The sequence below is a fragment of the Thermobia domestica genome, chromosome 5 (genome assembly GCF_964235325.1).
Source record: "Thermobia domestica chromosome 5, izTheDome1.hap1.1, whole genome shotgun sequence".
NCBI lineage: Eukaryota > Metazoa > Arthropoda > Insecta > Zygentoma > Lepismatidae > Thermobia > Thermobia domestica.
The window spans coordinates 294,841,609-295,418,324 of record NC_137458.1 but is presented as its reverse complement, the minus strand read 5'-3'; the positions used below and the strand labels follow the sequence as shown (position 1 = coordinate 295,418,324).

General features: G+C 35.6%; 3 protein-coding genes across 6 annotated transcripts in view; 1 reads left to right on the top strand and 2 right to left on the bottom strand.

Annotated features, from left to right (window-relative positions):
* The window catches only part of LOC145686715 (E3 ubiquitin-protein ligase parkin-like), a 35,577-nt gene extending 8,824 nt beyond the window's left edge, over positions 1–26,753 (top strand). Inside the window, exons 3-8 of the mRNA XM_081760298.1 lie at positions 1,046–1,370; positions 3,325–3,523; positions 6,623–6,760; positions 11,083–11,199; positions 14,354–14,438; positions 23,984–26,753. Of these exons, the coding sequence (XP_081616424.1) occupies positions 1,046–1,370; positions 3,325–3,523; positions 6,623–6,760; positions 11,083–11,199; positions 14,354–14,438; positions 23,984–24,093 (974 nt within the window). The 3' untranslated portion in view covers positions 24,094–26,753. The remainder of the gene's footprint in view (positions 1–1,045; positions 1,371–3,324; positions 3,524–6,622; positions 6,761–11,082; positions 11,200–14,353; positions 14,439–23,983) is intronic.
* Positions 26,754–28,760: 2,007 nt separating this feature from the next.
* On the bottom strand, positions 28,761–44,478 carry LOC145686717 (ATP synthase F(1) complex subunit delta, mitochondrial-like). The gene is made up of 3 exons (XM_081760299.1): positions 44,323–44,478; positions 38,197–38,324; positions 28,761–29,367 (listed from the first exon to the last, which is right to left on the bottom strand). Exons 2-3 carry the CDS (start codon positions 38,308–38,310, stop codon positions 29,002–29,004), a joined length of 480 nt encoding a protein of 159 aa, XP_081616425.1. The 5' UTR covers positions 38,311–38,324; positions 44,323–44,478; the 3' UTR covers positions 28,761–29,001.
* Positions 44,479–104,849: 60,371 nt separating this feature from the next.
* On the bottom strand, positions 104,850–574,656 carry LOC145686713 (protein vein-like). Of its 4 annotated transcripts, none has more exons than XM_081760292.1 (7): positions 573,946–574,647; positions 262,800–262,962; positions 220,588–220,709; positions 201,565–201,661; positions 168,286–168,356; positions 119,783–119,998; positions 104,850–109,897 (listed from the first exon to the last, which is right to left on the bottom strand). In XM_081760292.1, the coding sequence occupies exons 1-6, from the start codon at positions 574,493–574,495 to the stop codon at positions 119,814–119,816; spliced, it is 1,188 nt and encodes a 395-aa protein (XP_081616418.1). In that variant the 5' UTR covers positions 574,496–574,647; the 3' UTR covers positions 104,850–109,897; positions 119,783–119,813. The 4 variants fall into 4 exon arrangements, with proteins under 4 accessions (XP_081616418.1, XP_081616420.1, XP_081616419.1 ...); XM_081760294.1 differs by lacking the exon at positions 104,850–109,897 and adding an exon at positions 183,484–183,542 and having other exon boundaries at positions 119,859–119,998; positions 573,946–574,655; XM_081760293.1 differs by lacking the exon at positions 104,850–109,897 and adding an exon at positions 124,082–124,179 and having other exon boundaries at positions 119,869–119,998; positions 573,946–574,656.
* Between the last annotated feature and the right edge of the window lie 2,060 nt (positions 574,657–576,716).

Below are 576,716 nucleotides of genomic sequence, written 5' to 3'. Positions count from 1 at the left end.
ATGTTCTGTAACTTGTCTCTCGCACCCACAAAACCAAAGAAACAAAAAAAGGAAAGAAATGCATGCTTTCAGACTTGCTCAGTACATGTAACCTTTGATATCTTCCTCTTCTCGCTACTGTGTTAAATAAAACTTTTGTTCTTTGCTAATTCGCTTGAATATTGCAACTACTCTTTTTCTCGTCCTTACATCATTTTAATGGCACGTTTTTAATCATGAGCATCCTTCCCCCCCCCCCAATTTGTATGGACACCTTTGGTTCAAGTATATTATTATGAATTATTTATTTTAGTAAACTTTCAGATATAATTTGCGAGGTCAGTTTATCTCCGCACATTGGAGGTGTTGTAACTTGAATCCACCTTATAAATTTTAATTTTTGTTTAAGTATAACATTGCCCATAGATAAGACATATATCGATCGATAGAGTACATCAAGCTGAACAAAATGAGTTTCTTGAGGGTAAATTCACATGCGTAGTTTTTGAAATGAAATGAAATGAAACTTCGAGTTTTATATCCCATGGTTATGCTTTTTAGGCTTAAGAAGATGGGTGATTCAGGAGGGTGAATGACGAGAAAATATTTGGTGGAAGGAAACGAGAGAATCTCGAGAAAACCCACGGAGACGACGTTGTCTACTAGAAACTGACTTTGTATGGTATCGAACCAAAGACCCCCTCTCTACGTACTTTTCGAGAAAATCGAATTTTTTGGCGGTAAAAAACATTTTGTTCATTGTTAATAATAAATGGTAGTTTCTATCCTGTTGAAACACATCGTTTATTTATTGATTTAGTCGTGTATAAAAAATACACTGGTATATAGGAGATAACGTTAACTGTTGCTTGTCTCTTCCTACTCCTAACAGTAATACACCTATTCTTAACAGTAGCGTACATACTCCTAATAGTGACTCAGATAATTCTAACAGTGACACAGGAACTCCTAACAGTGACACATATTTCTTGTAATTTATCCAGGTGTATACTCTCTTCTTAGTCAACTGCTTGAATGATAACTGTCTAATTAATTTTCTTTTCAGATAATGAAAAGAGACGAGCACATTTCTATGTGTATTGCGGTTCTGCGTGTAAACAGATGCGCACTGGGAAGCTGCGTGTGCGGTGCTCTGCTTGTAAAGAAGGTGCGTTTACAGTGACGAGGGATCCTTGTTGTTGGGGAGATGTACTAGAGGCTGGAAGAATTGGAGGCGTTTGTGAGACTGTGGGTTGTCCTGGAGGACACGCAGAGTTCTTCTTCAAATGCGCGGAACATACGTCATTAGGAGAAGATGATGTAGCTGTTGCTTTACATTTAATTAAAAGCAATATAAGGGATATTCCTTGCCTCGCTTGCACAGATGTAAGGTGAGTTTGAATACTTGGAAATAGCTATGTGCATTCATTGTTGTTGATGTATTTGTTCTTATTTTGTGATGAATTGGTTTGTCAGGTAAAATGTTAACTAGAGATAAAAATACCTTAAATGAACTTTGTCATTAGGACTTCATAAAACAGTATTATAAAAAATAAATAGAAAATTATACTCAGTGATTTTTAATTAAAAAAAAATCCGTCACGTAATTCAGACTGTGGTAGCTGAAACAATTCGTAGCATAGAGGGCTCACTGGTAGAACACGTCAAACCTCTGATGTGTGGAGTCCTTGATTTGATCCTCAATCAAGTGGGGGAGAACATCGTGTCCATGGTTTTCTCGAGCGCTCCTGTTTCCTTCCACATTCTCGTTCCACCAATTTTTTCGTCATGATTCCCTTGCCTTAACCATCCGTCTTTCTTAGCCTAAAGGCCATCCATAATCGTGGGACGTTACACTGAAAGATTTTCATTTCATTTCAGGTCGTGGGATAACACTAACTCTAACGTCATAAATGAAAACTTAAGTAATGTTCCGAATAATCTCCAATACCCATGCAGTTTTCACAATACTTCCCTACAAAGATCCGTTATAATAACTGAAGAATTATTTTCGTATTAAGTGGTTTCTTATTTTTGCGGGCGGATTAAACGTTGGGATTTTTTCTACTGCTTCTTCTGTAAATGTATATATTTTTATGCTTTTTACTATATATCTTACCAAATATGATGAATTCTAAAATTTGGCATTGTGCAATGGAGCCAATAAAACATAGACTGGGGCAAACATGAATTTCAATCCGTAATAGAAACAGAACTATGATACATTCTGGTACCACTTTCTAAAATAATCATAATGGTTGACAATACACTTGAGCCATCGTTTTGGAAGCATATGGATGCTACTCATGAAAGTTCTTTGGTTGGACACAAACCTTTTCTCCAACATAATGAAACTATTTTACCGTAGGTTGCGTGTTCTGTTTCTCTTTGGAATCAATTTATTCTAATCGATTCTCGGACAGCTTGTGGCACATCTTCGTCCTGTGAAACTTATTCCGCTGAGATGTTTCTTGAACTAACCGATGAGATCATTATGAAATGGTGCAAGAGTTCGACTGTACGAAAGATGTAGGATATCCTCATGTCAGTTTTTGAATGATTAGTAAACTACTTTTATTAAAAAATAGTTGTATTTAGTTTGTAATAAACAAATAGTTTTAACATACAGTTATTAGACTTAAATAATAATGTTTGGCGTGGGAGACCCGGCTTCGATTCCCGGCGGGAGCTAATGTGGTTCGGATCCCACGTTAATCAGTAGGTCCCGTCTCATATAGCCTCGCTGCTGAACGGGACGTTAACTCAAAATCAACTCAACTCATTAAATAATAATGTTGTCTAAAAAGTAGTTCACAGGATACCGAAACAACATAATACGTAATCAAATGCTGTTGAGTTCGTTCCTGTAGTCGCTGCCTTGACGTAGATTTTGGGGGAATCGTTATTCTAGCAACACTGTAATTTGTATGGATGGCAACACTGGAAATTCTTCAGGCTCATATTTTCTGTTGTAGACTAACATTATTTATGATTGTAGTAAGTTGGATTTCGTTATATCCTTTTACTTATGAAAAACAAACGAAAGAAAAATGGTATATTTTCTGTTATATTTAGTATGTCAGGCTGTTAACGAAAGTGAGTGATGAAATAATGGGTGGAAGGAAACAGAACCTCGACAAAACATACGGACACAATGATGTACATCACATATTTACTTAGCCTGGGTTCGAATCAGGAACCCTTAGCTTCAGTGAGCACTCTACAAGTGAGCCTCCATGCCCTCTTTAATTGTTTTCCTGTTAAGTAATTTGAGATATGATCATATGCTTCTATTATTTACTAAAGATTTGTAATTAATTTTTTGTGTGTTTCGTTTATATATAGTAATCCTGTGCTGGTGTTTCCCTGTGAAGCTGGTCATGTAACGTGCTTAGACTGCTTTCGAACATATTGCCAATCTCGGTTGAGAGAAAGACGGTTCTCTAGCCATCCAGAATTAGGTTACACGCTTCCTTGTCCTGCCGGATGTGAAGATTCGCTAATCACTGAAATACACCATTTTCGCCTTCTAAAGGATGACGAGGTAGTAGCATACCGTGTTCCTTCTTTAGCCTATTCTTCTCTTTTCACAAATATCTGCTTAAAGAAAAAGACGGCTAAATGTAAATTGGTCATAATTCTCTCAAACTGTGCAGTATTTTGTGTTATTGTAGCAGTGTAGAATTTGACGCTGAGTCAGACTAAATAATTCTTAAGGTTACAGAAAAATAATTGGCCAGTATTCAGATTTTTTTTATTTTTTTATTTATTTATTTATTTTACTGTACAATTATTATTGATTCCAAGTGAATTGTGGGGGCCAAGTGTACCAAATCATTCACATGCTAATTCGAATGTTTTCTTCTTTATTTGTGAAATGAAAGTAATGTATCTATGATTTTAATAGAAACTCTGCCTATACAAATACTGCTTTCTTGACTAAACATACAGCTGCCACTGACATGTAGATATCTATCAGACAAGAATAAGAGTTAATCGTCTCATTATGGAATGCAATAATTTCCGCAGAGTGTATGTTTTTTATAGTAAGAGCAGGGAGTCATAAATTGATAATAAGCTTTCACGTATAATGCAATTTTGGTTATATAGTACCGTATTCATTGTTAACCGTATTTGAATTCTCAAATTTAAATACCACAGATAAATACTTGATGATAATAATAGTACTTAATATATAATGAGTACTATAATGTCATAAAGTTACTTAATATATAATGAGATATTAGAAACTTTCTGATGTGTGAACACTTTAACAAAATCTTGTGACCAACGCTTGATATTTTTCATCATTACAATCCAATAAAACTTAAACAAAAGGTTTGAAGAACACGATCCAATTAAAATTGGACAAAATTTGAATGGCATTCAAAACTGTTGAACAGAGTACCGTATATTTCTTGGAAGATGTGCTAAACAGCTAATTTAACATATCCTAGAAGACTACGGCTCGAATGGCCGTTTACAATCAATCAATAGGAAAAACTGTATTCACATTCGTAAACTCAGGATCTCCGGATATTAAGATCTCAAGTACGAAGTTTTAAGACCTCGCACAAGTTATCATTAAGTGTACTAGAGAACAGGCACAAGGTTCAGAAAACTAGTTGGGACTAAAGTGTAGTATTAAAATTATTAAATTTATTAATTTACATATAAATTGGTCGAAGAAAATTGGTGTGTTTTTAAATCCTACGAGTTAAGAGATTATTCATTTCAGGGACGTTACAAAAGAGAACATTGGGAATCAGAACCCCACCGTCACTTTAAAGTTCTCAAATTTACACTGAATAATGGCATTTTTAAGTTATTTTCAAGTATTTTAAATTTTTCTTCCTTTCCTTTTCTTCTTTTCTTGTGGGGCCAGGGTTTTATTCGGAACAAGAGGAGCCAATTATCCATATATCGATATATAATTGAATCAATAAAAGACTAGACCGACTGTGTTCTTAATCCTTGTTATAACGTGATTTGATCCAATTGAGTGTATTAGGGAGTATGAAGACAGACATAGAAAAAACTAAAATTTCTGTAAAATCTATTTCTTATAGTATTACATTAAAATGTAAATATATTGAATTGTTACTAACGTTTCATTAGTATCAAGTATATACAAATTTTATAATATTTGATAAGAAAATGAATTTCATATGCTTATGTTGTTAGTTCCATTACCCACAAGTACTTATTCTCAAATCATGATATAGTACTTCCTATTCGCATTACAAATTATAAAAAAAAAAAAAAACTTACATCTGGCAGCTCTGACAGCACATGTGCGTGCACTCTGCGTAGGATGTTGTACAGAAATTTCGTTAGTAGCGTAACTGCAAAGTTGTCAAAAAAATTGCACATCGCTTTCTTAGGAAAATTTTGAAATGAAAGCAAAGGAAGATGTGATCATAAATGCACAAAGAAAATACAATTACGCCATGTAATACTGCGAGAAAATCACTATTAATACTGTTCAGGGGGGGGGGGGGGATGGTTCTCAGTGGTAGAGCGTTTACCTCTGGTGCGTGGGGTCTCTGATTCGATCCGATTCGAGAAGTAAGTTTATGGTGTGTACTTGGGTTTTCTCGATGTTCCCGTTTCCTTCCACATGGTCATTCCACCAATTCTTCTATCATTCACTTGTCTTAATCATCCGTATCCCTTAGCCTAAAGGGTATAATCGTGGGACGTTAAACTGGAAGATTTCGTTTCATATTTTTTAAACACTATTCCCATTATATTATTTCAAGTAATTATTTAATAATATGACTGTATTGCGAGTGGTGATAATAATTAGAAATAATGTAAGTAAAAGGTTAATAGTCTCCGCAAGAAACAAACCACATCACCAGGAAGTATTTTCGAAGAACAGTCTTCATCTTCAGCCTAGGCACACTTCGAAAATGATTTAAACCATAGAAAAGAAAAAGGATAGGTAAAGGATTTTAAAAATGTGCGAATCAAAAATCTTATCACTAGAAATAGATATGGAAAATTAAAGAAGCTTATTACATTCATAAGAAGAAACCGACACTCAATTCAGATAAAGGTGACATAAATGCCATTTGGAGCAGTGTGTTTATTACTCATTTCCGCCATCTGGAAGGTAATAATAATAATAAAAAAGGTAAACAACAGTGATAAGTGAATTACTATTAACATATGTGTATTTCTAGTGACAAGATTTTTGCTTCGCATATTTTAAAAATTCTTTTTAACCACTTTTACTTATCCATAATTTCTTTCCTATGGTTTAAATCCTTTTCTAAGTGTGCCTAGGCTGAAGATGAAGATGAAAGTACTTCCTAGTGATGTGGTTTGTTTCTTGCGGAGACTATTAGCCTTTTACTTACATTATTTAATAATATGGTTTAAATTCTTTAAATTTTTAGTTTTCTTTCTATGAATCTGTCATAGATAAAGCATAAAAGGTTAGGCTTAGTAAAAGTCAACGCTGTAATTTTAGCTGTAGCGGCGAGTGTATTTTATGCCAGTATACTTTTATAATAATAATAATAATAATAATAATAATAATAATAATAATAATAATAATAATAATAATAAACACAGTGGGATAGTAGCAACACTGGGCTTTCAGCTATTTATGTATAATATTCTAATTTCCTTTCAGTATGCTCAGTATCAACGTTTTGGTGCCGAAGAATACGTAATACAATCTGGTGGAGTATTTTGTCCGCAGCCTGGGTGTGGAATGGGGATTCTCGCTGATCCAGATTGTCGACGAATACAGTGCCTTAATGGATGTGGGGTATGTACTATGATATTAATTGTCGATAATTATATATTAATAGGATTTGCTGGTCTACAACTGCCTACTCTATAAGTTGTTACAAAATTTGAATTTATATATGTATATATATTGAAGCTTGAACACCATAAGTGAGATTAAAATGTCAATAGAATCATTTTGCACTTGTAGTGTTACTTCCATTCTCTACCAGGGGACTGAACTTCGGAACTTGCGAAGTCAATAAAATAGCTGAAGATCCTCTTCTGCTTTGTGTTATCTTTTGCTGATGAACCAGATTTTTATTTTCAACAAGATGAATTTTCTTCCTGAATTGTACGAAGCCTATTTCAACGCAATATTTATTGGCGACAGGTGAATTGGAAGAGAGGAGACTTCTACCACTTTCGCTCATCAAGATCTAGCCCTATGTGGTTTTCTCTTTTGGTATCATCTCAAAGACGTGTGCTAAAAAGCCAGTACAATTTCAACTGTCTATCTGGGTCAGTTTCTTGGAGGTAGTAATTTGAATTGCACGACATAGCTCCAGTCTATACAGTTGTTGTTACCAGTGTTACAATGAAAGACTTGGCTTCGAGAAGATTTAACATCTACCCTATAGCCCAGATTTAGCACTGCTGCCTTGGCAATATGTGACGATACAAAGTTGCTTCGTTATACGAGGGCCATCCGGAAAGTGGTACCCATTTGTGCAATAGACACAGTAGTACATATTAACAAATATACACATTTTTATTGGAAAGAACATACTTTACACTACTTCTCCACATAATCACCAAGCAAATTGAGGCATTTGTCATACCGTGTGACGAGTTTTTGTATTTCAGCGTCATAGTCCTCCGCCGCCAGCGTATTGAGATACGTAGTCACGCCTCGTTTAAGTTCTTCATCGCTGTCATATCTTTTTCCCGCCAGAAAGTCGAGACACATTAGGAAAATGTTCACAGAGTTCATCAATTGTGACGCGCCGATCGTTCCTCACGTATTCATCTACTGACCTCAGCAGTTCGTCTGTAATAACAGATGGTCTCCCTCAACCTTCGTCGTCGTGTGTACTCCCCCCCCCCCCCCTCCCAGGTTGAAGTTGCAACACCAGCGCCGAACAGATGACTCGTCCATCGCATTGTCTCCATACACCTCCTTTAATTGGCGATGAATTTCACAAGGTCAAACGTTTCGTGCATTAAGAATTAATCACGGCCCTCATTTCACAACTGGCGGGGTTCTCAATTCGTTTAATCATTATAAACGAGCACAGACACAATACAGGCACTGCTAGCGTCACGCAACCTCGCACAGAGCAGGCAGACAGCAACTGACGCGGTCTGACCTTGCCCAGCGGCTCCCCGAGTCGTCGGCGCTTCATGCGGCGCAAATGGGTACCACTTTCCGGATGGCCCTCGTAAAATGAATAAAAGAAAGAGGAAAATGGATGTTAATTTATTGAAGTTCAAATTGTTGCATGATTAAATTTGTTGTTTTAATTCGCATGTTTCTTCTCGATCATATGTAATCATGTTTGTAACAACTTGCGATAGTATAGTCTTAGAAGTTTCCTTGCCTGTCGTTTGTGGTGCTGTCTTACGGGTCATTCCTGAGTTACCTGGTGATTATCTTAACAGTGCTGCCCTCCGTAAGGGTCTTGGGAACTGGGAATATTGCCCCGTTCACACAGGGATTGATTACAAGTTGGATCGTCTAATGTAACTGGATATTAAATTTGGAACCTTGTGATTGAAAATTTATTCTTTTGGACTTGTTGACCTGTATAAATTTAATAATCTAATTGGATTAAGTGAAATTAATGGCTGGTTTGATTCTGAAGATAGGCAATTTGTGAAAAAAAAAAAAATTGAAACCTGTTTTGTTTCTGTTGAAAGTTTAGATAGCCATCGGTTTAAAAGGGAAGATTTTGTGTTATAATTGGGGAATTCTGAGAAGTTCGTGCCGTATTAAGTTGAGTGGAATTAATCCTTCATTAAATTAATATTGTGCCTTGTGTTAAGTTGCAGTGGATTTCAGGCAAGTATTTCTAGTCTTGTAGTTATCGGAAGTTGAATAACTTGCTTCTGTAACTGGGTACAGTATAAACCAACAATTTGTGACCTGTTGATTGATTACTTTCAACGGATCAAAATAGCAGATAAATTCATATATTATTTTCAGTCGTTTTGTTTGTTAGACTATAGTACTGTTATCTATATTTACTTTTTTGTTGAAATATATATTTCTTGTTCAAAAAAAAAAAAAAAAAAATCCATCTTTCGTATTAATTGCCGCATGAATTTCCTCTTTGGCCAAACCGAGTTTCTCGCAACTTTGTTATATGTTGCAGACAACATCCGTATGGACTGGAACACTGTCATGAGGTACGAGCGCAATCGCACAGCAACTGACTAAAATGACTGCCTCCAACAAACTGACGCATCTAGACAATTGATATTAATACATTCTTCTTCCATAGATGGCACTATATGCCATGTAAGATTTATTACTAGTGGTGCGATACTTCAGCGGAAACTTTTCGAAATACCCTCGTAGGAAACTATTTTAAACAATCTTTCAAGGAGAAAATTTCGGTTAGTATTTGTGTAGATTTTCTGTTCTTTCCTTTTTAACTTACGGCAATCATCTTTTTATTTATTTATTTTATACTAATACATAAATAGATTTTATGAAATATCGAAGTACGAATATATGTTTCTAGACTCTTGTCTTTGTGCATAACAGTTGAAACGTATACACGATAAAAGTAATAAATTCGCAGAGAAACAAAGAGAGAAGGGGGGAGGCAACTTTTTTTTAAAAAGACATGTTGATTTCCGTTTCTTCCTACAGGGAACTTTTTTGGAATAGAAATTTTAAAACAATAAGTCTCCTCCATATATTTACCAACATTTACAGAAGAACAACATAATATCTTTTCTGACCAAATTTTAAATATAAAGGTCTTAAGTGATTTCGAAAATTGTTTTGAAAATGAAACTAGTGATGTAAATAGCAACATAACGTTTCTCTCCGTAATACATGCAGCTGCCTATAGGTATGATTTTTATTATACCGTGTCTATATTATTGTGCTAGAGGCTTTCCTTTAACTTGCACATTTTGTTGGTCTTACAGATCTTTCGTAATTTCTTTAGAAGCTGTTGGGTTCAGTGAGTAAAAAATTTAAATTTTATTCAAAGACATAAAACGTTACCTTTCTTGGTGGAGTGTGTCAATGAATGGAGAATAGCACTTCGTGACACAAGGTTTCAACGTTCTACAGAATTCCGCTTTGTTTAAACGGTCTCACCACGCTTTCTTATTAATTGGTTCAGGACCAACTACTTAGAGGGTGAGGTGCTGGGCGCAGCTTGGCTGGTATTTTTGAAGTCGCGACTTTAGCTTACCTACAGCTGGATAGAAGTAGAACAGAAAAGCAAATGTGGTATTGTAAGTTTCCGTTTAACATGTAGTTTGTAAGTATGTAGGGTCATTTAAAAAAATGTAACTTTATGCTTGATTTGACAATACTATTGATCTGTTGGTATCGCAGAGTATGAAAAGCAATGCATCCCTGCCGATATTTGCGTGGTCCAGAATTTCAACGTTTCTGGTCGATTATTTAAAAGTTACAAGTGAGTACAAATAGCTTATTGAAAGAAAGGAATCTTTAGTAGGAATAGAAAATCAATTAGTTACTAGAAAGTAGTATACACACATAATTGAAAAGGTACAGTATAAGTACTTTCTCTAAAAAGCGTCATCAAGCGTAAAGGGGAGGAAAAGCGCTTGTAGTTTACTATTTTTAGCGTGTGTGATCATGTTTATATTGTTTTCTGGTCTTCCCAATTTTATGTTCCCCTACTAAACTTATGTGACCATGTGACACTTCCAACGTGACCGCGGTGGCTCAGTGGTAGAGCGTTCACCTCTTGTGCTTGGGGTCCCGGGTTCGATCCCAGCTCCCGTCAAGGGAACTTTGCGGTGAACAAACACCGTGTGCGTGGGTTTTCTCGGGGTTCTCCCACTTTCTTCATTCCACTATTTCATTCATTTCTCATAATTACCGTCTCCTTTAGCCTAACCGGCATAATCGTGGGACGTAAAACTCAAAGATTTCATTTCATTTCACTTCCAACGTAGCGCCCACCTGGACGCTTCTCACGTTTCTCACTCTTCTTTCATTTTTCCTTTTGTTTTACTCTAGCGGAGGAAATAATGATAGTATACTCTTTTTAGTGTTGTGAATACGTTTAATAATAATAATAATAATAATAATAATAATAATAATAATAATAATAATAATAATGATAATGTATTAATGTTGTTTTGCAGTTTGTATTCTGTAGAAATTGCCTGCAGGGTTACCACATAGGTGAATGCACAGAGACTGAATCCACGGCTGTTGCATCAGGTAGCAGTTACAGTGTCGATCCAAATCGTGCTGCACAGGTAGGTTACACTTGCTGTCTTTAGTTACATTTTCATTGTTCTTTTATTGTATTAATATATATACGAGGCATGTTTTGTACCTCTGAAATTCGACCTCTGCAGCGCTTCGGTTGGCATCCCGCGCATGTGCGATGTTTACCTGTCTGTTGGTAGGTTGCAGATGCCATTACTGAAACAATCGACAATATTTACGTTTATTTGTGAGAAGTTAAAATGTCTCCGCTGATTGAGAATCCCACCGACTGTGAAATACGCGCTGTGATTCGTTTTCTTAGTGGTAAAGACGTGAAAACGGCTGAAATTCATCGCTAGATTAGTGAAGTATATAGAGGAAACATTATGAGCGATAACATAACGACGAAATTGTAAAGCGTCTGTTCTCTTTCACTACAACGACGAAAACGTAAAGCGTCTGTTCTCTTTCACTTTTTCGCCAACTTTCTGCATCAAGTCTTCAGTGTTGACAGAAGGTCGCCCATTTCGTTCCTCATCATGAACATTCGTGCGGCCATCTTTAAAAGCTTTAACCCAGTTCCGTACCATTCTATCGCTTATAATATTTTCTTCATACACTTTACTAATCTGGCGATGAATTTCAGGTGCTTTCACGCCTTTAGTACTAAGAAAACGAACCACAGCGCATATTTCACACTCGGCAGGATTCTTAATTGGCGGAGACATTTTAAGTACTCACAAACGTAAACACGGTCAAACGTTTCCGTAATTGTTGTCTGTGGCTTCCCAACAGATGTAGGTACACAGTGCGCATACGCGAGATACTGAGCGGCCGAATTTTAAAACAGTACCTACTTTAAAAAAAAACATGCCTCGTATATTAGTTGTGGTGAATGTATTCATGTAGTTTATCGAATGTGTCTTCATTGCTTCTTATTTACTCATGTCATGCTTCATATAACGAATCACAACAGTAATAAGTGGTTTAAAGGCTGTAATGCTTATTAAGGACCAGCAGTAGATAAGGTCCAGTGGCGTGGTATTGTAATGTAGTTCTTTTGAAAGCGAGATCATGTGGGGGGGAACGGCTTATATTGTGTGGGTTGATCCTTTGACGACGATGATGATGAGATGGATGATAATGGTGAAATAACGAGAATGGGAGTAAAACGGGAGAACCTAAAAAAAAACAGGCACACGGTGTTTGTCCACCACAAAGCCCACTTGGCGGAGCTGGGATCGAACCAGGGAACTCCACGCGCAAGAATTGAGCGCTCTACTCCTGAATCAACGTGGCCTTGTGAGGATTATTTTGTATTAATGGTCTGGGAACCCCGCCAATTGCACTGGGTTCAAGTCCCGATCGTGGTTCGGTGCCCCACCCTTCCTTTGTAACCTCAGTGTTCTATAAGGACCTAAAAGTTTCAATTTTTAACTTGAAATTCACTTTTAAAAAGTCATAAATAATGAAATAGTGTACATTTCGTACAGAATATTCCACTAGAGACATACGTATTCAGTATATTAACTAGCTGATAACATAAGTGATCCGCTATTTTACATTCTAGAAATTTAGTTATAATCACCTAACTGTTTATTCGAAAATATTGAGAGAAGGACAATTTTAGATAAGAGGAAGAGAAACTGGTTGGGACATTGAATAAGAAGGAACTGTATCATGAGGAATGTGCTAGAGGGTATGGTGGCAGGAAAGAGAGGGAGAGGGCGAAGGAGACTACAATTAATGGACGATATCAAGACAGGGAAATCGTACATAAAGATTAAGAGGTTAGCGGAAGATGATGAGTATCGTTAGTCTACTTTAGGAGGCGGAGGAATATTTCCAGTGACAACGATATTTTATATCGCATTACCAATTAAATCTAAACAACGTACCATATATTGGATAAAAGCACTGTATTACCAATTACATAAAAGTCACTTGGAAGTACTTTCACTAATGTTCCATCTAACAAGGGGGCGAAGAAGCATGAAGAAAAATATCAAATAAAAGAGCAGTAACTGAGGAAAGTCAGGTTTCAGCGCCATATTGACTGACCTCCAATCACGTAAATAGGGTTGCCAGCCTTCCCTACATTTTTATCGATCAACACGCTACCTGATTTTCCTTTCCTCGTAGAGTATTTTTATTTACAACCTTTACATATTATAACGTTACTGTGTGATTTCTGTTAAGAATTTTTCGTTGCATGCTTGAAATTCTTCTATTCCTACAACGTACTAATGTGAATCTGAATAAGATGCATAACATAATCAAAACTCAGCTTCTCGAATAAATATCCTGAATAAAAACTAAAAGAAACTTTATTTTCTTGCAATAGGTTTTTAAAGGTAGCCTAATATTGAACTACTACAAAAATGTAATCAAATTTTGCAATTGATAATTTCCGTAGTTCCTGAAATTTTTACAAATACAAATATGTAAATTTATATCATTTTCCGTACTTCATCCATGTTTTATTTTGTTTTGCATCTCTTCTACTAACACTTCGAAAATATACACAAAGAGTGCAAACTCGAATTCAATAATCAATTTGTGTATCGTTGATTTCTCGCCCATAGAGGGTTTAATGTATTAAAAATCTGTTGTTTCCTCCTTTCGTTAATATGTATCTTTGAAAATAGTTTAAAATTTTCCAAATACAAGTTGAATAATTTTAAATCCATAAAATTCGATGAAACGCCAAATATTTAAGGTATTATTGTAGATAGAAATATATATAACTTCATTTTAAATTGAAGTTCCGAGGATAGGAAGATATAAATTTGAAGTCGAATGAATAGAGATCAGTTTGAGGCTGAGATGATTAGAAAGAGCGTGAGGTTAAGTTTAGATTTGGAGAAGTATGACGAAATCTGTTATGTGACATCAATAAAACAAAATTTTTTTACGTTGAATCTGTTTATAATTGTAAAATAGTACTTTAAGACAGGGGCGGATCTAGAGGGGGGGGGCGATCGGGGCGATCGTCCCCCCCAGAAGGGCAAACTTTCTTATTTTATATATATAAATAAACCCATCCCAAAGTTTGGAACCCATAAAAGTAGCACTATGACAACCCATCGCCCCTCCCCCCCTCAAGAAGTCGGTCCTGGATCCGCCCCTGCTTTAAGACCTGTATAAATCACTACTTTATGTTTAATGCAGTTCTTTTTATGTCTGTTATATATTTTCCAGGCTCGATGGGATGACGCAAGTAAAGTAACAATCAAAGTAATCACAAAGCCATGCCCAAAATGCCGTACGCCAACTGAAAGAGACGGTAAGTTTAAAATGCGTAAAGACGATATGCATAAAATTAATGTAACACTAGCTGAACCTGCGCACTCTACACAGCGCATCATTCACATATGAGCATGAATCTCCTTGTTATTCCTCACAACATCTGTACATGTCCCTTTACAGACACAAGTGAAAGACATCTTGATAAAAGTCGGCAAGGAGTATCATAAAGGGGAGATTTCTTCAATATCTCGCACCGTTCGCAAGATTTGAGCCTACTTCCGGTTGGAGTTTATAATTCATGTATAATCAGTGTTTTCTGGGTCATTCCATATGAATTCACCAGATTGAAGGAACATTTGTTGCTTCATAGTCACAGATTTGGCTGATTTTTTTTGTACTGAAAGGTAGTGTGGTCTAGGTAATAGAAATGCAATATGAGAGTTTTTAAATAGATACTGCGGAAAATACAGGGTGTTCAAAAAGTGACGAATTTCTCCAAATTGGCCGTTTCTGAAAAACACCCTACGACAGAAAAAGAGCCATATCTCAACAACTATTTGACCAATTGTAATGATTTTGGTCTTTTTTGAAAGTGGAAAGTCTGTACAAACCGAAAATGTCAGTTTTACATGCGTGACTCCAAAAATCTCAGAAAAATTTTGCGAAATATACAAAAAACACTATCCAAAATAACACCCGAAATGACAATTTTTTAAACGGTGAATCCCAGGAGATAAAACAAAATAATTTGGTACATCACCTTATCAACACATACACAATAACATAAATAAAAATTAAAAAGGTATTATTTCTGACAATGAAATTATCACAATTTTATTGTACCCTTACCTGGTTGCTGTCTGACGCTTTAGAAGAGTGTATTTTCGCAAAGACATGTACTCTTTTGTTTCCCTTTAATTAATTTTTGGAGCATATCCTTATAATCTTTATGTGAATTGTTTGCAGCATCAACGTGACATTGTGATTATATGTAGGGCCACACAATCTTTGAAACGTAACTGGCAAAAGTTAGAAAATCTAATAATGTTCTAGTGAATGTTTCTCCTTAAAATATATAAAGGATATATAAAATATATACATCTTATAGTATCTTGGCGTACACTTGCTTCTTTTCTTTTCCCAGGTTTGGATGAATCAGAGCCATCTATTGAATATGTGAAGAATGTACATTGTTCAGTTCTGCCATCTGTGGGTAATTAACAAAACTACTTAGCTACATGAGAAACAACTCCAAACTTGTACAGTATAGTGAGTGTTGACATTGTCTGAGTGGGTAAAAATGGAGACTTGTTTCCTTTGTAGTGGTGAGCATGTGGAGATAGAGCCATTGTACTCTGTGTCTAGTTTAAGTGCAGAAAACCAAGAACTTCTTAAATTAAGAGCAAGACTTGTCCAGAATGAAACAGGTGACTTTGCTTCAATACATATTTGTGAGCGTCACAAGATAGAATATCTCACAAGATATGAACATAACCAAAGAAGATGCTGTGACCCTCTGAATTTGCATTCTCATAAACCACGAAAGAAATCTCTTAAAACTATAACACTGAAAATGTTGTGTGAAGTCAATCTTACAAATCTGAACATTGCACCAGGACAGAAAGTGTGCATTACATGCTACCAAAATATTTTTACTGCAGGTAAAACGGAGCAACAAGATACATGTGCTTCACAGTCTGAAGATATAGAGTTTTCTGAACCAAGTACGTCTTTGGAGGGACTGAACACCTCCCTCACTGCTGTTGGGTGTTCACCTCTCAAAGTTAAGAAACTATCCAGAAAAAGGCGTACACCATACATGAAAAAGAAACTGTTAGATTTAAGTACAAAATGTGTTCAAACAGCAGCAGATCTATTACATGTTCCTCCTCATGAGTTACACAGTGTTCCAACGCCGTGCACTACCACATGTTCAGACTGTGACACATTGATGGAGGGGCTCAGGAGAAAATTTGCTGTATCTACCATCCCGGATAAGGTGCAAATACTGACTCTAGTTCCTAACTCATGGAATATTTTGAAACAACTGAATACATGGTTAAACAAGCACGTACGATCAGAAACACAGAAGGTATTCTATCCAAACCTGGCAAAAGAAAAGGTGCAAGTGAAGCAATGATACTATAAAATGTGTTCAAGAATTTTATCTACATGATGATATAAGTCGAGTTTGTGCTGGTAAAAAGGATTGTGTGTCTGTGCCGCCTGAGAATGGGAGGGAATTGAAACAGAAGAGGCTGTTATTGTTCAACTTGAAGGAAATCTTTACATATTTTAAGGAAAAGCATCCAACAGAAAAAATGGGATTTTCTAAATTTTGCCAGTTACGTCCCAAGGAGTGTGTGACCACTGTAAGCCATGGAATACATTCTGTTTGTGTATGTAAATATCATCAAAATGTCAAGCTGATGCTACAAGCCATACACATACAAGATTATAAGGGTATGCTCCAAAAATTGGTTTGTACATTAGAGAATGAAGAATGCATGATTCATCGCTGCAAAAACTGTCCATCAGAAGAGTTTGTCAAGTCGGAACTGCTGCAATCCGAAATGTTTAACCTTGTAGATACTATAAAGTACTACCAGTGGGAAGAAACGGACAGATCAACTATTGCATGCATAGAACAGCCATGGGATGACTTTATTGACAAACTGGTTACCAATCTTTCAAAACTTACAGTTCATCACTTCATTTCTAAATGTCAGAGCACTTTTTTGCAAATATCAAGGGAAAACATAACACAAGAAACAGTTATCATTATTGCTGATTTCTCTGAAAATTATTCCGTTGTAATTCAGGATTCCATTCAGAGTTTTCATTGGAGTACTTGTCAAGCTACAGTTCATCCGTTTCTGGTCTATTACAGAGATGCTTCTGGGTCTGTCTGTCACCTCTGTATGTGCGTAATAAGTGACTGCTTGCAGCATGATACAAATACATTTTGGTCATTTCAGAAACACATTGTTGCTCATATTAGAAAAGTTGTTCCGGAAGTGGCCCATATTTTGTATTTCAGTGACGGCTTAGCAGCACAGTATAAAAATTACAAAAACCTCACAAATTTGTGCTACCATCTGGAAGATCATGGCACAATGGCGGAGTGGCATTTCTTTGGCACAAGCCATGGAAAAACGGCATGTGATGGTATCGGTGAATGGCTACTCACAACAGTCTTAAACACCCAAGAGATAATATGATATCTGAAGATCTCTTCAATTATGCAGACAAGAATATCACTGGCATCAAAATATTGTATGTTTCATCATCAGAAATATCTGCTTCTTCCATTGCTCTGGAGAAAAGGTACACTAATACACAGCCAATTCGTGGTATCAGGCACTATCATAGTTTCATCCCCATACCGAATTCACTAACAATTCAAGTGCACAGAGTTTCTGGTTCTCTTCATTCACACAATGTACACTTGGGTAAAAGGGAGCATGTACAGTCACAAGTTACTGAGTTACAAGTAGAGCAGTACGTAGCTTGTGTTTATCGTGGAAAATGGTGGTTGGGAAAGATCATTGATGTTTCACAAGAAAATGGTGATGTAAAAGTACAGTTCATGCATCCTAATGGTCCATCTATGTCTTACACCTGGCCCTCAACTCCTGACACATGCTGGATCCTCACAGGCCATGTCTTGAAGATCATCAATGTTCCCATCACATCAACAGGACGAACATATTACATCAGTGCAGAAGATACTGCCAATATCGTTTCCCTCTTCCAGAAGCAGTATTTGTAAGTATTTCTCGGTAGGAGCTTCTACATGCTGTACCTTCACACCATTGTCTTTTTTGGACATACTGTGATTATTATGTTATATCCTTGTTCATAACGATGTATAATTGGAGCATTTTGCCTTCTATTATGTGAGTGTTAATTTTTACACAGTAGTGACGTACTTCCACATATCTTCTGGTGTGCTAGAACTGTTCAATTTGTGACATGTGTTGTGTTTGCAGAAATATGGACTCTTTTAAAGCGTCAGACAGCAACCAGGTAAGGGTACAATAAAATTGTGATAATTTCATTGTCAGAAATAATACCTTTTTAATTTTTATTTATGTTATTGTGTATGTATTGGTAAGGTGATGTACCAAATTATTTTGTTTTATCACCTGGGATTCACCATTTAAAAAATTGTCATTTCGAGTGTTATTTTGGTTAGTATTTTTGTCTAGTTCACAAGATTTTTCTGAGATTTTTGGAGTTACGCATGCAAAAATAACATCTTCGGTTTGTACAGACCTTCCATTTTCAAACAAGACCAAAATCATTACAATTGGTCAAATAGTTGTTGAGATATGGCTCTTTTTCTGTCGTAGGGTGTTTTTCAGAAACGGCCAATTTGGAGAAATTCGTCACTTTTTGAACACCCTGTATTTTCCGCAGTATCTATTAAAAAGTTCTCATATTGCATTTCTGTTACTTAGACCACACTACCTTTCAGTACAAAAAAAAAATCAGCCAAATCTGTGACTATGAAGCAACATGCATCTGGTGAATTCGTATGGAATGACCCTTCTTTCTTCTTCGATGCAGTATATAATAAGCAAATACATTACACAGTTAATTATAATGTCAGTGTGATGTATGGTGTTCATTGGGCAAAACACTCCAAACAATAAAGATCCATCATAGACTGGAATAATGGTTATCCTTCGTTTTTCATTATTATTTGACCATGAAACAAACGCCTGAGACATATACAACCCCTGTATACAACTATGTTGTGTTGAAATGTGTAACTCATAGGATATGATTTTTTTTCTTAATTTCAAGACTTCCTTCAAGTGTACTCCTAAAAAATATAATAAAAAATAACGGCCATGTTTTTGAAATATTCAATTAGAACTCGACAATCTACACAAAATTTGGAATCAATCAGTGAAAACGGCTCATTTCTACGCATGTGGTTTTCGAGATCTCATTGTGGAAAGGATTGCGGACAAACATATAAACCTAGCATTTTAATATATAGACTAGCTGAACCTGCGCTCTCTACATAGCGCATCATTCACATATGAGCATAAATCTCCTTCTCATTCCTCACAACATATGTACATGTCCCTTTACAGACACAAGAGAAAGAAGTCTTAATAAATAAATAAATAAATAAATAAATAAATAAATAAAAATTGGCAAGGGGTATCATAAAGGTGAGATTTTTTCGATTATTTTTTCTCAATATCTCCCACCGTTTGCAAGATTTGAGCCTACTTCCGGTTGGAATTTCTAATTCATGTATGACCAGTGTTTTCTTTCTTCTTGCATGCAGTATATAATAAGCAAATACATTACATATACAATTAATTATGTCAGTTATATATGGTGTTCATTGGGCAAAACACTCAAAAAATAAAGATTTATCTTAGACTCGAGAAATGGTTATCCTTCCTTTTTCATTATTATTTGGCCATGGAACAAACGCCTGAGACATACAACCCCAATATACAACGTTGTTGTGTTGGAATGTATAACGCATAGGATATGATTTTTAGTTTTTTTTTTTTTTTTTAATTTCAACGCTTCCAGTGTACCCTAAAAACATGTAATAAGGAAATAATGGCCATGTTTTTTTTTTTTTTTTTTTTAATATTCAATTAGAACTGGACAATCTACGCAAAATTTCCAATCGATCAGTGAAAACGTCATCTTTCTAGAGCCTGTAGTTTCCGAGATCTCATTGTCGAAAGGATTGACCACAATATATAAACATAGTTTAAAAGAACTCGGAAGATGGAAGCACAATTCACATGCATTGATTTTTAGAGAAGGCTAATTAAAATACAAAGGCTTTGAACAATAATTTTATATCATAAACTTTATGAAAAAGATATAGTTAACTAATTTAGACTATTTAAAGTACAAATACTTAAAATGTTTGTCTGTTAAACGTGAAATCACACACAACCGTAAATAAAAGATTTGAAAGCCAAAGTTATAGGTTGGAGCTCAGGCGCTTTTAATTGCTATTGTAGCATTTTAATAGATAGATTTACAATAATTCAAAATGCATCTAAAACTTTAGTTATAGACACACACACTTCCAAGCTTTCGAGACTGTCATGTTATCTTCAAGCTTCAGAGAAAAGAAGAAAATTACTCGTCAAGGTCGAGGTCGGCCATATTTAAAGTTGTAATCGCCAGATACAATAAATGCATAATTACTATAGAAATATCTTTCGTTTCTGTTTTATTTTGATTTACGTATCCCCGTGCTGGTATTTCGTTGTTTTAACTTCTATGTTGCACCAGGAATTCTTCATACTGATGTATTTTTGCTGGGTAGATTATTCGAGTATTTTTATCTGTTATGAAAAATTCGTTTCGTCGAGTTCATAAAATCCTAAAATGGTTAATTCAAGTATACCTTTCTAAAAATTCATACTACTTACTTAAACGCAATAGTGGTTGTACAGTGTGGTTAAAAGTTGGTTGTCCAATATATATCGAAACTCAGAAACGAAATCGACTTCGTCCTTCCTTGACATCGACTAATAGGAATTTTGAAACACACTGTATGATATGACCATCTTTCTACTCCAAAAGTTAACGCAGCTAAGAAGTCCTTTATTAACTCTTAAACGGTATTCTTTCACAAATTTTGAGTTCTGGACTAACCTTCACTGTAACAATGTCGCAATAAATTATTAATGGACTATATACTATATATAAATTTCATTAAAAAAAAAAAAACTATAAAATTCAAAGACGTAAATCATATTTAGTAACGAGCAACGAGTAATCCAATTCCCAGCACACTATTCAAATCCATTCTCATTACATTATTGGGTATCCCTCCCGTCATCTACCAAGGTTTCATCGCTTGCTGCTGTCCTATTAGCCAAAGGCAGATATACCAGAGCTGATTTATAATTTGTTTTCTTAATCTCACCATAAATGACAGAGATCAGAGAAAATTTACTTACTTAATCATAGGAATTCAGGAAAATCAATACCTGAATTTCAGTGTAAACTCTGATTGAACTAATTAAAAAGTGAAATTATCTTTGTTGAAGATGGCAAGTATGTAACACGAAATAACACATCTTGTCAGTGTGACGAGCATTTCGATCAGCTTGGAACTCAATTATAATTTTCTCCAGAACGAAACTTTTAGATACGGCCTTGGAGGTTAGAATCATTAATAATCAACATCAATAACACAAGAGAAAGAAAATAAGAAGGTACTGGCAGAGTCTAGGTTCCTTCCCGGTATTCGCGTAGTATAACTTTTGAGAAAAAGTGTGGAGAAACTTGTTAGAATGGTCAAACAAAGAACCGTGCGATTGCGAAACATGAACACTAATCACTAGCATAAACTCACTTGATGCAAAACTGGACATAACAGAAGTATGGGCCATTAACCGTGTATACTGCAGTAGTTGGAAATGCTGCAGTAGTCGAATTGCAACTTACTGAATATTATTATACTGGGTAAATATAGCGATGGTGGTTAAAAGCAGTGTTGCCAACTCAGCATAAAGTTGCCTTTTAATAAATACAATTTTATGATGATCATAATACATTTAAAACATGTACTTAAAAGTAGAAAACACATGACAAATCCTGTTATTGACGCACTTGGGTATTAAAAAAAATACATGTCGAGGCTACACGACAGATTGATATATTGAAGAATATAATAAACTGTAAAGAAATTTATCAGTTTTACACTCACATTAATAAACAAAGCATACAATGGATCTCTACAAGGTGTGATCAAAAAATACGGTGAACGAATTTGTTTTAGCAGCAACTACTGATGCTACAACCATTTGATGTAATTTGTCCGATAGCCAGATCTCTTGAAACAGACAGCGTCAAATTGGAACACGTTCCTATTATCGCTATACACCAATTTCAACATTTCACGACTTTTTGGCACTTGTGTGCAACTTGAAACAGAACTTATGTTCACGCGTTATTCGAAATCCATGATGTGCGACAAACACGGTGAACAATCTTACTCTAGCGGACGCTGAGTCACAGTTGGCGTCCGCTAGAGTAAGATTGTTCACCGTGTTTGTCGCACATCATGGATTTCGAATAACGCGTGAACATAAGTTCTGTTTCAAGTTGCACACAAGTTCCAAAAAGTCGTGAAATGTTGAAATTGGTGTATAGCGATAATGTTGTTTACAAGTAGTATGAGCTATTTAAAAGAGGAAATGAGTCGGTAGATGATGGGCAGCATTCGGAACGCCCATAAACCTCAGAAACAGAAGAAAACGTACAAAACGTCGCAAAAATTGTTTGTTCAAACAGACAAAATAACTATTCGAGAGGTTACCGAAGAACTTAGCATCTAATACGGGTCCGTGCAAAGCATTTTAACCGCCAATTTGTAAATGAGAAAAGTGTGTGCGAAATTTGCTCCCCGATTTCTGACTGATAAACAAGAGTTTTTGGTCAATAAACTGTTGGTGTTTGTCCACATCCACAGTATTCTCTGGATATAGTACCATGCAACTTCTGGCTCTTCCCCAAAATTAAAACCGTGCTTAAAGGAAAATGTTTCGACACCATTCCTCACATTGAGAGGGCCACGACAGAGCAGCTGAACGCAATTCCAAAAGAAGCCTTCCAGAAATGCTTTCAGTCATGGATTCAACGTTGGGATAAGTGCCAAGGACAGTACTTCGAAGGAGATGAAATAAAATTACATGTAAGCTTATTACTTCGTTTCTAATTATTCACTGTACTCTTTGATCACACTTTGTATATTGTTGTTGTATAATATATTACTCCTTTGTCCTCCCACATTCTCATTCGACCAATTGTTGCATAATTATGCATATGAATTTATTTTCTCCTTTCTGAGAGATATTAAAAAAAAATCAATTCATTATATAAAAATATCCTCACGCTTTCACTGGCTATTACACATATATTTAACTTTGGTTAAGATGCTTATTGACATATTTACAGGTCGAATAAAATAAAATAATAAAAGCTAACATTATGGAGTAGATTAGTCTTTTCTGCAAATCGTTTATACATTTTGTAACAAAACAAAAAGTACGTGAGTGATATGTCAATAAAAACTGAGCACATTTTTATGGGACACTCTATGTACGTGTAGATAAAAATATTGAGGGTGGGGATTCCGTGCTCTAAATGGTAGAAGGAAGGAAAGGTGTCAAAATAAGCATAGTACAAAATCTTTATTTTTTATGAACCAGAAGCATGAGAAAATGTCGAAGCTGCTTTAAAGTGAATTGATGTACTAACGATAGTTACACCAAGTGAAAGAGACGATAAGTGCTCCTAGAATACGTTTATGCCAAGTTTCGCTAAATGGACTTGCCAGAAGCAATTGTCGAAATGATGTAACATCCAGGCACCTTGTTTGAAATGATAGTTTTATAAACATACCACGTGTGATATATTTTCTGATGTCTTTAGCTTCTAAACACTCCATTTTTGTTCAGTGTTGGTAATAACTCACTCCTGAAGTATTTCCCTTATCACTGCAGTTATTTCTGTGATGTTGATGACTTTTATGTATAACGCGTGGCATAATAACATAATTTCTTTCCATTCCAGGAGGTTGTATGCATATGGTATGTACTCGACCTCAGTGCGGTTTCCATTGGTGTTGGATGTGCCAAACAGAGTGGTCTCGTGATTGTATGGGCAATCACTGGTTTGGATAATGAGATAATTACGACTGATCGACTGTTGAATAAATGAAAATGACTGAAACATGTGCCTTATAAAGCATCCCTAGCTTCATAATTGGTTCATACTTATTATGAATCCTGTGTGGTCGCAATTTGACTGTAGTGTTTGTATATTCCAGAAATATAGCTAACAGTCGATTTCTTCAAATGTATGCCTGCATTTCTTAAATATGTATCATATATAGTTGGAACAAAGGAATTTCAAAGCGGGCATGGAAAACAAATTATTTACCACAGAATTGTAAAATACAATTACGACACACATTAAACATTATAACCTTTTGCTAAAGGTTTAATCAAATAAAAAGAGGAGGAAAAGGAGAATGACGAGGAACGTCTGATTCGACGCCATAGACCTTTGCAAGCCAATCTAGTTTCTGCTTATTTCAGTTAATAAAGTGGAAACGAATTGGATAGCGGTTCCTGCATGTGTACAGTCATTTTGGATTTCTCACGAAGTTTCCAATACTTGAGTGTCAGAATTTCAAGGAATCCTCTATATAACTTTATTCTTGTAAGGTAGGGCTCAAAAGCACTCGAGTAATTAGCATGCGTGGTTTGGTGTTCTAACTTTGGTGGCAATACATGAGGGTTGATTTCTACGTCCATGACTCATATAGCCTCAGTGCTATAAACGGACGTGAAATTGAATATTGTATAATTATCGTTTATTTATAAGTGTGTGAGTATTCATGTATATGAAGGAAATATCTTTTAATGAATTCAAAAATGCACGAATGGAATAATTTCCCCCATTCAGTATAAGCCTACTACATGATGATAGTCAGAGTGAGGTGTTGTCCTGAACTTTCGACAAAAAGATGAATATGAGTACAGTTTCTGATAGCGTAAAAAAATATTATTTTAACCTCATTAATTCAAATTGACCAATTCGTTCCAGAGTAATCCAAATAAATAAATAAATAAAAATAAAATAAAATTTTAAAAAATCAGATAGTATATCTGTTGTGGCAGCTATATTTTTAACTAACTAGTGTTCATTTCATTCAGTGTTTCACAATTTCCAGTGTTAAACAAAAAGTTTATAAACTGATGCAAAGAAATCGTGCAATTTTTTTTCCCACTTTTTGTATAACATTGCATTTGCATCTGTAGAGGAATTTGTGATATAAAATCGGTTATTTTCTCTAGTTATCACATGTAATCATGCACAGAAACAAGATGTCTTTAATTTTGGAAATTTTTAACTTTATCATATTTCAATGAGAAAAGTAAAATGGCATATTGATACTGAACATCTCTAATATAACTAGTTCAGTTTTTTTTTTTTTTTTTTTTTTAATTAATACAGTTGTCTATTAGTCCTTTATTGTATGATTGTTGTTTTCTCGCTTACCAATGAACTTGATGAAATTTCAAATGTAATTATACTTATTTTTATGTACTGAAGAAAGCGTCTGGCACTGCTTTCTTCGTCAGTCAAACTACCGAAGATGAACGCAGTCGTCTAAGGAGAACTCACTCCTTTCCTAACGCTGCACTGTATCATGAGTCATTCTATTGAAACCAGCTATGCTTGTTCTAAACATACGAGAATGAAGGCTGTCCAGAAAGTACCAGACGTATTGGCCTATCGCAGCAGTGGCCGGGGCTAGTCGCCATCTTGAAGTCAGAACGTTGCCACACTCAGTACGCATCCAGCTGTTGTAGCGTGAGGTCTATGACGCTCTTACTGTGCTTTCTGTGATTAGGTTGTTGTTGAAAAAAAAAAAAAGAAAAAGAAAAAAAAGCCAATTAAAATCCGCGATTCAAAACAAGCGCCGAGGAAACCTTAGCTCGAAGGTGTTATTTTTCACGCCAACGCACGTCCACACGACCAAGCGTACCCGAGAGCTCTTCGATAGGAAGTGTTCAATCACCCATCATACAGTCCAGATTTGGCGCCTAGCGACTACCCCCTCTTCCCAGCGATGAAGACATTGCATACTGGTGTAAGCCAGTGGTTGAAATCGCAGGCGGTAGATTTCTACCGGGACGGTATTGAAAAACTTTTGCAATGATAAGTGCCTTAATTTGCAAGGTGAGTATATAGAAAAATAGCTAGCTAAAGAGTGTACGTTTCAAATGTATCTAATAGAATTTGGTTTGTTCATTCTGTCACTTCTTATTTCAAAGCGTCTGTTATTCTCTGGAGAGCCCTCGTATTAAGCACAAGAAAAATGTATGTGATTGTATTTGAAATGTACGTGTGAAAATATTTGTGTTTGATAATCGTATATTTGAGTTTCATGAACAGATAGTTGACCAACGAAAAGAGTAGAAGCGATTCTCGAAATTATTTTACCATGTTAAATATTAGACATAATATACGTTGGTAAATCATTGCAACTATAGTTTTCTTTTTTGATTACAAATTTCTTGATACTGGTTTTGTAAGTAATTAATTAGGTACCTAAAAGATAGTTAAAAAAAATGTATATAAATATCTTTGTAATCAGTACAAAAATCAGTCATTCTTAGTTAATTTTATATTCTCCATTATTTTATTTATTTCTAGTCAGTTTGTATCAAAAGACGAACTATTGTATAGTTAATTTCAAATTGCTATCATAATACTGTATATTAATGTAAATATATTCAGTTTTTTTTTTTTTTTTTTTTTTTTTTAATATCTGGTTTGTGATAAGGACTTCTTCCCATGTTGTATTTATTATTGAGTTTGAAAATAAAAATGGAGAAAAAGATTTTCCTTGTATTTTATTCATGAAAAATCGTATTTGAATGTCTCTAACATGTAGAATATGCGGCATAAAATATGCAACACGGAATAATTTAGAATACCAGGATGTACTAAATGTGTATTTAAAACTTTGGTATCAGTTAATACACGTTTGGAGAGTAATACACGTGACAAATTTTCTTATGATAAGTAAGTAGTATGTTCATAACTGTTAGGTGTATGTGTGTCGTAAGTACGTAAGTAAATCAGTCAGTCAGGAGAAACAATACATAAATACAGTATTTTGTAGCAGAATAAAAATTTCGAAATAATAATGGCAAAGAGCGGCATACTTCCTAGCGCAATAAAAAATAGTTTTCTCGAATACTACGCACAGAAATTTAATCTTAAGCATGTCACTTGATTAAGTTTGATGTAATGGATCGACTGATAATGTATCAACTTTGGACATATTACAATTAGGCACAAATTACAATTAAGAGTTAATGTAAATGTTGGGCTATATCTCATTAGTTATTCTATGTACTGTCATCTCATGGGTGTCATAATGAAGAGCTTGAAAAAAAATAAAAAAATAAAATATTTCAGTTTAACGCCTCCCAAATATGCCTTTTAGGTTAAGGCAGACGGATGATTAAGACAAGTGAATGATGGTGGAATCAGATCGGGGGAGAAAACGGAAGCACCCCGAGAAAACCCACGAACACCATGTTGTCCACAACAAACTTACTTGGCTGAAGACCGAACCAGGGGCCTCACACACCAAAGCTTAGGGCTATACCACTGAGCCACCATTAAGAGCTTGATGATTGTATACTTCAATAACGTGTATTCGACCAAAACTGTGACTGAAAAAAATATATATCTGATCAGTATTTACTTCAACACCGTCAACTTACAAGTACAGTCATGTCCAAAATGATTGTCGCATGTCTATAAATACGTTGTTGTAAGAATATAATTTAATAACGATTTCGCCCGGTATTCCTTATAATGTTAGTATGTGTATAATCAGTAAAGGCAAGCATGAGGTAAATTTCATGTCAAAAGAGCAGTAAATAAGAACAACATAACGAAAGAAACTTTTCTTGTCCATTCAGCAACATTTTTGTTTTACTCATCCTAATTTTCGCATTTATACTTCTTTTCCTATGAAATTTATCACAAATATACATTTCCCGATTATACACCGTAACAGCATTTTTAGTACCTGAAGAGTCATTATCAAATTAAATTTCCACAACAAGACAGTTATAGATATGCGACAATTATTTTAGACATGACTGTACATACAGGTGGAAGTGTACGAAGTAGAACACACTAAGCACTGCATACTGACCATCTTGTCCCAACCGGCGGAGGCGTTTCTTAGTGTTGCGAAACACGCATTGCACGGGCCCAGCATTCATTGTGCAGACAATATTCGGTGCGACGAATCAGCTGTTGCTCAATTTTATATTTTTCTCTCTCTTTTTGGACTAATGTTCAATTTAAGAGGACCACGGTTTGAGAAACGCAGTTTCAGAATATTCCCTGCAGGCAGTGGGAACCTTATGTGGTACAGTGTACAGCAGTTAAATGTTCTTTCCAGAAGCAGTTTACCACTGTTATATGACAAGATGTAACATCTACAAAGATGCCTTTCTCGCAAGCAAGAGTGAAACCAGGCTCTCCAAAAAATCATCGCTTGAGCATATTCCTACGGGTTTTTAGGAGTCTTTAATTACTACTGATTATGTGCCTTCTTTTTACCTTCAATAAAAACTAATTAAACTTCATATTAGAATTGGGCAAATATTCTCCACAATTTTCTTTAGCGTGGCGTTGGCTCTTCACATATATCACACGAATTAAAATCTAAAATTCTTCATACAACGGGCATGTAAAAGACACAGGCAAAATATTTTAACATGCGTTAAATCTGGAATAATAATAATGATTGAAGTGTTATCATTTAATGATCTATAGTACATTCATACATGTTTCAGAGGACCTTATTACTTACAATGTCACTTTCACTTATATTACATGTCTTATCTTGGTTCCCACTTGTTTTCCTTTAAAAAAAAATAAAGTCCTTGCTTATATTGAACGTTGGTAGTACAGCTAAACCTAAACAACAAACTGTCCATTGCAAACAATATTCTATAATTCTACACTTGCACCAAAGAAAAGAATCGTTAATGCGCTGCCTGTACTAAGGCCTCACCGACCTCAATTGCTATCTGAGCTTCTGCTTTTTCAACCTCTGTTGTTGCCTGTGCTAACTTCTTCTGTGCTTCGGCTAAAACTTCCCTCGCGGCAGCAGGATCCAACTGGTCTAACGTTACGGCTTCTTCGGCTAGGAGTTGTACTGACGAATCCTCGTTAACTGTTACAGAGCCACTTGAAACGAAGTACTTCTTCTCAGTACCATCCTTCTCAAATACTGTGACAATGCCAGGTTTCAATACAGCTAATGTAGGCACGTGCTGTGCAAGGATACCGAAGCAGCCACTGAAGGATGGGACATCCACCTGGCGGATATCTGCGTTGTGATAATATATCTGGAAGAACAAATTAACATAACTGTTAATTGAAAAAAAGAAACAAAAAACACTGACGATTACAGTGAATCCAGTTTTAACGAAATACCACGGTATTCTTACTTCCATTATGAACAAGTTTCCGTTTAATATAGGAGATTACACTAATTTTGAACGATACTATATAAACTACGGAACCCAAAAATCAAATAACCAATATAGTGATAGAATGCATAATTCATGTAACAAATATTTTCAACAGTTGCTCATTAGATAACACTTGGCATTCGCTAAGTAAACATCTACAATCTTAGTACGCTAACATATGCACTTTTACGCATGTAATATGATTTTTTTATTAACCTAAACAGTGTAATTCTTATTTCGCTTCAGCTATAATTTCGTCAACTCAAGTCTTGCAAGCTTCACCGGGCTGGTCCTCAAAAGTTGTTGACTGCTATTTTTATCCCGTTCTTTTTAACGTCTTGTTTATAAAATATGCTGATTTAATAGATCTCCAAATGTGCTAACTAAATGTTGAAATGTTTTGAGATGAACTATATTTACACTATATTTGTTTATATTAAGTAACTGCCATGCTTTCTTCCAGTTAGCTTGCAATGTTGCCATATCTTAGCCCCAAAAGTAATTGGGATTGTAAAGCATGGCAACATTTCAAGTTAGAGGAAAAGAAAATACGAGTTACTTACTACAAATATAGTTCCTCTCAAAACTTCTAATTTTTTGGTTACTGTGTTTACTCGAATACAAGTACCCTTCTAAAAAATTGTCGGTTTGAAAATTTGATTACTATGCGGATACAAGCACCTTCTATACGATAAGTACAGAAAATTAACGCAATCACCAACCTAAAGTTTATCCTGGCTGCGAAACCAGTGACTTGCTATACGTTAGGATTAGGAATTACATTTTTGGGCTGTCGGCATCTATGCACATGCTAGCCCGTCACATATGAGATGACATCCCTCTGCGAACACACCACGCGGAGAATTGGAGAGGTAGAAAGGAATGGGAAAGGAAGGAAGCAGTCTGCGACTATTATGTGGTGTACCATCCCGACATTTGTCTGTTGTGAATGAAGTAAACTTCACTCAGGATACCTGGTCTGAAAAAGCTTTTACACTTTTTCGACCGGGAATCGAACCCGGGAGTGTTCGCACCAAACGCGGACTTGCTGCAAGACCTTTCCTGATGGAGTTACTAGTAGCACCTTTATCCATTTTCAAAAATGTGCTCGAATTTACTTGGACTGTTACATTCTATTTGTCCAAAATCGTATTATGCGAGGAATAATAAATCAACTTAAGAAAAAACAATTAAAGAAAATCTACCAGTATAGCTACCACTTGTTCAAACATATGTTAACTAACTAACACTATGGCCTATGGAACCCAGAGGTTCAATGCCGCGTTCACAAAAGCTCTCCACTGACTTCTATCCTTAGCCAATTGGATCCAGTTTCTACTTTGTATTCTTATCTCTGCGAGATCCATCTTAATATTGTCCTCCCATCTGCGCCTAGGTCTTCCTAATGGTCATTTTCCGTTTGGTCTTCCAGTCATGACTTTAAAAGCGTTTCTACTTTCTTCCATTGTAGCTACATGACCTGCCCACCTAAGCCTCCTAGACTTGACGACCCTAACAATGTTGGGTAAACCGTATAAATTTTGAATATATGTTATTAGATTATAAAAATATATCTCATAAACATATCATAAATATAAACATATCTCAAACATATGTTATGAAATTATAAAAGCACCTCCCAAATCTTACTCCTATATTTTGAAAAACACAGAGGTCTTATATTCGAGTATATACGGTATATTAGCACTGTTGAGGATCCACTAAATCAGCATATTTAATAGTTTAAGAAGATACTAACAAGGATGATATAAGATGGCAACCACCTTTGAAAAACCACCCAATGAAGTTAGAAGGACTTAAGAGGTAAAAACATTGCTATAAGTTTTGGAAAGTGTGATTTTAATACAGTACACTAATAGAATATAACGTAAGATTACTTTTCATTAGAGAGACTGATTTTCGCAAGCAATGAATAAAGAGAAGAAACTAAGAAGAATTTCCGAAACAAGTAATAATAATAAACGGATCGTCATCTTTCTCCTAACCATTTGCTTCAAACAGCAATCTTGTCAAAATACGATAATCATGTGTTCACTTTAAGCACTGGTACATATTGGTATCTTTCCCATTTTGATATGGACATGATATGGCTTCTGATTCTACGATATCTAGGAACTAGCTTGTTGTCCCGGTACGTCTGGAGAATATTTAGTTTTCCCACATGAGGATATATTGATTGGTAAGTAACATTTTTTTTAAAAAAATTATTTATCATTTTCCACTTACACAAACTTTATTGACGTACGAACAATTATACGGAAGTACGTTCGTTAAGAACATAGATAAGTACTTTTCAAAACGGTTGCCTGATAAATGTAACTTTCACTCTAAATCTAACTCTCGCGTATAGACATATATACTGTAAATTTCAACGTGGTGGTCTTGTAAGTCTTCACATATTTTCCAGCGCAGTTCTGTGGCTCGAAATGCTCGTTCAAGCATAGCTGGTGTAATCTCTATCACAGCAGCGTAGATGCGTTACATTAACTGTTTTTCACGCTGGTGACTTTTATCTGATACACACGCGACTTAGCGCGAGCTCTTTCGTGACTAAGCGGTTAGCGTACGCGCCTTTGGCGTGGGAGACCCGGGTTCGATTCCCAGAGAAAGCTCATATGGTTCGGATTCCACGTTAATCAGTATGTTCCGTCCCATATAGCCTCGTTGCTGAAAGGGACGTTAAACTCAAAATCAATTCAATTCAACGAGACTTAGCGAAGCCTCACAGAAAAAAAGTCCATTGAGTTAGAGTGAAAATTAAGAGTTATTACGTAACTTTGCTAAAAAGAACTCATTAATATGCATAGCGAATGCTTCAGTATGTTTGTCCCTACGTCAATAAAGTTGTGTAAATGGAAAATGTTAAATAACTTTATATAGAGACCCTAATATGGAAAATGAAATGAAATCTTTGAGTTTTACGTCCCACTATGCAGGTTAGGTTACAGGAGACGGTGATAATGAGTAATGAATGAAATGGTGAAATGAAGAAAGTGGGAGGAAACGGGAGAAGCCCGAGGAAACCCACGCACACGGTGTTTGTCCACCACAAAGTTCACTTGGCGGGGGCTGGGATCGAACCCGGGACCCCAAGTACCAGAGGTGAACGCTCTACCATTGAGCCACCGCGGCCCCCACCCTGAATATGGAAGTAATCATCTCTGCACTACTTTTAATACTAACAACTAGTGGTAAATTTAAAAGTTACAAAACCATTCCCTTTTGAACACTATAAAATGTTCTGTTATTAAGAGGCAAATAAGCTTTCCGTTTCCGTGATGCACATGTATCGATTAACAAGTTTTATTACATGGAATTAGGTATGAAAATTTAAGCGATCGTAAGTTTTTTCTTTCTTTCTTAAGCACAGGCTTCCGTTGGGCAGAGTCTGTTCAGGCACATTTTATTATATTAAATGAAAACTAGCTGAACCTGCGCTCTCTACACAGCGCATCATTCACATATGAACATGAATCTCCTTGTCATTCCACACATCTGTACATGTTCCTTTACACACATAAGTAAAAGACGTCTTGATAAAATCAGCCAGGGGTACCATAAAGGGGAGATTTTTTCGATTATTTTTTCAATATCTCGCACCGTTTCCAAGATTCAGCCTACTTCCGGTTGGAGTTCCTAATTCATGTATGAACGGTGTTTTCTTTATTCTTGCATTCATTATGTAATAAGCAAATACATTATGTACACAATTAATTATAATGACAGTGATATATGGTGTTCATTGGACAAAACACTCCAAATAATAAAGATTCATCTTAGCCTGGAGAAATTGTTATCCTTTGTTTTTCATTATCATATAAATGTAAACAAGAAAGTTCTGTCGTTTTTTGTGGAGTTTATGTTCCACACTATGAGCTAACCCCCTCACCATATAGACGTAGCAATGATCATGGTGCTAGAAAGATGGAACAACCGCCACTTGCAAGCTTTCCTACAACTGAACAACAACAACAACAACAACAAAAAGGCTTAATTGCTGCACCATGCGTAGTTTGAGATCTAGCATGAAACATATCCAAACATTTAAATTTTTCCGGGTTACAACCATCGTCACGCACGTGCTTTCTTCGTGTTTTTACCATGTTCTTACTTTTACCATGTTTTTACTCCATGTAATATCAGTCATGATTTTTTTGCAATAGTTTATTCACATACAGAATTACTTTGTGGCCTAAGCAGCAATTTTTTAGAACTTTGCCCTTCTTAGATATTACACACCAAAAATGGCATCAAACTTCCAACTTTCGGATTCCCATAAATCTAGTGCTAATAGTATCATAGCTGTTGATATTTCTGCCGACTTTACATGTAACAGTATTCAGCACAACACTTATAAACGAATGAACCCCCATTTTATGCCATTCCAAAATACAGCCTCTTTAAAAGTGTAATTTTCTGTACTTTTTCTGGTGATTTCGTATATTAGTTTGCAACCATGCATATTTATTTAGAAGCAAGAGTATATATTCTCCGCGTATCTCAGTCTCTCCTGTAAATATTCATTTTTGTTTGGTGTTCGTCTAACTCGTACGTCCTGAGCAAATGTAATTTTCGTAAACGCTTGAAAATGCCAAAATTGACACTCTACCGACAACAAAGATAGCCGTCATTCAGGAACACTTGTACATACGACAACGTCAATAGTGTTATTGATCTTCTCATACACAAGGTTCGTCACACTCAAATTTTTATAATTTTCGGAAATGGTCGAGCAACCATTTTCACTATCTTTGGACCACTTCAGATGGATTGACTCACAAGTAAAGGATAGGAGTCTCACAAAGGAAGTGATTACTATGTATGGAATGTTGGAATGAGTATGTAGCAAATCTGTAGAAGTAACACGATATCAATTGGAAATATTTTTTCTAACAAATACATATCCGTCCAAGTACCCCTCATTGCGTCTCTTGAGGCCTTTCAAATTGCGAGCATGCAATGAGTTTTGCTATTCAGATTTAAGCAAAGTGCCTGCCATGTCCGTTAACCCACCATACGCAACTTCTCTAATGGTAGCGTAACCGTAGTTTCGGCCTGCAACAATGTTAATCTTATGAGTTCAAAACAGCCCTTAAAATGTTGAATAGAACAATAACGATACGATTTTTGAAAATTTGAATGAGAACTGGACAATCTACACAAAATTTGGAATCGACCAGTCAAAACAGCATGTTTCTAGCACTTGTGGTTTCCGAGATCTCATTGTCGAAAGGATTGGCGTCCAACATATAAACCTAGCATTTTAATATATAGGCTAGCTGAACCTGCGCTCTCTACATAGCGCATCATTCACATATGAGCATGAATCTTCTTGTTATTCCTCACATCTGTAATGTCCCTTTACAGTCACAAGTGAAAGACGTCTTGATAAAAATTGGCAAGAGATACCATAAAGGGAAGATTTTGTCGATTACTTTCTCAATATCTCTCACAGTTTGCAAGATTTGAGCATACTTCAAGTTGGAATTTTTAATCATGTATGATCAGTGTTTTCTTTCTGCTTGCATGCAGTATGTAATAAGCAAATACATTACACACACAATTAATTATAATGTCAGTGACATATGGTGTTCATTGGACAAAACACTCCAAGCAATACTGTTAGAGTGGAGAAATGGGTTATCCTTCGTTTTCATTATCATTTGGCCATGAAACAAATGCCTGAGGGGCATGCAACTCCTGTATACAATTATGTGGTATTAGAATGTATAACGTGTAGGATATTATGCTTTAGTTTTTCTTTTTTAATTTCAACACTTCCAGTGTACCCGTAAAAATGTAATAAAGAAATAATAGTCATTTTTTAAAAATATTCAATTAGAACTGGACAATCGACACAAAATTTGCAATCGATCAGTGAAAAAGTCATCTTTCTAGGGCCTGTAGTTTCCGAGATCTCATTGTCGAAAAGATTGGCCACAAGCATATAGTTTAAAAGAACTCCAAAGATGGCAGCACAATTCACTTGCATTGATTCTGGAAAAGCCTTATTAAAATACAAAGGCTTTGAACAATATATATTTTTTTTTAAATAAACTTTATATGAAAAAGGTCTACTTAAATAATTTATTTAAAGTACACATAGTTTAAAATATTTGTTTCTGTTAAACGTGAAATCACAAATAACCGTAATTCAAAGATTTGAAATCAAAAGTTATAGGTTGGAGCTCAGGTGCTTTTGTTGCTATTGTAGCATTTTAATAAATAGATAGTTAACTAACCGCATAATACAGTGCAAACAGAGAATTGAACAATATCGTAACTCAAATTTTCTTTCCTAACGTAGTCAAAATTTCGGTCAATTGTTGCGATCTTTTTCGAAAACATCAATGTCACGTTAAAACTTAAGTTAAATTCTAATACATGAAATTGAAAGTGACTATATTTGTGACTTCGTAACTCTTAAACCACCCGACTGATCTTCATCAAATTTTCAACATAGATGCAACGTAGGGGAGGGGGAAATATATAAAAGAAAATAAAAAGTGACTATTTTTGTGATTTATCAACTCGAACCACCCGACCGATCTCGACCAAATTTACAACATAGGTAAGGTTCGGGCCTGGAATGGTTTTCATCACTTCATTTTGACGGTGCATTGAGGTGAGGAGGTGAGATATTTAAAAATGATCGAAAATGAGATATTAGTATCGAATCCATAATTTCCGGGGTCGCTCAGACGAACAGTGACACTTCCGATACCGTTTAAATCCAAATTCAGCCCTACAAGTTGGGAAAGATATATATATATATATAATGATCGAAAATGACATATTAGTGTCGAATCCATAATTTCCAGGAACACTGAGACGAACAGTGACACTTCCGATGCCGTTTAAATCCAAATTCAGTCCACATTGCTCCTTATGTCTAAAAAGGAAACTATTCTCCCCGTGCGAAGAACGGGCAATCTGCTAGTAAGAAATAAATAATGGTAATTTGGGTTATTTCCACTTGTCAGTTTTACAATAATAATCTACTTTAGAAGTTACTTGTTTCATTAGAAAATAATAATTCAATATCTATTGGGACATTTAGATACATGATTTATGAAACGAAAATTAAATTCTTTAGTTTAACGTTCCACGATTATACCCTTTAGGCGAAAGGAGACAGATGAATAATGGAAGTGAACGACAAAATTAAATGTTTGTGCTTTTCCATCGAACCAGAGACCATATGCCTCAAAGGTACATACGCTAGCAACTAGACCAGAGAGAAGGACTACAACATGATTTAAAAAAGAAAACAATCAGAAGTATGGGCATTTCATACTAAGTCGTTAAATATATTTTATTATTATTTGATATTGGTAATCTATAAATTATATGGAAATTTGTGTGTGGTGTTATTATATTCTTAACTGGGATTACCATTAAATCATCGTTGTCCAGATAACGTATTTTTTGTTTGTAGGATCGGAGGTCGTATTATATTGTTTGCGTAAATTCTCTGCACTCCGAACCACGGGTAAGAAACAAGTGGATATTTAGCCATAATTAACGGTCGTCTTACAGGCTCAAACCCAGAATCAGTTCAAAACCAATCGGTTGGAGAACAAAGCATAATTTGACAGCTCATTGGTACAGGAATATGAGAGGATACATCAGCGTTTCCAACTGATATCAGAGGATACGTTTGATAACTGTCACAAAGTGATATTAGCAACGTGGCTTCGTACTGTTCTAAAGCAGAATAACACCTCTGCAATTCACATGTACTGATTCCATAGTTTTCAATTTTTCCTGAACTCGTTTCAAGTTCATGCAATGATGATTTTGATTATTTAGTAGTAGTTTATGTGGTGCCAATTAAATGATAGTGATATGAAGAATTGTATAACATTGCGAGTTAACACTTAAAATGATTTTCTTTCCCTACATAATGAAGATAGTATTTCGGTTGGAGGTAGATGATTAGGTTACACGGTTTGCAGATATGACGCTTGTTACGGAATCTGAAAATAAAATAAATGAGACGCTAGAAAACTTGAGGACACACTGTGAAGAATATAGGGTGAAAATAAAAGTGAGAAAGACAAAAACCATAGTGATTGGAACGAAGCGGTCGGAGTCAAATATAGAAGTAAGAGGGGAGAAAATAAAACAAGTGACTGGTTTTATTTTCGGTGCCTGGGTAACATTATTCGTGCTGACATGAAATAAGTGTCTAGATGAAGCCAAAGTGGATAGTTGGCGAAACTGTTATACGTGAATAGTTTTTACAATAAACGTAGATTTGCTCAGTGAGTAGTTTCAATCAAATTTAAGTCTATAAAAGCAAAGCCTGTACAATGAAAAACATTACAGGGGAATTAGACATTACGATAACATTTTCTTTTCTATTAGAAATTTTATTCATATATTTATCATTGTTTAGTATCTATCTTATCAAATTTCAAAATAAACCACTTTACAACTTGTTTAAATTTAAATATTCAGTTTGAATGTACACGTGAATAATAATAATATCAATTTCTTCTGCTAGCAACGCTAGATAGTATAGAAGGTATTCGAACTTATCTTTTCTCTCTCTAAAACTAACACATTTCACCGATATTAGGTAAGATTATAATTTTGAATCAAGATAATAAATTCCATTATTATGCAATAATGATATTAGATTCAGTACACATAATAAAACTTTAAAATTGGCTATACCTGGTTAGCTCCTGCGAAAGTGAAAGACATATCTGCATAACCTCGCCTCTGCATTGCTGTTAGCACAGGCCTTTGGGATAAGGCTCTGAAAGTGGAACGTACAAAGGATGCCATTCTCTTCAGTCAGTCTGTAACAAATACATTTGTATTATTTTTAGTAACATACAAAGTATTATAACATGAAAATATACGAAAATATAAAATATAATATTATCGGTCAGGAAGTAAATCTATCTTATTATTATTATATGAATATAGGGCCATTCCATATGAAACCAATAAATCAAGGTGGCTCGTATGATTTAGATTTTCTTCAAATTTTGTACAAATGTTCTGGTAACCAAACATAATACACCTGTAAAATTTTACAGCTGTACCTCAAATGGGACTCGTGTAGGAGCAATTCGAATTTGTAGCATTTAAAACATTGTAGTAATGAACTTCCCAAGTGGGGTTAAGCATATGAATTTCACCATCAAAGATTAAAAAGAAGAAAAGTAATGTCAAAATTTGGCAACTATTTCTGAAAAAAGGCCCACCTAACATCAACCTCAAATTTTCAAAATAATTAATTCTGGTGTTCCTCTTTAATATATGAAAAAAATGGAGGGTGTTTTTTAACATGTTCAAGAAAAACAAATTATGACACAATGTAAGTTGAGGGCGGATTTAGGCATTTCTTGCACAAAAACCCCATCCATGCTGAAAATGTTTGTAATTGTTAAGACTGAGTTGATTTAATGAATGAATTGTGCCAGAAATTTGAAACTTCAAGTACCATTGCTGAAAGGACTCAAATTCTGTCATTAGACCCCAGATCATAGACTAATATGAAAACTGTTGAAACATTTCAAACAACCGAGTATCTCATTCGTAAAGCGCAGATAGAAGAATACAGTTACATTTTATGCTTTCCAAGTTATTCTTTTGAAGTACATTAATGATGTTTTCCCTCACATTAAACACATTATTTACTTTCGGAATGGATCAGCAGCCTGATATAAAATCTATAAAAAAAGACTTTTGTCAATTTATGCCTCCATGAGTATTTTTGGACTCACATGTGAGTGAAACTATTTTGCCACAAGCCATGGCAAAAGTGTTTGCGATGGCATGGGTGGGACACCGACATGTCTACCTAGACATGCGAGTTTACAGAGGCCACTGTATAACCGGATTGTTAGTTGCCGATTTCTTGAAATTTTGTCAAACTATAACCAATGTCAAACTTTTTCCTTTTGTGTGTGTGTGACAGAAGATATTGAAAACGTTCGTCCAATACTTCAAGAGAGGCTGAAGAAGCCATCACGTTGCAAGAGACGCGTGAAAATCATCATTATAAACACACCAGCCTGTCAAAACTTAAAGTCAGTCGTGTATCTTCTTCAGACAACATTCACTGTAAATATTGAGCAGAATCGAAAGACATTACCTTTTCACGTGAACAATTTATTACTTGCATTTATGAAGAGAAATGGTGGGTTAGAAAACTAGTTGAGAATTCACAGGAACATCGTGACTAATGTGAATTTCCTTCATTCCCATGGACACAAGAAAATGTTTTTTCTGGCCAAAAACACTTGACACATGCTGGATTCCATACGGAAACTGGATCATTAATATTGGAGTACCCAATATTTCATCTGGTACTGGCAGAAATTACAGCATTTCTGAAGAAGAAATTAAAGTTATTGAGAAGAGCTTCTCTGAAACTGGTGATAAGAGAACTTAGGCTCAATATTTCAAATTGCTTAAAATCAACCAAACATGTAAATATAATATGTGTATATGGTGATAGTTCACTATTATTCAGTGTTTCATTTGTTAAATCAAACAGCAGTATATATGCTACGTAATAGGCACATACAGTTTTAAAATAATTTTATAAATTGCATACCTTTTCCACTTTTTTTTTTTTTTTTTTTTCGTAAGAATCGTCAACCATTGTAAAGATACTTAGCCACGCAACACCCTCCTAATTTTTTATATGAAAAACAGGGTTACCAGAAATACTTATTTCGAAAATTTGACGTTTATGTTAGGTGGGCCTTTTCAGAAATAACTGCCAAATTTTGACATTTTTTTCTTCTTTTTTTCCCTTTGATGATGAAATTCATATTCTTATTGATAGTGACATTGAATCCAGCATTTCAGGGCACTTCATTACTGTTGCGAAATTCTGTGACTAAATTAACGTTGTTTGCAAGAATACTATGTCCTTTTTTAGAACCAGATTTGGCTAAAATTTCATGCTCCTTTCTGATCTTCTGGGCTTTACAAACGAGATACTCGGTTGTTTGAAATGTTTCAATATTTTTCATATTATAGTAAATAATTCTGGAACTAATGACAGAATATGAGTCCTTTCAGCAATGGCACTTGAAGTTTTAAATTTCTGGCACAATTCATTTAGTAAATCATCTCAGTCTTGACAATTATAAACATTTTCAGCATAGAAAACTGGAAATAGCCATTGGAAATTTGGGGGTTTTGTGCAAAAAGTGCCTAAATCCGCCCTCAACTTACATTGTATCATAATTTGTTCTTCTTTAACATGTTAAAAAACACCCTCCTAATTTATTTTTTTTTTAATTTGTTAAAGAGGAACACCAGAAATAAATATTTTGAAAATTTGAAGTTGATGTTAGGTGGGCCTTTTTCAGGAATAGTTGCCAAAATTTTGACATCCTTTCCTTCTTTTTAATCTTTGATGGTGAAATTCATATGCTTAACCCCACTTTGGAAGTTCGTTATTACAATGTTTTAAATGCTACAAATTCAAAGATTGTTTTAGTGAAAACCATTTTCAAATAGCTTCAATACCTTCAGAGATTTAGCGGTTTCAGTAATTTAAGTCGAGGGCGGACTTAAGTGTTTTTTTGCACTAAACCCCCAAAATTTCGAATGGCTCCTACACGAGTCCTCTTTGAGGAAGAGCGGTAAAATTTTACAGGTGTGCTATGTTTGAGTATCACAACACATGTACCAATTTTGGGGAAAATTTAAAACATGAGCCACATTTCAGTTTTAGATTTGGTGATTTCATACGGAATGGCCTTATACGTTTTCCTCTTAGCCTTCAAAAACAATGACAATTCTAAAGTATGAGTGTTAGTACAGTTCATTTCGGATTTACTGTAACGAATTCCATTTCTATATGGCAGTGATACCCTCGCCTTGTCATTAACCAGGGCAAAGCATCCAGTCAGACAGGACGGAAATTCATGTAGGCTGTTACACCCATACAAATATCACTGTGGAATGCATGGACACATCTCTCATGGATGTTTGTAAGTTCCCTTATTGAAACGACCATTGGACCGTCAACACTACAGCTCAGTACACTCGTCACTCGACGGTGTTTGGAAAGTGTGACAAGAGGAATGGAACAGACTTGATCAAACTGTGTCTCCTTCAGTAGAACTGAGATACAGGAGAATAACTAACATCAAACAGTTGAATTAACAAATGTTGAAACAAAATAATATTTCACACACCCCTTCGCTAACGAGCATGTTCCCCGCTGACGTATCTCCGCACCGGCCCTCCAGCTTCGTCCTGCCGTGATCGAATTAGATGCAATACTAGTTTTCAGTAATCACCTAGTACACAGGTTCGAGGTGATTTTCACACAACTGCACCAACCATGCCTTACATGTAAAGACATAACATCATCTGTCGCAAATTACCTCAAATTAGTCTTACTTTCCTTTGTGGGTAAGGATACGAGTATCTGCTGAAAAGTGTAATGTATAAATAGCTCATGTATTCTGATGAACGTCGACACTACCTTTTGGAAGATTTACAGGTAAAATTGAACACTTGAAAAGGCATATTTATAAGAAACACATATCTCCGAGGGACAGAATACAAAATAATACAGCTATAGGGTTAACTGCTGTATCGCCGGTCCAATTTTAGGAAATTTACCGGGCCAATTGGAGAATCTATTTAAGTTTATGAGGAACAGTGAGTGAAAGTCAGATAAGGGGAATAGTAAAACTTCAGAAACTGATTGTATTTGCTGCTTGCTTTTGATGTTGTAAGCGGCACTGTATGTAGAGGCGGATGGACTATTTCGCAGAGAGGTACACTTGTTTTACTATACGGATCCATAGATTATAAAATGTACAGAAAAATTTGGGCAAGTCTTTAATTTACTAATTTCATGTCGAGAACAGAATCCAACCAACCCCTGCGGGGCTTCTAAACCGTTCCTACTACTCCTTATACTATGGATCCGTATAGTAAACCTGCACACCTAATAACATGATCTAACGTAACTTAATGTAATCCAACCAATTATAACCGAATGCAGTATATTTTGCTCCATTTTTTTTTCGATTTTCAAATTGGTCCGGCGATACAGCTTAAAGCCCAGCTGTATTAAAGATTTACAAATGTAGGGAGCAACAGTGTACTTTAAGTAGAACATCCATAGAAACCGAATTACATATATATCAATAAGAGGAATTACCGTAATTTTTTATTCATTTATTTTTTTTAACAAAATGGGTCCAAACTTCCCTAACCTTAAGATAACCCGATCCTACTCATCATTTCCCTACCTTACTTTATGTAAACAATGCCACATCCTGTGGCAAAATCACCTGTTCTGCTCACAGAGTACTGTACTCTTACCGTGTAGGGTTACTTGTGTAAAATCACTATAAGTGCTTTACGACCGAAGTGAGTGCATATGCAAGATGACTTTATTAAATGCCACTTTCCACCGGCGGCGTATTTCTGAAGTGTACAAAAGCTGTACTTTATGCTCTCCAGTGGAGCCTTACTAGTATAAAACCATGACTAGTGCTATTGAAACTCTTATAATTTCCAAAACCGACTTTTTTTGCACTAACCTCGCTTACACGCATACCCAGCAACGCTGACGCGCCTGCCCCTTCGGATGCAACCCAGCGCGGGCACACCACTTTCGCCCTGTTGACTCTGTTAGAGTATTCATGCCTTTTTCGAGGAAGGTTCTAGAACACAGGTCCCCCCATGTAGGTTAATAGCTAGGTTGGTTCCTGTCTGTACCAAAGTTTAATCTTTAAATTACATAGTATTGCCCAACGAACGTTAGCGAGTGGACGTTGTTTTCTGTCTTTATTACAACTAGACGGGAAGGGGGACCTGTGTTCTAGAACCTTGCCCCTTTTTAGTGACTGTTTAGCACACGTTGATTTGTGTTTTGTATTTTATCTATGCCAAGTGAGATATTTTCATGTTGCCCAGCAAAAATCTTTTAGAGGACAATAAGAAGGAAATCAGTGAAATAATTTTGGGGTTCACTCGAGCAGACGGCTCTACCAAAAACAAAATTTATAGGTAAAATACGATGTCAAACACTTTTCGTAAAAGAAGAGGAGTGTGAATATAAGTAATTTCAGTCAATGGATATCATATTGAAATGTTTTAAATGGTAATGAACGTATTCTAAGTATAACTATTTACTGAAGCGGAAGAGTACAAGGGCGCGAAAAAGGTGGAAATAAACTGCGGGAATATTCTGTTCGTGTTAGCAATGGACGTTTGTGATGCATGTATTGCAATATACGATTGTATTACAAAGAATTGTGCGATAAAGAGCGTAATATTATCGTGGTTTATGCATTAACTCCTCATTTAGTACATGTTGTGCAAGAAACCGGAAAATGCAATAGATGTGTGACAATTTGGTAGAGCCGTCTGCTCGAGTAATGCCTAATTTTGATTTTTCCACATCTATTTCCAGTTGTGTGAGGAAAGTAAACCTGCATGCAAAAAACACCGGGTCCCCTTTCCCTCACTGACCTCTTGAGACTTACAGTAGTTGAATTACTAATATTAATACTGCTTGTAGACTTATATATGAAATGCACAAGTTGTAATGTAAAAATATTGATCTATCTAAATGTTATTAAACGAGGTACGAGATAACTCTACAATTTACTTCTTTTACTCTACTTCATTCATGTAACATTCTTAGCCATTACTCGATGGTAAAGAGAAAACACACCAGTTTCGCATTACATGAGAATGCATATACGGTGAGAATGATTTTCTCAATTCTAAATTGATAACTTTCTATTTTCCAAATGCAACAATATAATTTTTAATTATTATATTAAGGATTTCACTTACAGAGCCTTCCTCTTGTTCTTCTTGCAAACCCGAACCTGACACCAGAAGGCACCACAATAGAATCTGTTAACAAATGAATGATGAATTGCGTTGGATGAATCAAGACAAACGACAAACAAGATGTGAACTGACAAGGAATGAACCAGTGATTTATCTACACCCCCAGCATCCCCATAAAATTTTCGGACACGCCCCCCGGAAATAAATTCCTTACACTCCCAAACTAGGAGGGTTCAATATAAAAAGATTCATTCTCGTTCTGCCTAAAACCCTCCAGGATTGTGTAGAAAATATTTTAAATGATTTTATCTATAAAATCATTTAAATTCCTGTTCTGTCTAATCTTTGGAGGAGGAAATTATGCTTAGGAGGAAATTAGGGAAATGCAGTACCGAAAAGCGTGACTCCTAGAGTGCTTGTATGCAGACGGAACACATCAGAGGCGGACTAGAGTACAAGGGCCCACCCGGAGAATGATGCTTAAGGTTGGTGTAAATGGACAAGTTTTGCCAATAGATGTCACTACAGTCTTCGTATCTCATGTATTTTTTACCTTTCACAAAAATTCACGATTTCTCTTACAAATTTCAAGCTAGAGGTTTCAAATTTTTAGAGAAGGAACTTCATAACCTATCGAAGACAACAATCCGTGCCGATTTCTCATTTAGAATTTTCTTCATTGTTGAAACAGTTATATTGTTAAAGGTTTGAATACCCCTTTCAACAAACAAACCATTTCAACAATGACGAAAATTCTAAATAAAAAAATCGGCATCGATTGTTGTCTTCGATAGGTTATGAAATTCCTTCTCTAAAAATTTGAATATTCTAGCTTGAAATTTGTAAAAGAAATCGTGAATTTTTGTGAAAGGTAAAAAATACATGAGAGAGGTAGGAAGACTGTAGTGACATCTATCGGCAAAATGTGTCCCTTTAAACTAATCTTAAGGGCCTTGATAAATACCGAGTTGTTCTGGAGTCAGGACTACCGTTTTAGGAATGAACCCTTAGCTAGAGACTTGGATTGCTAAACCTCCACCCCCATGCATGCATATCTATAGCCAAGTATTATTTCACTTTCTTTATTTTCTAGTCTGAAAATCTTTGTAATGAATCGTACATGTCCCTTCAAAGCAGCAACTGTTTATATTGAAAGAAATCTATTGAGAAGCTACATTCTTCAACGTAGTGATAGAAACATATGGTATAATGGATTCCTTCTGGTCATTTTCACTTCCTGTGTTAGAGCACTCTTCTACTACTGCATCGTTCATAATATATTGTTCTCCTCTACCAAAGCACCTAAGCAACTGAACTTTATCACCAGTTCTCATAATTCCATTCTGAGAAATGAAGGGTGGAAATTGTTGGTTTTCAAAGGCAAAGAAGTTGTCGATATCCAATTCTCTGTTCAAACATATTACAAACAGCTTAGAAAAGAGATCTATGTTCTATTTCAGTGACTTTATAAGCATATTAGTGGATCAAGCCTTTCTAGCTAATCCAAATATCTTGAAATTATTCTTAGATATTGGTGAGTATATTTAAGACTCGCTGATTCAAAATTCTATCCTCTAAGTATGATTTGTATTGGTTCTTCCCTATTACTTCAATAATCATGTGAGGAATAATCATAAACCACTCCCACCAAAATATGATATGACCTATTTAGGATAAAGAGACTTATATTTATACTTCAGACTGATCTATTTTGACTGTTGGGTCACCATGTACTATGTTTATTTGCAAGTAGCATAAGGTCGTGCAGCGTTGCCAGATCTCTACGATTTAAAAAATCCAATCTAACTTTACTTCATATCAGGTTTCCACAAAATTAACAATTAATGATATGAAAATATTCATTTTAATGAGCAGGGTGCGAATTACCGGGGGGATGAGGGGGATTTCCCCCCTCAATCACATTTTGTTCCCCCCCAAAGAAGTCAGCTGAAGTATCCCCACCGGGGATGCTCGCTTTCCCCCTCAAACTATGCTTAGTGTAACTCCAAATTTCACTGATTTTTGTTATTTCTTGTAAATTTAATCTTCTAGCTGTATTTCGAAATGATCGATGTAAACTGTTCAGTTTTGGTCATTTCTACTTACCACCTAATTACTCACTATTTTCAACGTTGTTTAGTAGAACTATATTATTATGACTACGGTTGTTACTTGCAACTGTACCTTCGTACCCTTCAGTTCGTCATCGTTTGTGAATTTGAATGTACTAATTGCGTATAACAAAGCCACATATAGATTTATAAATGTTCTTAGCGGTTGGCCAAGAAGAAGTAAACAAATAATGTTAGCTTCTTCTACCATACTTGGCGAAGTTCGGATATGTCTTATTCATCCTCTATATTTGTATCGATTATCACTTTATTTTAATTTTTGTTATAACATGTTATTTCATTTTCCAGTGTACTCTTTGTTAGCACATGGTCTTCATTCCCTAGTAGGTTGTGTGTATGCAACTCAAAAGTTGCATTTAATTTGTGATAATTAGCATAGTAATCACTGCTTTTACAGTTTACGGAAATGAACTTTTGAAACTGTACTCAAAATCTGAGATATAGGTATTCTCTCGTAAGTATATGTTAACGTAACGCTGGGGGATACGCTCCTAGTGAGCAGACATGTTAATGAAAGTGATTTTTAGGTGAATAAGCGAATAATTCAAGATTTCTTTCAGCATTTGTTAATACGACTGGTTCTCCGTGTCATTGTCTGTGTCTGTATAAGCATTTCAACTGGAGCGGGTTTTTTTAAAGTTAACCCTTCATTTTTCCATCTTTTCGCTGTACAGTTAGCTGTCCACGCAATTAATGTTGTCTGAAAAACTTCAGTGTAATGTTTTACTTTATTTGAATAACGTAGCCCATAGTGAATCAACTCATCTTCAACCTAAAATAACAGTAAAGTAATTTTTAAGTGTTGACTTTCCGTGCCCATCACGGAATCGATATTTGGAGAAAAAAAGTCGTGATGAGCACAGCTTTAGCGGGAAGTAGAAACACAAGCTCGAAATTTGAATTGAGAGATTTTAAATATTTGGCCTTCGATTTGACCTTGATGTGAGAAATCGGGACCAGCAACAATCCATTTCTTATTTGATAGGCTAATATCTAGATTTTCTTTTAAAAAAAATGTCCGGTTTAACTGATAATTTTAGTGGTTTTCACAAGACTGAAGTAGGTTTCTTTTCGCAACCTGTATGTATTAATGCAAAGTGGAAGCTTTCAATATGAGTGGAAAAATTAACATGTGCTTGTGACCATGACTATCGCTCGAGCCAAATTATTAACTAAATAAACCTTAGAGAGCTACGGGGACAAGAGTGAGTACAACATTAAAACACGTTCAGAAAGGTTTAGTGGAGTGTGTGTATGCCAGACAATATACTGTATATGTGCATAGTTATTGTCGGTAGATTTATTAAATTAATAAATCTCTCATTTATTACAGGTCACACACACACACACACACATATTATATATATATATATATATATATATATATATATATATATATATATATATATATATATGGGGGTAAGGCATTTATTGTCTCATTTTGAAATTTGAACCTTCAGACTATGTCCTTTGGCCTAATTTTATCCCCCCCAATATAGATTATCTAATTCGCACACTGTTAATGAATATAACACAGTACTCATCGTAGTTTCTTGAGAACGTAATTACACATTGGTGTGAAATTGAAGATCTCAAAGCACAACGCCCTACATAAAATCGACTAGTTTTCTTCATTTTAAAGATAGAGCAAAGATACCGACATTGTTGGAAAGACTAGATTATGCGCTATCACGTTTACCTCTACGTAAATGTACAAATCTGCTACTTTTAAAGTTATTTGCCATTATAGCAATACTCAGTAACACTAGGGTGACCAAACGTACTGATTTGCGCAGAAGAGTACTTTTTTTTTTTTTTTTAAAGAGCTGTCCTGCATGTTACGAAGACGCCTAGAAAATCGAGAAATGTCCTGAGTTAACTTATTTGCAATATTTTAATGTGTCATTCTTTAATCACAACATTTTGAACCACAGGCGCTCATTTTCTGAACGATGAACCTTCAACACTCCTCAGAAGATTAGTTAGGAAAGGAGAACAATAAACGAAATAGTTATAACTAATCGAGCAATATCTTAAGTGATTTTGCAGACGGCAGTGACGGCAGGGCCCACACGGAAATTTCCGCGTATCCGGGCGGCCCAGTCCGCCTCTGTGCAGAAGAGCAAGTTCAGTACATAGTTCAGTGATGTTACAGTACCTCATTTGAGTTAAATAATCGTCAGAATACAATCGAACGAAGAAAAAATTTAATGATCTTAAAAAGTGAAAAATTACATAATAATCACATCATCATAGATAGGTATTCTACCATTATTGGCAGGTCACTTGCTGCAACTGAGATGCTTGCATACTCCCTAGTCTTCCGCTAACCTCTTCGTTTTCACATTCGATTTCTCTGTTTTAAGATCATCCATCAATTGTAGGCTTCTCCACCCCCTCACTCTCTTTTCTGCCACAATACTCTCTAGTACCTCTATCATGATACAGTTTCTTTTTAGTCAATGTCCCAACCACTCTCTCTTTCTCTTTTCCACAATATCTAAAATTGTTCTTTTCTAACCCATCATTTGTAACACCCTTTCATTCGTTTTCGCTCGACCCAGCTAATGCTCCACACCCACATTTCCAAAGCTTCCATTCGTTTTTTCATAATTTTTGCATAATGTCCATGTTTCTACCCCATGCAGCACAACACTTTATGCGAAGCATTTTACGAGTCCCAAGGTCCCAAGGTCCCATTTTTCTTCCTCCTAAAGGCTTCTTGAGATATAGATTGAGAAGGGGTTATATCATGAAGAAGGTTATTTGCCTGGGCGAATGAAAAGAGATAAATTAATACATTTGATGACTCGCGTTAAAACGGGAAAAGTTAATTGATGACCGTGGTAGTGAATGAAAACTTCTCAATGTCCCTGAATGACCTATTAATAATGATAGAATATCTATGATAGCAGCCATTTCTTTTAATAACCATTATTATGCATCGCTGTGAACCTCTCTCTACTCTATTGTATATTATTTAGAGTTTTCTCGTTTTGTATTGTTCTGTTACATAATACCTCGTACTTGCATATATATATTTTCTGTCAGCGAGCGAAGCTCTTATACTCGGGTTAGCCGTTTGGTTGTCCGCGAACTCCTCCTAGACCGTTTGGCCGATCTCAACCAAACTTAGCACGCTGATAGAGTATGTCGTGCTGAGTGACAACATAGGTCGAAATCAAAAATCCGATGTACCATCGAGGAATAATGACCGAAAAACGCTTCCTCCTAGACCGTTTGGCCGATCTCAACCAAACTTAGCACGCTGATAGAGTATGTCGTGCTGAGTGAGAACATAGGTCGAAATAAAAAATCTGATGTACCATCGAGGAATAATCACCGAAAAACGCTTCCATAGACTTGACATGGGGAAAAAGTTTTCACGTGATTTTTTTGTCAACAATTAAAATCTGCGCGTGATTTTCAAAAATTCCGGCGAAGCCCTTTTATTTTTTTAGCGTAAAAATTTAAAGACGAAGAATTGTGCGATTGTTATGAAAAATACTGATTGTTTTAAAAAGTCACAATAAACTGATTACGTTGCTTAAGCTCGGTCAGCTCATTTCATTGCAATCGAGTATATCCATTGCATTCCTAGTATTTTATGTGGATGAACATGTTAATGAGTATTCTACATGAAGTAAGAACTGATAATTCGTCAGAATGTTTTTCGTGGATGTCATTCTTGTAGACATCTTTTCTGCTCCTTATTTACATCGCTCCCCATCAGATTCTATTATCTTCATCACTCTTATGACCACGTAGTCGCTTTTCTTTCATTAGATGGTCATTTCAGTGTAGGCCTATTTTAAATCTTCTCACTAGTCTTTACATTCTTGATTGTTTCTTTCACTCTATCCTTTCTTGTTTCTCACACATTTAGTATTGCATTGTTTATTTGGTAACATGTCTTTCCCATATATTTTCATTATTAATAATCAATTTTATATTATTATTATTATTATTATTATTATTATTATTATTATTATTATTATCATTATTATTATTATTATTTAAATTTTAATAACAATTATAGGAATCTGAGTTACATTTTGACATATCAAGGAACTGTGTTTAACTTTGCGTATCGCATCGCTTTGTGGAGGATCACCATCGTGGTGATTGCATTTATTATTGTGTAATCTAGTTTCTAATATTCAAAAGTGAATTTATTCTTCAATTTGACCCTTACTAAGTTGATTTTAATACAATATATGGGTCACTTTGTTATCGAATCAGTGCAATGAAAGATAGTATTTCTATGAATTGCTTAAATCTGGATTTAGTTGTAGAGTCAATTGGTCCTCAGTAGAAAGACTTTTCTTGTTCTACGACTCCGGTGCGAAAAAGTTCATCGTTTTGTCAGGAAAGACTACATCCATAGGGATGAAAGTATATAGTTATTCAGTATATTATCTTTGAGAGTGGTGAACTTGATATACCAATCTTATAGCTTTCTAAACTTCTTTTAAGAATAAAATTCTTACGGACTATTTTACACCAGGTCTTTTTAACAGTTCTCAAATAATATTTCTTGAGGCATTTCTTCAAATTTGGGAAATAATAATAAGGAGGAGCCAAATCAGATGAGTAAGGGGAATATCAAAATAATTGGAACACCACGGTAGTCAATTTGGCAACCATAATGTGCGATATGTTATCTTGTCAATATTGTACAAAAAAATAATTTCATTGCGTTTTCATTTTAACGACCTCATATAGTTGTTGTAATAGATTATCATAATACTTGCTGCCGATATTTGAGGGATAGTCCACTAACAGAATGCGTAATATTTTTCTGTTTATGTATTCTTGAGCAAACTTATTTATTGTTCTAGTCCAGTCAATTATACATTAACCCGGAAGAAAATCATAATAAGCTTAAATTTTGTACATACCTTTGCGAAGGTGTATATAACAACATACTGAAAGTCCGGAAATATCTGGTGACGGGTTTGGCCGCCATATTGGAAAATGGCCGCCAAACCGTGTTTTTTAAAAGTAATAACTGGTACTCACTTTAATAGCTATAACTCACCTCGTATTTCCACTATTTATGTTATTTTTACTTCTTTCGAATAACAAAGGACTACACTTACAGACCAGGCATCACACTTTCCAGTTTGCTATACATGCTGGAAGTAATGGAGGGATTTCTTTTTTAAAAATCCCCAAAATTTCCCTTCTTCCGATAAGTTTTCTTATACATTGACTCAGAAAAAAATCATAACAAGGTGAAATTTTGCACATACCTTCGGGAATGTGTGTATAACAACATACTAAAAGTCTTGAAATATTCGGTAACGGGTTTGGTCGCCAAATAGTGGTTTTTAAACAGGTTATCACTTTATTATCTATAACTCACATTGTATTTACACTATTGATGTTACTTTTAGTTCATTCAAATAACAAAGGACTACGGTTACAGACACTTACCAGTCTACTACACACATGAGAGAAGATACGGAGGATTTTTTTATAAAATCTCTAAACTTTTCTTCTTTAGATTCCTTTTTCTTAATTAGTTAACAATCTCGTCCTCTGAGAGTAGCAATTAATCTTACATTAAATACACCATAATACACGCAATATAACATCCAAGTTTTATTCAAATCATAGTAATAGAATCGGAATAACAAATAAAACTTCGTTAAGTACTACTCTTTGACTACGCATAGAGCGATTAAGGAATTCTGTCAAGCTACATTCCCCAACTGTTATGTTTACTTCTTCAACGGTAGTTGTCACATTTCGTGAGAAGTTCTTTGTGAATCTGAAGAGCAAATCTAGATTTATTTTAATACTTTCTAATACTTTTGACAAGTGAGGAAATATAAAAGTAACCAAGAAAGTTCTATCGCTTTTTGTGTCGCTCTTCAATTGGACCTCACACAGTGAGTTGAATGCGAATGGAGATAAGGCGAAGGTCAGTTGTTGGTGTGGATATATCCAACATACTACCTGGTTGTGGAAGTTCAGTTACACCGAGAACTTGCGTAAGGACAGAGTGAACATGAGACCTCCGCAGAGCGTCATAAGGGCGTGTATGCTGTTCTTGTTGAAACTGGGGTCAAATGTCTCTGGAGTGGGGAGGAAGATATGCTAGGCCTTTGGTGAATGTGTCGTGACTACGCGAACAGTGATGAAACTCTCGAAGACGCACCACGTGCCGAAATACCAACACATGTACAAAATGATCTTCAGGCAGCAATTGAGGCAAACAGTGACCAGATATGTGAGGAACTTCGACTACAATTCAGTGTGAGTGGGGAAACCATTCGGCTGCACCTCCATCAACTTGGAAAGCACTACAAGTTGCGTCGATGGGTCCCACATGATTTGGTTTCGGGGCAGAAGGCAACGCGACCAGAGACCTGTATTTCGTTGCTTCCTCGTCTGCAGAAGGAGCCATTTCTCCTAGACAGGGTGTTGACACGTGACGAGAAGTAGGTCCTGTACGAAACTCCACGGCGACGTCATCATTGGTTAGTATCCCATGAACCGGTTCCAAAACAGCCGAAACCAGTACTGCACCAGAAGAAGGTCCTCCTGTGTGTTTGGTGGACTGCTCGCGTAATCCTGCATCGGGAACTACTACTAGCTGGTCAGAGCATCAGTGCAACTGTGTACTGTCAGCAGTTAAACCGAGCTGAAGAAAAACTCAAAACTTTGGAGTCACCGCTTCTGAATCACAAAGGGGTGTTCCTGTTACAGAACAACGCTAAGGCCCACGTGGCTAGGATGACCCGGGACATCATTCTACGCCTGGGATTCGAAACACTATTGCATCTTCTACATTCCCTGGACATTGCATCGTCTAGTTATCACCTGTTCCATTCCTTGGACATTCTCCTTAGAAGACGATAGTTCAAATCCCTAGTAAAGGTGCAAAATACACTTGATACCTTCGCTTCACGACCCACCAAGTTCTATCCAAGAGATGAAATCCATGGCCTTTCATAACGTTGGCAGAAGGTCGTCAATGCTGATGGGCACTATTTTTGATCTTCCAAGTACGTCTTACACTGTAACCAATAACCGTGAAAATAAGTGCCTCCTACCATGAAATATATACGGTTTAAGGTTTTTCTAAAATAATAGTAGCAGACCGTTTTCTTGTCAGATGCTTGTGTCGGGCATGCGCATTGGAGAGAAAAAGCACATGTTCGAAGCGAGGATTGATGGCGCGTAGGTTCGGATGTGTTGTGCTTTGTTTTGTTTTGTTTCTTTCTTTTGTTTGTTTGTTTGTGTGTTTAGTGTGTGGTTTTCTGGTGTGATATATACAGTAGGCCTACTACTGTTGACGATATCCTGGAAATTCAGCATTAAGCAAGGTAATGTATGGGAAAGCACCATGTTAATATTTGAACTTTGTTCGGTGACAAACAAAACTTGAGTTGGCTATCGTGGCAAGCAGATCGCTCCAAGGTGCAACGATTCGAAACCAAGAAGCTGCTGGATGTATAAACTAAAGTCTCATGATAATGTTGCCAACTACGAGTGGTGGTGAAGCTAGAATTAGAATCACAATGTTGAAATACTTAAAAAAAAAAAAAAAAAAAAAAAAAAAAAAAAAAAAAAAAACTTTTAGGAAAAGTGCTTTGTAGTTTACCGTATTAGTACAGCATTATATAAACTGTGTTGCATCAACTGGAATTTTTTTTACAGAAATAAAAGTAGGGCCTATACTGTCACTCATGTGTGCCCGAAGGAGGAGCAGGGGATCGCTCCCTAGCTAAAGAAAACGTATTAAATTTCTTAATACAAATAAAAAAATATCAAGTGTAATAGGGTATATAGTAACCAGGGAGATGAGTCCCCTAGAAAATTTGCATCGGGCGCCCATGCCGTCATTATTTTTTCTGGATAAGTGAATTGTTAGATTTGAAAAATATCTCTGTAAATGTTTTTACCTTTAATTTTGTTCTGAGTACCTATAATCTGTTCTGGTGTCTTGTCAATACATTTGAGCGTTTAATAAATATGCAAAAGTTCGATACTCTGGAAGTTTGGTGACTTTTTTTTTTTAACATTGATGCCACTGTTACATAATTATGCAAACACGTATTTATTAATTTGGGATAGCAGATACTGGATACTGTAGGCAGTGTTGTGAGAAGTCATATGGTTTTACACTTGTTTAGTCATACTTCTGGTCATTCTAAGCTATGTTGTCGGGTGCCCGCTTGGTTATCTCAAACCGTAATAATGCGACTAATCGAATGAATCGAAGATTAGAATATTTGAGGTCTATTAGTCTACTGGTACTCATAGCGAAAATACATGCAATAAAGCTAGTCTTAACACTGCAACAGAATATCGATTTATGAATATCTTAAAAGGACATGGATGTTTGTTCCAACTACATCTACAAAGCGTGCGAAAACTCAGGTATAAAATTCAAGAAGTAGTGTTTTTTTTTTTTTTTTTTTTTTTGTATATATGTAATATCTAATCCTCTTCTGGTGTTTCGTTCAATACATGACAAAATTGGTAGTTTTGAAAAGAAAAAGCAATGTATCTTCAAGATGATATCAGAACAAGGGTTCGATATTACAAACTAAGAATTAATTTCAACTTTTATTCTTATGGATATTATGCACGTCGTAGGTGCAACGCTTCTTTCGTTCACTTTTGTGTTTTCTTTAGTTAAGTAGTCTTTAACACCAGTGGACCAGTGTGCACTCTAGTTGCATCCATCCAGCAAAAATTATTGCTAGCCAGTGTGTGTACTGATACAGTTTCCAGCAATTCGATGAAAATTGGGTCAATATATATTGCCCAGCAAGAATTATTACTGGATCTAGCAAGAGGGCATGCTGGACCAGCAAGGACCTCTAGATAGGGAATCGGTGTGATAATTACCGTAAATCTTGTACGATAATAACACACCTATGCTTTTTTTTTTTAAAAAAAAAAACGACCCCTAAATATTACGGTAAATTACCGTAGAATATACGGTACCAAATTTGTTTCTAAACACGGTCAATATTATTTTGCTTCTAAATATACGGTCTGCCGTTTTTATGAAAAAACGGTGGTCCGTAAAATTTAGGGTAATCGGATGGCAGCGAGAGTTGACGTTAATCGGTCAGTAAATTTATGGCGAAATTTTTTACGGTGTAGGTGACATATCGATGTTTGAAGGTGGTGGGTGGAAAAGCGACAGGACTTTCTTGGTTACTTTTATATTTCCTCACTTGCTAATGAGGCCAAAAGTACAGACAATATCTTCCTTAATAATTGATACTGGATGTGGCTGTTTGAGAGAGTTCTATTGCTGTAAAATAAATCTGGGTATGTGCATCTCCAGATGCTTGAAGAACACTGGTGCCAGCAGCCGTGAGATGATTAGAAACTATTAAAATAAATCTAGATTTGCTCTTCAGATTCACAAAGAACTTCTCACGAAATGTGACAACTACCGTTGAAGAAGTAAACATAACAGTTGGGGAATGTAGCTTGACAGAATTCCTTATTCGCTCTATGCGTAGTCAAAGAGTAGTACTTAACGAAGTTTTATTTGTTATTCCGATTCTATTACTATGATTTGAATAAAACTTGGATGTTATATTGCGTGTATTATGGTGTATTTAATGTAAGATTAATTGCTACTCTCAGAGGACGAAATTGTTAACTAATTAAGAAAAAGGAATCTGAAGAAGAAAAGTTTAGGGATTTTTTTAAAAAAAATCCTCCGTAACTTCCCTTATGTGTGTGGTATAGGGATGCGCACGAGACAAGATATGTGGCTGTCTCATCTTCTCGAAAATGTGCTGTACAAGTGATGTCTCGACTCGAAAAATGTATATTTCTCTATTGTAAGAGCCATGTCTCGACTCGAATTTTGTCAGGAAAATCATGTCTCGACTCGTCTCGTGCATATCCCTAGTGTAGTAGACTGGTAAATGTCTGTAACCGTAGTCCTTTGTTATTCGAATGAACTAAAAGTAACATCAATAGTGCAACTACTACGTGAGTTATAGATATTAAAGTGATAACCTGTTATTACCTTTAAAAACCACTATTTGGCGGCCATTTTCCAATATGGCGGCCAAACCCATCATCAGATACTTCAAGAATTTTAGTATGTGGTTATATACCGTTCACGTTCTTTAAGTTATGTGCAAAATTTCAGGTTGTTAAGATCTTTTCTGGGCTAATATATAAGAAAACTATTTGGAAGGAGGAAAATTTTGGGCATTTTAAAAAGGAAATCCCTCCGTTACTTCCCGCTCATGAAGTAAACTGGTAAGTGTAATACGTGATATATAAGAAGAGTTCTTTGTTATTCGAATGAAGTAAAAATAACATCACTAGTGCATATACAACGTGAGTTATAGCTATTAAAGTGAGAATCAGTAATAACGTTGAAAAACCACACTTTGTCGGCCATTTTTCAACATGGTGACCAAACCCGTCACCGGATAATTCCGGACTTTTTGAATGTTGTTATATACACTTTCTCAAAAGTATGTGCAACATTTCAGCTTGTTATGACTTTTTTCTGGGTTAATGTAGGAGAAAACTAATAGGAAGAAGGAAAATTTTGGGGATATTTAAAAAAAGAAATCCCTCCATTACTTCCCGCATGTGGAGTAAATTGGCAAGGTAAATTGGTAAGTCTATAAGCGTAGTCCTTTGTTATTCGAAAGAAGTAAAAATAACATCACTAGTGCATATACAACGTGAGTTATAACTATTAAAGTGAGAATCAGTCGTTACGTTGAAAAACACACTTTGTCGGCCATTTACCAATATGGTGGTCCAACCCGTCATCGGATATTTCCGGACTTTTGTATGTTGTTATATATACCTTCCCAAAGGTATGTACAAAATTTCAGCTTGTTATGATTTTTTTTCCGTTTTTTTTCTATTTGACTGGGCTATTAACGCTTATTTAGAAATACAATATATGTCTTAAATTTTTCCCCCTACTTATCTACATTATGTAGCTTATTATTTTGCATTTCAATTAGTGTTTCTGTATTTGTGTGTCTGTTTGCTCAGTGCATTGATGGATATATGTAACAATATTTAACAACTTAATTTTCAATAATAAATGAACTTAAATTCGTAAATATAAAAAATAAATAAATAAGTAAATAAATAAATATCTTAAACTTATTTTTGTTTATTGATTCATTGTTGGAAATTTATAGATAGATGTCTTAGCCACAAAACTTATTTGATCATACAAAATATCAATACTGGATAATGGTGAGGCGGAACCAGCGTTATAATATTAAAAACAAGTGAGTTCTCTTGCCTAGTTGTTATACTATATCTACATTTTTGAATTAAGGACAAGAAAGCAAGCTTTCCTTTTCTATTTATACATACTAATTAATGTAATTATCCTATTGTGTTATTGCTTAGAATCTTTAACAAAAGTTTGAAACTACCAACATTTTCGAAGGTTTATTGAAGAATTACGATGAAAAATATATTAAAACAAAACATTAGTAGATTAAAGGTAGTTTTTAGATCCCAGAGATAGTATCCATTGATAGTACTCACTGGGATCATACGAGACAAATGATTAGGGTCCATTTTACAAAGCATGGATTTCCTCATTCAGTAATTTTTTTTATAATAACTTAAAAATGAATTTTCTAGAACTTTTTAGAGTAAGCAGATGTTAATTTCCTAAAGTTTTAATAAAATTTAAAAGCATTTTCTTTAAAAAGTAGCTATTTTAATTAAAATAACGTAGGTTCACGTGTCATACAGCCTCGCTGCTGGAAGGGACGCTAATATCAAATCAAGAATTTCAAGTTAATCCCATGTGAAAACGTATTTAAATACGATTGAAATAGTTTGATCTAGGATTACCATATTCTGAAAAGCCAAAATGCGGACCCATTTCCAGCTGACTCATTTTTTATGTAAATGAAGCATAGAATACGAAATAGAATCATGATGTCTCTAGATTAAATTATTTAAACATCTAAATGTGTTCACGAAACACTAACACAGCAAGCTCTACAGAAAGAATCGGAGGCATAGGTGTGGAAAGAACAGAAAGAGAAGTTTACGTGATGCACTACAAAAGAGATTGTCATTTGGAGATAGTCAACCCCTACGTTTCTCATTGAGCGCTGTTGCCAGTACGATAGACACCATTACAGAGACAATGAAATTGAGCTTAGAAAATGCAGATAGATCAGGGAATTTTAGAAAATATATGTTGACTTATTGTAACTTTAAGTCGCCCCCCCCCCCCTCTCCAATATCCTCTCTAGGTATGACATTGATCACAGAACAACACTATCTTCGAACCGAAAGCAGTGATTTAACATATTATAGCTTGTTATTTCGTGTCGTGTTATTTTCTTAGAACTCAGCTGATTCCTTTATCACATAAAAACACAAGTGAAATTGACAGTCTTCCTTCTTTCTCTTTCTCTCTCTCTTTTTCTGTTGGCAGAAAATCACAACACTTGAACAGTGTGAAAGAAGCATTTGACATAAGTAGGGTACCAGTGTTGCAAAATCACTATTAGTTTTATTCTAAAGTCCCGTTAAATTTATTTATCCAATTTAGGGTAAGTTATTGTACAATCTTTTGAATGTATTAGATTTCAACATAATGTATTACTTATTATCGTTCAGCATATTAAAATAGTATTTAGGATTTAGATTTCTGGGCTTTCAGCATCTACGACCATTTAGCCCGTCAAGTTTGAGGAATGACGTAACTCGGCCAGCACACTATTCGGAGGAAGGGAAGGAAGGAAGCGGCCTGGGACCTGTAAGCTAGGTACCACCCCAGCATTTAACTGGTGTGAATGAGAGAAACCCAGGAAAACCTCATTCAGGATGGCTGGCTTGAAAAAGCGTTTTACACTTTTTCGACCGAGTGCCCCCACCCGGGATCGAACCTGGGACCTCTCGCACTGAAGGCGAGAGCGTTAGCGACTACGCTACGCAGAACCACAAATTAGTATTTAGTACAAAATATAAAATACAGTAAGAGTATTATCGTTGTTTGACCCCTTATTAAATGAAAAATTATAAATTGCAATTCTTATTTTCATTTTCTTAAAACAACTTATGTTTGCCTTTTGGCGTAACTAGACTATTTAGCTAGGTGCTATATATTTTGCGCTCTGTGACTACTAAAGACAAAGACAGATGGAAATCGTGTAACGTTCAGTGCTGCCAACTTATGAGTACAGAAATGGCGGGAATTTTAAAAGTTGAGTTCTTTATAGGGTACAATATATATATATATATATATATATATATATATATATATATATATATATATATATATATATAAAAAACCTTGTTTCTTAATTTTAAAACTATCATGAATTCACGAAATTCCTTTAAAAGATTTCGATGAAACTCCACGGTTCTGCGAATATAACTTGAAAAATGCTATCCTATTTTGGTTTATTTTTCTGTTTTCTATGTAAAATTATACATAAAATTTATTAAAATTATAACAAAATTTATTACAATTATAACATAACAAAATTTATTAAATTATACATAACAAAATTTATTAAAATGATAACATAAAATTTATTAAAATTATACATAACAAATTTTATTAAAATTATATATAACGAAATTTATTAAAATTATACGTAACAAAATTTATTAGAAGCTTTTTTCAAACATAGCTTTTCTTATACCACCAACCTATACCTAATATTGTTTCTGACTGTAGAAGCGTGTTCAAGTTTCTGGTTCCTAAGTTATGGAAGTCAAGTTATTGGACATAATAAAAACATAATAAATGTCTTCAAATAGCAATTAAAGATCAGTCTTGGACAGAAAAATTAATACTGTTTAAATAGCAATTAAAGGTCAGTTTTGGACAGAAAAAATAATTTAAAAAAAAACTTTAAATGGCAATTAAAAGTCAGTCTTGGAGAAGAAAAAAAAACATAAATACCGTTTAAATAGCAACTAAAGGCCAGTATTGGACACAAAAATCAGTGGCATATTTAGGATTTAGGGGGGCTATTCACAACACGTGAATAAGCACTAACAATTTTTCTTTTGTGTACCGACAAATTTTCATGAAGTTGTGCATATAACCAGTGGCGTATTTAGGGGGGTCTTCCGGGCTTAAGCCCCCCCGAAATCGTACTAACTATAGTAAAGTATAGTAAAGTATATCTTGCAGAATTTCACATTTTCAGGCAAAACCCCCCGAAAGTTAGCATAGCCCCCCCCCGAAACAAAATCGTAAATACGCCACTGCATATAACAAATTAATTTCGAGGGGAGGAGCCGTGAGCCCGATAGCCATCCCCCTAAACACCCCACTGGAAAAAATAAAAGCAGATAAAGGACGATATTTTGACAAGCGTATTTTATTTATCCATAGAATAAAGTGTAATATTAAGGCGTTTTGGGAAGGAAGTGATTGACCCCATTGCTCTAACAATAAATCACCTCTCAGTGTGTAACATGAAACGAAATGTAATCTTTCAGTTTTACGTCCCACGATTATGACCTTTAGGCTAAGGGAGACGGATGATTAAGGCGAGTGAATGATAATGGAAGAATTGGTGGAACGAGAAAGTGGAAGGACAGGAGTATCCCGAGAAAACCCGCGGACACGATGTTGTCCACCACAAACTTAGTTGGCCGGGGATCGAACCAGTGACACACTAGTGGTAGGCGCTCTATCACTGGGCCACCGTGTCCCCTCCATCTGGAGCCCCGGGGATATAGCCCTATAAGCCCCTCCCTTAATCCGGCCATGGTTCCCTCTCATTTTGCAGTTGCACTATATTTGCAATAAATACAAATCAGCAATCACTTCCAACCAAAGCGTTTAGAAAGGAACGGTGTAACCTGCTTATATTTGATATTTCTAAATTATTGCAGTAGAAATAAATAGGGGTCGCAGGTGCTGTGGACAACGTGTACTTTTTTTTTTCTTAACGTGTGACTTGCTTCTAACATTATACACTGATCTTATTCGTGTTGGCATGTAGGCAAGCCAAGTGGCTGTTAGACGATACGTTGGAAATAACTTATGCTCATTTGTCGGTGACTCATGCATAGAACCTTGTTTGTGCCAGACATAATGACTAGTCATGAATCCCTTGAGTAACTGTTAATAATAATTTGTTCATAAAGTAATTACATTACTACGACATTAAACTTATTACTAGAATATTAAAGCTTTAGATTTTGTCAATGCAGAACTGAATGTCTAAAATCTTGAACCAACAGAAATTCTATAATAATAATAATAATAATAATAATAATAATAATAATAATAATAATAATAATAATAATAATAATAATAATAATAATAATAATAATAATAATAATAATAATAATATTATTATTATTATTATTATTATTATTATTATTATTATTATTATTATTATTATTATTATTATTATTATCTTTATTTTAAGTACCCAAAGAGCTTTAACCAAAATGCAATATTTTGTATGATAGTAGAATACAAGTGTATAGTGAAGTTACAAACTAAACCATCTTCTTCCTTTTAGCAATGAAACTGCTTAAAGGGGCATTAGCGGACGGTTTTGCACTGTGAATGAGTGTAGTTCTGCTTCCATTTCATAGTTGCCTTCTTGTCACTGTAATGAGATAATAAAGGGAGATTGAGTTGCCCTACCCTGGAATTGTGTAACTTTTAAATCTTGATCTGTGAGTGGAGGAGTTGGTTTTGTTTGTGTCCTAACTATATATACTCTATAGCAAGACAAGAAAGGTAAAAAAAAAAAAAAAAAAAAAAAAAAAAAAGAGAGAGAGAGAGAAGCAATACCACACATGTAGAAAAAAATGATTCAAGTAAGGAGAATAAATCTCTTATCAAGCTGTTAAATAAAGCTCTTTTAGGTTCTATCAGATTAAAAATGAAACGACTAACACAAAATCAATAAAATGTTTTAGGAAGAAAATATTAGCCAACTTTAGGAAAATGCTAAAAAATGAAGATAACAAAAGCACTAAAAGCAGAAAATAATAATAATAATAATAATAATAATAATAATAATAATAATAATAATAATAATAATAATAATAATAATAATAATAATAATAATAATAATAATATGCTTAAAATAAAGGCACATCGAGAAGCTGCAAGAAGAAAACAGTTAGGAGAAGATATTGTGGGACTAGAGGTACTATTACTAAATTGTTCTGTGATATCGGTCGTTTTCGATCATTTTTATATTTCTTCCCCATCCTCTTCTCCCATGCTGCGTGGCTGAATTTGGATTTGAATGGCATCGGAAGTGTCACCGTTGTGACCGTTCATCTCAGCGACCCTAAAAACTATGGATTCGGCACTAATATCGGTCATTTTCAATGATTTTACATATCTCCCTCCCCCATATTGCGGGGCACGGCATCGGAGGTGTGTTCATCTCAGCGACCCCGAAAACTATGGATTCAACACTAATATTGGTCATTTTTCATCATTTTATGTATCTCCTCTTCCCCTCTCTCCCAAGTTGGGGGTTTGAATTTAGATGTAAAAGGAATTGGAAGTGTCCCTGTTCAATTCAGCGACCCCGAAAACTATGAATTCGACGCTAATATTGGTCATTTTCGATCTCCCTCTCCCTCCCCAAGTTACGGGGCTGAATTTGGAATTAAACAGCATCTAAAGTGTCACTGTTCTTCTCAGCAATCCCGAAAGCTATAGATTCGACACTAATATCGGTCATTTTTGATCATTTCAAAATATCTCCTCCTTCTCCCGCCCCTAAGTTGCGCCATCAAAATGATATAATAAAAACTAAGCCAGATCTAAACCTCATCTTTGTTGAAAGTTTGATCGAGATCTTTCGGGTGGTTCAAGAGTTATTAAGTTTTATTTATTTTATATATATATATCTGACCCTACTTTTCCCCTCCTCTAAGTTCTACGATCAAAGTTAAATGATAAAAGTCTTCCCAGGCTCAAACCTCTTCTATGTTGAAAATTTGATCGAGATCGATCGGATGGTTCAAGAGATTAAGAGTCACAAAGATAGTCACTTTCAATTTTATAATATACGTACGTAGATTCAGCCCACTTGAGCTCAGTGGTAGGATGCTCACATCTGATGCATGGGATCCCTGATTCAATCCATGGTCCCAGCTCTCGCGAAGTAGACTTCGTGGTAGAGAAACACTGTGTGCGTGGATTTTCTTCCACTTTATTCATTCCATCATTTCTTTCTTAATAATAATAATAATAATAATAATAATAATAATAATAATAATAATAATAATAATAATAATAATAATAATAATAATAATAATAATAATAATAATAGCCTTATGAATAATCTTGAGACGTTGAACTAGAAAGTACATTATTCAACGTACCGCTATCGTGCTGTAGACTAAAGCAGATAGATAATAAATGCAAATTAGGACATTGGCCTTAGCTTTGAGGGGTTCCAAGTTCGATCCTCGGATAGATCTGAATATGGTTATAAACGGCATACCTATGCAAATTAATCTGATGTATATTTACATTCATGTCCTTGTCATGTGAACGTCCCATCCAAACAAAATATGTTATTCAAACCACATTTTTATCAGAAAATGGTATTATTAATACGATACATACATTAGAGATGCTATTAGTGTCAATTTTTTGTATTGTTATAACTAGGGATAAAAGTGAGGAAGAACGCGGGGTAACAACGTCCCCTCACTTCCAGGAAATATCTCTGGCGTCCCCAATTTCTAAAAAAAAAAAAAAAAAAAAAAAAAAAAAAAAAAAAAAAAAAAACAATGGGCAAAGATATAGGCACGGGGGCGGAGTGACATCATAATACACTTTTATCCCTGGTTATAACACACTGGATGTTGCTAGTGAGGCAAGTACCTCTGCTGCAGTGCTACATTCACCCGCTGAAAGCTGGCTTCCTCACCGGAGGTTTGGCAACAGCGTGCTGCGGACTCATTGGATGACTCTATACTCCAGTTTCGTTAACACGGACTGTAGTCTGATTTGCATTATTTTTTGAGCTATTATTGTTTTTAATGATATTCCATGAATATAAAAGTGATGGGTGAAAACGATCGATTTTTGTTAATATTTCAACATTAAAGATTACCGTACTACTTGAACTTTCGGCCGTCTGTATCAGCGTTGCCAGACTCACAGCTCGGAATTATTCCAAAACCTGATCGAAATTATGCTAGATTCAGTCAACTTATGCTAGATCCTCATAATTGCTAATTCAGGAGTTAAAAAAAAAAAAAAAAAAAACGAAGTTGAGATACGATAACGTAACTTAAAATACGCAGAGCGCAAGAATGCGTGGATAGAACTCAATACTTCAGGCACCAAAGCTTTAACTCAACTAAACTAGTGCAGTCGTTGCCAGACTCAATGGCGTATATATCATATAAATGAATGCGAAGTGTTTGTTTACATATTTTGAAAAAAAATATATATATACCTCGCAGCATAAGCGAAGTTGGGAATTGTTTGCTGGGGGGGAGGGGGCAGATTTTTGGTCAGTCTCGGACCTTTCATTTCAGGAATAAAGATGGTCATGAAGTCAGAAATAAAGATGGTGAAGTTGTCAAAAAGTTGGGGAGAGAATGGTACCCATAGCTCCAACCATGCCTCACAGTTAAAGGATTAGAAAACTCTGGGTGGAGCCACAAAAAGAAAATTAAAAAGTCCAAAGCCGTTTCTAACTTACTTCGGAAAATAAGACTGCCTGTATGGTTTACCGACTGTATAAATCAATGGAATAGGATACATTTCTGCCGTTCTTTTTCTTCCCACGACCAACTTCTTTCTCATGTCCAGGTTTTACGGCTTTTTGATAAACTTGCTGAAATTATGCTAGATTTGGACAGGATGCTAAAAGCAAGATGCTAGATGCTAAAGACATGCAATTATGCTAGATCTAGCATCATTATGCTAGATCTGGCAACGCTGGTCTGTGTGTTATAAATTAAAATTGTGCTTAATTAAAAACTCTAATTCTTTACTTTTTCTAATAATAAACAATAAAGCACGTTTATATTCAGTTATCATCACATCCCATTTTCAAATTATTAAATTGAAACAATACCGTATAGTTTTAGTTACAACCAGGGGTGCCCATCCCCCCCAAAGCTGATGGCGCACTCTCCCCCAAAACTAATAATCTCTTCCCTCCTCAAAACTCAAGTCCTCTAAAAACAATTGCCCAGTGTAGCAGTAGTTTTTATAGTACTAGTAATTGTTATTTTTGTTGTTGTTTTTATTTCCTGTAGTAGTATTACAGAATGCTTGTAGTAGTAGTAGGGGCAGTAGTAATTATAAAAATGGCATTACTTTTATTAGTAGTCTTGGTAGTGTACAATACTAAATATGTTCTATAAGGATATTGAAGGGTATAAAAACTTCTACACACTGTGTATGGCACAGGTATTCTTTTTTTTTTTTTTTTTTTTTTACAATTAGTAGTATTATTTTTTTCTTTACAAAATATTGATATAATTCCCTTCTACATGAAAAGTAAGACGCAAGTTACAAGTTATTGAGTTTGATACCAAGAGAAAATGTTATCCTCGAAATTAGCCTACAAAAAGAAGTGATATCCAACAAAAAACATTCCTGTAAAAGAGCCAAGTACGAGTGCCCTTAAAAAGAATTGAAATCACAAAAATAGGCGCCAAGTTCTGGTGGACAACAGTTACAAACACTCACTGGCTCACTTCAAATTTAGGTTTGAAACTTGGCTGTTGTCTGTATGATTACCACTAGCTCACAATTATGTCAAACTACTTTATAATTTTCAACAGACAACATAGGCAAGTTTCAAATCTAAATTTGAAAGTGATTCCTTGAGTGTTTGTAACTGTTGTTCACCAGAACTTGGCGCCATCCTTTCATATAGCAACTTGCGCGGTACTTCATTCATAGAGTTTCTAAGCAGGGGGTAGGGGGATTCATTCTCGACATTAAAAAAAAAAAAAAATCGCATCGTGTTCCAATGTTATTCTGACGACAGCAAAATTACTTATTCGACATTAGAGTAAAATTCTTCCCCAATTTTTTTTTATTCCCCCCAATTTTTTTCTCGATGGCACAACTTGCGCCATTCACCCCTCCTGTGGGCGGCTCTTCTCTCTTAAAACGAACCAACCTTTCCTTTCATACGGCTACTTGCGCGGTACTTCATTCATCGAGTATCGAAGCAGGGGGTACGGGGGTTCACCCCGGAAATTTTTTGAAAATTAGCTTCTCAAAATCGTGTTTTAATGCTATTCCGACAGTAAAATAGCTAGTTCGAAAGTAGAGTAAAATCCCCCCCAAAATTTTTCTCAATGGCGCAGCTTGCGCCATACATCCCCCCTGTGGGCGGCCCTGGTTACAACTAAATTGTCACGTTATATTACTAGAGAAATACACAAATGTTAGTGTTGAAATCTAAATATAGTTATGACTCGTGTCTTATTTTAAAATAACCAAATTGGAACAATACAGTTTTTAAGTTAAATCAAATCGTCACAACAGTTTTAAATCGTTAAGTTGCCTGCATGGTAGCGGCACCTACTGGCGTCACGCAGGCAGGGAACGCAGGAAGTGATACCTATGAACAGTGGCGTATTTAGGAGGGGAGTCTTCCGGGCTTAAGCCCCCCCCCTTCGAAATCTTAGTTACTATAGTAAAGTATATGAAATATCTTGCAGAATTTTCACATTTTCAGGCAAAGCCCCCTTCCCTGAAAGTTAGCAAAGCCCTCCCCGAAACAAAATCGTAAATACGCCACTGCCTATGAATGAATTTATCATTAAGAATTAAGGATAGCGCACAGACTGACGCGTTCCCCTTTTACTTTTAGGATTATATTATTTTCCATATTTGTTAACAATAATAATAATACATGAATCATCGTCCTTGTTTATTGATATTCAAGTTCTTAGTGTACTGAAACTTACGATTAAATATTCACACACAAATTAACTTTCTTTCTCTAGTTGTTAAAATAGCTTGTGTCAGAAGTGAATATTTCCGATGCCAGAGGAAATGTGTTGTGTTATTTTGGAAGACCAATGTATAAGTATTTCAAATATATCGGAATTTCACCTCTCACGTCTACAGAGTGGCCCAAAAGTAGGTATACACCTCTGCATTGATCAAGTATAACATCCTAGTTTATGGGTTTATTTTCTTCTGCTCTTCCGAGCTTAAGATATAAGTAAAAACACATTAAGAACAAATAATGAAGAAACTAAGTCTACCTGATGGATAACAATGAGAAATGATATAAAAATGAACGAGTTGATCAATACGGTACTGTATACTTACTTTTGGGCCACCCTAATAAGGTAAAAATACGAAATGCAAAGTGTCCTCTGTAGCAAGGGCGGCGATCCTGAGGGGCAAGGGGCCCCGGACTTCCCAAAGCTGATGTGGGCCCCCTTATTTTATTTAGGAACATACAATATTTGGCATAATTTGAATGCAATTTGTCTGAAAATCCTCATATATGCCTTCTGCATCTGAATGTCCCCCCCCCCCCAAATTTACAGAGAAATCGGCGCCCTTGCTCTGTAGCCTGTAATATTCCATAAGAAAGCCATGATGAAGTGAAGTGGAGTGGTCAGTGTGTTACATCGTGATCCGTAAGAATGTAAGTTTTCCTAAGGTACCCGACATGTGTCTAATTGCATCTAAAGTACTCTTAGTGTTTAGTGACTGCATACCGTGATTTTGTCCTGAAAGAGTCATACACAATAGCAACTCTCAGATATGGTGTTTAAGTATAAGGGGAAAATGAAGGAGAAATTCAATATACCAAACGTTGGACAGGATAAAACATTAGGATGCTTATAATCTCTTATTGAAATTCCCCAATATTTTTAGGAGAAAGGAGTGATAAAAATCCCACTGCAAAGTAAGTTAGTAATGTAGTAATGTGTCACAAACGTGTACGACACTTAAGACATGTGTTTTATGGCATATGAAGTGTTTTCCCAACATTTTCGTTTATACGTATACTTACCGTCGCTGACGTGCTTGCTCCCTACAGACACACTCTTGCGCTCGCAAGCGCCCCCTCTGCTGTGCTTCTGTCCTTAGTGTTTTACAAAGCTTTCTCGTGTTTAGTGGCCACCTAGTAAAAGTGTTTAGTGATATTTGCACTTAGTTTTTATGGCATTCATTTCCATGCTCTATTTTTATCCATAACGGGTGAACCATCCTAAAGTGAATTTGCACCCTGTAATACAAGTCCTGCCTTAGGAAACACTATGTCAGATAATAAAAGTAAAAATGGAGATAAAAGAAGTGAATATACGATGACTCTAAGTATGTACCGGTATAACTGAACTGGGACTGCTCGATATTTCCATATTGGTGTAAGTGAACAAATTAATAATTGCTATTAAAGCTAAAAAAAAAAAAAAAAAAAAAAAAAAAAAAAAAAAATGCAACTCACAAGTTCATTATGTAACTTACATTAGATTATCTTTAGAGAATTAACTGGCAACGCTGTTAATACCATAGGTGATTCTATTATAAGTTTAGTAGGACATCCGAGGTGTTGATCTGTGATCCGAGATGGTGGCCGGACAGATAAGAGCACGAGTTTAAAACTCTCAATTTTTGTTTTTCCAATGTTTAACTTTTTACACAATTTTACTTTGGGATAATTTTTACTTTGATACAGTCTTTAAGTTACTTAGAATAATTTGTTTGAGCCATTTTGGTTACAGTTCATACTGTAACTTTTGAATCAATTTCATTCTCGGAACAATTCTAGTGTTAGAGTCGACATTACTTTGTACCCGCGACTCTAATGATAAATACCCAACAAGTGTATATAAGAATTGAATAAAATAGAAAAGTGGGACTGAAACCTGGTCCACTTTAGTGTTATAGAATAATATTACCTGTAGTAATTTTCCGTGCTCTCTCTAAATTTTCCCAAGATACGATAACATTTCGTTAGAACTATCCAAATACATACAACGAAAAGATGTATTTCGTTATTGTTACATACACATACAGTATTGGAAGCTTACCTTTTATTCCGAGATACGATTTTGCGCAAGGCATGTCAGAACATGTTATGAAGATCAAGGTAAGTACTTAATTTCGTATCATGTATTGACATCTAGACCATTTTAATTTACGCGATAATAAGATTTTACAAATTTTATAAATTAACTATCTACACAACTATGTTTTATTTGATTGTTTAAAATTTAATTTGTTCTACGAACTCGTTTCTTCTCTCTTATTGAAAGACCATTTCTCTGTATGGTTTATGAGGCATTAAGATAAACTGGCTTATCATTAGCTGTATGTAGATGTATAAATTACTTTTTCTATACTTTATTAAAAGAATAGGCGTTGTTTTTCAATTGAAAGGAATTACATCAACACAAAAATCTGGAAGATAATTATACTTTATAATTTATTAAACAAATAAAAATTGAAACTTTCTTTAATCCTATTTGAAGAAATATATTTTATCAGTAAAATCTTCGATTATCTAAAGCAGGATTTCTCAACCTGGGGCTCGCGAGAAAGTTTCATGGGGGTCGCAAAGATAAGCCAAAGAGATAAATATAATTAGAATCTAATACCGGAAAACATTTTTAAATATTATTTTGAATTTTGTGTTCTGATAGGCATATTTTTATACATACTGTTTAGAACAAAAAAAAAATCCTAAACATTTTCAGCAGATACAACAGAGTTTTTTTAAAAATCAAGTTAGATGAAAGAGGTACGATGTGAAACTAATGAGAGGTGCATATTGAAATACTAGAAAAATACAAATACAACAAAACCTGCATATTGAAATACAATTAAAATTGAAAGCTGAGATACCTGAGCATTTCACTAGTGCGGGAATGTCCGGTTCAATCTTCGTGACGCACACTATCAAGTCATTTTCAACTGATAAGCAATTTTTTGTCTGTTTTAATGCTTACCGTGGAAGAAAAACCACTTTCGCACAGGTACGATGTAGCAAATGGAATTATTACTTTTAAAGCAGCAGATACCAGACCAGGATATTCTCTCCTCTTCAGCCAGAACTTGTCCAAGTCTTCATTACAGAAAGACAGTTGCAAAGACTGGTCGGTTTTAATCTATTCGCCTTTAGGGAAGTTATTGTATCCACTACATACAAGAAATACATTCTACTATTAGAGAAATAGATGGATATCGTGAAATCTCCGCAAAAGGTAGGTATATATTAAAAATCCCATTCAAGCTTATTATAAACAAAAAATTATAAGGGGGTCGCTGGCAAGAAGATGTGATAAAATGGGGGTCCTGATAGGAATTAGGTTGAGCACCATTGATCTAAAAAATCGAATCCTCGAAAGGCGGGCATACGCAAGGAGGCGTTACGAGATTTTAATGTCCCATTCTATAAATGAAATGAAAGAAAATCTTTCAGTTTAACGTCCCACGTTGTCCTATTCTACAAGATATTATAGAAATAATATAGTAACAATATTATAGAAAGATACGAAAACAAAATTTGTTCGTGTTCTGAACTAGTGATATTTATGTTCCAACTTCCAAAAGCATTGAGAAGATTATTAATATGCATCGTATTTATTATTATTATTATTATTATTATTATTATTATTATTATTATTATTATTATTATTATTATTAGGCCTATTATTATTATTATTATTATTATTATTATTATTATTATTATTATTATTATTATTATTATTATTATTATTATTATTATTATTATTATTATTTAATATATCAGCGAAATGAATTTGGGTGCTTAATCTCACTCTTGATAAAATTACACTGCATTTACGTTACTGTTTTAACGTATGGTCTTTGTAGCAACTAACCAAGGCTATTCTCCATTAAAATCATGGATGTTATAAAACAGTTATTTCATAACATCCTTTATTAAAATCACTTATACACCACTATAGAATATGAAACCTTGTTCACTGAGAAAAAAAAATGTAGGTGGCATACTTAAAAACGTAGGTTACATTCGTAATTCCTGTAGTTTCTGGACTTAACGTACAACCGTATATAACATCCTGCAGCAAACGTATAGCTGAAAAAGTATGTATTATACGTACTGCCTGCACAAGTGCAATGACGTCATTCGTGTGACGTTATCTGCAGTAACAAGTATATACGGAGGTAATATCTAGCTTTGTGACGTCAGGGTCGTATGTAGCATGAGGGTTAATAATGACGACATACACTGACTATCAGGACGGAGCATGATTTCAAGAAGTATGCAATATACGTTCTGTACGTATGTTTCTTGCGTTCAACCCCGAGACAGCATCTATATTGTACTTGTGCCCCATACGTACGACTAGATACAGTATACGTATTGTACGTATGTATTATACAGATTTTCCTTATGTCGCACACAGCTTGTCCAGATACAGCATACAGAATATCCGTATGCACCATACAGAGTGCATATATGTAGCTTACAGACTGTCTGCATGCAGCATATAGATTATACGTATGTCGCGTACAGGTTGGCCATATGTAATGTATAGATTGGATGTATATAGCTAATAGGTTGTCCATATGAAATATACAGATTTTACCTGTATCGAATACGTATTGCCTTCTTGTAATGTATGGATCGGACATATGCAGGATCTAGAGTGTACGTATAGTGCACCATTATTAAAGTGCTGCAACATACTGCAAAGTGCATGATACATTCTTACTGTAATGTTGTCAAATATTGTTTTACTCTGTATGAAAACAAAAATAGCTTAAAATATGGTTGATCTCCTTTGTGCCAATAATAATAAAATTAACAATACTACACTTTTCAAATCTTAGTTTGGAGCAGTGAAACTGTCCAAAGAAATGTATTTACCTGCAGGGTGTCCTATAAGTTTCTGCTTCCTGCTAATTCGTTGGAAAGCTACTGCAAAGTCAAGTGTTGAAAAGTGACACAAGCGTTAATTTTAAAATTATGGGCACAAAGCAGGGGCGGATCCAGGACAGACTTCTGGGGGGGCGGTCGGCGGTAATACTGCTACTTTTAAGAGCTCCAAACTTGTTATGGATGGGTTTATTTATATATAAAATAAGAAAGTTTCCTCTTGTGGGGGGGGGGCGATCGCCCCGATCGCCCCCCTCTGGATCCGCCCCTGGCACAAAGGAGGTTAACCATATATTAAACTATTTTCGTTTCCATACAGAGTAAATCAATATGTGATATATTACTGTAAGAATTTATCATATGGTTTGCAGTTAGTTAGTTGCAGCACCTCAATAATAATGCAAAATGCACAGCCTTATACAATCCTATATTCAAACTCAAACAAGATTTACGTACAATCATTTATTAAGCTGTTATCATCCATTGCTTGTACGATATAAAGATTATTTTACCTCATTCTTTTCCTTAATAGTATCTTCTACTAAAGTGCAGTTGTTACCACAAGAGGCCTGAATAGAATTTTCCAGAAATAACTTCTCTGTACATTTTAATTAACAGGTATTTTTTTTTTTAATGTCGCAATAATTAAAAGTGTGGTGTCAGCCGGAAACGCATTCGCTTACAATATTATTCCTACTCAGTACTCGCCATTAAAAATGAAACACCAAGAAGGAGACTGGGTAGATGCGCCAAAGTTCCCAGGCCGATACCTAATAGTAAGTGCAGAATACTCTTAAACGTTCGCTGTATTCGCTGTGTGACAACGTGGTGACAGCGGAGGCGTTGTGCAGCCATCGACTAAACATATTTATTCTTCCCTGCTATAGACATTCTGCAAATTTGGACTTTCCTGGATGCATCCTTCTTAGTGCAACATTTTAAGGAAAGAGCAATTTAACAGTCTCATACATTGCTTAAAGAAAGAGCAATGATTCTCAGAATTACTCGGAAGATATATATACACAATAATTTAAAACGGTTATTTCAAACTTTGCAATTCAAAGCACGAAAAGAACTATAGATAAAGGAACACTGATTTTAGCCAAATAGTAATTAGTAAACTCAATCACAGTCAGTACCATTAGTTGCTTGGTGTTATCCGTAAGTCAGAGATCACGGTATCTCATTTCGTGTAGATTTTTGCATTTGTTTAACGCTAAAAATGTATTTTATCGCTAATTGAACCCAGTACCATATATATACCGACAGGACGTACCTTAGTCACAAGGTGACATGAGTGAAACACTAAACTATTCGATTGACACCTGCGGCCTTGTCAACACTAGAGAAAGTTACAAAGTGATTAAGTAAATACGGAACATAGTTCATACAAAGTATAGCGATGTATGAAGTCTCCGTTTCATACGACTTGGATAAAGGATACATCTGAAATAGCAACAAAGAAATATATAATGATTTCTCTGGATAATTTGGATTAGTCCAGAATTCGAACACACACACGCTGGTAAGTCCAACATTTTTTTTTTTTTTTTTTTAACTTTGTTCTTCGGATTCCCAATAAAGTTGACTACTGAAAAGCTGAGTTATAGATTCTGTATTAAAACAACACCTTCGCTAGACATGTTCAGTATACACATTGTCTTACATACAGAACAATACATTAGTTATTAATGCATGTCTGAAATAATAGTGCTTCGTATAGAATTTTACTTCATCCAATCGCAATAGCACAAAGATAAAAAATATTGCTAGGGATAATGTTCTTATTACAGAGAAAAAGAATTAAAATGACTTAACATTAACAATCATTTTCTTTAAACAGAGATAATATTTTATTATAATTTATGGAAGAAAGAAATAATTTGTAGTACAGTATCTTTATTAGGGTTATATATTCGTACAAAATAATGTAAGTACAACTGAGTCTGTCTTTAGAAAGGGCGTACTTTTAGCCACAACCTACACTGCTTCTTTTGACTGTCTTTCAAGCAGAATCCTGGTTTGATGCACGAAATACCTGCAACAAAAATCAGAAAATATTTAAAATGTTATATTCAGTGTGCTTAATTTGGTTGTACTTAACAATACAAAGTATCTTAACATTTTTGAGATTAAATGGACAAAATATGTTCGGTCAGGTATGGACTTTTGGGTTGCACGTAGAAAAACTATGAAGTGTTTATTGATGCTGAACAACAACTCAAAATGTATTACCATTCAAAAGTAAGTGGGTACCTCAATGGTGTTCGGGCTACCATGGGGTACCTAATGTCTGTATTTTTTAGATATATGAAAATATATGTCTCTAAAATGTAAGGAACTGACATCTGTTTACCGAAAACCTCAACTCGGTAAGCCTTATGGATATCGAGATATGGGAAAATAAAGAGCGACACTACAGAACTGTGGAGTTTGCGTACTAGATGGTGCAGTTTCGGAAACGTAATTACGAGGGCTTACAACAACCTCAAAAGTAGTTTCAATTAAATACACTACACACACGCCCTGATGGGGGTTTTCGGGTACCATGATATTCCCAGAACTCTCATTTCTAAATATTCTAAAATATGTCTTAATAACGTTTTAAAGAACGTTAGAAGTGTGTGTTCACCGAAACCGCAAGTCGGTACGCCTAACAGTTACCGAAATATGGTGAAATAAAAAGCGACACCATAGGTACGTGGAGCTTGCATATTAGACAGTACAATTTAGAAAATTAATTAAAATATGACTATCAAGATATTGTCAAATAAAGGGAGGATCCATATAGTTATGGGGTTTTCGTGTTAGGTGGTAAAATTTCCGAAACCGGTCATGTAAAGTTAATAAGCATCAGTAGCAATTTCATCTTAAAATAATTAGGTATTTCCATGGAGTTTAAGAACATCATGGGGTCTACCAAGATTAAATTTTAAAAGTTTTGTAAAATATATTTTGACATTTGTAAAGAGTATTAGAAATATGTATTTACCTAAAAGTTCCAGCTAGTACATCTAGCAGCTAGAGAGACACCATACAATAAAAGCGTATTAGATCTTGAAATTTCAGAAAACAATTATTGATCCTAACAAAAGTTAAATAAGATGGTACTTATATGGGTTAAGTGAGAACCTCAGACTCGTCAGTACAATTTCGATCGAAAGATTAATTCAGCTCTAAATTTTCTTTGGACAATTCCAAGCGTTCATCGGGCTCTGAAATAAAGTGAACATTTTTTGTCAATATCTAATATAGCAAGCGAGATATAAGGAATTATGTATTTTATGACGTCGTAAAAATAGAGACCCACATGGATTTGTACTTTTGAGTATTTGCTGTAAGAAGAAGAAATTTCAGAAAACAACCGTATATACCTTAATAGACAATTAAATGGGCGGGGGCACAGTGGCTTAGTGGTAGAGTGCTTACCTCTGGTGTATTGGGTTCTTGGTTCGATCCACGGCCAAGTCAGTTTGTAGTGGACATCGTATTCGTGGGTTTTCTCGGGGTACTCTCCTCCCACCTTTGCATTCCATCAATTCTGTCAACAACATTCACTTGCTTTAATCATAATCTCCCTGAGACTAAAATGCATAATCGTGGGTCGCTACACTGAAATATTTCCTTTTATTTAATTTTAAAATTAAATAGGGAGTTAAGTATGATCGTATTTCTATGGGTTAAGTGAATACTCCAATAGTTTCTGCAAAAAAAAAAAAAAAAAAAAAAAAGATTAGTTAAATACCCTACCACTAAGCTACTGTGTCCCCGCCCATTGAATTGTCTATTAAGGTATATACAGTAGTTTTCTGAATTTTTTTCTTATAGGAAAGACCCAAAAGTACAAATCCATAAAGATCTCTATTTTCACGTCATAAAATATATAATTCCTTATATCTTATTTACTATCTTAGATATTGACAGCGAATTTTCATTCTTTTGCACAGCTCGATGAACCCTTGGAATTGCCTGAAGAAAACCTAGGACTGAACTAATCTTTCGATCGAAATTGTACTGAGGTACTGATTTAACCCATAGAAGTACCATCTTATTTAATTTTGTTGCGACCAATAATTGTTTCCGAAATTTCAAGCTTTTATTTCACAGTGTTTCTCCAGATGTTAGATGTACTAGCTGGAAGTTTTGGGTAAATACATATTTCAAATACTGTTTACAAATGTCAGATTATATTTTCAAAAGCTTTTAAAATTTAATTTTGGTAGACTCCATGATGTTCTAACACCCCATGAAGATATCTAATTACTTTAAGATGAAATTGCTACTGGTGTTTATTAACTTTCCATGACCGATTTCGGAAATTTTAGCATCTAACACGAAAACCCCTTAACTGTGTTGGTCCTCCCTTTATTTGACAACATCTTGATAGCCGTTAGTCATATTTTAATTCAATTTCCGAATTGTAGCGTCAAGTATGCAAGCCCCACATACCTATAGTTTATTCCCCCCCCTAAAAAAATCAGTTCTTTACATTTTAGAGACATGTATTTCCATATATCTAAAATGCAGAAATTAGGTACCGCATTGGAACCCCATTGGAGTACTCACTTACTTTTGCATAGCAAGGTAAAAACGCCAGTGGTTCTCACTTTAAGTTTGAAAACATACTATTTTGTCTCTTCTCTGAGCATCGTGAATCTGTCGGAGCTGTACCATAGTTGGAAAGACTCACTGATCCTTCCTATAGTGACCATGTAGTCAGAATTCAAAAAGGAGTAGCCCTTGAAGGAAAAACAATATTTTAAAATCCTTGCACCAGTAGTCGTCACCTTAAAATCAAAATGTTCCAGTAGTAGTCAGGATTTTCTACCAGTGTTCATCACTCAAATAACTTGACAATTTATTCAAAAACGCACTGTGTATCAGTTTAGGGTTGAGAATACAATATAAAGTAGTAAGCTTAATAACTTTGCATCACTTTTAGCACTCAAGAAAGAAAATAAAAACGTTTTTACATACTTTTTAAAGCAATTTCAGAAAGAAAAATGTTAACTGAATTCAAAAGTTAACTGTATATCACTTCCACGTTAAGAGTACAATATTAAATACTATGTTTAATAACTATACGTCACTTTAAACTCTCGAGAATGAACATAAACAATTGTACATACATTTTAAAAACAATCTGAGAAACAAAATAAGTTAACTGAATTCAAAATTTAATTATACATCACCTTAAGCTTAAGAATACACTATAAAATGCTGAGATTAATAAAAAATGAAATCTTTAAGTTTAACGTCCCACGGTTATGCCGGTTAGGATAAGGAGACGGTGATAATGAGAAATGAGTGAAAGGGTGGAATGAACAAAGTGGGAGGAAACGGGAGAACCCCGAGAAAACCCACGAGCAAGGTGTTTGTCCACCACAAAGTCCACACGGCGCGAGTTGGGATCGAACCAGGGACCCCAAGCACCGGAGGTGAACGCTCTACCACTGAGCCACCGCCCCCCCTGAGATTAATAACAATGCATTACTGAAGAATGAAAACAAAAATGTTTTAGCTACCTATATTGTATTTACATGTTATTTCTCATTAACATTTTTTTTTTTTTTTGATAACTCATGATCAAGTCTAGGGATGCGCAAGAGAAAAGATTTGAGGTTGTCTCCTCTCGAAAAGGTGCCGCGAAAGTTGTCTCGTCTCGAAAACTGGATCCGTTTCTATTGGAAAAGCTCTATCTTGTCTCGAATTTCGTAACAAAAATTGTCTCGTCTTGTCTCGTGCGCATCCCTAATCAGGTCCATAGCCAAAAACTTCATTTCGGAGGGTGCTCGATAGGGCTTTGGGATATCCGAATTTAGATATAGATAATCGATGTCGACAAACTATCGAAACTTGTTCGAAATATCGAAAAATACAGCAATATCGAAATATAAACAATATCAAAAATCGAAAATATAGAAATATGAAAGAGATCAAAAATATGGATATATCGAACAAAATTGGATATATGATCTTGGAATACGATTTGGTGGAATAATGAGGGAGAAAAATAATCATTGATTAAATATTAAATTGAAAAGAAATAAGAGCCTGACGCTCAAATACTTATCTATCCGGCACCCATCTTGATCCCCATAAAATATCATGAAGTGCTTCATTGATTCTAAACCCAATAATAGTAATTTAACAATAAACACAATATATAATTTACTACGCACCTTGAAATGTAGAAATTAATGATTGTAATCCCCAGCTTTCCAATAGACCTTTGATTTCTCCAAATGAAGATTCGGATATCTTGTTTCTTCTCAAGCAATAATGGGTTACAATAATCAGTTGCAGTCCAAAGCCAAGTCACTAAGTTAAGCATAAAAATAAAAGAATTCATTAGTTAGATGCATACAAAATCCTACGCATGTAAATCCGAATCTACTTGTATTAAATTGTAAATTTAAACAAACTAAATTATACTACAGTTATAGTGACATCAAACATACATTAAATAAGGTATACAGGGTGTCTCAAAAGTCCCCTGACATAGGGTAACTCTGTTATTATCAGAGTTACAACAGAATGTAGGAGGGAAAAGCATATCCAATTATGATGTTTTCAATCTAAAGTGAAGGAATTTTTAAAATCGGATGACCCGTTTGCGCTGTACACTCTCTATGCGCCCAATGTGAAATGAAAATGCAACGTTGCCATTTACCTGGACCCACAACAGAAGTGAGTGAAGTTACTGTCTTTTACGCTAACATGTCGATGGCCAGCCCCCGTTTCAAACAGTAACTTCATTCACTTATGTCGTGGGTCCAGGTAAATGACAACGTTGCATTTTCATTTAAAATTGGGTGCATAAAGAGTATACAGCACATTCATCTTGTCCGATTTTTTAAAAAAGTGTTCACTTTAGATTGAAAACGTCATATTTCGAGATGTTTTTCCTCTTACATTTTGTCGTAACTCTGATAATAACAGAGTTACCCTATGTCAGGGAACGTTTGAGACATCCTGTATACATCATAAGAGGTTCCTTTCTTAATTCTACACGGATGTGGTTTCATTGAATGTGAGGTGGGTGATACACATTAGGCCTTTTGGGAGTACGTCACACGGACGACCGTAATTTTGTGTTCAAAATTTTTATGAACTGGTGGGATATGTGATACATATGGCCACGGGCTAGAATTTTCTCAGTATGTCAAATATGCAATCAGATTTCATGCAGCTTAATTTGGTGAAAAGCTATTGCCAATTGAACGTTACATTTACCTCTTTCTTGCAGATGTTGAACCATGCCGTTAGCACGTGAGGAATGGATCGAAATAATCAAACTGTGGGGCGGGAGGAGTATATGTGCAGTGGTTGCCGATTGCAGAGTCATCCACAATGTGACTCTGTGTCACATGTTTCAGTGTCACAGTAATTAACTAAATTTGAGAAGACGGGCACATTCGTAAACATACATCGTAGCGGTTCAAACTCGCGGGACCTTGTTCCTTCCCCATTTTGAACCGGTACATGAAAATGCCATTTACTCCATGTTTGCCTGCGCCGATTTTGAAAATTCCTTCACTAATCGATTTCTCCCGTTGAGTACTACAAGAACCAGTTAAAATCTCGCGGGCCCTTTATTCTTCCCCATTTTGAACCGGTACATGAAAGTGCGATTTTTTTTCATGCTTGCCTGCGCCGATTTTGAAAATTCCTTCACTAGTCGATTTCTCTCGACGAGTACTACAAGAATCAGTTAAAATCTCGCGGTCCTTTTTTCTTCCCATTTTGAACCGGTACCTGAAAATGCGATTTTCTTCATGTTTGCCTGTGCCGATTTTGAAAATTCTTTCAGTAATCTATTTCTGTCTTCGAGTACTACAAGAATCAGTTAAAATCTCGCGGGCCCTTTTTTCTTCCCCATTTTGAACCGGTACATGAAAATGCGATTTTCTTCATGCTTGCCTGCGCCGATTTTGAACATTCCTTCACTAATCGATTTCTCTCGTCGAGTACTACAAGAATCAGTTAAAATCTCGCGGTCCTTTTTTCTTCCCATTTTGAACCGGTACATGAAAATGCAATTTTCTTCATGCTTGCCTGCGCCGATTTTGAAAATTCCTTCACTAGTCGATTTCTCTCGACGAGTACTACAAGAATCAGTTAAAATCTCGCGGGCCCTTTTTTCTTCCCATTTTGAACCGGTACCTGAAAATGCGATTTTCTTCATGTTTGCCTGTGCCGATTTTGAAAATTCTTTCAGTAATCTATTTCTGTCGTCGAGTACTACAAGAATCAGTTAAAATCTCGCGGGCCCTTTTTTCTTCCCCATTTTGAACCGGTACATGAAAGTGGGATTTTTTTTTTCATGCTTGCCTGCGCCGATTTTGAACATTCCTTCACTAATCGATTTCTCTCGTCGAGTAGTACAAGAATCAGTTAAAATCTCGCGGTCCTTTTTTCTTCTCATTTTGAACCGGTACCTGAAAATGCGATTTTCTTCATGTTTGCCTGTGCCGATTTTGAAAATTCTTTCAGTAATCTATTTCTGTCGTCGAGTACTACAAGAATCAGTTAAAATCTCGCGGGCCCTTTTTTCTTCCCCAAGCCAATATTTTTTTGTATATTTTGAATGTATTCAAGTATGGAACAAAAGTATTATATAATTCCCTTAGTAGGCTTCTCAACTTAATATTTTTCAACTTAAATTTTATTTATTTTAATTATTTATTTTCTTGTGACTCAATATTTAATTGCAATCGTTCATTGGGGAGAAGGGTGGCCATTCTCAAATATATAAATATAATATTCTTAAAATTTATGTGTTCTCGTACTATTAGTTTCTTCCACTAGACCTGGAAATTGCAAAATTAATACCTGGAAAACCTGCAAAATTCAGGGAAATTGAGTTCCATATTTATGTATGAACACTGCTATTTACAATTTTTTTTTTCGAATAGGGAGAACTGTACGAAAGGGTGGTTTGAGAATAGTATAACAGTAGGTTTCTGGGAGTGTTGTTCGAAATGAAATCTTTAAGTTTTACGTCCCACTATTATGCTGGCTAGGCTCAAGATGACGGGGTGTTGTTCGGTGGGGGTCAATGTTGCCAATTTTGGGTAAAGTCGCTAAATAAGGGGAATTCGACCTCAACGATAGCGCAGGGTGACCATAAAATTTTCAGTTAAAAACGGGACAGGTTCTTGCAACACTAGACTTTTAGATCTACCTTTGTTCTTATCAGTGCCTTGATATCAGAGTTCCCCCTCTCTCTCTTCGTTACAGAGCGGGTACTTATGAAAAAGGAAAGACACGTTGAAGTTTGTTTAACACACAACCAACTGCTAAAACCTCTGCTGCCTTTCGAGCAGTACTGCGAACTATAGAGTATGTTTAATATAGGGATTTTCAGTTCAATTTTTGCCGCTTTGTTATTATTAATACTTTTAAAAGGAGTAAAAGTACTGGGTTTGTTATTTACTTCTTTCATTTACATAAAACGGGACGAATACTACTTTTTTCCATCTACTGACGGGACGGCCGCGACACGCCCCTAAAACGGGACTGTCCCGGTCAAAACGGGACGTATGGTCGCCCTACGATAACGACAAAAAAAAAAAATTCCGATTGGAGACTTTTTTGGGTGATTTTTAAATAACGATTTACCTACTTACACATTTAGCGACTTTTTGCTGCAAACAAAATGTTCATCTGTAGAGAAGCATTATTAGTTCAAAACAGTTTTTACGTTCTTTTTTTCTGTTTGTTTGTTTTAATCAGCGCAAGTGATGAAGAGTTTGGAAATACAGCGTACTCACTACTCCACAATCCTGCATTGTTATGTTACCCTTGCCCTCTAACGAAGAATAACTACAAACTTGATGTCCTTTAGTTCGCAGAGTTTCCGTTGAGAGACACACGTAATACATCATTACCGATAGCAACAAGATTAGCTATAGACGCGTGAAAAAAGGCGAAGAAGGTGTTTGTTATATTTGTCCTCTGGGGTCTTTTAATTATTCTGCACTTTTTCTTTTACAAAAAATTGCTTAACGTAAGTACTGTAGTGTTAATTATTTCGGAACTATTTTGACCACAACATGAACAAAAGTACCCGAAACAACCTGAAATGATCCCTGAATTAAAGGATTGGTTGCGCCCTGTTTACAAAGATGTGAATAGAACCAGCGGCGCAAATCTGTCTTCAACATTGGGGGGAGGGGGGTAAGACCGTTACCATACTTTTTTTGGCGATGTCCAAAATACTTATGAAGTTGAAAAACAATGTTGTGGAGGATCAGAGTTGTCTTTAGCGTTAGGAGGCTGCAGATTTGAGGCTTATTCTGGGGGACATCTCACGTTCCTTTGTAGCAATCGGACAAAAATCATCAAATTTCTCCCAAAAAACACATTTCAAATCGGATTATTTGGGAGAAGTCCCCCTTAGTTCCAAGATTGGAGGGGACATGTATCCGTCATCCCCCCCCCCCCCGGGATTTGCGCCAGTGAGTAGAACATATTGTTTAGTTTACATCTACAACTTTTACAATGCTTATAGACAATGAATTTCTCGATTATTTCTTATAGCGACTTTTCACCCAAAATTGGAGTCGTCACCTCTCGTTTCGCAAACTTATTGCCAACATTTTAGAAACTGGTTGCGGGGAGAGCTACAATGGATGATTCAAGTTATTTCGTCGCTTCCGCTGTGAACCTAAGTACAAGATTCCAAAAGTCACATTTTTTTGGTTCCAAACAATATGTCTGCTGGGTGAAAGCATAGACTGGAATGTGTTGCCTTTCCTACCTTATCTTTAATCCCATAGTAGCTCCTTTCCCAAAGTTAAAAAAATGCAATTCTTCCTTTCTTAATAGTACTTATGACCCAAAGTATTACGTAAGCATTGTATGTTACTTATGTAGCTCACAGAGCCGCAGCTATGGGCGAGCAAGCAAAGCACGTGTCCCGGGCGCGTGGTTGGAGGGGCGCCTAAAAGAGGTTATATATTAGTACTTTTCCTGGCGGTATTTAATACTTTTCATCAGAGTGCGAAATCATGAAATCAAAGTGAGAGGAAAAAATGAAATGAAATCTTTGAGTTTTACGTCCCACGGTTATGCCGGTTAGGCTAAAGGAGACGGTGATTATGAGAAATGAATGAAATGGTGGAATGAAGTAAGTGGGAGGAAATGGGAGAACCCCGAGAAAACCCACGCACACGGTGTTTGTCCACCACAAGGTTCACTTGGCGGGGCTAGGATCGAATCCGTGACCCCAAGCACCAGAGGTGAACGCTCTACCACTGAGCCACCGCGGCCCTAAAAGTGAGAGGAGACTGGAGGAGTGAAGAGAGAGAGAGAGACAGAGAGAGAGACAGAGAGAGAGAGAGAGAGAGAGAGAGAGAGAGAGAGAGAGAAGAAAACGCTCGCACTTTTACACTTCAAAGTAAATTAAGTCATTTATTTTTTCTGTCCCCCTCCTCCCCCTCCCCTAAGTTCTGTCAAAGTAAATAGCTAAAAACACTCCCAGGCCAGAACCGCATCTACGTTGGAAATTTGATCGAGATCGGTCGGTCGGTGCAAGAGATTAAGAAAAAATGAAATGAAACCTTTGAGTTTTACGTCCCACAGTTATGCCGGTTAGGCTAAGGGAGACGCTGATGATGAGCAATGAATTAAATGGTGGAATGAAGTAAGTGGGAGGAAATGGGAGAACCCCGAGAAAACCCACGCACACGGTGTTTGTCCACCACAAGGTTCACTTGGCGGGGCTAGGATCGAATCCGTGACCCCAAGCACCAGAGGTGAACGCTCTACCACTGAGCCACCGCGGCCCCCGGCCGGGAATCGAACCCGGGTGTCCCACGCCAAAGGCGTGTTCATTAACCACTTAGCCACGAGGGAGCTCATCTGTGAGGCAGTGTAAACCCCCCAAAAAAGAAAGAAAATAAACGCACACTGGATGTTTGCTAAACTGAGGATCAAAACATTCTCAATGGAGTATGAGAAATAGTAAACGTCAATCAATGTGTGCTTTTGCTTATTCATTACTTCGTTAATACTTAATTCCTTCTAGAAATAGTGAAACAATACTATGAAGAAACACTAATTAAACTAATAACAATTACGTTGTATTTCTTACCATACCGTTTTTACCACCCATAGAATTTCAATCTAGTACTATACTGCATTAGTCACGCCGTAACGAAAGCTGAAATTCAAAGACATGGCACTCGTTAACTGTTGAAGCTGTGTTGTAGCTACCTGTATATCACGCGGCCTGCGTTGGTACTCCTCAACATAAATACGTCACAGCCCAAAGCCAGGAAACATCACAAACAGAAGACAGGGGCACAAGCAGTGCCTGACACTTCACGAACTCAAACCCACCAAGACTCAACTCAACATGACCTTCAATTACGTTCTAGAAACCAAACCAGTGCTAAGGCACAAACTCACCAACTTCCTATATGAAAACACAAGAAAAAAATCTAACGTTTTGGTTCCAAAGTGATGACATAACAATAATACTAAAAAGGTTTTAATTTTCAGTAACCCAAACATTAATTAACTAGGGAACATAACAAAGCAAAAATAAATAAATAAAAATAAATTAAATTAAAAAATAAAAACCTGACAAGTAAGCTCTCCCTGACAACTTTTTTTTTTTAAATTTCAGTGAGGCTGTAAAATATGTCAATATCTTCGTTATATATATATATATATATATATATATATATATATATATATATATATATATATATATATATATATATATATATATCATTGTAAACAAGTTCTTTAAACAAAAGAAAGCTCTGAGAGCGCTTACCTCTGACGCGGTAGGTCCCTGGTTCGATTCCTGCTCCCGACAAATAGGCTTTTGGTGAACACTGTAGGTGTGGTTATTCTTAAGACTTTCCACTTTCCTTACATTTTCCTGATTCCACCATTATCATGTATCTCATCGTCACCTTCTCTCTTACATTGATGTACAATCATGGGGCGTTAAACTAAAAGAAAAAAAATCTTGCAAATATCCTAGTAAAAATGAGTTTTCTAAACTACACTAGTGGCCCCGCGTAGCGTATTCGCTAACGCTCTCGCCTTCGGTGCGAACGGTCCCGGGTTCGATCCCGGTGGGGGAACTCGGTCGAAAAAGTATCAAAAGATTTTAAGTCCAGCCATCCTGAATGAGGTTTCCTTGGCTTTTCCTCATTCACAGCAGGCAAATGCCCTAGTGGTACCTAACATATAGGTCCCAGGCCGTTTTCTTCCTTCCCAAATCCAAAAATGAAAATGAAATCTTTGAGTTTTACGTCCCACGGTTATGCCGGTTAGGCTAAAGGAGACGGTGATGATGAGTAATGTATGAAATGGTGGAATGAAGAAAGTGGGAGGAAACGGGAAAACCCCGAGAAAACCCACGCACATGGTGTTTGTCCACCACAAAGTTCACTTGGCGGGAGCTGGGATCGAACCCGGGACCCCAAGCACCAGAGGTGAACGCTCTACCACTGAGCCACCGCGGCCCCATTTTTCCCCAATCCATTCTTCCCTTCCTTTCCCCGGATAGTGTGATCACCGAGGGAAGTCATCCCTCATATGCGACGGGCTAACAAGGCCATTGATGCCGAAAGCCCAGAAATCTAAATCTTCACTACACAAGGGAATTTTCGCGCTGAAAACGGTTTATTAGCAATTATGTTAAGCAGCCCTGTAGTAAAACTGCTCCAAGTAATAAATCGTCACATATAAAACGGAATGAATAAACACATAACATTCATTTTGCTACCTTGAAATGTAAAATGTTTCAAAACATTAATATTCAAAGATTTCTCAAAATTCAGATTCACCCATTCCATTGTCCTCAATCATTAACGAGTTTTACAATAGTAAGAATTGTATTCATAAACTACATTACTTACTTAGTACTATATTAAAGCAAGTTACACTAAAAGAATATATAATTAATGGAATATTTAACTAAAGTAATAGTTAACTAGTGTACTTACCCAAGCATTTGTTTCCTTCCTATCTTCTTTTCCGTTTGTAAACAACCTCGTTTCGCAAGCAAAAGACGGTAGTTCAATGACGTCAGCCATGGCGAAAGAAAGAGGTGTCTATAGGCGGCCTGGATCTCACACACAGATGGACGTATTTAACATATAGCTGAAGTATTTAACATACGTATACGTATGTAAAATACGGAAGATTGTTAGATGTCAGACATCCTGCAGCGACATGATGTAATATCTAAGCGGGTAAAAGGCAGTACCTATGTAGTATATGGATAAAGTACGCTCCGTACAGATTTCCTTAGTAAACATAACGAATCCTTGTATTTGTACAATATACCGCTGTCCGGATAATGGATTTTTCTCAGTGTTGTTGTTTATTTTTTTACGTTTTTGCTCTGAGGTTGAGATGGACAATGAACAAATTGCTGGAATGAAGAAAGTGGAAGGAAATGGAAGAAAACCCACATACACAGTGTATGTCTACAACAAAGCCCATTTGGCGCAAGCTGGAATAGAACCAGCTGCCCATGCAAGGGCGCCCATGTTGTGGTTTCCAAGGGGGGAAGGGCAAGTATAAGCGACGTTTCAAATATAATTTCAAATTTTGCTGTAACTAATGTAAAAATTCTATTAGAGTTTCGATATTCCCAAGTACAATTTCCTCTTAGGGAAGGGCGAGCGCCCCACCTTGCGTCCCTGATGGGTGTCCTTGTACACATGCACCAGAGGTGAGCGCTTTAATTCTGAGCTACGAAACATTTATTCAAATCTTTTAATGATGAGGTAAACACTCGATGCTATATAAGAATGCACGATCTAAGATTTATACAGTATATCCGGGAAGTCCGTATACCCCTATACCTTACTAGTTTCTTATTAAAATAATTTAGTACGGTAATGAACTTAAGATTACGATTAGTTGTTGAAGGATTCGAATGTATTCCATCATGGATACATAATTAAATGTCGGAAACATAACCTCTCTTCAACTCATAGAATGATTGAGTGAGGCAAGCTCAGACCACCAACAATGACACAATAATAATAAGAATAACAATGACAATATCAGCTACATCAACATCAACAAACATTAATAATAATAATAATTATTATTATTAGCAGTAGTAGTAGTAGTACTAGTATTAATATTGTTAGTACTATAATACGTTACTATAGTGAAAAACTAGTAAGATATTGGGGTATACAAACTTCCTGGACATCCTGTACAATAATGCTGTTACCACCAAGTTAATATTGTTCATATATTTTTCTTTTAACGCATATAGTCAGGATCACATAAGTGGACTTATTTCTGAATTCTTTTTCAAACAGGTGCAGATGATCATGCCATGCGAGCACCATTTAACAAAATTCAACACGACTATTGCAATCATCTGGATACAAGTTTTGGACATAATGAGACTTCCATGGTCTGTAATGTAAACTCTTTGTGAAGAATTACACCCACAAACAAGGGCGCTCATGTTGTGGTTTCCAAGAGTGGGCAAATATAGCGAGGTTTCAAATATAGTTTCAAATTTTGCTATAACTAATGTAAAAATTCTATTGGGCTTTCGATATTCCCAAATACGATTTTCTCTTAGAGGGCGAGCGCCTCACCTTGCCCCCTCTGATGGGCGCCATTTCGCACAGAATAGCGTTTAATGTCACTCTCTAGCAGCATGCCTTTTTGATTCTGAAGGGCTTCGCTCGAACATCTCCCTCACTGTGGCCACCTTTTCCTGATATTGAAGTCGAGGGCCTACCTGATTTCCTAATATCCATGACGCTTCCGATAGTCATTATTTTTTTTCTGACAATTTTTAATTGTTTTTGCATCCAGAACAGCTTGCCTTCTACATTGACCTCTCCACCATCATTGGACCTGAATTCAAAATAGGGAGTTCCTCTCTGCCTATCCTGTATATCGATAGACATTCGTATTTAGACTACGAATTTGAAACGAAGGTGTGGATGTTGAAGTTACCTGTGGGGCAGGAAAGACAGCTTAGGGATCGTTGCTTAATGTTTCTCGTTAAAAACTTAAATCAGCTGCAACAAAGGCTTCCTCAAAATAGACGTTCTTCGGAAAAATCACAGTGATATCTGTAGAGAATACGTGGCGTATTCTGAAAGATCCATTGATTCCGCTTGCACAAATAATCCTATTGGCAGCAGACAATTTCTAAAATTCGTACAATACTAGGTTTTTAGGTTTACAAAAAATCGCTTTTCTCTACTTTCTCAAAACCTTTGCGTAGGGATTTACACACACACCTTATTATTTTGTTAAGCTCATCACATCAGATCTGTAATCCTTGAACATTTTTTAAAAATTGTTTTCGTTAAATGCTATTAATATTGTAGAGTTATGTCACTTTGGTGATTCAACCACCTCGTTCGCGAAAAAAATTGATTACGAAAGTATTCCTTGAATTTCAATGGGCGCTCTGGCTGATGCGCCAATGATTTTTATTCCTTGAATTTCAATGGGCGCTCTGGCTGGTGCGCCAATGATTTTTATTCCTTGAATTTCAATGGACGCTCTGGCTGGTGCGCCAATAATTTTTATTCCTTGAACTTCAATGGGCGCTCTGGCTGGTGCGCCAATGATTTTTATGGTATTTGGTATTTGTTACCATTGCTTCTATATATATTCACTCTAGAATTTATTTATATAGTAGATTCACTGTTATCTGATCACCACGGGACTCACGAGTCTTGGTCGGATAACGAAAAACTCGGTTAAGAGGAAAAATAACCATTCATAGCCTGCCATTTTACCTAAATTGTATATTATCTCTATAAGACTTGCAGTATTATAATTGAAATATATTTAACTTACCAGAAATCAGAAGTTTCGATTACAAACAACTCCAGTGACATTCAATTGAACGAAATACAGAACTATATATTGAATAAAGCATCCTAGACTATCACACAAACTACACACTTATTTACGAAGCACTTATTTACTTATTTACGATTGAAGAAAAATACAAAACTGAAAAAGTCTCATTGAGCCTTCAATACTGAATGAAATACAGTAATGTATTGTATTATTGTGTGTTGTGTATGTCTATTATTACTGTGTGTATGTCTATTATGGCTGGATAGATTTCTTTTAGTAGTTTGATAGATGAATCCACAATTTAATAATAATGATAATAAATTAAAAGAAATATCCAAATGTTGCTAAGATATAAATGTCGCATCCTCCCGGCCCACTTTAACCATTCTTCTTGTAGCCCAACTTTCCTGTTAAACCAAACTGTCATTAATTGTCATTTATCCTTTTTAACTTTCAATCATTTAGTTGGGAAGCTTCAGAAAAAAAAAATGTCCCGATTTCACGCTCTGAAAATATGGTAATCTTACATTATTGCTCTGAGAGGTTAAAACCAAAAATCATTTTACTAAAATAGATATCACCTGGAATTGGTACTCTGATTTCATTTTCCATCTGAAGCTTGGTAGTTTGTTTGTCTATTATTGCTGTGTGTAGGTCTATTATTGTTGTATATGTCTTTTATTGTTGTGTGTGTGTCTACTATTGTTGTTTGTATGTTTTATTGTTGTGCGTATGTTTATTACTATTATGTGCATGTCTATTATTGTTGTGCGTATATTTTTTATTGTTGCGTGTATGTCTATTATTGTTGTGTGTATGTCTATGTGGACCATAGACAAGAACTAATAACGAAAATGACTTCTTTCTTAGAAGATGGGAGGTTTAAGCCTACGGGCAGTTAAAGAGAGGACGATTAAGAGAGAGTCCACTCTATTAGGATTAGCTAATATAGATACGTATTTATGTTTACTGCCGTACAAGCGTTTAATCTAATGGGAGATAACTACCGTAATTGGGTATTCCAGCAGTTGTGGTCTGTTTTAATAAATAATATTCCATTATTCCTTAAGAAATTGTTGGAGATAAACAGAACATTAGCATAAGGCTGCTCACATGTCCCGATTTAGTCGGTGTAGCCCTTTCTTTTTTGTTCTAGTCTCGACTTTTTTTTTTTTTTTTAAAAAAAAGAATAAGTTGTGACGTGAAGATGTCTATATTTTTTCGTAAATAATAGTTATTGTATTTTACACCGTCATTGTTATTTTTCTTACAAAATTTAATATATGCAATTTAAATTGTCGCACATGCATAGGTTTATTCTATCTAAAAGTATTCATTAAACAAAGAACAAAAATAGGGTAATTACTCTATGTTGGTTATAAAGAAACTCCAAGGAAACTGGAAAGTATTACCAATGACAACAGACTTAAATATGTTTCCTCACTCATTCTCAGACAGTTGTGCCAATCTTTGGTGGGAAATCTTAGCTTTGAAAGAAGTTTGATATGCGTACGTTTCTTCGTTAGCCAATTCTTGCACAACTGTTTCTTATTACGCCTTTTACAATTTTTAAAGTTCATAGAAAACAAAAACCTCACAATAGCAAGAGCTTCATATAGAAACGATATGTTCGAACGAATTGCGCAATTATTCCTCTCCGAATTTCCGGAATGTGTGTTGCGACCTGCTGAAGAGAAAATCCTTATAACGTTCCGGCTGAGCATGTACAGTTAAAACTGCACAGTTCAGAAATCGAATCTCGCTTCGATCAAATCGGCCTGAATCGTCCAACTACAAGAGGAAAAACTGCACAGTTATTCAGAATCGAATTTCGCTTCGATCAAATCTGCCTGAACAGTCCACCTAGAAGAGGAAAAATTGCAGTTTCCGCCCACACAGATTCCGGAAATCCTCAAAGAAATACAGTTATTCCTCTCCGGACTTCCGAAACATGTGTGGTGATCTTTATATGGACAAGAGTACTTCTGAGAATTGAATAAAAAATTATAAAAAGGAGAAACTTCTTTCCAGCGCTGATCAGTTCTGCACTGCAAGATGGGAAGCGTTATTTGACTGTTAGAATTCGAAATACTACAAAGCTCAACGTTATGGTATAGTAGTAACCATCTCAAATGCCAACAATTTGAAAACATATTCCATCTTGTATAGTGCTTAAAGCAACTTCATAGAATAAGTGGAACGCTAACCAGGCTAATTTACCGAAAGCAATGATGTGAGTCAATAATGAACGGAAATTCTAGATTTCTTTTAGTAGTTTGATAGATGAATCCACAATTTAATAATAATGATAATAAATTAAAAGAAATATCCAAATGTTGCTAAGATATAAATGTCGCATCCTCCCGGCCCACTTTAACCATTCTTCTTGTAGCCAAACTTTCACGCTAAACCAAACTGTCAATAATTGTCATATGTCCTTTTTAACTTTCTTTCATTTAGTTGGGAAGCTTCAGAAAAAAAATGTCCCGATTTCACGCTCTGAAAATATGGTAATCTTACATTATTGCTCTGAGAGGTTAAAACCAAAAATCATTTTACTAAAATAGATATCACCTGGAATTGGTACTCTGATTTCATTTTCCATCTGAAGCTTGGTAGTTTGTTTTACTTTCTTCTGGTTGTCGTCATTGTCTCGTAATTCGCTCAAACAGCAAGTCTTGGAATTTTGTTTCTTAAAAGAAATAATCTGGGAGAGCAAGGCTTGCAAGGGGACATTTGACTACTACAAATCAGGTGTTGTTGGCACTCATTGCAAAAAAGAGGAAAACACTTTACATATGGTGCACCGCTGTCTACTCCTTCCCTAGTTGTTTAAAACGTTATTAATAAGGTGGGCGACAAGCCAGGTGGTGGAATTTTTCAATTTTCAAGTGCCTTGCCCGTTCCTCTAACTGAAGATTCATGTAAACAGCATGGAATGCTTTGGTTTACATGTTATGCTAATGGGAAAAGGCCTGAGCTGGCTTCTTTTATGACCTTCACTCGTCCGACAGTACATCACTGCAGGTCAAGACTTTCTCTGGTTGCGAACAACTTGAGTCATTGGATTTGTTTAGGCAACAGTGTCACAAGTAAGCATTCTTTAAATTGCTAACGAAGTGCGAAATACGTTGTTTTACACTTAATACGCCTAATATTCGCTGCCTTATTTCAATGGAAACAATCCACTAAGATTACTTCTGTCGTAACGAGTTTTATTTTAAGACGAGGATATGTTTCTTTGTATGTAATATTCTCTTTGATAATGAAAATACAATAGTGATATAGCTATCTCTGTTTTGTCTTATTAGTGATGTAACCCTTACGAGGCGTGTTTCTTTTAAGTAAGTACCGTCTTGAAATATATACATTAACAAGAATTTTAGAAATGATCCAAAAATGCATCAAATATTGTGATCTTGGCCAATAGCCCCCTAATTAGTTTTTGAATCAGGGCCACAAAATTTACGAACGGCCCCTAAATCGAGTTTTATTTTCTAGGGAATAAGCACATCATACTCAGTTAACTGATAATTTGGGTTTGACTACACTGTATGTAGTTCTCCACATATAAGGCTTACAAGAAAATTTTTGATTTAAATATATTGGATCTTTTGATAGATTTTTGGATCAGGGGCCACAAAATTTTTGAACGGCTCCTAAATCGAGTTTTCGTATTTTTTACAGAATAAGTACATCATACTGAGTTAATACTTTGGATTTGGCTACACTATATATAGTTCTCCAGATATAAGGCGTACAAGAAAATTTTTGATTGGATCTTTTGATACATTTTTGGATCAGGGGCCACAAAATTTTTGAACGGCTCCTAAATCGAGTTTTCGTATTTTTTACAGAATAAGTACATCATACTGAGTTAATACTTTGGATTTGGCTACACTATATATAGTTCTCCAGATATAAGGCGTACAAGAAAATTTTTGATTGGATCTTTTGATACATTTTTGGATCAGGGGCCACAAAATTTTTGAACGGCTCCTAAATCGAGTTTTCGTATTTTTTACAGAATAAGTACATCATACTGAGTTAATACTTTGGATTTGGCTACACTATATATAGTTCTCCAGATATAAGGCGTACAAGAAAATTTTTGATTGGATCTTTTGATACATTTTTGGATCAGAGGCCACAAAATTTTTGAACGGCTCCAAAATCAAGTTTTCGTATTTTTTACAGAATAAGCACATCATACTGAGTTAATAGTTTGGGTTTGACTACACTGTATGTAGTTCTCCAGATATAAGGCATACAAGAAAATTTTTGATTGAAATACCTTGGATCCTTTGATCTAAAAATTATATTTTGGTAACAAATTCATTGTTACATGAAAACCTGCACCTTAACCTACTTTCCTATGTAGTTTCCACTAATATTAAGACTTGCTTCGTATCGTACAACAAGCTTTTGAATACCATTCTTATAGAAGTCTGCCGCTTGATTTGACAACCACTGCAACACAGCTGTGAGCACAACTTTCGATAATTTAAGCGTTGAGTCACAATTTCATAGAGTACACTTCTTGAAACTTGAGAAAACTTACCAGATAACGATGAGATCGTAAAATTTCTGTTCTCTTTCACGTTTTCGTCAACTTTCTGCTGCAAGTCTTCAGTGATGACAGAGAGTCATTCACTTCATCCCACATCATAATTAGATGTCATTACAGTATTTTGTCATTTATAACACAGTGGTGCCCCCCTTATGTCCATGACGCACCCCCTCAATTGTCTATCCGTAGGTGTTCTTCCATGAAAAAAAATCTTTTCGATTAAGTTAATTTTTACACCCCCTGAAACATATTTATATAGATTTTTAACCCCCTCCAAATATTTCAATGACGCAGTTTGCATCATAGCCCCCCTTTGTGGGCACCCCTGTATAACAAGCTTATACCAGCGGTTTCCACATCTCAAACATTATGCCATTGTGGTCGGTCTGTCCCAACAAATCGAGGGCTATATAATTCAGAATGAAAAAGAGTATTCGGACTTTGTCATGTCATTATTTACTGAGAAAAATTTTCAAATAACACCATGGTAGTGACAGATATGTTCTCTTGGTCAGGTTTGCATATTCGCAACCCATTCCTGTGCAGCTGCAAGCTGTCAGAACAGTATACATCTAGAACAAACTAATGAATCTTTCTAAGCCTTCCATATCCCAAATCTACACAGCAGTGTTGCTGTCTAGATTTGGATTTACAAGAACAAGTTGTGTCATATCATTTTACTACAAATTATGTGGCCCATTATAAACACAATACTCTTACAGTTATTTACCTGACATTACCTTTTTGACCATTTTGGTCGGTCCTTTCGCGCTACGATAGCGGAATTCCGTAACCCGTGGCACAAAAAAAAAAGTATTAACAATTAAAGGGAATGCCGTTATTTTTTGACACGATGGGGGCGTTATTTCTCGAAACAATTGACTTGTCTTTCGAGTACACTGAAAAAAGAAAAACGAAGTCTAGATTTAAGGAAAAAAACGGGGATAATATGCTTTCTGTTGGGAACACCATGACAGAACGGTGGTGTCAATCATAATACTGGGTGAAACGTCCTTATTTCCTTGGTGACGTACGTCAGTAAGTGAAAGTAGTGCTTACTGTTTTCACAGGAGTAATTAGTGTTCTCACTTACTTACTTACGTCGCCACAGGAAATAAGGGTGTTTCACCCAGTATTACGATTGACACCACCGTCTTTTCATGGTGTTCCCAACAGAAAGCATGTTATCTTCGTTTTCTCTTTAAATCTTGACATTTTTTTTCAGTGTATCCATTCTAAACTTAAAACAGCAGTCACGGACATATTATTTATGGCCTACTCTTAAGTAATGAGCACCCTATTAATGTATACCCTTAGTAATATTTAAAACTTACCATTGCATAAACAGGACACTTAATTCTTTTGAGCGCGGTGACTCAATGGTAGAGCGTTCACCTCCGGTGCTTGGGGTCCTGAGTTCGATCCCAGCTTGCGCCGTGTGGACTTTGTAGTGAACAAACACCGTGCCCGTAAGTTTTCTCGGGGTTCTCCCGTTTCCTCCCACTTTCTTCATTCTACCGTTTCATTCATTTCTCATCATCACCGTCTCCTTTAGCATAACCATGGGACTTAAAACACAAAAATTTCATTTCATTTTACTTCTTTTTTGACACGATGAAAATCTGCGCGCTCTTTCCATTGATATACGTCTACCACGTCTACTCTTTTTTTCTTTTAATTGGCGCCTGACCTGTCACTTTCTTGTACACACAAAGACAATTGCCATTTCTTACCACATAACTGTGAATGATCGACTTACGAAACATTTGTTCATACTTGCAGGATGTAAAAATTTCAAATGGCGTTATTACCCGACTGGTGTTATTTTCCGAAGTTACCTTAAAATACAACATGTATTCCTTAATACAGCAACTTAGAGAGATTTTTCGACAATAAGACATTAGCCCTAACATAACATTAATATCAACTTCTTTTAATATCATATTTATCTCATCTACAGATATCTCCGTAACTATGACATCTATATAATCAAACTAAATTGCTCTTTACTTCCATTGACAGAACTGATTTATTTCGAATAACATTTTAATCTTCAACTACATTAAATAAAGTTGGCACACTAATTGGCATACAAAATCATTATATATTGGTAACTGTGCTATATTGCTACCGATGTTGAGCTTGCCTTTTGAAAGTAATGTGTATGTACTCACGATTCTAAAATATTTACATTTATATAAAGTTTGTATTGTTATAATAATTATTATTTTGATAATAATTTATCGATTCATTTAAGCTAGATCCGATAATTTTCAAGCAAGATGTTCGAGAAACTGAATTTTCTAGCTTTCGGCAACTTGAAAAATGACGCGTTTTTTCGAATTATCTTTGCTAAGCGCTTTTTTTCTTTCATTCGGTTAAAAAAAAAAACGCCTTCTGAACTTTATTAGTGATATTATTTATTCACAGGCATTATATTCAATTAGTCATATAGCCACTTTGAAAACTTAGTGATTGTGGTTCACTTCTTCATTATTAAAAAAAAGGAAAAATAATAAAAATTTAGTTATTTGATACGTACAAAGTACTTTGTAACAAGGGAAATAAAGTGATTATTATTATTAGTGGATAATGGTCTTAAAATGAGTCTTAAAATACCCATAATATTTTTAGCGAGGGATGAGTGAATTACTGCAGTGAGTAGCGCGGATCAGGAGCCTATCAGGAAGCAGATACTGAGTAACCAACTAAGTGAAATCCTCATTGAAACGCCACAAACAGAATGGCGCTAGTATCGATACACTTCAGTCATCATTTGAATCCAAGTGTCCACTTCATTGTAAAGGAAGGAGTTAATATCTTCGGACATGTAGGTTACTCAGCGGTTTTAGTTTACAGATTCTACTTGTTTAAGGGCCTATCTGGTGTTCCAAAACAACCAGATTGTGTCACGTGATCAGGTCAAAAGTCACGTTGTGTGCTAAATCGAGTCTTGAGAATCGAAATTTAGATATGATGTAGTTTAAGTCAAAAAGCACGTAACCTCCGAGTGGGACGCCCTGGCTAATTCGAAGAAGATGCCTATATTATATCATTATTATTGATTTTACTCAAACAATTTGTCTTTTGACAATGTTATATCCATATTTATCTTATGTGCTACACATCGTTTTTAAGCTCTTCGTTATGTCTTTGCAATAAGCTTTCAGTTAGCCATCTTCTTATTATAGTTTTTGAGAAATGCAGACGACTTCGGTTTTTTCCATTGATTTTCCACTGACTTCAATGTTCATGTTTCATGATTTTATTACTATGTTCCATCCACTTTAGGACAATTTGCTTTGGAATATAATAGAATCTAAATAGTTTCTTCTATATTTAAGCTTATTTCCAGCCATCTCCCTCTTTAGGTTTTTGAGATAAGTGGAGGAATTATTTGTTTTTCATTGATTTTTTTATTGACTTAAGTGTTAATGTTTCGTGCTTTTTGACTATGTTCCATCCACTTTAGGACAATTTGCTTTTGGAATATAGTAGAATCTAAATAGTTTCTTCTATATTTAAGCTTATTTCCAGCCATCTCCCTCTTTAGGCTTTTGAGATAAGTGGAGGAATTATTTGTTTTTCATTGATTTTTTTTATTGACTTAAGTGTTAATGTTTCGTGCTTTTTGAATATGTTCCATCCACTTTAGGACAATTTGCTTTTGGAATATAATAGAATCTAAATAGTTTCTTCTATATTTAAGCTTATTTCCAGCCATCTCCCTCTTTAGGCTTTTGAGATAAGTGGAGGAATTATTTGTTTTTCATTGATTTTTTTATTGACTTAAGTGTTAATGTTTCGTGCTTTTTGACTATGTTCCATCCACTTTAGGACAATTTGCTTTTGGAATATAATAGAATCTAAATAGTTTCTTCTATATTTAAGCTTATTTCCAGCCATCTCCCTCTTTAGGCTTTTGAGATAAGTGGAGGAATTATTTGTTTTTCATTGATTTTTTTATTGACTTAAGTGTTAATGTTTCGTGCTTTTTGACTATGTTCCATCCACTTTAGGACAATTTGCTTTTGGAATATAATAGAATCTAAATAGTATCTTCTATATTTAAGCTTATTTCCAGCCATCTCCCTCTTTAGGTTTTTGAGATAAGTGGAGAAATTATTTGTTTTTCATTGATTTTCCATTGACTTAAGTGTTAATGTTTCGTGCTTTTTGACTATGTTCCATCCACTTTAGGACAATTTGCTTTTGGAATATAATAGAATCTAAATAGTTTCTTCTATATTTAAGCTTATTTCCAGCCATCTCCCTCTTTAGGCTTTTGAGATAAGTGGAGGAATTATTTGTTTTTCATTGATTTTTTTATTGACTTAAGTGTTAATGTTTCGTGCTTTTTGACTATGTTCCATCCACTTTAGGACAATTTGCTTTTGGAATATAATAGAATCTAAATAGTATCTTCTATATTTAAGCTTATTTCCAGCCATCCCCCTCTTTAGGCTTTTGAGATAAGTGGAGGAATTATTTGTTTTTCATTGATTTTTTTATTGACTTAAGTGTTAATGTTTCGTGCTTTTTGACTATGTTCCATCCACTTTAGGACAATTTGCTTTTGGAATATAATAGAATCTAAATAGTATCTTCTATATTTAAGCTTATTTCCAGCCATCTCCCTCTTTAGGTTTTTGAAATAAGTGGAGAAATTATTTGTTTTTCATTGATTTTCCATTGACTTAAGTGTTAATGTTTCGTGCTTTTTGACTATGTTCCATCCACTTTAGGACAATTTGCTTTTGGAATATAATAGAATCTAAATAGTATCTTCTATATTTAAGCTTATTTCCAGCCATCTCCCTCTTTAGGCTTTTGAGATAAGTGTATGAATTATTTGTTTTTCATTGATTTTTTAATTGACTTAAGTGTTAATGTTTCGTGCTTTTTGACTATGTTCCATCCACTTTAGGACAATTTGCTTTTGGAATATAATAGAATCCAAATAGTATCTTCTATATTTAAGCTTATTTCCAGCCATCTCCCTCTTTAGGTTTTTGAGATAAGTGGAGGAATTATTTGTTTTTCATTGATTTTCCATTGACTTAAGTGTTAATGTTTCGTGCTTTTTGACTGTGTTCCATCCACTTTAGGACAATTTGCTTTTGGAATATAGTAGAATCTAAATAGTTTCTTCTATATTTAAGCTTATTTCCAGCCATCTCCCTCTTTAGGCTTTTGAGATAAGTGGAGGAATTATTTGTTTTTCATTGATTTTTTTATTGACTTAAGTGTTAATGTTTCGTGCTTTTTGAATATGTTCCATCCACTTTAGGACAATTTGCTTTTGGAATATAATAGAATCTAAATAGTATCTTCTATATTTAAGCTTATTTCCAGCCATCTCCCTCTTTAGGCTTTTGAGATAAGTGGAGGAATTATTTGTTTTTCATTGATTTTTTTATTGACTTAAGTGTTAATGTTTCGTGCTTTTTGAATATGTTCCATCCACTTTAGGACAATTTGCTTTTGGAATATAATAGAATCTAAATAGTATCTTCTATATTTAAGCTTATTTCCAGCCATCTCCCTCTTTAGGCTTTTGAGATAAGTGGAGGAATTATTTGTTTTTCATTGATTTTTTTATTGACTTAAGTGTTAATGTTTCGTGCTTTTTGACTATGTTCCATCCACTTTAGGACAATTTGCTTTTGGAATATAGTAGAATCTAAATAGTTTCTTCTATATTTAAGCTTATTTCCAGCCATCTCCCTCTTTAGGTTTTTGAGATAAGTGTATGAATTATTTGTTTTTCATTGATTTTCCATTAACATTAATTTCAATGTTTTGTGCTTTTTGACAATGTTCCATTCGTTTTAAGACAATTTGCTTTTGGAATATAGAATCTACATAGTTTCTTCTACATTTGAGCTAAATTTCAGTTGTTTCCCACAAACTCCCTCACATCATTGCAACCGGATAACCCCTTTGTTTATTTCATCGGTTACTCAGTCTCTTCTAGCTCCGTGATACATACGCAAAGTGAGTAAATTACCTATTTGTCACGCTGCTGTTTCACCGTGATCCTTTGAACCTAAACACTTGATCATCTGAAATAGAAATTTTCACGGATCGAAATTTCAAACGAGAAATGAAATTAAAAATACAGTAAAGTGTGTGGTGGTAACTTCAATATGATAGAAGGGCAGAAAACAAAATTCTCTGTGATAAAGACTTGTGGAAATGAGCAGGGTGAACTAATATTACTGTTATCTCAGTTTATATCAAATTCTGATAGTTTATATCAAATAGATCAAAAAATGGGGTAAAAATTGAGTACCTTACAAAAGTGGTTTAATCAAATACGCAGATCGGTGCAAGCCTTTAAAACAGTTATTCCCGAAGAAGTAAAAACATGGATAGGAATTTCCATGTTACTTTCCACAATTTAAATATATATATATATATATATATATATATATATATATATATATATATATATATATATTCTTGCAAAGCATGACATATCTGCTTCCTGTATCTCCCCGAAAAGTTTAGAAAAACATCTTACCGGATTTGAAAGTTATTTTGTTGATCCACTAAATAGGTCAGGTATTTATCGTGCTCAATGCGAATGTGACTCCTCATATACAGATAGATATTAACACCCGAATAAAAGAACATATTAGACAATCAAAAAAGTCACAAGAAGAGAGCATGTCGGGATTGGTGCTTCACTTGAAACAACATACACATAAAACAGGTTAATATGATAGGTTCAGGTAAAATAAAGAAACAATGGTAGATTAAAGAATCATTCATTATTCATAAATATAAACTTCTTTAAATTTGGATTTTGGCAACATTGATAGAATCTGATTACCTACCTTTGATATATATTTTGGATCTGGCAATAGTGACGTAAGATAGACATCGCGCTTCCTTCAACTCATCTAATTCTTTCGCACTGTACTCTGCTCGTGGTGTTTTTAGCATCTTTTACGTTATATTTATTCATTCTGTGGTATGTATTCTTTTTTCTATACCTTTTTTCTCACATCCATTTTTATGTTTGTTACATTACCACTGAAGACGAAACTTGCTTGGTGTTCCGAAACGTGTGGAGAGTGTCTAGTTTCCCCACGGGAGGATTTATTGGTAACTAACCAATTTTTTTGTTAACATTACTGTTATGTTGTTGCTCGGGAAATGGCAGTGCAATAATACCAATTATGAATCAATATATGATTTGGTATTATATAACGAAACAACACTACTCTCATCATTAAAATATAAATAAAAATTTGTTATGATGGATGTAAGCCGATCAACGTAGTATCAAAAAAAAAAAAAAAAAAATGCAAAATGAGGACCATCAACTGCGTAAGTTTAATTTAAACAATACGTTGGCAATATGAGCAATTTAATACCACTAACTGATACTATAAAGACATGTATTGATATATTTATTTTGTGTTTGGATTTTTCTTTACGTGATAAACTACACTTTCTCAACTTCGTAGTATTATTTTTAGTTTTACACGCATCATAATTACAAGTTTATGATATTCCTTCTTTCTAAGTGATTTTGGAAGTATTTCAGGTCAGTAGTAATAATCATTTTTTTTTTTTTTTTTTTTTTTTTTTAGAGCCGGCCATAGGCAATTTGCTGCCCCGTGCAACGGTATCATTTTCACCCCCACCCCCCGCTTCTTCAGAAAGAACAAATCTTAAAAGCCACGATTTTAAGTACACATACCCCATCATGAACAACGAAGGGGAGGAAAAGAGCACTCTCACTCAGAAAGTCCGAAACACTAGAAATACTATCTCGTTGTGTCTGTTTTTCCTTTAAATAATAATCTATTATGTTAATGAGCGAACACACTGCAAAGGAAAGATGGTAGTTCTTTTTATAGATTCAAAATCGAGCTTCAATCTCAATATACCAGTTTGCAATTCCAGTGCAACTATCTCTTTTATCTTTATTTCTTGATTTTCCTTCTACGTCATTTAAAAAAAAAATCTTTTAAAAAATTGTTTCCAACTTCAGTGTTAAGGAACTTGTTTGTGACAAAGATAAGACTAGTTTCCATATGAAAACTGTGATAACTAACTAAATGGAACAAGTGTTCGCTACTGTTCGAGAATTGAGTTCTTATATTTGACAACAATCAAACAATTCATGCTGGGATTTGCTTTAGCACTGTCCATGTGATGTCAAACTAATGCGACCTAAACATGATTTATGAATGTAGTATTCAAATAGAAAGTCAGCTTAGTAAATTTAACTACTATCATCATGAAGTTTGTTTCCAACAAGAAATATTTATTTTAAATAATATAGTTATGACAGATTTTGCCACTGTTCGAAATTTGCCGCTTCGTACAAAGGCACGTGTTGCATATATGGTAGAGCCGGCCCTGCTTTTATTAGAGGAAAATGAAGAAGACAGCAAAAATTTAAGAAATCATAGCAAGAATGGGTAATTCCAAACATATTATCTTTCAGAAGAATTTTGCTCCCTTCTTTCATCATATGTGATTGGAAGTATATATGGATATGTAGGCATTTGAGCATATGTGAATACGTACAGAGACGAAAGTGTAAATGTTGCCTATTTGTAGAACCAAAGAGAAATTAATCTATGTTGTACTAGGTATATACGTTGTTAATATAAAAGAATATATTTTATAATGTACTGTTAATTGACCTCTAGTAATTGTAGAAACACTTTTCTGTTGGAATACATAAATAAATATATTTGCAAATGCAACGACAGCAGTAAACTTCTGCCAACTTGAGATCTGCCTCTATCTTCCACTAATAGTTTCAGAATATTTTCACATGTGAAAAGTTACAGTCATATTTTAAAAAAAAATCCTTGTCATCTGCTTCTTTTGAGAAAGTTCTTTTTTGTTACCTATCAGTAGAATTAAATAATAAAAAAAAAAGTAAATCTTAGCTCATTGAAAATCTTTATATTAACTGTGTTGGGTGCATACTCCAATTTTTATTTTTAGCCCATTGACCTCTATTGATCAGGGTTTCTCAACCTGGGGTCGCGAAGTCAGGCGGAAGAGATAAATATAATTAGAACCTAATACCGGATATTACTCAAAGTGGTGGCATCTCGAAAATTAAAACACTCAATAACTTTTTAAACAACTGTCCAAGTTTTTTTTAACCAAAATTAGAAATCACTTTATTTTTTATCATATGAGCCAAAATTAAGGGAGTAATGAAGTTTTAAATTTTTTCTAACAGCCTCTATTTTGAAACAATATGACGGATCGGATTCGATATTTGTAATATGAATGAACTGATCAAATTTAGTTTTAATCCATTCTTACCGTATCTACTATGTACAAGAAATGTATTCTACTATTATAGAAACTATAGAAATAGAAGGATATCTTGAGATTTCCGCAATAGATAGATTGAAAATCCTACACAAGTTTATTAGGGACAAACCAGAAGCTATAAGGGGGTCGCTGGCAAGAGGATGTGATAAAATGTGAGTCGTGATAGCAATTAGGTTGAGAACCAATGGTATAGCTTATTCAACAATAATCTTTTCCATTGTTGTTTTCTTTGAGATAAGTTGGAATTATAAAGGTGTGGCTCTACTGATTTCTTCTTTAAATCAGTAAAATCAACCTAATAAGATTCAAGTTCATTTCAAAGAAAACAGAACAAAGTCTTCTTATAAGTAAATGAACTAAAATACGAGAAGCATACTGAAAGTCGTGAGCAACACGTTTTCACAACCATAATCGTTACCTGTAAGTAAAACAAAGTATATCGTCTCAATCTACAGACCTTTCTTTCTTTCTTTCCAGACGTTGACACTGCCTGTTGCTAGCACGTGACCACAGGCAGGATTGTTTCGTTTCGACAGTATGCTGTGATTGAATTCCTTGTTAAAGACGACCAATCTGCTTCTGAAATTCACCGCAGACTGCAGCCTGCCTATGGAGATGTGTGCATGGGTGCCAACAGTGTTAGGAGGTGGGTGAAACATTTTAAGGATGGAAACACGAATATCGAAGATAAGCCTCGCAGCAAGCTCCACGGAATGCAACAAGTTAAGGATTGATGAGCTGATTAGGAGAGAGAGGCGTATCACTGTGAATGAAATCGCTGCAAAACTTGGTATTGGATATAGTGCGGTGAAAGAAATGATTCACAGCTTAGGTTATCGGAAAGTTTGTGCCCGTTGGGTCCCACGCTTATTAACCTTGGACTACAAACGTCAGAGACTAACCATTGCCTAAACCCTTCTTCAGAGATTTCGACATGAAGATGATTACTTTTTGACAAGTATTGTGACTGGAGATGAAAGCTGGTTCCATCATTATGAACCTGAAACAAAACGACAGAGCATGGAATGGCACCAGTTGACTTCGCCAGCGAAGACAGTGCAATCGGTAGGGAAAGTTATGGGGAGCGTCTTCTGGGATGCACAGGGTTGCATTTTGGTTGATTTTCTTGAGCCTGGACAAACCATAAATTCTGCCCGCTACATCCAGACACTTTTGAAGCTCCGTGGTGCCTTGCGTGATAAACATTCTGAAAAGAAGATCATATTTCAACACGATAATGCGCGTTCGCATACTGCACGTGCCACTATGGAGCAGATCAGATTTAGGTGGGAAACACTTCCACATTCTCCCTACAGCACCGACATGGCACCCTCCGACTACCATCTTTTCGGTTTTGTGAAGGAACAGATACGAGGCCATCGCTACGAGACACTGGAGGATATTCGGCAAGCAGTGCGTCAGTGTCTACGGGCAGCTGAAACGGAATTCTATCGCAAGGGTATTTTCAAACTTGCAGAACGATGGAGAAAATGTGTGCAGAAAACGGATTATGTGGAAAAATAAGAGAGAGGTCTGTAGATTGAGATTATGTATTTCTCTTACACTTACAAATAAAGAGGTTTCACTTACAAATAAAGATTACGGTTGTGAAAAAATGATGCTCACGACTTTCAGTATGCCCCTTGTACAAAGATGACACAGATGACACCGTTAAACTATTTGCCCCACATATAATTGAGAAAAGATAGCCTTTTAAAACAGATGGTCAATTTTTCTTTCTTTTCAATATGACTGTAGAGTGATAATTGAAAATCAGAAGTTTTTAAAAACTTTTTCCTTTTTTAGTACAAAATTTTTGATAAAATGAATTGTCATCAAATAAAAATTCCTCCATTCATTGATATTTTTTTATTAATTTGACAGTTGTATTTATAAGTATTTTGAACAAATATAAAGTACGTAAGTACATAATGTTGAACCAATACTACCACTCTTATAGCTAAAGTGACTTAGTCAGTCTTGTTGATTCACTGTTTGGCTGGCTCTAGTTAGAATGGCAATTTTTTTGTGTGCATTTTTTCCCAATATAATCTTTTAATAAATAAGTTTTTGCACGAGTACACTTTTATCGTTTTATAAAAAAAATCTGAACAACAGACAGAGAAAGATAATCAATTTATTATCATTATCAAAAATTGATTTCATCTTTTTGCCGTATAAAGGAGACTAAATTGGTTTTGTCTTTCAATAATTTTTCATATGGTAGAAAATATTTTTTTAATTCTCAGGTACCAGCCAAAATCCTTTCACTTTCACACAGAAAGCGGACTTGGAGATATACATTCTTATATGAATATCAATTTATACAATTTCTTAAAATTTAATTACTTAGTAAATGACTAATAATGAAATATTTATTTTTTTAAACCAAAATTTTGAATCAACATCAAAATATTGGTAACATACATTATTCATCATATTTGTTTTTTCTTTGTTTCAGAAGAAAGTTGAACATTTTCCTATTATATGTATAATATTAACATTTTTCATACAATTCTGATGTAAAATCATTTGTCATATACATAGGAAAAATATTTTCGATCAATGTATGTACAATTAGAGAAGAAGATTCAAAGAGAAGAAGAGAAATGTATATTATAGAGGATATTCTGTTTTAATTAATAAATTTACCGCAAAACCTTCTTTTCGTTTCCTTAAGAAATAGAGCAAGTGTTCTAAATGAATCTAACTATTAATGTGAAATATTCTTGAAATGGTAATGATGATGAAATATAAATTATATGAAATAACATACAGTACTGTCCATATCTCATTCATTCATACCTAAAATCCATACATCATAGTTGTTCCCAATAAATGCACCAAATATTTTCATAAAATATACATACAGGGTAGATACAAAATAATGAACAGAAGGTATAATGTGACAAAAATAAGGAAAGAAAGTCGCACTCAAGATGCATTCTTTCGAGTTTCGTTGTTTTGACGCTAAGGGTTCTGATTTATTTTTTCTCTCCAGATTTGTTTTTTAAAAAATTAAAATATCCCACACATCTATGTCGAATCAACGATAAATTAAGGCAGTTATAACCCTAAGTTTCCATCTGCTTAAACAAAAAGAATTTTAGGAAAAAAATGGATCAAAAGATTGCGACCTTGGTCAATAATTAGTTTTTGGATCAGGAGCCACAAAATTTTTGAACGGTCTCTAAATCAAGTTTTCGTATCTTCTACAGAATAAGCACATCATACTGAATTAACTAATAGTTTAGGTTTGGCTACAGTGTATGTAGTTCTCCAGATATAAGGCCTACATAAAAAAAAATTATTGAAATATATTGAATCTTTTGATTCAAAAAAATCTTGATGGGTATTGTTTTGAGTAACGCAATTTTCTAGACAAGAAAGGAGGCACCAAATTCTCTTACAGAAGACCAATTGCGAATGATGATTTCTGATTTCAGTGCCAACAGATTGTACGGGTAGTAGTTTCTGCTTTTGGTCTTGAAGAAACAATTCTAGAGGCATGCTTTCTTGAAAATTTGGAAATCTCAGTTTTTAATAAAATTTCAAAGAACGCGCTATAATTGACACATACATTACCTTCACGGAATATACTTGTGCACCATTTTGCTTCTAACCTGTATATATACGTATAGGCAGAGTCATCTATAAAACATAGATGTATGTGTAACGCTTTTTCTGTATTTTCCCTCATATTAAATTACAGGGAATTAGCAAGAGAGAATCTCTATATAAACACGCATCCAAGTAACAGGGATGAGTGCAATAAAGCTGTTTTTGGTTCATTACTTAAATATGAAACACTTTGTGTACAATAAGACAATACTTGGCACTATTCCTAGCCTCCATGTTTCATTTTTATATTTGACAAAATTGGAATTTTCGATAACTTGCTAACCAGTCTCTTTAAGGTGGTCTGATCACAGACCAAAATGCTTCACAATCCAGCACCCAAGAGTATAATACCAACATTCACCATATTGAACAAAACAAAACAATACAAACAAACAAACAAACAAGATATTATGAAAGAACATGAATCAGAAGATAGAAAATGCCCTCTTTCTTTCTTAAAAGTATACAGATTTAATTAGTAATATGAATTTTATCTGGATGCTTCCTATACATATACAAACATATATTAAAATAATAAAAACTGGCACACATTTTGATTTTAAAAGGCCTATTTCCGTAGGAACATCTTCAGCAAAATTAATTTAGGTCACCTTAAATAACTTCACAAAAAAAGCACCAGAAATAAAATAATATAACAAATATTTATCTTTTGTCCATAATTTTATTAAAATACATTATTTTAAATTAATCCGAAGAATTATTATTATTATTATTTTTTAAAAATTTCACCAATCATAAATTGTTCTTAAATACCTTATCCAAACACATAAGGTATATTTTAAAGGATAAAATTAACTATTTCCAGACATCAGTTTTTGGAAAAAGGTAAAAAATAACATTAAGATTTTTATTATCAACGTTGCAAAAAAAAAAGTTCAGTTATATTTTGTTAAAGAAATATAATTACACACTTAATAACAAATTTGGTTCGGTTTAGCCTTTAGAAATTTACATATTCAGTGACGCGTCTAAGGATACATTACACATATTTTCTTTGTATTAAACAACAGATTCACAGGAGAAAGTTATGAATGATTTATTTATTTTTGTTTTAAATAGTAAACAATAAATATGACATTTAATTCTGTTCTCTAGAAACAATATTTCACTAACAACACTAAGAACTAGTGCTACTTTTAACATTATGACATACAAGTCTATAAATAATGGAACAGGAAACAGCATTTTGCGGAAGTTGAAGCAGATAGCAAAGAAATATTGTCTCATCAAGTCACTAAGAAATACTTTCAGTAGAAAATAAAACCTGTTCGTTTTCTTAAATAATCTTAATTTTAAAAAAAGAAAAAAAAAGTTTCACGCAATGCTAGCGAAATATGAGGTACAACTTGCATCTTTAATAGGAACACCCAACTGTCCTTGAATAGAGAAACGTGATTTTTTTTTTCGAACTCTCTAGTTCACAACATTCAATAATCTACTTTACACTAATTTTATATGTATATGTACACACACTGCTTGTAAAAATAGCCACATCTCCTAATATATTATTTCAGTTTGATTATAGAATACTGTAATGTTTAACGGAGCAACTTGTAAAATATACATCATATTGAACACTTGCACAAAAATATTTACATCCAACAGAAAAAAATCGCAGTGTATCTTCACTGTTGGAGAGGAACTTAGGCTTATGACACATTCATTTATTAAAGCACTTAAATGCGAAAATATATCTATCTATCTATATATATATATTTATGTATGTGTATTTATGCATATAATGTATTATGTATGTATGTAATTTGTTTTTCTTAATGCAAAGAGCGATGAAAATGAACGGACATTAGGCGGGATGAGTTTGCATTCATGGAATACATATGAAGCTGACTTAAATAAGGTTGAAAGCAATACATAAACGGATTCGTACACGAAAACTTTCTTATGAAATTTTCTACAAACATTTTTTCTTTCTTTCTTTGTAAATAATATTACAATTGCACATTTTTTTTAAATATATATTTTCATTACCTCACTGACTTCTTGCAGATACACATTCACTGCTCGAAGTTTTCTAATACTAAAACTCATTCCTTACCTCTGGCCCAGAAGAAAAACTTGCGTAAGAAATCCAATCAAAGAGAACATTTCCTTTCATTTTTTTTTCTTCTAAAAGAAAAAAAGACATCTTACAAACCAGCATCTTGCTTCACGTTCCTATTTGTATATTTTTTGAAAGTTTCAACTTAGCTCCCCTAAAAAAACATTTGCACCAACACAGAACAAGAAGTAGTCGCTTTAAAAAAAAAATAACAAAGAAGCTATCATTTTCTGACTTTTGAGTTTGTACAAGTCAGAGAATTACTTTTCTCTGCATAATAGTTCTGGAACTATCACCTTAAATTACGTCTTTGGTATGTTTTGTTCTTGTAAAGCCTTTTTTTTCTTATATTGTTTTTTTCTCTTTAAATAATTATTTCAACAATCCTTGCGTATCATATTAACGTCCACACTATACAAACGCTATAGTACAAGTTTCAAGAATAATCGTAGCAATCCAATACTGATTGCCACAAAACAATCCAAATGTTCTCTGTTTTCTTTCTTTTTTTTTTTTTTTTTAAGTATCACTTTTACTGCTGCAGGCACTTCTTTTGATTTGTTCTTAGTTTCAAATCTAGTTCATTCCCATGAACATACTTCTCTATAGTTTACACTATAATAAAAACTTTCACTAAGACAACATGAAATAATTTCATTCATTTTTTGTTTATTTTTGGCTTTTTCTTTTATTTATAATTTAAAGCGTGACAAATTTTTTCGTCTCTGCTTCTTTCCTATGAAACGTTCTTGTTCTAAAGATATTTTTTCCCACTCGAACGTCAACGAGAACAAAATTATACGTACATCTTCAATGCGAACACAAAAAAAAAAAAAAAAAAAAAAAAAAAAAAAAAAAAAAAAAAAAAAAAAAAAAACTGGTCGACTTCTTGCACTGCAAACTATCCGTTCGTTTATTTCTACATTTCTTCCCTCATAGTCCAGAAAATCACACATTTTCTTTTCCCTCGCAGGCATCTCGAAAAACAATGCCAACTTTGTTCGTCATTTTTTGCATCTCCCATACTGACTGAGGCGGCAGCTGTCTCTTCTAAGAAAATGACGCCCAGTAAAGATGACAACGCACTGAGCTTTGGCTTTGTAGTAAAAATACGATACTCCTGCTGCTTTAGGAATTATAATACATTTCCAACATGATTCTTCATCCTTCAGCCCATTTTATGTTATCCAGAGATCATTATCTGGAATAAGATAGTAACATAGTTCTTAGTTAATCTAAAGTAATAAGATTGTTCATTTTGTTAGATGACTTCAAGCAAAAGAAACATTTACTATACTTGAAGAAAATCTCATTAAAAAAAAAGTCCATTTAATTTTCTTAACACTAATATTTTTACTCAAATTGCAAAGCTCTTTTGTTTTCATTATCTTACCATAGTCATTTTTACAGCACATTAAATTGTAATTTGTTCTAGGAACATTTTAAAAAAAATCGTGTTCAAAAGATGGTTTTCTGTAGCCATTCTTATAACAAAACACGATGAACTTCCAAAGATATTAGAATACATATGTATGTGCAGTATGACGTAGCGTTAGCGTATGTCTTAACGGTTTTCAAAATAACGGGAACATTTAGAATAATACCAAATTTAAGCTTTGTAGATATCAATGGAAGACTATTTTATCATACACTTGAAAATTGGAGAAATAGAACGCGCATAAGCTCAACGGTTTTCGTGTCTACTTTGTTGTTGTTGTTGTTGTTGTTGTTGTTGTTGTTGTTGTTTCAGAGATTCTTGGATGATGTTATTCTGAATATTTACACCACACAGGGAAAAGTATCGGTATTCTGTTACTTATTATCAAATTTATATCTAGCTCACGCTGATATACACACAAAAATTAATAATAAAGTAACATCGATATTCAATTGATATAGGACATATGTAGATATAATGCACGTCTGTGAACGATGTAATCATTTACTTAATCACGAAGTAACCATTTGAAACTTGTTTCCGTCTGAAACGTCCCGAAATGTCATTGGTCGCTGAAAAGCGAGAGAAAGTCAAGTCCCACATTCTTCTGAGATATTATTCATTACCACATGCTTTGACAGCGAGTTTGCGACGTAATAATTCACAGGCAATTAAGTACTAGTTAGCTACAAAGTCCAAATCTTCATGTTTTTCGTTTACCAAAAATTTGTGAGAAAGGGGAAGAAAGAGTCTACAGAGACCAAAATTCCAAAATATATGAAGGAAAAAGTGAGTTCAACACTTATAGCTTCACTGTTACGAATGAATAATAAACAATAGTTCTTTAATATAAATATATTATGTTGTTTTAGTTCCAATGATAATAACTATTTGTACAAGTTTCATTTCTCTATTTTCGGTGATTAGATGCTTACATTTTTCTGAGAAAAATAAGAAAGAAACATATATATTTGTAGTTTGTAATAAATTTTTTAAATTTGTAATGTTTTTATCTGAATACGAATAAAAAATTTGTAATATTCCTTAGGATGGTGTGACTAGAAATCAAAATTTTGGTTTAGTAAGAATATAATAGATATACTGTTACACCTGAAAAAAGAAAGAAAACAAGAATTTTAGGAATGATCCAAAAAATGGTTCAAAAGATTGCGAGCTTGACCAATAACTAGTTTCTGGATCAGGGGCCACAAAATTTTTGAACGGCCCCTAAATCGAGTTTTCTTATTTTCTAGGGAATAAGCACATCATACTGAGTTAACTGATTTTTTTTTTTTTTTTTTTTTACAGAATAAGTACATTATACAGGGTTAAGTGATAGTTTGGATTTGGCTACACTATATGTAGTTCTCCAGATATAAGGCCTACAAGAAAATTTGGGTTAAATTCCAAAGTTGGGCGTCCGTTTCCAGCGAAATTTTTAAAATTTACAGGAAATATATGGATAATTTGATAGTTTGTGTGCTTGATAATATATAAGAGTCTCGAAAAATATGTTTATTTGTTATATATAAGCGGTTATAAACATGGGACTATATGGCGAGCGGAGGGAACTACTTGGCGCAAGGTAACCGAACAGTTGCATTGTGGGAAAGAAGCTAGCATTTATGTTACCAACATGGCGAATGTACAAGGGCAATGAACTAGCAGTTTTAACATTTGTGAAGGAATACATTGATAACGAGCAAAATCTTTTAAAAGTTTGTGAAGAGCACGGATTAATTAACCTAATAACAAATTGCAGAAAGTGTGGAAAGGAGATAACAGTGAAAAAACTTGACGAAAGCGGACGCCCAACTTTGGAATATATGCCGAAAATTTTTGCCTGAAATATATTGGATCTTTTGATTAAAAAAAAAATCTTTGTGTAACACCTTTCAAATTCTTTGCGAATCGGAAATGGTAAGATTATTTTATTTTCGTGTCTCCCACGTGAATATGTCTATAGAAATAAATTTATTTTAAATATTACATATATTATATAATTTTCAGTTGAAAGCAAATGCCATAATTCATAATGCACGTAAAAGAATCAAACTTTTGGTCTTGACATCTTGCAAGGTTGGTCCCATTTACTTGATAATATTTCATACTCAATAATATAAGTACTAGGTATAGGGTTAAAAATCATCATCATCATCATAGGTATTCTGCCTTTACTGGCAGGTCACTTGCAGAAGCTGAGAAGCTTCCATGCTCCACGGTCCTCCGCTAACTTCTTCGTCTTCACGTATGATCTCTCTGTTTTTATATCATCCATTAATTGTAGTCTCCTTCGCCCCCCTCTCTTTCCTGCCTCCATACCCTCTAGCACGTCCCTCATGATACAGTCTCTTCTTAGGCAATGTCCCAACCAGTTTCTCTTCCTCTTCTTAACAATATCTAAAAGTGTTCTTTTCTCACCCACCATTTCTAACACTCTCTCATTCGTTTTTCTCTCGACCCAACTAATTCTTTCCATTCTTCTTCACACCCACATTTCGAAGGCTTCCAGTCGATTTTCGTCACCTTTGCGTAATGTCTACGTTTCCGCCCCATACAGTACAACACTCCACACGAAACATTTTATGAGTCTTTTTCTCAACTCTTTATTCAAGGTCCCACAAAAAAGACTCTTCTTCCTCCTAAAGGCTTCTTTCGCCATTCCTATCCTTGCTTTTATTTCCTATTTCACATTCACTTTAGGATTAAAAATAGAGAAAAGTAAATTAAATACAAAATAAATAAATATGATTACATAACATCACATGAACATTCATATTCAAAATTGAGTGAAGAGATCATTTTCTGTGTGTATAATTTTTGGACACCAAACTTGCACTGTCTCTGTTTTTCATTGAAAACGTAACTTCCGAGATAAATATAGTTCATTAACTTGGTATAATTTCGTTAGTTTCTTTTTTTTAACTTTTCATTTTATCTTATCAGTTAACCGAATATTCACTATAATAGTACTGTTAAATTTAAATAGACTTCGTAAATACGTTGTTAACTAATTTAAAGTAATCTTATGGTTTATTTAAACATCTCGAGCCAGTATTTGTGTTATGAAGCAGCAAGCTAATAGTGCAGGATGAAGAATTTGAAAACTAGTCGTAGGTAATATTTACTGACGATGCTATGAGATAGACAATTAATACTTAAAAGAAAAAGAGATCTTACCTTACACTCTCGTAGTATTCTTTTTTAACACAAACTATTTCAGGGCTTTTCTCATCTCTTTATCAGTGTGCCTTCCTTGGCTACACTGCTAAATATGACATATTGCTGAGACATATATTTTAACATGAAAATCAATGTAAATTCTCTCTACCATTCTTTGATCTTCTGAACTTCGTAGTGTGCACAGAACTGCCGATGATTTTTCAGTTTAAAACATATTTTATTCGAGATAAAGTATTTTACAGGTGAAAAATTTCCCACCAATATGTCACACGTTTAGCAGCGTAGCCAAAGAAGCCACATTGAGAGAAAGGTGAGAAAAACCTTGAAACAGTTTTTTGTTAAAAGAAAAAAAATACATAGATGTAAGGTGTTATTTGTCTCTTAAATATTTATTGGTATGTTTCAGTAAATGTCCTTTTTCTTTTTTGTTTAATGTTAGATGGTTTTACTCTGTAGATGAATGGAGATGGCTCTCTCTGATGAGAACTCCTTCATGGCTAAGCGGTTAGCATACACGCCTTCGACATAATAATAATAATAATAATAATAATAATAATAATAATAATAATAATAATAATAATAATAATAATAATAATAATAATAATAATAATAATAATAATAATAATAATAATAATAATAATAATAATAATAATAAAACAAGAATTTTAGGAATGATCAAAAAAATGTATTAAAAGATTGCGATCTTCGCCAATATAGTTTTTTGATGAGGGGACACAGTTTTGAACTACCCCTAAATCGAGTTTTCGTATTTTGTACGGAATAAGCACATCATACTGAATTAGTGATAGTTTGGGTTTGGCTACATTATATATAGTTCTCCAGATATAAGGCGCACAAGAAAATGTTTGATTGAAATATATGGTATCTTTTGATCCAACAATATAAATTGAACACATTACTGAGTATTTTGTTATTTAATAAGGATAATTACAGAATTAGTGAATAAATAGAAAGTGCGGTATGCAAAGAGAAAAATCAAACCTGTAGTGCATTGAATTTCTAAGTACTATAGGTATAAATTTGGATCTTGTTAATATACTTGCATCCTATATACTCGTAGTATTTCATACTTCCTATTGGCTTATAATGTTAATATTAATATTTACTATAGTAGTTTCTTAAAGTTGGTAGTCAGTTGATATATTCTATATCAAAATGCATGTAATTAATCACCAAATCTAATTAGTCTAATTTACATTTTGGCGAGAAATTAAGAACATATAAATAACAAGTACTACTACTACTACTACTACTACTACTACTACTACTACTACTACTAATAATAATAATAATAATAATAATAATAATAATAATAATAATAATAATAATAATAAAGAGATTAAGGAAAGAATTAGCACTATAGGAAGAGGTTTCCTTCGTGTAGAAAGTGTAAAAGCAATAAATATAAGGTTATGTTTTCTTATTGCAATATTGTTTTCCAACGTTAGAATGTCCATATGGATAATCTAGTCCAAACCAAAAGCATTATTTCCCAGAAACACTGAAGCCTGCTAGTGTTGTATCTTTCCTCCTCATCCATTTCTTTCGTTTTTATCTTATTATTTTCGTACTGACAAGAATTAGATATCAGAGCAGCCTTTGCTGAACCTCACTCTCTTTAATAAAGGAATTTGATTTTGAGTTATTCTTCTACTTTACCTTAACATTCCATATTGATGAAGTAGTTTATGTATTCATATATATAGATCTATAAACTATATTCATTTATATAAGATAGTTAAGACAGTTGTATGAAATGCAATTTTTGAACTTCACATTTCATAATCTGTTACATGTGTTTTCATATTTTTGACCATATATCTTATTCAATTGCATTTTAGAGAGTCTCATAGCCAACATCGGGGGTACAAGTTGTTGGCTTTACATCAAATCATCCGTTTCCTCTTGGAATTTTGTGGATTTCTTAAGCTCTTGCTTCCTGTGCATTTCGCTAACAGGCTTGGATGCAAGCACATTATTTTTCGTGCCTCAAAGTGTCCGTTGCTTAGCCTATCCTTCTAGCAACAAGTACTTTGTTTATATGAAGATGATACATAGAGATGACAGTTCCAGGAAAGCAGTAACACCGTAATAACGAGTGCTCATGAGGATGGGGTATCTTGGCTAACGGAAGAGCAACAGCCACGAGAGCAAGTCCCAAAATCAACTGTATGAATCATGACAGAAAGTGGTACATAAAATGGTAAACCTGTTACAGGAAGTTATTGAAAAATGACCCTAACATATTTGAGAAGCTGATATAGGTTTGGCCAAAGTCCACGAAGGCTTCAAGTGTCAGTACAAAATGCTTGGCAAGATTTCTTGCTTGGCAAACTTTCCGACAGAGTAATGCTGTTTCTTCTTGGCCAGACTAGACTTGTTGGTACCATGAAGGTGATGACACTGCACACTTAGTGAATGTAAAATTCTCGCCTCAGAAGACAATTACATCTAAAAACGTGCTCATTTTCAGTAGTATTTTTTTTTCAACTGTAAAAGTACGAACATTTCTTAAATAGGAAAAAGTTTATTTAGACTTGGCTAATAACAATGGTAATCGTATATCACATGCACTTTGAAAGAGTGAGCTGGTTTTCGGAATTAAGCGAACTTCTGGTAGAATATTGATGGAATGAATTATGTATGTAACAACAATTTTAGGAATGAAAGAATGGATCAAAAGATTGCGATCTTGGTCAATAATTAGTTTTTGAATCAGGGGCCACAACATTTTTTAACAGCCCCTAAATCGAGTTTTCGTTCGTATTTTTACGAACATCATATATAATGCGCACAAGAAAATTTTTGACTGAAGTATAATAGATCTTTAGATACAAGAACGAGTAATCAGCAGAAATAATTTTTATTATTTGTGAAGGTGTTAAAAAAAGATAAAGAAAAATAAAATTTTTAACAGATAATTCTCTTTATTCAGTACCTATTTATAATACATAGACTAAAATGTTTTGAGCAGTGGTGGTCAAATGGCAGCGCACGAGTGTTTCATTCGACCCCCGAATAAAAATTAAAAAAAAAAAATTATTATTTGTTCTTTCCTAGTTCCTTCACTTCCATGCATAACAGAAAGATTGTAGCTAGCATCATAATACGAGTGTACCTGAATCAAAGCTTGACTTTTTCTTCTCTTTTTAATGTTTTTAAACCTTTTGATTACCAAGATATCCGGCAAAGTAAAGCCGTTGGTACCAGGTCGCTTGTTTGAAAAATGCAGATTTTACAGAGTTAGTTTCAAATGTTCGTAGCGTAGGTCCTAATTGGCTAAGATATATGAAACGAGAAGCAGGATACGACTTATAGACATTCAGCGTATCGTCGTTCAGGAGAGAATTAATGGGAAATGGCCCCCAAGTTTGGCTCTTATTTTGTCTTGGCCCACAATGCATTGTAAATTGGCCATCACGGCGTTTGAAAACAAAAAGCATTGAAAATTCATGAATTATTATTCTTTATCTACTATCACTGTGTGTATGTGGAATAAAGTTCATTTTCAGAGAGTATCAATCTGATTGCGTTGTTGTTAACTCGAGAGGCAGAGCAGGAGATCTATTAACTTAATGATAAGTTTTCCAAATATTGATATTGTTTAAAGTGAATAATAATGGAAGTGTATAAAGCAACAAACAGCACATTAAAAAAAAAAAAGGAAAGAAAAGAAAGTGAAAAATTATATTATGATGGTAAATAAAAATATTAAATGCTTTATTTTAATGCATCTACTCATGTATGGTGTTGTTAAACTTTATTTCACCAGTTAGTAAATATTAATGTGGCTACAGGATTTTAAAAAAAAAATAATTTCGGTGACGTCATATAAAAGATAAATTCACAGAAACGACAACGAAAGCTGTGGATTTCATATGTTAAATAGAGAAGGGAATTATCTGTCCTTTCTCGTGCAGGGTTAGACAGACAAATGAGAGAATGAAATAACCTGGAACTGTATTATATGTATATACAGTATATAACCGAATATATCACGAACAGTTAGGTCAAGACTCTGAGGTGGAAGAAACATGGGACATTGTACTGGCTAAAGGGTTATGTTACTGACCAAGCACTGTGTATGATATACAATGATAAATTTCCGCCATTACCTATATTATGATCCTTTGGATAGTTTTCATGTATTATCACAAGTAAAATCAAAATAATTTGTACGCTTTTCTGTGTTCGTTGTGAAGTTTGAAGTCTCCAATATTTTACTGATTTAACTTCTGTCACTTGATCACAAAAATTGTCTTTTGAACTTTTTGAATTACTAATTATATGATCTTCGTTTTCTTGTGGTGTGCGGAATATGAAATTCTCTCTTTTCTTTTAGTGGGAATAAATAATTAGTAATCCTTCAGAAGTACTAAAAATAATGAAACAGGCTTTTAAACACTGAAGTTCAACATGAGTGGGCGAAGTTAGAGATTCCTTTACCTTACAACAGAAGAAAGAGAATACGATATCGTTAACACTTCAAAACATTACGAAAAAAATTCTGCGTGATCAAGCTGATAGAACCCAACAGTGAAACATTACTAACTTCAAAGCCCACAATGCACTCAAAAAAGGCAAAAGCAGCTCATAAAATGCAAACATTTACATTATCACAAGTACTGTTGTTAAGCTTGTTTAGTATGGTAGTTGGTTGGTTTACGATAGTGTCTTTCCATGATGCCATTTGTGGGAAGTTGTCCAAGACCATCGTTGGCTGGAGAGTTTTGTATATCTATCCTATTTTCTTAGATAATCGTTTTTATATAGTCTCATTTAAGTCTGGAAAGACATCAATTTGAGCCTAGCACTCAATATTAATCTTACAGGTCCCCCAGTTTTCATCTGCCCACCAGTGTTACATTATTTGCCGGCAATCGTAAGACGCAAAATTTACTTACGTTTGTCGCCACTTCTCAACGTACTCATTCCAGAGGTCTGAAGGATGTTGTACCCCTACGCAATTTCATATGAAGAATGAACGATTGTGTAACTTGGAAACTAAACAATCTTGCCTCAAAGTACCTTATAACTAAATACCTACGAGAAGCGCATGATACTAATCGCTTTCTATAGTATTTCATCGATCAGATATATACAACTTTTACGTTGTTTTTTGATATTATTTTAAGTGTAGTATTTGCCACACTAAGTACGCGACACTAGCGAATGATGGAACATGGACAGTTTATGTAAAATTTTAATACTGTCCGGTTAATAAAAATATCATAATTCGCTTCGCTTAAAGTTAGTTAGTAGTATGTCTTCTTCAATTAGCACTTTATAATTTACTAAAAATGTTTGCAGGTACTGGCAATCGAACTATTGGTTAACGTACACTTTATATCCTGTGAACTATCATTTCCTGAAACATTTAGAAAGACACATTCTTCTCAAAGAATTATGCGCTTTGTTGGGAGGAAAATTTTCCGAATATTTCTCGCAATATATTTGTAATGATTTCCCCATCCCCCCCCAAAAAAAAAATGTGTGAGAAAGTAATAGTTTAACACTATCGTACATTAAAAATTAAAAAAAAAATCTGCAGCTCATTACTAGATAATAATATTTCACCTTTCTTTTATACATTTAAGATTTTTGCTTTTCATTTGCGTTTGAGGCTATATCTTTCCACCCATCCATTTATGGTAATATTAGTGTCAATTACCCGTTTCGCTGGGTTAAAATTAAAAAAAAAAAAATAGTAATATGTTCCGTTAGTCGGTCAATTTTTACTATTACTGAAGCGCTCTGAAATCGATAGAAACAAAGAAAATATAATGAAAAAAAAAAGGAATAAGTTATCTTTTTAAATAAAAGTTAAATATTACTACTATGGGTTGAATTTGGACTTAAACGACATCGGAAGTGTCACTGTTAATCTCAGCGACCCCAACTATGGATTCGGCACTAATAGAAAGATATCGGTCATTTTCGATCATTTGTATATATATCGGGGTTTGAAACCGACCTCTCAACTTTCAATAGCCTTCAAAATCATTTATCAAACTTATATATTATGTATTATCTCTTTTTGCCTCTAAATAAATGGTGGTTCTTGTGTGAAGTCACATAGTATAAATTTAATATTTCAGTAAAAATTTCATAGAAAAAAATTAATATATATGAAATTTATTCTGGAAGTTCGTAGTGTCTTAGTGCAACTGTCAAGTCAATATTTTACCTTAGAATTTTTCGTTTTTCAGTAAAAGGATTCTCATTAATAACATGTACGTATTTCAGAACTGAAGCTAAGACATGATCCTACATCTCAACGTGTTGTCCTATCATGCACTTCCATGACGCAGACCTTGAGCTCCTCTTTGTATCTAGAAAGTCAGGGAAAAATCATTTGCGTGATTTTTTTTTTTTTTACCTCATTCGTTTGGTTTAATTACAAGTAAACTATATTTGTTCCTAATTTGATTTACTCAAAATTACCTTTTCTCGCTCTGTCCTAATGTTGTTTGGGCTAGGAAAGCCACCGCAGCCGGGTTCGCCACATCCCGCGCAGCAGCCGGTGATGACGTTGGTCCACCGGGAGCTCCAGCCACCTGGTTTGGTCCGGCGCCACCAGAGGCGCGGCAGTCGGGGAGAACGACCCGGCACCCGCATGCCGTATCCTATGGTTGTTGCTATTGTAGCACATTCTTCGTTCTAATCGGAAAGTAAAAATGCAGCACAATATCATTATACTGAAATATAAAGGTAATGGTATCAAATACTAGATTAGAGAGCAAATTTTTCTTATAATTAAGTTTGACAAAGTCATAAAACTTTACAGACAACGCTTCTCTGGTAATACAATGTATTTTAGAGATAATCACTGAGGTGAATATCGCGAATATTACATAAATAAATAAATTAATAAAAATATAATGTCTCTAAATATGATCACAGAAATACATTGAAAGAAATTTTCACTATTTCATTTTAAGAAAACAATATATGTTGGATAGATTTGTGGCAAAAGTGATCGACTTTAACATGGGATTCAGCTGTATTCTCTAAAAAAATAAAAAATAAAAAATAAATAAATAAATAAAATAAAAAAAGTAAAATAAAAAAATTGAAACTGAATCGATGGTAGAACTTTTCTAGGATATGTTAAAATATCGCGAAACTTATTCAACTAATTTACAAATACCCATGAAAAGAACTAAATTGAAGTGAATTCTTGTTAAAATTTAATAATAATATAATAATAATAATAATATAAAATATATATATATATATATATATATATATATATATATATATATATATATATATATATATATATATATATATATATGTGTGTGTGTGTGTGTGTATGTGTTTGAAAAGAATAAATATTCATTATCAATTCATATTATAATTTCAATCAATATCAATAATGATAGTTTGTAAACTATTTATTATAGCTTTGAAAAATTCAAGATTGCTAATAAACCTCCAGCTGACCAAAGCAGTATATATATTTCAAAGTATATATACAGGGTGTTTCAAAACAACACTGACAACCTTTGGGAGGTGATTCCTGACACCAAGATAAGACGAAAAGTATAGACCAACTTGGGTGCACAAACGCTTCCTTTCGGAGTTATAGGCTGCCGAAATCATGAAAAATTGAACTTTAAATATCCATAGGTCAAAAACTATAGAACCTACCTTAGTCGGGTCAAGACTTCACTTAGGAACTACTATGTGCCTTATCCAAAAATCCAAGTTTCGGAATTCTGCGATACTTCCGCAACGATTTTTAGAGAGGTAGTTGGTGAGTACTTCAAATTGTTTGCCTGTAACCAAACTCACTCTATAAAAGCTGTTGCGGAAGTACCGCAAGATTTCGAAACGTGGATTTTTGGATAGGGCACATACTAGTTCCTCAGTGAAGTCTTGACCTGACTAAGGTAGGTCCCATAGTTTTGGACCTATGGACCTTTAAACTTCAATTTTCCATGATTTCGGCAGCCTTTAACTCCAAAAGGAAGCATTTGTGCACCCAAGTTGGTCTATACTTTATGTCTTATCTTGGTGTCAGGAATCACCTCCCAAACGTTGTCGGTGTTGTTTTGAAACACCCTGTATATGTGTTACACTTTTGGCTGTCTTTCTTAGACGCATTATGAGAGAAATATCCAATTTTTGACAGCTTAAATACAATCTGAATCCAGGACACGCCCACTTTCTCTTTACAAAACAAACTTTTAATTGGTTCTAAAAAGTAAATTTTTAGGCGAGAACACCTAATTAAAATTTTACTTTTTAGAACCAATTAAAAGTTTAAGTTTTGTAAAGAGAAAGTGGGCGTGTTCTGGATTCAGATTCTATTTAAGCTGTCAAAAAATGGATATTTCCCTCATAATGCGTCTAAGGAAGACATAGCCAAAACTGTAACACATATATATACTTTTAAATATATATACTGCTTTGGTCAGTTGGAGGTTTTTTTTTTAACAATAATAGTTTATAGATTATTTTGATACTAGCATGGAGAAATTTTGAATAATTTTTCTAATTAAACATTTTGTAAGAAAATGCCGTCTTCTGATTTAATGTTATCAGTAAAATGTAGTTGTACTTAATTTAAAAATGGCCGCTACTCTCCTCAGTATTCTCGAAGAACTGTGATTCATTATTAACATGTCTTCTATGATTATTTTGACATCTGTTAATATAATACAGATATTAGTTTATTTTAATACATGTGTTAGTGTGAAACAGGTAATAAATTATTTTAATAAGTGTTAGTATAATACAGATAATATTACAATATACACAATGTTGATAAATAATGCTAAGCTTAAGAAGAAGGTGATTTCCTATAGCAAACGAATGTTTAGAGTTTAGCTAAAAACAAAATAAGTAAAAAAATAAATATTATGAAAGTATTTACTAAACCAAATTCCTTCGTATGTTTAAAAGTCGCTTGTCCGTCCTTAGGAATGCATATAAACAATAATGTAGCATGGTGTGAATATATTTTGTCAGTGATTTATTTATTTATTTATTTATTTAAGGAGATCACAACAGGTAATTCTACCCAATTACAGTGTTCATATCACTGTTACACAGAATAGCTGTAGTACATTCGTGAAATCTATCCTGACTCATACCATGTATATCTAAAACATTTTCATATTTACTTAGTTTGTTGTACACTGCACCCATTCTCCTCGTTGGTGACTATTTTGTTGCATTTGTTCGAGATATTTTACAAAGAAATAAACTTCTATTGCCGACACATATGTTTCTATTGGGACCCTGAGATGAAAGACAGAGACCAAATCCTTACTATTTATTATTTTGTACAAAAAAAAAAAAAAAAAAATGTTAGTTAACACTCGTCTGTAATTGAGAGACATTGTGTTAAAAATTTCATTAAGTGAAGTACTATTATCATATCTGGGGAAGATGCCTGTTTTCTTCTATACTAGAAACCGTAGAAATTTGCTTTGAACTCTATCTATTCTAATAGAGTCTTTCTTTGTGTGGGGGTTCCATATAATAGACGCGTATTCTAATTTTGATCTAACAAATGAAAAATATAATTTCAGTAAAGCATTCGACTTAATAAATTCTCTTCTCATTCTCAAAATAAATCCAAGGTTCCTGTTAATATTGATACTATTAACAAAAATAAATAAATAAATAAAAATAAAAAAATCAGGCTACACGTGGTTACTCAAATCTTAACCCAACAAACTTTTAAAGGTCTCCACTATGTAATATTTTTATTAGATATAAAATAAGATATGATACGTTCTGGAGATTTTCATATCAACTTTATTTGTGATATTCAGGCAATGAAAATGTATAATAATGATAATAAAAAAATTCAAAAATGCATCGTTTTGCAGAAATATTTTTCAATCCTCAACATTAATGACACTCTTCTGATTATATATTTTTTGTAATATTTCTTAGTATCTGAAACCGTTTAAATATTTAAGTTGAAAAGGCAGATACCCGAAACTACTTTATCAAGAACAAATAAAATCTTTATATAATGAAGCAAAGAATACAAGCTTTGGCAAGTCATATTAAAATTATTATTATATATTTCAAGATTAAATAGGACCAATTGATTCTAGTGAGAAATTTATACACTATTTTTCATGGACTCTTTATAAGGGTGCTTTATATGTAGTAACTCAATTTTTATATAAATAAAAATTAATTAACATTTACATTATGTTATATGTTAGTTTATCCATATATCTTTATCAGCACATTTAAGTTTATAATAATCTGAACAAGTACGTTTGAAATACGTACTAATCTATATATGCAAACAAGTTTGAATTTTTACCAATACAAGATACACTTGTATTCTGTAAAGACAAAAAAAGACGAGTTTTAAACCAAGATACAATTTGCATGTATCAATTCTTATAAAAATCAAATAAAATCAATTAACTAATCAGCTATTTATAAAATGTTTAGGTATGCATAGATTTTACAGAGATGATTTTCTTTGTTTGATATTTATTTGTCATTAGTACATCCTTTCAGTTTGAAATTGTATCGTTTTAAAAAACGTTGTCAACAACATTATCACAAACGTCTAGCTCTTAAACGAAGTGATGTTATTAGTACATTTTTTCTTTGTATACTTTCCCTCGAAGTTTGGTTATGCTATTTATAAGCAAAATGTATATCAACTTGATTAGAAAATCTACAGAAAAAGAAATACTTTGTTTAAGAGAAAGCGATTGTTAATATGAATTAGAAACAAATTAAAAATGTTAGTCTCACCTCTAATACCATAGATAAAGATAAACATATTCACGGTTGAGAAGCAGCACCACAAGCAGAATGAGAAGTGGAGGAGGTCCTCCAAGAAGAGGGTCGGTCTGGAAGTTAAGTTGCAAGCAATAGAATTAGTATATCATGCAAAGAAGAGAGTCATAAGATAGTTACCATACATGTTATCTTTTTTAGTTTACTAAAAATGTTAGAAAGACATATCGTAGGGATATGTGGTGACTTAATGGTAAATCGTACATATTTTAATGCTCATGGTCGCACTTTTGATTTCAGGAATTCTGGGTTTTGAATTGGAGCGGATTTTCTCGAAGTATCATACTCTTGTCTTTCCCCATTGTATCATCACTCAAGTATGCCATCATCATACACTTGCATTTACTGCCTCTATTAGCCTACAATACATAAAATGTATACAGTCGCCTATAATAAATAATTCCTATGATAATAATATCACAAATTTCTGGGTGAATTGACCCATTAAAGTACTATATTCTTTGTCTTAAGTGGATTCACTTTCCGCTTAATTAACAGAAAACAATATTCGTATTCTTGATAGTATACTGTACTATTATACTAATAACTAAACAATGCTGATCAAAGTGAACTCGGATACACTCGAGCAGACGGTTCTACCAAATAGAAAATTTATAGGTAAAATACGACGTGAAACATTTTTCGGGAAGAAATGAGAGTGTAAATATAAATTATTTCTGTCAGTGCACAGCATGTTGAGATGAATTTTGAAGGATAATGAAAGTATTGTATGTGTAACTATTTACTCTAACCTAACCTGAAAGTGTAAGAAATCTGTCAAAATTTGGTGAGCAGTAAAACCGTTTTGAAGGTAAGAAATGTTACCAGTATTTTAGAAGCTACGAACTAACGTAACCTGAAAAGTAAGAAATCTGTCAAAATTTGGAAGAACTAATTTGAAAACTCTAACTTAACCTAAAAACATATGAAACCTGTCAAAATTTGGTAGAACTTTCTGTTCGAATAATGCCGTAAGCTCTTACTATTAACAATCTGTGTTACAGTTTCGGCAGCATATCTTTACCTTCATCAGACATCATTATCAGACACATTATTATAATGTTTCTGATGAATGCAATGATGTATTGCAAAAACTAACACATTGTCTAAAACAATAACTTTGATATACAAATTACTAATAATGTTTGCTTTGATTACTTTTTTAAAGTTACAGTTAGTTCCGAAGCTAGAATAAACAGCATTCAGATATCGAACGGAGCAAAGTTGCGAGGAATACTGTGAAAAAGGATAATGCCTTCGAAATGGGAATTTAGATGAGAATAGCGAAAGTAGTCTAGTCAGAGGGAACGAAATATGAGGAAATGTTTGATTAAAAGTTACAAGGAAAAAATAATACTGGAGAGTATTGGAGAAGACAAGAAATTGCTTGGAATAATGTTTGAGAGCTCTGGGAATTGATAGAAGGAATATTGGAAGGAAACATAAGTACAGACAGGAACTTGTAATCGATGGACACAAAGCATGTAATTCTTACATCAAGACAAGGAGGTAGTTGCGGATTGGGGATCCAAGTTGATGAAAACTCATTAATTTGCGAGAAGCCTGATGAGTAATGCTCTCAACCATACTTCTTGGCGCTACTATCGTTAGTCATAGACTTTCCTCACACCACCAGCTATTTGAATTTCTTGCAATAAGGAGAAGAGAGTATCCTTTGAAACAGTGGAAAGATTTCTATTTATTTATTTTTTTGGCGGGGGGAGGGGTCACTCGAGCAGACGCTTCTAGCAAATAGAAAATTTATATGGGCCGCGGTGGCTCAGTGGTAGAGCGTTCATCTCTGGTGCTAGGGGTCCCGGGTTCGATCCCAGCCCCCGCCAAGTGAACTTTGTGGTGGACAAACACCGTGTGCGTGGGTTTTCTTGGGGTTCTCCCGTTTCCTCCCACTTTCTTCATTCCACCATTTCATTCATTACTCATCATCACCGTCTCCTTTAGCCTAACCGGCATAACCGTGGGACGTAAAACTCGAAGATTTCAAGATTTTAGAAAATTTATAGGTAAAATACAATGTGAAACATTTTCAGTGAAGGAATGAGAGTGTGAATATAAGTAATTTCTACCAGTGCACAGCATATTGAAATGAATTTTGAATTGTAGTGAAAGTATTTACTGAAGCGGAAGACGGTAGAATACAAGATTGCAAATTGGGTAGTAATAAACAGCGGGAACTTTCGGTTCGTACGTTAGTAATGAACACTTGCGATAAAAGCTCAAACCTAACCTGAAAATGTAAGAAATCTGTCAAAATTTGGTAGAACCACCTGCTCGAGTAATGCTTTTTTTTTCTTTTTCTTTTTTTGAGATAACGGGGGGAAAGATTTAATATACGGTTTTAGTTTATATACTTTCCACGGTTTATTCTTAGAAGTTCATCGCACCACAAATTCCAAAACATCTTTTTCTTCTTTGTTTCATAACCCCTACATCAATATATCATGTACCGGTATTTTTGAAAATTTTAAGGGCACAGGAGAAGTTTTGAACATTAACGAAATCTATTGAGGTATTGGTCAACCATTAAGTTGGTATTAAAGGTGAATCAACATTAACAGTGTTCTCCGTAAAGAATCAAAGTATAGTAGTTAGCAAAGTGAAAATTTTCCAAACTTATTCTTTAACTTCTCCAACTACCATGATGCGGCTGTGCAGTGGCGGCGATTGGACGTTAAAAGTGTGTGTGTGGGGGGGGGGGCAAGACATGATCTGAATATTTGTGTATCAATCTTAGTTTCCCTGCTTGTTTCTAACAATTTGCCGAAAGGTTATATAACTAATAGGATACTATATTTTTCAGTTAAAATACCGTATATTGCATTTCATATTTTATTAAGTAAATTGACAAGAGCAACAGAAGTTGGTACTAGCTCTTTGTACTCTTAAACAACGAAAGTGTAAGAAGAGATTTGATTCCTTGCTCATTAACATCTTAAAATTCTGCCTGGAAAATTGTGTGATCAAATTATTTAATAACAAATTTGCAAAACAAATAAATAGAAAGGATAATATTAATCATAGTAATGAATAATGAGGCTTGTTTTGTAGAAGTTATATACATTGAAACTAGGGATTAATGAACAACTTAATTTTTAATTTCACACATGCTATTAAATGTATGTTATTACTCTTAGAAAATGAAAGACAGTGAATACTACAAGCATATGCATTTAAAGAAATATTTTCTTTTGCAGCTTCCCGTAACATGTTCGTTGGCATTTGGTGCAGTTTTCACTTTTTTGGACCACAGCAAAACACAATACCTAGAATCACTCCACACTCGAGTTATACAAAATAACTCTTTAAAAAAATAATAAAAAAAAGAAGAAAAGATGATTTAGGAACTGTCAATTTTTGTGCAATTAAAAAATAACTTGTGATTTTTTTTTCGAAATGATCTCTCAATTAGTTTCAAAGCGGCTAACTAACAATCAAGCCCTTCTAAGAAGTGAAAGTATGCTGGAATTGTTGTGCTCCATTGGGGTTATTTTTGGTGGCAATTAAAACCCAATTCCTGTAGCTTTCTTAACTCAACGGGAAGACAAATAACCAATACGTACTCACGCAACGACAAATATATGGCACCATTTTTTCTATGAACCAGTAATACATATAAAAACTTTACATTTCCAAATGAAACTATATATCTTAATGGGCAACTTAAAAAAAGGGAGGACAACTGCCCCCTTTTGTCCCTATAATCGCCGCCAATGCGTCTGTGTAAGAGAGAGAAGGCTGTGTTTCTAATTAACGGACTCATGCTATGTAATCTTTTGCTTTTACCTGTTAATATAATATTTTCCTTTTACTGCTCTCGCCTACTAAAGAAAGCACACTGTGCTTCGAAACCTTGTAAAGACATTTTGAACAAACTGAAAACGGTAAATTTGGAGTTTTTAAATTCACTGTGAACATACTTTCTTCTAGTTCTTTAATAAAAGAAAGTATGCAAAGAACTATCACTATGATGGAGGTTGCTTCCTTTCTTTTTCTTATATAATTGTAAATATGCAAAGAACTATCACTATGATGGAGGTTGACGATAAGAATGACTCTTCACAACGAATTGAAAAACTCTAAACTTACCGTTTTGGTTTCAAAAATGTCTTCGAAACGTTTCGAAGTATAACAGGCTTCTTCAGTAGATAATGGAAATAAAAGAGAATATAAAAATAACGTGTAAAACCAAATGATTATAGCATGACACTAGTTTAATTAGAAACCCTACTTTTTCACTCACTGAGCTGCTTCACAATAGTTGAAAAAATTGATAGGTAAGTTTGGAAATTTTTCAATTTATTAACTACCACATCATGTCCACTACCACCCAATTTATTTAATTCATTACTAGAGAACGGTATGATTGAATAGTTCCCATCGAAATCTTTGAATTGTCTCAACATTACGGGCGGTGTTTGGGAGTGGGCGTTGTCATGGATCAGATTAATTCCAAAGCGTAGCATTCTTCTCCGCCGATCTTGAATGGCACTCGCAGTTTACTCAATGTTTGGTAATGCACGACCTGTTTCCAAGAATTCCACAAGAATCACATTCTTTTGGTCCTAAAACACGGTTGCCATGATCTTTTGAACTGATGGTGTTTGAATTTCTTCACTTTAGGAGAACCAGATTTCTACCATTGCATTCACTGCTGCTTCGACTCCTATAGACTCCCTCTCGACAATATTTTTCCCAACTATTTTTTTTTTCATTTATTAACATACGTCATTACTATCACTTTTAAAATAATGATTGTATCTTTTCAAAACAGGACCACGAAAGTTATTTGCTCCATATTCTATCATGAATAACTTTCCACCTTACCTGATCGAAAATTATTTCCAACTAACTCAATTTGTCCAAACACTTTATTATAAGAAGCGTGTGAAGAAATTCTTTATTTGAGAAAATTGATTCACAAATAAGTTACACACTGAACTGTAATGTGTCATATTTTTTATTGCTTTTTATTATCAAAAATGTGCTCTTTTATAAATAACTTCTTACTCAAAGTCAACTTTACATAAATCCAATAGACAGTACACAAAATTACTTTTAAAAGATTTTGAAGTAAGCAGAACCTAACATTAACATATTTTTGCGCGTGTAGTGTTCTTGTTAAGTAGCTACAACGTTAGAGAAGTAAACTGTTAGTATTACATACAGTGGCGGCCGAAGAAAATTTTCTAGGGGGGAGCATCTAAATGGTTGATATATTACGTCTGGTATTTCTGGTGATGTGCTATATTACGTATACATTTTCGTGAGCCGGGGAGGCGCCCCCTGCATCCCCCTTTGGGTGCACATGTTCATGTAGCTTATGGTCATTTTAAGTGATGAGGTGATAAATCTATACATATTACAAATCACGAGAAATTACGATAACCACGGGAAACTAACTAGTAAAATAATAAATTTACAATTTCTACTCAGTTCGAAAAAAAAAAATCTTTCTCATTTAAATTTGTGATTTAGAAACAAAATGAAATAGACAGTTTATAGTTTTAAGTTCTTTAAACTGTGTTTTTGATTAATTTTAACTTATCTTCTTAGTTTTTTTTTTAAATCACTTCTTTAGATATTCATATTGCTCCCTTACTTTGTAAATATTGTTATCAGGAAAAAAATAGCTTAAAAATAAGATATGTTTTATATTAAAAATAAAATAATAATTAAGTCCTTCCCTCTTTTGTGGAACCCTGTAATAGATGTGATATAGAAGCGGCTGACCTCGAGATAGCCGCAGAAATTCATGTTGTCTGACGTCGAGTTTCTTCGAAGTATGTCCCTCCTTCTCCTCTCGACGAAGCTGTAGCTAAGAAACCGGCAAAGATACGTTTATTTATCTTGTCACCACTGTTGAGTGAAACGTCGGCATTTACGCTTCAAAAGCGAGACGTCTTTTTCATCAACGAAGTTCCAGTTCAGGCGCCCTTCATATGCTCCCTGCAATTGTTACTTTCCCGAGTTTGGAAAGAAAGAGAATAAATGCGCACGCGATGTGCCCTGCCTTTCCTTTTCAATAGCACGTTCGAAAAAAAAAGTTTGATTAATTTTCATGTAACTCAGCAAGTACAAGGTGGAATAACCTTTGAATACAGAATTAATTCCCTAGCTTTATTTTTTTTAAATTTATGAACTACTGGACTCTTATTAGTTCAGTATATAGAATATAATGTGATTAGAATACGAAAGATGTAATCAATGTAAATATTAATACTATAATATACGGTGTAATATTTCTTAGCCAAAATATACTACTTTGTTTTGAAATTTGTATAACGAAAATGTTTTAAGTCATACATGAGGAATCACCAACTGAAACTTGCCAAAAGTTACGTACAGTACCGTGAATATTCATATCTGGTTAGCTACCATATCTGTCAAAACTATAATCACGCTAGTAATCAATAACATAAATGACGTTTCTGTAGAAACTATAATCACGCTAGTAATCAATTAAGCGAATGACTTAAGGATTCTTCCACTCGAAGATTACGAGCGGCCAAGCCGAATGTTCGAGATATTATTTTGAATAATAGAAATCCTAATCTTATAGTAATATCAGACTCCCAGTTCGCCAAATATTAATGGAGAATTTAAAGAAACGAAAGTTGTTGACGTTCATTATCTGCTGAAGACTCGGTTCCATCACTTACGCCATTCAAAGAAACGGCAACGAGAAAAGCACACATAAACCTTTCCAACATCCCAAAAATGTCCGTTAAGTTTTCTCTAAGCGCGCATAACTCGATTTTTATTCCCTTTATTCCACTGTTGAAAGGATGATAAGGTATCACACCAGCCTATACTTACTGTTAGCTACGTCACCCACTACACGGGCGGTCAGACGAGCTAAAAATTTTCTGCACGTGTTCTCTTAAAATCACATGCAATAATCACCACTATGAAAAACTTCTATCCCGAAACTACTTTCATTGAAAAAAAAATCAGTCTTATTTCCTAATTGTTGCACTGTGTGCTCCTACGTTCAATTACAAGTAGCATGCGTTTAAATAACTATGTGTGTCATCATTTTAAAACGACATCATTATAACAAGATACAATCTGCTAGTTGATCCTGTATTTTGCTACGTATACAGTACATAAATAGAAATTCTTGCAGCAAAAAGCAAAAACCTGTCAAAACTATAATCACGCTAGTAATCAATAACATAAATGATGTATTTGTCGAAGCTATAATCACGCTAGTAATCAATAACATAAATTATGTATCTGTCGAAGCTATAATCGCACTAGTAATCAATAACATAAATGATGTATTTGCCAATGCTATAATCATGCTAGTAATCAATAACATAAATTATGTATCTGTCGAAGCTATAATCACGCTATAATCAATAACATAAATTATGTATGTGTCGAAACTATAATTAGGCTACGCTAGTAATCAATAACATAAATGATGTATCTGTCGAAGCTGTCGAATGTCAACTATTATTGGCAATTCTCATACATTTTAGTGCCGTAAAGCTCGTGTTATTTTTTCGATTTGCTCGAAAACTACGCATGAGAGTTGACCTTCAAACAAGTTATTTTGTTCAGCTCGATGTGATCTATCAATTAATATATAATTTATATTTGGACGACATTTCAGTTAAACAAACTAAACTGTAAGAGTTAATAATTTTAGGTTATATCTCATTAAACTTGTAATGCACTGTCATCTTGTCAATGTCATATTGAATATCTTAATGGGGAATATTTCACTATCAGTTTTACTTCAATAAATGGCCTTTTCTTGTTCTGCATCAAAGAATTCCTTTGTCTTCATTTTCTCGAAAACTACGCATAAGATTTTTTACACTCATGTATATCGCTTCGTTCAGCTTGACAAGATCCTTTCAGGCCCACAACCAGAGGGGCCTGGCCCCCCTAAACTTTTCGTGGCTACTCCAGACCTCAATACAAAATGCTATTATTAATACAAAAACAATTTGTAGGAGAATTTTTAATGACTTGATCCCCCTAACATATTCATGCCCCCCCAAACCACTGAGGCTGGTTGCGGGTCTGATTCTATTTTTGATCTGTTAAAAAGATTTATAATAGAAATAATAATAATAATAATAATAATAATAATAATAATAATAATAATAATAATAATAATAATAATAATAATAATAATAATGTTCAAAATCTTTTTTATCGTGAATTCTGTCACGGAATTTGAAGCTTAAAATATGTAAAACGATAATTATACGTGTTGTTTTGTATGGTTGTAAAACATGGTTGCTTACTCTAAGGGAAGAACGTAGACTGAAAGTATTTAAGAACAAGATCTTGAGACGAATATTCGGACCCAAGAGAAACAGGGATGGGGAATGACGGAAACTTCATAACGAGAAACTACATAATTTATACCGTTTAGCTAACATTGTTAAGTTCATCAAGTTTAGGAGGCTTAGGTGGGCAGGTGATGTAACCAGGATGAAAGAAAGCAGGAACGCTTTCAAGGTTTTAACTGGAAGTCCAATTAGAAAACGAGCATTAGGAAGAACTAGGTGCAGATGGAAGAACAGTATTAAGATGAATCTCGGAGAAATAGAAATACAAAATAGAAACTGGATCCAGTTGGCTAAGGACAGAAGTGAGTGCAGAGTTTTTGTGAACGTGGCATTGAACCTCCGGGTTCCATAGGCCATAGAGTTAGTTAGTTAATTAATTAATTCTATTTTTAACAGCCGACTTAAGAACATTAGAATTCCTTCAAAGAATTAACTCTCTCTTCCTGTATAATTATACAAGTTAGAAATACTATTAACGATCTCAGAATTGGAGAAACGAATGTTAGTTACGAAATTAATATGATACCAAATTAGTTTACTATTTACAAACTTATACAGAAACATAAAATTGCGGATTATAAGTCATCTTAATGTTTTATAGTCGCTTAAAAAGTTATCCATTTCTGTTAGGTATATGTTTATGACAGTATGTTTTTGAATTAAGCAGCAGTATAATACTCTTATAAGTGATTTTTCCAGTTCAGCATACCCAATGATGTTATTCTGATTTTTTACAAACCGGTTCTGTACACACACACACACACACAGAGAGAGAGAGAGAGAGAAAGAGAGAGAAAGAGAGAGAGAGAGAGAGAGAGAGAGTAGTAGATGGATAGATATAACTTTCTTAGGATACAAACCATACAATGTAGACAAATATTTTACTGGATACCACAAGTGACAAGTAGATATCTACACAGCATCCTAATACAAGGTGGTGTGACGAAATTAGGTAGCACTGCGAATGTCTTGGAAAAAAATTATCCAAGATAGATGGTTGTCAAAAGGTATTTGTAACATCTTAATCCAGCAATGAATCGACAATTGTTGATAATGGTATGCATGCATTTCAGATATAAATAATAACCCTCATCACTGCACTCATGTGATCCCAGTTCTCGTTCTTGATATCTGAGCATTTGAGATTAAGAAATAAAGCTTATACCTTGTTCTGAGAGATCATATGTTTAACTGTGTAGCTGTAAGAATTTCTAAAAACAAATATAGTTAAACTAAAATTTACTGTTCCTGGGTATAACTGGGTCAAATTTACTGTTATATCTAGGTATAACAAATGGTTCTGCGAACTCGAAATATTTTAACAACCGGTTCTGACGAACCGGATGAATAGCACCACTGTGTATACTTTATCATAAGCTTGTCAAAATATAATAAACTCATTGATAATTTCTATTTGTCTTTTATCCTATTAGTTTGATCTTGGCATAATGTAGTGTAATAGTAATACAGGGTATACATAAAGGGCACAGTTCTTTCATAGGAAAATAAAAAGAAACAACATAAAGAAAGTGAGAGAATGTTTTCAATATGTATGTATCAAACGTTTCATTTTTTCCCCTTTCCTTTATTTTGCGGCCGCACGCTTAGCGTTCTGTTTTTATTTGTTCTGTAAGCTATTACACACGAAATCTGTGTCAGGTTATCCACGAGGATCTTCTCTGGCCATGTAATTAAGATGTTGGTTGTGTTTAAGTGGTTTGTAAATACTTAAGTACCAGAACTTTAAACTGTATGTCAACACTGTCAGCAAAGTGTTGACAGTGATAAACCAGTGGAAAACGTGTGATACTAAAAGAAGGGCAAAATGGCTGCTTAATTTGTCTTATAAGTCTTCTTAGGGGTTATATTCTTTAAATGTCAATTTCTTTTTGTATTGGACAAAAACGTGTACATTGAAACTTATAGAAACTAGCTTTCAATGCGAGAAAGTAGATCTTAAAGTGACACTATTGAAACGTTAGGAAATTAATATTATTTATTTATTTATTTATTTATTTATTTATTTACCATTAACGGTGTTATACATTGGTGTATCAGACTTCTAGTCTCCGTGTGCTAAAAATATAGATTATACAACTGTAAATAGACGTGTTTATATTGTTTGACAATATATTGTGGAAGTTATAGTAGTCTCTAACATAATAGTCTCAGTCCTCTTCCTTCCTTTGCCATTTCTTTTTTCCTCTCCAATGCTATGTTTTAATACCAAAATTATCACGAATCCTACAATGTCGAATCGAGTTTCAAATTGTTGCTTGAGATTTTTTGTTGTTGTTGTTTTCACCACTATCTTATATTCTGCTTTCCCCCAACAGGTGGCTCTGATGTCTTTATGGAAATGGCTAATGCCTATTAATTACATAGAAGTTAAAGTGGACATTGTGTGGAAAATTGTTCTAGAATTATTCTGTTATTAAATAGTGTTATAAGAGTTTTCTAAGTTATATTGTACATTATTGTAGCAAGTTTGTGAAGTAACTCTGACCAGTATACGTCATGGGTAAAATAATAAGCAATACGTCACAATGCATATATTACTACCAGAAGTTTGATTTCATGTTATTTGAATATATCGTCCCTTTCAGCAGCGAGGCTGTATGAAACGTGGACCTATAGCTTAACGTGGGAAACTAACACAATGAGCTGCCACAAAGAATCGAACCCAATCCTCCGATCTATATTACTAGCAGAAGTGTTCGGCTTCGCACGGAAACAATAATATTTATGCAAAATTTTTAAAAGTAAAGAAATTCTTGAAATATGTATAACGACGAGCAATTCCTTATATATTGCCCCTATCAAGTTTTGGGCCACATGATATGTCCGTTCTTCGCACGGGAAGAACAAGATTAATGGAAAAGAATTGATAGATCTCCAAGGTATGTAAACTGGAACACTGGAAAAACGGTTAAATTGTCTACCTGAGGAAGGGCCAGAAACTAAGGTTACAAGGCCGATATTTCTGGTGTTTCGTCTGTTATAGAGGAATGAGTAATGCGCTGTATTTTAATACATGGAGTTCGCAACTATATAGAGTTTCAGCCATGTAGATAAACACAAGTGGGGTCTCGTTTGGAAAAATGGTCTCGCGAAGAAGTCCGTTCAGTTAGTGATGCCAACCTGTGGGAAAAATACCATATCGAGGGAGTTTTTGGCCTTATTTTCTCGGAAAGAGATAATAAGCAGCATATATGGGATTTTTTGAGCAGATCGAAATTTACGGCTTATTCATTTAGATATTGTAAAAAGTGACTAACACAGAGAAATTTAATTTCTAATATTATAGTATAACGTAGGAAATTCACACATAAAATGGGAATTTTTGCCTCTTGACATGGGATTTCATATTGTTTCAGGTTGGCATCACTGCGTTCAGTTATTCGATTTCTGCGGGGGAAACATGTAACCGCGCCTGAAATTCACCGGCAGCTGGTAGAGGTTTACGGAGACACTGTAATGTTTCATCATAATGTCGCAGAATGGTGTCGAAAGTTTGCGGCTGGTAGAGGAAACGCTACCACGCTGTTGAAGCAGTTTCGCTGGAACATCATCGCCCATTTTTCCTAGAGCCCGGACCTCGCTTCAAGCGACTTTCTCGCACTTGAAGGAGCACCTCCGGAGGCCGTCGCTTCGCTTCAGACGAGGAGGTGAAACACTTCCTGACAACGTGGCTAAACACGCAAGGACAGGATTTTTACCAGGACTGAGGGAATCTTGAAACTCATCCCACGATGCAATAAGTGCTTCAATGATATAAAGACTATGTAGAAAAAGTAACCTAATGTGCGTACTATCTGTTGGTTGTATTGATTGCATGAAATATATAAGACTCTACACGTTTCACTGCAGGATTTGTAAACTTACTTTCTGGTCATCCTTTGTACTAAGGTTCATTATTTATAATTTTTGCATAAATTTTGATCTCCAATCTTTCTAGAATACATAATCAAAAAGGGCTTCGTACGGGATTAGATCTGGTGCAGATATATTTGTGTACAAACTTCGGTAGCTTTTTATGCTAAAATCTATTGATAGACACACACACACACACACACAAGAGTGAGAGACATGCACATTTTTATATATTAAGAACAAGACTACCCACAAGTTAATGAACGCATGTGATGTGTTCTTAAATGCTTAGCGTAGGAAATAATATAAGCAACAGGCTGCTGTCGTGAAGAGAAAGGGGGGGAGGGAAGTACAGGGTTAAGTTTTCCAGATGAAAATGAGATGTCTTCGATATTTGGATTTGAATAAAGTGTGCGAACACATGTGGGTGTCTGTACAGCCTGTGATTAGCTTAGAAGGCGTCGGGACTCCGCCGTGTGTTTGTTTAAGTTGTTCCATCGAACGCATCACTACCAACTCTGAGGAAATTTCACTACTGTATTAAAAGAAACTTGAGATAGATGTTCGGAAACAGAATTAGTCTATCATTATTTTTTTTTTTTCAGTTTTTTGTACAGTGTCTTTTTCAAGTCGCCGAGTTCCTACAGTCTGAGAAAAGGCCGTCTTCATAAACTCACATTTTTATCTGCTACGAAAGAAACGAGGGTTTTTAAAAATGTTTGGAAACTCTTCAATCTGATTCTTGTGATTTGTTTAAATTTTGATATGTGAATGTTAGCGCCTCTACAATTGTCATGTATTTTTGTCACATTAGTTTTATCATGTTGGTGTGAGAGACCCGAGTTCGATTCCCGGTGGGAGCTTATGTGGTTAAGCTGTAGGTTCACGTCTCATATAGCCTTGCTGCTGAAACAGACGCTAAACTGAAAATCAAATCAAATTTTATCATGTGTTAGATGCCTATTTTTTGTGTACATAATCTTTTAATTTTTATGTAACTATTATTCCTTTTGATTTCATATTTGGATCTCATATTAAACTATACACTGCTAGCAATCCGTTATTCGAACAGCGGTATACTGTACAAATATAAGGAATCCTTATATTTGCTACAGAAATCAGTACGGAGCATACATTATCCATATACTACATACTTTTCCCTCTTAGATGCCACATCATGCCATTGCATATGGTATCTAACAGTCTTCCGTATATTACATACGTATAAGTATGTTACATAGTCAGCTACATGTTACATACGTTCATCTATGTGTGAGATCCTGACCGCCTACATACAGTTCTTTCGTTCGTATGGAAAGTACGTTTATTTGGAAAACTTATGCGAAAAGTACGTATAAAATATACTTTTTCAGTTATACGTTTGATGTATGTTAAATGCAAAACTACAGGATTTACACCTATAACCTACGTTTTTACGTACGCCACATTCGTTTAGCCAGAGAACATTTTCGCACAATTATTTATGAGATTTAGCTCAACAATAATGTGTCAGTCGCATGAGTGCTACTTTAGGTGATGAAACCTCATATAAAACAACCATTTATCATTGGTTTCAGGAATTTAGGTTTAACCGCAAGAACCCTAGTGTCAAAGTTCGTGAAGGTCGTTCACCGACATCCATAATACAAGAGAATATCGACACTGTGTGTAAGCTAATTGAATGTGATCAACATGTGATATACCGTGAGATTCAGGCAATTTAGATATTGGCATTAGTCAAATACAAACAATTATGATTATTTATGTGTGAAAAAGTTATGTTCTCGTTGGATCCCTCCATAATTTAACTCAAGAGCAAAACAATTTGTGTAATGTGGTGCAAGGCTATGCTCAAACAGTTTAAAGCAGGGGCGTCAACTTTTGTGTGCATCAACACAAGTCATGAAACCTGAATGTCCGAAACTAAACGACAAACTGCTGAACGCATGTTCCAAGTGTTGTATGATGTGGAATGAGATCCAGAATGGTTCGACTTTCGATTTCCACTATCATCGTTTCGGATTTATCTGTGTTGCCGAGGGATAATCCTGCAGCATCGAATTTGTATATTCATTATTACTCATGTGGCATCTTCCATCGTTTGGCTTTATAATTCCGCTCAGAGAAAACTATCCAGCATCTGCTGGAGCATAAGTTAAAACCATCAAGAGTTGTTCGTTCACGCAGTGTTGCGAAGCAGATGGTTTCTTCATTCTTCGAGAAATCTCGATACACCTCTACTATTAGAGGTGCGCACGAGACAAGATTTGAGACTGTCTCGTCTCGAAAATGTGCTGTAAAATTGATGTCTCGACTCGAAAAATATATATTTTTCTATTGGAAGAGCTGTGTCTCGACTCGAATTTTGTGAGGAAAATTCTGTCTCGACTCGACTCGAGCGCATCACTATCTACTATTGCTTTAGAGAGTGCAGAACAGATAATGTTGAGTATTTGTTTGCCAGAATTAGTCAATACACTTAGATCCCACAACCCCAAACGTGTCATTCTGTATTATTCAAACACCTGAATTTCTGAACAGTGAAAAATGTTGAACTCGTGTCTCACCCTTCTTATTAAACAGACCTAGTCCCCAAAGAGTTTCCTTCTTGTTTCCAACCATCAAAAATGAAATGTGTGGTCAACGATTTCTAAAAATCCAGTAGAAGAAGTGTAAACGTACAAAATCCATGTTTTTGAGGTGGCATAACTGATTGAATAATTAGTTTATTCAAATGGACAAACTCATTGCCGTTAAGAGGGAACACTTAGCAAAAGAATTGTAAAAAATGCATTCAGGCTATTGTCTTTCTATCATTTTCTCGCAACTTTCAATGCAATCCTCGTTCGAAGCAACTTTTTTTTTTTAATGAATTCAGGATCCCGAGAATAGGTTTAATCTCAACTCTAATAGTCTACTGAAACCGGAAGGCTTGGTGTGGATTCAGGACTCCAAGAATAGATTTCATAGCAGCTCTAATTCTTCTACTGAAACCGGACGAATTGGTGTGGATTCAGGATCCCAAGAATAGATTTCATCTCAAACATAATTCTTCTACTGAAACCGGACGAATTGGTGTGGATTCAGGATTCCAAGAATAGATTTCATCTCAAACATAATTCTTCTACTGAAACCGGACGAATTGGTGTGGATTCAGGATTCCAAGAATAGATTTCATCTCAAACATAATTCTTCTACTGAAACCGGACGAATTGGTGTGGATTCAGGATTCCAAGAATAGATTTCATCTCAAACATAATTCTTCTACTGAAACCGGACGAATTGGTGTGGATTCAGGATTCCAAGAATAGATTTCATCTCAAACATAATTCTTCTACTGAAACCGGACGAATTGGTGTGGATTCAGGATTCCAAGAATAGATTTCATCTCAAACATAATTCTTCTACTGAAACCGGACGAATTGGTGTGGATTCAGGATTCCAAGAATAGATTTCATCTCAAACATAATTCTTCTACTGAAACCGGACGAATTGGTGTGGATTCAGGATTCCAAGAATAGATTTCATCTCAAACATAATTCTTCTACTGAAACCGGACGAATTGGTGTGGATTCAGGATTCCAAGAATAGATTTCATCTCAAACATAATTCTTCTACTGAAACCGGACGGATTAGTGTGGATTTAGGGTCCCAAGAATAGATTTCATTTCAGCTCTAGTTCTTCTACTGAAACCGGAAGGAGTAATAACTAGCATAAATTCTAGTTTCAAGATTGATTCCTATTTAATAATAATTGTAAGGGAGAGCGAGGAACTGTTTTTAATATGGTCTCAGCGTCTGAAGGACAAGTTCCCTTATGCCTTTATTGTGACCGGAAGTTCAAGCTCTAGTTCTTCCGGTTTCAAGATTGAATTTGTATGGGTTGGGAGCTTAACATAATTTCACGATGTGAGACAAAATTCACTTGTTTAAAATTATCAAAATGAAATAAAAGGTTTGCATTTAACGTCCTACGATGATGTCCTTTAGGCTAAGGGGAACGATGATTAAAGCAAGTGAATGACGATGGAAGAATTGGTGGAATGAGAATATGGGAGAAAACGGGAGTACCCCGAAAAATTAACGGACACGATGTTGTCCCCACAAACTTACTTTGGTGGGGACAGAATCAAGTTAAACGCTCTACCAGGGGCAGATCCAGGACCGACTTCTGGGAGGGGGGGCGGTGGGTTGTCAAACTGCTACTTTTAAGGGCTCCAAACTTTAGGATGGGTTTTATTTATATATATAAAATAAGAAAGTTTATTCTTCTGGGGGGGATCGCTCCGATCGCCCCCACCCTGGATCCGCCCCTGCGCTCTACCACTGAGCCATCATGCCCTCTTTTTAAAAAATTATCAAGTATAAAGAAGAAATATAGGATTTAGATTTCTGGGCTCTCAGCATCTAAGGCCATTTAGCTCGTCACGTTTGAGATATGACTTCATTCGCGAGCACACTATCCGGGAAGAGGGAAGGGAGAAAGAATTGGGGAAGGAAGGAAGCGGCCTGGGACCTATAAGTTAGGTACCACCCCGGCATTTGCCTGGTGTGAATGAGAAAAACCTCATTCAGGACGGCTGGCCTGAAAAAGGTTTTTACACTTTTTCGACCAAGTGTCCCCACCGGGAATCGAATCCGGGACCGCTCGCACCGAAGGCGAGAGCGTTAGTGACTACGTGGGGCCACAAAGAAGAAATATATTACAAGATTGGACATGCCCAGGGAAAAGAATCTACTTAGAACTAGAAACACTGACTGGTGCTTTATTTAACAAGACACTACGTCACATGGATTCATTAAAATCTGAAATTCTTCTTTGTGACTATACAAAATGTATATTTTAGCTAAATCTCGGAACTCTTTTTACACCTCAATGTGACATATTTAATATCCGAAGCTTTTTAAGTGTTAAATTTCTCTTTTGCAGAACGTTTAGTAACGTGACAACGGAATGCCAAAGTATGTTTACCTTTACGCCAACGTTTTCTTTGAGCTATGCTTCTTAGAAAAAAAAAAGGTTACAATGTTTGACAAGTAACATCCCTAAAAATAGTTACAAGGTATATTTCTTTTTATTAATGAGCGTGGAACGTCTAAAAATACTTCTAATCAGTTTCATCTTCTGAAATCCACAAATGTTGACAAAATGAGACAAGCTTTTTTTAAAAAATCGAAATGATTGCAAAAAATTGAGGTAAATGTATTTTAAGTCTTAAAACAGTGTTTTAAACTACACCAAATAAATCGATAAAGGAAATACAATGCTGAATTATCACTATCCCAATAATCATGGGATTTGACTGATTGTTCGGTTGTTTTGGAGTTTAGATTTCCTTTCAGCAGTGAGGCTATATGAAACGTGTACCTACACCTTAACATGGAATCCGAACGAGATGAACTCCCGCCGGGAAACATGGTATTTGAGAGCAGCAGTGACAGCTCCTAAGGGAAGTCATGTCGTAAAAATTACAGTCTTATCGCTAGAAGCTAAAGAAAGAAAACTAGTCTACTGTACATTTGTACATGCAGTAAGAGTTAGTAAGGTAGGTAAGTTTTCTTCTCTCAGCTTGTACAAGATAACTAAAAAAGTTCTTGCTGTTCTGGTGCAGTGATAAATAAAGAGCAATACAGTGGACGGTACGTACCTTTAGGTTTTGAAGAAATCTCCATCAGCATCCAACACTTTTTGCCAGCATTCCTGCAGCTGTACAATACTCTGGTGATAAAAAACAGTGGTTGTGGATGCAAAGAAGTCTGAGAGTGCGTTCCGCAAGTCTCCCTCATTTGCGAAGGATCTCACACAAAGGTGGTTGTCGAGAGAGTGAAACAAGTGGTAATATGTTGGCACAAAGTCCGGTGAATATGACGCATTGCACAGTATCTCCGAACCAAGTTGCTGAAGAGTCTCCCGGGTCCTCTTTGCTACATGTGGCTTCGTATTGTCGTGCAGAAACAGCACGCCCTTGCGATTCATCAATGTCGGCTTCTTTTGCCGCAATGCACGGTGTATCCTTTGCAAATGCTGAGAGCAGAGATCAACAGTGATGGTCTGACCAGGTGGAAGGAGGTCGTAATGCACCACTTGCCGATAATTCCACCATACAGAGAGCATAACCTTTCTTGGGTGCAGAGTTGGTCTTGAGGTGTCAGGAGCAGGGTCACGTGGGGACAACCAATGTTTGGTACGCTTGGGACTGTCATAGAGAATCCAGTTTTCGTCACCAAAGATAGGTGTGTTCAGCTGCCGAGTGACCAAGGGCAAACAGGCTGCCACTCGTTTTTTGTTGACTACCGAGAATGTGTGGGGTACCCACTTGCTTAATTTATATAACTTCCCTATCCCATGCAAGTGCAGGTTGACTGTTTCAGCGGAAACACGGAACCTCTCTGTAAGTTCATCACACGTTAGACCACTGTCCTCCTCGATGGCTGCTTTCAGGGCCTCGTCATTCAGCACATGTGGTGGTTCACTGCAAGGATCATCTAAAAGACTCACATCTCCCGAATAGAGTTTCGGAAGCCAGTGCCTGGCAATTCATTCTTCACGGCATTCTCCCCGAATGTCTGGTATATGCAGCTTCTGAATGTCAGGAAACTTTAGTCATACAACAAACGCATACGAACAAGTTGCTTCGATACCTTCATTTCTCTTCGACACTGGACGAGCTATGACTGCTGCGTGTGCGCAACATGCCTGTATTACTAAAGGTCGTTGACCAGACTAACTCCCGATCGTTTGGTAGGCATATGTGTCATTTTATTTCCTCCCTATGAGCGCATGATTAATGGGACGTCAAAAACGGCAAGAATTTTGTTTGTTTGTTTGTTTTCTTGTAACTATAAGGTTGTAATTTTTGTCCATGTAAGTCCCCTCATGTACACCACTGTGTACTATCATGTCCTCTTCTGGGAACGCTCTTTCCCTCGAAATTATTATTTTACATTTTATCTGCTATTCAAGCTTTAGAAATAGGTAGTTGTAAATTAAAGCTGCGTTACTAATATAGTTTTTTCCCCCCTACGAACTATACTGCAATCAGTTTTTCCATTTAGTACAAATCTCTGATAGTTTAATAGAAGCATACATTTGTGGCGTTAATGTATTTGATTTGTTTCCTCAGACTCTTCACTTCTCTTTCCTGCCATTCTTGAGTAGCCTTGTGTCTTCGAGTTATATGGTACCTCTAAAGCCTCTCTGCAAAACTGTGGTATAAATTTTCACGCCATTTTTGAGACATTTGGTGTGGTTTTGTGTGTCTTTATATATGACTAATATCAACGAAATTTGGCAAGCAACCGAAGTAAGCCACCTTTAATCCGAGAAATAGAAAACAATATTGCTTTCGACCTTAAGACTTAATTGAATTTGGTCTTTATTCTCCAATTCTTGTCTCGGAGACTTTATGTAACCTTTAAAAGAGAGTGTGATTGATAGTCCATATATATGTCGCAGGCATTTTTGTAAATTTGGCCTTTTTACGAGGAGTTTTATAAAATGCCGGCCGTTAGTAAAATAATGAACATAATTTTCGATCAGTCTAGTCCACATCAGCCTAGTTGAAATAAGACTCATAGATTTTAACCCATTTGTAAGGACGAACCGCGTTTCACAAAAAGAACTGTCGAGATGTCCAGGTTCTTTGTAAACTGGCTGAAATAATATGCCTGATTTGAAATTGCGTACAAATACAGCTACTGAAGTAGCGATTGAACTTCAGAAAATATTCCTCGAGTTTGGTGCCCAGCATATCCTACAGCGCGCCAATGCCCGAGAGTTTGCTGCAGAGATAATCAAAGAAATTTATGGAATTCTGGCCATACTGTAAAATCGTTCACAGGAGATCATGACAGCCTGAGGCCCAGAGAAGTTGAACGAAATAATCAAGATGTTGAAAATATGTTACATAGCTGGATGAAAGACAAGAGAAGTAAAAGTTACTCGATCGGTTGGTATTTCATTCACAATTACAGAAGAATTGCTCATTTCACCGGATTATTGGAAGATCACCTTACTGTGTGTTATTTGGTAGCATACTAAAGGTTGGATTTCTAAATTCTGGTCTGCCAGACACGGTCCTGAAGTCCATAACAACTGGAGAAGAATTGACGCAACTGTATAACAACTGTATAACAGCGCAGACGGAAATGTCAGCAGAGAAGATAACAATAAAGAACTTAGTTTCCCATGTGATTTAGAACATCCAATCGAAAGAAATGAAATAGACCAATTTAAAAGAAAGCACCACAGACCTATTATACAAAGTCTACGGCACTTCTTTTTTAGTGGCACATACTTCAATGTAAACACCTTGATGAAGTCGTATCAATGAAAGCTTCATAGATGTATTGAATCGTAATTTATTGTATTATATTAATAAATTCCGTAAGGAAATAAATTAATAATGTAATAAATCACAACCTTGATGTGTCCATGAAATTTCCATCGGCAAACATAAACATTTTAAATGACAGGAATAAAAAGTAAATCAAGCAACCATTTTCCCGAAACAATTGTATAAAAATTATACGAGGGGGAGTCCTAAAATGTTTCCACTTTCGTTTTCTTCAGGAAAGCGAACCGCAATGGGGTAACAAGACAGCGGTTGCACGCGCAACACACCCACACACAAGTTCGCCCGCGATCCTAGAGATGGCACCGTCGCAGCACCTGCGCAAACCGGAGAAGAGTCTGGTAGCTATGGAGAGAAGGCACGTTTTTATGTCGTGGTCAAAGGAGGAAGTGCGAGCGGTTGTCCGCTATGAATGGGCACGTGGCATATCGGGAGCAGAAATCCATAACCGCCTCGTGGTAGTCTATGGGCCTGATGGGATGTCAAAACAGATGGTGTCGCCAATTCAGTGGGGGGTGACAGCAAGTGCTGGACACACCGAGACCTGGAAGGACGTGCACATCCATTGCAGACGAAAATGTCAGGATAATGGATGACATAATTAAAGCGAACAGGCGTATCACCATCGATGGAGTAGCGAAGGAATTTGGAATCTGACATGCTGAATGATTTTTGAAGTTTATAGATCGGTATGACAAATGTCTCAATGTACACTCATGTCCAAAATTATTGTCGCATGTCTATAAATATATTGTTCTAGGAATATAATTTGATAACGAATTCTTCCGGTATTTCTTATAATGTTAGTATGTATATAATCAGCAAAGACATGTATGTGACAAATTTCATGTCAAAAGATCAGTAAATAAGAACAATAAAATGAAAATAAAACTTTCTTGTCCATTTAGGAACATTTTGTTTTACTCATTCTAAGTTTCGTATTTATAATTATTTTCCTATGAAATTTACCACAAATATACATTTCCCGATTATACACATAGTATTAGTAATAAAAGTACCCTGGAAAATCATTATCAAATTATATTCTTACAGGAAGACACTTATAGATATGCGACAATCATTTTGGACATGAGTGTACGTGGTACTTACGTGGAAAAATAAAGGTACGTCTGATTTTGAATGTCACATGCTATTTTTGATCTTGCATCCCCACCTCTGTTCACAGTCGCCTGGGTAAACTAATTTTCGGACTCTCTCTCGTATCCAGTATTGAACTAGTGCAGTAATATGGAAACAGTATTCTCGTTTTACACCTAATTCCAGTAATATATCACGTACATTCGCGCAGTGTTGTTTCATAGTATCTACATTTTGCATAAAAAGTTGATAGATGGACATCTGGAATATTTTAAACTATTTTCTTATCGATACCTGTGTGATTAACAAGGGGTTTTAGATTTTATAATAACTTCGTTGATTTTTAACTTTTGAAGAAATTATAAAGTTTCACCGACTTTTACAATTTCCAGTAATAATTTATGAAGAGTAGGAAAGAAAAGTAGCAAAATATGTAATTTGGTATTCTGTTGGTTTCATAGACAGTGGAATGCCATATCAAGTCGCAAAAAGTCAACACCAGACTGAAGGAAACATTTCAATGTATAAGGAAATTGGTCGTTATTTGTGTTGTAGTGTAATATTTGTTTTATTACCTAGGTACTTACGTAGATTCCGTTCGATAAAGATAATTGTATGTGCGACCAGAGCAGGAAGTAATTGTCATAATAAAACTTATACCATAAGCGATCTATTTCAGAATGACATTGTTCGTATTTTTCATAAGCATTCATTGATAAAAAATGAAAATATTATTTTACCTTAAGGTTGAGTTTTATTCCTCTTTGAAATCAGTTTTTTACTTTTTATATTTTGTTCGCTGGAACTACTAAAAACTTCTTCGGGGCAAATGCAGTATCTAACAGAGATAGAGTGGATTAGAGGTTGTAGATCAAGATTTGTGAGTGGATCAACAGGACGTAAACCACTGCGACACACCACCTACCGTGACCCACTCTGATCCACCGACCCACTATGACCCATTCTGCTCAGTCCATTGTAGACAGTATCTTTTGAACACTGGTGAATTTGTATGCGTTTTAATTTCAAGGCTTTCATTTTTCTTTCTTTCTCATTTGTTTCTGTTTACTTACCTGAGAGAGTAAATCTAAGTGAAAAAAGAACTTCAGGAATTTGGACATTGATATTTGTAATTGTGAAAATAGCAACAGGACTTACTTACTACTTGGCTTTCGAGACACAACCTGTGTGGTTTTTGAGGAGCTGATTACTGGGGAAAAGATATAGTGTATTTTTGAATCATCTCTAATATATGAATTATTATTATTAAAAAAAAAAAAAGACAATGTAACTATATGTGCGTGATCATCATAGCCAAATGTCGAAGCCAAATGAAATAACTTTTGGTATATGGTTAGGCCCCAGTCCCAACTAAGATGTTATCATATAGTTTTCATTATAATACATATCCTAAGGGGAGAGTGGGGCCCAAATTTTTGCGAAAAATTGAGTATCTTATGAGTGGGTCAGTAGAAATGGAGCTACTTCTACACTTGAATAGATTTTATTGCCCTCTTAATTGCTTTTATTGCTTTTATGACTGTGTAGATTTGATGTCAATATGGCCGTGTCGGCCTTGGGGAGACCGGTCCCCGGGCTTGGGGGAAGTTTCTGGGGGAAGTGGTTTTATTAGTTGTGCAATAGAGGTTGTTTGGAAAAGTGGAATGACCTTCTTTCTTGTTGAAACACGCTCCTATACGATTCTTGAATCGAAATTATAATCAAATTAGAATTAAAACTATGATTTAGATAATTAGAGCATTGGTATACGGCTTTGAATGCGATCCAACACGATTTTTGATTGAGGATACGGCTTTGAACGCTGTTCCTAGCTTTAAACATGATTTAATACGATTTTTGAATCGAAATTATATTCAAATTAGAATTAAAACTATGATTTAGATAATTAGAGCAATGGTATACGTCATTGAACGCAATCCCTAGTTTCAAATGCGATCCAACACGGTTTTTGATTGAGGATACGGCTTTGAATGCTGTTCCTAGCTTTAAACATGATTTAATACGTTTATTGAATCGAAATTATAATTAAATTAGAATTAAAACTATGATTTAGATAATTAGAACTTCAGTATATGGCTTAAAACGCGGTCCATAGTTCCCACAAGGTTTTTCCCCATTAATTTAATTATGATCTGACTTGTAAAGCTCGTAACTAATTGAACACTCTTATTTGAACTAGAAAATTATGAATAATGAATATGATTACACCCTTTAAGCTCCAATGTTTAGCAATGATTTTTAATGGTGCGTTGTTTTACGGAGTAAAGTATTAAGATGGGAGGGAAAAAGGAAGGAAAGGAAGAAATATTTATTTATTTTCATCTATTTTTTCTTGTTGCGAACTGCACTTCTTTCGTTTAGCTTGCTTGGCTCTTAAATGACAGACTTAACTCTGCTATTTTTCAGCGTTGCTCAGTACGAAATTCGCAGATACGCAAGGTTCTGTGTTCTCTCAAAGCGCCATTGCAATACTGAGGGTGAAGATTGAAGTTCAGTTTCTCACACCCTATGCAAACAACCTTGCGATATGATTGGCCAGGAAAAACCAGTTTGCTCCACCTCCAATGTTTAACCATGGGGACCAATCATTCCCTCTAGTTTGAGTGAACGGTAGAACCAACCCTTCCCCCGCTTCTCTTTCCATCATCAATGTCTTGTGTGAACAAGTTTCTACCCGCTCCCCACCCTTCCCCCGCATCTCTTGACCGCATTTTGTGTGATCAGGTTTCTACCCTGCGACAAGTGACACACATTTTTTCCCCACCCCTCACTGCCACTCTTTGGTTGCATCCTGTGTGAACATGCTTATACCTTTTCTCCCCCCAACGGCGATAACTGACACATTTTTCCTCACAAAGGGTGTTTTTCAAACCAGTTCTGGTGGATGGTTTGCGGACAACAACCTCTTCCCCGCCCATTTAGACAAACAAACAAGTAGGATGTCCTTGTGCTCATTGCCAATAACCTGATGAATAAATGGTTGTCCTTCATTTTGACTACTGCAAAACAACACACACACAAAAAAGAACCTGTAGAATTACAACATACAATAATTATGCTGTTCTTTTCGGCAAGATACAGGTTATTGAAACAGTTGTTGAAATGATAGCTATCTAGCTTACTGAATAAAGCCGGAATTTTAAAATTTAGGAACATTGTCGGCTGAACCCAACTAACGAATTTTATTGCTTGGTAAACAACTATTTGCTGTGAAAAATACGACAATTTGGCGTCTTTAAGGTATGAATTGAGACATGCTGGCGATGTTTTTTTCAAACTTTAGGCATTGTGTGAAAATTCCTTGCTATTACCTCTATAGAAAAGAAATATTTCCTTCGATTCGGCAAGAGACCGACAAAGGAATTCTTTTTGATTCTTTGCAGACTGAGGCAATGCTGTATTACAAGGCAAATTCATTTACTTTATTTTTTCTCCCCCTATTCCATTCCCCTTATGTTAATGAATAAATAAAAAATATATTATATAAATGGAGTACACATTTCCTGTATTAACAATTTTGCTCGTGAAGGCTTCTGCCTTGCTTCTGCCTTGCTTCTTTAAAGTGTTTTTCTGGATTTTTCTGTGTTTGTTCAAAGAAGAAGATAATATATTCAAGTAAGTTTTATATCATTATAATTGATTAGATATATTTGCATAAGTATCGAATGGTGGGACTCCTCCTAGAAAATTAACACATATTGTTTTTCTTATGAAAATAATTAACACGGTGTAGAAACGAGCTATGAGTTTGCCAATATGTTTCAACTTGTGGGGAGCATAGCCCCCCAAACCTGAGGGAACCGCGTTTGACTTACATTCCCTTACGTGTTTGCCAAACAGGGGAAACCATACATGGGGGCATAGCCCCCCAAACCTGAGGGAACCGCGTGTGACTTATAACAGCTTCTGTGTTTACCGAAAACCGAGGGGAAGCATACATGGGGCATAGCCCCCAAAACTGAGGGAACCGCGTTTGACTTATAACGCCTTATGTGTTTACCGAAAACCGATGGGGAAGCATACATGGGGGCATAGCCCCCAAACCTGAGGGAATCGCGTCCGAGTTATATCGCCTTTTGTGTTTGCCAAACAGTGGGTTTACCAACACCGGAAAAGCTAGCTTCCTGAACGGTCAGCACGAAGGAACGAAATATATATATATATATATTTTTTTTTAAATTGTTTGAATACTATGTTTGAGTTTTGATTCCGTTTCGGTTGTGTTTTTGGACAAGTTAACCACAGGAAAGAGTGAAGAATGGAACTAGCATTATTATTATAGTTAAGAATATGTGGGGACACGAAAAATATCTTGGCAGTGTTAATCTTTTTAGAGAAAAAATGCATGGTGACATCCCTTAAGAAAAGGCCAATGACGGATGGACTTATAGTTTTAGAAATGAGATACTTTACATATTAGTTGGTATTTTAGAAATGCGTGGTGACATCCCTTAAGAACCGCCAATGACGGTTGGACTTATAGTTTTATAAATGCGTGGTGACATCCCTTAAGAGCCGTCAATGAGATACTTTATAGTTTTAGAAATGCGTAGTGACATCCCTTAAGAATCGCTATTGACGGACGGACTTATAGTTTTAGAAATGTATGGGGACATCCCTTAAGAATTGCCAATGACGGTTGGACTTATAGTTTTAGAAATGCGTGGTGATGTCCCTTAAGAACCGCCAATGACGGTTGGACTTATAGTTTTAGAAATGCGTGGTGATGTCCCTTAAGATCCGTCAATGAGATACTTTATAGTTTTAGAAATGCGTGGTGACATCCCTTAAGAACCGCCACTGATGGACTTTACGGTAAAAAATCAAGTGTGCAATTTCTTTGAATCTTTATAACTGAAATTGCGTACTGTCCAATATTTTTGATGGTAGATTTTATATAAATACATTGTGTCTGAATGATTTGTCATGAATCTGTATTCATATTGGGAAGTCTTTTCGGAAAATAAGCAATTTACACATAAAGAACACTTTTAGAACACATACATATTCAATATTTACTACAGATAATGTTCAAAATATATTGTTTAGTGTAAAATAATTAAGTTCAACAGAAAAGATAGACATTTGTCTTGCTTGTATCCCCAATATTTAGAAAATCAGTCAGTATTAAGTGTACAGATGTATTCACAAAGTGTTCAGAAGTGAACAAAAAGTGTTTAGATCCGCGAAAAAGTGTTTTAATGTGTTTTCATACTGAAAAATGTACTTATATAAAGAGTTCTCAATTGTAGTGGATGCAATTTTCCAAGATACATGCGAATATTGCAATTTTACGTAAATGTGTAGACTTTTCTTTCCCACAGTTAGACTCCAAAGAAAAGAACTAGGTTCATTGATTCATTTTGGATCATAGCAGTGGACTTCTCCCTTTGAATTCGTGTTAGAATAGCTTGGCTATCACGAAACGTAGTGAATACTCAAATGGATCTTTTTTCCAAGACATGAGGAATAAACGAATATAATTGAGTGAGAAGTGTTGGGAATATATTTGAAAAATGAACTTGCGTATTTAAACATGTGATGCAGTATTCAGAATCTTAATCATATGGTAGTCACATGGTTTTTGTACATACTAACTCTATATTAAGCAAGGTAATGAGTGAGAAAAAATAAATATTGGCTTTGTAAAAATGAAATGAAATACGAAATATTTTGTTAGGGATGCAGAAAGAGAATCCAATGCAGTGTGAACGCGCTCTTTTGCGTGGAGGAAAAGGGGGGCTATACCCGGAGTGAATTTCCCCTCATAACTTTTTCCAAATAGTGAACGCGCTCTGTTGCGTGGAGAAGAGGGGACACTATGCCCGGACTGAATTCCCCCTCACAACTTTTAATTACTGAATGCATTCTTTTTTGCGTAGAGAAAAGGGGGTATACCCGTCCTTAAGAGTAATGCCTCCCATTACTGAACGTTACTTGTTTTATATATGGATTTGGAGTGAGAGATCTCGGTTTTATCCCGTTTTTTTTTTTTTTTTTGGCACTAGGATTTCAATGTAAACGTATGCAGCAGTACTAGTAGAGGGGTCCCTCACTGAAAGACTGGGGTTCATCCCCCTGAAATGATGTGGTACCGCACCACTTAAGTAAATATTTGCTCTGTCACTGAAAGACATGGGTTTATATTCCTTATTTAACCCAATAGTTTTACTTATACCTGCTTGATCTTCAATACTTTGATAGAATATTAAGACCAACAGAATATACAAGCATATGCTATGGTTTATTACACATTGAAAACATATATACTATACTCACCTGAGAAATATACGGAACTCTGTCACACACGCGTCAGCACTGCGGAACTTTCAACGCACAACTAATTTTAATTATGACTTTTGCCGATAGGTGTCACTAGTAGTTCTATTAAAATAGTATTAAATCACTATTGCTAATGTACTGGTTCTGATTTTTTTTTCTTGGAAAACATATTGGTAGTATTAGTATAAAAAGTATAAGGAATCCGCAGAAATAGTGTTTGTTCAGTTGGTATGACCTAGGATTGAACTACAGACCCCCTAAACATATAAAGTGAACACCTTACCACTTTTAAATAAATAAATAATTTTGTATGAATTCCGTTTTATAACATGTTGTTGGAGTGGAGTCATATAAGTTTTTTTTTTATCGGGATTGAGATATAGGATTTTACAAGTGCAAGAGTTTTTGCGGGTGAATTAGATTTATCTTTTATACGATGATGAAAGATTGATTTGATTTTATATTTCCGATCTTTAAACATTTTATCCTGTGAGATCAGACAATTTTCAGCAAGCATACTATTCGTGAAAAGAGGGAAATTAGGTATCACGCAAGACATTTGTTTGGTGTAAATGAGAAAATCATTATTATTATTTTTGACTGAATGCCACGTCGGTAATTGGACCAGAACCGTTTGCTTTGAATGCGTTTTCGGGTACGTCCGCGTCGCGACACCTTTATACCGGGAATCGGGCCCGGGGCCGCTCACATTGAACGCAAAAGCGAAAGCAAGTACGCTACGCGGAACCATCCGCATTAAAGCCAAAACGCGTTAGCGACTACGTTGTGAGGGAACACTAGTTCCCCTACCGGGAATTGAACCCGGTGGTGCTTGCACTGAATGCAAGAGCGTTAGCAATTATATTGTGAGGGGAACAATAGTTCCCCTACCGGGAATTGAACCCGGTGGTGCTTGCACTGAATGCAAGAGCGTTAGCAATTATATTGTGAGGGGAACAATAGTTCCCCTACCGGGAATTGAACCCGGTGGTGCTTGCACTGAATGCAAGAGCGTTAGCAATTATATTGTGAGGGGAACAATAGTTCCCCTACCGGGAATTGAACCCGGTGGTGCTTGCACTGAATGCAAGAGCGTTAGCAATTATATTGTGAGGGGAACAATAGTTCCCCTACCGGGAATTGAACCCGGTGGTGCTCGCACTGAATGCAAGAACGTTACCGATTATATTGTGAGGGAACACTAGATTTGATCTTAAGTTATTGGTACGTTCAGCTTTGGGTTTTACACAGCACAGCTTAGTTTGCTTGTACAGATTTATTGAGAATTCGAAAATGTATAAAGTACTTTGCCAGAATTCTACATAGCTTTTGCAAACTATAGGCTAAAAGAAACTGATTTTGTACGTGGATAGAATAACAGAATTTTTATTTCTATTAAGTATAATTTGCACTATTTTGGTAAAATTATGTTGTACTAATAACATTTTTTTTATTATTTTCCAGAAGAAATGGAGTCCCAACACCAACCATCAACATCATCATCCGCTTCTTCCTCCTCCCTTAACCATATCGAGTGGTTTGAAAAAATACATAATTTATTAGATGTAGCAGAGGGAAAGAAAAGGAGAAGAGATGAGGGGACATCACAAAGGACGAAAAAGACGCGCTACTCACCAGTGGTAGAAGTGGTTCAAAAAAGAAAAGAAACTACACCAGTGGAAGAAGTAACAGTGCCACTAACTCAAGAAAGAAAAGAACTTCGACCAGTGGAAGAAGTAGCAGTGGAAATAGTGGGGGAGCGGGGTAATAGCGGGGCAGCGAATGAAGCTGATATATATTTGAACGATGGGGAAGATTGGGTTATAGTGAAGGCAGGGGAAAAGTGGGATCGATTAGAGAAGGCAAGAAAATTGAAAGAAAAATTTTTGAAATAAATAAGTTGTATATATATTTGTAAATAAATTGTGTGTTTTTGTTGAATGGGTGCTGGGAAATTTGTGTTTTCTTTCCTCTGAATTTTTAAAACCTTTCCAACTTTTTAACAGTGCTGAGGTATTTTGATAATAGTCTCAATAACTAATGTGCAAACATATAAGGTTTCTTCTTCCTTTATATATACTTGAAATTAATGCAGGTTCTATTTTGATGAATGGTTGAATTTTGAGTTTATTTTTCAGCAAGAAGTCTCTATTTTTTTTCTAAATTCTTAGAACATTCCTTGTAAGAATTAATCTGTTGTCACATGACCTATCTTCGGGAATCGAATCCTTGACGAGTGATATTAGAAAATGTTTTCGTACAAATAAAAATATTAAATGTCCAACACTGATGTACTATTCAGTTAGCCAAGACGATCATACTAACCACTTGGTCATGAAACAATTTTAGTTGGTACAGTAGAAAACAAACTGTACACGGAACTATACTGTACAAACCTTGAAGATTTCAAAACAATTGAAAAGAGAGAAAGAAAATTGCTTATTTGATTTTTCACCAGTAATATTTCTCTTTGTCTTGTGGTAAACTTAATCAAAGTTTAAACTTGGATAGGCTAAAGGAGACAGTAATTATGAGAAATGAATGAATGATTTAATGTTGTTTCGTCTTGAAAAACTCCAAGAGAGTTCACTACAAGTCTAACTGGTGGTACTACCACTGACCCACTGATGTCTTATATTGAAATTTGAAATCATATTCTTTACTAATTAAATAAATAATTAGTGGTCTCTCTTCGCTATGTATTGAAATGATTTCCCCTTGACTGTGTATTAAAATGAAATGTGATACCTCACAATTATTTTGTTTAGGATAAAGCAATTGGTAAAATGAAGAAACTCTGAGGGGAACGCTTGGAAAAGTTACAGACACAATATGTTCAGTCATAATTTTAGTTGGTCAACCCGGAATCTCAACCATCTAAGGTGAAGTTTGGTTCCACAATTAGTTTGAAAATATGTATTCGTGAGGATAGAACAGTAAGCAAGTGTATGTCAAGTCTCATTTTAACATTTAATTGGTGTAAACCTCCCTTGGTTTTGAATTTGTGAGCGTAATGTGAAAACAATCTTATTTTATTTGACATCACATTTGCGTGGCACGATTAAGGAAAACTTTACGTAAGATAGTCATGATACGTATGAATTTGTTTGGAGTTTGCCATCATCAAAGCTATTTTCTTTGTAGTCCTTAGACAGTAAACTGATAGACTTTGAAGTTCTTTTAAACATTCTACTTGGGAATCGAATCCTCTTATTACTTATTCTTTTGAGTATTTCTTGTATTGGATTATCGGCTTTGCGGTATGTATTTTGACTTACCAATTACATTTTTAACGAATCGCTTGTTCAAGCTCTGCTTTTGTGTTATTTCGTTTTTATTAAAACTCAGCTTTTGAATTCTTTCGTGTTATTTATAATAACACTAAAGTCTATGACTATATTAAGAGCTACTTGTGAAATAAATGGAAAATGATATTAGAAAACTATAAGTACGAATAAAATTTAGATGTCAAAGACATGTACGCTATCCGCTTAACCATACAAACTTTTGTTTCATCTCGTCTCATCTCATAGGCAAGATAGAACAAAGAGAAAAACTATTCTTATTACTTTTAGTAGTGAGGTTATATGAGACATGAAATCGATACATTGATCATTTAGTGTAATCTCCTTTCCTTATGCTCTGTAAGCTAAGAGAAATGAATAATGCTGACAATCAAAACAAAACAAAATGTACATTTAGAGGAAGAGAGAGAGAGAGGTCCAGAGATGGAGGGAGAGAGATGTACAGAGAGGGAAGGAGGGAGAGAAAGGGAGAGAGAGGAAGAGAAGGATAGAGAGAGGTACAGAGATGGTGGGAGAGAGAGAAGTTCAGAGATGGAGAGAAAGGTACAGATAGGAAGATAGGGAGAGAGAGATGAAGAGAAAGATAGAGAGAGGTACAGAGATGGAGATAGGGAGAGAAATAGGATGTACACTACAAGAACTTTGTATTCAATAATCTTCATGGTTTTGCGAAATATGTTCCTATCTTTCTTTACAACGATTTGATAGTTCACATCATTTTATTTCTTCAGACTCAACTGAATTCCTCATAAGCAATACGAAGCTAGAACTAACCTAATGATGGATTTGTCAACAATTTCATAGTTCTCACTGTAATTTTTCGTATTATTTTAGAGAACATATGCGTAGCAGACTCCTTGTTAAAATTGTTTGAACACTAAATAATGATAAGTAAGCACTTCAAAATTAGACCTGATATATAGCTGAAGGTATTAAATACCAACAAGTTGAATGGGCTCAAGTCAGAAAGTATACTTGAACTGAAATCTTTATTTCTAGTGGGTATGAAGAACACCTCTTAAGACATGTGGGTGAATAAATGAAGGAAAACATGGGTGTTGGGAATCGAATCACAAACTACCACATCAGAGATGTGTACCCTATTACATATAAAGCTATTTGATTGTACAACAGATAAATAAATAGGCGATATACCACACTTTATCCGTAAAATAAATTCCAAATTCATGAAACGTAAGAAGGAAAGGGGGCAGAGGCTGATGTTGGAAACTTTTATAATTTGCTCAGTTTACTATAAATATTATTAGGAATTAGATTTTTTTTCTTTCTTTGTTTGAGCTTATCAGTATTTAAGGACATGTTAGCTATGAAGGTCTCAGTATCTATTTATCTATAAAAAGTGTACTGCGCTGTGATCAATATCGTCACTCGGAGATTTATCAACTGAATATGAGAATTTGTATAAGTTTGTAGCAAAATAGCTGATTTGGACAGCGAGTACATCTGCAACATATATTCGCAACCTACACTAAACAATGCTGACAAACATTCTCGTTCTCCTTAAACAATGAAATAAATGAAATCTTTGAGTATTACGTACCACATTTATGTCGGTTAGGCTAAAGGAAATGAATAAAACTATGAGGGAAAACGGGGAAAATTCCAAGAAAAGTTACGAACACAATATTGTCCGGCACAAAGTTCACTTCTCAGATCCTTAAACAATTTATTACTCCCATTTCATCTTTCCTATGACCAATATTATTTTAGATATTGTTTGTTGTACTTATCTGCCCACATACTTTTCTGCATTAGTAGAGCAACTACCCACATCCGGTTGACAACTCTGATGAATTTTACGCTGGAACCAAGTCAAAAGCAATACCAAAAGCAAATAGAAATGGGGAGTAAACCGCTAAGGCTTCAATGGGTAATAGGATAGGACGACTGTGGACAAAGTAGGAAACTCAGCATAAGAGAGAGAGACTGGTCAAAAGTAAGAAAATGATAATTAGATACAGCTTAAGATAATCATTATTGGAAAATAACAAGAGCAAAGGACTACTTAAGAATCGAAAATCTAGTAGACATTGTTAAAATCTTCCCTTTAACTTTTAAAGGGATTATTTATGGATCAAATCAAACTGTCACATTGCGTTGGAATCCAATAGTCTAATTAAAACAAACACATGCAAAGGATCTATTGGTGTTCAGGTATCGTGATTTCTAATTATTAATTTAAATGTTAGTATATAGAAATTCAAGCAAGCGCGGGTAAACGGGATGGGTGACTTTATCTGTTTTAAAAACTGTTGCAAAGATGAAATATTCAAGTTAATTTGAATATAAGAATCACTTCATAATCATAAAAGAATAGCAGTTAAAACTAATGGGGGTGGAAACTATGAGTTTCAGGTCTACCTTAAACTTGTTCAAACCTGTTTTCATTGGTTAATCCAGATAATACAATACATCCTACGGCGAAACGTATAAATACCAGGGTTAACAAAGGTACATATAATAATCTTGTGCCGTTGTAGTCGATGAAAAAGATTTCTTCTCCGTATGGTGGGCAGTGAAAATATTTGTGCCTAGTGTTTTAGAAAAATACATAAAAACAACAATATTTTCAAACTGTTGAAAATTTAAACTGAAAATGTCTAATGCTGAAAACGTATGGCTTTGTTTCTGCGATAACATTCGCATAACCACGCAGTGCTTAATAAATGCGTTTCAACTGTGGGAATCTAAAAGAAGAAGTATGCTTCTTTGCAGTGGATGTGCACGCGGATTAAAAGACGCAATAAACCATGACTGTATTCTTTTAGATAAAAATATATTGAAAACAAAAGTACTAAGCATTGTTATGGATATTGACATACAAGATGAAATTTGGCATGAGTTTCAAAAGATGCACGGCAATACTTTTAATAAATTAGAACAGTTTTTTCATATATATGATGATGCCATTCATAATGATACATTTCTTAATCAACTGATAGAAATATTCTTGCAGAAAGATTTTAAGAAATTCTTAATTTGGAATAAAAACCATAGTGATAGTGATAGTGTTTGTGATTGAAAAATATGAAGAAATATGAAGAAATAATAGACGTATGGATAAAATGTTACTCCTCTGTAGGCGTATTACACATACAAAGTGTAAAAAAAGGATTTGGTATGACTTGATTTCTTCTGTGAGCGTAAAACTGATAACAAATGAATCTAACTGGTGTAATTCTCTAAGAAAGTTGACAATGGTTACTGCATAGTTCGGTATAGTGGAATAATTTTAAAGATATGTTTGATAATGATGAAAAGAATGTGGTAAATGCTGCAAAGAACTGATTAACACCAATACAAAATGAAAACTATGTACAAGTCAATTTAAAAATAATGAAAGATACGCTTCTGCTAGAATTATTTGGGAAATAAGTAATAGTAAGATATTCACTATAATACATGTAAGATCCTACAAACAATAACCACAAAAACATTGGGTTACAAACGTTTATGTATGTTAGTTATCAATTGGTTCTCATACAAGGTGTAAATTTTGTTTGCCATCTTTAATTCACGGGTATATTATACTCTTAACTCATTTGTTCTTCTCATAAATAATTATCTGATATTCAGAGGTTAGTTTGTTTTCGAACTTCTTCGCATCTGCAATAGTACAACCATGTTAATGGTCAATACTAACATTGGGATCAATGCACAAATCCTTAGTCTGTTTTAATACTAGCTCAGGATGATTCTTTAGTTTGTACATGCAGTTACGACGCTGATCAGTCTTACCCATTCCGAGGATAACAATATACAATGTTTCTTCATTGGGGTGGGACACTTTTCCAAACCACTGCATAATTTTCATATTTGGCTGAACCATGGGTTCGACCCTTTCCCTTGCGTGGATCTCCCTTCTTTCCAAATGTTCATTACTATTTAAAACATTTTCAACTATATGGAACGATATATCGGGTTTCAATTCCTTTTTAGGCTGTCATGTTATGTACATCGTTTGTTTAATTTTGACGCGAACTTTCAATAGTAATACTGATAAACATATCATCATCATTGAGGTCATTTAGCCTATGTTCTTGTACAAATTCGAATAATGAACGAGCATATGTTTGCGGGTCTTCGATACCACTACTGTGCATACATTCAATGGTAACTTCCTTTCCACGCAGACCAAAATAAGGATATTGCATAGTTTTACTATTAACAATGCGAAAGTATTCCCGACTACCTGTACCATACAATGTAGAACATATACTATGTTCTGGTGCAAAACTCGTGCTAACCTCCCGAAAAAACACCCATTAACTCGTCGGAATCATCGGTAGTTAAGACCGTAGTCTTCCCTACACACACAAATTCACTAATTTTTTCACACGTAGCTTTCAGCATATTGTCTTGACGAAAGAAGCCTACACAGTACAGATCAATAATATCTTTTGCGGACTTGCAACTTTTCAACACAATAGTCGGTACACAGCCAAAATGCGGGAATGCTGCCTGCAGTAAGTTTACATGTGTTTACCCTCAGACCCGTAGCATAGCGTTGCGTTAACACCAAGTAAAACAAAATCTTTTGTTTTGCAATAAGTGTGATCGTTATGTCCATTTTCCGTGCAATGAAGTGTAGATTGTTTCATGCATGGGTTCATCCTAATGTTATCTTCCATTAATTCTATTCCTTCATATACATGATACTCTTTCATGTATTTTTCTTTGTCTCCTTTGATTTGACATGAGGTAAAAATCTTAAAGCTTCCTGATATATTTAAATGACTAAGCTCAGAACCAACAGTTCAAATTCCCATACTTCAATCATTTGCAGAATTTTATATCCAGTCTTTAACGCTTTATGAAGTACTGGGGTACAATATGTATCTGTTAAGACATGTTGAGTGTCACAATGTATGCATTCAATGATACCTTCTTCCTTACATGTGCAACATAAGCCAAACATAAGTCAGCCGTTACACGTATATGTCTACTGTTACATGCATAATTCTTTACTTTGTGTATATGTTCTGTATCATGAAACATTACAAGTAGATATAGTACTGTAACATCCAAATACTGAATTGTCATCCATTAAATCTGTGTGAATAAAATCATGCTTTCTCACACTATATTTTCATAAGATCATGTATATAATTAATGTTATTCTTAAGTTAATATTCAATCAAAATAAAAGTGGAGTTAGTCTGACGTATCAAATTAAATATTTTTTTTATATTTAAAATACACAGAATCTAATTCAATTCGTAAACAAATATTGTAATGGGAAAAAAAACTTTTAAAATATTCATACTATTTTTCTGCGCATTTGTTTCGCGCATCCCCTACCTTTGCACTATAAATCCTGCGCATGCGTGTACTTGTACTAACACAAATAAAGTGGATGATACGTTGTTAAGATGTACAGTCAAAAGGTAGATGTTTCAGCAGTTGCAAAGCGAAAAATAAATAAAGACCTGCATAATGTTAAACAATTAAGAACATATTCTTCTTTTCATAATAAGAAAAGGAAAGGTAAAATTGAAACCAATCTTTCCTTATCGCAAAGTAAACATGTAAAGTACATTTCACCACGTGAAAAACGTTTTGAACTTGAAAAACAAAAGAAAATTATTGTTGTACATCCAAATGATCCTGACATTCCTGAAGAAGACGCTGAAAAATATAGGATTATTTATCCAACACAAGAAATTAGCATAGACGATAGTGTGTATAGACGAAATTTCAGATACCCAAATGAAATACCGTTTGAAGAGGAAGTAGTAGTGCTAGATCAAAATACAATTTCTAATGACATTCTGATATTCAATGATGTGAAGTGTGATTGTACTCCTAATGAAGTAAATGAAGTTTGTGTAAAACAGTTACTAGAAAAATATAAACTTTCTGAACCATTACTTTGTGAAAGTTGTGCAATTCGTAGTGAGAAAGAAACTGAGCATAAATGTGTAAGTGAAAGTGATGAAGAATTAAATACTACTGTGTGGAATTTCCTAATTAAGAAATCAACACGCGAAGAAATATTAAAACAATATCTAAAAATTCATGTGAAATACATAGACGTAAACATTATTCCGCATCTTATAAACAAATTTAACTATACATATCAGCAGATTACATTTAATGATTATCACATTTCTGATTTAAGAGAAACATATCTTGAACACGATAAAAATGTGTATCAACAATCTATACTGTGAATACCAATGTCGTTTTCTAAATACATACAATTATTGTGAATATCGGTGTTCTTCTTTTTCTATAGATGAACAGTGTTTGTTATTATGTATTGACCGTTGGAAACCACAGCGAGAACTTTTGTGTTACGGGTGTTTTCAAAATCGCGCAAATTTAAATGAACATGAGTGTATTACTTTAGACTATGATATGTTATGCTATAAAGCATGGCGTAGAATGGTAAGCACACAAAGTTTTGATGACTTATATAAAGATTTTGCAACAGTACATTGTGATACTGAAATTGATGATTGGACATTTACATATACATTATATAACATTTTGTTAAACAAAGATAACATTCAGTTAATTACAGAGTTATTCTTACAAAAAGATTTACATTATAATATGCACAAAAAGTAATAATGGAAAATAAAAACTTTTCTGCTAATCAATTACAAAATAATAATAATAACAATGTGTATAAATTAACAAAAAGAAATGATAAAAGACTTTCAGCAAAAAATTGGCCAATATGTAATTGTACATATACTAATATAAATATAGATTGTATTAAACAATATATCAAGGAATGTTAAAATCACAAATGTATCTGTATGTAAACTATGTATATCTATATCTTATTGTAATTTGTAAATAAAATTTTATCACTGTATATTACTTGTTTTCATTTATATTATTTCCTTAGATGTATGATTTTAAAACTTTCTTTTGTGTAAATGCGTTTTACATTATCGTACTTAAAATTATTTCATGCAACTAAAAACTTTAACATGTGCATATGAAACTTTAACATATGCATATAACAAAAATCCGTATGTTATGATCCACGTGCCTAAAATTTGTTTGTACACTTTTATATTGCATGCATGTGAAAAACTTCACATTTTCATTTTGACAAGTTGTATTTTCATTTTGACAAGTTGCATTTTAGTTTTGACAACTTGCATTTTCATTTTGACAAGTTGCATTTTTAATTTTGAAATTACATTTTCATTTTTCACAAGTTGCATTTTATTTTGACAACTTGCATTTTCATTTTGACAACTTGCATTTTCATTTTGACAAGTTGCATTTTTATTTTGACAAGTTGCATTTTAGTTTTGACAACTTGCATTTTTATTTTGACAAGTTGCATTTTTATTTTGACAAGTTGCATTTTAGTTTTGACAAGTTGCATTTTAGTTTTGACAACTTGCATTTTTATTTTGACAAGTTGCATTTTTATTTTGACAAGTTGCATTTTAGTTTTGACAACTTGCATTTTCATTTTGACAAGTTGCATTTTAGTTTTCGTAAGTTACATTTTTTAATTTTAATTTTGTTCAATCACTTCATATTTTTACGGATCGTATGTTATACATACTCTGAACAAATTTATTTGTGAACGTTTTAAAATTGGTGTTAATTATTTGTTTTTGAAAAACACTTTTCGACATTTATACCACATGTATGTGAAAAACTTTTTGCATGTTATGATTTGCGTTTGTAAAAAAAAAACATTTTCTGCATGTTATGATGCTTGTATGAAAAACACTTTCTGCATGTTATGATTCGCGTTTGTAAAAACACTTTCTGCATGTTGTGATTCACTTTGTAAAAACATTTTCTGCATGTTATGATTCGCGTTTGTAAAACACTTTCTGCATGTTGTGATTCACTTTGTAAAAAACATTTTCTGCATGTTATGATTCGCGTTTGTAAAACACTTTCTGCATGTTGTGATTCACTTTGTAAAAAACATTTTCTGCATGTTATGATTCGCGTTTGTAAAACATTTTCTGCATGTTATGATGTTTGTATGTAAAACATTTTCTGCATGTTATGATTCGCATTTGTAAAACAATTTCTGCATGTCATGATTCGCATTTGTAAAAACATTTTCTGCATGTTATGATTCGCGTTTGTAAAAACACTTTCTGCATGTTGTGATTCACTTTGTAAAAAACATTTTCTGCATGTTATGATTCGCATTTGTAAAAACATTTTCTGCATGTTATGATTCGCATTTGTAAAACACTTTCTGCATGTTATGAATCGCGTTTGTAAAATTAGTTTCTGCATTTTTAATCATACTATAATATTACTTCATAGTATGCATATTTAAATTCATTATTAGATCAGTTTCTGTTTTTATATGTATTCTTTTTCCCATTGCAAAGTCGGTGTTAATTTTTTTGTTGTTGTTGTTGTATTATTTAATATCTCGTAATTATTTAATCGAACACTTTGTGTGAACGTATTAAGAATGCGATGAACAATCTTCTTATTTCGTTTTACTTACCGTAATACTCTTACATCAACATAGTTATGTAGTGTTAAATAATTACTATGTAAAATACTAAGGACACTTAAGTGTGAACTTAAAAATCCTTTCTCATTGCAAAGTCAGTGTTAATTTTTTTATTGTAAATATATTAAAAAGTTTCTGTGGAACTCTGAACAATCTATGATTGTGAATATAATAAAAATTCTTGCAGAAACTCTGCTTACTTTTCTTAACACAATACTCATAAAGTGTAATTCATCAAATATTTGTTGCACAAATTCGTTCTTATTTATTTATGTGGATCTTTCGTTACATAAACTCTTCTTATTCATGGTATGTTTTGTTTGTTACACAAACTTTGAGGATCTATGTTTCAAATCGCAAACTTGTAAAATACTCATCAAACTTTTAAATACTTCAAAGTATTAGTAAAATCAAGAAAAATATAAAACACTCATCAAATACCAATTTTAAACGATAGAAACCGTAAATGAGTTTCACTTTGTAAAATGCCAATGATAGCTTTTATTTAGGAAAGTTTCTTTTATTAAATAAAAATCAAGAAATGAAATTCGTATATATTTATTTGGAGATAAAGATATATACAAGCAAACAAGTATAGAAAATAATATACATGTACAAACACACACACACACACACACACACACACACACACAGAAATAATATATACAGATTATATTACATACAAAAAAAAGAAATCACTTTGTCGCGTTTCTATCTTTTTCTAATAAAATGTTCACTAGTCCTTCAATATAATTTGGGTTCTTTAATAAGTTGTCATAGGTTTCATGAAATAAATGTTCACTTCTTTTGTTAGCAGAATGCGATTTCACATAATTTGAATACACATTGTCTCTCACATCTTTGCTTGCCATAATTTTCCATGCTTCTGCTTCGAGAGTTAATATATTCACAAGAAGGCACCTGTGCCCGAACTGGTTGAAAAAATTTAGGGTACAACCAGGGCATAGTAAAACTGTATCTGGTTCCCACTTTAAAATACTATCTTTAACACAGGTTTCACTTACAAAGTCACTATTACACTCGCACTGGTACTGCACACGCAAATCCAATGGAACCTTTTGGGGTGAAGATGGATAGTCCAACGGTGAAACACTTGGTGATGGCGTGCTGGGTTTGCACTCTTCTATCTCGTTGAATAACTTACAAATTTCTTCCTCCTCTTCCTCATTAAATAAATCAGGAGATGTTGATCTTCCTTCTTCTGCAAGTGTCCACTTTATCGTTGGAACTTGAAACTTTTGCTCCGGTGTTCCTGTTACTGGTACTGGTGAAGTTGGAATTAATATTGGCTCTTCTCTTAAATCAATGATTTCTTCCTCTATAATAATATCTGGAGAAGCCGGTGAGCAAATTTCTTCCTCTATAATGACATCTGGAGAAGCCGGTGAGCAAGTTTCTTCCTCTATAATGACATCTGGAGAAGCCGGTGAAAAATAGCAAGTTTCTTCATCAATAAACAAGTCCGGAGATTCTCTATGCAATTTAAACTTTTTGTTGGGAGATTCAACATAGTCAAATGTAGAATCCCAATCTACTTCGTTGCAAAGTTGAATTTCTCGCTGTACTGTACTGGCAGATGAATCCATGATGATACTATGTCAGTCTTCTCATCATACCCAGTATATAAGGAAAACTTATGTCGACGTCATATCACGTGGTACTTTAAAACACGCCCATTACATCATTTAAAATATTTTCAAATGTACTTCCCCAATTCTCTATACAACTTTCAATAGGTATAAGGGACGGAGAAAACATATACTTACATTGCATTTATGTTCTCATGTATCATTTATTGATCAAACATTCTTTTGAAACAACATTGTCAATATTATTTACATTGTGTTACGATCATTCACATCTTACAACGGTATTCCCTCAATAATGTTATTCATATCCTGTACTAATCACTTAAAATGTTATCTACGTACAAAGAAAAGTGTCAACACAATTCATACTGCAAAACTTCTTTTGTGTTTTCATTCGGTATCATATCAATGTAACAATCTTCTATTGCATTCAGTACCCCTTCATGTTTCAACAGGATCAACACTTCTTTTGTATTTCCGTTCGGTGTCGCGTCATGTACCACAATTCGTGGTGCCAAACTTCTTTTGTATTCTTCGTCAACAATGTTTTATTACTGTGTTATTATCTACCGTAACCTTAATCTTCTTTGTATTCACCATCAACATTGTTTTGTGTTCACCTAACGCATTACCAAACTTCTTTTTATTACTCTGTTGGCACTCTGTGATGTTTACCTGTCACGACCTCAATCCTCTTTGTATTCTTCGCCGACAATGTTTTTTATTGTCATTTCACATACGAATAAACTTGTTTTTATTACTCTGTCGGTATTCTGTGATGTTTATCTACCGCAACCTTATTCTCCTTTGTATTCACCATCGACATTGTTTTGTGTTCAACTACCCTGACGCCAAACTTCTTTTCTATTACTCTGTCGGCACTCTGTGATGTTTACCTGCCACGACCTTAATCTTCTTTGTATTCGCCGTCAACAATATCTTGTGTTCAACTACCATGACGCCAAACTTGTTTTTATTACCAATTAGCATAGGGGCATGATTCAACATGTTTACCTGCCACGATCTCAATCTTCTTTGTATTCGCCGTCAACAATATCTTGTGTTCAACTACCCTGACGCCAAACTTGTTTTTATTACCAATTAGCATACAGGTATAATTCAACATGTTTACCTGCCACGACCTCAATCTTCTTTGTATTCGCCGTCAACAATATCTTGTATTCACCTACCCTGACACCAAACTTCTTTTATTACTCTGTCGGCACTCTGTGATGTGTACTAAACGTGTCGTCGGTTTTCCTTTGTATTTGTCTTCATGTTTTAACACGCACCTGTTACCCAACAACGCCATCTTTCCCTCTTGCCCAACCAGTTTCCAAAAGCGCGCGAAAAGTTCAGTTCATGTCTTAAGTTCACCAGCGAAAGACGTACAAGAACCAGGCTCTGTATATGTACCAGCAATGCTTATCATACCGCACTATACATATTCTATACACGAAATTTCTAGTATGCTCACACAGTGTTCGAGAAAATAAAGATACGATCCGTCAAATTAAGAAGTCCCGCATGAATAAAGTTTATTCCCTCCAATTTATAACAACGAGTATTATTATAAATAATACGAAAGAACAAAAAAAAAACAAGTTGCTATGCAAATGATCGAATTAATTAATATAATCACAATCAAATTTAACAACGAGTATGCTTTAGCATACGATTTGGGAAAAATAATAAGGAGCTTGTAGGGCAAGCAATCCGTAAAATAAGATGTTCCGATTAATTTATTAAAAAATTAATTAATATAATCACAATCAGAGGTTGTTCTATGGAGTATGCTTTAGCATAGGATTTGGGAAAAACATAATATTTTTATAATGAGCTTCTAATGAAGCGATCCAATAAATAAGCAGAGTATGCTTTAGCAAACGATCCAATAAATAAGGAGCTTGCTTAGCAAGCAATCCAATACAAATTGTTCCGATTAATTTATTAAGAAAATACAAATAAAAGAATAATTAATTTGATCATAGCATAGCTGTTAGAAACAACCCTATCAAAATCATGTCCTTCAACCTCTTTTCTAGAAACTACTCCATCCCTCCTAACACTCAACCTTTTCCAGGAACCCGTCTAACCACCTAACAAACAGGGTAATAAAACCACCTCCCCCTAAAACATCCCCAAGGCCGACACGGCCATATTGACATCAAATCTACACAGTCATAAAAGCAATAAAAGCAATTAAGAGGGCAATAAAATCTATTCAAGTGTAGAAGTAGCTCCATTTCTACTTGGGTCACGGTAGGTGGTGGGTTGTAGGTCAGAGTAAATCACATTAATTGTTGGGTCATTGGATCATAGATCACGTTTTCATTGACTCACGCCATCTCTGGTTTCTAACAGTAAATTAGTGCGAAAATTTAGTACATTTCGGATACGAAAACTACATTTTCCCCGAAGAAGTTCGCAGTAGTTCCAGCGAAAGAAATATAGGAAGAATAAACTGATTTCTAGAGGAATAAAACTCACATTCTTAAGATATAATACTTTTATTTCATAGTTGTACGTATTAATGGTGCGTAAAATTAAACATTGACTGGTAAGTTGAAAATAATGTTTGCAACTGTCAATCTATATGTATTATATGTCATCAGTACTAAATTAGTTGTATCTATAATTCTAAAGAATTAGTAGTTGCAGAAAACAGAGAAAAACAAAGAATTTACCTTAGATTCACAGAGAACACTTAAATAATAATGTGGAAGAGAAAAAGAGAGGAAGTAAACCATACACAACAAATACTATTAAGCTAAAATAAGAAAAAGAACAAAAGTGATACGTACTTCGCTTCGGACCAAGAACGAAACCAACAGCCTTGTATGCACATCTGTTTCCTATGTACCCGTCAGCACAGCTGGAGTAAAAAGATGGGAATTTCAGTTCAGATCTCATCTAGTGATTCCATACTTAACGACTTTGTTCCCCACAAATTACGGTCTTTTCATTCTGTTATTATTATTTTTAACATACAACAACTAGAGAAATAAACATTTTTTTAAGTAAGTAATAGTGTAGGACAGGCATTACTCTGTTGCTAAATTTTATCAAGTAAATGTTTTTGGGATCATGTATGATAGAAAAAAAACGCTGATAATGTGATTTTCAAGATCATTTGAAATGAAATGAAATAAAATGAAATTTTTCAGTTTCACGTCCCACGAATTCAAGAGCAATAAGAGAACTTTCTTTAAAAAATAACTTATTACATACGACCATCAAATGTGAAATATAATATCTGAGAAATATTCTCTGACTCTGTTAACATACACTTGTGCTTTTGATAATATTTTCGAATTTGTTTTCTCATTATTACAGTACGATTTTGCATCGTCTTTAAGGGAGGAACTGTTGATTTTTTTTTATGTACACGCAAGACTTAATCAAATTCTAAAGAAAAAAAGAGTCTCACGGTGTCAAATGACATGATTTCGGTGGTTAATCCTGGTTACCATACAATTTCGGAGCTGGTTTCATGAAATTTTCCTACATTTCTAATAAGCTTTTACGTTAGTATAGCCTTGTTCATTTGGAAATCCAGATCTACTAATCACAAAGTATCTGCGTGACAGCGCCACCTAAACAACACAATGAAAAATAGCTTAATTTAACCATGACACTCTTATTGATACACTTTCCATAAACAATTCTAACTTTATTCAGCCTCGATTCTTGTGTTGTTTAACTAAAATGCTTACTCTCTAGAAGTTAATACAAATATTCGTTCCCTACTTGACACTGAAAGCCAAATCTTTATGACGTAAAAAAAAAAAAAAATCAAATTCCTTGCATAAGATGCACACATGAGTAGTGGCTTGACAGTCGATATTGCAGTTACATTGCAAGACTGCTCAATGATTAGGTGATAGTTGAACATACCAGAAAATTGTTTGTTAAGTTTTCTCTGCGATGGGTTTTATCCCAATTCCAGAACGAAGCGAATAATTTCGTCAATGAAGCGAAGTCCTGATAGTGAATTTCTATGAGTTTATAACCAATAATAATAATAATAATAATAATATCACGCATTCACAGGGTGCTTTGGAAGTAGTTTCTTATTTGACTAACTTTGATGGTACTCCAGCAAATCGTGAGATTCTTTTCGGACCAATTAGATTTGTAAAAAAAAATAAAGAAAATCATAATTGCTATGAACAAACAAATATAGAACATTTTAAAATCTAAACTTGATGGCTCTTGAATGCTTTCTCATCCAAAGTTAGATTAAACCGTTATGATTTTCGTGGTACATACATTGATCCATTTAGTTTTACGTAAATTAGTTTTCATTTGCTTTAAGTTTTACTTTATTACAAATACAGTGAAATGCCTTTCATGTCTTTGGGACTCTATAAACAGAATAGAATGAAAAGGGGTAAAACTACATCCTCTCCTATAAGAAATGAAGAGAAACCAGCGAATTACAAAATATTCGTGCATATTTTCACGCTGTCTATTGGAATGTTTTCGAATTTGCTAAATTTATTGTCATTATTACGACTTTTTCATTTTTCATCGTTATTGTAAATGCAATAAAAGTCAAGTGCTCATAAAAAAATTGCAAGAAGGAGTTACTTTTTGGTTTTGGTTTTGAAATACTATATCCTTCGATTAATAAATCTAACGAAAATATCACATGCCAATTGAAAGAGTTAGGAAACGAGGTACAAATTATCTTGGTATGGCAATTACCATTATTACAATAATAATTACAGTGGAATCTAGTGCTAATTAGCTGATTCTAGAAGTTTTCCTTAATTTGGCTTAGCATTAAAATTGTTAATTTAATAACCTTGTACATTATCCATCATGATAAACATTTCTTTTTACAATTCAGAATGAAACGACCGTGATATAATAAACTGTATGCAAAACCCAATCTCACACTCGCATACAAAACATTAGCAAATAACAAGTTAAACCTGATATCTATTACATCACAATTAAAATAATAACCACCCGCTACTGAACAAAACATCAAACACTATCATCTTGCTATAACAAAGAAAAAGAGAACACTCGTAACATGTTAGGCAATTTTCAAGGCCAACAAACTCAAAAATGTACAAAGTCAAGTAACCAATAGCATCTGAAAATAGATTAGTTTTTGAGTATTAACATACGTACTTTGATGAAGGCAGTAAGCGTAGTATAACATTTACACGCATATACATGTGTGCTAAACTACAAAATTCTAATAAAATAGAAACATTTTATTTACAACTTACCGTTACTTGAGGAGAGTTTGAACATACAATATGGTTTCTAGCATATGATAAGTTACTAGGGTAATTTTTTCTTGGAAGTATAGCAAAGTTTATGCAGTAAAGTTAGAATTTCCAATTAGCGTTTACAGAGACACTGTAATTGGTGTAAAAAGTTACAGTTTTGGTCAGAGTATTCGTAAATGTGACTTGGTTGGATTGCGAGACAATATAAACTTTTGATTTTTTCGTTCTGCGAAATGTAAAAAAACCTTTGTATTTAAATTTGAAAGAAATACTAAAAGAAGAAAAAGAGAGGAGATGCAATCTAGAAAGAGAAAATATTAATAAAAATACGAAGGAGAATATCTACCGTTACATACGTGATTTAAAAGAACAGAATATAAAGATAGGTTTTATGAAAACAAATTAAACATCTTTATTAGATAAAGTAACAAATATGTGAGGAATGCTGCTATTGTTATATGCAACTCACGCTATAATAAACATATCTTTAAATTAGAAATGAGACAAATTAGTAATAATTTGGTCTAGATACATTTTCCTTTTCTATAAACCTATTCGGAAAACTGATATGGTTTTAGTGTGATGTGTGAGGCTATCACTATGTTAACTTGTTTTCATTGCCATAAATACAAATGATTTCTACTTTCTTGATAAACTGAAAATAAAATAAAATAATGGTTTATGGTAGGTTGATTTGGAGTCTAGCATACCGTTCACAGCAGCGAGACTACAGTATTAAGACACAGACCTGCAGCTTAACGTGGGATTACTACGGGAATCAAATTGGAGTTTTCTATACCGATAGCACGTACGCTAACCATATAGCCAGGAGGGTATTCTAAAAGTTTATGTCTTATTAAGATATTCCCTACCATGTACTGGAACTTCGACTGTTTCCTCTATAATTTACAGTGTATATGACAATGGATGTGTTGTCTGTATATTAATTAAGAATGTTTTATCGTATGTTTTTCTGTCAATAGGGTTAGTAAAGAAATCCAAGGGAAAAGAACGAAATATTCTGTAAGTTCAAAGAAGCATAGAACGATAAGTGTAATTACTGATCTACGAAGAAGGTGAAAAAATTATAATTAACTTTCATCATTTAGTCTTTATGTATATACTTAAGAGCAACATTTCAAAATTCTTCTAAATGAATTTTATTTTTCAAAATCACTTCTAAAAAGCACTTATTGATATACTTTGCAATTTAGCTTAAGAAATTTCTATGAAATCGTGGAATTATATTAGTAAGAAAATGGATAATAAAACACTAGATATTTGCAACAAAATAATCAAGTCCATAAATAGCTTTTAGTGATTTCTGAAATATATCATTCAGTAGATATAATATATTTTGAAGTGTTGCTCCAGGTATGGTACCTTTACTAAAAGACTTTGACATACTGTAGATGTTCAATATACTATCATGCAACTACGAAACAGTCTTATATGTCAATTAAACTGAAGTTAGAAATGAAATTTGTGAGATTAAAAATAAGAAAAATCATATGAGATTTTATATTTGATATCATTGAACTTAGCTTTCTTTATCTTGTCAATCTTAATCTTTTTTTTTTTCTGTTTGAGTTCAGGATATTTTTCTCATGATATTTTATTTCTTCGATTTAGTACTAGGGGTTATACCTCAACATGTATACAACTTTTTACTTCTCAGTACAAATTTCTGCTTTCAACGAAATAAATATTTTATATACGAATAACAACTCAGATTGTTATCAGTTGAACTATCCTAACATATTCAGTTTTATTTTAACTTTATTTTGTTTGTTTAATATTGGGAATGTTTACATAAATCCTATCCAAACTTATACCATTATTTAAGAAGTACAGCAGGTTTAATTGTACAATAGGATTTGTAGAAATCTTTCCATTTACAGTAGTTATGACTTTAACTTTCCATAGAACTGTGTTTATTTTGTTGCAATATTCCGGTGTGTTTTCAGTATATATGTCTTTAAGCCGATAGACTGTCAGGATTTTGTATCCTACAAATATTCGAATAATCTTAATAAAACTCTTAATCTTAATCTTAATAAGTTTACAAACCCTTCTTTTTGTAGCTTGCATATAAAGAAGTTTCTTGAGATTCTTATTCCGACTTACACGGTAAAGTTTAAAATCGAACAAATGTACAGTACTCTTATAGCATATAGAATGAATAGTGCTTCCAAATAGTCAAGTAACTAGTGCACATGGATTTAGTGTACCTAGTTTGATCCGCAAAATTTTCAGGACTGGCACAGTATCGTGAGGCAATTGGGGAGACACTTTAATTAAGAGGTAGAGGAATTTACTGATGAAAGTTCATGCGCTGATCATGCATCACATAGTTGGATTGTGCCATTTGGCTTTTACAGCTGTTCATGTGCTAGAAACACAAAGCGTAATTTGGATGTAAAGATCTTTACATAATCATATACAAATAAAAGACTGATCTAGGCAAATGTTCTTTAAGATTTATGTTTTAAGCATTGCTGAAGTTAATTTTGAAATGTCAATGCAACTTTTAGATAAGTACTTTTGAATAAAACGTATCATTTGTTTAAATTCGTCTAGTATTTATATAATAAAATTTTAAAGATATAAAATTAAACATTTAGTAACAAGTTACATTAATTCTAATGGTGATGGTGGGTATCATATTTCATTTTGTTGAGGAGGGAATATTAAAAAAAAAATGTATAGGGGTTTTCTTAACCTAAAAACCATATAACTACCGTAAATTTTTCTGTTCCTAAACTAAAATTATACTGTGTAACTACAATTTTCTTTGTACAGAAAAATTAAATTATCAACTTTTAAAATCTTAGTTACCTAATATTTTCTAATACTATACTGCTACAGAGCTCAAATTAAGATATTGCCCTTTATGTTTCCGTGATCTTGAAAAATTGTTTTTAAACGATGAATTGAAGCTTTTTTTTTTCTTAAAGTATCTTGATTACATACATATATGTCTATCATGAAACTTTGTAACCCTGATTGTGTTGAAATAATCTGAATTACAGTATATTTAATTGTATATGAAAAATATTTTATAATATATTGTTTCCCCCAAACGAATCGATGGCTACTAAGTTTGCTTTGTCTCTAGCAAATAACTAGTTCCCTACGTATGTTATATAAACATTTTGCTTAGATAGTATATAATACAAATATGTTTCTAGAAACAATCAAAAATTAACATATAAATATTGCAGATGAAGGTAATACAGGAAGAAAATAAGACGTTAACAGAACATGAAGAACTGAACTAATTTACTCAAACGGTGTTCCTAAACGAACTGTTAGAACAAATAGTTAAAAAAAAAATGTCACTCTCTCACAACAAATAGAGGATTTGTCTTTTGTAAGATTTTTTTTTAGATTTCACCCACTACTTTAAAAAAAATAAACTATAAAGAAAATGCAAAACTCAAACAACAGAGCAAAACAATAAGTTTCAAACAAAAGTTTTAGATATACTACGAAAAGAATGAGAAAATCAAATTGTAAAAACCAAAACAAGTAGTCAAATGGAACTAAAATACAAGCATTAATTTTAAGGTCAAAGTAATTTAATGTTCTTTCAGCCTTTTTTTTTTTTTTTTTCGTAAATATCATTCGGAGTCGAATTTATAGCTGAACGAATTCACTTCGTAGTCAAAACGCTCAATTTCAGCGGTAAGTTTTTAGTACGACTGAATGCTATATTTACCTGGGTAAATACAAGCAGTAGGGTGTGCAAGAAGAGCGGTTTCGGCTTTGAATCCTCGCTTAAGTACCGGTAACATATTATACATAAAATGAACATTTGCTATATTAATTTATGTATAGAAACATCTGAAATGATATTAACTTGGCAGTATACAAACCATGATCGATTTCCTTTCAAAATTTTGTTTATCACTTCCAAATTCTTTAATGCTCCAGTGTAAAACTAATTCACAATATAACTAAAACTTCATCAAATAAGTAATTAAATTTAATAAATTAAAGAAATCCAGTAAATTTACACAAGTTCAAAATAAGTAATATAATTATCTGTGATTTATTTAGTGTTTTCAAACTTACTGACGTAGAAGTATACCTTGTTGTATAGTTTGACATATCTTTGTTGGAGTGGCTTCCCGTCAGTGACAAATAAGTTTTATCTCTCGGTGGACAGCAAGAAAAAGTGTAAAAGTTTAAATGAAACTTGAAAAGTTCTCAATGCTATTAACTTGATTCAATTCGTACACACACACACACACACACACACACACACACACACATATATATATATATATATATATATATATATATAAAGATAGAATTGTTTGAAAATTTTCATTCTGTAATTGAATCAGCAGCTGCTTATAATGGCCTTTCGATTACAAAATTAACTTGATTAATAAATAGCTAACTTCTGCAGACACCATTTTCTTGATTGGGGGTGTGTAAAATTTCCAATAAGCTTTTTCGGACAAATATGTACAATTTTTATCAATTGAGCACTTCTATGACTAAAAAACATGTGATATGACATCATAACATGGTGTCCGTCAAAGAATATGGGCTGGGACTCCAGCTCTCTGCTGATTTCTGTATCAAATTTCTTTCTTGGTTTTATTGTTAATTATTTTGAATGTAAAATTCCTTTGCAGCTATATCTGGTACGTTGTTTGTAAATAAAAATATGCAATTATACTTAAAAAAAAAACATCTGGAAATATAGTTAACGATGATGCTTAGTCACGTGATTCACATATTTGAAAGAATATATTTAAAAAGTAATTTTTACTATAATTTTTTTTGCACTCCATATACAACTTAAAATATCTTACATATCTTTGAGGTATTGAAGGTTCAAGGAAAGTTGTGCTACATAAGAAAGGCAACGATATGCAAGTTCATTGGAAGAGTTCTTCCGATTAAAGGAATGGATCAACTGGTATATTACCCATGAATTCAAGGTTTGATTTGATACTATGTTAACCAGATAAGTATTTGGCACATTCTTCTCGAATGTCCTGGATATTCAGATCTTAGAAATAGACCAGGACTGTCGAGTACTCTTAGTCGTATGCTGGGAGATGACCTTCATTCTGTTGAATGCAATATCGGTTTTCTTAGTCATTCGGAGCACTTTTGGTTCCTTGAGTTTCTATTTTGTATCTCTTATTGATTATAGCATTCTTTATTTTTATTTTACTGTTATTTTTCTTGACTTTCATTATTTCATCTCGAATTATGTTTTGCAGAGTTTATTTTATCTCCTCTCACTTAGTCTATTCTTCTACCAATCGCAATTTCTTTTATCTTTGACAGTCAATAAAAGTAAGAATGTGTAGCCATTGATCTCTACAGTGGGCTGATAAATAGTTCCGATGCTGAGATTCACATTCATCCCCAATCACCAATTTTCCTTTCGTCTCAGTGTTGCCACACTTGGTACAATTGTACCAAATTCAGCCCTTTTTGTCATTCATCGGCCCGTTGGTACCACGGAGGCATTTTCAGCCCCTTTTGTGAAAAAGTTGGTACAATTCTACCCAATTCAGCACCATTTAACAAATACTTGTCACAATTTCAAAAGTGTCAGTAAGACTTTTTCTACATCTCTCGTTACTCATACTGTGTTGACAAAAAAACGCTGTTGAACATTCATTTCTGTGACGTTGCACCGCATAACGCTACGAACTTTGTGTAGAAAATTCGTAATTCGAACTGTACCAGAAAACAAATGACGCTAGATGAGCGCATCTGCGCTGCGCATGAAGAAGACCAGAAAGGAGCAGTGTGGTAGAAATTTTAGTCTTTCTATTTTGATGTTTTAAAAAATTATTAAAAAAAAAAACACTTTCTTGATTTAAATTCTTGGAAAAGGAGGGAGTGGTATAGAATTTTACATCCGTTACTCTCTTGTTATAGAGCCATGAATTACACTCAGGGGTAAAAGTAGATCTGAAAAAGTAGGGGGATGCATGACGTCACGCCGTTCCCCGTGGCTATCTTTGTCCATTGTAATTTTTTTTAGAAGTGGGGGACGCCACAGATATTTTCTGAAAGTGGTGAGACGGCGTCTCCCCGCGTTCCCCTACACTTTTACCCTCGATGGTATAAAATAATGAATTCAGCCCTTTTTGTTTCAATTTGGTACTATTTTTTAGCCCACTCCAGAGTTAGGACTGTGGCAACACTGTTTCGTCTATCGTCGCCAAAGTATGTTTTCCTTTGTCTATCGTCGCCAAAGTATGTAGTTTTCTTCTACTTTTCCTTTCTGTTTCGGGCACGCACAGAATTCTTTTCCAGCACCACGTCTTGAACTATTCCAGTTTTGCTTTGTTTCTATTTCTAGATGTATGTTTCAAATTTCTAATTCTTACAGAGCTACGTTTCAAATATACCTCTTAATTTGTTCTTCTTCTTACCACCATTCATACGTTTATCAATAAATCACTAATTCTTTCTTTCTATAGCATAGAATTCTTGCTTTTGCTTTGCTATCCAAGTTTTAAATGGTAACAAAAAAGATATATTATCTCTACAAGTATTTAATCGAATAAATTACGAGAAATTTATTAAGGCTGAAAGAACTTCACTTCGTCCTTAATAATGATAATAATAAACGAAACTAGTAATTACGAAAGCAAACAAGCAACAAAACAAAATCAATCAACAAACAACATATTTCTTCTAAAAAAAAAAAAAAAAAAAATAGGCAACAATCAATGTTTACTTGTGTCTTGGATGTTTGTAAGCATTCAAATCTGAAGTTATTTATTTATTTATTTTTGTATCATGAAAGCTAAAGTTTACCCGGGGATCTTGAAAATTATTAGCAATCAACTAGAAGTGGCACAAAAGGTGATAAGTTGAAAGTATTTGATTTTTGAATATTTTAATCGCTAAAAGAGGATTCTGAAGGATCTAATTAGCGGTGTCGTGCACGTGTAGTTAAATTATTGAAGCTGCACCATCCGGTCGTGACGTAATGTTACGTGGTAATTAGTCCACTTTGCACACTCAACTCTATTGATAAAAAAAAAGTGATTTACTTACGTTACCAAACATAACTGAGCGAGCGTCAGCGAGCGAAGGGGGTCAGAAGCCCCGCAGGGCAAGTTTTATTCCACCTTTGTCCCAATGATAATACCATGTGACATTACGTCACGCTCGGATGATGCAACTTCGTTGTAAATCTAACTTCACCCGCGTCGTACACGTATAACAAGCGAAGCATTTTATTCTTAATATAAGGAGGGAAACCCATCCTCTTATCCGTAGTTTATTTCAAATAACGAAAAGATCATTCTTAAATCTCATTGAGGAAATCCTAATGGATTCAATTGATTGAGTTTAGTGTCACTTTTCAGCACGGAACAATATGTGACATGAATCTACGGCTGAACATGGAAACCGAATATAGGGACACCCATGCTGAAGGTGCATATCTAATCATATATTCGTACACTGAGAAACAAATGTTTGGCGTACGTGAAAACGTAAGTTACATGTGTAAATCCTATAGTGTTTGGATTTAGTATGTTTTATACGTACTTTCCGTATAAATGTTCCGAATAAACGTACTTTCCGTATAAATGTTCCGAATAAACGTACTTTCCGTATAAATGTTCCGAATAAACGTACTTTCCGTATAAATGTTCCGAATAAACGTACTTTCCGTATAAATGTTCCGAATAAACGTACTTTCCGTATAAATGTTCCGAATAAACGTACTTTCCGTATAAATGTTCCGAATAAACGTACTTTCCGTATAAATGTTCCGAATAAACGTACTTTCCGTATAAATGTTCCGAATAAACGTACTTTCCGTATAAATGTTCCGAATAAACGTACTTTCCATACGATCGAAAGAACTATATGTATTTGGTCAGCATCTCATATACACATGAACGTATGTAACATATAGTTGATGTATGTAACATACGTATTTGTATGTAATATACGGAAGACTGTTAGATGTCAGACATCGTGAAACGGCATGATGTAACACTTAAGCGAGAAAAAGGGCAATATGTATGTTGCATATGGATAATGTATGCTTCGTACTGATTTCTGTAGTAACAAGGATCCCGTGTATTTTTCTCAGTGTAATGGAATTGCAGGGCAGTTTCTTCTTGGGGTGAGTTCTTTTGAAATGGGGTGAGTTTACCGCTTTGTCTTGGCTGTTTAGTCCCTAACAATGCAGATGCAGTAATTCTTAGGTGTCAAGGAAAACAATTTGCTTCATGAAAATCTGGTTTGGACTAGATTAGAGTTTACCGTCCTTTTTCAGCACCTAAGCTAAATTAGACGTGCATCTATTGTTGAAGGTGGAATCCGAACCACGATAATGAGTTCTAATTTCGGACCCAAGACTCCGTGCAACAAAGGCGTGTGCGTGCTAGCCAGTAGACCATTAAGGAGGACTCATAAAAATCGGGATTTTTTTTTTTTTTTTTTTTTTTACAAAAACTATCGTGAAACTTACTTTTTAAAGTGTGGATAAAGTCCCTAAATTATCTTTGACCGATTTCGAAAGCAAATAGACGTAGTGTTAAATATACTCGCTGTAATTTCTTTTTAAGAGGCCTAATCACTGCGAAATTAAAATACCGCTAATTTTACAGTAATCATGCAATATCTTCAAATAGATAAAAGATAATCGAAATGTGGAACAAGAGCGCGCTAGACAATATTTTTTGAATGAGGTACCGTTATCACGAGTCACTTAGTAGCTTTCCGTTTGCAGTCATTTATAAACGCGAAAGTAAATGCCGATTTTCTAACTATCGCACTGTGGAGATTCGCATTCAAGGTTGGAGCTTTCTACATAGAAAGTATCGTACATATGTGTAACTTCTAAAATTAATAGGTTGCGTGACATGTGTCACTAAATTTAATTAACTGATTATTTATTTACGTCTTTTGTCAGTACTGAGGTTACAAAGGACGAGACTTACAGTTTAAAGTAGGATCTCATCAGCTGCAGTGTTTGAATCGAACCCGGTCCTAATACATGAAAGCACATATGTTAGTCACTAGATTAGCGAAGAGAGCTCTGAAAATTCGACGTGGAATTCTGCCGCATTGATATTACCTCTCTATCAATATCGAATTTAGACGAAATCGATCAACTATCGACCAAATATTTACCATTCAACAAATACTCGAAAAGAAGTGGGAATACAATACCCCGGTACATCAACTATTTATTGATTTTAGAAAGGCTTACGACTCGGTTACGAGAGAAACATTGTTCAACATTCTTAGAGAATTTTGGATACCGAAAAAGCTAATTAGATTAATTAAGATATGTTTAAATGAATCCTAAAGTCAAGTCCGATTAGAAAAAAAAATGTTCACGAGCTTTCACGTTGAGAATAGCCTGAAACAAGGAGATACGTTGTCACCATTATTATTCAACTTTGTCCTGGAATACGCTGTTTCCTGTGAAGCTTAAAATATATAAAACGATAATCATGCCTGTTGTTCTGTATGGTTTCGAAACATGGTCCCTTACACTGAGGGAAGAACATAGACTGGAAGTATTTGAGAATAAAATCCTGAGACGAATATTCGGACTCAAGATGAACGGGAATGGGAAATGGCGGAAACTTCATGACGAGGAACTATATAATTTATACGTTTTACCAAACGTTGTTAGGGTCATCAAAGCTAGGAAGCTTGGGAGGGCAGGTTATGTAGCCAGGATGGAAGAAAGTAGGAAAGCTTTCAAAGTCTTAACTGGAAGATCAATCGGAAAACGACCTTAGGAAAACCTAGGCGGAGATGGGAGGACAATATTAAGATGAATCTCGCAGAAATAGGAATACAAAGTAGAGATTGGATCCAGTAGGCTAATGATAGAAGTCAGTGGAGAGCTTTTGTGAACGCGGCATTGAACCTCCGGGTTCCTTAGGCAATAGAGTTAGTTTTTAATCGTAAAGAAAATTTAAAAGTATATAGTACCGTTTCGGGCACAACTAAACTCAAGTAAACTGGTTATGTGTGTTGTTCACATGGCATAGCAAAAATCATCAGAATTTAATCTAGTCAAAGAGAAATCTAGATGTATAATGTTGTAGAAATTTTTCTACATTTTCAATATCGTACAAATATCGATTCTGTATTTCTGATATTGTATGATCAGTGGTGTTATGCTTGCATTTTTGGTAGGTTTACCCTCAGCCGTTTCCAAAGGTATAACATATACCCACCCCGTATAAAGTAGTTCTTTCGTACATTTAAGATAATTATACGCTGAAGAATAAAAATATTAGACAGGTAATACTCTGTATATACTCATTACACCCATACGAAATTTATATGGTACTGTATGATAGTATATTTAGTGAAAAAGAATGTATAAGAAATGTTGGTGAAACAATTTATGCCATTTCTCTATATACGAATATTAATCTAAAATTTTCTAGATTCTTTTAGAGGGGTTCATAGAGAAAATGAATGACTAATGTGGTTCGCTCAATAATTTGCTTTCCATAGTTCAAGTTCAATTCTCCTTTACCATTTTTTTTTTTAATAGCATTAACACTCAGAATGCCGAGATCACTTACATTCCAAGAAACACCAAGATCGGGTCTTTTTGACCCAATGTAATACTTCTTGTAACAAATTGTTTTACCATATTGAAGTTCAGTCTGTATACATTAGTTAACTTACAAAATCGTACATTTCTTGAGTAGTCGGGTCATTTTGATCCGATTGTGACGTTATGGGCCCCATTCGTGGCGAAATTAAAATACAGCTAACTTTACAGTAATTATGTGATATCTTCAAATAGATAAAAGATAATAGAAAAATGGAACAAAAGCTTGCTAGACAATATTATTTTACATGAGATACCGTTATCACGACTCACTTATCTGCTTTCGATTTCCAGCCATTTAGAAAATCGGTATTTATTTTCGCGTTTCTAAATGGCTACAAACGGAAAGCTATTAGGTGGCTCGTGATAACGGTATCTCATGCAAAATAATATTGCCTAGGGCGCTCTTGTTTCACATTTCGATTATCTTTTATCTATTTGAAGAGGTCACATACTTACTGTAAAATTAGTTCTGTAAAATACTTACTGTATTTTAATTATAACCCTGCCATATTTTTTTCATGAAAATACGGGACACCTTCGGTGTCTCTTCCCCCAAACACCCCCAACACCATCCAATGATCTGTAGCTCTGGTTATAAAGAGCAGTATGTTAAGGGAAAGATCCCTCAGCTGCAACTACTTTTCTCTCTTCGTTCTCTCCAATTAATTGTACGGAGTTAAGATATTTACAATACAACTGCAAAAGAATCACGTTAAAAAGTCAAGATGACATCTTATTATGATGCTTTACGGGAAAACAATATGCAAATAATCTCGTTTGATTTAAATCCGTGATACAAGTTACTTTCAATATTCTTCGCGCGTTTACCAATATTTGATTTCATGGATGTATTTGCCACAAAATTACGTTTTTGAGTTTACCCTGATGAAAACTTAGTTGGTTTCTATCTTTGCGTCGTGTGTGATTGTCAGGGCCGGATTTGTACATTTCTAAACCCTATAGCAAAGCACAATTCTGCGCTCCTAGTCCCTCAACAAGATTATTTATAATTTCTATTAACTTATCTAATATCTTGCTAGAGAAAGAGTCATTTATCTTCCCTGTGCTTGTAGATGTAGAAACACTATAAGCCATCTTATGTTTGTTTGTTTTTTGGTGTTGGAAGTGTGTCCCAGTTTCCACCAGGTGCAATGAAAAAAGAAGAATTGCAAATTTTGCAATATTAGCTTACTGTTCATTCACTAATAGTAGGGTTACCAGCCAATGTCAAAATTTTCGATTTTTCACTTTTCAATAAGCTAATATTAAGAGCAGAAATGGACGAAATTAAAATACGGAACATTTGCTTGTCCCGATTAAATTTATGGGGACGCGGGACATTTGGGTCCAAAATAGGGACTGTCCCGTTTTTTACGGGACGTATGGCAGGCTTATTTAATTAGGCCTCTTAAGAATTTCTACGCGTTTTATAGTTCCAGGTACATAAAATTGCTATTTTGCTCCACAGAATGTAATTAGAACACTTCCGTTGCGTATATCCTATTTGATCATCTTTGCATATATTTATGCAGATGAAGTTTTTACTTTTTTGTGAAGTAGTAAAACTTGAGATCTGAATGCTTATAATCATGAATAGAAAAGTATTGATTGTTGCCTTTTAGTATATGTCTCTTTATTAATTTTAATGAGTTAAAAGAATGATAAATGTATATACACGTGGATTTATTTTTTTGGATGCTAATAAAGTAGACATATTCCTTTCATTATGAGTATTTTGTTGTTACGTACCTAGCTATAGAGTAGACCGTTGATTGTCACCTTGTGATCGCCGTGACGCGACAAAAAGAACGGTCACCTCAAGTCACTGAACAGGAGACCTCTTGACCCCAGGCGCTGGTAGACTTCATCCTGATTTGTTGTGAGTTGGACAATGTGATCGAAAAATTCGATCAGAAAATGCAACACTCTTCGCGAATCAGTTTCGATCATTGTTTATCTGATTATTTTTTTTTTTTTTTTGTTCGTTGGGAGGGAAGGATAAAATGATTTTGTTTAGAAGTTGATTTATTTTTTCTTTAATTCTTTTTTTTTTTTAAATCTTAATACTGGTTGAAGGTGATATTGTTGTTGATTTTAACAAGGATAATATTGTGAGGAAAACCCTAATAAACAGAAATATGACCTATACATACTATTTTGGTGGCTAACGTCTTTGAACTGACATCGAAAACCCTTGAAGCCATCTGCACATCTGGGAAAAAGAAAAAAAGAGAAAAATATTCAATATAAGATTTGTTGTATGGAGTTTTCCTTATTGTAGTTGTTAGTAAGAGAGCAGCATTCATTAATTTTTCTCAAGCCGTTGTTATACTTTCTTTCTTTAAAAAGTGTTTAACTCAACTTTGTCCTTCTTGGACGTTTCTGACTTTTAGTGCTACTTAATGTTTCATTCTTTCTATGGCTGGCTGCTTAGTATCTTCAGTAGCAACTTAACGATTTGTTATTATACACAAGACGTTTCAAAACAACACCGACAACGTTTCGGAGGTGATTCCTGGCACCAAGGTAAGACGAAAAGTATAGACCAACCTGGGTGCACAAATGCTTCCTTTCGGAGTTATAGACTGCCGAAAACATGAAAAAATGAACTTTAAAGGTTCATAGCTCCAATACTATGGGACTTACTGTAGTCGGGTCGAGACTTCACTTAAAAACTAATATGTGCGTTATCCAAAAATGCACGTTTCAGAATCCTAAGGTACTCACGAAGCAATTTTTATAGAGAGTTTGGCTAGGGCATATAATTTGAAGTACTTACCAACCAACTACCTCTATAAAAATTGTTGCGGAATTACCGTAGGATTCAAAACTTGGATATTTGGATAGGGTACATACTAGTTCCTAAATAAAGTCTTCGACAGCCTATAACTCCAAAACGAAGCATTTGTGCACCAAGGTTGGTCTATACTTTTCGTCTTATCTTGGTGTCAGGAACCACCTCCGAAACGTTGTCGGTTTTGTTTTCAAACACCCTGTATAAAATATTAGTGTTCGGCAAAAGTTAATTTCAATGCAATTATAAGCGGAAGGTTTCCAATCTAAATGCTGCATAATGCATACTTGCAGTTTGGTACTTCTCAGGAATTGAAGTAAGAAGAAGATCGTTTTCTGAAAATTTCAATCCTATTTATAAAATAAAAACATCTCAATCTGTGAGTAAAGTTAATATGCACACCTCAAAACATTGAAGACTTGTGAAGTTGCATAAGATCTAGGCAAAAATGTTCACAGTCCTAATTAATCACCGTCAGTCTAGAAGCTGTCGCTAACTGCGATGCCTCCTACCTCATGCCAGGAGATATCACTAGAGAGCATGCAATTTCCAGAGAAGCCGAAGGCTTGGGAAGGGGGCGAGGAACATCCAATATTTATTTAAAAACACTGTAATTAGTAATGAGTTAATATGTTCTTTTACGTAACACAGCAGTGATGTTGATATATATGCAATTTTTCTTTTTTTCTTTTAAAATTAATACTCCTCTAAAACAAATTAGTTACACAATTAATATTAAAATTTGAGAGTATTTATAAGGAAATAAAACTTCTCATTTAAATTAACCATCAATAATTCAAATTGTAATTAAGTTATACATATGAATATGTCGAGCATAAACCAACTCTTCGTTCTTCAATTAATCAAAACATTTTTATGCCAATAACCAAGAACTTCTACACAGAGCTCTTAATATATACACTTTGTATTATTAATGAATTCTTCAAAGTAGTAATATTTTTAAAACGGCTGCATTCAATTCAAGATGATCAAGAGGTATAAAATTTAAAGAAATATACCAGAGAAGTCAAAAAGTTCCTGGAATTTTGCAGCTCTTTATTGACACAATATAAGTACACATTTGCGTAATCGTCTTCAAAACAGGCATCTTAGGAACATACACGCTTGCTCAACTGCTCTTGCTATTGCTGGAAACACAGACAGAAGTCCTCCTTTGGTATCTTCCGAAGTACAGCCGTCACGTTGGTTTTGATCGTCTTCTACGGTGGTGAAATGGGTACCTTTGAGGCCAAGTTTTCTTTAAAGCATTGTCACCATAAATTGTTTTAAACGCTATCGAAGTCTTTGAATTAGTTTTCTCCAATTTGCACACGAACTTGATGTTTGCGCGTTGCTTGAACTGCGACATTACGCCACCTGATCACCACGCACCCCGTCCGGCTACGCTACTCGTATACTGCATGTGATGACCTGTTCACACTTGTCATATTCATAATTAGTCAACCTAAAGACTGTACTCTACACAAGAGTCACTGCGATTGCATCACATACGTATGCCAAAACTAGAACATTGCTTGAACTTTTTGACTTCTCTATTAATAGTCAAAAATTGACCCAATAATTGACAGTATACGTAAGAACAGTGTTTGACAAATTGCAAGTTTCTTCACCCTTTAAATGAGCCTGGCTTACTGATCTCTCGTAGAGGTACGAAGGCATCCTTCCTTCATCTATATAGATTGTCATAAAAATAATAGACTAATAATTATTATTTTGTACAATATGTATACGAAAAGTTGATCATTGTACCAGTAATTGACACCAAGATTTGTGAGATTCACCAGTAATTGATACCTTGTGACCCAGTAATTGACATCTCCTAATATCTTGTTCTAATGAACCATATAATTTTCTACCAACTTATCAAGCTGATTTATAAGTTTCCACCCGGATAAACATGTTTATTTCTTTCGCTAATATAGCTATTATAGTACTATTTTGCACTGTCCATCGATTTTCTGTTTTCTTTGGAGAACTACTACCTAGAGGCAAATATTAAGAGTGGTGTGGGATTAACAACACTGCAAAGGAAGAAAAGGTGGCAGCATTTGCTTGTACTTAGTCCCGCAGTCTTGTTGCGTCGGAAAAAAGACGACAGTGTCAATTACTAGTACACTGTCAATTATTGGGACAGTTACCCTATAATCTTTCGACAAAAACGTCATAAATCACTTGAACTTGCTGTTTTAACTAATCTAGAGATCTTCAAAAATATTATGTAAGTCCTTTTATTATCTAGTTCCTATCAGAATTTGAATTAGAATATAAATCGATTGTCTTGTTGGCTCTGCTGCCCTTCAGACTAGATTTCATTTCATTTCATTTCTTAATTAATGCAGATTTACAATTACTCAAATTCGTATACAATATTACATATTTCTCAACATTTTACCATTCCTTAATACTTGATAATAGAATTTAACATCTAAAGGAACAGTTTCTTTGAAACGGTAAAATCCTACATAAAACATTCACGCATACATATGTTGATCTTTTTCCTTACCAAGTTTTCAACATTCCTGTTGTGACCCTATCAAAAAATAAATAAGATTTCAAATATAAATATTTTGGGATTGAAAAAAAAAGCTAGGTTGTAAAGCAAAGGTACATTTAAAAATCAGTAAAAGCAGAATATTAAAACTTCCCTGTTTTTTTGGAATAAAAGAAACAAAAAAGTTTCCTTATGGTAAATTTATTGATTCAATTGTCAAAACAACTTCTAAAGTCTGTGAACTCGAAAGAGCAATGAAACATAATGACACCGGCATACTGTTTTCGTTATGTGAAGATTTTTTAAAGCACAAAACCTAACAAGCAGCGGAGTGATCTATGCAGAAATCAAGTTTTAAAGTTATGGGAAGTTTTTTTTGTCCTATTTTTGGACTTACAAAAATTAACACCATACTTTGGACTTGGAACAATAAGTTATGTTTAGTGCATATATTCAATAAAATAAAAGTACCTCATGAATAAAGAAACAGATTTCTTTAATATTACATTTTTACGAACTGCCGTAAAGAGATAAAAAGATTATTTACTGAAGGTCTTGAAAACAGTAATTCTATGTTTACTGAAAGACCTCAAATTCAATACTTAGTTAAGCAAGTTCTTAGTCGAACTGTAATACTCTTAATGCTGAATAACGTTTAGGATTACTGTCATTGTTAATTGATGTGCCATATTCATGCGAGCCACCTGAGTTATTTAAGATAATTCGTTGTGACTTACCTAACCAATATCGAATCATTAAGTATTTGGCATGGGAGTTTCAGAAATCGTTGAAAGATCTAATAAACTCATTGTACAAAGGCAGAAAGCACTGTATGTTAACATTGGTCTGGATCGTTAAGAGTGATTTGAAATTATATGAACGTAAATTTTCGAAACTAAGCCAAGTATTGATATTAACATTTGAGGTGCATAGTACCATAGAACATACTGTAGTAAGTACCATTAAATAGAATTAGGATTACTTTCAAGTAGAAAAATATTACGATCTCATAAAGTTGTGTGTACTGTTTTCCAAAAGAAAATAACTTCATCAAAAATCATAGCATTCTGTTTCATAGCACTTTCAATATTTAAGGTGCTATGCTCTCCAAACTTAATATTATTTTCTGTTCTACATTACTTTGAAAAATGTAAAATTTTACTTTAAATGTAATTTAAATTGAATTGAAAAAGGCTTTATTCAAGCGCGCGATGTTCAGCATATTGCTGCTCTATCACCTAATTTCGACCAAATGTATAGACACTCCATTTTTTTTTTTTTTTTTTTTGCCTTTGTATAGTATATTATTAAAGTAACCCAAAAGCATAAAAAGCATAACAGCCATTTACACATATGGTTGGTACCTTGAACATGGTCGTCGTTGCCTAAGGGTCCAAAAGAAACTAATTTTAAAAGCATAATAAAGCATAATTTTAGAAAATAAAGCATAAAGCATAATTTAATATATATAGCACAATTCTTGGAAAATTCTGTTTAACTGCAAGTTTAAGAAACTTTATTAATATCTTTTAAAACCAATATTTACAATGCAAAATCATTGAACAACATAACAATGCAACAATGAAAAATTTATTTTTATTTCTCTAAACTTTTCGGTGTAATCCTTTGATGTGGAGAAAAGGAAAAAGGAAAAGGAAAAAACTTTCCGCCAACAATGAATAATACACAAGAACTCCACACTATATTGCTATGTGTACCTTTTGAATATGAGTACTTTCGGTACTTTTTGGTGGTATTTTTTACTGTCCTTTTCTGTATATATGCACCTCTAAGGTGCACACAAGTGATAAAAAAACTGACTCGAGTAAAGCATATCTCTTTACAGGGCATTGAGTATAAAGTTCAATAAATATGAAAGAAACTGGTTGCATAAAATATTAATTAATAGATCAAGATATTTAGATTATTTAATGTATAGTAAATATTGTACATTATAAACGATTAACGTAAACCAATGATTGAAATTAACAATAAAGCATAATTTGGGAAAACTAAAGCATAATTAAACAAAAATAAAGCATAATGTGGGTTGCTCTATATAATATTAAATTTGATTTCTGAACTGTAATACGAAATTCTGATTTAAACTTTCTGTTCCTAATGACTCGAACTCTTTTAAATGCATTTTTTTTATTTATCATCTTAAGTAATTATTCTTTTAGTCTTTTCTCAGTATACAAGAATAGATATTCTGCGAATAGATAGATTACATCATATCTATCTATCTATCTAACTATATATATATATATATATATATATATATATATATATATATATATATATATATATATATATATATATATATATATATATATCATTTAATTTTATAACAACGCTACAAGCTACAATGTTTCTCTTCAAATGATTTAAACAGATTCTCGACAACCAATGTATATAATGTTGTAATGGTCAAGGTTTATCTTACACTTCGCATCAAGTAAACCTAACTCGTACTTGAATCGTCACTACTCCTGTAAAAGTGCTTAAAAAAAAAAAAAACTCTTTCCAGAGAAGTGCCTCTTCCAAGTAAGTATATATTGACTAAATGCATTATGCAACCTCGCAATACATATTTGTGCAATTTAACATATAATGAAAATCTCTTTCAATATGCAAGCAATGTCTTCATGCATGTTTGCAGCATATAGTTAGAATAAAGTAAAGGCTGGCAGAAGTTATTTTGTTATAAATGCACTATGTTAGTTGACATCACATGCTAATATATAGTTTCTTATATCAACATATAATAGTGCATGATTATCTCTTTAACATAAATTATCCCATAAAGCAAACCTCTTTTGCAGTTTATCATGGTTCATCGCGTATTCGTTATACTCACGTAATTGATATCGAGAGAACCGTGACAAACGTACATTAGGAACAAAACATACGTGTGTTGTTACGGAATGAAATAATAGTTGAAGTGAATCGAAATTCAATTGCTCTTTGATCTTCTATTGCTTCTGAATACAGTATATAATAGGGAAAAAGAGAGACTTAGATTTGTAGTGTTATGAATGACATAGGTTTTAAGTGGCCATCTTGGATTCAAGGTGGCCATAAGTTTTCAATTAAGCTTTTGTTTACATTTTAACCAGCCACCATTTTGCACAGGGTTGTCGTAGAAATTCTAGACTTACTCCATCTTTTTTTTTTTTTTTTTTTTTTTTACTTAACAACAGCTTTCAAACGATGTGCTACTTAACCTCTCTTGCCATTTGAAATTTTTTAGTTGGATCCCACTTGGGACCCTGTGGGTGCCCTGGGACAAGAAGTTTTAATATATCAAAATGTTTGTACTTTGAAAATAATGCCAAACTTCCTTTCCTGTTTTCACATTTGTCTCACCGGTTCCAATTTATAGGGGTGGCATGGACTTTTCAGTTAAGTTTTTGTTTACATTTTGACCCGCCGCCATTTTGCAGACGGTTGTCGTAGAAAGTCGAGACTTGCTCCATTTTCTTTCATTTTACAACAGCTTTCAAACGATGTGCTACTTAACTCCCCTTATTATTTGAAAATTTTGAGTTGGACCCCGTCTGGGACTCTTCGGGGGATAATTTTTTTTTAATCCCAAAAAGTGTGTCCTTGAAAATGATGGGATACGTGTTCGCCGAGTTTTCCATTTACCCAACAGTTTCCGAACAAATGACCCGGTTCAAACTATTCTGCCAGCTTTGTAGCTTTCACATTACAAAATACGTTGCAACTCACGATATTCCGTCCGGTGGCACGTATAACTTTGGGATTCGTCTAATTATAATATATCAAATGCAAACACAATTGTCTCGTTCGTATCTCAGCGGAGCCACTTCGTGACCCTCGTTTGGCCAGGTATGATGAGTCTGATTGAACTTTTTTTTTTTTGAACTCGAAGATGTGCCTAAGTCCTAATATCAATTTGATGCTCCATAACTTGGAAACCAAAAGCCTACGCACCATAATACTTTACAACATTGTATAGCGCGGGTCAAGGTCGACTACCATCCCAAGTTTGATCCAGATCGGATAAGTTTATTTGAATTTGTACGATATATTATGTTTTTGATTTTTTCAGGAAAAAATCAATGAAAAATGAAAATACAGTCTGCAATATTACTCTCAGCAAATCTTAATGTAATATGTAAAATTATTGACTATCACATTACGAATGAGTTTTTGATTTTCAGTTTTTCCTGAAGTTAAAGACTGCCTGAAATCACTTTCCCCCTGCTGATAAACTCAAAGACACTTCTTTGAATAAAATTATCTTACAACGAAAAAGAAAAAAGAAAAAAAGGAAAAATAATTTGAATATGTATGACGAATATATCGTAGATTAAGGTATGTAGCTTCTGTACCATAAATGTTTTGAATACATAATTTCTTGTTTCTTATCATTTTCTTGTGGATAACCCTTGTATTTGAGAAGTATAGTCGGTTTCACTCTAACGTCGTCTGTACAAAAAATCTATTGAATACTTGAAAGCCTTTACGTTGTACTATACTACTATCTAAATGTCTTTTGTATGAATGGATTGTTTGAGACATTGTGTACAATGCATTTTGAAAAGTTCTTGTGCGGAGATAGTATTTTATTATTTTTTTCCATTATAGTTCAGAAGATGTAACGTCGTTGGCTTCCCGCGCTTGAACATGCTTGTCACTGGGGGTGTGGTAAGAGGGTAGCCAATCATCACCAACCGTCTACTACGCTCAACGAGCCACGAATAACTAAGCTGACCACTCCCCATAAACGTCACTACAACTTTTCGCGGGAAGCCAACGACGTTACACCTTCCGTACTATAATATGTTTATTTTGTGTTCTAAAGAAACCATGTAAAAACAACGCAATTCAACATTTGTATTTTTAATACGAAAATATAAAGAGAGGGACCTACTGCCAGAGAAAGATGCGAAACATTATTCTCTTTAAAAACATCAGGAGCTTGTTTGTATCACAGACCAAACTGAGTTACAATTTGGTTTTCCCAAGCAAATTTTTAAGAAACTATGTACGTATATTTTAAAGGATTTTAAGCGAAGAATCCATTTTCTAGTGCGCTTATGAGGAATTTAAAAGACCTAATCACTGCGAAATTAAAATACCGCTAATTTTACAGTAATTATGTGATGTCTTCAAATATATAAAAGATAATCGAAATGTGGAAGAAGAGCGCCTTAGATAATATTAACCGTTATCACGAGTCACCTAGTAGCTTTCCGTTGGCAGACATTTAGAAACGCGAAAATAAATACCGATTTTCCAAATGGTTGGAAATCGAAAGCAGATAAATGAGTTATGATAACGGTATCTCTTGTAAGATAATATTGTCTACCGAGCTCTTGTTCCACTTTTCGATTATCTTTTATCTATTTGAAGGTATCATATAATTACTGTAAAATAGTGGTATTTTGATTTCGCCGTGATGGGTCTGTTAACCCTTTTAGGATTTCCACTTTTTGAAGTAAATTTTAGACTTTCGCTCAAAGCTACTGCTTCCTTACTGTTTATCGTAGGATCATAGTTCATACCTCGTTTTTTTTTTTTTTTTAGAATAGAGCATTCTTTCCAACGCACAGTGGGGCGAAAACGCAAAAAGCTGGCCAAAATATGATAACTATATTCAGATTGAATGACATTTAGTATTAAGGGGTTATTGAGGTTGCTGATTACGATTCTGCAACTAACGTTGAAAAAAAAAATGGCGGATCCAAAATGGCGGAATAAAATTTGCAAAAGTCAAAAAAGTCGTAGAAATGTTCTCAAAAGTGGCGATAAAGGGGTTATTGAGGTTGCTGATTACGATTCTGCAACTAAAGTTGAAAAAAACAAAATGGCGGATCCAAAATGGCGGAATAACAAGAATGTCAAAATACTTCGTAATTTTCACAATGTATCTTTAACAACATTCAATTTTTTCACATATTTTGATGAACAATTACTTGTTACTTACGTTCTTATTTATTAGAAATGTATTATTACTTAAATGACACAAATTATTAGTATTTGATTCGGTTATGATAACTGCAACGGCTTGTCACGGTAACATTAATAAGCAATAATTAACAACAACACGCTTCGTAATTGGCATGTTTTGGCAGCTACGTTTTTGTCGACAGCATTAATTAATTTTCAGACTACCATTCTACAAGATATGAACGTGGTGCACGAGGGTGCACATAATGTTTTCAACGCTTTAAGTTAATAAAATATATAAACAATGCGAAAATTTTGCCTGACTTGCGATTCAAATTATAAATTATTACATCATTATTATTAATTTTTCACTTCATACACTTATTCTACTTACCAGTACGATATAGGAAAACTTTACAGATTTAAAAACTATGAACGCGTTCGAAAGTTACAACCGTTTCAACGGACGCGTCACAATTCTTCTATTGTTCTCTACGCATTTGATCTGCTGAAGGGTCTACTTAAGAGTGGCTCAGGTAGTCGGAATAAAGTAAAAACCCTATTCTACTTATGGATTTGGGCCCTTCTAACATCACTCTAGCCAACTACATAAAAAATTCCTGTATTACTAGCTTTCGTTTTTTTTACTTTTGGCCAGCTTTTTGCGTTTTCGCCCCACTGTGCAACGGTGCTACTTGCTTGTCCGTATTATACGCCAGAAACGGAAAAATCGGGAGATTTTTCGAAATTTTTTTTTCGAAATTTTTGCACCCCTTTGGCCCGAGCTTGGGTTCAAGTAGGGACCTTACTTTCTTCAGAAAAAACGTTGTTATATACATAATACTTGTGCAAAATTTCAATCTTGTACCTTGAAAACTGAGGTAGAGAGAAATTGTTGAAAGTCTGAAGGTGACCCACTTTTTTCGTACATACATATAAAAATAGTTCAAAAATGTACTGCGTTATTATTATTTAACCTAGAGTCATGGTTCAAACGCAGTTTTCTTCGGTATAACGAGCTCTTTCCAACGATACCACTCACATGTCCATATCATACACTTAAATCGGAAAAATCGGGAAAACTGGATTTTTTTCTGAAAAAATCACCCCCCTGAAAATTTGTGACCCTCTGGCTTGGCCCCGGTTTTACGTTGGAACCTCAAAAAAATTAGAAATACGCAAAGGTACACACAATTCGTATATAAAGTTTCAATCTGATATCTTGAAAATTAAAGACGTGAAGAGATTTTGAAATTTCCATTCAGAAAAATAATAATCACGCCCCTCCGCCCCCACTTGGCTCAGCCAAGTTCATCATCCGGTTTCAAAATGCATCTGGGGTGTTCTTTGGTCCATTCTTTACTTGACCAATAGAAAAACGGCTTAAATACCTGGTATAGAACCCAAATAAACGGTCAAAGATGATACTACGCCATAGTAACAAACCTTACCAAAAATCCTAAAAGGGTTAAATCGCAACAAAATCCTAGTTATATCTGGAAGTCGGTGGCTCGATCCTGTAACTATCTTGGAGGTGGGGTACAACCTATGCTATGAGAATTAATCTTGCATAATGGTCTATGTACTGCCAACTACACCGGGTTCAAGCCCCGCTCTAGGATTGGAGCCACATTAATACCTTGTGCTTTATAACCTCGGTCTTACACAAACACAAAACAAAAATTTTAACTCCTAGCTCTATTAAGAAATAATACAATATAAGGCAATTCTACACCCATTTAGTAGTATTTTTTGTTCCCGAAAGAACAGTTTCTCATGTTCTTCACAAAACATTTATGAATAGATACACTGCGTTATGAAACAACAACATTATCAACATACAATGGAGTACCGATTACCCGAGTTTCGATTAATCGAGGTTCCGTTTTATCCTAGCTTAATCCAAACAAACAAAAATTTTCAAACTAATCCGGTTACAAACATAAACAGTTTACAGGCTTTTGTTTCAGTAACAAAGCAAACATAAAGCTGGCCTAAAAATGACAATTCCGCCCGACATTGTCATAATTAAGCTAGAGAGGTTTAATTCTGAGCTTCAGTTTGAGAAGGCACTGTTCTACGTCGAACAGCAAGAGGACAGGGCACAGCTGACATTGTGATGTTGCTACGTCTGAACAATATAGCGGCCAAAACCGAGGCAATTTAATAAAGCATAGAACTATGAAAGACTAAAAAAAAAACATAGAGATATATTTGCATGCTAAACAGTATTTTATTTGTGTTGTGTTCTGTATCGTATTTAAATTATGTATCAATATCAAACTGCATTTTGTTTACTGTATTATGGCTAATTCCTTATGTATGTAGGTATAATTATATGTACTGTACTGTACGTCCAATGAAAATAATAAATACAATAATAATGAATATATAATAAACAGAAACAATCAATAAAAACAATAATAAATGCTGTACAAAATTTTCTATGCATCCATCCGTATCAACCGAGCTTTTGCTTATCCGAGGTACATCCAGTCCACATGAACTCGGATAATCGATACTCTACTGTAATTTAACAACAACAACAAAAAAAGCTCTACAATATTAAGTACTGTCTCAATTAGTCTATACTGGTCAGAATATGGAGTTAAGCAGAAAATATTGAAACAATAATATGTATTTATCTTTGAAAGGTTTCTTTGTAGAAATTACATCTAGCTTGAAGTTAACATTTTATTGACTAGTATTTTCGATATACAGTGTAACCTTTTACAAGGAGATCTACATCATGAGATCTACAACTAGCTAATATTTTTTCGCATAATAAAAAAATATTGATTGCAAGATTTAATAAATGAAAAATACACTGTCATCATACATTCCTCACTAGTTTTTCCTTTCATTCTGCCAAAAAAAGCTCAATAAAGAATATGTTTTTTTTTTAAATAGACAGTTAGGACTTACAAAAGTGTTACTTGAAAAGGTGTTTGTATTTCATTCAATAACATTAAGTAACATTGACCTGTTTGAAATTTAGAAATTTAAGTCGACAATTGTGATGTCACAAACTATGCACCTAGATTTGTGGCTTATGAGAGAAGATCTGGAGGAAGTTTTATTAGTTCATTTCAGTAGCGTACGCAAAAAGGAGTTAGTGGTTTAATCCCCTCCACTTGAACAAGATATTATGCGAAAATAAAAAATTATCACATTAAGATTATTATGATAAAAAGGCCTTGTGTCCATCTTAAGCACAAACTAAACACACTTTCTTATAAGGCTGTCTAAAATCTTTATTGGACCTTGGAGTAGTAGTCTGAAGAAGGAAATGATAGACTTCCGAAACTGTAACATTTCTAGTTAATTTATAATAAAGATTATAGACAGCCTTGTAAGAAAGTTGTATTTAGTTTGTGCACATTAAGATATATTTTGTATACACAAACATTGTAACTATATAAACGTGAACTCTCCCTTTGACGAAACTCTGCGTATTTCATTCAATAGCCTTTTGTAAACAATATCTGGCTTGCCTGTTAATTTTTGGCTACTTTTTCTGTAAATGTTTTATTGAAGTTAAAGACCAGTGACGAAAACCTTAGGGAAGACCCTTAGCTTCATTACCGTACAGTGAGTTATCCCTTCAACAGAATTGTGAGGAAAAAGCACCCTGAAATAATTCATTTTTGAACTTGATTTTTCATGCTTTTAAAAAGCTGCGGAACATAACGAAAATATGCATTTCTGGGATATTTCTGTCTTTTATTCAAGTTCGATATTTTATACGTGATGTTTCAAATAATCAGAATATCTTTATCAACGATGTTAATTTTATTTTCTGAGAAATGTGTTAATAACAGGAAATTACTAACTTGGAAGAAATAAAATCATATAATTATATTTGTTTACAATTCTAATATTCAGGAAAATGTTCAGATCTTTCAATGTAATTATCATTCTGAAATGATAATAGTCCAAGAGTCAAATATTATTTAAAAAGAAAAATTTCAGTAGTGACAGATTAATTCAAGTTAATGTGAAAATTAACCTAATAATTTAAACTTGCTCTTGTACAACATCCTAAAAGTTAGGGAGATAATTACATAATTACATGTACATATATTTTCTTCAGTACCATTAAAAAAATAAAACGTAGAGGATCTAGAGTCAACGTAAGAAACGAATTTCGGGAAGCGGAAATTTTTCCTGCATATTTTTCATATTCTCTATTTGAGTATAAATAGTGGAAATGGGAATAGAGAAATTATTAATATTTTAAGGTACATATGTGAGCCCAGATAGAGCCAAGGGGTGCTAAGAAGGATATGAATCCCCCACTGACTACGCAGAATTTCATCAAGAGAGGGGGTTCAAACACTAAATCACATAATATTTCAGGACAAGTATGACTTTCGTATATATACACATATCATGTATATACATATACAGGGTGGCCCAAAAGTAGTTATGGCAATGATCAAGTATAACATTCGAGCTTATGGGTTTATTTGCTTCGGCTCTTCCGAACTTAAGATATAAGCAAAAACACATTAAGAACAAATGATAAAGAAATTAAGTCTACCTGATGATAGCAATAAAAAATGATTAAAAGCAATGAGTTGATCAACAGGGGACTGTATACCTACTTTTGGGCCAATATATATATATATATATATATATATATATATATATATATATATATATATAGAGAGAGAGAGAGAGAGAGAGAGAGATAGTAAATGTTTATTTTTCGATAATATCTTGCTCAAAGGAGGTTTAAACCACGAAATCACCCCCAAAATTACACTTAGTAAATACTTCATGTATGACTAAAGATTGTGTTTTAAAATAGACAAAATGGCACATGAGCGTATGTGATCTTCCTTTGACCAAATCCTGAATCCACATTTGTCAGTGCATACTGAAAAGCTTATCCTCGCGAAGGGCATCCAAACATAGCTTTAATGAAATTTGGGTAGCAGTAAGTAGTCGTCACTGTTGTTTCATTACGCAGTCTTCTTTATCATTTACTTATTACAGGAATATCTAAATTAAATTAAATTTTTAGTTTTGTATGTGTTGATTATGCTCTTCAGGCTAATGGAGATGGATGATACATGAAAATAAATGATGATGAAATAATTGGTGGAATGAGAATGTGGAAGGAAACTAGAACCTCAGAGTAAACCCATGGAAACGATATCGTCCACCATTAGGAATATTTAGTTTAATATAGAATAATAATATAACAATAATAAAAAATCGCAAGTGCTGAAGCAGAATGACGCTACATTACTAATTTATGATATTTTTTTAGATAAAAACTTAAAACAGTAAATATTTTACAATGTAAAGTTGATGTTGAAGTTCTATGAGAAAGATAAAGTGTATAAACGATTGACTTGTAAACAAAAACATTGAAAAGTTCAAATTATGTAATTTGTTCATAATAGAGTTAGTCAAGAGAAAAAATGGCCATCTCAGAATTCTTTAATATTCAAGAACAAATGTGCAAATATGCTTACGAAATGTCATCTTGTTAATAATAATAATAATAATAATAATAATAATAATAATAATAATAATAATAATAATAATAATAATAATAATAATAATAATAATAAAGCAGGGGAACTGGAAAAACTATAATATTCTTCTTTATACCAGACTAGCAGCGTTCACCCCGCTTCGCTGCGGTCACCCCGGAACGCAATAAACTTTGTTACTTAGATAATTTTTACTTTTTCGCTTTCAAGTGATATGATAAAAACCATAGAAGATTGCAGTAAATGTTAACATTATATCGCCTGTCATTTATGTTAACCCGCCCCGCTTCGCTGCGGTCACCCCGGAACGCAATAAACTTTGTTACTTAGATAATTTTTACTTTTTCGCTTTCAAGTGATATGATAAAAACCATAGTAGATTGCAGTAAATGTTAACATTATATCGCCTGTCATTTATGTTAACCCGCCGAGTGACACGGTCATGCGGGTTGCATATAAATACGTTTATTTTTACCTATGATGAACTAACAAAGGATTTGTACGTTATGGACACTTGAATGGTCAATTATCTCAAGACACTGGTAATTAAAAATTAAAGTGATATGATAAAAACCATCTAGGGTCCAAATCCTAATAACCCCCCAAAAATGAAAGAAATTGGTTCAGCCGTATTAGCGTGATGAGGGAACAAAGGATTTGTGCGTTCTCTTTTATATATAAGATTTGCCTGTTGATAGTATAATAAAAACAAAGTAATCTCTGAAAAAAGCAAATCCATTTATTATTATAAAACTACTTTCTTGTGACAGTCTTGCCAACCAACCGTTTGGCTTCTTCACAAACTAACCACTTGATATCTAGTGTCTGGTAAAACCAAGTGGTTAGTTGGCAAAAGTGTTACAAGATAATAGTTTTATAGTAATAGATTGGTTTGCTTTGCTCAGAGATTACTTTATTTTTATTATGGAAAACTATTACCTTCTGACAGGTTTGCCAACTAACCACTTGGTTTCATCAGACACTATATCAGACATGGCATCAGATATTTGATATCTAGTTATCTAGTTATATACCTACATTTTTATGTAAAAATTAATTTCATTTAGAGTTTCAAGCCTTTCTACTTTGATATTCACTTTAACCTTTATTCAAGTTCCTTCAGAAAAGACAAGACCAGGCGAAGCACATAATATCGTCTTGGTTTCACTTCGATAAGACGAGTATTTAATATGGATGTACCCACGATTCGATGTATTATACATATGACATTAAAGCGTGCAAAGATAAAATCTAGTTTCTGGTTGCTATTGGTTACTGAACGAATAAGTTAAAAAAGTTATCGCTATGAAGATGCTGTTAGACACATACTTTCGTGCTATGTTACAAGTCGTTATTTGTGACAAGCATTTATAGTATATCTATGTTCATGCTTGCCTGCTTCTTACATAACTATATGCTACGTTATATGATTGTAAATGCTATGATAATAATATATATACACATCTGCATATATGAAAATAACAGAGTACAAAATTTAAAGAAAGAGAGAAACTAAATATAACTTCAAATTGTAAATTCTAGTTAGATATAAAATGTCATGATATAATGACAATTGTATTAATAATAATAATATATCTTAAGTGTACCATGATTTCCAAAATAGCACTGATCTGTTTACCTGAACAAATTTTGTTGAAATTATAAATGTTGTCAGACCAAATATATTGAAAACATTCATATTATTGACTACAGTAATATGATATATTTTCTTAAGGATATATAAATGCTAATAATACTGAGCCAATATTGAATTTAATGAAGTTTCTATCTAGAAAACGTCTTATTGAGCATTTGATGAAAATTTGCATTGTCAAATTATGATTATAGTTCATGATTGCAAGTAATAATTTGATCAATTATATACATAAGTTTCGCAACATTTACATTTACATAAATAAATAATGTATATATTTTAATGTGTATGCTAATTCTACGATATTGCTTACAGATATTTATCAAAATAATGGAAACATCTGTAATTTGCAACACGTAAGATGGACATACAAAGTAGTAACATTGAAGATGCATGTATAGCACCTGGTCGTTTTTAGTAATGTGTTAAGTGATCGTTTGTGTAGAACGAAGGAGTTTGTTGAAGCGGGTAGCCAGTGGTGATGCTAAATGGGAAACCTCACTCTGGTTTTAAAGAGGCAAAGTTTTGGTTAATAATTCGTTAGATATGTCGCGAAGAATATAGTGTTCAAGATGACGACGCCTACATAACTCATATTTAAACAACTTTGGTGAAGAGGAACAGCGGACGGTAGAGAAATCTCAATGATAGATTGCCTATGATTGAGAAAGGTTGTCGCCATAGTTCCTAGAGCGAATGCGGCCAAAAGTGACTGCAGAACTGGAACAGCCTAATCACAGTCCGACGCAAGTTGCATAGCCTAAACATCCGTAGTCGGGTTTCAATTTACAAACCGGTGATCACAAGGGTAACACTTTATCTTAAAGAAAATGGAACAGATAATATGCCTAATGGACTTCCGGAGATCATATTGATTGAAAGCACGTAACATGGTTCGATAAGTCTTCTTCACTTTATTTCCAACAACAGGGCTTGTTGTGTGAAATCCAAATAAGCTTATGCTCCGTACTGTCTAAACCGTACCGTGAAGTATGATGGTGGTTCTGTGATGCTGCAGGCCGCAACATTCTGGTACTCCATGGGTCCTGTGGTGACGCTCACAGAATGCGTTACTGCCAGTGACTATGTTGACATTATGGGCGACACGTGCATCGTATGGTCGATGTGTTGTTTTTGGTCAATGACCCTTTTCTAAGATGACAATCCGCCGATTTGCAGTGTTGGAGTAGTTAGGCTTACTTTCATAAACATCGTGATGAATTACAACATCTCTCTGCCTCCACCCCTATCTAAATCCAAGATCACAATATTATTCAACATCTGTGGTCAGATTTGGAGTCCAGACGCCGAAGCAGACATCTTTATCCGTCCTCGCTGACGATACTGAATGCTGCATTGTATGATGAATGGTACAATATTCCTTTGAAAACCATTCATGACAGATGGCTCCATTTCAAGATAAACCAAAGCTGTTTTCCAGGCTAACGGTAGTCCATCGCCGTATTGATAAGGTAAATTGTATTTTCTTTAGGTATTTCCATTATTTTGATAAATATCTGTAACTTATCTTGAAGTCACTTCTCTATAAGAAATATGTTCGAGGAAAAAGAAACAATTCTGTTTTATACATTTTTAATACCATAAATGTGTGATGCAACATTGATTAAACTCCGTGAACCGAATTTGAACTATATCACGAATCATATCCACTGTAAAGTTTAATTGCTAATTGTCAACAGAAACAGGTGTATGATCACACGAAGCCAAGTTTTGAACACAATCTTAAATTCATTGCAACCATCCTTGCAATCGTATTGATATATATACATATATATTATATACACAGAATATTACAAAATAAAGGATACATGAATGAAAACTTACTGGCATACGCGCTCCTGAATGGATTCATAAAAGAAACAGGTACCACCATTCAAACAATATGCCTTCTCGCAGATTGAAACTGGACTCCATGACGTACCTGAAATGAAATTAATAAAGAAAGATCTAAAGTTATATGTTTCTATGCTTCTGTGTATGAGCTAGAGCAAATTCTGTAAGCATTTTATTAGAAATGAGTTGAAATTATGATTTCTGCATTGCGATTTTTTAATTTTCTTTTTCTAAAAATAATTGTATCTATCTAGGTTATACGCAGAGGAATTTACTGGTTACTGGAGTACATGACATTTGACTTGGTTCACTTGTTGCCTAAAAGGTAGAGATGTATTCTACACGCTGTATTCACATCAGTGTTTCAAAGTAAACAACAAATAGTTAAAATTTTGTCAAATTACAGAACAAAGTTTTGAGTAAAAAATAGGCGAACAAATTGTTAAGATTTTGACAAACCATAAAATAAACTTTTCAGAAAAATAGACGATGAAATAGACAAATAGATCGTAGGAACCTTGACAAACTACAAAACAAAGTTTTGAGAAACATATATGGTGATCAAACAGGAGAGCAATTTGTTAAAATTTTGACAAAATGCAAAACAAAGTTTTGAAAAAAGTGACGATAAAATAGGACAAAATTGTTAGAATTTTGACAAGCTACAAAATAAAGTTTTCTGAGAGAAATATGTAGTAATAGAAGAGGGGAATAAGTTGTTAGTTTTACAAATACAAAACAAAGTGCTAGGAAAAAATGTGGCGATAAAAGAGAAGAACATATTGTTAGAATTTTGACAAACTATAAAACAAAGCTTTGAGAAAAATACATGCCGATAAAGAGAACAAATAGATAGAATTTCGACAAAGTACAAAACAAAGCTTTGAGAAAAATATTTGGCAACAACAAAAGATAGCAATTGTAGAAATTTTGATTAACTATAAAACAAAGTTGTAAGAAAACCTTTTGGTGATAAAAGAGGGAAACAAATTGTTAGAATTTTAACAAACTACAAAAGAAAGCTTTGTGAAAGAAAACTGGTGATAACAGGGAATAACAAACAAAAGTCACTTAGTACCATAAATATAATAAAGTCAAGATGTCTTAAGTGGGCAGGACACGTCGATCCAATTGCTAATATGCTTGGGATGTTCAGAATTCTAGTAGTGAAATCTGGGGGAAAGAGGCCCGTAGATAGCCCAAAAAAGTGAAAAGATAATATAGAGCATTTCAAAATGATTTAAATTTATATTTTACTTATAAATTGTCAAAATTAGAAACTATTTTATACAAGTGTTTTTTTATTTACCAACGATTACCGTGAAATGTGCTCCCAGATGCTCAATCTGAGTACTCCTCGCCACTCTGCAAATATAAATACAATAAAATCTAACTCCTGTCAGATGCATTTCAACATGTTTTCGTTGATGCAATCTTGAAGTTCACGCACATCTTAGGACAGTGGTTGTTTCTAGACTCTGTTCTTCAGATATTGCTATAGTAAAATCAAAGAGTGTTAGGTCAGGTGATTTTGGTGGCAAGATTAGATGATGTAGATCATTGTTTACCACTTGTACAATTCATCAATATGGTAGTATCTATACTCCTGATTTTTTTCTCATATCAATAAGTTCTTTGCTGGTGGTTCTTTGTTAAATCGTGTGTTAAATTCGTATTGCACACTCAGAATCGGATTATCCACGTCATGTTTTTAGTTTAATGTCCCACGATTATGCTCCGAGGCTAAGATAGATAGTGATACAATGATGGAATGAAGAAATCGGAAGGAAACGGAAGAACCTCAGAAAATTCCCGCACATGATGTTAGTTCACGACCGTGTGAATTTGTAAGATGCAAAACACCTTCTACTCACCACTGGAAGCCATTTTACAACTAGCCAGTTTGACACCTAGCGGTATTATTATGAAATAATTTGGGCACGTTCCAATAACTACGAGATTTATTCTAATGTATTACGCAACATTACCTATAGTAATGTAGTATCTCTTATGTAGCATGTTACTATAATTCAAATCATTTTGAAATCCCTTGTATAAAGTATAAACTTAGGGAAGTTGCAAGCAACAAAGCCAAGTGAAATTGTTTGATCCAAGATGAAGAAATTTTGTTTCCAGAGATAAATTTTTGGTTTGCGGCAATAAATTTGTGTGCGCGGAAGGCACGTGTATACCACCTGCGTCACATTGCCGAACGAAAGACAAACTACAGGAAACTGTATAGAAAGTAACTGTCGGGTTCCAAATGGAAGAAAGTTGTGTCAATGGATGCATCCATTGTTCATCGCACTGCTGGTGATCATATTCAGGCGATCACATACCGTGACATTGATGGCAAAGGGCGCAGTAACTTTGTTCATCCGTGCAAGGAAAGCTTCTCTCGTGGCTTTATGATTCGGATATGAGTGTAAGTTGATGATACACAAGAAGGACAAAAACATTAAGGTGAATGCAAGATACTTCCAAGAATCCATTCTGACAACTATCTATTGGAGAGACCTCCCACGATTGTATGGAATGGACACGAACCAGGTTGTGATCCATATGGAGAAGGCTTCGAGTCATACCTCCAGAACATCACTACGTTTTTATCAGGAAATGGTAGAGAAATTAGGAATTTGTGTCATTCTGTTTGAAGACATTGCTGTGAAAAGCCTAGATACCATTCCAATCGATTTTTGCGCATTTGGACTGTTGAAATGACTCTTCAACATCACCGCCAGCTCACCCTGGATGGTCTATGGAAAGCTTGTAGGGAAAAGTGGGACAGAATTCCCATGCCTGTTCTGCGCCGAAGTTTGCTGCAATGGAAACTGCGATCCGTGTGATAGTCCACAATGGTGGGGGTCCAATAGAACATGGTGATGACGTCGCGGTACCTCTTATGGTGAGTATCCGTCAAAAATTGTGAGATATAAAGCGAACAACCTTCTTATAACTTTTGTGTTGGAGGGAATTTGAATTCCAAATTTAAATCCCACAGCGAGAAATTGAGAATAAGTATTTTTTTATTACTATTAAAACAAACGCATCGTTGGATGTTACCATAGTTTCTGGCCGATTTTCTTAAATGTTTTCATTGTTACTTTACAATGTATAATTGCCTTTTATTGGCTGAATCTGAACTTTTTAATGAATATTTCCTCATTATTTTGAGAAAAGAATAAAAAAGAACTGAAACGTAGATGGAATGTCTTATTTCATCATATAAAAGTAAAATAAAATTTAGAAATAATATTTTGTGTTTCTGTAATATAATTTAAGTAGAGTGCAGTATGTGAAATCTAGTTGCAAGATTCATAATCTACGTTTTAGAGAATTTTACATCTCCATTTTATTTGTTCTTAACCCATTACCATATTTTATGTTGGAACAGAGAACGGGCTGTGTACATATTGCAGTCTCGAAAGGAGAACATTGACCTTTTCCAGAATCGGTGGGTGGGTATTGTGCGTCATGGCTTTTGAGAGGAGCGGGTCTCGAACTAGAGGAAACAAACAGCAAGAAATAGAAGACGCAAACAGAAAATAAAAATAAAAATGGCGGAGAGATGAATTTTCATCTACGGAAAATCACTCTCCATTATGCCACACGTGATTGATTGAATCTGCAACCGTCCTCAGACACAGAGTTGCCGACTCGCTACTGTGATAAAATTACTAACTGCTGTTATTTATTTTCGCTTAATATAGAGAGTTCTCTCTGGTTCTACCGTTCCGTATTTCTCACCATAGTGTTCTTTTCTTCTTCTATACAGGATGGCCACAAAGTCCCGTTACCCCTGAAAATAAGTAAGAAAACCAAGCATCCGCTCCCTCCCCCAACCCTCTATCTGGACATTCCAAGGCAGGCAGAAAGATATCAGCATGAGGGGGGTACACCAAGGACACTTCCGTAAGTACAAAGACATTCAAAGTGAGAGGTGAAGGTTACAATATAGTTAAGGGGAAAGATGGCTATTTTAATATGTATATTCAAAACGTAAGGGGAACTCGAACCAAATTAAGAACACTGATCGAAAAGTATTAACTACTATCAGACAATTGCATTAACTGAATCTTGGCTTTCTAACAGTCATTCGCGGTATGTCGTGGTAAGAGCTGACAGAAATATTGTTACTTCTAGTTAAAAAAAAATGGGTGGTGGTGTTGTATTAGCTGTAAATAAAAAATATCGTGTGCAGAAAATTCCTCCCCCAAACCTTCCTGGTGTTGATTGATTACAGTAAAAGTTTTTGTAGATACGGTTAATTGTATATATATAGGTCTTGTATATATTGCAACTGGATCAAATCAATCAACATATAGGGAATATTTTGAATACATATTTAGTGTACTACAACCAGAGAATAACATTCTTCTGACAGGCGACTATAATCTCTCACAGGTCACGGGAACTGATTTCAATTTTTTAACAACTACTGGAACCTGCAAGAGTTATTTCACTTAATGAATTTTTATAGTTTTACAATAATATTAAAAACTCGTATGGCAAAACGCTTGACCTAATACTCTCGAATCTTACCAGCGTAGAGGTCATACACGAACACCCTCCCCTTTTACCGGAGGATGCTCATCACCCAGCCCTCCTAGCTGAATATAAATATATTAACTCTAGAAATGCTAAGTGTACAAACAAAAGCTAAGTAAGATCCTATAATTTTTTAAAGCTTTGATAAACTGTACCGCGAAATATCACTAACAAATTGGAAACCTATACCAGATAGTTTGACTGTAGACGGCTCTGTGGATTTTTTCTATAATATACTTTATTCTATTTTTAACCGCTGCATCCCGAGTAAAAGAGCTAAATTCAATTATCCTACTTGGTTTTCAAGTGGCATAATTAGATTAATTAAGAGCAAATCATGTCACCATAAGAAATGGAAGCCGGGTTCTCGGGACGCACTTTATCACTACAATAAATTTAAAGAATTGAGAGCTCTTTCTAAAAAAGAAATTTCTAATGCATACAATATATATTTAAACAACTGTGAAGCCAATATTATAAATAATCCTAAGACTTTCTGGGCGTATATTAAGAATAAAAAGAGTAATTCGGGAAGTAATATCTTTCATTATGATGGTCAAACTCTGATATTGCAAACGCGTTTATGGCAAATTTTCAAGTGACACACAATAAATCGAGCTACAATCTTATTCCTATGGAACAACACAATAATTCGGAAATACTGGATAAATTAAACATTAACTTTATAGAAATCGAAGATGTGGAGAATGCTATTAAAAAACTTAAACCACGGTCATCTTGTGGACCGGACCAAATACCACCATATATCATTAAAGGCTGCTCAGAAATACTGAAACATTCCCTACAAGTTATTTTTAACAAGTCAATAGCTTCTTCTACATTTACTACGAAATGGAAGATTGGTGACGTCTGTCCTATTCCCAAAACAGGCTTTCCTACAGACCAAATAAAAAATTATCGACCGGTTACCCTACTGTCTGCCCATCTAAGGTATTTGAAATTATTATATACGAAAAAATTTATTCACATGTACAGTCAATAATATCTCCCTTTCAGCATGGTTTCATGCCAAAGAGATCAACTATAACCAATCTCTCAGAACTCTCACATTTTATAGCTAATCAAATTGATGAAAAGGAACAACTAGATGTAATTGATACAGATTTCTCCAAGGCGTTCGACGTAACTAATCATGATATACATCTCAGCAAACTTGTGACATTCAATTTTTCACAAAATCTTCAACAACTTATAGCGTCCTATCTTTGCCAACGGAACCATCGCGTTCGATACAAGAATATTTTAACAAGGAATATGTCGTAGACTCTGGTGTGCCTCAGGGATCGAACTTAGGACCTCTGTTATTTATACTATTTGTTAACGATTTACCACCTGTAATAACATCTTCCCACAAACTATTGTTTGCTGACAATCTAAAAAATCTATCGCAGTATCTCCACGGAATTAGACGCAATTTCTTTGCAAAATGACATTAATGCTATTTCCCAATGGTGTGAATCAAACAAGTTGCTACTAAATATTAGAAAATGCATAGTAGTATCATATACCAGGAAAATAAACTATGTACGCAATGTGTATACTATTAATCAAACGCCAATTGAGAGAGTGGATTATGTTACTGATCTTGGAGTCACTCTGCAGTCAAACCTATCATTCGATATTCATGTCAACAGAGTAGTTGGTGACCTAAAGGAACCTTGGCTTTGTGATGAGATTAGGAGCTGATCTTTCTATTACTAATGTTCTCAAAACATTATACACTGTCTATGTACGGTCTAAGGTGGAATATGCAGCGATAATATGGGGTTATAGTAAGAAATATATAAATAAAATCGAAAACATTCAAAATAAAATTGTGCGCTTTTTGACATATAAAGAAACAGGTATATATCCAAAATTTGAGAACTACGAAGGTCTTCGAAACAAATATTCATTACAATATCTTGAAAGCAGAAGAAGTCATTTCATATTATCCCTCTTACATAAAATAATTCATGGCGCAATAGGTTCAGAATATTTGTTATCAGAAATCAAAATTCACGTCCCACATAGAGCAAAGAGACCCCATAATGAAATATTCCATCTCTCAGCGCAAAGGACTAATGCATTAGATGTATCGCCTGTCAGAAAAATGTGTATATTGTATAATAAGATGTCACAAGGACACCCAGATATAGATATTTTTAGTTATGAACAAAATTTTCATTCTACATAAATTTGCTGTATCCTGTATATCGTGCTATCTGTATTTTAACGTATGTTTTGCTTTCATATTATTATTTTATTATACGTATATGTATTTTAGAGTGTATTACGATAGAATTGAGGTCATATTATTATGTTATTATATGTGTATTTTAAAGTGTATTACCATACAATAAGGGAAAACTGTAATTAGGCATTTGCCTGTTGTTTTTCCGAAATAAATAAATAAATAAATAAACATAAACCACTAAACGTACATAAATAACTACACGGAAAGAACTTAATCACACGAACAACAATGTTTTCGAGAAGTTATATTGAGATAGGAAACATTAAGGCCGGATTTTCATGCAAGCTTTCTTTGCGTCCATTGTTTGCGATTTCTATGTGTAGAGAACAGAAAGTATTGTTACACATAGAATTGTACTTAAACAACTTTTTCAATTGGCTATACAGGCACATCGCAAGTAAAGAACGCAACGAACGCTTGCATGAAAATCCGCCTTAAGTGTCCAAAGGATCAGTCTGTCAACCGTCATTCTTATGACAAAGGATAATACGCCGCCAGGTTCTGTGCGATTACTTTGCGGAGCATTACAGGTGTAACTTGAGTGAGTGAAGATAATAGGAAAAAGAAGAAACAGCATGCTTGGCCATCTTATTCGGCACTCCGACTGGATCACCGTGTTGATAGAGGGAAATGCAGAAGAAAAACCAGGAAGAGAAAGACCAAGGATATAATATCTAGATGCAGTTACAAAGAAAAGCCCTTATCAAAGAATAAAACAGCTCTGCCAAAGGAGAGAAAAGTTTTAAAATTTTTATGTTGCCCACCAACCTATGATTGAGGTGAAAAAGAAGAAGCTGATAAAAAAAAAAAAAAAAAAAAAAACTGGCAAGTACAATTCAATCTAAATGGCCCTCATCTAATTCATAAACTTCCAAATTGAGGTTGGATTTGTCTAATTTTCCTTTGAAAAAGAATTTTTTTTAGTGTCATGAAATTTTATTTATTGAAATGTTATTTTATCCAGGATATTTTTTTTAAAAAAGTCAGCTTTTGCATTGATTAAAATTCACCGTACTATTCTACTTTGAACCCTTAATAGCTTTGTAATTACTCTGAAGCAATATCAACTTTCATTAATAAACAGAATCTGATCTATACAAAGAACTTAAAAGACATAAAACACTTTTACGTATAGGAATGTGTCTTTTGAAATAGTATATATATATATATATATATATATATATATATATATATATATATATATATATATATATATATATATATATATAAACGCAAATTCTTATGTCATTAAATGTCATCTTGTGTACCACAGCTCTGGATGTCATTGAAGTCAGAAATCTGCTATCTGTAATAAATTCAAAACTGGATGTAAATTTAATGTGCATACTAGGCTGAAAAGATATAAATTTAAATAGTATTAAAATCTGGCAATACGAGGTAGGAATAGCGTGCTTTTGGAGTACTACATTACTCTGACGCATGACACTCGCAGGGTAACATGATGTCGTTCAGACACCGAACGAATGCGGACGACAGCAGATGAGTATGACGCAGGAGATGGTACAATCGTACAGTGGAAGTGGCACCATGACGCGCGAACGTTTTTGTGTGAAACTAACTGAGTTTACCCAAGGCCTCATAATTAAGCATTTGGATAGTAGTAGGAGTCGATAGCCCATTCGTGTCGTGTTACATGTATCATTAGTGACTGTTAACAGATTATAGTGCAGCGAAAACGAGAAGAAAAGATGATTGTAGACCCAATATCAGATCGATCGGGACCAACAGCACACTTGAAATGAGCGGTCATCCGAAGTGCAAAAATTTGATCCATCCAAATGTCATAAACATCGCAGCCGAGGTAATCAGATTTGCACAAACTATCCACAGCCACATATATTATATGATCACCACCGTGTGCATTACCATTGTTCATTATACGATCACCACCATGTACATTAAGCCACAACACTTTTGGAGCCATGAAAGACGATTTTGCCAATTCTTGAGTAGCGGTTAACAGTAGGTGTGAAGCAATTGTCATACCATGATTCACTACAATTATACCATCAAATAGTGAAATACGCCAGCGTAAATATTATGATGTGGTATGTAATTTTGAAAAGTAATCACACAAATCGGTTTTCTTTTTCTTTCTTTTTTTATGTGCACATTAATGCTGCGATATATATCAAAGTATTGCAAGAATGATTTACTATCCTTTTTCAAAAAACAGGCGGAATGTTGCGAATATTTTGTAGATGACGGGGCACTGTGTCATAGGGTAAAGTGACCATCCTTTGGAAGAGGCAAAATGGGGTTCAAACTCTGGCGTGCTCTGGACATGAGCTCTGTAGAAAACGTTTGGTATATCTTGCAATTAGAATTGCACAAAACGATCGCACAGACTCTCAAATAGAAGAAAGTTACTTGAGGCACTCTACAACAAAGTGTACCACTAGTCAGAATATATCACCCATGACTTACTGGGTAGCATGCTCTGTAAGATTAAGCTTCACATGTTCCCAAAAGGAGCTCCATCAAACACTATTTCCAGCATCAAAAATTGTTCTTTTCGTACACTGGTATGTAGCAATGGAAACAAGCTTTTCTTTGTTTCTTTGTTTATTTACTCACGTCAGGATAGTGTATTAATCGCGCAAGGTTTATGCACATAATCATAAATTCATAAATTCTACTTCAGAAGAGAAATTACTGAGATGCTCTTTGTATAAGTCTTCCCAGCCACCTTTTAGTAAATTTTATAATTGAAAATCAAAGCCTTCTTATGCTACTGTAGAAAATAATAAGAAAATAATTTAAATTCTTTTAAAACTAGTTTATATATATTTTAAATAAAGCACCCGTCCTCGCACAGGAAAAATAAGATTTATAAAAATATTTCAAGATATATTTGATTTCCTTGGGATACGTATTCCTCCCATGATAATTTTTCACAGTCAATTTACAGAAATTCATCTGGAAGTGTAAGTACTATCTTTAAAAATTAATTTCAAACGGTTAGAACGCTTTGTTTTAAAAATGCGACGCACAGTTTTGAATATGCATAACACTCTCGGTTATCCGAGCCTCCGGGTTATCCAAGGTGTTATTACTTATAAATATTTATTTTTATTTTTATTTTAACTTGAACGTAGTAGTTAAGAACCTTGTTTTTTAAGAACATAAACTAATATATAATTTCCTGAATTTTATACTGTGATTCATTGAATTTCATAATATATAACTGGATATAAACATACAGTATTAATGTTATATTTTAATACAAAACTGTACTCGGTCAAAAAACAAATCAAAATTAGATTTAGTTCCACTTCATGGAAGACAAGCAAATCTTGATGTTGCTTGGGTCTTTTACCAACTATCCGCCCTACAACTAGAAACGAACACCCTGTAGCACCGGACCTTTCCGTTCCCGCTCGGACTCTTTCGCCCATTCTCAAGTCCCTTTCGACTTTTTAGTACCTGTAATTAAATTTAAATTTAGTGTTTCTACAGTTAAGTGTTAATCATGAACAATTTTATTCTAATGTATGATTCTTAGAACAGTTTTTCTTTAGAATTATTCTTCTTGAAAATAATTTTCCTGTAGACTTAACACTCGATGTACTGATAATAAAGATTTTTAAAATAATTTACTTGTATAGAAAGGTCTACTTATAAAATAACCTCAATATGTATTTCACGACCGTATTATCGAGGTTTTCGTTATCCGAGATAGCCTTGGTTCTGATGACCTCGGATAATCGGAAGTATACTGTATTATAGAAATTTTCCCCTTTAGAAGCGAAATTTTTGAAAACGTTTCAAAAGAAAAATATTTTAATGAGGAATTTATGTATATCCAGTTTTCTCTCCCTAACTTGAAGGATTCGTCACATACTCTATTTTTGGTATAAAAGTTGAACTTCCTCTTCCTCTTTGGATGTGCATTATAATGATTAAAAAAAAAAAAAAAAACATCTTGAGCCAAGTGCTGTGTTTAACAATACATTTCAAATGGCTTACCCGCTTTCCAGTGATAATGTGAATTTAAATGTAGACAAAAAAACATTAGCCCCCTCCCCCTTAAAAGCGGATTTTCGGAAACGATGGAAACATGTTTCTATTTATTTTTAATGAATAGAATATATACCAAATTTAATCTTCCTAAGTTGACGGGATTGTGAGCAAGGGCGCACCCCGTAGGAATTCCACTGGGCCCGTACCTATCCAAAAGTTCCTAACTCAACATACATTTGAAAACTTTCCCAATAAAACTATACTTGTTTTATGGACCATGGAGATGATTGATGGACCATGAAAATTTCATCTTACGCTTCATCTGTACTCTTTCTCTTACAAAAGCAATTTAGTTCTATTAACTTTCTGAAAATATAGGTGGAAGAATTTTACAATTACTTAATATTTTTTCGGGTGCAGAATAATATCCTTTCAATACATAGACGTGGACCCTCCCCCCCAAAAAATCTCTGTGCACGCCTTTTGGACAGCAATTTTATCGGTTTAACTTTGTGATTTTGATGCAGTGCATCCTTTGTTTGCAAAAGAGTGATTATATACATGCTCTCTCAACGTGCAATATTACAGTCCACATGGCAACACTGGCGATGTAAGTTTACATGACTTGCAAAAAGGAGAAAACGAAAAGAAAGAAAGACATGAATAAAAAGGAAGAGAAAAGGAAAAGCAAGTAAAGCAGTGATCGTGTTGTTGTCTGCGTGCGGTGTAGACGAAAATGATTGAAGCAGTTTGCTCGTTCGCTTGCTTACCCTCTGGAAGCTCTACATCGTCAACCACATATTTCGTTCGCTTTTTTCTTTCTTTCTTTCTTTCTTTCTTTCTTTCTTTTTCTACTGCTCTTGCAGCCTTCGTTCCCTAGTCATATTTTCTCGTTCTATTGTATTGTGTATATGGGTGCAATACACCCAGAGTACACTTTTTCTCTCCTTGAAGCTTAGAAGTGATCAACGTTAATACACGAAAAGTGCATCAAAATGGCAGACCTCGAAATGATATTTTATGGTTAAATTTCCTGGGAAAGAAAAAAATGTACAAAGACGAGACGTGTATTAATTAATAGATTTAATAGAGTTTTCAAAACTATTATGTATGAGTGTAATTTCTCATGTGGAATTTTCTAGAAAATCTAGAAAAAGTCTTTTTTGGGGGGTTGGGGGGAACATAAATTGACGTTCTACGATTACCACGATCTATTAAGGTGAAACTGAAACTTTAGTAGATCTTCATGAAACTTTTGATTCTGGTAATAGCAAGACGACAGTGCGTAATAAACGAAATTTGGATCAAAATTGTGCGTAGTATAGTTAATGAAGTATTGCTCAGAATCGTGCGTACTATAGTTAATGAAATATGGCTCAGAATCATCATTTACTCCTAAAAAATTTTTTCTAACAATAATAGTGTGAAAAATTGAAACGTAGAAAATGAACTGATGGATCGCATTGGGCTTAACGCAATTACATGCTTGAGGGCAGGCACAAACAGAGAAATTTTTGTTGGGAGTGGACCTAGCTTTGGGGGAGATCCAACACTACAAGCTACTACGTCTTATGTAGTATTGAACGGGTATTATTCAGCAACTGAAAAGACGATAAGTAATTGTAAAATATCTTCACCTATATTTTCATAGGAAATGACAGAATTAGACTGTTTTTTGTAAGAGAAAAAGAGTACAGATGAAGTGTAAGATAAAATTTTCGTGCTACATTCAAATTTCCCTGTCAAACAAGTATAGTTATATTGAGAAAATATATGTGCAAATATACGTTGAATTAGGAAATTTCGGGTGGTCCAAACCCGAAGGTCCCAGTAGCTGCGCCCCTGCTTACGAGTTAATTCTAATGCGTAGTTTTTGAGAAAACCGAGAAATGTTTACGTCGTTCAGTGTCAATTATTGATGGCTTCTTGTTCGGAACATAATAATTGATTGTTTCTATCTTTATCCCTAACAGCACAATTACAAAGTAGGCATATGCTTACGATGTTCCCTCAGGTGCATGGAAATGTGTCCAGTATGTGCCTTATGTACCTCTGAGAAAGAAATCACATGGATGGCAAGTGATAGTCACACTCTATGTCCGCCCCTAGGCACATACCTGGGGAACGTGCCTAGTATGTCCTAGGTATGTTCCCCATGCCGTAAGCGTCAATGAGCCACAAAATTATTCCCCCAAAATATGTTAAATCGCCTATATGCGTAATGTGTTTGCATTAAGGAGAGTCTAAAATACACTTTAAACAAGTGAAAAATGTATCTCAGGGTGGGCGCGAAGCACCAACTTTTGGATTACTAGCGCGTACTCTTCCGACTTGGCCACAGAGGCGATAAAGAGAACCTCGCTTGTAGAGGGTTAAATTGTTGACGTCTTTTGAATTTGGCTAATCAGAGTGCTCCTTTAACCGCGTATATTCGACGATAACCGTTTGGAATTAGATAAAATCTGCTCGCCATGTACTTTTATAACAAAATGACGAGTGTCTATTTACTTTATTTCATGGTTCTTCCATATTCACTTTCAAATGATCGTCAACAGTTGCCATCTAATAAAGTTGATGCGTTTGTTGCTTGTAGTGTGCAATCGCTTAGAAAAAGAAGCAACAAATGCATTAAATGTGGGAGATGAATTTAGAACACCTAAATGGCGCATGCCTAGCACATCTTGTGCTGTTAGGGTATCTGAGACAGTATGTACCTAAAGGACGTACCTAGAACATGACAGATATATATTCCAAGTGACGACAAAAAAAACAAATGACTGTTAGAGTGCGAAACTGAGCCAGGTATATAAATGCTACATTTGTGGTACATAGTTGCAAATATCAATTAGGTGTAACAAGTGCCTAAATCTGTGCGTAGCTGAAGTACATACTTAGCACATGAATATCAAATGTGCCAAGTGTCGGGTACCTAAAAAATAGCTGGGACACCTCAATGGCACATGCCTAGCGCATCTTGTGCTGTTAGGGATGTATTGTATACGTAAAAAATTCAGTGTTTTATCTATTGTTGTTGGCCTTTTCCTACGGCTACACCCGAACTCCTAACAGTGACCCACATACTACTTGTAAAGAATAGCTAAGCTGTTATTATTGTTGTTGTCATTATGACTAAGCTGTTAGCGTTTGCGCCTTCGGTGTGTGAGAACTGGGATAGATTTCGGTTGGAAGCTTATGTAATTCGGCTCCTACGTAAAACTGTATATCCAGGTCTTATAGTCACGTGCTGGAAAGGGAACTTAACCGTAATACTGCTTTAACCTAGCCGGCATAATCGTGAGGTGTAAAATAATAATAATAATAATAATAATAATAATAATAATAATAATAATAATAATAATAATAATAATAATAACTTAATAATAACTTTATTTTCAGTGCCGTGAACAGCTCATTGGCAAAAATACAGCACTATGTTAAGACTATTATACAATCATTTAAAACAGACCAGAAAATTTGTGATATAGAATGAATATTAGTAGGTTAAGACCCTTGTCAGAAGTTTAATATATTCACATTACAAGATTAAAGCTGATTATAAAATAACATTAAAATAGATACAGTCAATATCATAAAATACTATTAACAGAACCATGGAAATTAAAGTTTCATTAAACTATCGTTAAAATGATGAGTCAACTTTGCTTAAAATTTCATATCTTCTATGTAAAAGATCCTGGTTACCTATTGTCACATTTCCACATAAAATATTAACTAGAGATATTCTGAAGATATATAATAATAATAAAATCAAGACCCTTGTCATGAAGTTAAAACAGATTAATCTTTTGAAAAAAATATAATTAAATAAAATCATTGCTCTATTGTTTCTCCCAAAATATGTTCATTTTAAACTGTTATAAGACACTGTCATTCTTCTCAATATTTCTCGTTTTGAATTTAGTGCTACCAATGTTGACTGACTTCTTACACTATAACACAGCACTGTTATTCCTATATTTTCCAAGCAGTAATCGCTACTATATTTATTATCCAATACCATTTGAATAAAGTATTTATCCATAAATACTCCATAATAACATCCATATTTATCCATATTTATCAATAATAATAATAATAATAATAATAATAATAATAATAATAATAATAATAATAATAATAATAATAATAATAATAATAATAATAATAATAATAATAATAGAAGAAGAAGAAGAAGAAGAAAGTATTCAGTTCTTACTAGTGAGTTTCTTGTCGCAAACTTGAGAAGTTTCTCTATACCATGGTTCGCTACTAACCTCGCATTGTGATGGCAGAACTATTCGATTTAATTCTAGCCCATCAATTATTGTACTAATCTATTTCTTTTTCTTCGTTTTCCTTTCTGTAGTATTTCTCTTTCCTCTTCTTATCCTTCAACAAGGCATGGTAGCTCAATCCTAGAAGCTTACCTTTGATATGCTTGTATGTATGTAAAAGTGCAATATATGATTGCGAGTATTCTTTATGGAGTTATGGATGCAAGAAAGAACTTTTTTTTAATTTGTAAGTGCTCTGTACATAATATTAACTACGAAATATGTAAGTGAAAAGTTTAAAAATAATTTTGTATGAAGAATTTATCCACATTTTACCCAGAATTAATGTGGGAATCGTGAAATTCGTACTCACTGATCGGATACCTGTATTGATGCTTTCTGTAAGTCTAAAAGTACTTTTTTCTACGAGCACGGAAAATTATTTATACACGAACTATAACATCGAATTTGGGTAATAAAAATAATACTGAAATTAAGGGGGAAATAAAATTAAAAGTTCAGATTACTGTATATAACTTTATAAATTATTACCTTTATTGCTATATATTAAACTTATAAATAAATAAACTGAAAAATTAATGTTGCCGGGCTCTGGTAGTAAAGATTGACGTAAAGATCAATCAGATATGTAACATTTGCAAACAACTTGTTTTCATTATCACCGTAGTTCTATCGAAGACAACACTAGTACCTCTTAAAAAAATTAAATATCAAAGTTGAATCACAGAGAAGGAAAGAAAGAGATCCGAAAGTAGTTAAACGTAGCCAAAATATCATTGGTCCACCTGATAAAGAGTGCCATGTCTTATGAACAGCAAGGACATACGTTGAGCTGCATTGTTGCTCTTGTCCTTCAAGTTGTGGTGCTTCCCTTTTGGCAGCGTTTGTGCGATAGGGGAGCTTCGTAAGCAAACAAGCCAGCCAGACTTCACGTTATTTTGGATCCGTGCAGTCTACAGCAGACGCATGAATGACGTAGTGTCCCGTTTGTGTGATTCAACCTGGCGCGCATCGGGATTACAAGAAGAACACTGCCAACAGCTCTGTTATAAGCATAAGTGACAATTCCTCTCCTTTTTCTACCTATATATTTGCTGATAACACATGTGCCAACTTCTCTACGATTTTCTTGTTGAAGGTTACTGTTGGAGAATATCAATAATACTAAATATATTACTCTATCTGTTTGATTGCCAAAATTTTTATACAATTCAATTCAATTCAATTTGCCTTCCTAGTTTTGAAAAAAAATGAAATGAAATCTTTAAGTTTTACGCCCCACGGTTATGCCGGTTAGGCTAAAGGAGACGGTGATGATGAGAGATGAGTGAAATGGTGGAATGAAGTGGGAGGAAACGGGAGAACCCCGAGAAATCCACGATCACGGTGTTTGTCCACCACAAGGTTCACTTGGCGGGGGCTGGGATCGAACCCGGGACCCCAAGCACCAGAGGTGAACGCTCTACCACTGAGCTATCGCGCCCCCGTTTTCCTAGTTTTGAGTTAAATTTTGCAGAGCTCCCTCCTGACTATGTGGTTAGCGCACCTGTCTTCGGTGTACGAGACCCGGGTTCATATTCCCGTCAGAAGCTCATGTTCGAATACTATGTTAAGTTGTAGATCCTCATCTCATATAGCCTCGGTGCTGAAGGGGATGATAAGGTATAATCCAACCAACCCATCAAATTTGAAAGGGGGTTGCGGTGGATCAATGGTAGAGCGTTTGCCTCTAGTGCGCGGAGTCTCTGGTTCGATTTCAGCTCGCGTTAAGTGAGCTTTGTGATGTTTAACACTGTGTGTGTGCATTTTCTTGAAGTTTTTCCGTTTCCTCCCACTTTATTCATGCACTATCATCATCGTCGTCTCCTTTAGCCTCGCTGCATAATCGTGGGATGTTAAAATTTCATTTCATTTCAATTTGTTTTCCATTTCTACGATTTTCTTTTATTCTTGCATGCATTCTTACAACCAATGAGTATATATTCCATTCATTCCAACTTTGCCTTTTTACATTATTTTACGTCAACATTAAATATTTCTCTTTTTTCCTGTGTATTTGTGTTAAATTATCAAAATAATTTTTCTTCCACTTCTACAGTTCTGATTTTCTTTAAGTCGTGTGTGCATTCTATGTTCGATGGTAATGTATTTCATTGATTCCAATCTTGCTTCTATATATTATATGTTGTCATCGAAATATGCCATCGAAGAAATCCATTGCTTAGTATCCACGACTTTTAGTAACTTTATTTCATAGTTGCCAATTATATTGTGAGAATTCTTATACCTTTATTCTTTCTTTAAACATTATTCAATTAAAACCAAACCAAACCACTTGACGTCACAACCCTTTTTGTGAGCCTGAGCCGCTTCAACGCCATCTGTTAGCGACCGGCTGAATTTAGACTAATCTAGTGACTAACACGTCCCCTACCTTTGACAGGCATATCAGGAGCTTTCTGAAGCTGGTGACCGTCTTTCATGCAAGTGACTCCCCAGTTTGCTTCACGACGCTGGGTAGACGACGAAAATTGAGAAGCACTGTCCGGAAATCGAACCCGGAATCCGATGCCTTAACCACTACATTGCGGTGTCCCCATATTATTCAATTAATACCATAATTGAAAATGTAACTTTTATGTCCCTTCTAAGAGATAGCACTGAAATGGAACTCATGTATCTACTAAAAGTTAGGACAGGCATGTGTAAGTTGGAACAGGGATTGGGCCAATCACAGTGAACTTACTGGTGTCGAGAGCCGTATGAGACAGTGTGTAACGTTTTCACAAGAATTGAATAGCCATATTCAATGAAGAACTCATTCATAATACACTAACATCACAGAAATAGAAAAATTATTATAACGGTAACGAAAATATTTACTTATTACAGAAAAGAATGGAAGAATATTTATTTATCATTTTAGTTTAAATCTTTAACAATGTTCGGTGGTACATTGGATGTTCCAAGTGGAAAATATTTTCAAGGTAGATATCAGTTATCCAGGAAAAAAATCAAATCAGTTTAAGACAGGGTTTTTCAACTTCTGATACGCGTACGGCTTATGGTGGTATCAATAATTAATATACTTTGGTGGCACGAATGTGTAAAATGTTGAGAACTCCTGGCGTAATTAATATATTTTCAATAACAGGTCAGGCGGGCCGGATGGAAGAGTTCAGTGGATCGGCCTGGAGGCCAGCTATTGTATATACATGGTTGAGTTAGGAGGTTTAAAATATTGTGTGCATCAAAATCTAGATATATTGCTGTACAATACTCCATACTAGTTGACTTAAAAATGAGAATTAAATAACGTAAGTGAGACGTTTTCTGACTAAGGGTCCATAACAAAAATGATGATTTTGATTGAGAAAAACGGAAATATAATACAGTAGAACCCCTTTAATTCGTCATCTTTCGGACTGGAGGTATGGTCGGAACGAGGAAAAGGTTGGATTATATCAGAAAACAGAAAAATAGGAATTCGCAGTAAGATAAACAATCTCTGAACTCAAAAATGACGGTATTGTTCAGTACAGTAAAAACAAACGAACGGGCTTTAAAAACTGTACAGAGAGTACAGAAAACACACATTACGAAAGAAACTATACACGAGATGTTGGAGCACTAAAGCGGATATGAGGTAACAGCAAGTAAACAACAATGCTGCTGCGGCAGTAAACGACAATGGGCCTCATGAGTCACGAACGAGTCGGAACAAATTTGGTTCGAGCATGGTCGGATCAACCGGAGTGGCACACCAGCCGAGGGCGGACAAGAGGGATTCTACTGTACTACTATTTAGCACGTAAGGTTATATTTTATTTTCCTTCATTACTGGAATCAAACGGACACTGTAGAAGATCAAATTATTTAAAACAGCTGAGCTGAGCGTAGAAGTAGATTAAATATAAAATGTTTACTTACTATAATCAATTTTTACAGTTGCTTTCGTTGAGGCTACTTCATTCGTTGCACTGGTGGCTCGGCACTCGTAGACGCCCGCGTCCTCAAATGTTACGCACGGAATCACCAGCGTTGATTTCCTTCTGAAACAAAGAAGAAAAACTGTCATTTCTATTCAAATTGTTCATATGTAAACAGCTTTTTTTTTTTTTTTTTTTTTTTAATTTTGGACATAGTCACTTACGGAGATAATCAATTTACAAAGGAAACAGAAAATAAAATGTATTGAAAGAAATTTTGTATAAGTGAAACTACATACTAAACCAGTGAAACTACATACTAAACTAATTTTTTTTTCTTTATCAGCAGTAAAACTGTAAGAAGGACATTAGCGCCAAGTGTGCACTCTTCATGACTCAAATTTTGTCAACATTGGAAAGAGTTAGCGACTTGCTACTATCACCTCCAGGCGCGCACCCAGAAATTTTTATTGGGAGGAGGATCTAATACTACAAGCCACTACATCTATGTAGTATTGAACGGGTATTATTCTGTATCCGAAAATACGATAAGTAATTGTAAAATACTTCTATCTATAAATTCAGAAAAAAAATATAGAACTAGATTGTTTTTTATAAGAGAAAGAGTACAAATGAAATGTAAGATCACATTTTCATTATATATCTATCAGTTTCTTGTTAAACAACTATAGTTTCATTGGGAAACTTTACAAATGTATGTTGAGTTAGAAAGTGCTTTTGGGGCGTCCGGATTCGGTGGCCCCCCGTGGGTGAGTCCCTGACAGAAGCCACAAGAAGGATAACCTGTTTTTTTCTTAAGAGTCTTTATCCCGGCGAAATTAAAACACTGCTAATTTTACAGTAATTATGTGATATCTTCAAATAGATAAAAGATAATTAAAATATGGAATAAGAGCGCCCTAGACAATATTATTTTGCGTGAGGTACCGTTATCACAAGTCACCTAGTGGCTTTCCGTTTTCAGTTGTTTAGAAACGCGAAAATAAATGCCGATTTTCAAAATGGCTCGAAATTGAAAGCAGATAAGTGAGTCGTGATAACGGTTTTTCATGTAAAATAATATTGTCTAGGGCGCTCTTGTTCCACATTTCGATTATCTTTTATCTATTTGAAGATATCACATAATTACTGTAAAATTAGCGGTATATTAATTTCGCCGGGATGAAGACTCTTAAGTAATGTTACTCATAAGTTTTGGTATTCAACGTAAAAATTGGTTTTGTTTGTCACGAAGAAGAAACAGTTTTGCAATTGAGTTGCTAACGTGTGTAGTACCAGGTTGTTCGGTTCTCATTGGAGACAAACTATGTGGTGTTGGGTCAGCGTAAGGAAAACTTTGGAAGCTACTCTACTTGAGAAATAGCGAGCTCCGGTCTATAAAACAGGAAATGAAAGAAATGGGAGCCGATCTGCTCGAATTACCCAGTTAAAAGTGTAGAGGGCACGGTAGCTCAGAGGTAGGGCTTTAAGCTCTGGTGCATGGAGTACCTAGTTCGATCCCCGGATAAGTAAGATTGTGTTGAACAATATCGTATCTGTTGATTTTCTCGGGGTACTCCCGTTTCCTCCTACTTTCTGATTCCACCAATTCTTCCATTATCATTCACTTGCCTTAATTATCCGTCTCCCTTAGCCTAACGGGCATAATCGTGGGACGTTGAACTGAAAGACTTCATTTTATCCAGTCAAAAGTAGACCATCTTTCCATTTATGATCTCTCATAAACCTTATAACCATAGATTATTGTTTAATATAACAATTTGAATTAATAGGAAAATGAATTACATTAGGAAGCAGCAAACTCGAATTTCGAAAACTAAAAATAACGACAATGAGGACAACCTGTGCTGACTACTCATGATTTAGCTAAACGTTGTTTAGTAAGCTGTAGTGTTTTAGTTATTATTAGAAAGCGGATTTTAAGGTGCAGCACCTTTTCTAAAAATGTAGTTGTTATAACAACCAAAGTTCAAAATAACTATTTCCGGTCATAAAACGAAATGAAATGAACGCACTTTGTTTGCACCTTTTTAATGAACGTTGCACTTTTTTTTGCTAGATTGATAAAATTTCACTTTTTTAAAAATTCTTATAGTCTTCAGCACCTTTATTGTCCCTTTTTTATCTTTTTTTTTTTAATTTGGACAGAATAATGTTTTATTTTCAATCTAGTGTACACATAGACATTCCATAAATTTAGACGCAATCCTGATGGATTTGCTAGGGATGAATTTGAGATGAATATGCAAATAATCCGGACATAGAAATCTTTGCAAGGTCAATTGAACTTCCTGTCCATGTGCTTACAAAATATGAATCTCTGGTTTCCGTTGATGTCGAGCTAAGTTCCTCCGCATACAAGGATCTCCTGAGCGACAGAAACTAATATTCGAAAACATAGATATGTTGTGCATAATCAAGTATAGCCAATTTCTCAAGCCACAATATTGCTAAATTAAAGTTTTCCTTTTTAAAATACCGAGCTGGTTTCAACCACAATTTTATTTGGTCTAGGAATTAATTCGTGCGGGTGGACAAGAGATGGCGCAACGAACGGAGCGTCCCACAGTTCCGTGTATCCACACATGTGTTGCAAACCCCTGTCATCGCGTATCGTTCGTAGTATAGGGCAGTGGATTAAAGCGTCAACAACACCAGTTTGTAGTTAAGTGAACATGGCGCAATTTGAGCCTGATAAAGTGTTTTTGCGGGGTGTCCTGCTGCATTACTTTAACATGCAGAAAAGTGCGACTGAAAGTCATCGTATTTTGGTGGAAGTGTATTGTGACCATGCTCTAGCTGAGCGAACGTGTCAGAAGTGGTTTACACGGTTTAGAAGTGGTGATTTCGGCTTGGCAGACCAAGAGCGAGCTGGACAGCCAAAAAAATTTCAAGACGAAGAATTGACAGCATTGCTCGAGCAGGATTCGTGTCAAACGCAGGAACAACTTGCAGCAGCATTAGGCGTTGATCAAACAACAGTCTCCAAACGCTTGAAAGCCATGGGAATGATTCAAAAGATGTCACATTGGGTTTCACATGAATTGAAAGACAGAGACGTTGAAAGACGAAAAACCATTTGCGAATTGCTGCTTCAACGATAGAGCAGAAAGGGGTTTCTGCATCGAATTATTACGGGTGATGAGAAGTGGATCCATTACGAGAACCCTAAACGAAAAAAGGCCTGGGTGAACCAGGTGAACCAGGTCCATCACAACCAAAACGAGATATTCACTGTGCAAAGGTTATGCTGTGCATATGGTGGGATATGAAAGGTGTGGTGTACTATGAGCTGCTGCAACCGGGTGAAACTATGAATGGAGAACGTTATCGACGACAATTAATGCGTTTGAAGCAAGCTCTGGCCAGAACACGACCAGAATGGGAGAACAGACATGATAAACTTATTGTTCAACATGATAACGCTCGCCCACATGTCGCAAAACCGGTCAAAACCTATTTAGAAAATGTCGGATGGGAAGTTTTACCCCACCCGCCGTATTCACCAGACGTTGCTCCTTCGGACTACTACTTGTTCGATTGCATGAACAACGATTTGATTGGACAGCGGTTTACTTCTTCAGAAGATATCGAAACATGGGTCTCTGACTGGATCGCTTCCAAGGATGAGGACTTCTTTCGCCACGGAATCCGTACATTGCCTGACAGATGGGCGAAAGTGGTGGCTAGCGATGGACAATATTTTTCTTAAGGTATTTATGTATTTTGTGTTTGTACTACAGCTTCAATGTGTGCGTACCAACCGCACGAATTAATTCCTAGACCAAATATTACAATAATGTTGAATGTTATACAAGTTCGGGATTAAATAAAACAATTTTGCAATATATGTCCAATGTTTAAAGCCAAGATTTTAACAATATTTGCTGGTATAATACACAAAGAATGTTCATGTAACTGTATACTATAGCACTTAATAAAGATATTATATTAGCACTTTTTTTTTTTTTTTTGCAGCTTTTTGAATGATTTTCCAGCACCTTTTATTCCCTTTTCCTACCACATTTTTGCACCTTAAAATCCGGTCTCTAGTTATTATTATTATAAGTTTTCTGTAAAACAAGCTGTGACCGAGCAGAAAGGGTATTTAATTATGTACTGCTGCAGTCTACGCATTCCCCAAAAGGACGCATTCTGGTTTCTTAGAAGTAAATTTACAGCCTAATAATTGAAATGTAGATAGCTCGAGTGCACACAATTCAAACCACTTCACATATTAAGTGTATACTTGATTGATTATGCGGTGTTAAAGTTTACATTTTACATCTGAATAGCCCTGAATGACATTTATGAGGTGCTCACAGACCAACGATTAAAATTGCCCTGATGCTTTGGCCTACTTCCAAGCATTTTGCCATCAATGCCTTTCTTTTTAGTTATCGTGTAGTTGGAGAGATTTTTACGGCTCTGTGGAATGGGTGTATTGAAACAAAACAAGCGAAATAACACTGTTGTTTATCACTGCAAACTTTCATTTTATGTTTTTCTCTTTAAAATTTTCTTATTTAGAAAAATGGAAGGATTTTCAAATTAAGCAACATTTATTACCAACAGTAGTAATTCCACAATAACTACAAATAATAATAATAATAATAATAATAATAATAATAATAATAATAATAATAATAATAATAATAATAATAATAATAATAATAATAATAATAATTATTATTATTATTATTATTATTATTATTATTATTATTATTATTATTATTATTTATTAGCAATAGAAAAGTAAAATCATCTATTTCAGATGTGTAATAAATTTTAGTATCTACAGTAGGTATACATTTTATGAGGGTCTAACATGTATCCAAAATTAAATATTTATGATGCTTAGGCGTGATTATTTTATATTTTACTGTTGACTCAATACACAAACACATTTAACATCGCGGGGGCGCGGGGGCTCAGTGGTAGAGCGTTCACCTTCGGTGCTTGGGGTCCCTGGTTCGATCCCAGCTCGCGCCGTGTGGACTTTGTGTTGGACAAACACCGTGCTCGTGGGTTTTCTCGGGGTTCTCCCGTTTCCTCCCACCATTTCCTTTAGCCTAACCGGCATAATCCTGGGACGTAAAACTAAAGATTTCATTTTTTTTACATTTAACATTGCCATTAGTTTGCCACTATCAACTTTACATTTTAACATACAATCACACAGAAATTTGTATATGTACTGTAGATAGATACTAGATAGATAGAGACTTGCCATATTATATGGAACGGAATGTTGGACGACGAAAAAGAGAAAGGAACAAAAGTTGTATGTTGCGGAGACGAAGATATTGTGGTGAATGTGTGGAGTGACACGGGAAGACAAAATTAAGAGTAAAGTGATCCGAAAATAGTTAAAGTGAGCCCAGACAGTGAGGAATAGTGTGAGTAGAAAAACTGAAAAAAAAAGTACACTCAAATGATTAAAGTACGGAAGGTATAACGTCGTCCCGCGAAAAGTTGTAGTGACGTGTATGGGGAGTGGCCAGCTTGGTTACTCGTGGCTCGCTGAGCGCAGTAGTCAATTAGTGGTGATTGGCTACCCTCTTACCACACCCCGAGTGCCGAGCAGGTAAAGGCGCGGAAAGTCAACGATGTTATACCTTCTGAACTATAGAAACACGTAGCTCAGAGGGTGGATGTTATAGAACTGAATATAAAATTAGCGTGAGAACAACCAAAGAAGTGGAGAGACTGTGTTAAGAACGATATGGTGCAATATGGTGTCACGGTGGATATTAAACAAGATAGAAACAGTAAGAGGACAGAAATTCTAACAGGCGACAACAGGTTTAGGTGAAGGAGTAGGCGGCATGAATTTGCTCAAAACAAAAATAAAATATGGTTACTATGGGATTCCGTTAAACACAAGTTCCACAATGAAACTTAATAATAAAAAATGAAATGAAATCTTGTAAGAATAGGTATCATCTTCTCTCTTAATCTTTATTCAATGCGAAAGTGGCAGATATCAAACACTTCCGGTTTCAACGTTAATCGCTACAGATTAGAAACGATAATAGAGAGCGAGAAGCAGTTTTGTGCAATCAATTAAGCAACCCAAGGACATATTATATCTCCATTCTAATCTCTCTACTAAAACCGGAAGAGGTCTACCACTTCCGGTTTCAATGTTAATCGAGAAAATATCACGCCATTAGTAAATCTTAAACATAGTAAAAGTTGGTTGCCATGCAAACACTACGATGGCAGAAGAACTTCCATTGTTGAGCCATTAAAAAAAATCAAACTTCAATTATCAGGTTGTGTAACTATGAAAAACCAAACTTCTTTACGTGGTGTACAGTGCTGTCAATGATAATCTTCCTTACTTAATTTTCCGTTTCATGATTTGTTCTCTTATATCCTTTAGAATATATCTCCCTAAACGTTAATTTTTATCAATCTATTTTTTCACTATTCTCAATATTATTTTTCTTCACTTCGCTTCCTGCAATAACTTCTTATTATATTACTTTTCCGAGCATTGCAGTAACTCTGTCTAGACCCTCAATATGAGTTTCAATGTCAATGTTCTTCTAATGAAAATAAGATGAAAACGACAGTGAACATACTTTCTGGTAGTTGACAGATTAATATAGAACACACAAGTAATAACTGTCTTCTTGTAGTGCGTGAGAGATGTCAAAAGGAGAAAAGAAAAACTTTGGGAGCAGAGGGGAGTTTGGGAATGTGGAAACATTCATCTTCTCAGGTAGAAATATATAGTAAAATCGTATTTTACACTTCACTTAGTGAAGTAAACATACGCTGCATTAGGTTGTCAGCGCTAAACTTATGCAACTCTTTTGCTGTCGCTCCTCGGCCAAAAGACATTATGAACGGCTTCCAAATTGCTGACCCTCAGAGAAAAAGAAAAATATCTGAGGTAAAATACCTTGCTTTTTTTTTCATTTCTCTTTTTCAGTGGCATCGTGTACTTGCATTACCCAAATTATATACACGTGTTTCATGAAAGAGAAATTTCAGGCATGTCATATTCTTAATGTGACCACAAAATCAAATGAAGATTATCTTTTATTATACATTTAATCCAAACGTAATATGAAATTGTTGATTTCCGTAAGGTCCAAAGAATTCACTGATAAATTAGATGAAGTTTGACGAGCACTTAGAAAATTGATTTTCGTTATTTTTTTCATATATTATGTGTGAAGAACACACATAACATACATATTATAAATGACAATGATACCTAAGCTGAGAGTCGTCATCCTGGGTAAAATAAAAGGCCAATGAAAGAGGCGCAAGGCACTGAGAACTATAGGCTAAAAGAGTTGATTAGAAATACTAATTCATCGGCATCTAAAATCGAACTCGAGATCATATGGACTAAAGTTAAGTGTGGTGCTAAATCAAGAAGGGAGTTATATGCTTTTGCTGTAATGAGACGTCAATCTAAACAACAGAACACGATCTCCCGCTCGGAATCCAACCCAACCCGAATCATCTACACTAGAGGCGGATACGTAACCATTTAACTATGAGAAAGCCTAAAGAGTTTTTGAAATCATCGACTTGGCAGGATTTACAAACTAGACGTCAGGTAAAACATTTTAAAAACATATAATTTATAGACTATAGCAAAATATAACTACATGTTTAGGAGATGTACTGCACTATGTTACAGACAAGGGAGTCCCATAAAAAACGCTCACCATATCTGAAATGCCCACCATATCTGTTCTAGTGAGTTAGCAGCACTCAACGTTACACGATTTTCATCTGTTGTCGTTGTGATTAGTACTCACGGAGCTCCGAATAGAGCATGATCGTCATTTGTTTTCTGTACAGCTAGGAATATGCACTATATTGTTCTTAAGACAATCTCTCCACTTCTTCTTTGGTCGTCCTCGCGCTTGTTTTAAATTCAGTTCTGTAGCATCCACTCTGTGAGCTACGTATTTCGAAGATCTTACATGCCCAAATCACTTCAGTGTACTTTCTTCCAGTTTTTATACTACTGGTCTCACTTTTACTAGTCCTCGAACAAGGGCGCCGATCCTGGGGGGCCCAGGGGGCCCGGGCCCTCCAAAGCTCATGTGGCCCCCGCATTGTATTTATGAATATACAATATTTGGCATAATTTAAATGCAATTTGTCTTAAAATCCTCATATATATGCCTTATGGATCTGAATGCCTCCCCCCCAAATTTACAGAAAAATCGGCACCCTTGTCCTCGGATCATTTCATTTTTAATTTTGTCTCCCCGCGTCACTCCACATATTCATCGCAACATCTTCATCTCCGCAACATCCAACTTCTGTTCCTCTCTCTTCTTCGTTGTCCAAGATTCCGTTCCATATAATATGACAAGTCTCACCACTGTTTTGTAAATTTTTCTTTTAAGGCTTATTGGCACCCTACAGTCACACAATACTCCTACCGCTTCTCTCCATTTTATTCAACTAGTGCTGATTTTATTGTTTACATCTTCCTTCCTGCATTTTCCGTAGTATTGATCCCAAGAACTTGAATTTCTTCGTCATTCCTACCTCTTCTTCGTCCAATCGTATTCTTGTACTTTCGATTACATATTTGCTGAATGAGTGTTCGCAGATTCTTACCTAACACAAGTTATTTCCAAAGCTGAACGATATAAATGAACTATTGTTTTCAGTAGAGAATGCCACGATCAGAAAACCACTCATATTATGCGTTCTATAAGGTATAATAACATCCTTCCCCCCCCCTTTCTAAGCATGATGAAACGCAAAATAAAGAGAGGGAGAAAAATATTATAGTTTATAATAGATGGTATGAAAATGTATTGCTGCTAGTCAAAATGAAGAGGTAAACTGAAGATAGTAGTACACAGAAGTTTCTAAATTTGCAACAAGTGATCTGTCAATGATGGTCTAATGACAATTTGTACTTACAAACATAATGAAATTGATATATTGGTATTCAATACACAATAAATAAAAGATAAAAATTCTAAATTTTGTAAAGGATATTTTGGATACTAAGTGCTAAGATTTTTTTTAAAAAAAAGTAAGGAAAGGAAGAAAGAGAAAAAATACAAAATATAATTTATAGTATTTTGGATGGGAATAAATATCGGAAAAAGACACTCGAAATCAACTACGAGGGCTATCCAGAAAGTAGATTACGTTTTGGAATAAAAAATCAACAAAGTATAGGAAACAAATTTTATTATATACAGATGAAAGCCACACACAAATACTAATTTTCGACATAGTCACCATTCAAATTAAGGCATTTATCGTAGCGATGTACGAGCTTGGAAATTCCTTCGTCGAAAAATTCGGCCGCCTGCGACTTCAACCACTTCGTTACCTCTTCTTGCAGCTGTTCGTCGTCATCAAAACGCTGCATAGCCAGCCACTTCTTCATTGCTGGGAATAGGTGGAAGTCGCTCGGTGCCAGGTCGGGACTGTACGGCGGATGAGGAAACAACTCCCACTGAAAAGATTCAAGAACTTCACGCGTGACATTTGCCGTGTGGGGCCGGGCGTTGTCGTGAATCAACAAGATCTTAGAGCTCAACATTCCTCTGCGCTTGTTTTGAATTGCTCTTCTGAGGTTTTGCAGAGTTTGGCAATACCTTTGAGCGTTTATTGTAGTGCCTCTTTCCAGGAAGTCCACCAAAATCACACCTTTTCTGTCCCAAAAAACAGTCGCCATCATCTTCCTTGCCGACATTGTTTGCATGCATTTCTTGGGTTTTTGGGGAGAACCTGTGTGCCCCCACTGCATTGATTGCAATTTCGTTTCACAGTTCACGTGTTTCACCCATGTTTCGTCACCAGTAACGATGCGATCGAGTAAAGAGTCACCATCCTTATTGTAGGCGTCCAAAAAGTGCAACGCTGCAGCCATTCGCTGATTTTTGTGGTCCTCTGTCAAGATTTTTGGAATCCATCTTGCACAAAACTTGTGGTAACCAAGCTTTTCGCTGATGATTTCGTGCAACAAACTTCGCGAAATTTGTGGAAAACTCAAAGAAAGTTCCGTTATTGTGAACTTTCGATTTTCACGGACTTTAACATCGACTTTTTCGACAAGTTCGGCAGTCACTTTGCTGGGTCTCCCACTTCGATCTTCGTCGTGAACATTGGTTCGGCCATTTTTAAATCTTATGACCCACTGTCGCACTCCACCTTCAGTGATAATGTTGTCCCCATACACTTCACACAGCTGCCGATAGATTTCTATCGGTTTACAGTTTTTTGCTGTCAGAAACCTTATTACTGCACGCACCTCGCAGCTCGCGGGATTTTCAATTAACGCAGACATTTCAAACCGTCACAGTATCTTAACGGAGCACAGCACGAACCTCTCACTAGCACGGCTAGATGCCGACTGAGCTGCGCAACGCTCTGACCCCAAGATGGCCGCGCTAGCCCCGCCCCTAGCGGACACAGACGAAAACGTAATCTACTTTCTGGATAGCCCTCGTATAACAAGATGAAGACATTTAAAGCATTAGATCCATGCTGTCATATTTCCTTTGTATTTCATTTTTCCATTACAGCATTTCTTCGATTATTGTTCTTACAGCCTACAGGAATTTTTAATCCTATATAAAAGATCATTGAAAAAAATAGTTGAAAATTGCACAAGAAATTATATTCTTTCATTTTGAACACACGATACACCTATTATTAGGAGTGAGAGTGACTTTTCGTTTCCGCGTTAGATAGGTGGACTTCATGCATTTTTCATTATCCAAATGTCTACATGAAAATTCAAACAGCCGTAAAACTTTTCCATTAAGCTTAAGTTTGCGAAAACAATGTTACGTTACGATGAGATTTTACTGTATTTAACGTATGAAAGTGGCAATTAGTCCAGAAGAAAGTAGAATTGTTGAAATGATAAGTGGGAATTATCAAATCTTTCAAACGAAAGAGAGAAGTTTTCCTTAACGCTACGAACTTCGCCTTGCTTGTCCTCCACCCATTCTACAATACTGTTAAAGCAGTTGCCTACATATGAGTGGGAGCTGAGAAGCAAGTAAAAATGCCATGCAGGAATTCTCTTAACACCGTTGAGGCCATGTTCTTTAACCCCTTTCTGCATGACTTTTTTCTTTTAGCAATAATAATAATAATAATAATAATAATAATAATAATAATAATAATAATAATAATAATAATAATAATAATAATAATAATAATAATAATAATAATAATAATCAGTATTTGAAATCCTCATATAGGAACTTCAAAAATGAATTAAAACTTGAATTTTAGATATTTCACTTAATTTCGACGAAAAATAAGTAAGTGCCATATATGACACACTTACAACTCACAAAGAACATGCCAGATGACACCAAAATCTCTTATTCATACACTTCAATATCTCACACTGATGCCTTTGATAAATCACAAAGTGAGAAAAGAGTATGTGTTATATATGGCACGGCATGCGTAAGCCTTTCACACTCATATGCTTCAATGAAATGAAATGAAATATTTCAGTTTAACCTTCCATGATTATACCCTTTTAGGCCAAGGAAAAAAGGTGATGTAGGCAAGTGAATGATGATGGAAGAATTGGCGAAATGAGAATGTGGAAGGAAACGGGATAACCCCGAGAAAACCAATGAACACGATGTTGTTCGCCGCGAACTTACTTCTGCGGGGATCGAACCAAAGACTCCACGCACCAAAGGTAAGCGCTCTACCACTGATCCACCGTGCTTTCCTCGTCTGCTTCCAACATTTACTCGTCTCAGTTGTCTTTAAGAAAATATTCAATTTTATTGCTGAAGTTGTTAAAGAATAGTGATGGGTGGTAGAAATTACAGTGTAAGGTGAGTTCACAGCAGCAGAGAGGTCTTAAGGAGAAATATATTTAGAATTATAAGGATTTACTGATTACTTTTTGTTATTCTGTAGTTAGAATAATATCTGTTTACAGATATTGAAACCATTATGTGTTGATAATAGTAGATACATGATTATAAGATGGTGTTAATGGTCGTATGAATGAAGTGTGAGTGATTTTTTAAAAATATTTTTACAAGTTTTTTTCATATTTTTTAAAAGTGAACTTCATAACTAAAATTAAATACTTCGTATGATAACACTCAAACTTAATTTTCACTTCAAGTTATTGTAATTCGAACTTAAATTTTTCTTTGATCTAAATTTTGATGAATTAGAAGTAAACTTAAGTCTTCTTCCTCTAAGTACCCTTTTATACCTCTCAAGTTTAGAATAATAAAAGCAAGTTTTTGTAATGAAATGGAATCTTTAACATCCCACGGTTATCTTTTAGATTAAGAGAGGAGAAGATCAATGAAAGGTAATGACTGGTGGCAGGGAAATGTGGGAGGAAATGAGAAAACCTTGAGAAAACCTACGGGTCATGTTGTTGTACATCACAAGCTCACATGGGCTGAGATGGAACCAGGTATATCTCGCACCATATGTGAGCACTCTACCATTACGTTACAGTTGTTCCCAAAACAAGTTTTTCTTTATGTGATTGTCACATAAGATGAATTCTTGGAAACGTGTATTGTCAGTGTATGGGGAGTTGTTTTTATGCTTATTTTTAGACACGAAAACTTTTTTCTCTCATTTAAAAAATCTCAATTATGACCCGAGTCTTCGCTACACTTCCCAGTACTTTTTATTTTATATAAGTAATTTAATAACAATAAAGAATATGATAATGAAAAATAGATGATTTAATATTTACAAAATTCTGTTAAATGCACTAATATTTGTTTGATATAGTGCAGAAATTTGAGTTTCCGACGATAATTACAACATAAACTACATACTATCTAAACGAATGTTGATTTCTGATCTATACGAATAAGCAACTGGGGACAATAACTCACAGATGTATATAATAATATTTTGTAACTGCTAATTTATTTATTTATTTTACATTCTTTATTCTCTTTAAGTTAAAACTAACTAGGGAAGTACATGAAGTAGTACGCGGGGATCTGCATGTGTTATATATCGTTGGAAAGGTCACACCGAGTATACTTCACATGTGAAATATCTCTCTTGAATGGGACCTGTAGGGGGCGTGGCGGCCACTTAAAGATCAGAACAAGGCTCGCTCCGAAACACCAAAAAACGCGGATAAAATAAGAAGCTATGACGTAATTGTTTTGAGACGTGGTATATATAGTTTTGAAAGGTAGCTGAATACAAATCTGACATCAAATGTTTACAAATCAAAATGGCGGATCCAACATGGCGGACACAAATTACAAAGAAACATGCTATGAATCTGAAATCAGGTATATGGAGATATTCGACGTCGCTGTGTATGAATCGGATGCTAAAAGTGTAAAATTCAATATGGCGGATCGAAGATGGCGGACAAAATGTAAAATACTGCTATGGAACTGAAAGCAAGTAGATAGAGGTTTGCGTAGTCGCTGAATACGAATTCAATGTTAAACGTACAAAATGGAATATGACGGATCGAATGTGGCGGACGCAAAATGCAAAAAAGATATGTACAGAACGGGCATATGTTATTCTTACACATGTAGTTGAAAAATACCTATATTGCATTAGGGGGCAAGTAGATGATGTTTTACAATAAACAGAGAAGGTGTTTTGCTATACAATCATGCCAACATTGAGGCACGGAATGCAGGGCAGATTTTGTAGTGCACATGAAAGTTTTATGATATGAACACAATGCAATCATAGGCAATAATTATTTTACTACCAACTCCCTCCCCCGCCGCCGGAGAGATACGCAGGGATCGGCATGTGTTATATATCGCTGAAAAGCTGCACCGACTACTCTTCACATCTGTAATATCTCGCTAGAATCGCCTCTGTAGGGTATGTTGCAATTATTTTCATATACCATCTGAAGATTCCATAATGACAGTGATAAGTAAGCGTTTAAAATATCGTTATGCTTCCATAACTGTCTTTCCGGTTTCACATTATGTCGTGTACACTTGTAAGCAATATGTATGATAAATGTCCACTCTCCGTAGTAGGGATGGTACTGATACCGAGAGTAATTTCGATCTTGTGTGCTTTTCCAAATCGAGACGAGATCGAGACGGAGCCCAGGCTCGTCTCGATACTCATACGTCCATTCTGTACTTTTGCACCTTTTGTCCACCATATTAGATACGTCATATTGCATTTTGCACTTTTAACATTGAATTCGTATACCGCGATCACGAAAACCTCTACCTACCTGCTTTCAGTTCCAACAGTGTTTTACGTTTTGTCCACCATACTGAATTTTACACTTTTAGCTTTTGATTCATACACAGCGACGTTGAATATCTCCATATACCTGATTTCAGATTCATAGCATGTTTTTTTGTAATTTGTGTCCGCCATGTTGAATCCGCCATTTTGATTTGTAAACACTTGATGTCAGATTCGTATTCAGCTACCTTTCAAACCTATATATACCACGTCTCAAAACAATTACGTCATAGCTTCTTATTTTATCCACGTTTTCTGGTGTTCCGGAGCGTGCCTTGTTCTGATTTTTAAATGGCCACCACGCCCCCTACAGGCCTTATTCAAGCGAGATATTTTGCATGTGAAGTATACTCGGTGTGACCTTTCTAACGATATATAACACATGCAGATCCCCGTGTACCACTTCATGTACTTCCCTAGTAAGTAGCTAAGTCCGACTGAACATCCGTTAGGAAGTCAGGGGCTACAAGCTGGCTTGTGACACTCATACTGTTGAGGTGATATCTAGTCAGCATATCGGCTTTCCCCTCGCCGTTAGTGCTTGCTGTATATACCGGAGTTCGTTGTATATTTATTTCAAGTAGCTCCCCATTTGTTCTCACGACGCTGAGTAGTCGCTGCTATGCTAACACCGTCTGGTAAGTACAAACCGTCCCTCATATTTCCTGTGACCAAACCCGACAGTGCTTGACTTCAAGAAGCTGTATTCTAGTACTGCTAGGTTTATTATCTTCAAGCTGATCACTGAAATCCAAAAATCGATGGGAAGCCTAAAGAAGAGTCTTATCAGTTCTTATAAATACCAGAGATGCCCAAACTCGTTATCTGATATGTCCAAACTCGTCAGTGACTCGTGCCCAACCAGACTCGGTTCTTTCAATTGGTCGAGAGCACGAGTGAGCGTTACCGCAACGAGCTCCATTGAAGATAGTGAAACGAATCCCAGTAAGCACAAGCTTCAACGAAGTAGAGTGAGCCCTATTGACGATAGTAAGGTGAAAATAGATGTAAAATAGACATTTCTGGTGTACAGTATAATGTGAACAGCTTATATAGTATGACTCTTTTGAAGATAGCAAAACTATATGTTAAACCTTTTTGTTTCATTGAAGTCTCTTCATACCACCGAAACGAGTTGCGACGTGGAAATATGATTTAAATTTAATACGTAAAACATTGCCCACCATTCGAACCCAGATCTGCCGCACTCACGACGAGATTGATTAAAGAAAATGAGTAAACAGGAACTTTTAGACGGAAACACTCTCGAAATCAAAACATTATCTAAAGATATCATCATAAACTTCATAGGTAATCTCCCATTGTTGGCAGGTCACTTGTGCAACTCAGAAGCTTTATGCTTGACGGCCTTCCGCTAACCTCTTCGTCCTTACGTACGATTTTTCTGTTTTGATACCGTCCATTAATTGTAGTCTCATTCTCCCCCTCCTCTTTCCTGCCACCATACCCTCTAGTAAGTTCCTCATGATACAGTTTCTTCTTAGCCAATGTCCCAAACAGTTTCTGTTCCTCCTCTTAATAATATCTAAAACTGTTCCTTTCTCCCCCCTCCCCATCATTTCTAAGACCCTCTCATTCGTTTTCCACTCGACCGAATTATTTTTTCCATTCTTCTCCACACTCACATTTTGAAAGCTTCCAGTCGTTTCTCATCATTTTTGCGTAATGTCCATGTTTCTGTCCCATACAGTACAATACTCCATACGAATCAGTTTGCAAGTTTTTTCTCAACTCTTTATTCAAGGTCCTACAAAACAAACTTTTCTTCCTCTTAAAGCGTTGTTTTGACATTCCTATTCTTGCTTTTATTTCACGTTTACACTTCATATCATCAGTAATAATACTACCCAGGTATCAGAAACTAGTCATTTGTATTATTTTCTCCCCTTTTATTTTTATATCTGACACCGATCGCTTCGTTTTAAAGATATTGCATGTGAAATGTCCTATTTCATTCGATACATTGCTTACTCAAACATAACGTCCATTTTGATTACATTTATGCAATCCAATTTATATATTGAAAAATATTCCTAAGAAAGAAAGATTAACTATCTAACTAAAAATTTCTGTATTTGCGCCAATACTTTATAATTTTCTCTGGTTTGTAATACGTAAAATTTAATATGTAATTATGTAACACATATATAGCCTGTATAATTAAGTATTGTGGTCCCAATTCGTTTATAATTACTTTAGTATCCACCAAAACTTACCACGATAATTATTTCAATAAATTACACTATTTTTGTTAGTTTAAAACTTTGTATTTCCTTCATCCTTATCATTCATTTTGCAGAAATTAAAAATACTCTTCAATCACTTATGGCTTCCTCACTTACCTTTAACAGCATAATCAAAACAAGTTTAAACAAGTCTGGCCACAAGCTGTGTTATCATAAGGTACCGGACTATTGTCCTAGTTGCCTTTTAACTAAATATACATAAACGTTATAGTTGTAATTACAAAAGAAAAAGGATAGAAATAACAAAAAATAGAAGAAAAAAAAGAGTAATTTAATTTCAACTTGTAAAAAACACATTAAAGAAATAAATGTTATCTTCTCATCATTATTCGAAGTTTAGCGCAGAGAAATCTAACAAATGATGCGACAAAAGTCATCTTAAAAAACCATCCAAAGCAATAAAAGCAAACTAATCACGTGACACTATTGATCATTTGCAGACAAAAAAAAAAAAAAAAAAACATGAAGTCTTTGTCTTGAATACAAATGAGCAGAATAACGTCATGAGTTTTATTACTCTATTAATCTTGTTTTTCAAAGATTTTATTTTCACTCATTAACACTGATTCTCTAAAACGATTGGCTAATTAAAAAATTTCAAGTTCAAGGCGCCAGTTTGTCGACAAATTTCGTAAGTTAACACTAAAATGTGAGTATCATGTAACTTAATAGTGGATAAATACTACCGGGAGAACGGTTACATAATACGAATAAGCTGCTCCTTAAGAAGACACACACGTCTTAAACTTTTTTATAGGTAGAACATTTGGCTCCATAATTCTTCATTAAGTGTAACGCTTCAAGTGCATAATCCAGGTATAAAACTTGTGTTCTTATTCTGAAGTTCAGATGGATATACTCAAGGTTTACGGCCAGCGAGAGGGATGAGATGCGTTTGAAAGCAACGAGGTTCCAGGTTTCTTTATATAGAGGTTCCTGTCCTTGTAAAGCTCATAGACAGCTCATTGAGTGCAAGCAGATCTTCTGCCAACTAAGCCAGCTGTATTGGCCAACAGAAAACATGTACTGCTATGCTTCTTACAGTGACATCGTGTTAATTACCTGTGCTACATTTTACTTCTATTAAGATTCAAGGTCTTTTTAAAATTACATCCAATTTTAAATTAACATTTTATTGCGACGACACCAAGACAGGTAATTTAATTAATCGAATTCAAAGACAGACCCAATCAGATTATATAAATAATTAACTTTTTAATTATTATTTGTTTTAATAAAATGTGAAAGTTGTAATGAGTATTTGTATATTATCTTCTTAACGTTATCGTGTTCTGGTACATGTAGTTTGTTATTCAAAATTTCGTGGCAATAAACACTTAACAGGTTTTTGTTTTGAATAATTTACTAGTTATTCTTAAAATTATCCGTATTGGTTTGTTATATAGGTGGATATCAAAACGTAGTCAATAAACCCATTTCATTTCATTTTTCCACCATATAATTATTAGAGACCGGATGTTTAGGCACTAAAAACCTAGAAAATAGGCAGGCAAATAGGCACTAAAAATTTAAAAAATAGACAGTAAAATAGGCACTAAAATGTAGCTCGAAATAATGAAGTTAAATACTCAATACCATTAAAAATAGATTCAAGTCATAAATAATGTTCAAAGAATATAGAAACATACTTCTTTGTCAATATCTTCTTTTATTGCCTATATATAAAAACGAAGCTTGCTATGCATTCCATATATACTGGGTGAACCTGGAAGATGTGCACATACTTCGGGAGGTGATTCGTGACATCAAAAGAATACAAAAAGTCCTTTTGCATGTTGTGGAATTCCGCGTCGTATACGAGTGACAAGGGGGCCAACTTGGAATCGAAAATCGAATCCTGACAATTGGAGCGAGACATAAAAGTGTGTACATACTTTGGGAGGTGATTCGTGAATTCAAGAGGACTTTTTTGTCTTCTTTTCATGTCACGAATCACCTCCCAACGTATGTGCACATCTATCTGTTCCGTTCCAATTGTAAGGATTCGATTTTCGATTCCAAGTTGGCACCCCTGTCAATCGTACACGACGCGGAATTCCACATTCAACAGGATTTTTTGTCTTCTTTTCATGTCACGAATCACCTCCCAACGTATGTGCACATCTATCTGTTCCAGTCCAATTGTCAATATTCGATTTTTGATTCCAAGTTGGTACCATTATCACTCGCACACGACACGGAATTCGACAAACTACAAGAGAACTTTTTGTCTTCTTTTGATATCATTAATCACCTCGGAAGTATGTGCACATCTTTGAAGTTCACCCTGTGTATATATTGTAACGTACCACGTGCTTGTGTTTACAAACACCTAATATACGTATATATGTATGTATTATTTATTTTATATAAATTATATATTTTCCCAATGAAGGCTTATTTTGAAGAAAATGCATAGAATAGGCAACATTAGGCACTAAAGCAATTATTTAGGCAGTAAAGGTCGAAATAGGCAAAATAGGCAAAATATAATTGGTTTAAATCGAAACTATAACCCCTTATATAAACTTTAAAACGTTATTTTTGATCATATCTTTAATATTAAAGAATAGGCATTTTGCCTAACATCCGGTCTCTAATAATTATTACAAAGACGCAAGGTAAGTTCATTTCATTTCTGTACCATATACAGTAATTATATTACAATGGCGCAAACGTAAATTCATTTTATTTTCGCACCACATAATTATATTACAAGGGCTCAAATGTAAGTTCACTTCATTTTCGCACCGTATATTTATTACAAGGGCGTAAACGTAAGTTTATATCAGTTTTGCACCATATAATTATATTACAAAGGTGCAAACATAAGTTCATTTCATTTTCGCACCATGTAATTATATTACAAGGGCGTAAAGGTAAGTTCATTTCATTTTTGCATCATATAGCTAATTACACATATTACAAAGGCATAAACATAAGTTCATTTCATTTACGCACCATGTAATTATATTACAAGGGCGCAAACTTAAATTCATTTCATTTTTCACCATATAATTTTATTACAATAACGAAAACCTCGTAAGTTCATTTCATTTTTGCACCATAAATAATATTACAAGAGCGCAAACGTAAATTCAGTTCATTTTTCACCACATAATTATTTTAAAAGAGCGCAAACGTAAGTTAATCAAATTTAAAAAAAAAAATATTGATGGAATAGTATGTTACTACTATTTCTAAAACATTGTATCGCCCTGATTCGTACGGAGAAAGTTGAAATTAGAATTCAATAAAATTCTCTCCTTGCACGGGAGTTAATCTGTACTTACATTACATCAAGCAAAAACTCGAGAAATGGATATGTCCATGTAAATGTAGACAATCGAAAGAGAAATAAAGCAACATGTCAGAGAACACCACCAGATAATAAGACAGATACATATAAAATAGGTATAACACATTTTTTGTATACCAAATGAGTACATAACTCGAGACTCTTTCACCTTCTAAGCTTATGTATATGGTGAAACTTGGTTTATTAGACGCGGTGAAACTTGTGTGTTTTGGAGAGACGGGAAAAAGATCTTTGGGTTGAGTGAGTGAAATATAATAGAATACTGTAAAGTAGGCTCTTCAGAGTGGTAATAACAACACAGACTTGAATAATATGTAACATAATGGATCCAATGACGAGGTTTTGTTTCTATTGTGATGATTCTTTGGATTTTTTAAAACCACCGATTTACATAAATTAAATGTATTGTGATTATTTCTTCCATTTTCTGGAGGGCACGGTGGCTCAGTGGTAGAGCGTTTACCTCTGGTGCGTAGCATCCCTGGTTCGATCCCCGGCAAAGTAAATTTGTGGTGGACAACATCGTGTCCGTGGGTTTTCTCGGGGTACTACCGTTTCCTCCCACTTTCTTATTCCACCAATTCTTCCATCATTATTCAGATGCCTTAACCATAGTCTCTTTTAGCCTAAATGGCATAATCGTGGGACGTTAAACTGGAATATTTTATTTTATTTTATTTTAATTCTTCTATTTTCTGTTCCTTCCATTTTTTCCACTTTACATAAAGTTAAAAAGAAAATGAAACAATCACATTTAGATGACTTTATGCCTAAAAGTAAGGACGAGGGCAACACTGCATACATAGATAATGTTCGTTTTGAAGAATTTATTTTATATATCAATCACATACAAGCGAAAATTTGTTTGAGGGGGAACTGTTGGATAACATCGTTCTCGTGAGTTTTCTTTGGGTTCTTCCGTTTTCCCTCCCACATTACCATTCCACCAAATTCATTCATAATCATTCACTTTCATTAATCCTGGGCTATGGCGATATTCCAAAATCACAAGATAATATATTATGGGCATATCATAATTACATTTTTTTAATTGTTCTGTTATCAGACTAGACCAACGGTATATTCTAATTGAATATGTCGATGATTAGTACTACAATTGGTTCCTTTGATGATGATTTGTATTACGAAGCTTTTGGTAAAAAATAAATTTCAACATGAATTTAAGCTTAAAGAGAAAAAATAGTTAACTAACTAACTCTATGGCCTATGGAACTCGGAGATGCAATGCCACGTTCACAAAAGCTCTCCATTGACTTCTATCATTAGCCTACTAGATCCAATCTCTACTTTGTATTCCTATTTCTGCGAGATGAATCTTAACATTGCCCTCCATCTACTCCTAGATCTTCCTAATGGTCATTTTCCGATTGAGCTTCCAGTTAAAACTTTGAAAGCGTTCCTACTTTCTTACATTCTGGATACATGACCTTCCCACCTTTGCTTTCTAGACTTCATGACCTTAACAAGGTTTGGTAAACGGTATAAATTATGTAGTTCCTTGTTATGAAGTTTCCACCATTCCCCATTACCGTTCCCTTTAGGTCCGAATATTCGTCTCAGGATCTTGTTCTCAAATACTTTCAGTCTACGTTCTTCCTTCAGAGTAAGCGACCATGTTTCGCAATCATACAGAACAATAGGCATGATTATTGTTTTATATATTTTTTTATATATTATTGTCGCAGAATTCGCGACGACTTAATTTCTTTGGTTTTGGTTTTGATCTGTTAGTATTGATCCTAAATATTCAAATATGAACATTTGAAGAGTACAGGGAAGAAACTATCATCCACTTTTAATTGAAGCGAAGGAGACATTATAAAGTGGATACGGAGTATTAAAATATCAGTGGAACTTCGTTGGAAGGTATCTGTTCAGAATATTGTAACTGAAAGAGTTACAAGAAGGTTCAGATAAATCCTGTTTCCTCCAATTTGTGATTATGTTTTTTTACCATTTATTCACACATCAGAGCTAAATGTTTGGCAACATTGCTTGGAGAATTAGAAGGGTCGTCAGACAGTCCAGCAGTGGCAGACAAACTGACGTCTTCCAATTAAATGTACGCCCTATCATATGAGTGTGTGAGTGCACTGAAACAATGCTACAGTTGAAGGTCACTAAGCTCAGATGGTGAATCGTCTCCTATGCTCCCACTAAACTGCATCATAAAGAGAATATGCCAGTATAGAAGCTTTGAAAATTAAATGTATCTGTAATAACATTATATTTACATTTGATTTTAAGTATAGGTTGCTCAGTGATAGATGGCTTGCTCCTGGTGTGAGGGGTCCCTGGTTCAATACCAGGGTATTGAGATTGTAATGGTTGGCGTGCTCAGGGGTTTCCTACCGTTCCTCTCATACTCTTGTTCTGCAATTTTTTAATAATCATTAATTTTTATTTATCATCTATCTTCTCTAGTTTGAAGTTAGAATAGTACCTAGTATACCCATCCAAGAACTAACCAGACCAAATGCTGCTGGACTGTGGTGATCTCGCAGCCATAGCAGAACCGCGCAGTGTAAGGATATTGGCGTTTCAACCCAGACTAACGTATGAAAAACCAATATATATGTCTAATCCAGGAGAAGGAATTTATCCCCATTCTACCCACCGATATGATCGCCCTTTGACAAATACAAAGTGACATTTTACAAATGTAGAAGAAAACCAATTTTAAGGCCCCTAAAAAAATAATTTATATGGAGTTGCATTATTTTGTCTCAGTTTGTAAATGTACCTGAAGGTAAGTGCTGTTTATCCGAGCTCTCATCACACTTAAAAATGAGGATGATTTCAATATTTTGCTAATGATCAACATAGTATTTAGGACAATGTTCTCAAATTCTGGTTTGCAGCACCAAGGCTAAGCAAGACGGTGCTGTTGAGGCAGAAGATTCTGGTGAAATGACGAAAGTGGGGAAAAGGGGAGAACCCCGAGACACGGTATTTGTCTAACACAAAGCCCACTTAGTGGGAGCTGGGATCGAACTAGTTACCTCACGCGCCAGAGGTGAGCGCTATATACCACTGAACATCCGAGGTTACGCGGAAAGGTACTTGTTTGACTGGTTAAATCTATCCACATATTGATTGTTAATGTGAGTACGAATGATTGATTGTAAAATTTGAAAAGTAAAAATTCTAAAATGTAAACTAAAGATGCTAAAATTAATCCAATAATATGACTATAATATAGTTCTGACAATTATTTTGAATGTTTTTGTGTAAATGTATTTCAGGGGAGATAAGTATTGTAAATATACATGTATCTCAAGGAAGATAATTAATATAAATACTTCGTAAGAATGATTACTAATGTAAATATTTCTCAGGGAGAAATAATAAATGTACAAGAAATATGTATCAAGATTGATAAATTAATGTAAGTACTTCTCAAGGGAGATAATTTTGTACATGCAGTATCTCAGACGAGATAATTATCCTTGGTTAAAGAGAGTCGATGTTGATGACCTAAGTGATGGATGCAAAAAGTTCTTCAGTCCACTCAGAAACATGATTAAGATTATGTAAAATATAGCGTGGAACCCTTATCACGTAAGAGGGGTCTCTGAAAGATGAAGTATATTTTCGATGTTATACGTAGGTATTTCATCTACAAAACTATGTCACAACTTTGCTGCATGTTTCAAAATGCTCTCTTTTATTGCACTGTTAGTGCCTATTAAGTGCATATTTTAACACATTTAACAGCATACTTGCATGCATATTTCAAGAATTTTAAGTGCATAAAAATCCAATGTCTTTTCAAAATAATCTACAATGTTAACTGTCTCGAAACTTTAAAAATATAAACTAAATCTTTTCATAAGCATTTACGTAGAAATTTAGGTTGAGTAAGTCCAAGAGAAAGTTCAGTTGGAGTAGTTGATCAAAGTAAGCTACTGGAGCAGCCGATATGTTGGAGAAACCTGACACTCCGTTTGAGCGCGTATCCAGTCGACATCGGACGATCGCTGTCCCTTTCTTTTCCTCCGTTGATGATCTTCTGGCAGACAGACCGAGGTTAGGACCAAAATACTTCCGAACCTCCCTCTTGCGATGTTGCCAAATTGAATCGCATCACTATAGCACACACCACGGTGCGATACTCAAGGACGTATTTTTACAGAAGTGACGGCATCGACACTGTATTTTCTCTCTCTCTCCCCTTCCTTTATACAATCACTGTGATTCGTGTCACTGAGCTTGACTGACACTAAACAGAGTACCGTGGCCACTTCACACATTCTGGCTACCGTCACCTTTGTAAACGTTAACTACATTTCTTTTGCATTCCTTCACATGTGAAAACACGGATACTTTGCAGAAAAAGTAGTGGTGCTCCCGGTATTTATATAAATACTGACAACTGGGAGAATTTAAATATTCTCATGCGGTGCCGAATTTACACATAAGCTAAACAAGGTATAGCTTAGGGCCTCGCTCTCTTGAGGGCCCCCAAAAAATTAAAGGGAAAAAAGTGTGCATTTCCAAAATATATTCTCTCTCTCTCTCTCTCTCTCTCTCTCTCTATATATATATATATATATATATACAGTGGCGGATCAAAGGGGGGCTATAGGGGCTATAGCACCCCCCTTGACGCTCAGATATACACTGGATAAAATGGGCTTCAATCCTGCTTTACACTGGATAAAACGGCAAAATATGGTTCAGCCCCTCCCTTGATCATATCCTGGATCCGCCCTTGTATATATATATGAAAGAGGGCTCTCGACGCCGAAATTAAATTGCCCGCAAATTTTAAACTTTTTCGTAAATATCTCAGAAACGTATAAAACAGAGAAAAATTGCAAGTTGTTCTTTTAACAATATGATTTTACAAATGATAACGTAGTTACAACTTCTCTGAATGTTTTCCGTTGTTTGAAAGTTAGGAAATAAAATTTTTAACGCGAAAAAACAATTCGTTCCTAGCTTTTTACATAACCAAAACATTCAGAGGAGTTGTAACTACGCTAAAATTTGGAAAATCACATTGTTAAAAGAACAACAACTTGCAATATTTCTCCTCTTTATGAAATATTTAGGGAAAGGTTTAAAATTTGCGGCAATTTAATTTCGGCGTCGAGAACCCTTTTAATGACTTTCTACTTCTTGAACTATCCAACCAATCTCGATCAAATTTTTAACATAGATGAGGTTCGGGCCTGGGATGGTTTTTATCGTTTCACTTTAGAGGTACATCGTAGGGGAAGGGAAGATATTTTAAAATAATCGAAAATGACCGATATGAGTGTCGAATCCATAGTTTTCGGGATCACGGAGATAAACAGTGATACTTCCGATGCTGTTTAAATCTAAACTCAGCCCCGCAACGGGGAAAGATATATAAAAATGATCGAAAATGACTGATATTAGTATTGAATCCATATTTTTTGGTGTCGCTGAGACGAACAATTACACTTCCAATGTCGTTCAAATCCAAATTCAGCTCTTTATGTCTAAAATGAACCGTATTCTCTTCGTGCGAGGAACAGATATTCTGGTAGTATAGGATAAAAAGTAGAACCTACATACAGTAACAGTGTTCTGTATTGTATAAGCTCCTACGAAGCAAGTAATCAGGCCCCTTCTGCTCGCGTGCTCTCTAAAATAGCAATGTGACAATACAACAAATTCTACAACATTATAATATTTTACGAGAAATAAGTGCCCAAAGATCAAAGATAAACAAAATCAATATATCTAATTAGATACAACAAACTGATATGCATCATTGTAGAACCTCATGCGTACTTTTTCAGAAAATTGAAAAATATTGTAAACCTAATATATATATATATATATATATATATAATGCTGAACAAAAACCACGTCATCTATTAAGATAAAACTTGATTATATGAAGTGTGAAGTTGAAATCAAAGCAAAGATAGGAATAGGAAAAGAAGAAAATGCTTTAGAAGGAAGAAAATGCAGTTTCGTGGGACCTTGAATAATGAGTTGAGAAAAAGACTCATAAAATGCTTCGGTGTTGAGTATTGTACTGTATGAAAAAAAAAATTGATGGAAAACGAAAAATGTTGGAAAACGATTGGAAGTTTTCGAAATGTAGGTGTGGAGGAGGATGAAGAAAATTAACTGGATCGCGCGTAAAACGAATGAGAGGGTTTAGAAATGGTAAGAGGGAAAAGAACAATTTTAGACATTATTAAAAAGATGAAGAGAAACTGGTTGGGACGTTGGCTAAGAAGGAACTGTATCATAAGAGACCTACTAGAGGGCATTGTGGCAGGAAACAGAGGGAGGGGGCGAAGGAGACTACAATTAATGGACGATATCAAAACAGAAAGATCGTACGTGGTGATGAAGAGGTTAGCGGAAGACCGTGGAGTATGGAAGCTTTTCAGCTGTGGGAAGTGACCTGCCAATAATGACAGATACTTATTATTATTATTATTATTATTATTATTATTATTATTATTATTATTATTATTATTATTATTATTATTATTATTATGACACTAAAGAATACTCTCATAAAGCTCTTCATATTATGAAATTAGCAGGACCAAAATTTGTAGTGTGGTTAATGAGATACAGCCCAATTAATTTATCAGATTTTATTTAATATTTGAGTTGAGTTGATTTTGAGTTTAATGTCCCGAAGACTATATGAGACGTGGACCTATTGATTAACGTGGAATTCAAACCACATGAACTCCCATGCCTTTATTTTCTATTTAAGTAAAATATTACCCAAAAATGAGACATATATAAATTGGTAGATCATATTAAGCATAACAAAATGACATGATAAAGAATAAAGTCGGATGCGTAGTTTCCGAGAAAATCAACAAGAAAGCGAACTTTTGTGGCGCTTAAAAAAAAAAAATATGTCGATTGTAGCCAATAATAAATCTCAGTGATAGAACGCTTACTTTTTGTGCGTGGGGTCTCTGGTTCGATCTCCGGCCAAGTAAGTTTATGGTGGACCACACCATATCCATGGGTTTTCTTGGAGATATTCCCGTTTTCTCCCGCATTATCATTCCACCAATTCTTCTATCATCATTCACTTGCCTTAAGCATCCATCTGTCAGCCTAAAAGCCATGGGTAATATGCATAAAAGTAAGATCTTACTCTTTGCTCAAGATTTTGAAATTAATCTCAAAATTGTATGCATAAAAAGCAAGACAACGTGACATGATTTGAGTTTAATCTCAGGCACCTGAGTAAATACTCGGAACTTATGAATCATACTGTGATTTCTCACTTTTCGTATGCATAAAATTGAGTATAATCTCAACTAGGTGAGATTAATCTACAATTTTTTAAAAACTACCTCTGCATCTGTCTCACTCGTCTCACAGTGCCTGAGAGCGGATCGAAATGGTTGAATTTATGGATGTGAAGCCAAGAAGGAAAGTCTACAAAGTTCGAAGAGACTCTGATGTGCATGACTATAAACGTCTATATAGATTTGAAAAACAAAATGTACAATGGATCACAGCATTTTTGGGGGGATATACTGGAAACCGGAGGTGGGGTTCTGAATAATGAGAAGAAGGTAGTTTTTGCTCTCACGTTGCACTCTCAATGATAAATAAATATAATAAATAAACAAAAACATTTAAAAATAAATATAATAAATAAATATGGTGATGTAGGGAGGAACCACTTCTTGTTCTTTAGTAATTCATAGTAGACTCCATTTTAGGGTCACCGGTGCCCCGTCTACTTCCGATTTCAACATATGCTCTCTAATACTTTCTATGTGTGATTACATGTAACCTTTTACGAGGAACCATATTCCAATTGATCATTTTTCTATTTCATATAATTTTGGAGCTAATCGAATTTTTGCTGATTATTTTAAAATTTTGATTTCTATTCTTTAACCTTCACTAGATGTTTTCGGGAAACCGAGATTGACATTTCTTTTTCAAAATCCGCAGAAACCTCTAACATCGTTGAATGAGACGGGGGTACGGTGGCTCAGTGGTGTCCTCTCCGCTTGTCTAATGGCTAGCACATGCGCCTTTGGTGTAAGGGTCCCGGGTTCGATTCCCGGTGAAAGAGCCTTTGGAATTTTAAGTGTCTTCGATGTTTCTGTGTTAGTGTCCCTGTCGTTAAGGAAGTTACTGGAAAAACTGTAGACTGCACAATGAAATAAAAATAGAAAAAAAATAAGAAAATTAAGTTACTGAGACTCGTTCGGTGAATCAGTTAACTTTTAAAAAAAGTGGTAGAGCGCTAACCTTTGGTGGATGAGGTACCTGGTTCGACCTCCAGCCAAGTGTGGTTATGGTGGACAACATCGTGTCCGTGGATTTTTTGAAGAACTTCCATTTCCTTCCACTTTCTCATTTCACCATTTTTTCAATAATCATTCATTTGATTTAATCACCGTCTCCCTTAGAATAAAGGGTATAATCGTGAGACCTTAAACTGGAAGATTTCACTTCATTTTGTTACTGTTGCATGAGTTAGCACTTCCGTTTTGTTTTCCTATCAGAAATGCAAAAGTGTTCCCAAATTGGTTCCTCAAAATTGAAACAAAGTTGTAGCCGTATGGTGCTAAGAACTTGGTCGTTACTGTTTTATATTGCAGGAATATTCAAACGAAAGTAGCCGTACTTTAACCCTTTGACTACATGTGATTTTTTTTATATGTACGACTCCTTTAATTTGGGATACTGCTGACATCTGTACAGAATTTTGGAAACTAAACATAGTATCCTGGTCACGTCTGACCAGATGGGAGAACAACATGCATTTTTTAGAATTTTCTAATAGCAAATTCCCAACGATGTTCGAATTATTCGCATGGGACACACGTATCCTGTTGGTAGTCAAAGAGTTAATCAATCTAATCCAACAGAAGAAAAGTCCTGCTTTTGTACCGGACAAATAAGGCTACTGATTTTAATTTTACTGACATGTTTTCACTTGCTGCACACGTGTGAATTCCAGATTTAATAAACGGAAGGAAATAAACATCGCTTTCATTACGTCATTTCTATATGAAACGTCATCAAAACCACGTTCACATGAAACGGAACTGCGTGTCACAGTGAGAACAATCTCATTCGCTATTCGTTCTTTTTATGCATATGAATTACGAGTAAGAACTCACTTGTAGATTAATCTCGTTCAAGAGGTGAGACGGTACTCACTGGTACTTAGTCATCTTTATGTGTATCACCCCATAATTGTGGGACGTTAAACTGAAACGAACTCGATTCATTTCTTTAGATTCTCTATATCCTGGCCAAAATTGACGGTTATGCAAGTAATCCTCGAAATTTTTTGTCTCCCGGACGGAAAACGAACACACAGACAGAGTAAATACATAAAGGAATTCTGGTAAACCAAACTCGTTAAAACTGTGATTTTTTGCAATGTTCCGGTGACCTGTATGGAAGGAGTATATTTTACAAAGCATGAATAGGAGGCAGAGTGCCAAATATGTTGCTGAATTCTTTTTTGGACCACTTTTAACATTGTTGCAAACAAATTACTCCGTGCTTATTTACATGTGTTTTCCTTTCATAAGCATGTTTTATGGCCTTCATTTCCTAATTCACTCTTCCTGTGCTGTATAGGCTTAATTAGAGCCCAGTGAACAAACAGTGGTTACTTTGGTTATAAAACAATAAATAAACATTTATTAATGATTCTCTCAACGAATCCAAACACCCTATAGTTCTATTTACCTGAAGAAATGTCTGCTACAGGGTAAAGATAATATTTTGTAATGTCTCAATCAGTGGCGCCAATACAAAATGTTGGCTAAAAAACAAAAACAAAAAAAAAAAAAACTTCCTTTGCAGTAGCCTACTGCCAAGTTTGAGACTTCCAAACTGTGCTATGAATAAGTTCTAGAAGCATTATTTAACAGCTATGTTCGTCCATCTGTCTACGAGGGTGGGACCTAAAAGAAACCGGACTTTTGTTCTTTAAAAAAAATAATTTATTAAGTTATTTTACAAAATTCTTTCAGTCTCCTTCAAAGTACTTTCCGTTAGATGCAATGCACTTGTCCAGTGCGATTTCCCACTATTTGAAACACCTCTGAAACTCTTCAACTTTGATATCGTCCAATGCCCTCTACGAAACTCTTTTTACAGCCTCTGCATCATCGAAACACTTGTCATTTATATTTACTTTCATATTCTGGATACAGAATAAAGTCGCACGGCGCTAGGTTTGGCGAGTACAGAGGGTGGGGAACGATAGCTCAGTTCTGAGATTCACAGACAAGGCCGTGTGTCAGGCGCTTTGTCATGATGAAGAAACCCGTCAACTGATCGCCAGATCGTTGAGTTTGACTGAGGATTTGCAAATGAGATATGCAACTGTTAAATTTGTACCTCACCTGCTCACACAGGATAAAAAGGAAAAATTCATCTGAATTTGAGCCAAGATTTAAAGAAATCAGATTACTGTGTATCTATCATATCACCATAATATTTTACTATGTATCTTCTCTTAACATTTATCAGGGCAAAGTGATAAGAGATAGCAAGAAGTGTGCTTTTACAACCGACTCAGCATTCCAATAATAGATACCTTGTCCCCTACTGACCCCTTATTGAAACAGGAAGTGGTAGAAATAAACCACTTCTGGTTTCAATGTTTTTCTTCCTATAGCATACACGCCAATAGATAGCGAAAAGTGATTTCCTGAAATCGATTTTGCATCCCAAGTGTACATACAATTTCTCTCTTATATGTTTACTAAAACCGGAATTGCTAGAAATGTACTACTACTTCCGGTTTCAATATTGATCTCCATAGAGGAAAAATGGTGAGAGAGATAGCGAAAAACGACTTGGCTCAACGATGTGAACTAAATTTCCTAAGAATCAAACCGGAAAGCTGGAAGGATTTAGGATTTAGATTTCTGGGCTTTCGGCATCTAAGGCCATTTAGCCCGTCACGTTTTGAGGGATGACGTCCCTCGGCGAGCACACAATCCGGGGAAAGGGAAGGAAGAAAGGATTGTAGAAGAAAGAAAGCGGCCTGGGACCTAAAGTTAGATACCACCCCGGCAATGAGGAAAACCCAGGAAAACCTCATTCAGGGTAGCTAGCCTGAAAAAGCGTGTTACACTTTTTCGACCGAGTGACCCCACCGGGAATCGAACCCGGGACCGCTCGCACCCGTTAGCGACTACGGAAATGGTGGAAATCGTAGACTACCGGTTTCAAAAATTATTATAATAATAAAAAAGGAAATAGCGCAATAAGCAGTTTTTTATTTGGATTCAGTACCGCAAGAATACAACTCATCTCTGACTTTACTGAAGCGAAGGGCTTGCGTGCCTCGATCGGACATACCATTGAGGAATAATCACCGAAAAACAGGATGCCCAAAGAGTTAACCTTGAAAAATCATTTGATCAGCGAATTCTTTTTGTAAGCAATAGAAAGTAGAATTTCCAGCATTAAAAATAGGCGAAGCCCTTTTCGTTTTGTTTTGCGAAGACAATTTTTTAAAAGTGGACTCCTCTTTACTCGACTTAGGCGTTCGTTTGGTCGTATACTGCTCCGAGGTGCCTCAACAGTTTTTCTCCAAATTTCACATAGTGATTTGAGAGCGCGCGCTAAGTGTCGTAAGGGGTCGCACGTCCCGATCGTACATATCATTGAGAAATAATCACCGAAAAACAGGATGCCCAAAGAGTTAACCTTGGAAAATCATTTGGTCAGCGAATTCTTTTTGTAAGCAATAGAAAGTAGAATTTCCAGCATTAAAAATATGCGAAGTCCTTTTCGTTTTGTTTTGCGAAGACAATTTTTTAAAAGTGAACTCCTCTTTACTCGACTTAGGCGTTCGTTTGGTCGTATACTGCTCCGAGGTGCCTCAACAGTTTTTCTCCAAATTTCACATAGTGATTTGAGAGCGCGCGCTAAGTGTCGTAAGGGGTCGCACGTCCCGATCGTACATATCATTGAGAAATAATCACCGAAAAACAGGGTGCCCAAAGAGTTAACCTTGGAAAATCATTAGGTCAGCGAATTCTTTTTGTAAGCAATAGAAAATAGAATTTCCAGCATTAAAAATAGGCGAAGCCCTTTTCGTTTTGTTTTGCGAACACAATTTTTTTAAAAGTGAACTCTTCTTTACTCGACTTAGGCGTTCGTTTGGTCGAATACTGCTCCGAGGTGCCTCAACAGTTTTTCTCCAAATTTCACATAGTGATTTGAGAGCGCGCGCTAAGTGTCGTAAGGGGTCGCACGTCCCGATCGTACATATCATTGAGAAATAATCACCGAAAAACAGGGTGCCCAAAGAGTTAACCTTGGAAAATCATTAGGTCAGCGAATTCTTTTTGTAAGCAATAGAAAATAGAGTTTCCAGCATTAAAAATATGCGAAGCCCTTTTCATTTTGTTTTGCGAACACGATTTTTTTTAAAGCGAACTCCTCTTTACTCGACTTAGGCGTTCGTTTGGTCGTATACTGCTCCGAGTTGCATCAACCATTCTTCTTCAAATTTCACATAGTGATTTGAGAGCGCGCGCTAAGTGTCGTAAGGGGTCGCACGTCTCGATAGTACTCACCATTGAGGAATAATAACCGAAAAACGGAATCCCCATAGACTTAAGCGTGGAAAAGCATTTGGCGCGCGAATTCTCATTGTAATCAATGGAAACATAGAATTTTCAGCATCAGCATTATGGTGAAGCCATTTTCGTCTTGTTCTACGGACATTTTTTTCAAAGCCATTCTGCTTTTCGCTGATATGCCAAATTCAACTATTTGCATATCGTGTTTGTTCACGAAAACAATCACTTCCCTCCAAATTTGCAATTATTGTATACCTAGTTTCTATCTTGCAACCGGAAATGATTAACTATGAGGATTAATATTGAAACCGAAAGTTTCAGTAGATTTCCCTCTGTTATACAGGGTGGTAGGTAACTCCACCGACTAACTTTGGGAGGCGATTCCTGATACGAAATGAAAGAAAAAAGTTCTAATAAACATGGGCAGAAAAATGCCTCCTTTCAGAGTTATGATCCATTGAAAATTCGAAAAATCATTTTTCAAAACTCCCTAACTTAGAAACTATAGGGCCTATCCCAAGCGGTTTAAGGAATTACACAGAAACTGGTATACGCTCTATCTAAATATCCATGATTCAGAATTCACCGGTACCAGCGAAACGAACGCACCATTATTACTTAAAGGAGTATCCATATACTTCAACTTCCTTTTCACAGTTCCTTTCACCGATAACGGAAGATGGTAAAACATGGATATTTAGATAGAGAACATACTAGTTCCTGTGTAATTCTTTAAACCGCTTGGGATAGGTCCTATAGTTTCTAAGTTAGGGAGTTTTGAAAAATGATTTTTGGAATTTTCAATGGATCATAACTCTGAAAGGAGGCATTATTCGGCCCATGTTTATTAGAACTTTTTCTTTCATTTCGTATAAAGAATCGCCTCCCAAAGTTTGTCGGTGGAGTTACCTACCACCCTGTATTTACAATTATATTTTCCTCTGTTAGAACGTTACGTATCTACATTTATACTATTTCTGTCTTAACTCCATTAGTCATATTACTGTAAGCAGTGCAGTATGATCATAAATTAAAACACTCTTTGTTAACCGAAGTTAAGTTTATTGATCGTCGTTTAAATCATGTAAAAAGAAATTTAAATGGTAATTGTCAAATGTCAGACGATCCCAAAATATTATAAGCATTTAATTTGAGATTTTATAGGTTTAAAATTTGAAGGATTTTTTTTTTTTTTTTAATTTTCGTCTTAAAGTATGATGTCCCGCAGTTACCTATGTGAAATAACATTAATTGATTTAAGGACAAGAGTGACAAGCAGACATGACTTAAGGGATTACCACCTAATTGCCGTTATTTGACTGAAGAATCCTAATTGTCTCCTTTTATTTCTGCCACATGGAAAAATAGAATTCCACTTACGGCTATGTTAAAGAGGGAAAGTCACTTTTAGACTAAACGTCTTCACTCTCTATTTATGATCTTCCTTCAATTTACTGGGAATACACCCTGGACGTAGTGAGGCAAAATGATTGTTCTGGTAATAAAGAATATAAGGATCCTACCAGGCTAGCACCCAGAAATTTTTGTTGGGAGGAGTCCAAGTTTTTTTTTTTTGGAGGGGGGGTGCAATACGACAAACCGATACGTCTATGTAGTATTCAACGCGTGTTATTTTGCACATGGAAAGACGATAAGTAATTGTAAAATACTTCCAATTATTTTTTCAGAAAAAAATAGAACTAGATTCTTTTAATAAGAGAAAGATGTTGATGTTGATTTTGAGTTTAACGTCCCTTTCAGCAGCGAGGCTATATGAGACGTGGGCCTACTGATTAACGTGGAATCCGAACCACATGAGCTCCCGCCGGAAATCGAATCGGGTCTCTCACGCCATAGGCGCGTACGCTAACCGCTTAGCCACGAAGGAGCTCTTAATAAGAGAAAGAGTACAGATGAAATGTAAGATCAAATTTTCATGCTACATCAATCATTTACCTGTTAAACAAGTATGGTTTTATTGAGAAAGTACAAATGTGGGTTGAGTTAGGAATTTTGGGGGGTCCGGACCCGGTGAATTCTCTCCGTGGGTGCGCCCTTGAATTCTACAGAGTATCCTTAAAGTCTTTCAACCCGAGATTCGGAGTATCAGAACTTCTGAACCGTAGGTCCGACTGAAATAAAACTCTCATATAGGCAAGGTCTGTTTTTGTAGATTTAATATATATATATATATATATATATATATATATATATATATATATATATATATATATATATATATATATATATATATATATATATATATATATATATATATATATATATATATATATATATATATATAAACCATGAGAAAGAGGTTCAACATTTGTCCTTACGAATGCCAAAAATCATAGGAAGGGGATGATTTTTTTAACAATCGTGAAAAATCACGATTTGTTGTGGTATTGTTTGTGGATAAGTGGGAATATTAATAAGTAGGCTGGGTAGGAATGTATCGTTCTGAAACAAGAACGACTCATTGACATCATGTGCAGACGTTCCACAGCCTTGATAATGGCGTGTCGTAAAATACATATTTTTAAAAAAAACATTTTGGCGTAATGTGGCAACACTGACGGTACCCAACTGTCTCAGTACATGTCACTGGCCACCAACTACCCTACAGATAGACAGTTAAAAAGAAACAAGAAACATGAATATTATTCAGGAAGTCATTGCCAGCGATAGATAGATTTATTCTTCCTGAATGATTTGAAAGTTTCTTACTTGATTACAATTTTGAAAACACTTCTCCTCGACTTTCCTCCCTCCTTATCAAGATATAATAATATGACAAATGGTAGTCAATCATAAATACAGAATGTCCAAAAATTCAGGACCGTGGAATATGTTGCACAAATGGGAATAGTTGTAGATGATTTGTATTTGGTAATGAGTCACAGAGGAGGGTGAAATCTTTCTTTATGGACTGCAAGATCTGTCCGTCAACTTGGATTCAGCTCAAATTTATTTCTTAAGTAGAACTAAAGTCAAACGTTAGAGGTCTACATGTTTTAGTAAGAAGTTGCTGAGAAAGCTGCTGGTTCAGTCGATTTTGCAATGTTAATAGTTATGTTTTGTGATTTCTTTTGATAAGTCTTGGGAAAACCTTTATATCACTGTAGACCCTATACAACGCTTTCTTTAATCTTTTAAAAATCGTTCATTGCTCAGCCTATAATCCTAAATAAATTAAGATTTTTCCCTCGTCCTACTCAATAATTTGGCACGTCTCTGATGAACAGTTCTCCAGCCTTTCACCGTGGTCTTAAATACTCCTAATGTTTCAATCTATTGGATACATACGCAATACGTTATTCCTTGCTTCCAATCAAAATTATTTCAATTGTTAATATCTTGCCCTATTGGTCGAGTCAAATCACTTTGTAACTTCCTGTATCAATAGAATCAATGTTCCGTAAATAGTTAGGATTAGGATTTAGGATTTAGATTTCTGGGCTTTCGGCATCTAAGGCCATTTAGCCCTTCACGTATATGAGGGATGACGTCTCTCGGCGATCACACTATCCAAGGAAAGGGAAGGAAGAAAGGAGGGGAAGGAAAGAAGCGGCCTGGGACCTATAAGTTAGGTACCACCCCGGTATTTGCCTTGTGTGAATGAGGAAAGCCCAGGAAAACCTCATCCAAGATGCCTGGTCTGAAAAAGCTGTTACACCTTTTTCACCGAATGTGCCCACCGGGAATCGAACCAGGGACTGCTCGCATCAAAGGCTCTGTAAATAGAGTTATCTATGATTTCAAAGAACATGGTTGCTAGATAAGGAAAATGCAGGATGACATGCATTTTATATTTGTTTCCATAGAGATATATTTCCCTACCTGACTAACTTAAATGATCTATTTGTTCTTTTAGTTTGGAAACTTAAATCTTTCTATATTTCTCTCTGACTCTCTGCATGTGAGTGTTATTTCTGACGGTGCACAACGGTATGCAGTACAGTTCCGGTATGTTACTGGAGTTATTAAAAATACGATTTTTCTAGTCATTTTTAAAATTTCTGTACGAGGGTAATCCAAGATATAGTAATGTTTATATCATTTTAAAGTTTGTACATTAAGCTATTTTTCGACACAATCACCATTTCGGTCGTTGCATTTTTGTACACCCTGTGGCAATTATTTTAAGCTCGCCGCCACATCTTTGTTGAAGCGTTTAATTTTATCTTTCATGTCGTCAGGTCTAAAGACCGTTCCTGCTATTTATTTTTTTTCACGTCACGAAACAGGTGCTAGTCATTGGTTTATTCAGTCTTCGCAAATGGCCCATCGGAAGTTGACACTATTTCCCTCCTTTGTTCTCCGTGGATTTCAACACAACCAGCTACAAAGTTCCTACACCACTTCCGGACGTTTTTGACATCCATACACCTCCCGCCATACACTTCTGTCAATGGTCGATCATTTTTAATCGGTTTAACGTCTTTTGCGATCAAGAACCGATTACAGTAGCTTCATTATAAACGTCTCCCAAGTCAAGACTAAGCGTCACAGCGTGGTGCGCGCAGGCTTGGTTAGGAGTGTCGGAAACAACAAACACGACAGTGTTGCCAACAGACGCACAAACATTTTCTCTGCATCCCCAGCGCTTCTGTGACTTTACTTTTCGGATTACCCGTTCATCTATAAAATGAATTTTTCAATTCAAATCGATTTGAAGCTTGGAAGAAGAGTATATTATATGAATAAAAAGGTAATACGATCAATATATGGCAGCACCTACTCATTTCTTTCCCCTGTTTAGATTTTGATGCTTGCTTTCGCAGCCAATCAAAGTGCATAAAACAAGATACCTTGTTTTTCAGAAAAAGAGTTTTATATACATTCCCAATGATAGAGCATTGAAATTTGAACGCGTCAGGTGGGTCGGATTACGCCTTACAATCTGTAGAGGTCTGACCAGGTCTCATATATCCTAGGTTGCTGAAAAAGGACACGGAACTTCAACAAACAACTATCTCATTCATGATAATTTTGAACACGATCCATTATTATGTTATGTTCTTATGTTGTAATTTATATGTTACCCACTGAAAACACAAAATAACGGAACTGCTGGCAGAGAAATGACATGCTTGGCACATCCTTTAAAAGGAGTAGTGAATATATAAAACATTTTAGTGACTACACCGGAGATGGACTGGGTCGTGGGTCAAATAGATCAAGTGGGTCAAGAGTTTTTGAATGGGTCAGTAGATAGTGGCTTAACAGGGCATGGTCTACTGCGACCTACTACCCACATGTTCCATTCTAACCCACTCTGCTCAGTGCATTATAGACAGCACCTTCTGAACACTGGTGAATTCGTCTACATTTTACTTTCAAAGCCTCGACTGTTTTTTTTCATTTGTTTCTATTTACTTATCTGAGATCAGTACACCTAAGTGAAAAAAGAACTTCAGTCACTTTTAGATATTAATATTTGCAATTATAATAATAGCAATATGGCTTCCTACTTGGATTTCGAGAGATAATCGAATTTTACATTGCTTCTTTCTTTCTTTACGTTGACCTACCTTACCTTGATGACCCATAACAAATACTTTACCATTTTATGTCGTAAGGGTAGATCCCCCGGTATAGTAATAGAGCAGTGCTTGAGCGATTGATCGTAGAAATTCAAGGTTCGATTAGTGATAATTTCACAGCCTTGTTTTATTACAAGTGTAAACTCTTTAGTCAGTGCAGAGGAGGGCGTGGATCATGGGTCAGAGTTGATAACGATGGGTTTTGGTGGGTCAGAGTGAGTCACGATAGGTGGTGGGTCATGATGACGGGACGCGGATCATAGTGTGTCACGGTGGCTGGTGGGTCTAGTGGGTCGTGTCACGGTGAGTGGGGGGTCATAGGTCAAGTTTCATTCACTCACGCCATCTCTGGACTACACAGAGTTGCATTTAGTAAAGCTGTGCAACTTTAGCGAGTCATTTTCCCTATACAATGTCCTTAACATTACTTTCAGCAAACGTTTCCTTTTAGTAGTCTTTCGAAGAACTAGCCTTTCCGTACTTAAACTCGAGTTGAGAAAGGTCGAGGAACCCGGATGCGTGGACTCCTGGATTTAGCCGACAAGGGTAGAAACAGAAAGGTTTCCTCAGTTGCTCTATAACGATCATGCATATATACTCTGTTGCATTAAAAGCCGAAACTAAATTCTCCCAGAACAGAAGCTCCATCAATTCCATCCATGTGTGTGTGTGTGTGTTGGCTCGCGAATATAACAAACAAACAATGTTCGGCCGCAATTTCCAAAAACGAAGTTTGAAGATGCAATGGAAAGGATGTAGGTCAGCCTATTAGCCATTATTTTACGCTATCAAGGCAGAGCTTTTCTTGCCGCTTTTCTTTTCATGTGGATAGTTTCGTAACAGGTATAAAGAACACTCATATTTATTAGAATGTAGAACAATTGATGTTCTTAGGGTATTCAACTCTAGACTATTGATAGCCATTGCACTACATAAAAGCCAATTAAAATTGTCTGAAAAGAAGTAATATGAGCGGCTCTGAGAAACATATAGACAAGTCAAAATAGATCATATTTTCCGTAAACCTAGAAGAAATTGTTACAGAAATTATTTTTTGCCTGTGTTTTCAGGAATGTAAAGAAAGTAATTTGGCAAAATGACAATGATTTCCAAGCTGGGGATAATCCATAGTGACGTCATCAATATGGCCGCCGACTAATTTCGACTTTAAAAATTTACAACTCCATTACTGTTCAAGATAGAAACTTCGTCCTTCCATTATTTCTCAGAAAATAAATTGGAGCTTTACTGTAATAATAAACATTTGCCCAATATTGCCGCCATTTTTAAATATGGCCTCTCAAATTGGAAAAATATTATTTTCAAAGCATTTTTTAAAATTCTTTTTCATAGAAAATAACTTTAAAACTGTTTGGCTTAGGGAAACATCACTAAACAATTGTCAGATGGTATTTCAATAGGTTTCGAATGCCACCACCAGTGGCGTATTTAGGGGGGTGGCTTCCGGGCTTAAGCCCTCTCCGAAATCTTACTTATTGTAGTAAAGTAAATGAATATCTTTCAGAATTTTCACATTTCCAGTCAAAGTCCCTCCCGAAAGTTAGCAAAGCCCCTCCCGAAACAAAATCGTAAATACGCCACTGGCCACCACAATCATTTATGTATCTCAACAAATAACGAAGATAACCTAATCAATTTTATATTGGGTCAAATGTGGCGTTTCCATCAATAATGTTCGAAATATTAAAAGTGTATCTGTAGATGTAGTTGCGGGGATTGTGAGCATTTTGATGATAGAAACATATGATAACGACCAATATATTCCTTTTGACATGGAGAATTGCAATTCACAAGGTATTTATATCCTGTACATGTCCGAGGCCCTGTATGCCGTCATAAATCCAAGATGACCGCGGTGGTTTATCTCGATATACTAATTTGGAATTTTTCACCGCAGATATACATAGGCAAAGATACAAAATATGACTTTGATATTTTTGATATTTTTATTCATCCAACATTCACGGCCATAAACAATACAAAAAGGGCACAAACAATCATGACCATGAACTTACTTTACTTTAAAATAAGTAAAATTAATTTCGTCAATGGAAGGAGGTGATGGAAGGGAAACATGGTGTAAATCCATTTTTAATAAAGTTTATATAGGGCTAGAAAATTGATTTTCCAGACCAAAGTGCATAAAATGGATTGTAAACCAAGTCACAGTCCGCTTATAGATATACTTATGACTCAACTATGACGTGCTTTACCATCCAGTTTATATATTTTGGTACGCAGAATCCATTCTCTGAACATAAATAAACCTTATTGAAAACGAACTTCATTCTTGGTTCAACATTAAAAGTATTTATCATTAATCCAATTATAATTGGTGACTGATTTAAGCTAGGATATTTTGGTATACCACAAAAACAGATAATTTTAGGCCAGGCCGTAAGTGGACAACAGCTGAGGCATAGCACAACCAGAAAGCTATGAACAATGAAAAAAGTTTCAGGAGTCCAGGACTCACGATCAATTAAGGCTTAGTCTCAATAATTGAGCACAAGCCAAGTGATCTGAACTTTGTTGACATTAATGAACATGAATCTGGGGGAGTCTAAGCTCCATTAAGGTTAGCAAGGCCAATCTAAAGTGGAAATCTCGTCATTTTATATACATGCACAAGCAGTGGCGTATTTACGATTTTATTTCGGGGGTGGGGCTTTGCTAACTTTCGGGGGGCTTTACCTGAAAATGTGAACATTCTGCAAGATATTTCATATACTTTACTATAGTAAGATTTCGGGGGGGGGGGCTTAAGCCCGGAAGCTCCCCCTAAATATGCCACTGTGCACAGGGTTTAAAATTTATGTTTTCGAGGGCTTTATTTTCTTAGAATTATTGATGCATCGTTTGAGAATGCATTTTCAACACTTAGGAGCCAATATATACCTGTTCAACCTGTTCAACAACTGAATACTATTACACACTTATATACAGATTATAGATATGTAAATTTACAGATGAAACCAATTCTAGAACAGAGATTCCATTTTTTAAAAGCTTAATAAACGTTCATCTTTAAATTTGACTTCCCAAGATTATGATCTATAGCCTAAAATATCATTCGTTGTTGCAGTGCATCGTCTTTATTCAGCACCGAGGCTGTACAAGATGTGTACTTAACAGTTTAAGGCGGAATCACATTTTAACCGCTTGCGTTCCAGTGACATTTCCCTTTTTCAGTCCAAATGTTCCACAACGCAAATGTCTTTTTTTTTTTTTTTTTATCAGTAATGCGAATGCCACCCTCGCGTTTGCACAATAACTATACTCTATATGACGGTCTAGACAGTGTTTTAACAGTAAATGAAAGCCTGGTATTACAGTAGACACATAGGAAAATGACACCTGGAACGCAAGGGAATAATACTCTCCCACCGAACCGGTAGGACCTGTACACCAAAATAATGAAAGTAAATGATTATGGAATATTTGGTAGAACAAGAGACCGTGAGAAAATGAGAGAGCTTCCAGAAAACCCACGAATGCGATATCATAACATTACATGGTCTGTAATCGAACCAGGGACCCTAGCTCAGAGATGAGCAATCTACCACTGAGCCACCATGCACCCATCCTTACTTAGGATATTTTTAGTGAAGGGATAAAGACGTGACGCACAATTGTAAGAATTTTTAACAATATTATTCTTTTCATATCCTCAAAATTAGTTAAGTGACACACTTGCACTGAGCAAACTCCGTTATCAGGACAGCGGTATATTGTACAAATATACGGAATCCTTATGTTTACTGTGGAAATCAGTACGGTGCATGCGTTATCGATATGCTACATACGTACTGACCTTTTTCCGCTTAGATGTTACATCATGCCGCTGCAGGATGTCTGACATCTAACAGTCTTCCGTATATTACATATGTCAGCTACATGTTATATACGTTCATCTGTATGTGAAATTTTGATCGCCTATATACATTTCTTTGTTTCACACTTAAAGTACATATAGATAGAACATTTATACGGAAAGTATTATAAAACATATGTTTTGCGTGTTATACGTTTATTGCAGGATGTTATCTATGGTCGTACGTTAAGTCCAAAAACTACAGGATTTACGCATGTAACCTACGTTTTCACGCACGCCACATACTTTTTCTGTGTGGCCGTGATGTGACACAGATCAATTGGAAATCTCTGCTGTAGAATAAATTCAAACGTTAACAATCATGCATCATGCTCTGAATTAAATGATGTTGCAACATAAAAACTTCACTTACTTTTTAATGGTTATTCTCGTATTTTTGTTGCGGAATATTTCGCTTCCATTTTTGTACCAGGTAATAATAGGAAATGGGTTTCCTTTCACTTTACAAACTAATCTTAATTTACTATCAATTGTGACATTTGTGTCCTTTAACCCCGACACTTCCGGAGATACTTCTGCAAAAGAAAACAGAGATAAAAGTTCATTAATGAAAGAACAGAAAAAAATGTTTAACAGCAAATACAAATACAGTTTTCAAAAAGTATGTCATTCACAAAGAAGAAATACTATACAGTAGAGTACCGAAAACTCGGCCTAATGTGGACTAAAGGGCCGAGTTTGTGAAAATGCCGGGTTATCGAGAATGGGGTTTAAAAAAAGAATAAGTACGAGTGTTTCCTCAAGAAATACAATGCTGTACTTGTATGTATTGGTTGTTTGAGAATACAACAGAGAATAAACTACCCAATTACCCTTAAACAAAGGAGAAGTACGTACTTTATTAAGATATAGAGTCTTTACTATACATGAAAATGAAAATTAATGAATACACACTGTACAGTAATTTACCTGAAAAGACAGACCTCATAAAAATGTCCGGTAATGATCTTGAATGGGTCTGCGCGAGGTGTTTTTCGCCCTGGCAGGGTGTGACCGAGTTATCCGGACTGCCGGGTTATCGAGTGCCAAGTTTTCGCGACTCTAATGTTTTATCATACATAACGAGGAAATTTGCAATTTTTTTATTATCAGTCAGTTGGGGCTAAATTAACATGTAGATATATTAACATTATTTCAAGTGGATAAAGTTGTTAATTGCTTTTACAAATCTGGAGTTGTTCATCCATGATTTAATAAGAAGTGTATAATAGCTAATGAGATAGATTAACTAGGTTTAATGTTAGTACACTTATGACCTTTTGGAAATTATTTTTTTTTAAATTTACATTCTCTACAATCAAACCATACTCATTAACACAGAGATAACATTCATCATAAATAAACATATACTAATTGTGTTTATACATGACCATACAATGTTGTAGTGAAATACCAAAACGTACAGGGTAACATGATTTTTATGGAAACATAGGACAAATACAAACGAATGACGTAGGTGGTGGTGGGAGCATGTAGTACTGTATTTCTTGAGGAAACAGTATCCGTGATACAGTATCCGTTCTTGGATGTATCCGTGAGTTTACCGAAGTTTACCGAAATTTACTGACGAAGTTTACCGAAGTTCACATAATTCGTCATTAGGAACGTGGCAGAATTCGGCACACCATCAATGATGTGTTGCGTATGCCGTTAGCAGCTATTAAGAGGGTTACAGTGCAATTCAAACGGGACAAAGAAAATTATGTATACACCTAAGATCGGGTACACCGAGACAAACGCCACACCTGAAACATGCATTCGCGGTAGAAAAAGTGTCGTTAAAAACGGAAAATCATACATTAAATGCAAAATAACAAAGAAAATCACCAATATCAGTTTCCTCTCTGTTTTAGATAATTGTTATTACAAGAGAAAAGGCAGTTTGTTAACTTACCACAATTCTTCTTGACCGATTTCCGTTAACTTTGGGTTATAGTGTTCAGTAAGGTTTTTCGAGCAGTAATAAATTTAACTCTGGACGGGGCCATCATTTTCCCCAACTGACAAATGTAAGTTATGTTTGTCCAAGATTATTTTAATAGCAATACTACAAAAAAATGAAATCTTTAAGTTTAACGTCCCACAATTATACTCTTTAGGCCAGTGGTCGCCAAACTTATGAAGCTTCTAAGCTACCGTATCCTACTATGAACTACCAACAAAAAGAACTACTAATTTTTTTTTTCAAAAATCTTACTCAGTAGAGAAATCAAGGTTAGCGAACTGGAGCGTTAACGCTATCTACCGAAAATGTTCCCGCGAGCTACTCGGCGGTTTCGTGATCATTGCTTTAGGCTAAAGGAGACGATGATTAAAGCAAGTGAATGATGATGGAAAAATTGGGGAATGAGAAAGTGGGAGGAAACGAGGGATCCCGAGAAAACCCATGGACTCGATGTTGTCCACCACAAACTGACTTGGCTAGGATCGAATCAGAGGCCTCAAGTACCAGAGGTAAGCGCTCTGCCACTGAGCCAGGTGCCCCCTAGCAATCCTATAGTCGCCACGCTCACGACAATGCCAGTCATAATCTTTGATAATCATTTTAAAAAAAATAATAGTAAGAGTTATGGAAACCTCCGCAAGTGTGACCAAATTAAGGAACAATTTATTGTTTGGCAAGTATCAATTTTGAGGGTGGGAAGGGACAATGAGAATGAATTTTTAAAATTGAATAAACTCTGGTAATGGCATTAGAGAGGATCATGCGAAATATTTCCATGTATGAGATATATATACCATTGCCGTTCCCGTTAGTCACCTTTACCGACTAACACATTAAACGATCGACTCCACTAATGAATTCAGCCGAGATAATCGCTCAAGCTCTCAGTTGCAAAAAAAAAAAAAAAAAAAAAAAAACATAATTATCGCCGTTATTCGTTAATCCGTTAACAAATTAACTCCATTAACGAAGTTGATCGAGGTAATTGCTCTAAGTACATGTTGCAAATCTGGAATTAAAAATTTCGATTGTATATATGAGATATGAGCTACAGATAACCACTGTTAAAGTATCCGTTATCCTTTAATATGATAACGGATTAACTCTATCAACACATAATCGCTTCAGCTATCTGTTGCATAAAACATAAATAAACAATTCAATCTTGTGTAAGCAATATGGGCTACAGGTAGCCACTACTAACGCCACTATTATCCGTTAATCCATTAACGGATTTACTCCTTTAACGAATTTCGCCGAAATAATCACTATAGCCATCCATTGTAAAATAACCATTAAAAACTCGCTTACAATAATGGAATATGGGATATAGATAGCCACCACTAAAGTCGCCGTTATCCGTTAATCCGTTAACAGGTTGATTTCATTAACGTACTAAGATGAGATAATCGCTCTAGCTATCTATTGCAAGAAATAGAATTTAAAAATTTGCATCCGTTCAAGTTATCGTTCGTAGTAACAAACGGACGTACTAATTAATAATACAATCTTATAATAAGTCTCACTACGTGATCCTAACAAGACAGCATGACTTTGAAATAATTATAAAACATTTTTCATATAAAAAAATCGTGACCACTTCACCCATGTAATTCAGTTATTCAAAATGTTACATAAAACAATATACAAGATGATATCAAAGTGTTCCGAAACTTTACACTACAGCCCCTGCGTTGTTATGCAACCACAATCACGTTGAAGAATGAACGGTTGCCTATAAGCATGCCAATCTGCCGGAATTAAGCCAGCAGTCGTTGACGTCTTTCATAGTCTAGCTCCCCACCGCTCTCTCTCGCCTCCAAGAGTTCTGGATTGCAAGACCACAACATCAGTCTCGACCGCTGTTACTCGCGTTTTATTCATATTCATATTCATATTCATATTCATATTATTATTATTATTATTATTATTATTATTATTATTATTATTATTATTATTATTATTATTATTATTATTATTATTATTATTATTATTATTATATCAAGCTGCATATCTTTTCTTCCATTAATTCAATTAAACTAGAGAAAATTTCTCTATTTTCACTTTCTTGTGAACCCATATTATTCTTTTCAGAAATTATACAAAGGAAGGTAATTCATCTTCTCTCTTCCCCCTCCTTGAACACAATTTTCTCTACACGCTTGTATAACCAATGTCGAAATGACGAAGCATGTGGATGCCTCCGCTTAAGAAGGTAGATTCGCACTCCGCCTAAGTACACAAGCCACTTTTGTTGGTGTCGGCATGTTTAGACAAGAAGGGAGATGGAGCATTCGAGATGGCTGTAGGATGGGGGAAGACCAGGGAAGGAGAGAATTGTGGGTTTCTGAAATATAAATATTTGCTAGCCGACACCTGCAAAGCACGTGCCTCTAAGCAAAAGACACGTGGCAGTCCAACGGCTAATAAGAGTGTACACGAACGTATAATGATCTAGTGTTTCACCGCATGAATTAAGAAACTCGAGGTTTATTGCTGCAGATACAAACCTCATCTGCACCAATCCAATTTATTCTGCACCGATCTTATCCTATCCTGTACCAATCCAATTTATGAGCCACATTATTCCTCTCTTCCATCCAAACAAACGCTTTTCGATTAACCCTGGCGTTTTCTTTCAGATGAATTATGTTTCTTGCCCTAATTAAAGCATTACTTATAGCCATCCCTGCTACTCTAAGGGTTAGCTCAGGTACTTGTAGTGCACAGAATCCAGAGTTTCTAGTGGGATAACATTGAAATTTGAACATTAATTCAATGCGAAAGAATTCAAAGATCTTAAAAGATAGACAACCTAACGACAGGAAGAACGGTTGGGTTGCCTATCTTACAGAAACTAAAATTTCACTGTATAATTTTCGCATATAAAATTTGAGACCCGCAATTCCCCCTCAAAATGAAAATCGAAGAAATGACTTCTTACACGATCAGATCTGGTGAACATCTATTTGTGTACACAATATGGTGGTTCTAGGCGACTCCCCTCTATGCGAAATCTGATTACAGACTCACATATTATTTTATTCATTAGTATAGATGTATAGCACTAATATAATATTATTTTAGAAAATATTTCTTGTTTGATGTTATGATTTTAAAAATCAGTTGAAATACATTTTAAAAGTTAATTCTTCTCTGCGGCAATTATTTTTAATTGCTGATTTCTTTGACAATTGATTATTTCAACTTGTACAAATTTTGAATAACGTTTCCAGTACTACAGTATTTTATTGAAAATGTACTTAAACAACTATTTACAGAGTGACCACAAAATGCTGTTACTCCCTATGTATTACGTAGATGTGAATGAATTGTTTTTTTTTATTATTGTTGCAAGTCCTGATATACATCTAGATCATGACTGATGAGTCCACTTACATGACGGAGGAACGGATCGTAATGAGCACGTGAGGTCACGAAACGACTTCATACAGAGAAAATTAATGAGAGATATTTAGCATGGATTTCACTGTAATGCTTCAGAAACCTTTAACACTCAATTCCTGTGACTACTTACAAATGGACTTTTTGGCGAACGTTCGACAGACGCTGCAACTTCCAACACATGTGTCCAGTCGTGTTGGTGGTCGTCCTGAACGGGGCTTATCTTTTATGTAACCAGTTACAAAGAGCTATTTCTCCCTCCGTAACATTTTTGGTTTTGAAGGGAAATGTTCCTCAAACCTTACAGTGATATAATGCTGAATATCTTTCATTGATTTTCCTATATGCGGTCGTCCATGAGCCCATGTGCTCATTACGATCCGTTCCCCCATGATGTAAGTGGACTCATCAGTCATGATTTAGATGTATATTAGGATCTGCAACAGTAAGAAACAACAGTTCATTAACATATATTTAATACATTGGGCGTAAGAGGACTTTGTGATCACTCTGTATAAAATTTAGATGTGTTTCTGTAAGTTATAGTCCAATTGGTTGTAAAATTTTGCTGTGTTTTTAAAAATAATTTAACAGATTCAATTATATTATGATTGATTATAGAAGCTCCAATTTTTTAAAAGATTATAGCTCAACTTATTGTTAAAATTTGCTGCTTTCTGTTAAGGTCATACTGAAACTGGTCATTAAAATTCAGCTGTTTTTGTTACGATAAAAAGTTCAACTAATGGTTAAAATTTCTCGGTTTTTCTGTTAAGTTTGACGGAGACGAGATTTGATTTTGAATTTAGCGTCTCGTTGAGCAGCGAGGCTATATGAGACGTGGACCAACAGTTTAACGTGGGATCAGAACCACATGAGCTCCCACTAGGAATCAAACCCGGATCTCCCGCGCCAAAGGCGCGTACGCTAACCGCTTAGTCACGAGGGAGCTCGAGTGTTCAATTGAGAAATGTTACCTTACCTTCTTATAACTCTGATCTTTTATCTAGTGACTTTCGCATCTTTCATACTGTAAACAAGGCACTGAAAAGCAAAAGTTTCTCTCAAATAACGAGGCAAAGACTACCTTCTGTCAATGGTTCGAACGTCAACCTTCCAAAGTTTACACAAAGTGCCAAATGCTTGAACTCCTAGCCACACTGACTTCTGAAGCAAAACTACCGTAACACACTCATCAGGGGCGTCTTTACATTGTACGTAAAGGGTAATTACATACCATTAGTACTTTCTTACTATTGTCAATAAATACGTTTCTGTTAATCACACCATATAGACTTTTCATGTGCCTCGGTCAAATTATATCCCAACGATTAGCAATGTTTCTATTAAAATTATATTACAACGGATTCTTAAAATTCTGTTGTGCTAAGTATAGCTCAATTGATTTATAAAAGTTCGTGTTCTTGTTAAAAGCACCATAAAATACAAGAATAACTCTGGTGTGTAATGTGTGTTGCAGACGTTCCAGGCAAACTTGTAGAAGTTACACACATCCTTGTATAATACTGTATTTCAGTGTGAAATAAACTGCCCTTTTGTTAAGACGTTTAAATGCTTTTCTTCTTAAACTTCTGTGTTGTAGGATTTATATACAGTAAATAAGACAAGAGTAGTAAGTCTTCATACAGCAGTGTTTTCTTCACATATTAATAACATCTTCGGTGTAATAGTAGAAATGTTAACGAGTTACGACGTATTGTTACTAAAGCTCAGCATCTCTATTACCGTATCCAATTACCACAAGCATTAATCGTTATGTAGATTTATTTGCATAATCTTGCCAATACTTATCGTAAAACCTTCCTCACATACTCATACATTAATACATACTAGTGCTTCATCTCATATGGTCTAACATTGTATTTAGTTATTCTTATTCTGACATATTTCAAGCTATCGTAATTCGAATACTTATTTTGCTTTCCGAAGTATGAATCCAACAACAAAACGAGTAAACACCATTCTTCTTTTTCTAAAAACTTACATTTCGTGACACTATACATAGAGTGGGAACCGGTCAAAACCCCCACAGCCAAAACGCCCACACAAACGGTCATAACCCCCACACAAATGGACAAATCTCCCAAATACACGAACGGTCATAACCCCCACAGCCAAAACTCCCAAATACACGAACGGTCATAACCCCCACAGCCAAAAGTCCCAAATACACGAACGGTCATAACCCCCACAGCCAAAACTCCCAAATACACGAACGGTCATAACCCCCACACTGGTAGTCGGTCATAACCTCCAACGGTCATAACTCCCACACAAATTGACAAAACAGCCACACATAGCAACGGCCACAATCCCCACATAAATGCACAAAACCCCCACACAAATGGACAAAACTCCCACATGCAGAAATTGTCACAACTGCCACACAAATAGACAAAACCCCCACACAATTGGACAAATCTCCCACACTCTGAAATGATCCTGGTTGCATGTCTTGCCCTTGTACTTTTTAATAACATTTTTTATTCCACTTTAACTGATGTTGCAACTATTCTTCTTGGGCGTCATAAAGAGCCGCAACAAAGACGTGAAATGACGATCATTTCAGAGTGTGGGGGATTTGGCCGATTTTGTGGGGGTTTTGTCCAGTTGTGTGGCAGTTGTGACAATTTCTGCATGTGGGAGTTTTGACCATTTGTGTGGGAGTTTTGTCCATTTATGTGGGGATTATGACCGTTGCTATGTGTGGCTGTTTTGTCCATTTGTGTGGGAGTTATGACCGATTGTGTGGGCGTTTTGACATTTCTTGAGTGTGGGGGTTTTGGCTGTGGGGGTTTTGACCTAGACCCCATAGAGTCACTATTAGCCAACCATCAGTACTCCTACATTCAGAAATATAACAAGACATTTTCTGATGATTCTTATTCCTAGTATACAAGTGCATCAGAAACGAAAAAAATAATTTATAAACATTCAGAAAACTAAGAAGTATTATGATTCATTCAACACACCAGTATCATTTCAGATTTTGCTTGGAGTAGGCAAGATTCTCCACCGTTACCGTCAACATGTTTTACAAATTTTTGAAGAAGAAAAAATACATAGTTCTCAAACTCATGGGGGGAGAATTTCTCCTTGTTTTTTTAAAATAACGCTCCTGATTCAATATATAATTATACTTTGATAATGGACTATAGGAAAGATGGAAGAAACTAAATTTGAATCAACTGAAATGTGATTCTGGACGAAGTTTACGAGGGCCGATTGGATAGCAATAAGAACAAATTAAGAAGTACGAAGGAAAACAAACAGAAAGAGATTGATAAACATGATTAACAAGAGAAGAATGAACATCACTGGACATCTGCTCTGACACCATATTTTCACATAAAATCTTTTTGAGTGTATACTTCTAAATAGAAAAGGAGGGAAATTGAGTTTTATTTTTCAATTATAGCATAGCAAATCCCTCTGCGTGTTACCGTGCACGATATTTTGAACCCCTCATCTACCTGCTCCCCTATGTTTTCTTCATGTTCAATTCATGGAGGCATTCCAAGAACCAAAAGCCCTTCATACATCAAATTGCATGTCCTTTTTCTAAGAAACATAAAGTAATAAAATTTCCCCCTTCCCAAATTCCCCCGGAATGGAGGTTTCAAAATCCATGAAATTCAACGAAAATGTACGTTGATTGATATAAGATTTCTGTAAAGGCTGGAAAAGCTAAAATAAGGACATTAAAATTGAAAATACTGGGCAGAGAAAACATTGTATTTTTAATGTCCCTCCCAAACTGGTTAAGAGAATTGCAGACAATTGTTCTAATCAAGGTTAGGTCATGTATGGCATTTCATTGGAATGGTCTTATTAACTAGAATATGGCTTCCATGAGCCAGTTTCTTGCGGATATTAATATTGTAGTGTAGGAAGTATTCAAGGTTAAAGGTTACACCTATTAAAAAATCCCCATAAAACACATTTTTGTTACCTACCTAGCATTTTAAATATAATACATTAAAGAATATTATTTATACTTTTATTAGAATCATGCGAGAGGGTTTTATGAGAATACTAGAGATGCAAGGGCTCGGAAAAAAACCGGCTTTTTTGGAAAAAAACTCGGTTTTTTCTGCTTTGCTTTTTTGCTTGGGAAATTTTGGGCTTTTTTCAAAATTCTGCTTTAAATCGATAAAGCAGACTTTGTTTCGCTTCTCTATAACACAGAAAGTCATTTAATTAGTGGTTGATGCCGATAAGAATATAAAACCTCGAAAGTAAACCATGAATTTCGAAAAGATATTTTAAACAATTTTACTTCAACATTTTTACATAATGAATTCCAAAGGATTAACCAATGTATATAATAAACACATTTTAACCTCCTATATACAAAAGTAAGCAGAGTTGGCAAGAGCCATCGTTGTTTCTGAAAATGCCAAAAACTCATTTTGGGGGGGGCAGTTTAAACCAGGCTTTTTTGGGGTTTAAACCAGGTTTTTTGATTTAGATATTTTGCTTTATGTATTTGTATTACATATTCACAGAAATAAGTTTGTTTCGCCTTGGTGTTATTATTCAACAACGGGGTTATGCTGGAAGAGGTCCCATAAGCTTAAAGAAGTCCGGTCAGTAAATTTCTTAAATTGAGAAACTCCCGCCCTAGCCATCGGGAAAATCCCGTCATTCTTTTAAATGTAAAACAATAACGGGAAAATCCTGTAAAATTTAATTTGCATGTAAAATTTAAAGGTCAACGTATTATAATCAGTACGCTAAAACTGAGTGACACACAATCATAGTCAACGTCTTGCGAATAAAATCAGAAAAATAAACACACTGCTGAACAAGACTGCACTTATTTAATATAAAAACACATTTACACGTGACGTTTCGATCTTCTATCCAAGACCCTCATCAGACGTGAGTGTACGTCTGATGAGGATCTTGGATAGAAGATCGAAACGTCACGTGTAAATGTGTTTTTATATTAAATAAGTGCAGTCTTGTTCAGCAGTGTGTTTATTTTTCTAAAACTGAGGTATTAAATTACAAATTTAGTATGTAGGTATCATTGAAAGTCCAATCCAAGCTAATGTTGGAAGCTAAGTAGGCAATCGATAAATTTTACCAATTTTAATCAATATATTTAAGCAACCTTCGCTTCTTTATAAAACAACAGGCATGCAGAAATATATAATTTGGTTTCGTTTTGTATGTTTAGGCTTAACATCCTTACGTAATACCGAGGTTATCAAGGAGAAGACTTTCGCTTAAAGTGACATCCGAAAGAGTACTTGGTTTACACATGAAAGAAGGGTTGTGGTTCGACCGACAATTGAACATGGGACACCTTGATTAAAAGGTGAAAAGGAAATAAGACTAATGCAGATGGTTTGACATGTGAAACGTCACTATGAAGTTCACACGATTCGCATTTTTGTTCTTTTAATTTTTTTAGTTTAAACCAGTTATTAAAAAAAAACAGCTGGTGTAAACGAGCCAACCCTAAGAGTAAAAACTTCTTTCAAAAAATACACAAATAACTAGCAAAATTGTATGTAGTATTTTTACTTCAAAATATTCCATACCCTCTTTTTGAAACAAAATAAAATTAAAATAAAACATAAGAGAAATACTTAGATTTGTATGATACAATTAAAGGCTGCACATGGTTCTGTATATTCTTGAAATTCTACAGTCAAGTTTTTTATAACCACCATCATACAAATCTAAGCCCATCAGGGGGGTTAAGGGGGCGCTTGCCCCCCCTAGAGGAAAATCTACTTCAGAATATTGAAAATCCAATAGGATTTTTACATTAGTTACAGCAGAATTTGAAACTATTTTTGAAACGTCGCTTATACTTCCCCTCCTTGGAAACCACAACATGGGCGCCCTTGACCACCATCACGGTTTACCCAGTCCTCAAGTTTTCTGAATTTTTAACAAGAGGGATTCAACATATCATTACGGAACAAAAAAAAAAAAAAAAAAGACTACGGAATATATTTAAGTTAAGCTAAATACAACTGCACAACAAACGTGACTGAGTGGTTGGCTTTTGCGCTTCTATCGGGAAGTCCGGGATTCAACCCAGCATTCGACCATTCTGACAAAGCCTTCCTTCATTCCATCTGAGAATGTAGAAATAGTGCGTGTACTGGCCGACTAGGAGTATAGGAGTTGGCCGACTTCCTTTCTTATTGTTTTTAAATCGTTATTATTACTAATTACCAGCAGTGACGGTTTTGCGAAGGTTAGAGGATCGGTCTTTCGGACTGAAGCCTGTTCTCCAAAGTTGTGGAATGTCTAAAACGAACGAAATATCTATTAGTTATGCCTTTACTCATAAACTTTAAGCTCCCGTCAAATAAAAATTACGAATGTTTAGAAAAACTAAACATTAGTAGTAAGAAAACCCCTCCCAAAACACTTTTTTAAATTCGCCACTGATTCTCAGTATAAAATGATCTTCAAGGTTGTATCCGGAAGATTATTGCTAAACATATAAACGAAACGAAATATTAGTTATGCCTGTACTCATAAACTTCAAGCACCTCCCAAATAAAATTAGGACTTTTTAGAAAACGAAACAATCAGAGAAACCCCTCCCAAAGTACTTTTCTAAATCCGCTATTGATTATTTGTATAAATTGGTATTCAAGGTTGTATCTGGAAAATTATTGCTAAATCATTGCACAACTACAGTATAACAGAAATGTGGAAATACGGTTTGACGGATATATTGAAAAACGTATGCTTTGACGGATATATAGAAAAACGTAAGTTTAACTTTCGTGCTAGAAGCTGGAGTACTAAGCTCTTAGAAATGAAACACGGATGACAAACTAAAATGATCTAGAGAAGGAAAAAGATGTCGATAACTCAAAAGTTAAAATAAAGTTAAATAGCCTCTAAAATTGCCCTCAAATACTACATTCTTCATGTTAGCTTTAATTCGTAAAATATGTGCTCCATCCATCTTGATGGTGAATTACAGAGCTAAATATGGCAATCAGGTCGTGGAAATCTTATCTAACTATAGAATATACTATAAGAAAGCTATTTGGATAGAAAAATCATGAAAATGAAAAAAGCCAAAATTTCCAAAATTCTCGGTTTTTTTCCAAAAAAGCCGGCTTTTTATGTGAAAAAAACCATCGATTCAAAAAAGCCGGCTTTTTTGCATCTCTAGAGAATACAATGTTGATTCACCAGTTCCTCTGTTATTCTACACCTTAATTCTTAAACGAAAGCAAAGTTTTGAATTCTATTTATTGCAATAGATAACTAGAAAGATTATCTCGACCGATTCGTTAATAGAAGTAATATCTTAAGATCTTCACAGGTAACGGTGTCTTTAACTTTAACAGTGGCTTTATTCATATCCCATTCGTTCATTTATAAATATAAGTTTGACGTAACGTTAATATGCAACCCTCAAAAAACATACGAGTTACAGGTTACATAAACATCTAAGCATACATATTTAGATATTCTTATGGCTCTTCCCCCACTTTTTTTTTTTTTTTTAGTTTTAGTAAATAGCTTAAAGGCAATAACCTTAAAGTGTGTCAGATAGTACAAAATGAATATTATATGAAAATTTGTAATGCGCCGTTATGATCTAGCTGAATCGTCGCTTTACATAACATTTTGGAAGATGTTGAGAGGGATACTGGTCAGCATCGGATGAACAACTTTTTCGAATCAAAATTAATTAGCAATCTATTGAAACGAAATGATGAACTGTTAATCAGATATGGTGTAAAAGACATTTCGTGATTTTCATTGGTTATATATATATATATATATATATATATATATATATATATATATATATATATATATATATATATATATATATATATATATATATACAGGGTGTTTAATAAGTAATGGTCATAAATTAAACCGTAGATAGTGCATGCCAAAACTAACAAAAAAATCTTAGTAAACATGTGTCCGCAAACTCTTCGTAACGGAGATAGGGGCTGTAGAAAGTGTATGAAAATAAAGTTTAGAGACGAATATCTCAAAAAGTATGAATCGGACAGAGGGCGGTCCAATGAATGACTATCGAAGTCAGACATGTGCTATGCAGAAATGCATGGTTGATAACTCTGCAATGCGCGCGCAAGGGATTCCCCCAAAAAACGGAGGGATTCCCGGAAAATTGTTCAAGGAAAGAGGGCTCGAGATGAACATCGAGGGCGAGTCTATCCACCAGTAATTCATAAGTCATGGTACCAGGTCGAAAGCTCGAAAATATACAAAATGGCGGTCAATGTTTACGTGCCGTGTGTGGTTCATAACCAGCAGGAAATGAGAGAGGAAATCGAAGGAAGTTAGTGGTGCATGTTGTGAACTACTTCAGAGCACATTCCTAAGACGAATACACATGTACAGAGTAATCCATTACTGTACCAATACCAAGGTAAAACAAACAATGCGCTAAAATGAATGGAATGGCCGAAAGGAACACGGGTAGAACATGCAAACCAGCTGAAAATACTGAATCGGGGTTGCAACAGACGTTGAGCTCACCTTGGGTGCATGATGTTGCGGGTTCAAATCCGCTGATGTGCCCACTGAATGCAGTGGTTCTGATCCCAGATTTTCCAAATTGTAGGTCCCGTCCTTCGAAGCTCCTAAGCTCGTTTAAAGCAACCATAACTCAATCAATGGAGCGCCTGTAGATTGCTCATTATTTGGTTCATCCCCTGTACGTATACGTAAAGAAAAAAAACTGTGCACGCAGTTCTTGTCTATCAGCTGGTAAGCCAGGAAATATGGAACGGAAGGACACTACATTGTTTCGATTACAGACGTGAATTGGAAACACGCTTGTCTTTCCACGTTTGTTTATTTTGTTGCCTGAAGAGTTCTGCTACAGGTCTACATGCTTTCGTCGTACCGGAGTAGTTGCTTGGGAGAATAATTGAGAGTGTAGAGGTTCGTTGTCTTCACTTGTCTTTCTCGCCTACAGTGAACGTAGAAGTTCTGTGCGTTGAAGAGGTGTCAAATGCGCGTGCCTTTACAGTTGCTGTGGATGTACTTACTTCACCGTATTGCGAGGAACAGTGCAATAGTTTCAGTAGTGTTGCAAAGCCACGGGGATACTATTGTGCAGTGTTAATTAGTGCTATTAGTGTGGTGCTAAATTATTGTTTACCTTGCCATTGATACAATGTACAGTAATATTGAGTATGCTGACATGCACTTTATGTACGGCAAAGCAAACGGTAATGCGGTAGAGGCCGCTAGGTTATATTGCGAGACTTTCCCTACGAGACAGCAACCAGACCGAAGAACATTTATCAGAATACATCAGCGGCTACGAGAACATGGGAGCTTTACACATTGTTCCAGACCGGGAAGGCCAAGGACAGTACGTACCCTTGAATTAGAAGAACGCGTGCTACAGGCAGTGGACCTAAACCCAGGAACGAGCACAAGACGTGTGGGACTTGCTGAACGCATATCCAATGCTCTCGTATGGCACATTCTCCATTAACAGTAGTTGTACCCATACCATCTGCAACGTGTCGAACCTCTGACCCCCACAGACTTTCCGGCGAGAATGCAGTTTTGTCCGTGGCTTTGCAGACAAATTACTGGCAATCCTCATTTCACTGATGACGTCCCATTTACTGATGAAGCACAATTCACCCGGGATGGTATTGTAAATTTTCAAAATTATCATGTCTGGGCCCCTGAGAATTCACTTGTACTAGTGGAGTTAGGACATCAGCGTGGGTTTTTCTTAAATGTGTGGGTAGGACTCTTAGGTGATCAGCTCGTAGGACCATTCTTTCTTCCTAATGCTTTAACTGGGATCTCATATTTGCGATTTCTCCAACACGATTTGCCGCTTCTACTCGAAGATATACCTCTTGATAGGCGTCAGCGACTGTGGTTTATGCATGATGGAGCGCCAGCACATTTCTTTAATCGTGTCAGAGAACGTTTACATGCCCGATTCGGACGAAAGTGGATAGGATGTGGGGGTTCTATTGCTTGGCCACCGCGCTCCCTGGACTTAAATCCTTTAGATTTCTTTCTCCGGGGCCATGTAAAATCGCAAGTTTATTCTACTCCTGTTGCAACATTAGAAGACCTTCGATAAAGGGTGAAACGATGTTGCGGACATATTCAATAGGATGCCGACATGTTATCACGAGTATGTGGATCTTTGCGAAGACGGGTACGAGCATGAATTCGCATGAATGGACGACTCTTCCAACATTTACTTTAATGATAGAGGTAAGTTAATTTCTCATGCATCTCTTCTGTGGTTACACATCTGGGTATTTACTGTTTACCTTATGATTAATACTGTACACATTACCAACATGACGATTTCTGTTTGTTGATATGGACAAACACGACATGTCCATCATTGTTTGCTTGTTGTAATACACTTACACATTCAACACGCGGAATGTTTCAGATTCACCTCGCACATACTCGAATGTTGTCACGCTTTTCCCATGGCAATCCAGTTTGCGGATATTCGTTATGTTAACTGCTTAGCACATAATGCTTCATCAATGCCTTGCATACCGTTTGATTTACCTAAGTGATGCCACACTTGTACGTACGTATGAATTAGTTGTCAGAATTCTTCCTGGAGCCATTTACAACGTACACTTAGATTGCCTCTCTCATTTCCTGCTGGTTATGCAACCACACACGGCACGTAAACATTGACCGCCATTTTGTATATTTTCGAGCTTTCGACCTGGTACCACGACTTATGAATTACTGGTGGATAGACTCGCCCTCGATGTTCATCTCGAGTCCTCTTTCCTTGGACAATTTTCCGGGAATCCCTCCGTTTCTTTGGGGAATCCCTTGCGCGCGCATTGCAGAGTTATCAACCATGGATTTCTGCATAGCGCAGGTCTGACTTCGATAGTCATTCCTTGGACCGCCCTCTGTCCGATTCATAATTTTTGAGATATTCGTCTCTAAACTTTATTTTCATACACTTTCGACAGCCCCTATCTCCGCTACAAAGCGTTTGCGGACACATGTTTACTAAGACATTTTTGTTAGTTTTGGCGTGTACTATCTACGGTTTAATTTATGACTATTACTTATTGAACACCCTGTATATATATATATATATATATATATATATATATATATATATATTAGAAATATGTATCCGAAAACAAGTATAGCCTCGGATCAAATGTCAAAAGCTAAAACCAACTGTAATTGTATTTTTATAAAAATCTAAAACAAATAATCAGATGAATATTAAATAAATAAAATTAGTTCGAGCTGAAGCAATTATGTTAATATTTGTCTATCTACGATGTGCAAATTATAGAAACATAGTGATTGATAATTAACTTAGTAATTTTGATCATATATATATATATATATATATATATATATATATACCGGGGCGGATCCAAGGAGGGCTAAAGGGGCTGTAGCCCCCCTCCTTGACGCTCAGATATACACTGGATAAAATGGGCTTCAATCCTGCTTTACACTGGATAAAGCTGCAAACTATAGTTAAGCCCTTCCCTTGATCGTATCCTGGATCCGTATATATATATATATATATATATATATATATATATATATATATATATATATATATATATATATATATATATATATATGTGTGTGTGTGTGTTGATAATATAATTCTGATGTTATCAAAACAGCCCTCTATGAAATTTGATGATGAAATATTAATGATTTTAATAGTTTAATGACAAATATAAAGAAAGTAACAATATGTAATTAATACGTTATAATATGTAATTTGATAAAAGAGATTTTTCAGAATTGGTATATATATATATATATATTTTTAATGCTGCATAATCTAGTCGACATTTTCTTAGAGTTTTATGCACAGCTTGAGTATTACTGGTCAGAGTTTTTCATTGTAGGAGTTTCTCCATCAGTACACGAACCTCGTGTATGAACATACAACAAATCTATAAAGTAACATTTACTCTGAGAGTAGGTGTATTACAAATTGTTTCCAGGACCCTCCGTATAGTGTACAAATTTGAGTTTATGACGTCGTAAACTGCACATCCAAATTTCTGGTCTATAAGAAAATGTTTGGAAATGGTTATTAGTTTGTTTAATAGCATTTTGTAGGTACTATCTGGTTCGCATTCTATATTTTTGATGTTCTTTATATTTAAGTTATTCACTAAATAAAAAAAAAGTAAGGGTAACATAGGGAAGAGTCAAGAGTAAATGCACTGACTGACTCACTAATTCACATATCAACAGACCTCCAGTATTACTATGCATCATAGATGGATGACCATTTTGTACTGGGCTCGCTCGGGCTTGCGCTCACCTCTTTCAACTGGCCCCGCGCTCACTAATGTTAACTAGGCTCGCGCTCACTTCTTTCGACTGGGCTCGCGCTAACTTCTCTCGATTGAGCTGCGCTCACTGGGGCTCGGCTTCATTTCTCCCAATTTGGTTCGTGCTCATTTCTCTCAACTGGGTTAATGTTCATTTCTTTCTACTGGGCTCATGCTCACGTCTCTCAACTGGACTTGCGCTCACTTCTGTTAACTAAGCTCGCGTTCACTCGGACTCGGGCTCATTTCTCTCAATTGGGTTCGTGCGCACTCGGGTTAGAGCTCATTTCTTTCGATTGGGCTCGCACTCACTCGGGCTGGGGCTCATTTCTCTCAATTGGGCTCGCACTCACTCAGGCTTGGGCTCATTTCTCTCAATTGGGCTCGTACTCACTCGGGTTGGGGTTCATTTCTCTCAATGAGGCTCGCACTCACTCGAGTTTGGGCTCATTTCTCTCAATATGGCTCGCATTCTCTAATCTCAATTAGGAAGCGCTCACTCACACTTGGGCTCAGTTCCCTCAGTTGGGCTCGCGCTCATTTATTTCATTGGGGTTCGCACTCACTGCGCTCGGGCTTACGTCCCTTAGTTGAGCTCGGATCGCGCTCAATTATTGAGCCCGAATCCTGAGCTCACGAGCATGGGGCTCGCGAGTTTTGGACACCTATGCTATGCATAGAACATTGAAATTTTATGGAAATTTTATCTTTTCACTCTAGGTTGTAGATAACGAGGCTTTTCGAAATACGTATCCTAAGAGGGAATGGAATGCTTAAAGCGTTTTTCTTTTTCTTTCTTTCTTTTGTGTTCGTCAGATTCCCAAAACTATTAGAATAAGTATTAGAATAAGTATAGAACTAAGAGGTGGTGAGCAGCTTAAATTGATGTTTTTTGACGTTCATCAAATTTCCGGAACTATAAGACGTAGAGCTTTGAAACTTTGTATAAATATTTATTCTTGCACCCTAGGTTACAAATAAGACGAAATTTTGGAACTTTAATAACCTTGATGGGGATGGGGGGCTTTAATAGATTTTTAGTCGTTAGCAAGATCTCCGAAACCATACGGCGTAGAACTCTGAAATTTTGAATAAATGTTCTGTTTGCAATTTGGAATCCAAATAAGACGATATTTTGGAGTTAACGTATTCTAACGGTGGATAAGAAGCTTAAATAGTTTTTCGTGTTTGTCAGGTCTCCGAACCTCGAAATTTTGTATAAATGTTCTCATAACACCCTAGACTGTAAATAAGACAAAGATTTGGGAATTCCATATCTTAAAGGGAATGAAGAGCTATTAAGCTCAGAACCATCAAACTTTGTGTTATTCATTTGCATTCAAATAACGAAGACTAAGAGAAATAAAACACAATTAAAAGAAGAGGTTAAAAGTACTGTCCGCGGTAACACGCGATGGTATATGCTAGTCTTATTAGGTATTAGGTATAGGCTATTAGGTATAAACGGATGCCCATTAATTCAAAAATGTACGTTACTGTTTCGCGTGATTCTTTGTATTGTCTAAATACAAGCATAGCACCAGGAAATCTTACTACAATAAGCAAAGCATGTATTATGTTGAGCAAGAAGAATCAATTTAGGACAACTCAATAATGTATTTCTTTTTTATCCCCAGCGGGAGGAAGTTGGAATTTGTTTCCGAGTGACCTTGACCGTAAATCATGTGCTACTTCTCAAGTTAGAATTGTAAAAAAATAAAAAGAGCGGGAGCACTTTGTTATATATATCCTTAAAAGAGTTAGAAAAGTGAAGGTCAAATAATATATTTTCAGACTAGTTTTCTTGCGGTTAACAATCAAAGGGAAATAAGTTTTTTTTTTTAATAAAACTTTTGTCCATGTTTGTCTCCCTCGTAATTGAGATGTATGGTTGTTTTTGCACAGGGAAGCAGCAATGGGAAAAGAAACACTCAGATACCAGGAGACGGGTATACAAGATTTCGAAGAAAGAAAAAAATAAGAACTCTTGGGTTTCCTTCTTTCTTCGTTCAACTAACTCCCTAGCCCAGAAAGTATTTTTGTTGCGCAGCGTTTTTCTTGTAAACCTCCCCCCTCCCTCCCTGGAGCACTGAGACTGTGGTGTAAGGCTCTGTGTGTATGTGTGCGAGGGAGACGCCGAAACAACAGCTCACTGTCAAGCGTCGCATGTCATGTTAAAAGTCGAGAAGACAAAAGTACCAAACTTTTTTTTTTTTTTGTTTGTTTATTATGTGTATGTATGTATCTCTTCCTTCTGTGTTAGCTTGTCTCCATCTTTTCCATTTTCCTCCCCTGTGTCTTTTTCAATTTGTAAACCAAAGGAACATCATTTTTAATGTAGTTGCTATTATCTGCTAAGTTCGAGCACTGATATTGCAAAATATATCAATACGAAAATGCAACTGCATAAAAAATAGCATGTATAGTTTAGAACATCGTATTATGATATGTATAATGATTTGGAGGGTTTTCTAATGAGAAAGTGAAATGAAATGAAATCTTATGTCGCACAATTAGGCCGTCTAGGCTAAAGGAGACGGTGATTATGAGAAATGGAGAAAATGGTGGAAAGAAAGTGGAAGGAAACGAGAGAGCCTCATGAAAACCCACGCATACGGTGTTTGTCCACAACAAAGCTCATTTGGTGCGAGCTGGAATCGAACTAAGGACCCCATGCATCAGAGGTGAACACTGTACCACTGAGCCACCACGGCCTCCTTCTCTAATGTGAGTAATATCACACTGAATTCCATTTCAACACAATTACACACTGCATTTCTGGTTTCTTTAGTTCACTGCTTTTTAGTTTTAGTACCTCCGCAATCAGCTCAAACGCTGCTTGAATATCATTATTATCGCTATGTCATTATTGGCAGGTCACTTGACGCAACTCAGAAACTTTTATACATCAAGCTCTTTAGCTAACCTCTACGTCATCACGTGCGATTTTTTTCTGTTTTAATACCGTCTTTCAACTATAGCCCCCTTCGCCCTCTCCCTGTCTTTCCTCCCACCATACCCTCTAACATATCAATAATGATACTGTTCCTTCTTACCCATTGACCCTACCAGTTTCTCTTCCTCTTTGCGATTATGATGTATAATTATGCTGATACTTTAGTATTTTGCTTTAAAAAATTGATAATTACTTCTAAAAATAGTTGAAATGATCGTTAAAATTCCGCCGTGTTTCTGTTAGGAGTATAGTGTTTAGAAGATAAAATCCACCAGGAAGAATTCGGTGTGTGATGTGTGTTGCAGACGTTCCAGGCAAACTTGAAGTTATTGAAGTACTGCCCATCTTGACGAATTTGTGTGTTTTGTGGAGTTGCTGTTGTGTGTTTATGTGATGTTATTGGTTGAAGTCGTTGAGAGGAGATATAATGAGAGCTCTTCTGCATTATTTACAGGGTGACCAGAACATACAAACACTAAAGGTCAATATATGCAGTACATTTCTTGTATTATAGTATTGTTACGTTTTGGAAGTGGAAAATGGAAACAAAAAGATATCACCACACGAACTAATGCATTCTGAAGCTAGACCTATTTATAAAGTTTTAAAATTTTGTAGAAAAGAAGATGATACTGGTTTTAATAATACAAAATTGCCTTCATAAAACAACATAAGACACGCCAATATTTCGAAGTAATATATTAATAAGTGTGAAACTAAACCTTTGAAAACAGGTCCATTTTCAAAAAATTGCTCTCTGAATTAATATTTTAGCTGGGCTTATATTGCTATTCAAATTCCAACTGCCTGTCAATTCAGTGCAATTTTAGAAAATGTATGTCAGGGGAGAAAAATATATTGTTGGGTGGAATGACCACAATATTACTTCAAATAAATGTTTTTTTTTTTCTTTTACATGAGAAAAAACAGGAACATAATGTGAAAAAGGTACAAAACTTTATTATTATTATTATTATTATTATTATTATTATTATTATTATTATTATTATTATTATTATTATTATTATTATTATTATTATTATTATTATTATTATTATTATTGGGTGAAATTGCTACGTTTTTAATTTATTTCTCATCCATTTACATTCCTTCACGTATTCCCAAAGAAAAAAGTAGACCGATCTTAGCACAAAACATTCATCTATGATCGTCAGCGAAGTACTTCAAAACAACAAAACTAAAAATAGGTGAAGATATTACATCCGAAGTTTTGAATGCAGACATTGCATTCATCTTCAGGGATTCCTGAAAATGAATGCGATGTCTGCATTCATTCGAAACGTCTGATGTCAATATCTTCACCTGACTGATAACAAGAAAAGTCTTAGCCCTACTAAAATTACGTCACCAGGAAAAATTCAATTCTTTCTTCAAAACTAATAACAGTTTTCAGCGTACAAGATCATAATCAGTTTCATTATTAGATCTCATGCAAATAATGTTTTCTTTTAGATGCAATCCCGAATGACTTTACCAAGAACCAAAAAAGTGGTCGCTTAAGAGAGAGAGCACATGCTATCTTTCAGCGTCTAGTGGTTGGGGTGACAATTGGTCGCTGAATAGGGTGAAAAATACATTAAACTTACGAGGTTTAACATCTGTTCCCGAAAAAAAATATCATTAACAGGAGGAGGTCACTCAGAAGTTTTTGTGTATATATATACTTTGTTTTACACTCTTATTTGTCATTTGTTAATATCAAAATACTCAAAGCAAAGTGTCCTCAAATCAAAGAATCAACTTGACTTATCAGATACATGAACACTATTGGGACTACACTAAACACACTTGTAAGATATTTGTGTTGAAGATAAGATTTATTTGAGCAAAAATTATTTATATAAGCGTTTCCGATTGTACTCAGTTCTCAATTATGCCATTTTGAATCAGGGACATCATTTGGGAAGGACAGAGGCAACTGTTTCTCCTTGAGTTTGAGAAACACATGTTTAAAAATAAATTGTATGCTAATATTCTGATAAAAAGTGTGAAACTTTTAAGTTGGTTGACAATCTTGCCCCTCCCTCCCTGGCAAAATCTGAAATGAAGCTGAATCTCTCTCAATGTCAATACCTAAGGTTGAAGTACCAAGCAACTTTAGGGATTAAGGTTAAGGGTGGCATTTCGCGAGGTTGAGTGAGTAATGTAATGGGTTAACGTCATTAGTTTGACAGACCACGAAGTATAAAGATATTAAATTTGAGTGACATTGGAGAGTCATGAAAATGGCGACGAGAAGAATTGAGGTTTCATGAAGTTCATAAATTTGGAGTGAGTGAGGTTGAGGGATGGAAATTCATTGTGGTTACGGTCGAGGACCATGAGAACCAATAAATTTAAAAATAAGTGCGGTTGAAGTACCAAGTGCGCCTTGGAGATTGAGGTTGAGACTTACCCATAAATAGTAATGACCAGGTGGGCTGAGCCTCTGCGACCACTTCAATCCCCCTGAAATTTTCAGTTGTTTATTGGAATGCATGTATAAACGTAAGGTGAACTGAAGTCAACCAAAACAAATACCTAGGTATGATCTCAGCCTCTCTGTCTCAGTGTTCTGGCTACGAGCCGAGGTTGAGAATGACATTTCATGAAATTGAGTGAATGAGGTTATGGAGAAATGTCATGAGGATACGGACAAGTAAGACTGTGAGGTCATGAAGTGTAAAAAAATCAAAGATGAGAGACATTGCAGTTATGAAATTAACGGTGAGTAGGGTTGAAGGTTCATGAAGTTTACAAGTTTAGGATAAGTAGGTGTCCTGGAGTTGAGAAATTGGGAAGTTAATTGTAGTTAAGGTTGACAGGTTATCAGATATCATTAAGTTATAAGTAAGGTTGAGTGATCACAAGATACCATGAGAATGAGAGAATAATGATGAATTTAAGCGTAAATGAGGCAATTGAATTTTAGGATTATAATGTGTCATGGTGTTGAAATTGAGAGGGAAGGTACCCCTATATGTGAAATCTAGCTGGCCTCAAATCTATGTATATTGTAACATACCACGTCCTGATGTTTATAAACAATTACACGCACTCCTGTTTGTAAACAACAATCTCATGTATTTTACGATGGAGTACATTGGATTACTACAAGAAGAAGACGCCGAACCACCAGCACCATTTACAGTCACATGACGACAACAGAGCAGCAGCGCCACCGAGACCCAGGAGCGCCTACATAACGAAATCACCAGTGGAGAGGAATTAACGGACAATCACTAGTCTGCGATTGATCACTCCTCCTCTAGCTTGCCTGGAGCTCTAGGAGAAATCCAACCATAAAAAGTCTCTAGTTTATTGTGGAACTCTAGGCTTTTTCTTTCCTCCCTCTTAGCTTGCTTCGGAGCTCTGTGACTCTTAATCCCCTCACTGGTTGCTTTGGAGCATTGGGGTTTCCTACCCCACTCTGCTTAGCTTGCCTGGAGCTCTAGATATCCTGTCCTAAGGCTGCACGATCTTGGACTATCTTTTCTCTACCTCACAATAAAGAAAGTTATATTGTAATATTTCTGTAGATACTGTTATATTTAGAAGATTTTATAATAAACCGGTAGTGGGAGTCGATTCCGGACTCTGAGTTTACTCCATCTAGCTCTACTTATTCCCACAAGGGAAGAACTTTTACAATATAATGTACTCAACCTCAAGTTTGAGGTACTCGAGCCTCAGATTCACCATCTTCATTGTTGTTAATGAGTTTGAGATTAAGGAATCGCAGTGTGATAGGAGATTGAGGTACAATGAGGATAAAGGACCATTGGATAATCTGTAGTTAATTTAAAGTGATATTCGAGCAAACACTCGACCTCCTTCGTGGCTAAGCGTTTAGCGTACTCGCCTTTGGTGGAGACCCGGGTTCGATTCCCGGCGGAAGCTCATGTGGTTCGGATTCCACGTTAATCAGTAGGTTCTGTTTTATATAGCCTCGCAGCTGAAAGGGACGTTAAACTCAACTCAACTCAACTCGACCAAACACTCATCAATGGCTCATAAAATTAACAAACTCTAATAATAATAATAATAATAATAATAATAATAATAATAATAATAATAATAATAATAATAATAATAATAATAATAATAATCTATTCACTATGTGCTATAAGAGATCAATGAACCATTTCACGCGTTTGACTACATTAAAAGATGAACCTCACTTTATCAGCTGAAAATAAAAGGGAAAGAAATATAGTGGTTTTTTGTTGTGACAAATTTTCTTGGACAAAAATCTAAAGTCCAGTCGGTTTCAGCCAACAAATTTTCAGCGTTATGATTGGTAGACATTGGAACCAAACTGAAATTCACTTGCGGCCAAAAACAAATTGTATGAATAATTGTGTTACATGGATTCAAATATAGATGAACTATATTAAGGGATGCATACACGCGTAATAGCATTGATGTAGAATGATTGTATTGTATGTTGCACCAACACTGAGAGTTCATTTCTATTCCTGTCGCACTGACGCAGAACATTTGCTTTCTTGATCTGAAACAGAGTTAAAACAACGACCCATCTCTCCAACAAGTTCACTTTACAATGAATTAAATATTTTTGTTTACATTATTAATATTGTGGCTTGTAATATTAAAGCTAGTGAATTTTCTTCGGATATTTATTGTTTGAAATGTGAGATTTTAATTCAATCATGTGTACATTATTCTAAATAAATCATACATTAAGTGGTGTGTTTTGTATGGAAATTACACTCGTTGTCGAAAAATTCACGTTAAGTCAATACCTTCACAAAGTGAATTATCTCTGCCTCTCGCACCTTACTCGCACTTTATGAAGAACGCAGACTGAAAATATTTGAGAATAAAATTCTGAGACGAACATTCAGACCCAACGGAAATGGAGGATGGCGGAAACTTCATAACGAGGAACTGCATAATTTGTACCGTTTACCAAACATTGTTAGGGTCATCAAGTCTAGGAGGCTCAGGTGAGCAGGTAATGTAGCCAAGATGGAAGAAGTAGGAACGCTTTTAAAGTCTTAACAGGAAGACCAATCAGGAAACGAGCATTAGGAAGACCTAGGCGCAGATGGGAGGACAATATTAAGATGGATCTCGCAAATAATAGAAACTGGATCCAGTTGGCTAAGGATAGAAGTAAATGGAGAGCTTTTGTGAACGCGGTATTCAACCTCCGGGTTCTATAGACCATAGAGTGAGTTAGTTAGCCTTGTGCATATATTTTATCAAAGGAATCTAATTGAATATTTCCCAGTACTAATTTAGATGTGTATTAATCATCAGACTTTTTCTTGAATTAGCACATGAATCGTATTGGCAAGGAGAGGATATAGATTCGTAGAACTTGATTCGACAGACTTTTCTTTCTTTTTTAAATTTTCGACATTTACCATCACTAATCTATACACTTCATAGATCTATTGTCATATTGAATTAACGTCATATTAAGTAATGTTATGTTCTCATATTGAGTAATGAAGCACTGTGTGATCCCTCTTTCATTATATCAGAGTAGAGTAAATTGAACATACAGGCACGCCTTCACCTGAAAGATAATATTGAATATCACTCGTATAAATCTATATAAAAGGTTCAACGTAAGATCACTGAGTAACAGATGAATAAAAAGTCGATTTGATCTTTCTCAGCAGAATGCTAAAATCACAAATGAATTGCTCTTGTTTATTGGAGAGGAGATTCGTTCATTAACCAATCTTAAAGTTCAGACACGTAAATCATTTCTACCCACTAGCTTCAGGAATATAAATCCATAATTAGAGTGCGACATTTACATCGTAGAATTCTATATTTGTGGTGGTAACGTAAACTCCCCTCTGATATCTAACTGAAAAGAAAACTTACTGAATTTGTTAAATCAAAATAAATTTCTTTTTTCTTCCGCTTGTAAGTGTACACTAATACCACTTTTTTGTTGTGTATATGCATGTATTTGAATTAGTTTATCCTTATCATGTTTTGTTGTTAATTATATATATATATATATATATATATAATGTTCTGTGATAGATAAATGTTAATACCTATATGAATAAGTATTTATTCGAAAACGCATACACAATCTTCCCTTGGTACAGTCATCAGCAAAAAGGAAAAAGTAAATGTAGTAGGCTAAAAGAGATGATGATTAAGGCAAGTGAATGATGATGAAAGATTGGTGGAATAAGAATATGAAAGAAAGAAGAATACCCTGAGAAAACCCATAGCCATATACAATTAAGGTATACATGCTACTTTGTCAATATCTGAACAGATTTACCAGTTGGAATGTAGTTCCCGATACTGTGCCGAGAAATATTATTTTATGTAAAAAAAAAAAAAAAAATGAAATTGGCTGACCCTATGCCTAAGTTATTGAGAAGAGGCGTGTATAATGGAGTCATATTAAGCGGGATCTATTAGGGATGCGCACGAGACAAGATTTGAGACTGTCTCGACTCGAAAATGTGCTGTAAAAGTGATGTCTCGACTCGAAAAATATATATTTTTCTATTGGAAGAGCTGTGTTTCGACTCGAATTTTGTCAGGAAAATTCTGTCTCGACTCGATTCGAACGCATCCCTAGGATCTATAGAATTAAGTCATCCACATTTTGACAATTTATCAACTGAATACAGAAAATTCCAATTTCAACTTATATCCGTGCAGATTTCTATCATGCCTAATAAAACGTCATCAAAGGATCTTAAGATCGCAAGATACTGTATACATTGTTTAAAAAAAACAAATAAACAAAAGGTATTAATTACTTGAAATGTTTTATAGAGGGCACGGTGGCTCAGTAGTAGAGCGTTACTTCTGGTGCGTGGGGTCGCTGGTTCGATCCCTGCCCAAATAAGTTTGCGGAGGACAACATCGTGCCCATGAGTTTTCTCGTAGTACGCCTATTTCCTTGCACATTCTCATTCCACCAATTCTTCCATCCAATTCTTCATTCACTTTCTTTAATCATCCATCTCCCTTAGCCTAACGAGCGTATACGTGGGACGTTAAACTGAAAGATTTCATTTCAGTTCGTTTTTTAAAAAAGTTTTATTTTAAATTTAGTATAAAAATGCACACATATTACAACCATTACTCTGTGACTCAGATCATGCATTCTACACTGAAAAAAAATGTAATTAAATTGCCAAACATCAATGTAAAATCAATTTCCCTTCATTTTGTAAGTTGATATACATTTCCTTAGATTAAATTTTAAAAAAATTGCTGGATTTTTTACAAATTTACAGTAAATTTATAAGAAAATATGATATTTTTATTGAAAAAATGTAATTTTACACTGTTTTGTATTAGTAATTTTACTTTATAGGTGTAAATTGATTTACATAGAGGAGTGGCAAACAGATTGCCAACGTTTTTTGTAAATTTACCCACGAAATGTTTTACGGTGTAGTTCTTCGTTAGCCTGCCCGCTGGTCTAGCAGTTAGTAAGTGTGTCTTTTATGCAAGTGGTACCAGGTTCAATTCCCGACAGGAGAGTATTACAATTTGAACGCTTTAGGTGGTTCGGATTCCTTTCTAAACTAGGAATGCAATGGATGTACCCGATTGCAATGAAATGAGCTGAGCGAGCTTAAACTACGTAATCATTCCTGGCCATTATGCAATAATAAATGCCGTTTTTAATTGTTGACAAAAAAATCGCGTGAAAACTTTTTCCCCATGTTAAGTTTATGCAAGCGTTTTTTGGTGATTATTCCTCGATGGTACATCGGATTTTTGATTTCGACCTATGTTGTCACTCAGCACGACATACTCTATCAGCGTGCTAAGTTTTCTTGAGATCGGCCAAACGGTCTAGGAGGAAGCGTTTTTCGGTCATTATTCCTCGATGGTACATCGGATTTTTGATTTCGACCTATGTTGTCACTCAGCACGACATACTCTATCAGCGTGCTAAGTTTGGTTGAGATCGGCCAAACGGTCTAGGAGGAGTTCGCGGACAACCAAACGGCTAACCCGAGTATAAGAGCTTCGCTTCGCTCAGCTCAATAATAATCTCACATCTCATATAGCCCCTGCGCAAAAGAGGGACGCTAAACCTTCGATAAACTTACTAATGCTTTAATTTGTTACTAGGCTGAAGACTGTTAAAGGTCTGCCCTCAAAACTATCTGTTCTTGGTTTTTGAATTATGAACTGACGCGCCAGTCCGCTTGAGAAACACTATCCGAGATGAAGGTGATAGGCGAAAGTGTTCCACATAAGTAATTGTTTTGAAAACGTCTCAGTTACGAATATTATGTTCATATTAGTTACCAGAGAGAAGAGAAACGGGTTTATCCAGTTATTGCTATTGCAGCAATTATTATTTAAGATGTTGAAAACAAAACTTTCTATGTTTTGAATTACGACAAACTGCACACGTACAAATGATGCATGATTGCTTGGTGATTTATTTATTGATCGACTTGCAAACACACCAACTTTCGCTTGTAATTGCTTCAATGAGTTTTTACATGCACTTGAGCTCATATAAGGAAAGGATTTCTGTAGAACAAGCTATATTTGATTGAGTCGAAACTTAATTTACGATCACTGACTTTGGCGGTAACCTAGAACAATTGCTAATTACTACTGCAGTTTTACGTCAACACAACATTTATTATTATTATTATTATTATTATTATTATTATTATTATTATTATTATTATTATTATTATTATTATTATTATTATTATTATTATTATTATTACAAGTATTCTGACTATTGGCAGGTAATGGACTAATGAGTTTTTTTCTTAATGTTGGGGCCGGGAAACGTTTTTTCTACGTTTCTAGATCTTCAGCTATTTCTCTTTTAACCCCCATATTTTCTTCTATTTTTCAAATCATCGATCTCTTGTGTTCTTCTTCTTAATATTCTTCGCTTTCCTTCCATCTTTCCTTCTATGGCAGTATGAAGAAGAGAATTTCTTTGCAAGATCTGTCCAATCCAATTGGCCTTCCTTCGAAGGATGCTGGCTAGAAACAGTTCTCTTCTCTCCTATTCGTTTTAAAACCTTCGTTTGTTACTCTCTGTGTCCATTTTATCTTCTCAATCTTCCTCCAACACTACATTTCGAAGCTCTCGAAATATTTTTTCTCTAACTTCTATAGCGTCCAAGTCATACCAATACGACATAATCTTTCATCAATATCATCTGAAAACTCTCACAATTTTGTAGTAGGGAGCATGGTGACTCAGTGTTAGAGCGCTAATATCTGGTATTAGGAAACCCTGGTTCAATTCCAGGCCAAATAAGATTGTGGTGGACAATATGACCGTTGGTTTTCTAGAGATCCTCTCGTTTCTTTCCACATTCTCACTCCACCAAGGGTCGTTGTGGTTTAGTGGTTCACTTCTGGTGAGTGAGGTCTATTCTAGTTCGCGCCAAGTGCACTTTGTGGTGGACAAACACCGGGTACGTGGGTTTTCGTGGGGTTCTCCCGTTTTCTCTCACTTTCTTCATTCCACCATTTTGTTCATACTCATCATCACCGTCTCCTTTGGCTTATATGGTGTGACGTCAAACTGAAAGATTTCATTTCATTCCGGCAATTATTTCATATTTTTTAAATTTCATTACTGATCCCAATTCTATAGCCTGAAAAGTATAACCAGGGGACGTTATATATATATATCGTTTTGGTAAATACAGATAGTATCAAAATAATGGCAACGCCCTTTTAATCTTTGTGAGCTAGAAACACTGAGTATCTATGCGTTGCGACTGTCTCGTGTTGAATGATAATAGTATATAAGGCGATGTAGTACGGATACATTGAGTTCAGTTGAATTTCTGTGTCTTACATCCTTCTACAAAATCGAGGTCTTTATACTATTAACGTGGGCTACTAAACCACGACAGGGACTTGAATGCTGTACAGTCGGTGGGTGAACAGTATAACCTTCACAGTATAGACTGTTCCTCACCATAGAATCTCGACTCCAAGAGAGCTAAATTGCTGGAGCACACCTCCGCTCCGGCTATGAATTCGGCTCCGTGTGAACAATATAGTCCATATGTTGTTATTGAAAGCACAAAACATGGTCCGCCGATGATTGGAAGGGATTAATATGGACCGATGAGACATTTTTCTCTTTGTTGCAACAACTGCCTGGGTATAAGTAAGTACCGAAGACCAGTGTTTGTAGATTTCCCGAAGAGAATTTCCCTCGACTGACACAAAATTTTCCCTTTTCTTATCAAATTTTCTCTAGTTTGTTGAATGTCTAATTCCTATGACAGAAGTTATGTGATAAGATTAACTTAACTATATTAAAGGAAGTACCAACTACATTTGTTTTGTTCATTTGCTTTCTGCTTCTATTATGTTTACTTTTACCTTCACTATTTTTTTTTTTTTTTTTTTTTTTTTACAAAAAGAAATACAAATTCACTCAGTCAACAATGAATGCAAATGATGCTACTTTGGACAGACACACTCACACATACATTATTATTGTTGTTGTATTTGTTATTTCTGAACAACAACAACAACAACAAAAAATTAAGCATTGATATTGGTCAAACAGTCAGTGCCAGAATTTCCCAGAATTTTCACGTTTTATCGAAAAAATTCCTTTTCTCCCTTTTTTACTACCTACGAAATGTCTCTACATTAAGGACATTTCCCTCAAACTACGAACACTGACCCTATCTCATAGCTTATACCAGTAGTTCTCAACCTAATTCCTATCGCGACCCCCATTTTATCACATCCTCTTGCCAGCTACCCCTTTATAATTTCTGGTTTGTAATAAGCTTGTGTGGGATTTTTAACTCCTTCAGTGCGTAATTTTCAGATGCGAACCGCTGTAAAAAGTGTAGGTTTTTTGTCATTATCACTAAAAGTGCCATCATCACTTTCCTCCGACTCCAAACCTGTTGACTCTAAATCTGTTTCAAAATCTCTTACATCAGAGTCACTAATTAATAACTCTTCCTCGATGTCAGCATCGTTGAAATATCGTTTTGACGTCATAACTGTGCTGCCTGCTCTCAAACAAAACATAGAATGAAAACTGTATTTGACGAAGCACAAACTCTATTTTCATTTCTTTCTTTTTTCCTCTTCTTTTAATTAAGCAACAAGTGAAACCAGCTGAGCGCAAACTCGCTAAATATTGTCGGGATAACAGTACTCATACTATGGGCAAGTATATTCGCCATACGCAATACAAAATAGCCAAAGCAAAATGAAAGCGTATATATACGCCATCGGCACAGCAGGTACGTTTTGAGGACACGAGTTAACTCGCCACCCACACTGAAGGGGTTAATGTATCTATTGCGGAGATCTGATGATATCCATCTATTTCTATAATAGTAGAATCCATTTCTTGTATATAGTCGATACTGTAACAGTAATATTTTTCATGCGATGAAAATGCTGGTTCAAGATAGATATTAAACCCCTTCATTGAAGAGGCCATCAAAGTAACTGATCTAAGCCCACAACTTCTTGACCAACTAATAGAATTATCGTGCGACAGGTCCTCGCAAATGATTTTCTGTATCGAAGACTTAGACAAGTTCTGGTTGAAGAGGAGAGAAGAATATCTTGGTCTGGTATCTGCTGCTTTAAAAGTAATAATTCCATTTGCTATATTGTAGCTGTGCGAAAGGTTTTCTTTTCTTTTTTTTTTCATGGTAAACATTAAAACAAAGACAAGAAATCGGTTATCAGTTGAAAATGGCTTAGTAATGTTCGTCACGAAGAATGAACCGGGTATTGCTGCACTAGTGAAATTACACCATGCTTAGGTATCTCATTAGGTTTCAATTTTAATTGTATTTCAATATGCAGGTTTTGTTGCATTTGTACTTTTCTGGTATTTCAATACGCAGTTCTCATTAGTTCTCATATCGTACCTCTTTCATTTAAATTGATTTTTAAACAACTCTGGGTCCCTGGTTCGATCCCAGCTCACGCCGTGTGGACTTTGTGGTGGACAAACACCGTGCTCGTGGGTTTTCTCGGGGTTCTCTCGTTTCCTCCCACTTTCTTCATTCCACCATTTCATTCATTTCTCATCTTCACCGTCTCCTTTAGTCTAACCGGCATACATGTGGGACGTAAAAGTTAAAGATTTCATTTCATTTTTTAAAAAAACAAGTCTGCATCTGTTGAAAATGTTTAGTAGACCTATTTTTTGTTATTCTTAACAGTATGCATAAAAATAAAAAGATGCCTATTAGAACACAATTCAAAATAATATTTTAAAATATTTTCAGCTATTAGATTCTAATTATATTTATATCTTCCGCTTATCTTCGCGACCCCCAGGTTGAGGAACCCTGGCGTATACTATTTTAAAAGAATCACAATAAGTGTCTCCAAATATGACACATTAGATTAACGCATCCTTGAAATACGCTAATAATTAAAATGCAAGGGAAAATAGACCTAATATCTTTGAATATTAAATGATACTTAAGTATCTGGCAATTCATAGTTATGACTTAATTTCTAAGAACATACGTATTAATCGTAATTATTTCACGACCTCAATGTCTTCATACAGTAAGTGCATAGCAATATCTTTGGGAGTGTCGCATTCTATAACAGAGAGGAATTTCCAGTATTTTCATACATGAAAAATTTTAATATATCTTCTTAAGTGTTACAAGGACACATAGTTCTAGATGCCTTTTTTGTCAAGGAGAAAAAGAAAAAAAAGAAACACATACACAATAAGAATCCTTAGATGGTAATGAGGCATTGAATAAAATTCATGATATTCGGACTGAATTTAAAACCCTAATGTTTTCTTTTGCTCGTTTCATGCAGTTTGCGTTTCTTTGCCTTCGTAACGAAGAACAAAATAACTTTTAGTTTCTTTTATGCATTTTGTATGTCTGAAATCTTTAGATACATTTTATTCTCATGATTAATATTAAGAACTAAATAGTAACAGAAATCTGATGGAAAATATTGTCTTAAAACAACAGCTGTTCACAGAACATTTTGTAACATTATGTTCTTAAGTTTGTAGATTATGAAAGTCTATTGTGTGCAGCTGGTATTATGTGTCGGATATGTGTCAAGGTACAAGGTTAAGGTAGCTGGTTGAATTCCTTCAAAAGAAAATATGTGAGCATTTACTGTCATTTTAAAATTCTTTTTTTCTTTTTTTAAGCTGCAAATGCAATACATATCTTATTTCTTTTGCACTTCTTTCTTGGCAAGAGCTTTGCATTGCATGAAGGATAACGACCTCTGTGCAGTTGGAAACATACTTTCAGACTTACATAAATATTACTTTCCGTTCTATTGTGCATGTTTATTTATTTATTTATTTATTGTCAGTGTTATGCTCGTTTGTCGGATATTTTTAGCAGAACTACATGGAATATTTATTTTAAGTAGAGCTTCATGTTAAACGGTAAGTTTATCCAAAAGTGGTTTATTACTCCATTCCAGTGATTTGCTGTTTGTTTTTTGAAGTTTTGCGTCCTTTTTGGGCACTTAAACTATATTAGACTCAGGAGCGTTCGCACGGGGGGTCAACCGGGTTCGGGCCCCACCAAAAAACTTTGTAACTCGACATAGATACATTTTACGTTTTCTTAATAGAACTATATTTGTTTAGCAGAGAAATTTGTGTAGCATAAAGATTTGGTCTTATTCTTCATCTGTACTCTTTCTTTTCTTATAGAAACAATCTAATTATACTATCTTTTCTGAAAATATAAATGACAGTAGTTAACAACAAATACTTACTGTCTTTTCGGATGTATTATATAGGTTAAAATGAAATATTTAAGTTTTACGTCCCACACTTATGCTTGCTAGGCTAAAGGAGACGGTGATGATAAGAAACGAAAGAAATTGTGGAATGAAGAAAGTGGGAGGAAATGAGAGAACCCCGAGAAAACCCAAGCATACGGTGTTTGTCCACCACAAAGTTCACTTGGCGCGAGCTGGGATCGAACCAAGGATCCCATGCACTAGATGTGAATGCTCTACCACTGAGCCACCGCGGCCCCTACATCGGTTGAATACTACATAGATGTTGGACCCCTCTTCAATCTTTGTATCCCTTCTAACAAAAAAAAAAAAAAAATCTGGGTGTGTGCCTGACAAGATTCGTGCACCATAGGTGCACGCGCAAGTCACTACAAAAACGGGAAAGGTTTGATGTCAGTGGAGTGGCCAGAGAATGACTCGGGTGAATCGAGTCTCAAAGCCTAAGAAATAATATTATAAACTGTCTTTTAGAGTAAAGCTAACAGATGGTACACGAGAGTTTGGACTTTCCCATCCCCTTTTATCATAAAAGTTTCCTCTTGAATAGAAAATATTTCAAATAAGTGCAAGTTCCTCTAATTATTTGGAGGTTTATTGTTGAAGTTAAAGGACCACAGTGACCATGCGTCGAAGGGCGTATTGAATAGATGTCTTCTAATGACCGGGCGTCTTAGATAGAGGGGAGTTGGAATTCTCAATGACCGTGCGTCTTAGAGAATTTGATGATTAGGTGAATCTCAAAGACCGAGCGTCTCACAAGTAACACTTCACATCGTTGCTGCCGGTCTGACGCTAAACTATACATTTTCGGAAAGCACTAGTCCTAAATAGGATAACTACACAGTGCGACGGTCAGACGTTGCCGCGTTCAGGACTTATGGAGCGTCAAACATTAACATGGGGTTTATGAGAGTAACCATAGCAGTCGTATTATTTCATGCTAATTCGTCTTGCATTTGAACTCTGTGCTAACATTTGTGTTGTAGCAGTCGTATTATTTCATGCTAATTCGTCTTGCATTTGTACTCTGTGCTAACATTTGTGTTGTTTTTGTGTTTTTTAGGTATGCGTTGTAAGATGGATCCGAAAGTGGTCGTTTGGGCTCTGGTGGCCGAGATCGGGACAAATGAGCGCAATCCAAATTTGGAAGAGCAAAGGATGGTGGCACACATCAAGTCTCTTTTGACCAGCGGGATGGAAGTCGTTGAAGAGATTCGTACGCTCGGCTTCGGTGACAGTGATGGTGACCAGGGGGACGGAGACATGGATTTTGGAGACGAGGAAGACCAAGAGCAGGAGGATGCAGAGATGCCTTCGTCATCGCAGCAGTCTCATACGTCTTCCGCATCTGGCTCATCAGCGTCAGAATACCTGCCCTCTCCTGTGAAGAAGCCGAAGTTCCAGGATCAGCCTCCAGAAGACTCCAAAATGACACCAGAGCAGTGGCGCGAGTACAAGGCAAAAGCCTATGCCTACTGGACGGTAAATCCAAAAACAGGTAGGCCTTGGAACACAAAGACCGGTCGTGCTACCCACTCGACTCTGCAGAATCAGTTCAGGTATATTCGGAACATTGGCGTGCTACGTCACTTTGGGGCAACACAAGGCAAAGATGACAAGAAGACGCTGATGGCAGAGATCAATGAGGCAGTTCGGGGCATGTTCGCGGAGAAACAGCACACTGCTATCATTCACGATCGAACGTTGCGAATTTGGGCTAGGCAAACAGCTAATGAACTGGACCCTAACAAGAGTCTCAAGTTCAAGGCATCACCGTCGTGGGTGTACAGATTCAAGAAGCGCAACAACATCGTGGACCGTGCAATCACCCACAGGGTCGGCAGGACCTGGCAACTGAAAGAGTTGGACTTGCAGCAGCAGGCTGATGCTTTCGTATTAGCGACTCGCGAGCTCATTGCAAGCGAAAGCATCCCACCAACGCAGGTTGCCAATGCAGATCAGAGTAGCTTCAAGAAGTTGTTGCAGAGTACTCGCACTCTCCGTACCAAAGGAACAACAGTCGTGCGAGCGGTTGTGGGATCCATGAGCGCAACAACCCACAGCTACATGATCATGCCCGTGATCACCATGGCCGGAGAGATTCTGCGGCCGATGTATGTACTGGTGTCGGAACCAAGTGGAAAGTTTCCGGGAAACAAGCCTGCAGATCCACCGAACATCAAATCATTTGCTGGCAAAACGTCCAACATGAACAGGGACGACCTTAAGGACTTCTACGAGCAAGTGTTCTGGCCAAGCATGCCTGATGATCGGAAGAAGATCGTTTTGCTATTGGACTCGTGGACTCTGAACAAGGACGACAATCTATCGAACGCACTGAAGCCTGCCGACGTTGCGTTGCACAAGAGACTGATTCCTGGTGGTTGCACTGGAAAGATTCAGCCTTTAGATGTGCATTTCTTCCGTCAGTACAAGTCCTTTGTACGCTTTGTGACCGACACACTGGCCATGGACAGTGTCATGGATATCTGGCATCGCGATCGATTCCTGGCACTACAGTCGTTTTCACTCTACCAGTTCAGCGCACCCCGATTCAAGAACCTGATCCGGTACGCTTTCCACAAGGCTGGCTATCTGGACGAGGAGCCGGGAATGTGGATCTCTCCGCACGAGTACTGCTTTGACTCCCTCGACGAAGGTGACGTGTGCTTCACGTGCGGCGAACTACCGTTCGTCAAGTGTGCACACTGTGAGCGCACTCTTTGCATCTCTCATGCTCTGTTCGACGATTTGCACATTGATTGTACCCTTTAACTTACGCAAACAAGTGCTCAATCAGACAACGTCGATTCAAACGTCACAAACCTTGTGTTCTTCTTCGTTTCCTGTAACTCTCATAAACCCCATGTTAATGTTTGACGCTCCATAAGTCCTGAACGCGGCAACGTCTGACCGTCGCACTGTGTAGTTATCCTATTTAGGACTAGTGCTTTCCGAAAATGTATAGTTTAGCGTCAGACCGGCAGCAACGATGTGAAGTGTTACTTGTCAGACAGCTAGAAAGGAGCTCAATGACCGTGCTTCTTAGAGTATAGGAAGGATAGCTCTCAATGACCAGGCGTCTTACCTTAGAAAGTTAGTACTTTGATCAAACTGGCGAGTTTGATGAAAATCTTTGAAATGAAATCTTTGAGTTTCACGTCCCACGGTTATGCCGGCTAGGCTAAAGGAGACGATGATGATGAAAAATGAATAAAAGGGTGGAATGAAGTAAGTGGGAGGAAACGGGAGAACCCCGACAAAACTTACGCACATGGTGTTTGTCCACCACAAAGCACTTGGCGGGAATCGAACTCGGGACTCCATGCGCCAGAGGTGAATGCTTTACCACTGAGCCAGTGATGAAGGAAAAGTCGCTTGTAGAGGGATAGATCGTTGAAGTCTTGTTAATTTGGATAATCAGATTGCTCCTTTATCCGTGTATATTCGACGATAACCGTTTGGGATCAGATAAAATGCATTTCCCATGTAATTTTATAACAAAATGACAAGCGTCCATTTACTTTATCCCATAGTTCTCCCATATTTACTTTCTAATGATCGACGACAGTTGCCATATAAATTCATACAATTATACGCACTCATTTCAAGATTTTTTACTTATTATGCAAAGGCATGAGTTACTCTTGACCCTCGGAGCTCACTTTAGGAACAATTCGTCGGGAAAAAATTATATATAACAATAACTGCAAGTACATGACTGGCGATAGTTCTTGTTGGTCCCTTCGCGATTCTCCGCGACGAATCGAAGGAGCGCGGACCAATATGAAGTCCTCGCTGCAACGTAGTGGTAACTTCAACATACCGACTCTAGATATCTGTTTCGACTCGACGAAACCCTCAACTAGTGGCACACTAGCGGCAATCCTGCGACGCATCGCTATATCGGCGATCAACATTTACCGACAAGTGGGCCATTAGGTGTTGGCGACGTTTACGGCATGGGGTAATAATGGAAACTCGTGATTCTGTGTAGTAAATAATAATAACAATAACTGCAGTGTGTATGGCGCGAAAGCAAGACGACTCCATATTTTTAGGCACGAAATTGCCGAAAGAAAACTCGTTTTAGATTCAAAAATTGACCTTATGCACTGCACGTTGGCCTTTCGAGAATACCCTTTCTTGACGAGGTTCCACATTTTTTCGAGAGTGGAAGAGGATTTTCTTAATGAATGATAACATTGAGGTTTTACTGAATGCTTTTACATATACTTCATTCATACCTCACAATTTAATTACGTAATATACAGTATACACCTCCCGCGGACTATTATAGTTGTTATCCTTAAATTTAAAAAGAGAATTTTGGTAACACTTTTGATGAGTGTGACCATCCCTAGTACGTTCGTGCTAGATCTAGTACCTTTTATAATATTTTAGTGTTCTAGTACGTTCACCAACAAATATAGTACTTTTGTCCTCTTCTTCTTTTCTCATAAATACATTTGGGAGAGAGAAAGGGATTTCATGAAAATTTGGCAATGGATAAAATTTCACTGTTCCTGGTAACTTTTTTCTGCTTTTTTTATTTATTTATTTATTTATTTATTTATTTATTTTGCATTACTGGTATTTACAAGAGCGGAAGTGGGACATAGATGTCATCCAGTCGCCTCTTCCAATGAAAAGGAATTCTGGTAGTGGTTATTCCTCGCTTGATAATTCATAGGGCTCGGGAAAGGCAATGATAGACCTAGTGCTTATTTATGAATCGTAGCAAATCTGAAGTCTACGGAAGAGAGTTGAAAGACTTTGAAATGGGGATTTGGAAACGAATGGAAAAGATCAGCTGGATACAGACGAATTAAAATGCTGAAGAGAGCAGACGAATTATCCTGGAAACAATAAAGAAGTTGGGGCTTCTTTCAAGAATGTGAGGGCCAATCTCCCACCCACAGGGAAAAGGGGGCTGTCGGAAACCTTCTAATAAGATATTAATATCCTAAAATGTCATAAATAGGGTGAAACGGGAGCAGAAAAATTTAAAGTACTTTTCCCCCCAGATCTAGTGCCTTTTTTCTGCATAGGTTAGTACGAAATATTTTTGCTGGGTGGTCACACTGCTTTTGATTCTAAGCTCGACCAGGCTCGTGGTAGTTTATTAATCAAAAGGACGAGCTCGCCAATATTATAGCAATTCCACTTAACAATACTAATAAATGTTGTATTAATCTTAAGGTGGATCACCACCCGGAAATCAATACATATTTTAGCTCATTCCCTCAATTACAGCGCAATGAAACGTTACATATTATAAATATTGTACTGTAAGATGGAGTTATGTTTCAGCTACAACACAAGATACTGATTCATTTCGTTGTGTCTTCTGATATCGAAAAAGTTAACAAATAATAGAAAATATTTGATTAGTTTTACAATGAGCACACAAGATGGCACTCGCTGTTAGATCTTACTAGAAGTACTCAATTTTATGAAATGTTTATTTGTATGTGTAAAGTACTTTAAATTACGATCTTATTACGAAATAGATATATTGTTTGACCATTTTTCGTGTTATATTTCACATTTTATTTTAATATTAATTTACATTTAAGGAAATAGATTTTGATAAGAAACTTGCGCAGAACGCCATAATGCGTTGTTGCCAAGTTTGAACGTTTACTGTGGTAATCATAATAAGAAAATTCCTGGATTCTAGCGTTGCAGTTTGAGAAGCGGAACTTAGCTGTGAATTGCGGGAAAGGTCGAAAACTAATTTCTCCAGTAATTATCCAAGCAGGATTCCATCATTACTTCCTTTATTATCTGGCGTCATTAATACACGACACTATCTGGCAACGTTGCACTATTCAAGCAGCGTTTAGCCTAGCACCGAGAACACCTAGTGATCCACCTTAAAACAGATTTGCCATGTACTTTACCTGGAATTTGCTATAGTCTATAAACCGAGAAGCGATAGTGTATGCATATAAGGTCCTAGAACAGCGAAACACCTACTGAACTGTAATTCAACAAATGGCCGTAGAATTGGACCCTTAGAAAGACAGCCGCAAACGCTGTCTACTTAGCTACACAGGCCACGACCGTAGAATTGGGTAATTACAGTAAAGTCCCGATTATCCACAAGTGTCGCGATTTTTTTTCCTAACTTTGCTCCTGTCGCGCTCAACTACTTTTTTTTATAACTAGTTGCTGCAAACTGACACTCCGCATGTAAATACAGGAATAAATACTTTATGTTCTAAAACATAAGAATAAATTGCGTTGTATCAATCAACATTTCCTAAGGCGGATCACCACTCGGAAGTCAGTACATATTCTAGCTCATTCCCTTAACTACCGCGCAATGAAAAGCTACATGTTATAAATATTGTACTATATGATAGAGTAATGTTTCAGCTACAACACAAGACACTGATTCATTTAGTTGTGTCTCCTGATATCGAAAAATGTAACAAATAAAAGAAAATATTTGATTCGTTTTACAATGAGCACACAAGATGGCACTTGCTGTTAGATCTTACTAAAAGTGCTCAGTTTTATGAAATGTTTATCTGTATGTCTAAAATATTTTAAAGTAAAAATCTTATCACGAAATAGATATATTGTTTGACCGTTTTTCGTGTTATGTTTCACATTTTATTTAAATATTAATTTATATTTAAGGAAATAGATTTCGAGACGAAACTTGCAGAACGCCATAATCCGTTGTTGCCAAATGTGTATGTTTACTGTAATAGTCACAATAAGAAAATTCCTGAATTCTAGCGTTGCAGTTCGAGAAGAGGAATTATGGTAAGGGTCGAAAACTAATTTCTCCAGTAAGTATCCAAGCAGAATTCCATGATTACTCCTTTTATTATCTGGCATTAGTAAACACTCGACACTATCCTGCAACGCTGCACTATTCAAGCAGCATTTAGCATAGCACCGAGAACACCTAGTGATCCAACTTAAAGTGCAACTGTATTCTGATAAACAGGAGCTGATTGTTGTAAGATATGAAAAACGGGAATTGGGAAGAGGGATTTGTGTGGTAGTAAATATTACATTCATTGTTCACTGCGAACTGAGAGTCCCCGGGCGAATACTGGAGATTTATTAATTACGGATCTCAGAAAACAATTTTAATCTAAGCAAAACCGGAAAAATACAATAAGCCCTACAGTGCGAAGGTTGAAAATTGCTGACAAGTTTATAGTAAGTATTGTGTGTTGTTTACTGTTCTTTATTGTAATGATTTAGAAGTAGAGCAAAGGTATTTTAAAAGTATTATTATGTTTTTTGAACAATAAAACATAACTTCTATGCTGAAATATATTTTTTCGTAACGGGTTATCTGCTATCTTCGCTATCCACGGTGCACTTGCCACCCAATTCTGCGAATAATAGTGGCTTTACTGTATACGCATATTATTGTTTATTTACACATTTACGGTAATTTTTGTCACATTTTAATCTAAATAAAGCCAATAGTAACGGAGAATACTCTCCGGGAGGACTATTTCAATAGCCTACGAAAGAGTTATTATAAATATCAAAGAGGTAAGGAGATTTTTCATGTGGAGAAATGTTGCAACATCGTGTTTCTCTTACACATACTCTCAGCACATGCATACTTACCAGGCTTGCCAACCATACGATAATTTATCATGCCATACGACAATTTAAGCCTTAATGTTATATATCATAATGCTCTTGCAATAATAGGTGAAATATACAATAATTTTAGAACATTTTTTTCAGTTTTTCAATGTTGAAATAAATTGTAAATGTGAAAAAAAAGAAATGAAATCTTTTAGCTTTACGTCCCACGCTTATGTCGGTTAGGCTAAAGAAGACGGTGATTATGAGAAATGAATGAAATGGTGGAATGAGGAAAGTGGGAGGAAAGGGGAGAACCCCAAGAAAAACCATGAGCACGGTGTTTGTCCACCACAAAGTCCTCGCGGCGCGAGCTGGGATCGAACCAGGGGCCCCAAGCACCGGAGGTGAACGCTCTACCACTGAGCCACTGCGCTCCCTGCAATTGTAAATGTGTATTAAACAATTAGAAAACACACACTAAGGTTTCTAACAGTCATTCCGCTAAAACGAATCAATAAGGATTTGAGAATTGGTAAATGCACCGATTCTTTAAACTAGGGATGGACAAAACCGGTTTCTAGAAAAACCGAAATCCGAAAACCGATCATTTCGGTTTTTCCTCCAAAACCGGTTCGGTTTTTCACCGAAACCGGTTTCGGTTTTCTCCAAAAACCGGTTCGGTTTTTCACCGAAATTGCTTTCGGTGAAAACTTTGGGAAAAACAGAAAACTATTTTTGTGGAAATGGAATCGATTTCCGGAGAACAACGAAACACTACTCTGGTCAGAAGTAGAACCAGTTTTGAAAAAAAAAAAAAAAAACAGGAACCAGTTTTGAAGAAAATTGATAATCGGTTTCGGTGAATACCGAACCGAACCTGTTTTGGAGAAAACCGAAACCGTTTTTTTTAAATTTTCAAAACCGGTTTCGGTTTTTCTGAAAACCGAAAAACTGTTTTTTGTGCCCACCACTACTTTAAACGTTTACGAGGGGGTGAAAATATTGTTGTTGTTCAGAGTAGTGTCAATACGGATTTTTAAAAAAATGGTGAGGACAGTGACGGCACTTGGAAAAAATGAAGTGAAATGAAATCTTTGAGTTTAACGTCCTACGATTATGCCTGTTAGGCTAAGGGCGACGATGATTAAAGGAAGTGAATGATGGTGGAAGAATTGGTGGAATAAGAAAGTGGGAGGAAACTGGAGTACCCCGAGAAAATCCACGAGCATGATGTTATCCACCACAAACTTACTTGGCCGGGGATGGAACCAGAGACCCCACGCACAAGAGGTAAGCGCTGTACCCCTGACGCCGACTTGGAGTTAGAAACTGAAAATTACTAATTTTTTAAAATATATTATTGCTATTAGGGTCTAATAGTAGTATTATACTTGTTTCTACAATTATCGTATAACGAATGTACGATAATTTTAAAGACGAAAATCGATAGTTTCGTTTTCTGAGGTTGGCTACTCTGCTACTTACATCTTACCGTACAGTAGTCGGCTGTCTGCAATGGAAGACAGAACGCACCTGAAAGAGTTGATTCGTTAAGAAAAAAAGAGCGTAAGGCAAGGCTTTTAAAAATAATACGCTTTCTGATGACATCTGTTGCTTGCACGCACCCTCACTCGCTCTATTCTCTTCTTCTCTCTATCTACGTGTTCTGAACTCATTTTAGAAACTCCCAGCATCTTCACAGCGCGTAGAGAACAGACTGCTAAAAGACCAAGCGATTCTTCTCTAACGTAACGGTAGAAGCAGAAAGAACTTTTCACGCAAAGAGCAAGCACTGCTACAGTTGTGCATCATTCTTAAGGTTAAAGATGGGAAAATCAGTTGGTTCATTTACAATCACCATCAAAATTAAGTAAGCAAACGATTCAAGCTATTTTTTTCTCATCTTCATTTGTTTTTTCTTGCTTAGGAAAATCAATCACATTCGACCGTGACTAAATTTAATATGGGCATAGATCATGGTTTGCTTACTAGGAATTCGAAATATTTTCCTTTAAAGACTTTTGGTTTCGAGATATGGGTAATCAAATTTGGTGCTTGATTTCAAACTAGAGTGTATAAGTTTATATAGTACACAATCTATAGAACCCCGTGTAGCGTAATTGTGCGAGCGGTTCCAGGTTTCGGGTACATGCAGTCAAAACATTGTAAAAGCTTTTGCAGTTCTTGCCATGCTACGTGAAGTTTGCCTAGGCTTTCCTCATTCACACCAAGCAAATGCCGGTATGGTACCTAACATAATGGTGCTAGGTCGCTTCCTTTCTTCCTACTCTATTCCCCGTGCAATGTGATTGCCAAAGATATCATCTCTCATACATGATGGGCAAATAGGGGGCATGGTGGCTCGATGGTGCAGTGCTTACCTCTGGTACATGGAATCCCTGGTTCAATCTCTGGTCAAGTAAGTTTGTTTTGAACAGCATCGTGTTTGTGGGTTTTCTCGGAATACTCCAGTTTCCTCTCTCATTGTCATTCCACCAATTATTCCAAGCAAAAAAACTTTTTCGAAATAAATTCAGTGCTTCAGAATGTATCCCATATCCGCTATTATCCCTCTATTGAAACCAAAAATGGTAGAGGTCAACCTTTTCCGGTTACATAATTTTATCTCTACGAAAAAAAGAAAAAAAAACACGATAAGACACAGCCAAAAATTGTTTTTTGATATTGATTAAATGCCCCAAAAGAAGATTACATCTCCCTTATTCCCTTATAGAATACGACACTGTCATTTGATTTCCGGTTTTAACATTTCGATATTTTCTAAGTCTATTGAAGTTTCAAAATATGAAATCGAAACTCTCTTGATTAACTTATCACAGTAAGTTAAAACAAATAAAATATATTGTATTTCTCCGCATTATATTTGACCATTTTTTTAAGTTTGACAATTCCGTGTATCTAAAATCCAGGTCCAGTTATTTGACATTTCAAAAGGAAGTAATAAAAGGCGTCAAATTTATCATTTAAGAACTAGTGGGACCACTCAGGGGAAATCTATCTGATTCATCAGAAGGACCGGCCGCTTAACCAGAGGAAGGCAGGAGAGGATACGAAGAGACAGGCCCGAGTCCATTGACTTTATGCCTCAGTCAGGATGTTGGAGAGGTCTTTGTCTAGATGTGCTCAAATTAATACACGGTACGAGGCTTAGTTGAATTTGTCTAGCACATGATCGAGTTAATACACGATACGAGGCTTTGTTGCATTTGCCTAGCACTTGGTCGAGTTAATACACGGTACGAGGCTTGGTTACATTTGTCTAGCACGTGCTCGAGTTAATACACGGTACGAGGTTTTGTTGCATTTGTCTAGCACATGATCGAGTTAATACACGATACGAGGTTTTGTTGCATTTATCAAGCACTTGCTCGAGTTAATACACGGTACGAGGCTTGGTTACATTTGTCTAGCACGTGCTCGAGTTAATACACGGTACGAGGCTTTGTTGCATTTGTCTACCATGTGCTAGAGTTAATATCCACTCCTTCAAAAAATATCGTAAACAATTCTTCAGTTGTTGTTCTTATGCCTTCAGTAAAATAAAATTTCACGATCTATATTTAAAATACAAAGCACAGCAGTCTCAATGTATCCAATTATTTCTTCTGTGTTGACTATGTTCACTTCTTGACACACGACCAATTACCCAAATTTCTTGACACTGGCCGCTGGCAACGTCCCATGTCTATCAATTTACAATAACATAACGGCTAATAATTACATATAATTTTGTACAACGACTGTGGCCTGCTGAGCGATCCATTAAGTTTTGCGCAATTTGCTTGAAGCGAAAAGAGAGAGAAGATATATTTTCATTATTATTCATTGCAATTATTGTGGCCTAATAACCTTCTACTCATTAAGCTGAACTTGATTAAATTTATTAGCAAGTTATTTTGAAGGTTTTCACATGTTCAGATATGTTCCACTTTTTGACAGTGGTTTGAAATCGACATTATCTGAAGCTTTTTTTTTTTAATTTTACAATATTATTAGTAGATGTCCATAGATAAGATATATACAAATAAATTTCATTCAGGTAAATAAAGGTGTGTGTAAATCCTCATGCACAGTTTTCGAGAAAATGAAAAGACTATTTAAAAAAACCTAAGAATTAACGCTATAACCACATTACCAATTAAGGTGATACTAATACTGTAAATTGCTTAATGAAATATAGGCCAAAATTATTATTAACATTTAAATGTTAATTTTATTTTATTTATTTATTTATTTTTGTTCAGTTGTAATACAAAGATTATACGAGATTTGTCCAAAATGTATCGAACCTTTTTTCTTTTTCGCGTTAACCAATGGAGAGCGAGAGACTTTCTTCAGTGTAGATGTAGAGGGAACACTCATGCGCAGTCGCATTTTTTTTCCCGCTCGCAGAAAACGTCAGCTGCTGGCAGCCGACCAACAAGTGAGAACGTGAGCGATCGTCGGATTTCAGTTGTAACATGACTTAAAAACTTGAGCAGCGATATTGTAATATCAAATTTTGCCCAAAGCTTGGCGATACCCAAATGGAAACCATTTAATCGGATCGGTGTATTCAATTTTGAACGAGAATTTGGGTATGAGGAGAGTGTCCGCGAAATTTGATTCAGGCTTTGATCGCCAAACACAACATGCCTGTGTGTCGCCAGTCTCTCTACTCACCCGACATAGCTCCGTGTGACATTTAGTTATTTTTCAAGCAGTAAATGTCACTAAAACGGACCGGATTTGAGTCAATAATAGACAACATGAGGAATGCGACCTCATGGCTGCTCACCATTCCGAAAACTACGTTCCGAAGTGTTTCCAACAATATCGGGAGCGCTGGGAGAAGTGTGTGCATTACCAAGGAGACTATTTTCAAGAGGATTAATGTTGCGGATTTTCAACTCAATAAGTGTATTTTTACCAATCAAAGGTTCTATACTCTTTGAATATACCTCGTATATATAAAGAGTGAGCCAAGGGTTTATAGCTATGAATAATTTTTTCATTTATCATTAGTTTCCATTGATATTTCACAGACTTAAAGACGAAGGATGGGAGACACTTATGTATGGAATATAATCTCAGGTAGGTGTCCGCCATTATGGACCTCATATATACAGGCACTATGTAGAACATGATTTATGGCAGGGTTCAACATTTCTGGTCCTAGTGCTAGTAATCAAATTTTCCCTAGTTTGTTAAGTGCACAGTTCCTATGACAGAAGTTATATGAAGAAGTGTCAACCACAATTGTTAAGATTAATTTAGCTATATTAAAAGGAAGCGTCAATTACATTTGTTTTTTACTGTTCTTTTTTAAATTCCTTAACTTTTTTTTACCAAAACACACACACACACAATCCCCAACAGCACAAGATGTGCTAGGGATGTGCCATTTAGGTGCCCCAGCTACTTTTTAGGTACCCGGCACTTGGTACATATGATATTCATGTGCTAAGTATATACTTCAGCTACATAAAGTTTTAGGTGCTTGTTACACCTAATTGATATTTGCGACTATGTACCACAAACGTAGCATTTATATACCTCCCTCAGTTTTGCAGTGATAGTCATTTGTTTTTATGTCGTCACTTGGGACATATATCTTTCATGTTCGAGGTACTTCCTTTAGATGTGTACTTTTTCAGATACTTATGACACATAATTGATATCTGCAGCGATGCATGAACGACAGTCAGCTGTTTGCATTTGGTCATGTGCAGTAACATGCAATGGTTTCTCGCGCTTTCTGCTTCACTTTCTGTCCTTCTAGTATACAATCGCTTAGAAAAAGAAGCAAGAAATGCATCAAATTTGAGAGATGAATTTAGAACAAAGAAATGACATAACTGATAAATAAAAATTAAGATGAATCTTTCATACATATGTGAACAGTTAATTATTTAAGTAGTTAGGGATAAAGAATTGTATTTTTTAGATGCCAACTGTCGCCGATCATTTGAAAGTGAATATGGAAGAACCATGAAATAAAGTAAAGGGACGTGCGTCATTTTGTTATAAAATTACATGGTTAGCGGATTGTATCTGATCCCAAACGGTTATTGTCGAATATATAGAATTACAAGAGCACTTTGATTAGCCAAATTAAAAAGACTCCAAGGATTTGATTGTTCGCGCCCACCCCAGAATGCTTCTTCTTCTTCTTTTTGCTTTTTTAAACTATTTTTCTGACTCACCTTAATGTAAACAAATTATGCGTAAAAGCGACTTAACATATTTTTAGGGAGAAATTTTTGCTTACGGCATGGGAAGAACATACCTAGAACATATAGATAAGTTCCCCGGGTAAATGTCAGGCATGTGCCTAGGGGCGGACATAGACTGTGACTATCACTTGCCATCCATGTGATTTCTCTCTCATAGGTACATAAGGCACATACTGGGCACATTCCCATGTACCCGAGGGAACATGATAGGCATGTGCCTGCTATGTAATTGTGCTATTAGGGAATATACCACAATTGGTGCAAATTATGCTACTTTGGACACACAAACACACACACACAATATTGCTATTACATTGGTTTATTACTGAAGAACAAAGACAAATTTAAGCATTTATATATGTCAGTCACCCAGCGCGAGAATTTCCCTGAGTTTTCAGGTTTTGTCAAAAAAAATCCTTTGCTTTTACCTACGGAATTTTCCCAGATAAGGGAAATTTCCCTCAAACTACGAACATTGCTTTGTAGTGAGATGTCACTGTTATTAATATGGAACATTGGTCCAATTTACTTTCCCCATAAGCTCTACAAATCAACGGGACAGTCTTAAGTGTAAGATGATCCGAGAGAAACTTAAAATGCACCTAACACAGACTGAAGAAGATATCAGAAATAATATGGAAACAGTTTCAAGTATAAACCAAAAATCATCACAGTAGTAAGTATAAATTTATATGTATTAATTTATCTTGTATGACACTTTGCCACTGGGAACATTGAAGAATTACAAATATACAACTCTAAAAATGCCAAATAACCAAATAATATCTCTCACTTAAGCTTATAGCGCCGTTTTTGTTGTACGGAAGTTAAAGCTTTATACATATACACAATACATAAAGAAGTCCTCGGAGATTTATATGGCGGGAGGAACACACGTGAAATGCTGTAGGTGATATTTAATCGTGCAGCGGGTAAAGCAGGTAACTATGTCAGATCGTGAGGTAATAGTATTATTTCCTTTCAGAAGACATCGTTTTTTACGACCACATTACAGACACAAGACAAAAGAATCTCAATGCTACGTAGCACCTGAAAAACTATCAATGTCTTTTTCTCCTTTGTGCTATCACCCTGTTAGAGACAGACAGAAACTTCGCATTATTGTTAATGTTAGAACGTGTAGATACAGTTATTTAACTCAAAACATTTGCCGATTTAAATTTTATAAAACGTGCAAACGCAATATTTACCAGTATTTCAGTTTCTCTGATAATACCTTAGCAGAATGTTCGTTCTTTGCACGGGAAGAATACGTTTCATTTTGAGTCTAAAGACCTGAATTTGGATTTAAACTGTATCGGAAGTGTCCCTGTTCGTCTCAGCGACCTCGAAAACTATGGATTTGACACTAATATCGGTCATTTTCGATCATTTTTAAATATCTCTCCTTCCCCTAAGTTACACCGTCAATAATAATAATAATAATAATAATAATAATAATAATAATAATAATAATAATAATAATAATAATAATAATAATAATAATAATAATAATCCAAGGCCCGAATCTCATCTATTTAGAAAATTTGATCGAGATCGGTACGGTGATTCAAGAGTTATTAAATCACAAACATAGTCACTTTCATTTATATATATTGAGCTACTAACCAGTGTTCGCGCCTTTCTTGGACGGGGTTCCGGATTCCATTCCAAATGGGACGAACGTATTACATTGGTTCGGATTTCACCTTAACTGTAGGGCCATGTCTCATATACCCTCGGTGCTGAAACGGACGCTAAAAACAATAAACAAACAAAAAATAAAACAGTCTACAGCGAGCTATATTAGGTTGTTTAAATTATAATTTTATCTTGAAAACGGTACGATTCTAAGGATTTTCATGAAATATAATGAATTTGATTTCAAGTGCGAGAAAGCAATTTATCAAGGTTTGTCCTTGGAAAATATCTGGGAATATTTGTATGGATCTAAAGCTATTTAGCTACATCTTCTCTTTAGGGATGCGCACGAGACAAGATTTGTGGCTGTCTCGTCTCGAAAATGTGCGGTAAAAGTGATGTCTCGACTCGAAAACTGTATATTTCTCTATTGGAAGAGCCGTGTCTCGACTCGTCTCGTGCACATCCCTACTTCTCTTTGAAAAATGGTTCTTTTTTTGAACGACTGTTGGAAAAATTAATAATCTTTGCTCCACCTCACCAATCAAAGCTGGTTTTCCTAGTAATATATAATTTTTAAATATGCATAATATTATCTAATACTTTTAATATTTAAATATTTCTAATACCTATAAACCTAACGTTATCTATAATACTATACTTCTAATATCCTAATACTATAATCTAATAATAATTACTTAACATTTGAAATATTATCTAATAGTCTAATATCATAATACACTGTACTTCTAATCCACTAAAATTTCTAATATTCCTACGAGGGTTGTTGAATAAGTTCTTAGAAAAAGATAAAAAATAAATCATTTTGGGTAGATTTATTTTTCAACATAATCCTTTTTAGCTCGACACATTTTTCCCAGCCTTTCTCCAACTTCTTTAAGCCGTTCAAAAGATAGGATTTCGGAAGATTCTCAAAACAGGCAACTGTTTGGGCAATGACCTCCTCGTTCAACGTGAATCGCTTTCCGCCGAGCCATTTTTTTTTCAAGTTTGGGAATAAAAAACAAGTCAATGAAGGCCGAATCTGGTGAATGCGGTGGATGATGTAATAAGTCGAATTTCAATTCCGTAATTTTCACCATCGAAACTGCACAGGTGTGCACCCGTACATTTCTTGATGGAAGAGAACTTTTTTCTTCGCAAAATGAGGACTATTTTTTTACTTGATTTCTTCTCCGGTGCAATAACAATGCATAATACTCTCCATTTATCGTTTGTTCTTTTTCCAAGTAATTGATGTAGATGATTCTGCGTGCATCCTAAAAAAATGTTGCTATCACCTTATAGGCCGATTTCACCGTCTTCACGTTCTTCGGAGCTTGAACGCCTTTAAAAGTTCACAGTTTCGACCCTTCCTTTGTTTCTGGAGTGCACTGGCGCAAATCCCGGAGGTGAAGGGACATATCCACTCCAATCTTGGAACTGGGGTGACTGTCCCAACCAATAATTCGATTTGAAATGTGTTTTTTTTTTTCGGGGGGGGGGAGAAATGTGATGATTTGTGTCGGATTACCACAAAGGAAAGTGAAATGAAATTGATGTCCCCCCAGTATAAACCTCAAATCTGTCCGCCTTCCAAAGACAACTCTGTTCCCCTGATCCTCCACAGCATTGTTTTTCAACTTCATAAATATTTGAACATCGCTTAAAAAAAAAAAAAAAAAAAAAAAAAGATTATGGGAACGGTCTTACCCGTCCCCCTAATGTTGAAGACAGATTTACGCCGCTGTTGGAGTGTAGTAGTGTATCCACGACAGTCCACTGTATGTATCAATACAGAAACTCATCAGGCTTGCGATGAAAAAGCGCCAAACCAGCCTTCGAATAGGTCACACGATTGCGTTTATTTTCCCTGAGAGCAAACGCGGCACCACCTTGCAGAGATTTGTTTCAAACCCAATTTTTCGTGCAAAATTAAAATCACTATACTTTGTGATATGGCTGTGGCCTCAACTATTTCGTGCTCTTTGATTCGTTGATCATCCAAAAGCATATCGTGGATTTTGTCAATTATTTCGGAGGAGGTCCATTGGACGTCCCGAACGATATTCATTATTTGTTAATGTACGACCACGTTTAAACTCATTTACCCAATTGTAAACAGTCATAGACACAGGAGCAGATGTGCCATGAACTTCATGCAACTTGGTTTTGATCTCTTCCGGTGTTAAACCTTTTAAAGAGAAGTGTTTAATTACCGCACAAAATTCACTTCTTTCCATTTTTCTAGATAAACAAAAGTTTGTTTCTTCAATCGACTATGACAACGAAACCGCGTGATGAATATAGCTGGAACTTAAACAACTTAGGAAGGAATAACGCTTAGTAAAACCAAACCATTTTTCAATACTACGACTGGCATCTTTTGGATTTTCTAAGAATTTATTGAACGATCCTCGTATTATGTAACATTTGTAATATTCCTAATATTATTTCCTTACGTGATGTGTAGCGTCTTCGGCGAAGAACATCTGGGTTCGTTATCAAGTGGAAGTTCATGTGGTTCGGATGCCAGCTTAAACAGTAGGCCCACGTCTCAAATAGCCTCGGTGCTACAAGGGACGTTAAACTCCGAATCAACCAACGATCTCCTACCTATATTGTAATTGTGGAAGAAAGAATGAAACCCAAGAAAGTAAAGAACAGAGATGGAGTGGGTGAGTGGGTTGTAGGTCAATAGGGTGTAACCCACTGCGACCCACCATTCACCGTGACCCATTCTGACCCACCGATCTACCATGACTCACTGACCCACCGACCCACTCTGCTCAATGCGTTGTAGACAGCATCTTCTGAACACTGGTGAATTTATGTACGTTTTACTTTCAAGGCCTCCATTTTCCTTCCTTTTTCATTTGTTTCTATTACCTGAGATGAGTATATCTAAGTGAAAAAAGAACTTCAGGCACTTTTGGACATTAATATTTGTAATTGTAATAATAGCAATAGGACTTACTACTTGGTTTCGAGACACACCCTGTGCGTTTTTAAAGGAGCTGAAACTGGAATGTTATCATGTCGCTTTACATATCCTAAGGGTGGAGTGTGGGATCCGAATTTTTGCGAAAAATTGAATATCTCATGTCCCGTTCAACTTCAGTATTCATTCCATTACATTCCATTACAAGTGTAAACTCTTTAGTCATTGGGAGGCGCGGTGGCTCAGTGTTAGAGCGTTCACCTCCGGTGCTTGGGGTCCATGGTTCGATCCCAGTTCGCGCCGTGTGAACTTTCTGGTGGACAAACACCGTGCTCGTGGGTTTTCTCGAGGTTGTCCCGTTTCCTCCCACTTTCTTCATTCCACTATTTCACTCATCTTTCATCATTACCGTCTCCTTTAGCCTAACCGGCATACCCGTGGGAGGTAAAACTTAAAAAGAAAGATTTCTTTAGTCATTGGAAAGGAGTGCATGGATCATAGGTCAAAGTTAGTGACGATGGTTTTTTTTCTGAGTGGGGGTCAGAGCGTATTATAGTGGGTGGTGGTCGGAGTGGATCATGGTTTATGGTGGATCGGAGTGAGTCAAAGTGGAATATGGTGAGTGGTGGGTCAGAGTGGATCATGGTGGTTCATGTGTCATAGTAGCTCACTGTGGATCGTGGATCAAGGTGGGTCGTGGGTCAAGTTTTCATTGACCCGCGCTATCTCTGCATATTAAGCAACCAGGAAGGAAAATAATGTTAAATTCACAGCTGCTGTCGGTTTGTCATATTGCTTTACATTGAGTCACGCCCTCCCACTGGTCCAGTTGGTAGTGTCCAGTGCGTACCTTTGGTGTATAGGGTATTGGATTCGATTCCCGGTGGGAGAGCATATTGAACGAATTTCTGTGGCTCTGATTCCACATTGAACTGTAGGTCCACACCTTAAGTAGCCTCAATGCTAAACTTCAACGAACAAATAAACATTGTGTCACTTTGTTGAGACAGTGAAAACACAAAGATAAAATTTAAAGGTTGTTTGATCTCTTTGTGTCCTTCCTGAAGAAGCTGCCAATCAGAAAGGTTACAATGAATTTATTCGAACCCACTCTATCTGCGCGTTAACGGATTTACTTACCAACTAACGACATTGGCCATGGAAGCGTAACAATAATTAAATCACACGCATTGTTAGTGAGTGAATGTAAAAATAAAATGTCGTTTGGCGCTGCTAAACCAGACAGCAGAGTCCCTATTCCTATCTATTCCCGAAGCCCACCCAATTTATCAAGGTGAAGACTCCAAGAGAGGGAAAGCAGCTAGTACTATTTCCAAGGCCTTGGAAGGAGAGGAATAGCGTGACTCACAAAGCACTAAGCGTAACGTCACGTGAAAGGAATATTGTTGACTCGAACACTCTTAGTCAACAACAACAACAAACACTCCACCAGACGAACGGTCACAGCTGACCAAGGTTGGTCATTCTAGCAGAATTATTGCTAAAGATCTGCAAATGTTAGGACACTGATTGCTTGTTTGTTGTTTGGAGAGGAGACATGCATCTACTATGTAACGTGAAGTCCAAACCACTCGTAGTTACATCGAGAATCGAGCTCAAGTCTCTCGATTGGGATATTGCTATAGATTCAAAATAATTAGTTTCTAATTGCGAAAAACAAATCATTCCATCACATATCTTCTTCATATTAGCACAACTATATTTACTTAACATTAGTAGAATTCCTGTTCTTTGCGAGGGGAGAACGTTTCATTTTGACTATAAAGAGCATCAAAGCTGTCACCAATTAACTTAGAATTCGACACTAATATCGGTCATTTTCAATTATTTTTACATGTCATCCCCTCTTAGGAGTACTAATGGGGCTGAATTTGAGTTTAAACTGCATCGGAAGTGTCACTGCTATCTCAGCGAAGCCGAAAACTATGGGTTCGACACTAATATTGGTCATTTTCGATCACTTTTATATATCTTCCTCTCCTCCTGCCCCAAGTTGAGGGGATGAATTTGGATTTGAACGGTATCGGAAGTATCACTGTTCATCTCAGCGAACCCAAATCCAAACTTTATCCAAACGCAAGTTGAAGAAATGATCAAAGAATGCAGCTTATATATATCTATATATATAAAAGAGAACGTACAAAATTTTGTCCGCTCATCACGCTAATACGGCTGAACCAATTTCTTTCATTTTTGGGGGGTTATTAGGATTTGGACCCTAGATGGTTTTTATCATATCACTTTAATTTTTAATTACCAGTGTCTTGAGATAATTGACCATTCAAGTGTCCATAACGTACAAATCCTTTGTTATTAGTTCATCATAGGTAAAAATAAACGTATTTATATGCAACCCGCATGACCGTGTCACTCGGCGGGTTAACATAAATGACAGGCGATATACAGCGGAAAATAGCTTGAATCTTCTGTTTAAAATTTTTTAATTGATTTGCTTATTTTTACAGACACTTTTACAATATGCCAGCACCGGGATGACCGCAGCGAAGCGGGGCGGGTTAACATAAATGACAGGCGATATAATGTTAAGATTTACTGCAATCTTCTATGGTTTTTATCATATCACTTGAAAGCGAAAAAGTAAAAATTATCTAAGTAACAAAGTTTATTGCGTTCCGGGGTGACCGCAGCGAAGCGGGGTGAACGCTGCTAGTATGTATATATATATATATATATATATATATATATATATATATATATATATATATATATATATATATATATATATATATTTGTTCCTTTCATTGTTGAGAGAATACAGGGTGTTTCAAAATGAATATCGATGTTTTAAGTCTTTGTAGCATTTATTATACTTAACTTACAATTATAAATTATACATCTAATGAAAGAGCGACTCAAAACAGTTTTGTACGCATGCATGAGCATGCACTGGTTCCTATGTCTGTCGTTAGAAAGCAGTAGTAGCAAAGATGGCGACTAGTGAGCAGAAAGCTTTCTGTGATTTACATTTTACAAAGACTGAATCTGTATTACAGTGCAACATGCTTTACATATTAAATTCAATTGCAATCCACCAAGTGATAATAACATCCGTAGATGGTATCATAAGTTATGCCGGCTCACTGGCAAAACGAAGTACGCGATTGCCGATTGGTTAAACGACATTGTACCCGATCGCTGGACTGGCCGCAAGGAGCCGAATGACAGAGTTAGTTTCGCATGGCCTCTACATTCACCTTACTTTTGGTATATAAAGAATTCTTATATCACAACAGGAGACCCGAGAATATATTTTTAAAAAGGGTACATTCTTTTTCGGACATCCTGTACAATACCGTAGAAAGAGCAGTGACTTCTTCTGCTTCAGTATATGCATTTATTTTTATTTTTCAATTGGCACGTGCGAGTATTGCAATGAGTGCATGAACCATGTATGCGCTGTACATACTCAAAAAGCTTGGTATAACATACTAGTATCGTCATATAAGGGAGGAGAAAGTTGTTTCACGCTTTTTTCAACATTACCCTACAAGACTGAATCACTCATCTAAGTTTAGCAACAGCTTTTCTTTCTTGTATAAACAGAAATGCCTTACTAGTTATAAAGATATTAGTAATAGATTGTTAAAGTAAACATGTAAGAATTAGATCTAATTCAGCGCTAATACGAATGTGTATCAGATTTACTAGGCGCGAAGTTCGTTATTCATTGGCTATCACATTTTATTATTTAAAAAAAAAAAGTGTCTATTTGTTCATCTTAAAGTCTAACACTTGGCTGTATACAGAACAAAATACAACGAATATTTGATATACCTTGTTAATATAACCATATACATTATTAGTTTTGGCAAAGTCTAATCAAGGTAATCCTTCAAATCAAACCTGAATCTTAAGAGAATAACATCCTTATCAGTAACGGATTTAGCCTGGAGCCGGGAAGCCTATCCCCCCACCAAGTTTTTTTGACTAACAAAATAATTGAAGCTATTATTTATATATTTTTGAAAGTTTATAGTAAACTGATGATATACGTACCATAGTCTGGGTTCTGGTTGCTCCCCCCCCCCCAACCATTTTTGCCTTCTAGATCCGCCACTGATCCTTACTCTAGCTACGTAAAATCTAGATTCTTCGACTCTGCTTGATTTGCACTTATTCTTCAAACCTCACAAAGAACGGACATGAATCTGTCATCCGGATATCCAAATCAAACTTAGTTCATTCGATAAACATCACACAAAGATATGTTCATGCACAAAACATTAGGTGCTATGGATAACGGAGTAAGTCCCTGGGGTCCATTGACCCTGTTAGTATAAAGAAAATCATACACTCGCAGTGAAATAGCTATTGTGTCAATACTGTTCATTGGAAAGTCATGTTTATAGTTCATTTTCTTTAGCATGAAACAAGTTTTCCAAAAGTGCTATGTATTGGTGCCCATAACGTACTTGAACAGGTAAAATTGGGAGAATGTCGGGAAATTTCCCTCCAGAAATCCCTCCCATCAACTTTGGACCCCTCTGGAGTGGCGCTGGGTAAAAGCGCACAAGCCGAATGTATCTCAAAAAATACTATAGGGGATAAGAAATGACTATACCAAGTTTTGTTTTGATAGACAGAATACTGTATGTATGAGAGAAAAGTGTGTATTGATATACAAGTTTTTCTCTCATATCTATTCCATATTGGTACACACATTTCTTATCCCCTGCAGTATTTTTCGAGATAAATTTGGTGGGATTTCTGGAGGCAAATTTCCCGACATTCTCCCAATTTTACCTGTTCAAGTACGTTATGGGCACCAATACATAGCACTTCTGGAAAGCTTGTTTCATGCTCAAGAGAATGAACTATAAAGCATGGCGTTCCAATGAACAGTGTTGATACAATAGCTATTTCACTGTAAGTCTTCGATTTTCTTTATATTAACACGGTTAATGGAACCCAGGGACTTACTCCGTTGTCCACAGCACTTTTTTTTTTTTTTCATGAACATATCTTTGTTATGTTTATCGAATGGACTACGTTTGATTCGGATGTCCGGATGACACGTTCATGTCCGTTCCTTGTCAGTTACTACCGCTTTAAGATAGCTGAATTTACACCATGATATTTTATACAAGAAACAATTAAAAATGAAGCACGAGAAGGGATTGTGAAAGTAGTCTCCAACTCTCACATTTAAAGCAGCAGTAGTCGTCTGCGGGTTCTGAATAATCACTTTGGAAAAATATTAATCTGTATGGTTGATTGCTAGGGATTCAATTCCGAAATCTCCGAATTTCGGAATGAGAACGTTAACCATTTTTCACGAGGTGATTGAATTAGGAATTAAGAATTACATTTCTGGGTTTACGGCCTCTATGGCTACTTTAGCCCGTCACGTATGAGGGAAGACTTCCCTCGGCGATCACACTATCTGAGGAAGGGAAGGAAGAAAGGATTGGGAAAGGAAGGCAATGGCCTGGGACCTGTATGTTAGGCCATCTTGGCATTTGCCTGGTGTGAATGAGGAAAACCCAGGAAAATATTACGCAAGATCGCTGGCCTGACAAAGCATTAGCACTTTTTCGATGGAGTGTCCCCACCGGGAATCACCAATGAGACCTCTCGTCCACGAGATGATTGAATTGGCAAAACTGGTTACATGCTAAAATAAAGGAATGATTACAATAACATCATACTAGAGTCAACAATTGATATGTTAATATATTCTATACCTTCAAATATTGTTCCAGAATCAGAGGGATCAGGCTACGAAATTGATTCATTGCCAACAACTTCCGTAATTTTGTAATTACAGGATTGTTCCAGACATGAGTGTATGCAGTGGCGAATCTAGAAGGTACAAACTGGAGGGGGGGAACCAGAACCCAGACTATGATAGGTATATCATGAGTTTACTAACTTTCAAAGTGACTCAAAAAACTGGGGGACCTAAGCCCCCCGGCCCTGACCTAGATCCGCCACTGAATGTAGCATCCATTTACGTACGGTTGGTGGTTGAACTTCGGTTTCCTATTACTGACAATATTAATTGGGATCAACTGCCTTTCTGTGTTCCGGCTTTTTTTTTTTTTTTTTTTTTTAACTTGAGAAGAAAACTTCCTTAATATCAGTTGATATAGGAGTGTACGGTGAATAATGAACTATCTGAATTCAAGAATAGCAAGTAATCTTCCTACTTGAAACCCAGCACACGAAGATGGTCACATACCTTTGGACTAAAAGCCATGTAGGAAGTCTGGGCCTTCGAAAGTTCTGTGCCAAAAAATTCAGATTTAGTTTCGTATTACAATGATATTTTTATTAAAAGTTTTCCTCGTTCAAGTAGTTTTTCCTTCTTCTTCAAATAACTTTTTTTTTTTAATGTCCCTTGTATTTAGATACATATGTAAAATTAGTCACTAAACGGAGAAATGAAAGAAGATCTAGTGTACTGTAGGAAGAAAGATGGCAAATGAACTGCCAGGCGTTGTTCGTTGGTGACAGGCATTCTTGGTGTACGCTTTCACTCCTTCAGTCTTCAAACATCATCAGCCAACAAGACATTTGGTAACAGCTTTCGCGAACTTGAAACGATGATCTGGCGCCGTGCCGAAAAGATTATTGACCGCAGCGGGTCATGCAGTTCTCAGTTTTCCCTCTTCCATGAAAGAATAAATAAAAATGTTTCTTTATCCTCATAATATATTAACTCACAAAATTTATTTCTCAACAAAAAAAAGGAAACCGCATGAAGTGATATTGTCTATTTTAATACTTATTCTCCTATGTTGCTAGTGGTAGATTAAAAATATGATATTAAAGTTTTTATAGACTAAAACATACAGAAGGATATTGCCCATTAACTACGAGGAAAAACCTAATAAAGTTGTGAAGGATAATTCTACGTTAAGCCTAATTCTACGTTAAGTTACTTATTTGCAACTAGTATTCTCGCCTTTGGAGCAGAATATCCGGATTTCCCGGTGGAAATACAAGCCGTGAACTCTTTATATACATATATACACTCAGTGGCGGATCCAAGGGGAGGGCTATAGGGGCTATAGCCCCCCCCTTGACGCTCAGGGATATACTGGATAAAATGGGCTTCAATCCTGCTTTACACTGGATAAAACGGCGAAATATAGTGTAGCCCCTCCCTTGATCATATCCTGAATCCGCCCCTGTATACACCTGTTGGCTTAACCATCCATGTTTCAAGAAATAAGACATTTTCGTTATCATCCCTGCTCTATGCTCCACAACAATAATACACATACGCAATAATAAAAAGTGCATACGAACAATAACACATTACTTCATTCAGTGTTGTAGGCTCAGTCGTGGATCTAGCCCAAGCCCTGGGGGGCTAGGACTCTCCAGTTTTTGAATGACAAAATCAATTTAAGATATTATTTATATATTTTTACTTACGATATACCTATTTTACCCGTTAGTCTGAGTTCTGGCTGCCCCCCCTCCCAGGTTTTACCTTCTAGATCCGCCCATGGATCCGCCTTTGGGCTGAATCTTTTTTTTTTTTTTTCAGTTTTGTGCTTTTCCTCAATCAGTATAAATAAACTGTCTTGTAAGTATGCGTTTTGACTGATAGTCTAGTATGTTATATTCAATATACAGAGTTCTCACAAACTTCTGTGAAATGAAATGAAATCTGTGAGTTTTACGTCCCACGGTTATGCCGGTTAGGCTAAAGGAGACGGTGATGATGAGAGATGAGTGAAATGGTGGAATGAAGAAAATGAGAGGAAACGGGAGAGCCCCGAGAAAACCCACGAACACGGGTTTGTCCACCACAAAGTTCACGTGGTGGGGGCTGGAATCGAACCCGGGTCACAAAGTTCTGTTACCCCCTATCGCCTGTCCACATATTCATAGATGGTCGCATTGAATTAATGTGGAATCATGGCAGAGAACAACTTGAGGTAGTGCAACTATTCTTTACTCTTTATTCCAGAATGTCTGTGTGTGTGCACCAACGTTTTCATAACAGAGTATGATTCTCCTCCATGTACGATGTGAAGTTCTCCTCAATATTGTTGCCGTGATGGCAGTAAATGCACGCCGAACAGCATCCTTAAGTTCGTGAACTGTCTCATAGCATGTGACAGTAATCTTTTGTTTAATGAACGCCCATAATGCATGGTCATAAGATGTCAGATCAGGACTTCGGAGTGGCCATTCCAAAGGTGCAGGTGTAACGGTATCATTTTACCCCCGGGACAGGTTTACCCCCGGTAAAACTGTACTAGGGGGTAAAGATATCCCGGCTTTAACGCGGGACCAGATTACCCCCGGGATCAGATTACCCCCCAAATAAAACACAAGAAAATGAAGTAATACTCGAAATATTGTACCATATTTAAGTTAAACACCTTACAACACTAATTAATTGCCCCACCAGTTTAGTACTTTCTCTAATTATACCCCTCCCACAAGAAAAGCGGCAAAATAGCACTCACAAAGGAAAAATCAACGCTATTAATGCTGGTTTCACTTAAAGCGTATCTAAGACATTAGTACATATACCTCAATACTAACAATTGTCAGAACACGAAATTCATCAATTAACATAGGAAATAATGGAGGGGGGTAATCGTGTCCCGGGATCAGATTACCCCCCCCCTAAAAAAACAAGCAAATCAAGTGATATTCGAAATGTTGTTCCATATTTAAGTTAAACACCTTACAACACTAATTAATTGCCCCACCACTTTAGTCCCTTCTCTAATTATACCCCTCCCACAAGAAAAGCGGCAAAATAGCTCTCACAAAGGAAAAATCAATGCTATTAATGCTGGTTTCACTTAAAGCGTATCTAAGACATTAGTACATATACCTCAATACTAACAATTGTCAGAACACGAAATTCATCAATTAACATAGGAAATAATGGAGGGGGGTAATCGTGTCCCGGTATCAGATTACCCCCTCCCTAAAAAAACAAGCAAATCAAGTGATATTCGAAATGTTGTTCCATATTTAAGTTAAACACCTTACAACACTAATTAATTGCCCCACCACTTTAGTCCTTTATCTAATTATACCCCTCCCACAAGAAAAGCGGCAAAATAGCTCTCACAAAGGAAAAATCAATGCTATTAATGCTGGTTTCACTTAAAGCGTATCTAAGACATTAGTACATATACCTCAATACTAACAATTGTCAGAACACGAAATTCATCAATTAACATAGGAAATAATGGACGGGGGTAATCGTGTCCCGGGATCAGATTACCCCCCTAAAAAAACAAGCAAATCAAGTGATATTCGAAATGTTGTTCCATATTTAAGTTAAACACCTTACAACACTAATTAATTGCCCCACCACTTTAGTCCTTTCTCTAATTATACCCCTCCCACAAGAAAAGCGGCAAAATAGCTCTCACAAAGGAAAAATCAACGCTATTAATGCTGGTTTCACTTAAAGCGTATCTACGGCATTAGCACATATACCTCAATACTAACAATTGTCAGAACACGAAATTCAGCAATTAACATAGGAAATAATGGAGGGGGGTAATCGTGTCCCGGGATCAGATTACCCCCCTAAAAAAACAAGCAAATCAAGTGATATTCGAAATGTTGTTCCATATTTAAGTTAAACACCTTACAACACTAATTAATTGCCCCACCACTTTATTCCTTTCTCTAATTATACCCCTCCCATAAGAAAAGCGGCAAAATAGCTCTCACAAAGGAAAAATCAACGCTATTAATGCTGGTTTCACTTAAAGCGTATCTACGGCATTAGTACATATACCTCAATACTAACAATTGTCAGAACACGAAATTCATCAATTAACATAGGAAATAATGAAGGGGGGTAATCGTGTCCCGGGATCAGATTACCCCCTCCCTAAAAAAACAAGCAAATCAAGTGATATTCGAAATGTTGTTCCATATTTAAGTTAAACACCTTACAACACTAATTAATTGCCCCACCACTTTAGTCCTTTCTCTAATTATACCCCTCCCACAAGAAAAGCGGCAAAATAGCTCTCACAAAGGAAAAATCAACGCTATTAATGCTGGTTTCACTTAAAACATATCTTCGTCATTGGTACACATACCTGTATATTAACCCTAGGAACACCAAGGTACTTTTGGGTTACGTGGATAAGCAACGGAAAGTGGGAGTCTCTGATTCCTACAGCATAGAAGTCATTATTTGTCACGAAAAGTAGTTTATTTTGACTGATGCGAATTTGAGATGTGTAAGACTTCATATATTTTTATTCTCTATTATTACGAGGTTTCTAAGTACAGTGTTGCAAACTGTACATTTGGAATTGTTTTAGTTACCAATTTTTATTTATGTCGGTAAGTATGACCTACTTACTTTACTTGTTTTTGTAGAAAAAGTATCACAGGTCAATAGCAACTAGTACAGTGTCTCACATAGAGCTCATGAGGTTCGGATTCCTTGTTAATCAATAATTCCACGTCTCATATAGCCTCGCTGCTGAACGGGAGGTTAAACTCAAAATCAACTCAACAACTCATATAGCCTCGGTACTGAAAAGGAACAACAATCTCCAATCAATCAACCTAAGTATTATTGTTTAGTTTCTGTCTATTGAATCAATTTTATTCAACAAGAACATCTAAGAACGCGGTAGACAGCAGCAAAGCTATCTTCAATAAAATTGTAATGCAAATTTTAAGAATTTTATTTTATTACCTATTAAATTATTCTTTGACTCTTCTGTTCACTGCAGAAAATCACGCATATTATAAAAACAAACTAAAGTGTCTTTGGGCACCTACTAGGATTATTTTATTCAAAATGGATGAAGTGCATTCTTATGACATGATCTCATATTTAGAGTTCAGTTGATAATTTATAATACTGGCTTCCTCCGAATTTCTGATCAGCTTAAACACTCAACTTCGTTGTTCATGGTCCCTGATTGGATTCCAAAACTAGTTAGGTTCACATTTCGACGTCTTGCGTTATTCGGATCCGTTTAAATGTAATGCATTGCACCTCTATATAGCATAATTTTCTTTTCGTGCCTAACCATGTGAGTAGTTACATATTGCCGCTTGACTCGTATCCCAGCGAAGTATACTGTTAGTTCTAATTTTAGATATTATCATGGAGAAACAAAAAGTTATGCAGAAAAAAATTATCTTGTAGCTTTATATTAATTAGCTTTACATTATCTACTTTGATTTGTTTTGTTACGGATAATCTGTATAACATATTTCAAAATGTACGCTGTACTTTAAGTTGTTTTAACCCTTTTGAACCTGCCCCCGACCTCTCAGTACAAACGACTTCCGTATATCAATAAAAAGTACTTCGTTTGTACCGGTTTGTACCGCAAATATTTTTGTTTATACTGTACTGCAGTATAAGAAATTAAGAAAACAAAGTGGGCCCCCCACAATGTTCTAGAATCGATTTAATTGGCTCATTTGAAAGACCTTTGTTTGTACCTTTGTAAAATAAATGTAATTTATGACAGAAAACTGAAACTCCAAAAATTGGCTAACTTTGCCCTTTCCCTGCTCCCCCATATAAGCAAGAAGTACAAATACACGATATTACCATGTAGTGGCCTACTTCATTGCTTCACGTACCAATTTTTATGAATCTATCCCCCAAAAGGGGGAATGACCCCCAAAACCATTAAAAAAAAAAAACGATATTTACTCCCCTCTCATCGCCACGTGGTATCCCCACATACACAAAATACACACTGGTGGAAAGCTGCATCCTTCAGGAATAAATTGATACCAAAACCATCTCTAGCCTTAGTTAGGAACTAAGCCATTGATGTTTAAAGCAGGCAGGTAGCCAGCCCCAAAATGTAATGTGGAGGGCTCAAGTTAGGGGGGCCTGATCCAACCGTATTATATATAGTTCATTTGCAAGCCTACCGTTTAAATTTTAGGGGGCCAGCAAAAATTTAGGGGGACCTCCCCTAGACCCATATGGGTACGGGCCTGGTTTAAAGCCCTGACACAGAAAGTTGCGTCATGGGCGTTGAAAGATGAAGAATGCAGACGACCAGTAGAAGGTAACACAAAGAAACTAAACTACATATTCCGTGAACGGAGATCGGGAAAATCCCGGTTGCTTTCTCCGGAATTGAACATTTAAAAGGATCGAGATTAAAGAAGTTCCCGAAATTTGATCTAGTGGTTGAATATAGATGGCAAGCAATACCTGTGAGTAGGGATGGGCACGAGTCGAGCTAAAACTCGACTCGATTCGAACTAGACTCGAATTACATTCGAGTTTTGAGTAGAGTCAAAGGTAATTTTCTCGAGTCGAGTTACGAGCCGAGTCACTCTTTTGAGGTCGAGTTTCCAGTAGAGTCGAGTTTGATAAATGGCTCACTCGTTCAGCTCGTTTTAGCTCGTTTTGAAAACATGGCCTGATTAAATGATTGGACTGGAAAGTGAAAGGTATTTGAAATGTAAGCAGTAATGTGGAATACTTTTAGTGTTGCTCACGACATAGGACGCTACTCGCATCTCGTCTCGCTTCGATAACGAGACGACAATAGATTTTATAACAAGACAGCCTCAAATGTCGTGAGCATCAATATAAGTATGTACTATAGTTCTTACCATCTAGGTTGAGACTTGGACGGTCGAATTTTCGAGCCCAAACAGAATCCCAACCCGGGTAATGATGTCAACTGCCTCTGCTCTCTTCAACTGAGTGAACAGCTCGAGCCTGCTTACTTGGGATGAACCATCGGCTCGGCTCAATTGAACCGATGATTTGAGCCGGTCCGGTTGGGATGAGCGATTGACTTGGCTCAACTGAGCCGATAGCTCGAACTGGCTCGGTTGGGATGAGCCATCGACACAGTTTGACTTGGCGTAGGTGAGCCATCGACTCGAGAGGGCTCAGTTGAAATGAATCCATCCACTCGGTTCAACTGAGCCGATGGCTCCAGTGGGCTCGGTTAGGGTGAGGCATGAACTCCGTTCGGTTACACTCAGTTGAGCCATCGGCTCTAGCCGGATCAATTGGGATGAGCCATCGGCTCGAGCCACCTCGGTAAGGATGTGCATGAGTCGAGTCGAGTCGAGATTTAAGACTGTCTCCACTCGTCTCGAGAAAACGCTGTCTCGAGTCCAAAATGTACTCCTGTCTCGACTCGACTCGAAATTCGAAACGAGACGTCTCGAATTTCGAGTTGAGACAAAATGTACGAGGTAATATATACAGTATAGTAATAAATCAAATGCAGGATATTGGCAACATTTTAATTACCCTGCAGCAAATGTCATAAGTAACTGACACTTGGACAACTGATAGATGATGAGCCAATATTTTTCCGGGTTAGAGTTGTCCAACTTTCAGTGCAAGAAATATATATATATATTGCCTTGTGAAATTTTGATGCTTTGATGCTTATATGTCGCGCCACCATTTTTTCTACAGTTTTCGAAACATTTCGAAATTCAAAATTAATACTAAAATTTCTTTGCTAATTTTCGATGAATTTAATGTATACATGTCTTGTGGACTTGCATATGTGTATATGTTGTTTGAACCAGACATATAAACAAGAGTTTCCTGAACAATGAAATTGTAAATGTAATGTTTTTACATTACTTGATCAATTCCAAGATTAGTGAGGAGGTTGGAAATACAAATTTTCGCATCCCCTTTTGAATTCTCATGGTTTGATGTAACTAAATATGCTCGCCTTTTGTGATTTGCAGGTAAAGGAGAAAAACCTCTTATAGTACAGCCCAGTTCCAGTTTCCTCTTATTATACAGAGAATTATCTATAGTTTTTGTGTAATCCTTAAGAGCAGTGCGAACATTTGTGACAAAACCCATTATAATGCAAAAAGATTGAGCACTTATAGTTTTCCAGCTATGGTAGAGATTTCGCGATTAGGGAGTTTTAAAAAATGATGTTACATTCTGGTATTAACATGGAAAAGTTGGACAAATAAACATACACATATACCGGTTGAGTTGATTTTGAGTTTAACGTCCCTTTCAGCAGCAAGGCTATGTGAGACGGGACCTACTGATTAATGTGAAATCCAAACCACATGAACTCCCGCCGAAAATCGAACCCGGGTCTCCTACGCCATACACATATACCAGTTGAGTCGAATGGTAGAACCTTATTACACTCGCTTGAACTATCTGTTTTTCTCTGTTAATTTTAGTTCTTTCTTTAGGCCACATTCAAAGTCTTAGACGCACAGTACATGTGACAATTTCTCTTATCCTTTAAGGTGAGTCGTCACTGAGCTCAACGAAGCTGGAGATAAGTTTAGGCAAACAGCATACAAAATATGAAGATTTTTACTAAATATGAAAATATTATCAAATATGAAATATTAAAACACACCATTTCGATTCAACACACCATGAGACATTAGAACTATTGTTCTTATTATTGTGTGCGGCATGGTTTAAAAATTGAAATTTCATATTTTGGTCTGCTTATAAAAAATGATGGTTGTTTTCATATGATAATTTAGGAAAGTAGGCGGTTTAAATGTTATACAATAATATAAATAAACTGAGCAGTGCTTCTTCCAGTTTTGCGGGAGCACTACTTCGTGGAGTTCTGAGCTTGCCCCCCCCCCTGGAGGAAACCGAAATAATACGTCTGTATTATAATAATAAATAGAATTGTACCGTGTAAAAATAATGTGTCCCTCTGAATACTAAGTGTGCCCCCGGAACATTTTTCTGAAAGAAACACTGTTACAGAGGTCGGCATTCAATTTGTTTTTAGTATTCAGATACAAACCGCCTACTTTTCATGTTTATGCACGGTGTTCTTACGATAACAATAATAATAATAATTTGTAGTATTAGTAGTAACTTGGTAATTATATTTTCTATGTAGGATAATTGAAAAGAGTACTTGAAACTACACACAAATTTTTTCCAGCCGAGTTCTCGAGTCGAGTTAAAAGATATCTGTTACGAGTCTTGTCGAGTTTCAAAGAAAACTCGCTTGAACTCGCTCGTGCCCATCCCTACCTGTCAGCGTGTAAAGATGTAATATATATGCCTATTTAGATTATTGTTTTAAACAAAATAAACATTTTAAGCATGATTTTTGTTTAAAACAAAGTACAAGCAAACATAAAAAACGTTCTTTCTTTTTTTTTAAAAAAAAAAACTTGCTTCTTTTCAACCACGGTTAGGGATGCGCTCGAGTCGAGACATGTCTCGAATCTCGACTCGACTCGACTCGAATTCGAGTCGAGATTCGAGTCGAGACACACTTTGTAAAATTTGAGACGAGTCGAGACAAACGTATTTCTCGACTCGAATTTTCGAGTCGAGACACGAGTCGAGTCAAGACGGCTCTTAAAAATCTCGACTCGACTCGAATGTCTCGAAAATCTTTCTATAATTTTTAATATTATTTTGAAGAAAGTATTCACTCAGAAACAGCCTTGAAACCAATTCCAGCTTTTATTCCTTCAGAAAGGTACAGAACGCATAAAATTAATAGTTAATCTTTAAAGATCAAGATTTAATTTTCAGCTCAATTCAGTTAATTAGAACTAATAGTTAATGTCGTTGTATTTGGTTGTACTGCAAATATAATGATAATATTAATAATAATTGATTATCTAGTTTGTATAAAACTATTATCCGTAGTCTAAATCTAGTTTGTATAAAACTATTGCGATAAAGTGAACTTCATAAATTCTCTGAATGAGCAGTTGGTAGTCTATAGTAATTTAGCATAGTTATAATTATTGTGTTTTCGTTCCCATGAACGCAATAGGGTTACGTAACTTCTGGATTATTCGCTTGCCCAACTATTCTGAGGCTTTAATATGTTGCAGCATATCACGAGCTACGGATAATATATAATGTAATATTTGTTGTACATCACATATTATGATACGAGACTATTTTACATAGTATATCTTATCTAATATAAATAAAATAAAGAGTTTGTTTGTGTGTTTGTCTGTCTGTCTGTGTGCGACCTGGGGACCAGACGAGTGGACCGAGAGTTCCCAAAATTTGGTCACGGGTACCTTAGTCCAGGCCCCAGATCAAGACGAAGCGTTTTTTTTTAATTTCGAACCAGGGGTGTCTCGGGGGGGACGTTTATTGGGACCGACCTGGGGACCAGACAAGTTGACCGAGAGCTACCAAATTTTGGTCACGGATACCTTGGTCCAGGTCCCAGTCTAAGGCGAAGCGTTTTTGTCAAAATTGGAACCAGGGGGTCTCAGGGGGCGTTTAGCGAGACGTAGTAAAAGTATCCAAATTGATCGACATTAGTGTCAAATCCATAGTTTTCACGGTCGCTGAGATCAATGGTGACCTTCCATCAGCGATGACTTGCAAATTCAGCTACTACTGTATGCGGGCCGGGTGTCAGCGGATGAGGAATACCGAGACATGTATAAATAGCCCATATTGATTGATACTAGTGTCAAATCCATAGTTTTCGCGGTCACTGAAATGAATGGTGATACTTCCACAGGTGTTGACTTCCAAATACAGCCCCCATGCGAAGAATGGGTATATTAAGCTAGTATTACAATAAATGGACTGCTTGGATGCCAAGAACTAGTACAGATAAGTACCATTCACTTGTATGAATAGGTATTTTTTAAAAGGATTTTTGTAAACACTATTGAACTTCAACTTTCACTCCTGGAAAATTTCAATTTTGGAGTTAGGCCACTTGGCATCAAAGCAGTTCACTGTAAGATAAATACATTCCGCACATTAGTAACATAGTTGTTCAGGGGCCTTCGATTTCCATCCTCTCAAATGAAAGCTGAACGATTGCTTGATACATGCTGACTATATAGGAGAAATAGTGTATTAAGTTTTCGAGCTTTGGTGCGTATCCGTATTTACACTCTGATATAACTTTAAGTTCACACTGAAATCGAGCTAATTGTTTAATGCATTTCGAAAGCTTTTGTTTTTATGCAGCTCATTAAGGAAAATCTATTTCATAATCGTAACATTTATGTACTAAGAAACTATGAACGTAAAGTGGACTCGACTTAGCCCCGTGGCCGCTGTGACTCAGTGGCACAGCTCTCACCCTTGGTGTGTGAGGACTCTGATTCTGTGTGTGTGTGTGTGTGAGGCAATAATCCACAAATATTGTCTCAAGTGAGTTTAAAGATTTCTAAACACTAGTGCGAAACCGGGCTCTGCCGTTGCGATCGATTTACAGGTCTTGAGACGAAAGTAAGAAGGGACTCACGCACACAGTAAGTTAAAACAATTAATATGCCTGTAACTTTCCCCCAAATGGGTGTATCTTAAAACTAACCTCACCATTATTTTTCTAATTAAATTCTAGCCCGAAATTAGTATCATATTTCCCTATTCCCATTTTGAAAACTTGACCTTAATTCAAAACTTGACCTTCAACTTGAGCGGATTTCAAGATGGCTGCCATCAAGGTCATATTTACCATACGACTTCCCCCCAGGACTTATATGTATCCACATGGTTTTTCTTCACTTTTCTTCATTAACGCTCCGTTTACAAAGGGTAGTAAGGGACTTCTGTAGTAATCTCTAATAACCACATCACAACTCTTAAAAGTTATTTTAAAAAAATAGAAAACATGCACCATGGCAAAAATTTGTCATCACAAGTAATGATGCATACATGCCTTCTATCAGCAAAAAGAGTTTCATTGAAATTGGAGCCGGACATTTGAGTGATGTCCCTTCTGGGATGTGATTGAACGTGACGTCAGAACACATCGCCCCCCTTCCCGGAATTTACGGGAATTAGGTAACCTGAGTGAGCACATGTGGTGCCAGCTCTCTCCAGCGACCTATCAAGGATCATTGCGTGTATGCCAAGACGTGTCGCCGTTTTTATCCATGCCAAAAGTCGACATACTGACAATTAGCTAGGTAGTCATGATGGTCTGGCTGATGTGTGCGTATATTTTAACTCGTACATTTTGTCTCGACTCGAATTCGAGTCGAGTCGAGACAGAGACTGTCGAGTCGAGACACGATTCGAGACAGAAACATATTTTCGAGTCGAGACACGAGTCGAAACAACCTTTTCTTGAGACGAGTCGAGACAGGCTTAAATCTCGACTCGACTCGACTCGAATGCATCCCTAACCACGGTATTAAGACAGTTGTTAATATACATATATGAGTACCAATGCCGGAGACATGATTTAAGCGAAACCAGCATTAATAGCGTTGAATTTTCCTTTGTGAATGCTATTTTGCCGCTTTTTCTTCTAGGGGGGGGGTATAATTAGAGAAAGGACTAAAGTGGTGGAGCAACTAATTAGTGTTGTAAGATGTTTAACTTAATATAGAACAACATTTCGAATATCACTTGATTTGCTTGAGGTATATGTACTAATGCCGTAGATACGCTTTAAGTGAAACCAGCATTAATAGCGTCGATTTTTCCTTTGTGAGAGCTATTTTGCCGCTTTTCTTGTGGGAGGGGTATAATTAGAGAAAGGACTAAAGTGGTGGGGCAATTAATTAGTGTTGTAAGGTGTTTAACTTAATATAGAACAACATTTCGAATATCACTTGATTTGCTTGTTTTTTTTATATGGGGGTAATCTGATCCCGGGACACGATTACCCCCTCCATTATTTCCTAAGTTAATTGCTGAATCTCGTCTTGTGACAATTGTTAGTATAGACGTGTATGTACTAGTGTCTTAGATATGCTTTAAGTGAAACCAGCATTAATAGCGTTGATTTTTCCTTTGTGAGTGCCATTTTGCCGCTTTTCTTGTGAGAGGGGTATAATTAGAGAAAGGACTAAAGTGGTGGGGCAACTAGTTAGTGTTGTAAGATGTTTAACTTAATATAGGACAACATTTCGAATATCACATCTTTTGGTTGTGGTGTACATGGGGGTAATCTGATTCCGGAACACGATTACCCCCCTGCATTATTTCCTATGTTAATTGCTGAATTTCGTGTTCTGACAATTGTTAGTATTGTGGTATATGTACTAATGTCTTAGATACGCTTTAAGTGAAACCAGCATTAATAGCGTCGATTTTTCCTTTGTGAGAGCTATTTTGCCGCTTTTCTTGTGGGAGGGGTATAATTAGAGAAAGGACTAAAGTGGTGGGGCAATTAATTAGTGTTGTAAGGTGTTTAACTTAAATATGGAACAACATTTCGAATATCACTTGATTTCCTTGTTTTTAGGGGGGGGGTAATCTGATCCCGGGACACGATTACCCCCGTCCATTATTTCCTATGTTAATTGATGAATTTCGTGTTCTGACAATTGTTAGTATTGAGGTATATGTACTAATGCCGTAGATACGCTTTAAGTGAAACCAGCATTAATAGCGTTGATTTTTCCTTTGTGAGAGCTATTTTGCCGCTTTTCTTGTGGGAGGGGTATAATTAGAGAAAGGACTAAAGTGGTGGGGCAATTAATTAGTGTTGTAAGGTGTTTAACTTAAATATGGAACAACATTTCGAATATCACTTGATTTGCTTGTTTTTTTAGGGGGGGTAATCTGATCCCGGGACACGATAACCCCCCTCCATTATTTCCTATGTTAATCCATGAATTTCGTGTTCTGACAATTGTTAGTATTGAGGTATATGTACTAATGCCGTAGATACGCTTTAAGTGAAACCAGCATTAATAGCGTTGATTTTTCCTTTGTGAGAGCTATTTTGCCGCTTTTCTTGTGGGAGGGGTATAATTAGAGAAAGGACTAAAGTGGTGGGGCAATTAATTAGTGTTGTAAGGTGTTTAACTCAAATATGGAACAACATTTCGAATATCACTTGATTTGCTTGTTTTTTAGGGGGGGGTAATCTGGTCCCGGGACACGATTACCCCCGTCCATTATTTCCTATGTTAATTGATGAATTTCGTGTTCTGACAATTGTTAGTATTGAGGTATATGTACTAATGCCGTAGATACGCTTTAAGTGAAACCAGCATTAATAGCGTTGATTTTTCCTTTGTGAGAGATATTTTGCCGCTTTTCTTGTGGGAGGGGTATAATTAGAGAAAGGACTAAAGTGGTGGGGCAATTAATTAGTGTTGTAAGGTGTTTAACTTAAATATAAACAACATTTCGAATATCACTTGATTTGCTTGTTTTTTTAGGGGGGGTAATCTGATCCCGAAACACGATTACTCCCGTCCATTATTTCCTATGTTAATTGATGAATTTCGTGTTCTGACAATTGTTAGTATTGAGGTATATGTACTAATGTCTTAGATACGCTTTAAGTGAAACCAGCATTAATAGCATTGATTTTTCCTTTGTGAGAGCTATTTTGCCGCTTTTCTTGTGGGAGGGGTATAATTAGAGAAAGGACTAAAGTGGTGGGGCAATTAATTAGTGTTGTAAGGTGTTTAACTTAAATATAAACAACATTTCGAATATCACTTGATTTGCTTGTTTTTTTAGGGGGGGTAATCTGATCCCGAAACACGATTACTCCCGTCCATTATTTCCTATGTTAATTGATGAATTTCGTGTTCTGACAATTGTTAGTATTGAGGTATATGTACTAATGTCTTAGATACGCTTTAAGTGAAACCAGCATTAATAGCATTGATTTTTCCTTTGTGAGAGCTATTTTGCCGCTTTTCTTGTGGGAGGGGTATAATTAGAGAAAGGACTAAAGTGGTGGGGCAATTAATTAGTGTTGTAAGGTGTTTAACTTAAATATGGAACAACATTTCGAATATCACTTGATTTGCTTGTTTTTTTAGGGGGGTAATCTGATCCCGGGACACGATTACCCCCCTCCATTATTTCCTATGTTAATTGCTGAATTTCGTGTTCTGACAATTGTTAGTATTGAGGTATATGTACTAATGCCGTAGATACGCTTTAAGTGAAACCAGCATTAATAGCGTTGATTTTTCCTTTGTGAGAGCTATTTTGCCGCTTTTCTTGTGGGAGGGGTATAATTAGAGAAAGGACTAAAGTGGTGGGGCAATTAATTAGTGTTGTAAGGTGTTTAACTTAAATATGGAACAACATTTCGAATATCACTTGATTTGCTTGTTTTTTTAGGGGGGGGTAATCTGATCCCGGGACACGATTACCCCCCTCCATTATTTCCTATGTTAATCCATGAATTTCGTGTTCTGACAATTGTTAGTATTGAGGTATATGTACTAATGCCGTAGATACGCTTTAAGTGAAACCAGCATTAATAGCGTTGATTTTTCCTTTGTGAGAGCTATTTTGCCGCTTTTTTTGTGGGAGGGGTATAATTAGAGAAAGGATTAAAGTGGTGGGGCAATTAATTAGTGTTGTAAGGTGTTTAACTTAAATATGGAACAACATTTCGAATATCACTTGATTTGCTTGTTTTTTAGGGGGGGGGTAATCTGGTCCCGGGACACGATTACCCCCCTCCATTATTTCCTATGTTAATTGCTGAATTTCGTGTTCTGACAATTGTTAGTATTGAGGTATATGTACTAATGCCGTAGATACGCTTTAAGTGAAACCAGCATTAATAGCGTTGATTTTTCCTTTGTGAGAGCTATTTTGCCGCTTTTCTTGTGGGAGGGGTATAATTAGAGAAAGGACTAAAGTGGTGGGGCAATTAATTAGTGTTGTAAGGTGTTTAACTTAAATATAAACAACATTTCGAATATCACTTGATTTGCTTGTTTTTTTAGGGGGGGTAATCTGATCCCGAAACACGATTACTCCCGTCCATTATTTCCTATGTTAATTGATGAATTTCGTGTTCTGACAATTGTTAGTATTGAGGTATATGTACTAATGTCTTAGATACGCTTTAAGTGAAACCAGCATTAATAGCATTGATTTTTCCTTTGTGAGAGCTATTTTGCCGCTTTTCTTGTGGGAGGGGTATAATTAGAGAAAGGACTAAAGTGGTGGGGCAATTAATTAGTGTTGTAAGGTGTTTAACTTAAATATGGAACAACATTTCGAATATCACTTGATTTGCTTGTTTTTTTAGGGGGGTAATCTGATCCCGGGACACGATTACCCCCCTCCATTATTTCCTATGTTAATTGCTGAATTTCGTGTTCTGACAATTGTTAGTATTGAGGTATATGTACTAATGCCGTAGATACGCTTTAAGTGAAACCAGCATTAATAGCGTTGATTTTTCCTTTGTGAGAGCTATTTTGCCGCTTTTCTTGTGGGAGGGGTATAATTAGAGAAAGGACTAAAGTGGTGGGGCAATTAATTAGTGTTGTAAGGTGTTTAACTTAAATATGGAACAACATTTCGAATATCACTTGATTTGCTTGTTTTTTTAGGGGGGGGTAATCTGATCCCGGGACACGATTACCCCCCTCCATTATTTCCTATGTTAATCCATGAATTTCGTGTTCTGACAATTGTTAGTATTGAGGTATATGTACTAATGCCGTAGATACGCTTTAAGTGAAACCAGCATTAATAGCGTTGATTTTTCCTTTGTGAGAGCTATTTTGCCGCTTTTTTTGTGGGAGGGGTATAATTAGAGAAAGGATTAAAGTGGTGGGGCAATTAATTAGTGTTGTAAGGTGTTTAACTTAAATATGGAACAACATTTCGAATATCACTTGATTTGCTTGTTTTTTAGGGGGGGGGTAATCTGGTCCCGGGACACGATTACCCCCCTCCATTATTTCCTATGTTAATTGCTGAATTTCGTGTTCTGACAATTGTTAGTATTGAGGTATATGTACTAATGCCGTAGATACGCTTTAAGTGAAACCAGCATTAATAGCGTTGATTTTTCCTTTGTGAGAGCTATTTTGCCGCTTTTCTTGTGGGAGGGGTATAATTAGAGAAAGGACTAAAGTGGTGGGGCAATTAATTAGTGTTGTAAGGTGTTTAACTTAAATATGGAACAACATTTCGAATATCACTTGATTTGCTTGTTTTTTTAGGGGGGTAATCTGATCCCGGGACACGATAACCCCCCTTCATTATTTCCTATGTTAATTGATGAATTTCGTGTTCTGACAATTGTTAGTATTGAGGTATATGTACTAATGTCTTAGATACGCTTTAAGTGAAACCAGCATTAATAGCGTTGATTTTTCCTTTGTGAGTGCTATTTTGCCGCTTTTCTTGTGGGAGGGGTATAATTAGAGAAAGTACTAAAGTGGTGGGGCAACTAATTAGTGTTGTAAGGTGTTTAACTTAAATATGGTACAATATTTCGAGTATTACTTCATTTTCTTGTGTTTTATTTGGGGGGTAATCTGATCCCGGGGGTAATCTGGTCCCGCGTTAAAGCCGGGATATCTTTACCCCCTAGTACAGTTTTACCGGGGGTAAACCTGTCCCGGGGGTAAAATGATACCGTTACACAGGCAAATTGGCAGAACCACCTCCAATCCATTTATCAGGAAATACATCGTTGAGATATTCTCTAACAGCAACAACATAATGGGCTGGTGCTCCATCCTGCTGGAACCATACACGACCTAGCAGTCCCCGATCTTGCAGATATGGAATAAGCCAATCACGTAACATGATGAGATACGCAATGTGATTCACAGCACTGTCAACGAAATATGGAGTTACCAAGTGGGTTTTAGACATTGCAGCTTCAGTGGTAGAGCGCTTACCTCTGGTGTGTGGGGTCCCTTGTTCGATCCCCGATCAAGTAAGTTTGTGGTGGACAACATTTGTGTCTGTGAGTTTTCTCGGCGTACTCTCGTTTCCCCCCACGTTTTCATTCCGCCAATTTTTCATCATCATTCACTTAAATAAATCATCTGTCTTACGTTCAAGTGAAAGATTTTGGTAATCAAACTCCTTAATAGTTAAAAATAAGCTATTAATTGTGAAAGATATATCGGACGGGATAAATGTCATTGCCACAAGTTAAAATAGCTTTCTTTTTCTCTTTCTATCTTTCTTTTTTCGCATAAAATACATTATTGAGATTCATACGAGGAGCAAACAAAAACTTCCCGGAATTTTATTGCAGCTCCTTATTACCACAATATAAGTACACATTTACTTAGTCGCCTTCAAAGTAAACACCATCGGAATCAGGGACGTACGCAGGAATTTATTTCGGGAGGGGTCTAAAGCATTTTTTGGGGGGGGTCCAAATACAATTTGAGACTAAATTATATGAAAATTTCTAAAATTGCCCTTAAAAATAGGCTAATTTACAAAAAAGTCGGGATTTCGGGAGGAGGTCTGGACCCCCAGGACCCACCCCCTGCGTACGCCCCTGATCGGAATACACACACTTCCTCCACCACTCCTGCCATTGCTGAAAACACCGACGAAAGTCCTCTTTCGGCATCTTCCAAAGTTCAGCCGTCGCGTTGGTTTTGATGTATTCTACGATGACGAAACGTGCAGCGATGCTGTTTTCCTTAAAACATTGTCACGTCACCGTAAACTGACTTTAAGGCTATCAAAATAGGTATCTGAAGAAGATTTCCTCAATTTCCCCAAAAACTACATGTTTGCGCGTTGTTCGATCACAGTGGTCCGTTCAGCTATACTACTCGTAAACTGTCTGTTTACTCTTGTCAATTTCATAATTGGGCCACCTAAAGACTGTACTACAAGATTCAAGATTCATTGTGATTGCATCACAAATGCCAAAACTACAACCACATTCTGGGAAGTTTTTGACTGCTCCTCGTGTATTGTAACTTTTCAGCATAGAAATTTACCCTCGTGTATTGTAACTTTTCAGCATAGCAATTTACCCTCATGTATTGTAACTTTTCAGCATAGCAATTTACACTCGTGTATTGTAACTTTTCAGCATAGCAATTTACACTCGTGTATTGTAACTTTTCAGCATAGAAATTTACCCTCGTGTATTGTAACTTTTCAGCATAGCAATTTACCCTCATGTATTGTAACTTTTCAGCATAGCAATTTACCCTCATGTATTGTAACTTTTCAGCATAGCAATTTACCCTCGTGAATTGTAACTTTTCAGCATAGCAATTTACCCTCGTGAATTGTAACTTTTCAGCATAGAAATTTACCCTCGTGTATTGTAACTTTTCAGCATAGAAATTTACCCTCGTGTATTGTAACTTTTCAGCATAGAAATTTACCCTCGTGTATTGTAACTTTTCAGCATAGAAATTTACAAAGTCCTTTTCTTTCAAAGAATAATGTACAAACTTGAAAAAAAAGTAAAGTAAAAGAAAACCATTGAAATAAAATTCATCTTTTGAAGTCGGTATAATCCCACAACATAGCATTTTATGAAAATTTCTCAGACTTTAATATGGCTATTTTAGTTCTTATCTCTTTTCATATTACTATTATTTACTTTCGGTCTCTATCCTTCTTCTTCAAAACAAACTGGCAATGTATGTATCAGTATAAGAATAATAGACTATTTCTCTTTCTATTGCCGCAATGATGTGGAGAAGAAGAAATAGAAATGGCAACATTTCGTTCGGAATTTGACTTGCAAATTTTTCTCTCTGTTGAAAAGACGGGGATAATAACAACATTTCAACAAAAGACAAGTCTTATCTTATTATAAGAAGCAACTTGAGTGCTAGTTTTCCTTTATTTATTTAATTGAATGTCTTATATCGGGTCTTTTACAAGGATTCTCTTTCTTACAAAATAAAGGAAAATAGCCTACTCTATTAGCTGTAATGGAACTGAATTATACTTTATCTTGTGCGGGTTCTATCCTAACAATTTATGGTAATGTAACATATCTGTATTCTAATGTTAAACCAACTGGCATGTCTCTAACAGAGAACTGTAAGAAACGATTTTTCTGTCTGAATGTAGTGTTTTCGCTTTCTCAAATAGGCATTGTAAATCAGTTAAAAGAACCGCGGCGTGTCTTTATTGTTATCGGTTCAATGTTTTTCTGTACTACTCTTGTTTGTTTGCTGATGATATGTTGTTCTCTTTTATGTAACAACAGTTTTGTATTATTTAATGTATTCGGTTGGGAAATCTCTTTTACTGTGTTTCATCATCCCCAATAAAAGAATATAAAATCATGAGAGAAGGCTTCTTTTGCCAAAATGTTGTAATATTTGAAATAGCTCGTAACTATTCAGTGAATAATATTATCTGCAAGAAAGGCACTAATATTATAGTGGAGCCTATTATGTCAGTACTATTACGAAATTTGTTTCATGCAACGATTTTTTCAACTTAAATATAAAATACAGTCGCTGTAAACGTTTAAAACAAAGAAAAATGATAATTGCTTGAGATAACTTGCTCTTTCCAGCGAGAAAAAAAAAATTCTGTCTAGAAGTAAATAAACATTAATCCTAGTATTTCCTTATTAGCAGCATAAAACAAACTACTAACTAACTAACTAACTAACTCTATGGCCTATGGAACCCGGAGGTTCAATGCCATATTCACAAAAGCTCTCCACTGACTTCTATCCTTAGCTAATTGGATCTAGTTTCTACTTTGTATTCCAATCTCAACGAGATCCATTTTAATATTGTCCTCCCATCTGCGCCTAGGTCTTCCTAATGGTCGTTTTCCGATTGGTCTTCCAGTCAAGACTTTGAAATCGTTTCTACTTTCTTCCATTCTAGCTATATGACATATTTTATCATAGGGCAATGCTGCTCAGTAGCTACACATAAGACCTATTTTGTGGCAATGTTGCTTTGTAATAAACATCCTGTATTTTGTAACCACTTTACAAAAATACTTTAAAAATCACGAAATTATAAAGAAGATATGGTTCAAACATAAAAGCAAACTAAATATCTTAATGGTAACGCTATCAATGCTTACCAAATAAAGGGTTAAATCTAGAAGTCTTTTTTCTACCTAGGTATATTACTTAGAACTTATAAATTGTTGTAATACATTACTTTTAACACATATGATGAGCTCCTTAGTGGCTAAGCGATTAGCGTACGCGCTTTTAGTATGGGAAACTCGGATTCGATTTCCGACGGAAGATTGTGTGGTTCGGATTTCAAGTTAAGCTATAGGTCCATGTCTTATATAGTCTCGCTGCTAAAACGAACGCTAAACTAAAAATCAAATTAACACATATCATATGTTATAACTAGAGACCGGATGTTAGGCAAAATGCCTATTCTTTAATATTAAAGATATGATCAAAAATGACATTTTAAAGCTTATATGGGGGGTTATAGTTTCGATTTAAGCCAATTTTATTTTGCCTATTTTGCCTATTTCGACCTTTACTGCCTAAACAATTGTTTTAGTGCCTAATATTGCCTATTCAATGCATTTTCTTCAAAATAAGCCTTCATTGGGAAAATATATAATTTACGTAACTTAATACACACATATTTACTTATATTATGTGTTTGTAAACACAAGCTCGTGGTACGTTACAATATATATACAGGATGAACTTCAAAGATGTTCACATACTTCGGGAAGTGATTCATGACATGAAAAGAAGATTAAAGTCCTCTTGAATTTCACAAATCATCATCTGAAGTATGTGCGCACCTTTATGTCCCGTTCCAATTGTCGGGATTCGATTTCGATTCCAATTTGGCACACCTGTCACTCGAACACGACGCAGAATTCGACAACATGCAACAGTACTTTTTGTCTTCTTTTCATGTCACGAATCACCTCCCGAAGTATGTGCACATCTTTCAGATTCACCCAGTATGTGCAATGCATAACATGCCTCGTTTTTGCATATACAGTAAAAGAAGATATTATTTAACAAACAAGTATGTTTCTATATTCTTTGAACATTATCTATGACTTGAATCTATCTTTTAATGGTATTGAGTATTTATATTCATTATTTCGAGTTACATTTTAGTGCCTATTTTACTGCCTATTTTTTAAATTTTAAGTGCCTATTTGCCTGCCTATTTTCCAGGTTTTTAGTGCCTAAACATCCGGTCTCTAGTTATAACATATTTTTGTAATCACACTTATCAAAAGTTAAAATAATATTTCGGTTTTTTTTTTTTTTTTTTTTTTTTACCTAAAACTTGTATATGCGCCATATGGTACGAAAATTGGAATTTGAAATATTTCCGTATTTTAACGTATTTCAAAAAACAAAAGAGATAGAGAGAGAGAAAGGGCTATGGATAATGCGATTCCTGTCGATGAAAACTTAAAAGACCTGGAGGGTGCATTATCCATATTATCATACACGAGAGAAAATTATATCCATTAAAAAAAAAAAAAAAAACTTTCATGTCAGCCGCTGAGGAATTTCACAACTGACAAAAAAAAAAAAGATTCGGAATGATAGAAGAAAAGACTAAAAAAAAGGAAAAATGAAAGAAAAAAAAGAATATGAAGTAGAAAAACAGAAAAATGATGATGATGAAGAAGAAGAGGCAGAAGCTCAGGTAACTAACTAACAAGGCCGTCAGAAGCGTCCTTCAAGCCACATTCTTCAAGTTTTTTGCGTGTTGTCTGGTTCGTTGTCATGACCAATGTATGCACAAGTATCTAACCATACGAATATATATATATATATATATATATATATATATATATATATATATATATATATATATATATATATATATATATATCTTGCATTGGTGAAATATTTAAGATGACTACTCACACGCATTCGTATCATTTTTACGAACATTTAAGCGATATTCTGCTAATTCTCTTGTTCAGTTTGGAATGCAAGATAAATTTAAAAAAAAAAAAATTAACAGTCTTTTATTTCAATCTCTATTACTAGCTTCTTACTCCTTTTTTCTCTTATAGAATTGATATGTATGCATCTTACAACAAATTTAAAATTGAATTTTGTTTGTTTGTTTGTTTGTTTAAGGCTGCTCCACATTTTAATTAATTTATCACTATTATCTACAGGATTTCGAAAACCATGAATAAATAGTTCAACCAGAGACAGCTTTATGTCTTGAGATGTGTGGTCAGCGCATCTTTACCTGTTAGTAATATTTCTGGTTTTTTGGGCAGCAGTTTCCTAAATCGTAACTGGAATAGCTCTTCAATTCCCCCCCCCCCCATCTACCACTTCTCCCAAATGCTGAGTCAGCACTGGAGGGTTTATCTTTTCATCGGAAACCGAACTTCGACTCATGTGTAACTAATTTAAGCTTTTTAACATTTGAGTTACATGGAAACGTTAAATAAAATGGTAATGGTACTTAATACGAGGGTACTTCAATAAGTAAGTAAATTTATTCTACTTGTACATGAACATTATCTCAGAAACAATAATATGGCTTTGGTACATATTTATGTTATTCCATATTTATCTATTTATAGCTCTAGCGGTAGATCGAGGCATCTATCATAGCATATAGGAGAAAATGCCAAATGTCTGAAAATCTTCAGTAGAGCACATACTATAATCTACATAAGACATTAGTCGGTAAGCAGATTACTGTTTATCTTGCAGATCTGTTGTACTGTTACCGAATCCAGTGCTCTGTGATATATAATTACCCTAACGAGTTGCTAAAGATTTAAGTTGGTAAGCATGAACCTGAAAGTACTATTAACTTCAACTAGTCAGCATGTTTCTGCTAGCTAGAACATATGCTAGGAGATATGACTACCATGAGATGTCGAGCACACAACAATGTGATCCTGTTCGAAACGAAGTTATAATGATACAGGGAATACTATAATATTCTTCGAACTCACAACTTTATATATTACAACGCCTCGTATATTTATAATTTCAATAGTTTTTTCTCTCTTAATACGTCTGAATTGACTATGTATTTTTCTGTGTTATTTCGAAGCAGATTTTATTTGTTTATAATATTTGTACCTATATATCCTACTAAGCATATATTGCTTTGACATTTACTTCATTGTCATGAACGTAATACCAAAACAGAAATACACGAATTCTTCATTGACAATCATTTTGTTGGCATTTAATCCAATAGCATGTCGTTGATACAGACACTTGACTCAAATTCATTTCATTGACACAAGCATTTTACCGAAATTCGTTTCAAAAGAAAAGTACAATCTTATTTTTAAAAAAGAAATGACCACCCACCTCCCTTTGAAAGCTGCAGCGAATTTATGAATTCGGGTCAATCATTTGTAATAACCCTATATAGTTGAACAGCGTACCAAGCTACAAGCTAAGTTGGGCTGAGACAGCCATCAGCGGCGTATACTTTGTTCATCATATGATAGTATTTTGCCTTAAACAGTGCCAAATGAAGAACGCGATGATTAATGATAATTAATGAATGTAATAAAGATACAATTGAAAGAGACATAATAATTAAGCGTTCTTGTTAATATTTTCCCCATACTCGCGTTGGAGAGGGATTGAAGCAGAACAGTCCCCAAACACTGAAAATGATAGGGAGACTTCATAGAAAATATACGCGATGTTGCATCAAAGTCCAATAATTTTGATGAAAGTTATCGTGCAACTTATTTTATTATAGAATATTAGTATTTAACCCTCTGAAATATGTGTGGTGTATAAACACATAACTGATTGTTTCGTTCATAAAGAACGTAGTATATAAACACAAAATATAGATAGACAACACGAGTGTGGTATATGAACACATCTGGACGAAGATAAATGTGGTATATGAACACATCTGAACGAAGAAGACGAATGTAGTATATGGACACAAATATTTGGATGAAGATAAACGTGGCTGGTGGGAAATGTGTATATAAACACATTAGGATAAAGAAAACGTGTGTGATGTATAAACAATATATGGGTAAAGAAGACGGTGTAGTATATAAACACAACATCTGGACGGAAAGAATTCTTTTGATTTATAAATCTCATATGGTTTAATTTGTAAAATAAGTCATTTGTAATTCCCTATCATAGAGTTGGATGGATTTTAGGGTATCCATTTTTGTGTGTGTGTGTTTGTGTCTGTGAAGAAAGACTGACAGCCATCCTTAAACCTTTTAGAGATGGGTGTGACCTATAAACACAACCAGTCATCTCGTTAAGGACGGACCGTGGTACATAAACACAACATCTGGACGGAGTGGATTGGTATGGTTTATAAACCTCATTTGCGTTCAATTTGTCAAATAAGTCATGCAGTTCAATCATAGGCTTGGATGGCTTTTAGGGCGTACATTAAGAAAACCTAGAAGCAAGGGCGCCCATGTTGTGGTTTCCAAAGGGGGGGGGCAAGTATAAGCGACGTTTCAAATATAGTTTCAAATTTTGCTGTAACTAATGTAAACATTCTATTGGGTTTTCGATATTCCCAAGTACAATTTCCTTTTAGGGGGGCAAGCGACCCACCTGCCCCCCCTGATGGGCGCCCTTGCCTAGAAGTTTAGGGAACTTACCCTTTTTACTAGCTTATCCTTAGTCATTTTCAACTACAACCAATGAGGCCGATCGGGATGTCCTAGAGAAAATTATACAGTACGTTTTATCGAAATCAAATATAATTTTCACTTAGTTGACACTGCAAAATTGTTTAGTATGCAATATATGTGCAACCTTGCAGCTTAAAATGGGTTTTATTCCATTTTTACCCACTCATTGTTAATGGATTCCTAAAATAATAGTCTCATTTCAAACTGTCTCAGGAAGAAAATTACAAAGTTTCATTAAAATCGGAAAAGATTTACGAGTATCACATTTATTTTCTTTAACTGGCTAATAGGACAAAAATTTCGAATTAATGTGAACAATAGACAATATTTGATTATTTACTTACACCTGTATATATTAATAGTCCCGTTTAACCAGAACTTAATTAACTAAATTTCCAAGTTAACCGAATCGCTCAATCAGCGTTTCTCAACATTTTTTTTTCCTTTGGAGCATACCAAAGTGCACTTCAAACTTTCGCGACATCCCTGCATGTTATTTCTTTTCCCTACATGCAAAAAGAATAAACACATACAATACATCTTTTTGTTATTATGGAACGACTATGAGATACATATCTCACAAGCAACTTACGTAAAACTCTTGAATAGAAACATATTAAGGGTCTTCACTACAGCGAAATTAAACTACCGCTAATTTTAGAGTTTTTCTGAAATATCTTCAAAACAAATAAAGATATTCGAAAAGCAGAAACGTAGTGAACTAGACAATACAATTTTCCATGTGATACCTTTACCATAATTTACCTATCTGCTTTTCGTATGCCGCTATTTACAAAACCCGCAAAAAATGCTAAATCTATCTACAATTGTAAACCGAAAGCAGATAGATGAGTTGTGATAACGGTATCACATGCAAAATCGTATTATCTAGTTCACTACGTTCCTTATTTTCGAATATTTTTATTTGTTTTGAAGAAATTACAGAAAAACTCTAAAATTAGCGGTAGTTTAATTTCGCTGTAGTGAAGACCCTTAACATAAAAGAAACTTATAACTCTTAAGCAAGAGTATGAGAAAGAAATATTATCATCAGAAATATCAGAAGACATCAAACCTAAAACTAGTTATTTGTCCCTGGAGATTTTTGAAAAGCATATCTATGCGTGGACGAACTCTTGACAGACACACTCTCATGTCCAGTGTTTCCAAAGAAAAATGAACAGCGTTAAAACCACTTTCCAGCTTTACACTTGGAAGACAAGTGAGAAATAAAATGGATTGATGATAATTTTTTTTCTAAAGATAATTTCTTTGCAGAAGATCTTAGAAGACATTAAAAATCTCACGACACACTTGAAACCGACTCAGGACACACAAAGGTGTCGCTACACAGCAGTTGAGAAACGCTAATTAATAATAATAATAATAATAATAATAATAATAATAATAATAATAATAATAATAAGCTTTTACTTGTGCTTCGTGGAAAAAAATGCTGCTGTACAATGTTCATCTAATCTTAGAGGCACAAGAAAGTTATCATTTTATTTTCGCAAACTGAATTAAACATAATTGTTTTAGTTGTATGGTTTTAATTTAACAAATATTCAATTTTGAAGACATCACATGTTGCCGACAACATTTTCTTACGCTAAAAATATATTAAATATATAATATTGTATATCAAAAACCCAGAATTTTCGTCTAACCGAAGCATAATCGGTCTCATTAAAGTCAATTAAACGGGACTCTAGCATATAAGTAAGGAAAAATATGCTATCAAGCAGTCGTATTTTACACACAAATTAAGTTGGCATAAATGCGTATATCTTTCTTTCTTTCTTTCTTTACCTCCCTCTCTCTTTTCTTTTCAATTTTTTTAATGAAGTTTTTCTTGTTATTAAGTGATTTGATCATCGAGCTCTTATTAATTCCGAGCATGAGAAATAAGCGTAAAAGAAAATAACAACAGAATCCATGTCTTTATTCCCGCCACAAAACAAAAGAACATATTCAGATTGTATAAAAAAAACGGCGTGCAGCAGTTCTTAAATCAGACGTGGATGGAAATTGCATGGGAATCCTATAAATTATTCCTTTTTATTATTATTTTTACAAAAAATAATTTTCAAAGAATACCTAGAAGTTATTTTTCACAGTAAAGTAAAATTCTCAGTGATATAGTCATTTGCATTTTAAAGTACGTACGTAAAGTTCATGTTCTTACACGGAACATATCTTTCTATATATTTTTATTTCATTCCTTTTTTTTTTAAATACATGTATTTAGAAAACAAACTACTATTTAATGGGTTATTATCTATTTCGCTCACGTCTCAGGAAGACATAAATGCCGCCACAATTACACGAGTACAGGTCAAACCGCAACTGGTTGTAATGAATTTTCTTTAAGTTGCAAATGATACTTAAATCTGTAGTAAACTCCATTAAATACATATCTGGTGAAACAAACATGTGAAATGTGATACCCAAGTTACATTTTTTTCTTTAATTAGCGAGACAAATACTTCTTCTAAAATTTAAGATATAGCAGAGGATTTTTTGGTCATTTAAAGAAACTTCTCTTTTCAACTTGTTTCATTTTTCCTATCCTAAGTTGGTTATTTTGCTTACCACGAAGACTTTTGCTGCAAAATCTGAGTTGAAAATCTAACTTAATATGGAAAATCTAACGAGCAGTTTTAAAGAATAAAGATTACAAGAAGATTAAAAAGACGAAAGTAATGGTTGTTGAAGTGAAGAAAGCTATAATAACTATAGAAAGAACAATGGAGAAAGTAGAATGGGGATTGAAGTGGAGGAAACTATAACAACTATAGAAGTAAGAGGGGAGAAAGTATAAATAGAATGATGGTTGAAGTGAAGGAAGCTATAATAATCAGTAGTGATTTCTCCATGGAACAGAGAGAACAGCCTGTTCCCTCCGTTTTGTGCATCTCCAAGTAACATTTACATTATTCTAAACCTCGTATTTTCTAAGAAGTGGAAAAAGTCCCATCGCTGTTGTACTGTATTGAAGCTCCATATTGTCTGCTCTGCAAAAGAGTGCAACGCCGTTTAACATTCAGTAGTTGTCGGTGGTGCAAGAAATGTTTTCTTCCGAATAATCCCGAACAGTAACGAATATAGCGAGGAAGGGAGAAAGTCAAGGGAAGCTGTGCGCTTGACCTGTTCCATCCACTGTATTGGGCATAGTGGAATTGAAGCATTTCATACAGTTCAATTTGTTTATGTAATTTTAATTTGCTAAGAAATAAACGAATTTAGGCATCTGTTTGAATAATGCTGTGTGTGATATTATATCACTTTTTTGATTTAAAAAACCTGGAAGGTTTCGGTTTCCATACTGCTACATAAATTTCTATACATAACACGGCAACGGGACAGGTCAGTGGTAACTATTCTAGGTTCACGAATTCCGAAATTTGTCTTACACAGAAATGAACACCCGATGTATGATAGATCAAGTGAAAATGTGTCCTTTTTTGTTTGTTTTGTGTCCTTTGTGTCCTTTATGATAATGTTCGGTTGCTGTAAATGGCAGGTGTACTCTTTATTTTACAGAATTTAAAACAAAAATACAATCTTATCCTGGACATTTTTTAAGTAGTAATCATAATTGTACGAAACGGTTAACTCAGCGTTCATCAACTGATAAATTGTCATATTAGTCATGTTTATTTTGTTACTGAAAAGGTGTTTGGAATATCTCAAAATTCAGTGATCATTTTTTATGGGTGTCATGAATAGTCCCAAAACCATATCTATCCCAGCCATTCGATTACATAGGGATTAACGGCCAAGTAGATTATCAACATTTTTATGAGGTACTTAAAAACAATAAAAATGTAAAAGTAAACAGAAAAAGAGGAAATGGCTGATTAATGCCAGCAAAAGCAAGAATTGAATTATAGAAGACATAGAAAGTGCAGCAAGTCAACGAATCAGACCAACCACATTGAACTGTTGAATTTGGTCGTAAGACATGATTAGAAAGTTGTAAACCATTTGTCGAACGCAACTAAATTTGCTAGAACTTCCAATAGAATGCAAAGCGACCTAAATAACTCTATAGCAGAGTAAATGTTTAACAAAGTGAATGAAATGTTCAGTTCTTTTGTCGCAATATTGTTTCAAGAAAGAACAGTCATAGGAACTTTGAACACTATTACAGATGGAAAAATACTTTCCATTATTCTTAGATGTTACTGTAAATCGATCAGTATTGGCCAAACATGTGTAAAAATAAAATGAAGTGTTTAACGTCTCACGATTATATCATTTAGGCTAAAGAAGACGGATGGTTATGAAATAATTCGTGAAATGATAATGTGGGAGGGAACTCGGAGAAAATCCATGAACATAATGTTAAATCATGCTAATATTACCTTAAATTTGACAGTGCTGAATGGTATATTACCATTCATGTTTAACCTGTTCCGCGATCGGAAACAGCATCACACGCCACTGATAATATCTGTACAAGTAAGAAGGGAGAAAATAGAAGTTGTTTGAAGTGAAGAAAGCTATAACAACTATAGAAGTAAGAGGGAAGAAAGTAGAATGAAGGAAGCTAAAAGAACTATAGAAGTTAGACGGAAGGAATTAAAACAGCGGTAAAAAGGCAGAAGCTACCGAGACTAATCTAGAGTGGAACTATTGTAAGCAGCGCCGTAACTTAGATTTTTTCTGGAGGAGGGGCAAGCATTAATACGCGTATTTGGGCCCCCTAGAAAACTTGTTTTTCTAATTCTTGGGCTCCCTCTTTCCATCTTTCTCTTACTCTTTATGGGTTCCCCGGGGCCTGTGGACCCTTCGGAGGCATTAGATACCCCCTAATGGCACGGCAAGGTTTGCGGAGCCATTAGTTACCCCCTGGGCCCGTTCCATACATGACATACTAATTGAGGGGACAATATTGACAAATCTCAAAGCCAAACGAATAAATATTATTTCTAGGGCCCCTAATAGTAGACATTTTTTACTGAAATGGGCCCACGACTCTTTTTTTGTTTTATTGACCTTTTGTGTGCTGTTTCGGTTATGTAATGCAATGAACCTGTTTGATGCTTAATTTATAATTTCATGTTTGTATCGTATATGGAGTAATAGAATTTTGTCTCAAAATGGGCCCCCTCAAACGGCGGGGTGGGGGGTGGCAGTTGCCCTCTGCCCCCACAAGTTACGGCCCTGATTGTAAGGTTACCAATTTTTTTTCGATGAATCTGAGAAAGGTACATAACAGTGTAAAAGTATATTATTTTCTTGTAAATCCGGAGATTCTTCCGGGAATACGACGGCGTCTTTTTACCTTAAATTGTTAACAATATATAATCACAACAATGGAAAAGAAAATCGACTAGAGCTTGTATTATTAAAACTACCTCCCGAGTATTCATCTGGTGAAACTGAAGAAAATTAAAGAAAAAAAATAGTGAGCATATCACTTCCGGATTTCGAAGCCTGGGACTTCCCCTTCGACTTATCGAAAAGCAAACGGGAAACTGCACAATGTCACATAATGTTTACAGTTAAGTTGATATGCTCGACAGATGTTGAACGTTTAACTGTGAGTAATGGAAGTCAGTGCATCGATTACCAAATACATTATTTATTTATTTACTTTCTAGACAGGAGCCTATTATCTCGTAATTCTATCGAGGTTATTGGTATAAGTAGTTGTTTATGATGTCTGAACGCTAAAATAAAATCCACGTCCGTACTGAAATCGAACTGGAAATCACAAGCTCTAACCACTGGAATACGTGGAAGCACATGCTGGAAATTATAAAAGATAGACGGAATATTTCTTGCATATGAAATCGTTTGGAGACATAGAATTTCAGTTGGAAAGCTTCTTAGAAGCAGGGGCGTCATTTTTTGTTACCAAAAAGGCAAATGCACCGCGAGACTTTTATTATATATTAATTAGTGTTGCAAACGAGCAAGAAATTTTCTCGTCTCGAAGACAAGACGAGAAGTGTGATTTCATATTTAAGACGAGATGATAAACTTATCGAGTCCCGTGGCCAATACTAATTTACCCACCAAGTCTTAGATCTGAACATTGTGTTAGTTTGAATTGGATTGAATTAGTGTTTTACGTCCTTTCAGCAGTCAGGCTATATGACTTGATCTGAGTTTAGCATGCTTTCAGCACCAAGACTATATGAGACGTAGACTTACTGATTAACGTGGAATCCGGAACATATGAGCTTTCGCCGGGAATCGAACCCGCATCTCCCGGCCGAAGATCCGTACCGCTAACCATATAGCACATTGGGTCTCAAATACTGTCTTAATGTTTCATGATCGTAGTATAACTAGCTAACTCTGTGGCCTATGAAACTCGGAGGTTCAATGCCGCATTTTCTAAAGCTCTCCATTGGCTTCTATCCTTAGCCAAGTGGATCCACTACTACCTTGTATTTGGGGGCACGGTGGCTTAGTGGTAGAGTGCTTACTACTGGTGTGTGGGGTCCCTGGTTCGATCCCGAGCCAAATAAGATTGTGGTGGACAACATGGTGCCCGTGGGTTTTCTCGGGGTATTCTTGTTTCCTTCTACATTCTCACTCCACCAATTCTTCCATCATCATTCACTTGCCTTAATCATTGTCTTCCTTAGCTCAAAGAGCATAATCATGGGACGTTAAACTGAAATATTTCTTTTTTTGCACTTTGTATTTTAATCTCTGCGACATCTATCTTAATGTTGTCCTCCCATGTGCACCTAGGTCTTCCTAATGGTCATTTTCCGATTGGACTTTCAGTTAAAACTTTGAGAGCGTTGATACTTCTTCTATTCTGACTACATGAAATGCCCACCTGAGCCTCCTAGACTTGATCCATAGTATAAAAACTATAAATTGAGAAAGTTATTGTATTAACACAATGAAGAGCGTTTATCAACATTTAAAAGTATCCAAGTCATTACACAGCATACTTTAATGATAACTATGGTTTAAATGTTGTTATAGCACTCTCTTCGTGAATCTCTCGTGAGGCGGAAGGATTCTGATAGCTTTTAGATGAAATTAAGAAAAAATTAACGTATAAATTTTATACATAAATTTATACAATGAGACGAAGAAAATTCTACAAGTTCTACAAAAATTTAGGAGACGAGACGAGACGAGACCATCTCGTCTTGTAGGCAACACTAGTTTTGATCAATACTGTACTAGTATACCAACGAAAAAACGTGAAAATATTTATATAGGAGAGTCTTGCTCCTTCTTCCTTCCACTCCGCCGAGAAATGTCTGAAATAACTTTGTTGTTGGGAAGCACTGATGCTAGGTCCTCAAGTTAAAATTTCCTCAGGAATGCTCAAAAATTCCCTTTTTAAGGTAAAATTTCCCTAAGTTTAGTTTAATACGGTGGCGTATTTAAGATGGCTTCCGGGCTTAAGCCATCCCCCCCTCCCGAAATCTTACTCACTATAGTAAAGTAAATTAAATATCTCGCAGAATTTTCACATTTCCAAGCAAAGCCCTCCGAAACAAAATCGTAAATACGCCACTATATATATAATGACATCTTGTATAATGACATCCTCAAACCAGGAAGGCTTGTGGGAAAAAACGTTTTTCACTTTGTGCGTGGGATTCTGGAAAGAATGCCACCTCTGTCATCATATTGTCGCAGTGCTTAGTAACATAACACTTGTTGAAAAGCTAAATTTCCCTATACTTTATCTCATATTCGTAAAATCTCCCTTTCTCCCTCCTTAAGAAAATTCTTTGCTAAATCTCCCTACGTCGCGGGAAATTTCCCTCAAACTAGCATCACTGCTGGGAAGGACCTTTACAAGGGATGTATCCACGGGAGGGAGGTGGAGGGTTCACGCCCCCCAAATGGAGTTCGATTGTTATATTTACTTAAACATGTTTACTAAAGCAAATGAATAACTATAATTTAAAAAAAAATAGAAGTGTCCATTCTTCATACAGAAAGAACAATGTTCATTGAATGTAAAATCGGAAATTTGAATATGGTAAAAAATTTATTTTCTTTTTTTTCTTTCGAACAAAGTTTTCCGAAAACATAATTCTGTTAGTATTTCATAAATAAATCTTGCAGTAATAACTTTAGCATAACATGATTTAATTTAAGGAACTAGAACAAGGAAGTTCACTGCGGCGGTTCGTACTTTTTAAATACACACATAAAGCGAAATCAAACAAATGGACTTCCTAACATTTTTTTTTTTTTCATTTGTGAATGGTTTATTGGCATATTTCCTTCAAACTGTGATTCTAATTTTGTACAGTATGAAAACCCATGTTTCAACTCCAAATAGTAATAATAATAATAATAATAATAATAATAATAATAATAATAATAATAATAATAATAATAATAATAATAATAATAATAATAATAATAATACATGTACTATATAGGTAATCTGTACATGCTGAGTTATAAATGTTTTCATATTCTGTAATAGAACCTTTGGTATTTGAAAGTCCGCAGGCTGCGGTGGCTCAGTGGTAGAGCGTTCACCTCTGATTCATGGGGTCCTTAGTTCGGTCCCAGCTCACGCCAAATGAGCTTTGTGATGGAAAAGCACCGGGTGCGTGGTTTTTCTGGGATTTTCCAGTTATCTCCCACTACCTTCATTTCATTCATTTCTCATCATCACCGTCTCCTTCAGCCTAGCCGGCATAATCATGGGACGTAAAACTTAAAGATTTCATTTCATTTTTGTAAAAGTCCGCCCCTCTGAAAAAGTCTTGCTTCCCTCCAAGAGTACCTTGCTGGGTACACCTGTGTCATTTATGTAGACTAGTGTGATAACAGGACCTTAGGGAGAACGCAAATAATGATTTCTTAATTGAATTAATTGATTAGCACTGGATTCCACTGAGGGAGCTTCGTTTCTGCGCCGATAAGCTTCATCATTTAAAGTATGCATAGATTTCAACAACACTCCAAGACATATATATGGTTTGCACACAAAAAAGCATTACTGTAACGTTCTATATAAAGTTTATATAAAGGATAATATTATCACGCATCCTCTTGAAAAACATGTTTATGATATATCTATAAACGAAGTTTTTTAAATATATTTTTTAAAACAAAACTGTAGGCAAATAACTGTAAAAAGATGCTAAAAGAAAGAAATATATGAAATGCAGAGAAAAAAACAAGAAATAATCATGTTCACTGTACAATTTTTATATATATATATATATATATATATATATATATATATATATATATATATATATATATATATTTGGCTGCGTCATAATATGTGTAGGCCATGCGTTAAGTTATGAGGTTAGTAAATAAAAAGTTCTCATAGCCAATTACCGGCTACTCACCAGACAGAAATATCTTTTTACCCAACGATTAGTGAGCCTACTTAATTCACTGTTTTGACAATAATAATCACATTATGTAAAAATTAAAGTTGCTGTTAAGTTGGTATGATTAAGACAGCTTCTAAATCAAGCAAAAATTCTCATATTTACTTCCACACACGCACACGCAGAAAAAAAAGATATTATTTTTGTATATGTATATGCATATACATACATGTCACATTTGAAAGATTTTTATGGGAGTAAAGAAAAAAAAGTTGAAACAGGGCATATTGAAGTTGAAGGGAATGTCCGGGGTGCAAGGAGTGAGGGAAGTGGCTGAAAGCAAAAGATAGAAGAAAACGAAGCCAACATTTAACTTACTTCTGTATTAATTATCGTGAGATCCCTTTTGAGTGTCGTGATGGAATTTGGCCTTCAACAGCTAGCATTGACCACACAATATATACACACACAAACATATCGTATAGATAGAGACAGAGAGATGCACGATATATAGCGGGCAAGAAAGGCTTGTACCGAGCGAAAGGAAGCCCTACGTGAAAAGAAACAAGGATAATATATCTTAAGCCAGAGTGCTGAAGGAAATCTGTTCGTCAAAGAGATCCCGCCTGTCAACAGACAAACTCATCACAAAATCTTCTTCTTTTCTCTTGTCTGACCACATCTTCCTCCCTGTACCCCTTCTGCACCAGCCAAAAGAGTTTTAACCGGACCTCACAATTTTTACCTACCTCAGAGAGGCGATAAAAATGACTCGACGTGGCAACATTGTCAAACAGGTGGCCCGCTGGAGGCCACCGTGAAATTGTAGCAACCTCTGGTAGGTAGGTCCTGAGCAATCACGCGGGTCGGGAAGACACCATCGACCAGACAGCCTGGCTGCGGTCAGTTTGGCCTGAAGGCAGACCTCTGGCGGTGTTGCCATATATACCGGACAAACAGGAAGCACGGATGTGTGTCACACAGGCTTAGCCGCCCGCAATGCCGGTCTGTATTATTCCAGTGGCAGGCGTGAGGCATAAAGACAAAAAAATAAAGTAGGTTCTAGTATTGTTCTGCGCGAACAAGATCTCTTGTTCAGATAGGAGGCTCGTGTTGTTGGACAAAATGTCAACAAAACCATTAGATACGTTTCAGAAGCATTCACTTCCTCTCTAATGAATCTTGCCTCCTTTTCTAACTGAAATTCAAAGAATAGATGAGCGAATACAATAAACAAAGTTATATTTTTGACCTTCTGGATGTTCCAGTACAATTGACTGATGGGGCACAGGTAGATCGGTATTTCCTTTCGATTCGTACTACGTGATTGAATGTAGGCGTCGAGGATTAACTTACCACGTCTTGGAAACGACAGCAGATATTTTCAAGCTGCAGGTACTGCATAGTTCAGTGACACGCCTTTCTTCCACATGTGCTCCGTCAATTTTCCACCTTTTTTCTTTCTTTTTTTATCCCTCTTATAAAGAATTTACTACCAGATCATGGAAAAAGGAAAGTATTTGAGTTGAAATATCCTTATTACAAGTCTTCGGTTAACATCATTGCAGGTTACATTGCTGTTGTACAAGAGTACCGATTTCTCTGTAACTTTGAGGGGGGGGGGGATTCATTAAAAAAATACATATAACAAGAGAAAATACATATAAAAATATATATTCATGAAAATACAAGGGGGCTCACGTGAGTTTTTGGGGAGCCCGGCCGCCCTTGCTGCTGTACCGTCGAGAGACTTTTAGAAAGGCTAAATGTAGTGTCTATTGTGAAACCTACTTTCTAGTAACAGAGCTCTCCTAACAATCCTGTTAACGAGGCGCGTGTCCAATATTAATAGCAACAATGCCATTGAATTTGAAAACACTTGTTCACCACATCAGCCGAAGACCCTTGCACAATAATTCATTTCTAATAAAGTAAACATAAGTGCTGGGTATTCCTTTGGCGAGGCTACAACTAACGAGTCAAAAGCAAATATGCTTCCATCCATCCTTCAAATATGGAATCCTAAAGAAAGCAAAAACAAAAAAGAAAAACTCATATTCTTCTAATCAAAAAGAAACTTATATATGAACCAATAAGTAAGTGTTAGAATAAGGGACAGACTGTATATCTAGAAGAGACAGTGAAGAAAGGCATACTTAAGAAAGACAGAATTTTGTAGGAGGTAGAATCAGGTGCAGACAATTTGCAGATAATACACAGTTTGATAATAATAATAATAGGTGTATGCAGTTTGAGAATAATATTTTTTTTTCATTTTATTAAAGAATAGCCTGACTAAACACTTCTGTACAGCTTCTGTTTTGTTTATTAGTGTATTAAAGAAACTGTTTCATATGACTGAACCAAATTCTAGTTTAGATCTAACAAGTGCCTTGCATAAAAATAAACAAAGAACTATCATTTTTAAAATCATAGCATTGATGTATGAAATCTACACATTTTCTTGACCATAATATTAATGCTAACCATAAAATATCTACCTCAAAAGTTTTGAAATTCTAACTGTATGAACATTGATATATACTTACACATAAATAAGGTCTTATTTTCGTGTTCTCTTTTATAATGTGAGTCAATGCAGTCGCAATGTTTAAATTTGTTACGTGCAATTTGCCAAGAGAAATGAAATAAATTTTACATATCGTAATCTCAGTACGCAGATGCAACCACCACGTGAATTATATTTCAATTTAGCTTTTCTGGCACCGTAAAGACATAGGATTTAAAGGGTGGTGTGACATCAGAACAGTATTTATTAGCCAATAGAAATGTAAACTAACCTGTAAGTCTTTCCCTGAACGTAACTATCATGAAAAGATAATATTTTTCGCCAGTAACGTTTTATATAACTAAAGTACTGGATACAAGACGGCAACAGAATCAGGTCAAATAGTTTATATTTAAGAATGAGTACAAAATTTTAACAAAATTAGGAGCATTTATGATGAGAGAATTTAAATTTTGACATTTTCTCTGACCGCTACACACTTTCCCAATTGTAATAATACTAGGACAGTGTAACCTTACTTTCTAGCACTGACAAAATGAGCTTTGGTTAAGGAAAACAATTCTATTTTTAATGTATTTATTGTTCAGAAGTCCAAAACTTCCGGCTATATCCCTTTCTTAATATGAACCTCTTAGTGAAATAAATATAGTGAAATTCCCTGTGAAAACTCAAGAACACTTTGTATGAAAGGTTAGCTCTATATCAGTGGCGTAGGGAAGGGGGGACCCGGAGGGGCCGGGCCCCCCCAAAGGGGTCCGACAATGTACTTTGGTACTTTGATGTTTGTAATTTTTTATATATTTTTATGTTTATATATTTTTTGTTTGTAATTTTTCTATATGTACCTATAACAGCACTTGGCCCCCCCCCAAACACACATCCTGGCTACGCTACTGCTCTATATCACTCATTTATCGCTTCCCTTTTCTTCATTAATCTAATAAATATTTGACAGTTTATTAATTTTGTTCAAATAATTCTTTATCATTCCAATAAATATTGGATTTATTAAAAAAATCTTATCATTATTCTAATAGGGATAATATTTCAAGAGTTATTCATTTGTTTGAAAAAATATTCCTTGTTCTAATAAATTTGAAGATTATTAATTTTGATCAAACAATTATCCTAATAAAAACTCAAAAATTTATTCTTTTCATTCAATAACAAAGATGATACAAATAATAATAATAAAAAATTCTGTACAGCGTATAGATTCGATGTATTTTGTTATGCCGAATCCAAATTTCAAAAGCTCCGGACAATTGACTGTCAATTTTTATGGGCGAAAAACTTGAGCCATTTCGGATAGGGAGGATACACATGTGTTTTGCCCATAAACAAAACACACGGTAAATCGTCCTGGGCTTTCGAAATTTGGATTCGGCGTAACAAAATACTTTTTTTTTTGTCTGGCTGCGTAATTGTCCAAAGGTTTATTCGTTTTACTCAAACATTTATTATTCGAAGAGATATTTGTTTTATTACAATAATTGTTCATTTCCTAACTAGTATTCGATAAATTATTAGCCCCCCCCAGGCTTGTCTAGTGGCTAGCGCGGGTCCCTTTGGTGGACAGAGTCCCGTGTTCGATTCCCAATGAGAGTGCTTTGAAATTTGGACGGATTACGGTGCTTAGCCTCGGTGCTGAAAAGAGATGCTAAACGTCAATTAAGAGCAAACAACAATCAACGAGTCATTCCCTTGATTCAAAGAATCATATTCTGAAAAATACTCGACGAAATGTTCGTTTTATTTATATAATTCAGCGGGCGTAGGAAAGGGAGGACTTCCTCCAAAGAATTCCGACAATGTATTTTGGTACTTTTGATGTTTGTAATTTTTTCTCGGAACAAACAACAATTGCCTGTCATGTACTCTGTTTTAAAACAAAATATGTCACTAAACAGTTCCTAGACAAGCTGTGTTCGCCAACGTCGTCTTTATTCTTTTAAAATGTTTGTATTTTGGGGGCGTATGGAAATCGAGTTTTCCAAGAATCCCTGCTGCTCAAAGGGAAGAAAGGAAAGAGAGTGAGGAGGGCTAATATGCATATGGGACCTTGAAGTTATTGTTCTTCTGTTTGACATAGCAATGACCACAGTTTTCACGTATCTTCTTTCACCTAAAGCCTTTGCAGATTGAGCCAGGCAAGACGAAAAGAATCAGTTCCTTTCTAATCATAGAAGAAGGTTCCGAAAAAAAGACTGTACCTTAGTTCAAAGGTTAAGAGGGAATGAACATATTTGAGCCCAAGAAATCATTGACCTCGATGAAAATAACAAAACACGTGACCTGTCATCGTCTATTTTGAATTATTGTGAATATTTAGGCTCGATCGTTGCTCGTTGTTTATTCTGTTTTAATTCATTTATCGAAACAAAAATTTTGGACTTCTTTTGGTTACTTCTATTACCTGTCAAATGCAATGTAATATTTTATATAAATTTATTATATTTCATTTTATTACTAGTTTATCCTAAATTGCACCCATAACACACAAACACACACACACACACACACACACACACACACACACATATATATATATATATATATATATATATATATATATATATATATATATATATATATATATATATATATATATATATATATATATATATATATATATACAGGGGCGGATCCAGGATATGATCAAGAGAGGGTTAAACCATATTTTTGCCGTTTTATGCAGTGTAAAGCAGGAATGAAGCTCATTTTATCCAGTGTATACCTCAGCGTCAAGGGGAGGCTATAGCCCCTATAGCCCTTTGGATCCGCCACATTATCCCCAAATAAAAATCCTGGCTACACTACTGTATATTAGACGTGTTTTTCGTTTCATTAAAACATTTGTTTATTGTTCGTTAAAATATTTTCGTTTTGTTCAAATAATTGTTTAATATTTGAATTAATAATTGCAAAATTACTTCTTTTCTTATTTTTTACTCAAAAAAATGTTCTCCATATGAATAACAGACACACACACACAAAAATAAAAGTCCTGTGCACCGAACCCCAGGGTATGGATTCGATGTATTTTGGTACACAGAATCCACATTTCGAAACCCCAAGACGATTGAGCGTGTCAATTTTGTTTTATGGGCGAAAAACGTATGTGCCGTCTTACCAAATTGCACTGTTTTTTGGCCATTAGTAAAAAAAAAAAAAAAATCCACGGTAAATCGTTTTGGAGTTTTGAAATTTCGATTCTGTGTAACAAAATAGATGGAATCCATACCCTGGGGTCAACTGCACAGAATTTTCTTTTTTGTATGGCTATCTTACGTGTATTCTCTCTATGCAAAAGCGCTAAAGTTTTTCGCCCATAAAAAATTGACAGTCGATTGTCTTGGAATTTCGAAATCGGAATTCTGTGAAACAAAATATATCGAATCCATACCCTGGGGTACACTGCACAGAAATTTTATTTTTTGTGTGGCTGTGTATTAATCGAATTGTGGTTCATTTTATTTACAAAATAATAATAATAATAATAATAATAATAATAATAATAATAATAATAATAATAATAATAATTGTTTGATTTGATTTGATTTTTAATTTAGCGTCTCTTTCAGCAGCAAGGTCTATAAGAGACGTGGACTTACAGCTTAACGTGGGATCTGAACCACATGAGCTCCCGCCGGGAATCGAACCTGGGTATCCCATGCAAAAGGCCCGCATGCTAACCGCTTAGCCGTGAGAGAGCTTCAAATAATTGTTTGAAAGATGATTCGTTTTATTCAAACAATGATCGAAGAATTCATCGTTTGATTTTTAACAGCATTAAAATATTCAATTCTGCAGTCCTCATACTAGTAATAACGGAGATGATCCATTTTGGCTGTGAAATTTTCCTATGAAAGTTTCCCGTAGTGTCGATCAAAAATAAATGTTTTCTGTAATTACAAATGATTAAGTTTTGATTTCTCCTCTCCCCCTCTTGTCACTGCTTCCAACTTACTTTTTATTTTGTTCTTCCTTCGTCATCATTTGTTTTTCTCTCCAAAACCTGATCTGAAGTTACCGAAACGTGCTCCTTGTTACGATCTTTATGTTTACGTCCTGTAGGTTACTGCCCTCGATGCGGAGTGTGCATACGTATATATACAGACACACACCTATCTATCTATATGTGAATGCGTGGATATGCACTCGTCACCGCTACGCAGTGACTCGACTCACGTGTCCGTTTTATATGTTACGCTGTACTAATTTCTCTTTGTCCTTCCTTCCTTAGCTACACCCAAATAAATATAAGGAAGTAATAAGTTTGCATAAAATTATATAATATGCATATAATTATTGTTATTCTTTTGACTTTTCGTGTTTTACACATTCAAATTAAACGCAATATTACGAAGAAAAGTCAAAAAACATTGAACCTGGATTTGTTCCAAACATTTGTGAATAAAGAGCAGTTTTGAGAGAGAGAGAGAGGCAGTTAAATGCGGTTTTCCCCAGTTTGCGATCAAAACTGTATAAATCGTTGTTTAATCGTTCTTGTGTATGTTTTTGATAGCGAGATAAGGTTTATTAGCCATCACGCAGATAAAAATCTTCAGATAATACAGCTGAACTGTTCTTATTAGCAAAGACAAAATGGTTTCCCGCCTTTTCTGTCTATTTTTATTCCTTTGAGAGATTATTGAAACATAAATCCTACTAAACCCTTTTGAACAGATGTATAATTTCTGTTATATGCTGAAAGGCATTATATACAGGAACGAAAACTGTTCGTTTTAAAAACTTCAGCATGCTTTCAAAAATTAGTTTTTAGTTTTTGAGTTGTAACTTGAATTGATTAAAATATATACAGTAGTTTAAAACTAATGTACGAGATTATATTATGAAAACAATTTTTCATTTTTTCATGTTAGTAATTTTTTATTGGTTTGGAGTTATTTAGATGTGATTACAAATGCAAAACAAGAATTTCAGAAATGATCCAAACAATGCATCGAAAGATTGCGATCTTGGCCAACAATTAGTTTTTAGATCAAGAGCCACAAAATTTTTGAACGGCCCCTAAATTGAGTTTTCGTACTTTCTACGGAATAAGCACATCATACTGAGTTAAGTGATAGTTTGGATCTGGCTACACTATATATAGCTCCCCAGATATAAGGCCTACAAGAAAAATTTTAATTGAAATATATTGAATCTTTTGATCCAAAAACGTATTATTTCAACATGGATTTAATGTGAATTAAATGTTAAGCATAGTGCACGTGTGTGTATGGCTTATCGTGATGGACTGTAGAGAAACATGTTTTTAGTATGATAACGCTTATTTCTGTAAACTTTTGGTTTCGATATTATTATTATTAATATTATTATTATTATTATTATTATTATTATTATTATTATTATTATTATTATTATTATTATTATTATTATTATTATTATTTTGCTTGTTTAAGGTATAGACGGTAGCTTAGCTATTTCTTGAAAACTCAGCTAATCATGTTTATTTTGTAGTAGAGTATTTACATTGAACCTTAAGAGTTGTATAGACTTTACAATGGAATTAGGTGAAGAAATAATCGCATGTGATTTCGACGTAAGAACCTAGAGAGTTCTAGATTAAGATTTCATTTATTTCTTATTGAATATAGTTAAATGTTGATTTGTATTAAGTCTAAGTTTGAAATTTAACTGACGTATTGTGTTTTAGTTTCTGAAAATTTGACTTTAGGACTATAAATTTTTAGGCATTATTCGAGCAGATGCTTCTACCAAATTTTGAAACATTTCTTACATTTCCACGTTAGGTTAAAGCTTTGTATTTCTTTTAGCAGAACATGAACTAAATGAGGGGCTCCATTACTACTACTTGCAGATTGACTTTAGGAGGGCTTAGTATAAATACAGTGTGGACACATGGCATAAGAACTACAGTGGATAAAACATGAACCAACTTGTGCTAGATGGAGATTAAAAAGCACGAATGCTATCTAACCGAGTCGGGTCAGGAGCGCAGCAAGGGGCCCTGAGCGGTAGCGAGGGGACGCGTCCGTAGGGGACTGGAGCGTCAGCGACGGCGAATATACGCATAAACGAGGATGGTGGAATATAGTGATGAGCAAATGCAAGACCAAGACCAAGACCCGGGTAGTCTTGGTCTTGCAAGTCTTGCTTTTAATAGATCTTATGCTTTTCATAGTTAAATTTTACTCTGAATATAAGGGGTAATAAATTTTACAATGCGCCAATAGTAACGGAAATACAATGTATGTTTCTAAAAGTAATGTAGCTTACTTTCATGTAAGTATAATGATAGTGTGCAACTTATACGATGACCTTTATTTATGTATTTCATTTTCAATGGGTGCCCACGCTTCACTATTTATAAGATAAATCTCAAAGCTTCGTAATCTTTCTATATTTTTAACAAATCCAATACTCCACTGGTTCCCAAACTGGAGACGCATGAAAGAAAATCAAGACGGCACAGATTACTAAAATACCATGAATTGAAAATTTATTTTTACACTCTAAAGGCGTCAGATTTTTTTTTCTTTATAAGGACGATTAGTTATTCTTTGTATTGAACAAACTTCCAATTAAATACTGAGATTTTGTTTTACTGATACTAATATGTAGACCTACTCTATGGGGCAGAAACATGGACATTGCACAAAAGCGATGAAAAAAAATGGAAGCTTTCGAAACATGAGCATGGAGAAAAAAGGAGAGAATTAGCTGAATGAACCGAAAACGAATGAGAAGGTGTTAGAAATACCATAGTATAGTAGTAGGGGAGGAAAGAAGAATTTTTGATGTAATTAAGAGGAGGGAGAGGAACTGATTGGGACATTGGCTGAGGAACTGTATTAAGAGGGACGTTAAAGGAAGAAAAGCATAAAATTGCTACGTCAAGGCGATGAGACTAGCTGAGGACCTCCGTACATCGAAGCTTCTCAGTTGCAACAAGTGACCTGCCAATAATGGCAGAATAGCTATGATGATGATGATGATGATAAGTTTAGCAATATTGGCCAAAGAAAGAGAGAAAAATTAAAATATAAATAATTATAATCAAACCTTTTAACATTTTAGAATAATTTAGGTGAAAACAGAAAATGACTCAATTCTCTATATCTTTTCATAAAATCAATTTAGCCTATATAAATAACTTTGAGCTATATTAGAAATACAAAATAATGGAATCAAACTCCAAGTTATTTGAACTAACTGTACAAAATGACTTTCACTTGTGAATATGAATTATTTATTGTTGTATAATGTTATATCGCTCAATCCCGATGTACCGTATATCTAAGGAGGCTAAAAGTTATATTGATAAACAATTATTCAACATATGGCATTCGGCTATGAAATCAAACTTGTGGTTACATGTACTAAGTTTTTGTCAATGTCATGAAAATGTTATTTCGATATTAATTTTATGAGCACACAATAAAAATTTCCATTTCCGACGGATGCTTGAGCCTCGGAGCTAAGGCCATAACCCTTGTAGTCGGCACCTATGGTGTACGGAATTACCGATGTTCAATACTACATTTCTCTTTATTTTTGGCAGAAGAACACCACTAATATGTTTTGAAATGAAATGAAATATCTAGTTTAACGTCCCACGATTATGCGCCAAGGCTAAGGGTGGTGATTATGAGAAATGAATGAAATGGTGGAATGAAGAAAGTAGGAGGAAACGGGAAAACACCGAGGAAACCCACGCACACGGTGTTAGTCCATCCAAAAACTCACATTGCGCAAGCAGGGGTCGAACCAGAGACCTCAAGCACGATCTAACGCTCTACCACTTTAAAAAAAAAAAAACTTGCTTAACTACTTATTACTAGGTTTTTACTTGTTTTACTTGCTTAACTCGTTTTTTCAGTATTTAGAACGACAGGTCACGAATACAGAAATATCAAGGACAGTTAAAATTCCAAAGGCTCTTCCACCGGGAATCGAACCCGGGACACCGTACACTAAAGGCACACGTGCTAGCCACTAGACCAGCTGGGAGGGCTCCATTGAGCCACCGCAATCATAACATATTTTAGTTTAGTTTCGCCTATCCGCTTCTTATGGACAGAACTATTTTTCGTATGATTTCTCAGAATCCAATCATGGGTCGTCGTAAATGAATCAAATAATGATCAAAGTAAATCAGACACTGAACTTCTTATACCTTGTAACAATTCATAGAATTATGCTCTCGGTCGTCCCACGAACAACCGATTCAGAATATGACGTACTGTAGCTATATACTACAGGGGCAGATCGACTCACACTGATTGCATAAACTACTGGGAACACATTCACTCCAGCGCCACTTTTACTGAAGCAAAGAAATTCAAGTGAAAGATGTAATGATTTTTCCCCTTTTTACATTCCATAAAAATTGTCAAGTAGTACCGGTACTTGCGCAAGAGTCTTGGTCTTAGTCTTGCACCCCTTGGTCCTGCATTGGGATTCCTGGTCTTGGTCTTGGTCTTGCATGAAAGACTCTTGCACAAACTGCAAGACCAAGACTCTTGCGCTCATCAGTAGTGAAAGGGTACATTTACGCGTACAATTACTCAAAATTCACTATTATTCAAAATTCATTTCAATATGCTGTGCACTGTCAGTAATTACTTATATCCACACTCTCATTTCTTGAGGAAAAATATTTTACATTTTATTTGATCTATAAATTTTCTATTTGGTAGAACCGTCTGCTCGAGTGAACCCAATTTTTCTATGGAACAGAATATTGAGCTTTTAAACTTTTGCCACAAGTAGACGCAATTAAATTAATATAATGTTGTGCGTTTAGATTTCAGGTTATGATTAGAATATATTTTGTAGAGTGTTTACCAGTAAGAACGTCAGGACTTTAAAATGAGATGCGAAGGTATTCCAAAAAGTTTCTTGCCTGATACTGAAAACATCACGCTATTAATAATAAGCCGTTTATGGCATATAGAGCCATCTATGGAAGAAATAATGTATTAACTTCAACTATCTAGAAGCGTCAGGTAGTTAGAGGGAGTCATTTGACTCAATCACTGTGCATTAGACTCAACTACTGCATGATAATGCTCCAGTTCACCCGGTTGTTGTTACAAGGTTCCAGTGCTAAATCTGAGCTGTATGCTGTGTCCTGAATCTCCACGAAGCTATAGCCTTTCACAGCAGCCTTGGCAACAACAACCGGATGGACTGGAGGATTATCAAGCAGTAGGCGAGCTCAAAGCACAGTGATTGAGTCAAATGACTTCCTCTAATGAACTGACGTATCTAAATAGTTGAAGTTAATACATTATTTCTTTCATAGATGGCACTATATGCCATGAATGGGTCATTACGAGTGGCACTGATATTTCAGTGTCAGACCGGAAAGTTTTGGAAATATCCTCGTAGAATGATCTTTTTTTATTGTGGAAACAATAAAAGGCATTGCCGTATGTTTTGAAAAAAATGTGCCCCGCTGCTGTGGTGGCTGGAATGGATACTGAAAGTCCAATCTAGCACCATTTTTGTACACATATTAAACGGTAAATTTCCAATTGAGCATTCGATGTTCCCTTGCAGTTCACGAATTATTCGCGGCTTTCTCTCATAGATCTGAGACTTATGATAACCACGTAGAAAAATAACCCAGGAAGAAGAGATCAGATTATCTCGGTGACCAGTTCACATAATCATTCCTCATCAAAATGAGTCCGGGAAACCTTTCGTAAAAACAAGATTAGAGTAATCCATGTCACCTACCGAAGCAAAGAAGGAGAATTGAATGATGTAATCTTGAAAATATAATATTGTGCAATGTTCCCTTTTTCTCTTCTTTATCGAAAGGATAATGTCTTCTGTAATCTGACTCCACTAAACTTCTTTTATATAAATCTCTTTCGATAGCACACTATAATAAAAGCTCGCATAGACGGGTTAATTCGTTTGTATGTTAAATTAGTGCTCATTAATATATTTTATAATTATATTTTGGCGTTAGATATTACAATTGCTACAATGTCGCACGGACGCCTTAACACTAGGATCGTATCTCTCCAACTAACTTATTGAACTCTCTTTTCACACTCAGTGTATCCAACTACAATATAATACCACTAATTCATTTTTTTTCTTTTTTTATGCATACAAAATAATTCAACTGATCTTTACAAAATATTAAACACTACAATTGACTGTTTTCACAATAAAACGAAAAATTAATCATTATTGCTTTGCAGTTTATATTCTATCCCGTATTAAAGTCCTGATATTCTTGTTGATAAACTGTTTAGAACAGTGGTTCCTAACCCTGGAGAGTCGTGAAGAGCGAGTAAGGGGTGCGAAAGCTACTTACAGAAATAAACCACGTTCTTAATTACGAATTATATGAATGTTGTAACAAAGTGATGTTAAATTAAATAACATACAAACAAAAACAACTATTTACTAAGAACTGCGATTCCATAAAGAATGAAACTGCATACTGTATTCTGATTGTATGTAAAAGTTTTACTGGAAATATTCAAAAATTTAAGAGATTACTACTACCTATATTATTAATATTATTATTGAAGATTTGACAAATTAATACTGCATCTGAAATCCCAAAAAATGATCAGACCATGAGCGGCAAAAATTTTGAGGAGTGAGGCGTGAAATATGCAGGGCCCAAAACATTGACGCCAGGTAAACAAAGTTGGGTACCATTGCTTACAAACTATGAAATATTTGTATGGTGTATTTGAGTAAAGAAATTAATTTATCACAAAATATTGTACCTTTAGTGTTTACAATCTCATATATGTATAAATGAGTAGAAACCATAAAGGTATAAGTAACATTTTTTGCGAAATTGAGAACGTCATATTTGGTAACTACACATGAAATAATTCGTGCGATAGAGATTTAAAAGAGAAAACCATGACGGTAGAAGTAACATTTTGATCAAAATAGAAATAAGTTTTTGAATGACAACTACACATACGAAAATTCATGTGATAAAAGAGATCTAAAAGTAATATTTTGTGGAAGATGGTCAGAATATTTTTGGCGTAGGGCAGTATACATCCGCTCCAACTGTTCAGAATTAAGGTCGTGATTGATGGTATAACCGTCAGGAAGAAACTTGAAGTGAATTACTCTCCTAACTGCACAAGAGAGAGAAATGACTTTATGCTCGAAACGGCCCTGTTCGACAACCCGTTCTGGAAGTTAACCCTTGCTTGCTCAACCACTGCTTTTCCACATTCAGAATGTACTAAAACACCCACTTTTCGTCTTATGTGACAATTCGTTTAAGGCAGAATTTACTGCAGTTATCGGCACACATTCATTCTCCTCTGGGCGTGAGCTAAGATCAACTTATATGAGGCGATGCGGCAGATCTAATGGTTATCCTCAGTTCGTGAAGGTGGTGCACTATATGGTGGGTTGATTTGAAAATCGTCGTGTGTTAATGAATGGATTTTCCTCAATGGTGTATCATATGACCTCAGAATCTGTTACCAGGGGATGGCAAGACCTTGGTTGATTTTCGACATTTTTACAATCAGCACGAAATTTCTGGAATCAACGAGATGTTATATTGTGGTTCACTGTACCCTCTTCTTTCGCATGACAAACATTTTGGAATGCTGCCGCAGTGTTATGCTCCAGTTCGACCTCATAAGTAACAGTTTATGCATCAGACGTTGTCGAGTGCTAATCGGTTCTGCCACTAAAACCTGACTGAAGATACTGATGAACTGACGGCCTCAGTGTTAAATAGTCGTCTTGCCACGGTACCTCTTGAGCCAATTTGATTCTGTACTTACGGTCAATCGCAGCGTATCCACGCACCTGCTGTTTGGGTTGAGGAAATATTGCAATATTTAGCCTTATAATCTTCTCATATCACACTGACATCTTGGGGAAAAAAATGTTTCCCAAGTACAAGACATGTATATTACTATTTTTTTCTTTCAACTAAAATTAAAAGTTTGTTACGGAATTCTTTATGTATGTATATCTGTCTATCTGTGTGTATGTGTGTGTGTGTTATTTGCAAATTTTTCAATTTTGATCCCTCCATTCGATAGAACATCAAAAACTAGCTGAAAGAAGTGAAGGAATTTTTCGCGTCACTCTTACCATTCCCGAGATATTGGCTAAAAAAGTTCCGATTTACGGAGATTTAAGGAGCCATATATCGAGAACCGTAAATCATAGAGAAATCATATTGATGTTGATCAATACCTAAAAGAATGGTGAACATTTTGGCACTAAATAGTAACCAGTGGCCACTGTTTCCCAGATATTGGCCAAAAAAAAGTTCCGATATCCAGAGATTTAAGGAGCCATATCTCGAGAACCGTAAATCATAGAGAAACCATATTGATGTTGATCAATACCTAAAAGAATGGTGAACATTTTGGCACTAAATAGTAACCGGTGGCCACTATTTCCCAGATATTGACCCAAAAAAAGTTCCGATTTCCGGAGATTTAAGGAGCCATATCTCGGAAACCGTAAGTCATAGAGATATGACATTGGTGTTGATCAATACCTAAGGGAACGACCATTTTGGTGCCAAATAGTAACCGGTGACCACTGGCCAACTGGCCACTGTTTCCCAGATATTGGCCAAAAAGTTCCGATTTCTGGATATCTTAGGAGCCATATCTCGGAAACCGTAAGTCATAGAGAAATGACATTGATGTTGATCAATACTTAGATCGCCTAATACGCAAGTACCAAATATGTAAGTGTATTATCATTAAATTTAGTCAAATAAATTTAATATACAATTTAATATAAATTTCGAAAAAAAAATATTCTTTTTAAGTGCGTTCTAGCAATGCTTTTCGAGCATTCTCAACTGATTCTTCCTTGAATTTTAAGAGAAGAACGTTAACTTCGGGTACTGTCTTTTTTTTCTTATTTTCCTCCTTAAATTATAAAAGTGTGGCGTATATTTGGGCCAATACGGTATATTTTGCAGAAATTTAAGGACCTGGCAGTTATGACGTAATGCATTGACCCCTCATGGTTTTTACGTTAATTCACTAACATTCAAAAAAAAAAAAAAAAAAAAAAAAAAGATCGTACAGAGTCAGACAAATATGTGACTAAGCTACATCATATTCTTATGTCTCTCCTTGCTCAGCACTCACCTAATTTCATTCACCCACACTTTGTGCTTTGTGTATATGAACTATTAAGAGAAATATTTTAAATTTAGACCCACAAACTAGGCCTACACTACTCTTTTCCTCTTGCAATGCACGTGTGTTTATATTAAGCACATACGAGCAACCTTGACTGTTGTTTATTAACCATCTCTTTCTTTCTTGCATCTCAATTTTTTTTATATACACATTTTGAACGGAAACGCAAAAATCCCTTAATCACAATGAACACTTATAACCAAACAGTAGACCCAGTCACTGTTTCCTGAATTCAAAGCAGGCTTACAAGTTTTTTTTTCTTTTGCTTTTTATTTTTTATTTTCATTCGGAATGTAGAAGATGCCAAATACCAAAACGTGATGTGATTTGGGTTCTGTTCTACATTTTAATTTTGAAGAGGGACATCTTAGCTTGCCAAACTTTTGCTTTGGTATGATTGTAACTCAGCGACGTGGAGAGATTTTCTGATTAAGTTCTTCCTGGTGAGTTTTGGTTGAATCATAAAAAGTATATTGCGAAATATCATATATAGTTTGATTGTTAGCTAACAGTCAGTGTAACCAGAATATGGCTAAAACTTGGTTATCAGAACATTGGTATTATGTTCCCAACAAGATTTGTGTACTGTTTCTTGCAATTATATAATATGTACACAAAAATTAAAATTTACAGATATAGTAGGACCTGTCACCTTATAACTAAGTAAAGGTGCTCTGTAAGTACCTATATTTTACTTTTCTTATCCTTGACGAACTTCAGTTACCAGTAATAACGACGGATTTAGTCACTTCCGTTATCAGGGAAAGCATGATGTTCTAAAAGTTTTAAACGAACCGAGATTCACCCTCCATCTTTCATCCCCTTCATTTATGATTTTCATAATTTTTTGCATTAAAATCAGTATAGTACAGAACAACTATTCGTTACAAAATTCAGTGATACAGGTAGCTGGGTCCTAGGTCCGTACCTAAAGATATCGAACCTTAATTGAGGGTAAGAAAAAGCAAGTTTTACATTTCGTGTTCCAAACGACATGATTGCTACATTAAGAAAGCATAGACCAAGGATCTTATAAAATAGAGGATCTGCCCTTACAACAAAATCTTGAAGCCATACGTCACAGTTTCACCACTCCTACTCTGCCCACTCCGCCCAATAGGACCGCAATGTTTTGAGCCAACAATCATGGCGGAAACGAAAGTAGCCAATCAGACGTGTCTATGCTCGGTTGTTTTTTGGCTTCATCGATTTAATAGGATGAAGATACATATGGGTAGATCCTCTATTTATAACATCCTTGGCATAGACATAAGAAAACATACACTTCATAGCAAGGATGTTGTAAAATAGAGGATCTGCCTATCCAACAAAATCGTGAAGTCATACGTCACAGTTTCGCCACGCCCACTCCACCCAATAAGATCGCAATATTTTGAGCCGACATTTAAGGTTGAAATTAGAGTAGCCAACCAGATGTGACGATGCTCTTTTTTGAGGGGGGGGGGCTTCATTGAGTTAATAAGATGAAGATACATATGGACAGATCCTCTATTTTATAACATTCTTGCATAGATCAGTATACACTTCATAGTTACAAGTGAGGTATTTATCTCAGCATGTGTCCAATTATAGTACTTGGAACTCATGACTTCTTTTGATTGATATTGCGTATATATTACATAATTAACAAAAACATAATCTTTAAAAGTTAATGATATTTTTTGTATATTTCATTTACGATACTGTAAGCTATCTTCTTTGCTAGTGTCATAATTAGAATGAGACGAGAGAAAACGAGAAATAAGGTTTTCTCGTTTTGTCTCGTTTCTCGAAATTTTTTTATGCGTGGAAAACATTAACTTTTTTTTTTTTTTTTTTTGGCCTTCCTTCAGTATATTACTTCGTGGTCGTCCCGGAATTTACTGAATAGACTGTGTATATAATTACACAACTCTGTGAAAGGTAGATAACTACGCCAAACTTCAGAAGAACAAGAAAGAAAAATTCTTGTAATAAACACTGGTTCTTAAGGAGTTTGGTTTACTGACCAAAACACCATTATACTTTTAGCTTATCTATCCGAGAGACAAAAAATTCAAAAACTACTTGATGAATCACTATCAATTTTGATCGGGCCGTAAAAAGTCAAAAATTAGGAATCGAGTTATTCGGTAAGGTGATCCATCTAGCCAATCTGAAGATATACCCCTCATATATTCCCATAAAATTTATTATTATTATTATTATTATTATTATTATTATTATTATTATTATTATTATTATTATTATTATTATTATTATTATATGAACTGCTCCTTTGTAGTAGGCAACCCAATTATACGTAAACGTCAATTTGGTTGCATACCATTCAGTTACTTTCAATATTCTAACCAACCTCCTTTATGTTGTATACGCGACAGTGCTGCTTGTTAAAAGTGCTTCTTTTTTTAGAGCTAAATGCAAACAAATTACTTTTCAAAAGAACTCTTATTCGAATATTTGTGTGAGAGTTAGAAAAAGGCATTCAAAGAAATGAATCAAAATGTCCATGTTTCAGAAAATAATAATGCCTACGTTATTTCAGAACATAAGACTGACTGGGTGTCAAAAAATCTTTCAGTTTGACGTCCCACGTTTATGCCCTTCAGGCTAAGAGAGGCGATGATTAAGGCAAGTGAATGATGAGAGAAGCATTAGTGCAATGAGAAAACGGGAGTGTTCGGAAAAAATCTACGGAAATAATGTTGTTTACTAGAAAATTACTTGACTGGAGATCGAACCAGGTACCCCACGCACCAGAGGTAAGCGCTCTACCACTGAGCCAACGTGTCCCAGGGTATTGGAAAAATGTTGAACGCACAATCGACAATAAAAATTTGTTGTAAAAAGTGAAATATTCTCCATTGTAACATTTGCACGGGGAGCGCGGTGGCTCAGTGGTAGAGCGTTCACCTCCGGTGCTTGGGATCCCTAGTTAAATCCCAGCTCGCGCCGTGTGGACTTTGTGGTGGACAAACACCGTGCTCGTGGGTTTTCTCGGGGTTCTCCCGTTCCCTCCCACTTTCATCATTCCACCATTTCACTCATTTCTCATTATCACCGTCTCCTTTAGTCTAACCGGCATAACCGTGGGACGTTAAACTAAAGATTTCATTTCATTTCATTTTTCAACATTTGCACGGATTTTGGAAATTTCATTTTAAACGAGTAAGTGAAACAAAGTACTTAGCGATTACGTATATGCTTGTCCTGAATCATCCATCATAAATGTATGAAGTTTAGTATATGGTTACTTTTTGCTTTAGGGAATATGAATCTCACTATGAGAGAGAGACTAATAAACCATAAGGAGAGAAGGGTAAATAGTGACAATTTATAATCCAAAAACGCGATGTTAGCCCTCCGCACATATAAAAATAGTTGAATCGCACTAATACATACTATTTAACTATAACATATGTACAAGGTGCGGCAAAGTTCCAGCACCATCCTTTTATTTTTTAAAAAGGCTTGAGGAAAGATGACGAAACTTTGGATGTGGGTAACTGGAATTGGCGCATACCAGATGGTGCAATTTGGCATCATGGTCATCAAAATTTCATTACCGATTAAAGTTAGGTAAAAAATAACTATATACTCGTTTTTCTGGTGCCTGGATAATCGACGCATATACAAACTTTCACCAAATTTCACAACAGGTGAACCTTTTATTAGAAACGATCGTCAAATTTCACAAGAGATGAATCCTTCTCTAAGAACTATCGCCAAATTTCACAAGAGGTTAATCTTTCTCTAGGAACGATTGCCAAATTTCACAAGAGATGAATCTTTCTCTAGGAACGATCGTCAAATTTCATAAGAGATGAATCTTTCTCTAGGAACGATCGTCAAATTTCACAAGAGATGAATCTTTCTCTAGGAACGATCGTCAAATTTCACAAGAGATGAATCTTTCTCTAGGAACGATCGCCAAATTTCAGAAGAGATGAATCTTTCACTAAGAACGATCGCCAAATTTCACAAGAGATGAATCTTGCTCTAAGAACGATCGCCGAATTTCACAAGAGATGAATCTTTCTCTAAGAACGATCGTCAAATTTCACAAGAGATGAATCTTTCTCTAGGAACGATCGCCAAATTTCACAAGAGATGAATCTTTCTCTAGGAATGACAAACACACTAACCTCGTATTTTAACGATGATCTTATAAGATTACATTTGTTAGTTATCCCTTGGACTTTCAAACACACACACACACAAACATAGTTGCTTAAATAGAATAGATTTGCTCTTTGTTGAAGTTCAGTGTCCCTTTTTAGCACTGCGGTTTGTGAGACATAGACCTAGAATTTAAAGTGGAATTCGAACCATGTAATACATTCAAATTTTAAATGCTCTTCCACCGGGACCCTGTGTACCAAGAAAAACAAAGAGTAGGTCTACATATACTTTCATTCATATAAAATAGTACATATACACGGTATACAAAATAAATGTCTTTATCTGTAACTTGTAATATAACTTCATTCACTTACTTGCATGTACCAATTATTTATCTTGAGTTGAATATTATTTATTCCAATCTCATGCTTACCTAGAAAAAGAAAGATAAATATTGTAGTATGAAGAAGCGAAGATAAAATCATAAAACATACAAAAGAACAAAAACACATATTTTATACATGGAACATGTTATACTAGCCATACAATAGTCAAAGTCGATTTCGATAAATTGTTTTTTTTTTTTTTTTTTTTTTAATCTTGAAGCGCCGCCTCCTTCAAACGTTGAACAGCTTAAATGAAGGGCAGAGCAATTGCCCTCTGTCCTCCCCCTCCCCGCACAAGTTACTGTACTGTTTGTGATTTGCGTTTCACACTGAAACATTCCATTTTTCTTTATAGACCTCGTATTTGTACTCCAAATTTATCTAGTGCATGGTTTTCACAACCTATGGTACCCAAACCACTGCTATGTGGTACGCGCGACATCTGTAATATTGTGCGAATATATTGTCTGGATTTTTCTTCTATCAATCACGAGTACTTAAAAAACAAGTACAAAAATAAGTTGAATGTTAAACCTGATTTAAGACTAAAATTAAGTCAATTGAAAGCAGACATTACGAAGCTGTGTTTAGCTAAACGAGCAAGACCTTCCCACTAAAGAAGGAATATGAATTCTTTAATATTTCCGTTTCACATTCATTTCTTATCTTTATTATAAGTTTATTTCAGAACTGAAGTACCATAATCAGAAATATATGCATGTGAAAATTTATTTAATAAACAATCCATTGAATATATTCAAGGAATAGTTGATTTTCCAATATATGTCAATGGAAACTAAAATTTAGTTAGTTACAAACTAAGTCAATAGATGTGCACTTGTGCCCCTCAGATTAAGAAATTGTGTTTTGCAGAATAACTTTGACAACTGACACACATTAATATTATCTGGATTAAATATGAATCTGAAAAGGCGAAAAATCTCTTAGAAGGTGGGATCTTGAATAAAGAGTTCAGAAAAATATTCGTAAAATACTTAGTGTGGAGTATTGTACTGTATGGGACAGAAACATGAACACCACGCAAAAATAAATATGATGAACGACTGGGAGCTTATGAAATGTGAGTGTGGAGAAGAAAGAAAAGAATTAATTGGGTCTAGCAGAAAACGAATGAGAGGGTGTTAGAAGGATGAGGGAGAAAAAAATAATTTTAGATATTATTAAAGAAGAGGAAGAAAAACTGGTTGGAACATTGGCTAAGAAGAAAATGTATCATGAGGAGCGTACTAGAGGGTATGGTAGCAGGAAAGAGAGGGAGAGGGCGAAGGAGACTACCATTAATCGACGATATCAAAACAGAAAAATCGTACGTGAAGACGAAAAGGTTATCGGAAGACCGTGGAGTGTGGAAGCTTCTCACTTGCGGCAAGTAACCTGTCAATAATGGCAGAATATTCATGATAACGATATTAAATATGGTGGTACGTCAATGGTAAACTTTGAGAGCCCCTGTCATAATGTCAATGCGTCAGCAATTCTGTTACTTCAAAGTTAGCATAAACTTTGTTGGTCAAACGGTTATTACTTAAAAAGGCATAATGAATAGTTCGCAAAGGCTTTAATAATTGCTTTCTTAATAGGCTATTGGGACTTACTTTTTGGATGACCCTTGTATATATAAATACAATATTTCTCACTGTATTCTGTAAAATGTAATAAACTTGTATAGTATAGGATAGACAGGTACAGTAGGTAAGAAAGCGAGCTGGTCGATATGGCTAGAAGGCTAAGGAAAAGCGGCGCCTATGAAGGGAGGTAATTGCTATACCACACATCCCAACATAGAAAAAACAGAATACCAACGAAGAAACAAGTAGGTGGAAGATATGTGCTGAAAGGCCATCCAACAAAACACGAAGATAGCGAACTGACATCACAGGATAGTTTCTTTATAAAAATTCCCGCCCGCCCCTTGTTTCAGTGTGTCATTGCGTGTGAGTATTTGCGGCTGTGTGAGTAACCGTTTTGATGTACACAATTTACTTCAAGCAACGTTTAAGATGCTGGAAATACCAACAGAAAGGTATCGGCAATATATTTTTTCTAAGTGAAAAGTTTGAGTGTTTTTTTTATTCCTTTACCCTACACCACAAAACACACACACACACACAATATATATATATATAAAGAGAGAGAGTAATTCTTTGAGGGTTATGAGGAATAGCAGAGTTTTTTTCATTGTTACGGTAATCTATGAAGAAGACACACGAAAAAATAACACAGAGGTTTTCCTAGTCTCTATACTAATATTCAGTTTAACGGCCTACGTTTATGCTTGTTAGGCCATGGGAGACGGACGATTAAGAGAGGTGAAAGATGATGGAAGAAAAGGTGGGATGAGAATATGGAAGGAAACGGATAAACTTCGGAGATCGAACCAGGGACATCATGCACCGAAGATAAGCGTTCTATCACTGAGCCACCGTGCCACACGAAGTTTTCTTAAAGCTGTGAAAGTATTGCAGTGAGAAAAATTCAACCATGAAAGTGACAGAAACGTTTATAGGCGTACCTTCATTATTTTATTTTAACGAATGTATTTTGTACTAAGTATTCACACTTTACTCTAATTTGGTACACCGAGTCCCAGGTTCGATTTCTCGTCGGAAAGTTTGAGCCCATTATGATAGTTCGGATTCTACTTTAAACTGTAGGTCCACATCCCATATAGCCTTGCTACTGAAAAGAGACGCTTAACTCAAACCATTCAATCTATTTTAATTTTTATATATATATTTTTTAGCTGTGAATAACGTGAGGGGTGACTAATATATGGCAATTTCTAGTTATTTATGCACAAACTACAGACAATCCGCAGCGTATATAGCCATTTTGCACTGGACTCACTCCGACTCGCGCTCACTTCTCTCTACTGGGCTCGCGCTCACTAATCTTAATTAGGCTCGCGTTCACTCGCGCACGGGCTGAGTTCCCTGAGTTGGACTCGTGCTCAATTATTGAGACTTCTTGAGCGCAAGTGCCGAGCTCGCGGGCGTCCAGCTCCCGAGTTTGAGCACCTATGATCTGCAGACACTGCATAAAATAGCCAATGATTACAAGATCTTTTCATCTGCGGTTGGAAAAACCAACAACGTTAAATTTCTTTTTTGTTACATCTCAATATCAAAATTCTATCTACAGCTTGTTGGATATGTTGTGGAAGAGACATCTATATAATAGTGTAGAAGGCAGATTTAAAAAATACAAAAATAAGATAGGAAATTCCAGGCATACTTGGTCAACATTTATTTCTTATATCTATATATGAGAGAAAAAAAAAGGAAGAACTAAAGACTAGTATTTACATTCCGCGGCTGTCGCTTCTGTTGTATAACCACATCTCATAACCCAAATGGCATGGCAGCCTACAAAGTAACACCTTCACTTGACGTTTCTGCATTTTACAGCGTGTCACACACGCTTTAGCAAAACTCCAATCATACCACTACTCACCCTTTTGAAGGTCTTTCCTGTTTCATAAACTTTGCTAAACAAGACAAAAAAAGAAAAAAGAAAAGAAAAGAAAAGAAAATCGTGACAATGAAAACACTTAAAGGATTTCATGTTCAAATACTAACGCATGAAGTTCTTTTTTTTTTTCTTTTTTGTAGATACTACGGAACAATATAATTCTATTCCTGACGTTGTGCGTAACTATAAAACTATAAACGAATTAAGGCGGAAAGTGATAGATTTTATGGTAGAAAAAGTACTGCTTAAGTTTCCTTCTTTTAAATTTTATTTATTTATTTTTTACTTTTTTTAAAAAAAAATCAAAGCCTTTTTCTTTAACAATAAAAACAATGTCTTTACAAAATGCACTAAAAGAATATAACTGTAATAATGGGGCAAATTGAAGACATACTATTAAGACCAAATGCACTCGTTCTAAGGCATTCTAAGGTGCTCTTTCTAAAGTTGAGGGCTAAGAAGTATCACTTAAGGGTCTTCACTACAGCGAAATTAAACTACCGCTAATTTTAGAGATTTTTTTCTGTAACATCTTCAAAACAAATAAAAATATTCGAAAAGCAGAAACGTAGTGAACTAGATAATACGATTTTGCATTTGATAGCGTTATCACAACTCATCTATCTGCTTTCGATTTGCAACTGTAGATAGATTTAGCATTTTTTGCGGGTTCTGTAAATAGCGGCATACCAAAAGCAGATAAGTGAATTGTGGTAAAGGTATCACATGCAAAATCGTATTGTCTAGTTCACTACGTTTTTGCTTTTGGAATATTTTTTATTTGTTTTGAAGATATTATAGAAAAATAATTTCGCTGTAGTGAAGACCTTTAAGCAAGAACTCACGCCCAATGAAAGCAAGTTACAAGAATGAAGTCCACCATACACTTGATTTTCATTTCAATAACTTATCATAAAATTGCAAGTAGTATGAATGTCATTGTTAGGAGCAGTGGTGTACGTAATTTGGGAGTTCGGGATTTTATCCCACACTTGAGGAAGATATTATGGAAAAATTAACAGTTGCTATTTTAGATATACGTATACATAAAATAATGATCCTGAATTAATATGAAATTCAGTGCTTGAGCCCCTTTGATCAAATTTTACGTACTCCACTGGTTAGGAGTATGTATGTTACAGTTAGGGGAATGAAAAACAATACTTTGTGTGACGTATTGTACTGTATGGGACAGAAATATGAACATTTCTGTTGATGAGAAACGACTGGAAGTTTTCGAAATGTGGGTATGAAGAAGAATGGAGAAAATTAGTTGAAACGAGTAGAAAACGAATGAGAGGGTGTTAGAAACCGGTCGGGGAGAAGAGAACAATTTTAGATATTGAGAAAAGGAAGAGACATTGGTTGGGGCATTGGGTAAGAAGAAAGTGTATCATAAGGGACGTGCTAAAGTCTTTTCAGCCTTAGAACAAAGTAGACGTAAACAAAGCGAAATATATTGCTCCGCTGCTCACACGTGCTTCAGCAGCGAGAGACGTGAGCAGCAAGATCGTCTGCTAGCTTACTGTCGTCGCATAATTTCCGAAGTGGAAGGCTACGTTGGTTGGTAAATAATTAACGCACTGGTACTAACTACTGCTATGCTGGAAATGTATTTTCTTAAATCGTTATGTAAATGATATTGTCTCTGTTCCTGCTGTTTTCTTTTGTGTTTTATAATACGAGACGAAGATGGATTATTATCACTCATCGTCGCCATGAAACTCTGCATTCTACAATTTCAAATGAGCGGGGTCGACGCGCGAACACGTACGCATGCGCAGTACATATTATATGTCCAAGTACAGGTATGGTTGAAATAAAGCTACATCTGTTGTTAAATATTATATATATTGCGTTTCTTATCACAAAATGCAGGATAAATTCAGACATCTTTATTCGAAATTATTAATTTACTAGGGATTTTATTGCGGTAGGATACTAGTGCAGTGAGAACAACAACCAATCACTGGTCATCGACCCACTGGTAATCAGGTGGATTTGTTTACATCTACTTTTTTCTAAGGCTGGAAAGAGAATAGATGGTATGTTGGGAGGAAAAAGAGGGAGGAGCGAAGGAGGCTACAATTGACGAACAAGATCAAAACAGAAAAATCGTACTGTCGTTAATGAAAGACTATGGAACATGGAAGTTTCTCAGTTGTGTCAATTGATCTTCCAATAATGGCAGAGTTCCTATGATGATGTTGATGATTTTTTTTTTTTTAATTTTTTAAGCTCAATGAGACCGAGCGATCAGTATAGACTTTACTATTGCATTTTTGTTCCCATTATAAGTATATTATCTATATTATAAATTTAAAAGTGACTATGTTTGTCACTCTTAATCTCTGGAACCACCCGTCCGATCTCGATCAAACTTTTAATATAGATAAGGTTCGGGCCTGGGATATTTTATTTCTTTCACTTTTACGGTGGAAAGTAAGAGACGAGAAGGGGGAGATACCGGTATATGTAAGAAAAAAAAAAGTTACTGTCTTTTTGACTTCATCACGCTTAAACCACCCGACCGATCTTAACCAAATTTTCAACATAGATGAGGTTTGGACCTGGAATGGTTTTTATCATATCATTTTGACAATAGAACTTAAGGATCAGGGAGGGGAGGAGAGAGATGCATAAAAATAAATAAAACTTAATAACTTAAACAACCCAACCGATCTCGATCAAATTTTCAATATAGATGAGATTCGGGCCTGAGATAGTATTTATCTATTCACTTTGACGTTAGAACTTAGGGGAGGGCGAAGGAGGAGTGACAGTGACATTTCTGATGCCGTTTAAATCCAAATTCAGCCCCGCAACTTGAGAGAGGGGGAGGAGGGAGATATATAAAAATGATCGAAATGACCAATATCGGTGTCGAATTCATAGTTTTCGGGGTCGCTGAGATGAACAATGACACTTCCGATGCCGTGCCTCGCAACATGGGGAGGGCAGGGGATACATAAAAATGATCGAAAATGACCGATATCAAAGACCCCTTTAATAATAGTAAAAAGTGACGGACTAAGCGAACATATTACAATTTTTTTCTTAATTTAACTCAGCGGAGCGGGTAATTGATGCTAGTATTGAATAATTATAGGTAAGACTTGGAAATTGAGATACAAAATAAATTTTATTTATAAACTTAGAAATCATTTTGTTTTCGCTCTAGACTACTCATTTTAACGATTGGAACAACAAACTTCCTTTTACGGTAACATTTCTATGCTATAACGATGTTTATCCTTTGTTAAAGAGGGTGAAGACAACTTGCTGTGTGGATGTGCTGTCAGTCAGCGTACAAGAGGAACATTAATCTTTTTTTTTTTTTTTTAAGTACTTCACATGAGAACTACTTCAAGAAAGAATCTAAATACTTTTCAACGGATGGAGTTAATTTAAAACAGGAGGTTCTGTGGGAAATTAACTTCTCCTTGGCCACTTAATTCTTGTGAAATGAATCTAATGAGATTTAATTAGCAATTGAGGATTTAGAAGTCCTTTGTTTGGATCCAAGTGTGACAGGCACCTTGCTGGCTCTATGTACCAGTATTCATTCCTTTGCTCTGTAGTAAAGCACTTACTTCTGATGCGAAAGGTACTAGATTCGATTTCAGGTCATGTCAGTTTGTGATGGATTACATCATGTCTGTTGCTTATCTTGGAGGTTCCTCGCTTCCTCTTGCTACTTCTATTTCACAAATTATTTCCTTATTCTCTTCTATTTATCAACCGTATCCTCCGTAGCAGCAAAGACAGTAAGCACAACATTAGGAAACGGTTGGCTAAACAACTGCCAAAGTTGGCCCTACGTTGGAATTGGCCGCTCTACCGAGCATTTGATAACCAAAGTCTGTAGGAGCACAAACAGTAGCCCCAACAGTAAACAACAGTAGGTTAGTCAACTACCAGCGTTGGTCCTACGTTGTAATTGACGCTTTACTGAGCATTTGGCAACCAACGTCACTAGAGCACTTACAGTAGGCCCAACAGTAAACAACGGTAGACTAATCAACGGTCAACGTTGGCTCTACGTTGTAACTGACCGCTTTATCGAGCATTTGACCACCAACGTCTCTAGGAGCACAGACAGTAGACCCAACAGTAAACAATGGTAGGCTGACAAACTACCAATGTTCACCCTACCTTGTAATTGAACCTTTGCCGAGCATTTGCCAATCAGATTAATAGCCAAGGTAGTAGTATCTACGAAAGAAGAAAATTGCGAGTAAAAGGGAGTGTAAGGTCAAAACTGTTTGATAGATGACGGTAAATTCTTGCTTTGCCAACATGCTATGTTAGGGAGACGTGGCAAGTACTGATTCCCTACCATGTGCTGAAAAATAGCTCACCTCGAGCCTACCAGTGTGCTGCTAGGACTTTACTTCAAAGGATATATCATCATAAACGTTCTACCATCACTTGCCGATTACTTGCCGCAAGCTTAGAACTTCCATGGACTATATTCCTCAGCCGATTCAAAAGTTGTTTGGTTGAAATTTAGTATCAATACTACATGAGACGAAGTTACAATTTAACGTGAAATCCAAACCACTTGATTAGGATTAGGAATTAGATGTCTGGGGCTCTCGGCATCAATGACCATATTAGCCTGTCACGTATATGAGGGATGACGTCCCTCGGTGATCACACTATCCGAGAAAAGGGAAGGAAGAAAGTATTTGGGGAAGGAAGGAAGTGGGCTGGTACCTGTACGTTAGGTACCATCCCGGCATTTGCCTGGTGTGAATGAGAAAAACCCTGGAAAACCTCTCTCAGGATGGCTGGCATAAAAAAAAAACTTTTACAATTTTTCGATCGAATATCTCCACACCATAAAAAATTTCATAGGTAAATTTACAAAAAACTGTGGCAATCTGTTTACCAAACCTCTATGTAAATCAATTTACACCTATGAAGTAAAATTACTAATATGAAATGGTGTAAAATTACATTTTTATCAATAAAAATATGATATTTTCTGATAAATTTACTGTAAATTTGTAAAAAAAAAAAAAAAACAGCAAATTTTGTAATTTAATCTAAGAAAATGTATATCAACTTACAAAATGAAGGCTAAATCATTTTACATTGATATTTGGCAATTTAATTATAGAAATGTTTTCCAGTGTACCGGGAATCGAACACCAAACCACTTGAGCCCGCACCGAGAATCTAATCCGGATCTTCCATGCTAAAAACATAGATGCTAACCATACACCAGGAGGTGACTCTATCAATCCCTTAGTAACTGAAGTGAGCATACCGAGTCTATACCGTTCGAGTCAGCCGACATTTGTATGCCAATCTGCCTGTGTATTCCACGATAACTCTCGTAAAACTTGTCAGATTTTATAAAACTTGGTATGTCAATTTTCCGAAATAACTCTATTGTTTGGGGTTATCTAGAATAAGAAGGTACACGTGGATAAAATCGACTCCTGCTACAAGTTGGCACATGCACTTACAAAGCAGTTTTCCGTTATAAACTACATTAAAATTGTTCAATTTTAACGAAACATAGTGTATACTTTCTTTATAGTATCCCAATTATTCTCATTAACTGCAAATGAAATTGGTTAAGGATAAGTGGGTAAAAAGGGCTAAGTTAACCAAAATTTTGTAGCAGTGCGGTGGCGTGGAAAATCAGGGCCCGGAGTGAGAGTATACAACGGCTCCCCCGCACATAAGCATAAGGTCGACAGACAAACCGCGAAGCGCAACAAAATATTCAAAAATAAATCCTACTTTACCTTGATTTTGAGCCCTTTTTCTTACTTTTTTTTTTTACTCTGTATGTGCACATTTTCTGACCCTGATCAAATTAAATATTAGATTGAAAAATATTGCTATTGATCTAAAATATCCCAACTAATTTTTCCTCACTCTTTTCTCTTACCTTCTTTTCATTTTCTCACTAATTTTGCGCCCCCTCACTTCGACGCCTTGGGCCGTCGACCCACTCGTCCTCTCCACGACACAGCACTGTTTTGTGGTTTTCTTACTTAAATAATATGATTCGAGAAATATGTATATATTATTTGATAACTTTCACCTAAATATGTATTAGATTTTGATGCAACATTGCACATTTTTCTTTTAGAGTTGTCAATAATCCCACTAATAGGTTAAAGTCTGTCTAGAATATAAGGGCGAGTTTCCACCCATTAATAGAAAGTATGTCCTGCGATACTTTCCGTGAAAAATATGTATATCTACTTTTGAAGCAATGCGGCTCATATGCCTTTCGATGCTTTCCAATGATTCTCACTGTATGGAGTTAAAATCAGCATCGAATACGGGATTGGGTTAACTCAAGAAAAAACATGTTCCACGATAAATGTTGTAAAAAACATATTCGGTTTTGGTGGAATGTGGGATATACTGTAGCTGTTTGTGAGGCTTTGCGGTCCCCCCACATGTTTGGGTTTAGAATTAATTGAAATAAAAAATTGAATCTAGCTCTCCCACTCACACCCCACCCTTGGAGATTTCTGAGATACATTGTTTTAAATGAAGTACATTTTATACTATAAATACTCTAGCACTGTATGTTTAGGTGCGGTTATTTAAAGTAGAATTTTTTTAAAAAAGTGAAATGAAATCTTTAAGTTTTACGTCCCACGATTATGCCGGCTAGGCTAAAGGAGACGGTGATGATGAGAGATGAGTGAAATGAAGAAAGTGGAGAACCCCGAGAAAACCCACGAGGACGGTGTTTGTCCACCACAAAGTCCACACGGCGCGAGCTGGGATCGAACCAGGGACCCCAAGCACCAGAAGTGAACGCTCTACCACTTAGCCACCGCGCCCCCCTAGAAAATTTAAGTTTAACCTTGAAATTGTATTAAAATTATTTGTGTTGGAGCTAAATGCCAATTTGCAGTTATAGGTATTAAGGGTCAAAACTATACAAATTTTCTATCTTAGCCAAACATTGTAGTAGGTCTACAAACTATCCTCAGAAAAGTGCTTGTTTTTATTGAAAATATTCAGACATGGACATGCCGTTTTCATACTTTAATAATTTCTATCTAGAACGTGTTGCAGATACTGTGACTGAGCTTTTATCAGTAAGATTTCCAAGTCTTTATAATTCCGAGTGCACTGGTAAGAGTTCTTGCCTATGGTATGCATAGCTAGGAACATTCTTCTTGAGTGTGTGTGTAGTCTTATCATCATGGTGATAATAGGGTAGCTAAGTTTGCGCTCTAGAAAACTTGAAATAATGGCAGTCAGACTATGGCATCAACCAGTTGAACGTGATATACAAGGCTGACGTAACCAAAAAGGTCCAGACTACTCCACTCCAGAAAAACGGAGGAAGTTTGAGAATTATGACAAATAGAAATTTCTTGCTTTATTCTCGTTCTTAAAAAAATCTATGTTACTAATTTTCGAGAACTATCATTCACAAGGAATGGTTCAGATTTAAAAAAAAAAAAAAAATAGTGCAGAATTTATTATTTCATATAGAGTACAGTACTTGAAAAATACCACCTATCAATGACATTACTTTTGTTCTCATAGAGTAAGAATAAAACTTCATATAGAAAATTAAATAGCAATTTTGGTATAGCAATTAAATAAAAAATAGCAGTTTTACTAACTTGGTAAAAGTCAGACCTTCCTTAATTAAATTTCTAGTTACGGCCCTGTACCTGAGTATGTGCCTTTGCGGTCTGAAACTCCAGACAATTTTGATTGTTATGAACATTTGTTTCAAGCATGTAAAATGCGAATTAACGTGAATCAACAGTTTTTTTCGTTTTATTTTGCACTAACCTACATTCACAGTCATGAATCTTCAGTAGGAGAAATAACCTCATCTAACTCCTCAGGCTACGCTTTTATATATTCAAAGAGAAAGCGATCAACATAGAAAGTAGCAACAGGTCACATAATTATTTGCATTTGTCGTTTCTTTTAAGTCCTTTGTTCTGGTACGGCAGAAGGAATTAACCAATTAACCATTGGCTCTTGGATTCAGCAGACAAGATAACCGATAACGTAAATAAATCATACTTTATATAGGAAGTAATTACTAGGTACTGGTTGTGCGGTTTTATTAACTTGAACTAGTGTCGGTTGCAAATCAAACTGGAGATCGTTCATAATCCTGGGCTTTCTCTTGCGCTGGAGTTTGAAGATCCACATACACATTTCCTTTTGTTATACTACAGTATTTCATCATGATGAATATGACGGTTTTAGATAAATAATATTCACTTGGTGTGTTCTTTTCATAGCACTGTTACGTAAAATTCATTAACAATTTTGCCCTCTTGCACACACAGATATGCACACGGAAAGGATGTGTTTAAAATCACAAAGAAGTTTCTTACACATTTTATGAGGGGTAGTTCAAGTCAAACCGGTACTTTTGAGTTATAAAACAAAAAAGAAATTTCCAGGAGAGGAAATTGCATTTATTTGTCAACATGATTCTCTGCTACATTTATAATCTTATTCAATCTTTTAACAAACGTTGGAAAGCTTTGGCATAGACAGATTTGTTCACTAATCCTGAACCTTTTGCTTCGACCTCAGAACATGTAAGGAACGTGTAGGATATGGGAATAAGGCACAAAGTGCTTAAAAATAAGAAACAAGCTGTTACGGTAGGTAAGAGATATAGTATGTGGAAATAGAGTTAGATTATGATGGAACTTAGATTATAATGGAAGTTAGAATATAATTGAAATCAGATTATATTGGAAGTCAGAGTATAATGATATAGATTGATATGTAAGAAGATTAATGTACTTGTGAAGTAAGATTGATATAGATAGCTGTGTTATATAAAGGCAAAGATTTAAAGTAAAGACACAGAAAAAGTTAAGTGTGTATTTTTGTTGATTCTAGTAAACTAACAGAACGATCCAGAATAAAAGGCCTGGGGCGAGTGGTTCATCGGTACGGGTGAGTATTTAATATCATACCGAAGGTAAGTAAATTATTTCTATTGTGGAATGTGAGCTAGTAGCTTGTTTCTTGGGCGAGTAAAATTTTGTTGCTTCTTTGCATCCCTGCTATATGTAGTCCTCCAGATATATTTTTTCTAAGGCATACAAGAAAATTTTTGATTGAAAAATATTCCATCTATTGATGCATTTTTGGACCAGGGGCCACAAAATTTTTGAACGGCCCCTAAATCGAGGTTTCGTATATGATACAGAATAAGCACATCATATTGAGTTAAGTGATAGTTCGGGTTTGGCTACACTATATGCAGTTCTCTAGATATAAGGCCTACAAGATTTTTTTTTTTTTTTTTTTTTACTGAAATATAATGGATCTTGACTAATATAGCATATAGCAAAGTTTGATATTCAATTTGAGACTTAACTATTACTCACAAGAAAAAAAGCACGAAATACCAAAATTAGAAAGGTAATGGCTCAAAGTCTATTTTGGAAATAAAATTTTACGTTAGAAGAGAGAGAGGGAGGAGGAATGAGACAAAAATAAGTAGAACTGTCATTTTTAAACGCATAGAATAAATCATGTGCATGTAATTGAATATTTTTCATGATCCTGCGTACAGAAGTAGTTGTTTGGTTAGCACGTACGCTTCTTAGGAGTATATGGTCCTAGATCCGATTGCCATAGAATTTATGGAAATAAACTTTGACATCGTGTGTTTCATTTTACGTCCTTTTCCAGCAGGATTTGAATTTGCGAACATGATGATCGAAGCTGATAACTCTAGCCATTAAGCAATGACAAGCCCTTAACACTGGAGATTGTTGCCTAATAATAATAATAATAATAATAATAATAATAATAATAATAATAATAATAATAATAATAATAATAATAATAATAATAATAATAATAATAATAAACTGAACCTAAACTCCTGGGCCAACAGCCCTTAGGGAGCCAGGTCCCGTCAACAGGCTTTTGGCATGCATGCCTTTGGGGTGATACCCTCGCCGTTACTGCTGGCTTTCTGAACCAGAGTTACGAGGCGCGGTGGCTCAGTGGTAGCGCGTTCACCTCTGGTGCATGGAATGCTTGGTTCGATTCCAGCTTGCGCCAACTGAGTTTTGTGGTGAACAAACATCGTTCTCCCACTTTCTTCAATCCACTATTTCATTCAGTTCTCATCATTACTGTCACCTTTAACCTAGTCGGTATAATCGTAGGATATAATACTTAAAGATTTCATTTCATTTCATTTTTAAACCAGAGTTCAATAATATTTTTTGAAATAGCTCCCGATTGTCTTCACGACGGTAGATGCACGCTGCAATACCAACACCAACTGGTGAGTACCAATGGTCACCCATCTTCCTTTTGACTAGAATCGTCACTACTTTTATCAAGTAACTTCCCCGACCAATTGGTAAGTACCAAAGGTTACCCATCTTCATTCTGACCAGAATTCACTACTACTTTTATCAAGTAGCTCCCCGATTGTCTTCACGACGCAGATGCACGCTGCAATACCAACACCAATTGGTAAGTACCAATGATCAGCCACCTTCCTTCTGATCAGAATTGACTACTACTTTTATTAAATAGCTCCCCGATTGTCTTCACGACGGTAGATGCACGGTGCAATACCAACACCAACTAGTGAGCACCATGGTTACCCATCTTTCCTCTGACCAGATTCGGCACTGTTTTGCTTCGCTTACCTTACGAAAAACGGTTTTTAGTGTGGTTAGAGATTATTAGGTATCTAAAAATAGTTAACTATTTATTTTCAAGTAACTAATACTGGAATACTTATTGGTATAAAGTGACCCATAGTTTTTTTTTAAACTATTATTATTAAGTATGAAACCCAAAATGATAAATAAATTGAGGATTAGTTTACGACATAAGAGCAACACGTATTACATTTTTCTTACCATACTCAACCAGAGGATCGTTAAGACAAAAAAAGGGAAAAACAAACAGTCAGAAATATAGGTGAACACAGAAATGGGTAATTATCACGACATAAAAGGCAGAATCCTTAGGAAGAGTAGTATGTTGTTCTCTCTCTCTCTCTCTCTCAAACTATTTCTTTATTTACTAAGGTTCTGTTTAAATGCTCTTTAAACCTGCTATGATAAGAATGCTTATACCAAATAGGTGGAACTGAACAGAGAGAGATTTCTCGTATGTTTCTACCGTGGTGTAATTAGTGACCTGAGAGAAAGAGAGAGAGTATTATCCAGACTTCAAACCAGACAAGAACAGGCTAACCGAAAGAGAGAGAGAGAGAGAAAGAGCCACTGGCTTGCAAGCGACCACACAAGAAGTGCCTGCTTCTGTCTCTTTCTTAATTCTCTCTCTCTCTCTCTCTCTCTCTCTCTCTCTCTCTCTCTCTCCACGTATGCAGTCAGAGAGAGAGAGTAGAGTAGAGCCATACGTATAATACGTAGTGGTTTCAGATCAGTGTTGTCAGAGTTGGCAGGAAATCTTTTATAAAACAAGAAATTCATAACACTAGCGGAAATGCTAGAATTTTTCTCTCAAATAGGCTGAAAACGAGAAATTGGTAGATTCTCAATTTTATAGCAAGTATTTTTTTTTAAAAAAAACTCATTCTTTCACTCACTCACACATAAAAACATCACTGTCAATTTTGTGGTTGATGGACGTTGTATCAATCTAAACAAATGTAAGGGGGGCACAGTGTCTTAGTGGTAAAGCGCTTACCTCTGAGTCGATCCCCGGCCAAGTAAGTTTGTGGTGGACAACATCGTGTTCGTGGGTTTTCTCGCGGTACTCCCGTTTCCTCCCACTTTGTTATTCCACCAATTATTCCATCATCACTCATTTACCTTAATCATAGTCTCTCTTAGCCTAAAAGAGCATCATTGTAGGACATTAAACTGAAATATTTCATTTCATTTCATTTAACGACCTTCTTCGTGGCTGTATGGTTAAAGTACGGGACTTCGGGATGGGAGAACTGGGTTCGATGAAAGCTCATGTGGTTCTGATTCTATGTTAAGCTGTAGGTTCACTTGACATATAGCATCGAAGCTAAAAGCGAGAAACCAACCCCATAAAGGTAGATAGAGATTGCATCAAAATCGGAAAATACGAAAAGAAACAAGAAAAGATTGGTAACAGGAACTTCTGCTATGAAAATAGCAGAACATTAAAGGCCGCGCGCACCGAGAAATTTTTGATCGGAGAGGTCGAAGCTTTGACGGGGGCGGGGAGTCCGATACTGTAAGCCACTACATCTATGCAGTATCGAACTGGTATTATTCTGCCCCGAAAAGACGGTAAGTAATTGTGAAACATTTCCACCTATATTTTCAAAAAAAAAAAAAAAAAAAAAAAAAAAAAAAATTAGAACTAGATTGTTTGTATAAGAGAAGGAGTACAGATCAAATTTTCATACTATATCAATCATTTCCCTGTTATAACATATATAGTTTTATTGAGAAAGTGTACAAATGTATGTTGAGTTAGCAGTAGCATACGCAGGAATTTATTTTGGGGGGGTCCAAACTCAATATGAGGGTATTTTATATTAAAATTCTTAAACTTGCCCCTAAAATTAGGCTAAATTTACACAAAAGTCGAAATTTCGGGGGGGTCCGGACCCCCCGGACCACTGCTACTTCTTTTGTCTCGCATATACGTGTGATGGGATTTTCCTTTCTGAAAAAAGGTAGGGAAATATTCATTTGGGATTTTGAAACAAGCATCGTTGCTATTTTAATTGCCAGAAGATATGTCTATTCTGATTGGCGGGAAGTTTTTTGGGTTTAAAAAACGGGAAATGACTTCGGACGGGAAATTTTTCTACTCTGAAACTGGCAACACTGCTTCCAGTTAGTGCAAACACAACACACAACGGCAGCTTGACTTTATTCTCCTGGTCGGCGTAGTGGTTGTGATGGTAGAGCAGAAGCAAACCAGGCCACGGCACGGCAAAGCAACACCGCAGACAGACATTTCTGTGCCTTCGAACGAAAACGATGTTGTTGATGATGATCAACAAGCAAAACAAAACATCATGGAAATTTCCTTCTTCTCAGAAATGATGTCTGCCTCTGTCGTTGACCTGTTTTGCTTTGGAACCACTGCTCTACTACTTATATCATTCACAGGCAAAATACAGAAAACACATGGCATGTCATACTTGTTCTGCGGTGGTCTCGTTCTCTGCCAATAATTTTTTTTTAATTGAAAACAAATTTGACTTTGGTGATCTAATTTCGTTTCTAAAAGTTGAGTTTAACAAGATATGAAAAGCAACTGCAATTTCTTGTGACACCTTTCACAAGACTAAATAATCTAAAACAATACTTTGTGTAATCAAATATAGCGAGAGCGATTCCGTGTTCGATCCTCGTTGGGATTACAGATTGTTTTGGCACAATGTAGCTGTAATTTATCACGAAATTTGGTATAATTACCAATCAAAATCGCTTTATACGGGGTGTGTTCAAAAAGTATCGCATCTTTGGTTGGCAAAAATACATTTGTTGATTTGGAAATTCGAAAAACTAATCCCCTTTTAAGTAGCCTCCTTGGTAATGCACACACTTCTCCAAGCGCTCCCGCTATTGTTGGGAACATTCTGGAACGCAGTTTTTGGAATGGTGAGCAACCGTGCTGTCGCATTCCGCATTATGTCTTCCCTTAACTCAAATCGGGTTCCTTTTAGTGGCATTTTCAGCTTGAGGAAATAAGCAAAAGTGACACGGAACCATGTTAGGTGAATAGGGGAGCCTGTCGACACACAGGAACGTTGTGTCTGGCGATGAAGCCTGAATCAAATTTCGCGGACACTCTCCTTATACCCAAATTCTCCTTCAAAATTGAATGTACCGATCCGATTGTATGGTTTCTGCTTGGGTATCGGCAAGATTCTGGCAAAATTTAATGCAATATCGCTGCTCAAGTGCTTCTGTCATTTTACAAAAAACTAAAATTCGACGACCACTCACGACACGTCTTCACTCGTTGGCCGACTGGCAGAGACTAACGGCTGACGCTTTCTGCAGGCGGGAGAAAATTCACGACTGCGCATGAGCGTCAAAGTATCCCGCGTTTCATTGGCTTACGCAGGGAAAAGTAAGGTTCGATACGTTTTAAACGCAACTTTTATATTTACCCTGTCCATCCGGAAAACAAAAAAAGTTCAAGAACTACTCGATGGTTTACCATCAATGTTGGCCAGGATGTACCGTCCGCAGCAAAAAATCTGCAACATGAGCATGTAAGTTTATTGTGAAACTACGCCTAACAGTTCAGGGAATCAACATAACGTCTGAGTGGCACGAATCACGCCAGGAGAAACCTCAGCGTCCTCCCTTGCACACTTATTTTGGAGCAAAAGACTTCGTCGTTTCACAATAAACTTATTACATGCTCATGTTGCAGGTTTTTTTGCTGCAGACTGTACAAGGTCAAAAGTTAGAAATTAAATCCGTTAATGGAGGTATTATTCAAACCGGAAGTGGTAGAAATCAACCATTTCCAGTTTTAACATTGATCACTGTAGAGCACGAGAATCCAGTTTCCTATAATCAATTAAGCGTTGCAAGAAGATCCACCCTCAATTCACGTGCAAGTATTTGTCGCTTCTTTGTTTTCGGTATTGGATCATCTATATAATATGATACCTTAAAAGTAAAATCTACTGCATATTAATTTTTATTTCATACTAGATGTTAATTATCCACTTCGTTGAGTTAAAATTAGAAAAGTTAATAATATATTCCGTTAGTCAGTCATTTTTTTACTATTAGTGAAGCGCTCTCTGATATGAGTCATTTTCGATCATTTATATCTATCTATCTATACCCCTCTCTCAAGTTGTGGAGCTGAATTTGGATTTAAACGGCATCGAAGGTGTCACTATTCATCTCAGCAACCTCGAAAATTATGGATACGACACTAATATCGGTCATTTTCGATAATTTTTAAATATTTCCCCCCTCCCTTCCCTAAGTTGCACCAGCAAAGTGAAATGAAAAAGAAAAACATCATAGGCCCGAACCTCATCTATGTTGAAAATTTGATGGAGATCGTCCGGGTGGTTTTAGAGTTATTGCGTCACAAACATGGTCACTTTCATTTTTGTTTATATAGAGAAAAGATAGATAGATATAGCAGTTTTATGCACTTGATTTTCTTTTAGATATTTAAACATTCATATTTTAGGATATTTCGAGGTTTTTCGTATACATATTAGCGACTCGCGCGAACATAATGATAAGCACCATTCTTCGGCGAAATTGAGTTTATTAGATGGAATGGGTTGGGATTGAACCATAAAACAGTATGTAGGTAGTTAAATTTCGGAAATGTACCTGTAGATTGTAGAGGAAACTTGTTTGGTAAGTGTCATTTGGATTGAATTACATGGAAATATTGAACCTTCTTTCCTAGCTCAGTCAAAGGTTAGAAAATGTGACATATTATTATGTTCTCCAAGTCGTTCATACATGATTTTGGATTTATTTGTAATGTTATTAAATTGACAAAATTTTCGTATATTTTTTTTCGAAATACGTGGAAAAGACTAGATAACATTCCAGTGCAAGTGCATTCCTTTTCAATTTAATGAAAAGAATCAAGAGTACTATTGCTACTATTGTACTATATTACTACATATTATTGCCTTCGGTGCGAGCGGTCCCGGGTTTGATTCCCGGAGGGTGCACTCAGTCGAAAAAGTGTAAAACGCTTTTTCAGGCCAGCCACCCTGAATGAGGTTTTCCTGGGTTTTCCTCATTCACACCAGGCAATTGTCGGGGTAGTACCTAACTTATAGGTCCCAGGCCGCTTTCTTCCTTTCCTTTCGCCGCTCGCCGAGGGACGTCATCCCTCAAATCGTGACGGGCTAAATGGTCTTAGATGCCGAAAGCCCAGAAATCTAAATCCTAAATCCTACTACCGGTACATACTATTGTCTACAGTTAATTTAGAAACAAACATACAATATTATTATGGGCTTCATATCAGCTGCGAAAATGATATTATTATTATTATTATTATTATTATTATTATTATTATTATTATTATTATTATTATTATTATTATTATTATTTGTTTTGTTTTGTATAGGCTAAAGGATACAGATTATCAATGGAACTGACTAATTGTGTGATTATCTAAGATTGATGGAATGAGAATACGAGTGGGAGCAGGAAAATCTCAAAAAACCCCATCAGCATGAAAAAATGAAATGAAATCTTTGAGTTTTACGTCCCACGATTATGCTGGTTAGACTAAAGGAGACGGTGATTATGAGAAATGAATGAAATGGTGGAATGAAGAAAGTGGGAGGAAACGGAAGAACCACGAGAAAAACCCACGCATACGGTGTTTGTCCACCACAAAGTTCACTTGGCGGAGCAGGGTTTGAACCCAGGACCCCATGCACCAGAGGTGAACGCTCTACCACTGAGCCACCGCGGCTCCTCCCATGAGCATGATGTTGTCCACCCAAAACTAATATTCCCTGGAATGAACCAGGGACTCTTTACAGTAAAAAAAATGAGCTCTCTGTCACTAAACAACCATAGCTGCCATTTTTCATAATAGCTATATCAGCTCCTTTGTGTAATAACTGGGTTATAAGTAATCTGGCTTGAAGGACGGAAGTATACATTGCCACTTTTTATAATACCGCTACTATGCCGGAAATTAAGACAATCCTTTACTAATATTCCGAAGACAATTCAAAATACGTAATACATAAATTTGTATACGAGGGCCATTCGGAAAGTAACCTCCGATTGGTTAAAAAACGAACATTAAAATAAATAAGAAGAATTTATCATATACATCTAAAAACTGCTACTTTGCTCTATTTTTCAACATAGTTTCCATAAACATTCAAGCACTTATCATATGTCTGAACTAACTTAGAAATTCAATCAGCATAAAAAGTCTCCCGCTTGTGCCTTGAGCCAGACTGTGACCTTATCTTTCAACTTCTCATCATCGCCAGAGCGCTGAGATCATATAACACAGCCCCGTAAACTGGTAGAAACTCATCGGAAAGCTCCGAGATTGTGAAATGACGATTTTCACGAACTTTTCGATCAATTTTCTGAACGAGTTCATCAGTGACCACTGATGGTTTGCCACTCCTCTCTTCGTCATGAATGTTTGTTTGTCTACTTTTAAATGAACGAATCCATTCATGACCAACTCCCTCACTTATCACACTTGGTCCACACACGGCACAAAGTTCCCCGATAAATAGCTGCTGCCGAATATTGTTTTGCCGTATGAAAGTGTATAACAGCTCGCACCTCGCACCTCCCACTAGGCGGGGTTTTCTATTGCAGCACGCTACAAAATTGGAACTACTGATCAGACAACCTTCATTCTACCACGGCTGGATGCAGACTGATCTACTGCGCACGTCTGTGCAAAGATGGCAGCGTTGTCCCCACTACTTCACGCTCAATGAACGATCTGAGGTTACTTTCCGAATGCGCCTCGTATTTTTTAACGTATTAAAGAGCATAATTTGATTTCTTCAACTCAAAAAAAATCCAACTTTATTCAATCAAAACACTTTCCTTCTTGCTTTTTCTTTCGTTTTTTATATACAAATATAAATGAACTCTGTTAAACTCTAGAAACACACATACATAGTCATATGGTGAACATTATGTAGATAATAGAGATCCCAAGTGAACTGCTGATATTTTTTGTAACACATGAGATCTGCTTATGAAGCATAAATATGTTTACGTAAGTCTCTTTTGTCTGAATAATTTGATTTGAACTGTCCACAAAAAAAAATGAGATCTTCAAGGTCAGTGCAAGACATCATCTTGTTACATAATATAATTTGTAATAAATAAGTGACGTTCCTCTACGTCAAGGGATATAGGTAATCTATTAAAATAATCTTCTACAAATGTATACAATGAAACAATTTTTTATTACAATTCGGAAGATATAAACAAAATCCAGATGATTTTTCTTATTATGATTCTTTGCTTCTGATCCAGACCAGGATTCGAAACTAAAAATTCACAAAATAAAACGCTATTATTTACGTTCGCAAATAAACTATTGTTAGCTACGACCGTAGTATTACAAGATTAATGACATTCGAGTTGATGCAATATACTACAATATTACTAAGTATTACCTTTGATAATTCTGAGATTACTTTAAAAGAATTTTATCAAAGATGAAACCTAGTTAAATGGTTTCACGGCTTAAAAGCGTAAAATTAAAATAATAATAATAATAATAATAATAATAATAATAATAATAATAATAATAATAATAATAATAATAATAATAATAATAATAATAATAATAATAATAATACGTTATCAAGGCAATATTTATGCGAGTTTTCGGAAGTTTTGTATCCTTCGTTCTCATTGGCTGTGTCGTAGCATCTACTTTTTGGAGAACTAGCTTGAAATAGCTGAAAGGGCACCTTCCTGGACCTGGGACCTGTGTGTTAGGTACCATCCCGGCATTTGCCTGGTGTGAATGAGGAAAACCCGGGAAAAACTCACTCAGGACTGCTGGCCTGAAAAAAGCTTTACACTTTTTCAACCGAGTATTCCCACCAGGAATCAAACCCACCCTCACCATTCCGTAATTTTGAAAATAATAATAATCTAAAATGCAATCTTTTTTTTCTAATAACCATTTTAGTTCTAATAATAAAAATATTAGTTCGTAGAGTGTAATATTTACAAAAAGTGTAAGAAAAAGGTAGTTGGAGGTTCGTAAAGAGTCGCACAAATAACTGAACAGATTAGACATCTCCGTAGAAATGACAATAGCAAGAGTAGATGACTTTAGAACAGTATTGTGAGGTAATTGGGAAGCTATTTGTTTACGAGATAGCGAATTCCGATCTAGACTGTAATTTTTGGACTGGCTATCCTTGGTATGAAATATTTCCACCGACAGAAGTTAACATTTAAGAGTTTTTAAAATATTACATTAGATCACATCTGGTATACAATTTCATTTCGAATTGGAATTTAAAAACACCCTGTATATAGCATGAAGAATATTAAAGAAATTCCAATTAACAAGCGGAATCCCTCCTCTTTGTGGAGACTTTGAAGGTATTGAAATAAAAGAAAAGGAAACATAATGTCCTATTTGAAGTGTGCATAATAAAGAAATAAGTTAACACTTTCTACAACATATATTACGGTTAATTTATAGACTTGATCCCTGTTCAAGCTTTCGCTGTGAATGTTATTCAACATCCAGACACCTGTTTCAATAACCAATCTTGCATCCCACGTTCACGGTTAATGCTCTATTTAACAAAATGAGAAATCTATGGCTATTCCATGTATGAAAATTATGCAACTTAAATGACTTAAGATTGTATTCAAATTTGTATTTTTATTTTGCGTTATTGGTGAACAATGTATTTTAACATTTATTATTATTATTATTATTATTATTATTATTATTATTATTATTATTATTATTATTATTATTATTATTATTATTATTATTATTATTATTATTATTAGAATGCCCATTTTTCGCACGGGGAGACTATATTTTGGACGTAAAGGGCACCAAAATTATCACCAATAAGCTAAGGAATCCCAAAACCTATGAATTCGACATTAATATCGATCATTTTCAATTATTTCTATATGTCACCATCCTCCGTTAGGAGTACTAATGGGAGCTGAATTTGGATTTAAACGGCATCGGAAGTATCACTGTTCATCTCAGTAATCGCGAAAATTATGGATTCGACACTAATATCGATCATTTTCAATAATTTTTACATATCTCCCCTTCCCTTTGCCTCAAGTTGCGGGGCTGAGTTTGGATTTAAACGGCATCGGAAGTGTCACTGTTCTTGTCAGCGACTCGACGCTAATATCTGTCGTTTTCGATCATTTGTATAAATATCAACCTCTCCCCCTCCCCTAGATTGTACTGTCAAAGTGGAATGATAAAAATCATCCTAGGCTCGAAGCTCATCTATGTTGAAAATTTGATCGAGATCGTCAGGTAGTTCAAGAGTTATTAAGTTACAAACATAATCACTTTTATTTTTAATTATCTAGGTTATTATTATTATTATTATTATTATTATTATTATTATTATTATTATTATTATTATTATTATTATTATTATTATTATTATTATTATTATTATTACAACGCAACTGTACATACTACGCTTTAATCCTTTTAACATGTTATAATATGAGATGATATGGCCTATCAACACCTCTATTGTTAAAAGTGTGTGTGAGTCGTGAATCGTACAGTTAATCGGTTTGACGTCGCACTATTCAACAATGAGAAAATACTCATAAACATTGATGATTTTAGATTATTCTATTTTATTTAATTATTGAATTAGACAACATAAATTTTATGCAATTATATCGTTCTACGACTCATTACAAACATTTTCATAGTTGAAAATTTTCGCTTTGAACCTACTGTGTGCTTTGTCGAATATGAGGCGTTGATTTTATTTAAAAATTTGATTTTCATTTTAGCGTATCTGTCAGCAGCGAGGCTATATGACACGTGAACCTATAACTTAATATGACATCCAAACCATATGAGTTGCCGCTCTAATTGAACGCCGGTCCTCCACGCCAAAGGCTTAACCTTGAGGGAGTTCAATATGGGGCGTTCAGAGCACAATGGGAAACAAAATCCATTTACCAACATTTGAGAAAAAGAGACATATAGAGAGTACCTTTAAGTCCATAGTATTGCAATACTTTTTTTTAAACACTACCGTATAAGGGTTGTTTACAAGACCTGAACATTACTCTTTAAATCTTGATCAAAAAGTGGACTTCATTCTATTGTGCACTGAGTGAGGAATATTTGAGTGACTTCTAACAATGATATTAAATGATCCGTAAATTTCCCATAGTGAAGAATCATGAAAATATTTATTTTATTTACTAAAAGAAAGATAATAATACTCGTATATATAATCCAAATTATAATAAAACACTAAGTGAACCTGTCTACTCAGCACATCGTTCTGTTATGACCATGAGTCTCCTTACTCACACAAGTAAAGGATAGGAGACTCATAAAGGAAATGAATTGCTATATATAGATGTTGGAGCGAGTTTATAGCAAACTTGTAGAAGTAACACGACATCAAGGGAAAATATTTTTTCTAATAAATCCATATCCGTCCGGGTACGCCTCATTGCTTCTCTTGAGGCCTTTAAAGTTGCCAGCATGCAGTAGGTTTTGCCATTCAGATTTAAGCAAAGTGCCTGCAATGTCCGTCAACCCGCTATACGTAACTTCTCTACTGGTTGCCTAACCGTAGTTTCGGCCTGCAACAATGTTAATCTTATAGGCTCAAAACGGACCCTAAAATTTTGAATAGAACAATAACGACACGATTTTTGACAATTTGAATGAGAACTGGACAATCTACAGGAAATTTGGAATCGACTAGTGAAAATGGCAAATTTCTAGCACTTGTGGTTTTCGAGATCACATTGTTGGAAGAATTGCGGACAAACATATAAACCTAGGATTTTAATGTATAGACTAGCTGAACCTGCGCTCTCTACACAACGCATCATTCGCATATGAGTATAAATCTCCTTCTCATTCCTCACAACATATGTACATGTCCCTTTACAAACACAAATGAAAGACGTCTTGATAAAAAAAAAAAAAAATCGGCAAAGGGTATCATAAAGGGGAGATTTTTTCGATTATTTTTTCTCAATATCTCGCACCGTTTGCAAGATTTGAGCCTCCTTCCGGTTGGAGTTCCTTATTCACGTATGACCAGTGTTTTCTTTCTTCTTGCATGCAGTATGTAATAAGGAAATACATTACATATACAATTAATTATAATGTCAGTTATACATGGTGTTCATTGGGCAAAACTTAAAAAAAAAGTAAAGATTTATCTTAGACTCGAGAAATGGTTATTGTTCCTTTTTCATTATTTGGCCATGAAACAAACGCCTGAGACATATACAACCCCAATATACAATTATGTGCCGTGGAATGTATAATGTGTAGGATATGATGCTTTAGTTTTTTTTTTTTAATTTCAACACTTCCAGTGTACCCTAAAAAATGTAATAAAGAAATAATGGCCATGTTTTTTAAAATATTCAATTAAAACTGGACAATCTACATAAAATTTGCAATCGGTCAGGGAAAACGTCATCTTTCTAGAGCCTGTAGTTTCCGAGATCTTATTGTCGAAAGGGTTGACCACAAACATATAAACGTCCTCAACATATAGTTTAAAAGAACTCCAAAGATGGCAGCACAATTCATTTCCATTGATTTTGGAAAAGCCTTATTAAAATACAAAGGCTTTGAACAATAATTTTTTAAAAAAATAAACTTTATGTGAAAAAGGTCTACTTAAATAATCTATTTAAAGTACACATAGTTTAAAATATTTGTTTCTGTTAAACGTGAAATCACAAATAACCGTAAATCAAAGTTTATAGTTTGGAGCTCCTGCATGTTTGTTGCTATTGTAGCATTTTAATAGATAGATTACAAATTCCAAATATGCAGAATTATATACATACAAAATTAGACAAGGAGAGTACAGCTAAATTATGAAATAACCATATAATAGACCTAAAACAAATAGTTCACCCAAGTCTTAGGTATACATTTCAAATACTGTTTCAGTATTAAATGATTCATATCTATATATCTATATCTATCTATATAAATAAGCTATAAATTGATGAAGCGATTGGAACATAATGAAGAGCGTTTATCAACCTTTAAACATATACAAGCCATTACACAATATGCTCTAACAATAAATGTTCATTAAATGTTATATCATAGCCTTCATGGATTTCTCGTGACGCGGAATAATTCTGATAATTTCTAAGTGAAATTAACAAAGATAGGGCTCAAATTCAGTATATAAATTTATAAAACATGCGTAGAAAAAAATGAGAAGGAATATGAAAGGCTTTTTCGAGAATCGAGACGAGAAATAATTCTTCGAAAATCGAGACGAGATGAAACATCCATAAAATTTACAAGACGAAATGAGAAAAAACTTATTTCTCGTCTTGTCTTGTATTGTGGACAAAGATAGACGAGTCATGTCCTTAAGATTTAAAATACACACATATACTTCATAGTGTATTTTTAGGACATTCCATGGTAAAAAGGGCATTTAAGTTAGTTGAAGAAGTGCAGGTGTGTTAGAGAAGTAATTAATAATAATATTTATTATATTGATATGACACGTATTATGACAGTATTCACTAATGGACTTCTGTTTCTATAACGATGAACCTTTCCCTCTTGAACTACAAGGTTAGCTAACAATTTCAGTGGGAGGGATGAAAAAGTGAACTCATTAACCCTTGGATACCTATGATATTTTTTAAACTCCGGATTCCCAACAGGGGTATAGGTGTACCCCAATACAAATTTTTGCAATTAGTAACATCCTTAATATATGGCGTCGATAATATTGGTATGTTAGTTTATGTTGGGTTGTGCTTTCTTAGGTTATGTTGATTTTGTTAGTGTAGGTTAGTTTAGGGTAAGTTTTGGTAGGTTAAGTTAGCGAAACGGAAATTTGTTTATACGCTATAGAACTGTCTTAATTTCGTAATATTTCTGTGGCGCGAAAGGTTGCAATATTGCAAAGATATATTGCACTAGGCTCTAATATTACCTGTTCTAAATTTTGCTCTTTACAGTAATAAAATACTTGAAACAAATATGGTAACGTAGATACTCAAGGGGATACAAATGTACCTCAGTGTAGTTTTAGCCACACACGTAAGCAGATTACCTTACAACATAATTGTTATTGAGAAAATAGGTTTCCTTACAGTCCGGCCCACAATGTAACGATCGTTAGTCACCCTCGGGTGTCTGTGACATAAAATATACAGTAAAACATATGCATGGGGTACATTTGTATCCTGCTTGGGTATCCGAAGGTACATTAAACATACTCAAGCACTGTGTGGTATAAATAACCCTTAACAACTGAATATAACCTTTACAGCTAGATATAATAGGCTAACTAAAGAATTTTTTTTTAGTACAAGCTAGATACCCGTACAGAATACAAAAGATATATAACAGAAAAACAACACAACAAGTGTTATATATTAAATACTTCTGTATTAAAGATAGTAGAATACTGTTTACTTCAGTACGCTGCTCAAGATAATATTCACGAGATATTTTTCAGATTCTGATGCTTTTGAGCTGTAGTTTCTTTGTACCACATAAATATGCAGAGGCATGAATTTTCGGACAGTATTTCGAAATTCCCTTTGAGTAAACATTTTATCTTCTTAGTCATATTACAGCTTACTTTTCATTGTTTTTTCCAGCATCCCCTTACATACAGACTACCCTGTATAACAGTGTTGTCATTTGGGTTGCCGGACATTATAGGATATCATCAAACTTTTACCAAATGATTGAAAGAATACAGTTTTTGAAACTATTAATGTATAAGAAAAGTGGATTGTACCCCACATATATATCATACCAAGAACTAGCAAACAATTTCAATATACTAACATTAGAGCAACGTAGATTTGTTAATGATTTAGTTTTTCTGTATAAAATATTAAACAATAAAATCGATTGCATAGAACTAACTTCTAATATATTTATGCAAGTTCCAATGTATAAAACGAGGTTGAACAATAGTAATACCTGTACTGTAAGAAAGCACGTACCGGCATCCTATATAAATTCCCTTTATGGAGAATGAGTTCTTACTACAACAATATTAAAGAAAAACGTAGATATTTTCAATATGTCTGAAAAAATGTTTAGGAATATCATTTGTAATATTATGAGCTGAATTAGCTAGTGAAACAAAAATTTCTGCATTTTTTTCCCTGTAAATCAATAATGTCGTTTATCATATATGTAAACAAACACTGTAAATGGGCAGAATGCCTGTTGTGTTGTTACAATAAATATATAAATTTTCGGCTCCACACAATCGGTAAGGTCAAGAAGTTGGACGCATCGCTCCCTCATAAATTAGCCCAGGTCAACATGGATCGCTGGCTGGAAGTTCTTCGAGTAGGCCTATATCGAATTACTGATAAGGTCCTACGGCAATCGTAAGAGGTCAGGCCAGTGATTGAATCATGATCCGACTTTAGGATAGTTGCCAAAACCAATCCCCACTCGCAGAAGGTATGGCTGCTGATATGGTGGTTTATGGAGGGACACTTTAGTCTAATGGTTGGAGCGTTGGACTCACGTCAGCGTAGTTCCCGGTACGATGCTTCCAAGGGTGGATCCAAGGGGGCTATAGAGGCTATAGCCCCCCTTGACCCTCTGGTATACACTGGATAAAATGAACTTCAATCCTGTTTTACACTGGATAAAGCGGCAAACTATGGTTTAGCCCCTCCCTTAATCTATCCTGGATCCGCCACTGGATACTTCCCAGTTTTCGGCGTCCGTCTAGCGTCGTGAATAAAAGCTGTGACGGTCACTAGGTCCAGAAAGCTCCTTACACGCCTGTTAGACACAGGGCGACGCAGCATGCTGAGCACGTGTTTGCCACTAGCTTGACGTAGTTCAGCCGCTCGCTAACAGATGGCATTGGAACGACTCAGGTCCACAAAGGTTTATTACTCCAAGTGGTTTGGCTTCTTATGATTATTTATGGTAGGGAAGTTTTTCATAATTTTTAGTCTTTGAGAGTGATACACGTCAGTTGGACATATCAATCGTACTAACATAATATACATTTCCTCTTTATGCAGGTAATGAATTCCTGTTTATGTAGACCTAAGCTTAGATTTTCTCTTTAGTAAATATAATACATATTTTTTGGTGGAAGTATTGATTCCCTTTCTATATATGTAAGGCATTCCTTTTTATTGTTTCCTCTTTATATAAATTGAGATTTCCTCTTCTCGTACATTTTCTCTTCACCTGGAGAGATTATAGTACTTTCTGCCCCTCAATATATATCAAAAATAGAAGAAAATTTGCTGACATATATTTAAATAATAAAAAAAAGAAGGGTCCAATATTCGTATTATTCATCTTACAAGACACTGTGTTCAGTGAGTAAATGATTATCATGATGTGTAGCTTATTGGGCCGTTATACTATACTGTTTCAAATAGAGCAGTCAGTCAGTTTGTTTTGTACGGTTCATCCTAATTTTCTCACTGACACATTCAAAGGTAAAGAACAGGACCGTGCCGTATGAATTTCATCAACCACTGCTGGTCTGCTTTGCCTCTCTCGCTGTGGCCTTTATCCTGATTCTCGTCGAAGGAGGAAGGAAGATCAGAGAGAAGAAGAGGATGAAAAGAAAAAAAAACTAAGATGATTGTTTTGTTTCTTTTGAAGAACTCGTGCCACCTTTTTGTGACGTCACTTTGCGTGCGTAGTGGATACGCCTGGGGCTAGGTCCGCTAGTCAGCTGGCGACCACCCTGGGTGGCACACGCTGCGGAGTAAAAGAAAAAACACATCTTTTTCCCCGCATCTCTCTCTCCTCTCGTAACTCCTCGGAAACAGAGGGCGGGGCACCGAGCGAACCGAATGAAAGAGAAGGAGTCCGCTAAAAAGAGCCGCCGTGGCCAGACCTACTCTTTAAACGAATTCCAACCTTTAAGCGATTCTCTCGGAAAACAACAACTAATTTAGAATTCGAAGTTTGCTTTGTATTTTCTAAAGCGATCAACCATCTCTCTCTCTCTTTCTATGCCTTTTTATTCCTTCAACCATAATTAGATCGTTCTCTTTTCATCTCCAATAAAATACGTTAAGAAAGAAAGAAAAAAACCGAAACGGAAAGAAAATAAAAGAAAGGTAAAAAGAGATTTGAGATTATTTCTTGCTCATCTTTCTCTTCTTCTATTCTCCCTGTCGTAATTTGAGCTTGGGAAAATTCTTACCGCAGCGTATGACACGCCTCTATAATAAATTTTGCCAAATAATGTTTTAAGATGGGTTTTGATGCTCGTTTGAAGAATCACAACAATCTCCTCCCTCTCTCTCTCTCCTGTTCCTTTTTTGACTTTCCTTTTTATCAGACTCTTGTGGTGTAAAAAGGAAAAGGAGAGAGAAAAAACAGAGTAAGAAGAAAAACCTTTTACCAAGGCTGGCATCAGCAGATGGGCATGGTAAAAAAAAGAGGTGCTGATGGGCACTCGCCCCTCCCAGCTTTCTTCCGTTATGCACGGTGTTCAGTCTTGGTAATTATACTTTTTTCCCCTCTTTCTTTTACTACGGTGTTAACATGGAAGAAGAATGATGTCTTCTTTGGTTCCTTTTTTTTTTCATTATTTACCTTGTAGTTCTTTCAGTAGACATTCCGGAAGCTACTAGGCGTATTTACCGACTACCCGAGAAATAGATGTTAGAAAAAGTGTAAATTGCAATATATCCATCTTTTTTCTTTTTCCAGAAAATGAGCTGTCCATATCACATAGTTTAATTGACACTTACAGAAAAGAAATAATACAGTGAAATTCCACTTATGCGGATTACTGAGTTCTGGACGTAAAATGGATTATTGAAAAATATCATTTAAAAAGGTTTTGATGTGAGATTTATATTTTAAAAATCTCAAATCATTTTTGTTTCATAAAAAGGTAGGCCTAATGTAAGTTGTAAATAATATCAGTTTTATAACAAATGTTTTTTTTCTTAATATAGATTTTTCTAATTAAATGGTGTTGCCAATGAGACAAATAATGAGATTGGTTGGTCTCGTTCTCGTAAATTTATTTATTTATTTGCTTAATTTCATCTAAAAGTTATCAGAAAGCGGGATCGAACCAAGAACCTCTACCACTTTTTTTTAAAGTTAACTTACTTATCGAACGTTCCTCAGTAACTTAATTTTTCCTAATTATTACTAATGTTACTGCATTGTACTCTTGTATTAACTTTTCTATTAAGTTTTAAGAACAAGGGTCACGAACACAGAAAAATCGAGGACATCAAAATTCCAAAGGCTCTCCCACTGGGAATCGAACCCGGGACCCCATACACCAAAGGAGCACGCGCTAGCCACTAGACCAGCTGAGAGGGTCACTGAGCCACTGTACTCTCCTAGATTAATTTTTGTAAAGGATTTACTCATTACAGGATCGGATTCAGGATTTTTTGAGGGGGTGGACCAGAAACTACCAAAATAACTAATCACGCCGAAACTCTTCAAAGTGACATGTGATAATATTCTTTACCCCTGACAACAGTGGTACATAGAACGAGGGGGAGTATTATAAGGAGGGTCGCAAAGATATACAGAAAAAAATGTCCTCTCCTCTTGGCTTCTGTTTTCTTGCCTACTAGACAAATGTTTTACTTAGTGAACCCTTTTCCTTCAACCTTTAGAAAATCGACTTAAACTATTGCGTTTGCAAAGCTCTGCTTTCTCTTAAGGTTAGTTTAAAGGAACAAGCTTTGCTGATAGATGTCACTACAGTCTTCGTATCTCTCTCATGTATTTTTTACCTTTTACGAAAATTCACGATTTCTCTTACAAATTTCAACCTAGAGATTTCAAATTTTTCGAGAAGAAACTTCATAACCCATCGAAGACAACAATCCGTGCCGATTTTTTTATTTAGAATTTTCTTAATTGTTGAAATGGCTTGTTTGTTGAAAGGGATATCCAAACCTTTAACAATATAACTCTTTCAACAATGAAGAAAATTCAAAATAAGAAATAGTGCACGAATTGTTGCTTTCGATATATTATGAAGTTCCTTCTCCAAAAATTTGAAGTCTCTAGGTTGAAATGTGTAAGAGAAATTGTAAATTTTCGTGAAAGGTAAAAAACACATGAGAGATATACGAAGACTGTAGTGACATCTATTGGCAAAACTTGTCCCTTTACACCAACTTTAAACACCAAACGGAAAAATAATGGCAGAAAGTTTCGGAAAGTGTTGCTATTTTCACTGCTAACTACACATTTTAAATAGTGTATTTTCTATATTTATAACGAAGGGGGGTTCACGTGCAAGGGTGCATTCTCCTAAATCCGGTCCTGACTCCTTATGTAGCTAATTTTGCTGTTGCAGTACCGAAGGTAAATCGTTTCACAGCTTGTATTGTAATGATTGCTATCATGTTACTAAAATGTAATAATTATTGTGATTTTACACGAAATCACGTAGATAGCCAATAGAAAAGAAATAACTTCACTAAACTTTACTACTTGCTAAAGTTTATGCGCATTGGAACTTTGGGATGTTCTTTTCAATATTCTTGAGCCCTTTGTTGTTCACGAAGTTCGAAAGAAATAGTGGAAATTGTTGGTATAAAATGGACGTATGGTATACTACAGCTGGTCTAAAACATTAAACTAGCTTTTCTGTCGAAATGTGGCATTTTTCTTGTATAGTTTACCGAAACGCTACCCCCCGCTAACGTTGAGATCCACTGTTTGAAGCGGCTCTCCAGGTTCTGTGATTTTACAACGGGATTATCCTACCAGGGGGCTGTGTGCGTTTCTATAGATTTTTCTAGAGAAAATCACTAAATGTACATCTGTTGTTAATATTTTGCTACAATACAAAATATATTTCAATAAATATGTCGTGCAAATGAGGATGACATCTGCAAGGAACGTGGTCACAAGCCTTTTCGTGTTACAAACACTCTTTTCTAATTCAGAGGTGACTGACATACTGGATTTTTTTTTTTTTTTAATGTTACATTTGAGCTTGTTCTCTACATCTGGCTGATTAAACAAATGAAACAAATACCGATAGATCGTTTGATTTCACCCAACTGAAGAACCTCGAACATACGAGTATATAGCAGAATTATAGGCCAATGAATTTTCATTACAGTACACCATGTCTAATGTGTAGTAAATTATATCATGAATAGTGGAAACAAGATTTTTTTTAAAAAAAATCACTGGTTCGCGATATTATTTGTTACATTTTGGACATTGTACTGAAAAATCACTGCCTTGTAATTTTGCTATATACTCATATACAGGGTGTTACAAAAAAATTGGCATAATATTTTGGGAATAGATTCTTCACATAAAAATAAGAAAAAAAGTTCACATGAACATGTGATCGGAAGTGCATACTTTCGTAGTTATCTATAGGGTGCCGAAAACGTAAAAAAATGAAATTCAAAGGCCCATAGTTCACTACCATAGAACCGATCGTAGTCGGGTCAAGACATCACTGAGGAACTAGTACGTGAACTTTCCAAATATCTATCATTCAGAACTTCCGGTATTTGCAGAATCATTTTTTAGAGAGGCTGTTTCGGATAATACTTGATCACTCTCCACCTATCTCTCTAAAAATTGGTGTGCAAGTGCTGGAGCATTCTTGAACATGGATATTTGGATAGTTCATGTACCAGTTCCTTAGTGCTCTCTTGACCCAGCTACGATAGGTACACTCAGTGGCGGATCTAAGGGTGGGGCTATAACCCCCCCCCCCTTGACGCTCAGGTATACACTGGATAAAATGGGCTTCAATCCTTGTTTACACTGGATAAAACGGCAAAATATGGTTTAGCCCCTCCCTTGATCATATCCTGGATCCGCCCCTGGGTACACTTATGTCCAAAATTATTGTCGCATGTCTATAAATGTGTGGTTGAAGGAATATAATTTGATAACGAATTCGCCCGGTATTTCTTATAATGTTAGCATGTGTATAATGGGCAAAGACATGTATATGGAAAATTTCATATCAAAAGAGCAGTAGTTAAGAAAAATAAAGCGAAAATAAAACTTTCTTGTCCATTTAGCAACATTTTGTATTACTCTTTCTATTTTTCGTATTTATAATTCTTTTCGTATAAAATTTACCACAAATATACATTTTCCGATTATACACACAGCATCAGTATTAAAAGTACCCTGCAAAATCATTATCAAATTATACTATTACATGAAGACAGTTATAGATATGCGACAATCATTTTGGACATGAGTGTACATAGTAGTGGAGCTATGAACTTTAAAGTTCACTTGTTTTACGTTTTCGAATCTGTTCCCAAAATATTGTGACACACTTTTGAAACACCCTGTATACGAGGCTCTTGAAAATAAGTGATGAAGTTAATTCACTCCCCTATCTTTGACTGGTTTTAATTTATACACTAGGAATCATGGCATGTGGTTCCGTATGTGAATTCGGTATATGTGGCACTGTATTTTAATGTGTTTTCCATTATGCGAGTGGTTTAATTTATGCGCGAGTAAATCTCGTTTATTAGCGATATTCGATCACACAATAAAATGCTGCTTTAAAAGTAAAATCTACTGCACAATTATTATTTTTTAAAAGAAAGGAGTACAGTACTTTCGTTCTCTTGATTTTTAGATATTTAAAAATTGTATATTTATTTGAATATCTGGAATTTTGGATAATTCGATTTTTTTTTGTGTTCCCTAGGACTTTTAATTAAAAACAGTCCATTGAATTTGAAAATAGGTAATAATGATACAAGCAAGAATGTGGTTTGTTGTTGCTTATTAGCCCTCTTATATTCTTTAGTATAAATATGCCACACATATCATCAATAATCATCCTCTGAAAACCATATGCTTGCTTCAAAGTTTTTTTTTTTTTTTTTCATGTCTAGAGGTGCAACACTATAAAGTAATGCATTTTCCGTAATACTTTGCGTTCGAAAATATAGGATGATTACGTCACTTTAAAACTTGGTCTTGAAACGAAGCCACGCTTATTGCTGGAGCATGGCAACAGTGGAAGGAAAAAGAAAACTTATTAGTATTGTTTATTGATACTTTTGGTTCCTATTATACATAGTACTTTTCAAGATAGTTTCCTATTTATTCCAAATGTCCTTCTTTCGCTACATTAAGAACACATGCACACGGTACCACTTGAAAGTCTGTTTCATTTCAAAGACAACGAGATATCAACCATGATACTTGGATGAATAGTACTGAATTAGTAAATACCGATACTCTATTGAAAGTAAACATGATCCTCAAGAAATGCACGAGTTCAAAATCCATAAGACAAGTAAAGCATTAGAGCTATTAATTAAGCATGATTTTAACCTATAGGTTCAGAGGGAGAGCTCTTAATTAAGCATAATTTTAACCTATAGGTACAGAGGGAGAGCTTTTAATTAAACATGAATTTAACCTATAGGTACAGAGGAAGAGCTTTTAATTAAGTATGATTTTAACCTATAGGTTCAGAGGGAAAGCTCTTAATTAAGCATAATTTTAACCTATAGGTACAGAGGGAGAGCTTTTAATTAAACATGAATTTAACCTATAGATACAGAGGAAGAGCTTTTAATTAAGTATGATTTTAACCTATAGGTTCAGAGGGAGAGCTCTTAATTAAGCATAGTTTTAACCTATAGGTACAGAGGGAGAGCTTTTAATTAAACATGAATTTAACCTATAGATGCAGAGGAAGAGCTTTTAATTAAGTATGATTTTAACCTATAGGTTCAGAGGGAGAGCTCTTAATAAAGCATAATTTTAACCTATAGGTACAGAGGGAGAGCTTTTAATTAAGTATGATTTTAACCTATAGGTTCAGAGGGAGAGCTCTTAATAAAGCATAATTTTAACCTATAGGTACAGAGGGAGAGCTTTTAATTAAACATGAATTTAACCTATAGATACAGAGGAAGAGCTTTTAATTAAGTATGATTTTAAACTATAGGTTCAGAGGAAGAGCTTTTAATTAAACATGAACTTAACCTATAGATACAGAGGGAGAGCTTTTAATTATGCATGATTTTAACCTATAGGTTCAGAGGGAGAGCTCTTAATTAAGGAAAGTTTTAACCTATAGGTACAGAGGGAGAGCTTTTAATTAAACATGAATTTAACCTATAGATACAGAGGAAGAGCTTTTAATTAAGTATGATTTTAACCTATAGGTTCAGAGGGAGAGCTCTTAATTAAGCATAGTTTTAACCTATAGGTACAGAGGGAGAGCTTTTAATTAAGTATGATTTTAACCTATAGGTTCAGAGGGAGAGCTCTTAATTAAGCATAATTTTAACCTATAGGTACAGAGGGAGAGCTTTTAATTAAACATGATTTTAACCTATAGGTACAGAGGGAAAGCTTTTAATTAAGCATAATTTTAACCTATAGATACAGAGGGAAAGCTTTTAATTATGCATGATTTTAACCTATAGGTTCAGAGGGAGAGCTCTTAATTAAGCATAGTTTTAACCTATAGGTACAGAGGGAGAGCTTTTAATTAAACATGAATTTAACCTATAGATGCAGAGGAAGAGCTTTTAATTAAGTATGATTTTAACCTATAGGTTCAGAGGGAGAGCTCTTAATTAAGCATAATTTTAACCTATAGGTTCAGAGGGAGAGCTTTTAATTATACATGATTTTAACCTATAGGTACAGAGGGAAAGCTTTTAATTAAGCATAATTTTAACCTATAGATACAGAGGGAAAGCTTTTAATTATGCATGATTTTAACCTATAGGTACAGAGGGAGAGCTTTTAATTATGCATGATTTTAACCTATAGGTACAGAGGGAGAGCTCTTAATTAAGCATGACTTTAACCTATAGGTACAGAGGGAGAGCTCTTAATTAAGCATGACTTTAACCTATAGGTACAGAGGGGGAGCTTTTAATTATGCATGATTTTAACCTATAGGTACAGAGGGAGAGCTTTTATGTATTCATGATTTTAACCTATAGGTACAGGGGGAAAGCTTTTAATTAAGCATAATTTTAACCTATAGATACAGAGGGGGAGCATTTAATTATACATGATTTTAACCTATAGGTACAGAGGGGGAGCTTTTAATTATGCATGATTTTAACCTATAGGTACAGAGGGAGAGCTCTTAATTAAGCATGACTTTAACCTATAGATACAGAGGGGGAGCTTTTAATTATGCACGATTTTAACCTATAGATACAGAGGGGGAGCTTTTAATTATGCATGATTTTAACCTATAGGTACAGAGGGAGAGCTTTTATTTATGCATGATTTTAACCTATAGGTACAGGGGGAAAGCTTTTAATTAAGCATAATTTTAACCTAGAGATACAGAGGGGGAGCATTTAATTATGCATGATTTTAACCTATAGGTACAGAGGGAGAGCTCTTAATTAAGCATGACTTTAACCTATAGGTACAGAGGGGCGAAGGTTTGCATACAATAACTAATAATATGGATTATATAAGGACGTACCATATTTATGCTTTCTGCAATTCTCAACACATTAATCTAATTTTATTAGTATATTATTATTATTATTAACTACACTAACATTATGGTCTATGGAACCCGGAGATTCAAAACCACGTTCACAAAAGCTTCCCACTGACGTATGCCACTAGCCAACTGGATCTCGTTTATACTTTGTATTCTTTTTTTGCGCGACTCATCCTCTCATCCGCACGTAGGTCTTCCTAATGGTCTTTTTCCGATTGGATTTCCAGTGAAAATTTTGAAAGCGTTTCTACTTTCTTCCATTCTGGTTTCATGACCTGCCCATTTGAGCCTCCTAGATTCAATTTGAGCCTTCTAACAATGTTCGGTAAACGGTATAAATTGTGCAGTTTTTCATTAACTTTCCTCCATTACCCTCTTGAGTCCGAAAAGTTCCAAATAGTCCAAATATAACACAACAGTCGTAATTAACGTTTTATGTATTTTAAACTTCAAATGCTTCAACAAAATTTGCGAAGACAAAAAAAAAAAAAAAAAAAAAAAAAAAAAAAGTTTGGACTGAATAATAATACGAATTCCCTGATGTTTTGGCCTATTAATGTTGATTCTAGATATTAAAAAACTATCAATTTTGTAGAAAATATTACTTGATACTTTAACGTATCTACTATCTGTCCACAAAATTATGCTCATGGCGAATTTCCATGTGTTTAGTTTTCTCCGCATTTACTTATAAACTTATGTTCTTGCAGGGTACTATTATCTTTTATATTTAATTGCTGTAATACAGCGACTTAATTTTAAAACACTCTGATGCGCATAGACACAGACTCTTTCGTCGTATAGATATGCAGTTGAATAAAAACCCTGTCTCCCAGCTAAAGAATTGGCGAAAGTGAAGTTTCATATTTTTCTTGTTAACTTGGTTAGATTGTAAACATTCGCCAGATTTAGCGTCCTGTCTCTCTCTCTCTCGCACACACATCTCAACGAATATACTGCAATCTCTGCTATTTTGGCGCGAATGTCTGCCAACGTATGTATTAGTGGTAGTAATCTAAGAGATAGCGAGAGATGTTTACCTCCCTGTCTGTCCCTGAGGGTTATTAATCTGTCCCCAACCCTTCGCGGAGGGTTGAACGCTCTCTCGGCTGACAGACACTCGCGAGAGAAAAGTTATTTTTTCAGGTGCGTCTCACACAGTCTAATCGCATGACTGCTGAAAGATGCTATAGGAAGATGGGAATCCGCTTGCTTCCATATCTCTTCCGTCCATTTATTCCACTTTCATCATCTTCACCGTCTCGTTTTCGTTGCTTGTTTGGTTTAACAAGATTATCTCGTGTGCTCCTCTTCTAAACACCAGGGAAACGAAAAAGAGAGAGAGACTGACTAATAACATGAGCTTGTCAGACAGAATACCCCCTCTGGGCTTTCCAAGTATTTCCCAAGAGACACGTAAATGTGTGTATAAGATGTGGTGCTTTGTAGTAAAACGTTCGCGATTATATTCACAGGACATCATGGATGACTATTTTGCACCGGGCTCGCTAGCGATCATTTCCCTCAACTGGGTTCGCGCGTACGATCATTTCTCGCAATTGGGCACGCGCTCGCGCTCACTTCTTCCAACTGGGCTCGCACTCACGCGGGCTAGGGCTCACTTCTCTCAACTGGGCTCGAAACTCACTCGGGATTGCATTTAACTGGGCTTACGCTCACTTCTGGCGACCTGGGCTCGTACCCATTCGGGCTCGTGCTCATCTGTCTCAACTGGACTCGCGCTCACTTCTCTCAACTGGGCTTGTACTCACTTGGGCTCGCGCTCACTTATTTCATCGAGGTTCAGGCTCACGCTCAATTATTGAGCCCGAGCCCGGTTGAGCGCGAGTGCCGAGCTTGCCAGCGTCGAGCTCGAGAGTTTGGTCACCTATACAGGGTATTCAGATGTGCAAGGGTATACAATATGCTTTCAAGGAAAAAGAAGAAAGGGAATTAAAAACGAGCACGAGTAGACACAGCTCGAATGATTAAATAGATAATAATATATTATGTATTCTATTTTTAATAGCACAATAGTTTAATGTAAACGACATATACATTACTCCAGCTGAATGTTGATGGAAGCTTCATAGATATATTCAAGTTGTAATTTATTATAGCAACAATAGAAAACGTCATAAGGGAATATATTATTAATACAACCATTGTTTCTCGAAACCTGTGCATGAAGATTTACAGTCATCCACATAATTTAGTTTAGCCTATTTAGATCTATCGATTGGTAGTGTCTTTCTATTTCAAGTGTACCCTCGGAAAACATGTGAATTATACTTCGGCTCTACTCCGCCAGCCCTTTAACGGAGGAGACCTTTCCTTTGCTTTGGGGAAAGAACTCTGTTTGCATCTAAAGCCTGTGACAAACATCTTGGCATTTCAGCTAAACGAATAAAACACAAGCTCTGGTGCGACATTGCCGAGTGGTAAAGGGGTGCGGCTATGGCTAAGCAGACAAACTACAACGCGATCAGATGGCAGGGGATAAACGTGGATGTGCAAAATAAACATGGCAATACCGCTGGCCTCTCATTTGCTAGCAGCATTTAAAGGGAACTTGGAGCGCCGCCTTCAAATGCCAAGATGTTTGTCACGCCGTTTAGCTATTGAAGGATCTCAGTCACAGCAACTTGTCCCTCTTCTTTAGAAGAGGAGTATGGAAGGGGAGGGGAGAAGGGAAAACACAAATCGACAGCAGGGACACACTTGAAATAAAACGGCTTCAGTATGTGTCTCATTCTTGGGCATTTGTTGTTCCTTTAAGAGTCTTTATCCCGGCGAAATTAAAATACCGCTAATTTTACAGTAATTATGTGATATCTTCAAATAGATAAAAGATAATCGAAATGTGGAACAAGAGCGCCCTAGACAATATTATTTTACATGAGAAACCGTTATCACGACTCACTTATCTGCTTTCGATTTCGAGTCATTTTGAAAATCGGCACTTATTTTCGCGTTTCTAAACATCTGAAAACGGAAAGCCACTAGGTGATTTGTGATAACGGTACCTCACGCAAAATAATATTGTCTATGGCGCTCTTGTTCCATATTTCAATTATCTTTTATCTATTTGAAGATATCACATAATTACTGTAAAATTAGCGGTATTTTAATTTCCCCGGGATGAAGACTCTTTAAGTGCTAGCGTCTCTGGTGCGTGGGGTACCTGGTTCGATCCTCGGCCAAAGTTAGTTTGTGGTGGACAACATCGTGTTCGTGAGTTTTCTCGGGATTAATACTACCGTCTCCTCCCACTTTCTCATTCCACTAATTCTTCCATCATTGTTCATTTACCTCACTCATCTGTCTCTCTTAATCTAATGGGCATAATTGTGGAACATTAAGCTAAAACATTTCATTTCACTACATTTTTAGATAAAGAATATCGTATAATTTTGAATAAGGAAAAGAAATATCGAAAACAATGGAAATTCCATCTATCGTAAGCAGGCAAGACATAATTAAGTAGTAATAATATATGATCAAAAAATTCATATGGAGTTTGCAAATAAGTGCATCAAGACTTACAACAGAATATTACCCGTTTGATCATCGCTATTTTGACCCTAGGCTGCTGTGTCAATATAATTTGTATTCTACTGCCTTCGGCCACGTGCATCGGCGAAGACACGACGGGACAAGTTGTGTATTTCTCGTTGGCCAGTGTTGGGTGGGGAGGGACTTGTAATCGGATGAACTTTCCTCCAAGGATGACTCATCCCAATATAAGATAGAGAAAAGACAGAGTGAAAGAGCACTTTTGGCTGGAGTCCCAGAGAAACGCAGCCTGAAAATCAGTCTTAGCCAGATTATCCCATATATATAACATGCGACAAATATCAAGGGAAATGGTGACTTCAAGAATCACATCTCGTGTCCGTGTGGCGAAAAATCTCGTAAGAAACCAACGACGAAGAAGAGGTTTTTTGGCACTCGTTGGTCCAAGGCGACCAGGTGTGTGATCAACGCAGGATCTTCTCCACACATCGTGTACGTACTCTAAGCATCCCATCAGTCTCCTTCGGAATTTTCACTTTGGGTACACAGCGTCTACCATTGCATTGCCCAGAACACAGTTTTAGGGGAAGGCTTGAGTCAGAGATAGATGGAGTTAACAGTTCAGAGCTAATTCTTCAGAATTTGTAACTAAAGGAAAATATTGTAAACTTTTTTTTTTTAACTAAGGATATCTTCTTGGCTCCTCAACCAAAAGTTGGTTGGCAAAACGGAAGTATTAAATTCTCTGTCGATGCTGTATCAGATGTATTATCAACTAATATGGTTCTCCTTCTTTGATATCATTCACATAGCTCTCTCTAGGTCTTTAGTTTGATTCTTCCTTCATTGTTTCTTTTAGTAATATGTTAATCCATTCTCAATAATGAATTAAGCGGCCTAAATGGATAGTTTGCTTCGTTTGAGATCTTCTTTCTCACCTCAATCATAGGTTGGTGGGCAATATGGAAATTTTAAAACTTATCTCTTCCTTGAGAGAGCTGTTTTGTAATTTGATATGGTCTCTTCTTCGTAACTGCATCTAGATATTCTATCCTTGGTCTTCCTCTTCCTGGTTTTCCTTCTGCCTTTTCCTCTATCAGCATAGTGCTCCAATCGGAGCGATGAATAAGATGGCCAATAACGCTGTTTCTTCTTTTTCCTATTATCTTCATTATCTTGTCCTTCATTAGCTTCCTTTAGTATGACTTCATTTCTTTTCCTTTCTGTTCATGATATGCACAGCATTCTGAACCCAATACCACATTTCAAATGCTTCTAGTATGGATATTTCAGCTTTTCTCAATGTCCACGTCTTTAATCCATATTTCTCTTTCTGTCCACGATTCACGGACATTCTTCTTTAACAACATATTTCAAAGATTGGCTAATTTTTTCTTTCTATTTTTTTTAAAGATATTTATGTCTCTCATTCATACAGAGCTACACTCCACACTTAACAGTCTTCATCCCGGCGAAATTAAAATACCGCTAATTTTACAGTAATTATGTGATATCTTCAAATAGATAAAAGATAATCGAAATGTGGAACAAGAGCGCCCTAAACAATGTTATTTTACATGAAAAACCGTTATCACGACTCACTTATCTCCTTTCGATTTCGAGCCATTTTGAGAATCGGCATTTATTTTTGCGTTTCTAAACGTCTGAAAACGGAAAGCTACTAGGTGACTTGTGATAACGGTACCTCACGCAAAATAATATTGTCTAGGGCGCTCTTGTTCCATATTTCAATTATCTTTTATCTATTTGAAGATATCACATAATTAATGTAAAATTAGCGGTATTTTAATTTCGCCGGGATGAAGACTCTTAAGCTCTCAGAAATATTGCTGTAGATAGATTCTTCGATGTCAACAATCTTTTCTTTCTGTAAAATACCTGATTTGATTATGCAATAAAATCTTTCCCTTTTATAGAGTGATTAATTTGATAAACTTGTAAGATTTCTTTGAAAAAGATAAACATACAGGGTGAACGTCATGACATAAATTTGAAAGAAAAGCAAGTTTTGGTTATTTTTGTTGTTCTTTATACCTGAACGTTTTAAAAACCAAAAAAATACTATATTTTGAAAAGTGTTTACGATGGCTTTGTATGACCAATTTTTGCTAGTTGGAACAGCAACGATGAGCATTATATTGTGATAAAATCACAACTATGAATGGGAGAAAAAAATCACCATTAATTTTATTCATGAAAATCAAAATGTCAGTTCTGTGGGTGAAACTGAATTATTTTTTTGTAATACTTTAATTTTAGTATACATGCATGACATTATTTTTAAAATAATCAGGACAGAACTTGTAATTTTTGTAAAATTATTGTAAGTGGAAGAAAGGTGCTTGCGAATAGTAAAAAAAAAAAAAAAAAAAAGCATCTGTGGTGATAAAACATTGTGTTTGTCGGTAGATAAAACTAATTAACATTTCAGATAACTTCATCAAAAATTGAAAGCAAATATCTTGTGATAAATTAGTCTTCAAAAATACATCTTATTTCTTCTATCATTAGGATAATGAACCTTCCTAAGATTTGGTAAACTTTAAACTACAACATAATGGCCTTTAGCAGATTTAAAAAAGAAAAGTAGTTGAATCAAACAAGGACAATAACTCACATAAAAAGATCAGGTTATCAACCGAAAGATCATCCTGCACCAAATCTTCGAGTTGCAATGGAGATGTCGATAAGAAGTTGCTACGAATATAAAAATTTCAAATACAGAAAGAAAGACCACTGTCTGGTCAAAGCTAAGCAGGATCTGCAATAGGTATAGTATGACAACAGAAGTTTAAACTGATTATTTGCATATGACACCATGTAGGTTGTAATACCTTGGAAAAAATGCTGGAACATCTTGGTTATCGGAAAGTCTGTACGAGATGGGTGCCGCGGATGCTTACAGAAGATCTCAAAACTCAACGAATGGAAATTTGTCGGGATCTTCTGGACCAATACGGAGCTGAACGTGACAGTTTTCTGGATAGCATCGTCACTGGAGATGAGACATGGTGTCAACACTACGAGCCGGAATCCAAAATACAGTCCATGGAATGCCGATTTTTACAAGCGCAGCATGCAGGCTCTGGTTCATCGTTGGCAAAAGTGCATAACGAATGGTGGGAACTATGTGGAAAAATGACAGTCCGTAGCTGAAATATCGCTCTGTTAGGCTGTGCTATTGTTATTTATGTATCTCCATTAATTTAAATGAAAAATAAACAGGAGGCATTACTTTCGGAATGACCCTCGTACTTTTCAAAATATAGTACTTTTGGTGGCTTTTTAAATGTTATCATTCCAACAAGATATAAAAAAACTATAAAACATGTAAAATTGTTTTACTTTGGAGTTTCCGTCACTACATTGACCCCGTACGTCTACATACGAGTACTTGAAACAAAACTAATAGAAAATGTTAACTCGTCTCTCTGTTGCACTTTTGTTTGTACTATGCAAAATACATATCAAATCGTCTTCAGGGGGCACGGTGGCTCAGTATCTCTTGCGCAAAGGGTACATAATGCCTCCGGCCAAGTAAGTTTGTAGTGAACAACATTGTGTCCGTGAGTTTCCTCGGAGTACTACCGTTTCCTCCCATTTTTCATTCCACTGATCCTTCCATCATCATTCACTCGCCTTAATAATCCATCTTCCTTAGCCTAAAGGAGATAAACGTAGGATGCTAGACGAAATTATTCCATTTCATTTCATTTCATTGTCCATTTTAAGAAATAAAATTAGATATATCATCCGCATTACCTCTCAGATCACGATCCAACTTTCGCCAAATTGCATGCTTTAGACAGAGATTTTATGCTCTAACACACAGTGGCAAAAGTTCTTGTGTCAAAATAATAGGTTTACAGAAGATGGTCGCTTAAATCTGGGGGGTTCTAAAACTGTTGAGTAGTAGTGTATATGCAGCCAAATGACACACGCTAAATTTCCTCCTTATCTAAGTTATAATACTCATTGTTTATATCGTAGCTACGCGCGCTCCTTTAGTGTACGGGTTCGATTCCCGATGGGAGTCTTGAACTTTGAACTGATTACGATGCTTCGAATTCTACTTTAAACTGAGGTCCACGTCTCATATAGCCACGATACTGAAAGGGACTGTAAAATCCAACCAACCATGTAATCATTGTTTTTATCACTAAAACATTTTAATTTTTTTAAAGTTGTTTCGAAGAAAGGATATAATGTTTACTAGATACGGTTGGATACTATTCATTCAGTGCCTTCAAATCAGTGACGACGCTAGAGGTGTAGAAAGGGGACGAACGCTCCTATGGTGATTACATTTGTCTGCCTACTGTCCCCTCAGACATATTGTAATTTAATGTAGGACAAGTAATATAAAAGTATCCTTAAAAATTTCTCTACCCCTCTGTTTCCCCTTTTGCTTCCAGGCAATTAAAGCCAGAATCCTTACTACTTCAAACCAAATAAATAAATAAACGTGAATAAGGCTGACCAAGTTCATTATATGTTGTATAATGAACTATATCAGGTGTTAATGAACTATATTAATAAATTGCAAGAGGTGAATCCTCATATCAAAATAATTAAAAAAAGATCATATAGTCCTGTGGGGGGAGGGGGAAGAACGCATAGTTTGAGAGCTAGGACTGGCCAAAATAATCGAAAAGCTAAATTTTAACACGCGTTATTTCGAATTCGACAAACCGTGGAGTAGCTGTCCATATAAGCGTAAATGAAGCAATACATATGCAATCCAAAAATGTATATTTCATCAATGTGCAAAGAATTGGTGTACAAGGAACTCTTTATAGGGTATAGGGACTAATTCCCTGACATCTCTCAATAGAATTCTTAGATGAAAAGCGGGAAGTGTTAGGAAATGCCAGCACCACGCTGTCTCGTGTTTGGAATAACGCGTTCTGCGATGAAATGTTCTCACGGTGAATTTATATATATAGTTTTTTTTTTTTCTAACACTTCGACTTTCTGCCTAAGCATTCCATGCCCACAATTGTAAAGGCTTGCCTTTGGACTGCTACAGATCCACCTTGAAATCAGAGCATATCAGTGTTGAGAGATGTCTGGGAATTAGGCCTATATCCTGTAGATAATTTAGCTTTTCGACGATTTTGAACAACCCTAGCTCTGAAACTGTACACTTTTCCCCACAGGTCCATATGAACTTTTTGTCTTATTTTGATGTGAGGAATCATCTCTTAGACCGCGTTGCCATTTTACATGAATCTTGTAGCCGTCATCTTGCAATCCGATCTTTTACTCTTTACACATTACAACTTTCTGAAAGCAAGAAAGATGTCTCCACCCATGCAGCCACTGCACTCTAGTGGACAAATAGTAAACCTCCTCATTAAAAACGTGTATTTTGGCGCGATTCCCCCTCCCTGTCCAAAAGAATCCGTTGTTTCGGAAACGGCGAAACTTTTTTGCTTTGTCAGCGAGAGGGCGATAACAGGTAGCAAGCAAGACGGCCCAGAAAGTTGCACATGGTTTGACTCCTTGCAAGATGAAAAAAAAAAATTTGTATGTCCCTTTCAAGACTATGTTTACATGGAGAAATATTGTAGGATTGCAAGATCTTTTTATGACAGCTACAAGATTCATGTGACGTGGCAACGCGGTCTTAACGGTTTTCAGTTTGTCGGTATAGTTCATTGACACTCCGTATATATGGCATCTGAAAGTGAACCTAGATCTCCCCGAAGAAAAGGTTCTTATTATACTTTAATATTAATTTAGAACAAAATGTTTCGAATTGTCAGGTTTTCTTTTAATGTGTATTAGGCCATATAAAAAGTAGGCACTAGCTTAAGAGGCCTAATCACTGCGAAATTAAAATACCGCTAATTTTACAGTCACCTAATAGTTTTCCGTTTGTAGCCATTTAGAAACGCGAAAATAAATGCCAATTTTCTAAATGACTGGAAATCGAAAACAGATAAGTGAGTCGTGATAACGGTATCTCATGTAAAATAATATTGCCTCTCCACTTTCAATTATCCTTTGTCTATTTGAAGACATCACATAATTACTGTAAAATTAGCGGTATTTTAATTTCGCCGTGATGGAGTCTCTTAACTTCAATTTTGTAAGGAAGAAATCGAGATAGAGATTCGGACAGCGAATTTATGAACTATTACTCCTTAATGATGCTTAACTCCCGTAGACAGCTTTTATGAGGAACGGGGAGAGGGGGAGGGGAGTCGACTCCCTCTAACTTATTAAACTGATGGTAGCCATGTGTCCACCAGCCTCCAGCTGTTCAAAGTCTAATTCAAATTAGTTTAAATTTTAGTAAGCATTTTCCTTAGAACATTGTTCCAATAAATCAACATTCTGTCAAAATCTCATTCATTTTATACCAGGTGGCCAGCCAATTATTATTATTAGAGAGCCGACCATTCAGATGCAAACACGTCATCATTCTCATAATTTTCACTGCAGATGACATCACGAAAAGAACTTGATGTCTGGTAATGATCTGAAACATTAAATGGCGTGCGACGGGAACCCCAGAAATATTTCAGTATGTAAGGGAATGCGTGTGTGTGTTTGTGTTTGTGTGTATGTGGCTGATCTTGATTGATCAAGGGCAACTGACTTACGTCACCATGCAGTAATAAGAAGGGAGGTCAAGGGTGCATTGTTTTTGGCTGCCTACGAAATTCCAGCTCTGATGTGAACACAAGCAGACGTCATCCCTTCGTTGTCCTGTGACGTCGTCATGAATCTCTCCGTCCTAAAGAGTGATACAGAATCAAAATGATGGTTCCTTCTAAATAGCAAGTTCCAACTCAATTGTTCCTTCAATACATCAGAAATACAAACGATTTAAAAATAATAATCATATCAATTTTTGTTTATTTTAGTTTCAGCCCTTAAGGGACCTGTGCCTACCAACAGCCAGCTTCTGGCAGTCATGCCTTTCGGGTCATGTGTGGTCAGTGTATTGGCTGTCCTCGCCTTTCTAAATTGACTTTCGACACTTTTTTCTTTTTCAAGCAGCTCCCGAATTGTCCTCACAAAGATAAGTGGACACTGCAACACCAACAGCATCCGGTAAGAAAGAACTATCACCTATTTTATTTTCTCTGATCACACTTGGACCTACTTGATTTTACTATCTCACGACAGGCGACATTCCAATGGGTAGGGCGCTGATCTCAACGTAAACCTTATTACTCAAATTAAGCACAATTTCATGACAATTTCATTGCAGTATATTTACTAGGAGTTAAACGTAATTTTGCTGAAATTCATACAATGTAGATAACCTTGGTATGTTTCTTACGGTGGACAATATATATATATTTGGTGTTCGTTGTGTGTAGCCAATATACTGAATTCGTGGAAATTAATTACAGATTCGTAAAACAAAAATGTTCAAACTTCAAAATACAGTGTGTTTACGGCCAACAGTTCAGAAGAAATGATGATGAATGTCAAAAAGACTCCAGGGGATCAAGTCGTATTATAAGGCAAAAACTCATTGTAATCGTTCAATTGTTTTTTAGAAACAATCGTTCAATTGTTTCAATTAAGTACTGTGTAATGCCTCGCAACTTACAGTTACCAAGAAAAAAAGGGGAATTGGGTTAAAGAAAAGAATGATTTTTTAGGTGATTTTTAATACTTTAGGAGATTCATATATACGCATAAATGAAATGTGAAAGAAAACTTCTGTCCGTTGCCATAGAAACTGCAGTTTCTAGGGCAACGGATCCTGTCACGGTTAGCCAAAATTGAAAGAATACGTTAAAAAAAAATTAACGAAGATAAAAAAGCTAATGTAATAGTTGGAGAGGAGTCGCTAAAATTAATTTTCTTAACGAGGACGATTACGAAAGATCACTTACTGATTGAAATCCAGATTATTTTCCAATAGAGTAACTTCCAATAAACCTTTTGTTATTGTTAATTATTCCATATCGGACTCCCGAAGAAAACTCATCGAAACAACTTATTGACCGTGCCAATAGCGACTACTCTCAATCATGACTCCGTTTTCTTTCATTTAGAAATAGGAAAAAAAGAGAAGAAAGTAGAAGGGTAAAAGAAGGAGGTAGGTAAAGAAGAAAGAAAAGAAATAGGGTATTTTAATAAGAAACAGATTACTGGATTATTCCGGAAATATAGTAAAAGGTCGGGAAAGTCGTTGAAAGATGAATCATTCTAAATGTTATTAACAACTAATCAATTTTGGAATGCTTCGGAATAGACACATGTTCCCTCATACCACCCAGACCTAGCTCCAGGCACCACGATCATGGGGTTGCCCAGGCCTAGACCTGGAAACGAGAAAGGTGAAATTTAATTCTTTGTAAAGTTATTCCAACCGGTGATTGATAACTATCCAGCATCTGAACTCTGTCCTCTAGGATCGACCACACATATGAATTAGCCGAGGAAAAAAAAAAATCACACTTATCAACTCAATATAAATTTATGTATCGCATCAATAAAAGTCTCAACTTCCTGGAAGAAAGATGTCGTATTTAGGCTTATTCCTGCTATTTTTGCTTCACTCCTCGAGCCGATTTAAACCATTAGTGACGGTCCTTCATGACCTAGGTTATTTACCGTAACACATCTATTAAAACATGACACATATATTACAGATGTTAATATGACAAAGGATATCACTAAAATTACTTAAATTAAATCTATCATGCATTCACACGCTCACTCACTCGGGACAGTGTATATATGTTTAAAGGAAACCAACTAACTACAAAGGTACAAATAGTTTATTACATTCATAGTGAAAAAAAAGGACAAAACAAATAATTATGAAGAAAATATTAAAAGCACAAGTTCTTGGTTATATATTAATAGAGTACATAGTGTTATATTTTAGTAATTTTTTATATATTCAATCATATTGACAAATGAAAAAGAAAGAAAAACAAAAAGAAAATAATTACACGTATCATATCTTAGGCATGCTAAAGCAAAATGATGATTTGCGACATACGCAAAAGAAAAAAAAAACTTATTTCACTTAAAAAAAAATTGGACAAAGAGGAAAGAAAAAAAAACCTTTTGGTGTATTAGAACTTATATGAGTCTCTACCTCACGTCGAGATATTAAAATATTAATAATTTCGAGCGTCCAAATCACAACTCACGCACTAGTCGTAGTGTCCAAAACGTTTCGCTCCATTTAACTTAGTTTGTGGTCATTTATATATATCTCTATATGTATATATATATATATCTATTGGTTTACAAAACCATTCGTCGTCTATATTTGGTTTGTAACTGGTAACAGTTTATATCTGCAATCGCACACTGCTACTTCTATACCCATCTAGGGATTTCGAGAAAATAACTTTCACTAGAGGAAGTTTCTCCTCTTAGACGGTCTATTTCCAAATTTATTAATCGAATAATTTCAAGTTATTTATCCAACACTGGGACACTTCACGAGACCTTTCATTAGGATCACTTTCGTATATGTTTATACATGGTTCGGATTTAAAAAAAAAAATGATCTTCCACAGGTGTACGGAGTATGATGGTTCAAATTGAGGATAAAAAAAAACTGGTCAAGTCACAGGATACATATGAAGGTGAGACGGATTCAAGGTACACTTTCCACAATGGTTTTAGGTTAATTGTTCAGGGATAATATTTGTTATGATGGGGGTTACGTTTAGACCTGCCGATATTTTTTCAATGCATGCCATTATATAATTACAGAGGTTATCACTTACATTGATTCAGAAGAAAAGGAAAATTACTTAAGTGCACGGCGGTATTCTTAATAAAATCTACATTCTTAAATTCGTCGGAAGACTCCTGGTAAACTATAGCAACCAATACACGTCTAGGGGGACAGACACGAGCGCTCTTACATATATTCATAATACATTTAATATCATACTTTTACTTTAACATCATATTCACATACTAATTACACATATATTTCGAAGTATTTATTTCTCTCTATATATATATATATTTATAATAAATGCGCACACATTTAAATTAATCACCCCAACAATAAAATTTTTCAAGGTTGCAACATTGTCCAAGAAAACAAATGACTTCCAACATTACATTTGGAAACAAATTAACTTTTATCTGATACCGCGCGTCTATAAATTTTTAACTTTTATATAATCAATTCGTGTTTAAATCATGAAGGAAAAAAAAACTTTGTGAGGCAGGCACGTAACACAGAGCATTTCTAAAGATATAACTAGGTAAATCAAAATACAATTTCTGGGCCCAGGTTAACTACAAAGTAATTGAAAACCAAAACAGAAAGGAAAGTGACCAACGGATTAAAAAAAAACTTAAGAGGAACGACGGTGAAAGAACGTAATCGAAGTGTCGTCAAATACTAAGTCTTTGTTCATTTCAGCGATAGGTCAAAATGTGATGGAGGACCCAATCATTATCCACTCCATTCATGAATCGTGTCTTGCAACGTCTCAGCTGGTAATTTCAGATCAGAGTTGTACGTTAAATAAATCGTAAGTAACAAGTTCAAAATCTCGGGGGGGGGGGAAGGTTGAAAATTTGAAAAAACTTGAAGAAATGAAGACAGAGAGAGAGATAGAGAAGAAGGAAGACGAAGAATAGGGGCGCCAAAGACTTAAGTGAGAAATAACTAACGCTACAAAGTTAGAAGTCGAATTTCGCTCTCAACAAAATCCATAGCCAAAATATTCTTAACATGCCAGAAAGGGTGGTCTACTCAAATACGTAGACTCAAGGGGCGCCCTGCTGCCAAGGATGCAAGTTCTGTGTCCATCAGATCCCAATCCCACAAGAGTTGGCTTGTAAGATTGAAATCCGATCCCCGTATCCGGCCCAGACCAGCAGGAAAAAAGGAGGGGGGGAAAGGGACCAGGTAACTGCGTCCCCAATTTTGAAATCTCTAAGTAAAAAAAATATTCGACCCCTTAGAAAAAACTAAGAAGGTTCGAGGACAGTAATGAAACTAGAATAGAAGTATTATCTAAGATATCCCTAACTAATGATTTGCCGAAATAAAAAAAATTAAATAAACTGAATTTTGGATCGGTGATTTCTATGCCAAACCTCACCGATAGCTACCCCGCGCAGACACGCCACGGTCTGGGATGTCGTTAATTTCCCTCGTCTAATTTAACTAAGAAAAGAAATGAAAATACTTAAAGGGACTAGGGGTCGACATCCGGGTACGCGAAAATAAATTTCAATAACTAATTGTTTTGATTCTGTACCCAGTCAGAGCTGTCGCCTCCATGAACATTGTAAGCTAGCCTGAGTAGGTAACGTGAAGAAAAAAAAATCTCACGGAGTGGTACATTCTATTTTTAAAACCGACCAGAAGATATGATTCACTACAGCCCTGTTGTCTAACTACTATTGTCTTTTCATAATTTATTATTCAATATGTCTAGTCAGCGATTATATGATGCTACCCATTCTATCAGATGGTATTACTATGGTTGATTACTATTATGACACATAAACTACAAAGTATTACCGTAGTCCGACTATATATCGCCCTCCGGTCCGCGTGATATTATGGTGCAGGGGTCAGAACCTGAGATGTTTGTAGTTACACGTATCTATTCAATATCTATATATCAACACGCGGCGAAGTATTCACTGGGCTACTATATATTTAACTATATGGGTGTCCTATATTCTATATTCATTTACTACAATATTCATATACTTATTAATATTCATATTCACATTAATATTCATTTGCCACGACGCTATATTCTACAAACACCCTGTTTCCTCTATCTACGCCCAGCCTATTTACACATTTCATCATAATACTTTAAAATCTATAATCACTACAAACATTTTCCCATTCCGATCACCGCACGACAACCTCACTCGAACCCAAGACTCTTTTACCACACACACACAATACTATGTAATACTTGGTAGCTTTATTAAGAACGAAAGAAAAAAAAATCCTATGTATGTTCACTGAAAATAGAATTATCTGCGATAATGTCTAATGTTTATAAAATTCTGCATCAACAATGAAATTCTACAGCCACGAAGAAAAATGGACATTTAATATATTTTCAAAGCGAAGAACTAGCATCATATCGCCCGACTTCTGTTAAAAATTTACGTATTGTTTATTTATTTAAATATTTAGATTTCTAGACTATGCAGAATGTTGAAACTTTCAGAATATATTAATCTTGGGTCACTTGACCTAACTGTACATTCATATGGGCTGTGAATTATACCTTCTAGGTTTTATTTCGGAAAGAAAGGTCAATTTCATGAAAACTAAATCACTAAGCTCCTCGACGGAAGAATGGCGGTTAGTACTGACTTTTGACACTAGGGCTAGCGACGATATAATCAACCCTTGAACAACTGAATGTGACCTTGTACACGGAATCATTATACTATATTACGTTCACTATTAAATATCGTGTATGAGTTCACTTAATGACGGAATAATAAAGAATTTATCGCATAGTAAATACTACACTGTCCAACACACTCTTTCATCACTTAATTATCACTATCACTGATACTACATTACAAATATACACATACTACTCGAACTACAAGACACATCATGCCACATTCATACTACACACTACATTAATACATGTTATACTAATAAATATACACAGAAATCATTCAGATTTCACCATGTTAAATCGGCTCTATGAAAGGTAACGAAAGGAAAGAAATGAACAGGGCCAACTGGCCCTTATATTTACTAAATCATATTCTTTACTCGACCTATTTAATCGATGCCCTGAGGGGACATATCGGAGTATTAGCTAGCAATAGGACCCCTGCCCTGAAGGGGCAGGAACCCGGAACAAACTACATATTTAACTCATCCCGCTGGAAGCCGTACTCCCAATTTGGGAGTCAGATAGGAGCCCTTACTGAAATTTACACGTGCATTGTGATTACTGGACTGACTACCACAAAATTAAATACCGCCATGTTACTAATAAATAAATACAAAAAGAAATCACATCCACTACATACACGAACACAAACGGTAGTGAGGCAGGCCTTACGTAACTAGAAGAGGAATAATTTTAAGGATAAGAATATTTTAAGGGAGAAAACACCACTCCTCCGAAACTGTTTATAGATTCCTAAGAAAACTCGCAAACTGATGCACTTTACAAAGCCTGTCCATAACTAACAATATCTGCACAACATGGCGTCATCTATTTTTTATTTCTTCAGTCCGGTTTTTACTAGGAAAAACTAACAAATTATGGCTCCGTAGCTTCCTGCTTGGTAGTTATTCGACTATTATATTAGTTTTACCTTTTACTGCAGTTTTTCTCACTCCGTTGCGACCTTTTAAGCTCGACGATCGAAATCTGGCTGTTGTCAGCAAGATTTTCCGGCTTGGAATGGAATAATTGCGCCCTAATATCATAGCGTGGGTTTATCAGCCAATCAAAACTAAGCATTTTGGCGGTGGGGCTTTGAAACGAATAAAATTTGGTAGAATCTGGATTAAACTAGTTTTTAGAAGGACCTAGGTATCTAAAAGAGAGGTGAAGGGTGGTCCTGAAAATTCTGTCGAATTTTAGATTGGTTATTTGATCTGGAAAGTTCCGTCCAATAGTGGATCTATGTTTTCAGATAGCACTGACACCGTAAGAATTGTAATAATCCATTTACATATACATATGCAAGACTTATAACTAATTTAAAATATAAATAAAGATATTGATTCCCAAAACTATCATTCCCAATGAATTTTTTACAGTTTTTCCATGTTAATTTGAAATAGAATAACAAATAAAATTACGAATTATATGAACAGCCAGAAATTTTTTGTTAAACATCAAGTACAGTCGGTGCAAAAAATTTCGGGCACCCTCCTATTAAAAACATAATTTCATTAGACTGTAATGGCACATTACAAATGAAATCTTTCAGTTTAACGTCCCATGATTTTGCCCTTTACCTTAAGGGAGACGATGATTAAAGTAAGTGAATGATGATGGAAAAATTGATGGAATGAAAAAGTGAGGGGGAACACGAGAAAACCCACGAACCAGATATTGTCCACCACAAATTTACTTGGCCGGGTATCGAACCGCCGACTTCGTTAATGGAGTCAATTCATTAACATCTTGACGGGTAACATTGGCCATCAATATCCTTTTTAACCCGTAAGTACTCGCGGCCCTTTTTGTGATAGCCGTACTCGAGCGGGGGTCCAATAAACCACCAAATTGATATTAGTATTTTACAAAAAATATTTTTTTTTTTAAATTAAGACGATGTAGCATAGATCTAGAGATGTTTTTAAAAGTATTTGCTGCAATTAGATTTTTTGTACTCGTTTTGAGACATTTTTAAAAATATTTCTTCATCAGCACTTGTGGCTAGCAACACAAAAGTTACCTGTTTGGGGGTCTGAAAACACCTCGCGCGAGTACTACAACAACCTGAAAAATTGCAAAGAAATGTTGGTTGCCTATAATAGAAGAATATGCAGCGTTTCTTATTGCAAATTATCTCAGCCAAGTATCTTAGTGGAGTGAATCCGTTAACATCTTCACGGGAAACAGTGACTATTTAAATTCCGTTTACAATCTATAACATTTTCTAGGTTCTATGCAACCTGCACAATAGCAAAGCAATGTTGGTTGTCTATAATAGAAGAATATGTAGCTTTCCTTATCGCAAATTATCCCAGCCAAGTATCTTAATGGAGTGAATCCGTTAACATCTTCACGGGAAACAGTGACTATCTAAATTCCGTTTACAATCTATAACAATCCCTAGCTTCTATACAACCAGCATAGTAGAAAAGAAATGTTGGTTATCTATAATAAACGAATATGAAATCGCGCTCGCGATCCTCGTTACTTTACTGTCTGTAGCAGAATTTGTTTTCATCTTTCATTTAATTTTTCTTATAAGAAATTGAATGATAAGGGCAGTATATTATTGTTATTATTATTATTATTATTATTATTATTATTATTATTATTATTATTATTATTATTATTATTATTATTATTATTATTAAGTATCCTGCCTTTTGGCAGGTGCTAGCACTAATGAGTTTTTTTTTTTTTTTATTTTATGTTTTGGCCTGGAAATATTTCTTCCGTGTTCCTCGACCTTTCAACTTCCTCTTTTAACTCCCAATATTTTCTTGAAATCATCGATCAGTTGTGTTCTTCTTCCTCCTATTCCTCGCTTTCTTTCCATCTTTCCTTCTAAGGCGGTATGAAGAAGATAATTTCGTCGTAAGATGTGTTCAATCCAATTGGTCTTCCTACAATGGATGTTGGATAAAAGTGTCCTCTTCTCTCCTACCCGTTTCAAAACATCTTCGTTTGTTACTCTCTCTGTCCATTCTGTCTTCTCCATCTTCCTTCAACACCATTTAACTTCCGTAATGTCCAGGTCTTTAAACCATACAGTCCAATGCTCCATATATAGGACTTGACCAACTTCTTTCTTAGCCTGGTAGCTTTTCTTGTTGAATGTTTCTTTGACTATGGCAATTCTTGACTTGATCTCTTTGGTACAGTAAGCGTCTTTCGACAAAATACTTCCCAAATACTTGAAATTATCGACTTCTTTAAGTTCTCTTTGTTCTACTCTGATCCGTAAGAGCGCGTTTTCTCGGGTTATTCTATGATTTTTTACTTTTCGATGGTCATTTCCATTCCATTTAATTTCAAAGTGTCAAATGTTTTGTCAATCATCTCCTCTATTCCTTCTTTCATTGTACTTTTAGAAAGCACAACGACTATGTCTTGCATTAATCTCAAGCAATAAGTTGGTTCAATGTGAACACTAATTTTCCGATCTACTAAATTAGTAATTCTATTTTAATTTTCTGAAATCTCACCCATATCAGGTTTAAAGACAAGAAACGAATGAGTTATCCGGGTATTTGGATTGTCCAACTCGGTATTCAAACTCAAAACGGCCGCAACTATGGTTGAAAGATAGCGAACAGTTCCAGTTCCAGAAGTAACGTTAGATAATCACTTGAGTAGATGATTCGCGATCACTAGTAGGGTGAATCGTTTCGAGTGGGCGCACTGCATGCACACGCGCGCGCGGGCGGCCATAAGAAGTTTGATGTGATCTTTGATGTAAGTAGTGTTCAAGTTAGCGGAACGAAAACTGGCGTTTCTGACCCAGCTGCTAAAAGCCACCGTTGTTGGGTTCTTGATTTCGTTTCTCCACCGGCGTTGCATGTCGATCGCATTGTCATGCTCTGTGAGCCTGCTTAACAACTCTTCTTCTTTCTTTTCCTCTTTTTTTATTTTATTTATGTGTGGCTGAAAATAAAGAAAAATATGTCCTGACAACTCATGCGCACAGATTTTTATCCTAACTTAGAAAACATAAACAATGATTTAGTCACGTCCTCTCCAGTTATGAAACAAACAATATGGGAATAAAATTTTATTTTCAAAGAATGATGTACGCTTGAAATAATTTAGTCTTTTTCCGGTGATAACGTAATCATTTCTCAGCACTATCCAGGAACGATTTGTCATTGCATGATTTGATTGACATCCAAACAATCAAACGAAATGCATTAAACAATTTTGCTTGAACATTTAAATTTCCTTACAGCTGCATAATACTATTGGGGAGACAGATTTGAAAAGTTATTGTAAGGTTCCAATTCGGATGAATTAACTTGGTCCTCCAAATTCTCAACATACTTTTGACTGTGATGCTTAACACGGATGTGAATAGATTTCGCAATATACGAGTTGCATTCAAAAAGAAAGATATACATGATTATGGGAAATCAATGTAACTATATTGAGTGAAGTATTACAATGCAAAATATCACAGATATAACTCATTACTTTTCGACATAATCACCAAGTCTTTGCAAACAATGGTCCGAACATTTCACCGATCGTGCAGTTCCTTTGACAGAAATCCACTCCTTGGTAGCGAAACCACTGAATTTATTAATAGCTGGATGACAAATCGTTATTAACCCAAATGTTCTTCAAGCCTCCTGAAAACATGGTGCCAAATCTGGATTATAGAGAGGACGCTAGTATACCTCTCATCAAAACTGCTGAAGCGAAGTGTTTCTTTCGCAGTTGATGTGCGATGTTGCATTGTCATGAAGTAGAACAATGCCTTTGTTCAATTTGGTACACCTCTTGTTCTTAATGGCAGTGCGCAATGATTGCTATATTTGGCAAGACGAATTGGCATTATTGGTTGTGTCCCTATGCGTGAACTCTGTTTAGAACAGTCCTTTACAGTCAAGAAAACAATGGTCATGACTTTCACTGCTGTTGGCACGACTTTACATTTCCTCCGCACAGACGAGAATGCGTGAATTTATTGTATAAAGGTCTTCTTTGTTTCCAGTATGAAATGATGCACTCATGTCTCATTCTCATAATGATACAACACAGCAACTTATTACTTTTCGTATAGTAATACTGCAAGAAGTCCAAGAGAGTTATAAACAGTGGTCGAAGTGAGACGGTATGCGGTGGTATGCCATACCGCCTTTGGATTTTCAGTAATGAGGACAGACCGTCTTTGGTTTTACACTGATCAAGACAATATTTAAATAGCCGGTATGTTGAGTCAAAATCATAATAAAACATACCGCCTTTTTTTTTCACTCCGAACACTAGTTATAAACCTCGAGTTTTAGTGTTTGAGTAAACCTGAACCCAGGTCTGTGGAGCCTTCTTCAAATTATTGACACCATTTCACTATCACTGAGCGCGAAATTGTATTTAGTCTATACACTGTTAACAATTCACAATGAATCTTTGTGGAATTTAGCAGTTTTGTCCAGAAAACGTGTACCGTTTCGCACACTTTGGATTATGTTTCCAGTTTTCGCGCCAATTCAGTTTCGTGCAATGATGCATATGTGACGAGGACCACGGGAGGACTGCCTCTGTTGGCAGAAGTGTCTCTAAACTCTGTTCCGACAATGTGCTCCCCGTATTGTGCAATGCACTCCGGTTCAAGAGTTATGTTTAACTTAAAAAAAAAAAATCATCCTTTGATAATGTGTATCTAGATTCTAAATATTTATTTATCAACAGTTAAGCCGATTTACATTTTAACAACATTTAGCTGCATAAACTACATACACATAACTTAACTCGAATTGCACTTGAATTTCAAAGAGCGTATCATTAAATTCCTAAATATTATATCAAACATTTCAAATTATAATCACATTACATCTCTTTTTTCTCTTCGTTTCTTTCATTGTAATTTCTCCTAAATCTATAAATACCCATTCCGTTCAATTCCTTCTTGAAAAAGTTGCCCACTTAAACATTATTAAATCTTACTTTCTCACAGTAAGGTAGAGAAACATTTTCTGTTGTGTTCTAATTTCATCAGCCATGTTATATACGATAATTCACGAGTCACCCTGTCTTCAATAAGACCTTAATGTGAGCTAAAAGGAGTCATACAATAAGATCATCTGTCTATATCTTGAACCGTGAAGAAGGGAAACAAGAAGTTATATTTTGCAATTCCCACGCTTTCTAATTTCCGTTTTGTGTTTACTTAAATTTTACTGTTCCATGTGTAGATGATTTCCAAGAACAGTTCACATATTATATTAGGACACGGTGGCTCAGTGGTACAACGCTGAAATCTGGTAAAAGGTTTGATCCCAGAAGCATGAGAGTTTCCAATGCCAATGGGTCTTCTCTCATAGTTCTCCCATTTCCTTCCACATTGCCATTCCATTAATTCAAAAAGACCTGCAGGGCACAATTACAGGACATAAAATTGAAATATTCCATTTTCATTTTTATACAGGTTTTTTAAAACTTCATCGCCCATGTCTCTTTGAAAAGCCTCCACTCTAAATAAGTGGTATTGTTCCCGTATACCATCAAGTTTTATGTTTACAAAGAAATTAGCTTTCCTCCATTTTTCTCAGAAACTACACATGAGGTTCACGCACTCTTGAACATTTTTTTTATTTTTTTTTTTTTGTTAAACACAAATATAATATTGCGTTTAACCCACAAATGTCCAGATACAATTGTGAAGTCATTTTTACAACAAAAAATTAACAATCAAATAGGGTATAGATTTGATTTTCAGTTTAGCATCCCGTTCAGCAGCGAGGCTATATGAGACGTGGATCTATAGCTTAACTTGGAATCCGAAGCTCCCTCTGGGCATCGAACTTGGGTAGGCAACCAACATTTCTTTGCTATAGTGCAGGTTGCATAAATGCTAGGTAATGTTATAAATTTTAAGCAGGATATTGAAAGCCACCATTAGCCGTGAAGATGTTGACTGATTGACTCGATTAACGAACAAGGCTGAGATAATTATAGTAATAACAGCTACATATCCTTTTAGTATAGGCAACCAAGACTTCTTTGTTACTATGTAGGTTGCATAGAACTTAGGAAATCTTACAGATTTTAAACGGGATATTGATAACCACCGTTATCCATGAAGATGTTAACAGATTGAGTCCATTAACGAAGTAGGCTGAGATAATTTGCAATAAAAACTACATATCCTTCTTATAATAGGCAACCAACATTTCTTTGCTATCGTGCAGGTTGCATAGAACCTAGGAAATGTTATAGATTTTAAACGGAATTTCCATAGCCACCGTTACCCGTGAAGATCTTAACAGATTGACCCCATTAACGAACTCGGCTGAGATAATCGCTTTGTCTATTGCAAAAAAAAAAAAAATCAAAAATTCTTCTTTAAGAATTATCGTGCGAAGTAACGGACCGACGTACTAACCTTTGAACCTTATAAGGTTTATTAATAATCTAGCAATGTAACCATCCAATAGCAATGTAACCGTCATTCATAATCATATTCTAGAGATCCACATTTGCTATGGGTATACTTCTACAGATAACATCGAAATGCAAGGGGAAATCGAAGATGTATTCGATTAAAAAGGATCAAAATTATTTTGTCTAAAACTATATGATCGTGCGTGCAGTATATGTGTATGTCTCGTGCTGAACCAGTAGATGGAAAAATGTAAGAACTAAAAATATACCTTGATGGCTGCTATTTTCGAAGTCAACTGAAACTGAGTTTGTGAGCTCCTCATGCGTTTAAATATTTATAAGACGCTCATAATTTACTGTCAGCTTCAACGCTGAAACAAGAAAGATTTAAAAAAAAAAAAAAAAGAATTTTAGGCACAAAGCGGTAATACCATACGTATTGACGATGTCAACAGCTCGATCAATTTGAGGATATGCTGCGATGATTTACCACGCTTCATAAACTAAACATCGTCGCCTTTGAAGAGCCGCACCAAGACAGACGGTGATATTAAACTCAGCTGAAGTGTAAATCGCTACGTTCTGTCATTAAGTATTAAGTTTCTGACCGAACTTAACTAATATCAGAATTTAACTAACTTTGCCGTCTGTCTTACGGTATCAACAGAATACCAGAATCTTTATCGAGAATCCACTTTTGGACAATGCTTAGAAAGATGAATGTGTAATAGCGTCGCAAGAACTCAACTTCCGAAAAGACAGGATCATAGATTAAAGAAGTAGGGTTCCCCACAAGACAAAATGAGGCATGTCTTTCACGACACCTTGTTGAGACGAGACAGCCATACCTTTCGTCTCGAAGGTAACCGTATACAGAAGTTTCATACATAAGAACTAGTTTCTCAGGTATTAAATACCTATATGTAATTATTCACTCCATCTGCACACCGAAAAGCGATTGCTTGTTGCGAAACATGGTCGCTTATTTTGAGGGAAGAACGCAGACTGAAAGTATCTGAGAATAAAATCCTAAGGAAAATATTCGGACCTAAGAGGGACGAGAGTGGGGATTGACGGAAACTTCATAACGAGGAACTGCATAATTTATACCGTTTAGTAAACATTGATAGGGCCAATGGCGGATCCAAGGGGGGCTATAGGGGCTATAGCCTCCCCACTTGACGCTCACATATACACTGGATAAAATGGGCTTCAATCCTGCTTTACACTGGATAAAACGCCAAAATATGGTTTAGCCCCTCCCTTGATCATATCCTGGATCCGCCCCTGGATAGGGCTATCAAATCTAGGAGGCTCACGTGGGCACTCTAGGCAGGTCATGTAGTCAGAATGAGAGAAAGTAGAAACGTTTTAAAAATTTTATTGGAAGCTCAATCGGTAAAAGGACCATTAGGAAGACCTAGCCAGGAAGAAAGCATCTCATACAAATACCTTCATTTTACTTTTTATATTATATACCACATATTGGTCTAGCAAAAATTAGGTGGACAGGCTCCCTAACCCCTTATTGTGGGCCTGCTCTGTTATATCATCATAGGTATCCTGCCATTATTGGCAGGTCACTTGCCACAACTCTCATGCTCCACAATCTTCCGCTAATCTTTTTGTCTTCTCAAACGATTTTTCTGTTTTGATATCGTCCATCAATTGGAGTTTTCTTCACTCCTCTCTCTCTTTCCTGCCATTATACCCTTATAATACAGTTCCTTCTTAGCCAATGTCTCAATCAGTTTCTCTTCGTCTTTTCAATATGATATCTAAAATTGCACCGTGTTATGCAAAAGTGAACTAAGCGCCAAACTTTGAAGATCCACGTAAATGCGATGATTGGTTCCTGATAAGCATTAGAACGTTTTACACAATCGAAAAAGAGAGGAAAACCAACACCTTTTCAAAAAAAGAAACATAATTTCACTTTTGATTACGGCTACATTAATGCTGGACATCAACCTTTATACGTAATTTTCTTAAAAGTATGAAAGTGGCGCTTAGTTCGTTTTCGCAGGACACGGTACAATTGTTCTTTTATTCCACCATTTCTAACATCTCATTCGATTTCCGCTCGACCCAGCTAATTCTCTCCATTCTTCTCCACACCCAGATTTTAAAAGCTTCCACTCGTTTTTCATCAATTTTGCGTAATGTCCATGTTTCTGCCCCATACAGTATATTACTCCACATGAACCATTTTACGAGTTTTTTTTTTCTTAATTCTATTCAAGGTCCCATAAAATAGACTGTCCTTCCTCCTAAAGGCTTCTTTCGCCATTCCTATCCTTGCTTTTATTTCACGTTCGCGCTTGATATAATCCCTAATAACTACCAAGATATCGAAAACTAGTCACCTGTTCTATTTCCTTCCCTCTTACTTCTATATTTGACATCGACCGCCTTGTTCGATAAAATAGCTTTCCTAAACAAGATATTACGAAGGAAAGTACTACACTCTAATGCACAAGTCCTATATAAAACATACACACGTACATATACACATACAGAAATATTTAGCATGTAGACCTACAGCAGTTCAGTTTTTTCTTTACTTTTTATTTTTTAATTTACCGAGCATTGTTGACCCTGCTTTAATATTATTGTATCTTCTTGTAGCCTTTGGGCTTTCCTTGTACCCCCGGCGGCCATTTTGCTTTTCTTAATCCTCTGTGCGGAAAAAGCATCTTATAACTTTGTTATGCTGTTTTAACTGAGCCCTGAAGAATCAATAGCCGAAGAGAAAGAAAGAAACACATATTGAGTTATGAGCCCATAATTTCTTTCATGAGGTTTATGACGGCGTACTGTATTATAGAGGAGAAGGCCGTTTGTTCCTCTGCTATAGCAGATTCTCTAGCTCTGTTTTAAAAGCTCTGTGTGTTTTATGGAACAAGACCACTTTGTGCTCAATAAACAACATAGATATAATTTTTGTACATATAATATAAAGGTTACTACCCAAGCAAATATTGATCTCCATGTTAAAAGATTAAATAGCCTTTATCCGTTATGAGTTATATGCATCTGCGCGTGAAATAGGTACATGTTCTCCTTAATTTTTTTTCTTTAAAAAATCCTAAATAACTCTTTTTTTCGAGAGAGAGAGAGAGAGAGAGGGGAGGGGAGGGGAAGAAAGTAAAACAAAGAATCTAGGCAAGAAAAAGAGCAAACCAGTTTGAAATTTGCGAGATTATTTTCTTGGTGTGTTTATCTTCAGTAATTTTATGAGGTTCTACATACACTGCATAGCATTAGAGTATCCAAAATTGCTCTCCGCTGTTGATACAACTCTGTCTGCTGCTCACTGGTAGCGAGCAGAACAACCCGAGTTTACCTGTCTTGCTTAAAAAAAAAAAAAAAAAATGCAAACATTAGCAGAAACGCTTCTTTAATTGATGCAAAGTCGGAACGGTATTGGATACCAATATCATCTTTGTTTTTTAGTCCATTGACTTCTATGAGGATTTTTCATTCTTTTCGTTCCAAACCAACTGGAATTTTACGGATTTCTTTTTTAAATCCTTTTCAATAAATTTAATATTACTTAAAGTTGATTATTTTTTAAATGACAAACTAATTTATTCGTTACGTTTTTATGTAAATTATTACGACACGCGGAAACCTAGTTTTTTTTTACACAGATGTAAAAAATGTTTTTTTACTTTAAAAAAACATTCGAAAACAAAGACAAAACACAATTTCTTCATACTTGTTAGTTGTATCAGCTGAAGCAGATTCTAAACTTTCAGAGTTTGTTCTGTAATAACAGATACTGTGCAAAATAACCTGTGCAGCGTGTAGCTAATGTTTCTTATAGTTTTACCTTCACTACAAACTGTGAAGCGGACAAAGCATTCAAAACTGAAACCGACAAAATAGCCGATAGCAAGTGTGAAGTGAAGTCGGTTTCTGGTGAGTACAGAAAACCGTCAGATGCGGTGACCTCGAAAGCTCGTGGATATGAGAAACAGGCATTGTTGTTGCATTACACAATTGTGGCTCATGTTACCATGGCTTCTCTAGCTTAAAACTTGTCGACCACAGAACATTTAAAAGGTAAAGCATAATAAAATGTTTTTTAAAACGTAATTTTTTAGAAACGCAAATCGTAATATACCCTATTTATTGCTTTCGAAATTAATAATGCAGTTTATAAAATGCAAAATTCAGCAGGAGCCCATACAAATTTGGAAAGAACTATAAAACCTTTTTCTTTGTGTCAAACCAAAGAGTAACCAGCGAGTTGTTTTATTTTAATTTGTGGACTTGTTTCCAATTATTTGTGTACTTTACATGTTTTACACGTTACGTAGATTTTTTTTACGTGTAATTGCCCAACTCCGGTTCATGTATTCAACATCTGTGTGAAAGAGATTGCAATGCAATTTAATACAGAAAGAATTATATTTCTACAATTATATGACTCCACCGGAAACAAGGAAACAGTTTAATGAAAATTCAAGTTGTAGACACAAGTCATATGCGTAGCAACAGAGTGTGTGTGTGTTTACACCCTAATTTCATTTCTTTCTTCAATTGTCATGCGTTCTGAAATTTTGCTATATGCAATTCTTTAATTTACTGACCATAACATTGTATCTTATTTTTAACAAACTTTTAAAACTCAATAAAATGAACACGTGAGAACATTATATTGAGATAGGGAATGGACTATTATTATTCTTCTGCACAACCATATGGAAAGTTTTGGTTTAATTGCGTTTGTGGACGCCCATATGAAAAGTTCTAGGTACGCCTATTGTACTAGTATACTTAAAAATTGTCACTAATTCTCCCTTTCCCCTCCTTCCCATATACACAGTTTTTATTTTGAAATTATAGAAAAATATCAAAGAGTAATGTTAAAATTTCACTGCGCATGCTATTGCATTTTCCTATTTGATACCTGTTCAATTTAATCCCTTCTTTTCATATTTTTGAACTACAAAAGTAGGTTGATCATAGCTTCTACAACTCTGCATAGTTTCGTCTCCCTTAGCGAGGTATTATAACTAAAATACTATATTTATAATCATGTGTCAAAGGAAGTAATTTCAGTACAACTTTTTTTTATATATCAATTCACTGTCCAGGGGGAGGGGTTCACCGGGCCCGGACTTCCACCCAAAACTTCTTAACTAAATATTTCCTTAATAAAACTATACTTGTTTTACAAGGAAATGATTGATGTAGCATGAACATTTGATGTTACACTTTATCTGTACTCCTTCTCTTATTCGGGCCGCAGTGGCTCTGTAATAGAGCGTTCACCTCTGGTGCATGGGGTCCTTGGTTCGATCCCAGCTCGCGTCAAGTGAACTTTGTGGTGGACAAACATCGTGTGCGTGGGTTTTCTCGCGGTTCTCCCGTTTCCTCCCATTTTCTTCATTCCACCATTTCATTCATTTCTCACCATCAGTGTCTCCTTTAGCCCATACGCCATACCTGTGGGACGTAAAACTCAAATATTTCATTTTTTTCAGTACAACGTTTGCTTAGAGGCCGCGGTGGCTCAGTGGTAGAGCGTTCACCTCTGGTGCTTGGGGTCCCGGATTCGATTCCAGCCCCCGCCAAGTGAACTTTGTGGTGGACAAACACCGTGTGCGTGGGTTTTCTCGGGGTTCTCCCGTTTCCTCCCACTTTCTTCACTCCACCATTTTCATTCATCACTCATCATCCCCGTCTCCTTTAGCCTAACCGGCATAACCGTGGGACGTAAAACTCAAAGATTTCATTTCATTTTCAACTTTTGCTTACATATCAACGCACAGTCCAGGAGTGCACCCACGGGGGAAGAGTCCACCGGGTCCTTACCCCTTCCCCAAGCTTCCTAATTAAACTTTAATTTCTATACTTTCTTAATAAAGCTATATCTGTTTAACAGGAAAATGGTTGAGGTATCATGAACATTTGATTTTACACTTCAGCTGTACTCTTTCTCTTATAAAAACTATTTAGTTCTATCACTTTTTCTGAAAATATAGATGGAAGTATTTTACAATTACTTATAGGGTACACATTCAATACTATGAGTGGCTTATAATACATATACATGTCGTGCATAGGTGTTCACGCCTACCACAGTCTGTGACTATATAAAATAGTATTGTCTAAAATAAACAGATAGGGTTTACTTACTTATTTTGTACTTATATAAGACGTGTACATATGATTAACATATTTACAAGACGTTTAAAATTAGATTTAGTACGTCTCGACAATAGATTGTGTATTTCGTTGCCTTTACAGAACCTTTGTTGGTGTTTCTACACATTGAGTGACACCCACGTAAAAGGATAAGGAATTGTATTTTGTCACCTGTAAATCTTCTCTTCCTACAATTTCTTCACGGCTTTTTCCCATCTATTGCTTTAGTACACTGTTGAGGTTGGCTATAAAGATGTTCCGAAAAGATAGATTAAGCAGCGCGGTGTTTTGACTCAAGCTGCCAGCCAGGATTTTTATGGAACGAACTGCCGTTTGACTCTTTCTGAAGTGAATAGAAAGGATTTTGTACCCCATTCTCTCCGTCACTGCTCGTCGTAAAATTCACCGGAAGCTCTCTCTATTGAAACGTCACCGTGTTCTCTTTCCCTGAAGTGTAGGGGTGACAAAAGAACCACCTGAGGTCAAGGACACATTATACATTCTATAAGATGTTCCGATGATTTAGTTCCTCCTTCAGGGTTCTTATTTGGGAACAGGAACCATTCACAGTGATTCCATTTGCTAAAATATAAATTAATCATAAGCTTGCGCAGAGGGGACACGGTGGCTCAGTACTGTAGTAGAGTGCTTACCTTTGGTGCGTGGGGTCCTTGGTTCGGTCTCCGGATCCAAAGACAATCACACACATGTTCTTTGATAAACAAAAGGGACAGATAATTCATTCGTAAGTCCGTATATCAAAGAAAGTCCGAAAGGGGCTACTGTACTTTAAATAAGGAACTCACACTTGCAGGGGTGTAATATGCAAATTAAGTAACGAATTGTATTTTGACTCTACTGACTCTTCTCTAAATTTTTACTAAATTGCTATAATTTTATTTGGCAATTTATCAATTTTTTGTACTAAATCCGTATGACTAAACATTTCTATAGGTAAGGGTAGTGACGGAGAAGTTTGCATATGATTTCCATACGAAGATTCCTCTTTTTCTCCCCTGCACTCCACATCGGTCAAGTGAATATGGTAAACGACATCGTGTTCTTGGGTCCTCTCGGGATACTCCCGTTTCCTCCCACTTTCTCATTCTACTAATTCTTCAATTATCATTCACTTGCTTTAATCATTGTCTCCCTTAGACTAAAGGGCATAATCGTGGGACGTTAAACTGAAAGATTTCAAAAGATAAACTTACATAGACATAGGCGTAACTAGAGCGGGAAAAGAGGGGACTACCTTCTTAAAACATATTAGTCGCCCACGCAAAACGATTGTGTATTGCGTTTGCATTTTTTTTTTTTTTTTTACCTTTTTTGTTTCCTATAAAATCGTATTTCCACATAAGATAACATGGGTCATAGCACGGGGCGGCAAATATTTCGAACTACGTCCAAGCAAATAGGCTATATTATTTTCTATTACTACGGTATATTATTACTAGTTATGTATTTATTGTATATATTATTGATTTATTGTATATATTTTCAGATTTTTATTTCCACTTAAATATTGATGATTCACCACTTTTACACCAGTATTATTGATATTGAGAGAATGGCAATTTTTTCATTGGCTGGAATGGTAAAAAATGTTAACGATGACCCTAGCTTCCTGTATATGGTTTTGGAGCTTGGATGTCATGAAGTCTCTGCTCTTCTATGCAGGGGCGGGTCTAGCTCGGGACCGGGGGGCCTAGGCCTCCCTAGTTTTTTGAGCGACAAAAATAATTTGAGCTATCATTTATATATTTTTGAAAGTTTATAGTAAACTTATGCTATATCTATCATAGTCTGGATTCTTGCAGGACCCACAGTCTTTACCTTCTAGATCCGCCATTGCTTCTATGGTAGTGGATGTGGATCGAAAATTGTGTCTTTCAAATTCTGAAATGTCGTCTAAAAGTAGGCAAAGAAGCAAATGCTATTAAGATGCCAAATGTAGTACGTACACTCCAGGGGCGGATCCAGGACCGACTTATGGGGGAGTCGGTGGGTTGTCATACTGCTACTTTTAAGGGCTCCAAACTTTGGGATGGGTTTTATTTATACATATAAAATAAGAAAGTTTCAGAATTAGTGTTGCCCAGGAGACGAGACGAAATAGCTTCAAATCTCGTCTCATTGCAAACACTGTTCAGAATGTACCTAAAAATGATAATAAACATTACAAAAAGTTCTTCTGAAAGGTGCTGTACTTAAAATTCTCAGAAGTAACAGACCGTAGCTCCCTAGCATAAACTTCTATTTTTGCCTATATTTATAGGTTTTAGAGGCTACGATTGGCCCATAGTTTGTCAAACGGTCTACAATTGGGTTATGTATGGTCAGCCCATAGGACCTTATCGCATAGTTTCTACAATCTAGACCGAAATTCGCTTCCTTTTGTTGCACGTAGCTCCCCAATTGTCTCACGATACTGGGTCAACATCACAAATACTATGCTCCAACAAATTTAGAATCACGGAAGAAAATCTTCTTATTTTAGGTGCTTGATTTAATTTGCTACTTTTTAGCAACAAAAAGCTCATGTTTATTTCAAACGAATGGTCCATTACATTTTATTGAAATTATTGTCCTTTGGAGGGTGCAACTTTCCCCACTTTTGGGTAACACATGAAATCCGCGAGAAAAAAATCTCTTGAGGCGAGTCTCCCATTGAGCCAAGATCTGAAGTGTTGTTCAGGAAGGCCATGCTGCATCAACCGAAACAGATAGTAATCTGAAGGAGAGACGTCTGTTGAACAGGACGAATAGGGTAAGGGTAAGACATCCCATCGAAGTGCCACAAAGGTTTCGTTCATTAGGTTTGCAATATGGGTTTGGCACTGTCAAGCAGATCAATAAGTTTGTTATGTCTTTTGGCATATTGCAGGCATTTTCCTTTTGAGTTTTCGATTCAAATTGAGTAATTTTGTGCAGTAGCGTTGAGAATTAACCGTTTAATCGGCTGCAGCAACTCATAATAGACTACACCGACTTTATCCCACCAAATGCACAGCATGACTTTCTTCCTGTGAGTATCCTGTTGTGGCGTTCATGTTGATAATTCGTTGGACGCGCTTGTGATTTTCTGGACTTCTCGTAACGAATACATTTTTCACCGCCAGTCACAATTCGATGCAAAAACGACTTTCATTTTTGTCTTTGAAGCAGCAATTTACAAATGGTTAAGTGTTTCGCAACGTTTCTCTCTGTCCAATTCATATGGTACTTAGTTCCCTAATGTCGGTTTCATTCCCACTGCCAGGCACGTACGCAGGAATTTATTTCGAGGTGGAGAGTCCAAAGCTTTTCGGGAGGACCCAAGTTCAATATGAGGATAAATTATATTAAAATACTTTACATCATTCCTCAATTTAGACTAAATTTACAGGAAAGTAAGGATGTCAGGGACGGGGTTCGGACCCCCATGACTCTCTCCATGTGTGTCAATGCTTTTAACTTCCTAGTAATAGTTGACATCTGCGTGACAGTTGACGCTTTTAAGCGTCTGAGATGGACGTTCAGATCTTCTTGCAATAATGAATTTAATTCCCTATCTTGAAATTTTTTTTCAGCTGACCAGGTTGCTCTTTATCAATCACCTCAAAATCATTACCTTTGAATCATCTAAACCACTTCTTCTCAATCTTTTTTTATGAATGCGATTATCTTGAGCGCCCCCTATCACCTTTACCAAATACACTCATGCACAAACCGAGAAACTTATTTAAAATATAAAGAGTAACAGTGTAACACATGTAGATTTATTAGAAATTACTTAGAATTAAAACGGGAAACTTACATATGAAGAATGACAATTGTCGATTTATTAGGCATCTGCTTAGATTTGAAACTGGAAACTTTCCTAAAATATGAAAAGTGTGTACAAAGGAAGAAATAATTGTCGTCCCTTAATTTTTGTGAAGAATCATACATAAACATTAGAAAATATATAATTTGGAGATGACTTTAATGGAAATCTTTTAACAAATTATCGGCTAAAGTAATTTAAGACAATTAAATAAACTTAGTCTACCTAATTGACCTTGCACTTGAAATTTTAAGAGCCGATTCCTCTGTCACTGGAGCATATAGAGATTTCCGTTCCGAGCAGTTTAATTCAGTGATTCAGAACGGCCAACGGCAATGGTTGTTTCCCAGTAGAAAATTAACAATGCGGTCGATCGGTGTAGGTGGGCTGGTTTTAACAAGGCTCCTTCCCCTCTCCTGTTGCCATTTTCCCCCTCCTCTACCCAGCACCACAGATGTGTTGAAAAGGAAAATTGCGTGAGTTCCCAAGAAATTGTCGGATTAGGATCGAGAAATGAAGACCTCAATAGTCTTTGACAGCAAAATGCCGATTTCAATACAACAACAAAAAAAAAAAAAAAAAAAAAAAAGCTTTCGGTGTCCGGTATATTGGTGAGAAAATATTTTTATTTTTCTCAAGAAAACTATGTTCTTTTGCTTTATCCAGCTTGTGGGAAAATCTTCGATACAATAAGCTTAAGTAGGAACACAAGATTAGGCGCATTCTTGGATGCCATATAACATAAAAAAAAATAAACGATTATTCTCAGTGTAATTCTCAAGAAAAGTAGTACATATTCTCTGTGTATTTATGTATTTATTAACAATAACAATAATAATAAAAATTCTTAAACGCTTTATACTAAATATAGTGGCGGCGACGAAAAGACCTTCAACGAATATGGTGTGCTACCAGAGGGTGTCTACGCAGTACTATGCAGTACATTAGATAAACTGAAAAATTTGTATTAGCAACGAGACGAGATGTATATTTTGAGACGAGACAAGAAGCAATATAACTTTCGTCTCGCTTTTGAGACGAGACAAGAAGCAATATAACTTTCGTCTCGCTTTTGAGACGAGTAATTATCTAGAATCTCGTAGGCAATAGTAGTTCACCCAAATCTTATATCTCAACACTATTTGAGTGTTACATAAGTCATAGTATTGAAACTATACATTGTTAAGGTGATTACTCCCATAGTAAATGTTTTAAATTATTGTTATGTCACACCATTCGTAACTTCTTATGACGCGTAAGGATTCTGATATTTCTAGATGAAATCAAGAAGAAAAGAAAACAAAAAACAGAACATACATTTTGTACGTTGTACATTTACAGAAGGAGAAAGATGGTGTCGGAAATCGAAACAAGAGATTAAAAAAAAAAATACGAAAGAAGACGAGAAAATGTTATTTCTCGCCTCGTCTCGTTAGTTATCACGAAAAACGAGAAAAGAAAATGTAATAAATCTTACAAACAAGTATGGCTGTCATATTGTAATTAGTTACACAATAGAACCGCGGTATTGCAGTCCGTAAGATGTGTACTTGCCACCTGAACAACCAGTGATCAATATTCGGTGGAGGCATTTTCTCGTTCTATCTTCGTTCTCATGCGACTCTAAATTCATCCAGATTCATGACAACCTGGGAAGCAAAGGAGCCGGGGCACGAAGCAGCCTGGGGACGTAGAAGGGCCTAAAGGGCATCCTGGGGAAGTTAAAGGGCCGGAGCCTGAATTAGCCTAGGAAAGTAAAAGGTCCAGAGCCTGAAGTAGCCTGAGGAAGTAAAAGAGTCGGAGCCTGATGCAACCTGAGGAAGCAAAAAGGCCAAAATCTCTGAGTATACAATATACTGGATTTTGTAATTGAAGAAACTTTGAATATCGATCTCTTGAATTTGATTCAAGTACTTGAAAAATTGCTACTCCTGCAAAATGCATGGGAAAGAAAGATAGGGAAGCATGCTGCCATTTACTGGTGATATTCAAGCTTTACAGTCACCTTAAGACTGTCCTCCAATTGTAGCGTCTCGCCTCTCGCTCTTATTCTTTGCAATGTGCCTTCTATCAGTGTCCTCAGGAATTTACATTTTCTTTATGTCAATGAAATTCTACTCAAACTGTTCCATACATTCGGTAATTATCAGCATTAGAATGTGTATGGGTTGAGTACAGCACTTTTTCTGATATATTTTCTAAACATAGGAAAAGAATTTTATAATGCTTTGGAAAATAAAAGGGCCTAATTTTTGGTTTTGTAGGGAGAGCGAGAGAGTACAGCAATAAAGACTTTTGTCTCCGTTTCTCGTAACAATAAAGTGTACAAAATTAAAACTAAGTTTACCATAATCCATACAAGTTTTTAAGCCAACTAGCTAGCACACTTTCAACTCAATACTGTATGGTTGGTTAAATTGGAGTTCACTGTTCCGTTCAGCACCGACGCTTGAAGAGACTTAGACCTACAGTTTAAGTTGGAATCCAAACCCGGGACCCTAAGTGCGCAAGCTACTAGACCAATGATGAGAGGTCTGTGTGATTAGCGCATCAGCTCCTATTGACGTATCTTTTAGCTCTCCAGTTTCGAATTACAGTATCTTCTTTACTATTTACTTAAAATGTTTCCCCAGTCACATGACGATGTTGGATTAACATAGAAAATTATGTACCTCAACCAATAATGAAACCCTGCACGCGCGTAGCAGAACTTACACGAGTACATAACAGAATTAGAACAACGTACTTTTTTAACGTATCATAATTAAGAGATGAAAAAAAATCGCTTTCTTGTTCTTTTGTGACTTTGTTATTAAAATACCATCTTTGTTTTTCTATAGGGGATTCTACAACTTAAAAAACATCCCTTACAATGTTCACTACTTGTGAATTCTATGTTCAGTCAGGAGCTGGCTATATTGATTCATTTTCAAAGAGACATTTCTTCGGTGGTCAAAAACTGCAAGTTATGCAACCCAACCTATCAATGATGCGAATTTGGTTGCCTAACCACCTTATCAAACGCCTAAAAGTAATCTTAATATGAAGAAAATAGGGCAAAAAGAAATCACAAGCAACATCAATAAAACTTGACTAAAATAATTAAATTCCGTCTGTGTTCCGTTAACACTTAAAAACAACTTTCTTCAGTCTAAAAACAAGCCATTTAAGACTACGATTGGGTATTGAATAATTGATTCGATCAATTAAATGCAAATGAGACTTATAAACCACATCTATTTTAACCACCCAGATGCTGTGTTTATATACCACGCTATGTGTTAATATACCACGCCTGTCTCTATAGGGTTAATATATTATTTCGTTGTTGCAAGCCAGAATATAGAAGAATAACTTTTCTTCAAGACAGCTGTTGTGTTTCAAATAATGAGAGTCCTCTCTAGAAAGAGTATATACACTTGGGCATTGTGGGCGTTATGATGGTCAATAACCTCTCTAGGTAGAACTAATATTATCAACACGGTATCAAACGGAAGTAAGAAGTTAAATACTGTTTCTTCAACGAGGCATTGAAACTGTATGATAATTACCGTGAGTGACTTAAGAGGAAACTTTTAGAGAGGGTTTATGTAAGTTCTCAGAAGAGCCTTTGGGGGTCTCCAGATTAATAACCAAAGCGTAGAAATCTTTCTGGCGTTACAACAGACGAACGGCGATGACTGGCCAAATCCGTACGCACTGGCAGGTCCTGGGTTGAATCCTACCCCAGAAGCTTTTTTGTTCCTAAGTGGTTAGCGCATTTGTCTTTGACATGGAAGACCGAGGTTCGATTCCCGACGGGAGTTCATGAAGTTCGAATCAGATGTTAAGCTGTAGACCCACATCTGCTGAAAGGAACTGAAATTAAATCAAATAAAATCCTGGGCCAGGTAAATCTTATATGACTCAGTGTGATCGTGGCTTTTCCCGGTATTCTCCTGTTTATTTTCGCTTTTTTATTGCCTCATTTTTCCCCTCATCTTTTAGTCGCATTCGTAATTTGCTTCGCTTAGCCTACAGGACATAACAAACTTCAACATTTCGTTTTATATCATACAAAAGAGACGAAGAAAATATATCTTAATTTCCTCAACTAGGCTCACTGATGAGTTACAGTATATGCATTTTTCAATGGCAAAGATTGATTTTTTCTTTTACATGACCGTGTGCATGAGATACAAAGACCATATGTAGGCGTGCCCCAGGGTAGAATTTATGGATTACAAGAAAGCTTCATTGACTTACAGTAGGAATTTTATCGCCACTGCTTCAGTTGTGTTCACGTGTGCGCAATTTACGGAATAAATTGAAAAAATAAATAAATACATAAAAATAAAATGATACCTGTAAGTTATCTTCAACACTTGTGAGACTACAAGACTTCCGCGTTCTTCCGGATTTCACAATGAAATTTGTGTTTTATATTTCGTTATATTTATTGAGCTGATAAAGAAAAAGGCAATTAAATGAAGAAAAAGTATATGGCTAATATTACTAATATTATGAGAGGTTTACTTTCCTCTTTTATACGAACGCAAGTACTCTATCTTCATAAAATTACACGATAAATGCAATTAGAATGTTGATGTTCACATCTATAAACCAGAAATTATCTTCTTATGTTAAAGCCCATGAATGATTATGGCCGACCAGATAACACATATTCAATTATGTCGTAATATACATGGTTATAGTGATCGTAAGAAGTCGTGAAGCTTAACTTATATTTACCAATTTCACTATCCAATGGAACGCGAGGACGTGTGCCGGTCGTCAACTCCTACCCATGAAATTTTGCAAGTGTCGTCTCTTGGCGAAAATCTCCTGAAGATGCAAATTGCTGCTAAATTTCAAAATTGCAGTATTTTCAAATTCCTACTAAATTTCGTTTTGTTGTTATTGCTGTTATTATTGTTATATTTAATTCGAGTATTTGCTAGCGTTCGTGTCATAATTCTTTAAGTGCTGTTTATTTTTTTCTTCTCGCTTGTTCGCCATGTCTTCTAAGTTTTGCAACATTGTTGCTATTTTGTTGTTTCACTTTTTCTTAAGTATGCGTTCGGTAAGCAGTTCCACGAATCGTACCGAATTCTTCCGATGCATAAACACGTGAGGAAAAGCAGTTCTATGATTCGTGTAGAGCCTAAGCTTCACGAGTCGTTGCGGTCACTTATAGTACACTCATGTCCAAAATTATTGTCGCATGTCTATAAATATGTTCGTTCTAGAAATATAATTTGATAATGAATTCGCTCGATATTTCTTATAATGTTAGTATGTGTATAATCGGCAAAGACATGTATGTGGCAAATTTCATGTCAAAAGAACAGTAAATAAGAACAATAAAACGAAAATAAAATTTTAGTGTCCATTTAGCAACATTTTGTTTTACTCATTCTAATTTTCGTATTTATAATTCTTTTCCTATGAAATTTACCACAAATATACATTTCCCGATTATACACATAGTATCAGTATTAAAAGTGCCCTGCAAAATCATTATCAAATTATATTCTTACAAGAAGACAGTTATAGGTATGCGACAAAATCATTTTGGACGAGTGTACTTCATAGTTCCATCCAAGCTTACAACTAGCAGCTAACATTGTGAAGAAGTATATGCGATCATTTATTCTGTATCATCCACATGAGTATAGAAAATTTAGGGAAATTCTCTCTTTTAGGAGCTACGAATATCCCGACTATCGTGATTCTGGATTTATCGTTGAGAAGGCCAACTCCTCCGAAAAAGGAAATGAAATACTGTGCGTTTATCAGAAGTGAGAAGAGCCGATTAATGTAGATTTAATGAATGGCTGAATTTTTATTTATTTTGAAATTTATTGAAACAAAGATGAAAAGTTACAATAACCGTAGTATAAATTACAATAGTAATAGAAGCAATTTGGTTAGTTAGAAACAGAGGAAAGACGAAATAACATTATTAATGTTTTAATTTGCACTTAGAATGGAGGACTTACTGAAAGGACCCCGGAAACAGTGGCGTATGCAAAATTCCTCTTCTTCAACAAAACATTATAGAAAAAAAAATAACACTTACGGTACATGTTAAGTAGTGATGAACGCAAGAGTCTTGGTCTTGCAGTTTTTGCAAGAGTCTTGCATGCAAGACCAAGACCAAGACCAAGACCAAGACCAGGAATCCCGATGCAAGACCAAGACCAAGACCAAGGGGTGCAAGACCAAGACCAAGACCATACCTGCAAGACCAAGACCATACCTGCAAGACCAAGACCAAGACTCTTGCGCAAGAGTCTTGCACAAGTACCGGCCCGGTTGTAGACCAGTCATATGTGGTTATACGGGTCCCTGGTTGGATCCTAGCTTGCACCATGGGAACTGTTTGGTGGGCAAACACCGTGTGCGTGGGTTTTCTCGGAGTTTTTCTGTTTCCTCCTACTTTCTTCATTCCACCATTTCATTCATTTCTCATGATTACTGCCTCCCTTAGCCTCGATTCATAATCGTCAACTAGATATTTTGTTTTCGTTTTAAAACATATTAGTGGTGTTTTTCTTCCAAAACTGAAGAGAAATATAGTATTGAACATCGGTAATACCGTTCAACATAGGTGTCGACCTCATGGATATGGCGTTGGCTCCGAGACTCAAGCATCCGTTGGAAATTTTTAATGTATGCTCATAAAATTAATATCGAAATAACATTTTTATGACATTGACTACAACTTAGTACATGTGACCGAAAGTTTGATTTCTTGGGCGGATGTTTATACGTTGAATAATTGTTTATCAATATAACTTTCAGCCTCCTTAGGTATACGACAGATCGAGGATTGAGCGATATAACATTATATTACAACAATAAATCTATATTATAAAATTGAAAGTAACTATTTTTGTGACTCCTAATCTCTTGAACCACCCGACAGATCTCGATCAAATTTTCAACATGGATGGAGTTTGGGCCTAGGAGTGTTCTCATCATTTCACTTAGACGGTAAAACTTAGGGAAGGGGAGAAGGGGGAGTTATAAAATAATAAATAAAACTTAATAACTTGAACCAAACGACCAATCTCGATCAAATTTTTTAACACAGATGAGGTTCAAGCCTGGAATGTTATATGTTAGTTCACTTTGACAGAGCAAGGTAGGGGGAGGGGGAGATGTACAAAAATCAATATAATTAAAAATAAAAGTGACTAAGTTTGTGACTTAATAACTCTTGAACCGATCTCAATCAAATTTTTAACATGTATGAGGTTCTTTCCTGGAGTTTTTTAGAATTTGTTTCACTTAGATGGTAGAACCTAGGGGAGTAGGAGGGGAAGGGGATATATATATATAAACTTTATAACTTTTGAAACAGCCGACTGATCTTGATCAAATTTTCAACATAGATGAAGTTCAGGCCTGGAGCGATTTTTATCATTTTACTTTGACGGTGCAACGTAGGGGAGGGAAATAGGGAGATATATGTAAAAAATTAAAAAAAAATAAAAAATAAGTGACTGTCTTTGTGACTTCATCACTCTTAAACCAGCCGATCGATCTCAATCAAATTTTCAACACGGATGAGGTTCGGACTTGGAGTGGTTTTATCAAATCACTTTGACGGTAGAGCTTGAGGGAGGGGGATGGAAAATGTACAAAAATAAATAAAATTTAATAACTCTTGAACCACCCGACCGAACTCGATCTTACTTTCAACATAGTTGACGATCGGACCTGAGATGGTTTCTTTCATATCACTTTGACGGTGCAGTTTAGGGAAGAGGGAGAGGAAAGATATATAAAAATGATCGAAAATGACCGATATTAAAATGGAATCTATAGTTTTGGGGGTCCCTGAGATAAACAATGATACTTGCGATGCTGTTTAAATCAAAATCCAACCCCTTGGCGGAGGGGAAGGGAGATATATAAAAATGATCGAAAATGACAAATATTAGTGTCGAATCTATAGTTTTCGAGGTCGCTGAGTTGAATACTGAGATTTCCTATACCGTTTACGGCCAAATTGAGCCTCTAACTTGGGGGAGAGAGAGAGATACATAATAGTGATCAAAAATGACCAAATATTAGTGTCGAATCCATAGTTTTCGGCGTCGCTAAGGTGAACAGTGACTGATACTTCCGATCCCGTTTAATGCAAATTCAACCCCGCAACTTGGGGGAGGAACGAAATATATAAAAATGATCGAAAATGGCCATTATCAATGTCGAACTCATGGTTTTCGAGGTCATTGAGATGAACAATGACACTTCCGATGCCGTGCCTCGCAACATGGGGGAGGAGGAGATATATAAGTTCATTGAAAATGACTGATATTAGTGCCGAATCCATAGTTTTCGGGATCTCTGAGACGAACAGTGACACTTGTGATGTCGTTTAAATCCAAATTTAGCCCAGCAACATTGGGAGGAGGGGGGGGGGGTCGAGAAACAAAAATAATCGAAAATGACCGATATTAGAGAGCGCTTTACAACTAATAGTAAAAGCTGACTGACTAACGAAGTATATTATTATTATTATTATTATTATTATTATTATTATTATTATTATTATTATTATTATTATTAGAAGTAGTAGTAGTAGTAGTAGTAGTAGTAGTAGTAGTAGTAGCAGGCCCGTAGCCAGCCCAAAAATTTAGGGGGCCCCGATCCAATCACATTATAGTTCATCACCATATTATAGTTCACTTTTAAGCCTACCGTGAAAATTTTAGGAGGGGCTAGTAAAAATTTCGGGGGGAGGCCTTCCTTGACCCCCTCGATACGGGCCTGAGTAGTAGTAGTAGTAGTAGTAGTAGTTGTTGTTGTTGTTGTTTAACCTAACGAAGTAGGTACTTGATGCTAGTAATCCATATTCACAAGTGAGACTTCAAATAACTTCGAGTTTGATGCCGTTATTTTGTATTTCTAATACAGGTCAACAGTATTTATATAAATTCAGTTTACACAAAAGACATAGACGGTTGAATCATTTTCAGTTTTCACTCAAAATATTCTAAAATATTAAGAGGTTTGATTATAATAATTATTATTTTAATTTTCTCTCTTTTTTTGGGTCAATATTGCTAAACATATCATCATCATTATCATAGCTATTCTGCCATTATTGGCAGGTAATTTGCTGCAACTGGCATGGTTCGACGTTCGGTGGTCCTCAGCTAGTATCTTCGTCTTGACGTAGCAATTTTCTGTTATAATACCTTTCTTCTACTAGTCTGCTTTGCTCCCTCCCTCTCTTTCCTTCCACAATACTCTCTAGCACGTCCCTCATAATACAGTTCTCCTCAGCCAATATCCTAACCAGTTCCTCTTCCTCCTCTTATCAATATTTAAAATTATTTTTTGCTCCTACTGCTAATATTTCTAACACCTTCTCATTCGTTTACCATTCAACACAGCTAATTCTCTTCTTTTTCTCCATGCCCATGTATCGAAAGCCTACAATTTTTTCATTGCTTTTGCGTAATGTGAATGTTTCTGCCCCATAGAGTACATATTGGAATCAGTAAAACAAAGTTTCAATATCTAATTGGAAGTTTGTTTAATACAAGGATTAGCTAATCGTCCTTATAAAGAAAAAAATCTGACGCATTTATAGCGTAAAAATAAATTTGCAATTCATGGTATTTCAATAATCTGTGCCGTCTGATTTTCTTTCATACGTCTCAGGGGTAGCCTCCCCAGTTTGGAAACCAGTGGAGTGTTGGATCTGTTGAAAAATTACGAAACAGATTCAGGTATATCTTATAAGTAGTGGAGTGTGGGCACCCATTTTAAAAAAATAAAGGTCGTCACATATGTTGTACACTATCATCATACTTACAGAAGTTAAATTATATTATGTTTAGTAACATACATTGTATTTCCGTTACTATTGGTGCATTGTAGAGTTTATTATCTCTTATATCTAAAGTAAAATTTACCTATGAATAGCTTGAGATTTCTTAAATGCAAGACTTGCAAGACTCTTGCAAGCAAGACCAAGACCAAGACCAAGACTGGGTGTGCAGGACCAAGACCAAGACCAAGACCAAGACCAAGACCAAGACCAAGACCAAGGGTTCCAGTGCAAGACCAAGACCAAGACTCGATGTGCGAGACCAAGACCAAGACCAAGACCACCCCGGTCTTGGTCTTGGTCTTGCATTTGCTCATCACTAATGTTAAGATATGTATACAAAAAGTTCAAAAAGTATATGAAATTGGAAGCTTGAGCTGATGGAATTCTATGTACACAATAGAGGTCTGCATGGGCCTGAATTTTTAGTCCGGGTCCGGCCCGGCCCGTGAATTTACAATGTGAGGCCCGACTCGAGTCCGAAATATGTTTTAGCATTTAGGCCCGAGCCCGTGTGATAACCAAATGAGCTCGAAATAAGCCCGAATTACAAAAGCTTAATAATTAACACAAAATTATATTTTTACTTACAGCAATTAGAGGTTTAATTTTGCAGTTGTACTTTAAAAGTTCTCCAGAAAGAATGGTGCAATATAAATCGTTATACAGTATATTTGCAAAGTTAGGCCTAAGAAATATGGTTGTAGCTATATTTAAAAATTCACGACCCCAGCCCGGCTCGGACCCAAAGTGATACATGCTTTGTAGGTCCGAGCCCGTGCGGACCTCTAGTACACAACTGACCGGAAGTAATAAAAAAAAGTATGTGGATGGTATCAAGATAAAAAATACCATACCAACTACAGTATAATTAAATAGACAAAATTTGATGCTTCTGTCCTCTTTACCACTTTTTGTTTGAAGAGGGACGAAAACACATAATATAAACTACTTTATAGACTCGAGATCTAATTTGGGATTCCTGACAAATATGAATATATCTTGTATACGTGTATATATATGTATGTATGTTGCAGCATAACTTTGAAACATCTGAAGAAATTTCAATCTAACTTGATACAGATATGACTTACAATGTAAGATACCCGCATCACTCCTAGGGATGGGTATGGAAACGGAATGGCATATAAAAATAATCGAAAATGACCGATATTAGTGCCGAATCCATAGTTTTTCAAAGTTACTGAGATTAATAGTAACACTCGATTCCGTTTTAAAATCGAAGTTCAGCAACAATCAGGATGGGGTTAGAAGAAATGAAAAATAATGTCCAAAATGACCGAGATTAGTGTCAAAGTCGCCAAGCTGATTGGTGACAGTTCCCATGGCGTTTAAGCCACGTAACCACGTTCTTCTCAATTTCCAGAAATTCTACCTCTAGGGAAGTGGAAAAGGAATGATTTTCTAAAATGTCTTACTTTCTATTTTGTCTTCATGAAATGATTAAAGCGGAGAAACGTTTGAACCGTTTGAAATGAACGTTTGAACATATTGGGTTGTACTGTTTTTATTATTTCACTTTAATTAAAATCAGTGTTCGAAGTGGAAAAAGAGCAGAGGTGGTATGTTTTATTATGATTTTGACTCAAAATATCGGGTATTTAAATATTGTCTTGATCACTGAAAAACCTGAGACGGTAAGTCCTCATTACTGAAAAACCAGAGGCAGTATGGCATACCACCGCATACCGTCTCACTTCGACCACTGATTAAAATGCGTTCAAATTTTTCGCAGGTAATAATTCCCAAAATGTAATTTTCAAATTTTCCCATGCGAGAAAAGGAATTTCTGTTAGTTTATTATATAATGAATGAATATGGACTTAAGTGGTTTATCTCGTTAAGATTCACATCTCAAAAAGAAGTAGACAAGAATTCACTTCCAATCTAACATTGAGAGTTTGAAAGTGGCAACACGGAGCTATTATAAGTTTAGTAAACTAAAGAGAGTTTATCTTTTGAGTTCTTTTTTTCTCTTTTTAGTTGTTTTTCCTTCTTTCTCTTGTGTTTCTTTTGTAGCCATGAATATTGTCGCAGGCGGCAAGTTCTGAAGAGTCATCTGTTTCTTGTCTACCACCCAGTTCTCTCGCCCTTCACCTCCAACCTCTCTCTCTCTCTCTCTTTCTTAGTGACTCAGAAGCAAAATCTTCCCTTCAAGATTAATTTTCCTTACGTCCTCTACCCTAAAAATCCAAGTTTAGCCGTCGAGTCTTGTCGTGGACTCTCTCCAGAGATTTCCAGTTGATGATACCACTACCGATGCAGTTAGGTACGTAAATACTAGACACGTTACAGCTGTAGAAATTTGCGCAGATGTAAACTGTCGAATAACAGTATCATTAGTGGCAGAGACAAACTAAGTTTATATATGTCTAAGGAGGTTAGTATATATATATATACAATATACAGGTTGCCTTAAAAGTGTTGAATCTTTGGAAGACGACATCGAGAATACATTTGTTGTGATTTGAAAATGACATTATAAAACCAGATATGTGTAATTTTGTTTGATGTCACTCTGCCATTTTCCAGCAGCACTATAATACCGTCCCTATATAGCTACAGTGGATTCTTTCTGGTCAAAATTTATGGCACGTGGTTCACAGGCCTATTTTGAAACTAACTTAAGACCCTTAGAGAGTTCTGCAGAGACCGAAACCAATGACAGAGTGACGGTGCCAGGTCAGGGCTATATGGTTGATGCATTAAACCTCCCAATGAAGTTCTCTTAATTTCTGACGAGTTGTTAAAGATGTATGCAATCTGGCGTTGTCAGCGAAGTATAGGCATATGACATCCTTTCTGATGACCAGTTTCGACCTTTCTTTTCGACTTGCTTGGTGTGCTCATGCTAATTCTCGAGTACAGGTCCAATTATATCGTTCTACCCGTCGGCGGCAGCTCGTAGGGCACGATGCCCTTCCAAACCCATCAAACGCAAAGCGCTACTTTCCTGGGCGACACTGGGCTTTGCCACAGACTATGGAGTTTCTCGCTTCAGTCGTGATCCTTTTCACACATTTTGTTGTCATAGTAAGTACTTTTCATCATTCCTGATCAACCGCTTCAGAAATGGATCAAATTCTTTAAGTTTCAGTAGAAGGAAATTCGATCAAATAAATGTTTTTTGAGTTAGATCATGTAACACCCAACGTCAAACTTCTTTTTGTAGAGATCTTTCTCCAAACAGTTTAACACTGTCGTAAGAAGAAAATGAAATGAAATCTTTCAGTTTAACGTCCCACGACTGTGTCCTTGAGGCTAAGCGAGACGGATGATTTAGGCAAGTGAATGATGATGGAAGATTGATTGATTGATTGATTTTAGTTTAGCGTCCCTTTCAGCAGCGAGGCTATATGAGACGTGGACCTACTGATTAACGTGAAATCCGAACCACATGAGCGCCCGCCGAGAATGATGATGAAAGAATTGGTGGAATGATAAAATGGGAGGAGACAGGACACGGACACGATGTTGTCCAACACGAACTTACTTGGCAGGGGAAAGAACCAGGGACCCCACGCACCAGAGGTAAGCGCTTTACCGCTGAGCTACTGTAACCTGTACACTTAATTAAATAAATAGTTATTTGCATATTTCTAATATTTTTTCAACATAAGTGCAATCTGTTTTCCTATTAGAGATACAAGGGTTCGAGGAAAAAAGGCTGAATTTTTTCCACGGCTTTTTCGCCTAGATTTGAAAACAAAAAATTCCAAGTTTATTGAAGAAATAAATAGCGTTCCATCTTTCTGTTCTCATTATAGCACAAAAAATCATTTGATTACGTATTCTGAAGAGAGACAGAAAAAAATCGTTACTTGATAGGGAAAAAAAAGTAAATAAGGAACACAACGGATTTTCTATTTTCAAAGAATTATGTTGAGGTCTATTAGAGTAATACTAAATTATATAAAAAAGTTTTAGTACAACGTTTAATAGTGTTAACACTAATTGTTCTGAAAATGTTGTATTTAGCTTTCATGGAACTAAATTATCGTTTACAATTTATACATACAACTAAATGTTCAGTTAATAATACTTTATGTTTTGGAAGCTAAAAACACATATTGTAGTAGCTAATAATAAAGTGTTTCCTGACGGAGAACGATGTGTAAGTAAAATTTTATACCAAAACAAAAATGATTTTGAATCGTTGTTTGCTTTATGGTACCTTTTTCTTGCCTTCCACTTTTAATATAGGCAACCTGCTCAAAACATACATGACAAAGATGTATAACTTTCAGAAACTTTGTAAAATAGTTAAGCGACCAAAACTGCACTTAGATATGCGCGTTGCATAACGTACACTTGCTGGCATTCAATGCAATGTGAATTTTGAAAACTAATTAAAATAACCAGCTTCGAATTAAAAATAGTACTTACGAGTATTTAAATGTTGTAAGAACACTTAAAAAATAAAGAACTCACGACAGAAAAGTAAGAGATGATGTTTGAATGAGAAAATCATAGAAAAACTTACAATGTCGGCTTTTTAAGGGGGGGGGGGGTAGTCTTCATCCCGAAAACTGTCTTTTTTGCATCTCTATTTCTTATCAATGAACATAAAGGTCAACTTTCGATGAATTTTTAAATGACTTAGTTTTGTTTTTCTGTCCTATGATGATCAATTTTGGATTGTGTCCTCTTCCCGAGATGACAAACCTTCAGTTCCTCCAGCGAAGCATTCAATCTCATTGCAATAATTAAACGCTAACATCGACGCAAAGAATAAAATGTCGAAGCACTTTTCGTGAAAAAAAAAAAAGTATATGACTCTCGAAGATAGACAATGTTTTGAAATAAGAAGACTTAGAAGAAAGCACTAACTCCAATTCAAATGCTAAACATAGCACCTGAATCTTTCTTATTTCAACAGAATTTAAAAGAACTTGCTTTTTTTTTCCTGCGCTGTTTTCCCTTCAGAGAACATGTGAAGACTTTAATTTTGAATGGTAAATGTTGGCTTTGAAGGGTTTCGAGGCAATCTATTGGCAGAAGGTTGCCATATACTTTGACGCCATGTCACATCCACGTCTGCTTTTATTAGATCCAACAACTTCGAATAACGGTCTGTAGCTCTGACGTTCCGCCATTTGTTTGATTGAATTACAGTGTTTACTTGGCCGGAGGAATCGGCGTGAGCAAGCTCTGAAACACGGTTGATGCAGCGACATGCGAAAAAAAAGAAAAGGGAAGGAATAAAAGGATGCATTCATGTTGTAATCTAGGAGAAATGAACGAATTTATCAAAAGATAATAACGAACGGTTTGTGACATGGATTGGATACATTTAGATTTAGGACACATGGTGTAAGTTGTCTTTTAAATATGTAACTCATGGTGCAGATTGAGAATGGGCCAGCATAAAATTGGACATTTTACGGGTAAAATCTGTTGCTTCATAAAGAAAGAATAATGTTTAAGGAACTCATTTATACAAGCGGAAAACTATATTAATAAAGTAGAAATAACGTGATGTAAATGTGACTGTCATATACGTATACATATTCCAACACGTACTTGCATAAGGAATTTTAAGTCTGAGTGCCTACAAATAGCTCCAGCTCCGGCGCCTTTTGTATACTAACCCTCTACTCACTTGCTCAGTTTCTGACGTTGATTAAAGTGTTGTGTTTTTATAAAGGATACATGTATTTTACAGCAATGTCTACTTACTAACTGTTTCAAGTATAGGCATTTGAGAATAAATTGTGTTTCAAATAATAATAATAATAATAATAATAATAATAATAATAATAATAATAATAATAATAATAATAATAATAATAATAATAATAATAATAGTCAAGACTAATTTCTCTGTAAAAATTATTTTCATTGAATTATAGGTTTAATTAGCCTCACAGTGATTTTGTTAATAAATAAACAATTGAAGAAAGTTTTGGGAGGTAACCTGGAACAAGGGGACCGTAGTCTAGGGTTAGAGCGTTGGACTTACGCCCACGTGGTTCCAGGTTCGATTCTCGGCCGGTGCTTCCCAATTTTCGGCGTTCACCCAGCGTCGTGAGGCAAACTGGGGAGTCATGTGAATGAAATACGTGACGGCCACTAGGTCTAGAAAGCTCCCGATACGCCGGATAGTGACGGGCCAGGCAGAGCGCTGACCACGTGCTCGTCGCTAGGCTGGACGTAGTTCAGTTAGTCGCTGAAAGATGGCGTTGGAGCGGCTCAGGCTCTCAAATGGGATATTAAGGATTAGAGCGTTAGAGAGTCTAGGGTTAGAGCGTTAGACTTACGCCCACGTGGTTCCAGGTTCGATTCTCGGCCGGTGCTTCCCAATTTTCGGCGTTCACCCAGCGTCGTGAGGCAAACTGGGGAGTCATGTGAATGAAATACGTGACGGCCACTAGGTCTAGAAAGCTCCCGATACGCCGGATAGTGACGGGCCAGGCAGAGCGCTGACCACGTGCTCGTCGCTAGGCTGGACGTAGTTCAGTTAGTCGCTGAAAGATGGCGTTGGAGCGGCTCAGGCTCTCAAATGGGATATTAAGGATTAGAGCGTTAGAGAGTCTAGGGTTAGAGCGTTAGGCTTACGCCCACGTGGTTCCAGGTTCGATTCTCGGCCGGTGCTTCCCAATTTTCGGCGTTCACCCAGCGTCGTGAGGCAAACTGGGTAGTCACGTGAATGAAATACGTGACGGCCACTAGATCTAGAAAGCTCCCGATACGCCGGATAGTGACGGGCCACACAGAGCGCTGACCACGTCGTAGTCATCGCTAGGCTGGACTTAGTTCAACCAGTCGCTGACAGATGGCGTTGAAGCGGCTCAGACCTTCAAATGGGCTGTTAAGCCAAGTGGTTTTGGTTCAGTTTTAATCTGGAACAAACAGAAACTATTTTCAACATAAAAGATTTAAAAAAAAAAAGGAAAGGAAATTAGTTTTAGCACTGTGTACCATCAGCAAAAACAGAAAATAGGTCTGGTATTCTCTGTTGATCGTTTCAAGGAGCAAAAGAAACAAATGGTAATAAGGATTCGTGTTTTTCAGTTATTTTTCTTTACGGAAAACAAATGCATGCAAATGTGTTCTGTTCTAGTGAAGAAAGTATGTACTGTTATTCTTTTCAAAATCAGTTTCTTTTTTTTAGTTCGTTAAGGGCGCATTATATATCACAACAAGGTACTTACTTTTTTTTCTTCTTCTTCTTTTCGTTTTACCATGAACTAGAAATTCACAACGAGCATGAAAACAAGAAATTTCTCACGTTTAGGTTGTTGTAATTGTTTTGCTATATAATAAATCGAAAAAAGAAGAGATTAAAAAGACAGGAAAGAATCTCAGATGTTGAACAGAAATTTTACAATCTTGGCAGGAACGTTTTAACTGGTCATGTATGTGGGTGGGGAACTTGTTAAGTTGTTCAGAATTTGGTAAGGTCGGAGTTTATGGAAGCTATTCGGAAAGTGTAAGACATAGAGAACAGAAACCTTGTTAAGAGGAAGGTCTCGATTCCGATGCAATACCAAACAAGACAGAAGCCAACTTCATTAAAAGAAATTTCGCATAGCTATAGTATTTAAAAATACATTAAAGTAGCATAGTAAAGCACTCCGAATTTTAGACTTCCAAACTATATTATGTGTATCTATTGAGAGTTTTATATGTGTTATGTCTGTTTCATCCGTGACAACGTTGTCAGCAAAAATCGAGAAAGATACCCCATAGAACGGTTGTGTCCGTTCGTTCGTTCGTCTGACAACGTATCAGAGCAAAAATCGTGAAAGATATCCCATAGAACGGTTGTGTCCATTCGTTCGTTCGTCTGACAACGTATCAGAGCAGAAATTGTGACAGATACCCCATAGAACGGTTGTGTCCATTCGTTCGTTCGTCTGATAACGTATCAGAGCAGAAATTGTGACAGATACCCCATAGAACGGTTGTGTCCGTTCGTTCGTTCGTCTGACAACGTATCAGAGCAGAAATTGTGACAGATACCGCATAGAACGATTGTGTCCATTCGTTCGTTCGTCTGAAAACGTATCAGAGCAGAAATTGTGACAGATACCCCATAGAACGGTTGTGTCCGTTCGTTCGTTCGTCTGACAACGTATCAGAGCAGAAATTGTGAAAATTGTTCCGACAAATAGTCCTCTGATACGGATTCACTGAATCACCACACAACAAACACGGTAACATTGTTTTTTAGATATAGATACAGCGTTCCAAGAATAATAGAACCGGTGGCAGCCATTATCGGAAGTGCTTGAAATCTACTGGAACTTCTGATTCCAATATTGATCTCCATAGGGCAAAAACAGTAATACAGTAGAGTACTGAAATCTCGATCTAATATGGACCGAAGGGTGGCCGAGAATGTGAAAATGCCGGGTTATCGGGAATGCGGCTAAAAAAGAATACGTACGAGTGTTTCCTCAGAAAACACAATAGGTCCTACTGTACTTGTACATATTGGTTCCTTGAGAATAGAACAGAGAATAAACTGCTCAAATACCCTTAAACAAAGGAAAAATACGTATTTTATGAAAGGCATAGAGCCTTTACTACACATGCAAATGAAAATGACGTCACAAAAATTCTTTTTGAAGACACAAACGGATCTGCGCCCGTTTTTTCCCCTTTTTCGCGCTGCCAGGGTTTGGCTGAGTTATCCGGACTGCCGGGTTATCGAATGCCGAGTTTTAGGGACTCTACTGTCAGTAGTGTACGCAGGAATTTATTTCGGGAGGGGTCCAAACTCAATATGAGGGTATTTTATATTAAAATCCCTAAAATTTCGCCTAAAATTAGGCTAAGTCTCACAAAAGTAGAAATTTCGGGGGGTGGGGGGTTCCGGACCCCCAGGACCCACCCCCTGCGTATGTTCCTGTCTACTGTAGATAGAAACAAAAGCAGTATTATATCTTCCCTTATCTTCTATTAAGCCGAGAAGTGGTAGAAATTTACAATTTCTGATTTCAGTAATTATTGTGATAGACCCTACATAGACCCTACTCATACATAGAGCACGTTTCAAAGGTAAGTTCCATATCTCTCCCCTTCATTCCCGCATTGAAACCGGGACTAATTTATCTATCACGTGTTTTCGAATATTGACTGCTATAGTTTGAAGCTCTACCGAAATTTCATGTTAAACGAAATACTTGTTTATTCTTGTATATAGTTCTACGGCTATACTATGGTACGAACTTCCATCGAAACTATTGACTCAGCTCAGAGCCGGCTTCAGGTTTGATGAGACACTAAGATATTGAAGGTAATTGGGGCCTTTTATATAGTCAACTGTTCTTTGTCTATGATAATTTTGGGGGCACAGTGGCTCAGTGGTAGAGCGCTTACCTCTGGTACGTGGGTTCCTGGTTCGATCCCCGGCCAAGTAAGTTTGTGGTGGACAATATTGTGTCCGTGGGTTCTCTTCGGGTACCCTCGTTTCTTCTCACTTTATCATTCCATCAGTTTTTCGATGATCATTTACTTGCCTTAATCATCGTATCCTTTAACATAAAGGGCATAAACGTGGGTTATTAAACTGAAATATTTCACTTCATTTTCATTTTCTATGACAAATTGACTTCACCGCAGTCTTCAGCTGATATAACATGTTCCCGTGCAACCAATCCATACAGAATGTGAAGAGATGAGCAAACCCTATATACAGAGATGAGCAAACTAAACGGCGTGACAAACATCTTGGCATTTGAAGGCGGTGCTCCAAGTTCCCTTTATATACTGCTAGCAAATGAGAGGCCAGCGGTATTGCCACGTTTATTTTGTACACATTCACGTCTATCCCCTTTCACCTGATCGCGCTGTAGTTTGTCTGCTTAGTCATAGCCACACCCCTTTACCACTTGGCAACGTCGCGCCAGAGCTTACGTTTTATTCGTTTAGCTGAAATGCCAAGATGTTTGTCACAGGCTTTAGTGATGAACTTTAGGAGGAGAGCAAGCAAGAGCGGCCCCAATTACTTTCATCATAGGAGCTTACAGAACACAAAACACTCTTGTTGTAAGGCTAGCTAGGTTTTATTGTGATTGCCTTTATCTTATATTTTCGAAATGTATGTAGGCCTACAGTTTTCTCTCTTTTAAATTTTTTGGGGCCTCCCGAGAGAGAGAGGGGCCCTAAGCTATAGCTTGTTTAGCTTATACGTAAATCCGGCACTGGTTCAGCTAGCTTACAACCCGAAACTAATCAACGATTGTTTGACACAAGAAAAGATAACCGATGCATAAAAGTAATCCTTGTTTGGATACCAAAAGAGAAGATGAAATCTATGGAAGTCAATTTACAGAGTGGTATAACGGAATTAAAAGTAATTATGGAGTAACATGGAAAACAAATCCAAAGATTGATAAAGTTGGAAGAACAATTAGAAAAATGCGAGAAAGGTGACGTATAAAGAAATGTGCAAAATTAAAAAGTAAAAGCACCGGTAGAAAATACATAACATTCTTTCCAACATAACATTTTTCTCTATTAATAGGTGGGACACCATTTATTAACAACCTGTAGTATATCATAAGAAAATGCTTTCGATGGAGTCCTTTCCATTCATTTAACACTACCACCTACCACAATATAATTTGCTATACAATGGAGTGTAAATCAAGCCTTTAATTTTTTGTATGTATTTTGTATATACTATTTTAAAAAAAACAATGCTAGCAGAAAAGATGCTTTCTTCTTGCTTGTGTATCGATACTTTTTTAAAAATACTATTAAAGAAAAAAAAAAGAAAGTGATGTAGTTGGCACTCTGTGTCCAGCTAACAGAGGACGGGAGTATGAGTGGATGCCAAAGCGCACGGCATACGTCACACTAGTTTGCAGACTCTGCGAGATGAAAAGCGAGTATTATAAGGGATTCTTTTGATACGCCCCTCCCCATCAGCGCTGCTATTCGCCGGTGGTCGCAGAAAGGCGGGAGACGAAACCATCCGAAAGGTGGGGCGAAGGTGTCACTTCATCTGCATATGGAGGAAATAACCACAAAGCTTGGTTGCAAACTTCATACATAATGAAGGTAGGAAAATTAAAATCACAATTTCGAAAAAAAAAAAAAAATGGATTTTCTAATAGAAAGAAATTTCAAGGCAAAGCAATAAACCAAATTATTTATTCTGTTGAAAATCTTCGTTTTACAGGGTGTCTATCAGTCACAAAAGTCACGTATGTCACGAAAAAGTCACGAAATCAGAAAACGGTCATGAAAGTCACGAAATTTTTAGCTTTTGGGTCACGATTTTTTTTTAAACTGTACAAATGTAAGTACAGATTGGAAAATTTTGTTCTATAAAACGTCAAAATTCACCACCAAAAATGTCTATCGTCGGGTTTAGACGCTACCAAATCGCAAGCAAAGTACGTTTCTATCGCATGGATGAAAATTCGACCTAATTCGCACCCAAATTTGCTCTTGAAAATGTTAGGAAATTTTATGATTTGGTAAATAAAAGGTCACGAAAAAGTCACGAAATTTCATTTTGGAATTTTAGTAGACACCCTGTTTTACAAATACTTTCTTTTTCAGAAAGAGGAATTTAATTTTTCTGTAGAATTTACACTTTTTTTTTTAAAAAAAAAAAGTCTTTAAAGCCAGAATTAGTACCGTTGGCAGTTAATGTGGCCGACCATAGGGCATTGTCAACTGAAGTATCACGGAGGATTATTAAAATTAAGCTAGTTGTGAGAATGGTAAATATAGAAATAGTAGGCTATTGGAACTAAATATTTCCCTTTCAAGCAAGCACATTACTCATGTTCATATAAGAATTCCTGTATTGTCGATATAGAGTTACTTTTTATACGGAAAAATGGGGGAATGGTGACCACTTAAGATAGATTGAAGAAATCTCAAAAACTGTACCGAGTGATACGAAAAGAAAACGTCACTTAGAAAGAGTAATGTTTCTAGTATATCTTTGGGTATTATTTTGTTCGCTGTCATTGTTAATTATTCCTACAAACTTGGAAAAGTAACAGTAGCTTATTGAGTGCAACTGCCTTGCCAGTAGGGTAATGACACTAAAGGATCTTCGTCTTAATATTCATGTATATAAAAATAACAAAAGTTTGGGCACAAATGCAAATATTGAACGTTTAATAAGAAAAATGTCTTTGCACTCTTCGTGTTTCCATCATAAGCAATTACCACATTTTATCCAACGTTCTTAACTTTGTGATCAACTCCTGTCATACAGTCGGCTTCAGAAGTTTCTCTTATGCGATAATGTACATTTGGCACTTTGCATAGGCTATACCTAGGTAATATCTTAATAATGAAGTAGTAATGGAATATTTCTTAGACTAGGCATCAATTTCCTACAGATGTCATATTATGTTATTTTCTCTTTGACTCATGAAGAGTATTAAAAGTTTGCCTTGTAATAATTACGAAATAAAGAGCAGATACTACCATTATATTTGTAAACATTGCAAAACTTTAAAGTTTAAGTGGACTTATTTTACAGTTTTTGTCATCAAAATTTTATTGCAATTAATGTGAAATTAGTTTATTGGAATATTCTTTCGTCTACACAACTCGACAACTGCGCCTTTTGAACGAATACTCATTATTGGGGCCCAGATGTAAGCGCAGGTTAGACTCACATTGCGCGCTTCGAAAGAGCTACAGAGATGAGCACCATAGTCAACTCTCCCGTAGGTTTATTCAGTGGAAAATAATACAAGCTTACTAAATGAGTGTACCAGCGAAACACATGTTGTAATATGTAGATTAATATGTCCACAAGTTTGAACTTTTTACTATAATTTTACTCACTGGGTTTATTTCCCCCTTAAATCTTAATCAATTCGCTTACTGACAAGTCATTAGCCGGTACGATTTCAGACATTTTTCTCGAAGAAAGGGGCGTGGAATTCCACCTTCGAAGGCAATTGTAAAGTTCGTAAAGTTAGTTTTGAATACTATCGGCTTTTTGTGTGCTACTCTAAAAAAAATGTAGAGCTCATCCGTGGCTAAGCGGTTAGCGTACGCGCTTTTGGCGTGGGAGATTCGGGTTCGATTCCCGGAGGGAGCTCATGTGGTTCCGATTCCACGTTAATTAGTAGGTCCCATCTCATATAGCCTCGCTGCTGAAAGGGACGTTAAACTCAAAATCAACTCAACTCGACTAAAAAATGTATTACTCATATATAATTTACAATGACATAATAAAGAATAAACTTACGAAATTTCCAAAGTTTGGAGAAGCTTTGATGAAATAAAGTTCTGCTTAGTTGTATAGGTTATTCAAGTGATCTGGGAAAAGGACATTTGAGGGAAAAGTCGGTGAGTTCCGGGAGAAGCACAATAACGTATATGCCTGGGAACCCACCTTGCTTTTTTTTTTTTTTTTTTAACACGTCATCACTGCTTTACGCTCCTTCTCTTGAATTTCTGTTTTTAAGTAAGATTAAGATCCCTCTTTCACCTTCCATTAGAAATATACATATATATTTTATCACTTCCGTAAAAGTAAATTTTTAAAGTGTCCAACGGTCCAGTTTCTTTCTCCGTTTTCAATAGTTATCGCTATTTCAGTAGAAAGAACTGATCAATAATCTTAGATTTTGGGCAATAACACTGTTTTTACTGGTCGTATTTGCTCTTTTATTTGTCAGACTCAAATAATTAATGCTCTCTGACGAGTTTATTTTGAGCTTTTACCTGTTTTATTTAAATAAGTATTATTACCAATTTTAGATCTTGGTCCTTTTTATTTATTTTGTGTTATTTATTCCTTTTAGCTTTTTCATTGCTTACTTTAATATTGAGCCAAGTGCAACAACCTTCGTTTACTCCTTTACTACATTTATTAGGCCTATTTCTGTCCGTGTGTCCGTCCATCCGGGAGACAGAAGCGACAAAATTTAGGAACTAAGTTCGTTGATAAAGTGATATTCAAACCGGAAGTGATATAAATAAATCGACTTTTAGCGTTGTCACTAAAGAGCAAAAACCGTAAAAAAAAAAAAAAAAAAAACGAGAAGTGGTTTTCTGCAACTGATATATTTTTATCTCCATCCTTAACTCTCTACTAAAATAGATAAAACAAAAACCAAACCACTTGACATAGAGTCTATAGCACGGCCAACAAGAGATGGTCTCTGACGTTTCTTACCACATGCGGTGGGACATTGCAGCCCCTACTTTGATACCAGTGTTACCAATCACGATCACTCTGTCTTATGCCATTAATTAAATTGCCACTACAGTTGCACCGAAAAAAACCTTGACACGTGAGTAGTGGCAATGTCACTGCGAGCTGTCAGAGACGTTCTCTTACTGGACGCACTATAAACTTGCTCCAGCGTCATCCGCTAGCTATCGGCTGAACTACGTCTAGTCTAGTGGCTAGCACGTGCTCACCGCGCTGCAACGTCCTGTCCCTAACAGACACACCAGGAGCTTTCGTGGCGAGCACGTGGTCACTGCGCTGCAACGTCCTGTCCCTAACAGACACATCAGGAGCTTTCGTGGCGAGCACGTGGTCACTGCGCTGCAACGTTCTGTCCCTAACAGACACACCAGGAGCTTTCGTGGCGAGCACGTGGTCACTGCGCTGCAACGTTCTGTCCCTAACAGACACATCAGGAGCTTTCGTGGCGAGCACGTGGTCACTGCGCTGCAACGTTCTGTCCCTAACAGACACACCAGGAGCTTTCGTGGCGAGCACGTGGTCACTGCGCTGCAACGTTCTGTCCCTAACAGACACACCAGGAGCTTTCGTGGCGAGCACGTGGTCACTGCGCTGCAACGTTCTGTCCCTAACAGACACACCAGGAGCTTTCGTGGCGAGCACGTGGTCACTGCGCTGCAACGTCCTGTCCCTAACAGACACACCAGGAGCTTTCGTGGCGAGCACGTGGTCACTGCGCTGCAACGTTCTGTCCCTAACAGACACACCAGGAGCTTTCGTGGCGAGCACGTGGTCACTGCGCTGCAACGTTCTGTCCCTAACAGACACACCAGGAGCTTTCGTGGCGAGCACGTGGTCACTGCGCTGCAACGTCCTGTCCCTAACAGACACACCAGGAGCTTTCGTGGCGAGCACGTGGTCACTGCGCTGCAACGTTCTGTCCCTAATAGACACACCAGGAGCTTTCGTGGCGAGCACGTGGTCACTGCGCTGCAACGTCCTGTCCCTAACAGACACACCAGGAGCTTTCGTGGCGAGCACGTGGTCACTGCGCTGCAACGTTCTGTCCCTAACAGACACACCAGGAGCTTTCGTGGCGAGCACGTGGTCACTGCGCTGCAACGTCCTGTCCCTAACAGACACACCAGGAGCTTTCGTGGCGAGCACGTGGTCACTGCGCTGCAACGTTCTGTCCCTAACAGACACACCAGGAGCTTTCGTGGCGAGCACGTGGTCACTGCGCTGCAACGTTCTGTCCCTAACAGACACACCAGGAGCTTTCGTGGCGAGCACGTGGTCACTGCGCTGCAACGTTCTGTCCCTAACAGACACACCAGGAGCTTTCGTGGCGAGCACGTGGTCACTGCGCTGCAACGTCCTGTCCCTAACAGACACACCAGGAGCTTTCGTGGCGAGCACGTGGTCACTGCGCTGCAACGTTCTGTCCCTAACAGACACACCAGGAGCTTTCGTGGCGAGCACGTGGTCACTGCGCTGCAACGTCCTGTCCCTAACAGACACACCAGGAGCTTTCGTGGCGAGCACGTGGTCACTGCGCTGCAACGTTCTGTCCCTAACAGACACACCAGGAGCTTTCGTGGCGAGCACGTGGTCACTGCGCTGCAACGTTCTGTCCCTAACAGACACACCAGGAGCTTTCGTGGCGAGCACGTGGTCACTGCGCTGCAACGTTCTGTCCCTAACAGACACACCAGGAGCTTTCGTGGCGAGCACGTGGTCACTGCGCTGCAACGTTCTGTCCCTAACAGACACACCAGGAGCTTTCGTGGCGAGCACGTGGTCACTGCGCTGCAACGTTCTGTCCCTAACAGACACACCAGGAGCTTTCGTGGCGAGCACGTGGTCACTGCGCTGCAACGTCCTGTCCCTAACAGACACACCAGGAGCTTTCGTGGCGAGCACGTGGTCACTGCGCTGCAACGTCCTGTCCCTAACAGACACACCAGGAGCTTTCGTGGCGAGCACGTGGTCACTGCGCTGCAACGTCCTGTCCCTAACAGACACATCAGGAGCTTTCGTGGCGAGCACGTGGTCACTGCGCTGCAACGTTCTGTCCCTAACAGACACACCAGGAGCTTTCGTGGCGAGCACGTGGTCACTGCGCTGCAACGTTCTGTCCCTAACAGACACACCAGGAGCTTTCGTGGCGAGCACGTGGTCACTGCGCTGCAACGTTCTGTCCCTAACAGACACACCAGGAGCTTTCGTGGCGAGCACGTGGTCACTGCGCTGCAACGTTCTGTCCCTAACAGACACACCAGGAGCTTTCGTGGCGAGCACGTGGTCACTGCGCTGCAACGTCCTGTCCCTAACAGACACATCAGGAGCTTTCGTGGCGAGCACGTGGTCACTGATCTGCAACGTTCTGTCCCTAACAGACACACCAGGAGCTTTCGTGGCGAGCACGTGGTCACTGCGCTGCAACGTCCTGTCCCTAACAGACACACCAGGAGCTTTCGTGGCGAGCACGTGGTCACTGCGCTGCAACGTCCTGTCCCTAACAGACACACCAGGAGCTTTCGTGGCGAGCACGTGGTCACTGCGCTGCAACGTTCTGTCCCTAACAGACACACCAGGAGCTTTCGTGGCGAGCACGTGGTCACTGCGCTGCAACGTTCTGTCCCTAACAGACACATCAGGAGCTTTCGTGGCGAGCACGTGGTCACTGCGCTGCAACGTTCTGTCCCTAACAGACACACCAGGAGCTTTCGTGGCGAGCACGTAGTCACTGCGCTGCAACGTTCTGTCCCTAACAGACACACCAGGAGCTTTCGTGGCGAGCACGTGGTCACTGCGCTGCAACGTCCTGTCCCTAACAGACACACCAGGAGCTTTCGTGGCGAGCACGTGGTCACTGCGCTGCAACGTTCTGTCCCTAACAGACACACCAGGAGCTTTCGTGGCGAGCACGTGGTCACTGCGCTGCAACGTCCTGTCCCTAACAGACACATCAGGAGCTTTCTACATCAAGTGGCCGTCGTATCTTGTTTTTACGCAACTCCCCAATTTGCCTCACGACGCTGCATAGACGCCGAAAATTGGGAAGCATTGGCCAAGAATCGAACACAGGATCACGCGGACGCTCTAACCACTAGACTACGGTGTTTCCTACTAAAATACATAGTGACAACAATTCTACAGCTTTCAGTTTCAATAGACCCTATCCAAACATATTCCAAAAACATCATGAGATTGTGAAAAGCGTTTTTTTTTTTTTTTTAATCTGTTTAAAGTTCTGATAATAAGTATCATCTATTCAAAACGATGTCTCATTTTGTAAATTTATGTACAAAATTTATGATGCAGATTTCTTCCTCAATTTCAGCTAGAAGTGATCAGAATATTCTTCCGTGTCAGAAGTCCACAAAGGGTGTGATATACACTAGTGGTGGGCTCAAAACCCATTTTTCGGTTATCGAGTTTTAGGAAAACCGAACCGGTTTTTCACCGAAACCTGTTTCGGTTTTCTCCAAAAACCTGTTCGTCTTTTTTCACCGAAAACAGTTTCGGTTTTCTCCAAAAGCCAGTTCGGTTTTCACCGAAACCATTATCGGTTTTCTTCAAAATTAGTTCCGGTTTTCCCCAAAATTAGTTGTATTTCTGACTAGAATAGTGTTTCATTGTTCTCCCAAAACCGATTCCGTTTCCAAAGAAATAGTTTTATGTGTTTTCCAAAAGTTTTCACTGAAACCAGTTTCGGTGAAAACCGAACCGGTTTTGAAGAAAACCGAAACTGGTTTTGGAGAAAACCAAACCGGTTTTTAGAGAAAACCGAACCGATTTTGGAGAAAATCGAAATGTCGGTTTTTCGGTTATAAAAACCGGTTTTACCTATCCTTAATATATAATAGCATTTAAAGTTCGTATTTATTTATTTATTTATTTATTTATTGGAGATACGGTATAATGACTTACGTATCTTCAAAAATTAGTGAATGCTCTTCATTGTGTTCGTACAATCACTTTATCAATTTATAATTTTTATACTATGAATCATGAAACACGAGAACAGTGTTTGAGATATAAGACTTGGATGAACTAGTGTTGATTGTGAGATAGGTGGAATTCATATTCTTGTCTCGACTCTCGTGTCGTGTGCATTGACCAAGGGAGATTTCCCCAGGTGCATATTGTACAGATGCTGGGTAAATCTCTCAGACTCAAGGGTAAAGAAGGAATAACCCCTATCGGGAATCGAACCAGGACCCTGCAGTTTGAAGGCAGACGCCTTACCGTTTGTGCCACCGTTGCTCTCTATGTCTGTGGTCATCAAATTTATGAAGCTTCTGAGCTAAAGTACCGTTTTTAAATCCTACTGTGAGCTACCATCCAAAAGAACTACCAACTTTTTTTAAAGTCTTACATTTGTTCATTGCCTATAAATTTATATTTCTAGTAAATATGAAATCACACTATCCAAGTTAGCAAATGTCTAATATATATATATATATATATATATATATATATATATATATATATATATATATATACGAGAAACATAACGTTTAGCAAATGTCTAATATATATACGAAAAACATAACTTGCATAACCCCACGCATATACAATCAAGTGTGAGATGAGGATGACAATTGCGCGGGAAAAACAATCAGTTGTTGTCGTCAGCGCCCGCTGTCGTTAGCGTCAGCTCAGTGGAGAAATCAAGGTTAGCCAATCAGAGCGTTAACGCGAAGCTACTAGTAGCTCGCGATCGACAGTTTGGCGATCACTGCTCTATATTAAACAGTATGTAACCTCGATGCTTTGAAAGAATATTATTAAACTTCGATCAACCTTCTGCAGCTCTCTGTATAGGCAATAAAAGCTCCACAATGTAGGAATGGAGCCTACATTAACTACTGTATGTATGCGTGTACAAAATACGTACATAAATTAAGAACTACAAGTACTGTACTTCTATTGGCGGTACTAATTTCGGTTTTGCAGAGAAAACTGGCGTGAAATCTCGATTTATTCCTAATGTAGATTTTTTCCCATTCAAATGTGGAATCCCTTGTAAAATTATGATACTAGAATCCCCATAACAACACAGTAGACAAGAGCTTAAACAGATCACCACATCAGACAGTATTAAAGGAGGAAAATGTTAAATGGTGTAATTCTAATTCCGCGAAAAAGAAGAGCCGCTTTGGCAAATAAATGGCAAAACCAGTGGTTGCCAGATTGCATTTCTGTCATCAAGAGTACCAGACTGTAACCATTGCGAGAGATGACTACTATGTGCTGAATTTAATTTAAAAAATAAAAAGTTTTCGCGGAAGCCAACATGGTAGAAATGACTGTTTTAAAAGTTAAAGATGTAAACACACGAAAGAGACAACACTTAGGCATCAATAAAACAATGGCTAAAAATATTATATTTGTAGATTTCGTTAGTAGGTTAGAAGGGTAAGCAGGAAGTCGTAACATATGGTAGCACAGATTTGGCAAGAAAATTGTAACGAACTTAGCATGCTAGGTTGGAATTAAGACTTGTTTTTTCAGAAACTTCGGGACTCATTGAAGAGCCAAGCCTTGTACTTGTAGCACAAGAAATAAGTTATACGAGGGGTGTTCAAGCAAAACTGTACGAAACAAACGCTGTGGATATAATCAAAGTCTGTATTCAAAAGTAATCAACAGAGGCCTGAGCACAACTATTCCACTGTTTCACGAGCCGAAGATTCCTTGTTCCCAGAATTTCTGGCTGTGACAGCAGCCAAGTCCTTCAGTCTGTTGTCCGAGTTAAAGCGCTTCCCTTTAACCTTTTTTTTTTTTTTTTTTTTTTTTTTTTTTAAGCGGACCAAACAGATGGAAGTCGCAGGGCGACATATCCTGGCGTTAGGGCAGATGATCAAGCTGCTTCTAATTGAACTTGTCCAATACACTGTGACCTGGGAGACCTGTGGACGAGCGTTATTGTGGAGTAGAATCACTCCCTTCGTGAGCAGCCCAGGGCGTTTGCTTCTGATGGACTTGCATACGCTACAGAGTGTCTCAAAGTACACATCACTGTTAATGTTTTTTCCGTGCTCGACGAATTTGATTAGTATCGGAACTCGGACGTCGAAAAAAAAAAGGGTGAGCATCACCTTGCCTGCCGCATCAATTAGACGGAACACGCAACTGCCTGATTCTCTCCTGCTTCATGTGGTGAGAGGCACCTGCGCATGCCCACAACCATGTCGGACACTACCTTCTCTTTCCTACATGTCGCACTAAATTCTCCCAAAGCGGAATATCCCTCTCTCAACCGGTTTGGTTTGTTCGACGTTTCGTACCTTTTCATTTGAATACTCCTTGTATAATATACAGTCTTTCCAGTATGTACGTACTGTACCAGAGATATCCAAACAGTCCGGCTCCAGTGCTCAATTTGCCTTGAACTTAATAAATGAGCGCGACCACATGTCAGCACGAGTCTCAGGAGTGGACAGCGAACCAGGTTGAATTAGAGCGAGCGCGAGACTCAATGACGTCACTGAGCGCGAACACGAGCATAGCGAACCACAGCTATTTGTAGCGCAAATCCAATGAGGTTATCCAAAAATTTATGATTCAGAATCCTGCGGTACGCACGTAACAATTTTTATAGAGTGAGTTTGCGTACAGGCATACAATTTGAAGTACTCACCAACTACCTCCATAAAAATTGTATCGTGATTACCGCAGCATTCTGAAACATGGATATTTGGATAGGGCACATACTAGTTCCTAAGTGAAGTCTTGACCCAACTACAATAGGTCCCATAGTTTTGGAGCCATAGACCTTTAAAGTTCATTTTTCGGTAGCCTATAACTCCGAAATGAAGCATTTGTTCACCCAGGTTGGTCTATACTTTTTGTCTTATCTTGGTGTCAAGAACCACCTCCCAAACGTTGTCGGTGTTGTTTCGAAACACCCTGTAGTACTGCCACAGCTGATCCTGTGGTCCGTGGTCCATGACACACTCCCTTTTAAATCTTGTGATATGTCCACTCGAGAAAAGTAACAATACCCGCCTGCCACTATTTGACCATCACTGGTTTAGAGAAAAGGAAGATGCAAACAAAGTCTCTTTCGGTCAAGAATGGAATTACAAATTCTAAAACTCACATCACATGCTCAATTATTATTATTATTATTATTATTATTATTATTATTATTATTATTATTATTATTATTATTATTAATAATAATAATAATAATAATAATAATAATAATAATAATAATAATAATAATAATAATAATAATAATAATAATAATAATAATAATAATAATAATAATAATAGTGTTACGTTTGTTAATATTAAGTTTAGAACTTAAAAAATGTAGAAGTTCCAGAAATGTATAGAATTCTTGGTAACCAAAAAAAAAAGAATTGCTTGTCTATTTTTTCTTCCGTACCTACGAAGACAAAACAAAAGAAAAAAATCTATTGTGGGTGTTCTTTAGTCATAAGTAGGGCGTTGGCCTAGAAAACAACAAGTCATCTTTTATTTTTTATATATGTATATGTATAGGTCTATATACCAAATGCGCACCTGCCTAGGACGGAAAAGAGCGAATTAGAACTTCACGAATATTCTGCGTAGAAATCAGTAAAAACTTAATGTTAAACAGAAATGAACACCATCTAGCCCCTGGTACTCCACTCACTGTCTTTGTAGTTTTTTCAGTACATTGTTCTTAAATCCTTTGTTCAAATATAGAGGCCAATGTGCAACAAGAGTAAGTACTTCAAAATAATGTGTAACATTTATTTCTGTTTAAACATGCGTGTTTTCACAGTGTTTAGAAATGTTCAGAAATTACAGATCTCAAAGAAATCTATATTATATGAATTCATAGTATAACGCCAAACAAGTTTCTTATTCAGTCTTATTTTTCTTCTTTCGAATTTTACTAGGATACAATTTCTCGTGTGAATTTTCCTTATTTATTTATTTTATTTTTCAGACTTCCAAACTGTGCTATATACGGTATAAGCCAGGGAAGCATCCACGGGGGTTCACCGCGGGTCCGGGTCCTCCCCAAAACTTCCTAACTCAATATACATGTGTACACTTTCAATAAAACTATAATTGTTTAACACAGAAATGATTGATATAGTATGAAAATTTATCTTATATTTTATCTGTATTCTCTCTTTTATATATATATATAATTACAGTAAAATCTGTGTTCAACGGACCCTTTATTAAACGGAAAACTGTCTTAAACGGAAATATTTCACGGTCCCATGAATTTTGGAGAACAAAACGTGTAAAACTCCCTTCATTAAGCGGAAACTGTGTTACGCGGACAACGGAAAGAAAAATAAACATTTAACGGAAAATTCTGAGTTCCGGACTACAGCGTTTAGAAGATGTTTAGACATTCTGTGAGACATATACATTACACTGTCTGCGATAAAATCTTCGTTCTTTTGTTAAATATTTCTGGACAGTGTTGACCTTCTCCAACCACTACTCATATTCACCCCCACAAATTGTCCTTAATCCACGCAACTTGATCAAGAATCATACGGAATGTTGGAGAGAAGAAAACGAGATAGAGGAAGAAGAGGAATACGATACAGAGTTCCAAGAAGAGTGTAGAATAAATACATATCAAAATGCTCTCAGAAGTTTAAAGGAACTGCAAAAATTTCCCTTACGAAAAAATGATTCTGATTCACTTAGTATAGTTTCTCAGGCTAAAGTGTATGCGGAAAGTCAAGCAGCCAGGCAGCAATGTACACAGAAAACCCTGCTTGGCTATTAGAAAAATAAAGAAAACGTCTGCATAGCATATTTTGTATTCATTTTAAATTTTTTGTGTACTTATTCGTAGAAGGAAGAAGTACTGTAATCGAACAATGTACGTACAGCAATATATTTTCTTAGTATGCCCCTTTATAAGCATGTATTTAAAAAAAAAAGAAAGAAAGAAAGAAAGGAAAGATCTACCTCCACTAAGCGGAAACCTGACTTTAACGGAAATTTTTGCAAGTCCCGCTCGATTCCGCTAAAGACAGGTTTCACTGTAGTTCCATATTTTTCCCCTGAAAAATAGAAGTATTTTACAATTACTTATCGTCTTTTCGGGTGCAGAATAATACCCGTTCAATACTACATAGATGTAGTGGCTTGTAGTATTGGAACCTCCTCCCCAAAGCTTAGACCTCTCCCAACAAAAATATAGGTGGAAGTATTTTATAATTACTTATCGTCTTTTCAGGTGAAGAATAATACCCGTTCAATACTACATAGACGTAGTGGCTTGTAGTGTTGGACCCACCTCCCTGCCAAAGGTTGGACCCCTCCCAACAAAAATGTGTGGGTGCGCGCCTTGTATAAGCATAGGGAATCTTAGATAATGAAACTTGCTGTCTGCTGACAAATATCAGAGTAAAACCTTATATGTATATCGCTAATAGGAAAAAAATTCGCACCGAACTTCCCGTTCTTAAACTGATCATAGATATTGAATAATGTTAAAGTCGGGAGATTGAGCTGGCCGGGTAGATGTTATAATTCACCCTTATTTTTCTTAAACTATGCTTGAACAGTATAGTTGTGTGTATTGGTGCATAGTCAGGTTCAAGAACTGCGTCGTTGTTCGGAATAACACCTGTAGGCCTACTTAGGATGAGGTATTGTAATTCATCCTGATATTTCTTATACCTGAACAGGTCTAGCTATGTATTGGTGCATTGTCATGTTGAAAAAGTGCGTCGTTGTTCGGGTATAGCATTTGTACTTAGGATGCATCTGTTTACCTAAAATTTCAATTATCACTGGTAATAACATTTTTTTTTTTTTTTTTTTTTTGAGAATAATATTGGAACCAACTGGAATACCCTTATGTTACGGCCCACGCCATCACAGACACGACACCATATTTAGTGAAAAGAAGAAGCAATTAAAAGCATATGCTTCTTTGGACGCTACGACATACATAAACGTGCCCGGTTATTGCAACCAAGAAAAAAATAACCTGCATCACCACTTGCAAATGACTTGGATCATATTACCATCGTTTAGTGTTGCCCACGAGTCGACAAATTTCTCGTCTAAGCTCGACAACACAAGACTCCAGAAGTCAAATACATTTATTTTTTTTTTAATTCGAGACGAAACGAGAAATTAATCGAATCTCTACGACAGCATTAGCTCACCCAAATCTTAAATCTCAATTATTGTTTTAGTGTTGTATGATTCATACGTAAAAACTATAAATTAATAAAATGATTGTACACTCATGTCCAAAATTATTGTCGCATGTGTATGTTGTTGTACAAATATAATTTGATAACGAATTCGCCCGGTATTTCTTACAATGTTAGTATGTGTATAATCGGCAAAGATATGTACGTGGCAAATTTCATGTCAAAAGTGCAGTAAATAAGAACAATAAAACGAAAATAAAACTTTCTTGTCCATTTAGCAACATTTTGTTTTACTCATTCTAATTTTCGTATTTATAATTCTTTTCCTATGAAATTTACCACAAATATACATTTCCCGATTATACACCTAGTATCAGTATTAAAAGTACCCTGCAAAATCATTATCAAATTATATTCTCACAAGAAGACAGTTATACGACAATCATTTTGGACACGAGTGTACAAACACAATAAAGAACATTTGTTAACAACGTTTAAGGACAAGCAAGTCATCACACAGCACACTTAGAAAGTATGGCTTCATGTTGTTATATGACACCGTTCGTTGACCTCTCGTAAAACGGAAGCTTTCTGACATCATCTAAATGAAATTAAGAAGAAGAGAAAAATCAAGGCATAAATTTTGTATATAAATTTAAGCAAAACGAGACGAGATGAAAAAAAAACTCTTCGAGAATCGACACGAGACCTCTACAAAATTTTTCGTGAAGAGACAACCTTATTTCTCGTCTCGTATCGCCTCACAGGCAACTGCGATAGACAACTGTAGAAACAGATTGTTTCAGAATCCTATAAAAACTTTTGTAATCAATTCTGTCACATTAGCTCTACAGTTCTGTATTTGTATGATAATACTCTTCAGTATTAGTCAATGATTGACTTTTGTTCATTTTTTCTTTTCTCTGATTGTGAGTTGCCATGAATTCTGTTTGTCGTTTCCACTTACACTGTTGCTCTCAATACATCTACCACACTTAGCTGTCTTCAATACATTTACTCGAAGTAACTACACATCCATCATTTGTCATGTTTAAAAGTCGAAGATGTCTTGATTTTGCATCACATTAGGTCTGGACAATCTGTACTATACATCCTCGCGTACTACTCACTATATCTAGTACAGTCGCAGCGCACGAATGGTAAGCGTTATTAACTCTCAAAGATTGCATGTTGCAACACCATTGGGGACTTCCATTGTTTTTCTTTCTCTGTATAAATAAGCCATGGTCCATACGAAATTTGCTAAAATATTGAGAAGCGTGACATGTGATGAAAAAAAAAAAAAGTCAACCACCAGCCAGAGAAAAAGTCTCATCGGGTTCCTTGAAACCACAAGGAAGAAAAGCATTGATTATGTCTTGCTGTGATGTAAATAAATATGAATAAGCTGTATTTTGAGTGATGCTATTTCCAAGAAATGTTCTTGTGAAACATACAGGAATACACAATCAACCAAAACGTCTCGTAGAAAGAATTGCCAAAGTAGCTGCCAAGTAACAAAGAAAAAAATATATATGAAATCATTATTCTGTAATATTACAGCCAGTGGAATAAGTTTCATATAATAACTAAAGCTATTGGAGGAAACAAGCAAAACACTAGTTATTAAGTTTTCCAGTTGCGGAGACAATTCTTTCAGAGTTATCACATCTTGGTCATAAGTACACAGTGCATAGCTTAACGTTTAACTTCAAATTAAAATTTAATAGATTTGTTCCATGTATTTTCTAATTTGTATTTTTTTTTCCAATTTAGCAATTAGTGGATTTGATTTTTACCTGTCTGTTCGTGTATTCTTACATGCAGAAGACAAAAATCTCAAGAAGTACTTAACGGAACACCATCAATTTTGGCCAGGATGTGGCGGGTCATTCATATTTTAAAATTCCGTAAGGAAATTGATTTTACATATTACTCTCATTGATTTTAAGGAAATTGATTTTACATATTACTCTCATTGATTTTAAGGAAATTGATTTTACATATTACTCTCATTGATTTTAAGGAAATTGATTTTACATATTACTCTCATTGATTTTAAGGAAATTGATTTTACATATTACTCTCATTGATTTTAAGGAAATTGATTTTACATATTACTCTCATTGACTTTAAGGAGATTGATTTTACATATTACTCTCATTGATTTTAAGGAAATTGATTTTACATATTACTCTCATTGATTTTAAGGAAATTGATTTTACATATTAAATTGACCTATTATACTCAAATAATATCAGAAAACGTCAAGGTTTCTGAGAACTAAATTTGTGTTTCAGTTCAAATCTACCACTTTCACCAACATGTGTGTATTAAAAGAAAGACACGCAAATGTGCATCTGAGGAAACCAGATTATGTTTAGTTATCTATGTGGTATCTAACAATCAAATGAAACTGCACAAAATATTCATTAAAAAAAAAAAAAAAAAATTTGACATTAGAATTCGCAAATACAGAGCGACGTAATGTTTTGTCCGTACCTTTCAGCCTCTCTCTCTCTCTCTCTCTTTCGCTACCCCTGTGTTACTCGTATACAACAAACCTGTTGGATCCCATCAATGAATACAAGCCCTTTTTCCAGTACTTTTCAGGCGTCGTCTGAAAACACTGGTTTTTTGAATGTACGCCAAGTTTGTTTTGGATCAGACACAAGACAATAGATCCTTAAACGTCCTCACTTCAGTCACAAAAAAGATTTTGAAGTCTGAGGAAGAGGAAAGATGAGAAGACGGGTCCATTGTAAAGTTTCAAGGGGTGTTTCAATGTATACATATCTCTGTGCTTCCTAAAGTGGGCACACACACACACAACGAATGTCTCCCTTTATTTTATCTCATTCAAATGAACTCTTTATAGCAACTTGTACATCTTCATAAACTTAATTTTTTGCACTTGTTTTGTTTTAAATAACCAAAAACAAGGACACTTTTCCCTTCTATTGAAAAAAAAAAAAAAAAAAGAGGAAAACATTTCCACCAAAATGTTTCGATTCAACTCCGTAACGTTACATGAAAACAGGGTAAGATTAACATTCTTGTGTTTAAAGCTGGAATTCTTAACTTCAACCCACTCGTCCAAGAATTTGATAAATATTTCTTTTATTTCTTCATTGATTAAGCTGTTCCAATAGTGCCTGCTGAGATCAAGGTCATTTACAGTTATTTTTAGTAGCAAACGAACCACTTCCCCCCCCCTTAAAGTCTATAAAAATGAATCGTGAAATGACTATTTAAACATGAGAATGTAGTTATACTATTTAACTCTTTTTACTATGCATGTCTTTTGAGCACATGATCCCAAATTCAGTTCTTAAGATAGGATTTTATTTTGTTCTAAAAAATCGCCATTGGGAGGCGATAGAGTAAATAGAGACAACGATAAATCATGGAGAGATCAGTAAACAAGTTTTATTATTATTGACATATCAAGTAATAATAATAATAATAATAATAATAATAATAATAATAATAATAATAATAATAATAATAATAATAATAATAATAATGGGGTACAGTGACCCAATGGTATTTCGGCCAATAACCTAATAAAAACTCCAATATTGTTTGTTTTATACATATATTGGGTTCCTTGTGTTCAGAAAGATACTTTAGCCTATAACGCAAAAAAAAATCCATATTCCAAGGGCGCCCATCAGGGGGGGGGGGCAAGGTGGGGCGCTCGATCCTCTTTAGAGGAAATTGTGCTTCAGAAGATCGAAAACCTAATAGATATTTTAGAATAGTTACTGCAAAATTTGAGACTACATTTGAAATGTCGCTTATACTTGCTCCCCCCTTGGAAACCATAACATGGGCGCCCTTGCTATATTCTAATGTAAAAGAGTAAGAAGGCTATGATTGTTGTGTTAATTTTGTGACAAAATAATTAGTTATTCAAAACAATTAGTTCTTATTAGATCTAATATTATCCGGCACAAAATGAGCTACTTGGTTAAAAATATTATGGTATTCTTCTAATTACTCTTGTGACTTTTACAAGATGAAGCAGTTAGCAGTTAGTCAAATATCTAGCAGTTATCAGAAGTACATTTTTCTTTTAGTCTTGCACAAATAGGTATAAGATTTCAGTGAAACAAAATATATATATAAAAAAGTGTCTTTTTGTTGAGCAACCTGTGTGTGAGAGTCTTCTTGCCTTTACATTTGCCCTATATTTTGATTTAACCCCCGACTACTACCGTGTTTTCCTATAATATTACATAAATTTTACATACCAAAACAGTAGCATGTTCAACCTTTCCCTATGTTATCAGAGGGTCAACTAACATGTGAAAGCACTACCGATGGTGCAAGCGTATGCATTATGGAGAGAGGGGGTGAGCAAACCCATGATCACCATCATCATAAGTATTCTGCCATTATTGGCAGGTCACTTGCCGCAACTGACGTGAGAAGCTTCCATACTTCACGGTCTTCCGCTAACCTCTTCGTCTTCACATATGATTTTTCTATTTTGATATCGTCCATTAATTATAGTCTTCTTCGCCCCACCTCTCTCTCTCTTTCCTGCCACCATACCCTCAAGTATGTCACTCATGATACAGTTCCTTCATAGCCAATGTCCCAAACAGTTTCTTTTCCTCTTCTTAATAATATCTAAAATTGTTCTTTTCTTTCGCACCATTTCTAACACCCTCTCATTCGTCTTCCGCTCGGTCCAACTAATTCTCTCAATTCTTCTCCACATCCACATTTCGAAAGCTTCGAGTAGTTTTTCATCATTTTTGCGTAATGTCCACGTTTCGACCCATACAGTACAATACCCCACACGAAGCATTTCATGGGTCTTTTTCTCAACTTTTTATTCAATGTACTACAAAATAGAACTTTCTTCTCCTAAAGGCTTCTTTCGCCATTCCTATCCTTGCTTTATTTCACATTCACACTTCATATAATCAGTAATAATACTACCCAGGTAACGAAAACTAGTCATCTTTTCTATTTCCCGCCCTGCTAGTTCTACATTTGACAGCGACCGCTTCGTTCCAATCATCATAACTTTTGTCTTTCTAACATTTATTTTCATCCTATATTCTTCACAACTCTTCCTCAAGTTTTCTAATATCTTATTGACAGTTACATGTTAATTTTATGCACAACAGTAATCTATGGTTAAGATGACTGTAAAGGCTAGAATATGGCCAATAAGTTGCATAGATGGCACAGAATATGGCCAATAGGGGGTATAGATTGCATAGAATATGGCCACGTTTTCTATATGTTCGCAATGCATTTTGTGCGTAGCGATAATATTCAAAATAATTCACACAAATTTAAGATATGAATATTCAATCTTTATCCAGAATAAGATAATATTTCGCGCACTTTCTAATTATTTTATTTTACTCATTGTTGAGACTGCTTCAAATAATGACACTCTCAAGAATTAAATTAACTAGATATCAAGTAACTGCACCGATTATTCTGTAACTATTAATTTAATTTGTCTCTGGAAAGGGTTTTAATATATTCATCTTTTGAATTTGATTAAATTGTTGCGAATATAATTACAACCTTTAGGTTAAAGGAGACGAGGATTAAAGCAAGTGAATGTTGATGGAAGAATGGGTAGAATGAGAATGTAGAAGGAAACGGGAGTACCCAGAAAAACCCCACGTACACGATGTTGTCAATCACAAACTTATTTGGCCGGGGATCGAACCAAGGACCCCACATGCCAGAGGTAAGAGCTTTACCACTGAGCCAACCATGCTCTCATGTCTTTAATTGATCTTCGAACAAATGTAAATGAATATCACAATTTGATCTTGGATTTGTTAGCACTTGAAAGCGTGGAAGAATGAAATAGAAATGTATTGAATTTGACAAAATGCATCATTTTAATCTTTGGAAGATACGTATGAAGACGTTCTTGGTTTGATATGAGCACTTTATAGCTATTGAAACTTAAAGCGTGAAACTTTGGTCTAACATTAACTCAAGCTCTTTTGTTTTACTAAATAAAATTTCTGATTTCACTCGCATCATTCGGGAGATCAAAAATTCTAGTTTCAGTATGTTTTTTAAGTTGTCACCTTAGTGTTAACATTCTCCGCAATCGAAGAGAGACAGGCCAACATTTTCATGTGTTCATCTCATGCCCTCCTAAGCTAATGTTTCAATATCTTTTATACTATGTTGTTACATAGTTAAACAAAATTGCGTGCATTCTTGTAGATAATGTAAGGAACGCATTAAATCAATGTTAAACGTGACAGGGAACGAGAAAGCACTGAAAGCTACAGGTATATCTGTAAAATGTGGGTACTGGTTTATTTTGGCATAGCACATTTTGTAAGATTTACAGGTAAAATTCAATACTTTACATGAAAAGATATATTTAGAAAGAACTAATTTCCGCAGGCGATAGAATTAAATAAAAAGTAATACACCTGTATATTAGGTTAGAAGTGTAAAATCATAACGAGTTTCTTCACGACGGATAAAATAAGTGAGTGTATATAAAAAATGATTGTATTAGATACTATTTTCTTTGGAAATTTTTAGTTTCCACTTAACACAGGTTAATTTGTGTTTTTTGCACTGTAGTTTTTATGCTATACATCCAGACGCCGTATTTATACGCAAATCATAAAAGAATTGTAATTTTTCGACAATTACTTCCGAGCTCTCATTATTACACCAAAAATCCGAGTTCATTATTATTATACACCTTCTTATTTTCTTCTTTTCAGTTACGGGACAACGTTGGATTAATATCTGTACATAAGAAAAGATTTCTTTTACTTCAATCTTGATTGGAATTGCAATTACGGATCCAAAGTATAAGCTATTAAGTTGTATCACTTACTTTTCCTGAGAAACAGAAATGTATGTGTGAGACCGTGTGTGTGTATTGATGACAGTAATTGTAATGCATAAAAGATACTTGAGAAGCAATAAATATTTGTGAACAATGATACTTAATGCAATATAAATCAAAGAGAGACGAAATTGGTACCAATGTCAGCAATGGAAAGGTCGATATATACATTTACATATATTAGTAAACGCCACGTGTACTATTCTTGTTTCTTGGGTACTTTTGTTTTTAACCCAGTTTTCATAAAGTTTGGAACTGTTCCATGCGTAATATAGTAACTCACGTCATCACTAGCGTCTCTACTCTGGATTACAATTCAGAAGACTATCATCTTCGGCCTTCAACTCAATAATAACATGCTTATTACTGAAAAAGAATAAACGTTCCAAAAGAATGTCTGCGATAAGAATTTACAATTACAACAAGTTATTATTATTATTATTATTATTATTATTATTATTATTATTATTATTATTATTATTATTATTATTATTATTATTATTATTAATTTCATTACATTTCGTTAATCTATATAAATAAAAATGAAACTGAATCTGTGACTTAATAACTCTTGAACCACTCGACCGATCTCGATCAAATTTTCAACATTGATGAGGTTTGAGCCTGGGATATCTTTTCTCATTTCACTTTGACGGTGGAACTTAGGAGAGAACAAAAGGTAGTTATATAAAAATGAACGATATTAGTATCGAATTCATAGGTTTGGGGGTCCCTAAGTTAATTAGTGACAGTTTTGGTGCTCTTTATATAATGAAACGTAGTCTCCCCTTGCGAAGAACAGGCATTCTGCTAGTCTAATATATAAAAATGAAACTGATTTTGTGGGTGATCAAACCACGAAGCAACGGTTGACCCGTCTGAAATGAATTTTGAGACGTAGTACCAATCTCAAGCAAAGATTTTATCATGTCACTTTGATACGTGGGTGTACCCTGAGTACGGCGAAGGGGGTGAACGATTCAAAAATTTATGCCAAAAATATATTGTCTTACGTATTTATATTATTACAATTTCATTGAAAGGCGTAACCTGAAGGGGAAGGGGTTCATACACTATCCACAAGAGCGCCGATCTTGGGAGGGCCGGGGGGTCCAGGCCCCCCAAAGCTCATGTCGGCCCCTATTGTATTTATGAATATACAATATTTGGCATAATTTGAGCGCAATTTGTCTTAAAATCTTCATATATATGCCTTCTGCATCTGAATGCCCCCCCCCCCTAAATTTACAGAGAAATCGGCGTCCTTGACTATCCATAAACCTATGCTCTCCGTGTGAAAAACCGGCATTTCAGTTAGTTTAATATACAGGGTGGTCCACGAAAAACCGACCCACCTCTCATAAAGCTGAATGAGTGGTTTTGTAAAACGAAATAGTTTCATGAACAAACTATAAGAGTTTTTAACATATGAAGATTAACTTAAACTGTAATCATAAGAGATAAGAAGATTAATAGCTCGAAGTTTTCTCTTTTTACCAATTTTTGTCCTTTGTTTGACTTGTAAAAGAAAAGAAAAGAAAAGAAACAAAAAGAAAAAGTTAATATATCAAAGAAATCTCATTGCAATAACGCCTTCCTCCGTTATAGTTTCAGTTTAAACGCACTTTTTTGGCATAAATTACACACTTTTTTTTTACCCAAAATTCTGATTGTTTCATGGTTTGCATGTTTCAATTAATCTTTTTTTATGCTAAAAATTTTAGTAACACTGTTTTCACTATGACTCCCTTTCTTCGCCTTTGCAAGAACTTTGTGGTAAAAAATAGCAAATATTCTTTCTAATTTCATTTCTAGCTCCTTTTCATCCATCAAGTGTGACTTTTTTTTAAAACAGGAATGAATTATAAGAACAGTATATATATCGTACCCACATGGTCTGCCGCAAGGTGAGGCAAGTGGAAGCAATTGTCCACTCCTTGATGTTTGAATTGAGTTCGGTTCTTTGAAATACGTGTCAAAAACATATAAAATTTATTAAAGCTCCTTACACACACACACACACACTTCAATTTTTAATATAATTATATTGAATACGGTAGTACTATAGTAGGCTATATTTATTGTAGTTAATGAAGTAAAGCAATGCGTGTACATCAGCCACACACACACACACACACACACACACACACATAAAAGTTATGTGCACCGGTCTCCAGGTATGGATTCGATGTTAGATTATTATAAAAGATTGAAACAATTTCATAAACTCACTGCAGCTCTAGTGATTGAGGTATTGGAACAAAACTCAACAGTAACGTAGTAAAACTCAAAAAGTTTTGTTTGTTGCAGGTGTACTTCAGATTTCTCTCACGAGAGCTCAACAGTGAGCAGTGAGGCAAGATGGCGACAGACGCCGAGAAAGCATTTCATGTCATGGACTCCACGCGCTCCTGACCTAACATCATGCAATTTTTTGTGTGTGGGGTTTTGTGAAAGACTAGCAGCGTTCACCCCGCTTCGCTGGGGTCACCCCGGAACGCAATAAACTTTGTTACTTAGATAATTTTTACTTTTTCACTTTCAAGTGATATGATAAAAACCATAGAAGATTGCAGTAAATGTTAACATTATATCGCCTGTCATTTATGTTAACCCGCCGAGTGACACGGTCATGTGGGTTGCATATAAATACGGTTAGATTTAGCTATGATGAGCTAACAAAGGATTTCTACGTTATGGACACTTGAATGGTCAATTATCTCAAGACACTGGTAATTGAAAATTAAAGTGATATGATAAAAACCATCTAGGGTCCAAATCTTAATAACCCCCCAAAAATGAAAGAAATTGGTTCAGCCGTATTAGCGTGATGAGCTAACAAAGGATTTGTACGTTCTCTTTTATATATATAGATTCAGTGTTCGCACCTCCTTTACCAGCAAACTTGCCAGAACTGTGAACCAGCATCAACAATGCTTTTGAACTCATTGTTAGGGAGATGCTGCGCCGAGTGTGGGAAGAATTTGATTTTCGGCTTGATGTCTGTCGAATCACTAAGGGAGTACATATCAAATATTTGTAATTGTAACAGAAACTTTTTGAGTTTTTCCATGCGTATGAAAAAAAAAATATATCGCAATATTATAGAGCTGTGAAATCGCTCCCATCATCTATAATAACACTGTATTTTGTTATACAGAATCCAAATTGCAAAAGCCTAGGATGTTTGATCGTGTCAATTACTATTTATGGGCGAAAAACTTGAGCAATTTTGGATAGGGAAGGTACACGTAATAACACTTACGTAAAAGAAAAAAAAAACTGTTCAGCGGACCCCAAGAAACAAATTCGATGTATTTTGTTACACAGAATCCAAATTTTAAAACCCTAGTACGATTAACCGTGCCAGTTTCATTTTATGGGCGAAAAAAACGTGTTTTCTCCCTATACAAAAATCACTCAAATTTTTCGCCCATTAAAAATTGACACGATCAATCGCCCTGGGGTTTTGAAATTTGGATTCCGTGTAAGAAAATACATCGAATCCACACCCCGGGGGTCCGGTACACAGAAATTTTTATTTCTATTTTTAATTTTATTTATTTATTTATTTATTTATTTATTTGATCGCTGTGTAATTGTTCTTTTACATGGAAAATTATATGCACGCGTGCATCAATATTGTTCGCAATTGCACTTGTGCATCGGTCTCTTGCCTCAATGAGAAAAAAAAATCTTGCGGGGGACAAATGTGCTACAGACCTTGATCAAATTACGCGTAGAGGTAAACTGTAACTTGCTCAGTAAAGTGAAATATTTGATGTATAAATCATTGATTCCTGAGTAATAGAGCATCAAATTAGAGATTTCAATTTTGTTTAAAAAAAAATGTTAATTACTGTTAAGAACACAATACACAGAACACATCTTGTTAAGCATTAGTTTGAGCCGTAAGAATATATATGATAAGACACTTTAGTAGCTATGTTGTAATTGCAGGGAACACTTACAATAAACATTTGCTAAAATCAATAAATAACGATTTTTTTCTCTGGTAATAGGGAAACTTGGGTTCACTGTAGTCTAGCGGCTAGAGCGTCCGTGTGGTCCCGGGTTCATTTCCCGGCCGATGTTTCCCAATTTTCAGCGCCCTCTCAGCGTCGTGAGGCAAACTGGGGATTCACGTAAATAGAAGACGTGATGGCACTCCTGATACGCCTGTTAGAGGCAGAGCGACGCAGTGCGCTAACAATATGCTCGTCACTATGTTGGCTTTGTTCAGCCGGTCGTTAACAGATGACGTTGGAGCGCTCAGGTCATAAGGGTTGTCATGCCAGTGGCTAGTTCTTAGTTTTTAATAGGGGGAAACTTATGATAAATTAAATTCAATTTGACCCTAAAAGAATCATATGTTCCAGTGATTAACCATAGGCTATGATATAATTTCCTTTAACAACCAAACTTCTTTGAACCATCCTGTATGGAAGCTTCTTATTCATGAAGAATACCCTTGTTTCACATCATTTAATTACAATTGTTAAAAAAAAAAAAATGCAACTGCGTATGAGGAAGTAATAAGAAGAAAAATCGAAGGATTTCGAGCCGTGACAGGAATACAATGTGCAGCTTTTACGTAAAATATATGCAAGAGTAAAGTAATATTCCATCATTAATATAGTTTCTCCTTTAAACAATAATATCGTAAGGAAGTCATTAAACGATAGTTCAATACGATTAGGTATCATTCTAGTAATAGTTTATAAGATTGATTTATGATTGTGTAACACATTTGGTCGGAATCCCTGAGCTTTCAGGTCTCCTCGACAGCTTAGTTTGTAAGACCTTGCAAAACACAACAGGACGAACCACAATAGGAGGGTCTCACATATGCTTATAGAAAGTGGAACAAAGAAGCATTTTATTACATATATATATATACGTATGTGTGTGTGCTTTTTAATATTCAAGATTGAAAAGAACGAATGAGAGCTTTTTTTTTTCCCTAAAATTTATGCATATACTTTCGTTGTCGGCTTGGACTTGAACTATGTTCTCATTCTTGTATTGTACTGTTACAGAATTTTAAAACGAAAAACTTTATTCGTCACCAATAAAGAATTTCTGACTTATTCATCTTGTTTCACCTTGGATAAAAACCTTTAAATAAAAACTGTACAAGAAGGCATTGTGATAGACTGACGCGGAAGTGAAGCTTGAAGTACAATATTTCTCGGTATTTCAATATCAATTTTTCTATGTGCTCCTATTATTGATTGATTTACTGGAATTTTAGGTCCCCTTTTTCACCCCGGAATACTTTCTAATGTTATGCATTGGTATCAACTACACAAATTTGCAGAAAGCATCACGGAGGAGTCTGGCAATGCTAGACGTATTCGGTTGATCTAATTCTTGACACAGCATCAGGGACGGACCATTAAATGATAGTTGCAATAAGGAAAAACTTTCCGAATTATCTTCATATAAATTTGTTTATAATGTTTGAAGAGGAACATGAGCCTAAAATCAATATTGAGCTCCTCCATGGCTAAGTGGTTAGTGTACGCGCCTTTTGCGCGGGAGACCCGGGTTCGATTTCCAGCGGGAGCTCATGTGGTTCGAATTCTACATCAATCAGTAGGTCCCGTCTCATATAGCCTCGCTGCTGCAAGGGACGTTAAAATCAATTCAACTCAAAGCCAGTATTTGCCCCATATTTACATAATTTAAGTAAAATTTTCAAATTCCCTATTTCAAAAGCCAAATAAGAATTACTTTTTTCTACTAACAGAAAGAAGGTTAAAATATTTGTTCAGCACATACCTTTCATTATATACTCCCTAAATATCTCCCATTGGTTGGTAACGTTTCATCGCGAGTCTTCCTCTGCTTCAGAAGAACTTTTGCTTTGGAAAAACTCTCCTTTTGGCATTACACCTCAAATACAATGTACCGTACACACAATAGAACAGTAATGTGAACTGGCTTCATTGATTGACAGCAATACCGTATACTTCTACTGTGGAGATAAATCATACCTGTTCGCAAACAGGCAACAAGTCTTATTTGGTCTTGGTCCTAATCTCAGGACGTGGTTCCCACACCCTTTTTCTCTTTACTTAACTCTTAAAATTATGTGGAGCTATTTCAATTGATAAAGACTATTTTAGACTCATATATAGTCGCGGTTTTAGCGGGTAGGCCGGAAATTTTGAAAAATATATAAATGCTAAAAAATACAATAAAGAGTAAATATATTTTCCACTATTTATATAATTGGTAGATAATTGTTCAACAAATAGCATCAACCAATACTGTAAAAGTAATTTCCTACTGTCTGTCATTAACCAATGAAATGTGTATATCTATTTATAAGAGAGGAAGCGGGCCTATCCAAAATTAAAATCCTAAAGCCGCCCCTGCTCCTATACCAGACCGCTGAGTACCCATGAACTTCTACCTTCCGGAACTTTTTTTCTTGTGAATGGAATTGTAAAAAAAAAATGGCAAATACACCAATTCTATGACTTATACATTTATCTGCAATGACGGCAGAGTTATTTACGAACTTCTAATACAAAACATCTATATACAGTATATTAGCCGTAAGTTCGTTATTTCAGAATTTCTGGAACTAATTAAAACGTAGTTTACTCACTAAATGTTTAATAATAACACTCAAAATAAAATATATTTAAACTGATGTATTTTCCGAAGATTTTTTGCATTTATCTTTTTGTTTTTCACAAAATTCCTTCTTTGTAATCGAGAATACAGCATTAATGGCTTCTTTACGTATTATTCTATATTCGAACTGTCCACAAAAAACATGTTTATACATGTCTGTCCACAAAGTTAAATGTTCAGGTCTGGCCATAAAGAAAAATGATATCATACAATACGGACTGTTGTCCATATCAACACATACATATTTATAAATGCTATCCAAATATGAATTATATATGCACTATTCAATTTGATTACTTCAGTTCTAAACTAACTATAACGGATATATATATAAAGACACCATATCGATATCCCATTAGAGTAAAAACATGTAAATATGCAAAAATTCAGACCTTAGTAATTGTACATATGAAAAGGTATTAACGTGATACAGTGGAACTAAATGCTATGGAAGAGAGAGAATTTCATTGTTATATGTAAGAAAGTTATTTGGAACAGAAACCAGGATTTTTGTCTTCAACGGGATCTTCTGAATCCTAGAGGAAGAACTATCTTAAACCTGGTCGTAATTCGGAATACAAGATGACTTCGTTATGCTGCGAAATTTATGTTTTTCGAAAATTTTTATTCATGACGTTTAAAACACTGGTTAACATAGTGAGACAAACAAACAAAAAAATGTATATAAATAAGATAAATCATGTTGAACTGAGCGAAAAGAATGAATCCTCCGAATTGTTCTTGGTATCAGCTAGAAGTAGTAGTTTATCAACAACAAACAAACCATGAACATATGTTCAGAAATTCTAGATTTACTCTTCTACATCTTCAAGGATAGGTGAATAAATAAATAGACACTTAGTTCCCTAGAAAAAGAAAAACACATGGCGAATATACATGTAATGTTTCACTTGGCAAGGATATTTGTTACCTATAGGCTATGGCTAAACAATCTGTTGTTACCCAGGTCATCAAGCTTCTGGTGGTTCCACGGAGAACATGAAGTGCCACAAAAGCTGTCCCTGATCCCGCAGACAGTAAACAGTATACTTTCATTTTTCGGTGCCTCTGATGTTTTCATGCGTAATATAAAAGACGATGCTACCAGCCATAAAATGTCTTGCATGACAAATACCCCTTTTCTCTGTCGCGAGCTGGACACGCAACGTCTTGACCTCCTGATCTCAATTGCCAATGTTGCGACAACCATATATGATCTCTCAACAGAAACAATGGCTTACAGAGAATTCGAGAAAGAAAAAGACAAGCTCACCGAGGTGTTTCAATGTCAATCCATATGAATTTATTTTCTTATTTCTAAAATAAAGATAAATCAGATGATAATAATCTTCACAGTTCTTGTTGCACTCCGAGGAGAGAAATTTCCAATAAATACCCCCTTTGCTGAAAGAAACTAGCATGGTCTTGGGGTTTAGTTCTAATACGTGTGGTACACCTTTACCTCTAGCATATGGTCCGTGACCATTGACTGTTGTAATACCATTGTCTACAACTTTTATAGCCGAGGCAGTTTACTTGTAAATACAACTTCTTTCAACTTTGTCAGCGTTTGCGTGTTGTACTTAACTACGTTATATGAGAATATAACGTTTTAAATAAAACTCTATTTAGTTTAAAGTTTATAAAGCGTATAACAAGTTGTAAATTACCCGCTTTTGCTTTTAGTTACTCTCGAAAAAGATTTAAAAAAAAAAACACCGAGAAACATGCTTAAGCAAGGTAGAAGCATTACATGTTGCACAATCATTCTGTATATACACATTTTTACAATGTACATAATTTTTAGGCGTGTATACATGTTTTCTATATTTCTTCTTTGCTACACTAATATAGACATAAGAATATCTTATATTCTGTGCTTATGTGCTTATTTACAGAGACACTCTCATGGTATATGTTATTAAAAACCTTTTATTGTAACTAACTCTATGGTTTATGGAACCCAGAGGTGCTTGAAGTAGGGGTGTTTGATAAGGCTGAAGACCTATCGAACTTCGGGAGTGAAAATTTATCGAGTTGTCATCGGTTACTCGAAACCGTTCGAGTATCTGAAATTATCGAAGTTTCGGGTATTATCGAAATTTCGAGTATTATCGAAGTTTCGGGTATTATCATTTCGAGTATTATCGACATTTCGAGTATTATCGAAGTTTCGGGTATTATCAACATTCCGAGTATACCCTATTATCGAAGTTTCGGGTATTATCGATATTTCGAGTATTATCGAAGTTTCGGGTATTATCAAAAGTAGTGATGAACAGTTCGGTTCCTTTACCTCTCCAATGATTTCTTCTTGCAGTCAAACTAGTCAAACAACTTTTTTCATTTGATAAGTTATTGCAAAGTTGTATTTGTCGAAATCATATGTAAAATTATTTTTCTACCTGCCCCGTTATTGGCGCAATCGGCAAAGTGACTATTAGTAGACTAACGTTGTCTTGGATTCCAATTCCATTCGGGTGATGCATGTTTTCTTTTCCTCTTTCTCTCTTCTGACAGACTGCTTAAATCTTGTACAGATCTGTGGGGAAAAAACTTTTCCTTCACTACATTACTAAGGAGAGAAGTTATAAAATGAACACTCTGCATATATGTAATACATATTAGGGGTATATATATAACTATGATAACCTCGAATACATCGTTTCTTTCGAACACACCGATAATCCCGAACTTTTCTAAATATTCAAGCGACTCGACAAATGCGATCATATTGATATATTTCTGTATTTGCTGCTTTCAAACAATTCGAGATTTTCGAACATTTCGGGAGTCTCGATCATTTCGAGAGTCTCAAACATTTCGGGAGTCTCGAAAGTTCGATAATTCGATAAAATTAAAATTCTTTATCGATGAAACGGTTTTGAAATGTTATCGAATTGTTATCGATTACTCGATTATCGGAACAGCCCTAGCTTGAAGATTCTATGTCTTTCTATGGATTCATCATCAATTTCGCGACGATATACTAATGATGTCTGCATTAGACTAGAGATGTCTTCTCTCTCGTATACTTGAATGCAGATATGCTGTTTGCTAAAATGTTAACAAAATACATTCAACATGCAATGCACCAAATTATTATGCCAGTTGCAGAGGTGATTCTAATTACAAACGCTTTGTCCATGTACTCCTGCATTGTTGTCTCAAGACACCTCATGACTGTTTATTTTGTATTTATGTTCTCTGTCAGAGGTTAGGCTGTAGAGGACGAGATTTACAATTGAAAAGTTAAGTTACTGTATAGTGTGTTTAATGCTCCCCCACCGGAAATTGAACATGGGACTTGTGCAACACTAATCATTATACAAACAAGGAAAGCAAGACATTTCATGAATTCAACCAAACCATGGAAACACCAGAGTTACTTGAATCTTCGTGTTTGTAATGAATACATGCAGCGTGTTCAAACACACCCAAAATTTGATACAATCAACAGGGCCGGATTTAGCATTTTGGCGTCCCTAGGCCCAACAATTTTTTCCGCCCCTAGTCTGGTTAAAGTTACTTTCCTAAAAACCTTCATTAAAAATTATATCAGGCCTATATGTTAATTGCTTAAACACCACTCCACGATGCAATTTTATCATTGCAAGTTTTTTGAGGAATTTACTTAGTTCTGGACTTGACAAAATACCGTTAATGTATTAACAAAAGATTGGTGAACTTTACCAACAATTATTTGTTCCAATGAACTTCAAAATTAGAATGCTTTATTAGCCTGATTTTTTAAAATCAATTCAAAAAATATGTTAAGTTATGGCTATTTATTTTTATTTCTAGATATTTTTAAATTTTTTTTTCTCTCGGCCGTGCGCCCCCTGGGAGCTTGCGCCCATAGGCCCGGGCCTACCGGGCCTATTGGAAAATCCGGCCCTGACAATCAATCAAAAGTGAGAGAATGTGACTTTTTCCTAGAAGACTGTTACGATCCTTACTCGTAAAATTGATTGTGCGAACGAGTTCTGATAGAATATTTGGAGTACTTATCAGGCGTGCACCCAGAAAATTTTATTGGACTGGATCCAAAGTTTGAAACGGCAGGGTCCAAAACTACAGGCAGTACGTCTAATTACTATTAAACCGATGTAATTCTACAACTGAAAAACGATGTGAAGTTATGTCACTCATATTCTCAGGAAAAAAAAATGATAAATTGTTTTCATAAGAAAAAGGATACAAATGAAATGTAAGATCAAATCTTTAGGCTACTACTAAACAATTATAACTTTTTTTGCTCCCCGACATCATTCGTTTCTAGTGGACTATAAAGAAATTGATGGAGCAAGTATGATGTATTTCCGCTAGAACTTGAGGCATAACTTGTTTCTAGTGGGTTCCAAAAACTTGAGCCACATATGAAATGCACAATGGTTATATCTTGGGTTGACTTGTAAATATTATAATGAAAGAGAAAATTGCAATTTTTGTTTAAAATTCCGAAAGAAGCAATTTTGAGGAGTAAGGAAGGCAAGGAAATGTATTTATAACGGTAACCAAGAAAGTTCTGTCGCTTTTTATGGAGGTTTGTGTTTAATGAGCCTTCACACCATGAGTTGAATGCGAATGGAGATAAGGCAAATGTCAGTTGTTGGTGTGGGAATATCCAACATACTATCTGGTTGTGGCAGTTTAGTTACACCGTGAACTTGCGTAAGGACAGAGTCAATACGGGACCTCCACAGAGCGTCATAAGGGCGTGTATGCTGTATGAGTTCAAACTGGGTTCAAACACCGCTGCAGCGGGGCGGAAGATATGTCAGGCCTTTGGTAAGGGTGTCGTGACTACGCGGACAGTGCAGAGGTGATTTAACAAGTTTAAGGACGGTGACGAAACACTAGAAGACACACAACGTGCCGGAAGACCAACACATGTACAAAATGAAGATCTTTAGGCAGCAATTGAGGCGAACAGTGGCCAGACATGTGAGGAACTGGGATTACAATTCAGTGTGAGTGGAGAAACCATTCGGCAGCACATCCATCAACTTGGGAAGCACTATAAGTTGGGTCGATGGGTTCAACATGATTTGACTCCGGGCCAGAAGGCAACACGAGCAGACACCTGTGTTTCATTGCTGTCTCGTCTGAGGAAGGAGCCATTTTGGGATAGGATGTTGACATGTGATGAGAAGTTGGTATTGTACGAACCTCCACGGCGCCATTGGTTAGCATCCCATGAACCGCATTCAAAACAGTCGAAACCAGTACTGCACCAGAAGGTCCTCCTGTATGTTTGGTGGACTGCTCGCGGTATCGTGCATCGGGAAATGTTACCAGTTGGTCAGAGCATCAATACAACGGTGTACTGTCAGCAGGCGAGCCGTGTTCGAGAAAAACTCAAAACTCTGGAGTTAGCGCTTCTGAATCCCAAAGGAGTCCTCCTGTTACAGAACAACGCTAAGCTCCACGTGGCTAGGATGATCCGGGACACCATTCTACGCCTTGGATGGGAAACACCCGTCATACTCCGAGGACATTGCACCGTCCGATTATCATCTGTTCCATTCCTTGGACAATCAGTTTGAGGACGCCAGTTTTAATCCCTAGTAGAGGTGCAAAATGTACTTGATACCTTCTTCGTTTCACGGCCCACCAAGTTCTACCGCGATGGAATCTATGGCCTTCCAGAACGTTGGCAAAAGGTCGTCGATGCTGATGGAGAGTATTCTTCATCTTCCAGATACGTCTTAGGTAGCATACCGATATTTGAAGATGGTGGGTGAAAAAGTGCCAGAACTTCCTTGATTACCTTCCTAATTAGCAGACATATTATTTTAAACAGAAAATGTAGCTCTTGGAACCTCGCATTTAGTCGAGAGCGGAAGTAACGAAGTTAGTTGACTCGTCTGTAGATTTTGAGTTACTGAATTGTTAGCTTGAATAAATCAGATCATCGCTGTTGAAAAGGCTTTAATACGAGAACAATATGCTTCCGAGCTCTGTTCATTTCAATCACTTTCTGGCAGATTTATCATTTTTGTATCAACAGTACACTGAGAAAAAAACACGTGCGGCGTATCTAAAAACGTAGTTTACATGCGTAAATCATGTAGTATTTGGACTTAATGTACAACCCTTGTAACATACTGCAACAAACGTATAACTGAAAACATATGATTTATACGTACTTTTCATATAAGTGTTTCGAATAGACATACTTTTCGTACGAAAGAAAGAACTGTATATAGGCAGTCAGGATTTCACATACAGATGAACATACGTATATAATATACGGAAGACTGTTACATGTCAGACATTCTGCAGCGACATGATGTAACATCTAAGCGGGAAAAAAGGGCAGCATGTATGTAGCATATGGATAATGTATGCTCCTTACATATTTCCGTAGTAAACATAAGGATTCCGTATAATAATAATAATAATAATACGTAATAATAATAATAATAATAATAATAATAATAATAATAATAATAATAATAATAATAATAATAATAATAATAATGTGGTGATATGGTGTGTACGTATGAACACAAGGATAACCTGTGTCAATTTATCGTCAAGTTTTAGATTGTGTCACATGTAAGCTCTTCAATTTAGGCCTGGAAGAACACAGTTTTGGGGCAATTGCAAAGACCCAAATAGCTATGACGGTCAGTCTGCCAGCCACCTCAAGTCAAGGGTTCATGCTGTGCATCGAACAGTGGCAGCAACCATGCGAGATGAGACTGCTATCATTGACACTCAAGGATTTTACTTTGTACTTAGACCTACTAATAATAAAACTATTTTTCTCCAGAACTAATTTAATTTATTTTGAAACAGAAATTGTATTTTACATAGATATGATTGCCTGTCTATTTGCGTTGCGAGTCTCGAACGGAGTCGCCCAATTTTAACCTGTAACCTCACCGTGTTTCTTTAGAATATATAAACCTACCGATACTCACAATTTCGTTACAAAACTATTTGTGTACAATGGTACATTTTTCTGAAATGTAGGGGTCACGGTGGCTCAGTGGTAGACCATTCACCCTGGTGCGTGGTGTCCCTAGTTCGATCCCACTCACGACAAGTTAGCTTTGTGGTGGACAAATACCGTGTTCCTGGGTTTCCTCGGGATTCTCCAGTTTTGTCCCACTTTCTTCATTCCACCATTTCATTTATTTCTCATCATCACCATCTCCTTTAGTGTAGCCAGCATAATCGTGGGACGTAAAACTCAAAGATATTTCATTTTAATTTTCATTTAATTTCTGAAATGTAGCAATTAAGGCAGATATTCGCGTAACTCTACATTCTGTAGTTTAGAGAATAAATAGTCTCTGGTAGATCGTAGAAATATTAAGATAAATTATTTTATGATGCATGGAGTTTGTGCATAAGAATACGCATAAGACGAGACATCTCAGCTGTTTCCGTGATAGCTTCTGAAATTTGCTTCATGTTGAGAATGTTGCATATTTCCAAAACTTTAAATGTCTTTATTATGTATTTTACCTTGTATTTTACTTATCTCATCAAAATTTGAGACGATACGATACAGAACTTTCCTAGACGACGCAGCATTTTCTAGAGACGAGACGAAACGTGCATGCTTTTGGGTGTGATTCCCATGTGTCCGAATTTTCAATATTGACCCAACATCATAAGGCAGATGAGAGGATACGTAAATAAAGAGTAATGAACTCAAGTTTAAAAAGCCAGTAATAACGGTGATAAGGAGACCCATCTAAAAAGTTATCTGGCCGGGCTATACCCCTTCATAGGCTACGCTGACTGTTGGTTTTAGAGAGGACATAGTAAAAAGAACCTAAAGATATTGGTAGAACGGAGAAGATGAACGGTTTCACCAGAAGATGGTGAGTTGGAGCGCCTCGCAGTCTGGGATGGCGGTCACGCGACAAGGTCACGACTTCAAGGTCGGCTACAGTCAGCAAAGCAGGTAGGTAGAAGCATGCACACACACACACACACACACACACGTACATGTATCCACATACAACCACTTAGGGGTCTTGAAGTGACGTGAAAAGTGCTTGAACAACCGTAATTCTCTGTTAAAGAGGTCTACAATCATTCAAGTAGCAACATCCCAGCGACCGCTAATATCTCTCTCATTGCCTTGAAGTGATGACACCCACTGCTTTTTAACACGACTTCTCGAAAAATCATAAATATTAGTTTATTAGTTTCTGAAAGCTGTTGAAGACTTTAGCAGCGTTGATTGATTTTTTTTTTTTTTTAATGTTCTTAACTGTAGGGCAACTTTGAACAAAAATAAAGTCCAAAAAAGACGGATATACTGACAGATATGGTTTTGTCTCTCGGACGGACACATGGACAGACATGGTTTCGTCTCCTGAACGGACAGGCATACTGACGAATAAATATACAGGGTGTTTTAAAATAACACCGACAACGTTTGGGAGGTGATTTCTGACACCAAGATAAGACAAAAAGTATAGACTAACCGGGGTGCACAAATGCTTCCTTTTGGAGTTATAGGCTGCCGAAAACATGAAAAAAAGTTTGTGGCTGGTAGAGAAAACGTCACCAAAGTCGCAGTCGAAGCAGTTTCACTAGGACATATTGACCACTTTTCCTACAGCCCGGATCTCGGTCCAAACGACTCTCACCTGTTCCCGTACTTGAAGGAACACCTAGGAGGCTCTCGTTTCGCTTCAGACGAGGAGGTGAAACACTTCGTGACAACGTGGATGAACACGTAAGAAGAGGATTTTACCAAGAGGGAATCTTCAAACTCATAATGCGAGAAGCGCCTCACCGATATGGAAATTATGTCGAAAAATAACCTAATTATTCGCTATCTGTTGGATGTATTAGTTGTATGAAATAATATATACACATTTCACTGCAGGCTTTGTAATCTTACTTTTTGATTACTCCTCGTATAAATCTGGAACTGTCCGGCTATATCGGGACGTCTTCGTAGCCCTAACCATGCAACTTATTGAGTTGAAACTGGTACTGAAACATTTTCAATGAGTACTTCATTATGATACTACTAAGACGATAGTGTATAACACGGTTAATTAGATAAAGCCTAAATTATTGTTAACTATTTTTTTATTATTATTTCTGTTTAAATCAGCCGGTAGACCCATCCAACTGAACATGTGTAATTAAAAAATTAAGAGAGAGAAAATGGAAAAATGTTTCACTTTAACGTCCCACGATTATTATCCCTTTAGAGCTAAGGTAGACGGATGATTAAGGCAAGTGAATGATGATGGAAGTATCGGTGGAATGAGAATGTGGAAAGAAGGGAATGGGAGTATTCCGAGGAAACCTACGAACACGATTACATCCACTACAAACTTATTTGGTCGGGGATTGAGCCAGGGACCCCATGCACTAGAGGTAAATACCACTGAGCCACCACGTTTTTACTGGAAACCCAATTGGAAAAAGACCTTTCGGAAGATCTAGGCGCAGATAGGAGGTCAATATTAAGACGGATCTCGCAGAAATAGGAATAAGTAGAAACTGGACCCAGTTGGCTAAGGACGGAAGTCAATGGAAGGTTTTTTGTGAACGTGGCATTGAACCTCTGGTTTCCATAGACCATAGAGTTAGTTATTACTAAAATTATTGATTATAATTTTTCGACTTCATACCTACTGTCTCGACTCATCGCCATGAACATTCTTTACGCATTGAAATGACTGAGTGTTCTTTTCCACTAAAGATACGTGTATAGCGGAGTGCGGACTATTGCATTGACCTTTGAGCATTGGGTCAAATAAGGACAAACATGGGTTACCGACTATACGTTCTTCATTCTTCATGTACTGAATTTGTAGTTAATAAACACGAATTGTTATTGCAAATTTTGTTGTAAACTCAATACACATGAAGACCAGTATACAGTAAGAATAAAAGAGAACTTTTCTGTTTTTTTGCGTTTAAACCTCAAAATCAGATAAAGAGTTTGTTGTTAACGTAGGTTCAGGGCGCAAGAGGTTAATCTTCCTCATCTGTCTCTCGAAAAGTGATTTTTAACACTTGGAGAATTATAAGTTTGGATTGTTTTACTGACGCTTTTTCTTATAAACATCTGGGAATAAAAGTGGTGAAGCAAAATGTTCTTCATGGCCGTTTCAAACAGTAACACCTCCAACAGATTTTATTGCTTTGCAAAGCCTTCCTGAATAGCTGCTGTTCCAAGAACTGCTTGGCGCCTTCAACAATCTCCTGTTTACGCTTTCACAATTGTGACCACAATTTTTTGCATTTTTTTTTCCTCTCCGAATCTTCCAATATTTTAAAATCGATATTCGGTAATAACAATAATTACATGATATTATATATATGAGTGTTCCTTATTTAAGGTAATTTCGTGTTAAGATACACACACTCGCGAAATGTATTCTATGTGACCATAAGCACGCATTAGTGAAATAGCAGCTCCCTACGAGAACATTAACCCGTGCTGACTTGATGACATGAAATGACGTTTGCACATCATAATATAACTAGCATCAAATACCCGCTTCGCTGGGTTAAATTAAGGCAAAATAGTAATATGTTTCTTTAGTCAGTCACTTTTTACTATTACTAAAGCGCTCTTTGATATTGGTCATTTTCGATTATATATATATATATATATATATATATATATATATATATATATATATATATATATATATATATATATATATATATATATATATATATATATATATATATATATGTGTGTGTGTGTGTGTGTGTGTGTGTGTGTGTGTTGCGGGCCACGGCATCGGAAGTGTCATTGTTCATCTCAGCGATCCCAAAAAGTATGAATTCGACACTCATATCGGTCATTTTCGATCATTTGTAAATGTCTTTTCCCTCCTTTAATTTACATCGTCAAAGTGATATGACAAAAATCATCTCATGTTCGAACTTCATCTACGTTGAAAATTAGCTCGAGATCGATCCGGTGGTTGAAGAGTTATTAAGTTTTATTGATGTTTATATATCTCTCCCTCCTACCTCCTCCCCAAAGTTCTATCGTCAAAATGAATAGATAAATACCATCCCAGGTCCGAATCTCATCTATGTTGAAAATTTGATCGAGATCGGTCAGGTGGTTCAAGAGTGAAGTCACATAGACAGCCACTTTGATTTTTATTTTTTACATATATCTCCGCCTCCTCCTCCCCTCCCCTACGTTACACCTTCAAAGTTAAATGATAAAAATTATCCCAAGCCCAAACGCCATCTATGTTGAAAATTTGATCGAGATCAGTTGGGTGGTTCAAGAGTTAAGTTTTATTAATTTTTATATATCTGTCCCCTCCCTCCCCCCTACCATAAGGTCTACCGTCAAAGTAATATAATAACCAACCCAGGTCCGAACTTCATCCTTATTGAAAATTTGATTAAGATCGGTCCTGTGGTTAAAGCGTGATGAAGTCACAAAGACGGTCACTTTTATTTTTATTCTTTTTACATGTATCTCCCCCTTCCCTCTCCCCAAGGTTCCACCGTAAAAGTGAAGTAATGAAAACACCCCAGGCCCGAACTTTATCTATGTTGAAAGTTTGATCGAGATCGGTTGGGTGGTTCAAGTTTTATTATTTTTATTTATTTTTATAATTTATCCCCTCCCCTTCCCACCCCTAAGTTCTACAGTTAAAGTGATATGATAAAAACCACTTCATATCTGAACCTCATCTATGTTGAAAATTTAGTTAAGATAGGTCGGGAGGTTTAAAAGTGATGAAGTCACAAAGACAGTCACTTTTATTTTTACTTCTTTTACATATATCTCCCTCCTCCCCCTCCCCTTCGTTGCATTGTAAAAGTGAAATGATGAAAAAATCCCAGGCTCGAACCTTATCTATGTTGAAAGTTTCATCGAGATCGGTCGGGTGGTTCAAGAGTTATTAAGCTTTATTTATATTCATATATTTCCCCTCCTCCCATCCCCCTCCCCTAAGATCTATTGTCAAAATGAAATGATAAAAACTTCCCAGGTTTGAACTTCACATATGTTGAAAATTTGATTGAGATCGATCTTGTGGTTCAAAAGTAATTAATTCACGAAAATAGTCACTTTTATTTTTATATTTACTGATTTTTGTATATCTCCCCCTCTACCCCCTCCCCTACGCTGCTTCGCCAAAGTGAAATGATAAAAATCATCCCAGTCCCGAACCTCATCTACATTGAAAATTTGATCAAGGTCGGTCGGGTGGTTCAATAGTTATTAAGTTTTATTTTTTTCTGTCCCCTCCCCCTCCCCTAAGTTGTACCGTCAAAGTAAATAGCTAAAAAAACACTCCCAGGCTAGAATCGCATCTACGTTGAAAGTTTGATCGGTCGGGCGGTTCAAGAGATTAAGAGTCACAAACATAGTCACTTTCAATTTTATAATATAGATTTAAAATGTCCAACCGTCATAAGGGAGAAACCGAGAGAGATAGAGAAACGAAACTTTGCACGAAGCAACAGGAGAAAGGAGGACACTTGTCCGTGTATTGACGAGTATCCCTGGATAGACAGTGTTGCCAACCCAAGAGAAAGTTATGTTTTTGTAAATCGAATTACCTAAATGGGATATCATCATTGAAAGCAACAATGAAAATAAAGACAAAAGAGATAATAAACGCAGATCAGTGTTGCAAACTTTTCGAGAAAGAACGTGAAACATGTGTTAAATGCGAACTCCGTTGACGCACGCAGCGTTGCCATCTTTTACAAACCACACTTCTCAGCTATAACAAGGTAATGAATATCTTAGTCATTATGTGACTTATCGATCTCACATAACTACAGTACTGCTCCTCATGCTCTACCGCATTGCATTATAGGTTTTAAACCATACTGCACTAGTGATCTTTTCCGAGTTATTTTACCTTTCCCAAACTTTTCTCTTCTATTGATGGCAACATTGTTCAACGGACCCTTTTAGACTTGGAGTCAGTGTAAACAGTTCTTGTCAATATTTAATTTAAGATGTACAAAACGGTAGTACCTCACTCCCTGTGTGCGCCAACGGCGTTAACATTTAACACACATTTCACGATATTTCTCGAAAGGTTTGCAACACTGATCTGAGTTTATCATCTCTTTTGCCTTTATTTTTATTGTTGCTTCTAATGATGATATCCAATTTAGACCATTCGTTTTACAAAAACATAAATTTCTTTTGGTTTGACAACACTGTTCATCCGGTTATGTTCGTCAATATACGGGCAGGTGTCTTCCTTTCTTTAGTTGCTTCGTGCAAAGTTTCGTTTCTCTGTCTCTTTTGGTTTCTCTGTTGGAATTCTAAATTATATTATAATATAGAAACGTCATTTCATGACTCTGTCGCCAAATCGGCATGGTTTAACGTTCTCGTAGAGAGCTGCTATTTCACTAATGAATGTTTAAGGACACACACACACACACACACACATCGGTTCCGGGGTTTGATTCCCGACGAGGGCACACTGTCAGAACAGTGTAAAAGATTTCTCAGGCTAGCCATACTAAGTGAGGTTTTCATGAGTTTTCGTAATTTACATCAGACGAATGCCGGGATGGTACCTAACATATGGTCCCAAGCCGCTTCCTTCCTTCCGCATTTCTTTCTTTCTCCCTAATTCATATGTGATGAGCTTACATTGTCATATGTACTCAAAGCCCAGAAATCTAATTCCTAATTCTAATCTTTTTTTTTAAAAAAAAAAAACAAATATTAGAAATTGATAGATTTCATTAGAATGAAACAATTGATATGAGTGACTGTCAATCCTCATGCGCAGTATCCGAGAAATCGACAAAAAATGTGTAAATGTAACTACTAGCAGAGAACTAGTTTGATTTGTATGTCATGATATTTTATCAATTATTGTTGGCCATTAAAATATCACAATTTCATGATTTCTAAGACTGTATTCCACAATAATAATAATAATAATAATAATAATAATAATAATAATAATAATAATAATAATAATAATAATAATAATAATAATAATAATAATAATAATAATTTAACAGCGATGCACAAACTCATGGAGAATGGATGTCTACATTGTAACTATGGCTATCGATACTGAGCGCCACTTTGCTATGGACAACTAGTATCTCCTTCTATCGTTACTTCAGGATAAATAATCTGAGTTAGATTTCTATGCACTGTTCTAGAGCCAATGTATATCTCACATCTTGAAAACCAATCACTTGTTGCTTTACTCCATCCCAGGCAGGTTTAAGCGAAAAACTTTGTGCAATGTGTTGTGAGCCATGAAACCAGTGGCTGAAACACTTATTTTAGAATATTATAACAGGATTTCTTTAAGTACTTTTTTCGCTTACTTTTTTATCAATAGCACTAAGATATGTGATAGGGAACAAACCAATAGCGCTACAACATTTCATCTACCCTACCACACATTTATTGTTCGGATGTTGTGGGTTTTTAGTATAGATATCAGATCTTTTCAGAGCTTTTGATAGTCCAGACCAGCGATGGGCAAATGTTTATAGGAGAGGGCCAAAGAGAAAACGTAAAACTTTACGCAGGCCAATATAATTCATTAAAAATATTTAAAAAAAAAAACAATAATTGTACATTTTACAAAATCCATGTACTGTTAAGCCCTATTAATAAATTAAGTTTCTCATACAATGGTTTGAACAAGAATGCACTGATTCCCAGAAATGAAATTAAGTGCTCACCTGTCACTTTAGTTCTAATACAACTCTTTTGTAGTAGCCCTATTGTTCTATTTATTCGTCACATTAGGAATCATGTTATGGGCCGAATAGAACCTTTCAGGAAACGAATCTGACCCGCGGTCCACAGTTTGCCCATCACTGGTCCAGACCAAAGTTCACTTAATTAATTCTTAATTGATGTTTTTTGTTTCGTTTCTATTTTCGCGTTTTGATAACATCCTTTTTCCAGCATCGAGGTTTACTAAAGAGAAAAGAAATGAAATGAAATCTTTCTGTTTAACGTCCTACGATTATGCCCTTTAGTCTAAGGGAGACGGATGATTAAGATAAGTGAATGATGATGGGAGATTTGTGTAATAAGAAAATGGAAGGAAACGAGAGTATCCCGAGAAAACCCACGGACACGATGTTGTCCACTATAAGTTTACTTGTCCGGGGATCGTACCTGGGACCCCACGCTTCAGAGGTAAGCACTCTACCACTGAGCCACCGTGCCCTCGTGTATTTTCACTCAAGAGACACGTACAATTTAATGTGAGATATAAACTATATGTATTCAGACGGGAATCGAACCCAAGTCTCATATACAAAAGAGGAGAGGGCTTACTTTTTAATCACAAGGGAACTCAACTCTTAAGGTGAGTTAAAGAAAGTCTAATTACCAACAGATGGCAGCACGTCTCCCCTGTGAATATTATCGTGCCCTGCAAAATACACTGGAAAGATAAATGATACGTACTCCCATGTGTCTTGGCGAGTACACCCACCTTAAAATAGTTCGTCAATTGCCTTGACAAACACTGGCAATTGTAGACTAACTTCGGAATCGAACACGACTATACCAAAGTGGCACATAGATTTGTTATTAATATCCCTACTCTAAAATTAGTTCAAATGTCGTCGTGCCGTACGAAAAGATGCTAGAAGTGAAAAATGCTAATTTAAATACACTGTCGAAAATTAGCAGCTTGCATGCCCCATTTTGTTGACTCTATTCGAAGATAATGCACCAACATTTGCCATTCAAGGTCACTTCATACAGATGAATAATCTTCCTCTAGTTTTTATTTTATTTTTTTTAAAGGTCCTCAACAAGAAGAAGATGATATAACCTTGCGGGACAATCTTCCAGATCTTGTATTCCCACAGAAAGCCCATCCAATCGTAGGAGATGAGTCCCAGCTCACTCTTACTCTCAACACACAATGACCCGCGTTGACCTCACGAAGGTTACAGGAAAGCATTCAAGGTCATTTCCTTACAAAATGCTCGGCAATTGCTGATGTCATATCTAGTGCTGCTGCTGCTGTTGCTCGCTTTAGCAGCACCTACCCCTCGTCCTCCACTGAAGAACTGAAGTAAACAACCAGTACAGTCATCTCTGCTTCCCATCTCTTTCACACACCAATTTTTATATATATTTTTTTATTTGTTTCGGTGGTACATTCACATTTTTGTTTTTCTAATTTGCTGCATACCCTCTCTCTCTCTCTCTCTCTCTCTCGTGTATGCGAGTGTCTGTGACGTTCGTGATGCTTAATCTCCCGTTTCTAAATAGAGCACAGTCCTTTTTTTCTCCCATTTCTTTTTTTTTAACTAAATCTCTGAACGTTGTTCAGTACGAAGATGTCTCCGTGTGATACGGCTGCTTTCTCCGAGAAAATATGTTCCTAACTCGGTTATTCTTTACTTCACCAAATAACCGTCTAATAATGTATCATAACCCCCCTACGATTAACTTAGTGCATATTATCCGATTTGCAGATAATTTACGGAAGCCTACGAAGAAATAACTTGATGTAAAATCTTTTTAGAGTAAAAAAAAGTGCAACTGGAGCGAGAATCGATACAAAGATTCAGTTTTCTCATGTTGGTCCTGTTCCTACTACACTCCCTGACAAGTCACTCCTTGAATTTCATTGAATATACACCTATAGACGATGACAATTGAGGATAAATCGATAGTTTCCTTCATTCATCATATAAAATCTAGATCAACAGTCATTGTTTTCTGAAACAGAGACACTTGATTGTCCATGGACAATAAGAGTCCATATGATGTGAATGGCCCAGCCCTGACCTCAAAAGAGAACAAAACATGTTTGGTTCAGGGAGTGGATTAAGTAGTGTAATAGCTGGTGCAAGTTATAGTAAGCCAAAATGATTGCCTCTTTCCTCGGTCCAGTCGCAATTTTTCACTCCGTATTTGATTGAATTCGAACCCATAGAATATAATGGTGTGGCAAAAAAATTTGCTACCGTAGGAGGAGAGGTTAGTCTCATTTCCAAGTGCGAATTGCGAGTGTCATTGAGTGTGTATGTGCCGACATACAACTGATACCTTTGCTGTAATTTGAGGTAGGCAGGGATAGGACTTGAGTCCCTTTGTATGTTCAAGTTCCCTAATAGGGTTTTACTCCGCCATGTTGTGGTCAAACAGTATAATTTTGTACCTGGTGGTGTTGGGACGCTTCCTGACACAGCTGGGAAAAAGTAAGCTTACTTAAACGTTTTTATAAGCTTACTTAAACGTTCTTGTGCCGACGCTGGATATACTGACAGGGAATTCCACGGACCTGTAGGTATAACTAAGGGATTGGCTTTGATTCATTGCGCAATGGTCATATTCCTTTACTCCTCTTGAAAAAGGTCTTTGGAACCAAAGTTGGAATAACAAGAGATATGTTGTATACGATGGAGTGACCCCACCACCCAATAACTAACTGGTAGGAGAACATCAGCTTTCCACAAATCAGGGGCATCCTGATTATCCATTCTATCTTTGTATAGATGGCTTGGCAGTCATAAGGCTTGAGGTACCCATCGTACTAATTGTCTAAGACCAATCCAAGTTGATCCTGATCTCAATCTCGCCTACAGTGATTTTCCATCATTTAGCATATAATTTTGAGAATGTTGAAAGTATTGACCTTGTAGAAATTATGGTGTAAACTTTGACAATTAAAAATCGTCATACGCATTTCTGCATTAAGTTTTCCTACCTCTATAGGTAGGTTCAATAGAATTCATAGAAAAAGGCGCTAACCAATATACTATCCAGTTTGCTCCCTACATAGCCATACGTCTTCACCATTGTTGTGAGCGCTGAACTGTACTTCCTAACATTAGGTACAGTCCATAAAGTGACGGCTTGTCGTTGGGTAATGTGTAGTCAGAACATCGATTCCTATCGCTATTATTAGTTTTCAACATGGAAGTTTGTTACCTTTTAACTTAACTATTTCATCCTTCTCAATTAGGTTACGATGCTTAATCAAAACTGAACATTTTATGTCCAGACCTAAAATTGAATCTTTCCTGATCGCTGGTTTGATAGATTTCCATCTTGCACGGCTAGTATAAGCTTTTAGAGACATGTTTTCTGTGCTTGCTGTTTCTTCCTCTGTTCTCAACTATATGGACAATTTTTCGAAGATGCAATCCACTCCTCGTAGGTATTTTGAGTGTTCAAATTTCAAAACATTTAGTTTTTTACACAATACTCACAACAGATTCTCGTTGGAAAACAATACTTACAGAAATAAGATTGTTTACTGGCAACGGTATGATAAGAGAACGTGTTGGTAGAAAAAAAGAACATTAAAATTAAAAACAGAAAAAGCATGTTTGCGGTTAATGTAATCAAAAAGAGTGATATAGTTATTTTTGTTGTGAAGAAAGTTCATCTCTGAAATATGTGACAGAAGATTGGTATTGGTAACGACCATTGATACATAAACAGAAAAGCATGGCACAACTCTCAATTCAAGAACCAAAAAAGAGACGGGCGTTTCAAAAGAAGAGAAAAGTTAAGTGGTATAGTTGGTTCTTGTGTCAACCGTGCAATTCAATAACTTTTCAACATACAACATCTTACACGCTTCCTTGGTTGGGCTGTGGTAGGCGGAAGACAAAACATTTTCTTGCCATCAGACATCGGTCGATGCCAGACCTGGAGTCTCCAGTATACTGGAGAACATATAGAATAAGTACGTTCAGAGTTTGTTAGTGTTTGTTCAAAAAGTCCTCTCTCAGTCACTCCCTTTCAGGAATTTTCTTTTTTGGGGGGGTTCGTTTTCTCAACGTTTGTCTTTTCTCTTTCTTGTTGTTTTTCCACCCCTTTTATTCTCCTGTTCCTTTTGGTTCTTTGTCCCTTTTGGACTTCTCCTCCTCCAACGATACGACTCTCGAACCATCACCCAATTTTTCAAAGAGGCAATGACCTGTCCTAGAGTCGATGCGCAAGAAACTTGCAGACAACTTATCGATCTGTCTGCTCCGTTAGATGCTGGTGATGCTTCAAGGATTTTTCCACATCTCCTCTTACACAAACAAAAAAGATAAAAATAACAAAAGAAAAAGATACTGGGAGAAGGAATATCTCTTCCTCTTCTACCAGCAATAGTGCTAGTTGTTTTTATTCTTTTATTCTTCCACAGATAGTCCTGGATGTTCTTCAACAATGATATAGAGCTCTTGATGAAACACGGAGTATGAACCTGCGTATGTTCGAGCACACACATACACTTAGACTCACAAAATCTATCTATATATATATAAAGTCCTCCAGTGGTGGTTTCTTGCCAAAACAAATCGTTTGTCTTCTTTTTTTTCAGTTGTGATGGTTGCAGATTACGAGGAAATTTCAACTCATTCTTTCTTAGTAGTTTAAAATAGTTATCAACTTTGGCTATTTGCTATCTAATTCCATTCTGTCTCTTATTGGCCTATTGTCGTAATAGCCTTTCTGCAGAAGTAGTAACAACATAAGATGACTGGGGGATGAATACAAAAGAAGCAATTTGAAGAAGATATTTCTGAAGATAGAACTGGAATATGTATGTATATATACTGTATGTATGTGTGTTCATATAGGAAGTTCATGCAGACAAATGCACTCTGTAAGATAGAAGCAAAGAAGTCAGACAAATAAAGATAGAGAACAAACTATGGAATCGCATTATTTTGGACAGACATTTTTCTTCCTTCTAACGAGGAAGAAGAATGGTACGTAATGATATATATAGAAAATAAATGGACTAACTTTTCACGAAATTTCCTACTCAGTTTTTCTTTCTTTCTTTCTTTGTTTATATATAAAAGAAGGAAGCATAAATCTATCTAATTTATTTTTTTTTTTTGATAAAAAAAAAATGAGAAAAGTTTGGTCGTACGCGCGACGTTTCTAATTGAGTGATCGTGTTTGCGTCTGCTCTTGTTCAGGTCTTCGTACTTGGAAGGTTGGAGGTTCAAGGCCAAAACTGATCCATCAAGAAAAAAGAAAAGTTATTATTGGTGGTAGTAGTATTACAAGAGGACGGAAACAAAATCGTTGAAGTGTGTAAGAATAAGTACTTGGCTCAGCTAAATTATTTTTTCTTTTTATTTTGATTTTTTGCTTTCTTCTCTGAGTCCTCTTTTTTACACCCTTTCTTCCCCCTCCCTTGTCTTACGTGATGTGATATGTTTCTCTTTCTTTTTTTTTCTGCATTACAAGCTCATTCTGCACTTCAGTAGGCTGGATGTCTCCAATCTGATTTTAAATGATTTTTTTTTAAGTGCCCAGTATTGAGGGAAAATCCTGCCGCCCCCTTTCCTTTTAAAAAATCCCGCAGTCTTATCCTTGGAAGTAAACAAACCAGATGTAAATTTTCATTGGCTATTTTAAAAAGTTTGTTTCTAATAAAATAAATTGTCCTATGTATGATTCAGCAGCCTCATTTAAGATTTTGCTTGTAAAGGTAGGGGTAAGACCTTCCAACGTAAGTATTCTTTCAGTACCTGGATAGTATTATTGGTATGCGTAATATTCGATACCTGGATATTATTAGTAATGATATGATAATATGAAGTGTGAACGTGAAATAAAAGCAAGAATAGGGATGCCGAAAGAAACCTTTAGGAGGAAGAAAAGACTATTTTGTGGGACCTTGAATAATGAGTGGAGAAAAAGACTCATAAAATGCTTTGTGGGGAGTATTGTACTGTATGGGTCAGAAACATAGGGAAAATTATGAAAAAGGACTGGAAGCTTTCGAAATGTGAGTGTGGAGAAGAATTGAAAGAACTAATTTGGTCGGTCGGAAAACGAATGAGAGAGTGTTAGAAATGGTGGGAAAGAAAAGAACACTTTTAGATATCATTGTGAAGAGGAAGAGAAACTGGTTGGGACATTGGCTAAGAAGGAACTGTATCATGAGAGATGTGCTAGAGGGTATGGTGGCAGGAAAGAGAGTAAGGGAGCGAAGGAGACTATAATTAATGGGCGATATCAAAACAGAAAAATCGTACGTGAAGACGAAGAGGTTAACGAAAGACCGTGAAGCATGGAAGCTTTTTAGTTGCAGCAAGTGACCCAACATAATGGCAGAATATCTATTATGATGGTGATCAGTTTATCATTGGTATGTTATTAACTTATTGATTAAAATGTATTTAAATTTCAAACTCAAGAGGGTAATTGTTCCTCCCTGGAGCTCCAAATGACACCCCTGATATGGTTGTGATACCCTCTCTAAAAAGAAGTGGTTGACCAAATTCGTTGGAACAGATTGTATCTTGATAGTACGTAATGTAGATTTAGGTTATTCTACTCTGGTTCCAATAAGTGCAAAATCATCATAGATTTTATATTTATCCACACTGTAAGCTTGAGGACATTAATCTGGTTCCGAAAAACAAGTAAATAATTTCTTGTTATTAGTGTGCATCAGAATATTACATTAATTGCGATCTAATATGAAAAAGAAAGAAAATCACATATTCTTGAGTTCCTCATAGGTAAGACTTACAGTGTTGTTACTTGAGCCACGAAACATCTGGATTTTGTTACTTATGTGCAGTGGTGATTTCAGGGGGTGACCCGGGGGAATCCCTGAGATGCAAAGTTCCACCTCGACTCCAAATCAAATCTCCAATTGTGACCGTTGTATTTTAATGAATACGAGGGTGCACTTGCCTCAGTAGTAAGCATAGATATTTGCGCCAATAGGTATTGTCAGACACAATCGCAACAATCATTTAGGGCTAAAGAAACACATATTTGGATAAATGAAAGTTTATATGAACAAAATCTCTTGTTATTGAGGTTACAAAATATTGGGAGTTGAGGGTCTCGACTACAAATTAAAATATATATGTGAAAAGGTTATATAATACTTGTGTCCAAAAATTCCTGGTGATAAGCCATCTTCGTGGTTTCCGTCTGCCTTGAGTCCTCTGCTTGAAGCCAGTCACTGTCGGTTCGAGAACAAAATAGCAAATAGGGTACCCGAATCTATTACTAACCAGGACCCGGGAATTTCAGGATCCGATTCTTGCCATCCCTATCAGGGACCCCTCGAGCCTAAGGAAACATAGGGGTATCCCCGCCAGAGCAAGCCTCGTGTACATGTGTTTCTAACACATAATTTTCTGTAAACAGAGGACATGGTATATACACTTTGATAATCTACGCACTTCCAATAGTATTATTTTTAGTTTAATCACCATTTCATTTCATGGAAATGGAAGCATGGCTTACACATTTTTCACATAAAATGTTTCCTTTGTTTGCTGAAGTTTGTTCTTGTTCACGTCCGTTGTTAACCCTTTAACGCCCTTTTATTGGATCTTTGGGTCTAGTGCGCCGAAAGATATGGATTGCATAATGTACACGGTTACTTTCCACATTACCCTTTAACGTTTTGTCGTCTATTAAGTAACCACTGCCTTTAAAGCACATTATAAAATGTATTTACTTTAAAAATTCAACCATACTGCATAGAGATGTTTTTCGATATGTTCTTTGGTTGAAAAAATAACCACTACACGTCTACACTTTTTTGCCAAGAGATGGTACTGCCTGCTTTCAAAGTAACTGTTCTGGTGGTTACAAATGCATTCTGACTACATTTGTAACCATCAGAACAGTTACTTTGAAAGCAGGCAGTACCATCTCTTGGCAAAAAAGTGTAGACGTGTAGTGGTTATTTTCTGAACCAAAGAACATATCGAAAAACATCTCTATGCTGTATGGTTGAATTATTAGTGTAAATAGATTTTATAGTGCGTGGTTACTTAATCGACCACAAAAAGTTATAAAAAAATCGATCAAGACGTGTGAGATGATAGTGGAGAATAAATATTATTTTCATAAGGTTTTATCGAAGGTTCTTCCCTGTACATTCACTTAAGCATCAATCTACAAATTCTTTCATGATCTTTCACTTTACAAGGTATAATCGTAAGAGATTCATCATTAAAGTTTTAAATCTCGAAATCTTCATATCTGGTTTCATAGGAAAAGCTGAAGAAGCATGCATTTGTTATGGCTCATGATTTTTTTTTTTTTTTTAAAGCACAGATTGAAATGATTCCATTCTGTGTAGATTTTGAAGCCACTTGACAATGAACGCAGATTGTGTGGATAAGGTAGACCCTATCATATTATTCACAGATCTTTTTTCACATCGTGTTCTGCTACAGCATCTAAAGAGGTCACTGACTTCTTCCAATGAATTGATTGAGATGTTTCCTCTCCCTCCTGTCTGCCTCAATGTTATTGTTTTTAACTGGAAAAGAATAATACATTTCAAACGAATAGTGTAAGCTAATTTACTTTTTCTTTATTAAAAAAGAGAGAGAGAGAGAGAGAAAAGCACGATGACTGATTGAATCTTGCTTAATTTTCAACAGAAAACAAACAACTTTTTTTTGTGTGTTATATTTTCTTTTTCTTTTAATGTTATTTGCCTCTTTCTGTTATTTGTACATCCGAAATGTGTATTCATTTAATTTTGTTTTCCTAACTTTCATCTTCGCTGGATAAAATTTCGTGGCTCCCAACTGTCAATACAATTATAGCGAAGATTGTGTAATGTTTCTATCAATCATTCCTGGTTTCTGAAAATAAAACACGGAAGTAGACCTCTGAAACAGCTTAGTTTGTTGATCTTTTTTTTTTATTTTCTTTCTTTCTTTTCTACCAATGTTTCTTTTTTCTTTCATTTTGCGTTCTCTTCTTTCTGCTTTTCAAAAAGTTTTAATCAGTCTCGTGCTTTATTTTGTTTATTTCTTTTGAATATTGTGATAACCTAGGAAAGGTTTTACGTATTATGCCTACTGTACTTGTTATGGGAATGTTCAGATTCTTTCTTTGTATGTTAGAGTGTATCTTTATTTTACTTTATTTTTTTTAACATTTGAATTCTGTAAAAAAAAAAAGTAGTTATTGAGCTTACATACATTTACAAAATGAAACTAGAAAAAAGTTGAGACGAAACGAGGCGATAATTCGACAAAACATTACGAGACGAGACAAAAAAAAAACTTATTTCTTGTCTCTCGTCTGTATCGCGAGCAACACTATGTGTGAGGTAGAAATATGGATATTACGCTAAAGCGATGAAAAAAAAAAAAAAGCATTGAAAGCTTTTGAAATGTGCGTGTGCGGAAGAATGGAGAAAATTAGCCGGATTGAACAGAAAATCAATTTCGAAATATTGGGAATAGTAGGAAAGAAGAGAACGAATTTAGATGTACAATAATTAAAAAGAAGACAAGAAAGTGAGACATTCGCTGAAAACAAACTTGATACAAAGTATTGTGGAAGGAAAAAGAGGGAGGGACAAAAGAAGTTACAATTGACGGACTGTATTAAAACACAAAATTGCTCTGCTAAGACTAAGAGATTGCCTGAAGACTATGATGCATGGAAGCACATCAATTTGCCTGTAATGTCATAATACCTATGATGGTGATGATGATGACATAATATTGACCCAATTAACAATTGAGGAGCATTTCGTTATTTAATATTAAAAGCGTAGGCCCTGTTTTTGCCTATTTATTTATTATTTTGATGTTATTCAACTTCAGCAAAGAGGGTTTTAAAACATACTTCAAAACGCGCTCGAGTCTTGATTCAATTGGCAAATTGAATCTAAATTGATGAAGAAAATATAGTGTGACAATCAACGTTAATTTTCATTATTTCCATGATGGTCCCACAAACATGGTATACATCGGTTGAATCAAGTTATGTTGATCAATCAAAGTTGTAAAGTGTAAGTTTGACTTAATACAAAAACATTTGCATAACAAGGTTATTTTTTCTACAAAATGTACCAAAAAAAAAAAAAAAAACGGAAATGGAAACTTCTTACTAAAGAAATATTACCCAACAAAGAAGCCACTTTGTTGAGGAAGGTTATAACTCACGAAATATTACGGCAGAAGATGTATAAATAAATATGTATAGATAGGTACTATAAGTACAACTTATAATGTAATGTACTGAAGATAAGGGCATGAACCCGGATTTCCTCAATGTCAACCAAATGCCTTATGAAGCTACCATACTACGCCCGTAGAAGAAGACGTATTTTCAAAAAAAAATCGTGCTACAAACCATTAGATAAAACGACGACAAGAGAAACAGAAGATGGATAAAATAAAAGCACATGAATGACAATGTAATAATTGTCTATAATTATAGGATGGGTGTAGTTGCGCGTTTAAGTCTTTCTTACCTCAAGGCAGAACAATCACAATTACCTTTTTTTTGCGATATTCTTTTTTTTCTGCCTTTCTTTCTCTTTATTTTCGTTTCATTTCAGCCGTTCCATTAGTTGCCATTGTCGCGGAAGGAAGAGGCAGGGAAAAGAGCAATAAATCACAAGAGACTGGTTTCAAACCTCGGTGATCTTTCCACACTCTCCAAATTAAGAAGTTCCTGTTGAAACGTATAATTTTTGCACCGCAGACACTTCCCCACATAAACATTGGTAATCAGCAATAATACATTCTTTACCTCTTTTCCTTACACATTTCAAGGAGTATTTTGATGCCTTTATTCAGAATTAGCTGAAAAGATCTTTAAACTGGAAATGCACTTTTTCCTGCTTCCAAACTATTATACAGGATTTCTATAAAAGATTGCACCCTTTTCTTTATTTTTTCTAGGTGTCCAGTTTGTGAAGAGTCAGTGACAAGAATTGCTATACGATGCTCCTCCAAGTTTTGATTGAAATATCTACCGTTCCGAAGACCACAATTTCTTCAAGATGAAGCTCACACAACAACAGAAGGCATTTTGTGCTGTGAAATGCGCAAAAAACAACGTCCGTTATCACAGTTCAACGCAATTTCGGCGACAGTTTGGGGTCGATCCATCTCACAAGAACTCCATTAAGCGTAGGCATACACAACTCATGGAAACAACTTGCCTATCCAAAGTTAAAAGTACCGGCCGTTCTTCGCATTCAGATGAGATAGTGGATAGTTCGGCAATCCTTCCAACGCAGCTCCCGAAGTCAATTCGGAAAGCAGGCCGTGAGTTAACGTTGCCCCGTTGGAAGTTCATGAGAGTTTGAAATTCAAGGCTTATAAGCTACAACTTGTGCAGGCATTCACTGACGAGGACAAGAAACTTCGCACTGTCTTCAGTGTAGAAATGTTAGCATTCCTAGAAAATGATGATTTTAGGGATAGGGTAGTCTTCAGTGATAAGTTGACCTTTCATATCAACGGAAAATTCAACAGGCATAATGTTCAAATCTGGGGTTCAGAACACCCTCTGCAAATCATTGAGTATGTCAGACAGAGATTCTCCAAAGCAGGAAGAACTCTTGTATCTTGACATGCTCCAGATGTGGTTGATATCAAAACTTGAAGAGGACTCCCGAGATTTCACCTTCCAATAGGACGGAGTTCCATCCCACTTCCACAATGACGTGATAAGGTGTCTAAATGAATCTCCCGCAACGTTGGATAGGTCGTACTGGTCTTGTGATGAAGCGTCGTTTAGATGGCTCCCGAGGTCTCCAGACGTAACACCATGCGACTTCTTTTTAAGGGTCTTTGTCGAAGACCGCATCTTTGTCCCAGCATTACGTCGAGATACAATGTAGCTGCTAGAGCGGATCTCAGAACCCTTTGACAAAAGACATGTTGATTCGAGTATAGAAGGAAATGGACTATCGACTAGATATATGCCGTATCACGAAGCGCGCCCATATTAGATCTTTGTAAAATAGGTAGAATAAACTTTGACATATTACCATGCTTCTGGTATATAAAGGATTCTAATATCACATTAGGGGCCCCGAGAATATTGTTTTAAAATAGTACACTGTTTTTCGGATACCATGTATAAAAGTATAGGAAGTCTTAGAGAATAGCTATGTACAGTCAGTGACAACAGTTTTTTTTTCTCGTTTGATGAAATTGGTTCCGTAAATAACTTCAGAATGGAAGGGCAATATCAGTACAGTTTTCCAGTAGGTCTAAATTAAAAACAATGTAATTTTCGGTACGTTTAAGCCATACTTTGTACGTTCCAGACATCTGCCATCCTTATTCTCAAAATAAATTTTACCGAACGGAAATAACTTTTGTCGCTGACTGTATATCCTTCCGCCTGTTTGTTTGTAAGTAGGGATGTGCACGAGACGAATCGAGACAGGATTTTCCTAACAAAATTCGAATCGAGACACGGTTCTTCCAATAGAAAAATATACATTTTTCGAGTCGAGACATCACTTTTAGGGCACATTTTCGAGACGAGACAGCCACAAATCTTGTCTCGTGCGCATCCGTATTTGTAAGTGTTGGAGGGAAAACTGTAAGAAATAGAGAGAAGTGTTTCTTTTGAATTAATTCAACATCGTAAGAATAAATTCTTTCTCCAACTTTAATCGTTCTATTAAAAGGCGATGTGGTTAAAATCCACCAACACTTCCGGTTTTAATATTGATCTATATACAAGAAAAACGATAAAAGATACACTAAAAATATAAGTATAATAGTTTTTTGACATGGACTTTGCGTCCCATTTCAACTTTTGCTCTGCTATTCAAATAGAAAGTGGTGGGAAATATATGATTTCCGATAATACATTGATTGCCATAACGGGAAAAACAAGTGAGTTGCTTTTGAGTTTAATATGTCTTTCAGCAGCGGGTCTGTATGAGACGTGGATCTATTGATTAACGTGGAATCCAAACCACATGAGCTCCCGCCGGGAATCGAATCCGGGTCTCCCGCGTCATAACGGGGAAAAGAAGTAAAAGTATCAAATGGCTAGAAGTGGTTTCCCGATATGAATTCAGTACCACAAGAAGAGGTTCCATATCCAGTTTTTTCCCTTATTGCAACCGGATGTGGAACCTTTATTGAAACTTACTATCACTTCCGGTTTCAATAGTAATCTTTATATAATAAAAACGGTAAGAGATAGTGAGAATTAACTTTATGATTGATTGATTTGATTTTAGTTTAGTTTAGCACCGTTTTAGTCCCGTACAGCAGCAAGGCTACATGAGACATATACTTACAACTTAATGTGGGATCCGAGCAACGTGGGAAACGAATCCGGGTCCACCACGTCAAAGGCGCGTACGCTAACCGCTTAGCCATGAGAGAGCTCAATTGGCGTTTTGATAAGAAATCTGAGTTTCAAGAATAACTTCCATCTTTCTATTGTAATCGGAAATTACTAATCTCTATTTCCGTTTTTAGTACTAAATTCGTGTAATTTTGTTTTCCTATAGTTTCACAATGGGAAATGGAACTTAGATGGTTTGTAAAACGAAACTAGTTCCATAATTATTAACTAGTTGACTCGGCGAAACTAACAAGGCGAAATATTGTCTTTCACCTTTATATATTGAGTATATTTATAAAAATCTTTATCATCATGTAGAACCAAAAACGGCTTTATAGAATTTTAAGAATGACGTGTTTACAGCTACTGTCATTAATATCAGAAGTTATATTGCATATATGGTGTCACGTAAAGCTCAGTATGGTGGACGCTAAACGTCGTATTGTTAAAACTCTAAATTCTTACATAGAACCTACCGTAAATGACCTGATAGAATTTGATATAGATTTCTCTTAATATCAGAAGGAACCAGGCGCGCAACCTAGAAATGTTTGTCAGGAGGGATCCAAGCATTTGGAGGGCGGGGTTTAATATTACTAGCCACTACGTGTATTAAACGGGTATTATTCTGCACCCGAAAAGTCTAAGTAAATGTAAAATACTTCCACCTGCATTTTTAGAATATATATATATATATATATGTAGAACTATTCCCTGTTCGGCCTAAGCTCTAAACTGCGATAAACAAAACCACGTGAAATTAAATCTAGTTGATTTGCTGTTGGCCTAACGACGCTTGTACTCCTCCGCAAAATAGTTCGTATGATTTGATTATTACTTTTTCTATGAAGCTCAATATAAAACTATTACATTATTATAAATGACAAAAATATAATGCAGATTATCTAATAATACTGCAATCGAGTGTGGTTAATGAAACAATAAAAATAAACATTAAGCATGCGCAGTTATTATGGCGCCAATTCAACTGTAAAGGCGTGTTCTGCTTTTAAAGTCTGAAAGATGGCTGGCATGAATCATGGTTCCACGAGTGTTGTGCTGAAACACCAACAAGGTAAACTTTTACTCACTATCAACAATTCTTTACCAGCGAAATTCATTTTTTCAATCTTTCGAGTTTTTTTTCTTTCTTTTCTGCTGCTGCTATAAGTATCTGGACAACACGAGACAGTATTGTCAAAATGCACGTGTATAATTTGCTCCTACCCGTGGGGAGTGGGAGTGATACATTACTAGCCAATTGTTATTGTGACAAGCGGAAGGATACAAATATTTTGTTTATCGGAGTTTAGAGCTTATGCTAAACAGGCAATAGATTGTAACAGATTGTTTTCATAAGAGATAGAGTAGCTACAGATGAAGTGTAAGATCACATTTCCATGTTACTTCAATTATTTCCATGTTAAACAAGTATAGTGTTATTGAAAAAGTGAACAAATATATGTTGAGTTAGGAAGTTTTCTTGGGGGGGGGGGGGTCTGGACTCGATGCACCCTGTGGGTGCACCCCTGGAAGAAATATGAAATAAATAGCCTCGTTGCTGAATAGAAACATTGAACTGCTGCAATTAATATCAAAAATGTTTGTTTTAGTTTTGGTAAGAATTTTGTAACTTGGTTGGCTTGTAAGCAATCTTACTACACCGAGTTCTCGTTTTCAGTTCCGTGAATTTTCTCCTTCAGCCACCAGGTGTAAAATAAATGGTTATATCTCAACTTTTGGATAAAAGGTAACCCCAAACAAACAGCTGCGTGGGAAAGATGCAATGAGGGAAGCAGAGCATGAAAACTGCAACCGTAGTGTCCGTCAGTCGGGCGATGCACAAGCAACATCGGCCTAATCAGCCATCACCGTCCTGCACCACCAGCTCCGACGGCGCCATAATACTCGGACACCTGTCTATGTCGGCGGTAGGACCAGCGATGCAGCAAAATGTTTTCCCTTTTTTTTTTGTAGCAGACAGAAAAAAAAAAACATGAACGAAGAGAGGGCAGAAGCTAAAATACGAACACATATACAGCAGCTTATAATTGTTGTTTGGTGGCTCTTCACCACCATCTCTCTCAGTCATTTTCTTTCTGAGCTGTTGGGGATACGGTGGCTCTATGGTAAAGTGCTTTCCTTTGGTGTGTGTGGGTCTTTGGTTCGAATCCTGGACAAATAAGTTTGTGGTGGACAATCTCGTGTCCATGGGTTTCCTCGGGGTACTCCTGTCTCCTCCCACATTACCATTTCACCAATTATTAAATCATCATTCACTTGCATTAATCATCCGTCTTCCTTAGTCTAAAGGACATAATCGTGGGACGTTAAACGGAAAATTTTTCTGAACTGTTATAGATATTTCAAAAACAACGAACAAGATAATTTTGGAAAATAAAGCGTACAAGTAGAAACAGTAATAAGGAAAGAGCGAAAGTATAATAATAATAATAATAATAATAATAATAATAATAATAATAATAATAATAATAATAATAATAATAATAATAATAATAATAATAAACCGGGAAAATCCAAAGATGATGTATACACCGTTGATAGATCAAATTGAGCTGAATAAAATGAAATGGTTAATGTAAATCATGAGCATACCCATGGTGGTTCACCGCAGAGACTTACGCAGAGGGTGGGTCCTGGGGGTCCGGACTCCCCCTCCCCGAAATCCGGGCTTTTTTGTAAATTTAGTCTAATTTTAGGAGCAGTTTTACAAATTTTAAATATAATTTAGCCTCAAATTATGTTTGGACCCGCCCGAAAAGCTTTGGACCCCTCCCGATATAAATTCCTGCGTACGTCCCTGGTCCACCGGGTACGAACTTCCCCTTCACACACACACAAAAAAAAGCTTCGTAGCTCAACGTACATTTGTACACTTTCTTAGTAAAACTATACCTACTTAGTTGAAGAAATGATTGATTTAGGTTAAAGATTTGATCTTATACTTCATCCATACCATTTCTTTTGTTATAAAACAATCTAGTTCCATCATTTTCTTTTCTGAGAGTACAAGTGGCAGCATTTAACCATCAGTTATCGTGTTTTCGGGTGCAGAATATCATCGCTTCAATACTATACAGACATGTGTCTCTTGTATTGGAACCCTGCCAACGAAAACTTGTGCGTCTGATGTAAATCCTCTTTACGTAGTTCTCAAAAAAAAAAAAAAAACTTTTATTTTTGTAAATCACAAAAATTGATGGTGTTCGATAAACACGCAACCCATTAAAATGAAATGAAATCTCTAAGTTTTACGTCCCATGGTTATACCAGTTAAGCTAAAGGAGACGGTGATGATGAGAAATGAATGGAATGGTGGAATGAAGAAAGTGGGAGGAAACGGGAGAGCCCCGAAAAAACCCACGAGCACGGTGTTTGTACACCACAAAGTCCACACGGCGTGAACTGGGATCAAACCAAGGGCCCCAAACACCCGAGGTGAACGCTCTACCACTGAACCACCGCGGTTCCCCCCGTTAAAATGAAACTGATAATTGAAGTAAAACTGCGACATCATTCTGACTTTAGCAAGATGATTAATAATATGGTTAATAAGATATGGCTTATAAATTATGATTAATTATTGCAACTTTAACTACAATTTTCTCCAATAGTTATAACTAAGCTTAACAAAATTACATGCTTGAGGGTAAATTTTTATGCAAATTTTAAAAACTTATTATGGAGCTAAAATATATAGCGTTAGTTATCAACTACAATTGAGTACTTTTATAAAGGAACTCGAAATGTCGCCTTCAACGCCATAAACTCTTTCCCTTAGTATAGTAATGATTAAGGCTCGGTTTTCTATGACATGCTATGGCATCCTCATTAAATTATCGGTCGTTTCTCAATATCAGAAATTCTAATTAAACAGGCAATATAAGGAAAAGTGCGTTTCTCATTGTATTTCACATTCTCTATGTTCGAGACGTATACAGGAATTTATTTCAGGATTGTCCAAACATTTAGGGGAGTCCAAATACAATATTAGAAAAAAAATATTTTAAAATTTGTAAAATTACCCATAAAATTAGACTATATTTTTAAGTTGGGATTTCGGAGTTTCGGACCGCCAGGACCCACCCCCTGCGTACGTCCCTGCTGCGTTACTTATTTCAAAACATCACCATCATTTGAACGTGATTATAAAAGAGCATCAATCTCCAGTACATATTGATGACTTTTTGTGACCAAGTGACTAACGCTCGTGCTTTATGTAGACATAGACGCGAGTTTGACTCTCGGTGGAGATAACTTATGTCAGATACAAACCCGAGTAGTAGCCCCGGGTTCGTTTCCCGGCGGGAGCTCATGTGGTTCGGATTCCACGTTAATCAGTAGGTCCCCGTCTCATATAGCCTCGCTGCTGAACGGGACGTAAAACTCAAAATCAATCAATCAAACCTGAGTAGTGGCCCCGCTTAGCTAAAGCTCTCATCTCTGGTGTGAGCAGTCTCGGGTTCAATTACCGGTGAGAACACTCGATCGAAAAAGTGTAAAACCTTTTTCAGGCCAGCCATCCTGAGGTTTCCCTGTTGTTTTTTATTTAAACCAGACAAATGCCGGGATATTACCTAATATACAGGTCCCAGGCCGCTTTCTTCCTTTCCTTTTCTCGGTTGGTGTGATCGCCGAAGGACGTCATCCCATATATATGACGGTCGAACATATCTATAGATATCGAGAGCCCAGAAATATAATTCCTAAACGCATTCCTAAAAGCCCGAGTAACGGTTAGGATCCCATCTTAAGTAGTATGTTGTGTCTAATGTATCTTTAGTGTTGCGATTCAATAGCACTTTCTTTTTCCTTTTTAATTGAGTGACACTATTCGCAGTAATTCAACCAAATTTAAGAGATATATTGAAACTTTGCCCACTGATAAATTGAATCGGTAATCAGAAGACAATATATTCACTTTTGTTAGATTCACGCTACTCAGTACGTCGTATGCCCTTTAATACGGTATGTCTGTACGTCCATCACTTCACACAATTACTCTTGAACAAAAGTGAATTTTTGAATTCTCTTATTTGCAACAGACAACTAGAGCGATTATTTCAACTGAATTCGTTAATAGAATCAATCAGTTAAAATCTTCACGGGTAGTCCATATTCAATTTAAAATCTCTAGCATTCCCTAGCTTCTAAGGAACCTTCACAGTAGCAAAATATTGCTGGTTGCCTGGCTATCAATATCCCATTTAAAATTATCGCATTCCCTGGCTTCTAAGCAACCCGCAAAGTAGCAAAAAATTGCTGGTTGCCTGACTATCAATATCCCATTTAAAATCTATCGCATTACCTAGCTTCTAAGCAACCCGCACGGTAGCAAAGAACTGCTGGTTGACTGACTATCAATATCTCATTTAAAATCTATAGCATTCCCTAGTTTCTAAGCAAACTGTACAGTAGCAAAGAATTACTGATTGCCTATCATAATTTCATTTAAAATCTATAGCATTCCCTAGCTTCTAAGCAACCTGTACAGTCGCAAAGAATTGCTGGTTGGCTGACTATCAATATTACATTTAAAATTATCACATTCTCTAGCTTCGAAACAACCTGTACAGTAGCAAAGAATTGCTGGTTGGCTGACTATCAATATTACATTTAAAATCTATAGCATTCTATAGCTTCTAAGCAACCTGTACAGTAGCAAAAAATTGCTGATTGCCTAACTACTAATATCTCATTTAAAATCTATAGCATTCTCTAGCTTCTAAGGAACCTGTACAGTAGCAAAGAATTGCTGGTTGGCTATCAATAGCTCATTTAAAATCTGTAGCGTTCCCTAGCTTCTAAGCAACCTGTAGAGTAGCAAAGAATCGCTGGTTGCCTATAACGAAAGGATAGGGTGTAATTCTCTTTACTGTCTTTTAACAGAGCATCATCAGTATTTGTTATCACGAACATGTTTTCTTCTCCTCAATGTAAGAATATGTATCCAGCTCAGTAGGTTGTTTGAACGAAAGGTAAAAATGGCATGGGGGTATGAGAGTAATCCTAGAACACTTCGAATCCGTTACAATGCTACACTGCTGGTATGTTTAAGAGTGGACCTGTCGAAGTGGCAACGTTGCTTTTCTATTAAACATAGGGCGGCTTACCAGTATGTAGCCCGAACAGATAACTGTAATTGGTAAAATTCAACCATTTTAGAATGAAACCCACGTATTTTCAACAACCTTATTCTCTTTTCATTTTTCCCAATCTTTATTCATAGGTCCTGAACATTTGATCCACCCAGTATATATATTTATGTGCACGGATTACTGTATCCTTTGGTTTTAGAGTTAATTTATCTTTGGATAAAGTTTCAATACACATTTTTCTTATATTTGCCTGAGTTGTTGCAAATATTCTTATTGCGTAAAAAAAGGGGGGATAAAAAGATAGAGACAATGTGTTGCCATCTGTTGGTGAGTACCTGAAACTCTAAGAAACATAAACACTAAACCACAACGAAAAGCAGTAACTTATATTCGCTACGACTAAACGTAAGAACTGTTGTTTACTTATATAGAGGGCATTCTTTCAAATTTTCTACGAGTATATATACGTTAAGTTTAGTAAATTACGAACGTTTCACACATCTTACTAGTATAGAAAACAATATGAATTTCGTAAAATTTCCGAAATTTAAGTAGGCGAATAGATGTGTCAATCTATGCTGTTCATCAAAGAGTTTGAAACTCTCTGAAGTGTTACAAAATTAGAAAACAAAATTTAAAGGGCAGGAAATTATAAGTACTTTTGTCCCTCAGAAGGGGTTCCAGAATTTTCTTGAGCGGAGGGCACAGATCTGAGAATAAAGATATTTTGCATATATAGCATTGTGTATATTTTTTCTTTACTCCTTTTTAAGTACTTTTAACGAGTATACATTGTGTATACTCCTTTAGTCCTTTTTAAATAAAAAAAATACCGTTTATTAACAGACACTCTTAGTCTCATTATACTCTGGAAAGGAAAAAAATATTTTGAATACAGATAGATTTTACGACGATCCAAAATTGAAGTTAAGAAATAGAATGAAAGTAACTTTAAAAAAAAGCAAATCCAAGAATAAAAGGGAGTATGTGTATTTCAAATGGATCTTGTTTTTTGTTCCCTCGTAATTTCTCCTTTATACATAAAAACAACGCCCCAATCACCAAATTGTTCAGCTGTAGTGTTTCTTGCAGGGTTATAACCTGGAGCACCCCCGGAGTTCACCAACTTCCCTGTACCACGCCAGAGTTAAGGTAAATTAAGCTATGAATACATTGTCACTCTTCTGTACAGGATACCTCGTTTAGGAAATAGTGTTACTGTGCAGTTCCTTCATACTTGAATTTGGTCCCTGAAAAATTTTCTGGAAGAAAGCATATTCACCTACATGCAGGGAGAATTTTTTTTTTAGCTAGTTGAATCAGGAGCGGGGCCAGAAATCTTGAAAGAAGGTAATGCGAGAAAATTGCATGTTTTTTTTCCTTCCCTTCTACAGCTTATTTGAAAAGTCAGTATAATTCAGTTTGAAGTAGTTGGCTTTCAAATTTTAAATTTTATTTCTGGCTACAATGGAAAAGATTGTGTTCATTTTGGTGCCAGGATAACGGAGGGCATCATCACAGTTTCCAATAATTGTTATAATTCTATTCCGATAAGTTAAAGCTATATATATATATATATATTCATTCTTTGTACAAAAGGGTGGTAGGTTCGGCGGGGCCGCAAAATATAGCATGCTGTAAGACGTGGAAATATTCGTTAGATTATAGTAACAATAGATTGAGAGCAGATTATTGGTTCACGTCTCGTCCCATTGAAGAAATAAAAAGTAGTGTCGCATTTTTAATTGAACGGGAGCACGCCAACTACTTCTGGATTCGCCGCTTAGCCACGAAGAGATTATATTTCTTCATTCTTTAGCGCAAAGAATGTAAGGTTCGGACGGGCGCAAAATATTACATGTTCTATCAAGTGGAGATATTAGCTAGTTTGTAGTAACAATATACAGATTATTGGTCCACGTCTCGTCTCGTTGAATGAACAAAAAAAGGGTTGATTTTTCCTTGAGTGGGAACACGCTACCACGTCTGAATTCGCCGCTTGGCCACGAACAATTTATATTTCTCAATTCTTGCGCAAAAGGATGAAAAGTTTGAGAGAGCACAAAATATTACCCGCTGCAACACTTGGGTGGATATTTGCAAGTTTGTGCTAACAATAGGTTGAGAACAGATAAGTGGTGTAATATATTGTCAGAAAAAATCTTTTGTTGTCTCATTTCTTGAAATAACACAAAAATATATTTTTTCTTTTTACCTTCAGCACGGAAGATGTCCCCTTCTGAATCCGCCACTGGTATCACTTGGCAAAAATTTTCAACATAGGAAAAGTGCAAAATATTCTTTATTTATATAAAAGATCTTCCATGGAAAATTACAATACTATAGCATTACCAAGGAATTCCAAAAATGTCAATTTCCAAGAAATTCTTAAATTATAAAAGAGAAAAAATGAATTCTTTTAGTGTACGCCTTTCAGGCTAAAAGGGATGGATAGTGAAAGTAATATATATATATATATATATATATATATATATATATATATATATATATATATATATATATATATATATATATATATAATATATATATGATAATTGTTGGAATTACAATGTGAGAGGAAACTGGAGAAATGCCAAGGAAACTCATGAACACGATATTCTCCATCCTGGGATCGTATCCTGGGTTCGAACCAGACACCTTGCACCGTAGGTGAAAACTCTTATCACTGTGCCGCCGTGCCCCGAAACCATAAACGAGAAGTTAAGTTTGCGTGTCTGCAGAATTCATAGTTAATCAAGCAATCCACGTACACCCTCAAAAACTATTTTTGTTACACCACTGGAAGAAATTAGCTAAATCGGAATATCTCCATTTTTAATGAGAAGAATAAAGTAGAATACTTCTTTCACATAAAGCAATTGACTAAAATTTTAAAAAAAGAAAAAGAAAAATGGCGCCGGTATTGTACAGACTTAAAATAAAAGAATAAAAAAGAACAGTTTGGTTAGGTCATACATAAATAAACATGAAATTAATGTATCCATCTGCATTGATTGTTATGTACGAGCAATTGAATTTGTATGCGTGTGGATGCGAGAACTGCTCATAAATTATGCACAACAATCGTTTTTCTAATTACGTTGGACTCTTTTCCCTTGTTAACTTTCAAAGAAAAAGAAGAAAAGGAAAATTTAAAAGAAATGCTTCCTTTGTCGGTTCTCATGCTCCAAAGAGGCTTGTTAACAAAAATTGCCCCTACTCACTGTGGTGCTGCTCAGAAGGGAACGAAACCGTATCGTTAAAGCCTATAACACTAATTAAAATAAACTTTCCCACATATACAAAGCAAAAGGTTCGAATGTGAATTTATGTTTGTAAATTCATCATCATCATCATCATCATTGGTATTCTGCCATTATTGGTAGGTCACGTGACGCAAATAAAAAGCTTCCATACTCCTCGGTCTTACGCTAATCTCTTCGTCTTCACGTGCGACTTTTTGTCTTGATATCGTCCATTAATTGTAGTCCCCTTTCGTCTCCTCCCTCTCTTTCCTGCTACCATACCCACTAGCACGTCCTTCATGATAGAGTTCCTTCTTAGCCAATGTCTCAACCAGTTTCTCTTCCTCTTCTCAATGATATCTAAAATTGTTCTTTTCTCCCCCATTATTTCTAACGTCCTGTCATTCGTTTTCCGCTCGACTCTTCTCCAAGGGCCGCAGTGGTTCAGTAGTAGAGCATTTACTTCTGATGCATGAGGTTCTTGGTTCGATCCCAGCTTACGCCAAGTGAACATTGTAGTTGACAAACACCCTATGCGTGGGTTTACTCAGGGTTCTCCCGTTTACTCCACTTTCTTCATTTCACCATCTCATTCATTTTTCATCATCACCATTTTCTTTAGCCTAGCTGGCATAAGTGTGGGATGTAAAACTTAAAGATTTCAGACTTTCCTTCTTCTCCACACCCACATTCAGAAGTTTCCAGTCAGTTTTCATAAATTTTGCATAATGTTTATGTTTCTGCCCCATACAGTAAAATACTCCACACATTGAGCGTTTTATTTGGTTGTCAAGTAAGGACCTTATTCAATGGCGCCGATAATGGGCCCTCAGACCTCGTGGGGTTTCGGCCAGGGGCGGACTTTAGGGGCCCCTTTAAGTTATGGAACTCCATTCGCATTTGGTTTGTTTTTTTTTATAGTTTCTGGGGGAGGAGTACTAGAGCTGGTTTCACGGATTGCTTACGACTAACTTACTAATTCACATTCCCTGGTAAAATTACCGCCAAAGACCAAACAAAAACACCACTTCACTGATAATAGTAAAATAATTTCCGATGTAAATGAATGGGCTACATAAAACATAGATGACATCGTTAAAGTGGTTTTGTGTACCGCAATTTCGACATCTCTGCCCTCATTGGTCAAGTGGACCATAGAAATTGTGTCAAGGAAAACACTTTTTTTTTTTTTGAGAGTACTGTACATGACATTTGCACTTTAATAAATTTGACCTTGATATTCAATATTCCTAAAAGTTTGACAGCAATTACCTACTTTTTTTTAAATCTTCTTATCCCTCTATTTATATAATAACAAAAGGTGTAACGTTCTTCCTCCTTCCCCGACGTGATGTAGATGTTTGTTTAGCATGTCTGCCTGGTTAAAGGTCATTCATCTCGTTCCAGTTCAGTCACAGACAGTGGGTTTGCCCTCTTTTGTCACAAGATGACGCCCATCCGCATAAAAACATTGTTGCCAAATTGTAAATTGATTTATAAACACTTATACTGGTATATATATATATATATATATATATATATATATATATATATATATATATATATATATATATATATATATATATAAACACGTGGAGCATATAGCTGATTGCCTTCCTCCGTCCCCCCCCCCCTACACACCGCTTAAGATAGTGAAGGTGGTTTTAAGACTTAAAAATTTCAATTGTGTGGATTCAACCAGGCTCATTCATCTACTGACGATCTTGGGAACCTTTGCTTCCTGTATTTCATGCGCAGCCAGTTTCTTACAATTGTTTCTGTACCCTTTTTAAAAGTCTGTTCCTTTCCGTCTTAACTTCAAACAAAAGCACCTTTTTCATTTATCATTAAAAAAAAACTTTTAATGTACAACTTTGTTTCAATTTTCCAAAAAAAAAAAAAAACAGCAACATGCTATTGTTTTTCAATTAGATATATTGAAGTTATTATCTAATTAGGAAGTTCAATAAAAATGCATGTCTTAGCTAGATGAGTGAACTAAAAAGGTTGGACTACCGTGGCAATATATCCTTTGTCTTCAGGCCATATTACCATATTCAATTTTACGTCACGGGCTCTTCCGTTTTTTTCTTTTTTCAGTTTAAATATCCCACGTTAATGCACCGAAGCAAATGGAGACGGTGTAGTGGGAGGAAATGAAAAAAAAAACCGAAAAAATCCACTCACATTGATAGGGTTTGTCTACGACAAAACCCAGTTGGTGAGATCTAGGTGTTAAATCAGGAACACTACACGACAGAGGTGAGCGCTCTATCATTAAGCTACGGCTGCCTCAATATGGTTTGTGGCTGAATGGTTTCCGTTTCCCACTCTATGGACGTGGGAGGCTTAGATTCGATTCCCAATCACAATTATTATCACTATCAAAGGATTACCCTCACTAAAAGCGAACGGATTTTGAATGTGTAGTATCTGTTCAATTTTCTTTAGCCCATTAATCTATTTAGTGGAGTTATTTTCCTATTTTCTTTCGAAATGACTACTAATTTCAGATATTTCTTCAAGACAAATTCTTTGCTTCTTATAAGAATAAATTTGTGTTATAGTAGCCCATAATTATGTATATTATGTTTCAATGACTGTGGTAAAGAAACATACACACACACACACACACACACATATATATATATATATATATATATATATATATATATATATATATATATATATATATATATATATATATATAAAGAAGGGAGTCCTGAATGATTGACTGATTGATCAACACCCAGGCTAAACTGCTTAAGCTACAAACTCGAAATTTGAACAGTGCATAGGATTTGAGACGTAAGGTACCACTAAGGAAGAATTTTTATGAAATTTGGTATATGGACTTCTCATGTAAAATAATAAAACAAGGTGTTACAGCATTTTTTTAAAAATATTTGACCTACAGTGAAAGAAAATGGTTGGGAAGAAAAGGAATTGTGATAATTTCAATTATTGTAATAAGATGTCTATATCTCGGAATCTTTTAAGCTTAGAGACATAAAATTTGACCATCCCATTTAAAATGATTAGACACATGTTTGCGCTTTTTTAAATACTTGACCAAGAAGGGAAGAAAAGGAGATGAGAAGAAAAAAGGTGCGGAGATTACAGTTATTATAATAAGAGTTTATAACTCGGAATCTCTAAAGGTTAGAGACGTCAAATTTGATATTTGGACTTCTCATTTAGAATAATAACATACATATTTTAAGTATTTTTTTTAAATATTTGATCTAGAAGGGAAGAAAATAGTGTGGGCAGGAAATAAGAAGTGGGTTTATAATTATTATAATAAAATGGCCATATCTCGGAATCCTTTAACATTCGGGACACGAAATTCAGTGTTTTGGATTTGTAATAGAAAATAGTTTTAAACATATGTTTCACTGTTTCCACTCAAGACGGAGTTCAGATGGATTGTATTTATAAAAAAAAATCAGAAGGAAGAATGGAAAATGTTAAAACACTGTTCACATTAACACATTAGGGCAGCGTTTCCCAACCTTTTTCAACTTACGGCACACTACAGGTGTTACTTGGATTCTCGCGGCACACTTACAGATATTATTATCTGTAAATATAAAACACAGTGGTATTTTCTGTGATTATTGATCTCCTTCTCACAGAGAAGAATGCTCTATCACTGTTTTTTTTTCGTGGTAATTAATTGTGCTTATTTTTCATTCAAATTTTAAAATAGAAAACAATTGTAATGGAATTTTGGACTCAGGTTTTTAAAAATAAGCTTTCTTTTTAAAAACTGTATCCAACCTTTTACTAAGAAGGAAGATCACTAAATAACGAAAGAACAAACGAATCTCTTTTACTTTTAAAACACAAATGTAGGTAATTTGTCGAGAGGATTGAACGATATTTTAAATTTTCAAATTACGAAATAGTCTGAAACATTAAAGAAGCAATAATGCAACAATAACAATGATAAGAGATACTTCTTTTAACATTAGAAATGTACAGAACAGTAACTTGGTATGAAATTTAAAACTGTAGATTCATATTAGATGTTCATAGTAATGTGAAACACAAATATACATTTTCCCCTACGTTTTGCAATTTGGTTGCTATAAAATTAATAATTTTGTTTCGATTCCTCGCGGCACACCTGCGGCCCATTCACGTCACACCAGTGTGCCGCGGCACACCGGTTGGAGAACGCTGCATTAGGCATTTGCTAGTCTATAATAAAAATAATTTGTTTCTTAAATAATTACCTCCGATCTCATTTTCTTTATCCAATTGTTGGTAACATTTTCTCAATGTTTTTCTTTCCATTCAGGTACATTTCTCTATTCTTCTTCACACCCACATTTCGAATCCTTCAAATTGTTTTTCATCGTTCTTTCATAACGTCAGATTCTCGTGTTAAACTCTAGGTCCACGTCTGGTTTAACTCTGTACTGAAAAGGATAACTGAACTTCAAACAAACAAAACAAATCCTTACGTTTCTCTCAGGATCGTCCTGTGGATGGGGGCTGTGGAGCGGTTGTGCCAGGTCCCTCAGGACATGCGATAAAAGTCTTGGGTTCTTCAAGAAAAATAACTCATTTCCAATTTCTAATTTATTGCTCAGATTCCAAATTTTAGGGATATTAAACTGTGGGATTCCAAATTTTAAACATGATAAACCGTGGGATTCAAATTTGAATGATGAATCGTGGAGTTCAAAATTTTAGGAATGATAAACCGTGAGATTCAAAATTTTAGAGATGATAAAACGTGGGATTCAAAATTTCAGAGATGATACATCGTGGGATTCAAAATTTTAAAGGTAATAAACCATAAGATATTTTTAACTGAATTAAAAGAAAGAGGTTCTAAGTTTGATCAATATGTATGTATGTTTGTTTGTAATTGTATTGGCAACCATTGGTCATATTTTTATGCGATTTTCACTAATAGAATAAGCTATACGCAAGAAACGTTCTTACATGTAAAATCTTTCTTTAAAAAATTAATAATTAATTAAAAATCAAATAATTCCTGCAACAAATGAAGAAATTTATCCTATAATATTCTACAACCAGAAATTCAACAAAGTAAAATGGGTTGTATATAAGAAAGGAGTTGAGAACATCTTTGTAGCCATCTTTCTCCAAGTGGTTTAACACTGATCCACATGAAGCATTTTACGAGTCTTTGTCTCAACTCTTTATTCAAGGTCCCGCAAAATAGTGTTTTCTTCCTCCTAAAGGCTTCTTTTGTCATTCCTATCCTTGCCTTTATTTCACATTCACACTTGATATCATCACTAATAAAACTACCTAAGTATCAAAAACTGGTTCTATTTTCTCTCCTTCTTCTACATTTGACACTGACCCCTTCGTTCCAATCACCATAGCTTTTGTGTTTCCTAAATTTATTTTCATACCACATTCTCCACAGTCCCTGAGCATTATTATTTCTTACGTGGACTGTCGAATAGCACTATAATAAGCGTAATAGAAGACTTGGGTACAACATAAAGCGTACACTGCAATAACAAAATTGAAAAGTTTCCAAGTGGAACCATATAAAATATGAATGAAATGGAATATTTTAGTTTTATGTACAACGCTGATGATGTACAAGCTACAGAAGATGAATGGTTAATGACTTAAATGTTTTTAAAATCATTGATGAAGAAGAAATACGAGAGCCCGAAGAAAATCCGTGGATATAATGTAATTTACGTTGTAACACTGAGAAAAATCCTTTATCCGGACAGTGGTATATTGTATAAATATACGGGACCCTTATGTTTACTACGAAAATCTATAAGGAACATACATTATCCATATGTGTCATACGCACTGCCTTTTTCCCGTTTAGATGTTACATCATGCTGCTGCAAAATATCTGACATCTAACAGTCTCCCGTTTATTACATACGTTTTCTTATGTTGCATACGCCAGCTACATGTTATGTACGTCCATCTGTATGTGAAATACTTACCACCTACAGGGTGTCTACTGGAATACCAGAAAGTAAATTCATGACTTTTTCATGACTTTTCATGACCTTTTTGTTCAAATTTTCATGACCATGGCGATAAAAATTTACCATTGGTAATAATAAACCCCTACCATCAGTGGTGCATCGGAACTATGCGGGTTGCTAGTCTTAAATATCACTTATTGTGAATCTTAAAGAAAGAATCTAAAATTCTGCCGCCTTGTGCTCGAGCACAGAATAGCATTTATCTAAATACAGGCCTGCTCTTACCAGTGAATCACTCTATACTGTATTTGAAGTTTTAATTCTGAGTATAACTATCCATCTAGCAGAAATTTGTCTGAAATTAAGCACTCAGAGAACTGCCCAAAGACAAAACAAATTATAAAAGAAATTCGTTTTAAAAAAATAGATCATCAAATTTAAAATCTGCAAACTCAAACGAATAATATTATTTGCATAAGTCTAAAGGCCCAAAAATACACAATTTACATTTCTTAGAAGTAAAGAAATAGCAGATCAGAAAGTTGGACAGTAAATAGTTGTTACTATATTACAGACACTAGAAGATGAAATGGGGAGCAGCTAGGAAGACAGTAAAGTACCAGTTAGCCAGCACTAACTGGTGGGGGAAATTCTCACAATTACTGATCTGATACAACTGTTTCAGTACATGTAGTATGAGGTATAAAAGTATGAAGTATAAAAATATACTCTGAGATTTCAAATTTTCATGACCAGTTGGGTAAATAAAGGACTTTTTCATGGCTTTCATGACCACTAAGCAAAATATATGACTTTTTCATGACTTTCATGACTTTCATGACCAGTAGACACCCTGACCTATATACAGTCCTTTCTTTCACACAGAAAGTAAGTTTATGCGGAACACTTATCCGGAAAGTATTGAACATATAAAACATGCATTTTCAGTTATACGTTTGCTGCCGTATGTTATCTATAGTCGTACGTTAAGAGTCTTCATCCCGACGAAATTAAAATACAGCTAATTTTACAGTAATCATGTGATATCTTCAAATAGATAAAAGATAATTGAAATATGGAACAAAAGCGCCCTAGACAATATTATTTTGCGTGAGGTACCGTTATCACAAGTCACCTAGTGGCTTTCCCTTTTTCAGCTGTTTAGAAACGCGAAAATAAATGCCAATTTTCAAAATGACTCGAAACCGAAAGCAGATAAGTGAGTCGTGATAACGGTATCTCGTAAAATAATATTGTCTAGGGCGTTCTTGTTCCACATTTCGATTATCTTTTATCTATTTGAAGATATCACATAATTACTGTAAAATTAGCGGTATTTTAATTTCGCCGGGATGAAGACTCTTAAGTTCAAAAACTACAGGATTTACGGATGTAACTTTCATTTTTACGTATGCCACATATATATTTTTTCTCAGCGTAAATTCGCATGGTCTGGAACCAAACCAGACACCTCTTGCATCAGAGGTGAGCGCTTTACCACTGAGCTACCGTAGCTTCCATTGAAGCGTATGAAGACAAATTGGCAGATATTTAACAGAACAATCAATTTCATAATGATTTTTAGAAGACTTTAAATGGGTTAAGAGCTTTGTATATTACACGTGTATGTACTTAATATCTTCTGCTGGAATGTAGCTAAAAAGTAGTGAAACGCCATACATTTATATGAAAGAAAGCAGCCGGTTAATTCTCAAAGGAGATTCTGGAAACGGCGACTGCGGGTGAATCACTTGTGCTTAGTATAGAAGGTAGACAGACATTGTTTACTTGAATGTTTTTATGAGCTTCATTGACGCAAGCTAGTCTCCTCTGTACTCGCTTCTTCTCATGGCGCGAATAAAAATATATATTTTTTTTAAAGTTAACTCATAAGCATTAGATGACGTCTTTTTTTAATGCTTTTTTTCTACGTATACGAGGGTGGATTTCAAAAATATTTCGAATTGCTCTGTAATTATAGGTGTGTTTGAGAGGTACAGAGGTAGATATCCGTGTATGGTGACAGGTGTGGAAGTGTTGGTATTTATTAATAACAGTCCGGATCATCAAATGACAGGGAAGGGATGACAATTGCACACACACGTGGAAGGTCTGATTAACATATATACGCTTACGCCTGTTCTTCCCTATACATGTGATTATGCAGCAACACAGGTGTGTCTTTCCTTTTTCTTCACTTGTTTTTTTTAATACTTGGATGTCTCTGTAGCATTTACATTAGAATTGACAAACATTTCTTTGATTATAGCTAAGTCTTCTATTTATTAAGAAACTTTTTTTATAAAGTCGTCCTCTATGGTTTTATTGTTTTTAATGAATTAATTAGTTTGTCTGTATTTTTCATAGTACAAAACATTGAGCTTTCTTACAAGATATCATAGAAGAACAAGGGAAACGAGTTGGAAATGATTAAGGAAAATGTAATCTTTCATTTTTAAGTCCCTCAGTTATGGTTTGTACGCTAAAGAACACGGATTACTGGGTATACAATAATTTCAAATTTGGTCCCGGCGGGGTCACTCGGTCGAAAAAGATGTAACAGCCTTTTCAGGGCAGCCACCTTGAATGAGGTTTTCCTGGGTTTTCCTCATTCACACCAGGTAAATGCCGGGGTGGTACCTAACTTATAGGTCCCAGGCCGCTTCTTCCCTTCCCCAATCCTTTCTTCCTTCCCTTTCCCCGGATTGTGTTCTCGCCGAGAGACGTCATCCCTCAAATCGTGAAGGGCTAAATGGCCTTAGATGATGAAAGCCCAGAAATCTAAATTCTAAATCCTAAATTTCAAATTTGGAGTGAAGTTGTCGACCTTTATTGATAATTCCCGTTTTTCGGTGATTATTCCTCAATGATATGTTCAATCGGGACATGTAATATGTAATGTCACTCAGAACGCACTCTCAACTCGCCATGTCAAATTCCGTTAAGAACAGTTCAGGGATCTCGGAGGAATATCCGGTCAAACGAATGCCTAAGTCGATTAAAAAAAGAGATTCGTTTTGAAAAATTATGTTCGCAGAACAAATCGAAAAAAAGGCTTCGCCCTATTTGTAATGTTGAAAATTCTATTTTCCATTGTTTACAATGAGAATTTGTGCGCGCCAAATGCTTTTCTAATGTTAAGTTTATGAGCATAATCCCGTTTTACGGTGATTACTTCTTAATTGTATGTCCGATCTGGCCATACAACTCCTTACGACACTCAGCACGCTCTCTCAAATCAACGTGTCAAATGTGGTGAAGAGCGATTCAGGCATCTCGGAGATCCAGTTTTTCGGTGATTATTCCTCAATGGTACGTCCGATCGGGACACACTACCCCTTATGACACCCGGCAGCGTGCTCTGGAATCACCATGTAAAATTTGTTGAACAATGGTTCAGGTATGTGGAAGGAGTATCCGGATAACCGAACACCTAAATCGAGTAAAGAAAAGCTTCGGTCCAATTAACGAAAGTGAATCTTCTTCTTTTGTTGTCTTTTCCCGCTTACACGACATCAATATTTTTAATGATTCGCTTCCGTCTTACTTGGTCTCAAACGTCGTCCTCTATTAACCCTTTTTTTTCTAACTCTGTAGCCACACAATCTATCAATCTTCTTTATGGTCTTACTCTTCCCCTTTTACCTTCCACTTTTATCTTCCTTACTCTCTTGTCGACTTAATCAACACTTCTTCTCATAACATGACTATACTATGTAATGTTATTTCTTGAACTTTGTTTGAAATATTAGTCACTTGAACACTGCCTTTTCTTCTTTCGTTTCAGATCTTATCCAACCTGGTAACACCACATTTTCATCTAAGCATTTCATTCTCGGCCAAATGATTATGGGAAAAATGATGAAATGAGAAAGCAGAAGGAAACCAGAGAACTTTGCTCACAATATTACAGTATAATGTCACATTACTGGGTTCAGTAATGTTAGTTTTGCTAACATAAGCATGAAAGCAAAGTGAAAATATTGTCTTATTGTATTGCTTGTAGATAACAGGGGATGTTCACCATTACCAGCCAAAAGTTGCTCGAAATTAGTTATATTATATATTGGTTTTTTAAACGTAAAGAATTACACCATTTGCCTTGCAGCAGATGTATCTCAGAAAAATAAATAAGTACATTTGCATTGAAATAAAACATGAATGCGATTTTTATTTAATAATAATAATAATAATAATAATAATAATAATAATAATAATAATAATAAGTGCAGCAGAAAATTGGAAGGGGATAGAACAGGATTTAAATAATTTATCATAAGATGTCTAAAGAGACGTAATCACTGTGAAATTAAAATACAACTAATTTTACAGTAATTACGTGATATCTTCAAATAGATAAAAATATAATTGAAATGTGAAACAAAAGCGCCCTAGACAATATTATTTTGCATGAGATATCGTTATCACGTGTCACCTAGCAGCTTTTCGTTTGCAGCCATTTAGAAACACGTATATAACTGCCAATTTTCTAAATGGCTGGAAATCGAAAGCAGATAAGCGAGCCGTGATAACGATATCTCATATAAAATAATATTGTCTATGGAGCTCTTTTTCCACTTTTCGATTATCTTTTATCTATTTGAAGCTTTCACGTAATTACTGTAAAATTAGCGGCATTTTAATTTCGCGCGAGGTTACCTCTTACAGTGTCAGCTGTCAGCACTTTACTTTAAGGTACAGATGAAATTCCAACTTTTAGATCGATGTAGTAACGATGTGTTCCCTGTCAAATCTCTTAAGGTACTGTCTCGAACTTGTGTCCACCAGATCGTTTTGTTCTACGTCTATTAGTCAAGGCAAATTATAAATACTCAAGTGTGCCAATATTAGATAAATTGTTGTGGTATTTATTTCCACCCACAATTACGTAATAATGACGTCAGAATCAAATGATCCACGAGAGATGTTAAAGTGTCTAGGCTGGATGTCGATCACAAGGAAATAAATGTCCTCATTCTGAGGAAAATCAGACATTTGAGGACTCAGCCTCAGCGTAGATGAAAGAGAGAGAAACGAATTCTAGACATTGAGGAAAACTGCAGATATAAGAGAATTCAGCCTCAGCGTAGATGAAAGAGAGAGAAACGAATTAAACGAATTCCAAACATTGAAGAAAACTACAGACATTAGAGAATTCCACCTCAGCGTAGATGAAAGAAAGAGAGACGAATTCCAGACATTGAGGAAAACTGCAGACATTAGAGAATTCAGTTTCAGCATAGATGAAAGAGAGAGAAACTAATTCTAAACATTGAAGAAAACTGCAGACATTAGAGAATTCAGCCTGATCGTAGACGAAAGAGAGAGAAACGAATTTCAGACATTGAGGAAAACTACAGACATTAGAGAATTCAGCCTCAGCGTAGATAAAAAGAGAGAAACGAATTTCAGACATTGAGGAAAATTACAGACATAAGAGAATTCAGTCTCAGCGTAGATAAAAAGAGAGAAACGAATTCAAGACATTAGAGAATTCAGCCTCAACGTAGACTAAGGAAAGATAAACTAATTCCAAATATTAAGGAAAATTGTAGATATAAGAGAATTCAGTTTCAGCATAGATGAAACACATTGAGGAAAATGAGGACACGGACGTTATGCAGGTCCTTGGTATCGATGAGGCAACATTTTCCTTGTAGCAAATAGTAGTGTTTGTTAACATATCCAAACAATAAACGTGCAATATTCGATGACACACGTTAGCAATATAGCTCACACATAGAAAGTTAGCTGCCTTGACACATGGACAATTAAGTAGAAACAACAAGAGGTTAAGAATAAGGAAAGTCAAAAATGCAAAATATACGAGAAACGAAGTGGGAAAGAGAAGTCTGCCTACGCACTAAGTTTAATGAAACGCAACGGAATTTATAACACGCTTCAAAGAAGCTTTGGATTACATCAAGATTAATTTATTTTTTAAAAAGTCAAAAATAATTTACTTTACTGTTAAAGACGGTGAAATCCAAGATTTGTGGTCACCAGTGTCGAACTCAAGTTCCTAACGTGATTATTAGAGACCGGATGTTAGGCAAAATGCCTATTCTTTAATATTAAAGATATGATCAAAAATGACGTTTTAAAGTTTATATGGGGGGTTATAGTTTCGATTTAAGCCAATTTTATTTTGCCTATTTTGCATATTTCGACCTTTACTGCTTAAATAATTGCGTTAGTGTCTAATATTGCCTATTCAATGCACTTTCTTCAAAATAAGCCTTCATTGGGAAAATATATAATTTACGTAACATAATACACACATATTTACTTATATTATGTGTTTGTAAACACAAGCTCGTGGTACATTACAATATATATACAGGATGAACTTCAAAGATGTTTACATACTTCGGGAGGTGATTCGTGACAAGAAAAGAAGATTAAAGTTCTCTTGAATTTCACAAATCATCATCTGAAGTATGTGCGCACCTTTATGTCCCGTTCCAATTGTCAGGATTCGATTTCGATTCCAATTTGGCACCCCTGTCACTCGAACACGACGCAGAATTCGACAACATGCAACAGCACTTTTTGTCTTCTTTTCATGTCACGAATCACCTCCCGAAGTATGTGCACATCTTTCAGATTCACCCAGTATGTGCAATGCATAACATACCTCGTTTTTGCATATACAGTAAAAGAAGATATTATTTAACAAACAAGTATTATGTTTCTATATTCTTTGAACCTTATCCATGACTTGAATCTATTTTTTAATGGTATTGAGTATTTACCTTCATTATTTCGAGTTACATTTTAGTGCCTATTTTACTGCCTATTTTTTAAATTTTAAGTGCCTATTTGCCTGCTTATTTTCCAGGTTTTTAGTGCCTAAACATCCGGTCTCTAGTGATTATACAACAACACATTTGAAAAGATTGGTTTGGTTTGAATTTAGCGTCTCTTTTAGCAGTGAGGCTAATTGATACGTGGATCTACAGCTTAAACGTGGGATCCGAACCACATAAGCTCCCGTCGGGAATCGAACCCGAATTTCCTACGCCAAAGGCGTGTACGCTAACCGCTTAGCCACAATGGAGCTTAAATTTGAAAAGATTTAGTACATACTTGAAATTATGAATAATGTTTTCGGAAGCTGAGACTGGGAGATGAATTTACGTTTAAGTCTTGTCCAATTCTCTGGTAAAAATAATTTACAGTGTAAATTTAAATAGTCGCAAGGGTCCTACAGACCCTACACACGCTGAGACGTGTGTAGTTGCAGGAATTAATAGCTATGTATTTCGTTTCTACCTTTTGAACTCGCTTTAAAAGCTTGAGTTATTAGGTTGGAGGTTCGTGTGTGAACCTTGAAACGTCATATTCAGCTGTGGCGAAAGAGATCTAACACTCTTTGCAGTAGACTTGTATCATGAGTACAGTTGGAGTGTCTTTCGTCAGTGAGTGTGGAGGCATTTCCTACCCTATCAATTACAGTTGTTCTCTTTAGTAAAGTTGGGAAGATCAGTATGCGGGGAAATACTCTTCACGTTTGTATGAGGATAGGGAACTCTCAAACATTTAGCTATTGTTTGTGTCAGCTCATATGTTCCACAGTTTTAAAATATATATGTTTATGTGAAAGGGGAAACCTCTAACTGGAATTGAAGATCTTTCTTTCTATGGCTAAGCGAATACTTTAGTAAGTTGAGAGAAATGAACAAATTTCAAACTTTCTTTGTGTCTTTCACATAAAATCTATTGGCCAGAGTTGGAAGAAGTGGATGGTTAGCTTCTCTCGATTTCTTGAAAATTCCTACCCGAATTTACCCTCAAGTATGTTATTTTCTCTACACCCATACGTTTAAGTCTCATTAGCCATAATGTACTAGCAAAACACCCGTTCTTCGCACGGGGAGAATACGTTTCATTTTGGACATAAAGGGCTGAATTTGGATTCAAACGGCATCGGAAGTGTCACTGTTTATCTTAACGACCCCGAAAACTATTAATTCGACACTAATATCGGTCACTTTCGATTATTTTTATATACTCTCCCTCACCTAAGTTGCACAATCAAAAGTGAAATGATAAAAACTATCCCAGGCCCGAACCTAATCTATGTTGAAAATTTGATTAAGATCAGTCGGGTGGTTCAAGTGGTACGAAGTCATAAACATAGTCGCTTTCATTTCTCTCTCTCTCTCTCTCTCTCTCTCTCTCTCTCTCTCTCTCTCTCTATATATATATATATATATATATATATATATATATATATATATATATATATATATATATATATATATATATATATATATATATATATAATCTGCTAAATAATAGTGGGTACAAGAATCTTCCCCAAAAATGTACTCACTCATAATCAAGGTACTTATTATTATTATTATTATTATTATTATTATTATTATTATTATTATTATTATTATTATTATTATTATTATTATTATTATTATTATTATTATTATTACCATGGGAGGAGGTCTTCGGACAGATGCTATGTATAAATTAACAGAATTTATTAGTAAAAACATGGATAGTAATAAGAAGATAATTGCAGTATTTTTAAACCTAGTTAAATAAATTGAAACAATATCACACACAATTTACCTATACAAGCTTGAGAAGTGTGGAATACGAGGAATAGAGTCATCTGGGTTTTGTAACTATTTAAATAACACAAAACACACTTGTCCAAATTGGAAACTTTTGAAATGAATTTAGAATTATACAGCATGGCGTGCCACAAGGATCAATCCTAGGGCCAGTTCTATTTTTAATACATATTAATGATATATGGTGCCTTCCATTTCAACTCAGGCAAAAAAATATAAAATTGTACCATCACCATCTCAGATATTGTTGAAACTTTTTTTATAGCAACTAGACATGTTTTTAAGAGACCCATATTTTTTTGTTTTGTCGAAAAAAATTTTCCCGCCAAGTAATGGGCCATCAAAGACGGGGAGTACAATTTATGAATTGTAGAAGACATGGAAAATGGTCAATTTCGGAGCCTCACCATTCGGCTATGGAGACAGGTAGAGTTATAATTCTTGTTGTGGTATGTACATAGGGATATAAATAAACTATATTTTATTATAGTTTGGTTTGCGCATGCGTATCTTTTTGTACATAAATTAACAAATTAACGTCAATTAATCTGAAAAGTCGAAGTTTGCGAATTTTTTTCGAGCACTTCCGATTCGAATTTTAAAATTCTGTTTTCACGGTTGGTAAGACCTAGTTACCCGCTTTCCGAAACAAATTTTATATTGCTTCTGTAGTCAACCGTTTTGTCGCAAAAAATTCGAGAAATTGAAAAATTTTCAAAAATCGCCATTTTTGGGCGCCATTTTCTCGAAAACACCATTTTTTAAAATTCTGAAATTTTGTCAGATAATTCAACTTTACCTGAATAATAAACACACCAAAGATCATTCTCGACCAATGCTTCATGGATTAACTGCAGCCTTTTAAAGTTAGCAAAGTTTCGCTAATTTTGATGTCACAGTTAGCAACACTGGGAACAATGAAAGTGCAATGATTTGATTATGTTTGTGGTTCACATTCATTAAATGAAGAATAAATAGTTTTCTTTTCTGTTTTTTTTTTTTTATTATTATTTTGATTAAAAAGGCTCTCTGAAATAGTAAAATGAGCCTCCCTCTACTCTTCCGTTTTCTTAAACTGAAGTAATCTGAGGTGGAAATTACGATTACGAAACACACAAATTTCAAGTTCACTTACTTAAAATGGTCTTCGGAAACAAAATTTCACTGATTATTATTATTTTTTTTTTTTTTACATGGACCAATCATTTGCTTGGTTGTTGTCTTCTTTGCTAATAGCATGTAACCGTGCAGATGCTCCAATAGATGTTGGTTCACTCATAACTCATCCAGGAGTGGATCTAGGGGGACAATTGCCGCCCTCCCCCCAGAAGAAGAAACTTTCTTATTTATATATAAATAAAACCCATCCCAGAGTTTGGAGCTCTTAAAAGTAGCTCTAAGTAGCAGTATTACAATCCCCCCCCCAGAAGTCCGTCCTGGATCCGCCCCTGCGTAGCACATTGTCGATAGTCACAAAACACATTTTCACTTCTCTTATGCTCTTCTGGAAACCTGTACCCTGCTGAAGGTTCATGTGGAAGCATAAACAGCACTTCAACTTCACGTAATTCATGATTTATTCATAATATTTCTGCTACGCATCACTGGTTATCATACATATATGTATATAACAAAAGTTCCTTTTTGCAGATTTCTTAAATCTACACTTTGAATTGCAAAAGTTCGATTTTGGGGGAAGTATGAAGTTAGTTCATGGTGACCCGTTACTGCCATAAAAACTTCGCAATTTTCCGAAAGCCAAAGATAACTTCGTTGAATACCAGTTACCGGTCGCATACTTTCCCTTTTTTCTTCTGAAGTCGTCGAATTCAGTTCCAGGTAACAAAACGAGAGTAATACCCGGAGTTTGTACTTGCACTATACTCACGAATTCTCCCGCGGTTTTAGTGGGGACGCAGTGGCTCAGTGGTAGAGCGTTCACTTCCGGTGCTTGGGATCCCTGGTTCAATCCCAGCTCGTGCCGTGTGGGCTTTGTGGTGGACAAACACCGTGCTCGTGGGTTATCTTGGGGTTATCCCGTTTCCTCCCACTTTCTGCATTCCACCATTTCATTCATTTCTCATAATCACCGTCTCCTTTAGCCTAACCGGCATAACCGTGGAACGTAAAACTTAAAGATTTCATTTCATTTTTTTCTTCTGCGGTTTTAGTACTGTGTATCTGTTTTAGCCTAAGGCTATGGCGCGTTGCCACATTCTTTGCCCCCTCCCCCCCTTCCCCACTACCGTCGCAGAGACCCTTGCATGGCTGGTTTCACTGCAAAAACACTGCTTTATCGGACCTGTCTGCATCTCGAACATCTGAAAGCGATTTTTAAAGTGGGATGCAGCACCATCAGAAATCACTGACACGGTTTGGGAAATTGTAGACACCTATTTTCATGTATTCAAACCTTTTTCTATAAAATATATTTTCGCTTTTCTTCGAGTATGTTTAGATTCTTGTCTATGACTATGAGTACATGAACCGAATCGTGTGTTTTATCGTCGTTTATTACGACAAAACTGTCAATTGTTTCATATTTCGGTGATAACTCTGAATTTCACTTTGCAGAAAAACAGTCCAGTTTTCAGCGAAGTCCACATGAAGTAAAATAGAATTTGTATCTTGAAATTTTATACGGTGGTCTTCGGTAGCAATTGATTCTCTTTGGATTTTCTTGATGTAGTCATGAATTAAAATTCTTACAGTTAAACCGGAAATGTACGATACGAAAACAGAAAATGGCACAGTTTTGTTTTCTTCTTTAAACGAGATTATTATTCTCCCATATGGCATACGTAACCACTTTCATTTTCATCAGGATCAATAATTAAAGACACCACACTTATTTCTTCCACTCCAGGACATTCACCACATTCTTGAAGAAGACAGCTGTCATTTTCTACGGATCATACTACTAAAGGAAATAGGTCACTCATGACAGCTTCAATATAGGTTGCACCTTTGATTTGTAGCAACGCAGTAGCAGCTAACTTAAAATTTGCACAATACACACACACACACACACACATTTCCCTCTCAGGTTGCGGACTGACACACTTTAGTCGAATACTATAAAATTCCGAGTGACCTATTTTTATGCCGGGATTGTTCTGTTTAAAAATTCAGTAAATTTCTTCGGAACGCGTAAGAAAACGTTTCGATTTTTTTTAACTTTGTCATTTTTCGATCACTGTAATGACATCGCACTTAATTGAGACTTTATCTGGAGCATTCCAAATCATACTGAGGTAATAGTTTAGGCCTTTTATAGATCATCAGAATTCATTGGATGGCCATTTCAAGTAAACTTAAAATTTGTGTGTTTCGTAATCGTAATTTCCACCTCAGATTACTTCAGTTTAAGAAAACGGAGGAGTAGGGGGAGGCTCATTTTACTATTTCAGAGAGCCTCTTCTTTCAAAATAATAAAAAACCAGCCAAGAAAACCTTTTATTCTTCATTTAATGAATATGAACCACAAACATCATCAAATCATTGCACTTTTATTGTTCCCAGTGTTGCTAACTGTGACATCAAAATTAGCGAAACTTCGCTAACTTTAAAAGGCTGCAGTTAATCCATGAAGCATTGGTCGAGAATGATATTTGGTGTGTTTATTATTCAGGTAAAGTTGAACCATCTGACAAAATTTCAGAATTTTAAAAAATGGTGTTTTTGAGAAAATGGCGCCCAAAAATGGCGATTTTTGAAAATTTTTCAATTTCTCGAATTTTTTGCGACAAAACGGTTGACTACAGAAGCGATACAAAATTTTTTTCGGAAAGCGGGTAACTCGGTCTTACCAACCGTGAAAACAGAATTTTAAAATTCGAACCGGAAGTGCTCGAAAAAAATTCGCAAACTTCGACTTTTCAGATTAATTGACGTTAATTTGTTAATTTATGTACAAAAAGATACGCATGCGCAAACCAAACTATAATAAAGTATAGTTTATTTATATCCCTATGTACATACCACAACAAGAATTATAACTCTACCTGTCTCCATAGCCGAGTGGTGAGGCTCCGAAATTGACCATTTTCCATGTCTTCTACAATTTATAAATTGTACTCCCCGTCTTTGATGGCCCATTACTTGGCGGGAAAATTTTTTTCGACAAAACAAAAAAATATGGGTCTCTTAGAAACATGTCTAGTTGCTATAAAAAAAGTTTCAACAATATCTGAGATGGTGATGGTACATGCTCTGCCTGAATTGAAATGGAAGGCACCATATATAACCTAGAAATAGATTAGCATATACAATCTTTCGCTGATCGTGATCATATTTCCTTTACTATTGCTGGCAAGAGGTAGAATGAAACCGCCTTAAAAGCTGAATTAGAGCTGAGAATAATATGGCTTTGTAATAATCTGTTAGTGTTAAGTGCTGATAAAACCAGATATTTAACATTCTCACTTACTTTTACTGGACAGCCAACGAATAAATCACTAAAATTGCATAACTGTGAAAGTACTATAATGTGCCAATGTAAAAATCTTACTTGAGAAGAAAATATAAAGAACTAGGAGATTGGCCGTTCTTTGTAACTGAGAGAATATGTTTCATTTTGAACATAAAGGACAATGGGGGCTAAGTTTGGATTTAAAGACATCGGAAATGTTACTGTTCATCTTAGTGACCTCGCAAACTATGGACTCGACACTAATATCGCTCATTTTCGATTATTTTTAAATATCTCTCCCTCCCCTAAGTTGCACCGTCAAAGTGAAGTGAAAAACCATTCCAGGCACGAACCTTATCTATGTTGAAAATTTGATCGAGATCAGTCCGGTGATTCAAGAGTAATTAAGTCACAAACATAGCCACTTTCATTTTTATATATTAGATTTATGAATAAACATTGATAAGCATTTATAGCGGAATGAACATATCCAATACCTTACTATTACCAAAGTTTTGAGAAAATTGTCATACAAATTTAACCAAGTGAAAAATGTTGCTAATTTGGAAATATTGCGTATGGTATACATTGCTCTTGTACAGAGCCTATTAAATTACGAATTTTTCAGTTGGAGTGCTGCTTATTCCGTACAGATAAAACCAGCAATTTCAGAGCAAAATTATATTTTAAGAATAGGTGTCTTAAAAAACGACTTCTGTACAACTGGAATTTCCAATGTATTATTGTTATTTATATTATGTTTATTGCATTTTTTATATTTTTAATTAGAACATTAGCTTCAATTAAATGAAAATTTAGCAGACTTGGGTGGAATTTCTATTTGCAACAATGAAGTTCAGACTTTATAAGATAAGAGGAATTGAAACATTGGCATATGGGTCACATAATTAAACGCATTACTTCCATTTTGCTTCACAGTGCATACAAATAGGAATGTTCTTTTATGTATTATTGACTAGATATTTATGCAACACATAACTCTTAAAATTTTGAGGATTTCCATTATCGTGCAGTCGTCTTCTAGTTCTTGTTTAAAGACTACATGATGCTTTGATTAGGGGAAACAGAGATTCGAAACCCTAACATGTCACTTTTTCCTACTAAATTTCATACTTCAATGCCAAACATTTCTTTTTAGACTTCATGTGATTTGTTTAGGTTAAACTTTCTGTTCATTTACATAGAGGAAAGCATCCTTACCTCCATTTTTCATTTAATTTCTGTACGTGACGTCACATCCACTACCCCAAACAGTGGCTTATGAGCCGGCCATATAATCATGAAAAGAATTGCTGGTATTGACCGCAACAGCTTTGACAGGAGATAAAACTATCGACTTGATGTGTGCCGTGTTACGCAAGGTGCTCACATAGAACACTTGTCATATGTTTTGAACCAAATTTTGACAGCTTACCTTTCTTAGGACATGTCTCACAATAATATACATTTATTAAATTTCGAAGAATAATTTTCAGAAAATAGATTTCAAGGAATAAATTTCGTGTCCATCCTTTGATTTGCCTTGTATATATATTCGATTCGACGTAGTTTGAATTGCACCCGAAAAGCGAGCTACTTTGACTACGGAATTCGTTTATTTTTGAGACTGCCTTGAAATAATTAAATAGTAACCTTAATGCAATCACGTATCGTCTCTTTCTGTCAAGCGTTTTCGGGACCTGGCGAAACGCGGAGAGTCTACACCAAACCAATTAAGTCTATTGAAGAGGTTAAAATATCACCTCTAAATATATGTAAGTGTGTATTATTTTTTAAATTATTTGTGGTAAGAGTGATCTTTTTTTTCAACATACATTAGCCCTATGTTTTATTAAACAAAAGCAATTTTAAATATCTTAACCTTTATTTGATGATTGCGTTCTGGACAAATGTGGTTTCATTGTATTAATAATTACCTGAAATCGTGTAGATTTATTGTGAGCGATAAAGAAGCATGAAGTGGCGTAGACAAGGGGTTGATCAAGCTCAAGTTTCACATTTAGTACAGATTGACCTGATATCGAAAATTGATTCTTCTGCTTATATTCAGTATGTTCCGTTTGTTACTCTTGATGCTGCGACATTTTCAAACATACGTATATATTACACTGAGAAAAAAAAAATTGGTACTTAAAAGGTGGCGTACTTAAAAAGGTAGGTTACATACGTAATTCCTGTAGTTTTTGGACTTATCGTACAGCAGACGTATAACTGAAAACGCATGTTTTATAATACTTTCCGTATAAGTATTCCATCTATACATACTTTCCGTATGAAAGAATATAGGCGGTCAGGATCTCACATAAAAATGGACGTATATAACATATAGCTGAGGAATGTAACATAAGTATATGCATGTGATATACGGAAAACTGTTAGATGTCAGACATCCTGTAACGGCATGATGTAACATATAAGGACAATGCCTATGTAGCATACGGATAACGTATGCTCCGTACTGATTTCCATAGTAAGTAAGAGAATACCGTATATTTGTACAATATACCGCTGTCCGGAGAACGGATTTTTCTGTGTACGTACAGTCATGTTCAGAAAACTACCTTAAACCCTACACAAAATGTTCAGCAAATTACGTAAATACTTTATCCTTTATTTTAGTGAGCTCTTCTCATTAACACATGCATTAAAATTTTCAGTTTGGAGCATGAGGAGGACACTTAATTATTAATAATAATAATAACTGCGTCTTATAATAGTTATGCCACATACTGGATATATGCATTTGTGTGTGCACTTTTTCGACATGGCAATTATTAGCCCATATCATAATGTTTTCCTAGCTACGCCACTGTGAATTAACCAATTCAGAAATAATTCCCATAGACGGGATGTGTGATAATATGCCCATGTCTTTTTATACCAAAAAAAAAAGCCCATTATGAAGAATGCGAAGAATCTCCTTAAAAGCTCTCCACTCTTCTAAAAGATTGTTTCATTAACTTCCTGATATCACCTGCTTAGTATTCCGCGAATCACATCGTTCCATCAAAAAAAGATGATGTTATAGTTAAAGAACAGGATCAGCGTGGTGGCTACCAGTTTGGAAGTGCAGCGGACGAGTGTTAACTATGTCGTCCTTCTCTTTCCCCCCACTCCCCTCGCCAGCTATTGGTCCTCTACGCAATTATCGTTCATAATTAAATGTTACGTACAATGTTCATTAACTATCTCGTTCTTCCGACTCCATCAAGGGTCGTATGCGGCTGCATTCTGGGCATTCTTCCAACTCACTTTTCTTTCTCTTTTTAACATAATTCTAAAGGGGAGGGGGGAGCGCTGTGGTTTAATGGTAGAGTGTCTAACAACATATAGGATCGCAAGCTCGATTCTAGTCTCTTCGTGGTGGTGGATCAACATTACATGGATTAATTCTCCAGTTCTCTCCTACTTTATCGCTTCATAAACTAATCATGTTTCATGTAATTTTCTTCCTTAAACTACAGACAGGGGCGCACCAACGTGGAGAGTACACCGGGTCCCCCGTTTAAAGACACCTTGGTAACTCGACATACATGTGAACATTTTCTTAAGAGGCCTCATCACTGCGAAATTAAAATACCGGCTAATTTTACAGTAATTATGTGATATCTTCAAATAGATAAATGATAATCGAAATGGGGAACAATAGCGCCCTAGAAAATATTATTTTTACATGAGATACCGTTATCACGACTCACTTATCTGCTTTCAATTTCCAGCCATTTAGAAAATCGGCATTTATTTTCGCGTTTGTAAATGGTTGGAAACGGAAAGCTACTAGGTGATTCGTGATACCGGTACCTCATGCAAAATAATATTGTCTAGGACGCTCTTGTTCCACATTTTATCTTTTTTTCTATTTGAAGATATCACATAATTACTGTAAAATTAGCAGTGTTTTAATTTCGCAGTGAGTAGTCCTCTTAATACATTTATATTTGCTTAGCAGAGAAATTATTGCTGAAGCAGAAGGATTTCATCTTACACGTCATCTGTACTCTTTCTTTTCTTATAAAACAATCTAATTCTACTATTTTAGAACTAGATTTTTTATGCTTAACAATTACTAATCGTCTAATCGCGTGTGGAATAACATTGGCTCAATACTATATAGATGTAGTAGGCTTATCTTGTAATATTAGATCCCCCCGAAAAAAAAATGAACATCCCGTTCACCAATTGTAGTACTGAACACCCACCAAGAAACTTTAAAGCCCTCCCCCCAACAAAAATTTCTGGGTACGCGCCTAATACAGATAGCCCAAAATATTTACTTCGGCAGGGATGTCTAATTTTGTTTGATAGAACTTTCATACAGATGACACCAGAGAAACTGTTATAATTTTAGATTTTGCAAGTATTATTCAAAATTGTGGAAGATTCATAATTTTCAGAATTGTTTCTACAATATTATTGCGTATAATAATAATAATCATTATATATATATATATATATATATATATATATATATATATATATATATATATATATATATATATATATATATATATATATATATAGATAGATAGATAGATAGATAGATAGATAGATAGATAGATAGATAGATCGTATAGATATATATAGTAATGAAGCTTTTGAAACACTGCATTTCAGTTTAACGTCCCATGTTTATGCCCTTTAGGCTAAGGAAGACGGATGATTAAGGCAAGTGAACAGTGATGGAAGAATTGGTGGAATGATAATGTGGAAGGAAACGGGAGTAACCCAACAAAACACACGGACACGGTGTTGTCCACCACAAACTTACTTGATCGAGGATCGAATCAAATAATTACAGTAATACTAATTATAATATTTATTATAACGACAACGAAAATGAATGAAATATAATTTTTTTACATTTGCAAGAATTAGGATACAAAAAAGAGGAAAAGAACATTCTAATATTATTAGCATTTAGCAAAAAAGGAAAGAAAGAAGAGAAAAAGGAAAAGAAAGAAAGAAAAAAACAATGTCCAAAGATGAGACTATACTAATCGATAGAAAACATTATGCTCAAGAAACTGAGCTGGTTCAGTGCAAATTCTTATGCGTATTTTTCGAGAAAATCCAGAAAAACTTTTTTTTGTAATCCTAAATAGCCGTGAATGCGTCCCTGCATGCAAACAATAACTATGTAATTATTATTTCATTACACATGTGATGCACTCAGTGCACAAGGGGATCAGGTTTATTTCTATTCATTTTGAACATATTTCGTCATTTTAAGATCTATATCTGAAGCTCCTTATAGCGCTTAAAAGCAATAAGCATGTATTGCAAGTCCCTTACAATTAAAGAAAAGAAGGAAAAGAAAGAAGAAAGAGAAAAACAGTAATGATTTTTTCATGTACTTTAGCGTAGTGTTAAAACTTCTTTTCTTAGAACTTTGATCTCGAATTACTTGTGAGCTGAACGCCTCAATGTATCTCAACTATTTCTTGTTCCTAAAATCATCTTCAATCGAAGCCCCCTCAACGTGAGAAACCTGCAAACGTTATTGGTGAATACCATTCTTGTTCTTCAGTCCGCACTAATGACATCGCTATGTTTACTTACATAATACAACAACAGTAAAAATAATTTCTCTTGTACTGTTGAAATGAAATATTATATTCGTTATTGGCTAGCATTATTTATAGGAGAGAATAGATAAGTTCGGCTAAAGTGGAATAGAGATGGACAAATAACAAGCAAGAAGCTAATTCTAGTGAAGATGGCACAAAAACGCGAGGCCTGGCACCTCCGAGACATGATCTTTTTTATCACATCACCATGGCACACGCTATTTTCGTCTTTATGATGGAAGACCCAGTTTTTCTTTTCAAGAAATAAGAGAATCCACTGACTGCCTCCTGCGTTTGTGCCAGACACAGAATTTCCTACTTAACAAAAACCGCCTTCTATCTCTTCTTCATAATCTAAACGGAGTTCAACCGGAGATATAATCACAAAATATTTACCTTCTTTAAAAGCTACAGAAAGTCATAACAACATGTAGACATCATTGGATTTTTATGCAAATACATATTTTGTTTGCTTGAATGCAGTTCATTAACATTTATTTTATTTAATTAAAGAGTTTATTTAAAGTAATATAGATAAAACGATATTTTGCTTGTGCACTTGTCGTATTAGCCCTATGCTTATAAAATTCGTATTTCTTTCTGGACAATAGTAATACTTGAAATTTTCTTTTAGTAAAACGGAAGGACTCAGTGGTAGAGCGTTCTCTTCTGGAGCATGGGGTCTTTCGTTCGATCCCAACTCATGCCAAGTGAGCTTTGAGGTGGACACACACCGTGTGCTTGGGTTCCCTCGGGGTTCTCCCGTTTCCTCCCATTTTTTTCATTCCACCATTTCATTCATTTCTCATCATCACCGTATCCTTGAGCCTAGCCAGCATAACCGTGGGTGTAAAACTTGAAGATTTTATTTTATTTAAATTTAGTAAAACGGAATTTCGCTCCGCGTGCGTTCCACTTCCGTAAAAAAAAAAAAAAAAAAAAAAAGTATTCTATTCCCGTAAAAGAAACATGTTCCACTCATTAAGTCCTTTTTTTAAAAAAATATTTCTAATACCATTTTCTTTTTTCTTCACAAAAAACTATATTTTTTTCATAATTTCTTTCTTAAAAAATGCACTTTCCGTTCATAACTCATCGACGTGAAGTGATGTCATGAAAAAACAGATGCATCATTTGAAATGAAGTTTGAGATATAGTTAGTACTTATCTCAAATTAAGTTTTATATTATTTCATTTTAATTGAAATATGTATCCCTCGAGCTCACTCGTGGCTAAGCGATTAGCGTACGTGCCTTTTGCGTGGGAGCCTCGGGTTCAATTCCCAGCGAGAGCTCATCTGGTTCGGATTTTATGTTAAGCTGTAGGTCCAGTTAAGTCCTTTCAAGTTAAGAAGATAAAACTCAAAATATAAAGTCCTCATTAAAAACAAACGGTTCCGGTGTATTTCAAAATTACGCTTTTAACAAGGATAAGGAAGAGGAGGAATTTCTATACTTCAAGGATATGGGGGAAATTTCTATACTTCAAGGATAAGGGGGAAATTTCTATACTTGAAGGGGAGAAATTTCTATACTTGAAGGGGAGAAATTTCTATACTTCAAGGATAAAGGGGAAATTTCTATACTTCAAGGATAAGAGGAAAATTTCTATACTTCAAGGATAAGGGGGAAATTTCTATACTTCAAGGGTAAGGGGGAAATTTCTATTTTTCAAGGATAAGGGGGAAATTTCTATACTTGAAGGGGAGAAATTTCTATACTTCAAGGATAAAGGGGAAATTTCTATACTTCAAGGATAAGAGGAAAATTTCTATACTTCAAGGATAAGGGGGAAATTTCTATACTTCAAGGATAAGGGGGAAATTTCTATTTTTCAAGGATAAGGGGGAAATTTCTATACTTGAAGGGGAGAAATTTCTATACTTCAAGGATAAAGGGGAAATTTCTATACTTCAAGGATAAGAGGAAAATTTCTATACTTCAAGGATAAGGGGGAAATTTCTATACTTCAAGGATAAGGGGGAAATTTCTATACTTCAAGGATAAGGGGGAAATTTCTATACTTGAAGGGGAGAAATTTCTATACTTCAAGGATAAAGGGGAAATTTCTATACTTCTAGGAGAATGAAAATTTCTATACTTCAAGGATAAGGGGGAAATTTCTACACTTTAAGGACAAAAGGAAAATTTCTATACTTCAAGGATAAGGGGAAATTTCTATACTTTTCCCGCCCATCGAAAGCAACCTTGTCTGCCTCATCATCACGGGAATACGGCTGAATCGTTTGAAATGAATTCCAGAACATAGTTAACACTTGGCTCGAGCTGCAGTTTTTATCATGTTACTTTCATTGAAATGTGGTACAAGGGGCTCAAATATACTTTCCAGATACATTTCCATAAGCCTATTCTTCCCATATGAAAACAGGCATTTTAACTTCTTTATTTGAAAATGATCGAAATTCAGTCATAATTTCTTCCTTAGCTCCGTTCATAATCTCTTTCTTTAAGATAATGTGACCAATTTATACTTTTTTAATCGTTCATAATTCTCTTGTTTTTTAAAACAAAAAATCCGTTTCTTTTATAATTTCTTTCTTTAAGAGAAATGGAATTTGTCTGTTCATAGTTCCTCTTTTTTTAACAAAAATATTTTTTTCCATTGTACAACCTTTGCTTTCAGTAGGCTTAAATCTGATTAAAACTACTCGCTGAGCAAAATAGTACATTTATTCTAAAAATTATTAATGTGTAACAGTTTCGCCAACTATCGACTTTGGCTTCATCAGATATTATTTATATAGTGTCTGATAGTGCCTAGATAGTGTCTGGCTTTATTTAGATAGCATCTGAGAGTGTCTGACCTTATCTCGATTGCGTCTGATAGTATCTAAATAGTATCTAGATAGTGTCTGATTTCATCTAGATAGCGTCTGATAGTGTCTGGCCTTATCTAGATAGCGTTTGATAGTGTCTAGATAGTATCTAGATAGGCCTAGTGTCTGATTTTATCTAGATAGCGTCTGATAGTGTCTGGCCTTATCTAGATAGCGTTTGATAGTGTGTAGATAGTATCTAAATAGTGTCTGATTTAATCTAGATAGCGTCTGATAGTGTCTGGCCTTATCTAGATAGGGTTTGATAGTGTCTAGATAGTATCTAAATAGTGTCTGATTTAATCTAGATAGCGTCTGATAGTGTCTGGCCTTATCTAGATAGCGTCTGATAGTGTGTAGATAGTATCTAGATAATGTCTTATTTCATCTAGATAGCGTCTGATAGTGTCTGGCCTTATGTAGATAGCGTCTGATAGTGTGTAGATAGTATCTAGATAATGTCTTATTTCATCTAGATAGCGTCTGATAGTGTCTGGCCTTATCTAGATAGCGTCTGATAGTGTGTAGATAGTATCTAGATAATGTCTTATTTCATCTAGATAGCGTCTGATAGTGTCTGGCCTTATCTACATAGCGTCTGATAGTGTGTAGATAGTATCTAGATAATGTCTTATTTCATCTAGATAGCGTCTGATAGTGTCTGGCCTTATGTAGATAGCGCCTGATAGTGTGTAGATAGTATCTAGATAATGTCTTATTTCATCTAGATAGCGTCTGATAGTGTCTGGCCTTATCTAGATAGCGTTTGATAGTGTGTAGATAGTATCTAGATAATGTCTGATTTCATCTAGATAGCGTCTGATAGTGTCTGGCCTTATCTAGATAGCGTCTGATAGTGTGTAGATAGTATCTAGATAGTGTCCGATTTAATCTAGACAGCGTCTGATAGTGTCTGGCCTTATCTAGATAGCGTCCGATAGTGTCTAGATAGTGTCTATTGAAGCCAAATGGATAGTTGGCGAAACTTACACGTAAATAATTTTTAAAATATTATTTTGCTCAGCGAGTGGTTTTAATCAGATAAAAATAGTTTATTCTGTCTATTATGCTTTTTTCTATAAAGAACATGTTCCGTTTATAGTTTCCTTCTTTAAGAAAAATCCCGCCGTTCATAGTTTCTTATTTTGGTTAAAAAAAAGTCTTTCTGTTCAGATTATTCTGTTATGTAAAAAAAAAAAGTATTCAGGAAAAAAAGACACTTTCTCGTTCTTTTTTTCCTATGAAAAAAATTTTATTTATAAGGTTTCTTTAAGTAGTTCAATAAATAAAGTAAACATTAATATTAGTAAGCATGCTTATCATATTAACTATATAATAGTCTACTATAATATTTCCTCCAAATCTTAGTTTATTCCACAAACTCCATAAATTGTGTAAACCATTTCAGCTAAATAAAACTGTAAATAAAAGTTATGTCTACTCTTGTGTAACTCTAAAAGGATCGAAATATTTTCTTTATGTTCCCCTTACAAAATGAGATATTTTTAATTTTTTTTCTTTCTTCACCAGAGTGTATTCCGATAATCCATTTGCTTTACAAAGAACGTTTCAGGGAATGAATTCTTTTTCAACATTGGTACCTATACGTAATAGCATCGTGTTCCTCGTATATGATTACCTCGCTCAACAGATTCTAAAGCCAATATGAAAAATATATATAGTGCATATCAGCTACATTTATGGTTGCTCAGTAGTAGAGCGCCTACCTCTGGTTCATGGGCTCCCTAGCTCGATCCCCGGCCAAGTAAATTTGTGGTGGACAACACCGTGTCTGTGAGTTTTCACGGGATAACCCCGTTTCCTCCCACATTCTCATTCCGCCATTTTTCTATCATCATTCGCTTGCCTTAACCATCCGTCTCCCTTAGCCTAAAGGGCATAATCATGAGACACTAAACTAAAATATTTCATTTTCATTTTCATTTTCATTTCCATTTCATGTTCCTTTAACAGTGAAAAATATGACATTTCTAATAATCGAGCATAGCATAAAACACTTTTAAAAAAGTCTATAATCAATTGCTAAACGCTTCATACATATGATATTAGAAGACTAGCTTTAGGATTAAGTGAATATTTTTGTGAATTAATTTAAATAGTACTATTTTTGACAGCACGATTTTTATATTTATACTAATTGGCTAAGCAGTGAGAATGTCACAGCACAGAAAACCTTTACAGTTACATCGCATACTGGCGCTACTGTCGGTAGTATAACAATAATCATCTCAACACAAAATTAGGCTATTCACTAGCATAGACATTGATTGAAGTAACATTAGATAGGGAACTGGGACTCTGACCATTTAATTTCATTATTGTTCGATAGTAGCGGCACAGTGCAGCACAACTGTGAAGCTTTTACTTCCACCAGCGACGATCCCCAATGTTTCACCGATCCGATTCCCGGGGAGTACTTCCTTAGATCCATCATTAGTTGAAAGATGAACTTGCTAACAACACAAAACAATATATTTTTGTCATACAGTTTGATCACACACGTCTCAAATAGTGATATCTATGCAGTAATTGTGATCGATACCTAGTTTAACCCTGGAATACACATACAAAAAAAGTTGACGTGAATACACAGGTGGGGTACCACCGCACCCCATATAATTAAACGCTACTAAAATTAAAATACACGAACTTAATTATATTTATTTTATTTTTTCAGTTACAAGAATACACAATAAGAGTTTGTATGTATTTTTGAACAGACACAGCTATTCCTTACTGCAGGAAATGCAGACTTCCTTTCTGTGCTCAGCACAAGCAACCTCTTTGCATCTGAAACAAAAAGATTTAGTTTTTCTGTCCTTATTCCTAGGGTACATTCGACATCGTGTTTGCTCTGGAACACTAGATGTTAAATCAATTACAGGTGACAGTTCTTTTTGAATTCCAAAGATATTTCTGATACCGATAGACAAATTAGTCGGAAGATTTTTCTTGAGGCGCTCCAGCATGTAGGGTCTAGCTAACTGCAACCAAAGATTTTTTAGAAACTCCGAACGGATGGTTGAGAATTTCATTTATGACCGTTTCTTCCTAATATAGAGGCTCCAATAATAGCTGGATCATTTTCGATGTTTCACTCGTGTCACTTTTACTAATTTCATCATCGACTTCCGATTATACTTCGATATTGTCATCGGACTCACTGAAAATACCTTCAGAATAATAATCTTCTAATGTGTTCAGTACAAAGTCTGTAAACTTGCTTGAACCTGCACACACTTTCACCATCATGCAATTAAACAAATCTGCACGCAAAGTATCTAAAACGAATTTCGTCAAAAATCGAATTTCACATACGTAAATACACAGATGGGGTGCTGGAGAACCCCACATCTTGAATATATTCTCTTCTAAAACAAGAAAATTTGCTTTACACCCACCACCGTGAATGTCATGCTTCAAAATGAGAATACACGGAAGCACCAATCAATGTGCCTGAGAACAGAGCCACAATGGCGATGAGTATAATGTCTGGGGTGCTCCAGCACCCCGCTGTGTATTCCAGGGTTAAATTTATGGTCACTTCTTATGTCATGACTTCCATATTTCCACATAGACCGAAACAAGCAATATCTCGTTGGAAAAACAAGGCACGGGCTTCAAATTTATAGAATGTTCACATAGATGACGTTAGTGCAGAAGCAGAGCAATAAAGGATACTAATTACGACTATAGATTAGTTTATTCTTCAGAACTTAACTATTTCTATTATTTAATTAAAAGCTTGTTTTCAAAATCCAGTGTTATAAACTTATCAGAAATAGTACTTGAAAAATATAGTTAATTTTGTACTATCACTGCCATCTATACGACAAATCTATAAAACACTTCGTTAAAGCTTGCATAACACTGTCCAAATAAATACCCGTTGTATAACTGGATTGTCTGTGATATTTCACTGGATTGACTAATTGCGAGAGTGTTTGAATCGATTGCCACGAAGCATGTACACTGAAAATATGTTATTAAGAGGGGAGGAGGGGACTTTGGTTGGTTGGTTAGATTGGGATTTAGTGTCCCTCTTACCACTGCGGGCATATGAGGCATGTACCTAGAATTTAACGCAGAATCAAATCTATGTTAAAATTTCAATGTTCTCGCACGGAGAATCGAAGCTAGGATTACATTCATTAAAGGCTCTTGTGCCAGCAACGAGGGCTTCAGAGGAAGTTTGTGTTAATGAAATAAGTAGTAGTGCTTTTGGAGAAACTCGTTTCACAAGGTCTAAAATAGTTTATATGACATGGGGTGATTATGTCTTGCGCTTGTCAGAAATACTTTGACATCTATTCATATAAACAAGGACGTACCCAGGGGATGGGTCCTGTGTGTCCGTACCTCACCCCGAAATTCCAACTTTTTTTTTTTTTTTTTTTTGTAAATTGAGTCTAATTTTAGCGGTAATTTTGCAAATTTTAATACAATTTAACCTCATATTGAATTTGGAGCTCCCAACTAAATTCCTGGATAGACCCTATAAATATGCATCGGCCCCGTGAAATTTAAGTGTCATGCGATGCATGTTTACATCGCTAATTTTATTACTATTTAATTTTATTTTTATAAGACAGGTTATATATTATTTTATTGGGATCCCTGCAATACATGTTTCTTAAATGAAAAATCTTAGCAAAAGAATAAAAAAATGTAAGTAGGTCAAAATGATAATTCTGTATTAGATATGTGTTTTTTTAAAATGTTGTTTCCATACTAGGATTTCTTTTAGGTTTTTCATTTAGAATTTCTCTATCTGTTCAATGAGCATTTCCCGATAACAAATTGGAAAAAGACATAATATAAGATTATTTCTCATTTAATTTATCTTAATGGTACAAATATATTTATTGAGCCTTCCATTACTCATATTTTGTTTTTGGACTGGAAGATAAGAAATACAATGTAAGGGTAAAGAGAATTGGAAAATTTTACCTGATTCTCTTAATCTAACAATTTCTCATGGCCTCTCTCTCTCTCTCTCTCTCTCTCTCTCTGTATATACGCACACACACACACACACACACAGAGAGAGAGAGAGAGAGAGAGAGAGAGAGAGAGAGACCATGAGAAATTGTTAGATTAAGAGAATCAGGTAAAATTTTCCAATTCTCTTTACCCTTACATTGTATTTCTTATCTTCCAGTCCAAAAACAAAATATGAGTAATGGAAGGCTCAAATATATATATACTCAGCAAAGTACTATAAGTACTATTCAGCAAAAATGTGGCATTAGGTAGACTCCCTAATGAATGATCAAATTTTATTAAAGAACTTTCATTATAAAGAGAAACTGAAGAAATTTTAAAAAACCGTCAAATATGGCCAAGAACAAGAAGAGATCTTAGATAAATAGGGCTAGAACTCAAATGTTAACTAGATCTCCATTTTGAAAAATTTATTTACATGCGGAGTGAGGGAGTTATGGAAAGTCTGTCTTGTTCATTTAAAAAAAATAAATAAAAGAAGGTAACGTTACACAGGAAAAGAGCAAAACAAGACTTTTTAAATTCTAAAATCTAATTCTGCAGTTCGCCGATAAAACTTCAGTACAATAGTAGACTGTCTAAGTATACTCTCGGTATACTCCCTAGATATACAATATATTCTCTAGGTATACAGGAGACTCCCTGGTATACAGTAGACTATCTAGGTGTATAGTAGATTTCCTAGGTATACAGTAGACTCCCTAGGTATATAGGCTCTCTAGATATACAGTAGACTCTCTAGGTATACAGTAGACTTCCTAGTTATTCAGGAGACTCCCTAGTTATAGAGTAGACTCCCTAGGTTTATAGTAGACTCCCTAGTTATATAGAGTACATTCCTTAGGCATAATCGAACCATGCCCTACTCCGGTTCATTACTTGGTACCGCACGGAGTTTTCTCGGGGGCTTTTTGCGAGCGTAGAAGAGAATATGCTATTGCAGGTCTCTGAGCGCCGAAGTAACGTACGACCGGATTACACAAAGTCTACTGTATGCAGAGTTCATAATTTATTTTGTTACTATATTTTTTGTCGTTTTGTTCTAAAAATAATTACTGTAAAGTGAATATACAGTAGCTGCTTAAATATATTTTCATTTTAGACAACTTTTCTGTACTCTGCCGATTCAGTAATCAGACATAACCAGGTCTGATATCTGGAGGATTAGTGAAATTATTTTCTTTTTAATAAGTTATAAGAGTGATTTTGTTAAAATATTTCACGTGAATATCAGTGGCGTAGAATGGTTTGGGAGGATAGGGAGAATTGTTGCTTTTAATGCACTACTCTGAGTAATTAGATTATGTTTAATATTCGCCACTGTTCTTGAATTGTTATTGCATTATTTACTTTAATGCATCATTTTGTTTATTCAAGCGTAATCGATGCTGCTACAGCTTTCATGGACCATGCTCTTTGGTAACAACAAAGCTGTATGTAGGCCATATTAAATGATAGTATAATATAACATAAATCATGTGTTTAAAACGTAAAACAGTAGTTTGTAACAATTGATGGAACAGGTAATTTGTAGAATTTTAGTCCCACATTCGTTTATAATGGCTGAAAGAATATCTTCATTATAACATGCACCCACGACTTGGGCTCACTGTGTAAGTTAAAATAGTGCTTGACTAGAACTTGTTTGCATTTAACATAATAATAATAATAATAATAATAATAATAATAATAATAATAATAATAATAATAATAATAATAATAAGAAGAAGAAGAAGAAGAAGAAGAAAAGGATTCTACTATTATAAAAAATAGATGGATATAGTGTTGCAATAGGTATGTTAAAAATTCCCATACATAAGCTTATTACAAACCACAATTTAGGATCGGGTCGCTGGCAAGAGGATGTGATAAAATGGGGGTCGTGATAGGAATTAGGTTGAGAACCACTGCTCTAGCCAATTCAATATGTTAAGGAATTTACAGGTTCAACACCACATAAACTAATTTCGTCATTGTAACTATATGTTGCTAATCAAATGTAATCAGATTTATTACTGATCTCCATCGTATTTTAGCCAAATTCTCTCATCTCGTTCTTGGTCTTCCTAGAAGTCTTTTTCCCTTTGGGATTTTAATCAATACTCTATGACGCTGGATCCCATGCGATCTCATGTTTCGATTACCTTAGATTACATCTTAATCAGATTACTTGCAAAATATGGGGCTTTTAGTGCACAAGGAAATCAAGTTCACTTTCGGTCATTTTGAGCAAGGTGACCAGACGTCCCGTATTAGCCGGGACAGTCCCTTTTTTTCAACCGGGTTTTCTGATTCTCAAACGGGACGCCTAAATGTCCCGTTTTTAAACAAAAGTAACCCAGGTGTCCCGTAATTATTATTCAAAATATAAATAGTCAATGCAAATTCTACACTCTTTCGTACCAACACTCATTGGGAAGGTTCAGTTGTGTCTGGAACTTCTGAATGTTCCAAGCATGGCTTTAGTTAATCAGCCATCAACTTTCTATTCCGCAGTAGAAAAATAATACAAGGTCAAAGACTTACAGTTTTTGAGGTAATTTCTGTTTTATATGATTTAAAGAAAATTTTAGCTTCAAAATCTCAAGATTGCTTCATTTCAGTAGCTGCGAGGAAAACTCTTGAGAATTTGGATAGGGGGAGTTTTATTTCTGAAGGAACTTCATACTTTCTATCAAACTGCAGTTGAATATTTAGATAAGTAAATAAAAGCTCTTGAAACTTCTGAAGCAATTTAGTTAGATTATGCTTAAAGGTGTATCATGTTGGTAGGATATACAAAAACTGTAGACTTTATTCAGGAAAATAGTCCTTTCGTTCAGATTGATGCTACTGCTCTTTACGACGGCTGCATGTATTTAAAAGAATACTTGACACCAGAAATATTGACTAAGTGGATCTCAAATAGAGTATCTCCTGACAAGTTCTGGGTAGAAGTATTTTCCCATTTCTGTTCTAACGTACCGTACTCAAATCTTCTAAAAGTTGTGGAGTTCCTTCTTTGTTTACCCGGGACTAATGATCCAACTGAACGTGTATTCTCGCACATGAATGTTTTGTGGACAAGTGAGAAAACCCAACTGTCTATAAATACTTTGAAAGCTGGGCTGATCAGTAAGATTAATTTTGATCAGTCTTGTATTAATTTATACAAACTTTGAATGCAAACAAAGAACTGTTAAAGAGGATCCAGTCATCCCAAAAATGCCAGTGAAAGTTACGCTAGATGATATAGTAAACAATAACGGATGTTCAATAATGAGGTAAGTAGTTTATTAGTAGTTAAAGGTACTGTTGAATAATACTTTTTAGAAACGATGCTTTTACTCGTGTATTTTATAATTGAAAACACTAGTGAGTCCCAAAATGCAACCTGGAAGTCAGATATTTACTCCCGTCGCCGATTCGTATGCGTCCCGTTTTTGCAAGTAAAAATTCTGGTCACCTTGATTTTGAGCATACACTAAAGCCACGTTTTTTAATTTTTTTTAATCCCTGCTGCAGTCGCGTTCAATTACTTTTCATAAGTAATCGGTGCGGACTGAAACTCTGCCTAAATACTGTATGATCTACAACATTAAAAAAAAAAAATGCATTGTAAAAATCTATATTTCCAACAATAATGGACGTTTCGAAGTGCAACTCTTACTCTGATAAGCAGAAACCGATTGTTGTAAGGTATGAAAAATGAGAATTGGGAAGAGTGATTTATTGTGATAGTAGCTTACGTTCATTGTTCATTGCGAATGAGAGTCCGCGGGCGACCACTCGTGGGTTAATTACGAACTTCAAACAAACCAATTTTAATCTGTCAACAAAAGGAAAAATGCAATAGGCCCTATAGTGCGAATATCGAAAACTTACTTATAGTTTTGCAGTACAATATTGTTTTTTGTTTGTTTGTTTGTTTGTTTACTGTTCTTTATTTTAGTGATTTGACGTAGAACAAAGATATTTTAAAAGTTTTATGTTTTTTGTATAATAAAATATAGTTTTTAATGCTGAAACAGTTTTTTCGTGTTGGAATCTCATTTTTAGTCTTTTATTCTCATCATCGGCGATTTTGGCTATCTGTGGCGCCCTTGCCACCCAATTCCGCGGATATTCGAGGGTTTACTGTGTTTCTTTTTCTGAAGCTCCTTTCACAGTATATAAAAAAAAAATCATGTTCAGATGTTGTAAATAACTGTTAAGGTTGAAAAAAGGAAGAGAGAAAGAAAGAAATTAAAGTTTTTCCTGTAATTAAGAGTTCCGTACAAACTTTATTTTTCACACAACTTTGATATTGTGACTTGATTCCCTTGTGCTCTGAACGCCACATATATTAGACAATGCTACTACTAGTGGATTTTTACTTGTACTTTTTTTTTTTTTTTTTTTTTTTAGTTTCCCGTTTAATTTTGGTCAGAATGCTATCCTTTATACTTTTCATTTTCACACACGGTCTGCCCTTTTGTTTATCCTACATGTTTGCGTCCAACTTTCGGATGCGTATAGTACAACATACTACAACAGGCTAGGATACATTTCTGTATATTTTTAGTTACATTAGTACTTTAAAGGCTGAAAATGTATCTAAAGAAGCATCTCTTCTATAATGGATCAAATCAAAGATTTCTAATAATTCATAATAAAAATCATGCGTCTAGCTTTCAAAACACGGCTCATCAATACATCTTAAACTTATCAACAGCTCATATTTTTTCTTTATGAAACTATATGATAGCGCAACATTATTTTAATCTAGGTGCATTTATTTACTTATACAATGATTATCATTTTTGTGGGTCGCAAGTTGCAACATTTTTATGTGGTCGCAACATTTTATGGTTTTGTGAATCGTGACAGACGTTTGAATTGTAATCTTACTTCCCAAAATTATTTTATTTAACTAATTAATTAATTATTCATTTATTTATTTGCCATCAACACAATAGGCATAAGCCCAATTATAGTGTTCGTGTATTACAAAATAAATTTACAATAGTTTTCTTTAAAATGTTATAGTTCATGTTACAGACGTCAATTTCTTTGTGTTCGATACATATTTTGTTAAAAGAGCATAACCTTCAGACTGGTGATTTCAATAATATGTTGGTCCTTGTTTTTCTGCAATAAAACAGGCCAGAGTTATTAGCACGAGTTTTAAGTGTCGTGACATAAAAATTCAGTGTCGATATCAGATCCGTACAATTAAACTCGTTTTGTACTATTTTGTGGTGAAAAATCATCGTTCACGTTTCGCCCCTGTTCAAGTGTAGGGATGCAGAAGTTGTCTATTAGTGCTAGATAGTTTTTATAAGATGGATAGATTCCACTTCTTCTATTGTATATCAAGTATTTGATATAAATTTAGATTAGACTTTTACTAATTGGTGTTGGTATTGCTGTTGCAATGGGTTCCAAATCACATCAGCATATTCCAGTTTTGATTGGACATAGGAATAATACATTTTTGTTAGTGTGGTTATGGAAGTAGTTTCTTTATTCCTCTTTGTATAATGAAACCTTTGGTTTTTTACTATCTAATATTTTAATCTAATAGATAGGCAATTTCTGAAACTCAAACCTAAGACATAAACTTGTGTTAATCAATTGATGAATCAGAACACGCGAAGCATTTTGTGGCACTTTTCGCTCACCAAATAATTACAAGAGAATTAAAGGGAAAACCTCAGTCATATAAGGACTGCTCAACCGATTTTCTGGTCTTGTATGTCATTGTTCAGTCACTGTCGGTTATAGACTTTTGGAATTATACGTACCAAGATTCTAAGAAACACACTATTTCCTATTTAGCGGGAAATAATCTAATCTTGTGTGAGTTTACCAGCGAATTCATCGTACACGGCATATATATCGCACACACGCTGGAAGACTGTTACAAGTCAAAAAATACACATTTGAAGGAACATGATTTTTCAGCTTTGTTATCCTATCAAAATCGCTCCATGGAATACTGGTATTTCTGCCATCTAGGGGTTAATTTGTGTAGTTACGTTTCTGCGAAAGTACCACCAGGTAGAGCTCGCTTCTCTCTCTGTATTCTCTTTTGAGCAATGATAACTCAAAACTTCCATTTTTTGAGTTGAAACACTTTTCCATCGGGTGTGCGATATTTTCATATTTTGTTAAATCGGAAACACCAGCCGCACCACGTACTATCTCAAGGCCTGCTCTAACCCATTTACCCTTAATGCAGGAATATGGAGGCCAGTTTCTTTCCCTTGCGAACCATTAAATGAAAAATTTGTACTTAACAGAACACGAAAGCTGCAAAAAGAAATGTAAACTTAAATTTTCCTTTCTATCATTATTTTATTCAGTGTAATATGTACGTATTAACCTTTTAATGCACTCTTAATGCATCAATAAGCACTCGTAAAGAGGATACAATTAATGTATCAATTTGATGCATATTTTGATGAAAAACTGAATTGTATGAGTATGTATGGGTGGTCATGTATTTCAGTTTTATGCTCTTTTCCATGCGTTCAAAGTTAATACACCATTGGAATTAACAGTTTATTATTATTATTATTATTATTATTATTATTATTATTATTATTATTATTATTATTATTATTATTATTATTGAGTTGGGGTTTATTGTCCCCGTTCAGCAACGAGGCTGTATGAAACGTGGAATCCGAATCGCATGAGCTTCCACCAGGAAGCGAATCCAGATCTCCCCCTTTTATATTATTATTATTATTATTATTATTATTATTATTATTATTATTATTATTATTATTATTATTATTATTGCACTTTTATAAATCATAATTTATTCTGGTTCCCAAGATCAAAGATTGCTTTTACCTGTGTAATAGAGGGCGGGTGAGTTAGATATTAAACTCTACAAAGATTTAGTTAATATGAGAGCTCTCGAAGCAGATACAGGATATAGTTTCGAAATGTTTCGTTTACCGAAAATATTTTCAATTGCCAAGTTTTTTCTTTTTTTTGGGGGGGGGGTGGAAATAATTTTGATTGGGCTTCAATATTGTTATAAGTATCTAAATAAAACCCTATAACCATACTCTACAATTAAGATCTTTTAGTTAGGTTTCAAAGATCAAATATTTAATTTGTAACAAAACTGTTATCCAAAAGTATGAAATTGCTTAGGAATGGAATGTAAGGAGAAACAGAAAATTAATGAACTTCTACTACCCTACGTATGATAGATTTTGTCTTTTCTACCTCGAATTAATAATAATAATAATAATAATAATAATAATAATAATAATAATAATAATAATAATAATAATAATAATTTCACAATTTGTTTCTTTATACCAGACTTCACTAACCCTTAATCCACACAATACGGGTTAACAATGAAAATACTATTCCTATAAGGAATCGAACCCAAAATCTCGCAATGATCACTTGGCTGTACAGCATATTATTATTATTATTATTATTATTATTATTATTATTATTATTATTATTGGTAGTGGTAATTGCAGTAGTGTATTTTATTTATTTTTTATTCAAGTAATTATTATAATTATTACTCAGCACTGAAGCTAAAAGCAATGTACAACTCTTTTATAACACCAGTATTTCTATTTAAGTAGTATTCTATATATTCTAAGTAGTAGTAAACACCAGTATTCTAAGAATCAAGGTACAGAATTTTTTATATGACATACATCATTATCCATTATACTTTATGTTTCTAATATTTATTGCTTTTGGTATAGGCACCGACTTTTAATTTTTTCAATTCCGTACTTCTAAGACAAACCACATATCGAGTTTCGTATTATATATATATATATATATATATATATATATATATATATATATATATATATATATATATATATATATATATATATATATATATATGTGTGTGTGTGTGTGTGTGTGTGTGTGTTTACAGATCCAATAGAACAGTAGTTTTCAAACTAAGAGAAGGGGTTGATAGGCATGAACAACTATCAGGGGAGCACAGGCTACTGTTGTGAAATTAAAGGCATAAGGATTTTTATTTTCTTTTAATTTGCTTATTTATTTGTGTGTTTATTTTTAACAAGATCACCAAAACTTTGTATTGAACAGAACTCTAACATTGAAATTTTGTTTTTGTATTTCAAATGTTTTTACCAATATTGGCTAAAGGAACAGAAAAATCTCCAATAGGTGCTGAGCACCCGTTAAAAAGTCTCCAATGGGTGCTTCAAGCCCGGAGCATCTATGTAGTTGATTCCTATGGCTTTCCCTATGTTTTTTTCACAATTTGTCTGTTACATACTGTATAAGGTGAACTCTAAATTATGTGTGTGTTTCTGCTGTAAGCAAATAAACACTTTTCTTGTCATTCATAACAATTTTGATTCCAACGATCATATACTCGGAAAATATTTCACTAAAATAAAACGTTATATTTAAAAAGTAATAATAATAATAATAATAATAATAATAATAATAATAATAATAATAATAATAATAATAATAATAATAATAATAATAATAATAATAATAATAATACAATGAGTGAGACGGTTCGGAAACTCCCTCTATATTGCAATTTTCCTCTATAGCAGCTATTTTACGTAACAAGAGTGTTCCATTTGGTTGTTTTAATGGACGATGTGCATTACCCTTATATTTTCCTGCGGCATTTCTAGTTTTTATCCACATCAATCGGATTAACAAGATTTTTTTAAAAGTGTAAAGTGTACCAATAAGTGCGTATCGAAACATCAAATATTCGTTACATTGTGTTCGGTGTTAACATATATATCTTGTGCCTGTGTCTAAAACATCAGGTAAAAATTGTTGCCCACGTCGTTTTCTTAGGTAAGGAGAGAAGTAAGGGGAAATTTTTACGGAAATCGAGTAAATGAGTGCAACTCTTCCTCGTATTTCCGACAAGTGAATATTCAAATCCAATATTTACCAACACGTGGAGATTCATTTGGATAAGTTAATTTACCAATGTTCTTTTTCACGTTTTACCCCCTTTTTTAATTTAGTGTCGTCAGAATATGTAGATCATATTACTAATATAGAAGTATGTGGGGATCACAAACAACTTAAATTACAGAATGTAATCTGTAAAACATGATACGAAAACTTAAAAGAAAATAATCCAGTAAAATTTCAAATTTGTTACATGAGCCCTTACAAATAAAGCCTTCAAAGTGTGATCTAAATGAGAGTGTAGGAGTAAAGAAACTTTAACTTCGAGAAAAATTAGCGAAATAATTAAAGAAAATATTTTAGGAGAAAAAATTTAACTAATTAATAGTCTTGTATGGTGCATGTTAATATGTATCATATAGTATGCTAAAATGCTTTTACATTTTGTACATAAACAATGTTTAGGCCATATTTGATTTTTTCTCCGCGTATACGAATAACATAAAATAGAATACTCAATTGTTTTAATATTTGGTATTCGAGAATAACGTTATGGAATAAAATAGCGACAGTGTCTTAACAATGAACAATATCTTCGAAACAATGTCCACTTTAATTAAAACACACAATAGTTCTTCTTAGGTTTCTGAAATGAATGTATTAAAGGAAATAAACAAGCTGGAAATTGTTGACATGAAAACAAAAATTGATAGAAAATCAAAATAATAACAAAAAGTAAAGCTTTAAGTGCACTTACCCCATTTTTTGTTGAGAGCTTTTCGGATACTTTTCGCGTCTCTTTTCGTGAAATTAACTGGTTCGCTGTGCGCCGAATAGTTTATTTGTCCACTTCTTTTGGCAAAGATAATATATTGTTTTCCAACTTTAATATCCGCTTGCACCAGACACGAATTTGTGTTCTCCAGAGCCTGCTGTTGTTGCTTTCCGCCACGAGGCAACGGAGTTTTAAATTGCAATCGAACTATATTTGCAATATTGCTTTTCCGCCCCCTCCCCTTAAACACTTTTTGGACATCAAAGGTAATATTGTAAACACCAGCAGCATCGACGTCACTTTTCGAACGAGCTATCCCTTCAAAAACTAGATCTGCCAGATACGCCCTGAATCCAATATTTTGTAGCAGTTGTCGTTGATGTTGTGGATGTTGAAAATTGATGATCCCTCCAGCATCACTGTTGAAATTGGCGCACTCCGGCGGTGGTCTTCTCGCTGGAGCCCCAAGTGCTATGGGGAGGACCAGGAACACACAAGTCACAAGAACACTAAGAGCCCATGCAAGCTTCATGCTGTGAGGCAGAGCATACGGTCACAAGGAAGAGCGGACCGTTCTGCCGTACGCAACCTTGTCGAAGACATGCTTTGAATTAATGTACAACACACTGGCGGTAATCGGAGAGGAGCAGTAGGCACAGCCGAGACTTCACAGCAAATGCTCGGAGGGCCTCTGACGTCACTGCCATGCGCAGTACATCTTACTACGCTACTACTATGGTGAACCATGTTGCCAAAGCTGATTCTTTCTGTCTTAATTATTTTTTTCTTTTTCTTTCTTTCTTTTATTCTTCGGGAAAACAACTAGAGGGCGGGAGAAAGAGGGGGTGGTGATCTTCTTTGGCCCATCGTCCGAGCCGACGAGCGGGAAGTTCGGTACCGAAGTTGTTTCCATCTTCTCGTATTCAGGAGTCGCGTGACATCAAAAATTCAGCGGAAGTTGCCTTTCTGATGGTAGATCTCGGAGAGTCTCACAGACGAAAAAAGAGGCGTGGCAGAGATTAGAGACGAAACTTGGCAACACGCATTAAAGGTCCGTCACTCTATTTCGTCTGCTAATAGAGAGAGAGAGAGAGAGAGAGAGAGAGAAGTGGTATATCTTATTATTAGGAAAAACATTGGTTTACGTTTTTACTGAATGTGTTTGACATTTTCTCATGTGTCAATCATAGTCTTCCTGAAAAAGAATAATGATTCTATTGGAGCAATATGAAAAAATAATCGTAATTCCTCCAGTACACTAGTACAATGTTTTTTAAAATCGAAAACCTTTCCCTGTCCTGTATTGTATTATCTTACTTTTCCATAGGGCAATAAACGTAAACAAGGGAATATCTAATTTTGATGTAGGCACCACTCCATGTGTTTGTGTGGTGTGACTGAAGATAACACTTTAAAAAAAATGAAATCTAAGTTTTACGTTCTACGGTTATACCGGCTAGGCTAAAGGAGACGGTGATGATGAGAGATGAAGAAATTGGTGGAATGAAGAAAATGGGAGGAAAAGGGAGAAAACAGAGAAAGCCCCCACACACAGTGTTTGTCCACCATAATGTTCACTTGGCGCGAGCTGGAATCGAACCTAGGGGCGCCATGCGCCAGGGATGAACGCTCTACCACTGAGCCAGCGCGGCCACAAGATAATGCTTTAGTTACGATTGCTGACACTTGGATTCGAACATGCATTTTCCTCTGTCAGTTCCTCTGTATGAGGAACACTTGAGAATTACCAATGGATTTCAGTACTAGTTCGAGTACTAGTTTAAGATCTACCGTAGATGAAAGCTTAGTTCAATTCAAGCCCGTAGCTAAGAGTGACCAGGGGAAGGGGAGGCTCAGCTCACCTGAAACTTAAAATTTGTTGGTAAATATGTATGAATGTGAGATTGACTGTTGGTATAGTGTTTAGCGTTCCTTTTCAGTCGTGAATTAAATGGGACGTGAACCTACAATTTAACGTTGAATCCGAACTATTGTACTGCGTTCAAGTTTTTCAAGGCTCTTCACCGGGAATCGAACCGAGACCCTTGCAACAAAACAACACGAGGTAGCCACTAGACCAAAGGGGAGAGCTGCGAATGTCAGATAAACTTAAGTTTTCCTGCCCCAAAAGGTAAGTTGGCGCTCCTGTCTTAATGGTATGAGTCTGGTTGTCTTGAGTAGGTCTCGGTTTCGTGCCCAGAACCAGTTACGACGACAACTTTAATTTCTTGGGAGTGAAAGAAACAAGGCAGAAAAATTTGGAGGACAACTTTTTTTTTTTTTTTTTTTTTTGTCTACGGAAAAATGATAGTTTTATGTTACTTGAATTTACTTAAACTTGTTATTTATTTTTATGTTATAGGCTACATTATAAGGTAACGTTTTTAGGGGCAGGCATAGCTACAGGGAGGCGCCTGCCTCCATCTCTGCTTCTAGCGTCCTCACTGTCTATACCCGAAAACTGATTTTTTTAAAAATGGTTAGCATCAGCCCCACAACTACCAGGATGTTAACTTCATTATATCTGAGGCTGAGAAGTAAAGTATTATAAGTCATAAAATATTAATTTCACAGGAGAAGCGAAAAAGTGTTTGCAAAACAACATTTTGTTGAATTGACTCGATTGTTTATTGACTGATTTTTTTTTTCACTTCCTGCGTTCAAGTTGTCCACATTTCAAAACTTTCCTAGTGTCCTTCGTACTAATGTAGGTAACAAAAGATATGATAACTCAATTTTGACCAAAAAGTGAC

What these genes read in the sequence shown, in the direction of transcription:
- LOC145686713 (XM_081760292.1), bottom strand. Translation starts at nt 574,495, where the DNA reads ATGAAGCTTGCATGGGCTCTTAGTGTTCTTGTGACTTGTGTGTTCCTG. An exon ending in AACTGTAAAAATTGATTATA is followed by an intron (nt 201,662 to 220,587) that starts GTAAGTAAACAT and finishes ATTTCATTTCAG; the next exon opens with GTACGTCATGGAGTCCAGTT. An exon ending in CGTTCTTGGTCCGAAGCGAA is followed by an intron (nt 119,999 to 168,285) that starts GTACGTATCACT and finishes CTTTCCGATTAG; the next exon opens with AACGAAGAATGTGCTACAAT.
- LOC145686717 (XM_081760299.1), bottom strand. Translation starts at nt 38,310, where the DNA reads ATGGCATCCTTTGTACGTTCCACTTTCAGAGCCTTATCCCAAAGGCCT. An exon ending in CTTTCGCAGGAGCTAACCAG is followed by an intron (nt 29,368 to 38,196) that starts GTATAGCCAATT and finishes TTGTTCTTCCAG; the next exon opens with ATATATTATCACAACGCAGA.